The following is a 576,716-nucleotide window of genomic DNA, read 5'->3' on the forward strand; positions in this document are numbered from 1 at the left end:
CGCGTCTCCACATCCCTGCAGATACCTTCCAGAAACTCACTCTCTTCCTGGACTTCTCGCAGCGGTCCGCGCTGAGAAAGATGGTTATTGAGGCTTTTGACTGGCGGTCACATTGATGTGACTGGACAGTGTAGATACACTGTTAAGGAACCGTGGTGTGTCACAACCAAGTAACATAGCTCGATGAAACTTGGACCACAAATAGAAACAACTGCTACTGTTTAGTATAGAAGGTAGCTGAAAGAAATACGTAATGACATGATAACTACAGTGAAGTCAGCGCATTACATGATGGTCCTTTTGACATTACAAAAGGCGGGACACGGTTCTTAATACCGTGTACGATCACCGCGGATTGCAATCGATGCTCTGTAACGTGCTCCCAAGGTAGCCACAATGTTGTTAAGGAGTTCTTTGGTACTGCTTTCTATTCCTCCGACGCTACCGTTGACAACTGATGGATGGTCGATGGTGCCTGTAGAGGTGCGGCAATACGTCTACCAACGCTTCCCACATACATCCGATGGGATTTAAGTCGGGGGAACGGGAAAGCCCGTCCACTCGCCAAGTACCCACTCAATCCTACAGTTCCTCCACCTGCGCTGTTCTATTCTGTCGTGCATTGTCATCCCTAAAAATGAAATGAGGGCCGAATGCACACGGGAAAGTAGTGCAGTAATGTACATAAATGAGCGGTATCTGTCCTGTCGGGCATGTCCCACTCAGATAGGTATATTTCTGAAAAATAGGGTAACAGTTCCTTGATTTTTGTTTCAGTGCGAAAGCACAAATATCGCTCAAACTCCTACGGGAGCGGAGAGTTTCATGGATGAGGAACGCTGCATCACAGCGTACGATAAGTTGGAAATTTGAATCGGTCAGGGACCGTGCCCAGATGGCCGAAACGGTTAAGGCAATTGCTCATGAGGAGCGGTAAATCCGGGTTCGAGTCCCGGCCCACCACAAATATACAACTTTCGACATTGCATTACCACAATGCCCTGTTTGGCTAGCCGTCATGATTTCCCCACCCATACTTTCCCTTTTCTCCCATTTCCTACATTTCATGTTTGCAAGAAGTACAGTGTCACAATAATATTGGCAAGTGGGTGTATCGTGTTCAAAGATTTGGGGGTCAGTATACACATGCAAAATGATGCCTCTTTTCACCATGACACCTGGACTACCAAAATGATCATGTTCGACAATGTTTCTGAGTGCATTACGTGCTCCAACATCTCTCCATGTGCGGCTGCATCTAGTGTTGTCGAACATGGTCGTTTTAGTGGTCCAGGTCTTATGGTGTGGGATGCGTGATGATGCATGGGCGTACTGACTTCCAGATGTTTCAACAGGGTACACCCACCGATCAGGGTTTTGCGACGCTGTATTTATTCTCCATGTGCGTCTTTGTAGAGTTGCGTTTGGCCCTGGCTTCACTTTTATGGATGACGGCATGCGAACCCCTCGAACAGAGGAGGTGGAGGGGGGCTCTTGCAACGAAAACATTTTCGGCGAAAGGACTGACCTGCCCGTTCCCCTCGACTTAAATCCCGTCGAAAACGTGTGGAATGCGGTGCAGCACGTCCACATGCAACAACGACCACCCAGCAGTCCTGACAACGGCGCTGGTGGAAGAAAGAAACGACTTACCACAAGAACTCCTTAACAACCTTTTGATTAGCGATGGGCAAAGTCGTTCATCTTTGGGAACTAGCTCACTGGTGATCGCTCTTTTTTGGGAACATTCATTTTTACTCGTTCACCGTTCACTGTGCTTGGTATATGATTCTTATGAAAAATTGAAAATTAGTGGTATAGGTGACTGAAGATGGAAGGCGCGAAGAGGGGGCACTTGCTTCCCCCCCGGAGTACAGAGTTTTTATTCATAACAGAATTCTCACACACTTGTAATTTTCGTGATTCTGCATAACATCGCGTTTAGCCAACTGTAGCGTTATGTGGCTGATTGCAGTGAAATAATGTAAGGTGGCGCACGAAAAACTGGCCTCAAGTATAAAATGTTTGCCAATTACGCGCGATTCGTTGACCGCTACGAGCAGAATAGGGAAACATGTAATAATTAGGCAGTGAAGAAATAACAAAAAATATCGTTCAAATGGCTCTAAGCACTATGTGACTTAACATCTGAGGTCATCAGCCCCCTAGACTTAGAACTACTTAAAGCTAATTAACCTAAGGACATCACACACATCCATGCCCGAGGCAGGATTCGAACCTGCGACCGTAGCAACTGCGTGATTCCGGACTGAAGCGCCAAGAACCGCTCGGTCACAGCCGTCGGCGAAGAAATAACAAATAAACTAATGCAAATACCTTCGAAACCCCCCCCCCCCCCATGAACCATGGACCTTGCCGTTGGTGGGGAGGCTTGCGTACCTCAGCGATACAGATAGCCGTACCGTAGGTACAACCACAACGGAGGGGTATCTGTTGAGAGGCCAGACAAACGTGTCGTTCCTGAAGAGGGGCAGCAGCCTTTTCAGTAGTTGCAAGGGCAACAGTCTGGATGATTGACTGATCTGGCCTTGTAACAATAACCAAAACGGCCTTGCTGTGCTGGTACTGCGAACTACGGCCGTAATTTTTCCCGAGGGCATGCAGCTTTACTGTATGATTAAATGATGATGGCGTCCTCTTGGGTAAAATATTCCTGAGGTAAAATAGTCCCCCATTCGGATCTCCGGGCGGGGACTACTCAAGAGGATGTCGTTATCAGGAGAAAGTAAACTGGCTTTCTACGGATCGGAGCGTGGAATGTCAGATCCCTTAATCGGGCAGGTAGGTTAGAAAATTTAAAAAGGGAAGTGGATGGGTTAATTTTAGATATAGTGGGAATTAGTGAAGTTCGGTGGCAGGAGGAACAAGACTTCTGGTCAGGTGACTACAGGGTTATAAACACAAAGTCAAATAGGGGTACTGCAGGAGTAGGTTTAATAATGAATAGGAAAATAGGAACGCGGGTAAGCTACTACAAACAGCTTAGTGAACGCATTATTGTGGCCAAGATAGATACGAAGCCCACACCTACTACAGTAGTACAAGTTTATATGCCAACTAGTTCTGCAGATGACGAAGAAATTGAAGAAATGTATGATGAAATAAAAGAAATTATTCAGATAGTGAAGTGAGACGAAAATTTAATAGTCATGGGTGACTGGAATTCGAGTGTAGGAAAAGGGAGAGAAGGAAACGTAGTAGGTGAATATGGATTGGGGCTAAGAAATGAAAGAGGAAGCCGCCTGGTAGAATTTTGCACAGAGCACAACTTAATCATAGCTAACACTTGGTTTAAGAATCATGATAGAAGGTTGTATACATGGAAGAACCCTGCAGATACTAAAAGGTATCAGATAGATTATATAATGGTAAGACAGAGATTTAGGAACCAGGTTTTAAATTGTAAGACATTTCCAGGGGCAGATGTGGACTCTGACCACAATCTATTGGTTATGACCTGTAGATTAAAACTGAAGAAACTGCAAAAAGGTGGGAATTTAATGAGATGGGACCTGGATAAACTGAAAGAACCAGAGGTTGTACAGAGTTTCAGGGAGAGCATAAGGGAACACTTGACAGGAATGGGGGAAAGAAATACAGTAGAAGAAGAATGGGTAGCTGTGAGGGATGAAGTAGTGAAGGCAGCAGAGGATCAAGTAGGTAAAAAGACGAGGGCTAATAGAAATCCTTGGGTAACAGAAGAAATATTGAATTTAATTGATGAAAGGAGAAAATATAAAAATGCAGTAAATGAAGCAGGCAAAAAGGAATACAAACGTCTCAAAAATGAGATCGACAGGAAGTGCAAAATGGCTAAGCAGGGATGGCTAGAGGACAAATGTAAGGATGTAGAGGCTTATCTCACTAGGGGTAACATAGATACTGCCTACAGGAAAATTAAAGAGACCTTTGGAGATAAGAGAACCACTTGTATGAACATCAAGAGCTCAGATGGAAACCCAGTTCTAAGCAAAGAAGGGAAAGCAGAAAGGTGGAAGGAGTATATAGAGGGTCTATACAAGGGCGATGTACTTGAGGACAATATTATGGAAATGGAAGAGGATGTAGATGAAGATGAAATGGGAGATACGATACTGTGTGAAGAGTTTGACAGAGCACTGGAAGACCTGAGTCGAATCAAGGCCCCCGGAGTAGACAACATTCCATTGGAACTACTGACGGCCTTGGGAGATCCAGTCCTGACAAAACTCTACCATCTGGTGAGCAAGAAGTATGAAACCGGTGAAATACCCTCAGACTTCAAGAAGAATATAATAATTCCAATCCCAAAGAAAGCAGGTGTTGACAGATGTGAGAATTACCGAACAATCAGTTTAATAAGCCACAGCTGCAAAATACTAACGCGAATTCTTTACAGACGAATGGAAAAACTAGTAGAAGCCGACCTCGGGGAAGATCAGTTTGGATTCCGTAGAAATACTGGAACACGTGAGGCAATGCTGACCTTACGACTTATCTTAGAAGAAAGATTAAGGAAAGGCAAACCTACGTTTCTAGCATTTGTAGACTTAGAGAAAGCTTTTGACAATGTTGACTGGAATACTCTCTTTCAAATTCTAAAGGTGGCAGGGAGCGAAAGGCTATTTACAATTTGTACAGAAACCAGATGGCAGTTATAAGAGTCGAGGGACATGAAAGGGAAGCAGTGGTTAGGAAGGGAGTAAGACAGGGTTGTAGCCTCTCCCCGATGTTATTCAATCTGTATATTGAGCAAGCAGTAAAGGAAACAAAAGAAAAATTCGGAGTAGGTATTAAAATTCATGGAGAAGAAATAAAAACTTTGAGGTTCGCCGATGACATTGTAATTCTGTCAGAGACAGCAAAGGACTTGGAAGAGCAGTTGAACGGAATGGATGGTGTCTTGAAGGGAGGATATAAGATGAACATCAACAAAAGAAAAACGAGGATAATGGAATGTAGTCGAATAAAGTCGGGTGATGTTAAGGGTATTAGATTAGGAAATGAGACACTTAAAGTAGTAAAGGAGTTTTGCTATTTGGGGAGCAAAATAACTGATGATGGTCGAAGTAGAGAGGATATAAAATGTAGACTGGCAATGGCAAGGAAAGCGTTTCTGAAGAAGAGACATTTGCTAACATCGAGTATAGATTTAAGTGTCAGGAAGTTTTTTTCTGAAAGTATTTGTAGGGAGTGTAGCCATGTATGGAAGTGAAACATGGACGATAAATAGTTTGGACAAGAAGAGAATAGAAGCTTTCGAAATGTGGTGCTACAGAAGAATGCTGAAGATTAGATGGGTAGATCACATAACTAATGAGGAGGTACTGAATAGGATTGGGGAGAAGAGGAGTTTGTGGCACAACTTGACCAGAAGAAGGGATCGGTTGGTAGGACATGTTCTGAGGCATCAAGGGATCACCAATTTAGTATTGGAGGGCAGCGTGGAGGGTAAAAATCGTAGGGGGAGACCAAGAGATGCATACACTAAGCAGATTCAGAAGGATGTAGGTTGCAGTAAGTACTGGGAGATGAAGAAGCTTGCACAGGATAGAGTAGCATGGAGAACTGCATCAAACCAGTCTCAGGACTGAAGACTACAACAACAACAACCTTCGAAACAATAGATGACGATTGGTAAGCGACAATGAGCAGTCTAGTACTCGGGGACAATTTTTTGTGCGCCACCCTGTACCACTGAAATAATATTGTGGGAGTTATCATATTCTCTTAACAAAACGTGGCTCCATACACTCGATTACGAAGCGCGGGCTTCATTCGGTTGTAAGTCGGTCTGCCTTCCATAACAATGAACATGCTCTTTTACCTTGGATAAAAAAAAGACGGAAAATGACCACTCGTGTACGCCGTGCCAGCGTCCCTTCCATGTGTAAAATAACAACAAATCTTGCTTTTTTTACATTTCTTCTGCTGTTTATCGAAATAGTGAAGTAAACTGATACGCCGTTTTGTCACCAGAAAAGATGTATGTATTACATACCACGTAATTTGTATGTAATTTACGTAATTATAAAATACAATTTAATTACCGGTCGTGGACGTCGAATAGAATACGAAAAGAACCAGAAGTTTATAGTTCAAAAAAAGGTTTGAAACAGATCTAGAATGGACGTGCGAAGCGAACGAAACGAACAACAACTCGATACTGAACTAACTAGGAGCAGTCGACAGTGGAACTGCGACGAGTGGCCACGCGAAGAGGGACGAGGCCGGCCGAGCGAGACCGAGACAGGCTGGATCGAGACCGAGACAGGCTGGAACGAGACCGAGACAAGCTGGAACGAGACCGGCCGACGTGCCGTTGCGGGAACGAGACCAACTGTTTCCCGTTCCCGAGAACTATAGGTAGAAAGCCGCGACCGAAGTGAACTATGAAAGACCGTTCCTTAGAATTCGTTCCTCGCACGTTCCGTTCATCTTGGTGAACCGTTGCTTTGGACCAGTTAGTTCGCAAACGATCCATCTCTAGTTGTGACCTTCTTGGTAGCATGTTGCAGAGCATTCTTTTCCGTCCCTATTAAGAAACTTGTCAGTGCATTTTGTTATCATACGTCGCCGTAACTAAGACTAATTATTGTTTTTGAATAAAGTGTCATTTCTGTTTTTCTCACTGAGTATTTCTTCCAGTTACCTTCTGTACTGCACCGTAGCTGTTCTTTCTGTGTATGGTCCAGGTTTCATTCAACTATGTTAATTGGCAGTGACACATTGTGCCAAAGCTACTGTCGACCTTACGCCTAGCACACCTGTGCACAAATTACTAGAGTTCTGTGACAAGCATAATTTTTTAAGCAGATTGAAGTTTGTAACAAACTGCCTTGTTACTCTTTCTGTGAAAGTAATTACACACGTTTTTGGATACTACATGTACTTTTTTTTGGAGTGTGTGTATTAATACTGCATTTCATTGCTCTGGTATGGAGGGCACGTAATACAACTGGAAGACATTTGAGGCGTTCTGTACTCAAGGGAATTAAAGCACAAAAAAAGCTTTGAGAAAAACAGGCCTCAAGATTTTGCTGAATAACAAAGCGGAACGAAAAATTTTTGTTGAAAAACTTTTTTTACTTTGATAGCTGTTCTTTATACATTTTTATGAGGTGAATCCAAATCTAGCCTTAGTTTTTTTGTATCAGTCATAGTTTTCGGGCAATATGCTTTTTATTATATAGTATGAAAGTCCTATCCTATACGGTAAATGGGGAAATTAATGAAACGCTTTGTTACAACAGAAGCATGGTTTGTATTTACAGTAGGCCTAAGCTACTTAAAACAATGATATGTCTTAATAGAGGTTACACTTGTCAGCTGGAATTGGCTTGTATTTTGTTTCTCTTTTTTCTTTGAAGCTTATTGTGTAGCTTTTTCTACGATGAGTCGCTTGCTGAACTTCTTTGTGAAGTGACCAACAGTAGTCCCCCATCATGTTGATGTTCCAGCGGCATTGGTGGCAGTTTTCCATCACTTTAATGTGCTGGTGAAATCTCTCTCCTTGCTCCTCACTAACATGTCCCACATTGTCCAGGAAGTAATCAAGGTGACTCTTCAAAATTTGAACTTTCAGGCTCATTAAACATCCTAAAGTTTTAAACTTCTTTAATGTTGTAGCTATAATAGAAACGTATCCTGGGTCTTTTTCATGTCTTAAGAACTTTGCAGCGACTTGCTTAAACGACATTCATGCTTCTTTCTCATTTAAGGTCATTGTGGATTCAAAGTTAACATCAAATATAAATTTTCTGATGTCAGGTCCGACAAAGACGCCTTCTTTTAGTTTAGCTTCTGGAAGGTGTGGAAACTTTTGGCAGAGATACTTAAAACATGGTCCATCTTTAGGAAAAGCATTTATAAACTGTTTCATTAGGCCTAACTTTATATGTAGAGGTGGTAGGAGTACGTTTTTTGGATCTTTCTGCACCAGTGTTGATCATTAGCCCTACTTTTTCACACAATATACATGTCAATTTGGTAAAGCTACTTTGCTGACCAAGGAGCTAGCATGTTAGTGTTAGATCGCCACATATCATCCAACCATGAGCAAAATAGCCTATTTTATTTATCACTGTTTCTAGGTTTTCATAGCTTTCTTTTATATGTACAGAATGTCCAACAGGTATAGATGCATACATGTTACCATTGTGTAATAAAACAGCCTGGAAACTAGTTATGGACGAATCAATAAACAGCCTCTAGTCTTCCTTTTTGTATTCAATACCAAACTCATTCATCAGACTGGGAATGTCGGAGCACTACACTAAATCACCTTGTTGTTGAAAAAAATGGAAAATTTTGCTCTTTCTTTTTATGCATGTATATGCTGGTTCCAACTGCCTCTAAGTTCTTTTCTTTTAATGTAGAGCCAAACAATTCACCTTTTTCTTTCGTTAAGCCTCGACCCCTAGCCAAATCGTTAAGCTCGGTCTGAGTAAACAATTTGCGCTCTAGACTTTCTGTATTACAGTGGAATTCATTATCATATGCTTCATGTGAATCAGACTGTACATCAGAAAATACTCTGTTGGAACAGAATTTAAATCATCTGGTGGTTCAGGAACCGGCAAATCTACACCATGCCCTACTGGTCGGATGGCGGACGGAAAGTTAGGGTACCTTATTACCTTCTTGTTTTTCGGATTATGACCAGTAATATCGACACTGCAAAAGTAGCACTCATTGGAATGATTTCTTGGCTCCCTCCATATCATATGAAACAAAATCTAAAGGCTTTTTTTTCTTTTTGGACGTTTTTCTCAGATGTTCAAAACACACATAACATGCCTTATGCGACGCCCAAGATTTATCTTGATCACCAGGTTTAGATACAAAGTATGATAGATAAATCTTTTTCACAAAGTCTGTAATGTTTCTTTGGTGTTTTTTAATCACAAATTCACCACAAATATAACAAAAACTGTCAACAGAGTTTTTACAACCACAATTAGCCATTGTACTGAGCACATGCACAGGAAACAGGAAAGTGAGGTTAGGTAGACAGTAAACAAAACACCATCTGTTAACACAAAAATAGAATCCACCTTTTTTTGCCAGAAAATAGTTTTTCAGCAGTGCTACCAACATCATCTACATTCATGATACCTCCTTTTTAAAATTATTTTGACTATATACAAGCTGTTAAATTCTTTAAAAAATCGCTTAATTTAATAATTTTAACAGTAAAATGTGAAGAAATGGTGGGTGATACATTTTTGTAGTTCCCAACCTAAAACACATAAGAATATGTTATTTTCAGCAAAAAAGTTTTTCCACCGTTGGCGTGTGTAATTAATTGAAGGAAAAAGTTTACACCATTTTAAAATGTTTGAATGATAGAACATATTTTGCATAATGTATTCTCTTATTGAATGAGGGTAAATTTAAGTACTATACATGCTACCTTGAATAAAGAAGTGAAATTTTGGAGTTCATTCTTTGTACATTGAATGTATTGTACTTGTATCTTGTTCCTTAACCTAGTCTTCAGGCTTTAAGACAAACAGTAAATAAAATACATTTCTTCAATATTTAATTATAATTTTATTCCCTGCGTCTGCTTGTAACGAATATTTCCAGACAGGAAGTTAAGCACTTCACATAAAAAGAAAAATTTATTCACTTTCGTCTGCTTGCTCTTGAGAAGCTGAGGGGATTCTTGCGGCAGCGTTACACACTAGATTATTGATAAAATAGTGATCCACGGGTTGAAAGTACAGCAGTAAATCCTTCGTGTCCGTTAGTTGTTGGTCGACGTTTGGTATAACATGGGCACTGCTGAAGTTACAAAAGTATGCCACTGGATGACTGGAGTTCTTTCGTAAGTCTCTACATCAAAATGCACATCAGAGACTGCTTAAACACCAGGGTAAAAAGAGATTCTGTTTCTTGAAAGAATCATCTCATAGTCAACAATCTGTTTCCATAACAATCAACCTTTTTTCTGTTCATTACTGAATTCTCCAAATGTTTTTGAGAGTAATAAGTCGGAGAATTTCTTTTCAGTGACCTCAAATCTGTGGGACATTTTCTTTGCTTGTCTGATGACATCCATTCAATCATTTGGTGTGTAGCTGTGCAAAATTTTAATACTAGCATTTTACAGTAAACAAAAATTACTATCATTTGGCAAGTTGGAATGTCCTAATACTAAATATTTGTGATCAATGGTTGAGACTCCACACTCGAGTTTCGTCACATAACTTCATGAGATACCGTGACATTTCAATGTTCCAGTTTTGGCTGATAGAAGAGTCTGAATACAAGATTATTTTGTTATGTGTAGAGGCCACACACGCTTACAAATTACACTTCAGTTCTTAAGAAATATTCGGTGCTGACGTCTTTAGAATTTCATAAGCCAACTTTTTTTCCAAGACGTCATGATCGGGCCTGACGGAACGAGTTCCCACAGATACGCATTTTGTCGGCTATGATCATTTTGTTTCCAGAATGATTGAAATATGTCCTCTGCTTTCTGGCATAGCAGCAGGGGGCGTTAACTGGAAGGCTTTTAGCAGGAACTCTTACGTCTTGCCTTGTACGTATACTTCTGTCCATAGTTTCGCTTCCGTTGCCTAATACTTCCACTCCTACATTAAACGAAAAGTGAACTAATACAGCACACAAAGACTGTGTAAGTACCATAAAATGTTGTTATCATACGTTTAAGCTCAACAGCTGAGTCTGGTTACTAACTCGTCAGTTAATTCTCACTTATCTAATTTAAGAAGTAATTACTGGCTTGAATGAAAACTTCACTCTGCAGCGGAGTGGCCGCTGATATGAAACTTTCTGGCAGATTAAAGCTGTGTGCCGGATCGAGACTCGAACTCGGGTCCTTTACTTTTCGCGGGCAAGTGCTCCACCATCTGAGCTACCCAAGCACTACTCACGGTCCGTCCTCACAGCTTTAATTCCACCAGTACCTCGTCTCTTTATCTTCCAAACTTCACGGAAGCTCTCCGGCAGTCCTTTTATAATTACTGGCTTACCTGAGTTATACCACTGATATACCGATGCGTTATCTTCCATACTTTAAGAAGAATCAGTCATAATGATTAGTCCACTTTAATGAGAGCCTACATACCAACAAAACAAACTATTCAAACAGTGACAGTGGACCCGTTCCTATTGTGCTCTGAACAAAAGATTGCTTCCCTCGATGCTCAACACACGAGAGCAGTAATTTATAATATCTGCATGCTCAACACGCTAGGGCAGTTATTTATCACATCTGGACATGAATCTTTCATACTATGAAAGCAACCACTAATAGTACCTAAAAAAAAGTCCAAAATGAGGAAAAATGGACTTAATCCACTTGTGTTCTGAATGCCCCATTTACAGAATGAATTTTGTACTATGAATGAATCAGGAGACATAATTAATTCGAATATGGCAACAAAAGCTTTTATGGTTTATCCATGTTTTAACAAGTTTTTGCTTCTGGACTGATGAGAAAGTGAAACGTGTGAACTCATACAACTTCTGACGATTATCTTTCATCCCAGGATCTACTGAAGGCTTTTATCGCCAATGCGTTATTAACTGATATTTAATTGTAGGCTTCATGTGACAGTAGCTTCTCCTTCACAAAAACATCCCCTACGCGCTGGCATTGTACCGAAAGGATCACAGTGTTTCCATCATTAGAGAGGGGTCACCTCATCACAACCGAGTCAGTTACGAGTGGTAACCACTCCTCCCCCCCCCCCCCCACGCAACACACAGATCTTAACCAATCTTACTGCCAGCCCGCCCTCTCCCCCACCCCCACCTCTTTCCGCAAAAGTCCCTGTTACCACGAAAGTCTAGAGCTGTCGACATATGTGCTGGACAAGTACACGTCATTTTGACGTCACTTCCCAATAAGTTTCGAGTGAAACCAGCTTCTTCCTGCCACTGCAGAGGCCGCAGCCGAATTGCACAATTTCCCTGTCTGCCTGTAGTGGCCTGCATTGAGCAGTGGCGTGGTAGTTCGACCAGGAATTTATTTTAATATGATAAAGAGTCCAACTCTTGCAACTTCAGCTGTTACCAGTACAGCCACGGCTACTTTATTATTACCAGGGCTATTCGGAAAGTAAGATCCGATCGGGCGCGAAAAGAAAACCACTGTGAAAATAAAATGAAGCTTTGCACAGATGTGTAGGGTAGTGTCTCTCGACTGCCCGTCGATCGTGTCACGTCGCTCTTTTCAGTTCAGAGCTCACAGTGAGGTAAAGATGTCTAGACCAATAGCGTCTCCCGCCAAGTATGGGAGCAGGCCACGCGATTTCGCTTGATTTCATGCAGCCCACATTACGTAACTGTCATGCATTTCCTTCTTCATGACAATTATCGGCAGCACACTGCAGGGTCAGCGAAGATACTCCTCCAGCTTTGTCGATGGAAAGTATTTGGTCACGTACCATACAGCCCAGATGCAGCTTTCTCTGATGTTCATCTCTGCTCACATGAATCGATGGCGATGAGTACAACGTTTGGGCACAGACAACGATGTACAGACCAGCGTAGGGAATTGGCGGAAAGCCTTCAATGACGAGGGTACTGGAAAGCTGGGACAACGCTTCGGTCAGTGTCTAAATCGGAGAGTCGATTATGTAGAGAAGCTGAGTTTTGATTTTCACAGCGATTTCCATTTCGCAATCGATCGGATTGCTATTTCTGAATAGCCCTAGAATGAAGAAGGGAAGAAGCCTTTCAGGGAAGAGATCTCAGTTAGGGTGCATTCAGAAGCACTACTCGAGACGATAGCAATCGAGTAATTACGTGTAAAGGCTATATCAGCAACGAGGTTCAGTAATGAAAGTAACGAGTGACGAATTATAATTAAAGGGTATTTGTGTCGACAATACCGAAGACATGTAGTACAAAATTTCGTCATTACTTTAGCAGTCGCATATGCGTGGCTCGTGTACATGTTGGAGGGAAGAGGTAGGCTGAGCACTGCCTCCCCATGCAAGTGCTTTGCTCCCAAATCAGTGTGTGTTGCACCAAGCGACGTGGGAGCTGGTAACGTTCCGCAGAAGCATTCAAAGCTTGGCAGTAGAAGGGAGAGCACTACAGTAGCATGAGGAAAAGGGAGGTGAAGGGAAGTCACTGTGACATTTCCTGCCTTACTCCTCATAAGTCAGCGATGCACGAACACTTGTTGAATGTCAACAGCGATTGCGTAGCTGCCTGTTGAAGGCTCTCTGCTACTACCTACGAAGTTTTTTGCCATTGATCCATATATTCTTTATGTCATCGACTTACAGGTCGTCCAAATCTTCATATGTAGTGTCTCGTCAGGAGTGATAAGTTTCTTATGAGGCTAGCCGAAAGAGAAACCGTAAATCCCTTGACACACGACATGCTGACCCTCGAATCATGAGAAACGACGCAGTCATGTTTTCGATTCATGAGGGTCAGCAACTGATAAAAAAATGGGGCCCCCCGTGGTCCCATGGTCGCGATGGCGGCGTCACTGTCCCGCCGAGATAATTTGTCCTTTCAGGACAATTATCTGAGCAAGTACCCACGCCAGCAAAAGGTTGCCCGACACGTGTTGCTAACAGGATTTGTTGCTAACCGGCTGTACCCGAATTTTAGTATATAAGGTGGGTGATTTTCTGCACAGCACATCATGTCCTCTGAACCGACAACGTCGACATCTAAGAGCAGCAGCAGCAACACCACATTTGTAAGTACATTTCTGAATAATGGAGACGCTGTATAATTTGGCCAATGTAGCAGTATGTGGTCAACTGCAAAATGCATTAGATGCTTTAAAATTAGAGTTGCCATCTACTGTTGAAGATGATATACTGTTAACATATAGAGTATCAAAAATGAATTATATCCTTACCAATTATAGATTGCCAGAATGTTATATTTTTGCTAATAGTATAAATGTTCCAGTGATACCTGATATTGTAGACGACGATATTCATGCAGCTGGTAAAATTAAAAATGGTGTACCAATTCCATGGTCTACATTATGCTTAATGACACTTGCCAACTTTGGTAAATGCAATGTCTGGCAATCAAGATTTAAAATTAAAGTGTGTTTTTATGAAATAAAATACAAACACTTAATATTTCATATTTGTGAAAATTGTTTAACTTCAATGATATGTAGATGGAGAACATCAAAACTGTCTGATATTATTGCAAATATGAAAATTCATTTAGTTACTAACAGACCACATTTTGTAAATGGGGTAGTTTGCCCACCCCATATAACTATGTATGGCAATTGGTGTATGTTTTGCGTTAATACGCCATTATTCAGAAGTGTACGTTGTGGTGGAGCATTAGATGCTGTAAGTGATTCAGAGGAGGAAGATGTTGATTTGGCTGATATGTTGCTTGCAGACCTCTGATGGAGACCCTGGCCGACATCTTCCAAACGATCTTTACCCTGGTTCAAGCACACGTGACGAGTCCAACGCTGAAAATCTTCATCTGGATCACTACGAGATTACACTGCCAGTTGGGAGCCAGCGATGGACCCTTAGGGACATACATATTCACCATTTTGAATTGTTTGACGAACTTCGAAGATTCCTGTTCACAATTATCGTTTGGTTGCCAGAACTTTTGCGATTATCTGAAATCTCAGAAAGATGGTATTACACTGATGTCATTGTCATCAGAGGACCGGACGAGGTTGATGAATTTAGTAGACGAATTGCTTCTATCGCATCAGTCTACCCTGGAGAAATTATCCTCTGGAAACATGATGACGACCACATCCACCTCGTCCACGATTGCATCTATTCCTCTAGACGATGTAGATGCCGATTTAGGGTTGACCCCTTTATTGCCAGCAGAATTAAGAAATATCCCCGACGAAGGCGAGCAATCACAGCCATGTCGGACCTCGACTGGTTCAATATACTCATATATTTCTTCCTGCAAAAAAGGCCAAGTCGGGGACAAGTATGGATTAGAGGAACCCATAAGAGAGTGCCTGGTGAGTCTGAAATTGTACAATGGATCAGTTTCATCGAGGGATCCCTCTCAGTATTGGAAAGGGAAAACCCTCGAATTAATGATCAGTTGCAACAAGAACTCACCAGAGATGGCTCACGTAAATGGCCTCATACAAAGCGCAAGCCAATCTCTGACTACCAAAGGTGCAACCCTGAAACGACGGCAAAAAAGGTACTTTCCATATTAATGTCATACAATTGCATACCCCCAGAAAATATAGTCAGTGTAATACCATCTGGACACCATTATTATATTAATTTCATTGATCCTAAATTCAAGCGTTTTTTTGACATGGGCCTTGAGTTATACAAAAAAACTATAAATGAATTAGATCTCAAAGGTTTCGAGAATCTTTTATGTTCTGGCTCAGAAGACAGTATATTTTACAGCCACTCTACAAATGTTTGGGAATATTATTATACTTTAGCAGATTCTCTTGCATGGCTAAATAAACATTTGTTATTTCAATTTAATGATGACACAGATGAAGTGACTAAATTTTTGTTAAAATTGGTATCATGGTTTAATAGACAGGGCCTTTACCAATGGCAGGATAATAATTATGTACAAAATAAAAAATTTAACACTCTTTGTATTGTTGGCCCACCAAACTGAGGAAAAAATTGGTTTTTTGATTGTTTCATTTCACTTGGACTTAATGTAGGCCACATTGGCCGATGCAATAATAAGACGAATCAATTTGCTCTTCAAGACGCCGTAAATAGGCGTATAATCATTGGAAATGAAATTTCATTAGAAGGTGCTATAGAAGATTTCAAAAAAGTTTGTGAAGGAATTGCATGCAACATTCACGTAAAATATAAAGGAGACGCTATTTTAAGACGTACTCCATTACTGTTAATTTCTAATTCTCAGCCAATTGTATGTAGTCATCCAGATTTCAACAATGTCCGTGTGAGAACTATTAGGTGGAAAAAGTTTGATGAATTGAAAAATGCAATAAAAAAGCCTTATCCTTTAGCTTTCTTTTCATTATTGCAAATGTATAATATTCCTTATTAAATAAAAGACAAGAATTTGTACAATGGTACATGGTACATAACGAAGGTGCATCAATTGATTCATCTACAGTGGGTACTGGGATATGTTGCTATTAGGGACAACGAATGAGCAGTCCAACTGATAAAAAAGATATAGCATTTGCTTCCCACAGACATGCCCCTACAGTAGAGTGATTTTTATTGTACACTCGCAAACCAAGCAGAAATACAATTGTTTGAAGTTATTGCAGAAAGGCTGGAATTGGCCAATTCAGTAAATACACAGGCTCTGCTGTGCCTGGCTACCTGGGTGAATGGCCTGTGTGAGGGGACCGTACGTAGTCCCGGCGGGGTCGCCAGAAGGCGCGCCAGCTGGCCGCGGCGCCGGTAGAGCAGCAGGTAGCAGGCAACAGGCAGCAGGTGCCGAGGCAGGCGGTGGCTAGCAGCTGCCTAGCAAGGCAACCGCCACGCGACGGCCACGCGCCGCCCAGTGCCGTTGCTGGAACCCAACAAACAGCGAAGTGAGGCCAGCCGGGCTGCCGTGGCGGTGCTACTCTGGGCAAGTGCGGCGCCGGCCAGCACTGAGCCACAGCGACACGGTGCTGCAGTGGCGGGTACGTGTCCAGTGAAGGTCCCACGTTCGGCGTCGATTACGTAGCGATAGCCCCCATGTTGCAGACTAAAATAATTGATTTTAACTACATTTACTAATAATGAAATAATAGCACTTCATGACGCATTTGCCAGTGCGTATGCATTATTGATTAATAACGGGATTCATTTATTTATTTTCTTAATTTTTATTTTCTTTATTTGCCAGGTAGCCTACATTTGTATTCTTGGAAGAGAAATGGGATTTGCGATCATCTACTGAGATTAGACAGGATAAAATGGTTCAAATGGTTTTGAGCACTATGGGACTTAACTTCTGAGGTCATCAGTCCCCTAGAACTTAGAACTACTTAAACCTAACTAACCGAAGGACATCACACACATCCATGCCTGAGGCAGGATTGGAACCTGCGACCGTAGTCGTCGCGCAGTTCCAGACTGTAGCGCCTAGAACCGCTCGGCCACTCCGGCCGGCTAGAGAGGATATTATTGTAATATAAATGTGTGTAATATAATTGTATGTAAAAAAATAAAAATAATAATAATAATAAAAATAAATAAATAAACAAACACACACGCAAACACATATCAGAACTCACATCAGAACAGCTATATTCACAGATAAAATGTTGAAAGCAAAACCTCTGGAAGTTGGTAACACTTGCAGATGTTTGATTTGTGGGGGCACTCAACTATGTGGTCATCAGCGCATGTACAAAGTCCCAATTTTTACACAGTCTCATTTTTTACACAGGCCGAACTAGCCACTGTCACGAATAATGATGATGAAATGATGAGGACAACTCAAACACCCAGACCCCAGTCAAGGAAAATCGCCGACCCGGCCGGGAATCGAACCCCCTGACCCAGAGATAACACTTACAGAAACAAATGACCCTATAAATAGAAAAAATAACAGTTAAAATGCTATACGTTGAAAACAGTGACTAAAAGGAAAAGTGCAAACTTTCAACCAGTTTGCCACCTGGGGGAAAGATGTTTGGCTTAAAAATAATGGGTTGGACGCTGATCTGTAAGTACATTTCCATTTTAATATAAAAACTGCAAAGAGCTGTTTTAAATCTACACTGAAGAGCCAAAGAAACCGGTACACCCGCCTAACATCGTGTAGGTCCCCCGTGAGCACGTAGAAGTGACACAACACAACATAGCACGGAATCGACTAATGTCCCAAGTAGTACTGGAGGCAATTGATACCGTTGCTAATAAGATTACTAGGGGATGGACATCTCTTCTGAACAGCACGTGCCGGCCGGGGTGGCCGAGCGGTTCTAGGCGCTACAGTCTGGAACGGCGCTACCGCTACGGTCGCAGGTTCGAATCCTGCCTCGGGCATGGATGTGTGTGATGTCCTTAGGTTAGTTAGGTTTAAGTAGTTCTAAGTTCTAGGGGACTGATGACCTCAGAAGTTAAGTCCCATAGTGCTCAGAGCCATTTTTTGAATTTGAACAGCACGTTGCAAGGCATCCAAGATATGCTCAACAATGTTCATGTCTGGGGGGTTTGGTGACCATCGGAAGTATTTAAACTCAGAATAGCGTTGGCGGGAAGACTGTGACGTGAATGGTTGAGCGCTTTCTGTTACTAGGCAGTGGTACACGTGCGTCGGCGGCGCCGCAGTTGCCGCGCCCTGGAAGTCGGGAAGGGTGAGGGGGAGGGGGGAGGGGAACAGCTCCTGCGAGTGGTGGCGGGCGAGTGTTTCATCTCCAGCGGCAGCGGCAGTCGGTTTGCACCTGAACGGATGGATGGATGATTGCTATGGCATTCGTTGGCAGCCAACTCTTACATCTATGGGCAAGTTTTTCCACAACCTTCCAGCAAACAACCCATTCGGCCTAGCATCCAACTCTCTCACATAAAGGCTTGCTCTAAAGACCTACAATAGGAGCAACTCTTCCTTAGCGTTCAGCAAAGTCTTCTCTAAACATGTCACGCAATATGGTACGGGTGCCATCGATGTTGACGGTGCATTCTCAACACCGGCGTTTTTGAGATTCCCGATTCTCGCGCAATTTGTCTGCTACTGATGTGCGGATTAGCCGCGACAGCAGCTAAAACACCTACTTGGGTATCATCATTTGTTGCAGGTCGCGGTTGACGTTTCACATGCGGCTGAACACTTCATGTTTCCTTAAATAACGTTACTATCCGGCGAACGGTCCGGACACTTGGATGATGTCGTCCAGGATACCGAGCAGCATACATAGCACACGCCCGTTGGGCATTTTGATCACAATAGCCATATATCGACCTTTTCCGCAATTGGTAAACGGTCTATTTTAACACGGGTAATTTATCACGAAGCAAATACCGTGCGCACTGACGGAATGTTACGTGATACTACCTACTTATACGTTTGTGACTATTACAGCCCCATCTATCACAAAGCGAAAAAAGTGGTCCAACTAAAACATTCATACTTCTTTATGTACTACACGAATATGTAATAAAAATGGGAGTTCCTATTTTAAAAAAACGCAGTTGATATCCGTTTGACCTATGGCAGCGAGCCGGCCGAAGTGGCCGTGCGGTTAAAGGCGCTGCAGTCTGGAACCGCAAGACCGCTACGGTCGCAGGTTCGAATCCTGCCTCGGGCATGGATGTTTGTGATGTCCTTAGGTTAGTTAGGTTTAACTAGTTCTAAGTTCTAGGGGACTAATGATCTCAGCAGTTGAGTCCCATAGTGCTCAGAGCCATTTGAACCATTTTTGAACCTATGGCAGCGCCGTCTGGCGGGCCAACCATAGCGCCATGCGGTTTCCCCCTTCAAGCTAGACAAGTTTCGTTCTTTGTAGTTTTTTCGTTTGACGCTTATTTCGTGAGATATTTGGCCCAGACACGATCAATAGACCACCCTGTATATTTATATTGAGAGGGAAATGTCAAAATGCCGACACTAGTGAACAGTTGTGGAAAAGATTGTCGTGAACTTACATCACCTATTGCCCGAATTGCCCGTTTCTGAGCCAAAAATATCATTTTAGAATGCAGCTCTCCCAACACCTTCTCCAATCCCATCTTGACCGGTTCACCACTTGGTGCAACCAGTGGTTGCTCAAGGTCAATCCCTCCAAAACCCAGGCGATCATTGTAGGCAAAACCACCCCTTCCTTCCGCCTCCTTGATTTCTATCTCACCATCTATGGCCGTCCTATCGCCCTCATTCCCACCCTTAAGTACCTTGGCGTCACCCTCGACCATCGCCTCTCCTGGACTCCCCACCTCCGGACAATCCAAGCCAAGGCACGCTCCCGACTCAGTCTCCTCAAGCTCCTCTCCGGCCGTACGTGGGGTCTGGACCCCTCCACCATCCTCCACACCTATAAATCCCTCATCCGGCTTGGATCTCCGCCCCCCCCCCCCTACCTTTTACAAATCCCTCCAAATCCTTGAACGCCATGCTCTCCGCCTCGCCTATCGCATCTGTCTCCCCTCCCCCACGCGGATCCTGTATGATCTCATCCCCTTCCCCCACCTCCTCGTTTTCCTTGAAAGGATGCGGATCCTGTACACCTCCCGTAAACTCGATCCTCCTCACACACTAGTCTCCCCGATCCTCTCCCGCCCCTGCCCGCTGCCGCGCCTGTACTCCCACGTCCCACCCGGTCTCCACCTCTCAACCCTCCTTACCCTCTCCCATGGTGGCTTCCACCAGCTCCCCCTCCCTGATGATGTCCTCCTCCCCTCCATCTACCCCTCCTATCAACTTTGACCCTGCCCCACCCCCCACTTCCGGTGTCCTTTCCTTTAGGCACCCTCCCTCCCTTCTCTTCCCTTCCCTTCTCTTTCCTTTTCCCCCGTCCCCTCCCTCGACCCCTCTTCCCCCGGGCTTCCCCTCCCCCTTCCTCCCTCCCCCTCTCTCCCATGCCCGTGGCATCTCTGCTCTCCCGTCTCGCTCTCCCACTCTCCTTCCTCCTCCTCCTCTCTTGGCAGGTCCCCGGACTCGTACACGCTCAGTGAACATTCGCGCGCCAGAGATCATCGCCGTCAGTGTTTCGTGTGTGTGCCTTCGTTTGTGTGTAGTGTTGTTCGCCGTCACGCCACCACCGTTCACGTGCCGTCGCCATCATCCGTGTTTTGTGCACCGTGTCGCCTAGTGTTAGTGATGTTTTTCGTCCAGCGTGAACGGCTCCATGTTTTTTCGAATTTTAGTGTCTACATTTTTTGCCCGCCGTTTTTACTGTCTACTCTGTGCCACCTTTATGTACTACTTGTTGTCAACCTCAAGGCTGAAGAGCGGCGTATTGTGCTGCTGACAGCCCGCCTTTGTATAAGGTGTATAAAATCACAATAAAAAAAAAAAAACATTTTAGAATGGTAAGAGTTACCCCGAAATACGATACCATACGGCATAAGCGAATTAAAATACGAAAAGTAGAGTATTTTTCGTGTCGAACGATCACTTACTTTTGATACCGTTCGAGTAGTAAAAATGGCAGCATGAAGTCTTTTAACAAGATCCTGAACGTGGACTTTCCGCAACAGTTTATTGTTCATCTGAACACCTAGAAATTTGAACTGTTCAGTTTCACTAATCATATGCCCATTCTGTGAAATTAAAACGTCCGGTTTTAGCGTTACATAATTTTCTACAAACCGTGAACTTATGTCATGAACTGCACTATTTGAAACAGAGCTAGTGTTGCACACAACATCCTAGTGTCATCAGCAAACAGAAATATTTTAGAAGCACTTGTAATGCTAGAGTACATATGATTTATATACATAAGGAACAGGGGTAGTCCCAACACTGATCCCTGGGGCACTCATCATTTGACTGTACTCCACTCGGACCCCACATCACAGCCATTCTCAGCACTGTGAATAATGACCTTTCGCTGTCTGTTGTTAACGTAAGAGGTGAACCGACTGTAAGTTACTCCCTGTATTTCGTAGCGGTCCAAATTCTGGAGCAATATTTTGTGATCGACACAATCTAACGCCTTAGTTAAATCAAAAAATAAGCCTATCGTTCGAAACGTTTAGTTTAATCCATCCAGTACCTCACAGGAAAAGAGAATATAGCATTTTCAGTTGTTAAACAAGTTCTAGAGCCGAACTGCACATTTGATAAGACATTATGTGATATTAAATGATGAATTGTCCTTACATACACAGCCCTTTCAATAACTTTAGCAAACACTGATGGCGTAAAAATAGGTCTAAAATTGTCTACATTATCCCTTTCTCCCTTTTTATAAAGTGGCTTTCCTACTGAGCACTTTAATTGTTAAGGGAATTGACCATTCTTAAAGGAAAAATTGCAAATATGCCTAACTACAGGGCTAACATGTGCAGCACAGTACTTTTAATATTGAGAGTCCTTAGACTTTAGTGATTTAATTATTGACTCAATCTCCCCCTTGTCAATATCACAGAGAAGCATTTCAGGCGTCAGTCTCGGAAAGGTATTTTCCAAGAGAGTTATATGATTCTCTGTAGGAACTAAGTTTTTATTTAACTCACCAGTATGCTGAGAAAATTATTGTTAAATACTATACATGAATCTGACTTATCAGTAACAGAAATATTTTTACTACGAACTGACATTATATCGTCGACTCGTTCTGTTGACCAGACACTTCCTTCACAACTGACCGTAAGGTTTTAATTTTATCCTGTGAATTAGCTATTCTATTTGTGTACCACATACTCTTTGTCTTCCTAATAACATTTTAAGCACCTTACAATACTGTTTTCAGTGGTCTACTGTAGCTTGATTGTGACTACTAGTAATATTTTGATACAATTCCCGCTTTGTTCTACATGATAGTCACTAGTCAACCACCCAGGTTGCCTTTTAGTGTTAGTATTCATTTAGAACGTTCCAATGGAAAGCAACTCTCAAAGAGCATGAAAAATGTGTTAAGGAAAGTATTATATGTCTATGTTATCGGCACTATAGACATCCTGCCACTCTTGTTCCTAAACGAGGTTTAAAAAAAGTCTCTATTGCCATTGGATTAGCTTTCCTACATAGTTAGTAATTATTGCTTCACTGCTATACAATTTCTTGCTCCAAATGCACATTCTCAGAAGGGTTTTACTCAAATAAAGACCGCTGTTTGATCCTAGTAGACTTCTTCTGGCCTGGAATGCCTTCCTTTCCTGTGGCAGGGTGCTTCATCCTCCATGTGTTATTTTCCTTGCAAGGTAGCAGAATTCATTCCCTTCGTCTACTTCGTTGCCCCAGTTTTGATGTTACGTTTATCACTGATTCCATTTCTGCTACTTCTCATTAGTGTCGTCTTTCTTCAGTTTAGTCTCAATTAGCAGCGTGTGCTCATTACACTGTTCATTCCATTCTACAGGTCTGTAATTCTTCCTCACTTCGCCGAGGATAGCACTATCATAAGTGAATCTTATCATAGATGTCCTTTGAATTTTTTTCCCACTACTAAACCTTCCTTTTATCTCCGTCATTGCTTCTTCGAACCATAAATTAAATGGTAGTGCTGAAAAACATCATCCACGTCTTACATCGCTTTTAAACAGGGTGCTTCCTTTTTGGTCTTCCATTCTTGTTGTTCCCTCTAAGGTCTTGTGGAAAGTGTATCTTCCCCGTCAGTCTATATAGGTTAAATCCTATTCTGATGAGAATTTCGTGCGTTTTGCAATGTTTTACGGTGTCGGATTATTTTTAAAAATTTACAGATTCTATGATGGTATCTGGACTTTTTTCTAGTCTTGCTTCAAGTGTAATGCCAGAACTACTTGTCTACTTTCCTACAGCCAAACAGCTTAGTTCTCCCTCCTCCTACGTACTGGGGTAGGTACCTGTCCCATGCGGCTCATACGTTACAACACTCACTGATAAACAAAAAGACTAACAAACAACAACTCACAGCCAGTGGCATTCGTGTGTTATGCCAATCTAGCGCGTGGACTTTTCAGCAAATTCCCAGCGCACTGAGTTCCTTGCTGTCTCTGGGGACCGTAAACAATAAACATTTCGTCATTAAGAGACGTCATTATGAGGGCTGCGAGTGTTGATAAATAAAATGCTTTCTGTGTCAGTCTCTTCTTTATTTTGCCACTACGCTTTTCGATGGTTCACACCATCATCTTCATCTACATCTACATCTACATGACTACTCTGCAATTCACATTTAAGTGCTTGGCAGAGGGTTCATCGAACCACAATCATACTATCTCTCTACCTTTCCACTCCCGAACAGCGCGCGGGAAAAACGAACACCTAAACCTTTCTATTCGAGCTCTCATTTCTCTTATTTTATTTAGATGATCATTCCTACCTATGTAGGCTGGGCTCAACAAAATATTTTCGCATTCGGAAGAGAAAGTTGGTGACTGAAATTTCGTAAATATATCTCGCCGCGACGAAAAACGTCTTTGCTCTAATGACTTCCATCCCAATTCGCGTATCATATCTGCCACACTCTCTCCCCTACTACGTGATAATACAAAACGAGCTGCCCTTTTTTGCACCCTTTCGATGTCCTCCGTCAATCCCACCTGGTAAGGATCCCACACCGCGCAGCAATATTCTAACAGAGGACGAACGAGTGTAGTGTAAGCTGTCTCTTTAGTGGACTTGTTGCATCTTCTAAGTGTCCTGCCAATGAAACGCAACATTTGGCTCGCCTTCCCCACAATATTATCTATGTGGTCTTTCCAACTGAAGTTGTTCGTAATTTTAACACTCAGGTACTTAGTTGAATTGACAGCCTTGAGAATTGTACTATTTATCGAGTAGTCGAATTCCAACGGATTTCTTTTGGAACTCATGTGGATCACCTCACACTTTTCGTTATTTAGCGTCAACTGCCACCTGCAGGTAGAGAACTGTTTATTTACGTAGTTGGTGTTGGTGAAGAGTATAGCAGACCATGCCCATTGTAGGTTATTTTGCGGTTTTGCTAATGATAAAAATTGTTTATTTAAAAAAGGAACTTTAGAGGCTAAAAACATGAATTACTGACATTGAATTGTACTTACAGGGACGGTAGAATTGTAAAAAGTTTGCATAATGTTACCAAATATACGTCCTCTTCACTGCACATTACATTTACACTGTCTTTTCAAAAATGTTGTACATGTTACAGATATGTTGGATGCAGAGATAAAAAATTAAATGGTGTCTACATAAAAATGTTTTTCTTTTTAAAATATATGAATGGGCTGCAGCAGAATATTGATTTGTATGTAAGAAGATTGCAACAGATCATGCATATGTATTATAGGTTGAACTTATCGAGGGATGAATGGGAGTGGTTAGATTAATTGTTGTGTATTGAAACTGTAATTTATCAGAAAACTTTAAGTACTTTGTCAACGCTTTTGAAAGTGTGGGTTAAGCCTGTTTCACTATTGTCGTTGAGTGTATGTTCCCCAAGTTTCTTTCTGTATATAAAGATTTCTAGTTCACCACAGAGTGGTATTCTGTGTCCTTTGTTCAGTGTATGTAGTATATCAAGGTGGCTTTCTACATTGTCAAATTGGTGCTGTATCTTTTATATGGCAGGCTACTGCAGATTTGTGTGGTATGTTGTATCGGAAGGCATTGATGTGTTCTTTGCATTTGAGTTGGAAGCTACGGCGTGATTGGCATATGTACTGAGCCGGGTATTTACTACTTATGATTTAACATATGCCACAGCATGAAAAATTATCTTGACTGCTTTTTAATTTATGAGAAACTTTTGGTAAATTTTATTCTTTGTTTGGAATGCAGTTCTTATTTTGTGTCACTTGAAGAAATTGGCATTTTTTTGGAAGATGTTACCGAGGAAGGGGATGCATGCTGTTAGCGTATTTTCTTGGCAATAGGTAACTGGGACACTGTGGGACAACTTGACTAGAAGAAGGGATCGGTTGGTAGGACATGTTCTGAGGCATCATGGGATCACCAATTTAGTATTGGAGGGCAGCGTGGAGGGTAAAAATCGTAGAGGGAGATCTAGAGATGGCCGCCGAGTAAGTGACGCCAGAAACCATTTCCAGAAAGTTAAGTGATTTATACAGGAATATAATTTAGTTTAACGCCGACAACAAATTAAATACGTGCATTAGTGTATCGTTTAGTCTTGCCATTAAAGGTTTGACTTTTCTTTGCGTATTTTTTCAGAAAACACGAAAAGATCGTAACTTCGCGAAGTCGCGCTTAGGCTTAAATTTTGTAAACGTGTTTGTTTATTGTTTCACGGTAATTTAACTAGTTTTTCGGTAACAAATAAGTAAACTACCGTAAATAGCGTATAACTTCATTGTTTTAATACAGATTTCAGAAAAACAGCGTAACTTTATATCAAAAACTCGCCTATATACATTTGTTTATAGGCCTAATTCTCGTAACGTTTTTGGAGAATCAAAGTTAAAGCACCTCGGTTAATTGTCCTTTTTTTCATTCAATCGAGTGAAATATATAATAAATAGCGTATACCTTCATTGTTTTAATACAGATCTCAGAAAAACAGCGGAATTTTAAATCAGAAACTTGCTTATATACATTTGTGAATAGGCTTAATTCTTGTAACGTCTTTTTTGATTTTCGGTAATTTAATTGATTTATTCTAGCTAAAGTATTATTTTTGCCATGAGTGAGAAATGCCTGACTTGCCGTAGAATTGTTAGTTCCGGGGTTTGGTGTGATGGATGTAGTAGTTTTTTTCATTGGGGGGATTGCAGTGGCGTGGGTGTTGGGAAAGTGGATCAGGCTCATCAGTGGTTATGTAGGATTTGCAGCAGAGATAGGAAGATAGTGGAACAGGAGGGGAAAATTGCTGCCCTTCAGGCTGAGCTAGATCAGGCTAGGGAAGATCTGGACAGGTTAAGGAGGGAGAAGGGCAAAGAGAGGTGGGAAGTGGCAACAGGTAGCAGAAGGAACAGGCCTAGAACTAAGTCTGACAGTTTTGTGGTGAATGTCAAAAATAAGTTTGACCTGTTGCTTCAGTTAGAAACTGATGAGCCTCAAGCAGAGGTAGGTGTAGACAGGACACAACAAACTTTCAATAGGAAATTGAAAAAGAATGTAGGAAAGTCATCGAAAAGGAAGAAAGTTTTGTTGTTAGGCAGTTCTCATGCCAGAGGTGTAGGCCAACTTCTGCAGGAGGAATTAGGACCAGAATACCAGGTCACAAATTTTTTCAAACCAAGTGCTAGTCTGGATCAGGTGACAGAGGATTTAGGTTCACTCTGTAAAGGATTTACCAGGGAAGACACTGTGGTTATTGTGGGAGGGCCAGGGAACAGCATCGACAGAGATCCTGGGTACAGTATAGAGTGTGACCTGGTAAAGATTGCGTCGGCATCGAGACACACCAATGTTGAGTTCGTATCTGTCCTGAGACGCCATGACCGGCCTCATTTGAACTCTTCTGTTGGGAGAGTTAATTTGGAGTTGGAACGGCTGCTTGGGTCGGGTGCGGGGGCTCATATTGGTGTGGTTCCTGTTGATTATCTCAGTAGGTGGGACTATACCAGGCACGGCCTACATCTCAACAGGAAAGGGAAGGGGAAACTGGCTGGGGTAATAGCAGGAAATTTAAGGGGGGGAGGCACTGCCATGAATGGTAAAATACCAGTGGTTACAGGTGTTGGAGCAGCACCTTTTTTAGGATAGGTAAGACAGAAAGATGTCAAGTTCTACGAGAGGTCAGGATTGAAACAAATCTTCAGTTTAGGAAAGAAATTAAACAGCACAATTCTAGCACATTGGATCACCAATCACAGCTATCAATTATAAATTTTCACCAATCACCAGAAATTTTATCTCCACCAAGTTGTATCTCAGTCCTAGGTAATTGCATTAATGAATTAAAGTCACCCAACCCAGTTGACATAATCTGCCTCTCTGAACACCGTGTGACCACTGGTATAGGAACTAGCCCTAAGCACAATGAGAAACTCAGACAGGAGAGTACTGCAAATGTTAGAATAAGGAAAGGTTCTCATAAAAGTATAATTAAAAATAATGTAAGTATATTTCATCAAAATATTGGGAGTTTAAAGAATAAAGTAGATGAGCTTCTGGTTTGTTTAGAAGATTTAGAAGCTGAGAATGAAATAGATATACTATGCCTGTCTGAGCATCACATTGTTACTGATATGGATAAGGTAAATGTAAGTGGATATAAGCTCTCTGCACATGTAAAGAGAGAAAATATGGAGAAAGGAGGAGTTGCCATATATGTCAAAAGTTATCATTGTGCAAAAAGTATAGAAACAAAAAAGTTTTGTGTAGAGAAACATATAGAAGCATGTGCCTGTGAGCTTAAATTAAATAAAGGCACATTTATAATTGTAACTGTATATAGGTCCCCATCAGGAAATTTTCATCTATTTCTGAAAAATTTGGACTCCTTGTTGTGCTATCTGTCAGACAGGGGGAAGCAAATTATTATTTGTGGGGACTTCAATGTAGATTCTCTGAAAGAGGGTAATAGGAAAAATGACCTTGAAGTATTACTCGGTTCTTTCAATTTGACACCCGTTATTGATTTTCCTACTCGGGTGGTAAAGGATAGCAGCTCACTGATAGATAACTTCTTTATAGACCAAGATAAGTTTAACCAGATAAATGCTCAGCCTGTTGAGAATGGTCTTTCTGATCATGGTGCACAGCTAGTTACAATATGTGACATAGCTCCATTCAGCAATACTAAACAGTCCTCCAAAGTAGTACGTCCAGTCAACGATTTAACAATTGCAAATTTCAGGGAAAGCCTACAGCAGTTAGACTGGGATGAGGTGTACCGTGAACCTGATGCCAATTTAAAATATAATTTATTTCATGACATTTTTGTAAATGCATTTGAAAACTGCTTCCCCAAGAAAATAGTTAAATATACTCGTAAGAAACCTTGTAACAAACCATGGCTTACTAAGGGTATAAAAATATCTTGTAACCGGAAAAGGGAAATGTATCTGACAGCAAGAAAGAGTAGTGACCCAGAAACTATCAAAAATTATAAAAACTACTGTGTTATATTAAGAAAAGTTATTAAAAAATCCAGGAGTATGTGTATCATGTCTGAAATCAGCAACTCTGATAATAAAATTAAAGCAATTTGGAATATTATTAAAAGAGAAACAGGTCAACCAAGAGCAGAGGAAGACAGTATTACCATCAAATTGAATGAAAACTTTACGAACAAGAAGTCAGAAGTTGAAAATATTTTTAATAATCATTTTCTAAATGTTGTGGATATAGTAGGATCCAGGTGTTCATTAGAAGATGCTAGGCTGTTAACGGAAGAGGCCATACCTATGCAATTTGATACAATTGAAATCTCACCCACTTCTCCCTCTGAAATTAGGAAAATAATAAACTTGCTTAAAAGCAAAAACTCACATGGAATTGATGGCATTTCCAGCAAAATACTAAAAGCTTGTTCTCAACAGATAAGTAAGATTCTCAGCCACCTGTGTAATAGCTCTCTGGAACAGGGCATTTTCCCTGATAGACTGAAATATGCTATTGTTATACCTTTGCATAAAAAGGGGGATAGATCTGATGTCAACAATTACCGTCCAATCTCCCTTCTAACAGCTTTATCCAAAATTTTTGAGAAAGTAATGTATTCAAGAGTAGCTTCACATATCTGTAAAAATGAAGTACTAACAAAATGTCAGTTTGGTTTCCAGAAAGGTTTTTCAACAGAAAATGCCATATATGCTTTCACCAGTCAAATTTTGAATGATCTGAATAACCGAACACCACCCATTGGGATTTTTTGTGATCTCTCAAAGGCTTTTGATTGTGTAAATCATGAAATTCTGCTAGACAAGCTCAAGTATTGTGGCATGAGTGGGACAGTGCACAAATGGTTTAATTCGTACCTAACTGGAAGAGTGCAGAAAGTTGAAATAAGTAGTTCTCATAACATGCAAAGATCAGCACATTCCTCAAACTGGGGAACTATCAAGAATGGGGTTCCACAAGGGTCAGTCTTGGGTCCTTTGTTGTTCTTATTATATATTAATGACTTGCCATTCTATATTCATGAAGAGGCAAAGTTAGTTCTCTTTGCTGATGATACAAGTATAGTAATCACACCTGACAAACAAGAATTAACTGATGAAGTTGTCAATACTGTCTTTCAGAAAATTACTAAGTGGTTCCTTGTAAACGGACTCTCACTGAATTTTGATAAGACACAGTACATACAGTTCCGTACCGTGAATGGTATGACGCCATTAATAAATATAGACCTTAATCAGAAGCATATAGCTAAGGTAGAATATTGCAAATTTTTAGGTGTGTCCATTGATGAGAGATTAAATTGGAAGAAACACATTGATGATCTGCTGAAACGTTTGAGTTCAGCTACTTATGCAATAAGGGTCATTGCAAATTTTGGTGATAAACATCTTAGTAAATTAGCTTACTACGCCTATTTTCACTCATTGCTTTCATATGGCATCATATTTTGGGGTAATTCATCACTGAGGAATAAAGTATTTATTGCACAAAAGCGTGTAATCAGAATAATAGCTGGAGTCCACCCAAGATCATCCTGCAGACATTTATTTAAGGATCTAGGGATATTCACAGTAGCTTCTCAGTATATATACTCTCTTATGAAATTTGTTATTAACAACCAAACCCAATTCAAAAGTAATAGCAGTGTGCATAACTACAATACTAGGAGAAAGGATGATCTTCACTATTCAAGATTAAATCTAACTTTGGCACAGAAAGGGGTGAATTATACTGGCACTAAAGTCTTTGGTCACTTACCAAATAGTATCAAAAGTCTGACAGATAACCAACAAGTATTTAAGAAGAAATTAAAAGAATTTCTGAATGACAACTCCTTCTACTCCATAGAGGAATTTTTAGATATAAATTAAGAAAAAAAATATTAAAAAAAAAAATTTTTTTAAAAAATAAAAATAAATAAAAATAAAAAATAAAGAAAAACAAAAAAACACAATAAAATAAAGATGTTATATTAACTTAAGTATGTTGTTAAATTAACCTAATTATGTCATGTACTGGAAAATTCGACTCGTTCCACATCATTACGAAATATCGTATTCATGATCCATGGAACTAGTATTAATCTAATCTAATCTAATCTATACTAACCAGATTCAGAATGATGTAGGTTGCGTTAGGTACTGGGAGATGAAGAAGCTTGCACAGGATAGAGTAGCATGGAGAGCTGCATCAAACCAGTCTCAGGACTGAAGACCACAACAACAACAACAGGTAACTGGACCGGCCACTGTGGCCGAGCGGTTCTAGGCGCTTCAGTCTGGAACCGCGCTGCTGCTACGGTCGCAGGTTCGAATCCTGCCGCGGGCACAGATGTGTGTGATGTCCTTAGGTTAGTTAGGTTTAAGTAGTTCTGAGTCTAGGGGACTGATGACCTCCGATGTTAAGTCCCATCCATAGTGCTCAGAACCATTCGAACCAATACGGAACTGGCAGTTGTCCACACACCAGTGAGATGGATACCAGCGCTTGCTAGGCCCCATCCACCTGCCACCGCAAGCGTCGCTCTCGTCAAACATTGGGCCACAGCCCGCTCTGCCTGTACTGCGGTCTGCTGATAAACAGAGGGTGCGGCTCAGGAGCAAACAGCCAATGCTGCGTAAGTAACCGCGGCTGCCCTCTACACATTCTCGCTACGCCAGTTACCGGATTCTCGTTAGGAACTTATTTTCTCCTGGACTGCTCTTCTGCTGTCTGCTCGCGACTTCGGTATTGCATGTAATGTTTATAAACCAGTTTCTCTTTAATGCTGCTCTGGACACGTCATTGTTTGTGTCTCTGTTTGCTGTTCCACAGTTTCGACTCTGTCGTTGGCATAAACTGCTTCCGTTACAAACACAAAAGACGTGATTGGTAGGATTTACCAGCTCAGCCACTGTTGACAACCAAGTGAAGACTCCTGAATCACAGGTGGTAAGTAAGGGACTCGAATAAAAAAAAAAAAAAAATCTGTGTACAATGATGTGTCACACCAAATGCACGAAGTATTAATTTCTAATTATGTGTATCCAGACAGGCAATTCTGACATTACGTCTGATAATGGAGGCAAGACTAAAGAAAAATGAAGACACGTTCGTAGGATTTGTCGACTGGGAAAAAGCGTTCGACAACAAGTGGTGCAAGATGTTGAAATAAAGAAAAATAGGGGTAAGTTAGAGGGAAAGACGGGTTGTATCCAACATGTACAAGAAGCAAGAGGGAACAATAAGAGTGGAAGATCAAGAACGAAGTGTTCGGATTAAAAGGGGGAAAGACAAGGATGTAGTCTTCCGTCTCTACTACTCATTCTGTACATCTAAGAAGCAACGACGGAAATAAAAGAAAGGTTCAAGAACGGAATTAAAATTCAGGGTGAAAGGACAAAAATGATATATTCGCTGATGACATTGCTATCCTCAGTGTTAGTGAAGAAGAATTACACGATTTGTTGAATGGAATGAACAGTCTAAAGTGTAATGAATATGGATTGAGAGTAAATCGAGGAAAGACGAAAGTAATGAGAAGTAGCGGAAATAAGAAAAGCGAAAAATTTAACATCATGATTGGTGATCACAAAGTATATGAAGTTAAGGAAATCTGCTATCTAGGCAGCAAAACAACCCGTGATGGACGGAGCAAGCAGGACATAAAAAGCAGATAAGCACTGGCAAAAAGTGCATCCATGGCCAAGAGAAGTCTACTAGTATCAAACATAGGCCTTAATTGGAGGAAGAAATTGCTGAGACTGTGCGTATGGAGCAGAGTATTGTATAGTAGTGAAACATCGTGTGTGGGAAAACCGGAAAAGAAGAGAATCAAAGCAATTAATATGTGGTACTACAAAAGAATGTTGAAAGTAAGGTAAGGAAAGAGGAGGTTTCCTAAGAGAATCGGCGACGAAAGGAATATACTGATAAAAGAAAGAGACAGTATGATAGATCTATTAAGGGATTATGGAATAACTTCCATGGTACTAGAGAGAACCGTAGAGAGTAAAAACTGTAGAGGAAAACAGAGATTGGAATACATCGAGCAGACAATTGTGGAAGTAGTTTGCAAGTGCTACTCTGAGATAAAGAGCAGGCGAGCCGCATCATCAAACTACTCAGAAGACCGATGAAGAAAAAAAAAAAAAAAAAGGTTTACCGGATCGTAAGTAGGTTGTGTCGAATTGTTGCTCAACATATTCAGCAGCATACCTGTTTTTCTGTTATCAAAACTATTATTACCAGCCCTAGACTAAGTTTTCATTTCCTTGAACTGGGAAAGAAGCTAATCTAATATACGAGGGTTGGAACTTTAATAGTGGCAACTATTTATTTACAGATCATCACTTCTGTCTCTATGCTGTTCATTTTTGGAACACAACCTACGATCAGCTTAGAGACAGAAGTGATGACACTTTCTGCAGGACCTGATCATAATTTTACATGACAATGCTTAAGCACGTACAATGCAAGCTGTTACTGATTTGTTTGACTGATGTGGCTGCTAAGTGCTATACCACCTACTGCACTCCCCTGACTGAAGCCTTCGTGAGTTCAACTCCATTTCCAAACTGAAGGAAATCCTTCAGGGCATTCGCTTCAGAACTGCTAGAAATTCGTCGGAAATAGACCGCACCGCTCGAACTGTCAACACAACTGGCACTGCTAAGAGTATCCTACGACTTCCACATCGCTGGCAACGGGTTATACACAATGCTTGTGACTACTTTGAAGGTCAGTAAAACTTTGAAACACGTATCTATTTCGTACGAGCTGTAAATAACTAGTTGCCACTATTAAAGTTCCAACCCTCGTACCTATACCATCTTCGTTTTTGTCATGAAATTGTCTGTCGTTGTTACTTCTGTTGGGGTGTTCCATCGTAAGACTGGTTTGATGCAGCTGCCCACGCTCGTCTGACCTGTGCAAACGTGTTCACCTCTACATAAGTACTACAAACACGTCCAGTGGAGCCTGCTTGTTGCATTTAAACATTGGCCTGCCTCTACAAATTTTACTCCCCACACTTCCTTCCATAGCTAAACTGACTGTTCAGTTATGTATCAGGACTTGCCCTTACAACCGACCCCTTATTTTAGTCAAATTGTGGCATATCGCTGTTTCCTTCCTGTTTCCTTTCAGTACCACTTTATTAGATTGCAGATCATTTATTTCTTCTCCCTGAACTTCATTTCCTCCTCTTTTTTTCAGTGTACTGGATGTATAAAATATAGGGTAGACATGGTTGAAAAATACGAGACGAGTTATTTATAGAAGAACGGAGAAACAGGTAGACTCCAAGCTCGAGTATGATCATTTTGTGTACTGGAGGAATATAAGGAAATACTGGTCTTACGAATTATCTCAGAAGATTGGTTAAACATAGGAAAACCTACGTTTGTGGCATTTATAAACTTAGAGAAAGCTTTTGAAAATCTTGACTAGAACTTGGAAATTCTGAAATTAGGAAGGGTAAAAAACAGAGAGGGAAAGGCTACATACAACTTTTACACAAACCAGCCGCCAGTTTTAAAGAGAAATAATATACAAGGGAAGAAATGCAAGTGCAGAATAAACAGGTACCTTTCACGCAGATGGTGACTGTCTCCTCGTGACCGGGGTGTCAACTATTGTTGCGATATTTGGCTGTTTATAGGCTTCTGTGCCACTCCGATAAGAGTAATCCATGATACGACGTCCGCAAATTTCAGTTCCTAACTGACGTCATTGCAATCGACGTTTTAAGAAAGTAAATGCTGGATCTCATGGTTTCATCTACAAAAAAGTCTGGCCACTGGTCGACCATACAAGCAGAGCTGAAATCGGCAGGTATGCACTGTCTAGTCAAAAGTGTCCGTACATCTCTTACGGTCATTAATACACTACTAGCCATTAAAATTGCTACACCACGAAGAAGACGTGCTACAGACGCGAAATTTAACCGACAGGAAGAAGATGCTGTGATATGCAAATGATTAGCTTTTCCGAGCATTCACGCAAGGTTGGCGCCGGTGGCGACACCTACAACGTGCTCACATGAGGAAAGTTTCCAACCGATTTCCCATACACACACAACAGTTGACCAGCGTTGCCTGGGGAAACGTTGTTGTGATACCTCGTGTAAGGAGGAGAAATGCGTACCATCACGTTTCCGACTTTGATAAACGTCGGATTGTAGCGTATCGCGATTGTGGTTTTTCGAATCGCGACATTGCTGCTCGCGTTGGTCGAGATCCAATGACTGTTAGCAGAATATAGAATCGGTGGGTTCAGGAGGGTAATACGGAACGCCGTGCTGGATCCCAACGGCCTCGTATCACTAGCAGTCGAGATGACAGGCCTCTTATCCGCATGGCTGTAACGGATCGTGCAGCCACGTCTCGATCCCTGAGTCAACAGATGGAGACGTTTGCAAGACAACGACCACCTGCACGAACAATTCGACGACGTTTCCAGCAGCATGGACTATCAGCTTGGAGACCATGGCTGCGGTTACCCTTGACGCTGCATCACAGACAGGAGCGCCAGTGATGGTGTACTCAACGACGAACCTAGGTGCACGAATGGCAAAACGTCATTTTTTCGGATGAATCCAGGTTCTGCTTACAGCATCATGATTATCGCATCCGTGTTTGGCGACAACGCGGTGAACGAACATTGGAAGCGTGTATTCGTCATCGCCATACTGGCGTATCACCCGGCGTGATGGTATGGGGTGCCGTTGGTTACACGTCTCGGTCACCTCTTGTTCGCATTGACGGCACTTTGAACAGTGGACGTTACATTTCAGATGTGTTACGACCCGTGGCTTTGCCCTTCATTCGATCCCTGCGAAACCCTACATTTCAGCAGGATAATGCACGACCGCATGTTGCAGGTCCTATACGGGCCTTTCTGGATACAGAAAATGTTCGACTGCTGCCCTGGCCAGCACATTCTCCTGATCTCTCACCAATTGAAAACGTCTGGTCAATGGTGGCCAGCAACTGGCTCGTCACAATACGCCAGTCACTACTCTTGATGAACTGTGGTATCGTGTTGAAGCTGCATGGGCAGCTGTACCTGTACACGCCATCCACGCTCTGTTTGACTCAATGCCCAGGCGTATCAAGGCCGTTATTACGGCCAGATGTGGATGTTGTGGGTAATGATTTCTCAGGATCTATGCACCGAAATTGCGTGAAAATGTAATCACATGTCAGTTCTAGTATAATATATTTGTCCAATGAATACCTGTTTATCATCTGCATTTCTTCTTGGTGTAGCAATTTTAATGGCCAGTAGTGTATGTCGTGTGTCCACCCTTCGCCTTTACGACAGCTTGAACTCTGCTGGAGATACTTTCAGTGAGGCGTCTTATGTCTGTGGACGATTGGCAACACTTTCTTCCTCAAGAGAACCTGAGTAGATACTGATGTTGGACGCTAGGGTGGGAGTGACGTCCAAGTTCTAATTCATTCCAAAGGCGTACCACTGTGTTCAGATTGGGACTCTGTGCAGATCAGCCCACTTCAGGAATGTTACTGACCACAGACCTGTACGTCACAGGGGCTGCTGTTAGACAGGGTGCTTTGTCATGCTGATACAAACAATCATATTTTCCGAACTGTTCCTCTACTGTATACAGTACTCAGTGTTGTAAAATGTATTCATAGCTTTCCGCGTTTAGCGTTTTCAGTGCAGCAAGGAGGCAGAAAAACACCACCGTACAATAACACTGGCTCGTACTCACGTCACTGTTGGCACTACACATGATGGCAGATAACATTATCCAGGTATTCCCCAAATAGAAATCCTTCCATCAGACTGCGTGACTCACCACATTAATGACTCGTTTCCACTCATCCACTGTCCATTGGCGGTTAGCATTGAATACAGAAATGAGATACTTATGAGGAGTCTTCGAACAGTGAACCCCTTTCCTTTTAACTCCGTACGTACAGTCTCTGTGGTAACTGCACTGCTGGTAACATTTTCGAACTCACGAGTGATTCGTTCCTCTGATTTCGTGCAGTTTATTACAGTCACCTTCTGCAATGCTCGCAGTCCAGTGCGTGGGGCCTGCATGGTCTTTTTTTTGCAAGGGATCATCGGAGAGGGGGGGGGGGAGGCGCTTGGTGTTTACGACTGAGAATGTTCAGGGCTGACAATTTTTTAATGAAAAATTTCTTTAGTTTATTTTTATTTCTCTTCTTTCCTCTAAAAGCGCAGCAACAGTTTCCTCGATGCGGCGCCGATTCAGACACTCGATGCCCCTTCATTGACCCAGGTGCTGGAAACAATGACCCCTATTGACCCCTATCAGGCAATCGCGATGTGGTTTGGACGGCAACGATGGCATGCACCCCTTCATCAGTCGGAAGAGCAGGACACAGAGAAGGCGGAATTATCTTTCTCTGTAACAGAGAACTGAATAAGTGACTGGATCACACTGCAAGGCCCAACATCACTCTTCTGTGACATTTAATGAAAAAAAAAAAAAAGCCCAAGAGCAAAACATTACTTGAACATAGGCATAAAATTTGATAGGAAAACCTGAACAAGTTCTGACTTCGTATTTAGTATTGAGCATTGCGTTAGGCATTGGCATTAAAATAAACCGAAAATGCCTTAATGAAAATCAGGTCACCATTAATCTTAAACATTTAAAATAAAAGATATAGAATGGGCACAAAGGAGCATTCACAGCCAGTGACGACATTTCTCTACGTTTCCATCTAGGAAACCAATGTAGTACTCATAATACGCCAACAGCGGCCGCTCTAAGCCACACCGAAGCTTACTCAAACTAGTGAACGTTCGGCTGGTACTTTAATTAAATTTCAAATGGTTGAAATGGCTCTGAGCACTGTGGGACTTAACTTCTAAGGTCATCAGTACCCTAGAAGTTAGAACTATTTAAACCTAACTAACCTAAGGACATCACACACATCCATACCCGAGGCAGGATTCGAACCAGCGACCGTAGCGGTCGTGCAGCTCCAGACTGTAGCGCCTAGAACAGCTCGGCCACTACGGCCGACTAGTACCTTAATTAGCTTGGCGCCACTTACGACTGTGTCAACAGCCCCTCATAACAAACTATATCTGAATTAAAAGGAAGGTCAGCGTTGGCCGTAATATTGATAATAATGTGATAGTTTGTCAGTTTTGGTTACAGATAATAACTTGATACCAGTGCCTATGAGTTTAATTTGTACACCACAGCACTGAAGATGACCACTATGTGATTGAAAATCGATTTTGCTATCAATAAACTATCAATATTACGGCCAACGCTAATCTTCCTTTTAATTTAACATATATGGTCGTTGTGCACACAGCACTCCATGGAGTCCCCAATCAATAAAACTATATCTGCTCTTAGAGGCACTATCCGTTACTTAAAGTAGGTTTCAGTTCAAGCTGGGGACCTGCCCCCTTAAAAACTACACTGGTACTAGCCATTAATTAAAATTGGGCTTCAGTTGAAGGCGGAACCTAGCCCTTTAAAAATGGCGGAACCTAGCCCTTTACAAGTGGCTGGCACTAGCCCTAACTAAAAATCAAATGCACTGTAGTAGTGAAGTGCACCTTGGGTTACTCAAACACCACTAAGTGAGTTAATTCTTGGTGTAAGATTCCACAAAAGAGAATTAAAGGCCACCACTGAGCGACGAGAACAATGGCAACAACAAGCACACCTCCGTTGTTCCTTAGTACAACATGTCGTCAGCTAAATAACTGTAGAGGCGCCCGTAAGAAAGAACATGGACAAGCAGAAAACATGTTCAAACAACGAGTCACAAGGTTCTCCCATTTATAAAAGCAGCAAACATGTACAACAACAATTCTGAGACCACACGTCATTCAGAGACAAGTCATACCCAATTTACAACGGGAAGACAACCAATACAAGGAAAACGCGACGGCGGTATCATTAACCATGCCGACGTACTTACGTACATATGTGAACAGCAGCGAACTACAATCGAGCCAAACAAATACAGTACTGCGTCAGACAGAGTTCGCACAAACATGTCCACAGGTGTTGACAAACAGAAAACTAAGTGGACATCTAACGAACAGTGAACAGTGGTACCTCCAGTCAGAGTTTAGTGACTCGTATTGTGCTTAGCACACATATGAGATAAATGCAAATTATTTCCTCGTCGGTAAACATCACTCGTGTCCTCTCATTAAGATACAGAATCAACCAGACTTCAAACAGTAGCTACACGATCTTAACACAAACAAATACAACACAGCCTACAGCCAAATTATACGGCACTGTCTTTCATGTTGTTGAACTAGTAAATATGCATGGCACGTGTGCCTCATTACCGATCACACGTCACAGTGGAAACATTCCCACTGGAGATATAACTAATTACCGAACGTGCGATCCTAACAAACGAGAACACACAACTAATGACACTACAAACCGGTTCTGACAACAGCTTGTGGGTGCGAACCACGGGAAGAATACTAACCGCTGGACTACCAACCCACAACCGACACAGATATACTGAAACTTCTCCTTTGAATGTAAGGATTGACAGTGCTGGAAAAACTCTTACGTTATTAGATTTTCAAACAGCTGAGCAAAACTCAACGTACTCAGACATTTTTCACTTTACTTATTCTGATCATCACGAAACTGACACACAATATTTTTAGCGCAACGCTATATGACTTCCAATAATCACTACAAAAGAATGGCCCTGATTAACAATAACCTATACCTTTTATGAATCGCTTACCTCACAAGAATCTTCGTTACTCGAACTACTGCAATACAGCGAGCGCCAATACTGCCAGCTAAATAAAAGATTCTAACTACTGAAGGCACTAACTACTGATAGGCATAGTTAGGAAATGAAAGATTTTCATAGAGAATAAACAATGTATTTACCTTAATAATGTTCAAAAGTCATCATATACATATCTGTCAATTCATGACATCCATCTTTACAAATTTCCTTTTTCTGGCGGACACACGTCCAGATCGTCCGTTCTCAAAACTTTGGCATCTCTCTCTCTCCACATCCACCACTGCTGGCGGCTCACCTCCAACTGCGCAACGCTACGCGCTGTTCACATCCAACTGCCCAACACTACAATAGTGAATATTCCACCAATGCCAACTAGCCACAGATTGCACACAGCACAGTCAGTGATTTTCATACAGAGCGCTACGAGGCCTTACCAATATAAAAACCTAAACAGCCTACTTACAATACCTAATCCTCGCTCCCACGTCACAGCGGAACCAATTCCCATGGGGCTATACTCGATTCCCGAACACATGACATAATGTAGACCAGTAACACATAAGGCTTTCACTCTTCCTTGCATGTGAATTGCCACCTACCGGCAATAACTGTAGTCTGGTGCTAAAAAAGCCACCAAGGCTACACAGTACTTCCACATTTCAGAGTAAATCAACAAATAAAGTGACAGCAGACAGAACAGTTCAAAATGACCTCTACTTTCAGCAGTTTACTGTACCGCCAGAGCATAACTTTCTTGGCTAAAAATACATTTAGGACAGCAGGCATAGCCGGCCGCGGTGGCCGTGCTGTTCTGGCGCTGCAGTCCGGAACCGCGGGACTGCTACGGTCGCAGGTTCGAATCCTGCCTCGGGCATAGGTGTGTGTGATGTCCTTAGGTTAGTTAGGTTTAAGTAGTTCTAAGTTCTAGGGGCTTATGACCTAAGATGTTGAGTCCCATAGTGCTCAGAGCCATTTGAACCAGCAGGCATAAACAGACAATAAAAGTCCAACCGAATACTTCAAACACCAGAAGGTGAGAAGCGCGACTGGGGAACCGAACAAACAGTTAGCTGACCGTGACTAGGAAGAATACTAAACAGCACACAAGTCCACTACTTTGGCCGCAACGTCGCGAAGTCAGTTCTGTGACATGGGTAACTAAATACCAAACTACTGCCTCGGCGACACGACGAGGAAAACATGAGCGGAATAGCACAAGGTGGCTAAGGCTAACGACTGGTCCCGCACAAAAGAAGATCCTTCTGCCAAGGCCTCAGTACGCGTGAGGTCGCGAAAACAGGGGACAGGGAGTGTCAGACTAACAGACAACGCCCCACATGGAGGGTGCCGGGCTTTCTCAAATGGGCGCAAGGCGGGGAAGCATGGTATAGGTTCTTCGCGTTTCCGCTCCACAGTAACATCAACAACAGTCGACTTGCGTAGCTTTATAAGGGTTGAAATGTTCTTGATGGATGTGTCACTCAGGTGGCGTTGAGTGACTAGTCAACGTTCGAAGTCATTGACCTCTCTTGACCTACCCATTCTGAATCTGCTGACATAATACTCCCCGCCTCCTTTTATACTCTTATGAAGCATTTTGGTCAATTTCACATTACACAGAGTTACCGTGATACATTTTATGGCTGGTCCCGGCGGAGGTTCGAGTCCTCCCTCGGGCATGGATGTCTGTGTTTGTCCTTAGGATAAATTAGGTTAAGTAGTGTGTAAGCTTTGGGACTGATGACGTTAGCAGTTAAGTCCCATAAGATTTCACACACATTTGAACATTTTCTACATTTGATAATAGTGTGTGTGCTAGTGAGTGAGTGTGTGTGTGTGTGTGTGAGAGAGAGAGAGAGAGAGAGAGAGAGAGAGAGAGAGAAAGAGAGAGAGAGAGAGAGAAATGAACATTTATAATCAGTAAACGACGTTACAAGTAATATCACCTCTCCACTGCAATCTCTCTTAACCTCTATGCGTTTAGTCCAGTTCTTGATAAGCTTGCCGTTTTGGAACAAAACGTGGGGCATCGGCTGCATCCACTATTGCACCTACTCCTTAGCCTCATCATCTGGCGAAAACTTGTACTGACGAAGGTGCCTCTCCATGGAACCATAAACGTGGAAATCACACGAAACGAGGTGACGACATTACGGTGCTCCAGCAGCTCAAATCCCAGATTCTGATTTCACTGGACTGTTTTACCAGCAATAAGAGCGCAGGGATAATCCTGGAACAAAATGACACATTTCGAAACCTCTGCTCTTCTCGATTTTATTTTGAGTTTCACCTTCGCATTAGGTGGCAGCAACTGTCACTATTCAATGTATGACTTTTAGCAGTGTAACGAGTCAGTATTGGACCGATTATATCCCAAAAAATAGTCATAGTCAGCTTACCTGTACAAGCTTGGTTTTGGACCTTCTCTTGCCACAGGCGAAGATAGATGTTCCCACATCTTGCTCTGTCACTTACTTTGTGGAACGTAGTGGTGGAGCCACGTTCACCGGTGTTTAGTAAGAGGCTAAGAGAGCCCTCTGCTTCCCCTTTCAGAACGCCTTATACGTGATTTCGACGTTTCCAAACGTTCCTGTTTGTGGTTTTCTGTCATTTCTCCCTTGGTCCATACTGTCAATGAAGGATTCATAGTAAAATTATCTTGTATCACTACAAATTATTCACTCAACCAACAAAGCTAACGAGTAAGAAAACAATGAGCTTAAAGCACGTCATTGTAGAATCAGTGCTGTCAACGTACGGACGGAAAAAGATGTGATTTTATTTATTGACTTTCCCGCGAATTATCACCCGTCGGCATCCAGGTACCTCTGAAAGAGTGAGTTCGCGACGAATCATTGCTAGGGGAACCAGATCAGGTAGTAAATGGTGGGCAAAATAATGATATGTTCAGAACACTGACTCCATTTGTGGCTATGCTACTGGGAAGAGATGGAACTCTCGAGTCACGTGCACTATTCGTGGCATCGAACTGCATTCCTCGCAGGTCGCCGAAGCGACGAGTTGATTGCGCGGAATTCCTGTATTGTGTTACGTGACTTAGTTCAGGAGCAGTCCATTGCATCTAAAGACTTATATGACTCGGAATGCGAGAAGTAACAACAGAATAAATTAAATCACGTGTAATGTAGGAGCTGTTTATTTATCAGCAGATCGGCGGTAACAGTCGAAGACGAAAACTGCCAACCATTGGCCAACTTGGAAGCACTGTGGTTCAAAAATGGAAGAATGTGAAAGCGAGCCGAACAAATGGTGACCAAGAGACCATTATCCAGGAGCGCGGCGGAAAATGACACTGTCTGAAGGTTCACTAACCTCTACGGATTGCTTACTTACCAGTATGTTACTCGGACGTTACAATGAACCCTTAAGAACAATGATGGTTTTGACTGCATCAATTTTGAAAAATTGCATTGTAGTTGTATTTTCTTGGTGTATTCGTCTAGTGTTACTAAGATTACAAAATGTTTTTATAACCGTTCAGAATTACATAATCATCGATAACGCGTTCTGAATCATTTTCTTTTGTTTCGATATTAAGACGTGAAAAATGGGGGCTATTCTTTGTCAGAAAGGAGTGTATAAATATTAAATTTGTGCTATCACATCATGTGAATCTGAAAGATATGCGTTGAATCATTATCACTGGCACTTTTTAAGTAGCAGCAAAAGGAGGCGGCACCAGCGGAAGGCCAAATGCGGTTGTTAACGACCTTTTCCGAGCTCTGGTCTCAGCTTACGCTTGCAGAAAACTGCATCTGCCATTTATAGCTCCCTGAAACGTACGATGTGAAATATGTAGCTTTTGATTAGGACGAGCGAAATAGCCGTAGGGTAATTTGCTACTTCAGTGAAGCGTGCGAGCGGTGCATCAAGGGAAAGGGCTACTGTAGAGAAATAAGAGAAAAGATACATTACAGTTGCAAACTTACCCTCTAATTGGTCATCGTCGAATTTCTAGTTGTTCAGTAGAAATAACTTTTGTTTAAATAATTAACTTTAATTATATTCATAGGGAAAATGTAGGTTTATTGCATAGCAGTCTTAGGGTTTTTCTTCTTTCATCTTCGGCTACCTCTTGTTATTTCTGTTTTTAACGACAACAGGGTATACCTCATTATTTATGACCCAATAATGGAAGACTATAAATGACGCAGCTTTTATTATTCTAGTTAAGTTAATTATTGCACAACGGATAACGCGCCCTGATCCTGTCAACAACCAGCGCAATCAGCATAGAGGGATTTGCAATTTGCTCACTCCGTTTGCTCGTAGATTTAGATAGTATTCTAATTTGATTTTAGTTACTTTTCAATTAAATGATTTGAATGAAATAGCATCAGTTGCAAGGAATTTACCTTTATAAGAAATACGGGAACTTGATTCTGTAACAAGATCAGTGCTTGGGTAATTTAGTATATAGATCTTATCTATTTTCCAAAGACATGCCTCGCAGTCTCAGTTACTCTTATGCTCAACACACTTATAGAAATCTTAGTTACGTTTCGCTAAACGAATCTCGCAATTTCAGTTACTGTAATCAGTCCCAACTGGAATTTACTTGGTCTCCTGTAACTGAATTAAGGGCGTCACGCTATTAACTTAGTGATGGGATGTATGCAACGGAATAAACCTCAGCACGAAACACACTCCATACAATGGCATGCAAAACATTCTGCATCTAGCGATGATAAAATAAGCATCAAAACATACTGATAAGGCTTAGCAAACGTAATCAACAGAACACTTATTATGTGATGGAAAAATAACTTAGCTCATAATGTCAGAAAGGGCCACACTGGCACTTGTTAGCACAAACAAGTGAAAATTTAGCTAAGTTTCCTTGTTAAGTGGAACATGCAAATATGGCCTAGACGTTTGACCTGTGCTTCTTAATTCTGTAAACTGTAGTTAAATTGAAATTTAGAATGAACACGAGCATTCACATTCAAATACTTCAAAGGAAAAAAAAAATTACTGAACTGACACAAAATTTTATGTTAGTGTTCAGTATTAAACTATATCTTGGCTTTGCGATCTGTCACTGCGTTAATTTTAATCAGATTGAATCTACTGTGAACTATGCCTTGGTGGGCTGCTGAAGTGAACTGGTACTACTAACAGTGAAACCTAACTCACATAGAAACCAAGTTAAGAATGAACATTAGTCATTTTTAACTAATCTCAATTTAGTCACAACTCATTGTGCAATAAAGACTACAGAACCAACTCATAAATATTCACCTGTTGAATGATCTAAAACTGCACCAGGTGCCTCTGCACAGTTGACACATTTACATGGACACACTTGGCAGCCCGTATGACACTGCTGCTCATCACAGTGGAACTACAAAAATGAATCATCTTTTATGCGAATTATTACTCTCAGTGGAAAGCCACCTTCCTCAGCAATGGTCAAAACATTGAATGGGGCACTGGTACTGGCCACCTAGTTTGGCACGAAACACGTGACCATAAAACAAGTACAAAGAAAAACTTGGAAAACTATACCCGATATTTTTGTCATCTCACTGTAAATCACGAGTGGCAGTGGCAGCGGTTGATACTTTTGCACAAGTACACTGGAATCTTAGTTTTAACAGGTGTCACACACGGTGATGCGAACAGTTAATCGTTCCATAGTCACAAATAAAAGTTCTCGAAAAGGTGAAGTAAAACCGACAAAACAATTCCGACTAGCCTTCTAAACGGTTTACGAATAACTGGCGACTACTAAAGATGAGGAAAACCTTGAGATTCAACTGTTTGCGTTTCTCTATTGAGTTTTGGCTCAAAGTGCACCCAACACGAACACACCAAGAAAGCACCAGTAAAGTTTACACAAATTGATTAAACCTTACTCTGTGAAATGAACGATATTTAGTTAACGATCGACGACCAGAAAGAGCACTATGCTGATTGACAATACCACGTCAATAACTACGTCAATTCAATCATGTATTGAAATGACATTACTACAATTACCACGTCTCTCAACGTTTCCTTGTCTATACTAACTTTAAATATGACATTTAGTCCCGGATCTACAATGTTATAACACCTATCTTTACCATTTTGCCGGCCGTCGTGGCCGAGCGGTTCTAGGCGCTTCGGTTTTGCAACCACGCGACCGCTACGGTCGCGGTTTCGAATCCTGCCTCGCGCATGGCTGTGTGTGATGTCCTTAGGTTAGTTAGGTTTAAGTAGTCCTAAGTTCTAGGGGACTGATGACCCCTTGTGTTATGTCCCATAGTGCTCAGAGCCATTTGAACCATTTTACCACATTATCTCACCACCGTTCTCCCTGGTAGAACCACTGCGAGAGCGAGAGCCACGATTGGCTGAACGCCTAGGCGCCCTCTAAAGCTATTGACACGATGAGAAACCCCTGCTATGGTCTTTGCACAGCCTTATCCACTGCGTACGCTTTACAAAACTACCTCTCCCTACTCTTCCTTGGTTACTTCTACTTTTATTCATCACGTGCATGTCATTTTTGGAAACCCAGAATCTACTCTGTAGGAATCAACATGGTTTCCGAAAACAGCGATCGTGTGAGACCCAACTCGCTTTATTTGTTCATGAGACCCAGAAAATATTAGATACAGGCTCCCAGGTAGATGCTATTTTCCTTGACTTCCGGAAGGCGTTCGATACAGTTCCGCTCTATCGCCTGATAAACAAAGTAAGAGCCTACGGAATATCAGACCAGCTGTGTGGCTGGATTGAAGAGTTTTTAGCAAACAGAACACAGCATGTTGTTATCAATGGAGAGACGTCTACAGACGTTAAAGTAACCTCTGGCGTGCCACAGGGGAGTGTTATGGGACCATTCCTTTTCACAATATATATAAATGACCTATTAGATAGTGTCGGAAGTTCCATACGGCTTTTCGCGGATGATGCTGTAGTATACAGAGAAGTTGCAGCATTAGAAAATTGTAGCGAAATGCAGGAAGATCTGCAGCGGATAGGCACTTGGTGCAGGGAGTGGCAACTGACCCTTAACATAGACAAATGTAATGTATTGCGAATACATAGAAAGAAGGATCCTTTATTGTATGATTATATGATAGCGGAACAAACACTGGTAGCAGTTACTTCTGTAAAATATCTGGGAGTATCCGTGCGGAACCATTTGAAGTGGAATGATCATATAAAATTAATTGTTGGTAAGGCGGGTACCAGGTTGAGATTCATTGGGAGAGTGCTTAGAAAATGTAGTCCATCAACAAAGGAGGTGGCTTACAAAACACTCGTTCGACCTATACTTGAGTATTGCTCATCAGTGTGGGATCCGTACCAGATCGGGTTGACGGAGGAGATAGAGAAGATCCAAAGAAGAGCGGCGCGTTTCGTCACAGGGTTATTTGGTAACCGTGATAGCGTTACGGAGATGTTTAATAAACTCAAGTGGCAGACTCTGCAAGAGAGGCGCTCTGCATCGCGGTGTAGCTTGTTCGCCAGGTTTCGAGAGGGTGCGTTTCTGGATGAGGTATCGAATATATTGCTTCCCCCTACTTATACCTCCCGAGGAGATCACGAATGTAGAATTAGAGAGATTCGAGCGCGCACGGAGGCTTTCAGACAGTCGTTCTTCCCGCGAACCATACGCGACTGGAACAGAAAAGGGAGGTAATGACAGAGGCACGTAAAGTGCCCTCCGCCACACACCGTTGGGTGGCTTGCAGAGTATAAATGTAGATGTAGATGTAGTTGAAGATAGGACACTTGAAGTATGACTAGCAAAATAAATCACAGTAAATTTTAGTATCCAGATGGCCATGGCGTGATGAAATCATTACACATAGACGCACCTTGTGACATTTCAACCTGCAATTATCATTATCATTTTCATTATTCTTTATGAAATTTGCCTAAAGGGCCTAAAGGGACAGTAACTGGAGTGTTTTAAACATTATGACAAAGAAATTTCATCATAAATTATGGGTAAGAGTTTCGTTATTACTGACTGCGTTTCTAAAGTAGTGAACTTCTCTTGTGCTGAACATCGGTACAGCGTCGTGGGTGCTTGGAAACACAGCGTTTGCAGAAGGTAGTGAAGACTCGCCAGTTTGTGATGAAGAGCCGAGCGTGAGCTATTTGTGGTCATCACGGCCGGCGTAATGAACGGTTGCGGCCAACCAGAAGCAATCAGACGCAATAACGCGGGCGCCTGATGGAGGACCACACAGCGGTGGCGAGGCGTCGCTCGTAGCTCAGCAGGGAGGCACTCGCCGGTGGCGTGGGACTGGCAGCGGCCGCTGGGGCCTTACCAGGGGCTGTCTGAGGAGCGGAGCGCCTGCCCTCCGGCCGCTGGCTACTGTGCCAGGCGGGATGTTCTGCTACTACTGGCTTCTTCCTGCTGTTGTAGTCTCGTATGACGGCGATGTTCCAAACACCGGTTATGAACTGTGTGGATCGAACGGCCGATGTCAGCTTTTCACACTGAGATCGTCTGTCACAGGGACGAGTTGTGCCCTCATTTTCGAAGCTGGAAATTCCAATGTTAAAACTCCTTAAGTTTCTTCCAGTCTTAAGCGATATGCCCCTTGCCTAGGGAAAAAAGGTCAAAGACCAATGTTCCTCTTCAGGCTCCTCCTGGGTTGGTCCAAACTTAATAGCCCAACGAATCTGCTTCTCAGAGCATCCATTTTCCTTACAAACAGCCATCAAATGTGCGAGCCCTTGCATTAAACCATCCGCGTCGAAAATGACATAAGCTCTGCGTAACAGACTCCTGAGCACACCACTGCGTCAGGGTGGTGGATGAAAACTCAGATACCGGTCGGTGTGTGTGTGTGTGTGTGTCGGCTTCCGGTGAACACTATGTGCCACAGTACCATCTTGTGTTTTGTAAAACATTATGTTTAAAATTGGGAGCATCATATCATTTACAACGTCCATGGTAAATTTAATGCTGGAACGAAGACAATTGAAGTGGTCCAAAAAATCTTTTGGGAGTGTTGTGTTGGCAGATGAGTGGAGGCCGAAATGCACGTGTTTTAGCTCACGAAGGCTGGCGTGAGGAGGGAAGAACTATACTGACGTGAGGTCTGGAACATGACAAGGAATTCAGAAAGCGGACGTAAGTAGTTTGATACTTAACTTTAATCCATTAATGATGAACGTCGCTCTTGAAGGTACATGATTCACAATATCAATATCAATAGTAACTGAATATGGCGCCTTGCTAGGTCGTAGCAAATGACGTAGCTCAAGGCTATGCTAAACTGTCGTCTCGGCAAATGAGAGCGTATGTAGACAGTGAACCATTGCTAGCAAAGTCGGCTATACAACTGGGGCGAGTGCTAGGGAGTCTCTCTAGACCAGACCTACCGTGTGGCGGCGCTCGGTCTGCAATCACTGATAGTGGCGACACGCGTGTCCGACGTATACCAACAGACCGCGGCCGATTTAAAGGCTACCACCTAGCAAGTATGGTGTCTGGCGGTGAAACCACAGGGAGCATCACGTCTACGTAGGCAGACGAAAAAGTTATCATCTATTTACAGCCTTAAACTGACCGCCGGCCGGCCGCCAGACGGTAAAAGTCGGAGTAGTTCACTAAAATAAATGTCGTGTGACTAGGGCCTCCCGTCGGGTGCAAATCTTTCGATGTGACGCCACTTTGGCGACTTGCGCTTCGATGGGGATGAAATGATGATGATTAGGACAACACAACACCCAGTCCCTGAGCCGAAAAAATCTCCGACTCAGCCGGGAATCGAAACTGGCCTCTTAGGATTGACAGTCTGTCGCGCTGACCACTGAGCAACCGGGAGCGGACAGTCGTTCACTTAATGTGGCCAATAAAACCGAACTGCCCTGACGACGCGAAGTCCGGCAATCTGCACAATCTCGCAACACTGTAAGATGTGGAAGTGTCAGGGGGAAATGTTGTCTACTTCCGAGATATTGTTGTGTTGTGTGAGCCCGTGGTTTAGTGGTAATCGTTGTGCGTTCCAAACTTATAGCCACGTGTTCGCGTCCGACGTAATTTTTTTCCACATTTCGGCCCTTGTCTAAAATTATGAGTCTGATTGAACATCGAAGACAATTAGTTTCACATTCTACCCACCGGTAATAACAAATACTTCCAGAAACAATTCCGCAGAACAGCTCGTGGCGATGAGAACAGCTTACGCTTGAGCGTTTCCTCGCGCTGCAGCGGCTACCGGCCACCGACCAGACGCCTCCCGCCGCCCAAAATCGGGCGCCGCCCAGGTGAACGCGGCGCGACGCTGTCAGAGTATGTATCAACTGTCATTTTCGAATTTGAAGTTCTAGTTATCATCTTGCAGTTTAGCATTGGATTTTGCATACTTGAAAATTACGGTTCAGTGTTGCAAAACTGGGTCGCAGTGGAAAACACAATATTTACTTTGGGTATAATAGAGGAGTTAATGCAGAGGAGGCAGCTCGAAAGATTTGAACTGTCTCTAGAGCGGGTGCTTTTGGGAAAAATAGCCACAAAAAGATATTCTTGTTTCAGCAAAGATCGTTCTGGCATGAATGATTTTCCGCATTAAGGAAGTCTTGACTACATATATAAGGGATGGATTACAATTTAACCATCATGCGACATTTTCATTCAACAGAAAAGGCTCAAACATCTGGTGTAGGAGTACTGCATGCTCTAATTCGTAACAACAAAAATCAAAGGGGTGACTATTATTGCAGTTTTGCTTTACGTGATTGGGTCGCTCATTGAGCATTCCTATGCAATACTGTTACTGGTGACGTGTTATGATGCTTTTATCGTTAACTTCCTAAGAAATGAAAGGCTGAGCCCTACCAAAGACGTAAACTGGAGCAAAGAGTAGTGTGAACATAATATTTTCCATATGATAGCTCTAAAAGTGGGTTTTCTCTGCGAATTCTTCCTGAAGGGTGTGTCCATCACTGCTGGAATTTGTTGCCATCAACTGAGACACCTTTCGGACGCAGTTGGTTGGTTGGTTGGTTTGGGGAAGGAGACCAGACAGCGTGGTCATCGGTCTCAACGGATTAGGGAAGGATTGGGAAGGAAGTCGGCCGTGCCCTTTCAGAGGAACCATCCCGGCATTTGCCTGGAGTGATTTAGGGAAATCACGGAAAACCTAAATCAGGATGGCCGGACGCGGGATTGAACCGTCGTCCTCCCGAATGCGAGTCCAGTGTCTAACCACTGCGCCACCCCGCTCGGTCGGACGCAGTGTATCTGTATCTGCGTAATTGATTGGCGCATGTGTTGTTCAACAGACAGGAGTCCTCACTTTCGCTGTAATCAATGGCTGTGTGTGTGTGTATATGTGTTTTCGTGTTCATGCACAATCTGAATCAATGAAATGGAAATGAGCGTTTGGCGTCATTGGCAGGGAGACCCCTTGCGGGGCAGATCCGGCCGCCTTGGTGCAGGTGTTATTACATTGGACGCCACATTGGGCGACCTGCACGACGGATGGGCATGAAATGATGAAGACAACACAACACCCAGTCCCTGAGCGGAGAAAATCTACGACCCAGCCGGGAATCGAACCCGGACCAGTAAGACGGCAATCCGTCACGCTGACCACTCAGCTATCGGGCCGGACAATCTGAATCAATACTATTAACATTAGAGAGACAAGTAACAATAATATTGCATCAAATATAGCTGTGAAGTATTTTCACGCAATCGCTAGTTACTACAAACTGAATTTTTACCCGACTCATGTCCTGCGTCTTACGTTAAGTAAGTAAGATGTATTAACTCCATAATATCGTTAGCAGAGACAGTGCGCTCTTGTCGCAGCTCGCGACAAGTGCAGCGATTAGCAGTGCCCAAGTTGCCGCGATTTGTTTATGTTGGCTGAGCGTGGACACTGCAGCAGATGCTTCGCCATAAACAGAAAGAAATAATCTTGGCTCTGACTGCAGTGAGCGGACATCACTGCTTGCAAGTTTTTATAATAACCATCGCGAGACTCTTACACACAGGTGCCATGGAGAAATTGGAACAGGTATCATGTCATTAGTCATCAGAATATTAATCACTCTATTTGAATTCCTAGAAAATAGGAACCTTCTCACAAAGTAATGTGAGATGATATCAAAATTTATCCAACACAACAAAATTAACTGCAGAGCTTTCATGCTCACAGTAGTAGCGCACAAGGAAATATTATGTCCTGGAAGCGTATACTTCATTTCCTCCTCTCATATCAACGCCCTTGTTCTAGTATGAAGTGAGAAAATAAACACGAAAACTAAAGTTTCTGAGAAGCGTGTAAGTCATTTCCTCTTCTCATATCATAGCTTTTGTTTCAGTGAAAAATAAACAGTTTAGGGTTCTGAAGTATAATATGACACCAGATTCTGATCTTAGCCCTACCGGAAACTCATAAAGCAGGGAGCGCTTCATTCTTTTGTCCCACATTGTGTTTCCTTTCATGCATTACTACCATTCGAAGATTCTTATTTAAGGACTTGCGGGCATCAAGTTCTTCAGCGGGATGAGCCTTATGTTATTGTGGAAAAAATGCAACAAAGACAATTTCCCCTAGAGCAGTGAAGATATTTGCACACCCTGTATTCAGCAATGACTGCCAGCTGCCACAACACTTTACAGAATTCATGAGGGAGGCAACACAACCCTGGGTGCAATTCAGGCTTCATTCAGGAAGTCGTCAGGAGACGGACGGAAACGCCAAATTAACCTCGCTTTCCGAGTCATATTCAATCCAAAATAAGGTGTTATTAAGGTAGTTGCGTGTTCTAGCAATTACACTTTGATAATTCCCATATGAGTATTCCGATAGCCAAAAGAACCCGTTAGTGTGAAACCATCGGGAATTACATTAATATCAAACTCCAAGAACTAGAGACAATACGTGGACTCTTCCCTTCGCTGGGTAACCTCTTCTTGTTATTTAGAATTCTCTCTGTCCTAGGCGTAATGCAAATGGAACTTCACATTCATGAGGCGCTTTCCGCTATTCTTGACTAACATCAGCGACTTGTAATCACTGCGAGTAACAACTATGTGATGATAATGACACATGTTGTCCGTGGATGTGGTGGTGTTATATTGTCAAACTGCTTACAATAACGTTAATGGTGCGCACATAATCTAGCGCTGACTACCTAAGTAAAGATAGTGGGGTGGTGTCGTCGCTTCTCTTTATTTGGCACCAGGTTGAGTAATCTGATTTAAGAGAGCCCCATTCACGAGCTGCTAACGTCACAGTATGACTACAGAGATCATCGTGCAGGTATTACATTAATTCTACAGTGAATTGCTTGACAAATATTACCGTCAGCTATGAAGCTGAAATGACTTACTACACAGGTACTCTATGTTGGACTTGGGTTAGTGATCAGCTCGCTGCAGTCCTGCTTCTACTGTTCGTAAATGGTTCAAATGGCTCTGAGCACTATGGGACTTAACTTCTGAGGTCATCAGTCCGCTAGAACTTAGAACTGCTTAAACATAACTAACCTAAGGACATCAGACACATCCATGCCCGAGACAGGATTCGAACCTGCGACCGTAGCGGTCACGCGGTTCCAGACTGTAGCGCCTAGGACCGCTCGGCTACCCCGGCCGGCATACTTGTATACTGACCATTCGTTATTTTACTAAATAGAACTGCATTCTGATTTGCATTTATATGACATGGGTTAGCGCCATCACAAAGCAATGACTAACGAATGGATGCCGTTGAAGTCCCGTTACATTTATGGCAAGACAAAAGTTCGCAAATCACCTGTATTGTCTCTAAAAACAATTGCGTCTTAAATATCGAAGGACAGACGTCCACACTGTCACAGGGCGTTGAAATACGGCAACGGCGGCCGATGACTTGGCAGACGCGTTGACCATTCCACTATCGGGACACAACGGCCAACCTATCTGCAGGACCTATCTACACACGCTCCTTGTCAGATGCAAATTCCCATCTTTGACGCATACCACATACGCGGTACTCCCCCTCCATCCATTAGTCCACTCACTTTCAGCTACACTGTATTACCGCGAGGGTTCGGACGATGACGTGAGTCTAGCACTGAAAACTTTCGATGGCCCGTCAAGACCTCAATAATTATACAGAGTGTTTCAGGAGCAATAGCAAATATTATAGGAGATGGTAGTACAGAAAAATTGCAGAAAAAATGCCATATAACATGTGTTCAATTTTTATTAATTACATGCAGCTGGGTTCAATGGATTTTCGTTTCGTTTGTTGGTCCTTACAGGACCCCGTTGTCTACACTTCCTTGAAAATGAGGTTCCAGCATTGCTGGAAGAGGTTCGTCTGACTGCAATGCGTATGTTCCTCCAGAATGACGGGGCTCCTGCACATTCTAGTCGTCAGGTGACACATCATTCAAACCTAACATTTCCCGGAACATGGATCAGTAGATCTCGGCACTTTTCTTGGCCACCAAGGTTCCCGGACCTTATCCCTTTGGACTTTTGCCTGTGAGGATGGTTGAAAGACGACCCGATTTGATCGTTCGCATTATGAATAGTGCACCCATCATAAAAGAACGCAACGACGACCTCAGAAGAGCTGCACGTGGTGTTATCAAGGAAGTCAAAATACATGAAACTTGGTGGGGAATTTTTGAAAATCAACTTTGAAAGCCATTTGCCTTTGCTTTAAGTTTGTTAGGGTCGCGTACTAAAAGCTGTATCTATGTACTCAATAAGAAGTCGGCACATTTATATGGAATTTTTTATGCAATTCATCTATACTACCACCTGCTACTATGTCTACTATTCCTCCTGAAACACCCTGTTTTTGCATATATGTGTGGTGTTTGTTTTTTCGGACATGTCCGAAGGAAACGACATTATGAATCCGGGTTCGAAGGAGGTCAGGCACAAATTTTCATCTGTTGCTGTAGCTGTATTTTAACACCCTGGAACAGCCTGGACATCTGTCCTTCGATGTTTAATTGATTAACAAGGCTGTCTGCTTAGATTCGCACTGCTATTCGGAAAATGTTTCACAACTCAGTGATAGTGATGGACTGGAGCTGCTTTAACCTACTCATTTCACTTGATACTGTTGTAACTTTCTGAACAATTCATGTTTAATAAGTGACAGCGATTTGGAAAATTTACGTTTGCGAGATGGTTACTTTTTATACGTTAATTACAGTGTCTCTCATCGTTTACTTCGTGGAAAACCTGCTTCTTTCTACCCCAGCCAACACTACAGCATTGAGTTAATGCTCACGTTGATGATACCTCACTCGATGTGCTACTGCAACTGTAGACAAAGATTCAAATTCCGCCGGAAAATTATATTTGAAATCTGATGGTTTTGCTGCTCCTTTACTGTCACCGGAAACGATCACAACGAAATTACGTATAGGAATCCTACTAAACCCTTGAATTCATACTGCGGTGCTGCGCAGATGAAAAAAGTAGTTTTCACAATTATCAGACGACAGATGGAGTTTATCATATTCCCCTAATTATGACTGCATTACCAATTGTTGGTCCCAGGCATTTTGCTGCAGCTTATTGTAACTACACTACTGGCCATTAAAATTGCTACACCAAGAAGAAATGCAGATGATAAACGGGTATTCATTGGACAAATATATTATACTAGAAGTGACATGTTATTACATTTTCACGCAATATGGGTGCATAGATCCTGAGAAATCATTACCCACAACATCCACATCTGGCCCTAATAACGGCCTTGATACGCCTGGGCATTGAGTCAAACAAGCTTGAATGGCGTGTACAGGTACAGCTGCCCATGCAGCTTCAACACGATACCACAGTTCATCATGAGTAGTGACTGGCGTATTGTGACGAGCCAGTTGCTCGGCCACCATTGACCAGACGTTTTCAATTGGTGAGAGATCTGGAGAATGTGCTGGCCAGGGCAGCAGTCGAACATTTTCTGTATCCAGAAAGGCCAGTACAGGACCTGAAACATGCGGTCGTACATTATCCTGCTGAACTGTAGGGTTTCGCAGGGATCGAATGAAGGGCAGAGACACGGGTCGTAACACATCTGAAATGTAACGTCCACTGTTCAAAGTGCCGTCAATGCGAACAAGAGGTGACCGAGACTGCTAGTGATACAAGGCCGTTGGGATACAGCACGATGTTCCGTATTACCCTTCTGAACCCACCGATTCCATATTCTACTAACAGTCATTGGATCTCGACCAACGCGAGCAACAATGCCGCGATACGATAAACCGCAATCGCGATAGGCTACAATCCAACCTTCATCAAAGTCGGAAACGTGACGGTACGCATTTCTTCTCCTTACACGAGGCATCAAAACAACGTTTCACCAGGCAACGCCGCTGAACTGCTGTTTGTGTATGAGAAATCGGTTGGAAACTTTCCTCACGTCAGCAAGTTATAGGTGTCGCCACCGGCGCCAACCTTGTGTGAATGCTCTGAAAAGCTAATCATTTGCATATCACAGCATCTTCTTCGTGTCGGTTAAATTTCGCGTCTGTAGCACGTCATCTTCATGGTGTAGCAATTTTAATGGCCAGTAGTGTATTTTTTGAATGTTAGAGCTGGAAGAATAGAGTCATAAGATTTTCCCCATATGTAATATTCGAATTCACATTTAAGCCTTCACGTTTCGGGAAACTACAGAATATACGTCATAAAAGCTGACAACAAGAAGCCAGGTAATGCCTGTCTTCTGGCGGGTGTGCCAATGACAGTGATCTCAATAATAATGTTGTATAGCAAAGATACGTTGACAACTCAGCCACTGCAGAAACCTAAAATTGTGACTCGCGTCAGGTGAATATGCTTTAAAGGTTGCAGTCCGATTAAGACAGTAAAACACAAATAATTGTCGCAGTTATTAATTTATGACGTTTCTTTTGCACTCAGTGCATCGATGTATTACAAGTAATTACACTCTATACCCTAAACCTAATTACAGAAATGCTAATGTCGTGTGACTAGGGCCTCCCGTCGGGTAGACCGTTCGCCGGGTGCAAGTCTTTCGATTTGACGCCACTTCAGCAACTTGCGCGTCGTTGGGGATGAAATGATGAGGACATCACAACACCCAGTTCCTGAGCCCAGAAAATCTCCAACCTAGCCGGGAATCGAACACGGGCCCTTAGGATTGACATTCTGTCGCGCTGACCATTCAACTACCGGGGGCGGAGAGAAATGCTCATAAGACTCAATGACATTTACTGAAGATATTCCGGCCCTTTGAGAAGAAACTATAGTCATTTCCGAGGTTACTCACAGAACACATCAGCTGGTATCCTTCCTGGTAGTATAACTGAAACTTGGCAACAACGCAGAATATGTTTGGCAACTCTATGAGTTACTTACTTGATGGTACAGAAATATCCTTCTATATTCCCTTGAAGTTATCGTGTCATTTCAGTTGAATAATGTGAGTGATTTGCTCTTGAGATGTGATATAAGGATGTCAGTTAATACTTTTGAGTCAACGAAAATCGTTTCACATGGGAAATACAACTACTCTCGTCTCTTATGTTGCGATTTATCTGTCATAGCGGCTACTGGGCCAATAAGTAAGACACATACGTGCCGCACCTCTTCGCTAACTCCGAGCTGCCGGCACCGTAGGTCAGCGTGTTCGGTCAGAGGGATAATTGCCTTCTGTAATAATAACAAAAAAAGGCTGAGTGAATGGATCAATGATGAACTTGAGCAAGTGTCATGAAACGTCCGCCCTGAGTAAATTCGCCTTTCGAGACTAGCTCAAAGCCACATTTTTTATTCTTTTGTAGCAGAGCTACAAGAACGCAGATAGAAACTCGATAAGGGAATCGTAAGACAGCGCTCGAGGAAAATTCGTCTTGCTACTTTCAGTACGCCTTAGTGTCAGAGCGAAAACCTTATGGTACTGCAAAACAGATAATGCCACTTTTGTTTTTTGCCAACATATTTCTTGTTGTTGTGAATACATAATTTTATCTATAAAGTGTCACATTTTCATAATACTTGAGTATGATACAGGACATGAAGTAAATAAAGACCTTTTAGAAGTCGTTAATATCCTACTAATTCGTCTTAAAATAGGCACCATCATTTTACAGACACTTAATGCTTTATTAAGATAGACTGCCGTCGTGATGTTTCTGCAGTAAGTTGAATTTAATTTATATTAGTAGAGTGATTATTTTAATTGCGTTTTCCATTAGTTTATTGAATACAAGAGAAATCATCAAAGAGAAGTTAAGCAGCAACAGTATATTCTTACACAATATCTTAAACAATCTGATAATGCTAAGGTAGTTTACAAATTCTACACCTGTAGAATCCTAAAGGTTGTAACGATGTCATTAAACCAGTGAAGTTAGAAGAGCATTTTCGTCTAGAAATGAACTGTCTTGACGGTTGACCACCCAAGAGTGAGAAAGGTAAATGTTCACGAGTATACGATCAGAGGGACAAGTCCCTGAGAGATGACCTTCCTATCAATACAAGTGCCTGAGAGATGACTTCCCTATCAATCTCCTGGGTAGTTTTGTTTATCAAATAAACAGTGTGCGTTATCATGCAGTAGCACGCGTCATGCAGTTTTGTCGGTCGATTTTCTTACACTGCGATCGAAATGTTTCGCATTTGTCGGCAACAAATTCCAGCTGTGATGAACACACCCTTGGGAAAGAATTCGTAGTGCAAAACACACTCTTGGAGCTATGATATGGAAAATATTATGTTCACACTACTCTTTGCTCCAGTTGACGTCTTTGGTAGGGCTCAATCTTTCATTCCTTAGGAAGTTAACGATAAAGGCATCATAACACGTCACCAGTAACAGTATTGCATAGGAATGCTCAATGAGCGACCTGATGACGTTCAAGCAAAACTGCAATAATAGTCAATACGTTGATTTTTGTTGTTTCGAATTAGAGCATGCAGTACTCCTATACCAGATGTCTGAGTCTTTCCGGTTGAATGCAAATGTCGCTTCATGATTAAATGGTAATCCATCACTGATATCTGTAGTCAAGACTTCCTTAATGCGGAAAATCATTCATGCCAGACAGATCTTTGTTCAGACAAGAATATCTTTTTGTGGTGTATTTTTCCCAAAAGCACTCGCTCCCCACACAGTTCAAATCTTTCGCGCTGCCTCCTCTGCCTTCACCCCTCTATTATAACCAAAGTAAATATTTTGTTGCAGATGTTGCCCCTTTTTCCACCTGCGACCCAATTTTGCAACACTTACCGTAGTTCATGATTTTCAAGTACTCAAAATCCAATGATAAACTGCATTTGAAAATGACAGTTTTTACGTACTCTGACAGCGTCGCGCCGCGTTCACGTGGTTCAGGCGGCGGGTGGCGTCTGGCCCGGTGGCCGGTAGTCGCTGCAACGCGAGGAAACGCTCAAGCGTACGCTGTTCTGATCGCACGCAGCCACGGGGTGTTCTGCGGAATCGTTCCTGAAAGTATTTGTTATTAGTAGTGGGTAGAATGTGAAGCGAATTATCTTCGATGTTCAATGAGACTCGTAACTTTAGACAAGGGCCGAAATGTGGGAAAAAAGTACGGTCGGACGCGAAGACGTGAGTTTAGTTTAGCATGCACAACGATTACCACTTTATTTTCCACTAGACCACGGGCTAACACAAAGCAACAACATATTGGAAGAAGACAACACGTCCTCGGCCGGCCGGGGTGGCCGGCCGATTCTAGGCGCTACAGTCTGGAACCGCGCGATCGCTACGGTCGCAGGTTCGAATCCTGCCTCGGGCATGGATGTGTGTGATGTCCTTAGGTTTAAGTAGTTCTAAGTTCTAGGGGACTGATGACCTCAGATGTTAAGTCCCATAGTGCTCAGAGCCATTCGAACCATTTTTTTACCGTGACAATTGGTCCAGTGGATCAGAATAGCTAAATTAAATCCGAGCCTGATGTTTGTCCACGATTTTAGTGAGAAAGCTAGCATTATCTTGCAGTACGTATTTCTCGTGTAACGAAGGTGTAAAACCGTGGCCAAGCGAATGTGGAATATTTTTGAGCGATAACACACCAGACTGCTCCGCAAAGTCGACAGATTTTTACCGTACTGAAGATATTTGAGACTGCGAGGAATAAGACGCAAGTTCAATCTGGGGTCGACAGCTCTGTGGTTACCGTGTGACGGTTCAAATGGTTCAAATGGCTCTGAGCACTATGGGACTCAACTGCTGTGGTCATCAGTCCCCTAGAACTTAGAACTACTTAAACCTAACTAACCTAAGGACAGCACACAACACCCAGCCATCACGAGGCAGAGAAAATCCCTGACCCCGCCGGGAATCGAACCCGGGAACCCGGGCGTGGGAAGCGAGAACGCTACCGCACGACCACGAGATGCGGGCCGTGTGACGGTGAGGTGCGTTCACAGCTGTACGCCTTGCGTCTAGACGCCGACGGCCTGCGCGTACATCTTTATCAATGCTTGCACAACGCATGCATTTCACCTAGATAGCAACCCGTGCGCTATTACTCGCTTCAACATGTGTACTTTGCTATTAGCAGCTGCCGCAGCAGCCCACAGTGTTTCTTCATAGTTTCTTCATGTCGTTGGGACACTGACAGGGGAAGAAAATAGGAAATACAGACACATTATGTCAGTGATAACAAGGTATGAGCCCCACTACTCTCCTGTCGTTTGCCGGCTGATCTGGCCGAGCGGTTCTAGGCCCTTCAGTCTGGAACCGCGCTACCGCTACGATCGCAGGTTCGAATCCTGCCTCGGGCATGAGTGTGTGTAATGTCCTTAGGTTAGTTAGGTTTAAGTAGTTCTAAGTTCTAGGGGACTGATGACCTCAGAAGTTAAGTCCCATAGTGCTCAGAGCCATTTTTTGTTTGCCCTGTACGAAAAACTGCACCATAAATATTTAAATATATTAGCTTGCTCAATGATCTGCTAATTATGGGCTGTGCTGGTGTCCCAAAAATACCGTTGGTTTTGTCTTTGTAATAGAGATGCTCAGATTGTATTTTCTGGCTATTTTGCTTAATTTAACTAAACCTCCTAGTAATCCTTTTTCATTCTGATTAACAATTATTTGGTCGTTAGTAATATATATATATATATATATATATATATATATATATATATATATATATATATATATATATATACCTTCGTAACCTGTTAGTTCATCCCTATGAAATCCCCAAACCACCTTCCCTACCCTCTGGCTCTTATCCTTGTAACCGCCCCAGTGTAAAACCTGTCCCATGCACCCTCCCACCACCACCTACTCCAGTCCTGTAGCCCGGAAGGTGTACACGATCAAAGGCAGAGCCACATGTGAAAGCACCCACGTGATTTACCAACTTAGTAATATATATATATATATATATATATATATATATATATATATATATATATACCTTCGTAACCTGTTAGTTCATCCCTATGAAATCCCCAAACCACCTTCCCTACCCTCTGGCTCCTATCCTTGTAACCGCCCCCGGTGTAAAACCTGTCCCATGCACCCTCCCACCACCACCTACTCCAGTCCTGTAGCCCGGAAGGTGTAAACGATCAAAGGCAGAGCCACATGTGAAAGCACCCACGTGATTTACCAACTGACCTGCCTACACTGTGATGCATTCAATGTGGGAATGACCAGCAACAAACTGTCCATTCGCATGAATGGACACAGGCAGACAGTGTTTGTTGGTAATGAGGATCACCCTGTGGCTGAACATGCCTTGGTGCACGGCCAGCACATCTTGGCACAGTGTTACACCGTCCGGGTTATCTGGATACTTCCCACCAACACCAACCTATCCGAACTCCGGAGATGGGAAGTTGCTCTTCAATATATCCTCTCTTCCCGTTACCCACCAGGCCTCAATCTGCGCTAATTTCAAGTTGCCGCCACTCATACCTCACCTGTCATTCAACATCATCTTTGCCTCTTCACTTCCGCCTCGACTGACATCTCTGCCCAAACTCTTTGTCTTTAAATATGTCTGCTTGTGAGATGTCTGCTGGTGTGTGTATATGTGTGGATGGATATGTGTGTGTGTGCGAGTGTATACACGTCCTTTTTTCCCCCTAAGGTAAGTCTTTCCGCTCCCGGGATTGGAATGACTCCTTACCCTCTCCCTTAAAACCCACATCCTTTCGTCTTTCCCTCTCCTTCCCTCTTTCCTGATGAGGCAACTGTTTGTTGCGAAACCTTGAATTTTGTGTGTATGTTTGTGTGTCTATCGACGTGCCAGCGCTTTCTTTTGGTAAGTCACATCATCTTTGTGTGTGTGTATCACGAAGAGTGAGTGAAAGAGAACACCCTTGTCTAGGGAGTACATTTAAGAATCAGTATACTGCAGGTCTGAAAGGAACCTTTCCATCATCTAACTGGATGTTGCAGTCAGGTATGCCACTGGCCGCGATCACCATGCCAACTAATAAAATTCTTCTATTTCGTTTCGCATAACACCACAAACTTCACAGATATTTAAGAAAAAATCTCAACTACGTTCTTTCACCGTGATTAACGATTAATGCAGTGACCATTCCCATCTCATTTTAACATCACGGATACACTTGACGAGCGCACAGGCACGAATACGTCTTACCGACACTGTGGCGAGGTGGACAGTCAGTGTTGTCAACAGTATCTAAATTTTTGCAATCAATTGAGAGTAATAAGACCAAAAAATGCCTTAAAAAAACTGGACTTTAAATTTTTATTCAGCAGCATAAAAATAATAATGGAACGCCATTCACTCGAGGAATAGACTATACTTACCTAAAACTGAATAAGAATGTCGTCTTCATCATTATCGTCATCGTCCGAAAGAGAAGCTGCAGTAGAAGTTGATGGTCTCGATTTACATGCTTCAACTGTCCCAATTGTTTTGAGAACTGACTCAGGAAGAATGTAATTATGTAGCACCGATTCTTTCTGCGAAGACTTGCACGAATCCCTAATATGGCGTTTAGCATTTCCGTATGCTTTGATTCCATAATTCGGTTTCACGACAATCAACTGGCTGAATATTCTTTCTACCTCGCCGTTCGATCAACGAAGTACGAGCCTAGATTACGAAAATCCTGCAAATTCTTTGAAAGGATTTTCACCGCTGGCTTCATGGTAAATGCAAACCTCACACCACAAACCGACAGAAATGTTAACGTTATTCCACTGGACGATGGTCAATTTTTGCCACTGTAATACAGTTCTTGTAATTGTATCAATACCCAATTGAGAGCTTTCTAACAGGGGAATTAAGGGGGTTCTGTCACTACAAGCAACTTTGAAACTGGAAGAAGAGATAATTTCCTCAATACTTCAATAGTCTCAGGCAATCTTTGCTGTAATAGTCTGACAAATGAACAAACAAATTTCACACATATTTCTGTAATATTTTTTCCTTCTTCTTCACTTATTTTGTTTCTAATTTCTGAAATTGTTTTTCAGACAAGTATCCACTATATGAATTTGGATCTATGTGTTTTCGAAATCATTCTCACAATATTTTCTCTAAACTGAATAGGTAGAAATGACTACTTGCTTAAGAATAAATTAAATAAGAACTACCAGGTCATCTAAAAACACCATTTAACTCGAATTGCTGATTTACTCTCTGAGGACATGAAAGGATAGGCTTCAAAAATAGCAAATACATTAAATTAAGTTCGGCACTGAACATCGAATAAAGTATTTAAGCTATGTAGCATTTCTCGCTTAGCCTAACAATTTCAAAATGAGTTTTTAACTGGAGCCATTGATCAGTTATGCTACATACCGCAGGTTCAATAGGTAACCAACTCGTGTCACAAGCCTGGGGGATTCTCAATGGTTCCTCTCCATCTTTTAGGACTGCGAAAATCTGGCAGAGAGCTGTCGTGAAGAAGATCGCGAAAACCAGTAGTAAATTTTCCTAATCAAAAAGTCCAAACTTCTTGGGAGACATTCCGCAATTGCTGCAGAGCTTGCCAACTAAATGGAATAATAGGTACACCCGAAAGTATCAAATGTGGAACCTGCCTTTTAAGTATTTCATACACTCCGTTATTAATACCGACCGAAACACTAACATTATCTGTTCCTGTTCCCCACAATTTCTTTAAACCAAAATTAACTTCTTTCACCGCTTCTTTAATAGGTGATACAATAGACTGAGCACTGCATTTTTAAAATTCGACTAACGTAAGAAATCTCGACACAGTCCTGTGAGGTTGTTTTACTATGACAAATTATAGCTTTTGCTAGAAGTTTAGCGACGCTAATGTCAGTTGATTCGTCAAATAAAATACTGTACATACCATTATCAACACCAGTGCTCATATCTTTCCCGAAAAAGGTTCGAAGAACATTTTCATATTTCTCCTAAGTGATCACACGACACTATAACACAATGCACGGACACGAAATGGGCAAGTGATCCTTCAGCTTCGTTACGTATTACGGAATCCTCCACTGGCTGGAAAATAATTTTTGCATGTCTTTGGGAGGAAAACGAATAAATTGCAGATTTATGTTTCTGCGTGTATCCGCTAACCGAACTATTACACTACAGTGGCACACTTTACAGAATGCCTTTGTGTTATCTCCTACAGCTTGTGATAACCATTGCACACATTTCGGATTTTTTAACCACTCTTCCCTAAACTTTTGGGTGTACTAGGTTTTAACTTTACCCATTTCAACAGAATTGTAATAAATAAGTATGGCGATAAGCACAAGTACGGCGCTACTACCACGTGCTCAACAATAACTGAATAATATGAATAATAAAAAGCAGCATTCGCGAATTTGCGTTTGGTTCAACTGCTCGCTCCTGGAAAATGGAAATACAATAATTGGAATGGAAATATTGTGTCACGCGTTACTGAAGTTAATTAAATCACCATTTCATTGTTTCAAACAATAAAAATATTTCAACATTTTGTTCCAGAAATTTGAATAATACGCTTATACCTTTATCTATTACAGATTGAAGCATAATATTTCGGTACTTCTGTACTTCCTGCACTCGTTAGTTACATTGTTGAGAAACATTAACAATTAATATATACTTAGAAGGAGAGACAGCATTGGTCGTATTTTTTTGTTTTATTAACCGCAAAATCGATTTTCGGTCACTTAGTGACCATCCTCAGTGCTGTAATATATAACTTAAATTGGTAGGCACTGGTGTCAACAAGCTTAGAGCGATCACATAAACTCATGTGATCGCTCTAAGCTTGTTGACACCAGTGCCTACCAATTTAAGTTATATATTACAGCACTGAGGATGGTCACTAAGTGACCGAAAATCGATTTTGCGGTTAATAAAAGAAAAAAAAAATACGACCAATGCTGTCTCTCCTTCTAAGTATATCCATTATCTGGTCGTGGTGCACAGGACACTCCATGGAGTCGCCAATCAATTAACAATTAAGTTTATGTTTCTTAACAGATTTTATCGTACAAACAGACACAGGAAAATAATTTTCATTATAACCTGTTAAGAACAAGTAGAAGATACTGAAATACAAGACTAAACTTAAGGATCGGACAAACGAAATTTTTCGAAGAATATAATATTAAAAAGACTAGATTTCAACCTGATAAATTTTAAAAGGACTAAATTTCTCATTGGCAACCAGCTCTTAAATTTTCCAACCAGATAGCCTTTCTAAACAACTAGATTTAGCTGGAAAACAGTTAAATTGGCAAAGACTGTCGATAGTCTCTACTCTTTGCAGTCTAAACAATGATACTTTCAGTCACTATGGTGCTGCACATTGTTACGTAACAAATCTCACAAAGATCAACTCCGACACTTTTGATTTCTTGCTACTGGGAATAGTTACCACAGTTCCACGTTATAGTTCAAGATGTCTACTGCATCGGTATCTATCATCATCTCAGACGCTTACAAGGCTCTAACGAAACCCATGGAAAGTGATATTAATCTACGTTACTGACTATCCAGAATGAAAGAAAGTAGCTCGTGTAGGAATCAGGACTCCATCGTTACATCAGGATCGCAAAACCACTTCTTTTCCTCGACAGGTGTTCGTTGCATACCCGGTAAAAGTATGAATGAAGGCTTTTTATGTTATTCAGGGCGGCCTTTGTTGTTTCCAGGGTTTACGTATTTGTCAGAAACTACAGACAGTCGTTTCGTTTTACTCTGGTTTGCAGTACTTCGAATTAACCGATCTCGAACAGCGATACACGATAATCGTCTGCGAAGTCCACGAGTTTCTCATTACAGTGCTAAGGCACAGTGCTGTCGAAAGCAAAGTTGAATGTGTGTGAGAAACTAAATTTTTCAGTAACAGACAATAGCAGTGAGACTAAGGGCGGAATGAACAGAAGCAAGGCTTAATGAAAATGAAAGCTCCAAAGCTAGTTGGAATAAGATAATATATGTAATATTTTATACAATAGAGCTGCCTCGGCTTAATTTTCATTATAATAGGGCCTGCAAAAATAACATTCATAAGACTAGCCATACACAAATCGTGGCTATTTTATGTTTACGTTTGCATTTTTACTTACGTCTAGTTGGAAGTGATAACCATATTGCGTCTATAGTAAGTTTTTTCCAGTCAAATCGTGGTAAGTATAATATTCTTTGTAGTTACAAAATCTTGAATATACGTTTTTGACTGATATTTTGACAGTTCATTATGTTTACAAAGTACTTACAGCTCACCACAGATGTTACATTTCGTTGATTTTATTTTCCTTGAAATTTTATCTATGGTCTGTGTATGTTTTGTTTTCCATATGACTGACCCTTTTCGTAATTTGTTGTGTCAATAAAGTTTTCGGTTTAAATTTGTGTGTTCGTTTAGAATTTCGTGTGGATATTTCCTTGTATGAATATACCATATATTTATAGTTCTTCGAGAGTGTTCAGACTAAGTAGTTTTGGTATCCTGTGTAATGTTTCTAACGAAGTTTCAGTATGCTCGGCTTTGCAGTTTTGAGTTTTCTGTTGTAAACAGAAGCTTGACGGATTCCTGTCATTGTTTCTAGTGCGTTCTTTAAATCTGATATTAAAATTTCACCCGGTTTGGCCAATATAAAAGTTGTTACTATCATCGCAAGTGATTTTGTATATTCCGGTATTGGCATATCCCGAAATTTTGGTTGTGCTTGAACGTAATTTCGTTATAACATTGTTACTTGTACGGTAAGCCAGTTCTATGTGTAAGGATCTGAACAGTGCATTTACGTTATGTGATCTTCGTCCTAGCTAAATTGTAGGCGTGTATGATGTTCTATTTTATATTAAGGTTTCTCTAGTAATATGTATGCCATTGTGTATTGCGATGGGTTTCGGTTTTAGGTGTTTTTTGTATAATTTTTTTGCTATGCCTCGATCAAAGTAATTTTTGTGGGTATGTACAGAGTGTTTTCAGTTCTTTTTGTATAGCCAGTCGTTCTAGGCTTAGACCGTTTAGTCTATTAATCATTGTTTGGAAGAAGCCACGTTTTTGTTTTTTAGGATGACAAGAACTGAAATTTAGTACGTTAGCGTATCTGTGGTGGTAGGCTTTCTGTTCAGAGGACGAACGTTAATAAAAAACGACAAAGTGCAGGGACGGATCCATGATTGGAAATGGAGGTAAAAAGGTCTTATGAACATGTGTCCACGGAAGATAGCCCTAGTGACTGGAACTTCGTCTGACCACGTACCGTGTGTTTCGTAAGTGTTGCAGGCTGTGTGGTTGAAGCAGCGTACTGTAAGCAGCTGGATGGTCCTGTATTCATGTCGGGAACAAGCCGAGATGGAAATGGCCGAGGGGCAGATACCGGTCCTCCAAATCTGGTTACCCACAGTCCGCCGCCTCCCTGCGCGTTTGTCTGTCTGAAAGGACCCATGATCACACAAACGCCCAAATAGAGCTTGAAATGTTGTGTAATGTGGCTGGTATCTGTGAGGCTACTTGTTTTGGTATAGGCCTAACCTTGCTGCCTCTGGACCGTTTCTATTTGCTTGGAGGTACACAAACACCATCTCGGCTTGTTCCCGACATGAATACCGAACCATTTTGTTGCTTACAGTACGCTGCGTCAATCACACCTCACGTGGTAAGAGGAAATTTCATTCGCCAGCGCCTTGTAGCACGGTAACGATGCGTTTCCGAGCACATGTTCAAAAAAATGGTTCAAACGGCTCAGAGCACTATGGGACTTAACATCTGAGGTCGTCAGTCCCCTAGAACGTAGAACTACTTAAACCTAACTAACCTAAGGACATTACACACATCCACGCCCGAGGCAGGATTCGAACCTGCGACCGCAGCGGTCGCGCGGTTCCAGATTGTAGCGCCTAGAACCGCTCGGCCACACCGGCCGGCCCCGAGCACATGTTCATAGGACCTACTTTCCTCCATTTCTAGTCAGGAATCCGTCCATGCAGTTTGTCGATTTTGTTCATGTTCGCCCTGTATATCAAATGCGTGGTGGTTGCTGTCTTTGCTAATTTTTGGGTCAGTTATCTACCACAAGGAAAGTTGCACTGGTGTAAATGCACCTTTAGTGGCCGGTCGCTGTGGTCGACCGTTTCTAGGCGCTTGAGTCCGGAACCACGCAGCTGCTACGTTCGCAGTTTTGAATCATGCCTCGGGCATGGATGTGTGTGATGTCCTTAGGTTAGTTAGGTTTAAGTAGTTTTATTAGTTGAATACAGTCTTGGTTGCAATTTTATGTTTTTTTATTTTTTATTTTAAAAAAAGAAAATCTTTATTCAAATCATTATGATTATACAAGTTAACCTACTACCTAAGTACCTTAGTAGGACCTATTTCTAACTGTTAACAACTGACAATCTGCAGCTTTTACTTTCTAACACTACAGGTTAATACTACAATGCCTTCACCACTATGGGGACTATTCTACTGTTATTTACTATGCATGTTGTTGTGATGATTAGATTGCATTTTCTTCCACTTTTAGACTTGGATAATACTTTTAATATGTTACTATGACTACTCTACCTGCAGCGTTACAGGTGTGCCAGTAGAAACAAACCTAATTTTTCTGGCCTTTCCCACTGAGCTAATCCCAGTGGGCTGGCCGATGACTTTGTCGCTGTAAGGAGTTTTTTTATTTATCAACTTCGCGTTTCACCTTATTTAGGCATCTTCAGGCTGATCTACATAGAAAACAAAGAGCAAATACATCTATTTAACGATCGCGATCGCGTTGTGCAGACTTGGATAATCTAAAAGCCTGTATAAACAGATCAAACACTGAAAGAGCAAATACCTTAATTTGGTATTTTTAGGACGATCATTTAGACAGTTTAGCTAACGTGCATCATCGAATACATCAAGCCAACATCGCCTTCGTTAACCTCAGTAAATACTAGAAATATAAAATACTAAAAACGGATAAGAGTATTCACCAATAGTCGGACACTCGGAAATCCAATCATATTGCCTGAGCCTTATGATAAGGCCTTACATTTCTAGATGGAGGTGAGTGACTCCAAGACCTGCATAACACATTCACGTTCACAGGAGCACATAACAGAATAAGATGGGGCTTAAGTACTTGGCATACTGCACCACAACGTCGTGCGCTAGTACTGACGCCTAATACTGAATCACCTCATTAGATGGCGTTGTCTGAAGATGCCTAAATAAGGTGAAACGCGTAGTTGATAAATAAAAAAAAAACTAAAATTGCAACCGAAACTGTATCCAACTAATACTACTAAACACTGGTTTGCTGATTCATGCCGCAGATGGATTGGAAGAGTTTAAGAAGTTCTAAGTCAATGGGACTCAAATCCTGAGGTGTTAGGTCCCATAGTGCTTAGAGCCATTTCTGAACCACCTTTCGCTGCAGTCATGGATCGTGCGGCTGGTCCCGGCGGAGGTTCGAGTCCTCCCTCTGGCATGGGTGTGTGTGTGTTTCTCTTTAGGATAATTTAGGTTAAGTAGTGTGTAAGCTTAGGGACTGAGGATCTTAGCAGTTAAGTCCCATAAGATTTCACACACATTTGAACATTTGCACCACCTTTAGTGGCACGAATGTTCGGCTTTCCATGCCTTCTGCACTTCAATACTGGTTCACTTCAATCGGAAGCGACAAGCAAGTGCTGTCGCATCTTTTGAGGTGTCGGACGCTGTTGGGACGAGAGTGACTGGTAGTTTGCGGTTGAGTTCGGAGACAGCGAATGTCATAAGTCAGAATGGGGCGGAAGGAGGCCCCTCTTACAAAGCAGCCGAGCCGGGAGGGGGAGGGGGCGTGCCCGGGCGCCGTCTCGGCTGTCCAGGGCAGCGATTCCCGGTACGGGGCGGCTGAGTCACGGCGCGCCGTGATGAATGCGAGCGCGTGGGCGGCGCAGGCCCCGGCGGGGTGTGACCGGCGGCGGCGGCTGCACGCTGCGACCACCACGCATCCATATTAATGTGCGCGCCTCGGAGGGCTACCAGCGGCGGGCGAGCTGTAAGCGATCCCCCCACGTCCCGTCTCTCCACACGCACCGGCGTGTCCGCTTCCACTTTTGTTTGGGCGGATCATCTACCCCAAGTAAGCACAGCGGATTTCTCGCAGATACCGTGAAAGGAGGGCCGTACCGAGGACGTGGAGGAAAAGGCCCCCGCCGGGGGGGAGGTTAAGGGGAGGGGGGGGGAGAGAATATATAAAAAAAAAGTAAAGACAGTTTAGGAACTAACCGAGGGAGGTACGTGAATTGCCCTACTACTCGTCTTCCTATCTTCTAACTATGAAAACAAACTTGATGGACCCGCAACTGTATACGCACTCAGTTGGCAGTGTCATTTCTACTGTTGTATTCCCTCCAGTAGCAGCCTAAGGCCCAATTCCCACTGAAATGGTTTGGCTCGGACTCCTGCCGGTAGCATTTTGCGATGTGGCGCGGACGGGACTTGAACGACTCAAAATGAACTAGAGAGAAGAGGGACGGTCGTGCTGCGAACGAACTACAATATGTCGCCTTGATCTGACGAAGATCTTAATGCACTGGATCATCTGTAACTCTTAAACGTTGATCAGCGAAGAACACATTGGGTACATCCGTTATGACTGAAAAAGGCGAAGAAATATGGCACATTCGAGATTATGAAAGAAATGGACATGTATCCCGAATGTTTCCAGCATTTTTACAGAATGTCTCAAAAGCGTTTCTATATTGCGTTAGACAAAGTCAAGGATAGCATTCAGAGAAAAGTAACGACACGGGAATGCTTTGATCATACGAGGACTGTTCGGAAAGTAAGGTCCGATCGGTCGTGAAATGAGAACCACAATGAAAATAAAAAAAAATTTATTCGCAACAGTTAGCCACACCTTCCAGGTCCCTCTCTAAGTAGTCGCCGTTCCGACTTAGACATTTGCCTTGGCGTTGTAAAAACTTTCCAGTACCCTTGTCACAGAAAACAGCCTCCTGTGCTTTCCGCCAATTCTCTACGCTGGTCTGCCTTTCATTGTTTGTGCCAAAATATTGTCTTCATAGCCAGCCATTCATGTGAGCAGAGAGGAACAACGAAGTAAGCCATTTAACGGCTGTATTGTGGGTGATCAAACGCTTCCCGTCGAAAACGCTTTAGAACGCGACTGAGAACTGTCGTGAAAAGAGAAACGCATGACATTTATGTTATGTGGGCTGCGTAGCTTCAGGCGAAATTTCTCACCAGATCCACATACTTGGCGGAAGACACTGTTGTTTTAGGCATTTCATTGTGATCACTTTGCGCTATGAACTGAAAAGACACTGCCGAACACATCTGTATAAATTTTCCCAGTGGTTTCCATTTCGCACCTCATCGGACCTTACTTTACGAATACACCTCGTAATTCTTGTTTTTCATATGATTCTCACTTGAACGTAAGTCCAAATATTGCCAATTTCATGAGTGATGTTCAAAATATTACGACACTTTTCCAAAATCTGACCATTCGTAAACCCCTGCTGTAGACCGGAAACTTCTCGTTACAGTGCATAGTTTCCTACCATGTGACAGAAATTGCCCCTTATAGAGAGGAACAAAATATCCTTTCACCCAGAAAATTGTATTCCAGGCATTGTCAATGCCAAGGGCATCGGATTCCTTCTGAGCAATATGGAGCCAGAGAATCTCAGGAATCTTAGCACATTAGATACTGGTCGCACAGAGACTCATTCAAAATAACTGACAACCCAGCTACACGAAGGGGAAGGAAAAGGCGTAACATCCACCAACCGTGGGTTTGTCAAAGCATTACAAAGAAGCCGAGAGTTACTGGCCAAATAAATGTTCGCTAAATAACATTGCACTTATCGTTAATATGTGTGATATAATTTTGCTAGTAGTAAATGCCAAAAGGAAAGCCTTACTTGACATGTGACAGTACATCCAAGCCGAAAAACGGAATTTCTGTATGCAACTACCAGTAAATAGTGGATTTGCAAGTTTGTCTGCCAAAAGCCATTGACTGACGACAGAAAATGTAATGTTGACTGTACATGTTTAGTGTAATTGTGATAGGAACTGTCTTACATTTTATTGTATCTTCTGCTGCTGCTTGTGCAAACGTAAATTGATGTAAATTTACGTATTTTGACATATGGTGTATTTTCTTAAAATAAGATTCCTAGTTCTGCAATAAATAATACAGAATAACGGGAGTTTTTCATCAGCACAAGTTTGTAATTGCACAAAGTTGTTCGTAAGGGAAAATGAAACAGATAGTGCTAGTTTTTCAAATATAATATAAGTAATTATGTAATACCTATTACAGAAATATGCAATATGGTGTTTTATTTCGTATACACTGCCTGGATAGGGAAAGCGCAAATGTGTAAGCATTAAATGAGTAAGCATGAAACATGCAGAGCACAAAATGCATTAGTTATATCAATAACAGAATCCCATTCGTCATTCATTCCTCGCTGGGACTCATGTTATTTGTTCGACAATATGTGAACAAAATATGTGAAGCTCTAGTTCTGAAATGAAAATAACCAGTAACGCAATATTAAGATGTGAATGCGAATGACTTCATAAACCATATATGGAAGAGAGACACATGCCACAAATCCTCAAAGAGCGCTGCCATAACGTCACGTGGTGCACGTCGTAGCTCGTCCCGGCCAAAGGTCAAAATACGTCACTTATTTGCTTGCGACTAGAAAGAGCTATCGCTCTCCTGCCGCCGTTAAAAACAATTTCGATATGTTAGCTGTATTTCGTAAGCAGTAACCCATGTCCTAAGACACAAGCCGGCCTCTGTGGCCGAGCGGTTCTAGGCGCTTCAGTCCTTAACCGCGCTGCTGCTACGGTCGCAGGTTCGAATCATGCCGCGGGCATGGGTGTGTGTGATGTCCTTAAATTAATTAGGGTTAAGTAGTTCTAAGTCTAGGGAACTGATGACCTCAGATGTTAAGTCCCATACTGCTTAGAGCCAGTTGAACCATCTGAAGCCTAAAACCCACCAATGTGTGGCCAGCGACTACATTCTTCACTGCCAACTTTTCAAAATATGCTCGATGGTTTACTTATTTGGAAAGTTCATAGTAACTAAAGGTGGCCCGTGGTGTACGGTTAGCGTCTATGGCTGGTAATCAAAACGTCCTGGCTTCGAGTCTCGCCACCACTTCAATTTTAAATTAAAATCATCATCAATGGCGGCCGAAGACTTCCGGCATAAGAAGTCACCCGCATTACAGTATTTGTTGAATGGCATGAACAGTCAAATGAGTACAGAATGGGGATTGAGAGTAGATCGAAGAAAGGCGAAAGTAATGAGAAGTAGTCGAAATGAGAACAGCGAGAAACATAACTTCGGGATTGCTGATCACGAAGTAGATGAAGTTAGAGTATTCTGCTACCTGGGCAGCAAAACAACCAATGATGGACGGAGCAAGGAGGACATAAAAACCAGGCTAGCATTGGCAAAAAGGACATTCCTGGCGTATCAAACATAGGCCTTGATTTGAGGAAGAAATTTCTGGGAAAGTCCGTTTGGAGCACAGCATTGTATGGTATTGAAGCATGGACTGTCGGAAAACCGGATTTTATTGAAATGTTGTAACATTGGGATAACAACTGAACCCTTAATTTGATTCATGGTGGAAAATTGATACCATCCAAAAGTGACGACTCAGGGAAGTCATGAACATGTGGCATTTCACTCTCGCTGTCGCCGCGCCCGTCTCCCTCACCTTAACCATTTTCGCCAAAGACAAGAAGACCAATTTCTGTCTCACCATCACCCTCCATATCGATCTTAATCTCCTACTCCTTCACCTTCATCAGAAATTTTCAATCTTTGTTCGAACTCTACGTTTATTACTGGAAGCAACAACAATAAAAAAAACGGGTTGCTTCTTAAACCGATCATTTTGAGCAGTTTTAACCGTCAGGCTCAACTGAAAAGGAAACTAACAGGTGTAATGGAAAACGGTTCTTTAAGCGATAACCACCATCCCTACTACGCAGCTCGTTCACGTTCAAGAATGCAGATAGTTCCGCTACTTTCCTAGGGGTATAGTAGGATTTCAAAGATAAGAAAGCAGGTGCTGAAACATAAATTATTCTATTTGACCGAAGGCTTAAGAGTTTCGCCAATTTCTGCAAACTCAGAACTGAAACGAGACGCGACGACTCCAGGAGCAAGGAAAAAAAAAAAATGAGTGGATGTGTAACAGTTTACCTGTACCCCAAGTAAGTAGTTCTGCTGGGCCCAAATTTTGGTTCACACTATCTGCTACATAAATAAAGAAGAATTCACGAATAAACGAGGTGTTATTAATGATTGTGGTTCAAATGGTTCAAATGGCTCTGAGGTCATCAGTCCCATAGAACTTAGAACTACTTAAACCTAACTAACCTAAGAACATCACACACATCCATGTCCGAGGCAGGATTCGAACCTGCGACCGTAGCGGTCGCGCGGTTCCAGACTGTAGCGCCTAGAACCGCTCGGTCACCCCGGCCGGCTTAGTCATTGTGTATACAGACAGCAGCGCTCTGTTCTTCTACCTTGGATCCTCATAAAAACAAACGAATGCTCTGTCAATGATGAAGCATCTGGTGTCGTACGACCACTGAAGGTATGCGTTGGTTAAATATTAAGGGACGGACCAGGATAGAACCTTTTTTAGCCTAATTTTTGTACTGGTTTAAAATGTTTCGCATAGAGTCTATTTTTAAGATTCATTCACATAGAGTCGTGGTGATGATGATGATGAAATGATGAGGACAACTCAAACACCCAATCACCGGGCAGAGAAAATTCCCAACCCTGCCGGGAATCGAACCCGGGATGCCGTGATCCAGAGGCAGCAAAGCTAGCCACTAGAACACTAGCTGCGGACGCGGTGCCCCAAATGAGTGTGTTTGATTTTATGACATTAATCAATAAATAAAAACGTAATTTAACTGTTAAAACCCTGCATGCAGCGGTCCCCATGTACCTTTGTCTAGTTTTTGGCTGAAGCTATAGAAAAGGGATACATCGAGATTATGTCACGAAAGTTAAAAGTCTGTACATGAGATCAATGTCAGAACTTGGAAGCTAGTCACATAATTGAGTACCTTCACAAATTCCACAGAAATAGAATTTGTTGTTCAAAAGCAATAAATTAACCTCATCGTAATCAGTAACGGAAAAACAACATATTAGCGTGCGCGGGTTTCAAATTTCAGGATTTTCATCGGTAATCGTTAGAGTGGACGTGGATCAAGAAAATCTAGGGTCCACGTCTTCAGAGATCTTCCTTAATGCAGTATTTCGTAGCACTCTATGGACTCTTACAAGCCTGACAAACTACAGCCTTAAGAATCATGCATAAAAAATTTGTAAGATGCGCTACTAGACATTTTCCATGAAACTCAATATAAGCTTGCGTATGGCTACAAACACCGGTTACGCGGAAAATCTCTTACCTGCAATGTATTCTTTCACATCACAAAAAAAGTATCATTTCCAAACAATCACTCCTAATTTCATCATACATCTGTTCAACAGACGCTTTAATAAAGTACGTCATACCTGGGATCTGACGCCGAACAGTCTTCCTTCCACACTGTGAATCATCGGGGTCGGAAGCGCTACTGGACAAAGCCCACCAACGCAATAGATACGTACAGCCCACCACGCACCGGGCAAGGACACAACCAGAACCTTTCACAACAGGGGGGTAACAGTATTTTTTACGTGGGAGATGGGTTGATGAGCGCCCTAGATTTTCTCGGCACGCGTCTGCTCTAACGCAGGACGGAGATTTTGGATGATAATGTATTTTTATGGCGGATAACTTTGGTCGCTTAGTCTCATTATTACATCTCGTATGAGACATGGACACAAGATTTTCTTTGTCCACGTCCACTCTGATGACTTCGGATGGAAATCCTGAAATTTGAAAGATCGTGCAGGCCAATATGTTGTATTTTCATTGCTGATTACGATAATATTAATTTCAATGGTTTTTAACAACACTTAATGTTTTCGTGGAATTTCTGAAGGTATTCAGTTTTGCGGCTAACTTCCATTGCTCTTATGGACGGACCTAACTTTCGTGACGTAATCTGGACGTATCCCTTGTCAGCAGCGTCAGCCACAAACCGGGCAAGGGTACACCGAGAACCGCCACCTATAGTGATGTAACAATAATATTATGTTTATATTTACTGATTAATGTCATACAGTCACCGTGTGGGTGGTCTCGCTGATTTAGTGGTGGGTCGATGGGTAAAACTTCACCAGAACATCAGAGAGCCTCGTGCGTCATGAACTACTCTTTCTATGCATATACGGCAGCTTAAATGTCTCACAGATCCCTCGGTGCAGTCGACACTTCGCATTGTTTCATAAGAGGAGAAATCGCAACCCTTCGGACCAAACTACATGCCTCCGCTCACCTGCTTTTCAGTTCTTGCTTTGTTTGCCCCGCTGATGACGTGCCTGTGTGAGCAATGCTCCTCTGCGTACATGACATGAAATGTCTACTGTACACAGTTCACTTCGTATCCTTCGCTCGGAAACTGGTTCAGACTTACCTGCATTCACTGACAGCTGGAATTCGTGTCGAGTTGCAAACCGAATGTGATTGACAAGGCGCGACACACGTCTCCGACGCTGTCGTCAGGGTCTTTTACAAGCACCGTTGCTACACCGTGTTACAGGACTGCGAGTTTTCCAGTTCTCTTAAACCTGTTGGGGAGCCCACGTCGATAGACCTGTAGGAAAGGCGGCTTCAATCATTGCATTACCATGGGCACGTCCAAACACTGTACCTCCTTTCTATCATTCTGTCACGTATCCACGTCGTCCGGTATGGGCGACTGATACACACGTACACAAACACACGCGGCCACACACACCATTTCCCTGTCACGGCATACATCAGCGACAGAAGTGCGCCCGATCTCCCAATACCAGACCTGCACCACTTACAGCATTCCAAAGCGACCAGTATGCTCTTTTAAGGGGGTGACTGATGTTTTGCCCATTGAGCTTAAACAAAATTATCCACAACTTAGTTTGAATACCGTAGAGCCTTACTAACAAGGGAACCTCCCCATCGCATCCCCCTCAGATTTAGTTATAAGCTGGCACAGTGGATAGGCCTTGAAAAACTGAACACAGATCAATCAAGAAAACAGGAAGAAGTTGTGTGGAACTATGAAAAAAATTAGTAAAATATACAAACTGAGTAGTCCAAGCGAAGATAGGCAACGTCAAGGACAATGTGAGTCAAGGAGCGCCGTGGTCCCGTGGTTAGTGAGAGCAGCTACGGAACGAGAGGCCCTAGGTTCAAGTCATCCTTCGAGTGAATAGTTTAATTTTTTATTTTCAGTTTATGTGACAAACTCTTATGTTTTCATCACTTTTTTGGGAGTGATTATCACATCCACAAGAAAACCTAAATCGGGCAAGGTACACTCCTGGAAATTGAAATAAGAACACCGTGAATTCATTGTCCCAGGAAGGGGAAACTTTATTGACACATTCCTGGGGTCAGATACATCACATGATCACACTGACAGAACCACAGGCACATAGACACAGGCAACAGAGCATGCACAATGTCGGCACTAGTACAGTGTATATCCACCTTTCGCAGCAATGCAGGCTGCTATTCTCCCATGGAGACGACCGTAGAGATGCTGGATGTAGTCCTGTGGAACGGCTTGCCATGCCATTTCCACCTGGCGCCTCAGTTGGACCAGCGTTCGTGCTGGACGTGCAGACCGCGTGAGACGACGCTTCATCCAGTCCCAAACATGCTCAATGGGGGACAGATCCGGAGATCTTGCTGGCCAGGGTAGTTGACTTACACCTTCTAGAGCACGTTGGGTGGCACGGGATACATGCGGAAGTGCATTGTCCTGTTGGAACAGCAAGTTCCCTTGCCGGTCTAGGAATGGTAGAACGATGGGTCCGATGACGGTTTGGATGTACCGTGCACTATTCAGTGTCCCCTCGACGATCACCAGTGGTGTACGGCCAGTGTAGGAGATCGCTCGCCACACCATGATGCCGGGTGTTGGCCCTGTGTGCCTCGGTCGTATGCACTCCTGATTGTGGCACTCACCTGCACGGCGCCAAACACGCATACGACCATCATTGGCACCAAGGCAGAAGCGACTCTCATCGCTGAAGACGACACGTCTCCATTCGTCCCTCCATTCACGCCTGTCGCGACACCACTGGAGGCGGGCTGCACGATGTTGGGGCGTGAGCGGAAGACGGCCTAAGGGTGTGCGAGACCGTAGCCCAGCTTCATGGAGACGGTTGCGAATGGTCCTCGCCGATACCCCAGGAGCAACAGTGTCCCTAATTTGCTGGGAAGTGGCGGCGCGGTCCCCTACGGCACTGCGTAGGATCCTACGGTCTTGGCGTGCATCCGTGCGTCGCTGCGGTCCGGTCCCAGGTCGACGGGCACGTGCACCTTCCGCCGACCACTGGCGACAACATCGATGTACTGTGGAGACCTCACGCCACACGTGTTGAGCAATTCGGCGGTACGTCCACCCGGTCTCCCGCATGCCCACTATACGCCCTCGCTCAAAGTCCGTCAACTGCACATACGGTTCACGTCCACGCTGTCGCGGCATGCTACCAGTGTTAAAGACTGCGATGGAGCTCCGTATGCCACGGCAAACTGGCTGACACTGACGGCGGCGGTGCACAAATGCTGCGCAGCTAGCGCCATTCGACGGCCAACACCGCGGTTCCTGGTGTGTCCGCTGTGCCGTGCGTGTGATCATTGCTTGTACAGCCCTCTCGCAGTGTCCGGAGCAAGTATGGTGGGTCTGACACACCGGTGTCAATGTGTTCTTTTTTCCATTTCCAGGAGTGTAGAAGAATCTTTTTACCCATTCGCTACGTGTACAAGTTAGGTGGGTCGACAATATATTCCTATCATGTGACGCACATGCCGTCACCAGTGTCGTATAGAATATATCAGACGTGTTTTCCTGTGGAGGAATCGGTTGACCTATGACCTTGCGATCAAATGTTTTCCGTTCCCATTGGAGAGGCACGTCCTTTCGTCTACTAATCGCACGGTTTTGCGGTGCGGTCGCAAAACACAGACACTAAACTTATTACAGTGAACAGAGACGTCAATGAACGAAAGGACAGTTCATAACTTTGCGAAAATAAAGAAAGTAAAATTTTCAGTCGAGTGAAGATATGAACCAAGGACCTCTCGTTCGGGAGATACTCACGCTAACCACGGGACCACGGCGCTCCTGAGCTCTCATTCTTCTTGATGTTGCGTATCTTGCGCATGGACTACTCAGTTTGTATATTTTACTAATTTTTTCATAGTTCCACACAACTTGAAAGGTGGCTACACTGAGCCACAGCGACAGAGATCGCTAGAGAGCATTGTTCCGCCGCCTCCACGGGCAGTGATTATTGAGATGTCGTAGTGGGCAGTGCTTGTCGAGGACTCGTAGTAGTCAGTTCGTGTTCAGATGTGCTAGTAGGGAGTGCTTGCTGAGATGTGATACTGAAAAGTTCTTGTTGAGATGTGGTAATAGCGAGTCGGTGTGGAGATATATTGTAATGATTAGAGTGATTTTGGTCAATATATGAAGGTAACGAAACTTGATTTATTTTTCATTATTTCCATGTTTTAAATAATGCGTCATTACAGGTTCAGTCAACAAAGCATCTGGCTTGTGTTCTTGTATTAGAGTGTAATTCTGGTTTTCTTGAGTAATTATGGTATTTTTATTTTCTTTAATTAATTCAGTATAAATGATATTTAAAATTTCTTGTGTTATTGAAGAAGAACCGTGCCAGATGCGTACGTTGAGTCATACTTCCACACACAGAACAGTTACACTTGTGCTTTGGTTTCGTAGGTTTTTATAGTTGCTGGGGACTTAATTAATTAATTGTGTTAATGAAAATTTCCATTTCATTCCTTGTTATTGTTCTATGCAGTCAGATAGCGTAATAATACTAGTCAGGGCCAACCGTTTACGAGACTTCGTAATCGGACAGACAGCTACTAAACCGAAAAACTAAAATTATTTTCATTGCATTTTAATTAAGCCCCCATGCACGTGGCGACCACTGCTTCGGATCGTCCCTTGGAATCTTCTGATTGTAAAAATAGTAGACAGTAGCATTGTTGTAGCAATTTGTAGTTTAGTAATTATAGTCTGTTTTGCATGTGTAGATTTGGTAATTGTCATTCTTATAATGGTATTTTTTTTCAGAATTTAATTTTGTTGTCTTGTATACGCGTTTGACAATTTAGTGCAATTATTTCAATTGTTCGATTAATCGTGTTTGAGGGAAACATTTCGTGTGAATGGTATTGTTGGAGATAAAGTGTCATTGTGTGTAATTTTCATATAGTGACGAGTTTTGTATGTTTTGTAAATGATTACGCGATCGATGATAAAGGCAAAAATGATGGATAGTGAGAATGACGAAATTGTTAACATGGCGAACTCGCCAACAGAGGAAAACAGTATCATGAATAATGAAGTGGAAAACAATTTAATAAGTCGGGAAAATAGTCCGGAACCAATTCAAAACTTTTCACAATTAGAAAATTTTCAGAATTCGAGATTAACGACAGAAGATTCTGGAACAGTATCGAACACAGATAGCTTTACAGCGATGACGAAGGAACCTGGTTTTGCGGGAAGTGTTAGGGGCGAAAAGAATTTCGAACAAGTTAATATGGAGCAGTTGATGAGTGCAATATTAAATTTTCGATCTGAATTTAAAACAGAGATGGGAACAATTAAAACTGAGATGGGAACAATGGAAACACGGTTAGACTCACAAATAGGAACAATTAAAACTGAGATGGGAACAATGGAAACACGGTTAGACTCACGAATAGGGACATGTTTCAAAAATATGAAAGATGAGTTAAAGAAAGAAATCAGAGAAGAAGTACAACCGATTTTGAATTCTCACAATAATAGATTAATTGCAGTAGAGATTAGACAAAGGGAACAGGATAGAGAACAGGAAGGAAGAGATCGCGTGATAGTACAGAAATTTTCAGAGTTAAATTTACAACGTGCACACGATAAGAAAGAAATATTTGAGAGAATCGAGGAATCAGTACCAAATGACAGAATAAATAACCTAACACAACAATATGAACAGTTAACTACCAAATGTGTCAACACTGAAACCCGAGTCGCGACACTTACGGAAGACGTAGGTAAACAGAAAGAAAAAATAGGTGACTTATCGGAAAGAGTTGAGGAGATTTCAGATAAATTGACAACTCTTAGTTTAAATGGGGATAGAGATTCAGATGATACAGCTCCATTACCATTTGCAGAAACCGAAGAGTACCAGAACATAAGTAAGCATGTTGAAAATCAGGGAAAATTTAATGAACGTGTTAAAAGGGAAGTTGAGGCATTACGAAAGCAAGTCAAACAAATTGAAGGGGAAATTGTAGGAAAAGACAGCAAAAGAAATTTGGAATCACAGATAGCAGAGGGGTTTGAAGAAAATAATTTGTTTCATTTACGGGATGCAACAAGAGAGCGCCAGGCGCGCGAACTTGACAATAATCGACATTCAAACTGGGACAGACGCGGTAGGTCTTTGTCGCCACGAGGCGAAAACTTTGACTATAAACACTTTTTGACTGTTCGGAAATTTAAGATCTTCCGCAATTCTAAGAATGACATACATCCATGTGCATGGTTAGATCAATTTATGTATGCACTCCCACCAAATTGGCCACTAAGTCACAAACTGGAATTTATGTGTGGATATTTAGAAAACGAACCGGCGACGCGGATGCGTGCACTCATTAGAGATTGTAATAATCTGAATGATTTTTATCATGCATTTCTATCGGCATATTGGTCCGAAAACACGCAAGACAGAGTCAAACACAGTCTTATTATGCAGCGTAATTTCAAACAGTCTGAATTCCGCACGCCAGCAGAATATTTTGAAGACATGATTCGAAAGAATCAGTTCCTTTCCAACCCTTACAGCCCGACTGAATTAATTCGCATTTGTTTAACTAAGCTGCCACAATCCATAAGACAAATTGCTTTAGCCGGAAGATGTAAAGACGACATTGAGACTTTTAAGACTTTGCTACAAGAACTTGAGTATGACAACGACGACGGGACTTCTTGTAATTTTTTCAGTAGCAGTAACTACAATACATTTTCAGAGAAAAGGGATAGTGATCGGAACGGACGTTATATGGGTAACTTTGAGAATGACAGACGTAACAGACAGGACAATAGATACCAGCCTTATGACAATAACAGAAGTTCTAACAGAGATTACACAGACAATTATAATAACGGTAATTCTTACCAGAATGATCAATCATACGGAAACAGTAATCGGTATCATCAAGACAGAAATTATTCATACAATAATAGAAACTCTTACTACAGAAATAACCAGGGTAGTAGGTCTAACAATAATTTCAGAAGTGACAGTCGAAATTATACAAGAAGTAGTTATGCAGACAGACAGGAAAACAGAAATTTTAATAACAGACACAACCAAGAATTTGCATCTAACAGACAGGAAGGACCTAATTGGCATCCTCCGCGTGACAGAAATTCAGAGAGACAAGTGGAAATAGTAGAAATTGATCCGCGAAATGTCGGGAATAATCAAAGACGTGACGCAAACAATCGACAATGACTAGCAGCTTCGGCTTCTGGCAGCAATATAGACGGTTCAGAAAGTAATGACACTACGACTTTACACTACGTACGCCTGGAAGACATGAGAGACATTTTGCTAGATGAAAAGGAAAATAATGTAGACGCATTTTTACATCCCGTTATTGAAGTATGTGTGGGTAAGAATAAGTTCACTGCAGTTTTAGATTCTGGGAGCCCATTGAACGTCATTAGTGAATCAGTTTTTCGTATATGTGAAAGAACTATTGCCTGTCCTGTGTTACCTATTTCTAAAACTACAATTCGAGGAGCGATTTCTGGAAAAGGTGTGGAAGTTAAACAACAGACCAACCTAAATTTCATTTGTCAAGGATACGAATTTTCGGCTAATTTTATTATTGTTCCATTACTCAGTACACAGATTATATTAGGTATGGAGTTTCTTAACACACATAAGGCAATTTTGAACTTTAAAGAAGGAAGTGTGAATTTGACTGTTGCCGGAATGCCGAAATGTTTGAAATTTTTCGAGTGTTTAGCAAGATCTGAATCAGATACAAAATGTTTAAGGTTTCTTACTTCTAATGTTTTCGTTGAGCATTATGACGACAGTGTGTTTATTCGTGACAATGACAATAGATACAGTGACGCGATGGAGGATATAATTAGTAGCGAAGAATTAATTAATGAAAAGGTTAAAAAAGCTGAAGTGCCAGATGACGTTGCAAGAGAAGAGCTGCACCATATTTTGACTTCACATGCTACAGTGTTGAGTCATCACACAGGAACTATACAAGGCTTACAATATTTATTTAAAGTAAAAGAACACACACCATTTCGTGGGAAAACGTACGCTATTCCTTTGGCTTACAGAGACAAGGTTAAGAATGAACTTCAATACATGTTAGATCAGGGCATTATTGAGCCAGCAGTCAGCCCTTATACCAGCCCATTACACGTTGTTCTTAAAAAGGATGGGTCAATTCGTTTGGTTCTGGATTCCAGACAGATAAATAATATTATTATTCCTGAAACTGACCGTCCACAAAATTTAGATGAACTTCGTCAACATTTCCATGGAATTAAAGTTTTATCCACGATTGATATGCGCGCAAGTTTTTGGCAAATAGAACTCCACCCTGATTGTAGAAAATATACTGCCTTTTTAGCCTTTGGTAACTGTTACCAGTTTCGGAAATTACCGTTTGGACTTACTGTATCTTCTGCAGCATTCATAGCTTAAACGAAATTTTACCTGATTATCTTCGTGACAACATTACTTCATATGTTGACGATATTCTTATTGCGAAACGTTCTTGGAGTGACCACAACAAAATTTTGGATTCATTATTAAGTATTTTTGCACGAGTTGGCATTACAGTGAACTTAGAAAAATCTGAATTTGGTCGTTCTCAGGTGAAATTTCTCATTCACATTATTTCTACAGACGGTATTCTTCCTGATCCAGAGAAACTAGACGCTATTCGTAATTATGCTGTTCCTTCCACAAAACGTGATGTTCGTAGTTTCCTTGGTGTCCGTAATTTTCTTAGACGCTTTGTTAGATTGGATGATTTGGCCACACCTCGTTTACACATTTCAGTTATGCACATTTTGGTCCCAGAAAATGCTTTCATAAATTACGAGAAAATTGCTACTTAGGTAATATGGAAAAACGTATTCGATCTGTTCTTGCGCCAAATGCAAATTATGTTAATAGGCTAAGCCGCCAACGATTTCTCACAGAGCACCTTTGTTTCCTATCATTCCAGCGAAATTAAAGGACATGGCTGCAGTCGATTTGTTCGGTCCAGTGGTTCGTTCTACTAATGGTTTTGCGTACATTTTCGTAGCAATGGAATTGACATCAAAATATGTGTGTTTTACACCTTTACGCAAAGCAACAGCTCGTTCAGTATCTAATGGTTTCATCAAACATTTTCTTAAAGAAGTGGGTCATGTTGATAAGGTTATATCAGATAATGGATCACAGTTGTGCTCTAAAATTTGGCTTCGTACTCTACGGCGTCGTAAAATTAAACCAATCCACATTTCACTTTTTCACCCTCAATCTAACGCTTCAGAAAGATGGATGAAGGAAATCAATAAATTGTGTCGTCTTTATTGTCATCAGAATCACAGAACGTGGGATCAGTATCTTCATATTTTTCAAAATATTCTGAATGAACTCCCTAATGATTCAACTTCTTTACCGCCTACACTGATATTAAAAAATAAAGCACCGACAAATCGCATTTCTGAAATCGTTCCTTTTCCGCCTTCACGAAAACTGCGGCATTCTGAAGTTGTGAACCTGGCCCTACGAAATATTGCGTCTGCGGCTGCAAGAAGAGAGAAATCAGCTAAACGTCCTGGTCGTTTAAAAACTTTGTCAGTTGGTCAGAAGGTATTAGTTAAGTCTCATCGTTTGTCTCACAAAGGAAAGGGATTGTGTCGCAAATTTTTTCTGCTTTATAACGGTCCATTTAGAGTTTGCAAAATTATTCATGATAACACTGTTGAAGTAGAAACTCTTAAATCTCGGCGCTCTAAGGGAATACATCATATATCGAACGTAAAAATTTTTGTGGAATGACATACTTTTGAGAAACCAACAGCTACATGTAAACACGAAGAGAGTACAAGGATACCGCGCTGTGTTTTGGCGGCGGCACATACTCAAAGCAACAGTCAAGTCGGCGCGCCGCACAAGGCAGTCGTTGACCGCAAACAATCGCTTCCTACGTGACGCGCCTACAGCTGATCGAGCGCTCAGTGCGAATGCACTGACAGACGTAAACAAATACACAGTCTAATTTCTCCGAATAAATTCTGTATAAAGCTATGATGACTTCATAAATTATGTTATTAACGTTCAGTATTTTTCAGGATACGGTTGTGTAAAATATTTAAGACCTTCAAGTAAATTCTGTGCGTGTCCGACGTTAAGACGACTTGCTTTGGAGAAAATTTCAGGAAGAATGTAATTTCGAAAAAAAAGGGTAATAAACTAAAAAGGGTAACTATTAATTGAGTTTATTTTTCAGGTAACATAATTCCACTTAGGTACGTACTTTAGACGTAATTTGCTGCTCGCGATTACGTGATTCATACTTTGTGCTAAATTTCATGTTCTATGAATTTACTTGTGAAGCGACGTGCTTGTGTACATTTGCTGATTTTGACAATTATTGATTAATGAACAGTGTTATTACTTGTGTATATTATGCATCGCTTGGCTGCTATGCTTTTTCACTGATGTCATATTTTTTAATTATGTGCCTGCTGTGCTTATTTATTTAAATTATAATTGTCACCTGATTAATTGTGTTGATGTGGTTAGATATATAAGTTATACTTTGTGATTTATCTGCTTGCGCCTTCATGGGTACTTATTAAGATTACATATGAACATTTATTTGCTTATGTCGATGTGATGCTAATGACCTGTTTATTGTGTAAGGCATGTTTGCTGCTGTGCGTATGGATTGCATATTTACACGTTTCTGTTTTGTTGTCATAACTACTCTTCAATTTAGAATATAGAAATGCTGATATACTGTGTACGTACATAGAGTTTAGGTCACACTATGGTATTAATTGTAGATTGTTCGCTTGGCAGAGTCTCGTTGTAGGGATTGTTTTGCTTACGCTCAGTGCCTTATATTTTTAAGATAAGAAAATGAACTGCTATAATTCGACGAACGACATTAGTACAAGAAAGTCATAGAAGTCACATGAGCTGAGGTTTTATGGAAGCTGTATAAATTTATGCTAATAGGAAGGAAGCTAACGACATGACATACCAAAACTAGGTTTAGACCATTGACAGTATTACACTGCATTTTTCGTGAGCAATTGAAATAGGAAGTGACACTTGACACAAAAAATACTCCACATGTTTGCTTCTGCTTTGATTCTTGAAGTGGTGTACACACTGTGAAATATTATGATCATTCACACTCCGTAATCGTACTTAATTACTGAGAGTTATTCGAACTAAAGTCTGTTAGAGGTCATGTATGCATTTCTTTTATTTAATGATGGACAAGGAACCAAAATGTATCTTATAATTTATAATGAGTAGAAAATTTGGGTCAGATGGATTACACAGAGGTTGTGTGTGGACACTGTGTCTTCGGATTGTATGGGATGATGAATTGAAGTTGCACTAGGATTTTGTCTGTACTTGTTCGAGGAGACTGACTAGAGGAAAGAGTTGTTATGGAAGTGAAATGATATTGGTGCTGAGGTTTATATGTATCGACGTATTATTGAGGTATTGAGATTAGGTGAAGTTGATGATTATTGGAGTTTTGGTGGATAAGAGGTAAAGTAAATGAGGAGCATATTGTTTTGTTGGTTTATATGGAACAAGGAGGATGAAGATGGCAGACTAGAACACTAAAGTGGAAGGAAGATTGTCTATACACACACTTGTTAAATCACTAAGCAGTATATACTTTTTTTTGAGAGAGGAAGCATGTGCATATCTTGGCTCACTGACAGTTGTTCAGCAACCGTACATTTTGATCTGGCTTGGCAAACATTGGTCTTGACATGATGACTATGACGTTGACTTAACTATTATTGACTGTTATACATTGCTGCCACTAGTACTTGGTACACATGATGAACATCAAATCTTGGACAGAGTTACATTTACACAGTTAACACTATTCAATTACACAGTAGTACTTAATGTGGATGAAAGATGAGTGGATGTGTTTTGTGTGTTTTCCTTTCCTAATCCTACCCACCTATCTCCTAAATATTATTTTATTTGTTGGTAGTGGCTTGCACTGACACCCATAAATGTTATAGGTTTACTGGTATTTGTGTATTGTAATAGTTAATAGGACAATTATCTGATATCATTTGTGTGTTTGTTATGATTTGTATGTTTAATGTAAAAGCATTGTATGTGTATTCAAACTATTGTTCATGCCTGAACTGTGTGATTAGTGATGGTGCTGCACTTTTCAACATGATGTGTGACATTTAGTCATGTTTAATTTCTGCTGATGAACTGTGTGATCAGTGATTGTAAAAATTATGGACTGTTACTTGTACCTTTTCTACATGATTGGTGCCACTAGGACATGTTTAATTTCTGCTTATAAACTCTGATGAACAGTGTGATCAGTGATACTGAATTTTATGGAACTGCTTCTGCTGAGAAATGTGACTTGTTGCTGTGTGTACCTGCTCAACATTGCTGTGTACCACTGATGGACTGCTTCTACTGAAATGGTGTTACTTGTTGATGTCTGCACCTGTTCAACATTGCTGGTGCCACTGATGGACTGCTTCCACTGAAAAGATGTCACCTGTTGATGTCTGCACCTGCTCAACATTGCTGGTGCCACTAATGGACTGCTTCTACTGAAATGGTGTTACTTGTTGGTGTCTGCACCTACTCAACATTGCTGGGTGCCACTGATGGACTGCTTCTACTGAAAAGATGTCACCTGTTGATGTCTGCACCTGCTCAACATTGCTGGGTGCCACTGATGGATTGCTTCTACTGAAATGAAGTCACCTGTTGCTGTGTGCACCTGATCAACATTGCTGGTGCCACTAATGGACTGATTCTACTGAAATGGTGTTACTTGTTGGTGTCTGCACCTGCTCAACATTACTGGGTGCCACTGATGGACTGCTTCTACTGAGATGATGTCACTTGTTGGTGTCAGCACCTGTTGACCATTGCTGGGTGCTACTGCTGGAACTGTCAACTGCTTATTCTTGAGCTATGGAAAGCGTTTATGTGAATATTTGTATAAACTGATTTTTTGTGTATTACTGTTTGTGAAAAGCTATGAGACTCTTACCTGCACATATTCGTCATTGGTGACGCTATTGATTGAACTGTTTAACCACATAATACTTGTGTAAACTGTTATGTAAAGTCACATGTATGAAAGAATTTGTATTGCTTACTGTATTTTATAAATTAGGTATTGAAAGGTCAGTGCAAAGCCAAAATTTTAGCTAGTATATGATATTTACGTATTAATATTATCTTTTATTTTTGTCTGTATTTTTTTGACGAATTTGGTGGTATTTTCACCACCAATGCTGGCAAAAATACCATCAAATTCTAGCCGTGGAGGAAGGGCATATGAAAGGTGGCTACACTGAGCCACAGCGACAGAGATCGCTAGAGAGCATTGTTCCGCCGCCTCCACGGGCAGTGATTATTGAGATGTCGTAGTGGGCACGCTGCAACTCCGTATTTTTCGCATTAAAAAATCATTACGAGAGGCGAAGGAAGCGATAAGCGACAAAACAGCCACAGCACAGGCTGGGGATCGCACCTCAGAGCTTCGGACTTACAAACTGGCACTGCCCTATTGGCTCACCGAACTAGCAACTCACGCTAACTACAGTACACAAAATGAAAACTAGTCACAATGAAAATAATACACATTTATGTAGAGTTATAAAGTACAGGATTGTGACAGCTTTTTGCGCGATCGATACTGGATACCGATTTAAGGCCAGTTCATTTACAAATAATGTACTCAAGAGTGGTTAGCTATCTCAACAGTAACAGGATACTTAGTAAATCACAGTTTGGGTTTCAAAAATACTGTTTAACTGAGGCAGCAATACATAATTCCACTGTCCACATAATAGAATCATTAAATAGTAAAACGTCACCAATAGGAATTTTCTGTGAATTATCCAAAGCATCTGACTGTGTGAACCATGACATTATGCTACAGAAATTACAATTATGTGGTATAAATGGAATAGCATGTGGGTGGTTTAAGTCATACCTACAGAACAAGAAACAAAAAGTTTCTTTATTTGGGTCAAGTGATTTAAATAAATTTTCAACTTCATCTAACTGGGGTGAAATTACATTTGATGTTCCACAGGACTCAATCATGGGACCCTTCTTATCTGAAACAAGAAGCTGTAGCTGAACTGACACTGTTTGCTGATGATACAGGCATCATTATTAACACACTAAGAGAAACTCTAATTGAAAATGATACAAATAAGGTCTTTGCAAAAGTCATTAATTGGTTTGCTGCAAATGGGCTTGGTATAAACTTTGAAAAAACACAGTACATTCCATTTTCTGCTGCAAAACTACAGTTCCTTCAATAAGTATAACACATCAACAGAAGTCAGTAGATAGCATAGAGCTTACTAAATTTTGGGTGTACATATAGATGACAATCTTAATTGGGAAATTCATATTTTGGATCTTCTAAAGCGACTAAGTTCAGCAACTTTTGCAATCAGAATAATTGCCAATTTTGAGGATATAGAAATTATTAAGCTAACATACTTTACATACTTTCACTCTATGATGTCATACAGAATAATATTTTGGGGTAACTCAACACTTCGACAAAAAGTATTCACTGCTCAGAAGAAAGTGATTAGAATAATGTGTGGGGTTCGTAGTCGCAAATCTTGTAGGTATCTTTTTAAAAGATTAGGAATTCTTACAACAGCCTCACAGTACATTTACTCACCAACGAAATTTGTTCTCAACGACATGGACCAGTTTAAAAACAACAGTGGCATTAATAATTATAATACCAGAAAAAAAGACTTACAATATCCTTTCCTCAACCCATATTTGGCACAGAAAGGGGTAAAATTGCTGCAATAAAAATTTTTGACAAATTACCAGATGAAATAAAATGTCTGACAGACAACAGTAACAGCTTCAAAAATAAACTGAAGTCATATGACAACTCCTTCTATACCATAGATGAAGTCTTGAATAGGAATAAATAAATCTATAAATATAGTATATGCATGTCGTGGCATTTAAGGGAATGGGTAAATAATAGAAATATTAATCTTTAACACCGTACTGTAATATATATAAGAAAATCTTGTTTCATATATGCATCTCTTGTGCACTTGACACGTCCCACATAATAACGGCTACTGCACCGCGCGATTGATCAACGGAACACGCAACAAACAAACTAACTAACTAACAAGCACGGTCCAATTAAAAGAATGTACACTATCTAATCAAAATTATCTGGACATTTGTTAGCGGATGTTATTGAGGGGTATGTCCACTCTTCGCCTCTATGTCGGCTAAAACTGTGCTGGGGACACTTTCAATGATGTGTCTGAATGTCTGTGGAGGAATGGCAATCCATTCTTTCCCAGGATCCGAAACCAGGGAAAATAGTGATGTTGGACGCTGGGGTCTAGAGCGAAGCTGACGTTCTAGCTTAGACTAGAGGTCATTCGTTGGGTCCAGGTCGGAAGTCTGGACAGGCAAGTCTATTTCAGGTATGTTATTGCCCGTAAGCAATTGACTCACAAATGCTGCTTTGTGACAGGGTGCACTATCGTGTTGACACAAACATTGATTGTCTCACGACAATTATTCTGCTGTCCGCAGTACGCATGCTATAAAATGTGTTCATATCCTTCCGCATTTAACGCTTTCATATGAGGAATAAGGAGGGCACTTCCTAACAACGTAAAATACCCCATACTGTAAGACCACATGTTTCATACTCCACTGTTGACATTACACATCGTGGTAGGTAGGTAACGTTCTCCAGGCATTCACCAAACGCAAACCCTTCCATGGGATTGCCACAGGACGCAGTGCGCTTCGTCGCTCCAAATTACTCTTTCCTGTCATCCACTATCCAGTGGCGTAGATCCGTACATCGCCTCAGAACGTCGCTTGACGTTGACTATAGAAATGTGTCGCTTATGAGGAGCCACTCGACCATTGTCCCTCATTATTTTTCACTCCATATACACATTCATTGCGCTAGGAACAGTAGCACTTTGAAACTCACGAAGGGTCCGTCCGCTGATTCCATGTTATTGTTTACAGCCACCCTCTGCAACGCTCTGCCGTCTCTCTCCATCAGTACATGGCGTCTCCCTGGTCTCGGTTTAGCCACATCACCAACAGCTGACTTGGGTACATGTAACATGGTTGAAATGTCCCTGATGGATTTGTTACTCAGGTGACATTCGATGGATAGTCCACGCATGAACTCACTGAGCTCTCGTGACCGATCCACCCTCCGCAGTTACAGCTTCTCTGCTGAGAGTACAACACTCCCCGCCTCCTTTTTTACTGGCGGGTCCGCCTCTCGTGACATTTAGTTGTCTGTTTCGCTTTACGTAGGAGTGTCAGGATACTTTCGATCATGCAATGTACGTAAGACTAAAACATGGGAAGTGGAACATCGCCAAAAAAAAAAAAAAAAAAACCCTGCTCATATGTTAAGCCAGGAACGCATTATAATATGGTCCTGAATAGCAGCACCGCTGGCAGAATAAATTAGTGCAACAACATTACAGTAACTGTGACAGCCTTATTCAGAAATATGAACTCATTTTCTAACGTATGATATAAAATGTTAAGGTAATGTCTAACAAAAGTTTGTTTCATTAACTTAAGCAGTGGCTTGTCTCTTACGATTAATAAGCATCTTTAAGAAAACCAACAGTTGCCCGTAGTTTCAGGAGTCGACTTGTACAAAGCGTTTCGAAATTAACTGCAGCTCATGTTAAAAAAAGAAAGAAAATGCATCCTGTTATAAACTCTAGATAAAGTAAAGCTTCGCGATCCTGAGTCTAACACTGCAAACCACCAGATGTGAACGCGTGAAACGTCGAGGTACGCATCTAAACACTGCAGAAATGCGATGACACAAACACACAGTAAAGCCTCAATGACTCAGCTTATAGTCTTTAAAAAGAACGTAAAACAGCATAGAAAAATCAGTGCTAAGTGATGAGATGATCACTGACTTTATCTCAACCTAATTCTGATTGTCCGATATTTTGCTTAGGCATCGCCTACGTCCTTTGGTGCAAAGTATTACGAACTTCTCCTCTTTTACTAATAAAATTCATCAAATGTTCTCGTGCTCAGTTTTCGGTATATTAACCATAAGTGTGTGCAACTATTGTAAGCAAGAAGCAAGTTTGAAATAACACCTAAAAAACTAAAATAATGTATTTATCTGGTCCTCTCAGATCTTCGTCGAAATTAAGGTTCGATGCATTTATCCATGTCGTTGTCTAGTAGGTCGGTTCTTGACAAATACGGACTTTGCTGTGTGGTGATATTTTATTCTTCCTTTTTATCTTCTTCATGTCATATTTAAAATCATTTCACAATTTCATTAACATTCTTTAATATCACGGCTGTTTGATAGATAGTTCACAATATTACACGCCATAGCACACCACCTCCCCTCACACTGCTTTCATAAACCACTCATACTGATCGCCTGATACACAAAATCAGCAACGAAGATACAACAGCTCGCCGCTCAGATATTTGGAAACATCGATCTTTTACATTGAGTGTGTTTCTTTCACAATGAAATACTTCTTGTTCAATGTTTTCACTATAAATCATACAAACAGGAATACTGATAATAGTTTCAAATTATAACTATTGAGCTAGTGCATTTCTGGCGCCAGTTTCCATCGATCGTCATTTTGATCTTTGGGTCGACTTCGATGCTTATTTGTCTTGTGCTCATCTTTGGCGGCTCGGATTTAACGGCAGCGCGTGCGCTCTGCTGGGGGGATGTGACGGGATCGGCGGTGAGCGAGAGTCACGTGGGACTGTTTACGTAGGCAGGACGGCAAGAGGAGGAGTCGGACAACGAAGGAGCGGGGCCAGCGGCTACGGCGTGTTGAGTCGTGAGCGCAGATCCACCGCCCATGGTGATTTGGTTTTCCTACAGGTCGGAAGGACAAGCTCCTTTGAGTCCGTTATAAGCTACGCGGGCCGACTGAATTGGAGTTCCCGAGTTGCTTCGGTGCGTTGCGTGCGGCTTAATTGAATATGCCAGTGTACTAAAAATCCTTTGGAATCGTTTTAGCTGTTTATCGCTTATCTCTGTGTCGTGACTAACTATCTTGACGGCAGCTGAGGAAGTGTGGCTACGCCCAACCAACCGACATGAAGCGTGGTTAAAGACGTAGCTGGAAGTGCAACGAGTAATGAGTAAGTCCGGCTCTGGCGTTTCAAGACACGCCGAGATACGTTCTCTATTCTACCTTGTAGTTGATTTGGTAGTTTGACGTGTACACGTGCGCCGAGGTAATTCTTGTCATCTTAATTTTAGGGCATGATTTTTAGTGAACTTATTAATCAAAGTTTAAGGACTGGCACTCACCAAGTAACTCACGGAGGCTAATTTGTTTCTATTCAGTTGTATTGATCACCTGTTCTCTAGATAAGATTGTGTTTTTTTATGTCTCAGAGTATTGTCTGCAGTTGACGCAAGGGCAGAGAGATATTTAAGGCCCTGTCCTCTCCTTTACATCTTTGGTTATGTTGTCACTGTTGCGTGATTACATCTTTCCGGTGGCGATTTATAGCATCTGAAGTTCAATTGCAGTGCAAATTTGAGTACATTTCTATGTCTTTTCCTGTCTCGTGGATCTCTCGTATTGATTTGAATCCTTGGTCTGCTCGCATCTATTGCTAATTCATACGCAATATTGAAGCATCCTCATTTTAGGCGTATTGTCATATGGTCATGTTCTAGTTATAATCATTCTAAGAATATTGTTGATTAATCAACTGAGTAAGTAAATTTGAAGATTAGTTTGGTCAAAATCAAAGCACCTCCTTAACTGTTTTAGTCCTTTGTATATAGTTTTGTTTAGGAAAGTTGGTTAGCAAAACCATGAAAGATCTGTGTTCTTATCGTTAATCTGTTCCGCAGCTGATTGGAAGTAATGAGAGTTCTGATGGGAATTGTATGGACATTTGTACTATTTAAGTAAAGCTTTACCTGAGTATATTTACCTAGTCATATTGAAATTTCAAGTTTTATGGGTCTTGTTCGGGTAAAGAAATTTATTTGTTATTTGTCCAAGTGACCTGGCCTTGTAAGACAGTCTCCTGTATTACTGTGATTGTGATTTTATAATGCTTTTGATTGTAATAAAATATGTAGCAACTACAACGGATTACTACTGTGATTTTGGTGTGTCACTACCGTCAAACATTTCAACTATATTTCAAAATACTTTGGTAATGAACCTTGTGTTATATTATGTAGCAGTTCCACTTATGAAAAATGTCAAAATAATTTTGGTTTCTAGGTAATAAAAGTCATTTCCTTTCGATAGTGTCGATCGTGACATAAATTTGATGTCAATATGATATGCTACGATGAGAGTGAGAGAGAGAGAGAGAGAGAGAGAGAGAGAGAGAGAGAGAGAGAGGAGCACTAACTATTTCCATTACAAAAGGAATTCAGTAAATAGTTTTTAGGCGAATACTGTTACTGTAAAGTAAACAATCTCTCTCGACAATCTTGTGGTATAATTTCGGAATATGTAAACAAAAATATCGCAACCATTTATAAAAAAATAAAATGTGGTTGCATAAAGTAGAATTACGACTACCTCTGCAAACGTCCGATGGTGCACACAGCTTTATGTCAATGACCTACTGTTTCCAGTGCTTCACAGTTACGTCCACGTAACTCTACGAAGTATTAGTATTTTCATTTAGAAATTCGAAGCTGCAGGGCACTTGACAACGCGGGACGTTTGCTTGTATCATCCTTCTTCTTGAGAACTGAAGAGATTTTACTTATGCAAGGCGCTAAGGTCTGGAACCGCGCGACTGCTACGGTCGCAGGTTCGAATCCTGCCTCGGGCATGGATGTGTGTGATGTCCTTAGGTTAGTTAGGTTTAAGTAGTTCTAAGTTCTAGGGGACTGATGACCTCAGAAGTTAAGTCCCATAGTGTTCAGAGCCATTTGAACCATTTGAACGGTTCTGAAATACTGCACTATGATGAGTTCTAATGTGTAAACGAACGCCATGAAACACACATCAGAATTAAAGTTTTCAAGCGGTCTAAATACTTAACGAAAACCGATCTGTTCTTTCCAGTTCAGTCGAAGCCAAATGTTTTATCGACGGACTGTATACGATGCGCGTATATCACAAGAAAATTGTGTAAAACATCACAAATTTGGCATGAACTCCCCATGAACAAACAAGAGGAAAAGTGACGAGAGGTGGCGCAGTGGTTATCACGCTGGACACGGATTCTAGGAGGACGACGGTTGAAAACCACGTGCGATCATCCTGATTTAGGTGTTCCTTGATTTCTCTAAATCGCTCCAGGCAATTCCCGGGATGGTTCCTTTGAAACGGCATGGCCGACTTCCTTCCCCGTCCTTCCCTAATCCGATGGGACCGATGACCTCGCTATTTAGTCCCCTCCCCCAAATCAACTAACCAACCTCCAGCTTCTCTGCACTTCAGAAACATTTCTTACCACTGTAACAATATTTTAGATTTTAAATTATTTTTTAGATATTACTTTATGACAAGAATCACATTAGTACATATACATTTATAGTTAATAACACGGCTCAATATGCACTGATGAGCGAAAACATTATGGCCAGGTTAAACGTATCCTGTTGCTGTTTCAGGCAGCTGACGCAGTAAGGAAAGAATGTAAGCGGAACAGAGACGAATGGAGTCATTATAGCGAAGATAGGAACCGCAAATACGAAAATCCACTGATATAAGCTGTTTTGAAGAAGGGCACGTTGTTTTGGTGCTACGGCTGCAAACGAGAATCTCTCAAACGGCGAAGCTGGTCGCTTATTGTAATACTATTGTCGTGAGCACCTACGAGAATTGGTTGAAGGATGGTGAAATAACGAGTAGGCCGTATGACGCCGGACGACCACGTCACAAAACGTAGAGGTCGGAGGATCTCCCACTGTGTAATGAAGGATAGGCAGCGATCTGTTTCAGATCTGGCAACAGAGTACAGTGCTGGTGCAGGCACAAGTTTTTCGCATCACACCGTTCAAAGGCCGCGTGTGAACATGGAGCTCCACATCACACGAACCCTACATGTTCCTTGGATGACCCAACGACATCACCAGTCATGAGTGCAGTGGGCACAGCATCACTGAGTTTTCACAGCGGATCAATAGGAAAGTGTCGCCTGTCGAATGATTGCATTTCTTATTACACCAGGTCGATGGCTGGGTCCTTACACGCCGTCATCGAGGCGAATGGCTGCACGAAACTTGAACCGAGCCACAGACACAAGCCGGCGAAGGCAGAATTATGCTATGGGGTACACTGAGTTGGGCTTCTATGGCATCTGCGGTGGTAATCGAAGGCGTCATGACTGCAGTGAACTTCGTGAACATTATTACGGACGACTTGCATCGCTTCATGCTCTAAGTCTCCCCTCACGGCGATGATATCTTACAGCATGATAATTGTCCGTGTTGCGAGGTCAGAATCGCGCTACAGAGATTTGAGGGGCAGTATAACGAACTCAAATGATGTCTTGGCCAGCCAGTGGAATACATATCGGGCCCCAGCTGTGTGTCCGTAATTTGCGGAAATTGCTTGGCCTGTGCCTATGCATCTGATGCCATATATTTCTGGAATCCTGTCAAGGACTTGTACACTACTGGCCATTAAAACTGCTACACCAAGAAGAAATGCAGATGATAAACGGGTATTCATTGGACAAATATATTATACTAGAACTGACAAGTCATTACATTTTCACGCAATTCGGGTGCATAGATCCTGAGAAATCAGTACCCAGAACAACCACCTCTGGCCGTAATAACAGCTTTGATACGCTTGGGCATTGAGTCAAACAGAGCTTGGATGGCGTGTACAGGCACAGCTGCCCATGCAGCTTCCTCACTATACCACAGTTCATCAAGAGTAGTGACTGGCGTATTGTGACGAGCCAGTTGCTCGGCCACCATTGATCAGACATTTTCAATTGGTGAGAGATCTGGAGAATGTGTTGGACAGGGCAGCAGTCGAACATTTTGTGTATCCAGAAAAGCCCTGCGACATGAGGTCGTGCGCTATCCAGCTGAAATGTAGGGTTTCGCAGGGATCGAATGAAGGGTGGAGCCACGGGTTGTAACACATCTGAAATGTAACGTCCACTGTTCAAAGTGCCGTCAATGCGAACAAGAGGTGACCGAGACGTGTAACCAATGGCACCCCATATCATCACGCCGGGTGATACGCCAGTATGGCGATGACGAATACACGCTTCCAATGTGCGTTCACCACGATGTCGCCAAACACGGATGCGACCATCATGATGCTGTAAACAGAACCTGGCTTCATCCGAAAAAATGACGTTTTGCCATTCGTGCACCCAGGTTCGCCCTTGAGTACACCATCGCAGGCGCCCCTGTCTGTGATGCAGCGTCAAGGGTAACCGGAGCCATGGTCTCCGAGCTGATAGTCCATGCTGCTGCAAACGTCGTCGAACTGTTCGTGCAGATGGTTGTTGTCTTGCAAACGTCCCCATGTCTTGACTCAGGGATCGAGACGTGGCTGCACGATCCATTACAGCCATGCGGACCATCTCGCCTGCTAGTGATACGAGGCCGTTGGGATCCAGCACGGCGTTCCTTATTACCCTCCTGAACCCACAGATTCCGTATTCTGCTAACAGTTATTGGATCTCGACCAACGGGAGCAGCAATGTCACGATACAATAAACCGCAATCGCGATAGGTTACAATCCGACCTTTATCAAAGTCGGAAACGTGATGATACGCATTTCTCATCCTTACACGAGTCATCACAACAACGTTTCACCAGACAACGCCGGTCAACTGCTGTTTGTGTATGAGAAATCGGTTGGAAACTTTCCTCATGTCAGCACGTTGTAGGTGTCGCAACCGGCACCGACCTTGTGTGAATGCTCTGAAAAGCTAATGATTTGCATATCACAGTATCTTCTTCCTGTCGGTTAAACTTCGCGTCTGTAGCACGTCATCTTCGTGGTGTAGCAATTTTAATGGCTAGTAGTGTAGAATCCATGCCAAGCAGAATCTCTATTGTACTGTGTTTTAAAAATGGAATAACACGCTATTAAACAGGTGGCCATAATGTTTTGGCTCAGTGGTGTGTGAACATCTCTAAACATTAAACATTTCGCTCCACTTTCTGAACGTTGTAGCTTGGAAACTACGTCGTGATATAGTAATCCACTGAAGTACTGTGGGTGAGTGCTGGGGTGTTTAGATCAGATGCTCCTTGTTAGTGAGTTAGATCCTGGCAGATGTTGCTAAAAATGTGCTGGGGGACAATGTTCAGAATGCAGATGAATTATGGAAGGTGTCGATAAACATATACAAATGTATCCTCCAATATTGTGAACGGGGAAACTTGCGACTAATAAATGAAACAATAATTATAATGACTTTGATTTATTACAATATATAGAATTATTAAAGAAGTGGCAACCTGTGGCAACATTATCATTATAAAATGATAGATAAATAAATGGCAACCTGTGTCACCATTAAATCCTGGGCATATTTGTGATAGGAGGTCAGAAGGAAAGATGCTAATGATTGTGGAAGAAAATCACAATCGTGGAATGTCTAGTGATAGTCTTAAAGTGAATGGAAATAGTCAGTACAACAAGGGGGAATATGTCACACCTGGAGCGAACTTGAAAGCAGACTATTTACTGTAAAAATGCAGGTCTTCAGAGTGAAGCTTGAAGTAATCGGATCACGAAAAAGTAGCTCTAATTTTCCTACATCTCATCTTGCGGTTGTGGAACGATTTCATAATGATATTGCAGGTGACGGCTGAAATGTCTGCAGAATCGATCATATGTGGAACCAACGACATTCGCCAAATTAGCCCGAAACGCATAGGCTCAGACGGCTCTGCAACGATTCTAAGCGTCGATGTTTGCGACGGACGCTCCGGATCTTGATCTTACTTCCAGTCGAATGTCAGGTAAATGGAAATTTTGCTTTTCCGCATTTTTCGTCTCTTGCTGGATTGTGAACGGCTCGGCTCCAGATCTTCCGAGTGCCGACCGATCAAACTGCTTCTTAAAAAACACTTGTCTCCTTCCTCTGACTAAATCACTCCAGGCAAATGCCGGGATGGTTCCTCTGAAAGGGCACGGCCGAATTCCTTCCCCATCCTTCCCTAATCCGATGAGACCGATGACCTCGCTGTCTGGTCTCCTTCCCCGAACCCAACCAACCAACCAACCTTCCTCTGACTGATCAACCAGTGACTTATATCTCATAATCCTCTACCGAAAGAAGTCACGTCACTCTCTCCCTGTCTCTTCCTCCAGCCAATAAGGTTCTCGGTCTCATCACCGTCTAGTGTCTCTTCCTAACTTAGAATTTATTTACATCAGCCAACACTGGCAGGTTTTACATTGAGTAAATTTTTTTTTTTGCAAAGTCAAAGCGTTTTGAGATCTATCACATTTTCAAAGGTCAGTACAGAGCATCCCCTATCTTTTAGATGTTTACTGTTCTGTGTTTTTCTGGAGAAACAGCCAGCTTTCTACATCCCGAATACAAAATACCTGCCTGCTGAAAAGGCGAGTCTCCTCACTCCATTTATTGGTCGTAAAATGTTTTTGCCAGGTGCTTTCTCTACAGGACATGCTATCTGCGTGATAGCATACCTGATATCCTGCTGCGGTGCTGCTCAGCAAAAGTTGCTGGTCTGTGGCCAGTGACCCTCAGACCTCCACCAGTGGCCTTCTAAGAATACTGCCGTGATGGTGGCTGTTACGGCTTATAGCTGGTCCACGTCCCTTCTCATCACCCAAGGTACTTCCAATATTTTCTCACAGTGATACTGCATGCTAATGTGTATCAGGAGAAGAGAATAGCAAGGCTGCATTAGTTATTTACCGACAGTCACTAGTACTGTGGTGTTGTAAATTAAGTATTCGGATCAAATGGGAGTTTCATTACTGATTTGCATGTGTTGCAAGATGTTTTATGAAAAACTGTCACACAACGGTAAACAAATACACAGCCTGATAAAAAAAAGTGAAGCACCCGGAGTCGTTGTCAGGTGTCAATGCAATTTCCAAGGTGCATGATATTGTTGGTGTTTATTGTTGTACCAGTTCTGGTATGGCATATAAGAGGCGAGAACAGTGTTAGATGTTGAGTGAACACTACAAACGACACTGATTTGCTGCGTTCTCATGCAAGGCAGCAGTACCAACTCGTGACAAAGATTGGAGGAAGCCTCTGAGCCATGCCCGGCTCGCTGTTTCTTCTTTGCCATTTTTTTTTGCAATCGAGTGACGTCTTATTTCTCCCTGAGTTACTACCATAACAAGTTGTTGACTTGCCTCCGTCAGTGACAGCAGCAGCATTTAGTAATACTAGTACTGCTGTTCCATCCTTTGTGTGACCTATATATTTCCGTGTGGTGGTCTGTGTGTAGAGTGTGTCAGCTGGGACAGAGCAGCGAGGAAGTCTCCGTCGAGCAAGGTCAGGCCGGGACCGCTGGTGACGTGCACGTGCTGTCAGATTGTGAGGCGCTAGCTGCAAGAGCTACAAAGTTCGTTGCCCACCGAAACCGGACACTGAAGCTGAATGATCACATCTCTTCGTTCATTGCCGGTTATTGCTTCCTAGGCCGTTCCGTGTAGCAGCAACATATGGTGTGTTGGGCTCAGCGAAATTTTGCAGCCGTCTTCCTGTATGGCCTTTAACTATTAAATTGGTTGTTACTGATCAGTGAAGTGCACCAGCGGTATTTTCTGCCTTGTGGCCATTAACGCCCCAGTTACCTGCCCTGGTCGTTAGCGTAGTTTTCCGGCAGTGTGTTTTTCCTTGCTGTGTTGATGCCGTCCAGCATGGCGTGTAGTTTGACAGCCTTTTAGTTGTTCGTTCACATTTTTTTTCTTAAGAGTAGTTATTGTGCCTTGGCTGTTCTTAGACGACAATTTGGAGGACGTAGTGCTGCTGGTATCTTCGTCGTCGGCTCATACTTTCCATTGTCATAATGTTGGTCAGGCAGAAGGGAATTGATTAAATTGTTGGTCGGTCCTTCAGCCATTCCTGGGTCGGGTTGCCATCCGATTACTTAACCTTTTTCTTGGCTGCCTGTCTCACCCCACCTTACATTAGAGTTACCTCCTCAGGACGACCCTCAGAACACTTCTGAGCACAACTGTTCTGTTGATTTTAGATTGTGATTTTCATTTTAGTCTGATGTACTGTGAGAGGCCTTCAGCCGTCTATTAATTTAGTTTGTTTTAATTTTAAATAAGGCCCTCAGCCGACTTAAATTAAAAATTTGAAGATTGATTTGTTTAATAACTAAAATTTTGAAAATTTGTTCTGTTTGAAAGTCTTGTTATCCAGGTCCTAAGCCCTGAGTTGTTCAATGTCTTGTGCATGGCCTTCAGCCAAGTATTTATGTGAAACATTTTTTTTAAAATAAGGCAGCCGGCCGAAGTGGCCGCGCGGTTCTGGCGCTGCAGTCTGGAACCGCGAGACCGCTACGGTCGCAGGTTCGAATCCTGCCTCGGGCATGGATGTGTGTGATGTCCTTAGGTTAGTTAGGTTTAACTAGTTCTAAGTTCTAGGGGACTAATGACCTCAGCAGTTGAGTCCCATAGTGCTCAGAGCCATTTGAACCAAAATAAGGCCTTCAGCCACGTGTATTCTTTAAAGCAATTTTTTATAACTTGTGCTCAGGCCTTCAGCCATTCTGTTCTTTGTGTGGTTTTGGGCCTTCAGCTCAGGAGGTATCGCAAGGTTTCTTAACTAGGCCTTCAACCATATTGTTTTAATTCGATCCTTTTAAGGCAATGTGTAATTAAGTGCTTCTTATGAAAATAAAAGTTTGTGTGTTTTGTGCAACTAACAGTGACTGATTACGGCCCCATCCACAATCATAACCTGATCCGCTCTATCCTGCGAATTTCAGCCTCATTCTGGCTCTCAATTTGGTCAGCTGCTTGAATCGTACAGTATTCAGGCTTGCGGTGCATTTTTTTGTGACAGTGGCCCCATATTATATTGCAAGGGGAACGTGAGGGCATGTGTACTGATCGTCAAGGTTCCGGTTGACACATCTGACCATCACAAGGGAGGGTCGCCGTATTGAACATCGTAATTCCTTCCCATCTGTACCTACTATCCACTAACAAATAATGGGCTTCCAGCCACATTCTGTGTCATCTGCGCTATTAGCTGGAGACAAGCAGCAGCCGGGATAGGGAACTACTGCCCTATGAAAACCTAGTCGTGTCTTTGAGTGGTGCCGTAGACTGCTGATGAATCATGTCACAAAGTGTTTGGTGATGAATCGTGGTTCTGCACGGTTCCAGATGACTATCATCGGTGAATGTGGTGGAGACTTGCAGGAGGTCTCAATTCTTCCAATGTTTTCGGAGAGACAAGGCAGTATTACTCCTGGCATCACGGTGAGGGGAGCTGTCAGGACTGACGTAAAATAGAGGCTGTTATGACTGAAGGAAGGAATCCAGATTAGGGTTTAACATCCTACCGATACTGACGTCATTAGAGTCGCAGCATAAGCTCAGATTGTTTCAATGATGGGGAAGGAAATCGACCATGCTCTTACAAAGCAACTGTCAAGGCATTTGCCTTGAGCGATCTTGCTCAGTGGTACTGATTTAGGCACTTCCGATGGTACTATGGTACGTCACCCACATTCTTCATTCTCAGGTGTTAGCCCTCAAGCGAAAGTATCGTTCCACCATTTTTCAATAGGGTAATGCTCGTCCACCATGGCACTTGTCTCTATGAACAGTGTATATGACCGAGAGAGGTTGCGCAGTGGTTAGCACACTGGACTCGCATTCAGGATGACCACAGTTCAAACCCACGTCCAGCCACTCTGATTTAGGTTTTTCGTGATTTCCATAATTGTTTCAGGAAAATGCCAGGACGGCTCCTTTTTAAAGGGCACGGCCGACCTAAGCCGATGGGAAGGATAACCTCGGTATTTGGTCCCCCTCCCCAAAATCAACAACAACAGTGTACATAATGTTGCGGTATTCTCATGTCCCGACAGATGCCTAGGTCTCTCCCCAACAGATTTTGTGTGGGACCAGTTACGACATCAGCTCTGTTTCAGTTTCAGCATCCAGGCTGTCAAGGACTTGTTACAACAGTTGTGGGCCAGCATCCCTCAGGAGAGGATACACTGGCTCTTTGAAACACCTTCCAACCGAATCAATGCAGCCATTCAGGCCAGAGTGGATGCAACGCCACACTGGTGAGTGGGACAAGTTATTTGTAAATGTAATTCGATATTGCAGTTAGTGAAATAAAGCCACATACCATCTCAGTTCATGAGTTTCATCTTGTTTCCTCCTCCCCTTCTGGATGCTCCATGTTTTTTATCAGGGAGTGTACTTTATCGTTACAGTCCACGCTATGCATCGAAAACGGTCCACATGACAAACCTGTCTTTCCACTATTCCAATGTTGTAGTTTCTCACCCTGTTGTTTTCCAAGATAATAGTTTAGAGTGAGAACCACATTGATACACACGTACATTGTAACAATTAAAGCTAAACACCGTAAAAACTGCCTATAAAGGTGATGGTACAGAGATGACATTCCCTAGCTTACTGGTCAACAACAATCAGTTCTCCACTACTGTGGTCACATTGTTATAAAATCTCTGTACTACCTGTTGATACATTGTTATGATCTCTTTAGTCGAATGTTAACAAAATTAAAACCTCTAAAGCTTTTTAAAACTGGCTAAGATTTAGATATGTATAAATGTCTTGAAATAGAACAAAAAGTATGAAATTAAATCAGTAAACACAAACATCAATATAATAATTCATTATTTGTGAGTCAGAGAATATACACAAAATCATAGCCAAGTTTTACATCTTCCAACACTGATATTGTTATTATATAAATTGAAAAGTGATGCCCTCTTAACACATGCTCAGACGTCAGTGTAACTTCGTACACATATGTCAGTGGGTATGTAGAGTATTAGAGTTGAATGTGTTGTTCGTGTTTAGTGTTGTTACCATGCTTGTTACGGTATATAATATGCGTGAATAGCGTCACCTGTTAAATGACAACTAAGATAGACACGACGATGCCAGATATTATTGTAAAATAGTTCAAATGGCTCTGAGCACTATGGGTCTTAAGTTTTGAGGTCATCAGTCCACTAGAACTTAGAACTACTTAAACCTAACTAACTTAAGGACATCAAACACACCCATGCCCGAGTCACGGCCTTGCCGCAGCGGATACACCGGTTCCCGTGAAATCACCGAAGTTAAGCGCTGTCGGGCGTGGTCGGCACTTGGATGGGTGACCATCCAGGCCGCCATGCGCTGTTGCCATTTTTCGGGGTGCACTCAGCCTCGTGATGCCAATTGAGGAGCTACTCGACCGAATAGTAGCGGCTTCGGTCAAGAATACCATCATAACGACCGGGAGAGCGGTGTGCTGACCCCACGCGGTCGAATGGTCTCGATAGGCCACTCGTGGCCTGAAGACGGAGTGCATGCCCGAGGCAGGATTCGAACCAGACCAGACTGTAGCGCCTAGAACCGCTCGGCCACCCTGGCCGGCGATATTCTTGTAAGTTCTTCAGCTCTTGCCGCAGTTTGAAAGGGTCGTCATTGTGGGTCTCCATTTGGCTGGCTGGTAGAATCGTACAGTAACCAGATTTGGGGGGGGGGGGCATTCGACTGTGACAGCGACCCGATGGTGGACTGCATGGGAAAGTGAGGCCGGGCATTCTCATCGACAAGGTTCTGGTCGACCACCTCGCCCAACCACCACAGGGGAGGATCGCGATGTTGGGCAGCAAGCTCGTCGAAACCCCTTCACACTTGCACCTACAATCCGAAAACAAGTAATGGACACCCTTCAACATTCTGGGTTACCACTAGCAGCAGCGGGACTAGAGAATTACCGTCTCATAAATAGGCTTCCATTAACACCACAACACAAATATCTGCGTTTGGAGTGGAGCCTGACTGGCAAATATGGACTGCTGATGAATGGCGTCAACTGTGTTCAGATCGCGTTTTTCACTATCCCGTGTGACCGACGCCGATGAGTAGAGGCGATATAGGGAAAGGCCCCTTCCGATGCTTTGAAGAGGTTCAAAAATGGCTCTGAGCACTATGGGACTTAACATCTATGGTCATCAGTCCCCTAGAACTTAGAACTACTTAAACCTAACTAACCTAAGGACATCACACAACACACAGCCATCACAAGGCAGAGAAAATCCCTGACCCCGCCGGGAATCGAACCCGGGAACCCGGGCGTGGGAAGCGAGAACGCTACCGCATGACCACGAGATGCGGGCTTTGAAGAGGTTCAAAATGGTTCAAATGGCTCTGAGCACTATGGGACTTAACTACTGAGGTCATCAGTCCCCTAGAACTTAGAACTACTTAAACCTAACTAACCTAAGGACATCACACACATCCATGCCCGAGGCAGGATTCGAACCTGCGACCGTAGCAGTCGCACGGTTCCGGACTGCGCGCCTAGAACCGCGAGACCACCGCGGCCGGCTTTGAAGAGGTACAGTGGTGTTAATACGTTATGGTGTGGGCTCCTGTTACGAAGTATTTTATGACGTCGACTCTATTTTGTAATCAGAAATAACATCATATGTTCTCCTCCCCTTTGCGAGTTTAACTTTTTTTGGTTAGGCGGTGTATCTGAACAGCCACTGCATAGAGCAGTGCGGAGGGAATGTCCTACAAGAGAAGTCATTTTCTGTCCTCTTACAGTCGCGTATTGAGCGAGAGAGAGACGATTCTCTATTTCTTCATCTGCATCAGTACGCTGCGACTGCCTTACAGTGTGTGGTGGAGGGTACTTCTGAAGCCTCTAGATTAACACCCCCCCCCTTTCCCTTTTCCATTCGCGAATGGCGTATGGGAAGACCCACTGTTAGTAAACCTTCGTATTGGCTGTAATTTCTCTGATGTTCTAGTCGTGGTCATTTTGCAAGACGTCTGGTGTGTGGTTCCCGTTACCGATGCTTGAACCTTCCTTTCCAAGAAGTCTTCCTTTACACTTACTACCAATTTTACGCGTTCTTCGCACTGAGTACGGCTTCTAATTATAAGCCCGATATCTTCCTCTGATTCCTTTGATGTGACATGTTCCAGACGTCTTCTACCACTAATTTTGTTATGAGACATGATCAGGCTCTTTCCTTTGCTGTGGGCATTACCTCGAATTTATGCGTCGTTGAAGAGAACTGCCTTCAGATCGTTCTAAATTTCCTTACAATCGTCGACAGTTCGTTGTAACCAGCACTGTCGAGGACGACCCTGTGGCATGGCACTATTGGAAGGCATGACTCCACTAGATTTCAGTCTAATTATTTATTTATAATTTCTACTACCAGTCACTTTTTTATTTTATGTTTAATGTTACATATTACAACGCGTTTCGAATATGTTCTGTTCATCTTCAGGCGTTTATATATTCATACAGAGAAATGTTTCTTAAAAATAAACAGTCTTAAACTAGATTAAGCTAGAACTCTTTGTCCATTATTTGTTACTGTAGCGGCTGGTGTGGCATTTGCGGGGGAGGAGGGGGCAGTGGATGGCTAGAAATCGAAATCAGTGATGTCCTCTGCTGGTTTTGTTCACATATTTAGGTACTATGTTTTCATATAGACAGGTCTTGTTGCATTTGATCCCACACAGTCACGGTTCACAAACATAGCCATTATGGTCGGGAATAATTAGATTTCAGTCTGTTCGGGATGTCTAAACAATAAAGAAAGAAAGCATGTATTCCACTCTTGGGATGCTGCATATTTGCGTAGTCAGATTGGGAAATACTTGGAAAGATACCACCAGTGGTGATTCCAAATGATGGGCAGGAGATGCAGTACAGTACGTGCTTTAGAAAGGGTATACGGAAATTCTGTATGTGTGTTTCCTATTACAAGTAAGACTCGAAAGAACAAATACGGCGACTTCAGAGACACGAGCCTCTGTTGTTTACGAGTTCATCCTGCAACACCCTGGAGAGTCGGCAGCTTACTGACACACTACGCAGAAGCCAGTGCTGACGTACTAAGGAATAGACAACGTGACACAAATTCCTTTGCAGTTCAGTACTGGTTATTGTTAAATTTTGTGTAAGATTTTCGATAGCTAGGTATCAGCAGGACGTGCCACGTAACGTGACCTCTCAGCAGTCAGCGCCTGTTGGCAGTTGGTCTCTGGTCATGCTAGCGAATTCCCAGCGGCCAGGATTCATGGTGGCTCTGCCAACGACCGAGAGGTAAGCAGGACCCGACACGTAGTCCAGTGAACCACTGTTGGCTAAGCATATCGGAAATAAACACTGATGGTCGATTATGGAGAATTTAGCAGCTCTGAATGTAATCTCAGGAGAATACACAGGGACCATTTGGCTCAAGTTTTAATTCTTAATCAATAGGGATCGGCGGAATGCAATGAAATATTTCTGTTTTTTGAGGCACGTTATGTTATTAAAGGATCTCGTTACAATATTTCAGTACGATGCAGGTTCGCCGTAGACTACAACAATTAGCAGAAACTCATTCGGTTTTTACACTGGGAACAATGGGTACTGCAAATCCTTTTCAAGCAACCCAGATGGCATGAAATATAAAAACTGCATATGCATGTAACGGAAACATGGGACATAATACGATCACGTTAGATTATTCTGAGACGTATCTCTCTTCTTACAAAGAAAGAGTATCCCCTGTGTACCCGAGACAAATCAGATATCATGTGGTAATCTTAGGATGTAAGACTATGCAACATCAATATGAGAGCGTAGGACGACGAAGTAATAAAGAAACGTCACACGTAGTTTCTATTACTGTGACACTGAGTCATAAGTCTGGATAAATTTAATACCCAGGCACGGATCACACGCATCAAAGCACAACATACAGGGTGTTTCAAAAATGACCGGTATATTTGAAACGGCAATAAAAACTAAACGAGCAGCGATAGAAATACACCGTTTGTTGCAATATGCTTGGGACAACAGTACATTTTCAGGCGGACAAACTTTCGAAATTACAGTAGTTACAATTTTCAACAACAGATGGCGCTGCAAGTGATGTGAAAGATATAGAAGACAACGCAGTCTGTGGGTGCGCCATTCTGTACGTCGTCTTTCTGCTGTAAGCGTGTGCTGTTCACAACGTGCAAGTGTGCTGTAGACAACATGGTTTATTCCTTAGAACAGAGGATTTTTCTGGTGTTGGAATTCCACCGCCTAGAACACAGTGTTGTTGCAACAAGACGAAGTTTTCAACGGAGGTTTAATGTAACCAAAGGACCGAAAAGCGATACAATAAAGGATCTGTTTGAAAAATTTCAACGGACTGGGAACGTGACGGATGAACGTGCTGGAAAGGTAGGGCGACCGCGTACGGCAACCACAGAGGGCAACGCGCAGCTAGTGCAGCAGGTGATCCAACAGCGGCCTCGGGTTTCCGTTCGCCGTGTTGCAGCTGCGGTCCAAATGACGCCAACGTCCACGTATCGTCTCATGCGCCAGAGTTTACACCTCTATCCATACAAAATTCAAACGCGGCAACCCCTCAGCGCCGCTACCATTGCTGCACGAGAGACATTCGCTAACGATATAGTGCACAGGATTGATGACGGCGATATGCATGTGGGCAGCATTTGGTTTACTGACGAAGCTTATTTTTACCTGGACGGCTTCGTCAATAAACAGAACTGGCGCATATGGGGAACCGAAAAGCCCCATGTTGCAGTCCCATCGTCCCTGCATCCTCAAAAAGTACTGGTCTGGGCCGCCATTTCTTCCAAAGGAATCATTGGCCCATTTTTCAGTTCCGAAACGATTACTGTATCACGCTATGTGGACATTCTTCGTGAATTTGTGGCGGTACAAACTGCCTTAGACGACACTGCGAACACCTCGTGGTTTATGCAAGATGGTGCCCGGCCACATCGCACGGCCGACGTCTTTAATTTCCTGAATGAATATTTCGATGATCGTGTGATTGCTTTGGGCTATCCGAAACATACAGGAGGCGGCGTGGATTGGCCACCCTATTCGCCAGACATGAACCCCTGTGACTTCTTTCTGTGAGGACACTTGAAAGACCAGGTGTACCGCCAGAATCCAGAAACAATTGAACAGCTGAAGCAGTACATCTCATCTGCATGTGAAGCCATTCCGCCAGACACGTTGTCAAAGGTTTCGGGTAATTTCATTCAGAGACTACGCCATATTATTGCTACGCATGGTGGATATGTGGAAAATATCGTACTATAGAGTTTCCCAGACCGCAGCGCCATCTGTTGTTGAAAATTGTAACTACTGTAATTTCGAAAGTTTGTCTGCCTGAAAATGTACTGTTGTCCCAAGCATATTGCAACAAACGGTGTATTTCTATCGCTGCTCGTTTAGTTTGTATTGCCGTTTCAAATATACCGGTCATTTTTGAAACACCCTGTAGAAAGGCAAGGTTAAGGCAGCGGCGAATTCAAATGTTAATTTGATCACTGTGATGCAATAACAGGCAGTTCTACTGCAGACGGTAAGCCCTTGTCTTTCTTCGACTTTTGAACTGACTTATCCAACTGCTTATCAGGAGAACTGCAGTTAACGTTGAGTTTGAAACAGTGTGCAACCACATAAGTTTATTGCCAAATGTGAAAGCAGCAATAGACTATATCTGAGAGAATTCCTAGGGCTGCATGAGGACTCTGCCCGCAGCTCGTGGTCGTGCGGTAGCGTTCTCGCTTCCCGCGCCCGGGTTCCCGGGTTCGATTCCCGGCGGGGTCAGGGATTTTCTCTGCCTCGTGATGACTGGGTGTTGTGTGATGTCCTTAGGTTAGTTAGGTTTAAGTAGTTCTAAGTTCTAGGGGACTGATGACCATAGATGTTAAGTCCCATAGTGCTCAGAGCCATTTGAACCATTTGAGCCGGCCTGAGGACTGAGCAGCTGTGGAATGGAAGAGTGTTAGCGTTTAACTTCCAGTCAACGACGAAGTCATTAGAGACAGAGCACAATTTCGAGTTGGACGGAGGGTATGGGAGAAAATGGGCTTGCTATTTTCAGAGGAAACGGTCCGCATTAATACGTTTAGCGAAGTCGTGAAGAATACGGCTCTGGACGCCTATGCACGGAACCGAATCCCGATGCGAGGTCTTTTTTCCCTTGTTCAATTTTTTTACGGCTTACTTTGTTGTTGGATGAGTTTTTAGGACTCTTTTTCCTGTATGGTTGACAAAGGAATTATTTATACGTAATGTATATCGTGTACGTAAATAGTGGTATCAACGAGATATGAAAGTTTCACTGCACTGCTGAAACTATTTTTGGAGGCACTCCTATCTGCAACGAAACCATCTTTGCAGAAAGACATCATAAAGGCGCTAGGGTACTTGTGCGGACTCTGAGGCTCATTAGTTCTCAGAAACGAAAACACCATCTACCTGTTTCCGAGCTGTTTTAGCTCGACCGCTTCAAGCGGGAAATTCTAGGAAGACTGAGGGATGATATCTTAAACCCCCTTTGCCAGATGCCTTTACATCTTGTTAGGTGAAGGAACTTCGAGATGAAGCAGTAATTTAAAACGAAAAATTCACAGTGTAGTATTCCATAGCAATAGGGTCCTTCATTAATGGGTACATTTAAAGATAGAGTATCTTTACTTTCAAGTTGGTGTAAAGTAGACCAGTAATCTATGAATAATTGGAGATTTTGATATGGTTCTAAATGGTTAATGTGATGCCCGGAGTACGGAACGCTACATTCTGCGCAGCAATGAAGAACGTTAAGTTGGTATTCCTGACACACAATGGCGAACAGTATTTTTTTTATATATATAACAAAGTCAGCGACATCGTACGATCGTTGAGAAAATCGCACAGAGCCGTGTGTCGAGATTTTGTTACTCTACTGAAACGTCCACCGAATATCGTAAATGTGTAAGTCGAACATACGGCGAACGGCAAGCGGCAAATAAATACACTTTTCAATCCCGTGTGCATCTGTGGATTTATCGGTGTGTTCACTACTACGCCTAATGGAGGAAAGGTGAACTGAAGAGAGCGTCATTGTTCACAGATACGGCCCGCATCTCGTGGTCGTGCGGTAGCGTTCTCGCTTCCCACGCCCGGGTTCCCGGGTTCGATTCCCGGCGGGGTCAGGGATTTTCTCTGCCTCGTGATGGCTGGGTGTTGTGTGCTGTCCTTAGGTTAGTTAGGTTTAAGTAGTTCTAAGTTCTAGGGGACTGATGACCATAGATGTTACGTCCCATAGTGCTCAGAGCCATTTGAACCATTTTTTCACAGATACGGGATTCAAACCACAGCCAAACAAAGCAGAACAAGTATTACGTCGAAAGAATCAAACACGTTTGTCAAAATCTGTCGCAAAAGATTGAGTGGTTGGTATATTTCTCTAATTGATTGATTCCTCACCCGCAATGCTAATACACCATCACCTCGAATAAAAGAATGATATATTCCATCTAATCATCAACTTTCATCTCACAGTTTTTGTCAGCCCATGACAACTCGCTCTTCTCTTAACTCCGCACTTGAAATTTTCGTGATGAAGAAGTGACTCTTTTGAAAGGTTCACTAAACATTTTTCAGCACTGTAATTTGGATTTTCTTCGCTGCAATATCTCTCTATAGCTAGGAGTGAACTGCTGCAAGCACAATTATTCTTTATGGCTGTGCGACTATCATTTATTTTCAGAATTTTTATTGGGTTTATATAAGGGGACTGAAAATTATCTGCACGTGTACGGAAACCACATGTAAGTGAAATCAAGATGCTGAGATTAGGAAATGAAACGCTCAAAGTGGTAGATCAGTTGCGCTATTTGGTCAGAAAAGTATCTGGTTATGACTAAAGTGAAAAGGGTACAAAGTTCCTGTAAAAGAGAAATATAGCAACATCGAACACAGATTTTAATACAAAATTTTTGAGGCTTCCGTGACCACTTGGCGACGTACTGCGTATTAGCTTCTCTCTCGGTTTGTTCAACCGAGGTTTGTTTGACGATTTTCTCGACGTTCCGCGAACATGAGTGGCTGGCTTTTCAGATCTTCACTCTCCATTGCTGGTGGTGGACTGGAATGGAGCTCGAGGCAGCAGATTATATGTACCTGTCGCGCCGACGTCTGAGTACTTTTCGCTGGTAATTACAGCTATGATTCTTGTTGCTATCTCGAATGGCCGTTCGCTGCAGCAGTGGATTCCAGGATCGTCTTGCTTTGAGGTATCTTCTTTCTTCTTGAAATTGCTGTATGTCTGCGAATTTCTATGACTTCCAGGAACAAGCGGGCGTTGTAGCTCCTCTCCGGAGGAAGACCGTTCGTGTCAGCTAATTTCACTCTGTGGTCGGCCTCATAAAGCACGTGCGCAGCCACGGCCGGTTTCTCCAAGTGTCCCAGCCTGTAGTACCCTTTATGTTCGCTGATCCTGGTGGTGATAGATCGTCCAGTCTTTTCAAAATACACTTTTCCACGTGTACACAGCATACGGCATGTTCCCGACATTGCAAGTGGGCCCCTTTCATGCTCTGCCATTCTGAGACACTCTTTCATCTTATTCGTCAGTTTATAAGTAGTCTTTACGCCATGTTTGCACAATGTACAGTCTATTCTGTCTGTCCCCTTGGGAGAAAGGCTATACCCTACATTTCATCTTCTGATGAGTCACTTCACCGAGTTCCAGGTTTAATGACACTTTTTATGCAGGTGGCGGGTTACTCATTGCTCTTCAGAATACGTTCCAGGTATTACATCTCACGCCTGAGGTACTGCAGCTCACATATTCATCTTACGCACATTAAGTGCATATTGATCATTCCTCTTTTCTTCTTGGTTAATGGTTTACCAGTTTGTGCGGATATCAGTCCATGTGCATTGCTTTTCCAGACATGCAGCGTTCCAGGTCCTCATTATTCCTCGTAAGCAGCACATCTAGAAAGCCTGGCTGTTGGATCTTTTCCACCTTCATAGTAATTTTTATGTTAGCATTTGGACTGGTCTGATGTCTTACGGAGTCACTGAGCTGTTCTCACCATGGCTCCACATGAGGAAGGTGTAACAACATACTTGTACCACACCGCACTTTAGGTTAAAAATGTTTTGGTCTGGTGCTTGTCTTTCGAAATGTTCTGTGAGGAAATTGACGAACACTGGACTAACTGGGCTACGCACCTTCCAGCTGTTTACAGAAATAGCCATTTCAGATGAAGTAGCTTATGGTAAGTGATGCATAAAAGAGTTTGGTGATATAATTTGTGAAAATGGAACCAATGTCCTCCAGAGAATCACTGAATGGCACTTTACTAAACAAAGAAACAACATCAAACCTGATCAGGATGTTGTTTAGTTCAAGTTTTAGTTTCTTCAACTTCTTAGTGAAATGTCCCGAGTCCTTTGTAAACACGTGTATCTTTCTGACATGTTGCTGGAGCAGACTGGCCAAGTCCTTTGGAAGTTTAAACATTTGGAGCCAGGAGCACTTATAATTGGTCTTAGTGTCACATTCTTATTATGTTTTTTTTGGTACTCCATATAGCCCAGTTGGCAGAGCATATGTGTTGTGCTGGTTTGTGCATCTGGGAAGAGAGAAGATGCTTTGTTTATCCGGTCCATATTACGTGATGGATTTTAGTGACAGGCTTTTCTGAAATGATTTGTATGAGGTGTGGCCTTGTAGGGAAATGAAACATGGACGATATCGAAAGGTTTAAGTGGTTCTAAGCACTATGGGACTTAACATCTGAGGTCATGAGTCCCCTAGACATAGAACTACTTAGACCTAACTAACCTAAGGACATCACACACATCCATGCTCGGGGCAGGATTCGAACCTGCGACCGTAGCAGCAGCGCGATTCCGGATGAAGCGCCTAGAATCGCTCGGCCACAGCGGCCGGCGATAAGGAAAGGATAGAAGCCTTTCAAAAGTGGTATTTCAGAAGAAAGGTAAAGATTACATGGATAGATCGAGTAACTAATGAAGGGGTACTCAATCGAATTAGAGAGAAAAAATGACTAAGGTGAGCCATGAAGGAATAATTCATTTCGGAATGAAAGTAAATACCTATGTATGGAGGGGGGAAGACAGAATTATAGAGGGTGATTTTGGGTCGACTAAAGTAAGCATGGATGTAGGATGCAGCAGAAATGAAGACGCTTGCACAGGACTGACTAACATGAAGAGTTGCATCATTCTTTTATTCGGACTGAGAACAGTTCACATTGTAATGGAGCCTTTCCTGATCACGGTGGTCTGCTTTTTACAGCCGCAAGTGAGGAGCGATAAAAGAGACCTGTGCGCGCATGGGACGAGTTGATTTTCCCCGGTAGCGCAGTGCCGTGGTCTCTGGACGCCGGCCGCCCGCCTCGCCGGTAAACAAGTCGGCTGCGCCGGCTGACGCGGGGTCGACCCCTGGGGTCGCGCTTCCGCCGGCAGTGGCGCACCGTCGGAATTAATTAGCAGCGCCGAGCTCGCTACACACGCTCACCGCACACGCGCCGCGTACACTTCAGCGCCGCTCTATCACTGACACTCCGTCCCTGTAAAACAGAGGCGAGACACCACTGCAGATGGGCCAGTCCAAGCGCTGAAGGGTGCCTGAGTGTTTGGCAGACCAGGACCGTGTGCGCAGCTACTGTCGTCTTGGAAGACAGTAGCCTCCACAGCACAGTAATCACGAAGATATGGAAGGAAATATAAAATAATGGTTCAGAGAATGTTGAAACATGTGTTCTGGTTCATATTCACGGTAACTTGAAACACTGGGCCCAAGGCATGGTACGAAAAAGCAGCCAGAGACATCAGATAACCATCTCCCGACATATGTGCACCCTCCACACATGGAGAGCTAAACACGTGACTGGCCGCCAGTGTTTCTGACGCCACGCGTCATTTGAAAAGAGGCAAAATCACAACTCTTCGGACAACATTACACTCTTCTTGTCAGCTACTGTCCAGGTTCTGTCTTACGTGGCACAATACGTACACGGAACTCTATAACCCACTGTGAACAACGGTCTTTTGCGAGCGACACTGGTGTCCACTGGATGTAGTTTCCTTTCAATGTTGGCTCGGAAACTGGCAGAAATGGAGTGATAGACATGATGGAGATAATGAACCAGAGAAAATTACGATACCCACGATCCAAAAACAACGTAGCACTCGGCCACTTACATAATTCACAATCAATCAGCCGTTTTCCACGATTATTACTCTTACATACAATTAGGACATTAAGCAATAATGTTCCACAAGAACTATGCACAATTATTTGGCAATTGGCTAAAAACAATGATCACACTACCATATCTAAGAAGGAAAGGACAAAGAAGAAGAATGGAGGTTATAACAATAGTTATTTAAGACCGATACGTTCCCAAGTGCAGAGTTTTCATTCACATGATGGAAGTAATCCCAGACACATGAGAACACTAAATTTGCAATAAACTTCTAAATGTTACTTTTTTCCTATAATATGACTACGAACAATCATTATTTACAACGTTGTTAATAACTTTTGTTAAAAAGAAACAAAAACAAAGGGAAGGAAATGGATCACTGACAGCAGCACTTCCTAACGGGTTTGAAACCGATTATCACCGAGAAGGCGTGACTTTCGTCTCCGGTTCTTGTAAGTTATATCTCTTTACGGTTACTGTTCTTACGCTGTTTACATGACTGCGAGTGGCGCACCATTGCATGTAGAAACGTTAGACAGTCTGCATTGACGCATCAAGGAACAGGGCAACTTCACCCACAGTGTTGTCGTGGGCACGCTTAAACAAGGTAGCTCCTTTGTGTCATTCTGTCCCGTGTCCACTTCGACCCATCTTACTGCTACGATTGCATACAACGAACTGTCACATTCACATCACTTATTCAACGTGGATTACGTCAGCGGTGGAGGGTCGTGTGACCGCCTGGTAACGGTTAAATACTGCCTGACGATCGACTCTAACGCCTCACTACTAGAAGCTGCTGAGCCTCCGCTGTATGTTCGACATCAAATTACCCACCTCTCTACGAGTAATGAGAGATAATCTTCCGCTCATAACATTCAGGGTGGTCCATTGATCGTGACCGGGCGAAATATCTCACGAAATAAGCGTCAAACGAAAAAACTACAAAGAACGAAACTTGTCTGCCGGGCGGTGTGGCCGAGCGGTTCTAGGCGCTTCAGTTTGGAACCGCGCGACCGCCACGGTCGCAGGTTCGAATCCTGCCACGGGCATGGATGTGTGTGATGTCCTTATGTTAGTTAGGTTTAAGTAGCTCTAAGTTCTACGGGACTGATGACCTCAGATGTTAACTCCCATAGTGCTCAGAGCCATTTGAACCATTTATTTGAAACTTGTCTAGCTTGAAGGGGGAAACCAGATGGCGCAATGGCTGGCCCGTTAGATGGCGCTGCCATAGGCCAAACAGATATCAACTGCGTTTTTTTTTAAATAGGAGCCCCCATTTTTGTTACATATTCGTATACTACGTACAGAAATATGAATGTTTTAGTTGGACCACTTTTTTCGCTTTGTGATAGATGACGCTGTAATAGTCACAGACATAGGGCTCACAATTTTAGACGAACAGTTGGTAACAGATAGATTTTTTAAATTAAAATACCGAACGTAGGTACGTTTGAACATTTTATTTCGTTTGTTCCAATGTGATACATGTACCTTTGTGAACTTATCATTTCTGAGAGCGTATGCTGTTACATTGCGATTACCTGTAAATACCACATTAATGCAATAAATGCTCAAAATAATGTCCGTCAACCTCATTGCATTTGGCAATACGTGTAACGACATTCCTCTCGACAGCGAGTAATTCGCCTTCCGTAACGTTCGCACATGCATTGGCAATGCGCTGATGCATGTTGTCAGGTGTTGTCGGTGGATCACGATAGCATATACCATTCAACTTTCCCCACAGAAAGAAATCCGGGGACGTCAGATCCGGTGAACGTGCGGACCATGGTATGGTGCTTCGACGACCAATCCACCTGTCATGAAATATGCTATTCAATAGCGCTTCAACCGCACGCGAGCGATGTGCCGGACATCCATCATGTTGGAAGTACATCGCCATTCTGTCATGCAGTGAAACATCTTGTAGTAACATCGGTAGGACATTACGTAGGAATTCAGCATACATTGCACCATTTAGAGTGCCATCGATAAATTGGGGGCCAATTATCATTCCTCCCACAATGCGCCACCATAGATAAACCTGCCAAGGTCGCTGATGTTCCACTTGTCGTAGCCATCGTGGATTTTCCGTTGCCCAATAGTGCGTATTAAGCCGGTTTACGTTACCGGTGTTGGTGAATGACGCTTCGTCGCTAAATAGAACGCGTGCAAAAAATCTGTCATCGTCCCGTAATTTCTCTTGTGCCCAGTGTAAGAAATGTACACGACGTTCAAAGTCTTCGCCACGCAATTCCTGGTGCATAGAAATATAGTACGGATGCAATCGATGTTGATGTAGGAATCTCAGCACCGACGTTTTTGAGATTCCCGATTCTCGCGCAATTTGTCTGCTACTGATGTGTGGATTAGCCGCGACAGCAGCTAAAACACCTACTTGGGCATCATCATTTGGTGCAGGTCGTGGTTGACGTTTCACACGTGGGTGAACACTTCCTGTTACCTTAAATAACGTAACTATCCGGCGGTCGGTTCGGACACTTGGATGATGTCGTCCAGGATACCGAGCAGCATACGTAGCACACTCCCGTTGGGAATTTTCATCACAATAGCCATATATCAACGATATCGACCTTTTCCGCAATTGGTAATCGGTCCATTTTAACACGGGTAATGTATCATGAAGCAAATACCGTCCGCACTGGCGGAATGTTAGGTGATACCACGTTCAAAATGGCCCAAATGGCTCTGAGCACTATGGGACTTAACATCTGTGGTCATCAGTTCCCTAGAACTCAGAACTACTTAAACCTAACTAACCTAAGGACATCACACACATCCATGCCCGAGGCAGGATTCGAACCTGCGACCGTAGTGGTCACGCGGTTCCAGACGGAAGCGCCTAGAACCAGTCGGCCACATCGGCCGGCCAGATACCATGTACTTATACGTTTGCGACTATTATAGCGCCATCTATCACAAAGCGAAAAAAGTGGTCCAACTAAAACATTCATATTTCTTTACGTACTATACGAATATGTAATAAAAATGTGGATTCCTATTTTAAAAAAAAGGAGTTGATATCCGTTTGACCTATGGCAGCGCCATCTACAGGGCCAACCATAGCGTCATCTGGTTTCCCCCTTCAAGCTTGACGAGTTTCGTTCTTCGTAGTTTTTTCGTTTGATGCTTATTTCTTATTTGGCCCAGTCACTACCAATGGACCACACTGTATACATCCGCTCTCTGCTAGCGGCAGCGTCAGAGTAAGTGTGTAGCTTATTAACTATTCTGTATTAGCAATCTTGAGATCTAATATTGGTGTCCCCGTGTGTGAGGAAAGAAACTGGTAGCATTTCTAATACAGGCCCAGCCATCGAATAAGTCAGGATCTGACTGGAATATATGCAGATGGAAATCGATGGAGAAAAGGGGAATATGTGCGACTACATGGCCACAACTTCGTTCAGTTACTAAACACTGTAGTTTTAGTACCTGAATAGTGTAAATTTGCGTAGTCCTTTGTCTTCTGTTTTTGTTTTGAACGGCCAGTGTCGGTTGGTCACAGTCAGTGTGCTCCCTGCCGCCGTTGGATAAGCAGCTGCAGCAGCAAGTCGTATACTCCTAGCTCACTCATTTGTTACATAGTTTAATTCTTAATTTCTTTGCGTGTTTTTGGTACTGGCATTGTTTAATTCATAAATTTCGGGCGTATTATAGTATTTGAGAGTTGTAGCATCGCGTTTTAGTACCTGAATAGTGTAAAATCGCGTAGTCTCCTTCCGCCGCCGAGCAGTGTGTCAGCAGTGCGCAAGTAGCAGCATTACTGCATTTACTAGGCAATCTTGTATTTTAATAACCGTTTAAATTTTGTGTCGATTTGTTTGCGCTCTCTGTTGATTAGTTCAGACGTTCTTCGCACAATAGTTTTTAGCATGGATAGGGACTGCAACTGCTGTGTTCGGATGCAGGCTGAGTTGGCATCCCTTCGCTCCCAGCTTCAGGCAGTGTTGGCTTCGGTCACACAGCTTGAGGCTGTTGCCAATGGGCATCACTGTGGGGGTCCGGATGGGGGTTTGTCGGGGACGGCCAGCTCGTCCCACGCATCCCCCGATCGGACTACGACTTTGGTTGCCCGGGATACTGCCCGCATTGAGGCTGATCCCTCACCTGTGGTAGAGTGGGAGGTCGTCTCGAGGTGTGGCAGGGGGCGAAAGACATTCCGGAGGGCTGAACGGAAGGCCTCTCCAGTTTGTCTGACGAACCGGTTTCAGGCTCTGTCTCAGGCTGCTACTGATCTTCGGCCTGACATGGCTGCTTGTCCTGTTCCAGAGGTTGCCCCTCTGTCTGCAAGATCCGGGCGGTCGCAGAGGGTGGGCTTACTGGTAGTTGGGAGCTCCAACGTCAGGCGCGTAATGGGGCCCCTTAGGGAAATGGCAGCAAGAGAGGGGAAGAAAACCAATGTGCACTCCGTGTGCATACAGGGGGGAATCATTCCAGATGTGGAAAGGGTCATTCCGGATGCCGTGAAGGGTACAGGGTGCGCCCATCTGCAGGTGGTCGCTCATGTCGGCACCAATGATGTGTGTCGCTATGGATCGGAGGAAATCCTCTCTGGCTTCCGGCGGCTATCTGATTTGGTGAAGACTGCCAGTCTCGCTAGCGGGATGAAAGCAGAGCTCACCATCTGCAGCATCGTCGACAGGACTGACTGCGGACCTTTGGTACAGAGCCGAGTGGAGGGTCTGAATCAGAGGCTGAGACGGTTCTGCGACCGTGTGGGCTGCAGATTCCTCGACTTGCGCCATAGGGTGGTGGGGTTTCGGGTTCCGCTGGATAAGTCAGGAGTCCACTACACGCAACAAGCGGCTACACGGGTAACAGGGGTTGTGTGGCGTGGGCTGGGCGGTTTTTTTAGGTTAGATAGCCTTGGGCAAGTACAGAAAGGGCAACAGCCTCAACGGGTGCGGGGCAAAGTCAGGACATGCGGGGACCAAGCAGCAATCGGTATTGTAATTGTCAACTGTCGAAGCTGCGTTGGTAAAGTATCGGAACTTCAAGCGCTGATAGAAAGCACCGAACCTGAAATCGTTATAGGTACAGAAAGCTGGCTGAAGCCAGAGATAAATTCTGCCGAAATTTTTACAAAGGTACAGACGGTATTTAGAAAGGACAGATTGCATGCAACCGGTGGTGGAGTGTTCGTCGCTGTTAATAGTAGTTTATCCTGTAGTGAAGTAGAAGTGGATAGTTCCTGTGAATTATTATGGGTGGAGGTTACACTCAACAACCGAGCTAGGTTAATAATTGGCTCCTTTTACCGACCTCCCGACTCAGCAGCATTAGTGGCAGAACAACTGAGAGAAAATTTGGAATACATTTCACATAAATTTTCTCAGCATGTTATAGTCTTAAGTGGAGATTTCAATTTACCAGATATAGACTGGGACACTCAGATGTTTAGGACGGGTGGTAGGGACAGAGCATCGAGTGACATTATAGTGAGTGCACTATCCGGCCGGCCGAAGTGGCCGTGCGGTTAAAGGCGCTGCAGTCTGGAACCGCAAAACCGCTACGGTCGCAGGTTCGAATCCTGCCTCGGGCATGGATGTTTGTGATGTCCGTAGGTTAGTTAGGTTTAACTAGTTCTAAGTTCTCGGGGACTAATGACCTCAGAAGTTGAGTCCCATAGTGCTCAGAGCCATTTTGCACTATCCGAAAGTTACCTGGAGCAATTAAACAGAGAACCGACTCGTGGAGATAACATCTTGGACCTACTGATAACAAAAAGACCCGAACTTTTCGACTCTGTATGTGCAGAACAGGGAATCAGTGATCATAAGGCCGTTGCAGCATCCCTGAATATGGAAGTTAATAGGAATACAAAAAAAGGGAGGAAGGTTTATCTGTTTAGCAAGAGTAATAGAAGGCAGATTTCAGACTACCTAACAGATCAAAACGAAAATTTCTAGTCCGACACTGACAATGTTGAGTGTCTATGGAAAAAGTTCAAGGCAATCGTAAAATGCGTTTTAGACAGGTACGTGCCGAGTAAAACTGTGAGGGACGGGAAAAACCCACCGTGGTACAACAACAAAGTTAGGAAACTACTGCGAAAGCAAAGAGAGCTTCACTCCAAGTTTAAACGCAGCCAAAACCTCTCCGACAAACAGAAGCTAAACGATGTCAAAGTTAGCGTAAGGAGGGCTATGCGTGAAGCGTTCAGTGAATTCGAAAGTAAAATTCTATGTACCGACTTGACAGAAAATCCTAGGAAGTTCTGGTCTTACGTTAAATCAGTAAGTGGCTCGAAACAGCATATCCAGACACTCCGGGATGATGATGGCATTGAAACAGAGGATGACACGCGTAAAGCTGAAATACTAAACACCTTTTTCCAAAGCTGTTTCACAGAGGAAGACCGTACTGCAGTTCCTTCTCTAAATCCTCGCACAAACGAAAAAATGGCTGACATCGAAATAAGTGTCCAAGGAATAGAAAAGCAACTGGAATCACTCAACAGAGGAAAGTCCACTGGACCTGACGGGATACCAATTCGATTCTACACAGAGTACGCGAAAGAACTTGCCCCCTTCTAACAGCCGAGTACCGCAAGTCTCTAGAGGAACGGAAGGTTCCAAATGATTGGAGAAGAGCACAGGTAGTCCCAGTCTTCAAGAAGGGTCGTCCAGCAGATGCGCAAAACTATAGACCTATATCTCTGACGTCGATCTGCTGTAGAATTTTAGAAAATGTTTTTTGCTCGAGTATCATGTCGTTTTTGGAAACCCAGAATCTACTATGTAGGAATCAACATGGATTCCGGAAACAGCGATCGTGTGAGACCCAACTCGCTTTATTTGTTCATGAGACCCAGAAAATATTAGATACAGACTCCCAGGTAGATGCTATTTGTCTTGACTTCCGGAAGGCGTTCGATAGAGTAAGAGCCTACGGAATATCAGACCAGCTGTGTGGCTGGATTGAAGAGTTTTTAGCAAACAGAACACAGAATGTCGTTATCAATGGAGAGACGTCTACAGACGTTAACCTCTGGCGTGCCACAGGGGAGTGTTATGGGACCATTGCTTTTCACAATATACGGGGCTATTACAAATGATTGAAGCGATTTCATAAATTCACTGTAGCTCCATTCATTCATTGATATATGGTCACGACACACTACAGTTACGTAGAAAAACTCATAAAGTTTTGTTCGGCTGAAGCCGCACTTCAGGTTTCTGCCGCCAGAGTTCTCGAGAGCGCAGTGAGACAAAATGGCGATAGGAGCCGAGAAAGCGTATGTCGTGCTTGAAATGCACTCACATCAGTCAGTCATAACAGTGCAACGACTCTTCAGGACGAAGTTCAACAAAGATCCACCAACTGCTAACTCCATTCGGCGATGGTATGCGCAGTTTAAAGCTTCTGGATGACTCTGTAAGGGGAAATCAATGGGTCGGCCTGCAGTGAGCGAAGAAATGGTTGAACGCGTGCGGGCAAGTTTCACCCGTAGCCCGCGGAAGTCGACGAATAAAGCAAGCAGGGAGCTAAACGTACCACAGTCGACGGTTTGGAAAATCTTACGGAAAAGGCTAAAGCAGAAGCCTTACCGTTTACAATTGCTACAAGCCCTGACACCCGATGACAAAGTCAAACGCTTTGAATTTTCGGCGCGGTTGCAACAGCTCATGGAAGAGGATGCGTTCAGTGCGAAACTTGTTTTCAGTGATGAAGCAACATTTTTTCTTAATGGTGAAGTGAACAGACACAATGTGCGAATCTGGGCGGTAGAGAATCCTCACGCATTCGTGCAGCAAATTCGCAATTCACCAAAAGTTAACGTGTTTTGTGCAATCTCACGGTTTAAAGTTTACGGCCCCTTTTTCTTCTGCGAAAAAACGTTACAGGACACGTGTATCTGGACACGCTGGAAAATTGGCTCATGCCACAACTGGACCGACAGCGCCGACTTCATCTTTCAACAGGACAACCGCACTTCCATCATGATGTTCGGCATTTCTTAAACAGGAGATTGGAAAACCGATGGATCGGTCGTGGTGGAGATCATGATCAGCAATTCATGTCATGGCCTCCACGCTCTCCCGACTTAACCCCATGCGATTTCTTTCTGTGGGGTTATGTGAAAGATTCAGTGTTTAAACCTCCTCTACCAAGAAACGTGCCAGAACTGCGAGCTCGCATCAACGATGCTTTCGAACTCATTGATGGGGACATGCTGCGCTGAGTGTGGGAGGAACTTGATTATCGTCTTGATGTCTGCCGAATCACTAAAGGGGCACATATAGAACATTTGTGAATGCCTAGAAAAACTTTTTGAGTTTTTGTATGTGTGTGCAAAGCATTGTGAAAATATCTCAAATAATAAAGTTATTGTAGAGCTGTGAAATCGCTTCAATCATTTGTAATAACCCTGTATATAAATGACCTAGTAGATAGTGTCGGAAGTTGCATGCGGCTTTTCGCGGATGATGCTGTAGTATACAGAGAAGTTGCAGCATTTGAAAATTGTAGCGAAATGCAGGAAGATCTGCAGCGGATAGGCACTTGGTGCACGGAGTGGCAACTGTCCCTTAACATAGACAAATGTAATGTATTGCGAATACATAGAAAGAAGGATCCTTTACTGTATGATTATATGATAGCGGAACAAAAACTGGTAGCAGTTACTTCTGTAAAATATCTGGGAGTATGCGTGCGGAACGATTTGAAGTGGAATGATCATATAAAATTAATTGTTGGTAAGGCGGGTACCAGGTTGAGATTCATTGGGAGAGTGCTTAGAAAATGTAGTCCATCAACAAAGGAGGTGGCTTACAAAACACTCGTTCGACCTATACTTGAGTATTGCTCATCAGTGTGGGATCCGTACCAGATCGGGTTGACGGAGGAGATAGAGAAGATCCAAAGAAGAGCGGCGCGTTTCGTCACAGGGTTATTTGGTAACCGTGATAGCGTTACGGAGATGTTTAATAAACTCAAGTGGCAGACTCTGCAAGAGAGGCGCTCTGCATCGCGGTGTAGCTTGCCCGCCAGGATTCGAGAGGGTGCGTTTCTGGATGAGGTATCGAATATATTGCTTCCCCCTACTTATACCTCCCGAGGAGATCACGAATGTAAAATTAGAGAGATTCGAGCGCGCACGGAGGGTTTCAGACAGTCGTTCTTCCCGCGAACCATACGCGACTGGAACAGGAAAGGGAGGTAATGACAGTGGCACGTAAAGTGCCCTCCGCCAAACACCGTTGGGTGGCTTGCGGAGTATAAATGTAGATGTAGATGTAGATGTAGTTTAGAAATAGATTTTCTTCATTAGCTCCTCCTTCTTAAACAACACCGCGGATTTAGTCACCATCAGAATAATAAAAGCAACGGTTCGCGAGGCTCCCTCCGTTGGAGGTTCGAGTCCTCCCTCAGACATGGGGGTGTGTCGTCCTTAGCTATTAGATTAAGTAGTGTGTAAGCCTAGAGACTGATGACCTCAGCAGATTGGTTCCATAGGATCTTTCCACAAATTTAAAAAGTTTAAAAAATAATAAAGCTGACCTGTGCCATTCTTAGCTGTTTTAGGAAAGCGTACTTCCCAGTACCAGCAACCGGCACCCACTGTATCTGTGTCCAGCCTGTAGCTGATGGGTCTATTCCTCTTACAGTGGTCTACTGTGGGAGCCCACTAAGCTGCCTTAAGAGCCAATCACTACCACCACTGCAAGTAATTTTCAGTATTTGTGGGAAATAAATTCGAAATATCCAGGAAGAGAGCAGAAATTTCCAGATGAGAGATACTGGCTACATGACGGAGACGGAAATACTCCTAAGTGCTGTGGGACAGGAAATAAACTGAAATCTCTCAACAGAGGAAAGATGACGGGACTTGACGGGGTACCAAGAGACTCCTACATATGTAAGCTTTCTACAAAAAATGTCTGTATGTGAGCAAACTAAATGTATTAATTTCACAAAACTTTCTCCTCATGTAACAAACACTTTAGGTATCGCATTCAATTTCTGAATAAAATTATAGTCAGTTCTACAAGAAAGGGCACGCCATAATTTTAAGTGTTGTAACGTTTTTTAGCTTTAATTTGGTATGGTGTCGGTGCTAATAGCCAATGAAAGGGGGTTGCAAAGCTGTGAGCTGTCTGGGGAAGTTAACCGTGGATTACTGGGCATCTGTGTCATCAGGTATCTACTCTAGGTTTACTAAATTCCCAAACAGGCTAACATTAATGATAATCTTTTAATAGTCATACAACAGCCGGTAATATATATATATATATATATATATATATATATATATATATATATATATATATATATATATATATATAAAGGAGAATTTGAATAAAAAGAAAGAAATCAGTTTATATTTGGAAATTTATTTTTAAGATTGGTCATTGAAATTTCACCATATTAAATTCTATTCGTAACAAGCTGGTGCCTTATTTAGGATGGTGAAAATCTTACGGAACACATCAAATATGGAGCCAAGATTGGGAGACTGCATACAACACTGCATTCATAAAACAACACACAAAGAACGTTGAAACGCATGCAAGAGAAAGTTAACCACTACAAACAGATTCAAATTTTTACCCAAAGAAATTACGTTCGAAGCACAATCCTGTCCGTCCTGTAATTACCACACACTGGTATACTAAATTCATATTAACTCTTTGTGAAATCTTCGCGAAAAGAATAGCTGAGGGCTACTTTGATGATTACACCACATGCTTCACGTGGTCAACTTGGTTTACACAAAGCGTATAACTCCACAATAATTTCGATAATTAAAATAAATTAGATCAAAAAGCAATTTACAAAAGGAAAACCTCGAACTGGTTGTTAACGTCTTACTGTTAACCTGACTGGTCAAACAGTTATATAAGCACGTGGTTCTGGTCTCGCAAAGTACACCCCACGTGTGTTGAACATAAAGAAAAGTTGGTATATTGCAAAATATTGTCAAGACGAGACGTTATAATCACACAAGCATTTGCATTTAAGATTGATCTTAGTTAGAGTTACTGATCAACACGTGGTTCCACTTTACTCACAAAGTAGTAACAAAGCAACTCCCGGAAAATAATATGAACTTCACACGAGAATTACACTACGCTGCAATTTAAGATAACCTTAGATATCTTAGAGCTAACCCGAAATAAAGGTGATTAAATTCTCAGTTAGGCTGAACTTAACAAATCCATTGTCCTACGGACTTAGCAGACACGCGCTTAGCCGGAGATCTTACCATTTCAGACGCTCGCCACCGCCAGACTGCCACTGCTTACTACCGAGCGTGCTTCCTGAGGGTGGCTCACAAAGACAAACGGAAGGGGCCAGAGGGGCAGCTTCCTATACCAACATGACAACGGACGGACCGGACCATACAAGGATAGAAACCTCTTTGCTTTAAGAAAGCGTAGCTACCTGTTCCGACGTTGGTCCTACTGTTCTCTAGCAGACAGCCTTGTCTGCTACCCTCAAGCATGCAACTACAAACACATTTGATCATTCATCCTCTCACACAGAAGGGAAGGGGGATGACAGTATCTTATCATATACAGTATATAACAGAAAGCGGATGTAGGTTCCGTATGAGACTGTGTGACATGAATTACATATAAACTGTGTTTTAAAGTGTAGTAGTGTGATAGATCGTTCTTGTTTACGTGTAAAAGTAACACGTTCCACTACTCAGTCTCCTCCCAGATAGTCAGAAACGCCACAGTAAATTTAGAAGTGGAATTTATTCCATAAATGACAACAGATTTAAGAAATCAAACATGAAAGGAATCCAACAGAGACCTTTCAGTGTAACATCCGCAGCGACATCCCTGATTTTGGTCTCGAATCTGTAAATAATTCGCATTTGCACGGTATGTGAGAGTTGAATGTTTTGTTTTGCCCTCTATAGTTTAAAATGAGTGCATAATGTATGAAGTTTCACGACGCAGTGTTCCTTGTAAATCATCCGAAGAGACCAAAGCTTTCAGATGGAGCTGCTGCTAAAATTATTATAAAGTCAAAGACATTCATTTAGAAGTGGATCAAACGATATCTAGAGATTGGAAACGTGGATGCTTTACCGGAGAGAGGGTTGACGTGCCAGGCTACACTGAAGCGTCAAAGAAACTGGTACACCTGCCTAATATCGTGTAGGGCCCCCGCAAGAGCGCACAAGTGCCGCAACAACACGTGGCATGGACTCGACTAATGTCTGAGGTAGTGCTGGAGAAAACTGATAACGTAAATCCTGCAGGGCTGTACATAACTCCGTAAGAGTACGACGGGGTGGAGATCTATTCTGAACAGCACGTTGCAAAGCTTTCCAGATATTCTCAATAATGTTCATGTCTGGGGAATTTGGTGGCCAGCGGAAGTGTTTACTCTCAGAAGATTGTTCCTGGAGCCACTTTGCAGCATTTCTGGACGTGTAAGGTGTCGCATAGTCCTGCTGGAATTGCCCAAATCCATCGGATTGCAGAATGTACATGAATGGATGCAAGTCATCAGACAGGATGCCTACGTACGTGTCTAGAAGTAGCAGGGGTACCATATCACTCCAACCGCACACGCCTCACACCATTACAGAGCTTCCACCAGATTGAAGTACTCTCCTGACATGCAGGGTCTATGGATTCATGAGGTTGTCTCCATACCCGTACACGTCCATCCGCTCGATATAATTTGAAACGAGACTAGTCCGACCACGCAACAGGTTTCCAGTTATCGACAGTCCATTGTCAGTGTTGACGGGCCCAAGCAAGGCATAAAGCTTTGTGTCGTGCAGTTATCAAGAGTACACGAGTGGGCCTTCGGCTCCGAAAGCCCATATCGATGATGTTTCGTTGAATGGTCCGGGGGCTGACACATGTTGATGGCCAGGCATTGAAATCTGCAGCAATTTGCGGAAGGATTGCACTTCTGTCATGTTGATCGATTCTCTTCAGTTATCGTTGGTCCCGTTCTTGCAATATCTTTTTCCTGCCGTAACAGTGTCGGAGATTTGATGTTTTACCGGATTCCTGATGTTCATGGTACGTTCGTGAAATGGTCGTACGGGGAAATCCCCAATTCATCGCTACCTCGGAGATGCTGTGTCCCATCGCTCGTGTGCTGACTATAATACCACTTAAATCTTGATAAACTACCGTTGTAGCAGCGGTAACCGATCTAACAACTGCGCCAGACACTTGTCTTATGAAGGCGTTGCCGTCTGCGGCGCCGTATTCTTTCTGTTTAGATATCTCTGTATTTGAGTACACATGCCTATATCAGCTTCTTTGGCGCCTCAATGTATAATCGATAATGGCGGCGATTGGATTAACTACTAGGTAATTGTGCAATTGGTAATAATAAGTATTTTCATGTAAACATATATCTATAAATAAATGTCGTGTGACGAGGGCCTCCAGTCGGGTAGGCCGCTCGCCTGGTTGCAAGTCTTTCGATTTGACGCCACTTGGGCGACTTGCGGTTCGATGGGGATGAAATGATGATGATTAGGACAACACAATACCCAGTCCCTGAGTGGAGAAAATCTCCGATCCAACCGGAAATCGAACCCGGGCCCTTAGGATTGACAGTCTGTCGCGCTGACCACTCAGCTACCGGGGGCGGACACATGTACCTATGATAGTGTCTTTCATTTCATACAGATAACGGCTTTAACTTTCTTGTGGAATTGACTGTAACTGTTGCTTGGGCCTGTGCTACGCATGCGAACAGTGCCATGAAATAAAACTGTAGCATTCATGAAATGCAAAATTTGAAATAAGGAAAATGAATGTAATTAAATTCCAAAAGGAACTAACTGTTTACTCACTGAAAATTACATAACCAACTGTCAGGACCGCAGTATAGTATGAACGTTGCGTGATATGAAGTGCAGTGTTTGAAGTGGAATATCCACAACAATAAATTACTCCTCTATTAGGAAGAAAATAACTGGTTGAAACTACCAGTACTGTTCACAGAATATTAATATTCTTGCTAGCATGACATCTGACAATCCCGATTACAAACTGTTTACTCAAGAATGCAAGGTGAGATATGCCCCGAAATGAAAGTGACTTGCCCCTTGCTCACCGTGCTGGTTTTGCGTCTGGTGTACTGACGTTCTCTAAAGGAAATACAAATCAGCAGATGCTGCAGCTAAAGGAAAATAAACTACTCACTTACAATTTGTTTCTTTTTCTTGTCAGAAGCAATCTGTAACTTCATGTGGTGGAAGGTGCAATGCAAACACGACAAAATATTCTAAACTTTACCATAAAACTTGAAAATTAAATCTGATTTCTGACGAAAAGGTCTGTACGTCTTAAACAGACTAATAATTGCGAAGTTCTCTCATTACAAAAATTACAGATATGTGAACCAACGCGGTAGCGTTCTCGCTTCCCACGCCCGGGTTCCCGGGTTCGATTCCCGGCGGGGTCACGGATTTTCTCTGCCTCGTGATGGCTGGGTGTTGTGTGCTGTCCTTAGGTTAGTTAGGTTTAAGTAGTTCTAAGTTCTAGGAGACTGATGACCATAGATGTTAAGTCCCATAGTGCTCAGAGCCATTTTTTGTGAACCAAATGCATAATTAATGACAATGAAAACAGAGAGACCAATTTAACGCTAATCAGAACAGTTATTAGTTGTCTGAGGGACAAAGACCCCCTTCAGAAAGTAGTTCTGATAAACAGACATTTTATTCTTGCGCACTGCAAGTTTTCATCTCCAGATTTACAAATAAGACATCTCATTCTCCGAAAATCTCCACTGCACGATACTAAGCCTCAAATACGAATGCTCCAGCGCTGCACAACTGACTGACTAGCAAGTAAACGACAGATAGAACTGAACAGAAGATTTTATTCACTACTCACGCCTTCCACTCATCCATCTATGTCTCACCCCAGTACAGTAAAGGTGAATTATTTACAATAGCGGAAAGCATGTGAGAACCTTACACATAGACTATACGAAAGAATTTACTCCTCTTCTCCATCAATGTACTGCAGGCCGTTGTAGGAGCGAAGAGTTCGTAATGAATAAAAAAAAAAAGCAGGTCATTCCCGTTTTCAGGAAGTGTAATTGAGCAGACGCACAAAATATAGGCCTATATCGCTGAAGTCAGTACTTACTGAACCACTACTTTCACAACATACGAGTATACGAAATGACTTAGGCTAACACCCCAAGTTCCATTAGATTTTTCTCGGAAGATGCTGTTGTAGGGGGCATATATAGAGATGTTGCAACGCTAGAAGATTGTAGGGGAATGTAGGAAGACCCGCAGAGCATCGATACTTTGTACGGGGATTAGCAGTTGATCCTCAACATAAACAAATGAAACGAACTGCACATAAGTAGAGAGAAAGATGTACTTCTGTATGACTACAAGACCGCAGAACGATCACTGGAAGCTGTCACATCCATTAAATATCTAGCAGTATGGGTACGGAGCTATTTAAATTAGAACGACATTATAATCACAGGTAAGGCAGACACCAAACTGAGATTCGTTGCAAGAACCCTCATGTCGGAGGCAGCTTATAAAACCTTTGTTCGAGCAGTACTGTAAAGTCTCATAAATTGTACCACCTTCAGCACTTTTCTAATTTCACTGAAATCTAACATATATTAACTAACTGTAAAACTATTGATGTATATCCTATTCTGTGAGACACAGACACCGAAAGTTTCGAAATAAATGTTATACAATTTAAAAGATGTAGCACAACAGGTGGAGAGGCACAGAATGGTACAGTTTGTAAGTAGGTGAAAGAGGACAAGCTAGTACAGTTGTCCATAAAGTAATGGATGGAAAATTTGGGGTAGGGAATTCATTATTTATCGATAATTTCTATAATAGTGTCAACCCGTCCAAGAACTTCTTCAGAAGAACACGTATTTTACAGGAACTCTCAGGAAAAACTGTAGAGATTACCTATTAGAAGTGGTTATTCAAAACCAAAAAACGGGGAAGCAGTGGATGTTTGTAATGAAGAGGGAATTTGTGTACTCAAATGGAAAGACAAAGGAGATGTGCTGATGTTCAGCTAAGAGTTTCCTGGGAAAATGGTTGATACAATGACTCATCGAGGCGTTGTAATTGAGAAGCACAAATGATGGCGTATTACCTAATTCAAAGAAAGAGTCTTAAAAGGACAAAAAACTCGGAATACATTGTTTCCATTAATGCCTATATAATGCGCATACAGTATACAACAAATAATGCATGTACAATATACGTATACAAATATACGCAAAAAGTACCTTTATGACTTTCGCAGTTCAGAAATAAAATCCGTATTTCCCCCTTTCACACATACATCAACAATGAGTCTACCTTTAAAAAGAAGTGGGACTAAAAGCCAGAGTTCAGTAAGGCTGAAGGGGCAAATAGAAAAACTAAAAAGAGATGCCGAGCTTGTCTAGACAATAAGAAAACCCAGGAAACTTCCTATTATTGCCCTTTCTACACAGATATGCCAGCGTTATGCATAACAACCTGTTTTCAGAATTATCATAACTATGTGACACTTTAATATTATATGTGTTTTCAAAAGGTAAGATGTATATTTATTTAGATCTGATTATGACTGTTTTTTTGCCAATCAAAATACAAATTTCAACTTTTAAAAAACATATACTGGTACGTAAAAACTGCTTCAACGGTAATTTTTAATTCAGAAATTTGTACATTTCAACTGGACTACGTAATTTCGATGAAGAGTCAAAAACAAAGTCCTACTAACAAGGGAACCTCCCCATCGCACCCCCCCCCCCCCTCAGATTTAGTTATAAGTTGGCACAGTGGATAGGCCTTGAAAAACTGAACACAGATCAATCGAGAAAACAGGAAGAAGTTGTGTGGAACTATGAAAAAGAAAAGGAAAATATACAAACTGAGTAGTCCATGTGCAACATAGGCAACATCAAGGTAAGTGTGAGCTCAGGAGCGCTGTGGTCCCGTGGTTAGCGTGAGCAGCTGCGGAACGAGAGGTCCTTGGTCAAGTCTTCCCTCGAGTGAAAAGTTTATTTTTTTATTTTCAGACAATTATTATCTGTCCGTCCGATGCGAGGTAACTGCGACGTAGTATGGGGACGCTACACCTAAACAAACAGCGAAACACACCTCAGTCGACTACAGCGCACGGAAGAGAGAGTATTCCTGCTAACGAGGCTCCCTGGCTGGCAGTTGACTGTTCGCTACTTTGGACGAGAGTGCATTAAATACGTGAGATGTATTCCGTGGGCAATATGAATCCAGAAAATATAGCTCGCGACTTCAATAACAAGGTGAATGAACGAACGGACAGATCATAACTCTGCGAAAATAAGGAAAGTAAACTTTTCACTCGAGGGAAGACTTGAACCAAGGACCTCTCATGCCGCAGCTGCTCACGCTAACCACGGGACCACAGCGCTCCTGAGCGCAAACTCTCCATGATGTTGCCTATCTTGCGCATGGACTACTCAGTTTGTATATTTTCCTTATTTTTTTTCATAGTGCCACACAACTTCTTCCTGTTTTGTCAATTAATCTGTGTTTAATTTTTCAAGGCCTATCCACTGTGCCAACTTATAACTAAATCTGACCCACGCCCGGGTTCCCGGGTTCGATTCCCGGCGGGGTCAGGGATTTTCTCTGCCTCGTGATGGCTGGGTGTTGTGTGCTGTCCTTAGGTTAGTTGGGTTTAAGTAGTTCTAAGTTCTAGGGGACTTATGACCACAGCAGTTGAGTCCCATAGTGCTCAGAGCCATTTGAACCATTTGAACTAAATCTGAGGGGGGTGCGATGGGGAGGTTCCCTTGTAAGCAAGCCCCCAACGCAGGTCGAAACCCCCTCAGTGACTGGTGGAGCGGGGGGGGGGGGGGGGGGGGGTGCGCTCCGGTACCACAAAGCATAGGAGATACTAGAGCGGCCTTTCCCGTGGCTGCTTTTTTCTGCATGTCTGCTCTTTACTCACTGCCTCATCTCGCCTAACGGCGTACTTTAGGTTTGTTGGTTTTGAAGTTACTGCCGACGGCAGAATGTGGAACTAAACTTTGTATACGTAAAGACGGAACCAAAGACGTCGGACAACACTCGACAGTTCACGACTGACAGACGTACCTCCGCATTGTACAGTCACGCTATACTCATAGGACGTTACTTCTACGTGTTCATGGCACCTACTCAAGTGCATAGTCATCGTGTAAATACCATTACCGTAAAGTATGCTCATAAGGAAAAGCGACGAAAGTAGTGTAATTCAGTTCTGTCCAGAAGTAAAAAAAAAAAAGAAAAAAAAAAGTACAAATGTGTGTGAAATCTTATGGGAATTAACTGCTAAGGTCATCTGTCCCTAAGCTTAAACACCGCTTAACCTAAATCATCCTAAGGACAAACACACACACCCATGCCCGAGGGAGGACTCGAACCTCCGCCGGGATCAGCCGCACAGTCCATGTCCAGAAGTAAAACGGAAGGTTCGCTTCGTTTAGAAAAAAAAAAAAAAAATGTAAAGCTAGGACATCTCTGGTTAAGAGGGATGATACTGTAGCATGGCGTACACACTTTCTTAGAACAATGAGAGAAAACGAGAAACATGTGAAGAAACCTACAACTTTGATCTGAACTCTAACGCCAGTTATTAGATCGTAAAACAACAACTTCATTTTAATTTCGTACACTTCTCTCAAATATAATGTATTAATATTATATTACATAGTCTACTAAATTTCTGGCATGCAGCTGTGCAAATAAAATTTCTTTCACTGATAAGTGTGTAAGCGTATCTCTTCGTTGCCGACCACCGTCTGTGACTCGCAGACGCATACCGCCGTGACGAAGCATACAAGGCCGCGCTTCTTATACAAAGTACAGTTCAGGAACTGTGTTAACGTTTTGATTGAGCGCAGTTTTATCGCTAATCCGTCATTCGAAACAACCAACAGCAAAACATGTCAACACATCACAGCGTGCTCAGCTAAAATGGCAGTTGTAAAGTGAACAGGTTAAAATAAATGAGCCAATAAATTCAATAATAAGGTAACATTGTTTCCTGAAACCAGGCAGCCTACACTTAAGAAACATACAGTCAGCGTCATGAACTGATGACGTTAACTTTTTCTTTCACTTCCATCTTGGTTCGTATCGGTAGCATATTGTAAGAAGAAGAGAAACACGAGACAGCTCCGCATTCCACTTAATAGGCGGCAGTAGCCTCGCATGTGGCGTGCAGCTTACAAACCTCGTCATGCAGAATCTTCAGTATAGCTCACGTATTTTCTCGAGAATGGAAACAGACATCACAATTTTCCACCGTTAAAAACAATTTCGATATGCTAGTTACATTAGTATGCAGCAACTTTATGTCCTAAAGCCCACCAAATGTAAACTGGCCAGCGGCTACATCGGGAAATTTGGGTAAGATCTTATCGGATCAAATTGCTGAGGTCATCGATCCCTAACCTTACATACTACTTAATCTAACTTAAACTAGTTTACGCTAAGGATAACACACCCAGGCCAGAGGGAGGGCTCGAACCTCCGACGGGAGGGTGGGGGGGGGGGGGGGAGGAAGCCGCGCAAACCGTGAGAAGACGCCCAAGACCGCGCGGCTACCCAGCGCCGCGACTACATTTTTCACTGCGAACTTGTGTTGTACTTTACTTCGAAGTATTACAATAACTATGAGCCATAACGAAAAGAAAACAAGTTCATTATCAAGCAGCAATGTGTGGGTATAAGGTGCGGAAAACAATACTTTTTTACTGAATATTTTCCTCGAAATCGAATGCGAAGATCGCATTGCGGACAACACGCGCGAACCCTAACACAGTGATTTCTATTTTCTTACGCGAAAACTAAAAAGTTTACTGGCAGACTAAGCACAGAAACGGATGTAACTTTGCTTCATCTACCTAAAATAATCTATAAGCAAATCGGATGACATGAAATGTAACTCCCCGTGTATCATGCGATACGTTTTGCGTGGAGCGTCGAGTACCTCAGTGGTTGTGGGTATCCCCATGGAGGCAAAATCGACACACCTCGCGCGGCCCAAAGTCCACTCGCCCTAGTTACGGTACCTTGGCGGCGCACACCTCATATTGAATAGGTTAAAACTGTGTGGCCGACGGGGAATCGAAGCTGACACCTTTGTCTTCCGTAGGCGAGTGCTGGTGGAGCACTTTTCCAGGAAAGAAACAGTGTCAGATTCGAGTTCCAGTCCGGTAGGGAGTTTTAATCTGCCAGGAAGTTTCAATCAGAGCACACTCCGCTGCAGGTGAAAATTAACTCTAGATGTTCTTTTTGCGAGTAATTTAACAGGCAATCAATATTCATTCCTAAAAACTTTGTAATTCTTAAACATTCTATAGGTTTAGTTATTTATTTGTATTTTCTCCTACCAGACACTTTTATTTGTTTTATGTTTAATTTAACGTAATGCAATGCGTTTCGAGCGTAACCAGACAGTTTTTCATCAGTTATCATGTTGCGAAAATGATGCGATACACTTTTCTGTATGACAGTTCTTCACTTACGATTTGAGCATCCTAAAGCTGCGTTTTCCATCCTTGGTACACTGGCAGACTGTTATGTAACATGACACTTTGATACTGTTTTTGACGTATTTCACTGTACAATTTTTTTTTCCGCGTACATGTAAACACTATACACTTAATGCAATATGGCGGCCTTACAGCGTGGTTGAGTATCGATTAACGCATTCAACAGCGATATTCACGGCATTCACTATCTACTAGTCGTTTGTTTTACATTGGCAAAGTTAAATCTATTGCACTAGAACTGGCTGGAGACTATTGAAGAAGTTTGAGGGTTTGAATTTGCTCATCTCATTAAGAAAGTTCTCCATTTTTTTTATCATGAATGAAAATTTACATTTCTTACGCGATATCCATTATCTTATGTTTTCCGATTTAGTGCAAATTGTGAAGGTTGTCTTCCATTTTCAAAACTTGGTCTCTATCTTTAACTTGCGTTGTTGCTGCTGATTTGTTTTTGTTATCCACCCTGCAGTTCGCCGGCCGATGTGGCCGAGCGGTTCTAGGCGCTACAGTCTGGAACCGCGCCACCGCTACATTTGCAGGTTCGAATCCTGCCTCGGGCATGGATGTGTGTGATGTCCTTAGGTTAGTTAGGTTTAAGTAGTTCTAGGTTCTAGGGGACGTATGACCTCAGCAGTTGAGTCCCGTAGTGCTCAGAGCCATTTGAACCATTTGAACCTTAGGTTAGTTAGGTTTAAGTAGTTCTAAGTTCTAGGGGACTGATGACCTCAGATGTTAAGTCACATAGTGCTCAGTTCTGCAGTTCTTTACGAGTTCTGAAATTTCTGCCTGTTTGACCTATATGATATTTGTTGCACGTAATTTCGTAAATGTTAGATGCTTCAGAATCTGTATCTGGCGGTCTTATGTTGCCAGTAGGCTCCTTACATAGGTTGTTGTCAGTGCTGAAGACGATTTTTACGTCTGTGGTTTTGAATAGCCTTGTTAATTTGTCAGATATTATACCGAGATACGGCATTTTTACATAATTAACTACTGGGATGCTGTCAGTTGTGAGTTTAATTTGATGTTGTTTGTTCAGATTATTTTTTAGCTGTTTTGACGTTGTATTAATGAGTGAAAGATCATGTCCATTGTTTGATGCGGTATATTTTATGGTTTCTATTTCTGTTTTGAGTTTTGTATGTTGAAGTGGAAATGGGTAAGCTCTGTATAGGACTGATCCATTTGCCGGTCTCTTGGGGGAGGCAGGATGTGTAGCTGATTTTCCAAATAACCCAACAGCCCCTCCAGCAGCGAACAATAAACAAAAAGTTTTAGGTTAATGTAGTTCAAGATAATTTATTTTCAATTAACAGTTTTCTGTATGCATAAACGTCTGCGGATGGACAGAACGTGCTGGAAACGCACTGCGTTTTGGTAAATTAAACACAACACTAATAAGAGTGACTGGTAGCAGAAAATACAAATAAGTAATTACCGCTCACAGCTACGGTTCCCAAACGTAGCCTGTGTGGCCACAATTAATTCCATTGGTGCCGGCCGGAGTGGCCGAGCGGTTCTAGGCGCTTCAGTCTGGAACCGCGCGACCGCTACGGTCGCAGGTTCGAATCCTGCCTCGGGCATGGATGTGTGTGATGTCCTTAGGTTAGTTAGGTTTGAGTAGTTCTAAGTCTAGGGGACTGATGACCTTCGATGTCAAGTCCCATAGTGCTCAGAGCCATTTGAACCATTTTTTAATTCCATAGGTCTATCATTAGTGCTTAATGTGATAGGGTTGTTTTCCCTCCTAATGCTGAAGTGCGTGCAGTTTGTTTTCTGTACGTTCAACGTTAATTTATTACGTACTGCTAAATGTAAACGTTCTTGGCGGTTTCAATTGCCTTCTGCACTGGGAATTCTGATCTTTTGCAGTGACTATGATGTTGCCGTTTTCAGCATAGAGAACTAATACTAACAGGAAGCCCTAAGAGATGTCTCATGTCGCAGAAAAAATAAACACGCAGTGTGAAACAATGTGCAGCGCTCTCGATGTACACTCGGTACTGCAGCCTCAGTTCTACGTCGAAAGATGTGCGCGAGCGCTGTGGTGGTCATTCTGAGCCACGGCAGTAAACGTGGCAGTCTTGCGGTGGCTATAGTGGCCACCTGTTGACGCCCGTGTAAAGTGCTGTGTTTTGTGTTCCACGCGGCAGACGGCGGCCCCCAGCTAGTTAGCTGTCTAGGCTCCGCCTTAGCTACCCACGCCGGCACAACCGCAGCTCCCCCTGCGGGTCGCGTGTGAACCCGGCTCGACCCCGTCTCGCTCCATTTGGCCCGCACGGCTGGCTGCTTCCTGCGCGCTCCCAAACGACTTCGTTAACACGCCGGTGGAGCGCGTCCAAGTCACTCACGCGAGCGACCTCGCGCGTGCGCTCTAACGCAGCGTCGTGTGTTAAACAGCAGAATACTAGAACACAGGAGGAAGGTTTCTTGTGGCAGACTGGTTTGGGTCGGCTTTCTGGTCTATGCACGCTTGTGGTGAGTACACCACCAGACTTGCGATGAACGACCGCTATAACGTACTAATGAATAGCACGTTGTTATGAAAATCCTGCGATGGGAATAAGGCACAGGCGCAGTCAGTATGGCCGCGCGGAGTGGCTGCGCGGTTTGAGGCGCAATGAAACGGATTGCGTGGTCCCTCCTGCCGGAGGTTCGAGTCCTCCCTCGGGCGTGGGTGTGTGTGTTGTTCTTAGTATCAGTTATTTTAAGTTAGTTTGAGTAGTGTGTAAGTCTAGGGACCGATGACCTCAGCAGTTTGGTCCCTTAGGAATTTACACGCTATTGGTGTAAATGGTTCAAATGGCTCTGAGCACTATGGGACTCAACTGCTGTGGTCATAAGTCCCCTAGAACTTAGAACTACTTAAACCTAACTAACCTAAGGACGTCACACACATCCATGCCCGAGGCAGGATTCGAACCTGCGACCGTAGCGGTCGTGCGGTGCCAGACTGTAGCGCCTTTAACCGCTCGGCCACTTTGGCCGGCTTACACGCATTTAAACCAGTCAGTATGATCGAGCGAGGTATGTGACTTGCACGAGCCAAATGAAAGTCCAAAGAGAGTCAGGTGCACTGTCTCCAAACTGCCCAGAGATTTGCTGCTTAATGGGATCCTAAAATCATTTCCAAACTTCCAGTTTTGCTTTGCTCCATTTGACTACAAGTATACTAAAAAAGTAAAGCAGAAGTAAAGCTGTGAGTACCGGGCGTCAGTCGTGCTTCGGTAGCTCAGATGGTAGAGCACTTGCCCGCGAAAGGCAAAGGTCCCGAGTTCGAGTCTCGGTCGGGCACACAGTTTTAATCTGCCAGGAAGTTTCATATCAGCACACACTCCGCTGCAGAGTGAAAATCTCATTCCACAAGTATACTGTAGGCAGTCACAATTTATTTCATTTCTACTACGCTCCTCAGATTTTAAACATTCATCGGCAGGTAGATTCGTGTGAATTAATCCTGCTGTTATACTCAATATGACGTCAATATGACGCAAAGAAGAATTTATTCTTCCATAGTTTTTTATATTTAAATGACATTGCTCCAAACTTGATGACTGTTCCTCTAAACATACTATATACCTTACAGCTCAAATAAAAAAAAAAAAAACTTTTCTCCCCTTTGCTATCACTCAATTTGTTACACTTGTGTGCTACCGAGCGAGGTGGCGCAGTGGTTAGCACACTGGACTCGCATTCGGGAAGACGACGGTTCAGAACCTCGTCCGGCCTTTCTGATTTAGTTTTTTCATGATTTCCCTAAATCGCATCAGGCAAATGTTGGGATGGTTCCTTTGACGGGGCACAGCCCGAGGGAGGACTGGAACCTCCGCCGGGACAAGCCGCACAGTCCGTCACTGCAGCGCCTTGACCGTTCGGCTAATCCCGCACGGCGAAGCGTTACCAGATGCATCTGGCAGGTGGCAGAATATTTCTGGAAAAGAAGATCACACAATTGATGACAACATTCACCCTTCATCTTATACAGACATTTCAGATATTGTTACCTCAAATGACAACTCCCAAGCTGTTCAGCTGATCCATCAACATCACCATGATTACTCTGTTATTCACAATAAAGTGCTTGGCAGAGGGTTCAATGAACCACCTTCATGCTGTCTCTCTACCGTTCCAGTCTCTAACGGCGCGCGGGAGAAGCGAGCCCTGATTTCTCTTATTTTATCGCGATAATCATTTCTCCCCATGTAGGTGGGTGCCAACAGAAAGTTGAAATTTCATGAGAAGACCCCGTCGTAACTTTTAGCGCCTTTGTCTTAATGATTGCCACTCCAGTTCACGTATCATGTCTGTGGCACTATCTCGTCTATTTTGCGATAATACAAAACGAGTTTTCCTTCTTTGAACTTTTCCGATGTCATCCGTCAGTCCCACCTGACCAGGATCCGATACCGCACAGCAATACTCCAGAACAGGGTGGACAAGCTTGGTGTACGCAGTTTCTTTAGTAGACCTGTTGCACCTTCTAAGTGTTCTGCCAATGAATCGCAGTCTTTAGTTTGCTCTGCCCACAACATTATCTATGTGATCGTTCCCATTTAGGCTATTTGTAATTGTAATTCCTAAGTACTGAGTTAAATTTAAAGCCTTAATATGTGTGTGACTTATCGCATAATCGATATTTAGCTGATTCCTTTTAATTCACATCTGGATACTTTCACATTTTTCCTTATTCAGAGTCAATTACCACTTTTCGCACCATACAGATATCTTATCTAAACCATTTTGCAACTCGTTTCGGCCATCTGATGACTTTACAAGACGCTAAATGACAGCATGATCTGCAAACAATGTAATAGGGCTACTCAGATTATCTCCTATGTCGTCTCCTAAGGGGGAAAAAAAAAAAAAACCGTTGCTCAGAACATTTCCCGAAAACTGGAAGAACAGCTACTGAAAACAGTATAAGCTGACTGCTGGTCAGAGTAAGTGATATAAGATCATCTTTCAGAGTTATTATTAACGATAACATTCAGAGTACTGCGGTGGAAATGACGAATGTTGTGCCTCGAAGAGTTTATGCAGGTACATCGGAAGCATTAGATAAAATTGAAACCTACATTGGTCTGTTATTACGGGCTGGTGTGTATAAATTATCTGGTGAATTTCCAAAGAGTCCGTGGGATCCAAAACAGGTAGAGCCATCGTTTTGCGCCAATGTCGCTGACACTGTTGTGTTGCATCTCACGTGTGTTAGGTTTCGATGATAAGTCTGATCGAAGAGCACGACGAGAAAATGACAAATGGCTCAAATGGCGCTAAGCACTATGGGACTTAACGTCTGCGGTCATCAGTCCCCTAGACTTAGAAACTACTTACACCCAACTAACCTAAGGACATCACAAACATCCAAGCCCGAGGCAGTATTCGAACCTGCGACCGTAGCAAGCGCGCGGTTCCGGCCTGAAGCACCTAGAACCGCTCGGCCACGGCGGCCGGCTGTAAATGACAATATGCACCTATAAGAATTCTATGGGATAAGTGGATGTAAATACTTTCAACACTATATATTCCTGGCACAAATGTTGTTGTTGTTGTGGTCTTCAGTCCTGAGACTGGTCTGATGCAGCTCTCCATGCTACTCTATCCCGTGCAAGCTTCTTCATCTCCCAGTACCTACTGCAACCTACATCCTTTTGAATCTGCTTAGTGTATTCATCTCTTGGTCTCCCCCTACGACTTTTACCCTCCACGATGCCCTCCAATACTAAATTGGTGATCCCTTGATGCCTCAGAACATGTCCTACCAACCGATCCCTTCTTCTGGTCAAGTTGTGCCACAAACTTCTCTTCTCCCCAATCCTATTCAATACTTCCTCATTAGTTATGTGATCTACCCATCTAATCTTCAGCATTCTTCTGTAGCACCACATTTCGAAAGCTTCTATTCTCTTCTTGTACAAACTATTTATCGTCCATGTTTCACTTCCATACATGACTACACTCCATACAAATACTTTCAGAAATGACTTCCTGACACTTAAATCTATACTCGATGTTAACAAATTTCTCTTCTTCAGAAACGCTTTCCTTGCCATTGCCAGTCTACATTTTATATCCTCTCTACTTCGACCATCATCAGTTATTTTGCTCCCCAAATAGCAAAACTCCTTTACTACTTTAAGTGTCTCATTTCCTAATCTAATATCCTCAACATCACCCGACTTAATTCGACTACATTCCATTATCCTCGTTTTGCTTTTGTTGATGTTCATCTTATATCCTCCCTTCAAGACACCATCTATTCCGTTCAACTGCTCTTCCAAGTCCTTTGCTGTCTCTGACAGAATTACAATGTCGTCGGCGAAACTCAAAGTTTTTATTTCTTCTCCATGAATTTTAATACCTACTCCGAATTTTTCTTTTGTTTCCTTTACTGCTTGCTCAATATACAGATTGAATAACATCGGGGAGAGGCTACAACCCTGTCTTACTCCCTTCCCAACCACTGCTTCCCCTTCATGTCCCTCGACTCTTATAACTGCAATCTGATTTCTGTACAAATTGTAAATAGCCTTTCGCTCCCTGTATTTTACCCCTGCCACCTTTAGAATTTGAAAGAGAGTATTCCAGTCAACATTGTCAAAAGCTTTCTCTAAGTCTACAAATGCTAGAAACGTAGGTTTGCCTTTCCTTAATCTTTCTTCTAAGATAAGTCGTAAGGTCAGTATTGCCTCACGTGTTCCAGTATTTCTACGGAATCCAAACGGATCTTCCCCGAGGCCGGCTTCTACTAGTTTTTCCATTCGTCTGTAAAGAATTCGTGTTAGTATTTTGCAGCTGTGGCTTATTAAACTGATTGTCCCGTAATTTTCACATCTGTCAACACCTGCTTTCTTTGGGATTGGAATTATTATATTCTTCTTGAAGTCTGAGGGTATTTCACCTGTTTCATACATCTTGCTCACCAGATGGTAGAGTTTTGTCAGGACTGGCTCTCCCAAGGCCGTCAGTAGTTCCAATGGAATGTTGTCTACTCCGGGGGCCTTGTTTCGACTCAGGTCTTTCACTGCCTTGTCAAACTCTTCACGCAGTATTGTATCCCCCATTTCATCTTCATCTACATCCTCTTCCATTTCCATAATATTGTTCTCAAGTACATCGCCCTTGTATAGACCCTCTATATACTCCTTCCACCTTTCTGCTTTCCCTTCTTTGCTTAGAACTGGGTTTCCATCTGAGCTCTTGATGTTCATACAAGTGGTTCTCTTATCTCCAAAGGTCTCTTTAATTTTCCTGTAGGCAGTATCTATCTTACCCCTAGTGAGATAAGCCTCTACATCCTTACATTTGTCCTCTAGCCATCCCTCCTTAGCCATTTTGCACTTCCTGTCGATCTCATTTTTGAGACGTTTGTATTCCTTTTTGCCTGCTTCATTTACTGCATTTTTATATTTTCTCCTTTCATCAATTAAATTCAATATTTCTTCTGTTACCCAAGGATTTCTACTAGCCCTCGTCTTTTTACCTATTTGATCCTCTGCTGCCTTCACTACTTCATCCCTCAAAGCTACCCATTCTTCTTCTACTGTATTTCTTTCCCCCATTCCTGTCAATTGTTCCCTTATGCTCTCCCTGAAACTCTGTACAACTTCTGGTTCTTTCAGTTTCTCCAGGTCCCATCTCCTTAAATTCCCACCTTTTTGCAGTTTCTTCAGTTTCAACCTACAGGTCATAACCAATAGATTGTGGTCAGAGTCCACATCTGCCCCTGGAAATGTCTTACAATTTAAAACCTGGTTCCTAAATCTCTGTCTTACCATTATATAATCTATCTGATACCTTTTAGTATCTCCAGGGTTCTTCCATGTATACAACCTTCTTTCATGATTCTTAAACCAAGTGTTAGCTATGATTAAGTTATGCTCTGCGCAAAATTCTACCAGGCGGCTTCCTCTTTCATTTCTTAGCCCCAATCCATATTCACCTACTACGTTTCCTTCTCTCCCTTTTCCTACACTCGAATTCCAGTCACCCATGACTATTAAATTTTCGTCTCCCTTCACTATCTGAATAATTTCTTTTATTTCATCATACATTTCTTCAATTTCTTCGTCATCTGCAGAGCTAGTTGGCATATAAACTTGTACTACTGTAGTAGGTGTGGGCTTCGTATCTATCTTGGCCACAATAATGCGTTCACTATGCTGTTTGTAGTAGCTTACTCGCATTCCTATTTTCCTATTCATTATTAAACCTTCTCCTGCATTACCCCTATTTGGCTTTGTGTTGATAACCCTGTAGTCACCTGACCAGAAGTCTTGTTCCTCCTGCCACCGAACTTCACTAATTCCCACTATATCTAACTTTAACCTATGCATTTCCCTTTTTAAATTTTCTAACCTACCTGCCCGATTAAGGGATCTGACATTCCACGCTCCGATCCGTAGAACGCCAGTTTTCTTTCTCCTGATAACGACATCCTCTTGAGTAGTCCCCGCCCGGAGATCCGAATGGGGGACTATTTTACCTCCGGAATATTTTACCCAAGAGGACGCCATCATCATTTAATCATACAGTAAAGCTGCATGCCCTCGGGAAAAATTACGGCCGTAGTTTCCTCTTGCTTTCAGCCGTTCGCAGTACCTTGCTGTGCCAGATCAGTCAATCATCCAGACTGTTGCCCTTGCAACTACTGAAAAGGCTGCTGCCCCTCTTCAGGAACCACACGTTTGTCTGGCCTCTCAACAGATACCCCTCCGTTGTGGTTGTACCTACGGTACGGCTATCTGTATCGCTGAGGCACGCAAGCCTCCCCACCAACGGCAAGGTCCATGGTTCATGATGTTGGACTACAAGGCAAGTAAGAAAACACTTGACCACATTGGATCAGCTTATTGGCACCTACACATGCAAGAGAAAAACACTTCAGGCCAATGATCATCTTCTACAAAGTTATTGATACTTTTGCCTACAATGTTTTGCGTTGTGGAGAGAAATAAGTCCAGAGTGGGTAAAAAGTTCTTTACAAAAGAATATTTCTCTATGAAATGGAAAGACTCCTAATTACTCCTTATATTGAAACTAGAAAAATACTGCCACGAAATGAACAGTCAGAGGCCATTGTTAGGAGAGTAGAAACGGGAAGTCCATCGACATCTAGCTCCAGCGGTGGCAACTAGAACTGCAAACGTGTCAGATCCAAATCCTGTCCATCAAATAGTGACAATTAGACACAAATAAAGTGTTCTAATTGTAACGGACATGTATGAAATCTCACTGTAGATACCACCGACCAAATTGTGGAATTCTAAATAGAATTTTTCCCGTAATTGACAGTTCATACGCTAAGTAAAACTCATGTGCGCAACTGCTTATTGAGGACCAGATCTTACATCATTATTGAGATTGTTGGCATGTAATACTGCAAAATTTGTTTATATTGTAATAAATAAACCTACATTTAAAATTATAATAATTTTTAAGAATTTATAATCATCATGCCCTTTAAATGCCATATCGGATCACTATGTCCCAAAGGTGCGTTTGTGTATAACAGAGTTAATACGACAAGCATGTGTTTTATGTACGACTTTTGGCTTAACCCACCGCAATGTCTGCTAGTAAAAGACAAAAACAAACACTATTTTAGCACATGGCTCATAGTTACGAGGAGTCTTTGACTACCTTAGCGCCAGAGATGATAGTGGCTATATGAATGTGCGAATGTGTGTGTGTGTTTTGTCTACACCTGAATGAAGGTCTTAGCCCTGTAGTTAACATGTAGCAGGCTTTCTTGAAGATGCCTGTTTGCCGTTGAAAGGGTATTCTCTCTGGTGAGCAGGAATCTATCATTTTCGTATTGTTGTTAAACAATACCTTGAATCTGTCAGATAAAGATGAATATCCTTTAAAATGAAGTTGCTTTTCAGTTTATTTCAAGTCACAGTAGAAACATTTTCAGAAGAACTAACTTTTCATCATTTTTACTTACAGACAGAGGGTAATAGAAAAGATCGTTTAATCAAACACCTTTGTCAATAGTTTTGACATTTACTATTTTCCACAATATATGTGTAGATTCAGTAAATCTGCGGTTGGCTGAGAAAGTAATATGTTTTCTTGTCTCCGTATAGTAGATATAATTGAAAGGGCTTCAACTATATAGTCACTGAATACTTGCAAAACAAGGCTCACGCTCTGTCTCTCAAGAGAAAATGAGTACAGAGAAGCTGTCACTGTTCTTCAAAAGACGCTAGTAATATCGAAGAGTCATCGTTTCTTACGGATATTTAAGCAAAACTTGAGATTCTTTTTGACTAATCCTATTACTACGTACACAATAAGAAGACAGAATGAGTTATAAATCGAAAGTACAATAGCCACACTATTCTCAGAGAATGCTCCTTCTCAAAAATCGGATATATAAAACATTAGTATTATATCAGTAAACTGCAGGAGCAACCATGCTAGTCGCAGAATTAGTATCACTTACTGAAGGTTGTAATGCCCAGATAGTAATAGAACACAAAGTCGTTTGAAACCGGAAGTGAATAACAAGTCTAAATTGAGGTAGGAATATTTATCATAAGGATAACTTACTCGCCAATAGTGGCGGGATATTTATTGCAGTAAAGAATTCGATAATATGTACTGAGGTTATCACAGATTCCGAATGTGGATTAATCTGGATCAAATTAAGCACCAGACCTGATAGGTCCAAATGAGGATCTTGATCTAGCTACGTTTGATAGAAGAACAACTATGAAAAAAAAAATGTAAGCGAAAAACAAAATAAAGTACGGATTGTAGACTTGAACGCCCAGCTGGAAGTACGTTAAGACGATGATGATGATGACGATGATGTGATATGGTCTCGTGGGCGCATGACAGCAATGACTTCAGCATCCATTCTAAAATTTTGGGGGACTATTATATATAAATAGCGCTAAATTTTTAAAACATGGAGTGCAAAGGAAAACATAAATATCGCTCTAAAACATGCACGCACACACACACACACACACACACACACACACACACGCGCGCGCAAACAACAAAAGTTACGATGTCAGATCTAAAACTTTCAGTAAAAAGGGAAAAAGCGGTAGAAATAGTTAAAATAATACAGCGAATCGCGGTGGCTCGCTCTTCGCTGGAATAAAAGGGATGAGCCAGCCACTCTGCAACACCAAGTGATCAAAATTTTGTGTCAAGCTATGCAATATGCTTTAAATGGCATGTGACACGTAAATTACTCTATATGAACGTTTAAAATAAGAATTAAATTTCTGGAAAACTTGGGTTGAAGAAAAAATTGCATTATCAAAGTGAAATGAAGTTTTATGAAGCAAAACCAACACATAAACAACAATCACATCAAAATGTTTCATGCAGAGGGGTCGCTTATCAAACATGAAAACAACAGTTTCAGTACTGGCCAGCACTCGTGTTGCCTAAAGCGAGAGAGAAACGTAACAACATCTGGTCACGAATAGAGAGTAAAACGTAACATGTAGTTCCCATGGATAAGAAAACGTAATTGCAGGAAGGGTTAAAAACAAAGAAAAAATTACATAAATACAAATTTATATTTAGTTTCCAAAGTAAAGGAACCAAAATGCAACCAAAAAGTAAGACATAGTATCTGGTAAAAATAAATGTACAAAGTAGGTCGTTTTTGCATACCGTTCCGTGATTTGTGGGTTGGAAATTGTCCCAATGAATCGCTGAAAGCTATTTCCGATGCAGATTCGTGTCTTTCGGAAAGAAAACGTCATTTTTTGTCCGGTTCCGTAATTCCCACGACACATTAGTACAAAAAAACTTTGAAAACCATGTTCATAGTAGATTCGCGAAGAGTAAAAGATTGTACTTGCTAGTTTTAATGACGAATACAGCATAGGAACCAACACAAGACCAGGTATACCGTTGTAAACTGCATTACGGTGTTCGACTATGTGTGACGTCACGGACTGCTACATATTTCACTCCGTCTTCTGTAGATACGGTAAGTCTCTAATGACGTCGCTGTAGACTGGACGTTAAACCCTACTGTTTCTTATTCCTTTAGGTCACGGGTCTCCAAACTACGGCCCGCGGATCGGATCCGGCGCGCAATGTCAGTTCACCTGGCCCGCCGACGGTTCTTATTTGCTTGATAAGACGTGTGGAACACCGGACGTTACGATACAACTTAAATTTAACTATTATGAAAGTACTAGGAGATCGTCACACGTGCGGTGACGTCCTGACTGCTGTGTGCCTTAAATTTTCTATACTCAATGATCAGGACTCATTTGGTATATTTACCAGTTTCGGGCGACCTGTTAATACACTGCATCATATATCAGCTAGCACTCTATGGGAAAGACTTAGATATTTCTTGTGTAGTTAAACCAGTCTTTTTCTGCTGCGAACTTCGTTCGGGGACATGCAATCAGTCACTGTCTGTTCCACGCTTTTGTTGAGGAATTGATTCTAAATTCTATGACTTTCCTTATCACACAGCAGTGAGGTGGCTCACTTGCAGTAAGGCCCTGTTCTTTTTTACGAGCAGCAAAACGACGAAGTTGATATTTTTCTCACTGAAGAAGATAGAACTGATCCATAGCTGTCAGACTCTATCCAGCTGTCAAAGTTATCATTTCTAGTCAGCATCACTACCCAGACGAATGAACTGAACTTGAAACTTCAGGATCTATGGGCTGTACAAAGTCATCAACGGATTTCCGAGAAAGCTGTCATTGTTTGTAGCATAACTGGGAGGATAAAACTTTTTTCATTTTCACAGTTTCAGACAGTCTTTTTACTGGAACATTTATACATGACGGATCACTTTTTTGAGAGATTTCAGATGTTGACAGAAATGAGAGTGACATTCTTCTTTTCCAGAATCTTGATGATGTGTCAGTTGAAGTACAGTTGCAGCTAAGAGATTTGCAAGTAAATGATTTGTTGAAAGAAACGCACAGAGAAGGAAAACTTGTATTTTGCTGCAGCTTAGCCGATGTCGAGTTTCCGAAACTGAAGAAATTTGCTACTGATATGGCATCAGTGCTTATAACAACTTGTGCCTATGAGAAAACATTTTCACAAATGTACTGTGTTAAGTCAGCACATCGAACGAGACTGACTGATGAACATTTGAAAGCAATTCTCGTGATCGGATGCAGCAATACCAAACCATACACTGATGATGATGATATCTTGAAATCCAAATGTCAATTTCACAAATATTCGGATATGTGCACACAACGTGTGTCGGATGTAACTTTTTCTTTTCTAAAGTCGCCTGACAACTTAATTAGTAAACAAATATGTTGCTCGGCCTTGTATTTTGTACACTGAATCCCACTCAAACAGGGTTAACAAGGAGCGCTGAAGTAAGTTTTTCGTTGACTGTTGTCGTTTTTCGTCTTTTTACCCACAGCTTTCGTTCTGACTAGCAATTGTAGCGCAGAATGATGATGTGGCCCGCGTTCATCATTTTGTCAATCATCCGACTCGCTGTGAAAAAAAGTTTGGAGATCTCTGCTTTAGATGGTTGCGGGTAACTCCGTCCCTGACATGTCCCTTCTCGTGCTTACAAAACACACCCTGCGACAGTTCGGCATGGTGGGTCTGGGGGGTTTGTTGGAATAGCCACAGGAGTTAAGATGAGTGTCTGCAACAAGCAGGACACCCAGGTTCGAATTCCGATGAGGCACGAATTTTAAAGTGTTACAACATATTCACTTGACAGCATGTTCAGTACCTCTGAACGATATTCGCTGGTAGAATACCTTGTGGTATTTCATAGATTTCGTCCCATTTGAGATCATTTATTTCATTTCACTGAAATATTATTAAGTTCCTGCTGTGGGCTAGCCACTGTCCTTCGTCAGTTTTCTCCTCTTGTTATTCTGGTCCTGAGAGGAGATCTGTTTATTTGCTCTGGAAAGTAGGAGGAAAACTTACGTGGCGCTGAATATTTGGACCGTTCCTGAACTTGTGCTAGCATGATCTCACTGGTTAAGGTAACTGCTCGCTATGAACAAATGCGACACGGCCGCCGCGGTAGCTGTGCGGCCAGCGCGGCGGATTGCCAAGCGAAAGGGCAGGGTTCAGTTCCACCCAGAGTCTGAACTTTTCTCTGCTCGATGACTAGGTTTTGTGTCATCCTTAGATTCGTACTGCTAAATCTCACATTCTAGTGTAACGTTGGTTGAATGGCCACTTCCCGAAAGCCAATAAATTAAAAAAAAAAAAAAAATAAAGACAAGAGAGGCATGTATGAATCTGGTCTGACAGAAATTTCCATTCATCACTACATGCACATAGCATACGGTCGTGGTTGTTTGAGCAAATTATTGTATTTGTACACTAGCTGCACTACCGGTACGAAAAGATGTTCTGTGGCCTACCTTTTTTCAAGGAGAAGTCATTAAACACACATTGAGTAAATGCTAATGTACAGCGTTATTCATAAACACCAACAAACACCCACAAAACATACGATAAGCTACGGCCTCGGTATATTCAGCAATCATCAAACTGCGGGGCGCTGTACGGTAGAACTGTATTGCGCTAGCTGGAGTATCATCTGATTTTAACATCGGAATCGTCGGTACCAGTCGTCTGCTCCAGATTTATGCTTGCACGTAAGCGTTAATTTCGCTCTATCTATACACCTAGTGGTTATTGACGTTTATACATGTATGTAGAGGGATGAGCCAAAACAGAGTGACCGTCTGCTTTGTAGCGTGTTGCTCCACCTTTGGAAGGCAGTACAGTAGCGATTTTCCATGGCAAGGATTCAACGAACTCTTGGTGCGTTTTCAGAGGCATGTGTCACTAGATGCCTATGCACAGAACACGTTATTCCAGTAAATTATGTGCTGCTGGTTTGTGGGCACGGAAATGGTGGCCGTTATCGTTCTATACGTGTCGTATCGGGTCTGATCAGGCCTATTTTGTGGCATATTTGTCATCGAGATTACACTTTTATGCTCCTCAGGCCAATGTAGAATGATTCTCGCCTTGTGACTCTGACACTTGTCCTTCAGTAAGTTGCCGTCCCCGCCGGCAAAGACATCAAGCATGACGGGATGCAGATGATTCGAAATAATGTTTACATAGTTGACAGGTGCATGATGCCTTTGATTACTATCGCAAATGTCCTCCACGGCATATTAGTTCGCACACCAGACTGTATCCATGATACGGTGCTCGTCTTGAGCACCCGTTCGCCTAGATTATGGCGTCAATCGGCATGGTGTAACAGACAACATGATTCACCCGACCGGGGGACACGTTTTGATTGATGCATAGTCGAATCTTGAGGATTCCGTGTCCACTGCAGTCGCTCTTGCCGATATCGTTGGGTCAACGTGGGAACGTGTAGGAATCATTTGCGGAACACTCCCTTGTCCACGATGTGTTCTGACCAGCGTGCTCCGAAACATTTGTGCCAGTACTAACACTTTACTCTGTTAGATCTGCCTCGGATCGCCTAGTATCCCACTATGCAAAATGGACAAGCTTCCGATGTCCACGTTCTGTCACGAGATGTGGACGTCCAACACCTGGTCTTCTATCTGGTTTCACCGTCCTACAACAACTTTTTATAGCTGCTGACGACAGTAGCAAGCAGACAAGCGACCAGATATGCCGTTTCGGAGACGCTCGCTCCAAAGGGCCGGGCTATAACAACCGGTTATTTGCCAAAATCTTGATTACGTCAACACTTCAGTGGATTCCCCATTCTTCACTGTACTGCTTACACTTTTTCCTTACCGTGTCTCTTCCCTGCCACACCACTGGAGTAGGGAGGAGTGGTCATAATGCTTGGCAATGCAGTGTTTATTTAGCGCAAAATTTTCTATTCAAGTGAGGACAGTTTCTGTGGTATCAACGTTCAATACCACACTTGTTAGGGGTTGCAGTTATCGATCACGGTCCCTATTAGTATCGTCGGACCCGCGAGTTGCGACCAGCGCCGCTAGCGCCGCTCCGCGGATTGTATCAAGCTTTTAGCGAGCTCTCGGCCACTCTTGCTCGGGACTTCAAGTAGTAAAGTAGCATAGCCTTCAGCTAATGGGAAGCAACCTCTAACAAGGCGCTTAGTAACTTATGGCCTAAGTGAGGCCTCAATAGCTATCTGTTTATAATTATGTGTACGCAGCCAAGAAGAATCCTGTACAAGCAGTTAATTACAATAGATGTTATTTTTACCAACGACTTCTAATTATTTTAGTCGTCGCAGATCCAGACCATGCAGCCAGCACCTTACCGACGTTACTCACAAACATGCTACGATTTATATGTTTATATTTAGCATTGGCCTCCAGTCTACATTGGCGACAACTCGTTCGTCGTCATCATAACAGTTTCCCCCGTGACAGTCAGCCTGTTTTATTTACCGCTGTATGTCTACACGTCAGTGCCCACATGGATCGCTGTCGTAGCCGGCACCTGAGGGGGCAGCAACGCACGGCGGTGCCTGGTAGGTGAGTGACGTCACATTTGGAGGTGCGTGGGATGCGGAGCATTGTTCGGCCACCGCCGATATTAAGGGGAAGGAGGGGAGGGGCTGTTAGAGGTCTGGCCACACCATTGTCCGTCACGGACAAAACATCACCAGCTTGGCGCAGGGGACCTCCCGCACGAGGGTAGACGTTACGGTGTAGGCAGTAGGGTGCTACGCCGAAGTACCATGTGCCTTTCCTGATACCGGATCCCGGCGTCCACCGGGCACGACGGTCCGACAAAAATGGCCACGTTGCCATTGGAAGGCGCGCTGATGAAGTGATCGCCTCCGCCCAGTTCGTAAAGAGAACTCCATCTGCCGATCTTTTGTGGACTTTGCGGCCAGTTGCTTCAATCCCTCGACGTGCGTTTCTATTTTATTTTCTTCTTCTTCTTTCCTTCCTCGTTTCGATCTGAAACACACAAAAAGTTACGTTAGTAAGTTATTTGACCAGTAGATGTGGCCACTTGGCAGCGTTGTGCCGCTGCACACTGCGCACAGTTTGTTGAGGTGTCGGCTCTGTGATGTTCTTCGTTTTTGGTACAAGTCATCGCCCGATCGGCTAAACCTCTCCTACAGGTAAGGTCAGGGGCGGTTTCTGCATAGGTTTACAGGTTTTCGCTATCCCCAGAAATAATTTGTTCAACTGTGTTTGCTTGCTTTTTGAGATTTCTATAAGAGTGCGATGGTTTAGTGTGAACTTTATTTCTTTTGAATTGCCCGTGCTCTGGCTGTATGCGGCGAACGCAGCCGAATTGGACGGAAATGTGCCGACGCTGTCTGGAGGTTGCAGTGCGCCTGCGAACGCAGACAATGGTATCTCAAGGGCGCGGGGGGTGGGGAGGGGAGTGGAGGGGGTGCGGCTTATCAACACTGTTCTCGTATACGGGCCACTGTGTGTAAACACCTCACCCGAGCCACCCTGCCAGCCGCAGAAACAGGATCGAACCCTTTCGAAGAGAACCGGAGCTTTCAGATCTTCGAACAAAGCGAGATGCTCGCACTTCCTTATCAGTTCACCAGTAGATACGAACGAAGTCACTATTTACTGTGCGTTGTGTTCGTTATTTGAGTGTGTGATGCAGTGAATCTTGAGGCCCAAGTAACAATTGAATACTTGAAATAATACATCAGGTAATTTTCTTGCTCTCTGAACTGTTCAATTAACGCAGGTTTTAAAAAAAATTAGAAATCAAGAGTCTAAGTAGGCCGACTCCTGCTTTGACAATTTCCGCAAATGGTTAAAATGGAAAGTCCTCAATTCAACAGAAAATTTAATTGCGAACTGTACAACAAGCATAAATGGCTGTGTGGTTGTGATTTGAAAATCGCCTTTTTTTCCCTTCCTTATCATTTGGAGGAGACCTTTTGAGAACTAGCACGGATTTGGTGCCATTGAAAACCTCCATGAAAAAATTAGGAAACACGAACTTTCTTCAGTCTATGCGAACAACGTTTTGAAGCTGGCAAGTCTAAGCAATGTAAATATAGCTACCCAGTCAGACAGTGGGCGGAAAAGACCTGTTGCATTACAAAACCAAAAAGTTAACGATAATAGGTACTTAGTAGAACTGTATATTAATTATGTACATTTCTGTGGTGCGTTAGACCTTGCCCTCAGAGAACGTGATGAGACTATTGAGTCTTGAGTCTTGACTCTCGACTCTTCAGATGCTGGCGGTTTCATGCCCTGATTAATTTTAGTGGAGAATTAGACTCTGTATTAAAATAGCATTTAGAAAAAGCAAAAGTTTTCGAAGGCACCTCTAAAACTATCCAAAATGGACTCCTCCAATGTATGCTTCAAGTTGTGATGTGGTCATGTCATTTTGGTTTTTGTATATTATCGATATGCACGACACAGAGAGAGAGCAAGTTACGTTACTGTTCAACAATCTTTGGTCTTGTCGTGGCACAGTCTTTGCCTCTACGCAGTCTGATGCAATCTTAGTTGAAGTGTGGTAGGTAATGGACGTATCCAGTAGTTTTGTGTTGACTTGTGATTGTATCTGTTAGATGAAGAAAGATGTATTGTGAACGGCAGCAAGGATGAATATGATGTATGTAAAGGATATAAATTTTGAATAATGTTATTATTTTTGAAGAAAAGAAATTTTTTAAATCATTGGTCGCTTTGTTAAGCAGAGATTGTTCAGACCAATGCTGTGCGTGAAGATCACACGAAGTTCTGCTCTGTCTTTTTTGAGTACATACTTCATTCTAAAGTCGTTGTCTTGGAATATCATTTCATATTAATACTTACTCTCCCCACCCCCCTCTTTATCATTACCCCTACCACATGCAACAGTTTGAGTATGTATTTAGAAACAGAAATCTAGCTTAGCCGCTGTCAGCTTGCTGTTTGCTGTTTTGCATACGAGAAATTTTCAACAATGTTGTCAAGACGCGAGGTAAGTGGAAATTTTTATTAGGGCCACATAATTGTTTCACTTTAGTTGCATTTAATATGAAGACAAGTTGCCTTCAGATCAATTACAGTTCGGTTCATATTAGGTGCTGTTTAGTCGAAGTTTAGCATATGAGTTTAAGCTGGATAACAGTTAGTTAACATAGTTTTTTGTCATATGGAGATTTATAGAGTGTGAGGAAAAGTTGGGCTGAATTTCATAAGGAAACAAATATAGTGGAGAAGTTACATTCGTCGACCTGTCAGCCAGGATAGTTCGTTGGTTCTTTTGGTAACACATAGTCAGATAGTGTTGATTTCTCGATAGCAAATTTTACTGATGTTGTACTACTTTTCAGGCAATTCATTTAAAATTCTGTCTTCAGTTTGTGAAATTTTGAGTCCAGTGACGATTATTCATTACTTTATTACGTAAACTGTTGGCATAATAATACAGGTTCTGTGTGGATTTATTTCATTGTTGAGTATTTGCGTGCACAATAGTTTGTTTTTGTTGGTTTTGTCATTCCGGGAATTTTTTTCTCCAAGAAATAGTGTTTCATCACGTTTGGTACAACAGAAAACAATATGAAAGTTGATCGTAGCTCAAGACAACAGAGGTTATTGCAAAATAACAAGTCGATACAGGATGAGATAAACCACGTTGAGCGATTAGAAACTACCAATAGCTTACATGAGACGGCAGAAAATTGCGCTGATCCACGATTATTAATCAGTTTAGTGAAAAATAATGAAACACAATAAACGATGGATAATGAGCACATGAATTATGAAGCTGAGTCGGTCGGCGATAAGTCGCCACAATCTAGCGAAAGCTTACAAAAGTCACCACAGTCGTGCGAAATCTTACAACTGATTACAGACACATCAAAAATCAGGTCCTGCGTCAGTGTTTATTGAACGAACACATCACCTTCAATGAACACTTATATGGAACCGAACTGCGCGAATCCGACAAATTTTCTAGACTCAATTCGTCAGGTGCGTAAAGAAACACAAGATGAAATTAGTAAGAAAATCGACAAGTGGCAGGAAGAAATTAGTAACTTACGGAAGAAATTAAAAACTATCTTCAACCAACAATTAACGGTTTTGTAACTAGATTAAGTGACTTTGAAACAGAACACGAAAACTTGAAAACAAGTGATCGTAATGACAAGGACGAATTATTATTTAAAATCGATACTGTAGTTCCGAGTTTGATAGTTACACTGATAAAAGAACAGAACGAACTTTTTAACGCAACGGTAAAAGGAATTAGCGCACAAGTAGAAACTTTGACTTTAATTCTGAAAAACAAGAACAACAACTTTGTACGTGAACAAACAATACAAAATTAGCCGACACCAGCTTAAAACAGTGAAACAAATATGCGCAATGACAAGGTAGAAAAATTATCCAAAGAAAACAATGTAATACCCTATATCTTTGCAACTCATGGAGAATAATAAATCGAATATCTGGCTATCCCAACTTATCATTTCGAGTAACATATGCCGAAACTCAGATAACATTTTACTAGTTTGCTATTCACGTATAAAGAAACGTGAAGCTTTGAAATAGCATACAGACGCTTAAGTAAGACTTCGGAACAATAGCTTACTCATGGTGACAGAAAATGCAAGTGCGATGATCTGGGTCTTTCTTATTCATATTTTGGCATTTTCGGTATCTCTATGTATTCATGACTTTTCGCGAGAACATAGTTTCTCTCACTGTCGAAACAGTGAACAGCCTTGGCGGCGTAACAGCGAAGTTTTTTGGATACAGAAAGCTTACAGTTACGTTTACAAAAATTTTCATACAGAAAACTTAGGCGATTATTTTCTTATACAAAAATGCACTTATACCCAAGACAGCGAATAGTCCGCGCGCAATTATACTGAGCATTGGCGGAAAATAACTACGAAAAGAAGTGGCGCTCTGAATTCCATGTATTTCATTATGTTTAGATGTAGGTAGGGGATTCATATAATTTTTTGGATACGTCAGTTGGCGTACAATGCCTCCCCTCGCAGGATTTTTCAGTTTCTTGGTACACTCGTCTTTTCTTGCTGTCCTTTCAGTCGACAACTACAAGGAACTTTCTGCTACTATCCTAATTTAAATATGTTGAAAGTAATTTCTGGGACTTGAGCGCTATGATTAAGATTGTATCATATTGGCAACAAAATACATTACGAAACTGGCTAACTGAGAACTTTGATTACAAGCAGTACAAGACAGTACAAAATTTCATCCCGTTAAACAAAATGTTAAAATGAAAAATCACTCGTATTTAACAAATATTTGATCCCGTTAGCAAAAGATGTAGAGAAAAACAAGCGGCAAGTTTGACTGTGGCACATACGTTAACAATACGCGAAAGGAATGTACCACAAGTTCTAGGGGACTTACGACCTCAGCAGTTGAGTCCCATAGTGCTCAGAGCCATTTGAACCATTTTTTGGAATGTACCACAGAACAGCGACTTGCAATTCCGGCAGTAAATAACGAGTCACATCATACAAAATATACCACTGGTACAGAACTAAACTTTGATCTCTTATAGAAATATCTGGGACATCTTACTGATTGTCTCAGGAATTGTGGTCTCCGTAAACATTTTCTAACACGAAATTTTTGAAAGTGAGACACGGATTGGAGGGACAAGTACAAAGCTTTTAACACTATCACTTTTACAGACAGCAGTAGTAGTAATGACTTATAAAATGAAAGATATAGTACCAGTTATGATGAGGTATACAGATTAATGAGATTGTAGTTGTGTTCTCCAAATGAAAAGTGTGTTTTGCAAATAACTGTGCTACTGATGAATTGCAAGTATATGAAGGATTTTCTACCAGTTCAAGGAATAATTACAGTTTGTTAAAGGTAAGTCTGTGTTGTCTGAAGGAAACAAGTATTTTTGTGGAGATTTTCTTTTCATGATCAGTTGTGCAGTAATGAGGGCTTGTTTGCTTAGTAGTGTTACTTATGAAATGTGACTGTGGACTGTTTCACGTGTAAGATCTTAGTGATTATTGATGATGATGATTATGAGGATAATGATGATAATACAGTAGAAAGATGCTATGGTTAGGAATTATGATTTATTATGAGGAATGAGTATGTAATGGTTGGGGCATATGTTACAGACCCTATTTTTCTTTAAGCTGATTTTTCTTTGCATGCATATATTTCATTAGCTTGCATGTAGTAAAGGGAAGAGGAAGAACAGCACTATGGCTAAGTAGCACAATAGAGATCTGAAACAGTAAGTATCACCAATGTGGTAAAAGTCAACAAATTATTTTTTCTTGTGAATTTTTGTTGGGTTGTCGGAGTTAACACTACTTCCAGCTTCAACAAAATTAAGACGTAAAAGAAGTAGTAGGTATAGCATTAAGCAACATCAGAAAAGCTGCAGAAAGAGGAGAGAAATCTCAGCAGGGACAAGCAGACACCAAAAAGCTGCAGGTTGAACAAAAAATTCTGGTTAAATCTCATCGTCTATCTTGTACAAGCAAGCATCTTACTCACAAATTATTTCTTGTATATAAAGGACCTTATCGAGCTCATAGAATTGTACACGACCATGTTGTGGAAATCGAAACGATTTGGACACACAGGAACAAGCGACTTCATCATATCTGGCATATCAAACCACATATAAAATAATTATTTTTACTAAAGTGGTAGCCAGATGATAGAACTACATTTCACCTGTTTCTAAGACATTTCTTGCGTGACAGCACACAGCAACAGTTGGCGATAAACAAAGCTATTGTAACGCATGCCAGAGCGACTCCCGTAACGCGGTAGGCAACTTTTGATAAGAATCGGGCAACTACCGTCGAGCAACAAACTTCATTTATTGCGCAACAACTCGAACCATTTGTTGCAACGACGCGTGTGCTAAACAAACTGCTACGAACTTCGACATTTCATCTAGAACCAGAATAAGAACATATAACTTCTAATAAAATGAACATTGACAGTATTTTTTAAAACCAGTTCTGAGAGGATACACGGTTTACCAGCAATGTGTTGTTCACTTGAGAAATATTTTTCGTTATACACAGTGACGATAAGACAGAGACATATAACATTTTCTACCACTTTTGATGCGAGGTACAGCCTGTTAGGATGGTAATTGTGTTGTCTGGAAAGAAGAGTGACAGGTATTTTGATGCAAGAAGTTTTTCAGAATGTGTAAGTCGCCTGTTTGTATGTTGGCAGCTCTATAGACTGTGTTAATATCGCCGACAGCGCTCTGCGCACTCGGCAAGAGATTCTGCGGGTGGACGGACTAGCAGTTAGCGAGTGGACAGGGAAGTGTATGGACATGTTTTTTTCTTAGTGGGGAGTCTGTGCTGATAGGACATGCATTGTAGAGTGTGACGCTAGGAAATGTATGATGCCATATGTTTGATTGGTAATGTTTGGACTGTGGAATTATTGACAACTATATAATTTTTAGAACTAGATGTCACATGAAGAAGGTAAAATGTTCTGAATACATTGTTCTCTCTTCAACAAAATCTTTTTTTTTTTTGCGAACCATATACCTCCTAGTAGTTAGTCTATAGTAGTTAGAATCTTTTTATTTAGCTAGATGTAGTTGCTGCTTGCTGTAATTGCTGTAGTTCGTGTTATGAAGATTTTCTGAGGTAAGTGACTTATAAAACAAAAAAATGGGGTTTCCACTATCGGGATTCGGAGTTTAGGCAATTAACAGAGTTGGAGGTAGTTTCATATTTTTTTAATTACATATTTTTTGGATTTTTATTATTGTCAGGATTTCTTGGAATTCAGGGCCATTCTTTTGTGGTAATTATTGGAAGTCGTGTTGTCACTGTATAGTGGTCAGATTGCGTTGGGCTTGTATATTGTGGGTAATAAATGAATAGGATAAGTTTGAGTTGTCTTTGTCAGGGAAAATTCTGTAGGTCAGTGTTTAAATAATGAAAATAATTAAAGCCCTGGTTTCAGATGTTGTGTGATAGTGAAGTTGTGTTTACTGAACTGTAATATTTACGAGTATAGCTATTAGGTGTTGTTTACGTGGAAATAAGTGGAGGAAAACACAGCAGGAAATTGTTATGTGAAGTGTATATTGAGATGAAATTAGCAAATATGATTACTGTTATAGCAGAATAATGATATGTATGTTGGTGAGGTACATGAGATGACATTTATAAGATTTAGGATGCACAAAGACAAGTTGCATTCACATCAGTTACAGTTCAGTTCATATTAGGTTCCGTTTAATCAAAGTTTAGCATACGGGTTTAAGTTGGCTAACAGTTTGTGGGGGCATGGTTTTTGGTAATATGTAGATTTTATAGAGTGGAAGATAAAGTCAGACTAACTTTTATAAAGAAACAAATATAGTGGGGAGATTACAAAGTCTGCCAAGAGAAAATGAGAAAGGAAATTAAAGATGCGGAGTTTTTGACTGTGATAATTGACGAAACCAGTGATGTGGCATGCGTTTCCAGATGGTTACAGTATATAGGTACATCATACCATCAGATAAGCATGATTCCCAGTCTTGGAGAACTGTCCACACGAACTAATAGCACCAACATATGATGGTGCAGAAGCCATAAGTGGCTCATCACGTGAGTTGCAAATTCTCGTTAAGGAAAAATTTTCCAGTGTTTCATACGTTCGTCACTATTCCCATCAGTCCGATCTCATTATGCTTAAGGCCGCATCAATTAATAAAAATGTGCGAATATTTTTCACTAAACTTGAGGGACTTTGCAACTTCTTTTTAGCATCTCCACAGAGAACTTCAATTCTCGACGAAACAGTACGAAAACTACTGCCACGTTCAGTCCAGTCAAGGAGTGTCAATACTGTTTTCAAATATCGGGAAGATATTTTAAAGTGAATGAGTAATATTACCAACGGGGAAAACCTGTGTAATGAAAACACCATCCTGCAAGTCTGTCAGTAAGTAACGCTTTTAAAGGACGAAAGGCTCATTTTATGGCTCTCCTTTTTTTCATAAAATTATGCTCCATGTGGATATTTTGTTTAACCAGCTACAGAAAAGGGACATTGACCCAACTTGTGAACAAAATCAGTTGACAGCTTTTTGCGCGTGAAATTACAAAAATTAGAGAAGGAGTGAATGAAAATTCAACAGATTTTCACTGCTATCACAAAAGAGGGAGAAATGGTGATGGAGGAGTGATGTGTTATCTACTGTAAAAGGCAAAAGAAGTATGTGACATCATAAGTTACGAGGCATTAACTTGCTCACAGACTATATGAAAGCCACCGGCATCAAATTTGATTTATGAGTTGCTAATGTCTTCATTTTCAAATGGCAAAAGCTCAGCTCGTAGTCGGGTGCCTAATTCTGTGTTTTAATTTTCGTACGGACCTCTCTTTGTAAATTACTTTTTCATTATTGCTCTCGTGTGCATTTTTTGTCACTGTTCTACTGGCACTATTGTACATACCGTTGATAATATTGAGTTTGTCATTTTGGATTTTTTAAATTTATGTACGTCTGTCTGTATGCTACAATTCTCACATTGTTATATGATGTTATTTGCAATTCTGTTCTACAGCTATTGTTGTACTTATTGTATGATGTACGGTGTCTGCTCTGTAATGTTTGCTTTTCTGTAAGAGCATATGTATGTTTGTCATAATGCTGCTTATAGTGCTGTTTGTAATTCTGCTCCAATGTAATTGTCATTACTGCCGTCAGCTGTCTGATGTTTGCATAGTTGCACTTTTATTTTACTTTAAGAGTAATTGTGCTATTCCGCTTTTTTGGGATTGTTTCTTTGCCGCTTTTGTTGGGTGTATGGTCTTTGTAAACCAAATCCAAAACAAACAAATAAAAAAGGTTATGAGGTGAAGAAAGGTTTACGTTCACTGGGCACCTGTTGCACCTCTCTTTTTCTACCAGAGAAATTCACTTCTTACTCTTTCAGTTTTCCAAAAACTTCTTTCAGATTTGCAATTGAATGCCATTCTTATCTGAAACTGCGAAAGGAACTCAGTGTTATTTATGGGCGAGAGGAGTTCAGAATTATGTGTAGCGCTTTGAGCTTGCTCGATTACGTAATAGATTATAATCTTTGTGATAAATTAAGCGAAACAGTGAAACTCTTGAAAGCCATAGTTAAAATCCAAATGACCACTTCAGAAGCAGAACGTTGTTTTTAAACCCTGAAACACATCAAAATCTTCTTGAGGAATGCTATAGACCAAGAAAGGCTATATGCACTCCAATGCTCACGCGTCCTCGTTTTAGGAATTCCTAACTGTAATCAAAGAACGATAGGAAAATTTGCAGACATGAAGGAAAGAGGGCTGAAGTTCCTATACAAGTGATCACCACTACATCAAAATGCAGAGATAAATGATAATAGCGTTAAAATCGGTACAGTTGAAAAAGATTAGTAAGCAGGCCTACTACTTTTTCTGTACATAGAGTTTCAGTTTGTTTTAATTTCTTTTTTTCTGCAAAATAATACTTTATTCTGCATGGGCGTTTTGGTGTTATTGGTTGTAGATGTTGCAGTGACATGAGTGCATTGCAGAAACACGAGCACTGAGCTAGTTCTCTCTCCTTTGCCAACGTATTTCTTGGTGTGCAAAGTGGACCACCGTCTTTTTTTATCACGAGCCGCCACTGGGTGAGATATTACGGCAACATGATAGAGTTCCGCCGTCGGGAAACGCTGAGCTAGGAAGCGAGTTTCAGAGTCGGTCGACATGGGTATCAACAGCGTTTCGCCATACGACAGCTTTGCACTCCAAAACTAGGCGGAGTAGCGTCTTCTACAGAACAGTTCCTAAGTCCTGTGGCGGTGTGGCCGCCGGCTTTAGCAGCGGAGAAACCTGGCGCCGCCACCCAACTGTATTTCCCCTCAGTTGTTCGAGGAATTGGCTCCATGTGAGGCACCTGTTGAGAATATCACACATTTGCTTGGCCGTGCTTACCCTTTGCTCAGTTCTGCCCTGCACCTAACTACAATGACGGCCTGATTCTTCGGGGCACTGAACGCCAACACCCATTTCGCCGCCGATGACAGCCCTGTATAAGTTAGAAGCTAATGCTGCGCGTGTATAGCCCCATGTCGTCAGTGCAAAGAGCGAGCTGCACGCGTGGACCTGACGGCACATCCACTGCGTACAGTGCGCACAGTAGGAGAGCGATCAGTGATTTTTGCGGGACTCCCATTGGCTCTGCCTCGGGTGGGCTCGTGGTATTTCGCCTCTCGACCCTCCTTCCTTTCTTCCCTCTCCCTAACAAGTCGCTGTCTGTCTTGGATTCACATCCAGGGAATGGAAGAACGTCCGCTGCGTACTCTCCCAGCCCGTGGCGTCAGTTAGCTGTGACTGCAGCCTGTACGATGAAGTATTTCGCAGTGGTCCAGTCTCAGTATTGTGGCGTCTGGGCCAGTGCCTTAGTGCCGACCTAATCCATCCTGTGTAATTCTAACAAGCAGTGCTCTGAAATCGTCGACCCTCGGCTGCAGTACACTTCCGCCAATGTCTGCCCATCCTCTCCAGTGCCGTGCTTCAATTATTGTCACCACTGGAACTCTCTCTCTCTCTCTCTCTCTCTTTCTCTTTCTCTCTCTCTCTCTTTCTCTCTCTCTCTCTCGCTGTGGCGAGTGACTCCATCCATTTCTGGTGGTCCTCCATCACACGCTAAAAGCTTTTTTTTTTTTTTTTTTGAGTCATCAGTCTCCTGACTGGTTTGATGCGGCCCGCCACGAATTCCTCTCCTGTGCCAATCTCATCATCTCAGAGTAAGCACTTGTAGCCTACGTCCTCAATTATTTGCTGGATATACTCCAATCTCTGTCTTCGTTTACTGTTTTTATCCTCTACAGATCCCTCTAGCACCATGGGAGTCATTCCCTGATGTCTTAACAGATGTCCTATCATACTGTCCCTTCTTCTTGTCAATGTTTCCCATATATTCCTTTCCTCGCCCATTCTCCACATAAACTCCTCATTCCTTATCAGTTCACCTAATTTTCAATATTCTTCTGTAGTACCACCTCTCAAATGGTTCGATTCTTTCCTTTTCGGGTTTTCCCACAGTCCATGTTTCGCTACCACACAATGCTGTGCTCCAAACGTACATTCTCAGAAATTTCTTCCTCACACCCTCTAGAATTTATCATCTCCAGAATTGCAGGAGATCTTAACTTTACATATGAGAACATTTAATTTTATTTTGTATTAAAAGAACGTGTAGTTCTATGTCAACAAAAATATAATACTAAATGCAACGAGAAAGAGGCAAATAAAAATAATCTGCGTTTCAATGAGTTTTGTGTCCTAGGCATACATAGGTTCGTCTTGAAACGGTCACTCTAAGCAAATGGCATAAGCGGTACCATGCAGAACCAACAAAGCAGAGGCCGTTATGATGTAATAATAATTTATGGAATATCCCATGTGAGTCTTATAGGGCCATTAATGTTTGAAATTTCTATTACAGATCTAATGGATAGCGCTGGAGGCTCCGTGACGCTATCTGCGTATTCTGTTGTTGTCTGTAGAAGGGTTGAAACGCCAGGAGACTGTGGCGTACTGAAACACGTCAGCAGAGGCTCGACGATTGTCGCGGGGACTGGCGGTTGACTCCGAATACGAACATACTGCGCAAAATTAGGCGAAGTGGTAGACTGCTGTTCAGTTATGCTATTGGCGACAAATCACTGGAAGCCGTAACTGCCGAAAAGTACCTGCGAGTAAAAGTCCGGACCGACCTAAAGTGAACTGATCACTTAAAAGTAGAGATTTATTGCGAGAATGTTCAGAAAATCCACGAAGGAAGTGGCTTATAAAACACTCGTTCGACTGATTCTTGAGTGTTGTTCACCCTCTGGGAGGCTTAACCAGTACGTTTAATAGAAAACATAGAGTAGATCCTGCCCGCTGCTGTGGTTGAGCGGTTCTAGGCCCTTCAGTCCGGAACCCATCTGCTGCTACGGTCGCAGGTTCGAATCCTACCTCGGGCATGGATGTATGTGATGTCCTTAGGTTAGTTAGGTTTAAGTAGTTCTATGTCTAGGGGACTGATGATCTCAGATGTTAAGTCGCATAGTGCTCAGAGCCATTTGAACCATTTGAGAGCCGGCCGGAGTGGCCGAGCGGTTAAAGGCGCTACAGTCTGGAACCGCACGACCGCTACGGTCGCAGGTTCGAATCCTGCCTCGGGCATGGATGTGTGTGATGTCCTTAGGTTAGTTAGGTTTAGGTAGTTCTAAGTTCTAGGGGACTTATGACCGCAGCAGTTGAGTCCCATAGTGCTCAGAGCCATTTGAACCATTTGAACCATTTGAGTAGATTCTAAGAAGAGCGTTTCATCACGGGAATGTTTACTCGGCGAGAGAAAGCTGCGGAGATGCTCAACAAACACCAGTCGCCGATGCTACAAAACAGTTGTTGTGCATTATTATTGAAATCCCAAGAGAGCACGTTGCAGTAAAAGTCGGGTAACGTGTTACTTCCTCCCACTTAAGTAAAAATTAAAGCAGTCATCAATGAGAAGACTGATTTGAACACGACGGTGCTTTTTTAGAGATGCCGTTGCCTTCTTTCAATCTTCAACTGACTCACCCAGACACTCAATTGGGGGAGGGCACTTAAACACGGATTCCTAACCACAGGGCAACAACAAATCATTTTTCACATCAGCAAACATTTCCAGAGATGAAAGAAGCCATACATGATAGATAACTTGTTAGGAGTGAGCGAGAATCGGGCCCGAGGATTTTGGATTATTAACACTAGCCAAAAAATTTTACACTTCTCTGTACTCTCATGAAGACAGCTAATCTTGACATTTTGGGTTGTGCTGATTACGAAAATGTTATTGAAAATGCAAGGTTAGCTCTGGTTTTGAAGTTGTACTCGTTATTACACTACTGGCCATTAAAATTGCTACACCAGAAGGAATGCAGATGATAAACGGGTATTCATTGGACAAATTTATTATACTACAACTGACATGTGATTACATTTTCACGAAGTTTGGGTGCATAGATCCTGAGAAATCAGTACCCAGAACAACCACCTCTGGCCGTAATAACGGCCTTGATACGCCTGGGCATTGAGTCAAACAGAGCTTGGATGGTGTGTACAGGTACAGCTGCCCATTCAGCTTCAACACGATACCACAGTTCATCAAGAGTAGTGACTGGCGTCTTGTGACGAGCCAGTTGCTGGGCCACCATTGACCAGACGTTTTCAATTGGTGAGAGATCTGGAGAATGTGCTGGTCAGGGCAGCACTCGAACATTTTCTGTATCCAGAAAGGCCCGCACAGGACCTGCTACATGCATTCGTGCATTATCCTGCTGAAATGTAGGGTTTCGCAGGGATCGAATGAAGGGTAGAGCCACGAGTCGTAACACGTCTGAAATGTAACGTCCAGTGTTCAAAGTGCCGTCAATGCGAACAAGAGGTGTGTAACCAATGGCACCCCATACCATCACGCCGAGTGATACGCCAGTATGGCGATGATGAATACACGCTTCCAATGTGCGTTCACCGCGATGTCGCCAAACACGGATGCGACCAACATGATGCTCTAAACAGAACCTGGATTCATCCGGAAAGATGACGTTTTGCCACTCGTGCACCCAGGTTCGTCGTTGAGTAAACCATCGCAGGCGCTCCTGTCTGTGATGCAGCGCCAAGGATAACCGCAGCCATGGTCTCCGAGCTGATAGTCCATGCTGCTGCATACGTCGTCGAACTGTTTGTGCAGATGGTTGTTGTCTTGCAAACGTCCCCATCTGTTGACTCAGGGATCGAGACGTGTCTGCACATCCGTTACAGCTATGTGGATAAGATGCCTGTCATCTCGACTGCTAGTGACATGTGGCCGTTGGGATCCAGCACGGCATTCCGTATTACCCTCCTGAACCCACCGATTCCATTATTCTGCTAACAGTCATTGGCTCTCGATCAACGCGAGCAGGAATGTCGCTATACGATAAACCGCAATCGCGATAGGCTACAATCCCATCTTTATCAAAGTCGGAAACGTGATGGTACGCATTTCTCCTCCTTACACGAGGCATCACAATAACGTTTCACCAGGCAACGCCGGTTAACTACTGTTTGTGGATGAGAAATCGGTTGCCAACTTTCCTCATGTCAGCACGTTGTAGGTGTCTCCACCGGCGCCAACCTTGCGTGAATGCTCTGAAAAGCTAATGATTTGCGTATCACAGCATCTTCTTCGTGTCGGTTAAATTTCGCGTCTGTAGTACGTCATCTTCGTGGTGTAGCCATTTTAATGGCCAGTAGTGTACCTACATGACCTTATTCCTTTATTTACCTTGGTGTTATCCCTCAGAGGAAGGTCACTGAAGGCTTAACCGTTCTGCCTGGAGTTTGCATTTTTCTGCTGGTGATTCTCTGATTAGTGCCCAGCAGTAATCGGCTAACACTGATCTACTCCGCTTTTCCCTGGCATCTCATTTCCATATCAGAGCTTTGCTTGTGGAAGCGTTCTCCATGTTAGTCGGTTACAGTACCTCCATTGCCATGAAAGAAATCCAATAGGGAACCTAGGAAACGTAGCTTTAAAGACATCCCATGTTTGGTCTATGGCCTTAACGAAGGTTTTCATTAGGCCGAATTGTATATGAAGTGCTGGGAGATTTATGTTCTTGGATTCGACAAGTTCTTTGTGGATAACATTGTGAGATTCTGGCTCAAGTGATTGACGCTTAGGCCAATCTTTCTTTTTATAATGGGGTGCTTTGGCGCGGTTACCATGGAGGCACAGGAAGCAACAGAATTTGGTGTAACTGTGTTGCAGCTCAAGTAACATGTCTATGATTCTCAGATGCCCGGAACCTGCTATTTAAATTTGTCATAATTCATTCGCAATAAGAATTGTTTCATATATATGTTTCGTTCATATAACTTGCATATTTAATCAGAATCGATGGAACACGTTGTCATTATACAGTAGCAAACAATTTACACTTACCTTAAAGAAGTCGATGAACAGCCTCCACTGATCACCTTCGTAATCAATGCCCAAAGCTGCCGTTAGTACCTGCGCAGCACAGCAAAATACCATGTTCCTTTCACTTTCGAAAAATGAAAGGAATGGCGTATGACTGTTATGGAACACAGTCACATTTATCGTATTTACTCTTGTAGTCTTGACGCCAGGAGTTCAGCTTTACCTCTCGGCAATCGCAGATCTCTATGTCTACCATCAGCGGAATTTCGAAGCCTGGGAAGGGACTGACGCTAAATGGTAATAAAATATTAGTATCATTAAATGAACCCCCCCCCCCCCCCCCTTAATTTGGAAACGAGAACTGATTCGAGTTTTTCACTGACGTTCTCTTATCATTGTGGTCAATATAGTTAACAAACATTTATTTCATCCCAGTTACATTTTCACTGTTGGCTAATGTAATCTACCACTTTGACATTGAGCCACCGAGCCTACTTGTAGCTCACGAAATGTCCACTACTAGTAAACTTGAGGAATTAAAGCTCGTTTACCGACAATCAGTCTTCCCACAAGCCATTCGTGAACGGAACAGGGAACGTCGGTTTACATAATGATATCAGACGGGCCCTTCACCACACACTGTAAGACGGCTAGCAGAGTATAGACGTCGCCTGGTCCATGTACTTCCTGCCACGCTGGCAGAGGATTTGAAGGAAAAAGCAGTTCCATTGGCAGAGGTCGTCCTTAATGCTACGAAATAGGTCGGTATTATAGCTAATGGCCACAAAATGGTCTTTGCATGGTGTTAGCTTAGGATATCTCCTGTTTTCCCAGAAAATGCGTCACTGTATGGAATAAGCGAAGCAGCTACATCCTGTGTAATCAGACTCCTCCGATTCCGATGGTTGCATAGTCGGTGTAGAGCGAAGGGCTTGCGAATCTGACATTCTGTGTAGCTGTTTCTCGGATAATTCTTGGTTTCTGCATCTCATCTCCAGCAACGAGCGGTCGCAGCTATCTGCCTGCAAGCTCTTGAACATCTTCCTGTGGTGTTCGCAATGCGCTGTCTGCTACCCCCTCACCCCCACCTCCCCCCTATCAGAGCGCACAGAATGAGGAGCACTTCACCCACTTCGACTTCCACGGTAAACTTGATGTTCAGGTGTGTAAAGATGAGGAGCTTAAGAGATTCATTCTGCCTGCGTCTTCGAAGTGGCTATTTTACGGAAGTGTCGCTAACATAAGAAAAGAAGCAAATCTTGTCTACATCGAACTAATTTCGTGGGCTTCCTAGCCACCCACTTCCCCCAACAAGCAGAGATCGTGAATCAATGGGACGAGTTCACACTGCTAGGGGCGGATAAGCAGTGGGACCGCATTTTTAGCGTTTCGCGGTTACAGTAGCTGCTTTCTGACCTTGTTAGAGTTCGCTGTGCCTTCATTACAGTAAAGGTTCTCGTCAGTTTGATATACTGGCAGACTACAGCTACTTACGGTCGGCAAAGTACATCAATAAAGTGAGTATTTACTGTCTTTTACCAAAAGTTGTGAACCGGTGCACAGGCGCGAGCTCCACTGTCGCCACAAATCCGTTCCATACTTCGTATATCTGCAATGCATCTGCAAAATCTCAGATTAAGTCCAGCGACTGACCTATGCCCACCAGTAGTCTACAGGTCACTACAAAATTTAATACAAACAGCGCAACTACTCGCTCCAAACTCAGTGTATTAATCATCTCAGCTTCGGCTGTATGTGCGAGCTGCGGGCATATTATACGGAAAGTACCAAGTCCACGAAAGAGTTCGTAAGCTGCGAGTGCCAGTGAAATTGAACAAATGCTGGACGCTCTAAAATGAAAAGAAATCACAAATTCACGGTACAAAGACCGGCCGAATCGCCTCTAAAACTGACAAATACCCTAGCTTGAGTAGCGCAAAAACTTAACTGCTTGTGGCGATGTTCTCATCTCTCTATTCGACCCGGTGATCGGTTTTACCGCAATTACCGGTCTAGGATCCTTACGTTCGACACCAGTCTGTACATTAAAATTGTCCAATTTTTGATGTGACATGAAATTTCGTAACAGATCGCTGGTGCACTGACTAAGATGACGTTTAGCACAAATTTCTACGCCTGTTTATTTGGCCATAATTAAGTAGAAACTAATAAGCTGAATCGCAGGTTTTTTTGTTATCAAGCGGACTGCGCCTCCAATATGCTATTGACAATACTAGTCGTACACCATTATTAAGGGAAAGGGTCATCCTTTCCCTTCCACTATTATTTTGTGTATAAATGTAATCAAATTCAAATGATAGTTGATTAATTACTATATGAATTAACGATTACTAAAGTTTACATAAATAAACTGAATCCGTTTAATCAGAGTATGTCGTAGTGAGTGACGTATCTTTTAAAAATGGTTCAAATGGCTCTGAGCACTATGGGACTCAACATCTTAGGTCATAAGTCCCCTAGAACTTAGAACTACTTAAACCTATCTAACCTAAGGACATCATACACACCCATGCCCGAGGCAGGATTCGAACCTGCGACCGTAGCAGTCCCGCGGTTCCGGACTGCAGCGCCACAACCGCACGGCCACCGCGGCCGGCCGTATCTTTTAAAAAGCAGTTATTTGCTTACGTGTTAAGTGTCTTTCTCGCTTTCATCATTATTAAATTTGCATTTAAATTTATATAAAAATGCGTCCCAATGGCGAAGTGCTGACCAATATACATATGTGGCTAAATACCCTTCCCGAGCTCTTTAATTTGGCGTGTCGATCATTTCTGCAGGTTAAACGTAGGAGCTGTAATTAATTTTATTCTAAATTACTATTACATTATTCCTGAATAATGTTAATTTTTGACGTACATATTTGTTCTGAGTTTCATTACGTGCAACTAGTTGTGCTCTTACCGAGAGTATATCTTGCTTGTCTGTACAAGTCTGGTGTATCTGGTTTGTCTGTGGTACAAAACAAATGTCGACAGACGTGCGACGTGTTGTGTGCCGCTTGTTCAAATCGCAGCACAGAAGACTTCCGGTACCGGCTACTTTTTCTCTGAAATATTCATTTACTTGTGTACTGAAGTGCTCTCGCGGCATCACTTAGTTTATGATCTAACACGTGGATAAAACAGAAGTCGTTTAAATTATATCACATATTGCCGATGATCTGCTCTGAACGCGAACTGGTGTTCCGAAGCACAGTCTTCAACGGACAGCGGTGAATGCGTAATAACCGTGATGTTTTTTCCCTGCCTGCAACTTCAGTTTTTGCTTCATTGACGCCTTTACGTCCGTTAATTATGCCACCCGCACAACTACTCATCCGATAACACAGTTTCTCTCTCTCTCTCTCTCTCTCTGCCTCTGTAGCGTACGACAGAGGATACCTCCATTCACCTTCGGGGCGAAGGTAGAATGACTGTTTAAATGCTTCTGTGCGCACTGCAGTTAGTCTGTTTTCGGAGTCCTTACTGGGATGATGCGCTGGAGATTTTGTTACATTAATCACTAAATATTGGTTCTTGACGTTTTTTAAGCTGCTGGCATTGTTGACATCTCCCTTGAATTGCCATCCAGATCAGATTTTTCAGCATTTCAGCGGCGCACTACCATTGGTCAACCACATATGTGACCATTCGTGCTGCCCTTCTTTATCTACGTGATTACTTTGTTATTTACTAAAGTGCCTGGCAGAGGGTTCAATGAACCACCTTCAAGCTGACTCTCTACCATCTCTTTATAGACCTTTATAGACAGGATTTCGTATGTCCGACACACTTGAGCAATGTTCTAGGACGGACGGCACGAATGTCGTGTAAGGAATCTTACTTGTAGGCTATTTGCGTATTATTAGTGTCCTACCAACGAAACGAAATCTGCCAACCGTTGTACCTTCAGTTGTTCCTAGGTGATAAGTTTATTTCACATACCACAAGTTGTTACACCAACGTAAATTATACGTTCTGGCTGGTTCCAGCTGTGACTCATTGATACTGTTGCCATTGGAGGCTACTGGGTGTCCAACATAGGAGGTCCTGATTTCAAAATTGAATAAGACGAAAGCAAGTTTCGAAATACTAGTTCTAAAAGCTGCTAACATATGAAACTGTATTCTAGACAGATCGAATCGGAATGCATAAGTAAAATTACAAATCAAAATGGTTCAAATGGCTCTGAGCACTATGGGACTTAACATCTGAGGTCATCAGTCCCCTAGAACTTAGAACTACTTATACCTAACTAACCTAAGGACATCACACACATCCATGCCCGAGGCAGGATTCGAACCTGCGGCCGTAGCGGTCGCGCGGTTCCAGACTGAAGCGCCTAGAACCGCTCAGTCACAATGGCCGGCGTATAATTACAAAATGTCTACAGTTCGCAAGAAGAAGGACGATGCAAACAAACATAAATATCTGGTTTCACATCTCGTAGTGTCTCAACGAAAACACATTCAGTTGCGACAAAGGTAAATGACTGATGCTCGTCCAGCGTGGCGATATGATTCAAGAAGTCAGTGTCTTTCAATTCGGCCAACAAAAAGGAGCCACAAGGAGTCATAATGGGTGAATATGGAGGACAGTCATTGCCTGTGTCAGTAAATGAGAATAATGGCTCCAATGCATAGCTCAGCCCAAACAGTAACTTTGGGAGAATGCAGTGGTTTCGCTTCACACAAATGGGGATTTTCAGAACGTTAAAATCACCAATTTTGGTTACTCACGGATTCATTCAGCTGTTTCAACTGCGGAACATGTGCAACGAACATCAGATCTTTCATTGTCAATCATCGTGGAAATCTGGTTAGCAAAGTCAGCTATTAGTTGCTCGGTGTATACTGGTGTGACTGTGAGACTTTGGATTTTGAATGGAAACGTTTGTAAACTGTTTTCCAGTATTGTCTGCTGAAATTCTTTGGCCAGTTAGCATCGGATGTTACAGAATAAGTCGAGAAACTGTGGCGACATTTCCAGAAGTAATTACCGTTGGCCTGGGCTCAGTATTCTCCACTAGATGATCAGCCACACTGTCTCTCCGTTCGAATTTTCCGAAGAGATTGTGAATGGCTTTCGCAACGTGTCCTTTTGGAACATTGTGTTTGAAAGCTGTGCCTTGTTGTTATAATACTATTTTTTAACGTGTGATATTGCAACACCTTCGGTACGCTAAACTCTGTTAACGTTTCATCGACTAGTACGGCAAAGTTTGTACCATTCCACATTGCATTGTTGCCACATTTATTCAAGATGGCGGATCCAATATGGCGGTGACAGATGTAGCGATGTCGCAATGACATAATGGCGGGAAGTTCAAATTCTGTCGGGGAAATAGGTGAATTGGGCTACCTCCACTAACGTAACCCCCTCCCTCCCCCCTCCCCCCTCCCTCCCTCTCCCCACGTCCACCCTCCACAACAAAATGTCAGGATGTTCAAATTTTGGCGGAAAATAGGTCACCTGGGCTACCTCCACTAAGTCATTCGACCACCACCTCTTCCTTGGAATTGGTGGGAAAAGGACTCTGCCTGTACCGGGCTGCTGTATAGGATGGACATAATTTTTTTTGCACACATAGTTTATTCAATCAATTTGAGTTGTCAGAGGCAGTAGTGCCATCCATTGTGTTCACCATGAGGTCCGGAGTCCAACTGACCTAGTACACAGTACCGCCACCAGAGCGTGTTGTCATCCTATGGAGGTGTGGGGGAAAATGTCAGGAAAAGGACTGTCTGTGTCCAGTTGCTGGAGAGAGGAAAGAGTGTCCTTTTTTATTTTCAGTGCGGAGTTGGAACAGTTTATTTATGTCGGCCGTGGCAGAACACGCACTGAATGAGACCGACCACGTAATAAAATTCGCCGACACGGAAGTTCTGGCTGTAGAGAACCACTATCACACGCGCTTGTTCAGAGAAGCTGTAGAAATACAAAAACACGCGAACAGTTTGAACAAGAAAGAGGAAAGCCTTAAGGTCAACGGATCCTGGCTTCCCGTACTGCAGCGAACGACCGTCGCAGGTAGCAAGAGGAGAACCGCACCGGAAATGACCGCGGAGAAGCCCTCGGACGTTGGCGCGCCAGGTACATATAGTCTGCGGCCGCGAGCTCGGCTCCAGTTCACCACCGGCAATGGAGGGTGAAGCTTTGACAATGCCAGCCACTCGTGCTGGCGAAACGTCAGAAAAATCATTAGATGAACGTCGGCCGAAGAACCCGAGACAGAAGCCAATAGGCAGTTTGTCAGTTTATTTATGGATCGATTTCACGTAATTTATCACGCTGATACAAAACACTCGCCCTGATATGCTTGGGGTCACAATAAATAGCCTACAGACTTGCGAACTACTTGTCAGTTATCGAAATCATACAGTACACGGATATACAGATATGCAACAATTTGTAAATTGTCAAAATAATGCATGTGTAATGCTCTGCAAACACGCTTGCTAATTGTAAACTGTCGAAATAGTGCATTGCACAGCCTGCAGACCTACAAACTACTTGTAAAGTACCGAAATAACACAGCACACCGAAGTAGAGACACGCAACTCGTAAACTGTCAAAAAAATGCATGTAAACTATCGAAATAATGCATTTCACAGCCTACAGACCTGTTCAAAAAATAACGCAATAGACACATTCTCTAAACATAAAATTGTCAAAATAATGCATTGATAACACTCTTCAAACACGCTCACAGCGCTTAAACAGCCGAAAATAATGCACTGCACAAACATTCATTGCATATAAAAACACTTTCGAAATATCGTTAAGAAATTCGATTGCAACATATCAGTGACTGCACTCTACAGAGGTCCAATGAGCACATACACCGCTGCGGGCTGCCATGCAAAGCGAGAAGGAGGCTGTCAGCTGGCGTCCTATGTGTAGGTGTCTGTTCAGGTCCAGCAAGCATAAGGTGCCAACATCCCTTTTATACCTGACACCTGAGAAATTCTGATTGAAACTCGTGTTAACTGGCCACTGTGGCTGATGCATAGCTGAATGTCCAGTGCTGAGGGAGAGATGTTTGTCTAGCACCTCACCATCGCAAGTGCAGCTAAAAGATTATCAGTGGTATACTGACATCAAGTGTCTACATAAATAACAGTCCACTCTCCCTCTGGACATGCTATAGAAATCTGTAGCAATGCTTCCCAGAATAACACAGGATGCAATCTTCTTAGCAATCCTAACAGGACAGCCTGTCCCACATGCGAGATGCGTTGGGCCATGCACATGTGTTTACCTGCCCAGAGTGGCAGACACATAGATATGAGATGTTTGTGTAGCGTGGCTGGAAGTTTTGGTGTCCTACAGCTAGGCGCTACAGTCTGGAGCCGAGCGACCGCTACGGTCGCAGGTTCGAATCCTGCCACAGGCATGGATGTGTGTGATGTCCTTAGGCTAGTTAGGTTTAATTAGTTCTAAGTTCCAGGCGACTGATGACCTCAGAAGTTAAGTTGCATAGTGCTCAGAGCCATTTGAACAATTTTCCTACAGCTAATGACCTGGAGATGCTCTAATGTCACAATGGCGGATGAGGGACAGCATTCTACCAGAGGTGGATGGCCTGCTTCAACTTATATTTGTACACTTGAACAAAGAATACACCACTTTACCCTCAGAATTTTCTGTAGATACTTTGCCCCATCTTGTTCGAACCAGTCTGTAGAGGCTCCTATGCCCTAGCACAAAGGATGTCTTGTGAATGAGTGGAGCATTCTAATTGGCTCTTACTGAATTTACCCACCAAACTGCTGCTACTGCTGGTGTGGAAGCACTGTTTACTATTTTTTACTGCAGACGAGACTTTCAGCAGCAAAACTATTTTGTACAGGCCGCCACATTGCACTGACTGTTAAACCCTGCAAAAGTGGTCTAGAGATCGTCAAATATGGGAAGACACTTCCTCAATTACACTGGTCTGCCACTGACGATGGAGGCTCGAATATTTCAGTGTGAAACCGATCTCTATGTACCATGTCGATGTAGTAAGCACCTAATTCGTATCCTGTGCCATACAAAGTAGCCACTCTTACATCCTGCATATAGCTATTGACCACGAGACATATACTGCGAAGACAGACACCATAAGAACCTGCACCGTATATACTCCTTGCAGCACTAGGTATTTCCCATGAGGTTGGGCAGTCATCCACCCCAGCCTATGGTTACAAGTCATCCGCCCCCACACGCACACACTGGTGCAACGCCTGACCAGAGTGCCCTAAGTGGACTGAGGTCACTCTCGAAATTGTTGTTCAAAGGCTGGATCGGTTCCCCTTGGCACAAAGGCATTACTGTTCCTGGCCCCTACCTTCTTGCTTGCTTGCTTACTACACCCAAGCCAGACTCTGGGATTACAAGAACACATGTATTTTCACATGGTTTACCAGAATATCACACTATTTTCGCGATACTTCTCAATGTCAAGTACTTAGGAGAATGCTATTGATCGCTTGCACACTGTGATTCCGAAGATATAGACTGGAAATTATTTTTCTAGAAACCCAAAACTTTATCGAGGTGGAGTGTGCTGTAAACCAGTGAGTAACTAGAAACTTATCTCGTCTTTGAAGACCTTTATGTGAAAACTGACTATTAGTTCGCTATTCAGCTGTCTAGAGGACGACACTGTTAGTTCAGGTACATTTCCATACCCCAACAGGTCTTTCCATTCGGACAGTTCCCAACGTTAGCTGGAAACGTGAATCATTCCCGCCACAGGTTGGATCAAATGGCTCTGAGCACTATGCGACTTAACTTCTGAGGTCATCAGTCGCCTAGAACTTAGAACTAATTAAACCTAACTAACCCAAGGACATCACACACATCCATGCCCGAGGCAGGGTTCAAACCTGCGACCGTAGCCCCGCCACAAGCCACCGCCGCTGTGCGCCACATATGCCCAGACAGAATCGTCCTAGGAAACCGGCCGCATACATATTTGGTCGCTATACTCGTATTTACAATTAAATATTACGATTGCGGTCTCAATTGGACGACATTGGACAACGAGCGAAGTGTGGAAAATACCGGCTGCTGACGGTTCTGGCTCTGGAAATAGAAATATCTGTAGCATTCTTATCACTTGAAACACTTTTCCAAGTAAAAAAAAAAGTCTTATATTCTCTTTGCGGATATCGCAGTATTCCAAGTCAATTCCACACCTTCCCTTACGACAGGACATAATCATTTTCTTTGCACATGTCGGAACACACACACACACACACACACACACACACACACACACATACACACACACACACACACACACACACACACACACACACACTTTATAAGCCTCATGCTCATGGCGAACCCATCATGCATCCCCTACCACTAAGTATAATATTTCGCCAATAACTGATTGCTGGCGATACGAAAAAATGCTTAGCGAAAATCAGCGATGGGTGGACATGTAAGTTTTTCTTGCGAGTGGTATCACAGTGTCTTAGAAAGAGAGACGAAATCGTCGTAAAGACGCCAGATGTTAAAAACACGAACGCAACGACTATGTTACTGTGACAAGCGGTCTTCGTTCTACAGGCGCTCACAAGTATCGCTAACGACATCCATGTTAAAAACCATACAAGCCTTATAAATCGTGGTATGGCATTACCACCGAATGAAGTAGTTTTTCTACACAGATACTGTGACATTGAATATAGACGGTGATCGCTGGAGTGTTATTAACAGAGCGAAAGTGCGATTACACGTAGCCGACGGTATAAGCTCGTAATACGCATAAAATCACCATATTTAAAAAGTGATTCGGCTTAGAACGCGGTATGAAGTCGGTATTTGCATGCAGCTCCATCATGCCGCCGCTAGATGTCCCTTCAGTATTTTTAATGCATTCTGTCTCAATGCCACTTCAGAGTTTATGCGCTGTATCTACTAGGCTACAGGCGGTGGTTGATCACAAATAGCAGATTGTGTGCTTAAAACAGAGCAAACCCACTGCAAATGTAGAGTATGTGGGTGGAGGGGACTGGATGCAATCGATACAGTTATATACTATTCCACCTGACCAGAAAAAATTGTGCATGTGCGCTAGGTGTTGGCAGCTGTATTACATGTACAAGCAACCTTAGAACACGGAACGAGAAGTGATGTCATTACTGCATATGTAGAAGTGACATAAAATCGATAGAATTACGAAAAATGCCGGAAAATACGTAAAAATTGAGGAAAAATACACTGAAATGCGGGGAAACTGAGGGAGTACTTGCGTGTCGTCTGGCTAGCGCAGAGAAATTCTTATACATGGGAACGAGTGTGCGATAACAAGAGGAATCAAAGAAAACTTTAACATGAGAGAGCCGGGAACCAGGGAAACAGCCACCATTTTCTCCGTCGGGGCATTCTACTGGATGTCTATTGAGGTAACTGTGATAGACGCAGGTTGACTACAGTATTTGACGCTTTGTAGGAAAAAGGAGAACCATCTGGCTCTAAACTTGCATGCATCTGCGTTAAAGGATGACAGAGAGTGGATGGAGTAATCGGTTAAGATGAAGCTGTAGCGAGGTACGATTTAATAGCAGACTGATGATGCATTCTAGAGAGGAAGGGAGATGTTGATGCAGATCATTTGACCATTATTTTCCGTTGTTCTGTCAGGATGCATCAGTTGTGTGAAATGGCCTGCGTTTAACTCGTATACAACGACGTGTTCTGTGTTTGGCTTAGAGCACTGTCTACTTGGGATCGTTAACAGCAAACCTCTCGGTCATCAGAGGACTTCCATTTCATGTGTGATGAAAAGTGACGATCCTGTTTCGACACATTCCTCTACACGAACAAAGATTTATGTGACGTACTCCATTCACCTGTCGCATCTTGGGTATGAAATCGAGACCTCAGTTTCATAATGAAGGTGATTCTAAGTTAGCGACAGATGTTTGTAAGGTACTGCAATCCCCGTGTGTACATCTGCTTGACAGATGTCCTGTTTGCAGAGTTAGTGGCGGCATTATGTGTAATTTCACATGTCAAACGCCGCTGCTATGTGTTTATATATTTCCTTGTAAGAAGCATCCTCCGTTACTAACGCTCACTTTATAAAGGACTGATGCGGACATAGTATAATTTCAGAACCGTGACTGGATGTGAGGAATGGACACTATACATCTCTGGAAAGCTGTACTGTGCATGTATCACACAGAATCGATGTTTCGAGGAAGTATTTTTTTCATTTTACAGTTTGTTACCATAGTTTATCGTAGAAAACCTGCTAGAAGGATGTATGTCCTCCGCTGGAAATATATTTCTTAAATTTGGATATTAACAGCGTTCCATTCCACACTATTAATAAGTCGGAAACTGCAGATATCTAATATTATAGCCTCTTTTAAGTGCAGAACCGTGTATCCTTAGGAGTGCAAGTGTTTATGTTCTCTCTTACCAGTACCCACCTGGTACTGATCCTAGGCACTAGAACAATAGAATTGATAGCGTTGTTGATTTACGTAAAATGCTTCGAACTACATCCGTCTGAAGCTCCACCATGCATAAAAACTACCCGTTTCTTTTTATTCTTAACCGTCTGCTATTACATCACAACACTTTCAAATCTACTACTCTATAACGATAAGGGGTGCTAACCTCCTCCACTTGCGTGCGTCTGGAGAAATCTTGTGCACTTGGATGCGTGCGTCAAGCTCCATTCATTCACGACACGTGGAATGTAGCAGTCTGTGTCTGGTCAGTTGCAGATTAAATCGGTAACGGCGCTACAGCACGGATTGGTCAAAGACAGTGCAAAGGGATCTTTCAGTCTCTAACTTTATCCTAAGCACGTGAGAATCCCTGTGACCCCCATTCGCGTAGAGAAAGATCGTAAATTACGCACAGTGTTCTAGGTGCTATAAATATGTAGATCGCTGTCTGGTATACTTTGATAATTAACAATGAATGGATGTACTGCACAGTCATCTAACTACACTCGCGACGGTGCTCGAAAAGTAGAGGAGGGGCCGTGTAGCGATGGTACTGAAATTGGGAAGCATACTGTCGCATCATTGGTCGGTATTGTAATTACTGTAAAATTGCTAACATTTTTCTCACTATCAACTATGATGCTTATTATTACAGTGCATCGACGGTGTCTTTTCCATCCCATCGATCCACTGGTACGCTGTTGATTACCTCATAGCGATTGACTGACACCGCCTGTTGGAGAAAGATTTTTGGTGGAGGGGTAAACCCTCTGGGGATGGCTAGCACCGAAATGTGATCGCGTACATGACTGAAATATGAGGAATCAGTCGAAACAGAACCCTGATACATCAGCTATTCCGTCACTGTGATAGAAGAGTTTAAGTGTAGAGGCCATGAAGCACCTTCGGACAGCAGTTTGGTAACGATTCACAACGCTGCAAAACTCCTTGTGTTGTTATTGACTTTTATTCGAAATCATCCACTTCGTGTGTGTGTGTGTGTGTTACAGTTGCATGGCCAACATATTTCCAATCATCAACAGTCGAATGTCCGTGTTGACGGGCTCAGGCGGGTCGTAAGGCTTTGTGTCGTGCAGTAATCAAGGTACACCAGTGGGCCTTCGGCTCCGAAAGTCCATATCGATGGTGTTTCGGTGAATGGTTCGCACGCTGACACTTGTTGATGACCCAGCATTGAAATCTGCAGCAATTTGCGGAAGGGTTACACTTCTGTCACGAAGAACGATTCTCTTCAGTTGTCGTTGGTCCCGTTCTTGCAGGATCTTTTTCCGGCCGCAGCGATGTCGGAGATTTGATGTTTTACCGGATGTCTGGTATCCACGGTACACTTGTGAAATGGTCGTACTGGAAATACCCCACTTCATCACTACCGCTGAGATGCTGTGTCCCATCACTCGTGCGCCGACTAGAATACCACGTTTAAACTCATTTCAATCTTGATAACCTACCATTGTAGCAGCATTAACCGATCTTACAAGTGCGCCAGACACTTGTTGTGTTATACAGGCGTTGCCGACTGCAGCCCCGTATTCTGCCTGTTGACATATCTCTGTATTTGTGTACGGATTCCTATATCAATTACTTTGGGGCTTCAGTATATATTAGTGCCAAAGTTCACTCTTCACCTGTTTAGGTTTAGGCTAGCAGACTGGATGCAGCACATAACGGCACCGATCGCCCACCGTCGGTTGCGCTCGTGAACAAAGGTTTCACAGCATGGTTCCAGTAGAAGCTGGAGAGATTCCAGTAGGGGTGTGTGTGTGGTAGGCTTAGTCTCCTGCGGAAGGCTGGCACTCTGCTAAACTCACCGATGACTGGCCTTAATTTTTGTTGATCTACTCTTAAGGAATGAAGGAAGGCTCAAATGGTTCAAGTGGCTCTGAGCACTATGGGACTTAACTACTGTGGTCATTAGTCCCCTAGAACTTAGAACTACTGAAACCTAACTAACCTAAGGACATCACACACATCCATGCCCGAGGCAGGATTCGAACCTGCGACCGTAGCAGTCGCGCGGTTCCGGACTGCGCGCCTAGAACCGCTAGACCACCGCGGCCGGCTGAAGGAAGGAATATTACGATTTAGCACCAGATCGACGTCAATGTCGTTAGACATGGACCACAAATTCGGATTTAATCAGGTCAGGGTGGGAAATCGCCCGTGACCTTCTCCAAGGAACCATCTCGTCATTTGTGTTAAGGGACTTAGTTAATCCATAAAAGGATTAAATCTGGGTGACCAGAGTGGGATCTGAACTGCTGTCGTCTGGAGTCCAGTGTGCTGACCAGTGGGCCAAGTACTGTGGACCTCTGTAGTTTACGAGGCAAGCCCACAACATTATTCAGTGGCTACTTTGATGCTCTTGAGTAGCGCCCTTCCTCTCCCAACGCTATATAGTTGCCAATTATCATTCCCTGTAAAACCATTGTTGGTTAGTTTCCGGTTGGTACGAAAAAACCCAAATTTCTTTTCCTGTGATGAAGTTGTGTACCAGTTTTGCGTACTCTCATGTCAATTTTTTGTGCATTTCCTTATACTAGCTGACATGAGCTTTCGTCTGATCTTCGGTCAAACTGCTTGGAATTGAGCAAGAAACAGATCTTTCTCACAGCTAAATGTTGGTGCAAAGTCGAATGTACTTCAGTCTCTGATATGCTTAAGGACGCCTCTGTCTCGCGGTATTACATGCACAGCTTCCCCAAAGTTGTTTGACACAGAATAGATGTTTTTCGGAACAAAAACGTATTTTTATAAGCCTTCACTAATTTTGTAGCTGGCGGGAGCACGATTTCGTAAACATTGTTTCCTGAATGTTGACTGATCGCCAAAAGTTGAGCGAGTCGGTTCGAGACGTTGTTGTTTATTTCGGTCTTTGCGTAATCGTTAAAGAATCATCCAACTAAAACCTCCACCCGAAATTTCTGTTTCTTTCCCAACGCTTGCTTCTTTAAACGCTCACTGTAGACAAAGTACTCGGCTATTGTTTTAACGACAACAAATTATACATTTGATAACAATAATAATGTCACTTAGCAATTTTTAGTTCTCGTTTGTATAAACTTGAAACTGTTAATCGTGTAATGTAAATAAAATTTTAGGATTCTAGGGTGGGTAATAGCACGAGATGATACTAACACCTGTCACTAGCTACCTTCACTGTCAGTGCTTTGATAGTGCTTTTCGAGAAATGTGACTTTACTTCTGAGGTCTCTCAGTCATTTGATACTATTTATTTCAGATATTTAAAACTCGTTTTTGTAACGACTAAAAAGTACATATTTGTTTTACCACATGCGTTTCGCGCAAGTCAAGGGCATCAGAGGTCTGTTATCAAACATACGATTTCGGTCTACTTCTAGATAAATGAAAAAAAACTCAGCTTGTTTCAAAAGATATTGAAATATGATTTTCAGTTGCCAGCCCTACACGTTTGTCTGATTGCCTCTTACATCTGGAAGCGTAATTTTTATGAACATTTTGTCACGTACTCTTGCGTTTGGTGATACAACTTCGGTTTGCTTCTAGATAAAAAAAGCTTGTTTCAAAAGATACTGAATTGTGCTTTTCACTTACGAGTCCTGCATATTTGGCTGGTTGCCTTTTACATCTGGAAGCGTCACCAGTATGAACTTTTGCCAGGTACTCCTGCGTTTAACAGTGATAAGTCACATTAGTAACGATTAACTTCACTTTGGATTGCTGCGCTACACGTTTCCTTACAAGAAATATGACGAAATATTGCACCACTAATGTTTAGTTATTTTCTCCAGGGTAAAAGTATGTCTGTGCGCTTTGTATGTGTTAGATTTTCATTTTACTAAAAAAAAAAAAAAAAACCTTAGATCTGTAGTCTGCCATACATGTTCATGTGCTTTAATTTATGTTTACGTGTATTTGAAATGTGAGAGCTGGATGAAGCAGCAGTGTGGGTTTTAATAATCTACAAAAAATGGTTCAAATGGCTCTGAGCACTATGGGACTCAACTGCTGAGGTCATTAGTCCCCTAGAACGCTAGAACTAGTTAAACCTAACTAACCTAAGGACATCACAAACATCCATGCCCGAGGCAGGATTCGAACCTGCGACCGTAACGGTCTTGCGGTTCCAGACTGCAGCGCCTTTAACCGCACGGCCATTTCGGCCGGCAATAATCTACAATAAGTGGAGAATATGGCTGAGGCAAGGTCGAGTACAACGTACTCAAAAGTGAGTGCAACGCAGGGGCATGCCCCTTCTTCATCTACACATGAAGAAACGTGTAGTGTGGCTAGCCGTGATGAAGTTTAGCCAGCAAATTAGTGATAAATGCAGGAACACCTGGAAAATGTGGACTCAGACTAAACTTCAAGGTGTGAGAGCAAATCAGACAAAACTGCTGTCATAACTCACAATATTTCCTAATATGAGGTATCTTTAGCCACAGAAGCAAACCAAAACTGTTTCTTTGATCCCAGAACCATAAGGATCTCTTAAATTGAAACCGAAACGCCTGTGGTAGAATAAATATGCATTTTTAGTGGTTGCAAAGAGATATTTGAAATTCCTTAAATGTTGTATAACAGGTGACACTATGAAGATTTTGGTATCTCATAAAAAGCTCTCGTAGCCCTTGAAGCCAACACTGATTTTGGTAATTACGGAGGATAAACAGGCTTACCTACCAGGTACACGTGAGGGATCAGTGTTCTGCTATAACGGGGAGCCGGCGAGGCGCGGCGTGAAGCCATAGGAATGGAAAGGAAGGCGAAGGAGTGGAGAGGCGAGGTGAGGTGAGGTGAGGTGAGGTGAGCAGGAGGCCGCCGGAAGTAGTTAGGCTGGCAGCCAGGGCGGCAGGGCGGATCCTTCCGGCAGCACAGGGCGCTCCACAAGTCGCCTACGACAAGAACAAGTGCTGTGTCATAACTGTTTCAAATCTCTCATAAATCTTATTTGTCCTCTTTGAGACGGTCTACAACTCGGTCAGTCGGTACTAATCGTAACTTTTCAGTCACATAGGAAGTGCAAAATGGCTAAGCAGGGATGGCTAGAGGATAAATGTAAGGATTTAGAGGCTTATCTCACTAGGGGCAAGATATATACTGACTACAGGAAAATTAATAAGACGTTGGGAGAAAAGAGAACCATTTGTATGAATATCAAGAGCTCAGATGGAAACCTAGTTCTAAGCCAAGAAGGGAAAGCAGAAAGGTGGAAGGAGTATATAGAGGGTCTATACAAGGGCGATGTACTTGAGGACAATATTATGGAAATGGAAGAGGATGTAGATGAAGATGAAATGGGAGATAAGATACTGCGTGAAGAGTTTGACAGAGCACTGAAAAACCTGAGTCGAAAGAAGGTCCCGGGAGTAGACAACATTCCATTAGAACTACTGATGGCCTTGGGAGAGCCAGTCATGACAAAACTCTACCATCTGGTGAGCAAGATGTATGAGACAGGCGAAATACCCACAGACTTCAAGAAGAATATAATAATTCCAATCCCAAAGAAAGCAGGTGTTGACAGATGTGAAAATTACCGAACTATCAGTTTAATAAGTCACAGCTGCAAAATACTAACGCGAATTCTCTACAGACGAATGGAAAAACTGGTAGAAGCCGACCTCAGGGAAGATCAGTTTGGATTCCGTAGAAATGTTGGAACACGTGAGGCAATACCGACCCTACGACTTATCTTAGAAGAAAGATTAAGGAAAGGCAAACCTACGTTTCTAGCATTTGTAGACTTAGAGAAAGCTTTTGACAATGTTGACTGGAATACTCTCTTTCAAATTCTGAAGGTGGCAGGGGTAAAAAACAAAGAGCGAAAGGCTATTTACAATTTGTACAGAAACCAGATGGCAGTTATAAGAGTCGAGGGACATGAAAGGGAAGCAGTGGTTGGGAAGGGAGTGAGACAGGGTTGTAGCCTCTCCCCGATGCTATTCAATCTGTATATTGAGCAAGCAGTAAAGGAAACAAAAGAAAAGTTCGGAGTAGGTATTAAAATCCATGGAGAAGAAATAAAAACTTTGAGGTTCGCCGATGACATTGTAATTCTGTCATAAACAGCAAAGGACTTGGAGGAGCAGTTGAACGGAATGGACAGTGTCTTGAAAGGAGGTTATAAGACGAACATCAACAAAAGAAAAACAAGGATAATGGAATGTAGTCGAATTAAGTCGGGTGATGCTGAGGGAATTAGATTAGGAAATGAGACATTTAAAGTAGTAAAGGAGTAGCGTTCTCGCTTCCCACGCCAGGGATCCCGGGTTCGATTCCCGGCGGGGTCAGGGATTTTCTCTGCCTCGTGATGACTGGGTGTTGTGTGATGTCCTTAGGTTAGTTAGGTTTAAGTAGTTCAAAGTTCTAGGGGACTGATGACCATAGCTGTTAAGTCCCATAGTGCTCAGAGCCATTTTAGTAAAGGAGTTTTGCTATATGGGGACTGATGATGGTCGAAGTAGAGAAGATATAAAATGTAGACTGGCAATGGCAAGGAAAGCGTTTCTGAAGAAGAGAATTTTTTTTAACCTCGAGTATAGATTTAAGTGTAAAGAAGTCTTTTCTGAAAGTATTTGTATTGAGTGTAGCTATGTATGGAAGTGAAACGTGGACAATAAAGAGTTTAGACAAGAAGAGAATAGAAGCTTTCGAAATGTGGTGCTACAGAAGAATACTGAAGCTTAGATGGGTAGATCACATAACTAATGAGGAGGTATTGAATAGAATTGGGGAGAAGAGGAGCTTGTGGCACAACTTGACTAGAAGAAGGGATCGGTTGGGAGGACATGTCCTGAGGCATCAAGGGATCACCTATTTAGTACTGGAGGGCAGTGTGGAGAGTAAAAATCGTAGAGGGAGACCAAGAGATGAGTACACTAAGCAGATTCAGAAGGATGTAGGCTGCAGTAGGTACTGGGTGATGAAGCAGCTTGCACAGGATAGAGTAGCATGGAGAGCTGCATCAAACCAGTCTCAGGACTGACGTTCACAACAACAACAACAACAGGTGAAAAACCAAGCTGAGATTCTGAAGGTAGCAGCGATAAAATACAGACAACAAGAGGTGATCTACAACTTGTGAATAAGCCAAATTGTTGTAAGATTCAAAGTACACAGAGAGGCAGTGGTTGAGAACAGAATGAGACAGTTGTGAACAGAAACAGAATTTTGAAATGGAATCAAAGTACAAGGAGAAGAAATTAAAACGTCCTGATTTGCCCCTGACTCAGTAATTCTGTCACAACAGCAAAGGATTTGGAAAATCAAGTAAATGCAATACGCTACATGAAGAGTATCAAAAAAAGGAAAACAAGGCTAATGGAATGAACTCGAATTAAGGAAGACAGGCGATGCTGAGGCAAGCAGATTAGGAAATGGAACGCTGAAAGTAAAAAAATAACTGATGATGAGGGCGAGAACATGGGGACCAGAAGTGAGGATTTAAATCGCAGACTCACGGACGCAATGAAAGCTTTGCTGAAACAGAGGAAGATGTTAACATCTTCTTTTTCTATCTTCTGGCTTCATTTATAAATTTAAGTCCTCCACGATGGCTTCAGGCCGTACGTTGGGCATAATATGAGGAATTATTGTAGGGATTCTGATAAAATTTCAGCAATAGACAGACTGATTCATAGGGAAGGTTTGTGTGTATAATTTCAAAACTGGCTGCAATATGATGAATTAAAGTCCCCGCCGCTGTGAAGACTAAGAAATCGCCCTCTAGTGGTCGTTGGCAGAACTCCTTGGAACCAGGCCGTTATAATTAAAGTGCAACTAATCACAGAGGTCCAGCGTGGGCTATAATTTTCCGTGTGCTAGCGGAAGTTGGTAGATATTCTGTTAAGTTAAAGCGGAACTGATATGTGCTGAAAAAAAAAAAGCTAGTTATGGGCACAGGTACAAATCTGGCGCTGTGGATGCAAGAGAGACATATAACTGTTTCCATAATATATAATGGAAGTGAGAAAGGCATAACATCCATTTTATTATTAACGACCAATTTTACAATTTCTTCAATATAAGCAACGGGGACGTCGATGATATGATGTACAGCGCCAGATCTACACCTGGTGGCCAAAACTGGAACTAATTTTTTCCCATATGAATCGGTTCTGCATTAATGTATTAGCATATATACCAAGTTTCGTTGCCATACGATAGCTACAGCGCACACTGAATCTCTGTGAGAAGCTGAGCTTTAATTATAACCACCAGATACTTAAAATTTCTTTTCTACAAAGGACTCTTTAATTTCCTGTAGGCCGTATCTATCTTTCCCCTAGTGAAATGCCGGCCGCGGTGGTCTAGCGGTTCTGGCGCTGCAGTCCGGAACCGCGGGACTGCTACGGTCGCAGGTTCGAATCCTGCCTCGGGCATGGGTGTGTGTGATGTCCTTAGGTTAGTTAGGTTTAAGTAGTTCTAAGTTCTAGGGGACTTATGACCTAAGATGTTGAGTCCCATAGTGCTCAGAGCCATTTGAACCATTTGAACCTAGTGAAATATGCTTCTAAAACCTTACATTTGTCATCTAGCCATTCCTGTTTAGCCATTTTACACTTCCCGTCAACCTCATTTTGTAGTAGGCACTTGTGTTCTCTTTAGTCTGTTTCATTTGATGTTTTTTATATATATATATTTTTTTCATCCGTTAAGTTCAATACCTCCCCTGTCATCCAAAGATTTCTATTAGGCATTGCCATTTTATCTATTTGATCCTCTGCTGCCTTCATTATTTCGACTCTCAACGCTACCCATTCGTCTTCTACTGTATTCCTTTCCATTGTTCTAGTCAATCTTTTCCTAATGCTCCCTCTGAAATTCTCAACAACCTCTTGTTATTTTGAACTATCCAGCTCCCATCTCGCTAATATCCTACCTTTTCCCAATTTCTTTAATTTTAATCTACAGTTCATAACCAATAAATTGTGGTCAGAGTCCATATATGCCCTTGGAGATATCTACTGAATTAAATCTGGTTCTAAAATCTCTGTCTTACCATTATATACTCAAATTTAAAACTTGCTGTATCGTCAGGCCTCTTCCACGTATACACTTTTCTTTCATATTTGTTAAACCAAGTGTAAGCCTGATTACATATGCTCTATGGAAAATTCTACCAGGTGGTTTCCCCTTTCATTCCTTTTCCCGGGGAAGAACTGAAATGTAGATTAAAACTATAGAAAGTGAAAAAGGTAGGATATTAAGAAGAAGGGGCCTGGATAGGTTGAAAGAATCAGAGGTTGTTGAGAGTTTCAGAGGGAGCACTAGGCAACGATCGACTAGCTTCTTACAATCACTTGTTCTGTTTCAGAGTAATCCTCTCAGGCAGCAAGAGCCGGCCATTCACAAAAGGGTGGGATTACAGGTAGTTGCGTAATGAGGCCCCTTAGCGAGGTGGCTGCCAAGGAGAGGAAGAATTCCAGTGGGCATAACAAGGGAGTCATCCCAGATGTGAAGCAGGTGCTTCCAGATGTCATGAAGAGCACAGAGGACAGCCAACTGCTACGTGTCTATTTGGATCGAAAGAGGTTTTCTCTGGCTATCTGCAGTGGTCACGTCTGCTATTCTTGAAACAAGATCAAGGCAAAACTCACCATCTGTAGCATCGTCTATAGGACAGATTGAGGATCTTTGGTACAGAACTGAGTGGAGGACTCGAATCAGAGGCTCACATTAGAGGCGGAGACGTTCTGTGACCGTGTAGGCTACAGATAGCTCCACTTGTGCCATAGAGTGGTTGGGTTTCCGGTTCCACTTAATAGCTTAGTGGTCCATTATGTACACCCAAGACGACTACAGGAAGCACAGGCTGTGTGGACTCAGTGGTTCTTTTAATTTAGAGGTTGTCAGGGAAGTACAGAAAGTTATTCAGTCTTAAATGGTGTAGGAAAAACACATGACGAGAGTAGACTCAGCGACAGTCGGTACTGGTGTTGTTAATTGACGTAGGTGACTTGGGAAAGGAACATAATCCCAACTGCTAGTAGAAAGCATTGAAGCCAAAATCGTTATAGCTACCAAAAGCTGAGTAGGGTTAGAGATAAGTTCTACTGACATTTTTACAAAGGATCTAAAGGTGTTCAGAAAAGGCGAATTACATACAGTTGCCACTACCAACTTTGTTGTTGTTAGTAGTGCTTTATCTTGTGGCGAAAATGAAGTACATAGTTCCTGAATGTTAATTTGGGTAGAGGTTATACTCGAAATTGGGAATAAATTAACTATTGGTTCCTCTTATTGACCCCCCCCCCCTCTCCGACCGACATGGTACACAGAGTCGCTGAACAGTTCAAGGAACCTACGTCTCATTTCAAATGAAAATTGGTACCCCACAGTTACACTTGGTGGTGACGTCAATCTATCCTCGATATGTTGGAGAAATATACCAGGTGTAGAAGTATGAAACGAGAATTTCCCTATAGATGGTGCTAGCCATTAGTGTAGGGCCCGTGACACCGCGCCCGCAGAGCCACCTGCTCACTGTAACGGCTGACGACGAATGTCAACACACAGTCCCTCAAGTTCCATACATCTGTATCTGTTTCAAACCCGTAAACATATCGAGTTTTGTGTCTACGAACAACGATTTGCGGGCAACATTAGTTTTCTGTTGTCATTTGAAGAAAACTGTTGCAGAATAGCAACGAATGCTTGTCGAAGCTTTCGGCGAACATGCTTTTGGGAAAACACAGTGTTTCGAGTGGTTCAAAGAATTGAAAAGTAGTGATTTTGACGCTAGAAAGGACGAGCGCGTGGAACCGCCGAAAAAGTTCGAAGACAACGAATTGCAGGCCTCATTGGATGAGGATGATATTCAGACTCAACAGAAATTCACGGAGCAACTGAACGTGACGCAGAACGCCGTTTTCCTTCACTTGCAAGCTATGGAAAAAGGTACAGACAGCGGGAAAATGGGTTCCGCAAGAACTGAACGAAAGACAGCAAGCAAATAGAAAGACCAATTGTGAAATGTTGCTCGCCAGATACAAAAGAAAGTCGTTTCTCCACCGAATAGTGACAGCTGATAAAAAATGAATATATTGGAAGAATTCTAAGCGCCAAAAATCATGCATGAATCCAGCAAACCATCGACATCCACTGCAAGACCAAATCGCTTTGGAAAGAACACAATGCACTGTGTCTGGTGGGATCAGAAGGGTGTCATCTATTATGAGCTGCTAAATCTGGTGAAACCGTTAACATTCATCGATACCAACAACAAATGATCTATTTAAATCGAGTGTTGCGTGAAAAACGACTGGAATATGGAAAAAAGCAATACAGAGTCATATTGTTCCACAATAACGCCCTATCACATACAAGAAAACGTTCAGGGAAACGATTGAGGGGTTCAGTTGGGAAATACTAGGGCATGTCGCTAGTATTGGGGCAAGGGGGATTCTACGCCAAAGTACCGTTATCCAAGATGGTGGCGATGACGTCACCCAACCCCAAGGCGGTTTCTACCCAAGAGTGTGCCCCAAACGTTCCGTCACAATGACCTCAAACCCACCCCAGGCCGGTTCTGCCCCATAGGGTGCCGCAAAAGATCCATCAAGATGATGTCACCCACCCCAGGCTGGTTCTGCCCCACAGGGTATCCCAAAAGTTCTGTGACGATGAAGTCAACCCCACCCCAGGCTGATTCTGCCACAGAGGGTGCCCCGAAAGCTCTGTCATGATGAAGTAATCCAAGATGGCGGCTATGACGTCATTCAAGAAGGCGGATTTTGGTGGGAAGTTTGAATTTTGGTGGGAAGATAGGTCAATTGGGCTACTTCCGCTAACCTAACCCCCTCCCCCAGAAAATGGCGCGAAGTTCAAATTCCGTGAGGATAATGCATCATACCATGGTTAGCTCTACTAACCTAAGAAAATGGCTGGAAGATAGGTCAATTGGGCTTCCTCCACTAACCTAAGTCACCCAACTGCCACCTCTTCATAGGGAATGGCGGGAAAAGGACTCAACCTGTGCTGGAATAAGTATTTTACATGAACCAGTCTCAAATCAGACAATTTGATGCAGTACAGCCATCCAGTGTAGTCGCCATGTGGTCCGGAGTCCAATTGACCTAGTAGAGAGTACTGCCACCAGAGGGCACAGCTGTCCATTCCATGATGTAATCCAAGATGGTGGTCTGGGGTGTGGGGGAAAAATGGCGGGAAACAATGTGGTCACCATGGGATCCAGAGTCCAACTGACCTAGTACACAGTACCACCACCAGAGGGTGCTGTCGTCTATTCCATGACATAATCCAAGATGGTGGGGGGAAATGGCGGGAAACAGTGTGGTTGCCACAAGGTCTGGACCTAGTACACAGTAATGTCACCAGATGCTGCTGTCATCTGTTCAGTGACATAATCCAAGATGGCTGTCTGGAGGGGAAAATGACTTAGCCTGCCCTGGGTTGCTGGGGAGAGGAACTTTCACCCAGTCGCTGTAGGTAGCAGCACCATGAGAGAGATGGCTCATGCTGGCTTGCATCCAGTGGTGGCTTGCAGTAGCAGCAGCGCGCTCTCCAAATAGGTCTTCATTCCCATTTGGTCGCATCAGCAACGGTGCCTAGGTAAACACATATTTCGAGAGGACTTTCTCAGGAACGAAGTATGAAAGGGATTTTGCCGCCTCATGCCTGCGTGCACCTGTGCGTGGTTTGACCGCTGACAGCAGTGTCACTTTGCAGGGCTGCCGGTAGCCTCCTGTGCGATCTATTGGACAGGGGGTGGCGGGCGGTGCTTGCGCATGTTGATTGCATGACTGTAGCGTTAATTTGTTAGCAGGTCTGTAGGCTGTGCTAAGCGGTATTTGGACAGTTTACGAGTTGATTTCATGTCTGCACATCAGTGTATTGCATTGTTTAGGAGAAGTTTGCATGTCTGTATTGAAATTATTTCGGTAATTTACGAGTTGTTTGTGTGTGTGCAGAGCGTTAGTTAGGAGTAGTTTATAGGTCTGTGGGCTGTGTGGCATTGCCCGAAGCATGTAAGAGCGTTTTTTTAGTATCAGTGTGATAAATATACTATCTCAAATCCATCCCTAATTAAATTGTTCCAAAATAAATAAAGTACTTCAAATGGTTCAAATGGCTCTCAGTCCCCTAGAACTTAGAACTACTTAAAACTAACTAACTTAAGGACATCAAACTCATCCATGCCCAAGGCAGGATTCGAACCTGCGACCATAGCGGTCACGCTGCTCCAGACTGTAGCGCCTAGAACCGCACGGCCACTCTGGCCGGCAAATAAAGTACTTCCTCACTCCAGCAGTCCAGCGCAGGCTGAGTCATTATCCACTCCAGACAGCCATCTTGGGTTATGTCACTGAACGTTTGACAGCAGCCTCTGGTAAAATTACTGTGTACTAGGTCCCGACCTCATGGCGAGCACAATATTTCCTGCCATTTCCCACCACCATCTTAGATTACATCACAGAACCGACGACAGCGCTGTCTGGTGGTGGTACTGTGTACTAGGCCCAGACCTCTTGGTAAATACACTGTTTCCCGCCATCTTGGATAACGGTATTTGCGTCATCAGCTGACGTCATGGCGGCCGTCTTGGATTACGTGACGGAACGCATGACAGCGCCTTCTGGTGACAGTACTGTCTACTAGGTCAGTTGGACTCCGGACCCCATGGCAGCTACACTGGATGACTATACTGCATCAAATTGCATGCATGCAAAATAAAGACTTATGTCCAGCACAGGTCGAGTCCTTTTCCCACCAATTCCTAGGAAGGGGTGGCAGTCGGGTGTCTTAGGTCAGTGGAGGAAGCCCAAGTGACCTACTTTACTGCCTCAAATTGTTTAAATAAAGACTGAATATACTTCTGTCCAGCACAGGTCTGGTACTTTTCCCACCAATCCCTGAGAAGAGGTAGTGGTCGGATCACTTAGGTTAGTTGAGGTAGCCCAGTTGACCTATCTTCCCACCATTTTCTTAGATTAGTAGAGGTAACCATAGCGTGATGCATTATCCTGATGGAATTTTAGCTTCGTGCCATTTTCTTGGGGAGGGGAGGGTTTTAGGTTAGTGGAGGTAGCTCAGTTGACATATCTTCCCGCCAAAATTCAAACAACCTGCCAAAATCCACCACCTTGAATTATGCGATGGCCGCCATCTTGGATTACGTCATTGTGACCGAACTTATGGGGCAGCCTATAGGGTAGAACTGCCCTGGGGTGGGGTTCACTTCATCGTGACAGGACTTTTGGGGCACCCTGTGGGGCAGTTCCGGCCTGGATCTGAGGTGACACCATCGTGACAGAACTTTTGGGGCACCCCGTAGTGTAGTAACCACCTTGGGATTGGGTGACGTCATCCCCGCCAACTTGGATAATGGTACTTTGGCTTAGAAACCCCCTTGCCAAATCCTGCGGCTTATTCTCCAGACTTGACTCTGTCCGATTACCATCTATTTGCTGAACAACGCTTCAGTTCGTATGAAAATGTACGAAAATGGCTCACTGACTGGTTCGCTTCAAAAGAACTACTTTCTTGGCCTGGCATTCATAACCTGCTAGAGAGGTGGGAGAAATGTATAAATCGCAATGTAGGTTATTTTGAATAAATTATTGTTTGTCAGTTTCAAACGACAGACGTGTAATTATTGCAACCAAATTTCGGTTTCATACTTCTACACCTGGAACATTTAAAGTCGGTAGTAGGCATTAAAAATCATCCAAAATTTTGTACAATTATTTCAGGAGCCCACTCGAAGTGTAAATAGTTGCGAAAAAATTCTTGACCTCTTAGCAACAAATAATCCTAAGTAAGTAGGGAACTTCACGATATACACAGGAGTTAGGGTCCACAAGGTCGTTGTAGCAGGACTCTGTATCGAAATCTGGCAGAAAATCCGAAGAAATTCTGGGCGTACGTAAAGTACACCAACGGCAAGACGCAGTGAATAGAAAACTGCGCAGTAGGGATGTTAATGTTACCGATGACAGTGCCACTAAAGCGGAGTTACTAAATACGGGTTTGCGAAAATCGTTCATCATAGAAGACGAATTCCATTCGAATCGAGGACTGCTGCCAACATGAGTAACTAAGAAGTAGATATCTTTGTCGAAGCGAAACAATTTAAATCACTTAATAAAGGCAAGTGTTACAGTCCAGATTGTATACCAATTAGGTTTCTTTCACAATATGCTGATGTAATAGCCCATACTTAGCAGTCATATTATACAACCGCTCGCTCGACTGGAAAATTGCACAGCTCGCACAATACTTAAGGAAGGAAATAGGAGTAATCAGCTGAATTAAAGACCCAAAGTACTGATCCCTATTTGCAGCAGGAGTTTGGGAACGTATGCTATGTTCGAGCATTATGAAATTTTCTGGAAGAAACAATTTATTGACACACAGTTAACACGGATTCAGGAAATATCGTTTCTGTGAAACACAACTACCTCTTTATCCACCCTAAGTAATGAGTGCTATCGGCAGGAGATCTCGTTGCATATTTGTAGACTTCCAGACGGTTTTGCATGCCTGTGTAGGACCTTCTTAATTCTGGAACTGGATTCGTCATTTCCTTACAGAACGGTCACATTTCGTAGCAGTCGATGGAAAAACGAGTGAAACAGATGTGGTGTCTGGCGTTCCCCAACGAAGTGTTATAGATCCTCTTCTGTTCATAATCTATCTAAACGATTTAATAGACAATCTGAGCAGCCTTCTTAGATTGTTTGCAGATGATGCTGTCATTTACCATCTAGTAAAGTCATTAGAAGATCAAAAACAATTGCTAAACATTTAGATAAGGTTTCTGAATGGTGGGAAAAGTGGCAACAGACTAAGTGATGAAAAGCGTGAACTCATACCCATGAGTATTAAATCTAAAGTCTGTCAGTTCAACTAAATACCTAGTTATTACAATTACGAGCAACTTAAATTGGAACGTTCACGTACAAGTTTTGTGAAAAGCGAACCAAAGATAGCGTTTCATTGTTAGAACATTTAGAAGATGCAACAGGTCTACTGTGGAAACTGCTGGCACTACGCTTGTCCTTCCGCTTCTGGAGTACTGCTGCGCGGTATGGTATCCATACTGGATAGAATTGACAGAGATCATCAGAAAGTTCAAAGAAGGGCATCTCGTTATGTATTATCGTGATATAAGAGTGAGAATGTCATAGACTTGATACGCGAGTTGGAGTAGTAATCATTAAAGACAAAGGCGTTCTTTGTTGCTGCGAGATCTTATCACGAAATCTCAGTCACCAACGTTTCCCTCTGAAAGCGAAAATATTTTGTTGGCGGTAACCTACATAACGGGCAGAAATGAACAAAGGGTAAATTTTAGTTGTATAAGAAGCAAGAAAAATGAGAATCCCAGTGTGTGAGAAACAAGCCAATCATTCTGCAGCCATAGCTCTGATTAATCAAAAGGCCTTAGGTACTTAAATTTTTCCGCCCGAGCCCTGATTTCCCTTACTTTATCGTGATGATCGTTTCTCCCTATGTAGGCGGGTGCCAACAGAATGTTTTCGCAATCGTAGGAGAAAACTGGTGATTGAAATTTCATGAGAAGATCCCGTCGCAACGAAAAATGGCTTTGGTTTAATGATTGAAACTCCAATTCACGTGTCATGTCTGTGACATTATCTCCCCTATTTCGCGATAATACAAAACGAGCTGCCCTTCTTTGTACTTTTTCGATGTCATCCGTCAGCCCCACCTGATGTGGCTCCCACACTGCACAGCAATCAGAATAGGGGCGATTAGCCTAGTGTAAGCAGTCTCTTTGGTAGACCTGTTGCACCTTCTAAGTGTTCTGCCAATGAATCGCAGTCTTTGGTTTGCTCTACCCACAATATTATCTATGTGATCGTTTCAATTTAGGTAATTTGTAATTGTAATCCCTAAGTATTTAGTTGAATTTACAGCCCTCAGGTTTGTGTGACGTATCGCGTAATCGAAATTTAGCTGATTTCTTTTAGTACTCATGTGAATAACTTCGCACTTTTCTTTATTCAGGGTCAATTGCCACTTTTCGCACCATACAGATATTTTATCTAAGTCATTTTGCAAGTCGTTTTGATCATCTGATGACTTTACAAGACGGTAAATGACAGCATCATCTGCAAACAATCTAAGAAGGCTACTGAGATTGTCTCCTATGTCATGAATATAGATCAGGAACAATAGAGGGCCTATAACACGTCCTTGGGGAACGCCGGATATTACTTCTGTTTTACTCGATGACTTTCCGTCTATTACTACGAACTGTGACTTTTCTGACAGGAAACCACGAATCCAGTCGCACAACTGAGGCGATACTCCGGAGGCACGCAGTTTGATTAGAAGACGCTTGTGAGGAACGGTGTCGAAAGCCTTTTGGAAATCTAAAAATAAGGAATCAATTTGACATCCCCTGTCGATAGCACTTATTACTTCATGAGTATAAAGAGCTAGTTGTGTTTCATAGGAACGATATTTTCTGAAACCATGCTGACTATATGTCAATAAATCGTTTTCTTCGAGGTACTTCATAATGTTCGAATACAGTATATGTTCTGACACCCTACTGCAAATCGACGTTAGTGATATAGGCCTGTAATTCAGCGGATTACGCCTACTTCCCTTTTTGGGTATTGGTGTGACTTGAGCAATTTTCCAGTCTTTAGGTATGTATCTTTCTGTGAGCGAGTGGTTGTATATAATTGCTAAATATGGAGCTATTTTATCAGCATAATCTGAGAGGAACCTAACTGGTATACAATCTGGACCGAAGGCCTTGCCTTTATTAAGTGATTTAAGCTGCTTTGTTACACCGAGGATATCTAGTTCTACGTTTCTCATTTTGGCAGTTGTTCTTGATTGGAATTCAAGAATATTTACTTCGTATTCTTTGTTGAAGGAGTTTCGGAAAACCGTATTTAATAACTCTGCTTTAGTAGCACTGTCATCAGTGACTTCACCGTTGTTATCGTGCAGTGAAGGTATTGATTATGTCTTGCCACTGGTGTGCTTTATGTATGACCAGAATCTCTTTGGGTTTTCTGCCAGAGTTCGCGACAGAATTTCGTCGTGGAAATTATTAAAGGCATCTCGCATTGAAGTACGCACCAAATTTCGAACTTCTGCAAAACTTCGCCAACCTTGGGGATTTTGCGTTCATTTAAATTTGGCATGCTTTTTTCGTTGCTTCTGCAACAACGATCTGACCCGTTTTGTGTACCATGGGGGATCAGTACCATCACTTATTAATTTATGTGGTATACATTTCTCTCAATCGCTGTTGATACTATCTGTTTGAAAACATACCACAACTTTTCTACACTTGCATGATCAGATCGGAAGGAGTGAAGACTGTCTCTTAAAAAGGCGTTAAGAGCATTTTTATCAGCTTTCTTAAATTGATATACTTTGCGTTTCTTTTTGATGGTTGTAGGTGTTACGGTATTCAGCCTAGCAGCAACTGCCTTGTGGTCGCTAATTCGCTGATCCCTGTATTCGTCACAACATTCACTCTTTGTCCAGGATTATTTGTTGCTAAAAGGTCAAGTATGCTTTCGCAATCATTTACGCTTCGAGTGGGCTTATGAACTAATTGTTCAAAATAATTTTCTGAGAAAGCGTTCAGTACAATTTCGGATTATGTTTTATGCTTGCCGCCGGCTTTATACGTATAATTTTTCCAGCATATCGAGGGTAGATTGAAGTCACCACCGACTATAATTGTATGAGCGGGCTACTTATTTGAAATGAGACTCAAGTTTTCTTTGAACTCTTCCGCAACTATGTCTTCTGAGTCGGGGGGTCGGTAAAACGATCCAATTAATAGTTTAATTCGATTGTTAGGTATAACATCTACCCATATTATTTCACATGAACTATCTACTTCAATTTCGCTACAAGACAAACTACCTCTGACAGCAATAAATACTCCACCACCAACTGTATTTAATCTATCCTTTCGGAACACTGTTAGATCGTTTGAAAAAATTTCGGCTGAACTTATTTCCGGCTTTAGCCAGCTCTCTGTACCTACAACTATTTCAGCTTCAGTGCTTTCTATTAGGGCTTGGAGCTCTGTTTCTTTCCCAACACAGCTACGACCATTTACAACTACAATACCAATCGTTTCTACAACTACTTTACTGTGTTTTACCTGCCCACTTTCTGACGGACGCCCCTTCTGTGGTTCCCTGAGACCCTCTAGCCTAAAAAACCGCCCAGTCCTTTCCACGCAGCCCCCGCTACCCGTGTAGCTGCCACCTTTGTGTAGTGGATTCCTGGCCTATTAAGCGGAACCCGGAAACCCACCACCCGATGGCGCAAGTCAAGGAATCTGCAGCCTACACGGTCACAGAACCGCCTGAGCCTCTGATTCAGACCCTCCACTCGGCTCTGCACCAAAGGACCACAGTCGGTTCTATCGACGATGCTGCAGATGGTTAGCTCCGCCTTAATCTCAGAAGCAAGACTGGCAGTCTTTACCATTTCCGCTAGCCGCCCGAAACCAGACAGAATCTGCTCCGATCCAAAGCGACACACGTCATTGGTACAGACATGAGCCACCACCTGCAGTTGGCTGCACCCTGTACTCTTCATGGCATCCGGAAGCACCCTTTCCACATCCGGAATGACTACCCCCCGGAATGGACACAGAGTGCACACTGGCTTCCTTCCCCTCCTTGGCAGCCATGTTGCTAAGGGACCCCATTACGCACGTAACGTTGGAGCTCCCAACTACTAGCAAACCCACCGTCTGTGAATGCCCAGACCTTGCGGGCCGAGAAACTTCCTCTAAAACGGGGTGGACGACTGCATCCGGCTCAGAGACATCGTCAACCACAGATAACGCCCGAAACCTGTTCGTCAAACGAACCGGGGAGGCCCTACGATCAGACCCACGGAAAGTTTTTCGCTGCCTGCCAGACCTTGGAATGATCTCCCACTCGAGCACGGCTGAGGGGTCAACCTCAGTGCAATAATGAACACTGTACAAGGGAAGAAGGCTAATGGGAATAGAGTTTCGTGGAGAGAGGAAAGAGGTCCTTTGCGATCATGTGGCGGAAGATTTAAGACTGGACTTCGTGAGCTTTCTTGCGCTCGGAATAAGCTTTACGGCTTTTGTGGAAAATTTAAGTTTTTATTTTTTATGTAACTTTTACGCCTTCATATCTTAGAATCATGCCGAGACTTTCATTTGATTGGAACAGTTACAAGGAGGCAGCTAGACATTAAATGAAGACTTGACAGTGTTATAGTAATTTATATATCTTTCCCAGTTAGAAATATTAATCGAAACTAAACGGACACTCAGCGTCGTGTTACAGGTAACATAATGCCGATATATGTTGTACGACTACTCTACTTTTATGTGTGTTGTTTTGGAAAAAAATATCTTGTGAAGTGGAAAATATAATTTAGTCTGGGTTGTCAGAGCGTATCAACATCGGAGCGTATCAACATCGGAGCGTATCAACATTGGAGCATATCAACATCGTTGATTTGGACAATACGTTGCCAAACAAATAACCTGCAGTATTGTGAAACCGCATTCACGGATATGCATACTACAAAATTATTGAGCATGCACAAAAAACTGCAAAATGTAAATTTATAAACAAAATAATAAAAACATTGCGGCTGGAAAAAGCTCTTGCAAGAACTGGACCGACAACGACTGAAGAGAATCGTTCAATGTGACAGACGTGCAATCCTTCCGCAAATTGCTGCAGATTTCAATGCTGGGCCATCAACAAGTGTCAGATTGCGAACCATTCAACGAAATGTCGTCGATATGGACTTTGGGAGCCGAAGGCCCATTCATGTACGCTTGATGACTGCACGACACAAAGCTTTCGGCCTCGCATGGGCCAATCAACACCGACATTGGACTGGAAACATGTTGCCTGGTCGGACAGGTCTCGTTTCAAATTGTATAGAGCAGATGGATGTATACGGGTATGGAGACAACCTCATGAATCGATGGAGCCTGTATCTGAGCAGGGGACTGTTCAAGCTGATGGAGGCTCTGTAACGGTGTGGGGCGTTGCCGTTGGTGTGATATGGGACCCCTGATACATCTAGATAAGACTTTGACAGGTGACACGTTCGTAAGCATCCTGTCTGATCACCTGCATCCATTTATGTTCATTTTGCATTCCGACAAACTTGGGAAATTCCAGCAGGACAATGCGACACCCCACACGTCCAGAATTGCTACCGATTGTCTACAGGAACACTCTTCTGAGTTTAAAAACTTACGCTGGCCCCCAAACTCACCAGACATGAACATCATTGAGCAAATCACGGAATGCCTTGCAACGTGCTGTTCAGAAGAGATCTCCACCCCTCGCACTCTTGCCGCGTTCTGGACAGCCCTACAGGGTTCATGGTGTCAGTTCCCTCCAGCACATTTCAGTGTTGCGGCACTTCTGCGTGCTCGCGGGTGCCCTACACGTTATTATGGGTCAGATGGCTCTTAGCACTATGGGACTCAACAGCTGAGGTCATCAGTCCCCTAGACTTAGAACTACTTAAACCTAACTAACCTAAGGACATCATACACATCTATGCCGGAGGCAGGATTCGAACCTGCGGCCGTAGCAGCAGCACGGTTCCGGACTGTAGCGCCTAGAACAGCTCGGAGCGGCCGGCTACACGTTATTAGGCAGGTGTACCATTTCGTTTGGCTCTTCAGTGCATATGAGACAAACAATATTAAAACAGAGTAAACAAATTACATTAGACATATCGATGAGCAGCAGCAATCAAGAAGGTTTAAGAATCGCCCCTGATCAATCAATGAGTCGTCATAACCAATGACAATAAGAACAAGAAAGCTCCACACAACTTGTAAGTACGATTAAGAAAATGGGGCCCCACCTATTGCACTAAGTTTGCCCAAAATACTGAATTTCAAACGAAGCCCAAACTACACATTCCTGAATATAGTTTTAATAACCGTAAACTTCAATCAGATCCCCACATTACACAAAATAAATAAATGGCAGTTATTGGGCGAATAAAATTTACAATAAAAAGATTTTTAAATTTAAACAATACTAAAACAATAAACAATAGGTTTAAGAAAGGTACCATTGGCTTAAGAGCCCGAAAGACTCAAGTGACACATGCTCAACAAAACCACTTCAACTCGTGCAGCTCACGTAAATATGCCCGACACAGACTGAAGAAAAGAGCACGCTAGGAAACTTGAGCTAGCTCGTGCACTATACACATACGGCAGACACTTGTTAAACATGTACACGCCAAAAGGAAAAAGTTTCTGTTCTGACGTTGGCAAAAGAACCCAAAACGCCGTAACCGGTAAATCTCCTTTGGAAATGGTTTCGCTTAACCACTAAGCACAAGAACGCCAAGCAAGACGCCCAACAAACAAATCGATAAGCATCCGCTGCTCACCTCTGTCTGCATGCCCACGGACTACGCAACAGAGGCAAACCAAGACAGTGTTGGAACCCGAGCAAGTGAGCTTAGCAATTCACGACCCGCTCACAAGACAGCGTAATGCTGTAAAATGCTCGTTGGTTTACATTCCCCCATGGAACGAACACTTGTGCCTGCTCATGAACTTCCTTCTCCAGCTAGTGGCAAGACGGAACTGACCAAGAGCCAAAGCATCTCGGCGACAAGATACCGTGGACGGTCACGAGAGTGCCTTCTCATGCGACGCCGGGAAGGAGGTTGCTTAGTGTCCGCCAAAGATGTAGCCTCGCGCTGTCAATGGGGAATCGATAACGGGCATGGTTCAAAGATACCTTTATAGTGATACCAGTACTTTGGAACGACTGTGGCGACGTCGAGATTTAAGTTGATATGATATCTATTACGTGGAATTAAAACGAATTTCAGTGCCCGTAGTTGTATTTGGAAAATACCACAAGAGCCTGTTGTACATGAAATTATTATTATATCCTCTTATGAAATCTATTGAGAATTTCCCTGGTGAATGTTCGTAACGAGGTCTATTGGGTGGCCCTAGACATGCTTGTCTTGTGGATGTCCAGAATGAAGCTGTATGGTCCAAGGGGGGCATCTAGTTCGTGTTCAGGTGTCTGTCAATTTTGGAGAGGGGGGGGGGCGGCTGAAGCTCATGCTGTCAGGTAAGTCACGGATATCGGATTGTGGGCGCACTTTGCGTGCTCGTACATTGATGGGTAACCATGAATGAGGATGTATCTTAAAGCCTGAGTAAACTTCAGACTATTACGCCCTGTGGACCCTCATGTAGACTTAGCACTCACTTACTTTGCTGGTTCTGCTTGATCCAAACCTTTCTGATGCACGCGACTGAGTCCCATTCTCTTCGGGAGAAGTGAATGGCGAACACGCCCATCCAGTGATGGTTTGGTAAGCCTACTGTGCATACATAATTCCAGCTGCTGGGACTTTCTCTCCCCTTCTGGACCCTGGGAGAAATCAGGGGCTGGGCTTTTATACCTCCGTCAGTCCAGAAACATCTTCCCCTCGGCCCAGTAGGCTATAGTGTTATCGGTCCTTTACTTATCTGCTTCGCTAATGAATATCAAATGATATACAGGGGTTGGGGAAAAAACATATAAACATCGCGATAAATACATGCTTGAGCGTACACGCAGATGCTAGGTAAGCCTGCAAGTTGCGCTGTTGTATTTGACCGCGAACGGCACCTGTGGAACGTCCTTAATACATTGCAATTATCAGTCGTGGTCAGAAAAGAGTTCCGTATAGTTGTGAGTGCATTATGTCAGAACTAAGTGAACTCGAACATCGGCAGATTGTTGATGCTCGTATGGTGGGTGGGTCCATAGCCAAGGCAGCCGAAGAGTTTGGTGTTTCAAGAGGCACCGTATCGAAGACTTATACGTTATACAGGGAAAGCGGAAAACCGTCATCCGCTAAGTCACAACGCGGCCGAAGCTGTGTGTAGAGTGCTCGTGACGGATGATCATTGAAGAGTCTTGTGACGAAAAATAAAAGGACGACGATCACAAAAGTCACTGTAGAACGAATGTCAGCACCAAAACAAACCGCATAGAGCTCCGTATGCATGGAATTGCAAGGCGAGCTGGAATACCATGAGTGATGATGATGACGATGTTTGGTTTGTGGGGCGCTCAACTGCGCCCATACAAATTTCCAACCTTTGCTCAGTCCAGACTCGCCACTTTCATGAATGATGGTGAGATGATGAGTACAATACAAACACTCAATCATCTCGAGGCAGGTGAAAATCCCTGACACCAATTCCATTAGGGGTGGAAATGCCCGTAACACGAAAATTTGGTGCCAGTGCCTTAAGACCGGGCTATGGAGCAATGGAAGAAAGTCGTTTCATCGGACGAGTCTTGTTTCCAACGTTTCTAATTTCTGGTCGAGTTAATGTCGCAAGAATGAAACATGGCGAGGGTTCGATGATGATTTGGTCAGCCATATCGTGTTATTCTATGGCCCCAGCAATACTCTGCAAGACTGCATTACTGCCGAAGATCCTGTGACCATTTTAGCTGATCAGGTCCATGCCAATGGTGATCCTATTTTCCAAGACGACAGGCTCCAGTTCACACAACTTGCATCGTCCGAGAGATGATTTGTGAGCACGGGGAGAATTGCCGCATCTTCCCTAAACACCAGCGTCACCAGATCTCAATATTATTGAGCCTTTGTGGTTTACTTTGGAGAGGTGTGTGTGGCTATCCACCTTCATCATTGTTACCTGAATTTGTCACTATTTTGCAGAGAGAATGAAATAAAATTCCTTAGAAAATCATACAGGACTTCTGTTTATACATTTAGAGATGACTGGAAGCTGTTTTTAATGCCAATGGTTCACCTGCACCGTATTAAGAATGGTAATGTTTTGTGTTATTGGTGTTTGATATTTCTGTCCCTGAACGTCATTAATTACTCGAATCAAACGTCACTTATAGGAGATGAGAATATAAGAAGCATCGGAAAAAAATTCTTGGGATGGGTGGATATTAATTTAATGACCACGAACAAAAATAGCCGTATGAAGTCTGGGTTTATGTGAATGAGCACACTGCCCGGTGGCTTTGCCCCCTGGAGGGGCCGTTGTGGTGGGTGGGGGGTGGGGAGGGAGAAGGGGAGGAAAGAGAGGGCGTGCCGGCTGTTGACCCGCCGAGTGGAGCCCCGTAGGTAGGACGCAGGGCGATGCAACGTAACGTAATTAAGCTGTCCGCCAAAGCGGCCCCACGCCCGCACTGTCCCGTCGTGTCTCACGGGTATCGCCTGCCTCTAGCTCCCCCCCCCCCCCCCCCCAATTGTCTGTCAGCGCGGGGTGTTTGCCGAGCCACCTCCAGCTCTGTCAGTGCCTGCCGTACGCTTTGCTGGCTACTGCCGATAAGCTACATCAGCGAAAAATTCAAAATCAGCACCTCCAGAAAATAATACGTTCAATCACCGTAGTTGCAAGGGGTACTGGCAGAGGAAACGACTCCAAGTTTTGTGCGGTGGATGCAGTAGCGACCACGACGCCGCAACAACTGTATTTCACTTGATGGACAATCAGTCTGTTTCTAGGAACTTTGCACTCAGTTAACGGACGCTGTCCCCGTGACAGTACAGCTTCATTTCAATACATGAAGCTTACTGAATTTCAACAAATTCTTTTACGAGGCGTCTTTATTAAGTAAGTACCGTTTTGAAATTAAAAAAAGACGTGCTAAGACATCTCAATAATTTTATTTCCTGCACTTGAAGAAACACCTGGGCGGTCAGCGTCTTCAAGACGATGACGAAGTCAAAACAGTGGTGATGCAGTGGTTAGCAAGTCAGGCGGCAGACTTCTATGAGAAGGACATACAAAAACTGGTACAACGTTATGACAAGTGCCTCAATATTAACGGAAATTATGTAGAAAAGTAGATTAAGGTACAGGCTTTCATGTAAAAATAAAATTATTGAGATATCTTAGCACGTCTTTTTTAATTTCAAAACGGTACTTACTTAAAAAACACGCCTCGTAATTAGCCTCCTTGAGGCTGGATCATTCTTCTGAAGAACCGGAGAAAAAATTAGGAAATTACCATTCGTATATCTGTAAAAGAATGGAGGTCCTCCCATTAAAAAAGGCCGTGAGGGAGAGACGCAGTCTTTAGCAGTCAAAGAAAACAAAAGACAGGTCGTACGCTGTTAGGTTTCTAAAGTGCACTGAGATGACAAAACTCATGGGACAGCGATATGCACATATTCAGGTGGCGGTAGTATCGCGTACACAGGTTATAAAATGGCAGTGCCTCGACGGAGGCGTCATTCATACTCATGTGATTCATATGAAAAGGTTTACATCGTGATTATGGCCGCATGACGAGTTTGAACGTGGAATGGTAGTTGCAGGTAGACGCATAGGACATTCCATTCTGGAAATCGTTAGGGAATTAAATATCCGGAGATCTGCAGTGTCAAGAGTGTGCGGAGAACATCAAATTACAGGCGTTACCTCTCACCAAGGACAACGCAGTGGCGAACGGCCTCCGCTTAACGGGCAGCGGCGTTCGCGTGGAGTTGTCACCGCTAACAGACAAGCGACACTGCGTGAAATAACCGCAGAAATCAATGTGGGATGTATGACAAATGCATCCGATAGCACAGTGCGGCGAAATTTTGCGTTAACGGGCTATAGCAGCAGACGACCGACGCGAGTGCCTTTACTAACAGCACGTCATTGCCTGCAGCTCGCCTGTGCTCGCGACCATATCGGTTAGACTGTAGACGACAGTTAAGCTGTGATCTGGTCAGATGTGTCTCGATTTCAGTTGGTAGCGTTCGAGTCTGGCGCAGATCCCCACGAAGCTGTGGACACAAGTTGTCAACAAGGCATTGTGGAAGCTGCTTGTGGCTCCATAATGGTGTGGACTGCGTTTACATGGAATGGGCTAGGTCATGTTCCAACTGAACCAATATTTGCCGGAAATAGGTATGTTCAGCTACTTGTAGACCATTTTCAGCCATTCATGTAGCCTACTTCATGTTCCCAAACAACGACGTCGTTTCACCGAGCCACAAGTGTTTGCAGTTGGTTTGAAGAACATTTTGGACAATTCGAGCGAGTGTTCGGCCACCTAGATCTCCCGAAATGAATCCTATCGAACACTGATGGGTCACAATCGAGTGGTCAGTTCGAGAACAAAAACCTGCATCGGCAACACTTTCGCAGTTAAGGGCAGCTGTAGAGTCAGCATGGTTCAATATTTCTGCAGGGGACCTCCCCAGACTTGTTCAGTCCATGCCACGTCAGCTTGCTGCACTTTGCCCGGCAAATGGAGATGCGACACGATACTGGGAGGTATCCCATGTCACATCAGTGTATACTTTCCTTGCTAACGGGTGTTAACAGAATACATTGCGAAGTGCTTCCTCGGTTGACGGGAGCATTTGGTACTGTATCAGGTGAGGTGCTGAAGTAATATTTGGAATATGCCCACTCGATCTCCAGACACGAAAAAAGGCGGCGGTATGATGGCTGAAGGACAACGTTGTGAAGTGCTGATTTTAATAGCAGTACGGGCCACATGCAAGCAGTAAATTCGCAGTCAGATCCTATACCTTTGACAGAAACGAAGGGATGATGCCCAAAAACGATGAGACGACGCCCAGAATGAGAGGCTCACCTATGGTTTTCTCTCTAATACAATCTACCATACCATACCTGCATCCCTCAACAGGCCTGAGCACTTCGTTGCTGGATATGGGCGCTGCGGCGCTTACTGCCATCGACTTCATAGAAAACAGACCTCCGACTCTGCCTGTGGTGAAGAAGGCACGCCAGAACTTCGCTATCTAGTGCTGTTCGCTTTGCGCCGATGTTGCTGATGCTGATCGGCAGCAACTGAATCGGCAGTGAAGAGTTGATGTCAAGGAGGTACTGCGTGGCGAGACAATGTCAGACCCTCGACAACACTGCCGACGCTATTCCAAGAAAGTGCTTGGGTAGCTCGTTACCTTATCAACCTGCTCCCTTCTACTGCGCAGCAGGAGGTTCGACAGAAGGTCGAGAGGCAAAGCAGCCGAGACCAACTGCTGCCGCAGACGAATAGAGAGCAACGCATGAACGATGATCGTAGCTTCACCACCAGAGTGGAAACACAGCCGTGGGTCGCGTATTGGCATCCAAGGAAATAGAACTGGGGAGACGTGAGTCGGCGTGAGGCTAATCGGACTTCTGTGCATCGTGAGGTTTTATATATCCGCACTTCTTCTTCTTATGCTGCTCCCCCTTCTCGGTAACAGCTATTTTCCCTTCAGTTGTTGCCTATTTTCTTTTCAATTGCGTTAACCCGTTCGTACAATGTTCCGTTTCCAGTGACAGCTATCCCTCCTTTAGTTAAACCGTTTACTTTATTCTCGATAGCATTAGCCCGATCATTCAGTGTATTGTTCAGTCTCAGAAGGGTTTGACAGTACGTCTCTAGTTCCTTGCGTACACCCCCAACTTTATGTTCGATAGTTTGAATTTTCGCGTCCACGCACAAGCGAATGTTTTCTCTATGTACACCCAACCTATGAAAGTGAGCTCCCGGCGTGTGTGCGAATTTATCCATGGTGATGAGTATACTGATGTGCTCACTTCTTTTCTTGGCTATATATATATATATATATATATATGTCGGGTGGTACTGTACCCTTTCAATATATATATATATATATATATATATATATATATATATATATATATATATATATATATATTGAAAGGGTACAGTACCACCCGACATTGAAAATAGGTACAACACACTTCATTATTTTTGCCAGAACAACACATTTTTTCTTGTAAAATAACTCAATTTCAATTAATACAGCGAAGCCAGATACCAGTGTGGAGAAGAATGACAATTTATTTATTTAATTGATCACATGTGCACTCCCACAAAATAAATCTCTACATCCAGTTTGGTGAGATCTGTGAAATGAATGAATGTATGGTCGTCTGCTAACCGCAGATAGTGAATGTGAATATATGATCATCTTTGAGACGACCCTTTGGCCACCTTTGGTGGGACCAAAGAGATGAAATTTACCTGAGCTTTGAGCGCCTGAAATGTGGCTGACCAATACGGTAGCATGGTCTTCCCCCACCTCGACAGAGGTGCGAGATGACCTGAAGAACGGCCATGTTTCAGCACTCTGCCGCTGGATCTTGTGCTGTTAAGACCTGTCTTAGGTGTGTACCATAATTACAAAAGAGTGGAGACATGGTATGCATGTGGAATATTTAAGAGTAGTTTGAAATAATAATTTCTCTATTTCAGGAACTTTTGTGGGGAGAATTAAATGTCAGGCAGGTAATATTAATGGGGTTGTAGTAATCTTCAGAAGTGACCAACGGTCACAATGAAACCACGTGTAGCAATAAGTTGAAATACTTCCGTGTGCTTAAGTTAAGCTGAATTACTAGCGTGTGTACAATAAGTTGAAATATTTAAGAAATAGCGTGTGTACCATAAGTTGAAATATTTAAGAAATGGCGTGTGCAGGACTTGAAATTAGAGACGAGTACTTTCACGTGGTGAGTACTGTGTGAGTCTCAATCTGTGTATGAGACAAAGGATAAAGAGAAGTACTCGTCCATGGTATCAGTTGAGGACTCGCGTGTGTGATGAATATGTTCTTAATATTACTTTGCGTGATATGATTCCGTGTGACGCTAGATTCAAACTCTGAGAGAGAAGCAAGGTGAGTCGGCCGTCTACCCAGCAACGCCGCTTGGCTTGCATTGCACAGGAAGACGTGCAAATATCTCCAGAGTTCATAGTAGGAAAGTAGAATTACAAAGTGGGGCAGTGTCGTGTGAAACTGGGATAAATACTAATTGAAGTGGGAAAGCTGAAAGTGATAGTGTTGTGACTATTTAGTGCTTTGTATTCCATGTCGTAGTGTGGTGTATGTCATGTAATTTGGGTATGTGTGGTTTGCATGGGAGAGTAGCAAGGTAGTTTCAAAAGATTAGTGGATTATGCCTGTTCCTTCGGTACCGCTCGGTCTGGGGGAAAGTTTCGTGATGATGATTGTGAGAGTCGAAGTGTGAGGTATAATAAGAGATCCACCATCCTATCCAGAAAGTGCACTGTAGCGTTAAATAATTACGAGACCATAATATAGAGATTCACCAATGTAAAGCCATGCCCACTGGGCGGAATTTCTCATGTGTTATTGTTGTAGGTTATAGAATTTGTGTGTTTAGGTTAGAGAATTTATCGGGATAAATAAGATAGTGAAAAGAAAAAGATTGGTGGACTTTTCCTTCGAATTGTATGTTGTCATAATGTCCCGAATTTATAATGTGTGCGCCATTCATATTCAGTGCGGTGGCCACGTGTTGACAAAAGCCGTTAAATAAAAAAGAAAGAAAATGTGGTATTGCCTGTGCGTAGTGTACAGTCAGAGTTCTGTAAATTACTGATAGTCAGATGCGTGTTTCCGTTGCGTATTAATCAAATAGGAGGATAACTTGTAACTTAAGTGTGAGAACTAGAGTTCATGTTACTCGATGATTGATTCCAGCAATCTGCATATATCTTTACAAAATCATTGAACGACATGTCGGTTCCTAAGTGAGCCTGGTAAATGTGTTTTAAATTCAGATTGAATCCCATAATTTGGTTTTGCATTATCCCTCACCAACTGTTTTGGGATTCTATAATATGTCTGACTCCGATAAAATATATCAACAGCCACATGGCTACCGAAACAGAAATATCGCCTAATTTGATCTTGGTTTTCCACAGCAACATCGTCAAATATGAAGACTGTGTTTGGCTTTAATTTTTCCGATGGAGGAATATCGCTGCTCTCTCTGAATGTCGTGTATGTCACACTATCTACACCCTGCAGAATCTCCTGTAATAGTTGGTATTTGGGCTGAAACAGTGTTTTTGAAAATACACACACGTGCTCAAAGCGGACTCTATCCGGATGTGTTGGCAGCGACATGAGAACATTTGTCTTGCCGCAGTTGGATGGACCTACAATTATTTCACGTATGTTGTCGGGAAAGAGTGCGCCATTCTTCAAGACCATTCCGGTCTTCTTGCGCATCGTCAGAGCTCCAGTCGCTTACAACAAAGTCTGGGTGCTTCACCCGCCTTGCCATGATAACTACTACGACAGGTACTGGCGTGCAATGGGTTTTTATAGAAAATAATGAATACTATGCCCCTTTCCATGATACCGACCACTTCAGGTATTGACGTGCAATGGGCTTTTACGAAGAGTTTAGTTAAATGACATAATTTCTGCTGTTGGATGTTTCCAGTGAAAATACTGAGGCAATAGCTTTAGTACTTGCAATATAATAAGAGATAGGAAATAAAAAACACATGCCTGGTTACGTACTTTTTTTTATTCAGTAATCATACACAGGATGCACTAGAACAATTGGTTTTTCTTTATCTTAAAGCCAGTACAGATATAGAAAATATAGCCTTCTTGTAAGCACAGAATTCAGCACGTATTTCTCTCAAACTTATTGGTAGTACATTAGTTTTCACCGGCATGGTACTGACCTATTGTTCGAAGTCGTCTACATGCACACTGTTCATACTTAGATAGTCTACAGTGTCTCTATACACAGCTTTAACACAAGCAGCCATCTGTTCAGTCTTTACAACACCATCTGTAGATCGAAAAAGTTCTGAACGGTGGAGTGCTGTAGATAAATGGATGTGTTACTTGATTTCACACGGAGTGCAGAGTCATTGTATACTATTGTAATGGATAGAGTTAAAGCAACACATTAAATATCCGGAGGAGAACGGCTCGGGTGATACTCGGCGGTCAACTGCTGTATGATATACACTTTTGCGCCACAGAGTTCTTCCCATTCCACCTCCTTAAACCGCGATTTAATACTTTTAGCTGCATTCCCGATCTCTATCACAATACGCCACTATCTGTCTCGGTTGCTTCTATACCAATACGTAAACGTTTCGAACCACTAGCAGTTAAATTATACACTGAAGAAAAATTGTTCACAGGGCTTAATAGGTATCTTCTCATCCACTACATCCTCACTCTGTCCATGCAGTATCACTGGAATATTCTGCGATGGCGCGTGTGATGGAGGCCAGTACCGACCAGCGTCATGGTGATTAGGACCCCCGGTGCACTTCAGCGAATCAGGGGCTGGATGGATGTCTTCAACCGACAGTAACAGCTGATTGTCCTGCTCCATCAAGATAGCCAGGTGCGCGACAGGATAGCAGGATGCTGCCGCTGCTGCGGGTCCCAACGGGCTGGGACACGTCGCTGTTGCAGACCCCGACAGGCTGGAGGACGTCGCATCCGCCGATGAGCAAAGAAGAAAAACCGTTACAAACGATGATAGAAGCACAAAGACCCTCACACTGCAGTAAACACAGACATTAAGCAGGGATTACTTACTCTTCCGCGGCTTCTTCGTATTCCGTTGCTGCTGCGACTGGACGGCGCTGGACGATATCGACTGGCGCTTCATTCAGGTTGACTGACCGCAACTGAGGCTGCAGAGCTTTTGGGCCTGCCTTATATCCCCGATGTGATCGGATGTTGCGTTCCTATTGGCTACTGGCGGTTTAATTGTGTTAGGGGGCACACTTGGGTTTCCATCCAGTAGAATTAGTGTTCGAACCGCGGAAAGGGCACCGCCATTTTTAATTTCCCGTCAGTTCCAAGCGACTCTGGTGGTTTAATTGTGTTAACGGGGTGTACTTGGGCTTTCCGCCCTGAAGGATGAGGGTTTGAGTCCCGGAAAGGGTACTGCCAATTTTAATTTTCCGCCAGTTCCCGGGTGGAGGATGGGGTGGGCACATCAGCACAGCCCTGGGACAAAGAAATTCCCGCCAAAATCCGAAAGTCCCACGAAAATTTGAAATTCCCGCCCAAAATTCGAAATTCCCACCAATAGGGTAGGTTGTGGGGACGGGGGAGGAGAGAGCTGGGGCACATATGCAGCTGAGAAAACATGTGACGTCATGGGGGCGGGGGTGGGCGTGGTCGCGTGCGAGGGTGGTTGGCGGCGGGGGTGATTAATTTGCATATCAGTTTGATATCAAAAGTGTGCTCACACCCCCAATTCCCTGCTACTCACGCACACAAGGCTCAAAAGTGTAAAATAATTTCTCGTAGGCTCATACAGATTCCTAACGCCATGTGGATAGTCCTGAAAGTTTGTGATTTTGAATTTTTAACAGCTAGGAAAATACTTACAAGATTTAAGCGCAAGAAACGAGCAGTAGCCTGAGGGAAATTTATAATCTCGTCGATTTGTGAATTGCTGGATGCTTGTAGGCTTCAAATTGAATAACAGCAGCCATTGTCGGTTGCAGTGTGTCTTGATTTCCAATCCTGACAGAGTGCATACGCCCAATACACAGTTGACGTCTGAACAATTCATCTCGTTATTATTACACTACTTACTAATTGAGGCATGAATAGTTCACCTGCTTACTATTATGTATTGCAAGTGACTCATGTGTCTCGTTTTAAATCCTACAAGTATTTTCATGGCTATCAAAAATTCACAATCATAAAATTTCAGGGATCCCTCTACGGGGTCAGAAACCTGTATGAGGCTAGGAGAAATTATTTTGTAAACTGTAGTCCGATTTAAAAAGTGGTGTATTAAAAATTGTTTTTATGTAAATAATTATCAGAAATCAGCATTTCGGCATACCAAGCAAGAAGAATCGGGTTCGAGTCCTCGCCGCAGCACAAATTTTAATTAGGTTCTTCTGCTTCGATCATTATCGTAGATAGATTATCAGTACACCATGAAACTTCTTAATAAAATATTTGCTTAAATTGCTGAGTTAAATTGAATGCAAGTGTCACTTTGCTAGTCTTTATTCTTACAACACTGATCTACTGAATTTGCCCTGGCAAAAAGAACTCAAACTTCGTATTCATTAATTACTATCAATATACAACGGCAACGCGATCTGACTGCTACCAAATTAACTCAAAAGAAGGGCCCCGACTAAAAAGAAATCCTAACAATAACCTATACATTTCATTAACCACTTACCTCACAAATATCTTCATTACGCGAACTACTGCAACACAGAGAGCGTCAATACTGCCAGCTAAATAAAAGATTCTAACTACTAATGCCACTTACTACTAATAGGCGTGTGGTTACCAAAGGAAAGATTTTGTTGCAAACCAAAATTTTTTTTTTTTTTTTTTTTTTTTACTTTTATAATGTGACATCAGGTTCAGACACGAATATAAATCGTCATTGACATCTACTACAAAGATATATAATCATGAACAACATTCAATTTCCAAGCCGAGCATGTATAGATCGTTATCCTACGCTAACACTTCAGACCTCTACACTCCATCAGCGCTAACCTCTCACATTTAACATCCATCACCGCTGGCTGTTCACCTCCAACTGCCCAACAGTATTTGGCTCACTGCTGGCGACTAACTTCCAACTGGGCAACACTACTGGTGATTAACTTCCAAGAACGAGTCCAACCACCCACAGAGCCTCCTACAAAGAAAGCACAGTCAGAGATCCTATGCAAACTGCTACACAGCGCTGCCAACACAGAAGCAGCCCACTTACAACCACTCACAGGGTAGGTCTTAGATGTGTTACGACTGGCCGACTGCAGCCTACGAGGCAGTGCGAGGAGCAATCTATGATCATAGCAAACGTGAGCGGCATGCCGCCAATCCCTCCAGCCGTTACTGCCAGTAGGTGAATCCTGATGATGCCGTTGGTTCTTTATTCACACAGCTCTTCATTTTCCCACACGAGGCTGAATCGACCGTCGTACCCCAGAAAAATCTAATGAACAATCTGGATTATTTCGCAAAGAAGGCAGCGACGCAGAACATTTGTCCACCCAGGGGTCTGTTTATTGCAGTATTTTCATTTTTTTATTTTGGTATTGTAAATATTTTATAACCACACTCCGAAGGATATTAATGAGGTTGACACCGGCCGCGGAACGCTACGTATTGTGAATCGATAAAGCGATGCACTGCCGTTACTTTGTAAGGTTTCAGGTTGGAGTGGTCTGCACCTGTTTGATCAAATGCTATTGGCACACGTGCCTGAAATGCTAAATGACACAATGACGTTCTCAGACTTCTTTCCAAGGCCGCCCGTAGCTCTTCTAACTTAACCCCGGCCGCAACGGTATGCCACTTGGCGCAGGGTCCGAGCACCACCACCTAAAGCTGGTCCGAGCAACGAGCCGGAGCTTCGTCCGGTGACCGGAATTTGCTTCCTTGTATGGTACCCAGTGCCAACGAGGTATACACAGGCAACGAACTTGTGACGGCACACTACTCGGCTTCTCCGCCACACTCCACGAATGCTCGGCTGCGGGCAGGGTCCACGAAAAATCAATTTGTAGTTGAAAAGGTACGCACTAGAGGTCTTCATTTTGTCGTGAGTTGTCGAGAGCATCCATGCATTAAACACGCAGTCAAAAATTATCAATCTCATCCGAAATAGTTACTCGCTTCCTGCCGGAGACTGCTGTTGGCATTCGTAAAACAGTAGTGTACTGTTACGTATGTGGCATGGCCTGTACGGTACGCACCCAACGTCGCACACTGCGCTTGCGTCGCACGTGAAGCAGCCTGTATAACTGTGGACGTCATGCTGCAGTAAACACAGAAGCTGAGACCGCATTGGTGCACACTGGTACTCAGGTACGCGATGCAGCTGCTGCCCGTGTGGTAGATGACTGTGGAAACCGCGGCGCCCAGTAATAAACAGAACAACCTTGATACCCGGGGCCGCCGCCCGCGTCACGTGAACGCCGGGAATCCCCGGCGAGACGAGCGCGCCGCAGTGACACAAGACGAATACCCGCCCTCGCGCCCGATACATCTCTCTCAGAGGAACAGCGCGCCGGAATCGGCTGCGGCGATAGAGATATAATCAGCAGGCCGCTAATGACAGCTCGCCGCCGCGATGAGAAATGGCCGCCGCCCCCAGCGGGCTGGGCCGAGGTAGAGCCGTCACCGCCGTCCGCTCTGTGTCCGGGGGCGGCGCCGCACACCGGCAAGCGCAGCGCCTCAGCCGGACGTCCGCCCACACTACACTGCGGGATCGTGTTATCAGCAGGAGTGTTGTAAAACTTCGCTGAACACTATCGAAAGCCACAGAAAATACATGCGTACAGCAAATGATCAGAACTTTCCGGACACCACCATATAATGCGGAACTGACTACCACAGTGTTTAACAAAGAGATATGACCACACTTTCAGCAATAATTCAACACGCGTAAAGAAAGAACAATTGTTACATGAATTTGGTTGTAGAGGCGCTTTATTTCCCTGTTGGAGCTTAGCCTTTTCCAGAAGGCTTTCGACACTGTTCCTCACAAGCTTCTTCTAATCAAACTGCGTGCCTACGGAGTATCGCCTCAGTTGTGCGACAGTTCGTAGTAACAGACGAAAAGTCATCGCGTAAAACAGAAGTAATATCCGGCGTTCCCCAAGGAAGTGTTATAGGCCCTCTATTGTTCCTGATCTTTATTAACGACATAGGAGACAATCTAAGTAGCCGTCTTAGATTGTTTGCAGATGATGCTGTCATTTACCGTCTTGTAAAGTCATCAGATGATCAAAACGACTTGCAAAATGATTTAGATAAGATATCTGTATGGTACCAAAAGTGGCAATTGACCCTGAATAAAGTGCGAAGTCATTCACATGAGTAATAAAAGAAATCAGCTAAACTTCGATTACGCGAAAAGTTACACAAATCTGAGGGCTGTAAATTCAACTGAATACTTAGGGTTTACAATTACAAATAACCTAAATTGGAACGATCACATAGATAATATTGTGGATAGAGCAAACCAAAGACTGCGATTCATTGGCAGAACATTTAGAAGGTCCAAAGAGACTGCTTACACTACGCTTGTCCGCCCTATTCTCGAGTTCTGCTGTGCGGTGTGGGATCCGCATCAGGTGGGACTGACGGATAACATCGAAAAAGTACAAAGAAGGGCAGCTCGTTTTGTATTATCACGGTGTAAGTAGGCTGTTTAGGTTTTTTTATTGGTAACGCCATGTAGCGCTCTATATGAAAATCACTGGCTGTGCTGTGTGCAGTCTGTGGCTGGGTGGCATTGTTGTAATATTCGCCATTGTAGTGTTGGGCTGTTGGCTGTTAACAGCGCATAGCGTTGCGCAGTTGGAGGTGAGCCGCCAGCAGTGGTGGATGTGGGGAGAGAAATGGCGGAGTTTTGAAATTTGTAAGACTGGATGTCATGAACTGCTATATATATTATGACTTTTGATGAGTATTAAGGTAAATACATTGTTTGTTCTGTATTAAAATCTTTCATTTGCTAACTATGCCTATCAGTAGTTAGTGCCTTCCGTAGTTTGAATCTTTTATTTAGCTGGCAGTAATGGCGCTCGCTGTATTGCAGTAGTTCGAGTAATCAAGATTTTTGTGAGGTAAGTGATTTGTGAAACGTATAGGTTTATGTTAGTCAGGGCCATTCTTTTGTAGGGATTTTTGAAAGTCAGATTGCGTTGCGCTGAAAATATTGTGTGTCAGTTTAAGCACAGTCATGTATAATTGTTCAAAGGGGACGTTTCAACGGAATAGGGGAGATAGTGTCACAGACATGATACGTGAATTCGAGTGGCAATCATTAAAACAAAGGCATTTTTCGTTGCGAAGGGATCTTCTCGGGGAATTTCAATCACCAGTTTTCTCCTCCGATTGCGAAAACATTCTGTTAGCACCCACATACCATACGGAGAAATGATCATCACGATAAAATGAGAGGAATCAGGACGCGAACGGAAAAATGTAAGTGCTCGTTTTTCCCGCGTGTCGTTCGAGAGTGGAACGGTAGAGAGACAGCATGAAGGTGGTTCATTGGACCCCCTGCCAGGCACTTTATTGTGAATAGCAGAGTGATTACGTAGATGTAGATGGATACGGATATGATAGCTTTTCAAGAGTTCTTTTCAGACAATCATGTCGTCGACATCACTTGTTGTAGCTGTCTTTCGCTGATACCAAAGTTGTCGTCAACTCTACGAAGAAGTTCTTTCTGCAGCTCAGGTGTCCTCATCCTTCTAGACCCCCCCTCGTCCCAGGTTCCCTAAGATGACGACCAGTTGTTTTGGACGTCCTCCTGTCAAGGTACAATTGTTTAGCGAAGCTCTCCAGATACAAATGTTGAGCGCCACGGCCAATACCAACATCTAATCCGTACAGCAAAAGAGCATGTGCCAGCTCCGGATCTGGGTACATTTCCTTTGCACTGTACCGGAAACCAAGGCCGTGACGAACACAGTACAAATGTTGCTACGTGCTTCATGCTAGTAGAGCAATGAAGTTAGTCCCACTCAACACAAGTGATAAAGTAAGTAACCTATCAACCTCGCTTCAATTGGAACAACGGCCGAGAACCTGAGAATTACAGTTCACTGTGCATTCTGTAACAAATCATTTCATTTTAACCAGCTACCCTGACTGAGTCTGATTGTCTTAGTTTCATTGTCGTCTGTGAAAGTTATTCTGATCTTTTTTGTAAATAGAGTAGAATACTTTGGCAACGGCCTTGCCGCCGTGGATATACCGTTTCCCGTGAGATCACCGAAGTTAGGCGCTGTCGGGCGTGGTAGGCACTTGGATGGGTGACCATTCAGGCCGCCATGCGCTGTTGCCGTTTCTGGGGTGCACTCAGCCTCGTGATGCCAATTGAGGAGCTACTCGACCGAATAGTAGCGGCTCCGGTCAAAGAAAACCATCGTAACGACCGGGAGAGCGGTGTGTTGACCACATGCCCCTCCTATCTACATCCTTATCTGAGGATGACACGGCGGTCAGATGGTCCCGATGGGTCACTTTTGGCCTGAAGACGGAGTGCTATTACTTACGTGTTGGGGTAAACCTTTTTTATTTGTCGACATAGTCTCCTTTTAGACTTACACGCTTCGTCCAACGCTGTTCTAATTTGTTGATCCCTTCCGAATAATAGGAATTGTCCAAGTCTGCAAGATGGCTATGAGTTGCTGCAATCACCTCCTCGTTTGATAAAATCGTTGTCCCATCAGACATTTCTTCGAATTGAAGAACAAATAGTAGTCCTAGGGAGCCAAGTGTGAAGAATAGTGGGGATGTGAAATGAGTTGGAATCCTATTTCCATTAATCTTGCGATCGCAACTGCTGAGGTGTGTGCTGGTGCATTGTCGTGATGGAAAAGGACTCTTTTGCGGCCCTATCGCTGGCGTTTTTCTTGCAACTCGGTTTTCAAACGGTCCAACAACGATGAATAATATCCACCTGTAACAGTCGCCATAACCTTTCCGGCCGAAGGACTAGTCTTCGCCTTTTTTGTGCAGATTCTCCCTTGGTTTAGATTGTTGTTTGGTCTCAGGAGTATAGTAATGTATCCATGTTTCATCCACAGTGACGAAACGACGCTTAAAGTCCTGCGGATTTTTCCAGAACAGCTACATACCGTCCTTGCGAAACTTCACACGTTTCCGTTTTTGGTCAAGCGTGAGCAATCGCGGAACCCATCTTGCGGATAGCTTTCTCATGTCCAAATGTTTATGCAAAATATTATGTACCTGTTCATTCGAGATGCCCACTGCACTAACAATCTCACGCACCTTGACTCTTCTGTAATCCATCATCACATCATGGATTTCATCAATCAATTCTGGAGTCTTAACCTCCACAGGGCGTCCAGAACGTTCAGCATCACTTGTAACCATTTGGCCATTCCGAAAATTTTGAATCCACTTATAAACTGTTCTAATCGAAGGTGCAGTGTCACCGTAATGTTTATCAAGATGCTCTTTAGTCTCCTGAGGCGTTTTGCCTTTCATAAAGTAATGTTTAATCACCACCCGAAATTCTTATTCGTCCATTTTCTGACAATCACTCGACTTCCTTGATTCACACGAATGCCAAAGAAATAGACCAATATGGCTGAAACTTGATGTGCGTTCTTTCCAAAAATGCTACTAACTAAACATGACCTCTATACGCACCAATGGTGCCATCTCTCGGACTTCGCACGGACTTTTCAAGCACCCCTTGTAATGCAATTTGAATTATTTCAGCCTTAATTAGTAGTATCGGGCATAACCATGCGTTCCCGTGATATTGTTTTTCTATATTTTTTGCCCTTTAACTTAGCTGGAAGCAGCCAGTTTGGTGTCGCAATGATCGCACCCCATAATCCCCCAATCGTCTTCTCATTTCAATCTTTGTAAGACGAACCTGCAACCTATGTTTTTAAATGAAGGCCGATTTCTATTGTACAGACTATTTCTTTTTGCATTGACAATTAACAACAGCAGGGTTTCTAGTCATCAAGGTCACTACATTCCAACGAGGACTTCTTGGCCTGGAGCTAACTGTTTCATGAGAATAAAATGAAACTCACATGAGTAAAAATATTAAAAAATCTTACAGAATCTCTTAGGAAATAACAACAGTAAAAGGAACAATATCTTCCATCTAATTTTATGATTAAATGTTTTGTTTTCTTGCTCGCAACCGCGCGACCGCTACGGTCGCAGGTTCGAATCCTGCCTCGGGCATGGATGTGTGTGATGTCCTTTGGTTAGTTAGGTTTAAGTAATTCTAAGTTCTAGGGGACTGATGACCTCAGATGTTAAGTCCTATAGTGCTCAGAGCCATTTTCTTGCTCACAGTGTAGTGGATCCCTTCTTTCGATGAACGTTTATCATCATGAACTAATTTAAAATAACTACGCGTACTTGGGAAAGAAATGGTACATTACAATTCTAAACAAACGTAACCAAGTCGACATTTTAAACATAACATGTAAGGAAACGTTTCATGTAACGCTGGTACGTTCTGTTTTGTGCGTTTTCTACGATTATTGTGATTATGAGGAGAAGTAGAAAATCAGCTCCAACATGGAAATAAAGCGTTTCTGTATCCATGTCCCTACAAAACATTTTATCCCCCTATGCCTAAGAAATATCACCTCAAAGTTCGTGTATACCTTGTTGTTCCAACCCGTATGTCATGTGAGAGGCACAAGCTAGTATAAAAGCAGGTGGGTAATATTGTGTTGTCGGTAGAGAAGCAGTAACAGCATAGTGGATCGGTCAGGAACGCTCACTGACTTCAAACTTGGACTATTCATAGGATGCCACCTGAGAAGCAAATCCATCAAAGGAGGGAAGATTGTAAAAAATCACATGAAATCAGTGGAAGGACTCACTGGTGAGTTCCTTAGCGCTACCAGCAGTCGACATATCATACTGACTGTGTCTAGGGAGTTAATAAGAATGGGACACAATGGTCGAGTAGTTCCTCATAAGCCACACATTTTTGTAGTCAATTATAAGCTACTCCTGAGGAGATGTAATGGGCGAACCCCCGGATGACTGGCAACGAGTGATTCGGACTGATGAATTACTCCATGTCCTGTGACAACCTGATGGAAGGGTTTGGGCTTGGCGAATACCTGGAGAACATTTCCTGCCATCATGTGTAATGCCGATAGTGAAGTATGGAGGATGCGGTGTGGTCCCCTTATTGCGATTAAGCAGACGCTAAATGCGAAAGGATATGAAGACATTTTACAGCATTGTGTAATGCGTACAGTAGTAGACTAGTTCAGAGATGATTGTTTGTATCAGCATGACAATGCACCCTGGCACAAAAGCAGGATTAGTGGGGCAATGGTTTATGGATCACATTTCTGTAATGAACTGGCCTACCCAAAGTCCCTACTTAAACCCAACGGAAGACCTTTGCGATGAATTACAATATCGACTTCGCTGCAGACCCCAGCTTCCGGCATCGTTACCGTATCTGGTTTCGACTGTTGAGGAAGAACGGGCCCCCCTTCCTCAACGGACATTCAGCCATGTCACTAGAAGTGTCCGCAACAGACCTCAGGCCGTCCACCGGCAAAACATCCTGGACTACTGGCCAATTCCGATCTCCGGGAGGGGATTGGGGTGGTGACCATGAGAAAAAAGATTGTCCCCAACAGACTTCAGGCCGTCCTCCGGCAAAAGATTCTGGATAAGTAGCCAATTCCGATCTCCGGGAGGGAATTGCCAAGGAGGTGGTGACCATGAGAGAAATATTGTCCCCAACAGACTTCAGGCCATCCACCGGCGACAGATTCTGGACTAGTATCTAATACAGATCTCCGTGAGGGTACTACCAAGGAGGTGGTGACCATGAGAAAAAGATTGAATAACCAACGAAAGAATAACTTTCTACAAGTCGAAGCATGAAATGTGAGGAGTTGGAACGTTGTAGAGAAGACAGAAAATCTGAAAAGGGAAATTCTAAGGCTCAATCTAGATATAGTGGGCCTCAGTGAAGTCAAATGGAAAGCAGACAAGGATTTCTGGTCAGGTAAGTATGGGATAGTATCAACAGCAGGAGAAAATAGGAAAATAGGGCAGACAGTGAGTTTCTCAGAGTAGTAAAGTGAAAGGGTTGTTATCAGAATCGACAGCAAACCAACAACGACAACAATAGTTCAGGTAGACGTGCCGAAGTCGAAAGCAGAGAATGAAGAGATAAGTACATGAGGATATTGAAGGGGTAGTCCAGCACCTAAATGGAAACGAAAATATGGTAGTCATAAGGGACTGGAGTGCTCTCGTAGGGGAAGGAACTGGAGAAAAGGTTACGGGAGACTTTGGGCTTCGGAGTAGGAATGAGAGAGGAGAAAGAATAATTGAGCTCTGTAATAATTTTAAGCTAATAAAAATGAATATTATGTTCAAGAGCTCAGGCAGAGATTCCGATATCAGATATTGGATTGGAAGGCGTACATCGGAGCACATATAATCTCGGAACATAATTTTGTAATGATTAAAAGTAACTGAAGTTTCAGAGACTAGTCGGGGAGAATTAATGCACAAATAAGTGAGATAAGGAAATACTAAGGGTTGAAGGTAGAAGCTTGAAGTTCTCTTAAGCTATAAATTCTGCGATAGTGAATAGCCCAGTAGGCAGTTGATTTTAAGAAGAATCGACATCTCTAAAGAGAGCAACCACAGAAGCTTGGAATAAAAACATAGGTACAAGGATGGTAACTGCGAAGAAACTGTAACAGAAGAAATACTTAAAATTTCCTTTACTTCGCGTTTACAGAACAAAGATGCAAAAATATAAACACGATAATGCACCAAAAGGGATCAAAGAAGAATGGACTAGGACATGGCTCAAATCCTGATCCGAATATCCTATATACATTTGATTTTTTTTCTTAAATCACATTGGCGAATGTTGAGAAGCTGCCTGCAGCACTCCACATTTCTGCCCCTGTGCTTCATAATAATACAACGTGGTGGTCTAACTACATTTAAGTAAGGTAAATGACCGTGTAATCAAATTATCAGCTAATCCAGTTATTTTACAACGAGCAAATTAAAGTGTGAGAATGTGATGTGAAAAGACTGAAATTTAATTTACTGTGCAACTCATTAGCAAGAAAGCTGTACTCATTTACTCGCCCTGTACGTTTACTCAATCATACGAAATAGAATGAACATCATTGTCTCGCATTAAACACAGTTTGGAATGCACCCAGTCACTCTGAATAAATTGACTGCCCAACCCATGCAGTTCGCGTAATACTGTTAACAGACCATTCCGAAACACATGCACATCAGCTGTCAAACACAAATATAGCGCGGGCTCCGGTTCTCAACCAATCTGGACAGAGCAAATTTATTACAGGTTCAAGTGGACGCCGCGTATTGGCGGTTTGCAAATTTTCTTACTTTATAAAGTTATTATATATTACGGAAGAAATCAGAATCTATGAAACATGATAGTTTTAGTGAAAACTATTACTGTTGTATGGGGGAGATGCTGACCAAACACTACATTTATACGTTGGTACTGTCGCAATGAGAAGTTTGTGGCGGATCGATAAATAATTGTATTACGCATGGAACAATATTTGATTTTATTGAGTAAACTGTTACTACAATACTTTTGCAACGTAGCACTTGAAGTGTATTTCAAAAACCTCTGCATTGACTGCACCTCACCACTTTGCAGGGTTGCGAGACAGTTATGGAAGATCTAGAGACATTATTTTCAACGGAGAATCTCCAGACTGAAGCAACATGCATCATCATCGCCACAATATCTCATCAAAAGTATCCGGTCACTTGGTGGTGTCTCTAACGGTCTCCTGAGTAGCTTTTTGTGGGTTGCCACGAATTCGTCTCCTGTGCCAACATTTTCATCTCGGAGTAGCAGTTGCAACCTACGTCCTCATTTTGCTGGTTGTATTCCAATCTCTGTCTTCTCCTACAATTTTCACCCTCTAAAGTTCCGTCTAGTACAAAGGAAGTTATTCCCCGAAGTCTTAGCAGATGATCTATGATCCCGCCTCTTCTTCTTGCAGTTGTTTCCACATATTCACTTCCTTACCGAGAGAGCCTGCTCATTCCTTACGTTATCAGTCCACCCACTTTTCAACATTCTTCTGTAACACCACATCTCAAATGCTTCAATTCTCTTCTTTTCTGGTTTTTCAACAGTCGATATTTCACTGCAACACAATGCTGTGCTTCAGACGTACATTCTCAGAAATTTATTCCTCAAATTAATAACCGATGCCTCCAATTCTCTTCAGATATGTAGTAATTTCAGGTTATGGTACTGTCATTCAAGCGTGAAGCCATACTAAATTCCTAGATTTGGCAACATCAGACTACTGCAAACCTTTTGGGTCAAAACAACGAGAAAGTTGGAGGAATATAAACTGTCTACTTTTGCATAAGGCTCCAGTTTTCGGAAATGAATATTTAATTTTTTTATTGATAGCAACTATTTACCCATTATAGCAACACTTTCGGCTCGGTGTAACTGTAGAAAGCATCGAGAGACAGTTGCAATGGATGGGAGCCTCGTCGTGTTTACTACCGGATCCTAAAAAGATTAAGACCTATTAAAATTAAGGCCTATGTTTGATACTAGTAGACTTCTCTAGCCTAGGAATGCCCTTTTCCAGTGCCAGTCTGCGTTTTATGTCCTCCATCTTCCGGCAGTCATGGGTTATTTTGCTGCCTAGGTAGCAGAATCCCTTAACTTCATGTACCTCGTGATCACTATTTCTGTTGTTAAAGTTCCTCGCTGTTCACGTTTCTGCTACTTCTCATTACTTTCGTCTTTCTTCGATTTATTCTCAGTCCACATTCCGTACTCATTAGGATGTTTATCCCATTCAACAGGTCCTATAATTCTTCTTCACTTCACTGAGGATAGCAATGGCATCAGCGAATCTTCTCATTGATATCCTTCCACCGTGAATTTCAAAACCTTTATTTCCGCTATTGCTTCTTCAGTGTACAGACTGAACAGTAGGGGGAAAAACTACATCTGTGTCTTACACCCGTTTTCATGCCAGCACTTCGCACTTGGTCGTCCATTCTTATTATTCCCTCTAGATTCTTGTATATATTGTATTTTACCCGTCTTTCCCAATAGCTTATCCCTATTTTTCTCATAATTTCGATCGTTGCTCTATTTTACATTACCGAACGCTTTTTCCAAATCGACAAATCCTATGAACGTGTCTTGATTGCTCTTCAATGTGGCTTCCATTAACAGTCGCAATGTCATAACCACCTCTCTGGGGCCTTTATCTTCCCTAAAGCCAAAATGATCGTCATCTAACAGTTCCTCAACTTTATTTTCCATTCTTTTGTATATTATTCCTATTGGCAACTTAGATGCATGAGCTGTTAAGCTGATTTTGCGCTAATTCTCGCACTTGTCGGCTCTTGCAATCTTCGGAATTGTGTGGATCATGTTTTCCCGAAAGTCTGATGGTATACCGTCAGTTTCACACATTCTACACAACGTGAATAGTCGTTTTGCTGCCAATTCTCCCAGTGATTTTAGAAATTCTGATGGAATTTTATCTATCCCGTCTGCCATATTTGATCTTAAGTCTTCCAAACCTCTTTTAAATTCTGCTTTAATACTTGATCTCCTATCTCTTCCCTGTTGATTCCTGTTTCTTCTTCTGTTACATCATCAGACAAGTCTTCCCCCTCACAGAGGACTTCCATGTACTCTTTCTACCTATCTGCTCTCTCCCCTGCATTTATAGTAGAGTTACCATTGCACTCTTAATGTTACCGCCGTTGCTTTTAATTCCACTGAAGGTCATTTTGACTTTTCTGTATGCTGAGGCAGTCCTTCCAACAATCATTTCACTTTCTATTACAACACATTTTTCATGCAGTCATTCCGCCTTAGATTCCCTGTAGGTCGTGGATTTTTCATTCCTAAGTGATATGTATTTCTGTATTACTGAACTGACCTGAACATTGGCACTGATGACCACAGATGTTAAGTACCATAGTGCTCAGAGCCATTTGAACCTGAACATTTTTGTACTTTCTTTTTTTGTGGATCAGCTGAAGTATTTTTCAAGCTGCGACAAGGTCGCGAATTGAACAGAGATCCGAAAATGGAATAAATTTCTTTTGCTTCACATCTGTGGTAACAAATTTTTATGTTATCAGACTATCGGTTTCGGTCCATAATGACTTTCTTCAGATCTGCAGCAAAATGTGGGAAAAACACTAATACTACTAGCAGATTGTCTACAGCTTAAAACAGTACAATAGACTATGATGAAAAGTATTGCTGACATTATATGCTTTGTGCGCTTGAAATATGGCGAGGCATACCTGTTTCATAAAAAATGTCCTAATATAGTGGAGCCGTAGTGGCATTGTCAAATGCTAAACACAAAATCAGCCCCAGCATCGTCAAATGTATATAAATAATGCTATTTGCAAGAGTCATCTTGTCAGCAACTCTACTGTTCACAACAAACTACCGTACAGCAGTCACAAAATGTTTGTATTGCAAGCTCGATAAATGTCGCTATTGTAGGCATACACATATTTCTCAATGATAATTGTACTATGAAAATGTGTGGAAGGGAAATATTGGAAAGCAATTGGAACCTAAAACCATGTGCTACAGTATCGCCGTATCAGAATTTCAGACAAAAATGCATTAGTGACAAAATCTAACTATCTTAAAGGACGCTATCTCTCTTTAATTTCAATAAACCTATTAACAGACATCTAATTCTCTGTAGATACCATAAAATACCAAGGCTACAGTTGAGCAAGCGAAGGAATGGTAAAACATTGGTGGACATGTCAGGTTTGTTAAATTTCATCTACATGCAGTATTATGCAGAAAAGTGTTGTGTACGTACAAAATAGTTTCCTGAACTAGTATACTTGTTTGCCAGTGTGCTGAATGAATTGTTATTCTATACTGCCCTGTTGTTCTCTGTAATGTGAAGCCCGTAAATAAAAAGACGTGACGCGAATGGGCAAGGAAACTTGGTAAGTGGACACGTACAGAGTGGAATGAAGTGTTATTCACCGATGAACGGAAATTCGACATTTTTGATAACAGGAGGATGGCGTTTGTTCGTAGACCTGAAGGAGAAATGGTGCATTCTACTTACATTTAAACGCGGTGGAGGTTCTATTACGGTTTGGGATGTTTTGGAGGAGCCAGAATTAGCGAAATTGTGAAAATAGAAGTGAGTATGGGCCAGAAGCAGTACCATCGCATACTTCAATATCGAACGATACCATGTGAATTGTGATTAATAGAGCAAGGTTTCAAATTACAAAAGTATAATGACCCAAAACATCAGTCGGCGTCCCGTAATAAGCACATTGGATCAAAAGAAAAACAGAAGGTACTGAAATAGTGTAGTCCTCCCCAAAGCCCCGATTGTAATGCTATTGAAATAGTATGGGATGAAGTGGATAGTCGTATCCGGAAAGTTGTCATAACAAGCAAAAAACATCTCTGGAACGCCGTTAAGGTTATATGGAACCATATAGACTCGCAATACGTACAGAAAAGATACTGACTGCGTGCCTAGAGTTTGCGAGGTATTCGTTAAATCGAAAAGAGGATACTTAGATTAAAGTAAAATATAATTTTTATATTTGCATTATATATGTTTAAGTGCACATAGTTATATTTTTGGAGAAATAAGGATTTGCTTGCGTTCATATTTGATATATGAGATAACAGTCTCGATTTATTGAAATTGATGAGCGGTACTGTATGACCTTAAATTATGTTCAAAAAATCAAAGAGAAACAGTTACGGAAATAAATCATAGAGAATGACAATCAGATTTGATCTAAGAATTTTCCGTATAAAGAAATCATATCAAACATAAAATGTGCAGAAAAATATGACAATAGAAACAAAATAAAGAAGGAAGTTTAAATATTTTGGAGACGTAATTCAAGGTACAGAATATAAAAATCGAAAATAGAAGGAAAAATGAGTATAATAAAAGGAGATTGCAATTTAGCTAAGAATGAATGGGAAAAGACATTTATCTGAAGAAATTAAAAACTTCAGTGGGTAAACAATAATTTTTAAATGCGTGTCATGTTTCCCAGTAAAGTTTCACAAGGGATAGACTTGGCTAGAATGAACAATTACAAGACAAAAAATTAGTTGGAAGCAGATAGAACATGAGTTTAAAATGAAGTAGTGAAAAAAATCGATCAAAGTATTCAAAAATACCATAGGTAACGTCAAGAGTGAGGTTTGTCTTTCTTGTGAACCCACACAAAAATTGTGAAGGCAGAAAATTTTCTCTTATTTATGAACAATTAATCTACAGTGACATGGACCGCAAAAATTTAAAAAAAAGTTTCGAAAGAAAACAGAATACTCAGAAAACTCAGTTAATAGATATAGTTTTTTTTTAAAGTAGAATTTAGACTTAATGGAGGTATATTCCATCTTTGCAACTAAATGAAAAACAGTTTGTGTTTTGCCGTATGCATTTCGTTTCTTTTATTTGTGAGACATTTTCAGTAGCCTGTACTACATGTTTATATTATGTGTATAATAAATGCGTTATGTAGTAGTAACAGGTATCTAGCTATATTATGTTTTCTCTTGTTGTTTAACATAACATGGAATTACGTTATTTATTTTGTAAGTCTGACCGAATCTGATGTGTTGGATGATTCTGAGGAGTGTAAGATGGATATTCTTCAAATAGTTGTGTAACATGACGGTAAGTGGGTGGCATGGCTGTAGTATTGTCACCGTGTTCCGTCGATCCATTTAGTTGCAAAGACGGAACATGCTTTCATGAATTTTGAAGCAAGTAAGGATCGACGCAAAACGGAAAAAATGAGGAGAATTTACAAGGGTACAGATGAAGTACATATAAGAAATCAGTTTCCACAAGAAAAATAAAACGCAGTTGTGATGAAGAAGATGAAATGGTAGCGGCCATACCGGAAACAACACGTAAAAAAAGGGCATTGAAGTTAGAGCATGCTTCTCGATGATCAGTTATATATTAAAGCGCAGTCAGTGTCGACATCCGTGAACGGTTGTACCAAATCTGAATTTCTGAGTACGTGGTGTATGGTTCTGCGGTGTTGCTTTCCAATGGCGTCTCGGACAACCGGATGAAAATTCGAGTATCCACATGTGGCTCAGTTGTTCCAACACACGAGTCGCAACAGCGGGGAACTTAGGGGGAGCCACAGAGCGATCGAGGGCCTGCGGCACTCCACGCACTTCCCCACCGCTGCTTGTGGACTGGAGTGGAGCAGAGTGCTCCAGCGGATTACGCCGGAGGGAACGGCACCGGGGAGCGGTCTCTCCGCGGAGACTCGAGGGTACAGCTGGAGCTGGAGGCGAAGTCGCTGGAAGTGGAGAGCGGAGAGCGCCGCGTGTTCTCACGGGGTCCGTCGGCTGGATGGAGTCTGGAGGGTGCGGCGGCGGCGACGGCGTGCTCGAGGGCTGCGGCGGGGCCTCTCCAACTCTGCTCGCCGATCGCTGGGGGGCGGCGTTGGGACCGAGGAACGGATAGGATCTCACCACTTCTCAGGGGGCGGCGACCGCGTCTCACTGCCCCTTCTCACTGGCTTCATATGCCGGCTGCCGGTCTCGCCGTCAGACGCTCTTACGTCTCTGCTGACACAAGCTTAAACGTCTTCTTTTCCTTCCACTATGGTGTACAGAAGTCATGGGATACCTCCTAATATCGTGTCGGACCACCTTTATCCCCGTGTAGTGCAGAACCTCGACGTGGCATGGACTCAACAACTCGTTGGATGCCCCCTGCAGAAATACTGAGTCATGCTGCCTCCGTAGCCATCCATAATTCCGAAAGTGTTGCCGGAGCAGGATTTAGTGCACGAACTGACCTCTCAATTATGTTCAAATGGCTCTGAGCACTATGGGACTCAACTGCTGAGGTCATTCCGCAAGACCGCAACGGTCGCAGGTTCGAATCCTGCCTCGGGCATGGATGTTTGTGATGTCCTTAGGTTAGTTAGGTTTAACTAGTTCTAAGTTCTAGGGGACTAATGACCTCAGCAGTTGAGTCCCATAGTGCTCAGAGCCATTTGAACCATTTTGCTGAGGTCATTAGACCCCTAGAACTTAGAACTAGTTAAACCTAACTAACCTAAGGACATCACACACATCCATGCCCGAGGCAGGATTCGAACCTGCGACCGTAGCGGTCTCGCGGTTCCAGACTGCAGCGCCAGAACCGCGCGGCCACTTCGGCCGGCTCTCAATTATGTCCCCTAAATGTTCGACGAGGTTCACATCGGGCGATCTGAGTTGCGAAACCATTCGCTCGAACTGTCCAGAATGCTCTTCAAACCAATCGCGAACAGTTTTGGCCCAGTGACATGGTGCAATGCCATCCGTAAAAATTTCACCATTGTTATGGAACATGAAATCCACGAATGGTTGCAATTGGTCTCCAAAGCTTTCTCCAGCTTTGGAAAAGGCTTTACCAAAAGTTTTATTAGGCCCAAAATAAAGTGTACAGTTGGTAACAGGTATTTTTCTGATCCAGAAAGTCTAAGAGCTTTTCATAGCAGTCAACAGGGCAAAGCAACTAATTCATACTATCCAAAATATATCTGAAACGAATAAAAAATCAGAGGTGGAATTTTCGCTAAGTTAATAACGTGGGAATCTTCTGATGTATGCAAGCAGTTTTTCACGTTTATAGTTGCAGAATTATGACACCACCTCCTGTATTTTTAATGCGATTATGTATTTTTTCTGTGTCATTGGAAGGAGCCTACAAAGAGGATTTTTAAGCTATAAAATATGCAGAACTTGGTCAAACAGTAACGAGGTAACTGCGGTGAAAACGACTGTCCATCGATCAGGACAGGTCCGGCAAACTTGTGCCTCCATGGACCAAATGTAAACCAACGGTCAGCGTATTCATTATTGTGGTTGTCATACAGTGTGCTCAAACTGTTCATCTTGAGCTCTGATACGTGTTATAAACGCATTCTTGGCACACAGTAGTGCCCGCCGAGTTTCGTCTAAACTTATCGAAGCACAAGTCGTGTAATAACGCATTTCATGTCCTTGGGAATCTACGGTGCTATTTTCTAAGACACCTTATTTTAATTTTCTCCAAGTGAAAGTTCAGAGATTTTCGGTATGGTGGGTATTCTGACCACTTTGCGTTTCCTGAACGACCGATCCAGTGCCTTACATATGTTATGGTAAGAAAGTCTCAATTATCTATGCAGAGGCTCAAAAAATGGTTCAAATGGCTCTGATCGGTTCAGCTGGAACAGAGGACCCACTCCCTTCCATGTACGCACTGCCTGCACTGTCATGGAGCCACCACCAGCTTGCACATTGCCTTGAGTCATGGCTTCTTGGAGTCTGCGCCACACTCGAATCCTACCGTCAGTTCTTACCAACTGAAATAGGGACAGATATGACCGGGCCACGGTTCTTCGGTCGTATAGGGTCCCACCGGTATTGTCACGAGCTACGGAGCCTCTCCCTAGCTCGTGCTGTTAGTAAAGGTAGACGCGTCGGCCATCTGCTGCCATAGCCCATAAAAAGCCAGATTTCGCCGTATTGTCCTAACGGCTGTATTCGTCATTTCTGCGGTTATTTTAGGCAGTGTTGCTCGCTTGTCAGCACTGACAACTCTGCGCAAACGCCGCTGTCTTGGTCGGTAGGTGTAGGTCGTCGGTCACTGCGTTGTCCGTGGTGAGAGGTAATGCCTAAAAGTTGGTACTCTTGGCACGCTCTTGACACTGTGGATCTCGGAATACTGAATTCGCTAACGATGGCCGAAATGGAGAGTCCCAGGTGTCCACCAACTACCCTTCCGCGTTCAGAGTCGTGCGGCGATAATGACGTCAGAAACTTTTTCACATGAATCACCTGAGTACAACTGACAGATCCGCCTTTGCACTTCCCTTCTTTACCTTGTGTATGCGGTGTTACCGTCATAAGTATATATCCTAATCGCTATCTCATGACTTGTGTCATCTCAGTGTGTTGCTTATGGTCTATTACTTACTTCTTCTATTATTCGTGTGTGCGACGTCTGATCTGTTACTTTTTTCCTCACAGATGACTGGAAATGAACCAGTTTTTAAAAAAGAGAGGAGAAATGCTCCTATCGCAGCACAAAAAATACGAATATGTTCCCGTTTCTTTAAAAGACTGATTGAAATGTGGGGTGCCTGCTTGCTCAGCACCTTTAAAAATTTTCCGAACAATTTTGTCATGCGAACATTTTCACGCCCCAGCTGTAACTCACTCACTCCCACTAGTTCATCGCTGTAAGACGCTCATACCCACTTGCCCATTCTTACTCACTCATTCAGCCCAAATCATTGTCATTATCTCTTTGTGTCCCTCTGTCACTGGCTTCTGTACGACAGTCACAGACTCCTTCGTTCTGTCACACTAATACTGTCTCCTCTCACTGTCACTGTCTCTGTCTTGCTCTCTCTTACTGCTACAGTCTCATTCCTTCCTTGCCACTGCTGCTGTCTCTTCCCACTGTCATTATCACTCTCTTCCTTGTTGTCATTTGACAACTCTGTCTCTCACTACCACGGGCTCTTACCCACTTCCATTTCCTCCTTCTCTTTATTCCTCTCTCCCACTGGCACTATTTCCTTCACTGTTTTCCTACCACTGTTCTATCACTGTCAGCTATATTCCACTGTCACTGCGTCCGTCTCTTTCTCTCACACTGCCGTTGTCTCCGTCGCTCTTTCTATACCACAACCACTGTCTTCTAACTTACAGTACTTACTACTTTCTCGTTCAAATGGTTCAGATGGCCCTGAGCACTATGGGACTTAACTTCTGAGGTCATCAGTCCCCTAGAACTTAGAACTAGTTAAACCTAACCTAAGGACATCACACACATCCATGCCCGAGGCAGGAGTCACACCTGCGACCGAAGCAGTCGCGCGGTTCCAGACTGTAGCGCCTAGAATTGCTCGGCCACCACGGCCGGCTTACTTTCCCGTCTCTTTCCCACTGCCTCAGTGTCCTCCTTTCTCAGGAAAAAAAAGCGCGAATACATTCGTATGACAAAATTTTTGGGAAATTTTTAAAGCTGCTGGAGATGGTAACAAACTTTTCAGTGACTGTGTCTCATATAAACAGGAACATAATCGCATTACTTGCGCTCCGATAGGAGCATCTTTCCGATACAGCTGGGCATGTTGCTGATGTGAAAAGAAATGTATTGGTCAGTAAAATTTTGATAGTTTACGTATGTGAAACTGAAATAACGCAAATCTAATTTTACACCTCATACCGGATTTTACGTGTAAAAATGTTTTGCATGTACTTCAGGACTATAACGTAGGGCTCCCAGAACCCTTACAGTAATCGGAGACACTTCACACCAATTTATCCGTGCTGCCTGACTATAATTAACAACACTTTTGCCTCGCACCAAATTTCAGATACATATTTTACGTACACAAATCGGGTAACTTTGAAGCACTGTATCTCGGATGCGGATACAGATATCGAGGAAATTTCCAAGGTTTATCGAGTTCTGGGTCTCAGGAACATGTTGTATGAATTTCATGTGCTGTGCACAGCCATCTTGGAATCTGGGACTCGGTTTTGCTACGCAAAAGTTGATAAAAGCGCGCTTTTATCAGGTTTTCTAAGGAACGGCAATGAACTAATGGTGACTCCATAAGCCCCTTAAGGCCCACCGTACATCACGCCAAATGCAAAAAGAACCAAGCGATTTTCTCCATTTTAATAAGCTGGAGGAAGTGTGTAATATTCATACTTTGTACTGTAGGACAGTGCTACAAAGGCGATCCTTATGTTGAATATAAAAGTGGTCCCTAGCGCAAGAGCTATCGAAAATACGTGGACGGCCGGAGTGGTCGAGCGGCTCTAGGTGCTTCAGTCTGGAACTACGCGACCGCTACGGTCGCAGGTTCGAATCCTGCCTGCGGCATGGACGTGTGAGATGTACTTAGGTTAGTTAGGCTTAAGTAGTACTGAGTTCTAGGGGACTGATGAACTCAGATCTTAAGTCCCATAGTGGTCAGAGCCATTTGAAAATACGCGAACCTACATTTCTGTCACCATAGAACCCGAGTTATGAGCGCGGAAAAATACCGTTTTTATGCGTGGCAGCCGGCCGGTGTGGCCGAGAGGTTCTAGGCGCGTCAGTCTGGAACCGCGCGACCGCTACGGTCGCAGGTTCGAATCCTGCCTCGGGCATGGATGTGTGTGATGTCCTTAGGTTAGTCAGGTTTAAGTAGTTCTAAGTTCTAGGGGACTGATGACCTCAGAAGTTCAGTCACATAGTGCTCAGAGCCATTTGAACCATTTTATGCGCGGCATTTCGGAACATACTGGCAATCATGCTGTTGCATGCGTACCGATAAACTTTAACTGCACGCATTCTGTAAGCAGTTTCACCATTAATTTGTGTAATCAACCTTTTCTTTTACTTACTAACAGATCAATATTTCGTAACATATGTACTGCGCAGCAACTGGGAATCGTAAGGCAGTCCATGTACCACCAACATGACGGATGCCTCTGCATAGATGATTGGAAACTTTCTCATCAGAACATTTGAAGGGGATTGGATCGGTCCTTCAGGAAACGCAAAGTGGTGTGCACACCCACCATATCGAAAATCTCTGAAATTTCACTTGGAGTTGTATGACAATCACAATAGTGAATACGCTGACCGTTGGTTTACATTTGGTCCATGGATGCACAAGTTTGAGGGACCTGCCCTGATGGATGAACAGTCATTTTCGCCACAGTTATCTCGTTACTGTTTGACCAAATTCTGCATATTTTATAGCTTAAAAATCCTCTTTCTAGATTCTTTTCAATGACACTGGAAAAATACCTAATCGCATTAAAAATACAGGAAGTGGTGTCATAATTCTGCAACTATAACCGTCAAAATCTGCCTGCATATATCAGAAGATTCACCACGTTATTAACTTAATGAAAAGTTAATTTTGTATTCGCTTCAGATATATTTGGGATGTTATGTATTAGCTGCCTTACCCTGCTGATAGCTATGACAAGCTCTTAGGCTTCCTGGATCAGAAAAATATCTGTTACCAACTATAAACTTTACTTCGGGCCTAATAAAACATTTTGGTAAAGCCTTTTCAAAAGCTGGAGAAAGCTTCACGTATCTCCGCGACATGTTTCTTCGTCCATCACAGACGAAAGTGAAAGAAGACGAGTTTTTTTGGATCTGACGTTCCAAAATTTAGACTCTCTAATTTAGCATTAATCGCTGAACAAGTTTCCTCGACCGATAAATACGTCCTTAACGTTCCGAAATAATGGGATAAACCTGTACTAGTACTGCAATGCCATTCTATGCATTGTTATGGCATTTTATGCGAGAGGATAAATAATAAGTAGGTAACGTGTTGTAACAATAAGATGGAATTTGGTATCAAAAGGAGCACACATTTAAATCAGTGAATATGAAGTAGTGAAAAATAGATCGTGTCGTTACTATCAGTTTACTACTCCATTATCGGTTCAGAAAAGCGTCTACATCCACATGACTCGTCTGTAAACAATGGAACGTCTAGCTTGGAACACAAACAACATTATGAAAAGGATAGATTGCTGCTCACTGTAAAGATGACACACTGAGTTGCAGGCAGGCACACTCTGCCTGTCTGCAACTCAACGTATCTGTTGTATGGTGAGCAGCAATCTATCCTTTTCATAACATTGTTGACTGTTCACAGTTTGCAGTTACTGTAAACGCTTGGTAGGGAGTTCATCGAATCACTTTGAGGTCGTACCACCAACTTTCGACTCTGCAATGGGAAATTGGAAATTTGTGGTAAGGTCTTATGGAACCAAACTGCTGAGGTCGTAGGTGTCCTAAGCCTACACACTACTTAATCTTACTTAAACTAACTTACGCTATGGACAACAGACACACCCATGCTCCGACGGGGGGAGCCGCACGGAGCGTGACAAGGTGCCTTAGATCGAGCTGCACTCTGCAATAGCACGTGCGAAAAACAAACACTTAAAGCTTTCCGTTCGAGCTCCTATTACACTTATTTCACACTGAGATGATAAATGTCATCTGATAGCGATGTGCACATATGCAGATGGTAGTAGTACAGCGTGCACATGGTACAAAAGGGCATTGGATTGACGGAGCTGTTATTTAGACTCCGGTGATTTATGTGTAAAGGTTTCCGATGTGACTATGGCCGCACGACGAGAATTAACAGACTCTGAATCCGGACTGGTAGTTGGAGCTAGGCGCGTGAGAGTTTCCAGTTCACAGATTATTAGGGAATTCAATATTCGAAGATCCGCAGCGTCAAGAGTGTGCCGAAAATACCAGGCATTACCTTTCACTGCGGAGAACACTGTGGCCGACGGTCTTCTCTTAACAACCGAGAACGGCGGGATTTGCGTAGAGTTTTCAGTGCTAACAGACAAAGAAAACTGCTTGAAATAAGAGCAGAAATCAGTGTGGGACGTACGGCAGACGTAAACGTTAGGAAAATATGGCGAAATTAGCATTTAGTAAAACACAAGGTGCCTGAGACCGCGCTGCACTCTGCAATAGCACGTGCGAAAAACAAACACTTAAAGCTTTCCGTTCGAGCTCCTATTACTCTTATTTCACACTGAGAACGGCAGACGTATACGTTAGGACAATATGGCGAAATTAACATTTTGTAAAACACTTATCAGAACCAAAATACATTAATATAGGGGTTCCATAAGGTAGCATGTTAGGACCAATACTATTTCTCATATACATCAATGACTTTCCTAGTAGTGTTACTCATGGTGAAAAAATTCTCTTCGCTGATGAAAACAATATCATAGCCACTGAGAAAACAAGAGGCGTCCTTGCAGAGAAAGCAAATGAATCTCTCAAGTAAGTTTACGATTGGTCAATAAGCAATGAAGTGATGTAGAACATAAAGAAAACTAATGCCATGAATTTCAGTTTGAAGAGGGAAAATGACAATGTTAAATTAAATGTAGATGGCATCTGTTTTGACTGTGTAACAAATGCAAAATTTCTCGGAATGAATATTGATTCTTAGCTGAAGTGGTGTGAGTGTACAAAGGTACTTGAAAACAGAATGTCATCAGCATGTTATGCCCTTAGAATCCTATCATCAGTGTGTAATATGCAGTGTCTTTTAGTTACATACTATTCATATGTACATTCAATTCTTATCTATGGCATTCTTTTTTGGAGAACAAATGCTCAAAATATGAACACAGTTTTAAAACTCCAGAAAAGACCCATAAGAATCATAACCAAAATTGGTAGGCGAGCTCATTGTATAGATCTGTTAAAACACTGGGGACTTAACTGCTCCGTGTGAATACATTTATCAGTCAGTTGTACACATCAAAAATAACATTGGTAATTACTGCACAACCAGTTCTGTCCATGACCATGGAACAAGAGCTGGACTCAAATTACATTTGCCAAGAAAAAAAAACATAAAACTGAAAACAGCGTTTTCTATCAAGGAATAAAACTGTACAATAATTACCAAAAGAGATTAAAAAATTGCAAAAATTCACTTATTTAAAAAGGCAGCTAAAAAGTACCTGTTATGCAATACATTTTATACATTGCAGAATTACTTAGATGTAATAGAGTAGGGGTTTCGTAAATAAAGTTATACAAAATAAATAATAATAATGATTATAAAACATCCAACATTCCACATAACACCTTCAAACTACGTTTTTTTTCCTTTTTTTTTTCCTTTTCTAGAAAACCTTACCCCAAGATACGCATTGCGCTATACTAACACCTCTCCTCCTTTCTGAGCTCAACATATCACTCATTATAGAGCGATAATGACTCAGTTTTTCAGGATAGCAAATGGGAAATTGTGGTACAGAAAATGGCCCAGAGATCAACAGGCTGTGTGTGTTTGTGTGTGTTGTGAGCGAATTGTCATGAAACAATGTGTGTATAGTGTGTGTAGCGGCTGATAGTGAGATATGAGTGAACAGTGTGGCATGACATTATTTAATAAGTTATTTATAAAAAGGTATTGTATACCAGGACTAAATCTTATGATTGTCTCTAACTAGAAGTTTGTAAACGTATGTGTATACAAATTAGCTAATTTAAAATTGGTCTACAGATGAATAAAGCTACTACTACTACTGCTACTACTACTACTACTACGAGACAATTCAGTGAGCAAATATTGCTCATCCATTCTTAAGTAATTTACGTACGACTTGACGTCCTCCACTATAAGCTCAGGTAACAAGTTTTGTTGAATGCTTTTATCGTTTCGCCGTAAAACCCACGGCTTCGTCCAGGTACGTTTCTTTTTCTTTCTCCTCGCTTCTCTTAGAAATGCACACACAGTGCAATTGTGGTACATGCAACTGCTGCGCATAGTAAGCCATCTTGAACTTTGACGAAAAACATGATGACAGTGTAATACTCCTTTATAGCGCCACATCAAATATCTTTGTCAAACAAATTTGACGAATATTTGGTCATACCTTCAATCAAATCTTTGTCAAAGAAATATGGTAGTGTAATACCGGCCTAAAATTAAGGTTTTCCGAAATAAAAAAGAATGCTTCAAGGTACATCACGGTCACATACCTAGGACTAAATGTTCTGTTACAAATAAAAAGTGAACAGAGAAAATATTTTCAATACTATACTTAAAAGGCTTTCTGCTACACTACTAATACATTGCAGAAACTCAGTTCATTTCGAAATATCACGTGCTTCGTGGCAGAAGACGTTCCATTTCAAGGTACAAGATGGCGCACTACCATTGAAAAATGGGTTAACCGTCCACATTTTATATAAGTAATTTTAAAAATATATAGAATTCTGTAACGAAAGAAAGAACGGTATCTTCGAGATAGCGTAATTATAAAGCTCCAAAACTTATAAATTCTGTACAAAAGACAAATGCATGTCCCACAACGACAAAAGCAGTAGAAAATGGCGGAGAGTAATAACGATGGTCGCTAGTGCGCATACCAAACTACAAAATCGGTAACTAGATTTAAACACCATGAACCATCATCTACTCCTGCGTATACTATCCCCAACGTAGAGCACTTGTCTCTACTTGGGGGATCCGCAGACAAGGAATGTAATGGAACACAAATATTGAAATATTTCCAAGGAACAATCGAGGCCGTTGGGCGCAAGTGCTACGCCTCAGACCTCACTACTCATTTCGCCACGGGTTCGTTGACGTCACAGAGATACTCATTGTTGTTGTTGTTGTTGTGGTCTTCAGTCCAGAGACTGGTTTGATGCAGCTCTCCATGCTACTATATCCTGTCCAAGCTTCTTCATCTCCCAGTATCTACTGCAACCTACATCCTCCTGAATCTGCTTAGTTCATCTCTTGCTTTCCCTCTACGATTTTTACCCTCCAAGCTGCCCTCCAATACTAAATTGGTGATCCCTTGATGCCTCAGAAGATGTCCTACCAACCGATCCCTTCTTACAGTCAAGGTGTGCCACAAATATCTCTTCTCCCCAATTCTATTCAATATCTCCTCATTAGTTATGTGATCTACCCATCTAATCTTCAGCATTCTTCTGTAGCACCACATTTCGAAAGCTTCTATTCTCTTCTTGTCCAAACTATTTATCGTCCGTGTTTGACTTCCACACATGGCTACACTCCATACAAACACTTTCAAAACAGATTTCCTAACATTTAAATCTATACTTGATGTTAACAAATTTCTCTTCTTCAGAAACGCTTTCCTAGCCATTGCCAGTCCATATTTTATATTCTCTCTACTTCGACCATCATCAGTTATTTTGCTCCCCAAATAGCAAAACTCATTTATTACTTTAAGCGTCTCATTTCCTAATCTAATACCGTCAGCATCACCCGATTTAATTCAACTACATCCCATTATCCTCGTTTTGCTTTTGTTGATGTTCATCTTATATCTTCCTTTCAAGACACTGTCCATTCCATTCAGCTGCTCTTCCAGGACCTTTGCTTTCTCTGACGGAATTACAATGTCATCGGCAAACCTCAAAGTTTTTATTTCTTCTCCATGGATTTTAATTCCTACTCCGAAGTTTTCTTTTGTTTCCTCTACTGATTGCCCATAAAACTCCACTATTAGCTGTTACAGGAGCGGCTTTGTGCATGTCGGAGAGGGTCCGGTAGAAATTCCAAAAGTCTATGTTCCAAGAACAGATAAGCAACACACAAGTCGCGAAATGACTGCGACGGAAAAACTGGGGAAATTGTTGGTCACATTGAGCTCACCTGAAACTCTTGTCCTGCGAAAAACCACTCGTGAACGGAACAAGAGGGGGATGAAAAAGTCCCTAGTGCTCCTCCAAGTATTCTCCACCACGTACCACAAAACAGGTTTTGTGGGAATTTAGAAGTAGATACAAAGCATAAGAAGTGGCTTACCTTACAAAAGTGATGGTTGTACTGTTAACCTGACGCAGATAACAATTTGTAGGACGATTGATATATAAACTCCGAGTTATTTTCAACTATTTATGCATGAGTTTTTTAGTTAGCCTGAAGTCTGCCGGTAGCATTAATTATATTCCAAATTCACTACGTTTTCCAAGGTACATATCTAACATTCAGTCAACATATGATAGGTGATGTATAAATATACATAAAAAAAGAAAAAGTGGGAAAGCACTAAGCAGTTATGCAAATTTTTCACACATTGATACTCGTACAGGTATCGACGGAAAACGCGAAACAGTAAACTTTGGCGACCGATGGAGGAATGTGTGTCACTGCAGCGCAATTTCACCACACAGCTGGCCGGCCGCTGTGGCCGAGCGGTTCTGGGCGCTTCAGTCCGGAACCCCGCGACTGCTACGGTCGCAGGTTCGAATCCTGCCTCGGGCATGGATGTGTGTGATGCCCTTAGGTTAGTTAGGTTTAAGTAGTTCTAAGTTCTAGGGGACTGATGACCTCAGATGTTAAGTGCCATAGTGCTCAGAGCCATTTGAACCATTTCGTCGCGCAGCTGCCAATGATAGTGAACAGGAGACATGTCGATTACAGGACGGAAAGTCTTTGGCAATCATTCCGTGCATTCAGGTTGGACAGTAACTATGCCTCTCATATTGGTGCTTAAACAATATACGCAAATGTGCACATTTGAGAGAGGATTATAGTTGGGCTCAAAGAAACTAGTTGCAGTAATCGGCGAATCGCTCGACATCTGAATAGGAGCGATGGCACTATTTGACGATGTTGGCAGGAATGGGTGAACCATGGGCGAACACAGTGTCAAGAAGGAAGCGGCCGACCTGGAGAGACGACAGAACATGAGGACCGAGCAATAGTCGTTACCATCAATCCAACGTGCAACTGGTGCTTCAGTGACCACAGGGACCATTAACAGGCGGCTCACAGAATTGGGTCTGGGTTGACTACCATCGATCTCTATATTTCAACGAGCCCGTTTGCTGTGGTGCCGGGCACATTGGGGCTGGAATCTCATCGCCTGGAGTAGAATTGTCGTCAGTGATGACCAGTGAAGTATCTAGAGACACCCCGGACAGCGATGGAATACCAACCTGACTGTCACCCGCCATAAATCCCGACAACCAGGAATGATGATATGGGTTACCATTTCACTTCATAGCAGGACCCTTTGGTAGCCATTCGCGACACTCTTACAGCACACTGGTACGTCGGCGATGTTCTACCCCCTGGTTTGTTGCCCTTCATAGCAAGCCATCCCGGGCTTACGTTTCAGCAGGATATTGCCTGCCCGCACACTGCGAGAGTTTCTGCTGCTTCTCTTCGTGCTTTCCAGATAGTATGTTGGCCAGCAAGGTAGTCAGATCTCTCCCCAAATGAAACTGTTGGAGCGCTATGGGCTGGAACCTCCAACCACCTCGTGTTTTTGACGATCTAACGCGCTATTTGGGCATAATTTGGCAAGATATCACCCAGAAGAACATCCAACAACTCTATCAGTCAATATCAAGCCGAGTAAGGGCTGCATAAGGGCTAGAGGTGGATGAACGTATGATTGACTTGCACAGTTTGTGAAGGTCTTTCTCTTGAGTAAATCATCCAACATTTCTGAAATTGTATTCATTTCTATATCTGTACATGTACGACACAAGTACCGATTTCCGTCTCATTCTGATAATCCCTTAATGCTACGTATTTTTTGTCTTAGAGTGTACATACATCCATTTTTTTCTATATTTGCATGTCATTTCGGTTACTGTTATTAGCTCGAAACTTAGAAATGTAAGAATCGATAAAACATATGCCTGATCGGCGCTGCATTCGTTGAACACCAACGCGGAGGCGTGGCAGAGAGAGCGCGTGACTTCCTCCAGCGTCTAGCTGCAGTGGAGCGCTCGTGAGTCTTCCACTCTCTCTTCTACTTAACGTCTCCTACAGGGCGGACGGCTTTAGGCTGTCTGCCTCCGTCTCACTCTTGTAAACAGCGTCTGCTTCTGTCTTTCTCTTGTAAACTGCGCCTACCTCTGTCTCTTTTACAGCTTACGTCTGCCTCTGGCTTCCGCTATTAATTCGCCCTCAAACATCGTTTCCCATTTCCGGCATGTTTTAACTTTTGCCACCCATCCCCGCCACTGAAGCGAGTGGCATCGGTATACCTACATGTCTTCTGAAACGCCCCTTGTAAACAGAATCATTCAAAAAAAAAAAAAAAAAAAGAAAAAAAAAAGGGGGTGGCAGATATTTTCAGTGTGTTTGTGATTGTTAGTATCGCCCCTAAGACAACACCTTCTTCCGTTCCGGCCACATCCCAGTAGGCGTCCAGTACAGAACCAACCGCTGGCCCTATATAAAGCGCAGCGACAGCGGCCGGTGCTGGAAGACGGAGATAGCGCCCAGGTCCCCGCTGCCCCCGGTGACTGCCGCGGCTCTGCAGGCAGCGCGCGTCCCGCAGCCCCCCTGCCCCCTCTGTGCCCCCCTCCCCACTTTGCCTTGGACGCGCCCACGCCGCTTCCGATGCGGGCCGCGCGGCGCGTGGCTGCCGACGGCAGCCGGCGTTCTGATGACACACATGGGGCCTGCAGGCGGAGACACTACTGACACTATATTCGTAGCACTGGCAGGCGGGATTAAGAGGCGCGGCGACGCGGAACGATTCCTCACTGGCAGACCGGCCAAGACTATGTCAGCCTGTCCGTACACACTGAGCGGAACGTAGCACGAGTCGCTGAACGTACCAATGAGCAACGCCATGCAGCACAAGTAACGTAGAAGATTCATACGCCAAATGAACATGGACAGAGAAGAGATGCAATGGAAAGCTGTGGAATCCTCAAATCAGAACAAAAACAAAAAAACAGAAATAAGGGTAAAGCAGAAGTTCCTTGTAACAGTACTCATACAAATTGAAAAAATTAGAGAAAATGACTGTAGAGACAAATAACGGAATTTAGATGTTATACTTGGCAGCATTGCGTTTCGTATGACACCAATATATCAGTCTTCATTATATTCTAATTGTGCTGGTTGATACATAGTTCAACAGCACTATCCCTGTAGAACAGTGTGATTTCCTGTGATCGCCACGAGTGCCTCCATATACTCCTATAAGTAGCCTATTCGAAGGAGAAGTGCTAAACGTCAGTTTATCTAGGAATAGTGTCATCACGTTATCTTTTCTGTTTCCGAATGCACGACGGGTTGGTATCAAGTAGTTCGGTATCAAGTAGTTCGTCATGTATCGCCAGGATATATATATATAGGCTGTTTCACAATTCCTTTTACAGGCTCATAGGAGTTGTAGACCTATAGTCCGATCCATGAACGACGGCTGTTCGCGCAGTTCGAGACATGCATTGTTGCCGATTCGAAGCGACGGTTGCGGCAAGCGCATACACGTGCTATGTACTTGAAGATATACAGAAAATTATGTCTCTTGCTTGCTTGTGGAGAATGTGTCACTTACCAACACCATCAGTCGCGGCAAAACGTAACAAATGAAATAGAAATTCAGTAAATAACTCGCTATGATCACGTTTAATGCTCGCATTGGCTATGACATTCAGAGCAGAATGCTGAGAACACTACTGAACGGTCATTGGCTGTCGGAGAATGCGTGACATAGATGCGGAGAACAAGTCTTAACTCGACCGCCATTTTTCGTGGCTCCAGCTATTGTAGACATGCACGTAACTGAACACGCTAGTGTCCTTTCGAAAGATGCAGCCCGTCGTCTCAGCGACATTCTCGTACACTGTATCATCTATGAAGGATCCAAGGCTGGGCCAGTCGAGTAGTGACGTTTCGACCACACCGTAGACAGCAAAACAAGTGGTGCGATAGCTTGTTACAGTGTGCGGGATGGGGTAACTGGTTGCTCAGTATTATCCAGCAGCGTACTTTGGTTTCGCAGCTGTGTAAGGGTTTACACTTCCCAACACATTGCCTTTATTTCGGATGTTTAGTTTTTATTTCAGAAAACTTTATTGGAGGGATCTCAACGCCTGTTAGCGCCCACAGACGGAAATTGGAATCATCAATTTTTCCGGAGGACCAGAAATTTAAACGGCTGTATAATGATTCCGATCTGTTTGGATTGCAATGAATGACAACGTATGTAGAGAAGCACACACAAAACAAAATATACATATTCGCCCTCTAGTGTAGAAAGTGCACAGATCCTGGCCTATGACAGCCGCCCGCTCTTTCACAACTATTGTCCCTCTCGCCATGGCGAGTGTCCGGTTAGCCGGCCTTCGAGGGTTGGTGTCTTGCCCTTTGGCCCTCAGCTACAAATAACTCGAAAGAGTGAAAAAAGTGGTCCAACTAAAACATTCATATTTCTTTGCGTACTACACGAATATGTAATTAAAAATGGGGGTTCCTACTTAAAAAAACGCAGTTGATATCCGTTTGACCTGTGGCAGCGCCATCTAGCGGGCCAACCATAAAGCCATCTGGTTTCCCCCTTCAATCTAGACGAGTTTCGTCCTTTGCAGTTTTTTCCTTTGATGCTTATTTCGTGAGATATTTGGCCCGATCACTATCGATGGACCACCCTGTACACGAGATCTGTGAGATAAGTGATGAAGCTAACAATATTGCGAGCGATCTGGCAACGCTGTGTTGTTCTGCTTGTTTAGAGCGGTATCTTCACTCCTTCCAGATGCTCAGTGCGTTTCTTGGAGGCACCATGTGACTTCTGAGAGCCCCATCAGGGAAGTTGTGTTACGAAAGTGGAACAACTGGATTTAGACCAAGGTTATGCCGTCACGTTTTGTTTTAAACTTTGGGAATCCGTGAGTGTGACGTTTGAAAAGTTGAAACAGGGTTGTGGGGAACATTACTTATCAAGAGGAGAAGTTTTCCGCTGCCGCAAACCATTTGCATTACGTTGAAGATGAACCTCGACCAGGGAGACCTTCAACTTCAAAAATTGACGAAAACGTCGAAATTGTGGGATCAGACCGACGTTTAATAATAAGGATGATGGATGACCTGTTAAACTTAAACACTTCTACATCTACATCTACATTTACATCTACATCTACATCTACATACATACTCCGCAATCCACCATACGGTGCGTGGAGGAGGGTACCTCGTACCACAACTAGCATCTTCTCTCCCTGTTCCACTCCCAAACAGAACGAGGGAAAAATGGCTGCCTATATGCCCATGTACGAGCCCTAATCTCTCTTATCTTATCTTTGTGGTCTTTCCGCGAAATATAAGTTGGCGGCAGTAAAATTGTACTGCAGTCGGTCTCAAATGCTGGTTCTCTAAATTTCCTCAGTAGCGATTCACGAAAAGAACGCCTCCTTTCCTCCAGAGACTCCTACCCGAGTTCCTGAAGCATTTCCGTAACACTCGCGTGATGATCAAACCTACCAGTAACAAATCTAGCAGCCCGCCTATGAATTGCTTCTAAGTCTTCCCTCAATCTGACCTGATAGGGATCCCACATGCTCGAGCAGTACTCAAGAATAGGTCGTATTATTGTTTTATAAGCGGTCTCCTTTACAGATGAACCACATCTTCCCAAAATTCTACCAATGAAACGAAGACGACAATCCGCCTTCCCCACAACTGTCATTACATGCTTGTCCCACTTCATATCGCTCTGCAATGTTACGCCCAAATATTTAATCGACGTGACTGTGTCAAGGGCTACACTACTAATCGAGTATTCAAGCATTACGGGATTCTTTTACCTATTCATCTGCATTAATTTACATTTATCTATATTTAGAGTTAGCTGCCATTCTTTACACCAATCACAAATCCTGTCCAAGTCATCTTGTATCCTCCTACAGTCACTCAACGACGACACCTTCCCGTACACCACAGCATCATCAGCAAACAGCCGCACATTGCTATCCACCCTATCCAAAACATCATTTATGTAGATAGAAAACAACAGTGGACTTACCACACTTCACTGGGGCACTCCAGATGATACCCTCACCTCCGATGAACACTCACCATCGAGGACAACGTACTGGGTTCTATTACTTAAGAAGTCTTTGAGCCACTCACATATTTGGGAACCAATCCCATATGCTCGTGCCTTAGTTAGGAGTCTGCAGTGGGGCACCGAGTCAAACGCTTTCGGAAGTCAAGGAATATGGCATCCATCTGATACCTTTCATCCATGGTTCGCAAGATATCATGTGAAAAAAGGGCGAATTGCGTTTCGCAGGAGCGATGCTTTCTAAAGCCGTGCTGATGCATGGACAGCAACTTCTCTGTCTCAAGGAAATTCATTATATTCGAACTGAGAATATGTTCGAGAATCCTGCAACAAACAGATGTTAAGGACATTGGTCTGCAATTTTGAGGATTCGTCCTTCTACTCTTCTTATATACAGGCGTCACCTGCGCTTTTTTCCAGTCGCTCGGGACTTTACGTTGGGCAAGAGATTCGTGATAAATGCAAGCTAAGTAAGGAGCCAATGCAGTAGAGTACTCTCTGTAAAACCGAAGTGGAGTGCCATCAGGACCTGGCGATTTATTTATTTTCAACCCATTCAGCTGCTTCACAACCCCAGGGATGTCTACCACTATGTTCTCCATACGAGAATCTGTGCGAGACTTAAACGGCGGTATGATTGTACAATCCTCCTACGTCAAAGATTTTTCAAATGCTAAATTTAAAGTTTCAGCTTTTGTTTTGCTGTCTTCCGTTGCCAGACCAGACTGATCAGTGAGTGGCTGGATGGAAGCCTTCGACCCGCTTACCGATTTTACGTAAGACAAGAATTTCCTTGAATTTTCAGCAAGATCTTTTGCTAAGGTATGACGGTGGTAGTGGTTGTATGCTTCGCGCATCGCGCTTTTTACAGCAGCACGAATCTCTACTAACTTTTGCCTGTCCTCATTCTCCCGATCTGTCTTGTACCGCGAGTGCAACTGTCTTTGCTTCCTGAGCATTCACTGAATTGCGCTCTTAAACACATTCTTTTTCTGGAAGCACTTGGTTTTATCCAGGATTCCAATGCACTGTATTATTCTCCACTTTCCTGGCTACAAAACCCTATTTCTTTACATATTCTGCGTTAAATGCCACGGCCTTACACCACATTACTGTGAGGGCCTGCATGCCCAAATGTGTCACTCTACTGGTCGACGTTGCAGCCAACCATGGGAGAGGACATCAAACAGAATAACCCCTTCAGTGTCCAGACCCGGTCACCATGACTTTACTGTTTGAAGGTGAGGCTTTGAACTTTTTATTTGCAAGAGAGCGGCATGGTGCCACTCCACTGATTGCCGTTTTGTTTCCGGTTCGAAGTGAAGAACTCATGTTTCATCGCCTGTGACGATGTTCGACAAAAAATTGTCGCGATCAGCTTTGTCACACGCGATCAACGATCAGTCGCACATAGATGGTCGTTCGTTGGTTTATGGAAATTTGGAAATTTGTCTTAAGGTCTTATGCGATCAAACAGCTGAGGTCATCGGTCCCTAAGCTTACGCCCTACTTCATCTAACTTAAACTAACACTAAGGACAACACACACACCCATGCCCGAGGGAGGACTTGCACCATACATCAAATTTTGACGTTGCAGACAAGTGGATGCTGCATTGTATCAACGCCACAAGTCTTACAGCCACTTCCATTAGGGAATTTTTGACCTCAAAAGGTATTCATATTATTCCACAGCTTCCTATTCACCTGACGTGAGTCGTTGTAACTTTTTTCTTTTGCTGAAAGTGAAAAATGTCTTAAAAGGGCGCCATCTTTGGGCTCTGGAGAAAATTCAGAAGAATGTGACTAGAATATTAGAGGCCTTACATGCTGAAGCGTTTCAGCGCTGCTACCAAGACTTGGAACAACGACTTCCGCAGCTGCCGAAGGGAACTAATTTGAAGGGAAAAATACAGTTGTATGAAGAAGAAAGATGTATTAACAATATAATTACTTTTCTCAAACACCTCGTAAATGTACTCCAGTGGACAGGAGGGATCATGTTACTTATTTACCAATGATGTTACTTAGTTACCAGTAGTCAGCGGATTGGACATGACTGTTGAAGCCGTGTGTGCTCACCTATGTTAGTCCGGTAGTACCTACAGAGAGACTGTTTTGACATAACACTTCGATAATGTATTAGACATTTTTGACCGTCCTTTCTAAGCGACTAACCACGGACCATTTCCGTCTTAATAGACACATTTAGTGTGTGTTACCTGCAGCTAGCAGATCATCAGACATCGTGCAGGGCTGGTGCCGTGTCTGAGGTACATTCAAGGTTAACCAACTGACTGACCCATATAGAGACCGTTTCCTCAATCTGAGAACCGAGTACAGCACAAGACTTGTCTCCTGTGCTTTTATGTCGACAGAAACTAAAAAAAAGGTGAGAAAAAAACGGGAACTTGTGGGGCCTTGACAACGAATTTTAGTGGTCACCGAGGAAAAGCCCTCAACCGCCGGTTGTCACCCGAGGAAGTTTTGCTAGGCGACTAGTGTAGCTCCCTTGAAGTTGACTGTTTCAGCTCACAACCAACAATTTCTGCCTAAGAGTGGAAAAATTCATATATTGTCGTTAACTGTTCCCAACTAGCCTCAGATGTACACTCGTTTCCAACGGAGATAACTAACGTGAGACAGAGCTAATTTTACATGAAACAAGTGCCACCTCACGCATTATATGGATAAATAGACTACAACTATTTACAGAGAGTAGCAACGATAGACGAATGAGATCCACAGGGTGTGTTAAGTTGAAATTCTTACATAGAAGAGGGTAGACTTGATGAGAAATGCTGGGCTAGCGAGTGTTCTGGAAATGTCAGGGGAAGTCGAAGTTTAATCGGTACTAACACAAAACTTAGTCCGAGGCTCGAACTAGAAATCAGCAAGGCCATGCAAGTGAAAGTTAGTGAGTTATAACTCCGACAGTACATTCATTCGATCGAGAATTATCGCGCCAGGAATGGGCTTGGATGTCCATTCGAGCATTGATGCTGTTTGCTGCCAATGAATCCGACTGTCAGCTACTCGGGGAAAAATTTGGGGCTGTTCTGCGCTCTACGCACACTCTGCTTACATGATGGGTCACGACCTCGTCGGCAATTAGGAAAAACCACACGTCCTGTCAACAAGATCATGTATTGTTATCACCTTAAGCCAACATTTACGAGCTATTATATGTTGATTGAACTTACCGGTAACAAATATGGCAGTCCTTCAATCCGACTTGGTGGGGATGCCAAACATTCGAGCATTTCTCAACAATGGGTCACACAAATGTTCTGTACACTGCCTCCTTGATAGATGACTTACACTTTCCTAAGAAAGTAAATAGAAGTCCACCATTCACCTTCCCTACAAGAGATCTTATGCGTTCGTTCCATTTCGTATTGCATTGCAACGTTATGTCTAGATATTTAATCGGCGCAACTGACAACCAGCATACCTCTAATACTGTATTCGGGCATAGAGGATTATTTTTCCTCCTCAGCATTAATTTACTGTTTTCCACATTTAGAGAAAACTACCATTCATCACACCAAACAAAACTTGTATGCATCTCATCTTGTATACCCCTGCAGTCACTCAACGACGACACCTGCCCGTGTAACACAGTATCATCAGTGAACAGCCGCAAATTGCTATCCACCCTGTCCTCAGATTAAGCTTCACTGGTGAATTCCTGACGATACCCTAGTCTATCAAGAATGCTCGCCGTTCAGGACAACAAACTGGGTTCTGTTACTTAAGAAGTCTGCGATACACTCATACGAGGTGTGGCTAGAAAAAAACCGGACTAGTTCTGGTGAAACAATAAAACGAATGCAATAAGGCTGAAAGTCGCGTGGCCTGTCACGTGACTCTCGCTCCGCCTACTGCTCGAGTTTCATCTGCCTCCTGCACTCAGCCTGCCCGTGGCGTCTGTTTTAAGTAGTTGACGTTTTGTCTGTGCGTCGGAAAATGTTGAGTGTACAGAAAGAACAGCGTGTTAACATCAAATTTTGTTTCAAACTAGGAAAATCTGCAAGTGAAACGTTTGTAATGTTACAACAAGTGTACGGCGATGATTGTTTATCGCGAACACAAGTGTTTGAGTGGTTTAAACGATTTAAAGATGGCCACGAAGACACCAGTGATGACACTCGCACTGGCAGACCATTGTCAGCAAAAACTGATGCAAACATTGAAAAAATCGGTAAACTTGTTCGACAAGATCGCCGTTTAACAATCAGAGCAGTGTCTGAGTTAACAGGAGTTGACAAGGAAAGTGTCGAACAAGTTTACCGATTTTTTCAATGTTTGCATCAGTTTTTGCTGACAATGGTCTGCCAGTGCGAGTGTCATCACTGGTGTCTTCGCGGCCATCTTTAAATCGTTTAAACCACTCAAACACTTGTGTTCGCGATAAACAATCATCGCCGTACACTTGTTGTAACATTACAAACGTTTCACTTGCAGATTTTCCTAGTTTGAAACAAAATTTGATGTTAACACGCTGTTCTTTCTGTACACTCAACATTTTCCGACGCACAGACAAAACGTCAACTACTTAAAACAGACGCCACGGGCAGACTGAGTGCAGGAGGCAGATGAAACTCGAGCAGTAGGCGGAGCGAGAGTCACGTGACAGGCCACGCGACTTTCAGCCACCAGAACTAGTCCGGTTTTTTTCTAGCCACACCTCGTATATCAGGGAACCTTCTCAGCGTGCTCGTACCTTCGTTAACAGGCAGCAGCGAGGCATTAAGGCAAATGGTTGCTGGAAATCTAGGAATATGGAGTGTGCCTATTGCCCTTGAATTCACTATTCGCAGGATACCTTGAGAGGAAACGGCACGCTGATTACTGCCCGAGGGACGCTTTGAGGATAGAAGACTTTCTCTCTAGACTAATAAGCACAGCTAGAGTGTGGAACCGAGTTGCACTTATGGTATGCGATGCTGATTCACTTTGTTCGTACCTGTTGTTCACGTACTCAAACGCATTTTCTTTTAACGTATTGAATCGAACAGTACGACCCTCCGTAAATACTAAATTCGCAATGATCACTACCATGTAGTGCAAGAGAGGCAGAATTCCACCTGCATCGACGCTCTTTCCTTAGGCTAAATGAGTCATGTCGAAGGAACATAGGCGCTTCCAGCCACTTTTATATCGTTGTTTCCGTTGGCACTTATTCTCAAGGCAGAGATATTGCAAGTAGGCTGTTTAGGTTTTTATATCGGTAACGCCACGTAGCGCTCTATATGAAAATCACTGACTGTGCTGTGTGAAGGCTGTGGTTGGTTTGCATTATTGGAGTATATGCTATTGTAGTGTTGGGCAGTTGGCTGTTAACAGCGCATAGCGTTGCGCAGTTGGAGGTGAGCCGCCAGCAGTGGTGGATGTGGGGAGAGAAATGGCGGAGTTTTGAGAGCGGATGATCTGGACGTGTGTCCATCAGAGACAGTAAATTTGTAAGATTGGATGCCATGAACTGCTATATATATTATGACTTTTGAACACTATTAAGGTAAATACATTGTTTGTTCTCTATCAAAATCTTTCATTTGCTAACTATGCCTATCAGTAGTTAGTGCCTTCAGTAGTCTGAATCTTTTATTTAGCTGGCAGTATTGGCGCTCGCTGTATTGCAGTAGTTCGAGCAACGAAGATTTTTGTGAGGTAAGTGATTGATGAAAGGTATAGATTATTGTTAGTCAGGGTCATTGTAGGGATTTTTGAAAGTCAGACTGCGTTGCGCTAAAAATATTGGGTATCAGTTTAGTGTTGATCAGAAAAGGCAAAGAGCGAAATGTCTGAGTACGTTCAGTTCTGCTCAACTGTTTGAAAAGCAAATGATGTAAGAGGTTTATCAGCACAGTCATTCATAAATTTTTCGAAGGGGACGTTTCAATATTATGTGGCCTGCCTCTAGATTTGTGCTTAGCTTAGACCGTAGTTTGCATAATTTCCAGTTATAATATGGGTACTTCTCTAACACTCTATTGTAGATCTATGTTACATGCGGTACCCATGATTTTTCTCATTCTTTTCGTGTGTTGCGACCACGTGTATTAAATTACAGACAGAAAGTATGATTCTACGACAGTGAGTAATAAGAGTTCATCATTTAGCACGGCACGCGTAGTCTCTGGCTACCCATTGTTTACATACTTATACCTTCATTCATAGTTCGCCAAAGAGATTAAAAACTGGAACTATACCGGCAAGTACACATTATAGCTTGCGACATCAAGTCATGCAGTAGACATGTAATATTTATATGAATACCAAGCACATTCTTATCAGCACTTTTTGGTCGCTAATAACAGGATCCACTTATTGTTAAAGCCTTTTCATGAAAGTGTTTCGAGCATGGCCCATCAGTAGAGAGCACCAATGTTACGATACATGCCACTTGACACAATATTCCATGTTTAGTTTTTCTTAGATATTCTGATGATGAGCCATTACTGAAAACCACCAATAAAAAAGTATTAATAACTTATGGACGGTTGTTACTAGCGGCCAAAATGTGGCGAAAAGGCTGAGTTAAATACCTGGAAAGGTCATTAAATCGGACTACACAGTAAAACATGCATGTTTAAAATACATGGAGAAACATCCACATGGTTTACTTTGAACGTCCTGAAGAAAGTTTGTTACAGAGCTATCAGCCGGCATGCTGAACGCTACATCGGGACCGAGGAAATCTCTTCTTTGTACGGTGATGTGGCCCCATCCATAACATTTGTGAGTCTCTGGCATTAGGATCTTGTTATTGGGATGCACACCCTGATGGTAATTTAAGTATTACACCATGAAACACCAGTCCGATATGTAGCAAACTTTGTGGAGACGTTTGTCACATAACAGATACTGAATTATGAAACTCTGATTTCATCATCAGTATCAGTGCGATGTGTGACAACCAGACATGCACTGTGGGTGACGAATCAGGCGGCTGGTCAGGACAGTCAAGAATTCGTATCTTCCTCGAGGCGATTGTGGGGTGAAATGCAGTGTGGGGTCTTGAACTATTCAGCTGGAATTTGACATTCCATACGCTAGTCTTGAAGAGAATAACAACTGTAGAGTATTCAACCTCACTTCAACAATTGAGAAACCATTTCTAGGTTCGAGAAACGCTGCTTCCTATGATATTTCATCAGTTGACGTAGCCATCGCAAATAGTAGCGAGACTCATCGCTAAACCCCACAAAATGCCACTCATTGTTCCAGTTGACTATGTCTCTGCACCATGCTGGACTCTGTTGGATATACTGTGGCGTCAAAGGTAAACGACGCATAACAACTCGAGATTCAACCCAGTTTCCAATAATCTGCTGCAGGCGGTTCGTGGTGACACTCTTCCTGTAACTTCCGGGTATCAGCTTTTGTCATCAGTGCATTGGTTAGAACCGACGTACGGTCTTCTCGTCGTGTAGTCCTGCTGGAAAGACCTGTGTCTACCCTTCTAGTTCACCCCGTCTCCATTCGCTCTTCAGTCATTCCTCAACACATCATTATTCATCTGTAGGACTAGCTTTTTTTCCGTACTAAAAATCAGAATAACGTGAAATTTTAATCAACATATTCAACAGCCATGGAAATACCTGAGTATCAATTTGGTAGTGTTCGCCCAAGGTGTTCATGGTGTAACATTTTCTATATCCATCGGCCTGCCCGCCTAGACTGTACAGCATGCCAGTCTTATCAGGTGACATTCTTTGAAATCTAACAGCAGACAAGCGCTGACGGGCTGCAGATAAGAGGAAACAATTGTTCCGGATGTACTGATCGTGCGCTAACATTGTTTCTTCTTCATCGAATAGCTTCCTTTAACGAAAGCGCTCTAGAATCCCCTGGACTCGAACACTTTACAGTGCCACAAACGCTACAGGAGCACTGTCCCCAGACACTGTGTACTGTAGAACGGCACTTACTCAAGATGGCAGCACATAGCAGTGCATATTGACGACGACTCGTCTCGACGATGTATATAGACAGCCCGTCTATTCAGACAATATTGTACTGTACGTCTCAGATACACTGATGAGCCGAAACATTGTGACTACCTGCTTCATAGCTTGTTTTAACGAAATACACCTTCAGGGATCCGACAGTTTGTTAGTAGGTTTGTGGACGTATGCGGCATCAGATCTTTAAGCACATATCATGTAATTCGCGTAAATAACGGGCCACTGATTTGAGTACGTGATGATGGCGCCCGATGCCGACTCAGATAGCTTCCACAGGATTTACATCAGGCGAATTTGGTCACCGAAAAATCAACGTGAGCGCACTATAATTCTCCTGAAACCCTATAGTACTGTTCTGGTTCCGAGACACAGACATCGAGCATGAAGCAATGCAGGTGGTTTGCAGCTGTCAGCGTGTCTTCAGTTACTACCACAGGTCCCATGCAAGCGCAGGAGAATGTATCCCATAGCAGATAGCAGAAGACTGCTTCCACCAGCCTGCGTCCGTGGCGCACTCCGTGTTTCGAGCCGCCGTTCACCTCGATGACGGCGTTGTGGAGACGACCATCGACTCGTGTTTTAGAAATGTGATTCACCGGAAGACGTAACATGTTTCCATTGATCGACGGTCGAATCAGGATTGTGCTGAACCCAGTGCAATCGTAATTGATGATGTCGATGGTTCCCCATGTGAACACGAAGGGTGATCTGCTGCGGCGCTTCATGTTCAATAGCGTACGATCAATGGTGTGCTCCGGAACACTTGGGCGTGCACCAGCATTGTCCTCTTTCACCAGAGATGCCACAGATTATCGTCTATCCTACTTTGCAGGACAGAAAACCCTCCGAACACCACGTTCTGTGAAGAGTCCAACCATTTAGCGTCTAGTGGTACTTTCACTGTTATCCAACCTCTTTCCGTAGATACTCAGACAACAGCACGTGAACATTCGACCAGTTTCACCGTTTTTGAGGTACTCGTTCACAGGCTCTGCATAATAATGATCTGCCTTTTGTCAGAGTCGCTTACATCAATTGATTTCCCCATAAGCAACCCATATCTTCGCTGGAGTGACTCCCCGTCAGTGTCTGCTTCGCTTACATACTTCCGTTTCCGCGTCATGTGCCGACAACTCCAGCAGGCGGCATGCAACGTCGCGGTGGGTAGTAGTCATTATGTTTTGTCTGATCATTGTACACTCCTGGAAATGGAAAAAAGAACACATTGACACCGGTGTGTCAGACCCACCATACTTGCTCCGGACACTGCGAGAGGGCTGTACAAGCAATGATCACACGCACGGCACAGTGGACACACCAGGAACCGCGGTGTTGGCCGTCGAATGGCGCTAGCTGCGCAGCATTTGTGCACCGCCGCCGTCAGTGTCAGCCAGTTTGCCGTGGCATACGGAGCTCCATCGCAGTCTTTAACACTGGTAGCATGCCGCGACAGCGTGGACGTGAACCGTATGTGCAGTTGACGGACTTTGAGCGAGGGCGTATAGTGGGCATGCGGGAGGCCGGGTGGACGTACCGCCGAATTGCTCAACACGTGGGGCGTGAGGTCTCCACAGTACATCGATGTTGTCGCCAGTGGTCGGCGGAAGGTGCACGTGCCCGTCGACCTGGGACCGGACCGCAGCGACGCATGGATGCACGCCAAGACCGTAGGATCCTACGCAGTGCCGTAGGGGACCGCACCGCCACTTCCCAGCAAATTAGGGACACTGTTGCTCCTGGGGTATCGGCGAGGACCATTCGCAACCGTCTCCATGAAGCTGGGCTACGGTCCCGCACACCGTTAGGCCGTCTTCCGCTCACGCCCCAACATCGTGCAGCCCGCCTCCAGTGGTGTCGCGACAGGCGTGAATGGAGGGACGAATGGAGACGTGTCGTCTTCAGCGATGAGAGTCGCTTCTGCCTTGGTGCCAATGATGGTCGTATGCGTGTTTGGCACCGTGCAGGTGAGCGCCACAATCAGGACTGCATACGACCGAGGCACACAGGGCCAACACCCGGCATCATGGTGTGGGGAGCGATCTCCTACACTGGCCGTACACCACTGGTGATCGTCGAGGGGACACTGAATAGTGCACGGCACATCCAAACCGTCATCGAACCCATCGTTCTACCATTCCTAGACCGGCAAGGGAACTTGCTGTTCCAACAGGACAATGCACGTCCGCATGTATCCCGTGCCACCCAACGTGCTCTAGAAGGTGTAAGTCAACTACCCTGGCCAGCAAGATCTCCGGATCTGTCCCCCATTGAGCATGTTTGGGACTGGATGAAGCGTCGTCTCACGCGGTCTGCACGTCCAGCACGAACGCTGGTCCAACTGAGGCGCCAGGTGGAAATGGCATGGCAAGCCGTTCCACAGGACTACATGCAGCATCTCTACGATCGTCTCCATGGGAGAATAGCAGCCTGCATTGCTGCGAAAGGTGGATATACACTGTACTAGTGCCGACATTGTGCATGCTCTGTTGCCTGTGTCTATGTGCCTGTGGTTCTGTCAGTGTGATCATGTGATGTATCTGACCCCAGGAATGTGTCAATAAAGTTTCCTCTTCCTGGGACAATGAATTCACGGTGTTCTTATTTCAATTTCCAGGAGTGTATTTACTCTACTTTATAAAGATTAAATACGAAGTCTTGTCCACATAAACGTCATTTGTGATAGGAGTATATCTACTTTACTAGGATGAGCTTCTGACAGATGAAGGTATCATAGAAGCAGTTCTGTTGCTGCCCTTGGTACTGAAGGCGAATTTCAAGATAGTTCAAGACACATTCATGGTATTTTTTGACCCACAAAAAGCACTCGGCACAGAAAAACCCGTTTGAAATTCTCAGTAAAATAGGTGTGAGCTTTAGGAAAAGTTGTGTAATATACATTATTACAGAACCTGTTAGTTGGGATGAACAGTTTAACGAGCACAGAAGATGGACTGAGACTAAACCAAAGAAAGACTAATGTAACTGGGAGAAACAGAAGAAAGAGATTAGCGATAAATTTAACTTCAGAATTGTAGTAGGACTTGAGGAATTCTGCTACCCTGGAAGCATTAAAGCGCATGACGGGCAAAGCAAGAAGGGAATAAGAAACACACTAGCAAAGCCAAAGGGGACACTTCTCGACGAAGTAGACAACCGGTATCAAACATAGCCTTTAATTTGAGGAAGATATTTCTGAGAATGTGCGTCAGCAGCCTATCGTTCAATGAAGCTGAATGTTGGACTGTGGGAAAATCAGAAAATAAGGGAACTGAAGCATTTAAAATATGGATACTGGAGATTAAGTTAACTAATAAGAGAAGAAGTGAGGAAGTTGTGCACAGAGTTTGAGGAATATATTTCTGAGAATGTACGTCAGCAGCCTATCGTTCAGTGAAACTGAATGCTGGAATGTAAAAAAATCGGAAAATAAGGGAACTGAAGCATTTAAAATATGGATACCGGAAATTAAGTTGACTAATAAGAGAGAAGTGAGGATGTCGTGCACAGAAATAAATATTTTAATGAGCAGTCTTATTAACATGTTGGTCCACATCTGGAACGCAATTCACCGGCGATTCTACGTCCCATGGATTCGACAAGTCCTTTGTAGGTTTCCGAAGGACGTGGCAACACATGAATACTCACTGGTGACGCAGTTCCCGTAAATTACAGGCCGGTGGTTTGTGGTCTTGGAGCTGGCGTTCGATAGCGTCCCAGATGTGATCCTACGTGTTCAGATCAGACGAATTTGGTGGCCAACACATCAAAATAAGTTCACTATCATGTTCCCCAAACCACTGAAGCACGATTCAGGGCTCGTGGCACAGACAGTTACCCTGTTGAAAAATCGGGGAACACGTCGAGCATGCAGGGAGGCACGCCAGCCGTAATAATGTTCACGTAGTCCACAGGTTTCATGGTGCCTTCGATCACTAACACAGTTCCGTGGAAGTCCATGAACATAATACTGCCTCCACCCATCTACTTCAATAGTGCATGTTTCGATCAGCTAGTCATATGGATGATTTCGTATCCGTATACAACCATTTATCTGGTGTAAAAAGAAATGTGTGTCAGCCGACCAGGTTACAGATTTCCGTTGCTACCTGGCCCGGTGTCGAGAATGTCTCAGCTTGGGAAGACGTTGGAGAACGTGCTGCGGAGCCCCATGTTCAACAATATGCGCTGAACGGTATGTCAAGAAACATTTGTGCCTACACTAGCATTGTACCATGTCGCCAAATGCGTCACAGATTACCGCCTGTTCTGCTTCACCGCACAAGCCTTAGACCTCCACGTTCGGTGAAGAGTCGTGGACGTCCAACACTTTGTTGCCTACTCATGGTCTAACCGTCCTTTAATGACTTTCCGTAGAAGCCCACGATAGTGGCATGCAAATAGCCGACCAGCTTCGCTGTTTCTGAGGTACTCGATATCAGGCGTGGGGCCATACCTGTCTGCCCTTTGTCAACGTCACTTTTATTTATTTTTTTTCATTTATTTATCTGTTCTTTTTTTAGTTACACGAGATTAGGAGGGCCTTAATGCCCTCTCTTACAAATGACCTGGAACAACGCATACAAAAACACTACACAACAATCAAAATAATAATAATTTGCATTATTAATAAAAATATTAATAAATAGTAAAAGTAAAATAATAAATAAAAGGAAAATAGATAAATAATTTATAAATATTGAGATTGGAATATACGACAAGAAATAATCGACGATTTTGGGTGTAGGTTCTGCTATAATTTAATAAATAAAAATAAATAACTAAATTAATAATAAATTAATAACCAAATAAATAATAAATAAATAATATGAATAAAAATAATATTAATTGATAATAATAATGGTAATAGTAATGAAAATAACAATAATAACAGCAACATTAATAATGAAGATTACATAATGGACGATTTAATCAGTTATCCCATAAAAAGACAATAATTAGCATTATTAATAAAAAGTAAAAATTTTCAATAACAATAATAATAGTTACACTAACAATAAGAGTAAAATAATAGATGCATTAAGAATGATATTGATTGGCTCAGCACTTTAGATGCATAGTTTGGTATTAGAAGAAAGAGGAGAGGATTGACATTAAACTGATTATGTCTGCTAGGAAAGAAGAGAATTTTAATGGAAACGCTGTAGACAAGGGGAGGGAAAAGTAGAGGTGGAGAGTGGGCTTACGAAAGTGAGCTCCAAGAAGAGATGGGTTTTGTAATAGAACGTGGGCCATTAGGTGTCTTTTGAAGTTTGAACTAGTTCAATCTCTCTAAACTTTTGAGGAAGATTATTCCAAAGTCGGGTTCCCGATACAGAATATGATTTAGAGAACGTCGCAGTGTTGTGAGTGGTACTGAGAGAATTTGGCTTTGTTGAGAAAGCAGGTGTACCGTATGGCGAGGTCAATACCTCGTATCCGGCGAACTTGAGCACGCACGACAAACCGACTAAGTGTGGCGCAGAGTATTTATACTGTGTTGTTCAGATAGTAGAATAAGGGTTGAAGAATAATGAGAAGGAGTGCAATGATTGGGAAGACGATACAGCAAACACATGGTTGATAATATCTTCGCTTATTGCATGTAGTCATGATAACTAAACATACACAGGAGAGATATTGTCAAAATATCTTACATCACAAATGTGATTGCACGTAAGCATTCATCGCCAGTTCCTGGCGACGTGAGCTGTCATACGAAAGTCCTTGGAGAATAGGATCACCGTAATCAACATTGAGAGTATTAGTGATTATTTTTCTGTAGTGAAGTGATGCTGACACCTTCTTGGAGACTGCAGTTGTGTTTTCAGTCCACTCTAGGTGACAGTGCAGAACAATGGCTCTGAGCACTATGGGACTCAACTGCTGTGGTCATCAGTCCCCTAGAACTTAGAACTACCTAAACCTAACTAACCTAAGGACATCACATACACCCATGCCCGAGGCAGGATTCGAACCTGCGACCGTAGCAGCAGCGCGGCTCCGGACTGGAGCGCCTAGAACCGCACGGCCACCGCGGCCGGCTGCAGAACAATCCCCAAATTCTTTGCCGAAGAATAAAAGGTGATATCTGTGCTGTTTGAGATTAAGGGTCGATGAAATTCTCTAAACTGAGAAGTAATAAGTCATTTGTGAGCGACTAGTTGTGTTTTAAACTGATTAAGTTCCAAGCTTATGTTCTGCGCTCATTATGAGAAAACATGTAAGTCAGCATTTACATTACGGATGGATACTTGTAGAGTTGTTGGGCTTGGACTTAGGTATAACTAAAGGTCGTCAGCGTATAAATGATTTATGCAATTGGAGCTAACAGTCGACACATCCTTAACATACAGTGGGAAAAATAATGGGCCCAATACTGATCCATCTGGAACTGCTGATACGTCATTCTTCCACTCGTCTTTGTTTCAGTCATTACCTATTGCCAGTAGATTACGGAGATTATGGCCCCTAACGCCGCTGGAATAAATCCACCAGTGCCTCGTCTCCTACCTTCCAAAGTTCACAGAAGCTCTCGTTCAGAGCTAGCAGAAGTGGCGCTCCTGTAAGAAAGGATACTGCGGACACGTGGCTTAATCACAGCCTGGGGATGTTTCCAGAACGAAATTTTCACTCTGCAGCTGAGTTTGAACTGATACGAAACTTCCTGACAGATTAAAACTGTATGCCGTGGTAGAGCACTTGCCCGCGAAAGGCAAAGGTCCCGAGTTCGAGTCTCGGTCCGGCACACAGTTTTAATCTACCTGGAAGTTTCATATCAGCGTACACTTCACTGCTGAGTGAAAATTACATTCTGGCCGCTAGAAAAATTGCCCCTTCGTCTCGGCTCCATTTTCATATTTTCCTTGCTGTGTTACGTGTACGTAACACCACCAGCGGCATTCAGTCTTGCAGTTGGCATTAATCAAGATGTTTCGGCTAATGATTGTACGTGGGAGACGCTATTTAAGGAACAGGATGATAGAATGTGAGTTAATACGTCAGGGAATATTGTCTGTGGTACCAGAGAGAGCTGCAGGAGAAGATAGAGACTGCAATATACAACAAGAAATAATCGAGGAGTGTAAGTGCTGCTATTCAGAGGCAAAGAGATTGGTTGGTAATGGAGGGAAAGTCGTGGCGTGTCATACCAGACCACTAAGGGCAACATTTAAGAAGTCCGCCATGGTTAGTGTATCTTTGCATTTACCTACAGTGACCAAGGTTCTGCTGAAATCGAGGCGGCTGGACGTCCTGCCACCCAATAGAGACCAGTGCTGAGGCAGCCGCGCCTTCACCTGCCGCTGCGGCCGTTACGGCAGCCCGCAGCAGGCAAGCAGGCAGCCACCTGGAGGGACAGTGCGTCGCCGGTGGGCGCGACAGCGGACGCCAGCCAGCCGCCGTGATGGTGATGCTGGTGACGGCGCTGGCGCGCTGGCGGGACGCAGCCGCCGCCTCTTGGCGCTCGCGTCACGCGCGCACGCGAGCCGCATCCAGCATTCTCCCCCCTGGGCCGGCCGGCTGGCGATGCGAGGCTAACGGTCCTCCGGGTTCACGGCCTGTCACCAGCGGCTCGCAGCCTTTGTCAGCCGCCTATGACCAGCCGATACCTCACCTCACTCTCGGCCGGCTCCTCACCCACTCTCCCTCGCTGGCGTCTCAATGTCAGCAGCGGCGGCAGCTTGACCGCCCACGAGCGTGACGCCTAGAGCCTTGAGCGTTGATCCTAAACCACCAAAGCACTCGTTGTCAGCACCACGAAGGAATGAGGCGGAAATCGGTAGACTTACATGTACGGGCAAAGAAATGATTACAATTTTACGAAAATTGGATGATTTATTCAAGAGAAAGAGCTTCACAATTTGGGCAAGTCAGTAATGCGCTGGTCCAGCTCTGGCCCATATGCAAGAAGTTATCCGGCTCGGCATTGATTGATAGAGTTGTTAGATGTTCGCCTGACGGATATCGTGCCAGATTCTGTCCAATTGGCGCGTTATATCCTCACCATCCAGAGCTGCCCATAATGCTCCAAACGTTTCAGTTGGGGAGAGACCAGCGATGGTGATGGCCAAGGTAGGGTTTCGCAAGGACCAAGACAAACGGTAGAAACTCTTGCCGTGTGCTGGCGTACATTATCTAGCTGAAATGTAAGCCCAAATGGCTTGCCTCGAAGGGCATCAAAACGGGGCATAGACATCGTGGCGTACCGCTGCGCTGTAAGAATGTCGCGAATGACAACCAAACGCGTCTTGCTATGAAAAGAAATGGCAACCCAGGCAATCACTCCTGGTTGTCCCTGTGTATGTCGGGCGACAGTCAGTTTGGTATTCCACCAGTATCTGGGGCTTCTCCAGACGTATCTTCTCTGATCATCAGCGCTCAGTTTGAAACGGGAAGTTTCATTGAAGACATTTCTACTCCAGTCAACGAGATTCCAGGCCGAACACCTGTCAGCAGTAGTGCCGGACAGCAGTGGGACACCAACCTGTCGCCCGCCGTACGGCCCGGCCACCAAGAGCCTGGTGTGGGTTGCCAATAGAACATCGCTATGTCGTCGGTATTCTAAGCCATGTTTTGTTGCTCTTCGTCGCAAGGGATCCTGGACTTACATTTGAGCAAGGTAATGCTTACCGACACATGGTGAGATTTTCTACTGCTTGTCTTCGCTCTCGCCAAAAATACTTTGGTCAGCAAGGTCGGCGGATCCCTTCCTCTTATGGGCAGGGCGCTCCAACGTGCTCGGGATTTTGACGCACCTATTGGACAGAATTTGGCACGTTATCCCTCAAGAGGGCATCCAATGACTCTACCAATCAATGCCAAGCCGAATAACTGGCTGCATAAGGCGAGAGGTGGACCAACACGTTATTGACTTGCTAAATTTCTGAAGCTCTTTCTCTTGACTAAATCATCAAATTTTTCTGAAATTATTATTATTTGTTTGTATTTGCAAGTACATCAGATCTACAGATTTCAATCCCATTCGGATGATTCCTTCGTGGTTCGTATTGTTTTTGTTGTCTGAGACTGTATTTAAGGAACTGAATGCAGAATGTTAGCTTAGGCTGTTCGAGTAATACCAAGAAATTCACTGCATCATTTTCATGGGGAGAAATTACAATAGCATTCCTAAAGGGTTCGATCTTTGGCCCACTACTTTTATTACTTTATCTTAATGATCTGCCATTTTACAAGGAGGGATCAAAAAGTTTCTATTTCCAGGTGTTGCTGCAGTATATATGCAACCCAGTGCGACTCCAATGAAGGTATCTAAGATATGTAAGCACCTTCACCTTCGAACGGAAACTTTTTCTCGCCCCTTGTCGGAAGGCAGAATCAGTCCTCTTTGCTGACGGTGCAAGCATTTCGTGAGCCAGGCAAACACGAATCACCAGAAAAATAATACATCATATCTTTTAAAAGTTCCTGATTTTGTACAAATCAGTTAGCTTGAAATTTTGCAAAAAAAGTAGGTCATCTAGTTTTGTGCTGTCTAAAATATCCCACCCCCTATTAATCCAGTATACCGACAAGAAATAATTCTTAGTTCTTTGGTGTGGAAATTAACGAAAACTTAAACTGGAAAAGAATGTATTGTAGACCTGCTAAAATATTTAGGTACTTTTGCCGTAAGAATAATTGCCAATTTAGGAGATATGGAAGTCAGTAAGTTAACATATCTAGAATATTTTCATTGACTGGTGTCTTACGAGATACTATTCTGGAGTAACTCCGCACTTTATGCAAAAAGTATTCATTGCATAAAAGCTAGTAATCAGAAATGTTTGTAATCCACATATATACGTCATGCAGGTATCTATCTCAGTAAGTGGTAGTACTAGCCACAGTATCACAGAATATTTATTCACGTCCGGAATTTGTTATCCATCTTGGTTCGAGAACAACAGAGATATCCACAAGCACAACATTAGAAGGAAAAGTGATCTGCATTACTCTTTCATGAATATAGCTCTGGTACAGAATGCGGTGAAATATGCAGCTATAAAGCTCTTTGGTAATCTGCCCATTAAAATAACTCATTTTATGCCATAGAGGGAATCTTGAACAGAAATAATACGTTATTTATACAAGAGAAACCCGGATCGAATCCGCCCAATGAATCTACGACGAGGGCCGGTGTGAGGATGAACCTGGATGTGGCTTTTAGGTTGTTTCACACATCCGACCGCGCGAATATCTGACTGTAACGCACGTCCCGCCTCCTGAACATGATTCGTAAACATTTCGAAAACAGTCTCACATTTTCACCTGAATAACATTAGAGGCAAACAGATGGGTACGCGAATTCCGTGCACATCATAACATTCATCGTGAATGTGATCAGTAGAACACGGAACTAACTAACAAACCTGACTGTGATGGCACGCGACTCAGGTGCAGCTGTTCTGGATGTAGAAGGAAGCTTTTTCGGAAGTACTTTACCAGAAGAAGGGAGATACAAAAAGGAAACACATGATCATGGAGAACTTCGTCCATATCATCAACCAATTCGTTACTCCGAAAGCACAAATTCGGTTGCGACGGAACATCGACGGTGGCCTTTTTGAAGGAAGCACTCTACCATTTCCGTCAAGTGGTTTAGGGAGACCCAATTCTTGAAATCGTTTCAGGATTCTAACCCCTCTGCTCCCGAACAGGATTCCACTATTTCGGTAGGCTGGGAGGCAGGTGGAGGTTGCGAAACGAAGCGACGTCACACAGCTGCAAATCCGTATACTGTGCGTGAGTTTTATTTTTGGTCATCAGTCTACTGACTGGTTTGATGCGGCCCGCAACGAATTCCTTTCCTGTGCTAACCTCTTCATCTCAGAGTAGCACTTGCAACCTACGTCCTCAATTATTTGCTTCACGTATTCCAATCTCTGTCTTCCTCTAGTTTTTGCCCTCTACAGCTCCCTCTAGTACCATGGAAGTCATTCCCTCATGTCTTAGCAGATGTCCTATCATCCTGTCCCTTCTCCTTATCAGTGTTTTCCACATATTCCTTTCCTCCCCGATTCTGCGTAGGACCTCCTCATTCCTTACATTATCAGTCCACCTAATTTTCAACATTCGTCTATAGCACCACATCTCAAATGCTTCGATTCTCTTCTGTTCCGGTTTTCCCACAGTCCATGTTTCACTACCATACAATGCTGTACTCCAAACGTACATCCTCAGAAATTTCTTCCTCAAATTAAGGCCGGTATTTGATATTAGTAGACTTCTCTTGGGCAGAAATGCCTTTTTTGCCATAGCGAGTCTGGTTTTGATGTCCTCCTTGCTCCGTCCGTCATTGGTTATTTTACTGCCTAGGTAGTGTGGTCCGCTGCAACACTTTCAGCACCTCATCTTCAAAATTGAGTGGGAGAGTGGTCCTCATGTTGCCAGTTCCCTCGTTTCTTCTTTCCAGTGAATCAGTCTCCCACATTCATCGATCGAGAGGAACATACATTCGTCGTGACGGATGATGCCTGTTAGAAAGTCGTTCCCTGTACAGCCTTTCAGCAGCGAGAGCACTGAAACGTACTTCCCCATACACAAGGTGCATGTCAGTGAGCTCTGAGAAACTGTACCGGTACTTCTCCATCGTATTGTACTGTACGTCTCTGAATAGCACTGAGTAATGAATGGGTCTGTCGTTGATTCCTGCACGTTCTGTCATGGGACAATGTAAATACGATACAACATAGCCATCTTATGGACAAGTAAAGTAGACAAAACCAGCATCATGACTTCCGAGTATCAGGTTCGTCGCTCTTGTTTTCTTGCAGGAAACGCAGAATGGTCATGTAAATAAACAGCACAGTAATTGTAAACTTCTACGCTTGTGAGTTGTAAATAAACTGAAAAACAATAATGGTAGACAAAACGGTAGACAAGATTCATTCCATATCTTCTTAAACTGGCTTTTCCGACCCCAGTTACCCTACCTCTGATTGTTCAGTAGAGCATTCGCTTTGTCCTATTACATTTTTGCAAGCTTTTATTGAAAAGCCCTGTATACTGAAGCAAACTTCTCTGACTAGGCCAGCGTTTTTGTTACATAACAATTACAATGTTCCTATGTAAGTAAGTATTGTCCGCCATGATAGCTAAGTGGTCAGCGCGGCGGTCAGTCACGCCAAGTGGCCCGAGTTCGACTACCGGCTGGGTCGGAGATTTTCTCCTCTCAGGGACTGGGTGTTGCGTTGTCCTCATTATCATTTCATCATAATCAGTGGAAGGCAACTGGAAAACACTACTGGAATCACTTCCTTAGACGGTCATGCAGTGGACCTCTCTGACGAGGCTTCCCCCATGACAAGACCTGCCGTACGGCAGAACACAAAGTCAGTTGTATGTAATTAGTTGGTTTGAATTAATTCTTTTACATTTAATTATACACTGAAGAGCCAAAGAAACTGGTACACCTGCCTAATAATGCACTCGTGAGCAAGCAGAAGTGCCGCAACACGACATGGCATGAACTGGACTGTCTGAAGTAGTGCTGGAGGGAGTTAACACCATGAATCCTGCAGGGCTATCCATAAATCTGCAAGAGTACGAGGGGGTGGAGATCTCTTCTGAACAAACAGCATGCCAGATATGCTCAGTAATCTTCATGTGTGGGGAGTTTGGTTGTCAGTGTAAATGTTCAAACTCAGAAGAGTGTTCCTGGAGCCACTCTGAAGCAATTCGGGAAGTGTGGCGTGTCACATTATCTTGTTGGAGTTGTCGAACTCCGCCGGAATGCACATGGACATGAATGGATGCAGCAGGCAGGATGCTTACGCACGTATCATCTGCCAGAGTCGTATTTAGATGTATGAGGGGTCCCATATCACTCAAACTGCACACACACCACACCATTACAGAGTCTTCACCAACTTGAACAGTGCCCTGCTGAAATGCAGGGTCCATAGATTCTTTAGGTTGTCTCCATAGCCGTATACGTCCATCCGAAATGTGTGTGAAATCTTATGGGACTTAACTGCTAAGGTCATCAGTCCCTAATCTTACACACTACTTAACTTAAATTATCCTAAGGACAAACACATACACCCATGCCCGAGGGAGGTCTCGAACCTCCGCCGGGACGAGCCGCACAGTCCATGACTGCAGCTCCTTAGACCGCTCGGCTAATCCCGCGCGGCTCGTCCATCCGCTCGATAGAATATGAAACGAGACTCGTCCGACCAGACAAAATGTTGCCAGTCATCAACAGTCCAATGTCGGTGTTGACAGGCCCAGGCGAGGCGTAAAACTTTGTGTCGTGCGCTATTCAACGGCACACGAGAGAGCCTTCGGCTCCGAAAGCCCATATCGATCATGTTTCGTTGAATGGTTCGCACGCTGACACTTGTTGAAGGCCCAGCATTCAAATCTGCAGCAGTTTGCGGAAGGGTTGCACTTCTGTCACCTTGAAAGATTCTCTTCAGTCGTCGTTGGTCCGGTTCTTGCAGGATCTTTTTCCGGCTGCAGCGATGTCGGAGATTTGATGTGTTACCGGATACCTGATATTCACGGTACACTCTTGGAATGGTCGTATGGAAAAATCCCCACTTCATTGCTACCTTGGAGATGTCGTGTCCCATCGCTCGTGTGCCGACTATAACACCGCGTTCAAACTCACTTAAATCTTAAAAACCTACCATTGTAGCAGCAGTAACTGATCTAAAAACTGCGTCAGACACTTGTTGCCTTCCCGCGACCGGCCATCCTGATTTAGGTTTTCCGTGATTTCCCTAAATCGCTCCAGGCAAATGCCGCGATGGTTCCTTTGAAAGGGCACGGCCGACTTTCTTCCCTGCCCTTCTCTAATCCGATGAGACCGATGACCTCGCAGTCTTGTCTCGTCCCCCAAACAACCCAGCCCAGCTCGTTGCCTTATGTAGGCGTTGCCGACCGCAGCGCTATATTCTGCCTATTTCCATATCTCTGTATTTGAATACTCATGAACTTCCACTTTCTTTGGCGCTTCAGTGTGTGACAACGTTAATGTACTTATGACAGAAATTATATCACATTTACATTACGGTTACGGAATTACATTTGTGAAAGATGTATTTGGCACTGTGTTGTTGTGTTTCAGTGTACGAAGTGTCAGGTGCCGTTGCGTGGATTCGCCTCAGAGTGGGGCTAAGTCGACCGCCGGAGGCTCGCGTGTCTTCGCGTACCGGCGGTCCCGCAAGCTTAGCGCCCAGGAGACGGCCGAGAGCAGATGCAGGCAGGATATCTCGATTAGTAAATCAAGAGACGCGCCCAGAGGATGGTACGTGGCGGAAGCGACGCGTGCCAGCCCCGGCGCAGCGCCGCGTAGCGTGGCGTTCGCCTTACGGGAAAAGCTAATTACCATCCCGTGCCCGCTGCATCTCAATACGAGCGTCCAGTCGCTAGCACAGTTTCCCTGCTCCCAGTAACCGCTTCACCTACATCTCTTTCCACTCCCTGCTGCCAGTCATCATCGTCAGTACAACACTTAGAGCGGAGCTGGTGAAATTCGTAATTCTCTTACTGGTGACCAGAAACAGCCAAAAGCCGGTTACAAATATTACCTGAAAATATGCTAGCGTATTCCTTTATAGATGTTTAGATATTCTTTTTGTTACCTGGATCTAGCTGAGGACATCCTCAGCGATCTAAAAATAGTCACAAAGCTAGGTTACTCCATTTTCATTGGCGATAACGAATGATATTCATCACTACATCTGATAAAGTGAAGCCCATGACATACGTAATTCTCTTGTTCGGGACCACAACCACTGGCTACAAAACTGGTTTCAGATGCCATTGAAAGGGTACAGTACCGCCCGACATTGAACATAGGTACAACATACTTCATTATTTTTGTTAGAACAACACATTTTTTTGTAAAATAACTCAATTTCAATTAATACAGTGAAGCTGGATACCAGTGTGGGAAAGAATGACAATTTATTTATTTTATTGATCACATGTGCACTCCCTCAAAACAAATCCCTACATTCAGTTTGGTGAGATCTGTGAAATGAATGAATGTATGGTCGTCTGCTAACCGCAGATAGTGAATATGAATATATGATCATCTTTGAGACGATCCTTTGGCTACTTTTGGTGGGACCAAAGAGATGAAATTTACCTGAGCTTTGAGCGCCTGAAATGTGGCTGACCAATACGGTAGCAAGGTGCTCCCCCACTTCGGGAGAGGTGCGAGAGAACCTGAAGAACGGCCATGTTTCAGCACTCTGCCGCTGGATCTTGTGCTGTTAAGACCTGTCTTAGGTGTGCTCCGTAAAGACAAAAGAGTGGAGACATTGTATGAATGTGGAATATTTAAGAGTCGTTTGAAATAATAATTTCTCTATTTCAGGAACTTTTGTGGGGAGAATTAAATGTCAGGCAGGTAATATTAATGGGATCGTAGTATTCTACGGAAGTGACCAACGGTCACAATGAAACCACGTGTAGCAATAAGTTGAAATACTTCCGTGTGCTTAAGTTAAGCTGAATTACTAGCGTGTGTACTGTAAGTTGAAATATTTAAGAAATAGCGTGTGCAGGACTTGAAATTAGAGGCGAGTACTTCCACGTGGTGAGTGCTGTGTGAGTCTCAATCTGTGTATGAGACAAAGGATAAAGAGAAGTACTCGTCCATGGTATCAGTTGAGGACTCGTGTGTGTGATGCATATGTTCTTAATATTACTTTGCGAGATATGTTTCTGTGTGACGCTTGATTCAAACTTCTTCCATGTGACGCTTGATTCAACTTCTCTGAGAGAGAAACAAGGTGAGTCAGCCGTTTATCCAGCAATGCCACTTGGCTTGCATTGCACAGGAAGACATGCAAATATCTCCAGAGTTCATAGTAGGAAAGTAGAAATACGAAGTGGGGCATTGTCGTGGGAAACTGGGATAAATATTAATTGAAGTGGGAAAGCTGAAAGTGATAATGTTGTGACTATTCCCTGTGTTGTATTTCATGTTGTAGTGTGGTGTATGTCATGTAATTTAAGTGTGTGTGGTTTGCTTGGGAGAGTAGCAAGGTAATTTCAGAGGTAGTGGGTTATGCGTGTTCCTTTTGTACTGCTCGGTCTGGAGGAAAGTTTCGTGATGATGATTGTGAGAGTCGAAGTGTGAGAAATAATAAAATATCCACCATCCTATCCAGAAAGTGCACTGTAGCGTTAAATAACTAAGAGACCATAAGATAGATATTCACCAATGTAAAGCCATGCCCACTGGACGGAATTTCTCATGTGTTATTGTTGTAGGTTATAGAATTTGTGTGTTTAGGTTATAGAATTTATCGGAATAAATAAGATAGTGAAAAGAAAAAGATTGGTGGGCTTTTCCTTCGAATTGTATGTTGTCATGATATCCAGAATTTATAATGTGTGCGCCACTCATATTCAGTGCGATGGCCACGTGTTGATAAAAGCCGTTAAATAAAAAAGAAAGAAAATGTGGTATTGCCAGTGCATAGTGAACAGTCAGAGTTCTGTAAATTACTGATAGTCAGATGTGCGTTCCGTTGCATATTATTCATACAGGAGGGTAATTTGTAACTTAATTGTGAGTACGAGAGTTCATGTTACTCGATAAATAAGAATGAATCCACTCGCTTGGCAGACCACTCATCTTGCAGGCCTGACTGCTTGATGCCACAGTATGAGCAAGGCATGTGGGTGCCTCTCATAATTTCGACCCTGCCAGGATATTTTGCCAGGATTTTGCTGTTAGGGTTTGCTGTTAAGATTTTTTAATGGAATATATGGTGATAGCGCTAAGAAGTAAAATTTTTTTTTTTGTTTGCAATTTCTTTCTGGATAGGTGAGGATCTTATATTCCTTTTGTATGTAATTAATTGCTATATCGTCCAAGGCTGGAAGATCGTTGCCTAATTTTTTTTTTGCGTAATGTCCGTAGTAACTAGGTCGCAGTTGAAAAGTGTAGTCACCATGGAGAATAGTGATTCTGGCGTGAATGTAGCAGTGCAGCAGGAAGTAGGTGTCGATCTTGGGTTAATGAGCGAGAACGGAAAACACTCAGAAGGGGCTGAATTGGTCAGCGGACCGCGGCGAGGTGATCCTTTAAGCGGCGGTCTTTGTCCGCAACCGGGAGCTTTTCCCGACGACGCGGGCGAGCCAGGACTAGGTCAGGTATGCAGTGAAAGTGAAGCTACCCTTAGCGAAGCTACCGTTTCTCAGGCGAACAAGGTGAGCGCACCGAAAGTAGCAAATGACAATGTGCTACTGCAGTTTTTACAGAGGATGGATAGAGATAATAAGGATAGAGATAGGGAGAATAAGGAAAGATTGGAAGCGATGGATAGGGATAATAAGGAAAGATTGGAAGCGATGGATAAATATAATAAGGAAAGATGGGAAGCGTATGAGGAAAGATTGGAAGCGATGGATAAAGATAATAGGGAAAGATTGGAAGCGATGCATAAAGATAAGAAGGAAAGATTGGCAGCGATGGATAAAGATAGTAAGGAAAGATTGGAGGCAATGGATAAGGGAAATAAAGAGGAATGAGGAAGCTACACTCAGTTATCGATGAGCGTCTGCCCGCAGTTAATAATCGGTTAGATGAGGGGGAGGAGAATCTGGGTGCGTTGAAGCAAGTATGTGACGCCGTGAAAGAAAAAGCCAATAATTTGGAGGTACGAATAATTGCAATAGAGAGTGATATTACAGAATGTAGGGACGTGTTGCCAGATGAGCGAATCAAAGAGGTAGTGGTCAGAATGAATACGATTAGTGCAGATGTAGAAAAGATCGGTATAAGAGGCGAGACAGGCTCTGACAGTACGCAGCGAGAGGCTTATGCCAACCAGGGGAAGATACGATCACTGTTACAACTTAATGAGGCGCAATTAGAAATAAGTAGGAAACATAGGGAAGAACTAGCACAGTTGCAATTAGCGTGCAGTAGCGAAGGTGACACACCACCAGGTAGATTGCAGAGGGAGAGTGAGATAAATTCAAAAAACGAAAATAGGCAGAAAGAGGAAGACGAACTCAGAGAGTTAGAAGAACGGTTGTGTCGGATAAAACAGGTGGCAAACCCAACTGGGTATAGTCCAAGGCTGTCTCAATTTCAAGATTCATTACCTTCATCGTGGGGACTGCTCCTCAAAATGAAGTATGTGTGTAACCATTTGAGGGACGAGGCTAGAGCGAAAATGCAGGAAGTTATTAAAGACTGTAGTAGCTATTTAAATGAATTCTGGTCGAAAAGTAAGCAGGACCAGGTTAAGCAAAGCATATTGATGATGCCAAATTGTAACGAAGGTGGTATAAGAGATCCAGTGTCGTGCTATCAGGAAATGCTGAGACGAAATAGGTATTTGGATGTGCCATACGAAACTGGGGAGCTCATTAGGATCTGTATAACGAAGTTGCCAGTGAGATTGCGCAGAGATATAGTGATAGCAGGCAGAGGCTTAGACGATTCCGCGTCATTTCAGCACTTGTTACGGGAACTGGGTAATGAGAGCAACATTGTGAACGGCGACACGACTCATAGGTCAGACAGAGTCGAGGATAGGAACGGCAGAAACTATCAGAATGACAGGAGAGCATGGAATCAGAGGAATGACGGAAATGGAAGATGGCGAGGAAATAGGGGGCAGAATTCATGGGGATATCGACCGGCAAACCGGGAAAATAGAAGATGGGACAGAGATGGAAGAAGAAGGGAAAATGAAAATGATGGGCGAAGAGAGGATAGGCAGTCATTGGGTTCACGACAGGACAATCACTGTCACAATGACGGAGGGACAAGAAGGTGACTGCATGATAGACGGGTACAAACCAGGACTATTAATGATGTAAATATTAGGTATATCGATTACGGAAAACTAAGGGAGAATCTGTTAGAGGAAGTAGGAGATTTGGGGAGTGAAGTCCACCCAATAATTAGCGTAGAAATAAATAACATAATCGCACCTTGTGTCATCGACACAGGCAGTGTAATGAGTGTTTTGAGGGAAGATGTGTTTAAGTGTTGTAGTCTTACAAAACCATGGCCAACGGTGCCATTGCAAAGGACAACAGTGAGAGGGGCAGTTACAGGAAAGGGAATTGAGGTGAAGTTACAAGCGCAGGTAGACTTCGTGTGCCAGGCGAAGAGGTTTAGTACAGTGTTCATGATTGTGTCATCTCTAACTGTTGAAGGGATATTAGGCGTTAATTTTTTGAACCAATATAAAGCAGTCGTTAACATGAGAAATGGTTCGATGTAGTTGAAACGAGATTCGGAGGAAATTACATTAAGATTCGACGATTGCTTATATGCTAAAGATAACGCACACTTAGCATTATGTCTGGCGGTAAAGTCCGGTAGACAGGCACAGAATACGGGGTTCGAACAAGAGAAGAAGGAGATTCATAAATGTTTGGAGGAGGAGATCAGGGAGAAAATCTGGCATTTACGAGGGACCACGGTCTATGGGGAATTGCAGAAAATTTTATACGAGAATAGAAAGGTATTTAAACATGCTGCGGGTACAATAAGAAATTTTGTGTATAGATTCAAGGTCAAGCCTCATAAACAGTTTAGGGCCCAAGTGTACCCGATACCTGTTGTGTACAAAGAAAGAGTGGAAGCTGAGATCGAAAGCATGCTACAACAAGGGATTATCGAACCAGCATCCAGTCCGTACAACAGCCCTTTAGTTTGTGTTGAGAAAAAGGATGGGTCAATTAGATTAGTTTTGGACGCAAGAAGGATTAATAAGATAATAGAGCAAGAGACAGATCGGCCGCTGACACTTGACGAATTGCTACAAAAGTTCCACGGGATCAGAGTTCTCAGCTCAGTTGATTTGAGAATGAGTTTCTGGCAGGTGGAGGTAGATAGGGGGTGTAGAAAATACACTGCTTTCTTGTGCTACGGGAAATCGTATCAATTCCGGAAACTACCATTTGGGTTAAATGTATCATACGCGGCATTTATCAGAGCGCTAAATACTGTCATTCCTAATGAAATAAAAGATAAGGTAACACAGTACGTGGATGATGTCCTGATAGCCGAAAGAAACTGGGAAGAACACAATAGAACGTTAAGCATATTGCTCGGTGCATTGGAGAGACATGGGGTAACCGTGAATTTGGGAAAGTCAGAATTTGGACGAAAAGAAATCGAGTTTCTAGGTCACATTGTGACACCAGAGGGAATAAGACCAAATCCAGACAAACTCGAAGCAATCAGAGATTTTCCGGTGCGAAGAACAAAACGTCAGCTACGGGATTATTTAGGATTAATCAATTTTTACAGGAGGTTCATTAAGATTGGGGGTGCAGCGACACCCAGACTATGTCAGCTGCCTGGAAAGAAAACGGTATGGAATTGGGACCCTGTCGCGCAGGAAGAGTATGAGGCGTTAAAGAAGGCACTGCTATCGGCACCTCTTCTCGGGCATCCAGACCTAGGGAAAAAGTTTGGTATGGCCACGGACAGTTCCCGTAGTGGACTTGGGGTAACATTGTTCCAAGAGCAAGAGCAAGGAGGAGAAGTAATACAACAACCTATTGCATTTGCGAGCCGAGTGCTTAGCAAAGCTGAGAGAAATTACACGGTAACTGAGCTTGAAGCTTTGGCAATAGTATGGGGTTTTAGTAAGTTTAGATACTATTTGTATGGGAGGCATACTAAAATCTATACTGACCACAAGTCACTACAGTTTCTGATGTCGGCCAAACTTAACCATAGACGACTCGCTAGGTGGGCACTCTATTTACAGGAGTTTCAGTTTTCGGTCATGTATATTCCTGGGCCACAGAATATAGTGGCAGATGCGTTGTCAAGGAACCCAGCAGGTCATGGTCAATGCGTTGATGAGGAGGTAAACGAGAACAGATATGATACATTGTATATGCAGGGCGTGCCGTTCGAGAAATACATAGGGGCGGTACTCACAAATATCGCGAAAGAGCAGGATAAAGACGCGTCATGGAGAATGGTGAAGGACAGAGTTAGAGCGAACTTAGATGCCAATATAGCGCGCTTTTATACAATTCAGAAAGGGGTCCTTTTCTACCGTAGAAATCCGAACACACAGGACTGGGTGTTGTGTATACCAAATGAAATAGTCAACAAGTTGATCTGGTACACGCACCTAAGTTACGGGCATTACGGGGCAAGGAAATGCTGTAAGAAGTTAAGGGAATCAGTTTATTTCATTAGTATGGAGAGGAGGATCAAGAACGCGCTGGGTAGTTGCAAATTGTGCCAGAAGGCAAAATCGTTAACTATCTCATGCAAAGCACTGCTTTTTCCGATAGTGTCAGGTAGATTGAGGGAATTCGGAGCAACAGATTTGTTTGGCCCGCTACCTATGTCAGTGCAAGGATATGGATATGTTTTAGTAGCAGTGGAATTGGTGTCAAAGTATGTGACTTTTACCGCATTGAAACGTGCGACGGGAAGGACAGTAGCAGCAGCAATCGTTAAAAATTTTTGCGAGAAGTAGGAACTGTAGAAAAGTTCATAGCTGACAATGGACCACAATATAGATCCAGACAATGGCTAACCACACTGAAGAGAAGAAGGATAAAACCGGTGTTCATATCCCGATACCATGCTGCAAGTAACACCAGTGAAAGAGTGGTAAAAGAACTGGGAAAGTTGTGTAAGATCTATTGCCATAGGCAACATAGAAGTTGGAGAATTTTCTCAAAGATTTTCAGGACATCCTCAATGAGCTACCACATGGAGCAACTGGTTTATCACCAATTACGGTACTAAAGAATGAACTACCACCAGATCGAGTCAGGGAGCTGGTAGATTTTCCGCGATCAGGAAAGCAGAGGCACACAGAAATTGTCAAGGTTGCGATAGAGCGTATTAAGAAAGCAGCTAAGGATAGGCAGGAGAAGCAGAAAGGAAAGATCCGTAAGATCGAATTGGCAGTAGGAGACAAGGTTCTAATTAAAACTCATCGATTATCAAAGAAGCACAGATTCCTAACTAGCAAATTCCTTACGGTGTATAGTGGACCATTCACAGTGAGGCGGATTGTCCATGAAAATGCTGTACTGATTGAGACGATCAAGGGAAAACAATCTCGTGGGCTTCATCACATTTCTAACATCAAATTATGGAAAAGTTAAGGATAGATCGAAAGTAGGCAATTTATGGTAGATAGTCAGTGTATTTATTTGTGGTGTGTAACGTTGTGCAGGGTCAAATCGAACATAAGAATTTTCAGGCGGGATGTCAGGAAGTATGACGGAATAGACTGGTCGAATGAGTCATGAACAGGAGTCGACAGAGTGGTGTATGTACGTATTTTTTGTCATATAAATAAGGATCAAGCAGAAACGACGTGATGATTAATGAGTGGATAAAGATGGTAGATAATGAGAGAAGCGACATAATAAATAGTAGTTGATAAAGGTGATATTTAAGGAGAGAAGCGACGTGACGCAGTGTGATTAATAAAGAGAGATTCGACGTGATGAAACAGTTGTAAATAAAGGTGAGTAGAATTATTAATGTGGAGATGTCTTAGATGTATGTTACAGAGAGGCCTGTGTATGCTGCAATCGAGACTGATGCGAGTGGCGAAGGAAGACCAGGAAATGATGGAGTAATGGACGGACGGAGACCCAAAATACGAATGAAGAGATGAGGACAACTGCACTACGTGGAGGGACATAAAGGGAGTATGAGATACAGGTGGTGAACGTTGTGGAATACTGACGTAAGATGTAATATAAGTGTAAATCTAATTCTTACCATAACATTTGCAACATGAAAAAAAGTAATTTTTGTTGTTGTTGTTGAAGCCTGGTGCTAGTATAACTATTCAAAACGCCATCAAGAATGTGTACAGTTATTTTGCAGGATGAATAATTTGTGTATTTTTTGTTCTTAGATGAAATGTCGCAATTCTAAGTTGATATTTAGCAGGATGAATAATCGGTACAGTGAATGCAGAGGTAAGCCGATGGAGAACGTTGTGGAGTGAAAGGACGAATTCGGAAACTGGAATGCTATCTCCGAAACAGCTTCATGTGTTATGTGGTTGAGTATAAGGGAGCAAAGGTATGGTATGTTGTCGTGAGTGTGGTGGTGTTAAGGTTAGCTGACTTCTAGATCTATTCTGTTAGTGTATTAATGGATTGAATGAGAAGGAAAATGTGATGTCTGGTGAGTGAGAGTCGTAGAGTAGTGTGATCAATGCGCACACTCCTGTAAAGGGGATGCTACTGATCCATAACTAAAACATTATTGGGCTTTATTGTTTGATTTGGATGAACCTCGATGGCAGGTCAGGATCTGACATCATGTGGATGGTTCATACATGGCCTAGAAATGTTGTTATATATAATAAAAAGGTAAAATATATAAAGAGATACTAATTTCAGTCTGTCACAAGCACAAAGGTGCATTGTATGTTGTAGATTTAGAGTCATCAGTTTCAAAAATGTTTATTGTGTTAGGATGTTAAAGTAGTTTACTATTTAATAACATGTGGTAGATAATTGTGAGCTGTGTAGATTATTTCTTATTTTTTTGTTAGAACACTTTCAAGGGGTATTAATTTCAGTCTGTCACAAGCACAAAGGTTCACTGTATATTGTAGTTTTAGAATCAACTGTTTCTAATATTTTATTGTGTTAGGATGTTAAAGTAGTCTACTATTTGATGTTGTAATTATGAGCTGTATAGATTGTTTCTTATTCCTTTTTTTTAACACTTTCATGTTTTTTATGAGGTACGACAGGTACAATCAGTAGCATAAGTGTGGGCTGATTATAGAAAAGGGATAAATGTTGATGTTGTATGTGTAGAAAACTAGGGTGTATAATCTTATGTTTTTTAGAACAAAGATTCTTTTATTACCAATGTATCTAATAGATCATACAGGTAATCAATGAGTATTTAAATAATGTAAGAACATCCTTTTGTCTGTAATGTTGCGAGATGCACGGAAGGGTCTGACTGATTGGTTGTCGTAGCGCTGAGGTGCTACGCAGAACGCGCCCATACCGCTAGTGGGGCCAAGCAGACGTCGCCATGGGAGAGGCGACAGAGCCGTGGCACTCCCCACTCCACTGCCGGATGAGGTACACTCCACGCGCCCACTACAGCAGGTCAACAGCCTGGGGCGACACGCACGTACCACTGGCCATTCATAAGTTCCGCCACCCTTACGACTGGGGAAAGTATCCTGCGGATGCAACAGCGGGTGGTTTCTTCTGCTCAACGGCTCACGCGGTGGCGCGACGGCAGAATGAACGACGCGCGGCAGAGTCCGGCGGACATTTTTTACCATCAACTATTAACTAGTACTGGACTGTGGAACCGTGAAACAAGATGACTGCTCGTATGTCTCCGTAAGGTGGAAAGTGAAGGACTGGTGTTTCCATGTTGTGAGTGGTGGAAAAGATTCTGTCTTTAGCAGACAGGACGATTGTTTTGTTTTGTCTTGACCACTGAACCGTGGGATCCATAAACTTTTGGCAGTGACTTGTTAAGTGTGCATTGTGAATTGCATGTGGGACGCTTGGTATACTTAAAGAGAACAATTGTCGTTTGGTGACTAATTATTGTATGAATGCAAGAAACTAAAGTGGGAAATTGACATTTGCATTTGTAGTAGGAGAGATTGCTTTAATTGGTGTGGGAATAAGTGCTGTTTGTTGGAACTTACGACTTTTAATTACACCATGAACTGAAAAGACATAACCGTGGGTAATAGTAGTTGTAGGGCCATTTCTGGACGACCATATTCGTGTGGATGGTACTCTGAGAGTGACTATGACATTTGTGTTTAATGTGTTCCAAATGCCGATTTGAGTGACCTAAAGACTTTCGTCCGGGTAACCATGGGAGAGCTTTGACACCGAGACAGTGTTTCTAGGGAACCTGTCAGCAACTTTTTTGACCCCAAGAAAATCACAGAATGAAATGATTCCGTGTGACTCGCAAGATAGGGAATAGTGTATTTGTACTTGTATTTGTGTAAATTAATTTATATGTTTCATTCCTGAAGGGACAGCAAGTGTAATAGTATTTCAGTAACATTTGTGTTTATAATAGTTAGTGTTTTTTTTGTTTGTTCTGGGTTATCAAATTCATGTAGCATGTTTATTAGAATATTTGGTACAATGATGCTTTAATTATTAGCCAGTGGCATAATACTAATGTAGCGGTTCATGGTGCATTGGTCAATAAGGTTGTCACAGGGGACAAAAGTTTGCATTGCACAACAAATGTCGGAATTAACTGATGCATTTTGATGTCGTGGACAGTAATGATCTTGTTGGTGTGTTGACTGAAGCCACTTATTTGCATTATCGCAGTGGCGATATTTCACATTAAAGTGTAATGAAGGCTAGTCGAAATGCAAGTTCTTGTCGTCTGAGATGTGTAACAACAGAGAAATGAGCAGTAGAGTAAGATATGAGAGCTACTGGTGGATTCAAGCACTTATTGCTAACTATTTACTGCATGTATTGATCAAAGTTGATGGACTGCCTAGCTCAGCAGCAGGTATTTGTACTGGTGGACAAGGATAAGGTTACACTCACAGTCGAGTAGTGGTGGCAATTGATTAAGTGATGATAGTTACTGAGGTGTGACATGATGTCTTAGATTGACTATATTACGTAACCAGTATGTAACTTGTGGTATATTTCATGGTTTTTCTTTTCTCAGTTTAATTTCTCTGTAGGTTTGATGTACATTTTAGAGTAATTGTATGGAGCCTGATATTCTACATGTAACTAGTGTACGCAATTTTTTTCTTTTGTTGATGTTGTTTTGTATTTAGGATTGCCGTGTAAAGATTATTACAGCGCAATTTATGAATGTCAGATTACTTGTTCTGTGTTTGGACAGTGACCTATTTAAAATTTTATGAGTACAATTAGTATTTTTTTATTTGTCATAGAATTAGTGAAGTTTGGATTACTCATAAAAATAACGAAGATCCCAGTAACCAAGCAAATTTTAATCTCAACATTATTTTTATTTGTATGATGTAATGTTTTATTTGTCATGTGGATTGTTGTAAATTTGTATGTGTATGTTACTCCGGATTGTGGAAAGTACAATAATGCAACAACTGTGTCAATAATTTTGGTAAAGTAACAGCAATTTGTCGTCTATTTGAGGTCACCAGGGGCTAAGGTCTCCTCCTGGTTATTTTGATGACTTGCTACATTTGTTTCTAATACAGCTTTCTTAAAAAAAAAATTCGGAACTACCCTCGCATTGCAAGGATAGTACCGTGCCATTTTCTTCTGCACAGGTAGCCGGTGGTGAAAGGGTACAGTAACGCCCGACATTGAACATAGGTACAACATACTTCATTATTTTTGTCAGAACAACACATTTTTTTTGTAAAATAACTCAATTTCAATTAATACAGCGTAGCCAGATACCAGTGTGGGAAAGAATGACAATTTATTTATTTTATTGATCACATGTGCACTCCCTCAAAATAAATCCCTTCATCCAGTTTGGTGAGATCTGTGAAATGAATGAATGTATGGTCGTCTGCTAACTGCAGATAGTGAATGTGAATATATGATCATCTTTGAGACGATCCTTTGGCCACCTTTGGTGGGACCAAAGAGATGAAATTTACCTGAGCTTTGAGCACCTGAAATGTGGCTGACCAATACGGTAGCAAGGTGCTCCCCCACATCGGGAGAGGTGCGAGAGGACCTGAAGAACGGCCATGTTTCAGCACTCTGCCGCTGGATCTTGTGCTGTTAAGACCTGTCTTAGGTGTGCTCCGTATAGACAAAAGAGTGGAGACATTGTATGAATGTGGAATATTTAAGAGTAGTTTGAAATAATAATTTCTCTATTTCAGGAACTTTTGTGGGGAGAATTAAATGTCAGGCAGGTAATATTAATGGGATCGTAGTAATCTTCGGAAGTGACCAACGGTCACAATGAAACCACGTGGCCGGCCGCGGTGGTCTCGCGGTTCTAGGCGCTCAGTCCGGAACCGCGCGACAGCTACGGTCGCAGGTCCGAATCCTGCCTCGGGCATGGATGTGTGTGATGTCCTTAGGTTGTTAGGTTTAAGTAGTTCTAAGTTCTAGGGGACTGATGACCACAGATGTTAAGTCCCATAGTGCTCAGAGCCATTTGAACCATTTTTTTGAAACCACGTGTAGCAATAAGTTGAAATACTTCCATGTGCTTAAGTTAAGCTGAATTACTAGCGTGTGTACTATAAGTTGAAATATTTAAGAAATAGCGTGTGCAGGACTTGAAATTAGAGGCGAGTAATTCCACGTGGTGAGTACTGTGTGAGTCTCAATCTGTGTATGAGACAAAGGATAAAGAGAAGTACTCGTCCATGGTATCAGTTGAGGACTCGTGTGTGTGATGAATATGTTCTTAATATTACTTTGCGAGATATGTTTCCGTGTGACGCTTGATTCAAACTATAATACTCTGAGAGAGAAACAAGGTGAGTCAGCCGTCTATCCAGCAACGCCGCTTGGCTTGCATTGCACAGGAAGACGTGCATATATCTCCAGAGTTCATAGTAGGAAAGTAGAATTACGAAGTGGGGCAGTGTCTTGTGAAACTGGGATAAATATTAATTGAAGTGGGAAAGCTGAAAGTGATAATGTTGTGACTATTCCCTGTGTTGTATTTCATGTTGTAGTGTGGTGTATGTCATGTAATTTAAGTGTGTGTGGTTTGCATGGGAGCCGGCCGAAGTGGCCGTGCGGTTAAAGGCGCTGCAGTCTGGAACCGCAAGACCGCTACGGTCGCAGGTTCGAATCCTGCCTCGGGCATGGATGTTTGTGATGTCCTTAGGTTAGTTAGGTTTAACTAGTTCTAAGTTCTAGGGGACTAATGACCTCAGCAGTTGAGTCCCATAGTGCTCAGAGCCATTTGAACCATTTTTTTGTTTGCATGGAAGAGTAGCAAGGTAGTTTCATAGGTAGTGGGTTATGCGTGTTCCTTTTGTACTGCTCGGTCTGGAGGAAAGTTTCGTGATGATGATTGTGAGAGTCGAAGTGTGAGATATAATAAAAGATCCACCATCCTATCCAGAAAGTGCACTGTAGCGTTAAATAATTACGAGACCATAAGATAGATATTCACCAATGTAAAGCCATGCCCACTGGGCGGAATTTCTCATGTGTTATTGTTGTAGGTTATAGAATTTGTGTGTTTAGGTTATAGAATTTATCGGAATAAATAAGATAGTGAAAAGAAAAAGATTGGTGGGCTATTCCTTCGAATTGTATGTTGTCATGATATCCAGAATTTATAATGTGTGCGCCATTCATATTCAGTGCGATGGCCACGTGTTGATAAAAGCCGTTAAATAAAAAAAGGAAAGAAAATGTGGTATTGCCAGTGCATAGTGAACAGTCAGAGTTCTGTAAATTACTGATAGTCAGATGTGCGTTTCCGGTGCATATTATTCATACAGGAGGATAAATTGTAACTTAATTGTGAGTACGAGAGTTCATGTTACTCGATAAATAAGAATGAATCCACTCGCTTGGCAGACCACTCATCTTGCAGGCCTGACTGCTTGATGCCACAGTATGAGCAAGGCATGTGGGTGCCTCTCACCATTATTTGAAAATATGCGTTTACCTTTGACGATACAAAAGAGCACACTTTCAAATTGGTTCAAATGGCTCTGAGCACTATGGGGCTTAACAGCTGAGGTATCAGTGCCCTAGAACTTAGAACTACTTAAACCGAACTAACCTAAGGACATCACACACATCCATTCTCGAGGCAGGATTTGAACTTGGAACCGTAGCGGTCGCGCGGTTCCAGACTGAATCGCCTAGAACCGCTCGGCCACACCGCCGGCAGCACACTTTCATTGTTTATGTTTAAAGTGATCTCATTCCTCGTGAATGCATTGTCGAGTATGTTTTTCCAGATTAAGGAATTTTGACTTCGACATATCAGAAAGAATGATCTTAACTTTCAGAATTATGTCGTGAATATTTAAATTTAACGCATTTTGAAACTTCCTGGTAGATTAAAACTGAGCGCCGGAACGAGGCTCGAGCTCGGAACCTTTGCGTTTCGCTGACAAGTTCTCTACCAACTGAGCGACCCAAGCACAACGCAAGACTCACCCCACACCTTTATTTCCGCCAGTATCTCGTCTCCTGTCTTCCAAACGTCACAAAAATTCTCCCGCGAAACTTGCGGGAGTACTACTTCTCGAGGAAAGGATAGTTCGGAGACATGGCTTAGCCAGAGCCTAGGGAATGTTTCCAGAATGGAATATTGACTCTGCAGCAGACTGTGAAACTTCCTGACACATTAAAACTCGAGTAGCTCGGCTGGCAGAGCACTTTTTCGCGAAAAACAAAGGTCCCGATTTCGAGTTTCGGTCCGGTACATAGTTTTAATCTGCCAGGAATCTTCGTATCTGCGCTTCATATCAGCACATACTGCACTGCAGAGTGAAATTTTCTTTCTGTTCACGCGATTTATCTTTCTACACACCATCTATCCACACGAGTAAAAAAAACCAATTCTAAATATTTGCAAGTTGACATCTCCACTCACAGAAAGCAGCTTTTATCCGTAAAACACGTGACGTTTGAAATACTTCGCGCTTTTCATAGCTGCGTCACAGATTTTACGCCTACGAAACCTTTTAAGGTGCAAATGTTTTTTCTTGTTCAAGGAATATCATTTGTAACTCATGATAAGGTTTTAACAACCGTTTATTTGCTGCCCGTCGATACAGGGAACATGTACCGTTTGCCTTGCATAGTGTGTTGTTCGTCCATGCACTAATTTTCATTTGTCCCATAACTTACTGGACCGCTTCATTTTGAAGTGGGGGCAAGAGTAGTTATGGTTCATCGTTGATTCATGTATGCCAATTCCCAGATCAATATCACCTAAACACAAGTTTTTTTTTGTAATAATTTTCGGCTTACAGTGTCAGAAATTATTAAGGGTAAGCAAAGATAAGGTTCTGTAATAGCGATTAAGAAGGCTCCGAAATGTTCGTTGTATGAACGAAAAGACATGGAAGATCCGTTTTGTCGGTATATGATGACACTGTCTTCTGTGAAGCATATTTTATCACTGAGAACATGTTGAAACTACGAAAATTCTGGATCAGCGGGTTTTCGTTAGTGTCAAATGTCAAACGAAAAAAAAAATCAGTGCTGTTTGTTCCACAGCCATATAGTAAGTAACTCTAAGACAATGGCTTTTACTACTGTTCATCTAAAAGCAAACGGAACATCAAAATACGCCATTCGTCTCAGATAAACTGACCTATTCCTTACATTTGATGTAGATATAAGTATAATCCACCGTAAAGGTCATATGACCCGTTGGTGACAAGATCATTACAAAGAACAAAATCGGATTCTACAGGGAAGGGAACTCAAACTGACCACGCTCCAGCTATTGTCCTCTTGGTTTTATAATATTCTGGTACCAAAATATGTACAACGTGAACACTCATCACAACGTTAATTACGGAGCATAACTGAGTGGAGTCTGCCCCACTCCATAGTAATAACGAAACCATGAATGTCTGTCTGGTTGTACATCGAAGTTCACAGTTGACGCACAGATAATCACACTCCTCGCGTTGTTCACATTAGTGCAGTTCACAAATTGTTTCAAAAACATGATTCCACTGCTATCTTTAAAATTCAGGCAATCATATTTACCTGTTCGCGTAAAATTCACAATTTTCAGTTTATACACAGTCACAACTTTCGTGCTGTTCGTAATAATTCCGCTCAAATATTGTTTCAACTGCACGTATACAGTTACTCTTCTTTGTTTTCGCAAAACCGTCTTTGGGCATTCCGTCACCGATTAAATATTTATCGTTGGTCACTGATTGTGTACGGTCTTTGCTAGCACGGCATTTTCGACATTTTAACAGCGTCGTGACTCAAGGAAAACGCAGTAACAGTCAAAAGGTAAAGTCATGAACTCGCCCCAAACTGTTCACTATCCATAGTTCTTTCTCGGCGCATGCATAAGCTCTTACAACACAGACTAGCTGCCCAATTGCTAAACTCCATGGTTTAACACATACATTTATAATGCATAGGAATAGTAAAATGAAACAAGAAAAAAATACATATATTTCCGACAGCTGTATTTTTACAAGCAAGGCGCCCATTGTAGGATGGGGGGGGGGGGGGGCTAGATTGGAGGTACGGAGTATTTTTCATACACTGAAGCGCTAAAGAAACTGGTATAGGCATGCACATTCTAATACAGAGATATATAAACAGGCAGAATACGGCGCTGCGGTCGGCAACGTCTATTTAAGGCAACAAGTGTCTGGTGCAGTTGTTAGATCGATTACTGCTGCTAGAATGGCAGGTTACCAAGATTTATTGAGACTGAATGTGGTGTTCTAGTCGGCGCGCACGAGCGATGGGACACATCATCTCCGAGCTAGCGATGAAGTGGGGATTTTCCGATAAGAGTATTTCACGAGTGCACCGTGAATATCAGGAATCGGGGAAAACATAAAATCTCCGACATCGCTGCGGCCGGAGAAAGATTCTGCAAGAACGGGACCAACGACGACTGAGGAGAATCGTTCAACGTGACAGAAATGTAACCCGTCCACAAATCGCTGCAGATTTCAGTGCTGGCCTACAAAGAAGTATCAGCGTGCGAACCATTCGAGGAAACATTAACGATATGGGCTTTCGGAGCCGAAGGCCCACTCGTGTACCCTTTATGACTACACGACACAAAGCTTTACCCGTCGCCTGGGCCCGTCAACACCAACCTGACTGTTAACGAGTGAAAACATGGTGCCTGATCGAACGAGTCTACTTTCAAATTGTATCGAGCGGATAGACGTGTACAGGTATGGAGACAACCTCATGAATCCAAAGACCCTGCATGTCGGCAGGAGACTATTGGAGCTGGTGAGGCTCTGTAATGGTGTGGGGCGTGTGCCGTTGGAGTGATAAGGGACCCCTGATACGTCAAGATACAACTCTGACAGGTGACACGTACTGTAAGCATCCATTCATGTCCATTGTACATCCCGATGGACTTGTTCAATTCCAGTAGTACAATACGACACCCCACCAGTCCAGAATTGCTACAAGAGTGGCTTCAGTAACACTCTTCTGAGTTTAAACACTTCAGCTGGCGTCCAAACACCCCAGATATGAACATTATTGAGCAAATCTGGGATGCCTTGCAACTTGCTTTTCAGAAGAGATCTCCACCCCCTCGTACTCTAACGGATTTATTGACAGCTCTGACGGATTCATGGTGTCAGTTCGCTCCAGTACTACTGCAGATATGAGTCGAGTCCATGCCACGTCGTACTGCGGCACTTCTGCTCTAGAGGGACCTACAAGATATTAGACAGGTGAAGCAGTTTCTTCAGGGTGTTTTGGAAAACATATTACGACTTGCAAGTAGCCAAAAATGTTCAGGTTCCAACCCTGTTAAAAACCTGCTTAGTACAGTAATTTTCCTGAAAGAAAAACTCCTGACTATAATATATTTTTTCCTTTCCCTGAGAGCTAGCAGCGGGAGGGCGAGGGAGCCCCGTGTCTCCAGTTACCACCTGGTTCAAAATGGTTCAAATGGCTCTAAGCACTGTGGGACTTAAACATCTGAGGTCATCAGTCCCCTAGACTTAGTACTACTTAAACCTACCTAACCTAAGAACATCACACACATCCATGCCCGAGGCAGGATTCGAACCTGCGACCGTAGTAGCAGCGCGGTTGCGGACTGAAGCGCCTAGAACCGCTCGGCCACAGACGCCGCTTGCCACCTGGAATAGGCGCCCTTGGTTACATGTGATGCATGAAGTATACTTCGCCAAAACCGATAGGTGGCTTGCAGAATATGGTTGCAGATGTGCATATGCCCAGTGAGAAGTTTCCGCATGTTATCCAGAACGGTGAGGCGCGGTCTCAAAGTACGGAGTTGTGCGCCATCACGGCTGTTGCCTTTGTTTTCACCCAAACTGGTGATGAAAGTTCACTTCGTCACAACAACACGGTAGGACTGCATCAGCAGAAAGCACTACATGCCATGAGGTTCGACTAGCTTACAGAGGCGCGTCGTCTGAACATTCTGGTGCCTGACTAGATTATGGCCTTCAGCCCCACTCTCAGTTTGGAGCCGGAACAACACATACCACCACATAAACATACACTTACAATTTTACACATATACGCAACAATAACTTACATTAATCATTATTACCATAAAAACCTCACGCTGTGTCGACATAAAGATACCATTTCTTGTCACCATTAACGATGAAGGATAGGAAAGGTCGGTGCTGGCCACGAGCCAACATTTAACGAGGAAGCAGAGACGAACACATGGCTGCCAACTGATTTTTGCCGTTTTGGTTTAGAGCATGCGGTGCCTATACACCCGATTTTTGAATCTTCCACATTACATTGGCATACATAAATCAATGATGACGCAAAACTGCTTTTAGCCACACTAATATTAACTAGTGCAGCAAGTTATTGGGAGAATGCAAATCAGATCATAGACGAACAGCACCCACAATGCAAGGCAACGATACATGTTCCACGTATCGACGAGCAATAAGTAACTGACATTAATAGTATTATGGGTTGGTGCATAAGTTTCTTAGCGTTTCTCCATAAGTTTAATAAACACAACAGATACACATAACAGAGACTTTAGTCATCAATAACATATTCTCCTCCATTATTTACAACAATCTACAAACGCTGGGGAACTTTTTGATTCCACGACTGTAGAAATCACGTGGTTTTGAGGAGAGAATCTCGTCTATCCATGCTCGGAGGGCATTTTCATCCGGAAAGGAAGTTCCTTCAAGGGTGTTCCATAGAGTGCGGCAAAGGTCAAATACGGAAGGTGCAAGATCAGGTGAATAGGGTGGGTACAGAATGATCTGCCAACCCAACTCCTGTATAGTGTTTCTCGTCAGTCTAGCAGTCTGCGGGCGGCCGTTGTCGTGAAGCAGCATCACTTCACGCAGTCTTCCTCGTCGTTGTTCATGGACTGCGTGTGCAAGAAGTCTCAGTTGTTCACAACAGATTCAGCAGCAAAGGTAATATGTCGGAGAAGCACTCGTAGTACACCGCAGCGTCGCTGTACCACCACATGTGCCGGCCGCGGTGGTCTAGCGGTTCTGGCGCTGCAGTCCGGAACCGCGGGACTGCTACGGTCGCAGGTTCGAATCCTGCCTCGGGCATGGGTGTGTGTGATGTCCTTAGGTTAGTTAGGTTTAAGTAGTTCTAAGTTCTAGGGGACTTATGACCTAAGATGTTGAGTCCCATAGTGCTCAGAGCCACCACATGCATAACATTATCTTTTGTGGATGGGCTCAGGTCTTTGTACGGGAAGTTGCTTCTTTGTTTGGGCTCAATCATTTCTTTTTTTACTTGTGTTAACATAAAGATACCATTTCTTGTCACCAGTAACGATACAGGAGAGGAAAGGTCGGTGCTGGTCACGAGCCAACATATGACGAGGAAGCAGAGACAAACATATGGCCACCCGCTGATTTTTGCCGTTTTGGTTTAGAGCACGCGGTACCTATACACCAGATTTTTTAACCTTCCTCATTGCATGCAAATGTCGCACGATAGTGGGATGATCACAGTTCATCACATTTACCAGTTCGAGTACACCGACGTGGATCTCCATCAAACCCTGAAGGTCTTCCTGACCGTGGAGAGTCACTAATATCAAAATGGTTCTCATTAAGACGAAAAAACCATTTTCCTGTTGTACTCTGTCCAATGGAATTGTCCCCAAACACGGCGCAAATGTTTCTGCTGTCATCTCCACTCACTATCTCCAGATGATAAAAACGCTGCTAACTTACGCACTATCCTAATAGTTTAACACATTTGGAGGTACATCTAGTATCATCAGAACAGAAAGGATAATGAAAGAGAAGATTGAAAAAAGACAATGACAACCGCTGGTAATAAAGGACAGAATTCCAATTCAGGACTGTGTGACAATTAGGGTGGAAACGCGGAGGCGGTGTTGAAGGTAATGCGGGAGTTGCTACTATATTGAAGACAGAATTATCGTGATAGCATGTGGCCCATTGATTGCCTTTTGAAGTTTGAAAGGAATTTAATTTCCTGATATTTTGAGGATTTTCAGAAATTATCTGTGTTATACAGTGGTACAGAGAGGACCGTACCTTGTTGAGAACGAATTTTTCTGCTGCCCCGTTCTTCATAATTATTACTTTGCGACCATCTAATAACAGCTAAATAAAAGAATTTTAGTGCAGCATGCATTTCGCCTTTATTCTTTGCATGCATCTAAAATGGCTGATTTCGTGGTTGTTAATCTGCATATTATGCTTTAGTTCCTTTTGTTATAGCTGGTCTTCTTCTGGTAACTGCCATTTCAAATTTTGTTTTCACAATGTGTATTAATTTCCTAGTGCTGTGAAATGTGAAAATGAAATTTCAAATGACAATTATCAGAAGAAGAACAGCTTAACGAAAGTACTAGAACCAAGATGTAGATTAACATCCACGAAATCAACTGAGGAAGCCTTGCAAAGAATAAAAGTGAAATACGAATGGCATAAAAACTGCGTTTTATTCATTTGCGTTTAGACGCTGCCAAAGTAATAACTGTCAACATATCGTAACAGGATATGATAGTCTCTAAGCGTACCAGCACATAGCCATGATAAACGTCTGTAAAGAAGAGTGAAACAACGAACGTCACAGATGTATCACACACAAGTATTCAACAACAATTCCAGTTGGCGTGAGTTCTCATACGAAAGTTCTTGAAAAATGGGGTAACCATAATAAACTATGGGTGTATTAGTGATTCTACAAGTTTCTTTTTACGCTAGCCTAAAGAATGGAGTGATAATGATACCTTCTTACACATTGCAGTTGTGTGTTCATTACGGTCTAAGTGATGGTCCAGAATTACCTTCAAGCACTTTCAGAAGATGAGAACCCTATTTCTAATACGTGAACGGTTTTTACTTATCATTGCGAGGTATGACGGTCACTAATCGTTTAGGAGGACTTCAAAGTGCTTGCTTGGATATCCGAACTACGCGAGCAATGATATCTCAACTGGGGCACCTCAACGGACGTCACGGAACGTCTCAAAAGTCGTAGCTTAGCACTGGCTAGCACTGAGGCCAGACGCAACAAATTTCATTCATGTACAGCACATCTATACACCGCAAGCCACTTTATGGTGTATGACGAATGGTACTTTGCATACTACAGTCACTTCCCCCCTTTCCTCTCCCACATACTAATGGTACGCGGAAGAAAGCTTACTGTAAGCCTCCGTATGAGCTCAAATCTCTCTAAGTGTACCTTCACGGTCTTTCCGCGAGATGTACGTAAGGGGAATCAAAATATCAGGCGAATATAAATTTTTGTGTGTGGGACATCCACAACTATTGTGCAACATGTTCCTGATAAACAAATCCACTGCAGTTGTAAATTTTTTTTATTGACCAAAGTCTCACACGACAGAACTCGCTGGCTCTTAGCCCCCTCATCAGATCTACCAGAAATCTAGCAGTAGTAGAAGGTCATGTCGATGCCCAAATCTAGGCAAACATCTACCGTAGGTAGACCGTCAAATAACATCTAGGAACACACGCTCATGAAGTGAAAGAATCTTCTTGACGCTTCCGCGCTTACTAATTACTTTGTAGCGAAATGTGCAGCTCTTCTTTGGATCTTATTTATATTATCTGGAACGTATCCCAGACTTTTGAGCAATAATCAAGTATTGGCCGAACGAGGGTTTCTAAGCTACCTCCTTCATGGATGGACTAAACTTCCTGAAGATTACCCCGATGAACAGACTTGCATCTGCCGTACCAGCGATTAGTTTTATGTTGCCGTTACACTTTAAATCGCTCCGTATACAGTCTCACAGATATTTAATGGTCTTCAGGCCTGCGAGGATGGTCTTTAGTCAATCTCAGTTCTAAAGCTTTTTACTGGTGAACTAGTCACGCAACATCACGTTAAGTCTGTGTTCAGTTTGGAAGAAACAGGGACAATGTCAGGTCGATGCTTTGGTCTTATCCATGAGGTATTCAAGAAAATCACACTTAGGACACCATCAGTGAAAGCTAGTACAAGCCCCAGTCCACCATTCATTTCTATCCTGTCTCAAATTTATAGACTGAGAAGTCTCCTCAGGTCGGTGCCATGCTCGCTACACGATTCGAGCAAGCGGCGCACTACGCGGAACCTTCCACAGTCTGCCAGGTGCTGATGACTCGAGTATGTGGCGTCTCCGTGTCCTTGCGGGCTTTCAATTAATACATTCCTGGAAATGGAAAAAAGAACACATTGACACCGGTGTGTCAGACCCACCATACTTGCTCCGGACACTGCGAGAGGGCTGTACAAGCAATGATCACACGCACGGCACAGCGGACACACCAGGAACCGCGGTGTTGGCCGTCGAATGGCGCTAGCTGCGCAGCATTTGTACACCGCCGCCGTCAGTGTCAGCCAGTTTTCCGTGGCATACGGAGCTCCATCGCAGTCTTTAACACTGGTAGCATGCCGCGACAGCGTGGACGTGAACCGTATGTGCAGTTGACGGACTTTGAGCGAGGGCGTATAGTGTGCATGCGGGAGGCCGGGTGGACGTACCGCCGAATTGCTCAACACGTGGGGCGTGAGGTCTCCACAGTACATCGATGTTGTCGCCAGTGGTCGGCGGAAGGTGCACGTGCCCGTCGACCTGGGACCGGACCGCAGCGACGCATGGATGCACGCCAAGACCGTAGGATCCTACGCAGTGCCGTAGGGGACCGCACCGCCACTTCCCAGCAAATTAGGGACACCGTTGCTCCTGGGGTATCGGCGAGGACCATTCGCAACCGTCTCCATGAAGCTGGGCTACGGTCCCGCACACCGTTAGGCCGTCTTCCGCTCACGCCCCAACATCGTGCAGCCCGCCTCCAGTGGTGTCGCGACAGGCGTGAATGGAGGGACGAATGGAGACGTGTCGTCTTCAGCGATGAGAGTCGCTTCTGCCTTGGTGCCAATGATGGTCTTATGCGTGTTTGGCGCCGTGCAGGTGAGCGCCACAATCAGGACTGCATACGACCGAGGCACACAGGGCCAACACCCGGCATCATGGTATGGGGAGCGATCTCCTACACTGGCCGTACACCACTGGTGATCGTCGAGGGGACACTGAATAGTGCACGGTACATCCAAACCGTCATCGAACCCATCGTTCTACCATTCCTAGACTGGCAAGGGAACTTGCTGTTCCAACAGGACAATGCACGTCCGCATGTATCCCGTGCCACCCAACGTGCTCTAGAAGGTGTAAGTCAACTACCCTGGCCAGCAAGATCTCCGGATCTGTCCCCCATTGAGCATGTTTGGGACTGGATGAAGCGTCGTCTCACGCGGTCTGCACGTCCAGCACGAACGCTGGTCCAACTGAGGCGCCAGGTGGAAATGGCATGGCAAGCCGTTCCACAGGACTACATCCAGCATCTCTACGATCGTCTCCATGGGAGAATAGCAGCCTGCATTGCTGCGAAAGGTGTATATACACTGTACTAGTGCCGACATTGTGCATGCTCTGTTGCCTGTGTCTATGTGCCTGTGGTTCTGTCAGTGTGATCATGTGATGTATCTGACCCCAGGAATGTGTCAATAAAGTTTCCCCTTCCTGGGACAATGAATTCACGGTGTTCTTATTTCAATTTCCAGGAGTGTAGATAAACAAATTAAATAAACATATGTCAAAGGAATAGAACAGAAGTAAGGCAGTAGCCTAATCTCTCTGTGCTTTCTAAAACACAGTGAATGACTAAACAATTTCTTCATGAATAGTACATATCGGGTGTAAACAAAGACATAGACGAATAAATATACTTATTAGCATGCTGCTACCGTTTTTTCATGTAACTGTGGCGTACTTATGGCCTCACGAGATTAATAGTAATCGGCCAGTTTGACCTCAAATAACTCATGTATTATTACATGCCTGTAATTCATACCAATTTAGGTTTACACTAATAGCTTTCTAAATACATGTCGATCGACGAAATCGGATGAACCGTTTAGAGTTTGGAAATTCGTTGCTGGGTGTTACTTGTATAATTTACAGTCAGATACTAAACTTGAAACTAATAAAGATATTGAAAATCTGATTACACCATCAGGATCGTCGTGAATGTACATGTTTCTTTATAAGGTATCATGTTTCATCTGGCTACTGTTAATTTCTATACGAACTGTGAAATGTCTGCAATTAATGTTTCACAAATTCCGCCATCTTTGGCACTCGCTGCATGTCTCCTTCATCGACACTGCGTCGCCATGGAATTCCCAGCCACGCGGTCCCTGGACCCCGGCTAATGTTCGGCGCCACGCGGCCGCCGACGAGCCGCGGCCCACCCAGAGGCCCCAGTGCAGCAACGCCAACCCAAAATTTAGAATATTTTCAGGGCGGCACAACTCGCCCGTTACCTCACATCCTTCACAGTAATCGCTCAACATCTGACGCTATTCATAGCTGATCTACAGGATGTCACTCCTATGGGTCATCGCTCACATTTTCTCCAGTGTTTCGGCGGGTATTTGGTTTCTGTTTTGTTATGTGTAACAGGAGTCAGCCCACAGAAATTCTGCTCATTATGTCTTTCATACGGAGCCTAGCGCCGGCGGATAACGTCGGTTTGTTTCACGTAACAAACAAAATTATTTTTAAACTGGAATTTTACCTGTCCATTCGACAGAGCGATCCCACATTAGTCTACTGCGTTATTAGTTTTATCGATAGGTATCAACAGAAGCAGTAAAACACGACTGAGCAGCGCTTCTGCATGGCGGCAGCAGTCAGTGTTCTAGCTGCTAGAGTACTGGTTATTTACCGTGTTTTACTGTCCTTGTTAATCCACATAGATAAAAGTAATATCGCACTAGATTAATTTAGGGCCACTCTATCGAATGGGTACACAAAATTCCACATTGAAAATCGTTTTGTTTGTGAAGGGAAACAAATCGACACTGTCCGTCAACACCGGGCGTCGTATGGAAGACGTGATGAGCAGAATTTGTTTGGTCTGACTCGAGTTAAGTGTTGAAAAACCGAAACTTCAAATATTTGCCGGAACACCAAAGATACTGCGTCTGACGACGATTAGGCGGCGCACACTGTATATCGTGTTAGAACTCGTAGCAACACTAAAAACGAACAACACTAATTCACTTTGGTAACGTCCTACTTGTCAGAGATAATTATGGCTCTGATCATTGACATACCCGCCGGTGGTGTGCACGTGTATGAAGTTACACTGAAACCCGACCATGTCCGGCATGCTTCTACTGCAGAATAAAAATGTCAGAGAAGATGATGGTTTTATATAATTCTGCAATCTTTCGTGGGTGTTGTCTTTAGGTTGTTAGTCCGTGTAGAGTTAATCTTAAGTATCTTGTTATACAGTTGACGTTTTGTCGCTGCTGTGGGGGATCTTCTTCCCAGCAAGCTGAAACCGTTCATCCAGTACAAAGTCTCAGCAGAGGGGTCGAAACGTCGATTGTATAAGAACAAACTTAAGGGGAATATGACGTCGCCGAGCAACCTAAAGGATTTACCTTCAGTTACTGTCTGTGTGCAATTTTTCAAGCGCCACATCATCCTATTTTCTACACTACTGGCCATTAAAATTGCTACACGACGAAGATGACGTGCTACAGACACGAAATTTAACCGACAGGAAGAAGATGCTGTGATATGCAAATGATTAGCTTTTCAGAGCATTCACACAAGGTTGGTGCCGGTGGCGACACCTACAACGTGCTGACATGAGGAGAGTTTCCAACCGATTTCTCATACACAAACAGCAGTTGACTGGTGTTGCCTGGTGAAACGTTGTTGTGATGCCTCGTGTAAGAAGGAGAAATGCGTGCCATCACGTTTCCGACATTGATAAAGGTCCGATTGTAGCCTATAGCGATTGCGGTTTATCGTATCGCGACATTGCTGCCCACGTTGGTCGAGATCCAATGACTGTTAGCAGAATATGGAATCGGTGGGTTCAGGAGGGTAATACGGAACGCCGTGCTGGATCCCAACGGCCTCGTATCACTAGCAGTCGAGATGACAGGCATCTTATCCGCATGGCTGTAACGGATCGTGCAGCCACGTCTCGATCCCTGAGTCAACAGATGGGGACGTTTGCAAGACAATAGCTATCTGCACGAACAGTTCGACGACGTTTGCAGCAGCATGGGCTATCAGCTCGGAGACCATGGCTGCGGTTACCCTTGACGCTGCATCCCAACAGGAGCGCCTGCAACCTGGGTCCTGCAACCTGGGTGCACAAATGGCAAAACGTTATTTTTTCGGATGAATCCAGGTTCTGTTTACAGCATCATGATGGTCGCATCCGTGTTTGGCCACATCGCGGTGAACGCACATTGGAAGGGTGTATTCATCGTCGCCATACTGGCATATCACCCAGCGTGATGGTATGGGGTGCCATTGGTTAGACGTCTCGGTCACCTCTCGTTCGCATTGACGGAATTTTGAACAGTGGACGTTACATTTCAAATGTGTTACGACCAGTGGCTCTACCCTACATTCGATCCCTGAGAAACCCTACATTTTAGCAGGGTAATGCACGACCGCTTGTTGCAGGTCCTGTACGGGCGTTTCTGGATACAGAAAATGTTCGACTGCCGCCCTGGCCGGCACATTCTGCAGATCTCTCACCAATTGAAAACGTCTGGTCAATGGTGGCCGAGCAACTGGCTCGTCACAATACGCCAGTCACTACTCTTGATTAACTGTGGCATCGCGTTGAAGTTGCATGGGCAGCTGTACCTGTACGCGCCATCCAAGCTCTGTTGACTCAATGCCGAGAGGTAGTTATTCTGGATACTGATTTCTCAGGATCTATGCACCGAAATTGCGTGAAAATGTAATCACATGTCAGTTCTAGTATAATATATTTGTCCAATGAATACCCGTTTATCATCTGCATTTCTTCTTGGTGTAGCAATTTTAATGGCCAGTAGTGTATAAATGAACCTTTGCACTACAGTTTTAGGTTAGGAGAGAATGCGACGTCGCTGTTTACTGAATTTTTTGTCAGCGCCCACCACTGCCACTGTGAGCCTGTTACGGTGAGACACTTGCTGAAAATATTGATTGTTTCGTTTGACTAACTCGTCTGCCGTCCATCTCACGGTGTCGATTTTGATGCAGGGTGTAGAGGAGAGCCGTTAGACGCAACGCCATAAAGCTGGGGCTGACCGCAGTGAAACCGACCCCTTAATGACTGCGTTTGGCTTTCCGGCTGGGTCAGATAGCATCGCTGAGCAAACAGGGCGGCGTGCGTGAGAAAACCAGCCCCGGCTTGCGCCGGGCTCCGCTAGTAGAGGCGGGCGGCCGGCAGGTGGACGAGGTCAGACGGAGCGAATCGAGCAGCGCACGGCTCGGCTCAGAGCGTCGCTGCGCCAGGCATCGTCACCGCAGTCTGGAGTCCAGGCCAGCCCGGAGCCTGCCCAGCCGGCACCAGGGCGGGGCGCCGGCGGTCGTTTTCAATTTTTGAGTCCAATTTTCCCGCCGCGGGTCCCGCCCTCCGCCCTCCTCACAATCCGGGACCCTCCCGCGTCCCTCCGCTCGGGCCCGGGCCGGGCGAGCGATTATCTGGTAATATCAATAACGCTCCAAACGAGGCGAATTTGGGGCCGCGTGATTTATTGCTCGAGCCGTCCCCGAACCCTAATAACGACCGACCTGATGGGAGATACCGAGTAATGAAAAGGGAACGACCGAACTCCGGGGCGGCCGGCTCTGTGGTAGGGGTGGTGGGGGGTGAATGCTAGCGGGAGTGGGGGTGGAAGCAAGACGGCGCCCACCGGTGGCAGGCGGGAAATTGAGCGTCAATTTGAGCGGCGCGGCCGCTTGTTTGCTTAAGGTGAGGCCGACCGGCGCTTATAGAGCTATCAGCGCTAATGGCGCCAAATTAGAGCAGTTTACCGCCCCTGCGGTAAGCCCGCGGCCGTAACCCGGTTGCGTCTGCCGCGATTGGGCGCTGTCTCTCAGTCCTTCACCTGGCATCAGCGCAGGGTCATTCACCAAGCCTGATGGCCGGAGTACTAGTAAAGAGATTACAACACACACAGCCTCTGAAGCGTTACGAGTTAGAAAAGGAAATACTCTAAAAGGCGATTAACGATTTGGAATGGTCACATCAGCAAGTTAATAAAAGACAAAAAAAGAGGCGTTTCTAAAAACCTTGTTATTTCCTACTAAGATAAGTTACAGAGAGGATTATGAAAGTAAGTCTGCTTTAGTAAAGAAAGAAAAACTAAAAATTACACGTGAAACATGGGAAAGATACCTGAGTGAAATAGAACATTATATTCATGGAAGAAAGATCATACCATACAAAATCATGAAGCGCTTGAATAAACAGAAACGAGAAGATAGGAGACGAGGTACTGGCAGAAGTAAAGCTGTGAGGACGGAGCGTGAGTCGTGCTTGGGTAGCTCAGTTGGTAGGGCACTTGCCCGCGAAAGGCAAAGGTCCCGAGTTCGAGTCTCGGCCTGGCACACACTTTTAATTTGCCAGGAAGTTTCATATCAGCGCACACTCCGCTGCAGAGTGAAAATATCATTCTGGAGAAACGAGATAGTTTACAATTAAATGTAATACCCGGAAAGGCATGGCTAAAATAATTCAAATGTCTGTGGACTCATAATGAAGAGGAATCAGAAATAAATACAAATACCAGCAGCTCTATAGATCCGATAACAATCGAAGAGCTACAAAATGTAATCAAAGAGACAAAAAACAGAAGAATCGCATTGCACTGATAATATAAAAAAATTTATGAATGTTTGCTCACGATTGGACTCAAGCTTTGATACGACCTATTTACAAGGAGGCGATAAATCTCAAGGCGCAAATTACAGGGGAATAAATCTACTAAATCCCTCCTACAAACTCGCAGTGGTTAGCACACTTGACTCACATTCGGGAGGACGACGGTTCAATCCCGCGTCCGGCCATCCTGATTTAGGTTTTCCGTGATTTCCCTAAATCGCTCCAGGCAAATGCCGGGATGGTTCCTTTGAAAGGGCACGGTCGATGCCCTTCCCCGTCCTTCCCTAATACGACGAGACCGATGACTTCGCTGTTTGGTCTCTCCCCCAAACAATCCAATCCAGTCCTACAAACTGTATGCTAAAATTGTAAACGAGCTATTAGTACTAGTAGTGGAAACACGCATGTTTAGAGGTACAATATAGCTTTAGAAAAGATAGATCATGTTCTGATTGTCTTTTTGACTTTCGCACAAGTTTTCGAGAAAATAAGATAATTTACATAGACAACATACTATGCTTTTATCAGCTATGAAAACGCATTTAAGAAGGTGAGGCCGAAAATGCTATGAGTATCACTTAAGGAATTGGAAGTTGCAGCACATCTGATTACGGCTATTGAGTCATTATACAAAAATAATAAAGTGAGAATCCTTACTGCGAGGACTGGGACAGAATCTACCGATACCAATCTAAAAGTCAGACAAGGCTGCACACTGATCCCCACCCTTTTTAACGTTTACATCACGACATCGTTCGTAAATGGTTGATTTTATTAAATAACACATTAAGAATTGATAAATTTAATTTTGTGACGATGTTGTTTGCGAATGATCAGATTATAATAGGACAATCTGAACAAAAGTTTCAAATTTCAGATCAGAACAAGAAAAACGACAAATGAAACAAAAGTGATGGCGTTTCAATGATTGGAATCCATGAGAGGGAAAGTTGCTGTAGATAGACAAATAACTGAACAAGTAAGAGAGTTTAAATATTTTAGGCGCAATTTTGAATTCCTGATGATGACAGCTAAAATTGGCCATACTCACACATTTCCTTGGAACTATACAACATACATCAAAACGTAACCTACAGGAAGAAATATTAATTAAATTCTAGAAAGTAATAACTTTACCTTTGGTGCTCTGCGGTAGCGAATGTTTGAACTTAAAATCTGATCAATAACGACGAATCGGATCAGCTGAGATGAAGTTCCTCCGCTTTGCAGTGGGAAAATTCATTGTTGGACCATAAGAGAAAGACCAATATTAGAAAAAAAAGAAATGTTGAACCTATTACAAATACAAATGAAAATTACCGACTCAACTGTAAAGACCAGGTCCAACGTATGTCTAATGATAGAGTAACTAAAGCGGCTTTGCAATATAACGCAACTGGCAAGAGGAACGTTGAACGCCCCTTAAAGAGATGGCGTGAACAATTCTGAGGTGGAAAAGGCCAAAAGGCCTAATCCTTGATGACGGTGATGATGATGATGATGATGATGATAATGATGATATCAGATTATTTGTTGATGCAATACTATCGGTGAGTGTCTCAACTAATCTGTGCAGAACGTACGCAGCAAATCAGTCTGATGAAACGGTCAAGGTGCCGGCATCATACTGTTTGTGCCCCAGAAACAAATAGGTGGCAAAATAAATAAATGTCGTGTGACTAGGGCCTCCCGCCGGGTAGACCGTTCGCCGGGTGCAAGTTTTTCGATTTCACACCACGTCGGCGACTTCGCGTCGATGGGAATGAAATGATGATCATTAGGACAACGCAACACCCAGTCCCTGAGCAGAGAAAATCTTCGACCCAGCCGGGAATCGAACCCGGGCCCGAAGGAGTGACCTTCTATCGCGCTGACCACTCAGCTACCGGAGGCGGAGAAGTAGGTGGTGACAAAACTGAAATGATCGTATGGTATTGATAGCCGTGAGTCCCCACTTGTCGAAGTTCGGCTGTCAAGGTGTAAATCTTTTCCGTTGACTTCACACTAGGTGACTTACGTGTCTACGATGACGAAATGAAGATGAGGACAACACAACTCACAATCCCCGAAGGGCCCGCATCTCGTGGTCGTGCGGTAGCGTTCTTGCTTCCCACGCCCGGGTTCCCGGGTTCGATTCCCGGCGGGGTCAGGGATTTTCTCTGCCCCGTGATGGCTGGGTGTTGTGTGATGTCCTTAGGTTAGTTAGGTTTAAGTAGTTCTAAGTTCTAGGGGACTGATGACCATAGATGTTAAGTCCATAGTGCTCAGAGCCATTTGAACCATTTTGGATCCGCGAAGGGAGAAAATCTCCGACCCCGCCGGGAATCGAGCCCAGTCTCGCAGCATGGCAGTCAGACGCGCCGACCATTCAGCTAGGCAGGCGGACAGATGGTTGGTAATAATAGCAGACGAGGTGTGGCTATAAAATAATAGGGCTGATGCCGTTACGAAGTAAGTACGCATCCTCCAAAGATGAACGACCAATATCTGTGAACTGTGAAGCCTTCTCAGTCGCATGTAGCATATCTGAGCTCTTATTTTGCTTTTCTGGAAAAGTGATAAGTGTAATAATAGAGTAACAAATCGAATTTTCGTGAAGTTTCACATGAAACTTGAAAAAAACTGCTACTGAATCCTATCGTTTACTAAAAGAACTGTATCGGGAGGAATGTTTGTTGCGTACGCGAGTTTTTGAATGGTTCAAGAGTTTACAAGATGCCCCAGAAGACGTTGAAGATGACTCACGGCCGGCATGCCTTTCAGAATCATAACCAAATAAAAATACTGGAAAAGTAAGTAATCTGATTCCAGTGTTAGATCACGTAACTTATTCGCCTGACATAGCACCTTCTGAATCTTATCTAATCGCCAAGGACAAATCAACATTAAAAGAAAAAAAATTCCAGCCCGTCTAAGTAGTGAATGAAAAAGCGTCATGCGTCATCAAGGAGCTCACAGAGGAAGACTTCCAGCACTGTTTTCATCAATGAAAATTTCGCTTGGAGTGTTGTAGGGATAGAGGGGGGGACTATACTCAGGGTGATAATAAATAAATATGTACATTTCTGAAATAAAATGTTTTACGGCAATAGTTCCGTTATTTTATAGCCACAGCTCGTATTTCACAAGCCGAGCGTTGTCACGCACTGAACGTCTAGCAAGCCAATGCTCCGTACAATACAACAATTAAACAATGACCACTTTTATTTGACAACACTCTTACTCAGCTAACACTTCGACAGCATTTATTCACGATACAAAGTTTATTAATCCACGTTTCGCTTGGATAAGCTACAGTCGCTTTAATTCTAGTGTTTCATTTCTTCGTAAAACTTAGTATAGTATTCCCTTTTTGAAATTATGTCGCCTCGTTCGCACAGCAACGGCAGATTTTGGAAGCAACTCCCTTAGACAGAACAACTTTTGTCAACGTTTCCTTCGTAGCCGTGAAGTTTTCACGGAGTTCGTATATCTTTGTATTGTTCATAATATCGCAGAAATTTCTGTCTGATAATATCTGCATCCATATCGGCAGTAGAATGTGTATTGCGTGCGCTTCGCACATTCTTGGTTGGAACTCATACCCGAATGTCACTCCGCTCAGTATCGTGTTTACCCTTCCGTACGGAGCATTTTAAACTGGAACGATGACATAAAACTGATCGCAGGTAACACAGACGCCATACTGAGATTCATTGGAAGAATCCTCAGGAAATGTAGTCCACCCACAGAGGAGACAGCTTACAGATATTTGGTTCAACCAAGAGGGGAACGTCGCTATAGATGTGCCGGCTCCTTCGATGTGCCGGCTCGATCTCTCTCTGTATATTGACAATATGCGCATACTACCATTAATTATACCTCCTGTTGCCAAAGCATCATCTTAGTCGTGAGGTTTTCGATAGACACAGAACGCAACAGCGAGAAAAGGTGGGATTTGCATTATGTTCTTGTAACTGACTAGTATTAATGATTAAAAAGTCGTACTGATTTGTTAATAGCGACTAATTTCTATAGCTCTCATTGGAAAGTACGGGCAGTTCACACCATTTGGTCACATGCATAATATGAAGTTACGTGCCGCGAACGGAGACTAAAAATTGTTAAGCAATTCAGTGCGGGCTTCTTCGAATGAGCAACTTCCAATTTTGTCTAAACTTAGGCATAAATAGGCCACTATGAATAAAATTTAAATAATGGTTTTCATGATGCGTTTTATAACATTTTTTAAGTGTTTTGATAATCAGGCTTTTTATTTTTTTATTTTTTTTACCTTTGAAGGCAACATTTCTACTTCTAGCCAAGTTGGTTTCTAATATATGTTATTCGGTTTCAGATGCCAAAAACACCTCCTAAAATAAAAAAATTGACAATTATTTGGACATGTGTAGTATTTAACGGCAGCTACACTACAGCCCATTCACAAAAACTGAATGGATCAATCAAGGAAAGCAATCGCTGTGATTGGAACGATTACACATGTTTTTATCTTTCAAATATTTCATAAACCACGAATGTTTGCGTCTGCTGTGTCTACTGTACTGAAATGAAGAAGTTGAGGCTCAAGCTACATTGAAAATAAAGTATTTCTTACCGTATGTTAGGATTTTATTACACATTTTCTTTAGGTGGTCCCTTGCTAACTATCTTCTCCTACTTGAACAGTGCTCAGTGCTCGCCAGGGTGGGATCCGAACCACATAGGGCTAATAGACGAAACAGAGAAGATCCAACGAAAAGCAGCATGACTCTTTTTTTTTATGAGTCATCAGTCTGCTGACTGGTTTGATGCGGCCCCCCTCGAATTCCTCTCCTGTGGCAGCCTCTTCATCTCAGAGCGGCACTGTCAACCTACGTCCTCAATTACTTGCTGGATGTATTCCAATCTCTGTCTTCCTCTACAGTTGTTGCCCTCTACAATTCCCACTAGAACCATGGAAGTCATCCCCTCATGTCTTAACTGATGTCCTATCAACCTGTCCATTATTCTTGTCAGTTTTTCCCATCATACAAAAGTACTAAGGGATGGTGAGGTACGCTTGCAGGTATCTAAGTCTATGGACACAACAATAAGCAATAGCTCAGTAGGCAGTACACTTAAAGAGAAATGGGCATCTCTAAAAAAGACTATCACAGAAGTGGGAAGGAAAAACATAGGTACAAAGAAGATAACTGAGAAGAAACCATGGGTAACAGAAGAAACATTTCAGTTGACATATGAGAGAAGGAAGTACAAAAATGTTCAGAGAAATTCAGGAATACAGAAATACATGTCACTGAGGAAATCGGAAAAGAAATGATTGTCCGAAGGACTCAGCATATAGGAATGTCAAAACAACATTCGGAGAAATTAAAATCAAGGGTGGTAACATTAAGAATGCGATGGGAATTCCACTGTTAAACGCAGAGGAGAGAACGGATAGATAGAAAGGATAAATTGAAAGTCTCTATGAGGGGCGGGAAGATTTTTCTGACGTGATAGAAGAAGGAATAGAAGTTGATTTAGAAGAGACAGGGTATTCGATATTAAAATCAGAATTTAAAAGAGCTTTGGAGGGCTTAACATCAAATAAGCCAGAAGGGATAGACAACTTTCCATCACAGTTTCTAAAATCGTTGGGGGAACTGGCAACGAACCGACTATTCACGCTGGTTTCTAGAATGTATGAGTCTGGCGATATATCATCTGACTTTCGGAAAAAATATCGTTTCGTTGCAGGTTCATACAGATAGCGCGAGAGCGTCTCAGGGATGCTGAGCCATCTCCGGCGGCATAAGCTACAAAGAGTGTATCAAGGTGTGGTTTACCGTTAAAATTCCAAGAGCGTATATACCTAGGGCGGGGGGTCAACCGACATAGTGCTTTAGTGCTTCCTGCTACGTCTATCTCGCGAAAAGATAAAAAAAGTAAAATCAGAGAAATTCGATATCACAGAGAGGGTTATCAGCAGTCGTTCTTTCGGTGAGCAAGTTGTGACTGAAACAGGAAAGGGAAGAAGCGACAGACGTACGCAAAGTTCCTTCCGCCACACACCGCAAGTCGACTTGCGGAGTATAGATGTAGACGTAGTTGTAATTTGTGCACCATCGACTTGCTCATGTTTTAAAATTTTTCTCGCACGTTCCGTCACATTTTCAGTGATTAGTGTTACTCCTTTCACTTCCTCACCTGTCGTAAACTTAATGACCTTAAACCCGTCGGCACACGGGAGGAGTTTGCTAACGCTGACTTGCCGTCATTCCCTGCTATTTTTCGTTGAGAAGCCATTTCGTCAAGTGAAACACAAAATAATTTCTGTGATATTTCGGCAACTTACCACGAAAAGTAGAACCAATAGGAAGCGAGAACGGTCTCTACGTCACAAGAAGAAAGGACGTGGATTCCGGAAACAGCGATCGTGTGAGACCCAACTCGCTTTATTTGTTCATGAGACCCAGAAAATATTAGATACAGGCTCCCAGGTAGATGCTATTTTTCTTGACTTCCGGAAGGCGTTCGATACAGTTCCGCACTGTCGCCTGATAAACAAAGTAAGAGCCTACGGAATATCAGACCAGCAGTGTGGCTGGATTGAACAGTTTTTAGCAAACAGAACACAGCATGTTGTTATCAATGGAGAGACGTCTACAGACGTTAAAGTAACCTCTGGCGTGCCACAGGGGAGTGTTATGGGACCATTGCTTTTCACAATATATATAAATGACCTAGTAAATAGTGTCGGAAGTTCCATGCGGCTTTTCGCGGATGATGCTGTAGTATACAGAGAAGTTGCAGCATTAGAAAATTGTAGCGAAATGCAGGAAGATCTGCAGCGGATAGGCATTTGGTGCAGGGAGTGGCAACTGTCCCTTAACATAGACAAATGTAATGTATTGCGAATACATAGAAAGAAGGATCCTTTATTGTATGATTATATGATAGCGGAACAAACACTGGTACCAGTTACTTATGTAAAATATCTGGGAGTATGCGTGCGGAACGATTTGAAGTGGAATGATCATATAAAATTAATTGTTGGTAAGGCGGGTACCAGGTTGAGATTCATTGGGAGAGTGCTTAGAAAATGTAGTCCATCAACAAAGGAGGTGGCTTACAAAACACTCGTTCGACCTATACTTGAGTATTGCTCATCAGCGTGGGATCCGTACCAGATCGGGTTGACGGAGGAGATAGAGAAGATCCAAAGAAGAGCGGCGCGTTTCGTCACAGGGTTATTTGGTAACCGTGATAGCGTTACGGAGATGTTTAATAAACTCAAGTGGCAGACTCTGCAAGAGAGGCGCTCTGCATCGCGGTGTAGCTTGCTCGCCAGGTTTCGAGACGGTGCGTTTCTGGATGAGGTATCGAATATATTGCTTCCCCCTACTTATACCTCCCGAGGAGATCACTAATGTAAAATTAGAGAGATTAGAGCGCGCACGGAGGTTTTCAGACAGTCGTTCTTCCCGCGAACCATACGCGACTGGAACAGGAAAGGGAGGTAATGACAGTGGCACGTAAAGTGCCCTCCGCCACACACCGTTGGGTGGCTTGCGGAGTATAAATGTAGATGTAGATGTAGATGAAGACGCTGTACTGTATTTGTCGTGTTCAGCAGAAGCCCATATCCAAGGGGTTTTGTGTTATATGTTACGTCCCATGAGTATATGCTGTTTCTGAGCACCAGCACGTTTAATGTCTCGAGAACGAATCATTAATGGTACGATTTTTTGTAATAAAATGATGGGAAAGTCATATTGGTGGTTAAAAAAACAACAGATTTATGAAAACGTGTCGCTCTTATTACGATTTGTTATATAATTAAATGTCAATAACATTTTGGTGATTAAAGGACAGAAAATGAGGACTATAAAAGTTGAGTTTCAGCATAATGTCGGTGTATGAGACACAGCGATACGGCACCAGGAATAATAAAAATAAAATAAATTAAATATTTAAAAAATGTAAAAACGCTATTTCATCCCTTGGATCATATTCCCAGGACCGGGAGGGAAAAGACATTGCAGCCGGCCTCGGGTTGCGGCTCCTGCCCAGCTGACTTGGCCAACTCACAACCTGATCCCTTAAAGCGTTCCGAAAAAAAAAGTATAGATCGGTTGATGGTTCGGATCCCACGTATCTGTGCCGTGCGCCCGCGTTTAATTCCGCGTATATCCCGCGGATTTGGAATCCCTCTGGCCGTAAGAGTGTATGGAGTGTTACTGTCGACGGTAGAGGGCAGGTCGGAGGGGAAGGTACACTATGTGATCAAAAGTATCCGGACACCTGGCTGAAAATGAGTTACAAGTTCGTGGCGCCCTCCATCGATAATGCTGAAATTCAATATGGTGTTGGGCCACCCTTAGCCTTGATGACAGCTTCCACTCTTGCAGGCATACGTTCAATCATCTGCTGGAAGGTTTCTTGGGGAATGGCAGCCCATTCTTCACGGAGTGCTGCACTGAGGAGAGGTATCGGTGTCGGTCGGTGAGGCCTGGCACGAAGTCGGCGTTCCAAAACATGCCAGTGGTGTTCTACAGGATTCAGGTCAGGACTCTGTGCAGACCAGTCCATTACAGTGACGTTATTGTCGTGTAACCGTTCCGCAACAGGCGGTGCATTATGAAGAGGTTCTCGATCCTGTTGAAAGATGCAATCGCCATCCCCGATAGCTTTTCAACAGTGGGAAGCAAGAAGGTGCTTAAAACATCAATGTAGGCCTGTACTGTGATAGTTGCACGCAAAACAAGGAGGGTTGCAAACCCCCTCCATGAAAAACACGACGACACCATAACACCACTGCCTTCGAATTTTACTGTTGTCACTACACACGCTGGCAGATGACGTTCACCGGGCATTCGCCATACCCACACCCTGCCATCGGATCGCCACATTGTGCACCGTGATTCTTCACTCTACACAACATTTTTACACTGTTCAATCGTCCAATGTTTACGCTCCTTTCACCAAGCGAAGCGTCTTTTGGCGTTTACCGGCGTGATGTGTGGTTTATGAGCAGCCGCTCGACCATGAAATCCACGTTTTCTTACCTCCCGCCTAGCTTTCATAGTATTTATAGTGGATCCTTATGCAGTTTGGAATTTATGTATGATGGTCTGGATAGATGTCTGCCTATTCCACATTACGATCCTCTTCAACTGTCGGCGCTGTCGGTCAGTCAACAGGCGAGGTCGGTCTGTACGCTTTTGGGCTGTACGTGTCCCTAGACGTTTCGACTTCACCATCACATCGGAAACATCGACGTAGGGATGTTTAGGAGTGTGGAAATCTCGCATACACACGTATGACACAAGTGACCCCCAATCACCTTGAAACGTCCCCTTAGAAATATTATACATGACTGTGTTTAAACTGACACACAATATTTTTAGCGCAACGCAATCTGACTTTCAAAAATCCCTACAAAAGAATGGCCTGACTAACATTAGCCTATACCTTTCACAATTCACTTACCTCACCAAAAATCTTCGTTACACGAACTACTGCAATACAGCGAGCGCCACTACTGCCAGCTAAATAAAAGATTCAAACTACTGAAGGCACTAACTACTGATAGGCATAGTTAGCAAATGAAAGATTTTGATAGAGAACAAGCAATGTATTTACCTTAATAGTGTTCAAAAGTCATTATATATATAGCAGTTCATGACATCCAGTCTTACAAATTTCAAAACTCCGCCATTTCTCTCGCCACATCCACCACTGCTGGCGGCTCACCTCCAACTGCGCAACGCTACGCGCTGTTAACAGCCAACTGCCCAACACTACAATGACGAGTATTACAACAATGCCAACCAACCACAGACTGCACACAGCACAGCCAGTGATTTTCATACAGAGCGCTACGTGGCGGCGGCGTTACCAATATAAGAACATAAATAGCCTACTTACATAGCCCCCATGCTCCCCACAAAAAATTTTACAAATTGTTTTGGGCAGTGGCCAATAATGATTTGATAAAATTTTTCATAATTACAATAACAAAGATATCAAATGCACACACTTATTGATACAATGTTGGTCAAAAGCTAAAATTTTCTCACAGTCCATAAAGACAATCCTGATAATTCATCACAGTAAAATTGCAGTGTTTTTTTTCCTCAAAGTCTGAGCAGTAAAAGAAAATGCACACGGAAGTAGTGAATTTCCATGCAGTCTTGAAGAAGTAGTGTTGTCCTTCCAACGGAAAGACAGTGCTGACTCCTGACATGCAGACAGGTAATTGGCCACAACAGAGCAAACCCACAGCAGAGTCAGTCGAAGTTTTGAAGAATATTGGTAGGTAGGTCATCACAGAGCAGACCCACTGTAGTCCTGGTAGAGATATGTTATTGGTTTGCCACCAGAGGTGCAGAACCACTGGAGTCCTTGTAGAAATAATGGTATTGGTGAGTCATCAAAGGTGTAGACCCACTGTAGTCCTTGTAGAAATAATGGTATTGGTGGGTCATCGAAGGTGTAGACCCACTGTAGTCCTTGTAGAAATAATGGTATTTTGTGGGTCATCAAAGATGCAGACCCACTGTAGTCCTTGTAGAGATGGCCAGCAGCCATCTGTTTGACTGTGCAGGTGCACAATCACCATTGAAAAGTCTTGCAGATAATATAGCAAGTCCATAACCACCACTTGTGCACTCACAAAGTTTTTGGAATTGTCCTTAGAACCAGCAATGCTGTTAATCAGTCCCTTGCTGACTTATTTACTCACGTCCAAACACTGACAGTTCCTACTTCTCACATATTGTCCATATACTATGGCCAACAGACACATGTGCAGTGAAATGTAACTTACAAGTTACTTAATTTGATGAACTGGTGTCAATTACAATTTTATAACATGAGAATACAATAACAAAGGTACAAAATACATCATTAAAGAACATAACAATACAGATAACATTTGTAGTAAAACAGGCTTTACAAAAGAATAGAAATAAACATGTACATCAGTGTTACAGGAATTATGACATAAGTAAATATATAAAATAATGAGAATAGTTTACGAAACATTAATTTCACATATGAGCATTGAAACAGAACAGAACAAATACTGTCTAAACATCTCTACAAAGTAAATAACATATTATCAGTAAAATTCTACAACGTAAATCTTATTAGCTAAACACATAAAGATAGGAAGAACACAAATATACAAGAGTACACAAACACATAGCGGAATAACAGAAAGGGAAAGGACAGGGTTTGTTTTACTGCAGTATCTTGCAAACAAAACTTTCTTTACTTCTTGGAGATCTCCCTTTGTTCTTCATTATTTCAAAAAGTGCTATCTATACCTGCTTTCTGTACTTTTTTCGTAAAACATCTCAATGCATTTCTTCCAATTCATCGCAACTCATTCTCTTATATAGTCTACCCCTCTTAAGCTAAACTAAGGAACGAGGCAATGCAGCAGCACAAAACAATTAATACAAACAGCAATGACAAAAAAATGCAAATTGGCAAAGCAAGCAGCAGTAAATGTAATAACTTATATCTAAACATGACAAACCCACAAGCAGAAAAAATAGTACACTAAAGACAACAATGCAGATAAGGGAAATGTATATTCACATCTTAATGTCTATGTAATTAAAGTGGTGCACCACAATTTATTCTACAAAAGATTACCAAGTACTTGAAAAGAAATTTATATATGCAGTTACTGTTATTAGTCCCTTCTTGTTGTTCTTTCCTTTCCAAGTGCTCCTTTTTCGAAGAATGTGGATCATAAAATTATTATTTAATAGATCTGTTGACAGAAAGTGTTCACATTAGCAAATGCATTTAATTTTATTTTATACAACCAATGCTGCAACACAGCTGGAAAACAGATATCAAATGAAATAAGCAATTACGCAAAGCAAAGCATAAAAACATCATTCAATAGCTATGTGGCATTTCATAAGTCAGTAGCTCTCAACTCTCGTAGAAAGACACTTGTCATAATCAGGTTTGCAGTAGTAAGAATATTTCCCATCAATTCATAAGCATTTCAGTAAGTAGCACAAAGTACGATATGTGTCCAAGTAATGAGCGTGTCGTATTTGCGATGCTTTCTACAAAGATATGGTAATAGCGAGGATAATGGCCCTTTTTTTTCTCCACCTAATGGCTTTCTTTTGTCAGACGACTATCTCTCAGCTGGGCGCCTAAAACGCATTACGTCAAGGTGACTTACCTTTATTACCGAAATATTTACAACATTAGTTTCCGCTACAGTGGCAGTCTCATATAAAAAAATTTCACAGGTTGAGAATTTGCATTACAAATGTGTAGAAACAAAATCCTATAAATATAACATTGTCCAAAAAATTTTCGACAGCATTGTAATACATTCACGCATGTAGACACATTTCATAATTCTTGAAGTACGATTCTTGGTTTCCAACATCCTTTTCCACAAATCAGAGTCCCTAACCACTACTCATTATTCCTTGCTTTATTACACATATACATATTCGTCGACACTTCTTCAATATTTCATCATAAGAAATACGTAGCATAATCAAATTCCTCATATACGGCAGCATCATCTTATTGATCATAAACATATCTCAACAGCATAATACACATCGTCGTCGTAATAATATCATAACATCTCAGTCAATTCTCAAAATTGACGTAGCTTCCTCCAATAATTTCAAAACCTAAAAAAAATTCTCTGCTCATTTCAATAGTGTCATCTACCTCAAACGTACTTTAAAAATTATGATCCCATACTAAATGAATCATTCGAAGCTCTCATAGTATCACAATGGTTCCGAAAAAATATGAAGAGTTCACAAAGTACAGACAAAATACAATTTCATAAGTATGAAGTTATCCAACTGTGTAATTGCGTAAACATTTGTCACTGACGTAGTAAAAAAAAATGTTTATCTCTCAGTTAAATGATCAGATAGCTGTGTAATTTATGTGTTAGAGAAATATGGTACCGATGTGTAAAGTTGTATAAGCAAATACCATATTAGCTAGGGCTCCTTGTGCTTGCCAGTTACATGGTACACAAAGTAGGCGTGTACCTCCTGAGGATTAATGTAATTATACCCACAGGTATTACAGATTACAGCAATGGAATGAAATGTATCACGGAAAACCTTTGTATCATTGTACTTCAAATATCTTTAAAAATAAATGTTTTAAGTACTAAATTAATCACTCAAATACGTGTACTGTAGCGCTAAACTGTGCGTCTTGTAAGATAATCTCTGTGGAAGTGTCGTAGTTATCGTCCTCCAAAAGCTAAGTTCTGCAGAAGTCAATGTATTTACCTCATGATAAACAAAAGTGAAATGCTTTGCGTACAGATATCTTAGTTATTACGCTTATTGCCATGATGAAGAAAGTACTGTGCTGTAACGTATTGTTATGCTACAGAAAAGGCTGTCTCATTGTAGCTATACCACAAAAGTTACTACTAAAACATGTTTTACTTTCCAGAATAATTCAGAAAAACTATGCAGACATAAAACAGAAACACCGCAAAAGCTACATTGTAAATTGTCACTCATTAGTAGCGTTGTGATAAAATCGGGTAGCTGTCACATAAACTAACCACTGTGTCATCTGGTATCTCACAGAAAGTACCTTAAATCCCAAATGTATTTTCAAGTAAACCAAAATGTTGCATTAAAATCTCATTAGCAGTTCTGGTAAATGTTCTAAGTATGTGAGCCTTATAGTCGTTACGTAATCATGCAACTAACAAGCAAGAATGTGCAAATAACAACACTGTGTCATCTGTTCACTACAACAATGCATTCGTAATTACTGTCTAAAATGTTCCCTAGGTTTTAGACTGGATAGTTAACTTCAAAACATTGTTACATGTTAACAGTTTCTCAGTGTGATAAATTGTACTAGTAGTATGAAGTGAAAATTTTTATGGCAAAGACTAAGTTAAAAAGCAGATTATCTCTCAATAAACGGTTTTACATGTGAAATTTGGTGCAAGCCTTTACTCTTCCTATATGCAGAGCTCCAGCTTCAACGGAATTATCATGTGGTATATGGTACGTCGGTAAAGAATGCTCAAATTTTTCTGAAGGTTAGCGTCTATGTTATTTTTCTCTGAGCCAGTCGTCGCACGTGGCTGCCTGCGGTGCGAGTCATTGTCTCCTATCCCTTTGTTGGCGTGCATCGTTATTGGGATTAAGAGACCTAACTTCTACAAATTCACCTTGCCGAGAGGTGCCAGCCCTGTTTGAATCCCGCCAGTTCTGATGAAATTCAAGTCTTTCGTTATGATTATATCGTCTGTCGTCATGTCGGTAGCTCCTGTAGTTTCTTTCTTGTCGGTTAAGTGGTGGAGAATTTCTCCCTGAATTATCACTTCATGGTGGTCTGTTGCGTCTGAAGTTATTCTGTCTCACATGATAATAATTGTTTTGGTTCCCATATTGTCTGTTTCTCTGATTATCTCTGTGATAGTCACTACTGCGGAGAGTTGATCTTTCCCTGTAATTATTACTACTCTGCCAACGGTTGTCATACGGGTGGTGTCTGTTTTGGTCACGATTTATGTTGTGGGAATAGCCTTGTCGTGTCCAGTTATTATTTCTTTCATCGCGGAATTGTGACGGATGTGACCTGTAATTGTTGTGTTCCTGTTTTCGCGTTCCGCGACTGTCAGTGTCAATTTCCAGTTCTTGTAACAGTCCCTGAAAAGCTTCAATGTCGTCTTTGCAACGTCCTGCCAAAATGATATGTCGTAAATGTTCAGGCAATTTGATTAAGCAAATGCGGATGAGTTCTGAGGGGCTGTATGGGATTGACAGGTACTGATTCTTGTGCAACATGTCTTCAAAATATTTCACAAGACTGGAAAATTCAGATTGTTCGGAATGTTTCATCATTTTGATGCTATGTTTTACTCGGTCTTGTGTAGCTTGAGACCAATATGCTGAGAGGAAGGCATGATAAAATTCTCTTTCACTGTGACAATCGTGAATGACCGATCGCATTCTTTTAGCTGGTACATTCTCTAAGTAGCCACACATAAATTCTAATCTGTGCTCCAATGGCCAGTTGGGAGGAAAACAATGAGAGAATTGATGGAGCCATGCTTGTGGATGAATGTCGTTGCCAGAATTCTTAAATGTTTTGAATTTACGTGTAGTAATGAACAGCTTATAGTCAAAATCATCGTGTCGGCGAGTAGCATATCGGTCAGTGTTACGTCGTGTCGGCGGTTCCATCTCAAAATTCGGTGCACCTTGCCAATTTCTTTCATAATTTCCGAAATGCTCTGTGTTATTATTTTGTGGCTTTTCCGTATTTCTAAGTCCCTCATCCCGTGTTGGAGCGCGAGTGTCCTCTGAAATATGTAATTTTTGTATTACCTGCGTCAACTGATCTTGTACTTCCCGGATTTCTCTTTTGTACTGTGTATTGATTTGATTTTGATTTTGTTCGAATTTTCTAATTTGTTCATACTCTTCTGTGTCAGTGAAGGCTACGGATCTTGTGTCATTCAGATCATCATCTACCTTTGTAGATAAGTTAGTGAACTGATCCGAAAGTTCGGCTACTTTCTCCGATAGTGAAGACATTTCCTCAGTGTGTTTTTCTGAACCAAGTTTCAGAGTGTCCATTTGTGTTGAAATCGAATCTACTGTTTAAGTTTTCCTGAGCTTTTACAAGTTGCGTAACCGAATCGGTAGATGCAACAGAGTCAGTTTTACCTTGCAAGGTGTCGTGATTTTCATGAACAATAGTTTGCAGCTCTTTTATGGCTGCTTCGTGATTCTGTAATGCATTTTCATGCCACAAAAAAATAGGTTGAAAATGCTCACAAATTTGTATTTTTACGTCATTATAGACTTTTTGTCATTTCGATTCAATGTTATGTAACTCAGTAGTTAAAACTTCACGTGTTTGTTCAAGTGTGGTGTCTAACTTCCGAAGATTTTGTTCCATTGTGTCTAACTTTTGAAGCTTTTGCTGTGTTTGTCTGTGGTTTTGTTCCATTGTGTCTAACTTTTGAAGCTTTTGTCCCATTTGTTGCATTAATTGTAATAACAATGCACTGGCGTCTGAAACATGTTCCTCAGTGCTATTCGGCAATGCATTTGAACCGGCAATATTCGCATTTTGAAAAGCAGAAAATGTGTCTTGACTTATTTGAGAAAACGGCGAGGACGCAAAACTTGAATCTACAATATTTGCAAGATTGTGTCCTGTCATTTCGGATTCCTGAGGCAAGCTGTTGCCGACCGATCGATCAATAATGCTTCCCTGTTCACTAATTGTTTCACTGCCTACACCATTATTTGCAGCCCGCTCCATTTCCCTATGCACAATTACCAAATTACTACTTTGAACATTAGTTAATTCATTACTCGGCGGCGCTAACACACTGCTTTCGTCTTCACTGTCATTTCTCAGTTTACTTTGGAGCCTAGTATTAAGTTTCTCACACGCCATTATTGTCACAATATTTCACACGACAACACAGAAAACCACAATTTGAAGAGCAAAATAAGAAAACACATTAACATAGCATTGAAAATAATATCTCGTTAATTGCAAGCGCTGCTGCGAAATACTTGGTGCAAATGTACATGCATGCCACAACTGTTTTACTGTACAAGAATGAAAAACTACAACTACAAAGGAAATTCTCTCTACAATTACGCGCTAGCAATAAACAAAGGCTTCCCTAATTGCACAAACTACAAGAAAAAATCAGAAGATTCCAGTGAGGTATCCTCGGCTAAGGGTCGACATATGAAATGTCCCCTTAGAAATATCATGCATGACTGTGTTTAAACTGACACACAATATTTTTAGCGCAACGCAATCTGACTTTCAAAAATCCCTACAAAAGAGTGGCCCTGACTAACATTAACCTATACCTTTCACAAATCACTTACCTCACCAAAAATCTTCGTTACTCGAACTACTGCAATACAGCGAGCGCCACTACTGCCAGCTAAATAAAAGATTCAAACTACTGAAGGCACGAACTATTGATAGGCATAGTTAGCAAATGAAAGATTTTGATAGAGAACAAGCAATGTATTTACCTTAATAGTGTTCAAAAGTCATTATATATATAGCAGTTCATGACATCCAGTCTTACAATTAAAAACTCCGCCATTTCTCTCGCCACATCCACCACCGCTGGCGGCTCACCTCCAACTGCGCAACGCTACGCGCTGTTAACAGCCAACTGCCCAACACTACAATGGCAAGTATTACAACAATGCCAACCAGCCACAGACTGCACACAGCACAGCCAGTGATTTTCATACAGAGCGCTACGTGGCGGCGGCGTTACCAATATGAGAACCTAAACAGCCTACTTACAACCTGACCACTTTAGAAGTCAGCGAGTTCCCCATTCTGCTTCTTCACGATGTCTAATGAATACTGATATGGCGTACCTGGCAGTAGGTGGCAGCACAACGCACCTAACATGAAAAACGTATGTTTTTGGGGGTGTCCGGGCACTTTTGATCACATAGTGTAGTTAAGTGCTGCAGCGACCTGGAGGAGAGGAGTGTGTGATACGGGCGACGAGGAGCACGGGTGGGGCAGCGTGTTGGTGTGGCCAGGCGTTTGCGGTGGTCCATTGGCAAGAGTGGTGCCTTTTCTGACTGCGGGTTTGGCGGGGCCGAACGTTGGTCGCGGACGTGAGCATTGTTCGTTGAGTGCTACTTCAGCGGGACGCGCAATGTTTAGCGTGTTCTCTGCTATTGGGGTTGTAAGCGGCTTGTGTCCGGTGGCGTCTGCTGGATGATACCCATTGGTTTCCGACTACTATTAATCTTCGTTACGTCTTTCTCTCAGGGCTCAGTAAGCAAGCGTTTGTCAATTGTCGTTGGATTTGACGAGATATCACAGTGAGCATTCGATTAATTTACACGTCACTTGGCGTCGTGTGGCGGCTATTTTGACTCCGTATCCCGGTTGCTCGTTGTTATGTATATAAATGTGTTATTTATGATGGTTTTGCCTGGTACTGCTTGAGTCTAGTTCTGTCTGTGTGTGTGGACTTGTGGCTGTCACTATTCCAAACTGATTTTAGAATCTAAGGGTACAGAACGGAGATGTAATTCTTCTGATTTACGAACTGTACTTTATATCCAGTGAAGATTGTTGAATCTAGCTACCTTATTTCTGAGGCATGTCTATAGTACCTGCTGGCTACTATCATGAGCTCGAGCTGTTTACTAAATTGTTTGCACCTCCAAAAGACCAAAGAAGAATTTCTGCTTTTGTAGTATGCTAATTTTTACTAAATAATTAACGAGTTGTCTCTGTGTTACAGGATAAGTGATTGTATATCTTGTTAAATGTGATCATTTTAAGGATGCCTGACTACCGTGACTGAAATTTTTAATGAAGGTTTCGAGTACTGTCGTAGCGGCAACCGCCGTCCTACGTGAATAGAGAAGGAGGAATTATTGCTACTGGCAATAGCCGATGGTTCATATTTGTGACATATTTGATCATATGTTTTACTCCGTGTGATGTAAATATACCCTTTTTACTTCATTTCATATTCTAAAATTTAGTCTTTTCAGTTAACGTTAACCTTGGATGTTTGCTTTTAAAAATAAGTTCATTAGTGTTTTTAGAAACGTTAATAAGTTTATTACGGCTCAGTACCCTTCCACTCAACACCAATTCCCTACCGCTTTTCAGTATCCAATTATTTTTTGCACCTTCATGTTTTCTAAAAGTTTATGGGAGTTTCGTAGGAAACTAATAGAAATAATATTTGATGTTACTTAAATATAAATACGCCTTCTGTCGTGAGTATGTTTGATTTAGGGAACTTTTATATGTAGATAACTTTCCTGAGTGGACATGTATCTTTAATTTTTGTCTTAGTACACTTCGCGGATATCAGAGTTTTTATTTATGGGGACAAAAGAGAAGCCGGCCGATGTGGCCGAGCGGTTCTGGGTGCTTCAGTCCGGAACCGCGCTGCTGCTACGGTCGCAGGTTCGAATTCTGCCTCGGGCATGGATTGTATGATGTCCTTAGGTTAGTTAGGTATAAGTAGTTCTAAGTTCTGGGTACTGATTACCCCAGATGTTTTGTCCCATAGTGCGCAGAGCCAGCTGTACCGTGAGATATGCACTTTGTCAAGACCTCCTTGTACTGCAAGTGATTCGTGTTTTGGAAGAGCTCAGCTGTTTGAAAACAACTGTTTTCATGCGACATTGTTAATAATAAAATCAACATCACGCCAGCCTTACTTGTTTGACCGTTTTCCCCCCGTCCCGTTCCTAACCCACTGTATATAGACACATTTCTACACCTCTATCCTGCATTCACAACGCCAGATTTGCACCTGGTGCCCAGAATTGGAACTATTTTTTTTGCAGAGGAAATCGATTACGCATCAACGCATTAGCATATCTACTAAGTTTCGCTGCCATGCTCTGTGAGTAGTTGCACTTTAACTATAATCACCCGGTAATGTTCCACTGATGCTGGAAACGTTTATTAAAATACATTGTTTAACACTCTACACAAATACGTTGCCCTCATGGCCACTGAAAACCAGAATGATACTGTTCCTTGCTTTAAAAAAATGTTCAAATGTGTGTGAATTCCCAAGGAACCAAACTGCTTAGGTCATCGGTCCCTAGATTTACACACTACTCAAACTAACTTATGCTAAGAACAAAACACACACCCATGCCCGAGGGAGGACTCGAAACTCCGGCGGGAGGAACCGCGCAGCACATTACATGACGCCTCAAACCACGCTGCCAAACCGGGCAGCTTTTTGTTGCTTTCGCCGGCCGCTGTGACAAAGCGGTTCTGGGCGCTTCAGTCCGGAACCGCGCTGCTCCTACGATCGCAGGTTCGAATCTTGCCTCGCGCATGGATGTGTGTGACGTCTTTAGGTTAGTTAGGTGTAAGTAGTTCTAAGTCTAGGGGACTGATGACCTGTGATGTTAAGTCCCATAGAGCTTAGAGCCATCTGAACCATTTTTGAACCACAGACGAAACAATGTGACTGGCATATAGTCAGAAAAGGAAATGTTCCTTTTAATAGAGCTAGTTCAGGTATTCTACGAGCGTCCATTTTAGTGAACAAACTGTATCGTATAGTTTGGGAGCTAAATAAATTCGATAGCCGCCATTTGAAAGTGCAGAAACGCGTCAACTAGCTCGTGTTCCGTGCCGACGGCGTCGTGACGTGTTATATCCTATCTCTGCTCACGTCAACATTAGCTGCCTCGTGCCGCGTGTCGACGGCTTTAAGGACGAGCTGACGCGACTTCCGGCGAAGACGTTTTCCCCGATCGCTTCGCGCGTATGCTCTGCGAAGTAACGAGGCGCAGTAGTCTGGTATAGGACGCGGCGGCACCTGTACTCACACGATCGTGTCAGTTTCCCATACGGCCAGGCCTGCCATTAGATTAGTCGAGTAGAAACTGGTAAAAACTGTTACATTGTTTAGGTGACAGCTTAACGTGGTAGCTTGCCGAGTGACAATACGACTCACAATCGACATTTAAATATGCTCATTAGTTTACTGTGTTGTCATAGACATAATTTACCCTCTGTGTAAGTTGAATGTCATGTCTTGCAGTGACTGCAAGATTAGCTCAGGAAAGCATGGTTCAAATGGCTCTAAGCACCATGGGACTTAACATCTGAGGTCATCAGTCCCCTAGACCTAGAACTACTTAAACCTAACTAACCTAAGGACATCACACACATCCACTACCGAGGCGAGATTCGAACCTGCGACCGTAGCAGCAGCGCGGTTCCGGGCTGAAGCGCCTAGAACCGCTCGATCACAGCGCTTGGCGAAAGCAACGAACAGCCCTACCGTTTGGCCGCGTAGTTTGAGGCATCATGTCATGGACTGCTCGGCCCCTCCCGTCGGAGGTTCGAGTCCTCCCTCGGGCATGGGTGTGTGTGTTGTTCTTAGCATAAGGTAGTTTAAGTAGTGTGTAAGTCTAGGGACCGACGACCTAAGCGGTTTGGTTCGTTAGGAACTCCGACACATTTGAACATTTTTTACGTTGGCCGAGCGGTTATAGGCACTACAGCCTGGAACCGCGCGACCGCTACGGCGCAGGTTCGAATCCTGCCTCGGGCATGGCTTTGTGTGATGTCCTTAGGTTAGTTAGCTTTAAGTAGTTCTAAGTTCTAGGGGACTGATGACCTCAGTTGTTGAGTCCCATAGTGCTGAGAGCCATTTGCACCATTTTTGAACATTTTTTGAAAGCAAGGAACAGTACCATTCTGGTTGTGAGTGGCCATGAGAACAACGTATTTGTGTAGAGTGTTAAACAATGTATTTTAATAAACGTTTCCATCGTCAGTGAAACATTACCGGGTGATTAAAGTTAAAGTGCAACTACTCACAGAGATCCAGTGTGGCTGTAATTATCGCATGGCCGTCAAACTTAGTAGATATGCTAACGCGTTATTGCGGAACCCATTTACTCTGAAAAAAAAAAGTTCCAATTCTGGTCACCAGGTGCAAATATGGCGCTGTGAATGCAAGAAAGAGGTGTAGAAATGTGTCCATATACAATGGATTAGGAACGGAACGGGGCAAAAAAGGTCAAGCAAGTGAGAAAGGCGTGATATTGATTTTATTATTAACCATGTCGCATGAAAACAGTGGTTTTCACACAGCTGAGCTCTTCCAAGACACGAATCACTTGCAGTATAAAGAACTCTTAACAACGTGCATATGTCACGGTACAGCTGGCTCTGAGCACTATGGAATTAAACATCTGAGGTCATCAGTCCCCTAGAACTTAGAACTACTTAAACCTAACTAACCTAAGGACATCACACACATTCACACCGCAGGCAGGATTCGAACCTGCGACCGTTGCGGTCGCGCGGTTCCTGACTAAAGTGCCTAGAACCGGTCTTCCACACCGGCCGGCTCACGGTACAGCTGACAGGCCCTCTGGGTGTATTCCCTTCAAAGAAAAACGGACCGAGAATGAAGTTGCTTGTAAATCTACATCATTCACCGTAGCGAGTGCAGTGGCTCTCCGTACACAACACACAGTTTAACAGTACCCAAAATCCGGCAGTTCTGTGTAATCATTGCGCCCTGTTGTTAAAATGTTCGTCGTCACACCATAAAATATTGCTCTGCCACATCCCATCAACTTCGATCCATGCCAGAAACCGAAGGGCAAATTCAGAGTATTGCTTTGGATCATGAGGGTTCAGATGCTGCACCGTGCGAGTACCAGTGTAAAATAGACGGCAGAACTTTCCGTACTGCTGACCACGGGGTTGACAATTCTCGTGACACTGCACGAGCACTGGGGCACGTGCTGCATGGTCAGTTACAGCGACAGCAACATCGTCGATAACTTCCTCCGGTATAGGTCCCCTTCCTCTTCCAGATAACACACCAAGCTCATCCGTGTTTTCGAATTTCGGTATCATCTTCTTTAAAGCATTTAATGACGTCGGGTCTCTACTCAGATCTTTAGCCGGCGATATTCTCTCAATACCGCACTGCAACTGCCGCCACGTAAGTCTCACAACAGCGCACGGTCTCTCTTCTCGATATACTGTTCACTCACGTTATGGCTTGTCAGATGACAGCATGAACGACGTACCATCAAACAAACAGTGTGCAACGTCAAATTTGTACGTGCTGTCCAAAATTATAACTGTTTTTATTCCACCGTAAATTAGCCCCACATTAACGCATTAGCGTATCTACCAAATTTCACTGTAATCGATAGTTACAACCCACACTGGATCTCCGTGAGTAGCTGCACTTTAATTACACTGAAGTGAGAAAAGGCAGTGCCTTACCTCCCAACATCGTATCGGACTTCCTTTTGACTGGCGTAGTGCTGCAGCTCGACGTGGCATGGGCTCAACAAATCGTCAGAAATCCCCTGCATAAATACTAAGCCACGTAGCCTCTTTAGCCATCTGTAACTGCGAAAGTATTGCCGGTGCAGGATTTTGTGCACGAACTGACTTCTTGATTATGTTCTAGCGTTAAAAGGTTTTCTTGCTTTTCACATTTAACCAAATATAACATTGATGATGATAATTTATGGCAATGTTTGCCGACAAGATAAAGAATGCAACCTTTAACACTAGATTGCGTACTCACGGCAGTTCTCCTTGACCGTTTTTTGGTACGACTTGGAAAAAGAGAAAAATTAATGAATGATCACCGATGCGTCGGTTCTCGACTGTGTTCAGGAGACGTACAGATTGACTGCGCGAAAATAGTTTCTCAAATGACCTCTTAACCCGGATTGCTTTCACGCAATCAGACTCTTCAATGAAATTACCTAAGGGACCTATTTGAATAATTAAAAAAAATTGGAAATGAATGCAAAACAGTGAAATTAAGTAAAAAGAAATTGTCAGATCGGAAATTGAACACATTAATGGTCTCCCAAATACAATCGAGACATCGCGATAAAGAGCGAACCTGTAACAAAGTTCATTTAAACATAAGCATTATTTGTGGTTAATTTAAAGAAAAGAATAAGCACAGATTTTCTGTACAGTGAAGCATCAATATATTCTCAAAGAAATAAACATTAACAAATTTACAATGAATACAAAACTTACATTTTTATGTTTTTCTCATACATGGAGCAGTCCAACAATCGCTGCATTTGTATGTGTGATATTTTGTAAAAATTAAATGTCCTGGCGTGCGCGTAAGTATTTTTTATCGTCACAAAGTTTACAAAAGCGTTTTTTTTCTTGGTGATAACGTGGTTTTTCACACTAAATGAAATATAACTTGTACCGGTGCTACACAACACGTCTTAACAAGTCGGCAACCAAACATCAAAGGTAATGAAGTACATGTTAACATATGTACAGACTTGACAGAAAATCCTAGGAAGTTCTGGTCTTACGTTAAATCAGTAAGTGGCTCGAAACAGCATATCCAGACACTCCGGGATGATGATGGCATTGAAACAGAGGACGACACGCGTAAAGCTGAAATACTAAACACCTTTTTCCAAAGCTGTTTCACAGAGGAAGACCGCACTGCAGTTCCTTCTCTAAATCCTCGCACAAACGAAAAAATGGCTGACATCGAAATAAGTGTCCAAGGAATAGAAAAGCAACTGGAATCACTCAACAGAGGGAAGTCCACTGGACCTGACGGGATACCAATTCGATTCTACACAGAGTACGCGAAAGAACTTGCCCCCCTTCTAACAGCCGTGTACCGCAAGTCTCTAGAGGAACGGAGGGTTCCAAATGATTGGAAAAGAGCACAGGTAGTCCCAGTCTTCAAGAATGGTCGTCGAGCAGATGCGCAAAACTATAGACCTATATCTCTGACGTCGATCTGTTGTAGAATTTTAGAACATGTTTTTTGCTCGAGTATCATGTCGTTTTTGGAAACCCAGAATCTACTATGTAGGAATCAACATGGATTCCGGAAACAGCGATCGTGTGAGACCCAACTCGCGTTATTTGTTCATGAGACCCAGAAAATATTAGATACAGGCTCCCAGGTAGATGCTATTTTTCTTGACTTCCGGAAGGCGTTCGATACAGTTCCGCACTGTCACCTGATAAACAAAGTAAGAGCCTACGGAATATCAGACCAGCTGTGTGGCTGGATTGAAGAGTTTTTAGCAAACAGAACACAGCATGTTGTTATCAATGGAGAGACATCTACAGACGTTAAAGTAACCTCTGGCGTGCCACAGGGGAGTGTTATGGGACCATTGCTTTTCAAAATATATATAAATGACCTAGTAGATAGTGTCGGAAGTTCCATGCGGCTTTTCGCGGATGATGCTGTAGTATACAGAGAAGTTGCAGCATTAGAAAATTGTAGTGAAATGCAGGAAGATCTGCAGCGGATAGGCAGTTGGTGCAGGGAGTGGCAACTGTCCCTTAACGTAGACAAATGTAATGTATTGCGAATACATAGAAAGAAGGATCCTTTATTGTATGATTATATGATAGCGGAACAAACACTGGTAGCAGTTACTTATGTAAAATATCTGGGAGTATGCGTGCGGAACGATTTGAAGTGGAATGATCATATAAAATTAATTGTTGGTAAGGCGGGTGCCAGGTTGAGATTCATTGGGAGAGTGCTTAGAAAATGTAGTCCACCAACAAAGGAGGTGGCTTACAAAACACTCGTTCGACCTATACTTGAGTATTGCTCATCAGTGTGGGATCCGTACCAGATCGACCAGATCGAGTTGACGGAGGAGATAGAGAAGATCCAAAGAAGAGTGGCGCGTTTCGTCACAGGGTTATTTGGTAACCGTGATAGAGTTACGGAGATGTTTAGCAAACTCAAGTGGCAGACTCTGGAAGAGAGGCGCTCTGCATCGCGGTGTAGCTTGCTCGCCAGGTTTCGAGAGGGTGCGTTTCTGGATGAGGTATCGAGTATATTGCTTCCCCCTACTTATACCTCCCGAGGAGATCACGAATGTAAAATTAGAGAGATTAGAGCGCGCACGGAGGCTTTCAGACAGTCGTTCTTCCCGCGAACCATACGCGACTGGAACAGGAAAGGGAGGTAATGACAGTGGCACGTAAAGTGCCCTCCGCCACACACCGTTGGGTGGCTTGCGGAGTATGAATGTAGATGTAGATGTAGACCAGAAGTACAATTAATTATAAAGACTCTAGAATTTTCCTAACAAATGATAAATTGTTCTTTCTTCTGTTTCGCAGCTTCTTGCTATCAAGCGCTGCGGCAATGATTTTAAATATCTGCTCCCAGCGAGTCATAGTGTACCTTTTAAACGCTGGCCGCGCGTCTTGGTATAGGCGTACGTTATAAACAGATTTCATTTCTTTACTTTCGCGTTGTCATGCTTAGTATCATTACAAACTACAGCTCGGTGGCTATCCTTTTCTCATATGCAAAATGTCTGAAATCCAATAATATCACAATGTCCCACGAATGTTCGATGACATACATGTTGGGCGACCTGGATGGCTAAATAGTTCGCTCGTATTGCCCAGAATGTTCTTCAGACCAGTCGCTAGCAACTGTGGCCCGATGCATTCTCATCCACAGCAATTCCATCCTTGTTTGGTAACAGGAAGTCCATGAACGGCTGCAAATGGTCTCCAAGTAGCCGAAAACAAAAATTTCCAGACAACGATCGGTTCAGTTGGACCAGAGGACCCCGTCTATTCCATGCAAAGTCAGCCCGCACAATTATGGAGCTACTTGCACAGTGCGCTGTTGACAACTTGAGTCCGTCGCTTCGTGGAGCCTGGGCCACACTCGGACCCTCGCATCGTCTCTTACCAACTGAAACCGGGACTCGTCTGGCCAGGTCACCGTCTTCCATCCGTATAGGAGAGACACCTCAGGCAGTGGCGTGCTCTTAGCAAAAACATTCACGTCCGCCGTCTGCTGCCGTAGTCCATTAACGCCAAATGTCTCCCCACTGACCTAACGGATACATTCGACGTACGTCCCACATTGTTTTCTGCGATTATTTCACGCAGTGTCAGTTGTCCGTTAGCACTGACAGCTCTACTCAAGCTCCACTGCTCTCGGTCGTTAAGTGAAGGCCGTCGGCCAATGCGTTGTCCGTGGTGAGAGATAGTGCCTGAAATTTGGTATTCTCTGCACACTCCTGACACCGTGGATCTCAGAATAGTGAATTCGCTAACGATTTCCGAAATGGACTGTCCCATGCGTCCAGCTCCAATTAACATTCCGTGTTCAAAGTCTGTTAATTACCATCTTGCGGCCAAAATCACGTAGGAAATCGTTTGACACAAATATCTTGAGTACAAACGACAACTCTGACAGTGCACTGCCCTTTTATACGTTGTGTTTGCGATGTTACCGCCATATCTGTAGGTGTTTATCGCTATTCCATGACTGTGCCACCTCGGTGTATAAACACCCAGTATTTCATGTACCGCGACTGATATTCGTTAATTTGAAGTATTAGCCATTTGTTACTTTTAAGTTTGTCCGATTGTCCTAACCACAATTAGGCACACTCACAGAATTTTAAAATCCTCTCGAAAAGTCACACAGCTGAATAACGGAAAACCTTTTAACAAAAGTGGCTCATTCTTGTGGTTTTTAGCGTGCTGAATGATAATATGGTAGAAAAACGGAATCATGTACCAGTTTGTACAGTTAACGCTTAATATTTAAAAAATACAATTTCACAGTTGCAATAAAATGTATGTTTCAGTTTATAATAATGTACAGTTGAAATGTCGGTTCCAGTTGCTTCATCGACGGTATGAACCCGAAATCAATCGACGAAATTTCCGATGTTGTTCACTGATATTTTCTGAATATTTTGGTATAAGCGAAGCGTGGTCTTCGACGGTTCATTGCAGGATAATTGAATTTCAATTATCTTTGTATCTGCACTGTATTTCTGCATTATATGTGTGATGTGCTCTTTGTCTTATTCGGAAACATACTTGTTCCATTCACTCACAACATTTTCCAGTGAGAACAGTAATTCTCTCCCTAGTAGTAGTAGTAGTAGTAGTAGTAGTAGCCGGCCGGTGTGGCCGAGCGGTTCTAGGCGCTTCAGTCTGGAACCGCGTGACCGCTACGGTCGCAGGTTCGAATCCTGCCTCGTGTATGGATGTGTGTGATGTCCTTAGGTTAGTTAGGTTTAAGTAGTTCTAAGTTCTAGGGGACTGATGACCACAGATGTTAGGTCCCATAGTGCTCAGAGCCATTTTTGAGTAGTAGTAGTAGTAGTTTTATTAATTCATGTATTGCTTTTAGAAGGGTATTGGGGGCGTCATAATAAGCCTTTATGTGGCCTTCCCAAGACTTATTTGATACGGTTCTTCACACTGCTCTCCTCTGTGCAAGGATCTTGATCTGCGAATAGCTACTACAGCCTACATCCATTTGAACTTGGTTACGGTACTAATGTCTTGGTCTCCCTCTACAACTTTCCTCTTCCCCAACTACACACCCACACCTACCTACCCACCCACTCTCTCCCTTTGTCTCTCTGTCTCTCTGTCTCTCCATCTAGCTATCTCTGTCTATCTCTCCCTCTATCTCTCTCCCCCTCTTACCTCCACTACCAAACTAACGAGCCCTTCATACCACCGATCCCTTCTTTTAGCAAGGTTGACTGTGCCATTCGGCTCCTGGCATTGTGTACTATTTCGTAAACAGTAGTAAGGAGAGGTAGGCTACAGAGTAGTGCAGCAGTTGGACAGGAGCAGAAACAAATAGCGAACATGTGAATACAGTTAACAGAAGTTTTGAAGTTTTACTTAGCTTAAAGCTTTCGCCAAGCATTGTGAAGAATGTTAACTAAAGTCCACGATCCACGACGCCTGCTCCATGGAAGTCCACCTGCCGTTCTGGAGTCTGAAGATGATCCTTAAGGATTTTAACCGGTCACTCCGATTAAAGGAAATTTGCGATCAAAACTGTTTTTTAATTATCCTATTAATATACGATCGCTGATAATATTTTCAAAAATTGTATATTTCAGTGTGAAGAAACTTTATTAAAAAACAATCAGTAATAAAGTCTAGCTATTACAAGAAGCAAATTGTAGAGCATCGTGGATTGTGAGGCTCCCATTCGCAATGCGCAGTTGAACTGTCGAAGGCTGATGAAGAGTGAAGACTCTCGAGGATTGCAATTGAGACTGGGCCGTGTAGTTATGGCCGGCCATCCTATATCGTGGCGGCAGAGGAAGCTCGTGGTCGGAGCCGCTGATGGCGTGGCTGAGTGGGCGCGCGTCATTGGATCCGCCGGGTCCTCGCGCTACCGCTATTGGCGACTGTCAGAAAAGTCTGTTCCCATTGCCAACTATGAAACACCGGCATTCTCTATGCTTTATCAGTCGTTCATTTATTGTTTGTCAGGCAGCAGAAGTTCTTCAACTCGTCTACTAGTTAGTCCCGAATTTTGAAGTTTCGCCTATCGCTCACCTCATTTTTCACTCATCATTGCTTTCTATTTCTTTGGATTACTCTGAGTCCATATTCAGCAGTTACTTTGCTGTTCATTTCACACAACAGGTCCTGTAATTCTTCCTCACTTTCACCGAGGATAACAGTGTCATCAGCAAATCTGATCGTTGAAGTACTTTCATTGTGTCTTTCAACCCCGCTCCCTAGCTTTTTTTCTTATTTCCGTCATTTCTTCTTTGATGTGCACATTGAACAGTAGGGCAGAAAGACTACATTCCTTCCTTTTTTTAAAAATCTGAACACTACTCTCTTGGTCTGCAATTCTTATCGTATCACCTTGTTTCTTGTACAGATTGTGTGTCACGCCAGTTTCTTCACAGCTTATTTTCTGTGAATTTCAAAAGTCTTGCACAGTTTTATGTTGTCAAAAGTGTTTTCTAGGCGTATTGTTTTTTCTCAAGTCTTTTTTCCATTATGAAGTGCAACATCTGAAAACCTCTGTGGTGACTTACGTCCCCTAAAGAGAAACTGATCTTCACTTAAAATGGCCTTAGTTTATCAATGTGTGTATTATTAATGTCGGAATGTTGGATAGCTGACTTAAATGATTTTTTATATTCTAATGTGTGAGAATAACAAGGTACTTTGAATGACAGAACGTCAGTGCCAGCTGTTGGAGGTATCCACATTAATATAAATAGTTGTTACTCGTGGCTGCGCTCACATATTAGCAGTTTTATTATGACGAGTGATGGTGAGTAAGTAAGCTTTTGCATATCTAATGACGTCAGCTGTCCTCAAGTGTCCACCTTTCGGGTAAACGTAGTAGCTCTGATGTACGTTCCATTCCCCCCCCCCCCCCCCCCCAGAAGCCATCCATCGCACAGTGTGGTAGCATGCACAGCGCCGCTGCCGAGCGGTGTCTGCAGAGTTGATGGACAGGAGAGCGCATCTATACACCGTGCTACTGAAGTAGCTGCACGTTATAAAACGTGTACATTACGCAACAAATTAAAGAAAATTAACAAGGTTTAAGTTCACTGGTTTCCCTCACTTCTCCTTGTTGCCAATAGATTTTTTTGTTTTTCTATTTCACTCTCTAAAGTAGCCTATGTTCTTTCTCAGATTTCAAGCTGTCTCCGTACCAGATTTAATCGAAATGGGTTCAACGGGTTATTTGTAAAAACATAGTTACTTTCGCATTTGATAAAATAAACAAAATTTTGAACATACCTGCTGTTCAGTAACGGTGAATGTAAATGAATAATTTGAGAAAATCAGCCAACAAGTTGCAAGTGTAAAGGTCTGTTTACAATGCTTCTATGCTCTTAAATTTGTCGTCGCCGGTATGTGATTATATGTGTAAGTATTTTTTGTTTATCATTCTTTTCATGCATTTCTTTTGTAATTCATTTACTCCTTGAAAATTCTTTTTAACTATGATGTAAAAAATTTTACAGTTGTTGAAACCGTGATAAACTATTGTTGACAAAATCTTTATGCTAGCAACTGGTTGGATAATTTTCTTCAATTAATATGGGTATGGATTAAAGACATCGAAGGTGGTATAAACATTGTATTTATTGCATTGAATCGTATCGCGTACCACATATCAACCAATTTAAGTATCTTCACAAGTGTGATAATGTTCAGAAATCAAAGAGTAAATAGCTTTTTTCCCTAATTAGTGTAATATTTTTCAACACAATAAATATCTTATACTACACATTTTCTAAAACAGTTTGTGTTCTTCCTCTGGGTTTAGGCTATTTCCATACCAAATTTCATCGAAATCAGGCCAACGATTTAGTCGACAAAATGTAGTAGAGTCACTTTTACATTTATAGTGTTAGTACAGATAAATCTGAATTACAGTATCTTTCTCTTCGTGATCCGATTTTGATGAAATAAAGCCTGAATGTCGCCCCAAGATACGCTCAAGTAACCAATGAATTTCCATGAAAACTCATGTAGTAGTTTAGGAGATTAGCGAGTTCAAATAGACAAACAGACAGACCCGGCAGTTTGTAGTTTTATTGTTAGTATAGATGTTGAAAAATCACACTGGCATACGTACTCCTATCCTTAGAAAATCACCGAGGAAAGATGTGTCACAAGTGACGATGAAAACTACTCACGAGAACGCGTCAAGTGCCATCACACGATTTTCCAGAAACTTTGTTGAATGGAAAAAGGGATCAAAATAAGCCAACACGTTCTCGGGTTATCCGTAGATATTCGACTGTTTCTTAGAAAATGACAGTTAAAATTTCCTCCGTTATTTGTACGCCTTTTAGCACCCGATATAAGTTCCACAGAAGTGGCGACACCGTGGCCAGAGGGCCGCGCCTCCACACTTAATCTACCTGTGTTCGAAACCCGATTACTGTTCTTATTTTATTTTTCATTTGTATACACATGCCCATTGAAGATAACTAGATGAACGTTCTTTATTAAATTATGAGATGCACAGGCGTAATATGAGCAGTAAAATTACAACTGGTTTTCGCAATAGTTGTCATACATTTATTGTATAACGTATATATATGTGGTATTTTCAGAGGTTACTACCTTTTTCAGTTCTCACATTCTTATATGAATTCTTATTTTCATTTTATTCTTCAGAACATTTGCTGCATTCTCTTGGATGATACCGGTCGTTGAAACATTCGAAACATAAAAATTCCGGAAGCCATGAGCATCACGTGAAGGTAAGTTTGCAACAGTGACATTTCTTCATACGAATTTCACTCGTTAACACTGTTCAATATTTCACGCGTTGGCAATATTTTCTCTGCAAACGACGTGTAAGAAATATTTTTTTCCGAAAACAATGTCTTGCAGCTGATTATGAATGAAGATACGCTAGGAATTTCACCGAAAACAATTTCAAATAATTTTCTTACTATTTTTTAAAATTCATTCACCAGACAGACAATTAATAGACGGATGTGGACAAAGTTGTTTCAACAGAAATTGGAAAAAAAATCGTGTAGCAGTCTTCTACAGACGTGGATAGATAAATGAAAAACAAAAGTAAAGGCAATAACCGGGTTTCGAATGCGGGCCGCAAAAGTGTGAAGCCGCGACGCACAGCCCTGTCTTGCGCTCTCCAGAAATGCCTTCATCGGCGAGCTTCACTGATATGTTAAACTAAAATGGAGATTTCACGTTCCGACAAGGGTGATGCACAATCCTCTCACCTTTACAGCAATATAAACGAAACCTGGAAATAAATGTTATGAAATGAAGTTGTAAATGTTCCTCTTAGCCCATGTGCCGTGACGAAAGGTACTTGTGGTGAACTAAAGCTTCTTGATGTATAGTAAAACAGAATTTTTATTTCTTCATGAGTCAAGTTTGAGAAGCGAATACCTTGACGTACTGTTCCTCTTCTCAAAACTAACTAAAGTAGGAAGGTCAAAACCACAATGAGCAGCAAATGGACGTATTGACAGTCCGGCAGTAGAGTTTAAACCCTGCAGCTTTACTTGGTTGGCAGACAAACACTGTGCCACCGCTTCAATTGCACTTATTACGCGCTAAAAGGCGCAGAAAGAACCCGAAAATTTTGACCATTGTTTTCCCAGAAACAGTCGATTATCTATGGATAAATCAAGACCCGCGTTCGGTTATTTTGATCCTTCTTTTACCGAGCAAAGTCTCCGGCAAATCGGGTGATTTATTTTTATTTATTTAATTTATTTATTCATTTCATTAACAGTACAGAGTAACCCATCGCGTTGAAATGTAAGGTGGGTCGGATGCTTCTGAATCTAATAGCAAAGACTTCTCATTGTTACAATCTTATTGGTATACAGTTGTGAATGCTTTTTTTAATAATATAAAGAACATATTATATAAAGATTTCTCTGAGGTTACAGCGAATTGAATGCTTAACAATTGTTAAAATGGTTACATATAATTTGTTATTACCTAGTAGATGAGAATATAATTTATATAATGCAAATGTCAAAGAAAATAAAAAAAATGTAACACAATGAGCGTGGTGAAAATAATTTGTAGTATGTAGAGGGAAGTGGTATGCTGTATTTTGATGTGTAATACAGTCTAAGTAGCATGTTGGTTAATAATGGCCTATTTCTACTTATTTCAGATGAGGTCTCGGTACACCCTCGACGTATTCTCATCTGAAATGATTTGTGCTAATGTATATTTACATACATTATACAGATTAAATGCTGGTTGAGCGCTTCATACAAGGAATACAAGATTTTTAGCTTTACATGAGGAATAAACTTATGTTTGTAACTTGTTAGTAGAAATAAAATGTAGTTCATTGCTACTTGAATGCATTATTCCTTAAATAATTTCATACATTTCTGATATATAAAATTCATTGATTGTTAGCTTTGAATAGAGAAGAGAATAAACTTCTGTCTGCACACAATAAGATGAGCAATACACTACTACTTGTGTGCAGCATACTTTAAACACTATGCAGGACGTCCCTGGGGAGGAGGAGCCTCGGAATAAAAGTTCTTCGAGCCTTCTCCTCCCAAGCGACATTACCTTATTACTACAGTCTTAATATGTGATTGTTGTGTTGTTTGTGACTGTGCAGTGTCATGAATTGTAGATTTTGGTCCCTTACTTGTTGATCCCTTCTGAGTCATGTTCACTTAGTGTTCCTTTCTCTGTTTCGGAATCTGTGGTCGTGTTTGTGTCCTCCAATGTGGTTTGTTGTGTTGTTTGTGCTTATCTATGCCTCCTCCCATATGGATTTTGGAGCTTGTATTCTTCGTGCAGAGTGTTCGATACACTATCGGCTACGCTTTTCATTGTGTTCCAGTCATCGGGATTACGTATTATTCTGGCGATGTCATTGTCGTTCTGTATAGGTCTCACATGTGCTGGAGTGTTGCAGAATAGTGTGACATGTTCTGGTGTCCCAGTTTCTCCTCATACTTATACTTCATCGTTAGTTAGTCCATAAGGTTTAAATTACCGGATGTGGCCCGTGGCCTGTCAGGAAATGGACCATCCCCCGGCTTGGGTCGACATGTTTCAGTTGTAGTCTTTCCTGTATATCAGGAAAGAAAGAGTGTACTCGGCGACCCTTGTCGGATGCATCCCTTGCTCTCTTCCATGTTTGAATACACCATTGTTTTATCTGTATTTTGTTCTTACTGTTGGTTCCCGCAATTTTGGTGACTTTATCGAGCCTGTCCCTTTTAAGCCAGTAAAGTGCAGCTCTAAAAGCGCAAAGTGCCTCTAGTGACGTGGTGTTGAAGGCTGCGCTCATTCTTAGGAGTACACTACGTTGACCTCGTCTTGCAGTTGTCTGGTTGGTCTGTATGTTCAGTCTGTGAGCCCAAGCACTTGCGGCGAAGCGTGCGATAGATTCAGATACGGCAGTGTGGTAGGTCCTTACAATCTTAATAGGTAATTTGTACTGAGTTGTGTTTAGTATTGCTAGTTTGTGCGTAATTTTGTACGCTTTGTCAATTGTTCATTTTATATGATGGTTGAAAGTCTGTTTTCCGTCTAGATGCAGTCCGAGATAACGTGTGGCTTGCTTCCTCTGTATGCTCGTATTGTCTAATTTTAGAATTGGATTCCTCTGTAGTGTCCCTCTGAGAAGTAAATATGCAATTTTGTTTTTTTCTTTGATGACACTTTCCGTGTTCTCCTCGTCAGCAGGAAGAAGTGGAGGAACAAGGGAGCGTGGCGGTCTGCTGACAGCCAGGCCGCTGCCGCCGTGTTTCCAGCGCTGCCTCGGTCGCGCCCTTCTTGCAGAGCCGCTGTCTCGCTCCGCGAAGCCTCCAGCTTTCGCTGTCGGCCACGGCGCCTGGAGCAAGTCGGCCGCCTCCCGCCTCCCGTCCCATGTCGCAGCCTCTCAGCGACGGCCCAGCTGGCTGCAGACGCCGCCGACCAAGCAGCCCGCCCTCCACAGCTCCAGAGCTCCAGAACGAGGCTTTTCTCCCTCCCGCATGATGCAGGCAGCGCTGCGCGACGCTTTCTCGGCGTTCACCGTCGTTAACCCCAACCAGCCGCGCTTTTGTTGCCAAATTTCTCCCATTCTCCGCATGAATCTCACATTAATATAACTAAAAAGCAAACCCTAATTTCATGCAAAAAATGGTTCAAATGGCTCTAAGCACTATGGGTCTTAACATCCTGAGGTCATCAGTCCCCTAGACATAGAACTACTTAAACCTGACTAACCGAAGGACATCACACACATCCACGCCCGAGACAGGATTCGAACCTGCGACCGTAGCAGCAGCGCGATCCCAGTCTGAAGCACCTAGAACCGCTCGGCCACAGTGGCCGGCAATTTCTACATCTACATCTACATACATACTCCGCAATCCACCATACGGTGCGTGGGGGAGGGTACCTCGTACCACAACCAGCATCTTCTCTCCCTGTTCCACTCCCAAACAGAACGAGGAAAAAATGACTGCCTATATGCCTCTGTACGAGCCCTAATCTCTCTTATCTTATCTTTGGGGTCTTTCCGGGAAATACAAGTTGGCGGCAGTAAAATTGTACTGCAGTCAGCTTCAAATGCTGGTTCTCTAAATTTCCTCAGTAGTGATTCACGAGAAGAACGCCTCCTTTCCTCCGAAGACTCCCACCCGGGTTCCTGAAGCATTTCCGTAACACTCGCGTGATGATCAAACCTACCAGTAACAAATCTAGCAGCCCGGCTCTGAATTGCTTCTATGTCCTCCCTCAATCCGACCTGATAGGGATCCCAAACGCTCGAGCAGTACTCAAGAATAGGTCGTATTAGTGTTTTATAAGCGGTCTCCTTTACAGATGAACCACATCTTCCCAAAATTCTACCAATGAACCGAAGACGACTATCCGCCTTCCCCACAACTGCCATTACATGCTTGTCCCACTTCATATCGCTCTGCAATGTTACGCCCAAATATTTAATCGACGTGACTGTGTCAAGCGCTACACTACTAATGGAGTATTCAAACATTACGGGATTCTTTTTCCTATTCATCTGCATTAACTTACATTTATCTATATTTAGAGTTAGCTGCCATTCTTTACACCAATCACAAATCCTGTCCAAGTCATCTTATATTCTCCTATAGTCACTCAACGACGACACCTTCCCGTACACCACAGCATCATCAGCAAACAGCCGCACATTGCTATCCACCTTATCCAAGACATCATTTATGTAGATAGAAAACAACAGCTGACCTACCATACTTCACTGGGGCACTCCAGATGATACCCTCACCTCCGATGAACACTCACCATCGAAGACAACGTACTGGGTTTCATGCACCCTACACTTTTTTTTTCCAAATTCTACAACTGCGTCAGTAATGATTTTGATAATAAAACGCTGCATCAGCTCCATTTTTTTCCATGCACTGCACAACTTTCAGCAATGCATTCCCATTTTAAAGTTCTGTGGAAATTTACACAAGTACTGTATGCGACGTGACGTCCGCGTGTGCGTTGTTCCACTTTGCTTGCCCTGAAGTTGAGCCACCTGCTACTGTCAACACTGTCTGCTGTTTGCAACTGTGTAATTACCAACACAAGTGGAGGCATTCGAAAACCATCATTTATGATCCATTATTACGAATATCGTCCTCCCCGATAGCTGAGTAGTCACCGTGACGGATTGCCGTCCTACGGGCCCTTGTTCGATTTCAGGCTGGGTCGGAGATTTTCACCGCTCAGGGACTGGAATTTGTGTTGTCTTCATCATCATTTCATCCCCATCCGGCGCGCAGGTCGTCCAATGTGGCGTCGAATGTAATAAGACCTGCACCAAGGCGGCCGGACCTGCCCCGACAGGGGCCTCCCGGCCAATGATGCCAAACGCTCATTTCCATTATGATTATTATTATTATTATTTTTACTTCTTTTCCATCTATTATACCTTTGGGCCTACTTAGGCCCACGGGTCTTATTTCCACGCTTTAGACTGGTCTTCTGTTTTTTCTTAACTGAGAAAGCTTTCATTTTCTGGCTGTGAGCAACCTTCCTCTCCTCTGTCCACTTCGTTCTGCTGGTTCCCGTACTCTTCTTGCTGGTAAAGGACAGTAAGAAAACCCTTGAAGAGCGATCTGCCGGAATTTGGACAGGTCCTGTAGGGTTTATAGTGCAACTTCAAGTAGCACCAGGTCTGATATCATGGTTCTGATCCATTTATTCTTGCAGGCTTTCACTCTATTTGTCATGGTGAAGAACCTATTCATGTGTCAGCAGAGATCCACGCAGCTCCAGTGTCCATAGAAGGCCAGTCGTCTTTTCCTCAACGATGTTACTATGTGTTCTTGAAGGCAGTACAGCTCAATGTTGTGTTTTGATCCTGTAGGTGCCATCCTCTTCTCTTATTAGCTGTAGTACTCTTCTTAGGATTTTCCGCTCCTTGAGCTCTGATTTCCTGAGTGGATCCTTGCTGTTCGTCAATATACATTGCGAATCGTTCAGTACGGAGGGCCTTACTACTCAGTTGTAATGTTTCAGTTTAAGGTTCTTGGAAAGGTGCTCGAAGATGTAAATGTTCTTCTACTGTACAGAGTAAACCTATACACGAGGCGCATGTTGGGCAACTCTTCACCGCCAAACCTATCCCTACTGCTGTGTGTGACTGTTAACGTACAACTAACACTGTCGGAAAAACAAACCTGGGAAAGAACAGAGAATTACTGAATGCAAAATTAAGAGTAAAAAAATACTGGTATTCAGAAACGAATTGATTGCGAAATATCATTTTTGTAGAACAGTATTGAAGAATAGACGTGAACAGAGTGAGGTTGGGTAGTTTTAAGCAGATCGACCATGTGTTCCAGACATTGGAAGCTGAGATCTCCACCCTTGTGTTCTGAGTTACATTTCCCGTGGTTTCCTCGTCTCTACTACGCGCCACTTCCATACATGGAGTTCTGTCATAGCCACGATACGGTACACTCATTTCCCCGTCAGGCCACACAGAGTTAGGTTTCAGGCGATTACTGTAAAGCGCTCAAGGGTCCATGACGAAGCTGTCCCTATGAAAATGAAACGGCTGGTTCTTTTCTCTTCGTTTTCTAAACCGAGGTCAAGTGCTGTCGCCACTGACGTTACTATGGACGCGACGTTAAACCCTAGTCTTCATTCATTATCCATTATTATTCCTTTTAAAGACGTAAGTCACTTACTTAATGGAATGCTGGACTTCATTTGCCATTATAACTGGTTTTAATCTTCAGAAAACACTCTTTTCTAATCCTGGTACAATGAGGCTGGTAATTGCTTCCAACAGCTGGGAAGCATACCGAGAAGTTTCTGCCACGTTTCTGGACAGGTGGGTGTGTCGCAAAACTAACAAACTAGTGCGTCCCGAAGATGTTCGATGAGGTGAAGGTGAAGGGGGAGGGGGGGAGTTGAAACTTCGGGAGTGCCACCCTAGCAAATATACCTCAGTGGGTCGCCATGCAATGATCATAGTTTTCTTAACAGGTGCGTAAAAAGAAAATTTCACAGCAGTTAATACATTAAGAGAATATTCTGATGATTGAATTGCATAAGCACACACATGCTCGGGCGTGAACTCACACGCACACACACACTCACACACACACACACACACACACACACACACACACACACACACACACACACACGTCACACACAAACATACACGCAGGTCAATTACCCTCCGGAGAACAGCAGCGGCCGAGAGGTTCTAAGCGCTTCAGTTTGGAACCGCGCGACCGCTACCGTCGCAGGTTCGAATCCTGCCTCCGGCATGGATGTGTGTGATCTCCTTAGGTTAGTTAGGTTTAAGTAGTTCTAAGTTCTAGGGGCTGATGACCTCAGATGTTAAGACCCATAGTCCTCAGAGCAATTTGAGCCATTTTGAGAGCAGCACGTACGTCTGACAGGTATGTCGTGCCCAGTCATTCTTACCTCCACTAAACCTCCTTCCACTTTTTAATAATTACCGTGAACTAGATCTGCAACCTGTACAAAATTATTAGGTGCTTACAAACTGTACAGATTATTTAAGTTACTTCATATTTGCCTGTAATCATCAGGCAATAGGCAGAGTACCTCCTGCAGTCAGCTGATTTTGGTCTTCCTGCCCACTTTCAAGTGATCCTACAGACGGACAAAACGCAAAGAAAATAAAATTGACAGTGGTGTGTGTTTTCATTACAATGTCATGGATGACATTATCAATGTTTGCCGATATGCTGAAAGCAGACATACACTACTGCCCATTAAAATTGCTACACCACGAAGATGACGTGCTACAGAGGCGAAATATAACCGACAGGAAGAAGATGCTGTGATATGCAAATGATTAGCTTTTCAGAGCATTCACACAAGGTTGGCGCCGGTGGCGACACCTACAACGTGCTGAAATGAGGAACGTTTCCAACCGTTTTCTCATACACAAACAGCAGTTGACAGGCGTTGCCTGGTGAAACGTTGTTGTGATGCCTCGTGTAAGGAGGAGAAATGCGTACCATCACGTTTCCGACTTTGATAAAGGTCGGATTGTAGCCTACCGCGATTGCGGTTTATCGTATCGCGACATCGCTGCTCGTGTTGGTCGAGACCCAATGACTGTTAGCAGAATATGGAATCGGTGGGTTCAGGAGGGTAATACGGAGCGCCGTGCTGGATCCTAACGGCCTCGTATCACTAGTAGTCGAGATGACAGGCATCTTATCCGCATGGATATACGGATCGTGCAGCCACGTCTTGATCCCTGAGTCAACAGATGGGGATGTTTGCAAGACAACAAACATCTGTACGAAGAGTTCGACGACGTTGGCAGGAGCATGGACTATCAGCTCGGAGACCATGGCTGCGGTTACGCTTGACGCTGTATCAGAGACAGGAGCGCCTGCGATGGTGTACTCAACGACGAACCTGGGTGCACGAAGGGCAAAACTTCATTTTTTCGGGTGAATCCAGGTTCTGTTTACAGCATCATGATGGTCGTATCCCTGTTTGGCGACATCGCGGTGAACTCACATTGGAAGCGTGTATTCGTCATCGCCATACTGGCGTATCACCCTGCGTGATGGTATGGGGTGCCATTGGTTACACGTCTCGGTCACCTGTCGTTCGCATTGACGGCACTTTGAACAGTGGACGGTACATTTCAGATGTGTTACGATCCGTGGCTCTACCATTCATTCGATCCCTGCGAAACCCTACATTTCAGCAGGATAATGCACGAATGCATGTTGCAGGTCCTGTGCGGGCCTTTCTGGATACAGATAATGTTCGACTGCTGCCCTGGCCACCACATTCTCCAGATCTCTCACCAATTGAAAACGTCTGGTCAATGGTGACAGAGCAACTGGCTCGTCACAATACGCCAGTCACTACTCTTGATGAACTGTGGTATCGCGTTGAAGTTGCATGGGCAGCTGTACATGTACACGCCATCCAAGCTCTGTTTGACTCAATGCAGAGGCGTATCAAGGCCGTTATTACGGCCAGAGGTGATTGTTCTGGGTACTGATTTCTCAGGATGTATGCACCCAAATTGCGTGAAAATGTAATCAAATGTCAGTCCTAGTATAATATGTTTGTCCAACGAATACCCGTTTATCATCTGCATTTCTTCTTGGTATGGCAATTTTAATGGCCAGTAGTGTACATTCGTTGTAATTTGATGCTTGCAACATTCAACGAATTTCACCAGAAAATTAAAGGTAATGAAAATTCGTATAAAGCTGTAACTAGCAATAATAAGTATAGTTTCATTATGTTTATCAAATGTTTTATTGAGTTCACACTTATCCCTCAGTTCAGCAAATCCTTTCGCCATTCAATGTTCGGTAATTCTGTCATTTTAATCTGGCAACACGAGTGACAATACATACAGAAAATTCAATAAATTGCTTGTGAAACCCAAATTGTACTTTCATTTCCACAAATGCACACTGTGGCGTCACCGTTGCTGTATCTCGATCGATACGAGAACGAATGCAACTTCTGTGAGATGCGACAGCTCACGGTTGAGCTGCTGCGGGCTCGAGGTGGGTTTCGTGGTTGCTTGTTTCGAGCGCGCGCCACCTCGGGAGTTGTTAAAGAGGAGTCCACAGATGTGAAGTGTCTCGAACAGTCGCTCGAAGGAAGCAGGCGAACGGCAGTCGACTAGTGTATTGAATTTTACCGTCGCGCTTCGGACGAAGTGCAATAATAATGGTACGTCGTCCAAGATTGAAGCGTTCAGGAAATTTCTGCTCTGTTTAAATCTCGTAGCATATTTTTACTATAATTCAATAACCGCTTCGAAAAAAAAAGGTTACAATAAAGTGGACTAATAGTATACGCGAATTTATAATTTCTCGGCGAATCTTAATGATGAAGTATTCTCGGGTTATTATCCTAGTCAAGGCGTCGTTCTGCAGCATCGTTTCAACAAGTTTCTGGGCCTGGTAGTGGTCGGTTGGCGTCGAATAGCGAGGAAATCTCCGGAGCGCGTGGTTTGGCCGGGCCCACTGGCGGCGTCTATGCGGTGTCGGAGAGTGTGGTGCTGTTCCCATTGCTACGAGGTTCGTGGTTCACCGATCCTGGACATGAAAGTTGAGTTTGACTTTATCTACCAGCAAGTCACGACTGTTCTCATTGTGTCATTTGGAGTTTGTTGTCGGCTGTTGGGATATTCCCGCGAGAAACAACATGTGTTTTCAAGTTGGCGAATTTTAGCCACCTTCCGGTGGAGTTTGACTGTACTTGGTTATTTGAACTGAAGTGCACCAACAGAATCTTCTGCCTTGTGGCCGTTAACGTTCCGGTTACCTGCCCTGGCCGTTGACATAAGTCCAGGCAGTGTATTTTCCTCATCGTGTTGTCGCTGTCCAGCATGGTGTGTAGTTTGACAGCTCAATGTATAATTGGTTGTGGGCGCCAATACCTTCTACACTGTTCCATTGAACTCCCTGTTGTATGCTGGTCAGGTGAAGCGGAGGTTATCTTGTCGGTGGGTCCAATGACTGTCTGTCGGTTGGGTTGTCGTCGGATTGACAATGGTTGGGCCGACTGCCGGTCTCATCTAAGCGAGCGTTAGTGTTTGAATTCCAAGCCGACCCTCGAAACTTCTGAGCGCCCTTGGGTGTACTGCCTTGTTGATTGTACTTGTATGGCTTCTAGCCGATTTTTAGATTAAGTTTGTTTTGCCCTTAAGGCGTCAGATGGTTTGGGCCTTCAACCTAATTTAAGAACTGTTTTACATAAAGCCTTTGGCATTTTTAAAATTAGTGTTATTGAGTTTTAAGTGTTGGGCCTTCAGCCAATTTTAATTTTAAGTTGTTTTGCTGTTGAAGTGCCAGATTCTTTGGGCCTTCAGCCGATTTTGAATTAAAATTGTTCTGCTCTTAAGCTGTCGATGGGATTAGTTTCTTTGTGTGTCTTGGAGAACATTTTGTTATTAATTGTCAGCATGTCCTAAACAATCCTGGAGTTGTGTGAAGAGCATAAATAATATGCCGTACAGCACAGCAGAGCTGTGGCAGCTTAGAATTTTAACTTCAAGTGCGACTAACGTTTTCGTTCGTATCGGTGGTCTCGTGTCGGGAGAACGGAGTTATGGTCGCGTGAGCTCTTTGAATTCTGATAAAAGAACTGGTAACTTGGCACAACTGGTTAAAATACAAAAGTGTTCATTCATTATCAGAGCCAAGGTGTGGGAGTGCAACACACTGGCAGCTGCACTGAAGGTAGGCTCAGGTAAGGTTAACAAGTGCAGGATGTGCGGCTGGACTTTGAAGACGGAGAGCAATCAAGTGGGTCTGCTATTCATTGGGACCATGGACTTCTGTTAGACTTCTGCTTCCCGATACAGCGAGTTTGTTTATGGCACGTCATAAGTTAGGGCTTAGACACAATTATTTTCTCTCTCTGTGAGTTTTCTTTCGACTGGCACTAAAACATCCCAAAGGAAATTAACGAAACACACGAGAGAAATTAGCAGAGAATATTTCAAGCTTAGAAGAAGTTGCTGCGATCACTGGTAGGAGCCTTACGTCTGTGTGGTGACAGTACATAAACACACGTTAGATCCGTACCGTCTATTGCTGACACGGAAGCTGCGTGGGACAGATTTCAATCGGAGAGTTACTTTCTGAGTATGGATCGTGAATAATTTCACTCTGTGGGTCTTTGAAGGTGTTATGTTCTCTGCTGAATCCATGTTCACAGATTAAGGTGCAGTGAACCTTCGTAACATGCATTACTGGGCCACAGATGGATACGCCATATGGATCGTGAAAGGAGGTGGTCGATTATGTGGGGTGTGATATCTTGGACATGAAATTATCGGTCGACACAACTTCAGAGTTACTCTAACAAGAGAGGTGTACTGACAGTTTAGGGGCTAGTCCTGAAAATATGACTCTAGACATTAGAGGCAGCATGTGGATGCAGTACGGTGGTCATTCAGGCTATTCTGTGCTTGATGTTGTGCAATAACTGAGTAATGGATACGCTGGAAGACGGCACACCCTAGCCTCAGGAATGGCCCGCACGGTCGCCCCATGGGTTTCTTGAAGGTAGGTAAAGAATCGAGTTTAAGTCATTGAACTCACAAGTACAGACGATTTCAAGCAGTGCTTCGAGGAAACTTGTCGCTTCATCCCACTGGCAAGTTTACACACCGCCCGCAGGTCATGTAGACGGTGCATTGAGTTGGGTATTGATAAAAATGGGCGCTGGCCTGTACACCTCACTCCACTGACCTTAACATTTATATGAACATAGCCAGTTATGTGCAACATGTTGCAACCATTTCTGAACTTTTGAACGTTTCTAGCTTCCGAATTGCAATTTGCTGATAAAATGAAAGTATGGTATGTTTAAAACATTATAACTCTTTGCAGAAACTATCTTATCTCAAAACACAATCTATATGTCATGATTAGATCCATATGCTGGGTACTGAAATGAAAGACTGCGACTCCATTAACGAAAAACAAGACTATGAATTAAATGGCATCAATTATATATACTAGTTATCGTCGTTGTCATCTTTTATATGAATCATATTTCTCGTTGTTAACTCATTGATGGAAGGCACTTTATGATATTGATGCACTTGTATATATTGTTCCAAATCTCTCAACTCGAAATTAAGTACACTGAGGTAACAAACTAAATGTCTGAAACAAATAATTAATAGGTTTATTCAAGTAAACAACTCACACCTTACAGCAGTAGATTATGTTTCTGTTAGGTGATCTTGTAAGATTCCAGGTCTCAAGTTGGAGCAGAATATTTGCTGATGAGCTAAGACGCGCCTAATGTACGTATTTCCATCACATCAAACTTAGCTGTCGCAGCGCCCGTAGAAAGCTGCCCCACCCGTGAACAATACCAACTGTGCGACGTTCGACAGAGACGTACTGCTGTGGACGGTACATTGACAGATGTGACTTTGGGATCGAAACTATATGTCACCACGGTTTCCATACGTTGTTTATGTCAGGAATGTGGTTCCTGCACCCAACATCGTTTGTTTGGAAATGTGCATTCCAGAGACAAGTTGACGGGTGCTTCTTGACGTATCGTGTCCCATAATATCTCACAGTATCTTTCCAAATTCTACATCTACATCTACATTCTACATCTACATCTACATTTATACTCCGCAAGCCACCCAACGGTGTGTGGCGGAGGGCACTTTACGTGCCACTGTCATTACCTCCCTTTCCTGTTCCAGTCGCCTATGGTTCGCGGGAAGAAAGACTGCCGGAAAGCCTTCGTGCGCGCTCGAATCTCTCTAATTTTACATTCGTGATCTCCTCGGGAGGTATAAGTAGGGGGAAGCAATATACAGGGCGTTACAAAAAGGTACGGCCAAACTTTCAGGAAACATTCCTCACACACAAATAAAGAAAAGATGTTATGTGGACATGTGTCCGGAAAGGCTTAATTTCCATGTTAGAGCTCATTTTAGTTTCGTCAGTATGTACTGTACTTCCTCGATTCACCGCCAGTTGGCCCAATTGAAGGAAGGTAATGTTGAGTTCGGTGCTTGTGTTGACAAGCGATTCATTGCACCACAGTACTAGCATCAACAGGTTAGTGTTCATCACGAACGTGGTTTTGTAGTCAGTGCAATGTTTACAAATGCGGAGTTGGCAGATGCCCATTTGATGTATGGATTAGCACGGGGCAATAGCCGTGGCGCGGTACGTTTGTATCGAGACAGATTTCCAGAACGAAGGTGTCCCGACAGGAAGACGTTCGAAGCAATTGATCGGCGTCTTAGGGAGCACGGAACATTCCAGCCTATGACTCGCGACTGGGGAAGACCTAGAACGACGAGGACACCTTCAATGGACGAGGCAATTCTTCGAGCAATTGACGATAACCCTAATGTCAGCGTCAGAGACGTTGCTGCTGTACAAGGTAACGTTGACCACGTCACTGTATGGAGAGTGCTACGGGAGAACCAGTTGTTTCCGTACCATGTACAGCGTGTGCAGGCACTATCAGCAGCTGATTGGCCTCCACGGGTACACTTCTGCGAATGGTTCATCCAACAATGTGTCAATCCTCATTTCAGCGCAAATGTTCTCTTTACGGATGATGCTTCATTCCAACGTGATCAAATTGTAAATTTTCACACTCAACATGTGTGGGCTGACGAGAATCCGCACCCAATTGCGCAATCACGTCATCAACACAGATTTTCTGTGAATGTTTGGGCAGGCATTGTTGGTGATGTCTTGATTGGGCCATATGTTCTTCCACCTACGCTCAATGGAGCACGTTATCATGATTTCATACGGGATACTCTACCTGTGATGCTAGAACATGTGCCTTTACAAGTACAACATAACATGTGGTTCATGCACGATGGAGCTCCTGCACATTTCAGTTGAAGTGTTCGTACGCTACTCAACAACAGATTCGGTGACCGATGGATTGGCAGAGGTGGACCAATTCCATGGCCTCCACGCTCTCCTGACCTCAACCCTCTTGATTTTCATTTATGGGGGCATTTGAAAGCTCTTGTCTACGCAACCCCGGTACCAAATGTAGAGACTCTTTGTGCTCGTATTGTGGACGGCTGTGATACAATACGCCATTCTCCAGGGCTGCATCAGCGCATCAGGGATTCCATGCGACGGAGGGTGGATGCATGTATCCTCGCTAACGGGGGACATTTTGAACATTTCCTGTAACAAAGTGTTTGAAGTCACGCTGGTACGTTCTGTTGCTGAGTGTTTCCATTCCATGATTAATGTGATTTGAAGAGAAGTAATAAAATGAGTTCTAACATGGAAAGTGAGCGTTTCCGGACACATGTCCACATAACATATTTTCTTTCTTTGTGTGTGAGGAATGTTTCCTGAAAGTTTGGCGGTACGTTTTTGTAACACCCTGTATTCGACACCTCAGCCAGAAACGCACCCTCTCGAAACCTGGACAGCAAGCTACACCGCGATGCAGAGCGACTTTCTTGCAGAGTCTGCCACTTGAGTTTGCTTATCATCTCCGTAACGCTATCACGCTTACCAAATAACCCTGTGACGAAACACGCCGCTCTGCTTTGGATCTTCTCTATCTCCCCCGTCAACCCGACCTGGTACGGATCCCACACTGATGAGCAATACTCAAGTATAGGTTTTGTATGCCACCTCCTTTGTTGATGGACTACATTTTCTAAGGACTCTCCCAATGAATCTCAACCTGGTACCCGCCTTAGCAACAATTAATTTTATATGACTATTCCACTTCAAATCGTTCCGCACGCATGCTCCCAGATATTTTACAGAAGTAACTGCTACCAGTGTTTGTTCCGCTATCATATAATCATACAATAAAGGATCCTTCTTTCTATGTATTCGCAATACTACTGCACGAACGTAAAATTGGCCAGCTTTCAGTGACTTGATCGGCTCGATTACTACGGTTGGTGATAGCACTCAGGAGGACGCCGGCTGTGAAACACTCGTCCCGCTTTCCGCACGTACCGTGCAGCTCCGCATGTGAAAGGCTTCGTGTCGCAGCAACACCAGCCAGACAGGCGACCGTCGAGAAGTACGTGGCGCCTGGGGACCATGAAAGGCGCTAAGATGATGGCTGAAAGTATATGAGACAGCTAGTGTCACGTCTGTAAGTAACGCGAATTCATATCAGTACACAAGAACAAAGACTGAATTTTCTTATACAACAACATGCACAATGAGAATACCAACATCAGAATTCAGGCGAGTTAACTACCCATCGTCCCTTCGGACAACGTATTTATTTCCTGTAGAGGAGCAGCGACTATTTTCATGTGATCTTTTTACTGTGACCCCTAGAATCGCGTCTGCAGGCCAAAAAATACGTTGCACAGGAACTGTCGCTTCCACTCTACGAGTCGCGTTCGACGTCGCTGGAGTAGCGTGGTATTACAAAATGCGCAACTGAAATTTCCTGAAATGGGTAACGCTCTTGCCTTGATACCAGTTGTGTACTGAAGATGGTACTAAATTTCACAGAGTGCACGCCACAAACTATTTTGCATCGCTTTCCAGGTTAACACCTCCCAAATCGATGGCGAAGCCACTTGTTCGTAATGAAACAAGCAGTTGACAACTAAGACGAGCCTCACACACACTTGAAACTTCCTGGCAGATTAAAACTGTGTGCCGGACCGAGACTCAAACTCGGGACCTTTCCCTTTCGCGGGCAAGTGCTCTACCAACTGAGCTACCCAAGTACGACTCACGCCCCGTCCTCACCGCTTTATTTCTGCCAGTACCTCGCCTCCTACCTTCACACACACTTCTCTCTCGACACCTCGCAGCACTTGAAATATTCACTTCCGAGTACTGAATCTTCATATCAAAGTACTCTACCTGTGCAATTTTTACCCCAAAATTTCGAGACGCACTGTACGTTTTCGTACCCATAGACTGTCACCGCATTCCGAGCGAGGTGGATAAAGCAGTGACCACGAAACTGAACTCGCACGCGAGAGGATGACGGTTAAAATACCCATGAGGACATCCAGATTCTGCTTCATATGTGTGTGAAATCTTATGGGACTTAACTGCTGAGGTCATCAGTCCCTAAGCTGACACACTACTTAACCTAAATTATCCTAAGGACAAACACACACACCCACGCCCGAGGGAGGACTCGAACTTCCGCCGGAACCAGCCGCACAGTCCATGACTGCAGCGCCCTAGACCGCTCAGCTAATCCCGCGGGGCCACTACACCCACTATACACACATTGTTTCATAACAATTCACTCACTACACACACAAACACACACAGCCTGGTGAACTCTGGGCTATTTTCTGTACCACAACTTCCCATTTGCTATCCTGAAAAACTGAGTTAGCATTCCACTATAATGAGTGAGATGTTGAGCTCAGAAAGAGGAAAAGGTGTTAGTGTTGTGCAATGCATAGCTTGGGGGTAATTATTTGTAGAAAAGGAAAAAATAAGGAAAAAAACATAGTGTGTAGGTGTTATGTGGAATGTTGAGTATTTTATAATCATTATTATTATTTATTTGTATAATTTTTTTTTACCAAACCCCTTCTCTGTTTTATCTAAGTACTCCTTCAAAGTATAAAATGTATTGCATAACAGGTACTTTTTAGCTGCCTTTTTAAATAAGTGTATTTTTTCAATTTCTTAAATCTCTATTGGTAATTTGTTGTACAGTTTTATTCCTTGGTAGAAAATGCTGTTTTGCGTTTTATGTCTGTTTTTTCTTGGTAAATGTAAGTTGAGTCCATGGTCATGGACAGAGCTGTTTGTGCAGTAACTACCGATGTTATTTTTGATTTGTACAACTGACTGGTAAATGTATTCACATGGTGCAGTTAAAATCCCCAGTGTTTTGAACAGATCTTTACAATGAGCTCGACTGCTATTTTTGGTTATTATTCTTATGGTTCTTTTCTGAAGTTTGAAAACTGTGTTCATATTTTGTGCATTTGTCCCCCGAAAGAGAATGCCATAGCTAAGAATTGAGTGTACATACTTGAATAGTATGTAACTAAAAGACATGTTACACACTGATGATAGAATCAATATTCATTCCTAGAAATTTTGCATTTGTTACACAGTCTATAGAGGTGCCATCTATATTTAATTTAACATTGTCATTTCCCTCTTCAAACTGAAATTCATGCCATTAGTTTTCTTTATGTTCAATGTCGCTTTATTGCTTATTGACGAGCGCAACTTTTATGTTTCGGACAACGTTCTTCCCCTGTGCGTGCTTTTTGTCCTACATAGGCGACACCACACTGGCAAGGTATTCTGTAAAGTTCCGCCTTTTGCAATAACAGGTTATGTTTCACTGATGCCAGCAGCTCCGAAATCTTAGATAGTGGGCGGAAAATTACTTTCACCTGAAAATTGCTAAGGAGTCTTGCTACTTTGAAGGAAAGATTTGTAACGAAGGGAAGAAAAGCTAGGGACTTTATTTCCACGTTCTCCACTTTATCCACTTTCCGGTCCTGATTTTAGATGAGAATGCCCTGTTAATTTTCCAGGTACGGTATCCGTAGTCTCTGAACACTGTCCTTACATGTGCAAGCTCTTTAGGTACTACGAGCGCTTACTATGAAGGTTGGAACTTAAATAGTGGCAATTATTTATTCACAAACGATACAAAAGAGTTACATGTTTGCACCTGTTACTGTCCTTCAAAGTAGTCACCAGCGTTGTGTAGAACCCGTTGTCAGCGATGTGGAAGGCGTAGTGTACCGTTAGCAGAGCCTGTTCTGTTGATGGTGCGAATGGAGCGGTCTACTGCTGTCGAATCCCTGGAACAGTTCTGAAGCGAATGCCACGAAGTGGGTCCTTCATCTTCGGAATCAAATCAAGTATCACGATGGGTTCCGCATGACTTGACGGAAATGCAGAAATGGATGCGTTACGACGCTGCTCAGACGCACTTGGGGCGCTATGAGCGTGAAGCAGAGGCTTTCTCATGCCATATCGCAACACTGGATGAGACACGGGCCACCTCGTACGAGCCAAAACTGAAACGCCAACCCAACGAATGGCATCGTTATGGGTCGCCGCGAAAGTCTAAAGTACGTCACAGCCCCAGTATGGTGAAAGTTATGGTGATTCTCGTGTACGACGGTGATGGTGTTGTCCTAACGCAATACGTTCCTCCACGGCAGACCGTCAGTGCACAGTATTACTCTTCGTTTTTGGAGCATCACCTGGGACCAGCTTTGCGAAAGAAGCGGCGACACTTTCTGCGCAACCCACCCGTCACTTTGCACGACATTGCGCGGCCGCATACAGCGCAAGCTGTGGCTGCTCTGTTCGGTCGATGAGACTGGGAAGTACTGTGCCATCCACCATACTCCCCGGACTTAAGTCGTTGTGACTTTGATTCGATTCCGAAGATGGAGGAACCACTTCGTTTCATTCGCAGCCAGTAGACCACTCCATTCGCACCATCAACAGAACAGGCTTGCTAACGGTATACTTCACGTTCCACGTCGCTGGCAACGGGCTCTACACAACGCTGGTGACTACTTTGAAGGACAGTGTGAATAAATAGTTGCCACTATTTAAGTTCCAACCCTGTATAAACAGAATGTCCCAGAGAGCCGTCACTGTTTCTTCTAACCAAAGCACCCAGGAACAGGAGGAAACCGTCTTTCTCTAATTTCATAGTAAATCGAATGTTCTCACAAATGGAGTTAAGATGATGTAAAAACTCCAGTAAGTTATCTTCTCCGTGAGGCCAAACTGCGGAAGTATCATCCACATACCTCCAAAAAAACAGATGGTTTAAGATCCGCTGACTGAAGTGCTCTTTCCTCAAAATCCACTTGAAAAAGTTGGCCACCAGTGGAGACAAGGGGCCGCCTTTTGCGACGCCGTCAGTCTATTTAGAACACTCGTTCGACGAATACGTGAATATCGCTCGTCACGATTGATAGAGAGACCATAGAAGATCCAAAGAAGAGCCTCGCGTTTCATAACAGGTTCATTCAGTAAGCGTGAAAGCTGCTCGGAAATGCTCAGCCACCCCTGGTGGAAGACGCTAGAAGAGAGGCGCTGTGCACCACGAAGTGATCTACAATTCCGAGAGCGTACATTGCTAGAAGAGACATTGCTTCCTCCCATGCATGTATCATGAAAAAAATACGAAGGTAAAATTAGTAGTATTCGAGCTCATAAGGAGGCTTGGCAACCAATATTCTTTCCGCGAAATAGTCGCGAGTGCAAAGGAAAGTGGAAGGGATGGCAATAGTTTACATAGAACTCTCAGCCACACACGATAAGGTGGCTTGCGGAGTATAGATTTAGATGGAATGTTAGACCATAATCTATCTTTTATTTTTTTCATGTTCTCGCACAGAGCACATCCTCTGGGTTATAGGTGCAGCAGCACAGTGAATGATAGCGTACGTGGTACAGGGCCTGCGGAAAGCATTCCTGTGTCACGGGTGGCAGGTGGTTCCTCTGCAGCTGGAGGATAGTGAGTATGGCTGCGCCCCCACTCCCACCCTACGGCTATGACCACCCCTCTACACGGCGGCGCTCACCTCCTTCCTCCAGGCTCCATAGGAGAGGTCGTGGCCACTTCCTGTTCTTTTAACCGCGTACAAATCAAAAGCCGCCGGCCGCACAATGGCCGAGATCGGCTCCTGCCCTTCAGTGGCTGCTGTGGCAGCAATACGGAGAGAGGCGGTTAAGGGCCTTCCCAGGCGGCGAGGAGCTCACGACAGCTGCGCCCTCCAACTGGATACGTTCCACAGTATAGATGTATCGTCGACTTCGTTTTGCTAGGACAACTCACGGGAAGTGTAGCTCGTGTGAGGTTGAATCTCACTCCTTGTTTCTTTCCATACACAATGATTTCTTCTTCGCTTATGGCATAATGGGGGAAAACCTGAAACAACACACTGAGAAAGGGAACGAGGTATAACGCCAAACGTAGAAATCCACAAAACTCGCAGCATGTGATAAGAAGAAAGAAAATAAAAACCTGCTGATGATGCTGTAACTTGAGCGGAACGTGTCTGGGCGGCGAAGATTCTTGAAGTACTGTTCGAGTATTCAGTATCGCCAGCAGGACAGATTAAGGGAAGACTCCGAAGGAACTCAGAGACGTGCTGCCAGAGTTGTTACCGCTATGTTAGATTAACAGGCGAGTATTACGGAAGTAGTTGGTGAATAAAAGTGGAATCCCTGGAAGGAAGACGACGTTCTTATCGCGAAAAACAACTGACACGGTTTACGGTAGCGTCATTTCCGACAGATTGCAGAACGTTTGTACTGCCACCAACGTACTCCACGAGTATTGACTGCAAAGCGAATATAAGAGAAATCAGGACTAATATGAAAGCATATAGACAATCCTGGCTCCAGTATCGAGTGAAACAGGAAAGAGAGCGACTAGTAGTACCTTACGCTACGTACCATATGGTGGGTTGCAGTGTACATAGACGTAGGTGTCGATGAGACAGGATTTGGAGTCCTGTCGTCGAACACGCGTAGAGAAGTAAGAAATACGAGTCAAGAGCGGCATACAGCGTTTCGCTGGAACTAGTCCCAGCGAGGCAGGCCGCTATCGCTGTACGAGATTCGGCTAGAAAAAAACCGGACTGATGCTGGAAAAAACATTTATTTACAATTATTTACAATTTCATGTTATCTCCTTCAATGTACTCTCCTCCTCGGTCTCTACACCGCTCCATACGAATTTTCCACTGTTCATAGCAATGCTGCAGATCATTTTCGGTAAGTCCATACATTACTTCCGTCGCTTTTTCTTTTACTGCTTCAACAGTCTCAAATCTAGTTCCTTTCAAAGCTGACTTGACTTTAGGGAAAAGAAAAAAGTCACAGGGGGCCAAATCAGGTGAGTAGGGTGGATGATCTAAGATGGGAATGTTGTGTTTTGCCAAAAACGTCTTCACTGACAACGCACTGTGAGCTGGGGCATTGTCTTGGTGAAGGATCCATGACTTTTTTCTCCACAAATCGTTCCGTTTTCTCCGTACTCGCTCACGTTGGGTAGCCAGGACGCTAATGTAGTAATGCTGATTCACTGTTTGTCCCTCTGGTACCCAATCAATGTGCACAATCCCTTTGATGTCAAAAAAAAAAAAAAAAAAAAAAAAACAATCATCATTGCCTTGAATTTCGATTTTGACATTCGTGCTTTTTTTTGTCGTGGAGAACCAGGAGTTTTCCAATGCATCGATTGGCGTTTAGTTTCGGGATCGTAAGTAAAAAACCACAATTCATCGCAAGTAATAACATTTTGTAAGAAGGTGGGATCACTTTCAATGTTTTCCAGGATGTCAGAACAAATCATTCTTCGGCGTTCCTTCTGTTCAATTGTGAGACACTTTGGAACCATTTTTGAACACACTTTGTTCATGTTGAAACTTTCATGAAGAATCTGCCTAACACTTTCCTTGTCAACTCCTGTTAACTCAGACACTGCTCTGATTGTTAAACGGCGATCTTGTCGAACAAGTTTACCGATTTTTTCAATGTTTGCATCAGTTTTTGCTGACAATGGTCTGCCAGTGCGAGTGTCATCACTGGTGTCTTCGCGGCCATCTTTAAATCGTTTAAACCACTCAAACACTTGTGTTCGCGATAAACAATCATCGCCGTACACTTGTTGTAACATTACAAACGTTTCACTTGCAGATTTTCCTAGTTTGAAACAAAATTTGATGTTAACACGCTGTTCTTTCTGTACACTCAACATTTTCCGACGCACAGACAAAACGTCAACTACTTAAAACGGATGCCACGGGCAGACTGAGTGCAGGAGGCAGATGAAACTCGAGCAGTAGGCGGAGCGAGAGTCACGTGACAGGCCACGCGACTTTCAGCCTTATTGCATTCGTTTTATTGTTTCACCAGTACTAGTCCGGTTTTTTTCTAGCCACACCTCGTATAAAGCCGGTAGCTCAAACTCTGCCAAGTGGCGTATCGGTTCGAGCTAAATTAGCTTGCAAAGAAATCAGAGAAAGCTATTGCGTTATTTGTTACTTCAGACTGCTCTGTCAGCAGTAACTGCTGCTAGCGTTAAGCTCAATATCAACTTGAAACTTTACTGAGTAACGCCACTCCGTTGACTGACCATTTAAGGTGTACTGTTTTTCGACTTCAGTGCATCTATATCTACATCTACATGGATACTCTGCAAATCACATTTAAGTGCCTGGCAGAGGGTTCATCGGACCACCTTCGCAATTCTCTATTATTCCAATCTCGTATAGCGCGCGGGAAGAGTGAACGCCTATATCTTTCCGTTCGAGCTCTGTTATCTAGTACTGCAACTAGGTAACACAGTCTGCACATAATGGTGAGGTTGTTGTTGCAATAATTTCCTGTTAAAGCGTGACAACATCAGTCAGAGCGTATGAGCTCAGCACTCAATTTCCGTTGAATTTCCGAAAATCCTCACCATCTTCATCTAGAGATTCCGCATGATGTGAAAAAAGTAGCTTTGTGCACTATTATTGCAATATGATTGTTGGACAAATATTTTCCACCAGTCCGTAACTTCTGATAGGTACATGAACAATATGCTGAACTGTAAAATGTAATCTTTAACGGCCAGAAAAGTAATACATTACAATATTCCAGGTTATTATGTCTTCCAATATGAAGTGATAGCAATGGTGGGGATAGTAACCGAAACGGCCAACTGCGCTCGAGTTTCATAACAGGTGACGTCACACCTCTGTGCCGGACCAAGGGGAAACGGGATTATACTTAAGTTAGTAGCGAACCAGGGTGTGTATGCATCGGACCTTCGAAAAACCTTCAACTCTCCTTGAAGACGTCCTTCGCAGTCGAGGACGAAACATTCGGTTTCAGCAAGAAGCTGATACAACCCGGCCATAAGAGCCCAGATTGCTTTAACAAGTGTGACAATATGTCGCAACCTTTTTACAGACGTTTAACAACTAACGAAAAGAGCTGCGGTTATTTGATTTACGACACTAAAACAGCACATACGCCAGTGATCCTCTGACAGGATAAAAAAGCTTTTCTGATAACAAAAAATTTCAACAGGCAGTTGCGTTGCTGACGTTGAGTGGCAGTAACTGAAATGATCAGTCGGTGCCCTACCATTACTTTGTAAGGTTTCAGTTTGAGTGTGTGCGCAATTCTGCGGGCTTATGGTATCGACACATCAGTTTTAAGTGCTAAATGGCGAGACTACTTTTCGGATTTCTTTCATAAGTACAATCCTAGCTCGCACGCAGCACTGTCTTACATTGGTCGCTTCAATGAACCATCAGACGACATTACATTAGATTCGAAAATAACGGGTGCCCCGTATAATGACAATTACAAGATCCGATTTTGGAACAGATCTGTATTAAATTTTGTTTATTTACAAATCAACGAGCAACATAAAATTGTTTGACATTAATTTAAGAGTTTCGATAAAAAATTACGTAGAACTGAATTTCGCGGTGGTAAAGTTTCGGGTTGGAGTACTGCTCCGGCATGCAGTTTCATTCTGCCAGGAAGTCTCAAAATTAGACATCCTATGATTTGTATCAGTTCTGAAAAAGCGATGTCTCATCGTCTACTGTAGCTTAATAAAATATTTACGAATTTCGAGTGAGGCTTGTTGAAACAGGCTGGTAAAGAATGGCGATCTATAAATGCTTCTTCCCCTTACATAACGTATCTTTTACTACGTTTCATGTAGGTATGCAGAACACATGAAAGAAGGTTGTATACATGGAAGAACCGTGGAGATACTAGTAGGTATCAGATAGATTATATAATGGCAAGACAGAGATTTAGGAACCAGGGGCAGATGTGGACTCTGACCACAATCTATTGGTTATGAACTGTAGATTAAAATTGAAGAAACTGCAAAAAAAGTGGGAATTTAAGGAGGTGGGACCTGGGTAAACTGAATAAACCAGAGGTTGTACAGAGTTTCAGGGAGAGCATAAGGGAACAATTGACAGGAATGGGGGACACAAATACAATAGAAGAAGAATGGGTAGCTCTGAGGGATGAAGTAGTGAAGACAGCAGAGGATCAAGTAGGTAAAAAGACGAGGGCTAGTAGAAACCCTTGGGTAACAGAAGAAATATTGAATTTAATTGATGAAAGGAGAAAATATAAAAATGCAGTAAATGAAGCAGGCAGAAAGGAATACAAATGTCTGAAAAATGAGATCGACAGGAAGTGCAAAATGGCTAAGCAGAGATGGCTAGAGGACAAATGTAAGGATGTAGAGGCTTATCTCACTAGGGGTAAGATAGATAATGCCTACAGGAAAATTAAAGAGACCTTTGGAGAAAAGAGAACCACTTGTATGAATATCAAGAGCTCAGATGGCAACCCAGTTCTAAGCAAAGAAGGGAAGGCAGAAAGGTGGAAGGAGTATATAGAGGGTTTATACGAGGGCGATGTACTTGAGGACAATATTATGGAAATGGAAGAGGATGTAGATGAAAATGAAATGGGAGATAAGATACTGTGTGAAGAGTTTGACAGAGCACTGAAAGACCTGAGTCGAAACAAGGCCCCGGGAGTAGACAACATTCCATTAGAACTACTGACAGCATTGGGAGAGCCAGGGCAAACAAAACTCTACCATCTGGCGAGCAAGATGTATGAGACAGGCAAAATACCCTCAGACTTCAAGAAGAATATAATAATTCCAATCCCAAAGAAAGCAGGTGTTGACCGATGTGAAAATTACCAAACTATCAGTTTAATAAGTCACAGCTGCAAAATACTAACGTGAATTATTTGCAGACGAATGGAAGAACTGGTCGAAGATCAGTTTGGATTCCGTAGAAATGTTGGAACACGTGAGGCAATACTGACCTTACGACTTACCTTAGAAGAAAGATTAAGGAATGGCAAACCTAAGTTTCTAGCATTTGTAGACTTAGAGAAAGCTTTTGACAGTGTTGACTGGAATATTCTCTGTCAAATTCTGAAGATGGCATGGGTAAAATACAGGGAGTGAAAGGCTATTTACAATTTGTACAGAAACCAGATGGCAGTTATAAGAGTCGAGGGGCATGAAAGGGAAGCAGTGGTTGGGAAAGGAAAGAGACAGGGTTGTAGCCTCTCCCCGATGTTATTCAATCTGTATATTGAGCAAGCAGTAAAGGAAACAAAAGAAAAATTCGGAGTAGGTATTAAAATTCATGGAGAAGAAGTAAAAACTTTGAGGTTCGCCGATGACACTGTAATTCTGTCAGAGACAGCAAAGGACCTGGAAGAGCAGCTGAACGGAATGGACAGTGTCTTGAAAGGAGGATATAAGATGAACATCAACAAAAGCAAAACGAGGATAATGGAATGTAGTCGAATTAAATCGGGTGATGCTGAGGGAATTAGATTAGGAAATGAGACACATAAAGTAGTAAAGGAGTTTTGCTATTTGGGGAGCAAAATAAGTGATGATGGTAGAAGTAGAGAGGATATAAAACGTAGACTGTCAATGGCAAGGAAAGCGTTTCTGAAGAGGAGAAATTTGTTAACATCGAGTATAGATTTAAGTGTCAGGAAGTCGTTTCTGAAAGTATTTGTACGGAGTGTAGCCATGTATGGAAGTGAAACATGAACGATAAATAGCTTAGACAAGAAGAGAATAGAAGCTGCCAAAATGTGGTGCTACAGAAGAATGCTGGAGATTAGATGGGTAGATCACATAACTAACGAGGAGGTATTGAATAGAATTGGGGAGGAGAGGAGTTTGTGGCACAACTTGACAAGAAGAAGGGACCGGTTGGTAGGACATGTTCTGAGGCATCAAGGGGTCACCAATTTAGTATTGGAGGGCAGCGTGGAGGGCAAAAATCGTAGAGGGAGACCAAGAGATGAATACACTAAGCAGATTCAGAAGGATGTAGGTTGCAGTAAGTACTGGGAGATGAAGAAGCTTGCACAGAATAGAGTAGCATGGAGAGCTGCATCAAACCAGTCTCAGAACTGAAGACCACAACAACAACAACAACATGCAGAACACATATGTATTTTGGTAGTATGCCAGTTAATTGATCGGAGTAACGTTATTTGGACAGTAGCGGCCTGATGCACTCCATAAGTTTGATCACCATGGTACGTTCTCTTGTCACTATTCTTTATACACAAGTACGTAATTACCTTTTGTTCTGGACCTGTACTGGAGACGGAAGTGTAATTGGACTTAGCGTTATCGATGCCATAGTTCTCTATACAAATTACTGAATTTCATAACGGAAAATTGATTAATAACCGTCTCTCCGAACACATGGTGAGGATAACGAGATTCTTTATGCCTTGTTATTATTTCTAATTACATCGTTTAAGGTTACAACAAATTATTCTGGGATGAAGAAATTGAGACTTTCATAAAACTGCGAGTGAGCCTGCAGACAGCCATTAATCAATTTCACTTACCTCGCATGAAAGGCGGCGAGCTCTAAAATCCAGCGCGCACTGCACTGAGCGCAGCCATATTCAAGACACTACTTACTATGTAGGAATCAGAATTTTCACTACTTATGTTATAGTCGATGTTGAGAATGGTCCCAGGACTAATCTGATTTTTAAAGTCCAAAGATAATTAACAACTTAGTAAAATATTTTATTGCAAATTAATCAGCCTTCAAGATAGGTGATAATTGAAGCACTTATTTCAATAGTGGTACAAGTCCATTTTTGTTCATCTTGAGATACAGAGCCCTGAAGTTAAATGAGCGCTGAAAAATCTGCAGTTGAGATACCAGAAATATTGAAGCATTTGGCTTCTTGCTAGAAATGAACCTTTCTTTCTGTTTGTTTGGATCATTAATTTCAGAAGCATTATAGGCAGAAAAGTGGAGGTAATGTACTTGTACCACTATTGAACTAAGCCCTTCAATTCACTGTGGCAACCGTAAAAAATTGCGTGTGAAATAAGTGATTTTACAGTAGTTTAATACACTTAAGCGACAAGAAAAGTGTGGTATATGCGTGCGTATTCAAACACAGAGATATGTAAACAGGCAAATATGGCACTGTGGTCGGCAACGCCTATATAAGACAAGTGTCTGGCGCAGTTGTTAGATCGGTTACTGCTGCTACAATGGCAAGTTATCATGATTTAAGTGAGTTTATGCATAGTGTTTAGTCGGCGTACGAGCGTCGGGACACAGCATCTCCGAGGTAGCGATGAAGTGGGATTTTCCCGTACGACCATTTCAGGAATGTACCGTGAATATCAGGAATCCGGCAAAACATCAAATCTCCGACATCGCTGCGGCCAGGAAAAAAACGTGCAAGAACAGGACCAACGACATCTGAAGAGAACCGTTCAACATGACAGAAGTGGAACACTTCTGAAAATTGCTGAAGATTTCAGTCCTGGGCCATCAACAAGTGTCAGCGTGCGAACCATTTAACGAAATATTATCGACATTGGCTTTCGGAACCGAAGATCCACTCGTGTATCCTTTATGACTGCACAACACAAAGCTTTACGCTACGCCTCACCTGGGCCCGTGAACACCGATATTGGACTGTTGATGACTGGAAACATGTTGACTGGTCGGAGGAGTCTCCTTTCAATTTTTATCGACCGGATGGACTCGTGCGGGTATGGAGACAACCTCATGAATCCATGAACCCTGCATGTCAGCAGCGGGCTGTTCAAGCTGGTGGAAGCTCTAATGGTGGTGGGGTGTGTGCAGTTGGAATGATATGTCTAGACCACTGACATGTCTAGGTGCGACTCTGATGGTTGATAACTACGTAAACATCCTGTGTGATCACCTGCATCCATTTATGTCCATTGTGCATTCCGACGGACTTGGGCAGTTCCAGCAGGACAATGCGACACCCCACGCGTCCAGAATTGCTACAGAGTGGCTCCAGGAACACTCTACTGAGTTTAAACACTTCCGCTGGCCACCAAGCTCCTCAGATATGAACATTATTGAGCTTATTGGATATAGCTTGCAATGAGCTTTTCAGAAGAGATCTCCACCCCTCGTACTCTTACAGATTTATGGACAGCACTGTAGGATTCGTGGTGTAAATTCCTTCCTGCACTACTTCAGACATTATTTGAGTCTATGCCATGTCGTGTCGCGGAACTTCTGCGTTCTCGGGGGGGCCCTACACGATATTGGGCAGGTGTTCCAGTTTCTTTGTCTCTTCAGTGTATATTTCTTGTATTTAATGTGTTTGTAACAGTGTGTTAATGCTTTGTGTGTTTTATTGTTGTACAACCTGTACGTGGGTGGCGGAACTGGAACGCGGAATTGAACCGGGTATTGGACTGATAAACTCGAGGGCTACGCTGCAGTGTATGTGCAAGTAAGTGTAAGGTCATATCAATCAGAGTAGATTGGCACTTTCATTTTTTTAGACTAGTTGTAGTTAGAACTAATTTCTGTCCATTTCAGTTGTGAGTGTCATGTGTAATGAGATGCACTCCGAGATGTTTTCTTTTTCCTCGATTCCAGTTCAGGGCTATAATAGTGTAATATTGTCACCTAAGGGACATTACTTATTATTAGGTGAGAGGGAATTTTCAATTTTCGTTCCGTGATTTAACCGGTTATGGTATAAACTAGAAATCAGTATGAAGTGGCACAAAAGGAAGGAGCATCCGAAGCAAGATCTATTCAAGGAGATTAATGAATCACGTTCTGTGTTAAGTACTAAGATTAAAGAAATTTCATAGTCTCATACCACCTTTGTCAACGAGACTGCTGAGTTTAAAGAGACCTACCAGTACTTACCTGAGGCAATTACCAGACTTAATAACGAAGTTACTGGAATTCGGCGAGGCAAGAGACTTTGATGGAGACATTGGAGCGTATGTCTAAGCAAGTGACAAGTTTACCTATTGAACACGTGGAGTTACTAAGTGGGAAAGTTTCAATTCAGCAAACTCAGTTTGTAAACGAATTTCAGAACTGGACTAAAGCGAAGGATTCCCAAATAATGAATAAAGTACAGGAGGAAGTCAAGCTGTTGTAGAGGAAATTACCTCTCGTGAAGAGAATTTCACTATGAGCCCCCTCTCATATTTCTATCTTACGATATTCGTCTCTAATTGTATGCGGTGAAAAGTTGCTATTCCTTCACACGCGGACTTCCCACGCAGCGTCTCTCGTCACCTGGGTGATCCGGTGACAGGCGTGCTCTGCTGATCTGGAAAGGGTTAAGCCGACGGGTGTGAGGAAGTCGAGTGAATGCTTTGCAGACGCCGACATTGTCAAAAGACACGCCCGGGGGGGTCTGAAGTAGCGGCTGGGCTAGAGGTTCCGTTACTTCGCAGAATATTAGCGAAAACACTTTCTGGCGGGCTACCAGCGAGGCGTGGGAATGACTTGTGTACCCAGGCAGTTGTGGCGGAAAAATTCCCGCGCTTTCTGCAAAATAGTAACTGTGATTGGCTTGCTCAGGGCATAGCTCCGTGACGTAGCAAAATCAGCGCAGAAATTGGCGCCAAGAATCTCCATTGATGGAATGGTAGTGCTCCAGCAATGGAGTGGAATTTTCCGCCGGTTTTCGAGTTGCTGATTGGAACGTTTAACCACGGCCATTGTCGTGGGGGCGGGAATGTTGTGTGTTCGGCCTGTACGGGTGCTCTAGGTAGTCGGCTCTCGCCTTTCGGTCGAGGACGTCGAAGCAACCAGCCATCGCCTCCGGTACGCCAGATCGTGTTCTGACAGTTAAGAAGACAGTTTGGTAATGTATGTCCGCAGCACCGGCAGATAGGGATTTTCCTAGGTGATAATCAGAGCTCAGCAGAGCGTGCCTGTTCGTCTTTTTCTAACTTTGTTCTGTCTTGAGTAGCAGCAATTAATGTTGGGTTAGCTGTGTGTCTCTCTTAAGATTTGAGTGGGAAGGAATTGGCTCCGCATACCACTTCGTCATAAACCTCACAATCTAGTTTAGGGACAACGTCACCTTCACAGCGTTTGTTTGAGTATCCAATTTGAGCCAGTTTGATGTATTATAAATGTTTCATGTGTTTCTGTTTATTATTTTGTGTTTAGTCTTAATAAATCATATTGTTATTCTGGACAGAACTTTCATTCTGTTAATCGGTAGAGCAACCCTATCATTCCTCACTATGTTAATGAAACCTTCGTTTGTTTAACTTATTTATCAAGTTAAATTATTGCAGGTGCCAAACTCTCTTCTACTGCACTGGCAGGGTTGATTAGAGTCAGTTCGCGTATTTTTTTTAATCCTTGTGCAACAGCAAAAGTCGGAGTTAGAATAGGGGGGGGCTTAGAGCATCATTTACATATGTAGATTCTAGAAGAATTTAGTGTTAAATACACTGCTAGCCCCGGCACCTCGCATAAAATGGCGACCCTTAGCCTCGGATCTTTCCTGTGAATCGTTGATAAGCAAGTATTATTAGTAGTAGGGACACTCAGAATTTTTTTTGCTTAATTTTTTTTATTGATTAATACCCAAGTTTCTTTTCTGGTAGTTCCGCGTTTAGTTTTAAGTAGCGGCGCATGATTACAGTTTTTGTTTTCAGTGTATATATTCTTTTGTTCATTGTTTTTGTGTTCGTTTGATGGTGTGTCCGTATCACACCACACTTTATCGGGTTTGTGTGCGGTTTCTGTACCACAACAAATCGTGCGTATAATTACAGCGTTGGAGAGGCGTTGTTGAAATTTTATGTCTATGTGTAAAAATATATGGAGTAGATTAATTTTATTGTGCATTTTAGATAAATTTGTTTTTCATGAATGATAACGAGAAGTAAGGCACGACTATTATCGAGCGAAGCTAAAACAGAAGAGGATAGCATAATGGATAAGGGGCAGTTTACTGACGGGAATAGGTTCGAAGATGTGATGGGCACATTTTTAGCAGGACAGGACGCCAGGGTCATTGATGAGGAAGGTGATTTGGACGCGATCTCAGAGCGGCGTTGCGGCCGTGATTATGATAGTGAAGTAGGGGATGAAACAGAGACAGGCACACAGGTCGAGACGGTAGCAGAAGTTTATAATCATACGAACGAGAGCAGACAGGGGCTAGCTCGGCCACGTCAGAGCTCTAGCACCCAGGTGTCCAGAGTTACATCTCCCACGTTTGAAGAGGATCAAAAATATGACGTAAACCCAATAGTGAGCTTCCTACGATCAATGAAAGAAGAAGCTGACGAACAACGTAAGCAGGGGAAGGAAGAAGCTGACGAACAGCGTAAGAGGGAGAAGGAAGAAGAGGAGAAACAACGTAAGAAGGAGAAGGAAGAAGCGGACGAACAGCGTAAGAAGGACACTGAGGCAATAATTTCGCATATAGGGGAAATTCGTGGGGAATTACTAACAATAAAGAAAGAATGTGGAGAAGTAAAACAAATGTCAATGGCTGCACAAAAAGTAGCAGACCTTGCCAAAACGGCAGCAATAGGGGCAATGAAAGTCGCGGAAGCAACTTCTAAACTCGCAGGGCGCTTGCGACGTACAACATAATCCCACTCAAAATCCCTATCATTCTTAAAAACTCAAGGTAATATCGCGGTTGCGAACACCACGAAACGAATGGAAAAAATAGAGAGTCGGATAGCAAAACTAGAGCAAAACGGGCACACGAGCACTGCGCGTTCGGATACCAATGATGGAATACACAAAATTGTGTCTCCGAGGAAAAGCCCGCCGTGCTCTAGCCCAATGACCGAGTGCGGAACTAACAATGCACACGCAGAAACAGCCAGTAATAGCTCCAATAATTATAGCCCACTTAGGAGAGTGAATTCTGAGTGCCACTTCCACTATGATACAGAGGTAGCACATCACAGTTATCAGCAAGATAGAACAGGACACTCAGCAGACGTGCAAATATCGGAAACGAGTGACCACACCAGTGCGAGGATCAGACAGGATTTTGATCACAATCACTTCCTGTCGATACTAAAATTTCAGAAGTTCAAAGAAAATGGAGGGTCGATGCATCCGAACAGCTGGGTGATGCAGTTTACAAATTCATTACCGGCACCATGGCCAACCCAGGCAAAATTAAAATTCATGTGTGGACACATCGAAGGCCAAGCCGCGGAAAAGATGCGGGGTGTGGCAGTGACGTGTCGGACTTATCAGGAATTTGTTGGTGCATTCCTGCGGACCTACTGGTCAAAGGAAACGCAAGACAGGATTAAAGAGGAAATAATATTTTGTCCTGAACTGGAAGTGTCCGGGCATAGAAGCGCAACCAAATTTCTTGATGATTTACTCAAGAAGAATCAATTTTTAGGTAGTCCATATAGCATCGGAGAAATCATTAAATTTTGCTTTTCCAAATTGCCAGTTAGATATCAACAGACACTTGTCGGGAAGTGTGAATCTGACATAGATGCATTCAAGAGTCTACTGCGCGATCTCGAAGTAGTCTTCGATAAACAAGAGGCAAAGGACAGGAAGAAGGCGCAAAATAACAAATACCACGGGCCAGCAAGGGAAGACGACAACAGATCGCATAATCGTACTGGTCAGTTAGGAAACCAGGGTTACGGAAGTCAAGGTTACGCTATTCAAGGTTATGGAAACCAAAGACACGAAACCAGAACGTCAGGGAGCAGGGTCAATCTAGACAAGGAATCTGGGATAGGAGGAATAACGAACGGCAAAGCGACCGTAATTGGAGAGAGCGAAACCAAGGACAACAGTGGAACCAGGAGATTGAAACTAGAGTCGCAAATCCTAATGCACGTCAGAGGAGGGGGACCTTAACAAGGGATTGACGCCAGACCAGTGCGAACACAGGCCGCCGGAATTTCGCACGTAATCTCAGACCTGGCCAACTACGGATGATACATTACGAAGATTTATCAGAAATCCTGCTCGAGGAACATAAAGCAACTCCTCGACAAGATCGGCAGCCTCTTATCACAGTAGCAATAGCTGAAAAGGGTATGAATGCGATAATAGATAGTGGAAGCTACATAACAGCAATATCTGAGGCAGCATACAGGAGGTGCTCTCAGGAGATGGACTGGCTTGTCCTATCGGTTAAGAAAACCAAAATAAAAGGGGCATTAGCGGGTAAATGTACGGAGGTCACCCAACAAACAAGACTGGAATTCTACTGCCAAGGACACAAAATAGAGTCTAACTTCTGGATCGTGCCAAATCTGGCGATCGACATGATAATAGGAACGGACTTCCTAAATGAACATGAAGCGATAGTTGATCTAGGACGAGGTGAAGTGGTTTTGAGGAAAGGGAATCCCGTCCACATTAAGTTCGACGACCAGCTGATCCCAGCTCAACTACCGTCTAACTGTGTACGGATAAACTATGCGTGTCTGAAAGACAGAAAGGAAGAACAGGTCGACGATGCGGGTAGGGGAGAGGACACGGATGAGAATGAAGTCGGAATAATGGGAGAAATAAAAGAGAAAATAGGAGAAAAAGTGGAAGCAATAAAGAATATAAGGTGCGACCACCGCAAAGAATTTCATAAATTACTATTAGAACATGCGGAGGTCTTCCTTCCCAAGACAGGATCAATAAAGAACTTCCAATATGAATTTCGTGTACGTCCGCACAACCAGTTTCGTGTGCCACCCTATCCAATCCCCTTGGCATATCGACAGAAAGTAGCAGCTGAAATTACGCGAATGCTGAGTGAAGGAATAATAGAACCTACGGCTTCAGCCTATAATAACCCGTTAAGAGTAGTCGAGAAGGCAGATGGTAGTATTCGTTTAGTCTTGGACTCGCGACAGATTAATACCATAATAGAACCCGAAACAGACAGACCGGAACGATTAGAGGAACTCTTACAAAACTTCCATGGAATATCAATCTTCTCATCCGTTGATCTAAAATCGAGTTTCTGGCAGATCGAGCTCCATCCAAATTGCAGACAGTACACAGCCTTTTCAGCATTTGGAAGATGTTACCGGTTTCGTAGTCTACCATTTGGTTTGAACGTTTCATCTGCCGCATTCATTCGGGGGCTGGACGGCATACTAAGCGATAATTTGAAACGTCATGTCACCAGCTATGTGGACGATTTGCTGATCGCGGAGAAATCTTGGGGAGAGCACAATGCGGTCCTCGGTGAACTCCTTGCGACATTCGAGGAATACGGAGTGACTATCAATATCGAAAAATCGAATTTTGGGACGTCCTCTGTCAAATTTCTAGGACATATCATCACGGGTGAGGGCATTGCGCCAAATCCCGAAAAGATCGAAGCGATTGAAAAGTTTCCCATTCCTACGACAAAGAAGCAGTTAAGGGGGTTCTTGGGGATCATAAATTTTTACAACCGCTTTATACATGTCAAAACTCAGAGCAGTCCTAGGTTGCATCATCTTACAGGAAAGAAGAATCCTTGGGAATGGGATGAGGCGGCCGAATCCGAATGGAAAGCATTAAAATTCGCATTATTACAAGCACCCATCCTATCACACCCTAATTTAGCAGAAGGGCTTTGCATAGTAACGGACAGTTCATACACAGGTCTGGGTGTCATGGTGTTCCAAGACTATGTACATGAAGGAAACAGGGTGTGGAAGACAATTGCGTTTGCTAGCAGAGTACTAGCCAAGAGTGAGAGGAATTACTCAGTAACCGAGTTAGAGGCGCTGGCTATTGTATGGGCGTTTGAAAAATTCAGATACCTTCTGTTTGGTCGCAAGACGAGGGTCTACACAGACCACAAGGCACTCGAGTTCTTGATGACTGCAAAGCTTAACCACAGGCGGCTCATTAGGTGGGCATCATATCTGCAGCAGTACAACTTTTCGATAGAATATATCCCCGGCAGTCAGAAAATTATTGCAGACGCCTTATCACGGTCACAACATGGAAGAAGATCTGGAGGAAAATCACTACTGCCTTTTCTATATGCAGAAAGTGGCCTTCGAAAATTTTATTACCTGTAGTATGCCGGACATCAAGAAGGAACAAGACAAGGACCCTGCCCTAGTGTTATTGAAACAGAAATGGATAGACAGAAGACACGCCACCATCAGGCAGTTCTACCTCTTGCGGAAAGGCATAATTTTCTACCGAAATTATGCAAATGACACTGAATGGGGGGTATGCATCCCTGAACACCTAATAAACAATGTTATATGGCATACTCACCTCAGCTATGGACACTTCGGACCACGCAAGTGCAATCTCAAGCTAAGGACCATGTGTTACTTTCGAAACATGGAGCGTCGAATTCGGAGGGTACTGTCGGTGTGTAAAGACTGCCAAAAGGCTAAGCACACCACTGTGAGCATGCAGGCACCATTATACCCAATCGTACCGACCAAATTAAGACAATTAGCAGCAACAGATCTGATGGGACCTTTGCCAAGAAGAGGATATACTTACGTATTAGTGTTTGTTGAACTAACGTCCAAATACGTTACCTTTACGCCACTGAAGAGGGCGACAGGACGAACTGTATCACGAGCCCTAATCCGGGATTTCCTACCACAGGTTGGTCATGTGAGTAGAATTATTTCTGATAACGGGCCACAGTTTAAGTCAAAAACATGAAAGGAGACGTTGCGTCGATGTAAAATTGATCCCATTTTTATATCTTCACACCATCCGAGCTCGAATGCTGCAGAACGGGTTATTAAAGAACTCGGAAACTTGTGCCGCTTGTACTGTAACAAACAGCACACGACATGGGACGTTTTCCTTAAAGACTTCCAGGAGGTGATCAATGAGGCACCCCATGGGATAACAAAATTGGCACCCATTACAGTACTGAAAAACCGGATTCCTAAGGACTTGATAACCGAGGTCATAAACTTCCCACCAAGGGCGCGAACGCAGCACCAAGCCATAGTGGATTGGGCTCTCAAGAGGATACGGGCTGCAGCAGAGGTCAGGAAGAGACGTGCCGACAGGGGAGCTCGTCTACGACACTTCCAAATTGGACAAAAGGTGCTCGTTAAGTCTTTCCGACTTTCGAACAAACAAAAAATGAAATGCCAAAAATTCTATTCTGTTTACAACGGCCCGTACCGTATAAGGAGAGCAGCTCACCACAATGCTTATGAATTGGAGACGCTGAAAGGAAAGAAGTCCATAGGACACCACCACATCTCTCAAATAAAGGAGTTCGTGGAATAGTGGTATTGTAAGTGGTGTACATAGTAGAATGGGCAAATACAGTACATGAACCTTGCTATAGTAGTAGTGTAAGTGGTGTACATAGTAGAATAGGCAAATATATGAACTTTTCTTCGGGGAACAATAATCGTTGCATTAATAGATTAAGATTGTTAAAGTATTAACACGCTGCGTTTTCTCGCATAAGAATTTACTGCTGTTAACTTTTTTTGTCTATGTTCGGGATCTCCTCTGTCGTTGCGATAAGAGGCACTACCTTTACATGAGCAATGTTTTTGTCCTTTCCTATCTGGTGTCCATGTTAAGGGATAAAGATGAGTGACGAGATGTCGCACAAACGGGTGCATACAAGAACGTGCTCTTAGAAGCGTTCTGAGAAGTCGTGACACGCTCCATAGCGGCCACAACCAGTTCGTGAGACGTTCATACCAATGCTTGCAGGCACGCGTCAGTGCACTGCAAGATTGTGGTATATTGCGTGATTTCGAGGATGAATATGGGCAGTATAGTTTTTTTGCAGAGCTGCGCCAGCATCGTTGTCTTGCAAGTCGGGGTGAACCTGTGAGCGTTTGACTCCAATGGTGCCCTAGACGAGAGAAATGCGGGCATAAAGCCTACCATGCCAATGTGCTGGTTGGGGATTTAGCGTGCTGCTCATGACTGTCACAGATGAATAACCAGGGACTTATACTTGGATATTCGTGACATACTGTGTAGCTGGCGTGTGTTGGGCGACTGAATCCTCAACAGGAACCAGTCCTGGCTTGGTCATATTACATTGCCTCTGGAAAGGTGTACTTTGATCGCGAAAACCGCATCACATAGAGAAGGAAGTTGCAACTATAAATTTATTGTCGTGTATAGCCATGGCTAACCCAGTCTCTGGAGTTTCAGTGAGGCGTAATGAAAACTCGGAGGTCATGTCGTACGGCGCGCACATCACTGTCGTCAATAGTGGCGAGCAGCGAGACATCTCAACGTAACAGGAATTATGTAAGAGTATTGTATAAGGTAAACAAACAAAAAAAAAAAGGTACGATATACTAGGATAAGTTAAACTGTAGGATTTAACAATAACTAGATTAATATTGTGGGGGTTTCCTACCACAAGTGGCACGCGCCTGTTGGGATGTTATTTTTCAGGTCATCAAATCACAGACCCAAGATGGAGGGACGACCGGCGAGCGAATGTAGAATAGTTGCTTGTTCTTTATAAGCTCAGTAAAACTTCGACCTGCATAATAACATAATTTATTCAAAAGACATAGAATGTAGATCGTTGGCAAATGGTAGTTAATTCTTGAGCATGTCTACTGTCGATCTATATAATTAATAGTAATATTAGTGCGGGCCCACACATTTAGCTGTTCATCCAGTGTAGCGTCACACACCATGTACAGTAGTGAGACCGGTCTCTACACAAATATGAAGATAAATTATTTCCATGTCGAAATTTGATACACCAAGACAGCCATAGATTAATAACTATAAAAGTAAAATAAGAGTGTCTGAAATGACAGACCATCAATGTGTCATTATGTAAATTTATTATAACATAGAAGGTCATGGGAAAAAGTTAGGCATAAGATTTTTGTCAGAACTGTGCAGATGACCGGTATCGTGGCAATGCAGAGGCCAGCCAGCGCAAAAACAAGAGGTCTTCGACTACCTGCAAGAAGGCGAGCGTCCGGTCCTGCAAGCTGACAGTCACCGGGCCGTATACCTGTGGGATTAGGCGGGATCATCGCCGGGCCACAAGCGAAAGTGAGGCTGGCCGTTGACACTGACACGCGACCCACACGCGACAGCCTGCTAGCTCTCCGGACGTGGCAGCCGTTTGGAGGGATTTCCTGCGGCAGACCACGTTGTCGTGAGTACACGAAGAAGATCACATATCATGTCAGAACCTGCGCCTCATGTGCCTCAGGACAGAAAGGGACGCTATATACTCACCTGTTTGGGTTTTTACAACTCACTAGCATTGGCCGATCTGCATACACAAAGCAGTATCGTGCCACACTAACAAATGAATGGTCTCATTTCTAACTTCTCCTCTCTATTAGAGGGCAGTTTTAGCAATCGTCGCTCCTAGTTCGATCCTGTATGGATGACCTCATACACTTGTGGAGTCACTCCACGTGCCATCATCCCTCGTCGAACTGCAATATTGGGAAACGTAAAGTACTGTCCAGCGAGAGGAGAGACCTAGACTAGTGATGTATCCCAACAAGTAGACCTCAGAGACAATTAATCGATGTGAGGAGAGCCTATCACTGTGTCTTCCTACCGTACTGCCGTGATCATATGCGTGGGTCTTGGTGCAATCTCAACAGAGTACTGCAGATGCTCCAGCACACCCTATTGCCGTTGCAACAACGTAGCAACAACACCCAACATTTAGCCCTATGTGATGTCAGTACTGTGGAATTTGTGAAGTGCTTCGAATATTTCTAACAATGTGATTTAGTGCCTCATTCTCAGCACAGTCGTGAACTTTGTGCAATGTGCACGCACAACTTGATGCCCCATGAACTTTGTTTTTTTTCTTAAATTTCTTTCTCTTATGTTGTTTTTGTAATGTATGTTATACCTTGTATGTGTTTGTGTTTTACACTGCAATTCTTATTACAAATTACTGTATTGTTCTCCACACCAGGTTTTTTTTGTATTTTGTATTTATTGTTGTGTGTATGCAAACAGTGTGCCTGAAGTACACATAAACTGAAGCAGATACCACCACTGTCATTGTGAATGGACCATCAGCTCAGGGAACATTTTGTAAAGGCAACTTGATGCCACATGAACCTTGTTTTTTTTCTTAAATTTCTTTCTCTTATGTTGTTTTTGCAATGTATGTTATACCTTGTATGTGTTTGTGTTTTACACTGCAATTCTTATTACAAATTACTGTATTGTTCTCCACACCATGTTTTTTTTGTATTTTGTATTTATTGTTGTGTGTATGCAAACAGTGTGCCTGAAGTCCACATAAACTGAAACAGATACCACCACTGTCATTTTGAATGGACCATCAGTTCAGGGAACATTTTGTAAAGGTTATTCTTGCTGCAGGGAGACAGAATGAATCGGAGGTTGTAATTCGATTCTGAAAGCTCACAAAGAGATTGTTAACTTAAATAGTATCATGTGTGTGTGAGTTCAGGTTAGTTTAATGATACAGATTGTTGTAACATCTTGGGCATTTAATTGCGGAGCACCCCAACTCTGATTGTAAAGAATAAACTGCTCCATATTTGGCTCAGATGCCCGGGCCATATTTAGAGCGTGAATGTCTGTGTGAATCGGTGTCTGGAAGGGGCTCCCTGGGTATGGATGTGTGATGTGAGTGTTAGTGTTCCATATTAAGAAGGTGAAGTTGGCTACATCATAAATAATCCTCCCTCTATGAGCTGCATTTTTCAGTTGCAGTGATTTTCTTTATAGAGTGCGGCATGTGGAGTCAGTTTGCGAGATTGTTCTTGGGCGATTGACTCACTACCTTGCTCCTAAGTGAGCCAACCGCTCACCAATTACAATCTAAAATGGCGTAGGGGCTATGAGAGGTGGCATGAGCCCCCTCTCATATTTCTATCTTACGATATTCGTCTCTAATTGTATACAGTGAAAAGTTGCTATTCCTTCACACGCGGACTTCCCATGCAGCGTCTCTCGTCACCTGGGTGGTCCGGTGACAGGCGTGCTCTGCTGATCTGGAAAGGGTTAAGCCGACGGGTGTGAGGAAGTCGAGTGAATGCTTTGCAGACGCCGACATTGTCAAAAGACACGCCCGGAGGGGTCTGAAGTATCGGCTGGGCTAGAGGTTCCGTTACTTCGCAGAATATTAGCGAAAACACTTTCTGGCGGGCTACCAGCGAGGCGTGGGAATGACTTGTGTACCCAGGCAGTTGTGGCGGGAAAATTCCCGCGCTTTCTGCAAAACAGTAACTGTGATTGGCTTGCTCAGGGCATAGCTCCGTGACGTAGCAAAATCAGCGCAGAAATTGGCGCCAAGAATCTCCATTGGTGGAATGGTAGTGCTCCGGCAATGGAGTGGAATTTTCCGCCGGTTTTCGAGTTGCTGATTGGAACGTTTAACCACGGCCATTGTCGTGGGGGCGGGAATGTTGTGTGTTCGGCCTGTACGGGTGCTCTAGGTAGTCGGCTCTCGCCTTTCGGTCGAGGACGTCGAAGCAACCAGCCATCGCCTCCGGTACGCCAGATCGTGTTCTGACAGTTAAGAAGACAGTTTGGTAAGGTATGTCCGCAGCACCGGCAGATAGGAATTTTCCTAGGTGATAATCAGAGCTCAGCAGAGCGTGCCTGTTCGTCTTTTTCTAACTTTGTTCTGTCTTGAGTAGCAGCAATTAATGTTGGGTTAGCTGTGTGTCTCTCTTAAGATTTGAGTGGGAAGGAATTGGCTCCACATACCACTTCGTCATAAACCTCACAATCTAGTTTAGGGACAACGTCACCTTCACAGCGTTTGTTTGAGTATCCAATTTGAGCCAGTTTGATGTATTATAAATGTTTCATGTGTTTCTGTTTATTATTTTGTGTTTAGTCTTAATAAATCATATTGTTATTTTGGACAGAACTTTCATTCTGTTAATCGGTAGAGCAACCCTATCATTCCTCACTATGTTAATGAAACCTTCGTTTGTTTAACTTATTTATCAAGTTAAATTATTGCAGGTGCCAAACTCTCTTCTACTGCACTGGCAGGGTTGATTAGAGTCAGTTCGCGTATTTTTTTTAATCCTTGTGCAACAGCAAAAGTCGGAGTTAGAATAGGGGGGGCTTAGAGCATCATTTACATATGTAGATTCTAGAAGAATTTAGTGTTAAATACACTGCTAGCCCCGGCACGTCGCAGGGGATGATTTCGTGCAGTGGCGTGCTACTGTAAACAGTGTGGGTTCTGCAGAGTCGATGTTCCCTCACTCACTGCACCTTAAAATAACATATTTACGAATTTCACATATGGTCTGTTAAAACCTGCTGGTAAAGAATGGTGATCTATAAATGCTTCCTCCCCTTCGGGCTCAATGCGAGGATTGGCTGGCAGCAGTCTGGTTGGTAGCAGATCTGCCAGCCATTTGCACTGATACTTCGATTACATAATCGGGTGTTTAATGGTGTTTTTGTTGCGTACTCTACCTGCTTTTGGAAGCAGTTTGCCGCCCAGAGATCAGAAATGCCCTACCCTCTACATGCCTAAGAGATCGTTGGCATTTAGCAGAAGGTTAATGGTTAGACACTTGTTGAGCAAGTGTTGCCCCTCTATACGCAAAGGAGATGGACGTCAGGGAACCAAGTAGTTCTTGATCAGCTCTTCCCGGAACGTACGCTCTCGGAATTTCAATGGCAAATCTCTCCGTGATGGACAACCCCTTTCTTGTAGAGTCTGCCGCTGGAGTTCGCCGAGCATTTCAGTAATGCCCACGAACCGAGTATACGATCCCGTAACAGAAAGCACCGCTCTCCGTTGAATGATTTCCGCCTCTTCTATTAATTCAACCTCATAAGGCTTCTAGACTGATGAGAAATACTCAACAAACGTTCAGGCAACTGTTTGGTGAACAACTTATTTCGTGAATGAACTACATTTCCTTAAGAGTCTTCCAATGAATCAACCGGGCATCTGCCTTTCATACATCTTGTTTTACATAGTCATTCCACTTTAGACAGTTCCAAACAGATACTCCTACATATTTTACGGTAGTTATTATTTCTTCTTATCTTTCAAAAATAGTTTAATCGAACTGCACAAACAGCAAGGAACACTATAAGACAAAAAAAGTCACACCACGAAGGAGTTATCAGAATGGGACGGAAATCGGTAGATGTGATGTAGATTAACGTAAAAGCAAATGATTATAATTTCATAAAAATTGGATGATTTATTCAACAGAAAGAGTTTCACAAATTGAGACAGTCAGTAACGCGTTGATCCACATCTGGCTCTCATTCAAGCAGTTATTCTGCTTGGCGTTAATTGATAGACTCGTCGGATGTCCTCCTGAGGGATCCGTGGCAAGTTCTGTCCATCGTCAAAATCCCGAGCTGGTTGGAGAGCCCCGCCCATAATGCCCCAAACTTTGTCTGTTGGGAAGAGTTCCGGCGACGTTGGTGGCCAAGGCAGGGTTTGGCGAACACAAATACAAGCAGTAGAAAATCTCCACCTGTGCACGCGGGCATTAATTTGCTGAAATGTAAGCACAGAACGGCTTCCCATGGACAACAAAATCGGGCTTAGCACATCGTCGTGCTATAATGGTACTGCGGATGACAACCAAAGGGGTCCTACTCGTACTACAAGAGGAATGGTGGCGCAGACCATCACTCCAGGTCGTATGGCGGGCGACATTCAATTTCGTATTCTACCAGTGTCCGTGGCGTCTCCAAATACGATTCGCTGGTCGTCGGGGCTCAGTTCGAAGCGGGACTCTTCTTCAGTTAATGAGATTCCAGACCGAAAAAATGTCTGGAGACGCCCTGAAAGCAGTGGGATACCAACCTCTCTGACGCCCACCATATGGTCCGACAACTAGGAGTGACTCTTTGGGGCATCATACCACTTCGTAGTAGAACCCATCTGATTTTTATCGGCGGCACCGTTATGTCATAGCGGTACGTCGACGATATTCTACACCTCTCTTTTTTTTTGTCCTTGATGGCAAGTCATCCTGGGCTTATATTTTAGAAAGTTGATGCCCGTCTGCAGACGCCGAAATATTCTGCTGCTTGTCTTCATGCTTGCCAAACCCTACCGTGGCCAGCAATGTCGCCGGATCTCTCGCAGACTGAGAAGGTTGTAGAATTATGGGCAGGACTGTCCAACCAGTTTCGGATTTTGACGATCTAATGCGCAAATTAGACATAATTTGGCACAATATCGCTTAGGAGGACATCTAACAATTCTGTCAATCATTGCGGAGCCGAATAACTGCTTGCACGGCCAGGGGTGGACCAACGCGTTACTAAATAAATGTCGTGTGACTAGGACCTCCCGTCGGGTAGACCGTTCGCAGGGTGCAAGTCTTTGAATTTGACGCCGCTTAGGCGACCTGCGCGTCGATGGGGATGAAATGATGATGATTAGGACAACACAACTCCCAGTCCGTGAGCGGAGAAAATCTCCGACCCAGCCAGGAATCTAACCCGGACCCTTAGGATTGACATTCTGTCGCACTGCCCACTCAGCTACCGGGGGCGGACAACGCGTTACTGACTTGCGCAATTTGTGAAGCTCTTTGTCTTGAATAAATCATCAATTTTTTCTGACACTGCAATCATTTATGTGTCTGTACGTGTACATCACATCTACCGATTTCAATTCCTTTCGGGTAATTCTTTCATGGTGCATGGTTTTTATTGTCTTATAGGTCATTTACTCGTAGTTTCACAAACAGAGTCAGCTGCTACTCTGCTATTCTCTGTAGCATCCTTGCCATTCGCCGCAGTCTTCTCGCGTTGCTACCTTCCAGTAGATGACTGAATCGTCCGAAACAGTCTTGTTCAAGTTCCACGCAAATATAATGTAAACGGTTACGATCCTACCACACTTTTCTGGGACACTCCTGAAATTAGTGCCTTTACAATTGTCGATTTCCTTCCGTTGACAGCGACGTGTAGAGTTACATTATCAGGGAAGCATCGGGAAAAGGGGTTAGAAGTATCTTACTTGGTATAAACAGTAACTGTTACTGCAAGCAAAGTAGTTTGCATCAACCACAAGTTACTCTGTGATTACGTGCGCCCTAGTTACCTACGAGTACTGGTGATTAGCGCGTTGCATGGAGCGTTGCACGGAGAACGAGTTCCCGTGTCGACGCAGACGTGTTGCTGTCGCTATGGCTGCTGGAGGGAGCTACGGACGTCTTATTCGCTGCGGTACGGTAGAGACAGAGCGAGAGGAGGAGAGCCTCCCCCTCCCCCACGCCCCCTCCCCTCCCAACCCCTTGTGATTTACGGCTGGGAGGCTGGGTAATGGTAATGTATGCGGCCGGCGTCGCTCGGCGGCCGGGCGCAGTTTCCGGTAAGCTCCGGTGGGGGCGCTAGGGCTCAACGCCGAGCCGTGACTCCCTGCCCGCGCGCCTGGGAAGGGAAGGCGAGGCGAGCCCAGGGAAACAAACAGCCCACGGCGGCCGGCGGGCCTAATTGCCGCCTCGCCGCAGGAGATAGCATCTGCTCCGCTCTGCCGCGATGCGATACTCGCTCCAGGGACGGCAGAGAGCGCTGGAGGATACGGGGCACCTGTGCTCACCCGTGTCAAAGTCTGTACGTACTAGGCTTTCCCTTCATCGTGTCACAACTTAAGTCAGCGCGTAGGTGCTCTTCTAAGATCGAAGAAAGTATAAACTGAATGAACGAAAGCAAAACGCCTCTGGTATTAGCTTCTCAATAGCTGTCAGGCACTCTCCTGCATTATCCAGTGGGAGGATCCCTGGGACAGTAGCACCCCATCTGTCCCATAATTTCATATTGCGCCTAAGAGGTAGTATTGCCTTCGTTTGATGTTCTCCAGAATAATGCCCAAATTAATCTAGAGGTTCCTTGTTCCCCCTCTTATTCAACTGATCTGTCCCAACTTCTCTCAAACAGATTACGCCATACTGGAAAACTTATCACACTGAAGATGCCTCAACAGAAACCAGCACTCATTTCAGAAATCAGGCAATGTCTATGGTGTGTAACCTTTGGCTGCCATTAAGCAGTTCATCAATAGAACAAGCATTTTGGGTTTTTTGTTGCTATGGGAAACATGTGGCCCGGAATTCAGGGATGGGATGATATTATTTAATTTATTTGATCAGATTACTTGCTTATCGGTATGATTACACAGCTTCCTTCATATCTTAAGCTTTTTTTCCTTTCCGTTACTCCTTCAATCTCTTACTCATTCTTGCTTGCTCCCCTCTCTGTCTGCCCACCTCATTCTCCACACTCTCTTTGCGTCTTCGCCTATTATGCCATCTTCTCTTTGTCCATTTCCTCTAATTCCTCTCTCTGACTAACATTCCTCTCTCTCCCTGTACCCATGTGTTCCTCCCCATCTCTCTTTCCATCTCCACCCGCTCTGTCTTCCTTTTCCACCTGTCCACTACCCCTCTACGCCTCCCACCTGCCTCATGGATCTCCCCATCCTCCCCTCTCACTGTCCATTTCCTCCTCTCTCTCACTCTATCCATCCCCTCCTCTAACCATCTCAACCTGTCCCCAGCCATGCTCATGGGCATGTGTAGCCTCTGCAATACAGTTCAATAAATTAGGCTAATACTACACAAACAACATGTCCATCATACATGGAAGGCTATACATCAAAGGGCTGAAAAACCATTTATTTCCCCTGATGTACAGACTGCAATGCAAAACAGGTAAACAGGTCGATTAAGCAGTCTGAGATTACTCCAGCACAACATGCATGTCATGCAGGGAAGCCTACATATTGGGTCCCAGAAAACTATTTCTTGTCTGTGACATATAAGCAGGCCGATACCAGTCCTAAACAAAAGGGACATTGTGCAGGGCAGATAAACACATGTACTCTGCTATATATATATATATATATATATATATATATATATATATATATATATATATATATATATATAAAGTGGTTTAATGCTGTTACCAAAAATCTCGAAAAGTTACTTCAAAGTTTTATATAATAATTCTCTATAAACTCAGGTGTGTGTGTGTGTGTGTGTGCATGTGTGTGTGTGTGTGTGTATGTGTGTGTGTGTGTATTTATGTATGTATATAAAAACACCATTAGTAAAAATCTCAAGACATCCTTGACTAATATACATCAAATTTTTACATCGTACTCTAATAAACATTCGCAGAGACATGGGCTATATATTTTGTTAAACAACAATTTACAGATCAAAATCGACTCTGAAAAAGAAAACTTTGCTATCCAGCGCTGTGAGGATGTGTGGTTTAGTTATCTTTCTTTCAAGTCACATTTAACTATGAAAGCAGGCATTTAAAACATTAGACAAACTGTTGTCCCCATATATATTCTTTCTCATTACACATAATGTTTAAAAACCGATTACAGAAGATGGTGCTGTTTGATTTCTTTCTTACAGTCAGTTATAACAGAAAATGGGAAAATTCTATTTAAGGCTTATCAGCTTATGATCAAAATAAAACTGTGGTATCTGAATCGTCTGAAAGTTTGAGATCCCACCCACTCATGGAGTAAAATCGTGCAGAGTACTGTCACTGGAACTACACTCCTGGAAATTGAAATAAGAACACCGTGAATTCATTGTCCCAGGAAGGGGAAACTTTATTGACACATTCCTGGGGTCAGATACATCACATGATCACACTGACAGAACCACAGGCACATAGACACAGGCAACAGAGCATGCACAATGTCGGCACTAGTACAGTGTATATCCACCTTTCGCAGCAATGCAGGCTGCTGTTGTCCCATGGAGACGATCGTAGAGATGCTGGATGTAGTCCTGTGGAACGGCTTGCATACCATTTCCACCTGGCGCCTCAGTTGGACCAGCGTGCTGGACGTGCAGACCGCGTGAGACGACGCTTCATCCAGTCCCAAACATGCTCAATGGGGGACAGATCCGGAGATCTTGCTGGCCAGGGAAGTTGACTTACACCTTCTAGAGCACGTTGGGTGGCCCGGGATACATGCGGACGTGCATTGTCCTGTTGGAACAGCAAGTTCCCTTGCCGGTCTAGGAATGGTAGAACGATGGGTTCGATGACGGTTTGGATGTACCGTGCACTATTCAGTGTCCCCTCGACGATCACCAGTGGTGTACGGCCAGTGTAGGAGATCGCTCCCCACACCATGATGCCGGGTGTTGGCCCTGTGTGCCTCGGTCGTATGCAGTCCTGATTGTGGCGCTCACCTGCACGGCGCCAAACACGCATACGACCATCATTGGCACCAAGGCAGAAGCGACTCTCATCGCTGAAGACGACACGTCTCCATTCGTCCCTCCATTCACGCCTGTCGCGACACCACTGGAGGCGGGCTGCACGATGTTGGGGCGTGAGCGGAAGACGGCCTAACGGTGTGCGGGACCGTAGCCCAGCTTCATGGAGACGGTTGCGAATGGTCCTCGCCGATACCCCAGGAGCAACAGTGTCCCTAATTTGCTGGGAAGTGGCGGTGCGGTCCCCTACGGCACTGCGTAGGATCCTACGGTCTTGGCGTGCATCCGTGCGTCGCTGCGGTCCGGTCCCAGGTCGACGGGCACGTGCACCTTCCGCCGACCACTGGCGACAACATCGATGTACTGTGGAGACCTCACGCCCCACGTGTTGAGCAATTCGGCGGTACGTCCACCCGGCCTCCCGCATGCCCACTATACGCCCTCGCTCAAAGTCCGTCAACTGCACATACGGTTCACGTCCACGCTGTCGCGGCATGCTGCCAGTGTTAAAGACTGCGATGGAGCTCCGTATGCCACGGCAAACTGGCTGACACTGACGGCGGCGGTGCACAAATGCTGCGCAGCTAGCGCCATTCGACGGCCAACACCGCGGTTCCTGGTGTGTCCGCTGTGCCGTGCGTGTGATCATTGCTTGTACAGCCCTCTCGCAGTGTCCGGAGCAAGTATGGTGGGTCTGACACACCGGTGTCAATGTGTTCTTTTTTCCATTTCCAGGAGTGTATTATCCTAATAGATCCAGTAACAGGAGAGCTCTCTTTCATACCTCATATACCAATGATCCCAACTGATTTATCCATTCAGTTTAAACAACTTCAGTTCCTGATCAACATTTTATTTGCAAGAGCAGTAAACAAGGCTCATGATCAGTGACAGGGGGAAGAGAAGACGGATGGAGGGAGAAGAGGATATGCACATTGAGAGGGGGTAGAGGATAAGCTTGTAGAGAGAAGAGATGGGCCGAAAGAGGAGAGGAAAAGCTAGAGAGGGTGGAGGAGGAGATGGTCAGAGAGATGGGAGGGAGAAGAAGGGGATGGGCCAAAAGAAGACATAAACAGAGAAAGGGGTAGGAGATTAGGAGATGTATCAAATTCCAATGAAAACTTGTAAATCTGCTAATGCATTGATATCGAACTGTTTGAGACTGGAAAATATTGGTTCCAAATTTGAGCAGCACGTGCAAATCTGACGCTGCACAGCATCTCATCGATATGTCAGCCGCTATTATATAAGCAGTGGTTCATAATAAACACAGGATCATATCTTTCTCACTTGTTTGATATTTTCTTGCAGTGTCAAGTTCCTAAACCATTACATATGGAAACATTTATATACGTTTCTCTTGCATTCATGGTGCCAGATTGGTACCTAGTGGCCAAAACTGGAACTAATTTTTCCCAGTGTAGATCGGTTCTGCATCAAGTTATTAGAATAACCATCTTGCTGCCATATGACAATTACAATTTATATTGGACCTCTGTAAGTAGCTGCACTTTAATTGTATCCACATGGTATGTTGTACACATTTCCTTCTCACCTCCTCTCTGTATCCACCTTTCTATCACCCTGTCTCTCTGGCCACCTCATCCTCCCACCTCTAGTGTGCATCTCATTTCCTTTAATCTTGCTCTGTCTCTTCATCTCCTCTTGCTCCCTCGTTTTGTCCATTTCCTCCATGCCCTCTCTTTGACCACATCTTCATCCCTCCCTCTGTCGGTGCCTCCCTTAACCTCTGTCTATCTCTTCTTCTTTTATCACCTGCCCACTACCCCTCTGCACCTTCCACCTGACTCCTGCATCTCCCTGTCCTACATCTCTCTGTCCATTTCCTTCTCCCATCCTCATCCCATTTTTGAGTCCTCCTCTCTTTGAACTTCTCCTCCTCCACCTCTCTCTGCATATCTTCTCCTCCCCATCTCTTTGTCCATCTCCACCTTTCACATCTTTCCCTGTGTGTCTCCTTCCTCAAAATGCAAAAACTTTTATTGCCTCAGGTGTGTAGACTGCTCTGCAAATAAGGTAGATAAGGGAGGCCTATACAATTCCCCCTTTTACCGGCCTCCCGACTCAGCAGCATTAGTTGCAGAACAACTGAGAGAAAATTTGGAATAGATTTCACATAAATTTTCTCAGCATGTTATGGTCTTAAGTGGAGATTTCAATTTACCAGATATAGACTGGGACACTCAGATGTTTAGGACGGGTGGTAGGGACAGAGCATCAAGTGACATTATACTGAGTGCACTATCCGAAAATTACCTCAAGCAGTTAAACAGAGAATCGACTCGTGGAGATAACATCTTGGACCTACTGATAAAAAACAGACCCGAACTTTTCGACTCTGTAAGTGCAGAACAGGGAATCAGTGATCATAAGGCCGTTGCAGCATCCCTGAATATGGAAGTTAATAGGAATACAAAAAAAAGGGAGGAAGGTGTATCTGTTTAGCAAGAGTAATAGAAGGCAGATTTCAGACTACCTAACAGATCAAAACGATAATTTCTGTTCCGACACTGACAATGTTGAGTGTTTATGGAAAAAGTTCAAGGCAATCGTAAAATGCGTTTTAGACAGGTACGTTCCAAGTAAAACTGTGAGGGACATGGTTCAACAACAAAGTTAGGAAACTACTGCGAAAGCAAAGAGAGCTTCACTCCAAGTTTAAACGCAGCCAAAACCTCTCAGATAAACAGAAGCTAAACAATGTCAAAGTTAGCGTAAGGAGGGCTATGCGTGAAGCGTTCAGTGAATACGAAAGTAAAATTCTATGTACCGACTTGACAGAAAATCCTAGGAAGTTCTGGTCTTACGTTAAATCAGTAAGTGGCTCGAAACAGCATATCCAGACACTCCGGGATGATGATGGCATTGAAACAGAGGATGACACGCGTAAAGCTGAAATACTAAAAACCTTTTTCCAAAGCTGTTTCACAGAGGAAGACCGCACTGCAGTTCCCTCTCTAAATCCTCGCACAAACGAAAAAATGGCTGACATCGAAATAAGTGTCCGAGGAATAGAAAAGCAACTGAAATCACTTAACAGAGGAAAGTCCACTGGACTTGACGGGATACCAATTCGATTCTACACAGAGTAGGCGAAAGAACTTGCCCCCCTTCTAACAGCCGTGTACCGCAAGTCTCTAGAGGAACGGAAGGTTCCAAATGATTGGAAAAGAGCACAGGTAGTCCCAGTCTTCACGAAGGGTCGTCGAGCAGATGCGCAATACTATAGACCTATATCTCTGACGTCGAGACCCAACTCGCTTTATTCGTTCATGCGACCCAGAAAATATTAGATACCGGCTCCCAGGTAGATGCTATTTTCCTTGACTTCCGGAGGGCGTTCGATACAGTTCCGCACTGTCGCCTGATAAACAAAGTAAGAGCCTACGGAATATCAGACCAGCTGTGTGGCTGGATTGAAGAGTTTTTAGCAAACAGAACACAGCATGTTGTTATCAATGGAGATACGTCTACAGACGTTAAAGTAACCTCTGACGTGCCACAGGGGAGTGTTATCGGACCATTGCTTTTCACAATATACAGGGTGTTACAAAAGGTACGGCCAAACTTTCAGGAAACATTCCTCACACACAAAGAAAGAAAATATGTTATGTGGACATGTGTCCGGAAACGCCCACTTTCCATGTTAGAGCTCATTTTATTACTTCTCTTCAAATCACATTAATCATGGAATGGAAACACACAGCAACAGAACGTACCAGCGTGACTTCAAACACTTTGTTACAGGAAATGTTCAAAATGTCCTCCGTTAGCGAGGATACATGCATCCACCCTCTGTCGCATGGAATCTCTGATGCGCTGATGCAGCCCTGGAGAACGGCGTATTGTATCACAGCCGTCCACAATACGAGCACGAAGAGTCTCTACATTTGATACCGGGGTTGCGTAGACAAGAGCTTTCAAATGCCCCCATAAATGAAAGTCAAGAGGGTTGAGGTCAGGAGAGCGTGGAGGCCATGGAATTGGTCCGTCTCTACCAATCCCTCGGTCACCGAATCTGTTGTTGAGATGCGTAGGAAAACTTCGACTGAAATGTGCAGGAGCTCCATCGTGCATGAACCACATGTTGTGTCGTACTTGTAAAGGCACATGTTCTAGCAGCACAGGTAGAGTATCCCATATGAAATCATGATAACGTGCTCCATTGAGCGTAGGTGGAAGAACGAAACTAAAATGAGCTCTAACATGGAAATTAAGCATTTCCGGACACATGTCCACATAATATCTTTTATTTATTTGTGTGTGAGGAATGTTTCCTGAAAGTTTGGCCGTACCTTTTTGTATCACCCTGTATATAAATGACCTTGTAGATAGTGTCGGAAGTTCCATGCGGCTTTTCGCGGATGATGCTGTAGTATACAGAGAAGTTGCAGCATTAGAAAATTGTAGCGAAATGCAGGAAGATCTGCAGCAGATAGGCACTTGGTGCAGGACGTGGCAACTGATCCTTAACATAGACAAATGTAATGTATTGCGAATACATAGAAAGAAGGATCCTTTATTGTATGATTATGTTGTCGTTGCCAGGAGAGCCAACACCGTGTTACTAGAGGAGGCCGAAATGCACGCGTTTTAGCTCACGCAGGCTGGCGTGAGGTCTGGAACAGGACAAGGAAATAAGAATTTAGAAAAACGGACGCAGCTGGTGGAATACTTAACTTTAATCCATTAATGATGAACGTCGGTTTTGACGGCACATGATTCACAATATCAATAGTAACTGAAAATGGCGCCTTGCTAGGTCGTAGCAAATGACGTAGCTGAAGGCTATGCTAAACTATCGTCTCGGCAAATGAGAGCGTATTTTGTCAGTGAACCATCGCTAGCAAAGTCGGTTGTACAACTGGGGCGAGTGCTAGGAAGTCTCTCTAGACCTGCCGTGTGGCGGCGCTCCGTCTGCAATCAGTTATAGTGGCGACACGCGGTTCCGACGTATACTACCGGACCGCGGCCGATTTAAAGGCTACGACCTAGCAAGTGTGGTGTCTGGCGGTGACACCACAGATTATATGATAGCGGAACAAACACTGGCAGCAGTTACTTCTGTAAAATATCTGGGAGTATGCGTACGGAACGATTTGAAGTGGAATGATCATATAAAATTAATTGTTGGTAAGGCGTGTACCAGGTTGAGATTCATTGGGAGAGTCCTTAGAAAATGTAGTCCATGAACAAAGGAGGTGGCTTACAAAACACTCGTTCGACCTATACTTGAGTATTGCTCATCAGTGTGGGATCCGTACCAGATCGGGTTGACGGAGGAGATAGAGAAGATCCAAAGAAGAGCGGCGCGTCTCGTCACAGGGTTATTTGGTAATCGTGATAGCGTGACGGGGATGTTTAGCAAACTCAAGTGGCAGACTCTGCAAAAGAGGCGCTCTGCATCATGGTGTAGCTTGCTGTCCAGGTTTCGAGAGGGTGCGTTTCTGGATGAGGTATCGAATATATTGCTTCCCCCTACTTTTACCTCCCGAGGAGGTCACGAATGTAAAATTAGAGAGATTCGAGCGCACGGAGGCTTTCCGACAGTCGTTCTTCCCGCGAACCATACGCGACTGGAACAGAAAAGGGAGGTAATGACAGTGACACGTAAAGTGCCCTCCGCCACACACCGTTGGGTGGCTTGCGGAATATAAATGTAGATGTAGATGAACGTGCCTATTTTTAAGGTCAGCCTGTACCATAGGTGCTGAGAATAAGGGTTTTGGCCATGTCTCCTCCCCTACTGTAGATAGATACCCATAAACCCTGCAGTGCTGATATTCATAAACGGCACAAAAGGACTACAACCCCATACTAAATTTCATGTAATCTGATTTGATTCTATACCCACTGAATAATCGAATGTTTGTCTTATCACTTTGTATGCCTCCACTGTTCTTACCTATTAACACATCTACATCACAGGCTCTCTGATTTTAGAGCAATAATTATAAATACGATGTATTTCAGACACTATCCACAGGTTGTGCCTTTGAATAAGGTACTGACACTCTGCTGGTCACAAGCAGTATGAAAGCTGGAATTGCTTTAGTTCAATGGAATTAATGTATACTCAGATTGAGAGTATTGACAGATGGTTTGATATTGCGTTTCGTACATTTATGATAATAGATAATTTTACAGTAGAGAGGGGCCTGAAGGTAGCTTAATTCAAAACTACCATGCATTACAAATAAAATATAACCTATAAATACAACTGAAGGTTCGTCTCTACTACAAGTACATAAAGACACGGGATTTGTGTCTTTGTGGTCGCTTGGTAATTCAATATCTCATTCAATAGACACAATGTCTGCGGAATTCCATGGGTTGCTGTAAGTTAATTTAAACAAGAGTATCAATTGTGTTTATTTACTTTTGTGAGCGCTGTTGTTCACTAGACCTTATCAGACAAATCTGAGGCAGCAATGATGTGGGTTTCAAGGTAATACGGAATGGTATCTGTCAGGTGCTGAGTAGTGGTCTGCTCAGGCAGGTTTCCAGCCAATATCTCATTTTCCACCTTTTCTGTTTTCGTTTTTTTTTTAATTTTATTCATAGAAAGGCACACCTCTTTTCCTTATTATGGTTGATAGCTTTGCAGAATTTTGATGTAAGACTTTGTTTGAACTCGAGTGAAATGTCAACTCCATTACTGTTCCGTTTTTCGGTCCCAAAATCTGCTTTGGAAGTTGTTTCTATTTGTCTGTCAATAGTATCTGCTGTATATAAAACTTCAGGTTTGATTACAGTATTGTAGTGCCTGAATTTGGCGTAAAATAATGGGAATTTGTATTTGTGTTTTGGCACACCATTCAGAATGCTCTCTCTAACCTTTGTTCTCCTTTTTTCGAATTCTATGTTGTCGGTGATTTTCGTGCCGATTGTCTTACTACTTTCCCCTGCATATGGCCAAAAGCAATGATCCAACGCTAAAGAGATCCTATACTCGAACAGTGCAATGGGGAAATTTGCGAGACAAGCTGTTGCCGACGCAGTCCAGTACAGTTGAAGGCTTTCGGAGGTAGTATAAAAATCGTCCACTAATAATAGGGCGTAGTTATTTCCCTGAATAATATATGGACAAATAGATTTTTACTATTCTTTATATTTTATATGGGGAAAGACAGGAACACTGAACCTAACAGCATCCTACACTCAGGCATCTATTTGTTTCATATTTATTATCTATATTTTTGAGTAATTATTAATGTACAATTATAACCCTACTAATATAGAACAGACACTGATCCAAAATAGGATAAAAGATTAGAGTTGGAAAAATATGTCAATTCGTATCTACGACTGATAGACCAGAGTGATTGCTCGATCTTTCGAATCAGGAAATGTAAATTCTAATTATAATGGCGCGGCAGGAAAATTCTCTACGATTAGGGAAAAAAATAACTCAGTTATGGTATACAGAATTATAGTTTTCAATGGTAATTAAGCTTGAGTTTTAAAATGTCACTGAAAAAACTTGTCATGTGACGTTGAACCCTTGCCAACCATTCGAAAAAAAAAGGTTAAAAATGGTTAAAATGGCTCTGAGCACTATGGGATATAGCTTCTGAGGTCATCAGTCCCCTAGAACTTAGAACTAATTAAACCTAACTAACCTAAGGACATCACACACATCCATGTCCGAGGCAGGATTCCAACCTGCGACCGTAGCGGTCGCGCGGTTCCAGACTGTAGCGCCTAGAACCGATCGGCCACTCTGGCCGGCTCAATCATTTGAATAAACCAATATAATTTCTAATCTGCTTTCGCTTCTTAGGGTGACAGGCAGGAAAATTAATGAAATATGTCTTTTTGTGATTGATATTAACTGTGGTGTAAAATGCAAGAAAAGAAACCAAATTAAGCAAAATCGGCCTTCGCACTGCTATACGTGTTAATGAGAAATATTCATAAGTGCATGCATCTATGAAAGGTAGTACTGTTACTTTACGTGGGTGGTGTGCAATGTATCTAAGTTCATTGTAGCTGCTGATATGGAAGTTTAATTTTTTATCGTTTGGTACCACTGTCCCATAACATTTCTCTGACAAGACGCTTCTTGTGGCGCAGTGGCCACCATTTTTTCAGGTCGATGACACCTCGCTTTCGTTTTGTGAACTGTGAAATTCGCAGTTTTGAAAGAACCCTTTATTAGGTACACACACTAACCATGAGTATAAGGTATTCTATATTCTATGCGTAACTTCGCAACACTATACCACAGTCTGTGTCACAGTCCTTAAAGAGTCATCACATAGAAGAAAGTAGTGAACGACGTTTTGGAAATCTCCACTGGTCACCAGTGACAACAAAAAAGTAACAAGTGTGTGATTCCTATTCTGGCCAGGACAGCCATCCTAGAAAATAGAGAATTCTTGTGTTGTTAACGGTACATTGGTATCAGTGAAGTGTAATACAAAGGCACAAACTTCATTCAGTCCCTTCAAGGCTTCTCCCTCTTGATATGAATAGAAGAATGCAATGTTATTTTTCATGTCTTGGACACAAAGTTCATCAATCCTGAGTATCCTGTATTAGAACAATTCTTGTACAGGATTATGCGGCAAAGGTAGGTTTCGCATGTAGTCGAATGTTGGCCCAATAATATTATTTTTCTCTTTCAAATGGTTCAAATGGCTCTGAGCACTATGGGACTCAACTGCTGTGGTCATAAGTCCCCGAGAACTTAGAACTACTTAAACCTAACTAACCTAAGGACAGCACACAACACCCAGCCATCACGAGGCAGAGAAAATCCCTGACCCCGCCGGGAATCGAACCCGGGAACCCGGGCGTGGGAAGCGAGAACGCTACCGCACGACCACGAGATGCGGGCTATTTTTCTCTTTACAGATTTTTAATTCCTCAGTTTTGACCAAATATTTCTTTGCTCTTTTTTATGCAGCGCAAGTTCGGCTGCCGCAGCACGTTTTGAATTTTCATTCAAATGTGGATCACAAATTCTTATTTTCAGTCGTTCACATTCAGAACCAACCTCAACCCGTGGCCCTGCAAATAAGATACTGAAATTCTCCTTGAATGAACTGTAGAAAACGTTATAGCTTATTATTTCACCCCTGATATCAGGGTTCTCCTGTAGAAACATATTACGTAACATTTTAATGTTAGAGAAGCAGAAATATTGTTTGAGTTACGCATTTCATGAAATGTCAGTGATTCAATAATGTATGCATTCGTTGCAGGTATTCTCCACTAATAACATTATGCCATTTTCTGATTTATGTATCATAAACGATAGATTCTTCTTGGTATTAAACCATGTACGCTTATGTAAGCTTTCTCTCAGATTCAATATTTACGTAATAAGTGTAAGAATGGGTTTTGTGCTTGCTGGAATCTTTAGGTGCTTTTAGGTTTCAATTATTTTACTCAGGTTCTGATTCAATAAGCTCTTGAAGATCTTGTCCATCTTTGTTCGTGAATTGGTTAACAGAAGTAATGATTATAGCTTTTGCTTTGGTTGTAACTCCTTTTTAAGAATTCCGTTTGCATTTGAAATGTGAGGGCTGCATCGTAATCAGTACCGAAGCCAATTATAATATTAGTACTAATAATAACAATAATAATAATAATAATAATTATTATTATTATTATTAAAACACGGATAGTTGTGCGTCTATATGTTAGATTGCAACATCCTGATAGTAAAGCACCTCTTTCTTGGTAAAATTACGACCCGTCACTTCTCCGTAATAGATAAATTTAGAAATGAAAGCTTAAATTTATTGCAGTCTAATCTATAAGCACATAATTGTCCGTGCTCTGTGTATTGTTATTATTATTGTTAAAATTAATATTAATATTACAAACTCACCGCAATCTTATCTAATTTTCCTTGCAGAGATATCCCTGACTGCTTGGTTTTTGTTGGCCAATTCTTTTACTTCAGTTTACCGTAAACTATTATTTTTATACTTCTCTCGATTCACAACTCCTCTTTTTCCTTTTCGACACAGTTTCAAATTCCTCTCCACTAGGATATACTATGGTAATCTCCTAAATAGAGGCATTTGATACCGCCAGCTGTTTGGCGGGAGCAACATTAATTTGTTCGCTTCTGCACGTTGAATGTAATGCATCTCCGCATGCAGACCGAGGCTGAGTGTAGTTCGAAAAGGTAATATATGACGCACTTGTGATGTTTTCAAGCCCTAAATCCTGAGCTGCTGTTGTAGATGAAGGAGACAACACATGGTATGTTTTCCAACGAAATGAGATGTAGGAACGGAAAAAAGATGTTTGGCTAAATAAATGCAAAATCAGAAAAACTGTCACATATTACCTTTTCGAAATAACCAATTCCAGTTTCATTTTGGATCTGCAAATGGTCCTAGGGCCAAGAAGGCTGTTCTTGTGCGATACTAATATTCAAAATTGTTTTCACCGTGTGCTGTTGGTGACACTTTTTGTGAGCACTTTACGGCCGGAAAATTGTTGGTTCGTAGGTTTTTGGTCTTGACAGTCTCTTTTCTTGCAGAACAAAATAATTACAGCGTTGTCATTATAATACCCGTTGAAAAATATTAGTACTACGAGTATTACACTGAAGAGCCAAAGACACTGGGGGCTGGAGATCTCTGAACAGCACGTTTCAAGGCATTCCAGATATGCCCAATAATGTTCACGTCTGGCTAGTTTGGTGGCCAGCGGAAGTGTTTACGCGACTGCTACGGTCGCAGGTTCGAATCCTGTCTAGGACATGGATGTGTGTGATGTCCTTAGGTTAGTTAGGTTTAAGTAGTTCTAAGTTATAGGGGACTGATGACCTCAGATGTTAAGTCCCATAGTGCTCAGAGCCATTTTTGTGGAAGTGTTTAAACTCAGAAGGGTGTTCCTGGACCCACTCAGTAACAATACTGGACGTTTGGGGTGTCACATTGTCCTGCTGGAATTGCCCAAGTCCGTAGGAATGCACAATGGACACGAATGGATGCAGGTGATCAGACCACCCGCTCGATACAATTTGAAACGAGACTCGTCCGACCAGGCAACTTGTTTTCTGCCATCAGCAGTCCAATGTGGGTGTTGACGGCAAGGCGCTGTGCAGTCATCAAAGGTACACGAATGGGCCTTCGGCTCCGAAAGCCCATATCGATGAAGTTTCGTTGAATGGTTCGCACACTGACACTTATTTGTGGTCCAGCACTGAAATTTTCAGCAGTTTGCGGAAGTGTTGTACTTCTGTCGCGTTGTCGCGTTCTTGCAGGATCTTTCCCAAGCCGCAGATATGGCGGAAATTTGACGTTTTACCGGATTCCTGATATTGACGGTGCTCTCGTGAAATGGCCCTACGGGAAAATCCCCATTTCATCGCTATCTTGCAGATCTGCATCCCATCGCTCGTGGGCCTATTGTATCACTCACTTAAATGTTAGTAACCTGCCAATGTATCAGCAGTAACCGATCTAACAATTGCGCCAGACACTTGTCTTGTATGGGCGTTGCCGACCGCAGCACCGTATTCTGCGTGTTTACGTATCTATTTGAATGCGTATGACTATACCAGTTTCTTTTGGCGCTTCAGTGTAGTATCAAGAATATCATTTAAAAAGATTATGGTCAAAGAAAGATATCTATTTCATGTAATAGGAGATACCGTCGTACGGAAAACGTCGAATGAAATTAGTTAACGGACACTGAGTTGGTTCCAAGAGCATCAGCTGTGCCATACAGTAAGTATATTAGCATTGTTGTTAATACTCACTTAGCGTTGTGGGATTTGAGTTGGATTAAATAGTTTACAGACGGCGTTGCGGAATGGAAATAAACAGCCACTATTCAGATTATTTTGCCTATGCGTTATCTACTGTAGGAATTTTTGGAGGAGCAGTGCGGGAGACAAAAAAACGTCGAACAACACTCGATGAAAGAGTGCCTCGCATTCCACAACGTATTCCACTCGGCAGCAACCAACTCACGCCAACCGTCAACTGAACGTCACGTCACGTCAAGGATTCCTTGGATTGAAGTCTTGACGTTTGACGGGACGTTGATGTCACGTGGCTAGCTGACCTCAAGCAGAACGGTCGTGTACTAAAATCTGAGGTTAACCTGTGCTCGTTGTGCTAACGTCTGTTTTGTGCTTTTGCTGATTATTAATCTTTATGTAACGCCTTTAATTGTATTGTATTGTATGTTAACCGGGGGCCTAGAAACAACGGAGAGGCTCCGTCCCCGCTTCAGCCGCAGTGGTCCGCAACCCCACGACAACTACCGCAGTCCACTTAACCCCTCCGCCGCCCCACACCGAACCACTCTTTCAGGTATTTAACGCCTTTCCTGACACACTGTGAATGTTCTAGTAGAACTTTGTTTTCGCTACGATTATCTGAAAGCAAAAAAAGTTACTTTTTATGGTACGAGGACAAAGAAAAAACCTACTTACCTAACTGGGAATATTAAGCAGACTTCTTGAAAAACGTTTTTTTAACAATTGCCTGAGCAGTTAACCAGCCACACTGCGGGAATAAAATAACAGTTTTTAATGATATCTACCAAGCAGAAAATGAGATGAAAAGGATAGAACAAAAGTGTGATGTGAACTGCTCTCTAAGGAGGTTCTTCTCGTGGTTTGCTGTATTAAGGTATGTCTATGGCATTTTCCATTTAGTTTCATGCAATGTGGCGTTCCCATCGTTTGAGTGGACATTTCGTCCTTGTCGTGATGATGTTAACGCCAAGTGTGAATCGACCGTAGCTGACTAATTTGGCACCAGGAACGCTCTGCCGGAGAACAGAATGAAGAGGGCATCCCCTGGCGCAACATTAGGCGTATTGATTAAGAATGCAGACGCCGCTAGCCGATCTTCCCTTGTAAGTAATAAACTTTTACCAGGGTAACTGACAGGTTTCGGTATCTAGTGGAAGGTGACGAAACCCTCTACCATGCGTGTGTGGAAGTGCCTCAACTAATAAACAGCGGCAGCTCGTCCATTACGTTCAGAGGTTCTTACAAGAAGATATCATTCGCAGGAATCATCGGACCGGGGAACACCAATGCTCCATAGACGAATGTTATCATTCGTAGTATCCTCAGTGCCCTCGAAGATGAAAAGTATTTATTAGGCTCTGTTGATCAATCATTGAAGAGTGTCTTTCCCCATCCATCTTGCTGGTAAGGTTTTACAAGACATATGAGGTATGCATTATCCTTCAAGGAAAACTGTGGACCAAGTTTGCACTGTTTAATGTTGACCGAAGAGACTGCAAGCTCCTCCATGACGGCCGACTACTGCCCAACGTGATACACTGACAGCATCCAAGAAATCATTTCCTGTGGAGGTGTCACGATCTACGTCATGTGCTACCCTCGAATAATTATTTTCTTCTGCCAGTTCCATGGTGGATGGTAACAATCACTCTTCTTTGCATATGTGGCATTTAATATTACAGTACTACACTTTCGTCATCAGTCAAAACGTATGTCGTGCAGATATTATAATAGTCTTCGACAACGTAATCACTTTGCTCCAAATGCCAAGGCAGCGAAAGCATGAGCTGCTTTCTCGTTTTAAGATGACTGTTAGAGAATTTGAATCATCTATTTATTAATTTAAAAGATTCGAAGCCAGGCTATTAAATCACCAGAATACGTAATACTTACTGACTGCCGGCCGCTGTGGCCAAACGTTTCTAGTTGCTTCAATCTGGAAGCGCGCGACTGCTACGGTCGCAGGTTCGAATCCTGCCTCGGGCATGGATGTGTGTGATATCCTTAGGTTAGTCAGGTTTGAGTAGTTCTAAGTTTTTGGGGACTGATGGCCTCAGATGTTAAGTCCCATAGTGCTCAGAGACATATTTGGACTTACTTACTGACATGTTTGTTAATCAGTAGTATCTTCGTTATATACTGTATGTACACACTTCAAAAAAAGTATTGCATCACACCGGTCCCCAGAACTCCTGAAGATAGACGTTGATTGTGTATACTGTATCACAGACACAGTCCCTTGCCGGCCATAGAGGCCTAGCGGTTCTAGGCGCTACAGTCTGGAACCGCGCGACTCCTACGGTCGCAGGTGCGAATCCTGCCTCGGGCATGGCTGTGTGTGATGTCCTTAGGTTAGTTAGGTTTAATTAGTTCTAAGTTCTAGGGGACTGATGACCTCAGAAGTTAAGTCCCATAGTGCTCAGAGCCATCTGAACCATCAGTCAACACAGTCCCTTTGACTGTTCAGAGATGTCACTAAAACCACCCAAAAATGTAAACAACCATGCATGAGCAGCGTCTATTAGACGGAGAGGGTCCGACGGCCGATCAGTTCCAGTCATTCCAGCAGGAAGGAGGCGCACAGCTCGTGTTGTCTGTAGTTCAACCATGCCTAGACGATCAATACCGCAGTCCGATCGCGCCCGCATTGTTACTTTGTACCAGGAAGGGCTCTCTAGAAGGCAAGTGTTCAGGCGTGTCAGATTGAACCAAAGAGATGTTGTTCGAACATGGAAGAACTGCCGATTACATGCCGAAGGGCTACTACTGCATTGTATGACCGCTACCTACGGATTATGGCTCTGAGGAACTCTGACAGCAACGCCACCATATTGAATAATGGTTTTCGTGCAGGCATAGAACGTCGTGTTACGACTCAAGCTGTGCGCAATAGGTTGCATAATGCGCAACTTCACTCCCGACGTCCATGGCGAGGTCAATCTTTGCAACCACGACACCAAAGCAGCGCGGTACAGATGGGCCCAACCACATGCCGAATGAACCGCTCAGGATTGGCGTCACGTTCTCTTCACCGATGAGTGCCTTCAACCAGACATTCATTGGAGATGTGTTTGGAGACGACCAGGTTATGCTGAACGCTTTAGATACTCTGTCCAGCGAGTACAGCAACGTGGAGGTTCCCTGAGGTGGCATTACGTTGGCCCGTCGTACGCCGCTGGTGGGCTTGAAAGGCGCCGCAACGGCTGTACTTGACGTTAATACCATTCTCCGACCGATGGTGCAACCATATCGGCAGCATATTGGAGAGGCATTCTTCTTCATGGACGACAATTGGCGCCCCTGTCGTGCATATCTTGTGAATGACTTCCTTCAGGATTGAAAAAGGCTGTTTATGGACGACGTGACCCACCAACCACGATGTAAGCCGAATCGCCGTTGAGGAGTGGGACAATCTGAACTAACAGTGTCTTGATGAACTTGTGGATAGTATGCCACGACGAATACAGGCACGCATCAGTGCAAGAGGACGTGCTACTGGGTATTAGAGGTACCAGTGTGTATAGCAATTTGACCACCACCTCTGAAGGTCTCGCTGTATGGTGGTATAACATACAACGTGTGGGGATTTCATGAGGAAGAATTAGGCGGAAATGTGGTTTATGTTGATCTCTATTCCAATTTTCTGTATAGGTTGCGGAACTCTCGGAACCGAGGTGATGCAAAACTTTTTTGATGTGTGTATATGCATATCATTCAGACTATGGCGGTGATTTGTTATAATCAAGTTTTGCAACACTATTCTCCCATTTCAGCTAATCACCTTTTAAAATAACGCTTCATGCGTCTGAATGTATCGTTCTTGTGAAAACATCACCGACAGCAGTGCAACACTTACGTTAAAAGTGGTAGCGAATATTAGTAATATTTACAATCTGGGCAGAAGGACGTATGGCAGTACCAGCGCGGTGTTTTGCTGATGTGTCACCTAGCAACAACATCCCCACTTGCTATTGGCTAAGCAAGACTCCAATATATATATACGGGATGTTACGGGAGTAAGTACAGATATTTTTATACGTGGTATCGTAATAAGCACACACTTCCATGTCGCTGTTGTTTTTGCTCCGCGTGTAACAATTTTCTTGCAATCGCGCCACACAATCTACTGTATGATGCTTTCTGCAACGTCGTGCTGCATCATTAAGTGGACTACAATTGTCAGTGTAGACTAACCGTTTGGCATCCATGCATCACACTACAACCTCTCCTGAAGCGCTGGGGAAAATAAGCATTAATAACTTGTTCTTGTCACGTGTACTTGGAGGCACTGACCAACCTAAAAACATACTACTCCTAACAGATATAATTATTAGTCTGCAAGTGATGTAGATACCGACATAATGTTGTTCTGTACACCGTCCCGTCACCAACAGAAATATCTGTCTTTAAACCCGTTACATGCTGCATATATAGCGGGAAATTTGCTATGATTGGTGGAAACGCTCGAGCCAGACGCTCCCTTGTGTCGTCAGGAACTCCGATTTCTTGACCCACAGCGTCAGTCTAGTAGCGGGCGCCATGGTGGGCAGTCGTATCAATGGCGGCTGCCACCTGCTGTGTTAGTTATCACGGGAAATATTGTTAACTGGGAGTCTAGTGGAGGCAGCCACAGTGGTCGGTCGTGTGTGGCTAGCAACGGTGTGAAAACTGGCAACAGTGCTAAAATACTGTTAATTCTTCATTAATGAGAAAGTTGAGGCGACGGACAAAGTATAAGGTCGCGATTGTGATGGTAATAGGCAACTGTTATGGAAAAACAGATTATTAAACGTTTTGCGATCGGAAGCGAACGATAGGCACTACTATAGATTGATTTAGCAGCAGGTTATATGACTGACTAATCAGAAGTACAGAAATAATTTTGTTAGAACACAGTGCTGTGGCAAAACTTAAGGACCGTAGCAAAACATTGTATCCATTAAAATATACATGATGTGCTTGTTACTGCAGATTAGCTCCTCATTTTCTTACAATTTTAATTTATCAGCTCTGCAACACCTCAACGAGGCCGTAACCCAGAGCTGTCATCTGCTGCAAAAGAGTCACCTTTAGGATATACCAGGTAGATGCTCAGCAGAGAAACTTCGCGACGTGTGACACGTTTCCAAGCACAACCCTTGCGTGTACGTATCTTTTCTGTTGCAGCTTGAGTCTGGGGCACGTAATTTGTTACACAAGGAGAGTGTTGTAGCAGTAAAACATACCGTCCCACCATGAGCCTCTGCGTAGATGTGTAGGATTTAAACCAGGACATTGCTCCTAGTCGGGTATTGAGGAACTTTTCGCTACCACCTTTCCTCTCCTTTCCTGGGAAATGCTGGCGGTCAGTATCTCTTCAATATCAACTTTCAGACCGGCTATCTTAGAGTCTATTAATTATGGTTTTTTAATGTGGTCTTTGGAGGCAGGTTTTCTTGAGGATACTCTCCTTTGCGTGTATTGCTGTGTACTCGCTCTTCAATAAACGTTTCTCCTGACAAAATTAAACCGACTACGAGCAGCTTAGTCGAGTAATAACTGTGGGCTCGACAATGACTGGCACATAACTCTCACTTCCATCGTTTCAGTTCTTTCTTTGCGCATTTAATGACAGAGGAAACGTTACAGTGTGGCAGAAGGTACAGACCACACCTACACTGACAAGGGAACCTCCCCATCGCACCCCCCTCAGATTTAGTTATAAGTTGGCACAGTGGATATGCCTTGAGAAACTGAACACACATTAATAGAGAAAACAGGAAGAAGTTGTGTGGAACTATGAAAAAATGAGCAAAATATATAAACTGAGTAGTCCATGCGGAAGATATGCAACATCAAGGATAATACCCGCACCGCAGCGTCGTGGTCCCCTGGTTAGCGTGAGCAGCTGCGAAACGAGAGGTCCTTCGTTCAAGTCTTCCCTTGAGTGAAAACTTTAATTTTTTATTTTCAGTTTATGTGACAAACTATTATGTTTTCATCAGTTTTTTGGGAGTCATTATCACATCCACAAGAAAACCTAAATCGGGCAAGGTAGAAGAATCTTTTTACCCATGCGCCAAGTGTACAAGTTAGGTGGGTCGACAACAAATTCCTGTCATGTGACGCACATGCCGTCACCAGTGTCGTATAGAATATATCAGACATGTTTTTCTGTGGAGGAATCGGTTGATCTATGACCTTGCGATCAAATGTTTTCGGTTCCCATTGGAGAGGCACGTCCTTTCGTCTACTAATCGCACGGTTTTGCGGTGCGGTCGCAAAACACAGACACTAAACTTATTACAGTAAACAGTGACGTCAATGAACGAACGGACAGATCATAAATTCGCGAAAATAAAGTTTTCAATTGAGGGAAGACTTGAACCAAAGACCTCTCGCTCCGTAGCTGCTCACGCTAACTTCGGACCACGGCGATACTCGACTAACGCTCTCCTTCATGTTGTATATGTTGCGCATGGACTACTCAGTTTCTATATTTTACTTATTTTTTCGTAGTTCCACATAACTTCTTCCTGTTTTCTCGATTGATCTTTGTTCAGTTTTTCAAGGCCTATCCACTGTGACAACTTATAACTAAATCTGAGTGGGGTGCGATGGGGAGGTTCCCTTGTGAGATGACAAATATCATGGGATAGCGATGTGCACGTATACAGATGGCGGTGGTATCGCGTACACAAGTTAAGAAAGGGCTATGCGTTGCCGGAGCTGTTATTTGTTCTCGGGTGATTCCTGTGAAAAGATTCCCAACGTGATTAAGGCCGTGATTACGACGGGAATTAACAGGCTTTGAATACGGAATGGTAGTTACAGCTAGACACATAGAACATTCCATTGGGAAATAGTTAGAGAATTCAATATTCCGTTATACACAATGATAAGAGTGTGACGAGAATACTAAATTTGAGGCATTACCTGTCATCACGGACAACGCAGTGGCCGAAGGCATCACTTAGTGACCGACAGCATCGGCTTTTGCGTAGAGTTATCAATGCTAACAGACAAGCACCACTGCGTGAAACAACCGTAGAAATGGGGGAGGTACGATAAACGTATCCGTTAGGACAGTGCGGCAAAATTTGGCGTTAATGGGCTATGGCAGCAGACGACCGACGTGAGTGCCTTTGCTAACAGCAGCACGACATCGCCTGCAGCACCTCTCCTGGGCTCGTGTCCATGTCGGTTCGACCTTAGACGACTGGAAAACCGTGCCTGATCAGGTGAGTACCCATTTCAGTTGATAAGAGATGATGGTAGGGTTAGAGTGTGGCGTAGACCCCACGAAGCCATAGAGCGCAAATGTCAACAAGGCAATGTCAAACTGGTGGTGGCTCCATAATGGTGTTCATGTGAAGTGAATTGGGTCCTCTAGTCACCTTAATCGATCATTGACCGTAAAATGTTATGTCAGGCTACTTGGAGAACATTTGCAACAAACAACGACGGAATTTTTATGGATGAAAATTTGCCATGTCATCTGGCTACAACTGTTCGCGATCGGTTTGAAGGACATACTGAACAGTTCGTGAGAATGATTTTGCCCCCATGTCGCTAGACGTGAATCCCGTCGAACATTTATGGAACATAATCGTGAGGTTAGGCCGTGCACAAAATCGTGCACCGGCAATACTTCCGCTGTTATGGACTGCTATAGATGCAGCGTGGTTCAATATTTCTGCAGGGGACTTCCAACGACTTGTTCAGTCCATGCCACGTCGAGTTGCTGCACTATGCAGCGATAAAGGAGGTCGGACACAACATTAATATGTATCGCATGACTTGTCACCCCAGTATGATACCAAGGACATAAAAGTTTAGGCGATCGAGACAATGCCACAACGACGAGGTAACCGTAGAAAGAAAAAAATCGGAAAAAATAGGAAAAATTAAAATGGTAAAGAAAAGTTAAAAAAAGACTGAAAACGATCAGTGAGGCGCACATTTAGCTATTTTAAAATAATGAATATGAGTTTTGGAAATAAGTCTGCTGTAAACGCATTTATCTCCTTTAACACGCCAAAATTCAATCTGCATTAGGAGATGAATGTGGCCCAGTATATGGTGCGACAGTGGCTAGATGTGAGAAAGTGTTTCGCTGAAACCAATGACGGAGAATCCGCCATGAGTGACATATTTAACAGTGTGCAAAAAAGAATCTAGTCTCAATTTAAATATACTCCTTGAACACAGTGCAGGGGCTCAGAGGCTAACTGAGAAACAGTTACGTGTTTCGAAATAGTTGAGAACACGTACAAAGTTTTTGGTTATAGTATGCTGCGATGGTAGGACTTTAAAACTTGTTCTGTGAGAACTTCCAGGGTAACACTAAAGTCATCAAATCCAACACTATCGCATTCCAGGTAGAAAGATCAGATCAGATTTAGAAAAGACCCAAGCCAATCGGCATCCGAAATTTTCTTTTCTTTACTTGATTGGTGAAAGATATAACAGCTTTCAGTGGAATTTTAGCAAGCTTCCGAACACGTGGTAACGTTATAGGGAATCCGAATTTCTCAGCTTATTTAACGTAGAGCTTTCCGTCTTTACCCTCCGTCGACATGCATCCAAGTACACTCTACCTAATGTGGAAATGTTATCTTACTTTCAGGTATCATCCTAGCAATACCTTAATTTTGAGAGGCACCGTTTACAAATGAAGTGTTTCTGATAGCTTCTACTACGCGTCTCAAAATTCCTTTGCTATAATATCCACGATTTGCGTTTCTCCGCTTATATTCTGTTGGCATTTCCTTGTAAATTTTGATGCACACTCATTCGGTCAGTCACGCAGTAGAACAATACGCGTAAAAGATGATTGACAGCATATCCAAGAGATATAGTGTCCATATCTGCCTAATGCATGGAAATTGCCAACTTGTGGAAAAGTGTCTGCCGGCCGGTGTGGCCGAGCGGTTCTAGGCGCTTCAGTCTGCAACTGCGCGACCGCTACGGTCGCGGACTCGAAGCGTGCCTCGGTCATGGGTGTGTGTGATGCCCTTAGGTTAGTTACCTTTAAGTAGTTCTAAGTTCTAGGGGACTGATGCCCTCAGATGTTAAGTCCCATACGAGTAGTGCTCAGAGCCATTTGAACCATTTTTGAAAAGTATCTCGTTAAAATTTTGATACATATTAGCGGTATACACTGATAGTGTGAACAATACTTTCAGCCCTCATGTTCATGAAAATAGATGCTATGTGCTGAGCATAAACTTTCTTAATGCATGATAAAACTTCACTTGTCTCGGTGCATAAACATAACTTTGCCGTAGTACGAAAGAACGATTGTGACCTGAGTGTAGAGGTAGCGCCATCTGGCCATGTCTTCGTGTGAACGTGGCGGTTGTCCGTCTCTCCCACGTGGCCATTTTAGCCACGTTTATGCCTTATACACATCTGCAGTTTCACGTTATTCTTTGATTCAATGCCTCTTCACGTGTTTCACCTGTCTGCACGATGGTAGGTTCGTAAGTTCATACGTTATTTATGTAACCTTCTTAACATGTGGACGAATAGTTATGCAACATTATTTATTTTAAATTAGGAAATTCATATAGAATTCTTGTCTTAATGCTATTTGTTGCTAATTTTTCTTTATGTATAACTTATTCAATTTCTACCTGTCTTTAACGTAATTAGCCATCTGTATTCAGATAACCGCTTGAAAATTGCCTGTTGGCTGAAACCAGTCGCAGCGTTTAAAAAATACAATAATAACTGGTGCTGTAATTCGTTGCCAATAGCTATAAACGTCGTCTGACGGTAACTGAGGCAACTTCAAGAGTTATTTGTATCCAGCGCTACAACGATGGTGGTCATATGTTTTCTCATCATTTAGGGCAGGACTTAACTTCTTGATTATCAGCGTGAGCATTCCCTCCTACTCACGCGCTTGCTCGCGAGCATAGCAGTCGCGGCGTAGTGGGGTGAGAGGAAAATGCGAGCCGACGTGTGGTCGCGACAGCAAGGGACCAGCGCCACCTGTGAAATAGGGGAGGGCCAATTTTGACAGAGGTGCCATCTGATAGAAGCAATGGCGGGTCAACATCATGAACCACCAGCAATGTCTTTGTACTCCAATCTGCAGTACGAGCAGTCATCATTTTACACAAAAAATGACTTTTCAAAATGTTTAGTTGGTCGTAAACTCCGTATACTATCAGGAAGTTGAGTTACCACCTTAACGGATCCGAGAGAGTACAAGAAATTTTAAAACTTAAAAGGAAGCTTTCTGAACAGGAAGAAAAAAATGGTTCAAATGGCTCTGAGCACTATGGGACTCCCCTAGAACTTAGAACTACTTAAATCTAACTAACCTAAGGACATCACACACAGCCATGCCCGAGGCAGGATTCCAACCTGCGACCGTAGCAGTCGCACGGTTCCGGACTGCGCGCCTAGAACCGCGAGACCACCGCGGCCGGCCAACAGGAAGAAAAATCAAGTGAGTGTGCCGTTCAGATGAGCCATAAAGCTCACGTGCCTATCACGCCCTTTCACGGGTGGTGGCCTAATAAAACTAAACGCACTTGGTAGCTGCAGCTGAATACTCATGTTCACTACGGATGGAACAATTTCGCGTGGTGCCATTATCAAACATTACAATTATGCGTCCTGTTACGGCAGACGACGTTCAAGGCTACCTTGCAAAGTCTCTGTAAAGCATGTGTTGCTCATTTCTTAGTGCTTCGTGAATATGTAAATCTTGCGGGAGTACAGCTGGGTGTGGTATTCTAAGCAGCGTTGAAGAAACTGTAGAAATATATATTTGCTGTGATATTCATTAGTTTGTGTGTATGCACATGGAGCTCAAGTCATGTTGAGGAAAAAATATAAGGAATTGGAAAACATAATGAATTAGTAGTACCCAATTTGAGCTGATCTGCAGCCTGAAGCAGACGATCTGTAAATCGACAAGGAATATAAAGATAGCCTACCTCTCCCTCAGGACATATTTCCTCGTTTACGGCTTCCTATCCTATACTCCGTGACGACGGAGAGGGTACAGTATAGTGATGGGAAAAACCGACCAGTTGAAACCGATACCGGTGTTTTAGTTCTGAATAATCAGTATTTTTTGATATGTTTTTTCTTGGTTATGACAGGTTTTTCATTTTTCATAACTGGGTAAAATCCGACATATCCATTCACCATGGCAGCAGTGTTAAATTTTTGGTTTTTAAATAATACTTAAAAAAAACGAATGATGTTTACTTGTAAAATTCCCATTGTTTTGATGTATTATTGGAAATGGATTATTATAAAAACTGGGAAAACCAATCAGCACTACTTTAATAACAACGCCTACAGTTAGAAACTAGCCACAAAGACATGATATAAGAGTCGGTCAGTATTGCAGAACCCAGCGAGGTGGCGCATTGATTAGCACACTGGGCTCGCATGCGGGAGGACGACGGTTCAAACCCGAGAACGACCATCCCGATTTAGGTTTCCCACGATTTCCTAAATCGCTTCAGGCAAATCCCGGGATGGTTCCTTTGAAAGGGCACGGCCGATTTCCTTCCCCATCCTTGATACAATCCGAGCTTTTGCGTCGTCTCTAAATGATCTCGATGTCGGTGCGACGCTAAACCCAATATTACTTCCTTTTTTTTACATTGCGGAGTCAATAATGTACCTATTGCCCTGTGGGTGGCTTATTACATGGTAGGGGTGTACGTGCAGTGTGCACGACTAGCCCCCACCTGGTGTATACAGCATTTTCTCGATGTCACCCTTGAACATCAGTTGTATTGCAGGATGGTACCACCCCTAGTTTGGAAGTGTTTTACGAAGAATGGTGCCGGCCGGTGTGGCCGAGCGGTTCTAGGCGCTTCAGTCCAGAACAGCGCTGCTGCTACGGTCGCAGGTTCGAAACCTGCCTCGGGCATGGATTTGTGTAACGTCCTTGGATTAGTTAGGCTTAAGTAGTTCTAGGTTTAGGGGACCGATGACCTCAGATATTGTCATAGTGCTTAGAGCCATTTGAACGAAGAATGGTAGCAATGAAGTACAATGCTCCATTTTCTTTGGAAGAGTAAAAATGGGAAGAGGTTCAACAGAGTTACGGCATGATATAAAGCGAAAACAACCACAGTGTGCCTTGATAGGGAATATATAATTTTATTGACGTGTTATATCCTGGGATAATAATAGAACCTTTAATTTTGTGTTTTCTCCAGAGTGAAAAACGAATGCAGGAAAGTCATCAACTCGTGACCTTTCACCATCGCTGTCATCGTGCCTGTCTCCTTCACCTTCGCAATCTTTGACGAAGACTTTGAGGCAGATTTCTACCACAGCCTCAACCCCATATCGACCCTGATCTCCAACTCCCTCACCTTTATTCAAAGTTTATGTTCGATACTGGACGTAAGAGCAAGAAAGAAACCGAAATGAAATTATTTCTGAAACCGGCTATTTTGAGCGGTTTTCAGAAAAAGTTTAAACTGGAGACGAGAAGAACCGATGGAACCGAAAACCGGTTTTGTCAGCGACAGCCTTCATCCGTAGTGCAGTACTCGCTGTTCGCAGACATCGGCTCACCGTTTGTTCTCTTAGCACGTTTGCTGTGAAGCTGTTGTTGGTGGTGCGTATGACACGTTCACACATTATCGACCAGCCTACTGTGCAACCTGGCGTAAGATGTAGGGTCAGATGGTGATAATCAAAACTATGTGGCAGATGTGGTGGCAAAACGCGGTGTACTGACGACGTTCGCCAGGTCGGCCGCCGACCGCCACTCTTTCGCAGCTTCCCTTGCCGGGTCGCGCCCGGAGCTGTGGGAAGAGAAGAGGCCGCCCCGCAACGCGAGATGCCGAAACTTCTTTGTCTGTCCGAGTCGGCGGCCGTATCTGCCTCAGCATCTGGCTCGCGAGAAAAGAATCCGCGCTGTCTCTGCGAGTGTCCAGGAAGCAACTCGTTTGTTCTCGTTAATTCACCAAACAGCGAGCCGGGCGTAATGAGAGGCGGTCGCTCTTTTGTAAAACCCGCGCGGAAACTCGCAACAGGAAGGCCGCTTTTTGAGAGAGTTACCGCAAGTGTGGAAGAAATACGGCTCTCCGCTCTTCCAGCAGCGCGAAGCCGAAGCTGAGTGCCAGCCGCTTTTAATTGTAGGTCACGAAATAGAGCGACTCACAAAATTTCAGCCGGCCGCGGTGGTCTAGCGGTTCTAGGCGCTCAGTCAGGAACCGCGCGACTGCTACGGTCGCAGTTTCGAATCCTGCCTCGGGCATGGATGTGAGTGAGGTCCTTAGGTTAGTTAGGTTTAAGTAGTTCTAAGTTCTAGGGGACTTATGACCACAGATGTTGAGTCCCATAGTGCTCAGAGCCATTTGAACCACAAGATTTCAAGAGATTGCACTCTCAGCTCAAAAGGTGGCGAGCAAAAATGTAAGTAAAAATTTGTGCGATTTGCAAAAAGCTTCATGGACGAAGCTTGCTAGAATTCCATCGTCATACCGTAGAAAAGTCTGTCTCCGGTAGCTGAGTGGTCACCGCGACAGAATGTCAAACCTAAGGGTCCGGGTTCAATTTCCGGCTCAGTCGGAGATTTTCTCCGCTCAGGGACTGGGTGTTGTGTTGTCCTAATCATCATCATTTCATCCCCATCGACGCGCAAGTCGCCGAAGTGGCGTCAAATCGAAAGACTTGCACCTGGTGAACGGTATACCCGACGGGAGGCCCTACTCACACGGCATTTATTTCTTTACAGTAGAAAAGAATCTAAAATTCTGGCCCTACGCAAAATCGCTAAGCGAATCGAATGCTTCTATGAAGTCAGTCGTTGACCAGTCCTGTGTGGCAATAGAAGATAGCAAAATAAAGGGTGTAGTTTTAAATTTTTAAATTTCTGGTTTAAGAAATAGTTCACACAGGAGGAGCTTACAGACATAGCGTCGTTTGACCATCGCAGGGACTCCCGTATGGAGAACATAGTAATAGGCGCCGCTGGTGAAGAGAAGCAGTTGAAACAGTTGAAAACAAACAAGCCACCAGGCTCGTTACTTAGCTTGCATGAATCGCGAATTTGTTGCCCAACGACAAGTCACAGGATGAAGGGCAACAGACATTCTATATTTCTAGATTTCCGAACAGCATTTAACACGGTGCCCCACTGCAGACTGTTAACAAAGCTACGAGCATACGGAATATGTACCCAGATATGTGTTGGCTTGAAGACTTCTTAAGTAACAAAACCATGTACGTTGTCCTCGAAGACGAGCGTTCATCAGAGACATGGGATTCGTCAGGAGTGCCCCAGGGAAGTGTGACAGCACCACTGTCATTTTCCATACGCATAAATGATCTGGTGGACAGGATGAGAAGCAGTCTGCTCCTGTTTGCTAATGATACACTGGTGTGCGGTAGAAAAATGGTTCAAATGGCTCTGAGCACTATGGGACTCAACTTCCTTGGTCATCAGTTCTCTAGAACTTAGAACTACTTAAACCTAACTAACCTAAGGACATCACACACATCCTTGCCGGAGGCATGATTCGAACCTGCGACCGTTGCGGTCACGCGGTTCCAGACTGTAGCGCCTAGAACCGCTCGGCTACTCTGGCCGGCTGGTAGAAAAATGTGCGTTAATGGAGATGAGTAGAAAAAACAGTCCCTTAATGTTCCAATGCGGCATTACTAGTGTGCTACTTGACACATTAACTACGAGGGCGGTTCAGAAAGTAACCTCCGATTGGTCACAGTGCGGGTTGTGGGGGGAGTAGCGACGCCATCTGTGCGTTCACGCACTCAACAGGTCAGTCGGCATCAAGCCGTGGTCGAGTGAACGTCGTACCTGCGCTAGTTTAGTTTTTGTGGCAGTTTGAAATGTGTGCTGCAATAGAAAACCCCGCCAAATGTGAAGTGCGTGCTGTCATAAGGTTTTTTACAGCCAAAGGATATTCTGCAGCAGCTATTCATCGTGAGCTTTGTGCCGTGTACGGACCAAGAGTTATGAGTGAAGGAGTTGTCCGTGAATGGGTACGTTTATTTAAAAGTGGACGAGAAAACGTTCATGATGAAGAGAGGAGTGGTAGACCATCATTGGTGACTGACGAACTCGTTCAGACAGTTGATGCAAAAGTTCGTGAAAATCGACGTTTCTCAATGTCGGAGTTGTCTATTGGTTTTCCACAGATTTCTAAGACTCTCTTGTACGAGATAGTGACAGCAAGATTGGGTTACCGTAAGTTCTGTGCACGATGGGTGCCCAAAATTCTTACCGACCACCACAAAACTCATAGAATGGCCTCTGCATTAGACTTTCTGTCACGTTATGAGGACGAAGGAGAACCATTGTTAAACAGAATCGTGACCGGTGACGAAACCTGGATTAAGTACGTGAACCCTGAGACAAAAGAACAATCAAAGATGTGGGCACATTCAAATTCGCCTACCAAACCAAGAAAAGCCTCGCAAGATTTTTCTGCCAGAAAACTGATGGCAACGGTGTTTTGGGATGCCAAAGGGGTGTTGTTGGTTGAATTCATGGAACGTGGTACGACCATTAATCAAGACGTGTACTGTGAAACAATAAAAAAGTTACGGCGGGCTATACAGAACAAACGCCGTGGTATGCTGACTTCCGGTATCGTTTTTTTGCACGATAACGCCCGTCCTCACTCTGCTCGCAGAACAACGGCCCTTCTTGAGTCGTTCAAGTGGGACGTTATCAACCATCCACCTTACAGCCCAGACCTGGCGCCAAGTGATTATTACCTCTTCATGCATTTGAAGAAACGGCTCGGGTCACAGCGGTTTGATGACGACGAAGAGCTCAAAGATGCGGTCACAGGCTGGCTCCAGGCACAAGCGGGTGATTTTTATGCAGAAGGAATTTCAAAGCTTGTGAAGAGATACGATAAGTGCCTCAATCGCTATGGAGACTATGTAGAAAAATAGTGCAAAGATGTAGTTGTAAGATGTATATATTAAAATATTTTTATTTAACTTGGTGTATTTTTTTTAAATCAACCGGAGGTTACTTTCTGAACGGCCCTCGTATCTAGGAGTAACATTGCAAAGCTGTTTGAAATGGAACGAGAATGTATTGACTGCTGTGGGGAAGCCAAGTGGTCGAGTTCGGTTTATTAGGAGAATTTTGGGAAAGTGCGGTTGATCTGCAAAGGAGACCGCATATAGGACACTAGTGCGACCGATTACTGTGCAATGCTCGAGTGTTTGGGATCCCAACCAGGTCGGATTAAACGAAGACATCGAGGCAGTTCAGAGGCGAGCTACTAGGTCTGTTACCGATAGGTTCGAACACATCGAAGTATTACGGAGATGCTTCGGGAAGTAAAATGGGAATCGCTGGAGGCAAGCCGACGTTCTTTTCGTGGAAGGCCATCCAGAAAATTTAGAGAAGCTGCCATTTGAAGCTGCTGCAGAAGAATCGCACTGTTGTCGACGTATATTTCGCGATAGGACCATCCAAATAAGATGAGAGAATTACAGATGCATCTAGATAGTCATTTTTCCCTTGCTCTGTTTGCGAGTGGAACGGGAAGGGAAATGAGTAATGGTGGTATAACGTGTCCGCCGCTACGCTCCGTACTGTGGCTTGTGGAATGTGTATGTAGATGTTAATGCAAATGTTTTGGCCTAGTATTCTAGAAGTATTTTTTACAACCAGCTGAGCCGTTTGTTTGAAGACTACTACTTTCAAATATAAGGCCAACCGTTAATATGTACGTTATCTCTCCTTTCACGCTTACTCAGTTTATATGCCAGACAATTCACATTCATTGATTGGAACTACCTGTAGACGTAAGCGTCCTCCACATTTCTCTATACATTACGTGCCTAAATCGTAAGAAACTAATTACATGTCTTCTAACGTAATCTGCCTAAACCGTACGAAACCAACTACATGTCTTCTAAAGTAATCTGCCACCCCGTATTATATAGCGTCTCTGTCATCTCTTAACTTTCAAGCTCAGAAAAAAACTTCTGCTGCCATTCTGCTAAGTAATCACCAGGAAAAGAACTGCAGAAATATTAAGTCAGATCTTGATAAGATTTCAAACTGGTACAGAAATTGCAACGTGCTTTTAATATCATAAATGTAATATTGCGCTCTTCATGAAACGTACCTTTCTATCCTTACAATATTAATGAACCGCATTTACCAAATAGGGCTAACGAGGTATATTGATTGTATACAGGTCAAAGATTTGTTCGACCTACGGGAAATGGTGAAAAACCTGAACGAGCATGCGAACGGAGATAGATACCAACTACACGGCGAATACTTACTAAAAAATCTTCAAGAAACACCTCTGAGTTAAGAATAAGGGAATACGGCTCCCTACTTATCGTTCCCATAGAAACCACGAAGGGGAGGCTAGGCTAAACACAAAGTATGCAAACAGTCATTCTTCCCATGCTCCATACGCGAATGGAGCGGAAAAACCAAAACAAATGGTATAATGGCAAGGAAAAACCAAAACAAATGGTATAATGGGAAGGATTTCTCAGTGATTTGAATAATACAGATGTAGATTTATATGTAGATACGATTCGCCTACGTCCAATTCATTTTCTGTACCGTTATAATTACGTCTTCCAGCCCAGCCCAGTATTTTTTTTCTATTCCTCGCTGAGAAATCTGCTGTCGAATGGTTTCCTTATTGACTATCCATGTCCTACTGCCGAACGTCAAAACTGGTAATAGACACTGATTGTAGATTTTCGATACTAAAGGAACTGAAAGCTTACTCTTGAAAACGGTACTCAGTTTACTGAAAGCATTGCATGCAATTTTTATTTTGTTTATGTCTTATCGTATCCATCCTTCGTGGTCATTGACATGACAACGACTGCAGCAACAGGCGTTGACAAGATGGTGGGATACTAGCATGCAATTGTTTCATGTAATAAAAGAATGACTTAGACCGACTACAAAAATCAACAGAAATACATTTGATTAAAAAAAATATATGAAACAGTTGACTATTTTTCTTAAAACTGTGTTGACAGGTCAGAAAGCGCATATAGGTTTTCAGCATACGCAACAAGAACTGAAATTCTGGGAAAATCCACGAAATCAGATACTTTCGAGATACGTCTGACAGAGAGACAGTAAACAATGTATAATGCAGAACAGGGCGATTCGACTGAATATTTAATATAATCGATTGAATACATATTACTCGACACTATAAATCAGCTTCCAGTTTAGAAAAGATGAGCTATCTGTAGGCGTTTTCTGTCACGAAATGGAAGGATACTACTTCAATTAATAATGCACTGCAAGTTCTGTAAGCAGAGTGATTGCAAAATAACTGCGCAAATTTTTTGATAACCCGACTGAAATGTCCTTAACGTCACCTATTAACCACCACAACAAGTGATTGTAAAGATCTCACTAAAAATCTCGAACACTGCAGACTATGCCGAAATAATTACGCGATTTTACAAAGCACAAACATTGTGCACAGAAACGAAAATGCAACTGAACTGGCACTTTTCCAGACAAGCTAATCGTGACACGCAAGTATCTACATTTATTAGCAAGCTGCTTGTCACGTACATCCTATAATAAAATAGTATCGTTTAAAAAAATATCAAGAACAAAATCAGCTTTTCTACAACAGACGAAAATATTCAGTACGAAACGATAAGGTACAAAGTCAGAAAATGAGTTATTTACTGATGCCAATTTTCATTAGGAACTTAATGTGCTGGAAAACACTAATTAATTTATACAATTCTTTAAAAGTGCTGCCTGAAGACATTCTACAATTGACACCAAATAATTCGTATTACAGCTTTTTCAACATGGAAAATTGAGGTTGGCTTCATGAGTGCGCCACAAACACGACCCTGCATGGCATTATGGAATGAAAGTACACTACGATGCGAATTTTTTTTTATAATTTTTCCTCATCTGCTCCTGAAATGTGTTCTTATTAGAAAAAGAGATCTGTTTAGTCATTTCAGCAGTTCTGCTTTGTTTAAGGGCGCCCATATTATAGTTTGTAAGGGAGGAGTAGACCTGGGGGTGTTGCGTATTTTTAATATTTTGGAAGACAAATCGCGCCTTGTCAGCAGCCATAAAAAAATTTCAGTTCCGACCCTTTTAAAAACCTGCGTAATATCGATTTTTAAATATGTTTTTTATATATATTATTTCCTTTCCGTGAGAGCTGAGCGGAAGGGGTAGGGGGAGGGGAGGGGGGAAGGGGAGGCGGCCCCAACTGGAGATTCGCGCGAAGATCGTCAGTATTGGCAAAATATCAGTGCTGGAAGTTTAAACAGCGATGTTTAAATATAGATACTGAAGACTTTGTAAAATCATTAACATGTATGTTAGAGGCAAGAAGTCGACCTTTGATACAGGCAAAAGAAAAAGGATACTTGTCACCATTTTTTGTAATTTTTAAGTCATTTAAACGAGTCCTTCTCTGAACGTATCTCGAAACATTCATTACCACTGCAGTGGCTAAATGGATAGAAATAATATCTGGAATATAAAGTCGAAAATTGTATTTAGCCCACATGCTCGCTTAGGTAGTAAAAAATTATATTGAAAAGAATGAGAAATTGCATCAAAAAATTGTTCAAATGGAGCACTATGGTACTTAATATCTGAGATCATCAGTCCCCTAGGCTTAGAACTACTTAAACCTAACTAACTTAAGGACATCACACACATCCATGCCCGAGGCATGATTCGAACCTGCAACCGTAGCAGCTGCGCGGTTCTGGACTGAACTGTCTAGAACTGCTTGACCACAGCGGCCGGCAGAAATTGCATGGGTTCATTACTGCTGTGAAAAGGTCTGTAATGTAGTTTGAAGCATTACATGGACAAATCCACTTAATTTCACGTAAACTTTACGTCGTAAAAACGACAGAAAGCACAAATATGTACACTTATCTATTTATTTACTGTAAATAACTTAAAATCTAAATTACTTACGTAAATTAATTTTGTAAAACGTAACTATTATTTCATAAATAATATTCCAAAGAGATAGCGGCAGTCAAGCTGTGCGTGATTGTGATTGATTGCAATAGGTTTTTTTTTTTGTTTTAGAAAGTAAGTGGACAACGTTCCTGCTCGATCTGTCTCTTGTCTGATAGCCTTTATACTAAAAGATTGCACTATAGCTGCGTTCCTTGGGTATCAATAATTAATATTTCTTTTGTGTCGACAAATGCGATGTTAGTGTCATGTATTTGCTTTAGAACCATTTGTAATTAAATTAAAGTAATTTAGTTAACTCTCCTGATTTCTCATTTTAACAGTTCTCGTAATAGATATTTAATACATGAAATGTTTTAATGCTTCATTGTTACAGCCGACGACCAATACGAGCTTAACATATCGTGGTGTGGAGATCCAATGACCGAATACATTCAGTATTCTGCCACTTATTCATTTGAAACTTGCTACAGTGTCCCTGAGATTAATTGCCGATCATCACGAAGCGTTTTGCAAACTTGAATGTAAGCGCGGAACCTTAAATGATCTGGCCACGCTCTCCGTCCTATGATTCGGTTTCGCCCGTAAGTAACAGTTACCGGCCCCGCAGAACGGATGGTGCTATTTCTAAATTTTGTAGCATTCTTCTAGTAGTCAATTTGGATACTAACGAAGATGCATCCACCATCAGCAATAATTGTCAATATCAATTAAGTTCATCAACAGTCGTCGTATTTTACATGCCGATCATCTCAGTCGAAGCGTTGGCACAGTTGGTAGCGTCCTGGCTCTACACTTTCGTGCCCCGATTATTCCTTTCAGTTTATTTTTTTTCTTTCCTCATTTAGCTACCTACTCCCGTATAATGTTACTACACGAATGTTTCCTGTCAAATTAGGGGATACAAGAACGTTGTATTAACAGCAAAATTACGACTGGGTTTCATAGTAAGTGTCATACATTTATTACATAATATCTGTGTGTATAGTCCATTGCTGTCTGTTCGCTTTGAGAACTATTTCGGGCTTGATGTGATTCCCTTACCGATTCCGTCAAGAGGACAGAACCAGGCAGGCAGGTCAGAATCGATTGAATACAAGACCCTACTTGCAGGCTGCAGGAATAAACGGGTATACTTTCTGACTGACGGAAATCCACTTCTGGAGAACAAATACGCAACACCACCAATATTACTGACAAGTCGCAGGACAGGAATTTCAGTAAAACCATTTTCAAATTTTTCTCATTCAGTTATTGTTTTACACGTTCGTGTAGTAATCTTCTACAGACGCGAGCACAAAAATGCAAAGCCACGACATTAGCCACTGTGTCAACGCGGAGGCTGAAGTATTTACGTGCTGAACGGCATAAAAGTACCTCAAAAGCTTTGAGTATCATTTTCCCAGATACAGTCAAATATCTACGGATAAGCCGAGACTAGTGTTCGCTTATTTGGATCCCTCTTCCACTGGGCGAAGTTTCGGGGAAATCGGGTTATGATACTTGCCTTGTTCTCCTCGTGAGAACATGTGATCATTCCATTTTATATCCTTACAAATTGTCACTATCAGGCATTTGTATCGGTTGTCCGATACGTAATATGACTCAGTAATATTACAGTCATAAGATACTACGCTTTTCCGCTTTGTAGAACGCGCTATTTTAGACGTCTGTACATTTAAAGTAAGTTGCCTGGGTTTTACACCACTTAGCTTATCAAGATCTGACTGACTATCTGCGCAGGTTCTTTCAGACACTAGTTAATTGAGGTAACTGCATTGACTGCGAAAAGTCTGAAGTTACTGCAAATGGTTCGCGCCAGGTCACTAATATACGGTGCAATTATGAACAGCAAGGGCCCCAGTACAAGTCCGTGGGGTACACCTGCAGTTACTTCTACATCTGTTGATAAGTCTCCATCCAAAATATTCTGCTGCACCCTCCCTTCCAAACCAATCCTCAGTACAGTTACAAATTTCGCTTGACATATAAGATGGTTTTGGTAATAAGCGTAAGAACTGAGTCGAACGCTTTTCGGGAATCGAAACATACTGCATGTACTTGACTGGCTTGATCCATGACCTTCAGTACGTCATGTGAGAAAAATGTGGGTTTGGTTTCACATGATCGACATTTTCTGTTAAAGATACGTCATTACATTTGAGCTCACGAAATGGCCTAAGATTATACAATAAATGGATGTCAAGGATAGATTTGTGCCTCACTGTTGTTCACTCAGTGGGGTGTGAACTGTTTTTTTTTTCCAACTACTGGGCACGTTTTTTGTTCCAGGGATGTAAGATATAGTTAAGAGAAGAGCTAATTCTGGCGCAAATTCGGTATAGAATCTGATACTGATTCCATCGAGCACTGCAGCTTTCTTCAATTTTACAAATTTCAGCTATTTTTCAACGCCATTGAAACTAATATCTGTATCACTCATGTTTTTAGTGGTACGAGAATTAAATGGGGTCAATACTCCTGACTTTACCTCTGCAAAGGAGCGTTTTGAAACGGAATTAAGCACTTCAGCTTTTTCTTTGCAGTCCTCAGTTTCACTTCCTGTCTCACTGGCGAGTGACTGGACACTAATTTTGGTGCCACAAACAGCACTCACATACGAACAGAATTTCTTTGCATTTGTGAACCACCTTTGTAGACAGAGAAACGGTAGTCACTGAAAGCTTCACGCATTGCTCTGTTGACAGCCAATCACGTTTCATTCCTCATCTCTCTCCATATAGCCCTCTGCTTCGTTTTACATGTATCACTCAGCATCACCGGCTGCGACGTAGTCACGTATACGAGCAGTGATCCAATAGTGTCAAATGTTTTTTATTCCAGTCTTTGATCACAATATCAATTCTTTTGACGATGACCAGTTTCAGTCAGTGATTGCCATCCTCAGATCTACAATGTACAAATATATACACCTAGTGAGCAGTGTGTCTTTCAACACAATACAGCAACACGTATCACATATACTATCATACAAACAAGGAAATGTACGGATATATGGGTAACTGTATTCGTCTTTTACTGTACCTCAATTGGTTTCTATGATAGTTATCAATATTTAAAAGTGTGCTACATGTATTTTACCTAATATCAGATTATGTTTTTGCGTAAATGATGACTACATCGAAGCCCAAAGTAGCTCCATCTAGGTAAGGTGTAGGCAAACAGATTTCTGGTAGCTACTGTACTTCAGTAGCCGTAGCAATAATGACTGTGCGGACGATGTGGCCTATTTTACACCTTATTATAGATCCATGAGACGATGATGTGCTGACTATATGTCTTTTGACGATGCAATTATGGCTCAAATGGCTCTGAGCACTATGGGACTTAACATCTATGGTCATCAGTCCCCTAGAACTTAGAACTACTTAAACCTAACCAACCTAAGGACATCACACACAACACCCAGCCATCACGAGGCAGAGAAAATCCCTGACCCCGCCGGGAATCGAACCCGGGAACCCGGGCGTGGGAAGCGAGAACGCTACCGCACGACCACGAGATGCGGGCATGCAATTATGGCCTTATCACTTTAGGACATGGTGTAGAAAAGGTACGTTTTTACCGTATTTTATCTGTACATTTCCATGGTTGTATGATAGTATATTGTGATACGTGTTGCTGTATTGTGTTGAAAGACATACTGCTCGCTTGGTGAATATATTTGTATATTGTAGATCTGAGAATGGTCATCACGGACTGAAGCCGTTCATCGTCAAAACTACTGATATTGTGATCAAAGATGTGAATAAAAAACATATTACGCTGTACTTTATGTTTGTGCAACCATTTCTCTAGAATGACTATATACGACGGAGGGTCCCTTCCGTCACAAACTGTTGTACTGGGCACATAACTATCCAGTGAATGATCAACTATTCTTTTGAACATGAGCCATAGTGCCTCTACATGAACCTGTCTTGTGCTACACAGTGAGATGACAAATGACATGGGATAGCGGTATGCACACGTACAGCTGGCGGTAGTGTGACGTACGCAAGGTATAAAAGGGCAGTGCATTGGCGGAGATGTCGTATGTACTCAGATGATTCATGCGACAGGGTTTTCGATGTGATTGTCGCCGAGCGACGGAAATTAGCAGGCTTTGAACGCGGAATGGTAGTTTCAGCTAGGTGCATGGGACATTCCATTTAGGAAATCGATAGGTATTTCAATATTCCAACACGCACAGTGTCAAGAGTGTGCCGAGAATACAAAATTTCAGGCATTACCTCTCACAACGGACGACGCAGAGACCGACGACCTTCACTTAAGGACCGAGAGCAGTAGTGTTTGCGCAGATTTGTCAGTGCTAACAGACAAGCAAAACTGCGTTAAATAACCACAGAAATCAATGTGGGGTCTACGACACGTGGCCGTTAGGGCAGTGCGGCGATGTTAGGCGTTATTGGACAGACGATCAACGCTAGTGTCTTTGTTAACACCACGATATGACCCACAGCTCCCGTCCCGGGCTAGTGAACATATCGGTTGGTCCTAGACAACTAGAAAACCGTGGTCAGATGAGTACCGAATCAGTTGGTAAGAGGTGACGTAGGGTTTGACTGTGGTATAGACCCCACCAAGCCATAGACTCAAGTTGTCAACAAGACGCTAAGCAAGCTGGTGGTGACACCGTAATGGTGTGGCCTGTGTTTATAGGGATGGAATGGATCCTGTGGTCCAATTGAACCGATAATTGACTGGAAATGATTTTGTTTGGCTACTTGACGTCCATTTTCACCCATTCATAGACTTCATTTTTATGGATGACAATGTGCCATGTCACCGTGTAACCTCCCTCGAGGAAAAATAATTATAATATTCACATCTAGTGTAACTTCCGAACAGAAAAAATCTCTAAGTTCCCAAAAGAAAAATTTCTTTCCAATAATAAAATTTCATGTTCTAATGTGAGCTTCCATTAAAGAATCACTGCATATCGAGATTAATAAGTTTTGACGTCAGCACCACTGCGTCATGGTCCTGTGGAATCATCCTGAATAAACTGATGAATTCTTGCTTCACAATGATGTCGCCGGATAACGCTATCTGCTCCTATAAGAAATTTTTGGCACAGCCCAGTGCAATGCTGGCCACTAGATTTTCATTTGTGGGGAAACAACTGATTTTCTTTTGCTTAATCAACATGAGTATGCAGAGGAAAAATTCGTAAAAACTTTAAACTCAGATAAATGACTGGCAAAAGTTTTCTTCAGAACAAAAGTTATTATTGAAACATGTCTGCAAGGAATTACATGGGACTTTAACATTACAAATGCGGTTAAATCAGTTGTCGCATAGGCGCGCGGCAACAGAGAACAATAATATATATATATATATATATATATATATATATATATATATATATATATATATATATACACTCCTGGAAATGGAAAAAAGAACACATTGACACCGGTGTGTCAGACCCACCATACTTGCTCCGGACACTGCGAGAGGGCTGTACAAGCAATGATCACACGCACGGCACAGCGGACACACCAGGAACCGCGGTGTTGGCCGTCGAATGGCGCTAGCTGCGCAGCATTTGTGCACCGCCGCCGTCAGTGTCAGCCAGTTTGCCGTGGCATACGGAGCTCCATCGCAGTCTTTAACACTGGTAGCATGCCGCGACAGCGTGGACGTGAACCGTATGTGCAGTTGACGGACTTTGAGCGAGGGCGTATAGTGGGCATGCGGGAGGCCGGGTGGACGTACCGCCGAATTGCTCAACACGTGGGGCGTGAGGTCTCCACAGTACATCGATGTTGTCGCCAGTGGTCGGCGGAAGGTGCACGTGCCCGTCGACCTGGGACCGGACCGCAGCGACGCACGGATGCACGCCAAGACCGTAGGATCCTACGCAGTGCCGTAGGGGACCGCACCGCCACTTCCCAGCAAATTAGGGACACTGTTGCTCCTGGGGTATCGGCGAGGACCATTCGCAACCGTCTCCATGAAGCTGGGCTACGGTCCCGCACACCGTTAGGCCGTCTTCCGCTCACGCCCCAACATCGTGCAGCCCGCCTCCAGTGGTGTCGCGACAGGCGTGAATGGAGGGACGAATGGAGACGTGTCGTCTTCAGCGATGAGAGTCGCTTCTGCCTTGGTGCCAATGATGGTCGTATGCGTGTTTGGCGCCGTGCAGGTGAGCGCCACAATCAGGACTGCATACGACCGAGGCACACAGGGCCAACACCCGGCATCATGGTGTGGGGAGCGATCTCCTACACTGGCCGTACACCACTGGTGATCGTCGAGGGGACACTGAATAGTGCACGGTACATCCAAACCGTCATCGAACCCATCGTTCTACCATTCCTAGACCGGCAAGGGAACTTGCTGTCCCAACAGGACAATGCACGTCCGCATGTATCCCGTGCCACCCAACGTGCTCTAGAAGGTGTAAGTCAATTACCCTGGCCAGCAAGATCTCCGGATCTGTCCCCCATTGAGCATGTTTGGGACTGGATGAAGCGTCGTCTCACGCGGTCTGCACGTCCATCACGAACGCTGGTCCAACTGAGGCGCCTGCTGGAAATGGCATGGCAAGCCGTTCCACAGGACTACATCCAGCATCTCTACGATCGTCTCCATGGGAGAATAGCAGCCGGCATTGCTGCGAAAGGTGGATATACACTGTACTAGTGCCGACATTGTGCATGCTCTGTTGCCTGTGTCTATGTGCCTGTGGTTCTGTCAGTGTGATGATGTGATGTATCTGACCCCAGGAATGTGTCAATAAAGTTTCCCCTTCCTGGGACAATGAATTCACGGTGTTCTTATTTCAATTTCCAGGAGTATATATATATATACTTTCTCAATTGTGGACAACTACAGATGCAATATGGCTCAGTATTCTGCAGGGAACTTCCAACTACATGTTAAGTACATACTGTGGCGAGCTGCTGCACGGTGCCGGGCAAAAGACGGTCCGACACGATATATATATATATATATATATATATATATATATATATATATATATATATATATATAAACCTTATACTACATCGCTCAGGTACTGTCATCGTTCTGCACGACCGGCCCAACACAAGCAACCGTTGGACTGCTCTGTCCGAACCCCATAATTCCAAGTGCTCTATGCGAGTTACAAAACACGAGTGCCCTCTGCGAGCTACTAAACTCCAAACTCCCTTACTGCTAACACTGCTCTGACCTGCGATTGTGCTGTAGGATAGATATTCCATATCGCAGGCAGCTCAATTGCGCTAGCGAATAGTAATAAAACCCTAATGACCCTCTTACAACCCGACTACAATTGTTCGTAATTTGTTGGAAGAACGTTCTGAACAATTCGAGCGAATGGTTTGGCCACCCAGATGAATCCCATCGAACATTTATAGGACATAAACGAGAAGCCAGTTCGTTCACAAAATCCTGCAGTGGCTATACTTTCTCAATTGTGGACAACTACAGATGCAATATGGCTCAGTATTTCTGCAGGGAACTTCCAACTATATGTTAAGTACATACTGTGGCGAGCTGCTGCACGGTGCCGGGAAAAAGACGGTCCGACACGATATAAAGAAGTATCCCACGACTTTTATCACGTCAGTGTAGTTCCACTTTCCTGACTGAGATGCTACACTGCTGCTTCTTTGTCTAGTTTACTGAACGCATGGATCTTCCTACTTGCTTTAGTTCTTCTTTGTTTTCTCGTAATATCTGTTGATGAAGGTAGCAGATATTGCAGATATGGTGGATGACTGTGACATTTTGCGACCTATAGGAGTGACTACTCGTGAAATTTGAGTAGAATAGTACGTTGCAAGAGGTGAACCCGCAGAACCGCATGGTTGGAACATATAGGGTGGTTGACGATTGTGCAGCTACACTTACAAAGCAATAAGAGGAGGGTGAACAGAAATTTAATGTCAAGCAGTATGAGGTGGGAGAGGGGAAAACCTGTGAGACCATCTTATTAAGCTCAATACTATTTTGAAAGTCCCATCTTGGATGCAATTGGTAATTTCCAAATGTAAAGGGGGAGGGGGGGAGGGGGGAGGGGGGAAAGCCTTGTGATATATCAGACGACTAGAGAATTAGACGAGAAAAACAATGTTATCACATCTGAATATTTCGAAATCTATTCCTGTGTTTATGTGATTAAACATGAAGTGTCCAGGACGTGCTCAAAGTGTTGTCCAGCACGTTGTAACGTTGTCGGTATCAGCTGCACGCGTTGTTCATAAACTTTAACCAACACATGTTCCGGAATACGAGCACAAACATTACAATCAGCTGCCTTTGGTTTGCCAGGTTTCTGATCTTCACCGCACACAAAATTGCCTCCATACGTCCCGACCGATATAAATCTAATAGACTCATATTCGGAGAACGTGGCGGTCACTCTGATAGGTCTAGTGGTAAGCTGCATATTCAGGTCCGCCCGGACAGCTGGCCTCCGATGAGGTGCAGCGCCACAGTGGTGCAAATTTGTTGGAGATATCCCGGCTTAACACAGCAGCGACGGTGGTATATCTTCGTCTGACAGCTGGAGATAACGGTTTGCTGTTAGTGTACACTGAGTGATGAAACGTCCAACATATTCCGCACCAAACCAAAATCCCCGCTGCTGATGCATGCTGACCCCGCTGTCTTGCAAGAAGCGGGCAGTAGCGCGCTCTGTACACTTACTGAACGAATACAAAACATCGTTTAATGTTGCTTCGTCAGCAGCCCTGCGACTGATGATGCTGCGGCCGTTTCCGATCGTCCAGCTTTCGGTTTGTCTACTTCAAACACAGCAGCGTAATTCACAGCGCGCCAATTACCTCGTCTGTATTCACTCATTGTTTGATAATGACAGCACTTAGCTTCTTCCAACAAACTTTAAACATAATTTCAAACCTTTACGAAACTTTTCCACGCTGACGTTCCCACAAAATAATGAAAGGAAAAAAGTTTATCGGTTACTATATTTTCGCCATTCATGCACTAAAACTGTAGCATCAGGCAGCACGTTTCTATTTGTTGCATCTTTTCTACTGACTCCGTTCGCGACACACTGCTTTTCATAGCAGAACTCCGTTTGTTGCCATCTGCGGCACTCTTACAGCATAGCGGTACGTCGACGATACTCTACGCCCCGTATTGTTGCCTTTCATAGCAATACATCCTGGCGTTACATTTCAGCGAGATAATGCGCACCCGCACACGGTGAGAGTTCCTGCTGCCTCTCTTCGTGCTTGCCAAAGGTCGCCGGAAATCTCCCCAACTGAGAACGTTTGGAGTACGATGGACAGGCTCCAGCGACCAGCTCGGGATTTTTACGATCTAACACGCCAATTGCACAGAACGTGACACTAAATTTCTCAGGTCGACATCGAACAACTCTATCAATCAATGCCAAGCCGAATAACTGCTTGCATATGGACCAGAGATGGACCATCGGGTCATTGACTTTCTCAGTTTGTGAAGCTCTTTCTCTTGGATAAATCGTCCAACCATTTGTTGATCATCACATCTACCGATTTCCATCCCGTCCGGGTAATTCCTTCGTGATACTTCTCTCCAGGAGGGGCTTGCCCGTAACTGAGATCATTACTTTTGAAATTCGAGGAGCGCAGGTTCCAATAGGAGTCGAGCAGGTATATTGCTGCCCCATCCTCACGTCGCGAGAAATGACCACGACGAGATAACTGGATTAATTAGAGCTGATGGGGAAGTTCATCGACAGCCCTTTTTCCCACACACTATAGGTGGCAGAAGGTGGGGGGGGGGGGATCAGAGGGATTATTTTGGTACCAGAAGTACGCTCGGTCACACACATTAAGGCGCCTTGTGTGGTGTACATGAAGGTACATTAGTTTGTAGTTTTTGTACTGTGAGTCACACGAGCGTTCAAGAGTGTGTTTTGTGAGCCTCGCTTTACGCCGCTGTAGTCAGGTTATGAGGGAGAGTCTGCTACTGAACTGTACGCTAGTACGTGAAACTAATATTTCGAAAGGAAAAATGGTATAGGGGACAGCCGCAATGCAAGAGGCGAGCAGCAGGTGCGCCTGTCGGTAGGCCACGCAGACAGGAAGGCCGGGTCAGAAGCGCTTCCGGTTTCACACGCGATTGCATCGCCGGCCGGCGACTTTATTTATACCGACTGGACTGGGCTACGCTGGCGCCCGTGACCACCCAGCGCGTGTCGCGTCCTCACAGTAGGCAGATGCAGCGAGCCAGCACCTACTCACTCCTCGCGCTACCCCTTTAGTACATCGAGACATGGAAACGTAACGGAGATTACTGGCCAGAACATGACCGAGAAGCAGCAGCTCATGACACGGTGGATTGGACAAAGGGAGCGGCCAGAATATGACCGAGAAGCCGCATGAAAGGGTGGATAGGGCAAAGGGAGTGGCCAGAACATGACCGAGAAGCAGCAGCTCATGAAACGGTGGATTGGGCAAAGGGAGTGGGAAACAGTGGATATTTCTATTCTTCCGGGATATCAGGGAACGTCTGACGATTAGCCAAATCAATCCCAGTCGGTCTATGCTTCACTTTCTAACAGATCAGGACCCTTATCCCACACATGTACACCACATGAATCTGATCCAAAGTGGCAGCCGTGCATGTGAGGAACATGGCTCCCCAGAACACACACTTTTTGTCACCCATACGATGTATGTAGACTAACAGTACTGCGGACAGACGAGCACGTGACACTGATAATCGAGGCCAACACAAGTAGGAGGAGATAAACTACGTGCTGATGAGGTCTCAGAGACATTATGCAAAATATGCAAACAAAGACGATCACACCAACCAGTTCAGGTACAGCCATGTGACAAACAAGAAGAAGAACCATGAAAAGACACAAACACACAAGCACTAACATAGACGTAACACTACCGGGCAAGCAGACACTAACCGGAATGCAAATATTAGACCATGGAAACGCTAAAGGTAATGTGGTTCCTGATTCAGGTCACTACATGAAGCAAAGTACCGTAGTTATTGTCATCTCGTAGTCACTATTCTGAAAGGGACACAAAACCTGTAACAGATGATACTTGACATTTATACGTAGTTAGCCATTCGCAGTCTCCATACTACAAAGGGATGTAAAACCAGTAATAGATGAAAATTTATAATATAAAAAAAAGAAACTGCATATTCGCTTTTCAGAATGTAGTAGTATTTAAGTTTGGAAGTATTAAGAACTCGTAGCATCACACGTTATTTTTAAAACTGTAGGTAACCAGGACAGCAAGGTTCGAAGTATTTCCGAGGCTTTCAGGTCTGGCTGGCTCGGTGTGGGAAACCATTTGTCTCTCTCTTTTTCCTTCTCGTTGCTGTCATCTAGTTTTACGTCTTCTTGCCTTCAGAATTATACTTTTACTTTTCCTACCCGATTACTTTATAGTACTTCTGGCTGTTACTTGCTGCTTCGCTCGCTTATCAGGAGTTTTGTTATGATGACTGAAGGTGAGTAGGTACGCTATCAATTTTACGACATGTCTGTGTGTCGCTGGTGTAGAGACGTATCTATAAAAAATGTATGCAGTGACTGTATATAGGCATATAATGAATCTGTTTCTATTACTTCGCTATATGTCGAATCTGAAAGCACGTATTACATTTCAAAAGTATATTTAAAAAATGACTCAGTCATTACTTCACGGCGAAGCAGAGTTTCTAGATGTTTCTCTGGCTTACCCAGGACTGGATGTGAAATCAAGCAACCAGAGCAGCACACACCAACCGTTTCTTTCTTCCATTTTAATACGTTATGGTGCCTACATTTTTGATCCATGCCCCTATGATGGGAAGTTTATGATTAACATAGTCAGCTAATAGATCATAATCAATTGCACCCTTACCAAAAGCTCCTCCACTAGAGGTACGACTCCCTTTGCAGTCCAACATTTAAATGACGCCGTCGTTGTGTCTTCAAGCGTCTTGAAAGCTGTAAGACATGCGTGACGTGCTTGTGGATGTTCTAATGTCTCTGTAGCATTAAGACCGGCTGACGTACAGCATCCAAGTTCAGGCGGACATGGGATTGCTCTGAGGTTTGTTGGATTTGAGGTAACTTCTGCAGCTTGAGCTCTCTTAGAACTATGCGCTAAATCAAAACTTACGTTTGCGAGGCTTATAGTAATAGCTTTAAATATGTTTCTCCGGCTTACCGTCCGATTGTATTGTTCTGTCCCTACCAAAACTCTCCAGCTATGCCAGGTGGTGCAGCAACACAATACTATAAACGATGGACACAATTACGTTTTGTATTGTCACAAAATAATTTATGTAGGCTAAAAGTCGCCGAATATCGGACCAGAGTAGTTTGCATGCCATTCACGTATACCGTATTTAAAAACGGCAATAATATTCAAAAAGATAGAACATTTTAAATTAGCCTTTGGCCTTCCTCAGGGTTCAAGTTATCTCCATACTAAACATCATCGAAACCGGTTCAGCGGTAGAGTGGTGAGAACGTAAGAGAGTAGTAATAATACTGGTATTAGTATGGAAGTATGGATTAAACACGTTGGGGACTGAATATGCATTGTATTGATTAATTTGAATCCTATTACTTGGAACATATCAACCATTAAAGCATTTTCACAAACATGATAAAGTTCAAAAGTGAAAGAGTGAATACCTATTTCAAAGAGAAAATATTTTCGTTAATTTGCTTAATATTCTTCAAATCGATAAATATCTTGTATTACATACCTTGTACAATAGCTTATCTTTAATATGGAAGAATAGATTGTCATGGATTAAACGCGTTGAGCACTGTATAAGCATTGTATTCTAGTTGTTACCCATGGCTGCACTCGAGTATCAATAAAATGAAATGAAACGTGCATATTACTTTATTGACCGGGAGACTCTGGTTGGAGCTTGGTGTACGTCGTTCTACTTGACACCACTTCGGTGACCTGTGCGTCGGCGATGATGAAATGATGAGTAGGACAACGCACACATCCAGACACTAGCAGAAAGAAAACCGACGCAGGCGCATATTGAACCCATTATCAGATTATGAAACAGCAACGGTAACCTCATGACCAAGAGCTGTTTGAAAGAAACAAAGAAGTAATAAGACACGCATGACGGTCAGCGATTAAAACCTGACTGGTTGTGACTGATATTAGTACGGAAGTATGGATTAAACACATATTCATTACACTGAAACGAATTATGTAGAACATATCAAACAATAAAAGCATTGTGATAAAGTTCAAAAGTCAAAGAGTAAACAGCTTTTGCAAAAAGTAATTATTGTTCCATATTTCGCGTTATATTCTTAAAATCAATAAATATATTACACTAACGCGTTCTAAAGTAGCTCATGTTCTTCCTCATCGTTCACGTTATCCCTATACCAAATTTTATCAAAATCATTTAAGCGGTTTAGTCGTGAAAGCCTAACAGACAGAGTTGCTTTCCCATTTATAATATTAGTATGGATTTTATTCGGAATCAAAATGTCAAGCTGCAGATTGAAACGAAACACATTCTTGTACTAAAAGACATAAAATATCCAACGTAATAGCAAGAAGAACAACAACAACCAAACCGGTCCACCTTCACGGGCAACGCCGAGGACAGCCGGAAGCTTCTTAACTTGCTATTTTCCACAAAGGCCAAGAGACCAATAAATCTAGGTTGGCTGTAACACAACGAAAGGAGTTGTGGGTAAGAAACAAAGACCTGCCATATCACCAAAGGCGGCAGGCCACCCACCTGGGTTATTGCAATGAAAATAAAGTCCCTTTTATGAAAAACATCCTTCTACATCAACTGGTCTACTGGTCAGCCTCGGAAAGCTTCCGCGCTCGATTCCTGTCCACAGCTTTAGAGTTTTCTGTTTTAGGGGATGTCTGACCCAGGGTCCACTCAGCCTCATTATGGTAAATGAAAAGCTGCTTTAAAAAAATTGATCAATAATATTCTTAAGTAAAGTTACACAGAAAGGTTTGCACGAGGTTGGGAGTCGCACATTTCTCTTTTACTTTCAAACAGGAAGGAAGTCAGCAATCAGTCGAGATTCGCTCTGCACGTTATTCCAGATCTAGATTTCAGCTACAGTATAGCTATCATAAGTACTAGACAATATAAGAAATACAAAGGAATTGGACACTGAATGGCATAAAACAACACTTATATCACAGCTAAATAGAACTGTAGACTCCATAGTAAGTAGCACCACGTATGAAGTTAGTCAAGTAGAACCAACACCCTTGTTAAGTGAGCATGCTATTACACTCCCTTAGAGCGCACATAGTTCAATTCAATCTGGGGCAGCTATTTACAGAACTACACAACCAACAACAGCATATGTCACAGAGGTTGAATGACACCCTTTATACCAATGGCGTCTGTGCACAGCTAACAGTTAAAGCCAATTTTGTATTAAAATAAAAGTAAACAAATAACGGTGGTAATAAAATAACTGTTTACACTAGACAGGTGACAAAATAAAATAAGACAGATGTAACGTCTTAATGTAACAACCCACTGATCCTGATGTGAAACTTATGACACAAAACTAATGTTAAAATCACAAAAAAACTCATGACTGTGACTAAAAGCAAATCAGAAGTATTATTATTTCTTTAACTTTTAAATTTTAATTTATTATACAATGTATTGTATAAAGAACCAAGAACTATATCCTAACATCTTACATAATACACTAATATTAACTACAGTGTAAAGGCTGTTGAGAGAAAGTGACTTACAATAAAGTTCCCTATAAAAGTTTTATTGACAATTCAGCTAAATATGTATTATGATCTTAACTGTTGTTAACGACATTATTATCGAAAATAATTCCAATTGTTACAGGCAAAACAACGTATTTTTGCAACCATTAATTTTGTTCTCATTTGATGGGCTACCAAGCATCGCCACAAGGAGAAGAATATGCTAGGCAGAAGAGTGAGATCTAGGTGCTATGAAACAATCATGGTGCTATCATACATTGGACTTCATAACGCACTCACTTCGTGATTACATTATACATAGTGAATCAAAGTTTTGCTTTGTGTTTGCATTTTATTTTTGATTGCAAACAAAGATATTGCACTGTAGCTCAGTCATAATTATGTGTGATACTGTTCCTGTTAAATAATTAGCACCTAGACCTTGATCTACATTTTTATTTGACATGAATAACACGTTATATGTGATCGATGGACGTCTGTTACTTAATGTTTGTATCAAATTTCTTATGTATATTTTATCTATAATCAATACACTGTAATGAAAATTGTGTGTGTCATCCTTTTAGTGAACAATGTAAAATATTCTTTATATATGTGTGTACTAAAATAAGTTGTGCATTTTTGCTTTGGTGTACATTTTCATAATTGAGTTGTGTTCCGTGTTCCGTCTTTTCGCATACAGCACATAGTATTTCATCTATGCAGACCTCAAGGGACGAAGTGTGGGTCAGTATCAATGTACTGGATTTGTGTCTCACATGTTCACATGTTCGCGTATGGGAGATACATAAAACCGGTTTCTAATGTGGAATTGGCATGTCATTCTACAGAGTCCGTACCTGTCGCTGCTTCAGACACTACTTTAGAGCAACTTAATGTGGCAAGCAAGATGCCAGTATCCATATAATGTAAACTGTCTGGTTCTGTCACAGCGCATTACATATGACGACCTTTCGTTCTGGGTAAAATTTGTAGTATTAACTTATATTTCCTTATTATTCTCACAATTTAAATATTTTTTAGGATAATTTACATTATTGTTGCACTAGGTTGTATAACAAACTTCCCTGATCACACATTTAATGTTCATTTGTCCCACCGCGGCCGCTTGACAACTGTACAGTAATATTATTTATTATGATATGTATCATGTGAAGGAACTTTTATATCAACAATTTACATTTCTGTACTTCTAATATGCAATTTTCTGTGTTACATATCTTAAGATAGCTTATAGATAAACGGAAACTAGTGATCAATCAAATTATATTCGCGATCTTGGTTATTAAGTGTTTTTATGAATCCACAACTTAAACACAACAGATCGTTTACCTGCAAATTTGACTTTGTCCAATAATAAGATTTTTCCGAATAATTTCAATAGTGCTGTCAACTAGGATGTTGGTATATAACTTTACTAAGTCTACTGAAACAAACTGGATGTCTGTGGTTACTGGTCAATTTCGGAAAGTATCGGCTGACTCTTAACTGTTCATGATTGAAAAGTGGTGATCATACTGGGAGTGTTCCTTAAAAAAAAATAAGGCACTTTCTAGCAACTTTGCTGAAACAACCGTCTCTAGCATTAATAATTGGCCCGACCATCATTTATTTTTAATGAACCTTAAGCCGTGCCCTGGCTATAAGTGGACATGGATTCATAACTTTAAACTGTTGCATTTCCCTTGGTGAAAGTATTTTGCTAGATAGTTTTATCTTATAATTCCACTGTCTCTGTGTTTCGGAAGTTAGATCCTTATTAATTCATTTAATGTTATTTTCCTCAAAAACCTTTTTAATTGTATTTGCGTATTTAGCTTTCCTTTGTAAAAAAAAAAAAAAATGGTTCAAATGGCTCTGAGCACTATGGGACTCAACTGCTGAGGTCATTAGTCCCCTAGAACTTAGAACTAGTTAAACCTAACTAACCTAAGGACATCACACACATCCATGCCCGAGGCAGGATTCGAACCTGCGACCGTAGCGGTCTCGCGGTTCCAGACTGCAGCGCCAGAACCGCGCGGCCACTTCGGCCGGCTTTCCTTTGTCCTCTTCAGTGACAATGGCGTCCTCATTAGTAAGCGTGATATTAATACTACTCACAATCATTTTTTTCACTTTTGTTAACATTGAAATATCTACTGGCTTCACTCTTAACGATTTTATTTACTGCTACAGTAACTGTACATTTTTCAAATTTTGACGATTATTAAAGAATGAATTGAATATTTCACATGCACGATAGTATTTTTGACAACCCTGTCATCAATCCTACTATAATTAATGTTTACACCTTTCTTTAACAATAATTTTTACTTTCTTTACTACCTGCTGTGACTCCGTTAACTGATTAATGTGTGGATGCCTAGTACTACGTCAATGTACTGTTATGTCTCACTTCGATACGAAAACGTTTTGTTGCTCTGTAACCTGCTTACATTTCTGCTGTCAATAACGTAACTGGACATTCCCGCAACCAATTGGTCTTTATTTTGACAAAGTATACGGAAATATCTTTTCAAATGTGCAGATGTGTTCACAACAATAATCGTGAATTTTTTGTAATTTCGTTACAATTAACGAACGGTCTTCCAATACATCCGGTTTTGCAGTACTCACGTTATCTACATACGCTGACAAAAGCCATGAGATACCTCATAATATCGTGTCGGACATACTTTTTCTCCATGTAGTGCAGCATCTCGACTTGGCGTGGACTCAACAAATCGTTGGAAGTTCCCTGCAGAAATATCGAGCCATGCTGCCTCTAAAGCCGTCCATAATTGCGGAAGTGTAGCCGGTGCGGTACTTCGTGCACGAACTGACCTCTTGATTACGTCACATAAATATTCCATGGGATTCTAGGCAGACCATTGGGTGTCAAAATCATTTGCTCCAATAGTCCAGAATGTCCCTTAAACCAGTGGCGAACAATTGTGGACTGGTGACAAGGGGCACTGTCACCGACAAAAATTCCATCACTGTTTGTGAACATGAAGTCCACGAATGGCTGAAAACGATCTCTACGTAGCCGAAAACAACCATTTCGAGTCAGTGACCGGTTCATTCCGTGTAAACACAGCCTACACCACTATGGAGCGTCCACCAGCTTGCACAGTGTCTTGTTGAAAACTTGGGTTCACGGCTTCGTGGGGTCTGCGCCACACTCGATTCCTACCATCAGCTCTTACCAACTGAAATCGGGACTGATCTGACCAGGCCTCAGTTTTCAAGTCATCTAGGGTCCAACCGATACGGTCACTAGCCCAGCAGATACGCTGCAGGCGATGTCTAGCTGTTAGCAAAGCCAGTCTTGGCGGTCGTCTGCTTCCATAGTCCATCAACACCTAATTTCACCATATTCTCCTAGCTGAGAGGTTCGTCCTACGTCCCACATTGATTTCTGTGCTTATTTCGCGCATTGTTACTTGTCTGTTAACTCTAACAACTCTAAGCAAACGCTACTGCTCTCGGTCGTTAAGTGAAGGCCGTCGGCCACTTCGTTGTCCGTGGTGAGAAGTATTGCCTGAAATGTGGTATTCTCGGCATGCTCTTGACACTGTGTATTTTGGAATACTGAATTCCCTAACGATTTCCTTTCCGAAATGGAATGTCGCATGCGTCTAGCTGCAACTACCATTCCGCGTTCAGAGCCTGTTAATTCCCGTGGTGCGTCCACAATCATGTAGGAAACCTATTCACGTGACTCACCTGAAGTACAGATGACGGATGCGGCCCCGAACTCTCCCGTGGTCAGAAAAATGGTACCGAATGCTCTCAAGCCCGCAAGGATCTGAAAATCGATGGGACCGAATCCTCCCTTTTGAAGCAGGTAGCAGCTCTAAACGTTATGAATACTCCAAGCAGGCAAAGTAGAAGATGTAAAAACTTTTCGTGTGTATTTTCAGAATGTTTAAAAGTTTTATCTTTTATCTTACTGAGATGAAGTCCAGCCGGCATAGCGCCAGCGACAAAGTCCCGCTCAAGGTCACGAACAAAGCGTGCATAAGTGAATCAATATTTTTTGTTTAAAACATGGTTGGGGGATAGGGAAAGGAGATACGGAACATGGCAGAGATAATTATCTTATTGTCTATAGAATGTGTCAGTTTTTGAGTATTCGGTCCTGTTATCTGCTTACCTACCTGGTTTCGGGAGGATTTGGGGCTGCGCCCCAGATGACAGCTGCGCCAATGCACTGCCCTTTTATACCTTGTGTATGCGATACTATCGCCGTCTGCTTATGTACGTATCGCTGTCCCATGACTTTTGTCACCTCATTCTTCATCAGCCGATTGTATTCTTGCAAACTATGGCATCAATTTATTGTGTCAACACTGTATGATACTGTTGTGCTGTTCCTAACTATTGTGAGAAGCACCGGCAAAATCGCTGCCTATGTGCTTACGTATGGAGATCTACTGTCATGTTCTTGTTCTTTCCCACCTCGGATTCTTTCCAAACAATACTACGTTTCCTTGAGACTTCATTCACGAGAAAACTATGGTACGTATGTTTTAATCATGAACAGAGATAAAAATACAAAACAATCATTGTCTATTGTAACCCTATTCAGTTCTGAGTGCACTTCGCAAAATTCAGCCAAGTTAAAGCCACGCTTGTGAAAGCCATTTCCAACGTTTTGGAAACTTTGGAAGATTCGCTGTACCATGAAGACTTCAGCTGATTGGCAGGACAAGTGGCCCACACACTGCAACATTTAAGGGAAATCCCTGACTGAGGGACCAGATTCGGTCTGAGCGCAGTCTAAGTATGTATGACTCATGACACTAGAAAACATCACGCGCATATCATCATACATTAAATGGTTTTTCAGAAAAAAAACACGTTTCCTGTAAACTAAAACTCTTCCAAAGTTTGATTATCAGCTTATGTAAACATTGCACAACGTTTCTGTTGAGCAATTAAATTTGAGTTAGGCACTGCATTGAATTTACTTTATGTACGATTTCTGTTATGTACAGATTTATAGTTTTCAATAGTTGAAGATCACAGAACTTCTAATTGATATTTTCCCAAAGTTGGCGATGTGATAGTTAAAGAGCAAGGCAAAATTTCAAGTGAAATTGTTATTCAGTCGTCATATTATGAAATTTATGGAGAGCTTTCTACTACAGCATTGTGTTATTAGTAAATAAATATGAAGTAGAATTTATTTTTTATTTTTTAAGAAATATGGCCAACTCTTCAACAGAAAATAGAACGGTAATTTGGTATCTCAGCTTGTTTTAGCTTTAGAAGCGTGGTTCCACTGCTATGGAGCACCCTGTTTGTTGGTACATGCTGGCCGAGCGGTTCTAGGCGCTACAGTCTGGAACCGCGCGACCGCTACGGTCGCAGGCTCGAATTCTGCCTCGGGCATGGATGTGTGTGATGTCCTTAGGTTAGTTACGTTTAAGTAGTTCTAAGTTCTATGGGACTGATGACCTCAGAAGTTAAGTCCCATAGTGCTCAGAGCCATTTGAACCATTTGTTGGTACATGACCGCCTCCACACTCTTCTAGGACGATCATCAGGCATCAGACATGTGGTGTCCAAAGATTGCGTTGCCACACTAGTAGGCAACGCTCATCCATATCACAGACATTAGCGATGTCTCGCTGCAGTCTGCAACGACGAATGGGAGGCCGTCCTGAAGACATACCATTTCAGTTGAAATAGAAGGCGATATAAAGCCAAGCATGGACTAGGTATGCCCGCAGTTCGTGACCTCCGATGAAGCGGTTAAGATCATCAGTTTAGGGCTCCAGTGCTATTCAGATAGAAGTGTTCTATTGTAAATGTTGAACTTCTACAGCAGGAGAAGGGTTCTTAATTGTGTGTATGAAAATATGTTTTGATGTTCAAAGGCAGTTGTAATTATTTGACATAGCCCTGTGGCAGTGGATTGTATAACGTTAACTAAATCTTTTTACCAATCTTGTAATAAAGTGAACTAATGTTTTAGATGTTGTTGTTTGGATCATCCATTTCCCAGAGCAATCAAACAACCTATATTTATGAGCGTACGACTGTAGTTTCCTTAGGTCATATCAAGATAAATCCTGTACCATCGACCAGGGTTCTGTTCCAGGGGCTTGCCTTTCCCATCTCCTTCGTACACAAAGCGGACGTCCGACCTTCACGATGCCTTCTGATCACAGAAATCGGAATGCCTATTTCAATGCGAAAGCTGTATTTGGCATTTTGTCGTGGTCTGTTCCTCTGGAGAACATGACAGCAAATATTTTCATAGTTGAGTCTTCATTTGCTGTACTTGTAGTTAGAAATATTTGCAACTGTCTATGAACAACAAAGCGACAAGTATTTGACAAGCCATTCACACGTCCAGCCAGTTGCACTCCGTCGCAGTAAACGGTGCCTCTTGGCCTACGAGTCTGGTTTGATTATGACAGCTGTCGTATCTCAGACTTGCAGTATAAACTGTCCTCTTGCTTATAACCACGAAGATGCCTTCTATACACAGATAAAACGAGAGGGTTTGAGTGCAATTGATACACGCACAGCTCTTTTGTGCAGCACTATGAAACTCGGTCAACTCAGCCTGACAAAATATGTGGCCATGTGATGTTGATTTCAGTCTTTCTGATGACGGCCAACGATGGTCGATATCGATTAACAATGCAAAAAGTTCTCTGTGACTGTACCAAGCAAAATATTAAGCGTAAAATACTTTACGATTACCTTACTTTACGCGATGAAACCTAGACGACCGCTCGATATCACAGTTAAGACTCGTCACCTCATACTGCCTTCTGCTGTCTCTGTCCAGTCTCCAACACTCCCAGCTGCAGTAAGTCTTGTCTTACCTCATCCATCCATCTCTTTTTAGGACTGGTCGGCTGGTTGGTGGTATCAAATCCACTACTATTTTGGATCGTCTCGTTTCTCCCATTCTCACTACGTGTCCAGCGCATTGGAGACTTTTGCTTTTCATCACTCCGCCGACGTTGGGCTTCTAGTAGTGCTTCTAGTTCTGTATTATGACGCGCCCTCCATTATCCAGCAGTTGGGTCCCAGACTGGTCCATATATTTTCCTGAGGATCTTTCTCTCAAATGCAAGCAGTCGGTAAAGGTCTTGTATCTGTGTGCTCCAGGTCTGACAATCATATTGTACTGCTGGCGATATTAATGTTTTCTAAAGTCTTAGTTTTAGTTATTGCGATGTTTCTACATTTTAATATCGGCTTTAGCGAATAATAGTATCTGTTTTCCGCTTGCAGTTTCGTCTTAATCTCTGCTTCAGTTTACTTTGCTTCAGTAAAAATCGATCCAAGGTTGTTTTGAATTCTTTCATGCGTTTATACATGGTAATCTTGGGAGTTGTTTAGCTCTCTTACTACGGTAACGTAAAGTCTTTTCGGTACTAATTTGTAGCCCGAACTTCGATACCAGTGACGCTAGAGTCTGAATACTTTTTTTCTGTTATTATGGCAATATCATATGCACAGACCAGATTGATAATATTTTCATGGTTGATTTGAATAGCCTGCGAGTTCTCTTTTTTAAACACCTACATTACCTTTTCGAGCCCCAAACTGAAAAGGAGAGATCGTAATACACTACCTTTTCTTTATCTATTTGGAAACAGTCCATCATTTTATTGCCTATCTGAACCTTAGCTGTTTGTCATTTAAGCATTTCTTTACAAGTCTCTCAAGTTTCTAGGGTATTACAGCTTCTTTTATGGTTTTAATTAGTTTTAGTCTATAGTTACTATCATAAGCCTTCTTGAAGTCTACGACATATTCGTACATTTTCTCACACATCTCTTTTAAGACAAAACTCTGGTCATTTGTTGATCGTTATGTTTGGAAACCTCCTTGGTACTCTCCAATCATTTCTCTTGGCAGATGTTTGATTCGTTCTAATAGATAGTTGAGGAAAATCTTGTAGAAGACGTTCAGTACCGCTATGTCCCTATAGCTGCCATAAAGTAATTTATCTTTTTGTGTATGGGACATATCACACCCACCCACCCTTACTTCGTATTGCTGATTTTGGCCAGATTAACTCACTTATATTGTGGGTTTTGAATCAGAGGGTTTCGTCTCCAGTTATGAGAAGATCAGCGGGAATTCTATCCTCTCCTAGATTGTTGCCATTCTTTAATCCATTTTCTTATCTCCTCTCTGGTGGGCGGATGATTTTTGTGGATCCACTGTTACTGGTTAAGCTCGAGTAACTCACTTGGTTCTTCACAATTTAGTAGAACCCTGAAGTATTCCATCTATCTTCTCCCTATCCATTGATCTTCCAATAGCATCCTTCCATTGGCACCTATTATGAATTTGTGTCGGTGATCTGACCTTTCTTTATACTTCTTTACTTTCCTATTTTGTTCTTTACAACCATTTCCATGAAAGTCTTGGTCAGCTTCCTACATGATGTTTCTTAAGCATGTGAAACTTTCCTGAAAATGACCACCGCAGACATTCGAATAGCTTGCATTTTTAGACAAATTATTAACGTTTCTGCATTGTCTGGCGTTGCTTTCGTGTATATATTATAGCCAGGGCCTAAAAGTCATTGTTTTATGAGGATATCTGGGAATTACTGAGTGAAGGAGTGTTTTTGGGTTTCCACAGAGCTGGTGACTCCATTCTTGTACACATTATTTGCGCGAATGAGCTCATCGTAATCTCCTCGTGAGTCGGCTGCAACTAGTTGGTATCAGAAGCGGAAAACACTGAGGGAATACGCATATCAAAGAATAACATAAACGCAAAGAAGAGACAAATTCGCATCAAAGGGGGCAGCAGAGGGTGGAATTCGAACTCCGCTATAAACATAAACATGACAACAACACTGAACAGGTCCAGCCTGCATAGTGAGCGCACTCAAGCCCACAATTAGTAGCACCTGATGAGGACGAAATGTTGTGTGAAAGAACTGATTCGTCAGCTCGCATCGAAACCAAGAACTGTATCGTCACAGTAAAGCTAGAGGATGCAAAACGGGAGATGAAAAGGAACAGATTAGATACCCTCAGTTTGTGTGAAATGAGATGGGGAGAGAATGGGGAGATAGAAAGTGGAGATTATAAACTCTTTTACTCAGGGGAAATAAAGAGTGGTAAAAACGGAGTAGGAATATTGATAGGGCAAAAGTAGAAAAATAAGGTAATGAAGGTACAATATATTGGTGGAAGACTGATGATGATACGACTGAAGAGTAGTGCAAAGGATCTGGTATTAATACAGGTATATATGCCAACCAGCCAGCACAGAGATGAGGAAGTGGAAGAATATTATGAGAAAATACAAGAACTCATCGAGAAAGAAAATAAAAATGCCTGGATTATCATCATGGGGGACTAGAATGCAGTGGTGGGTGAAGGAAGAGATCAAGATACAGTAGGAAAATTTGGATTAGGAATAAGAAATGAGAAAGGTGAACGACTAATTAGTTTCTGTAAAGAAAATTCATTAGCAGTGGGTAACACATTATTTGAACACCACCAAAGGAGACGTTACACATGGATATCAAATTTGAATAGGGAAAGATATCAGCTGGACAACATCCTGATACAAAAAAGGTTTAGGAACTGTTTGAAGAGTGCTAAAGCTTATCCAGGAGCGGATATAAATTCGGACCACAACCTAGTGATGGGAGAAATACAAGTGAAATTGAAAAAAGTCTGGAGAGGTAAAGCAAATGAAAGACTAAACATAGAAAGACTCAAAGAGGTAGGAAAGGCATCAGATTTGGAGAACAGATTTATGGAAAAATGGCAAAGAGGTAGTATTGATGAAAGTGTTAATGACAAGTGGATAAAAACGAGGGAAGGACTCATGGACTCTGCCAAAGAGGGACTAGGAATTAGAATATCCCAAAGCACCAGGAAAGAATGGATAACAGAAAACATGTTGAAAAAGACGGAAGAGCGCAAAAAGTGGAAAAGTGTAGAAACTGAAGAAGGTAAAAAGAGGTACAGGAAACTAAATAATGAATTAAGAAGAGAAACTGAAGAAGCAAGACAAAAATGGAAGACACAGAAATGCGACGAAATAGAGAAAATGGAGAGAGAGGGAAAATATGAAATGATGTATAGACTGGCTAGTGAGTTTTTGAACGTAAAAGAAAGAGGAATAACATGGAAATAGAAAGAGCGTGTAACGCCGGAAATGCATATCCTCCTATTTCCATCTATTGTACTGTAAGTTTTTTCCTTAATTTGTTACCTGAATATATGACATTTCTGTGCCTTTATATATTGTAATTGGTTTACTATTTGTATATATATATATATATATATATATATATATATATATATATATATATGCATTTATGTCGATGTATAATTGGTTTGTTTCGTAAATATTATTTGTATTTTTACGCTGGGTCTTGCCTAGGGAAAACTGCTATCGAACGATTACATCGATAGGTCGTGTGAAGAATCAAAGTGTGTAGGATCTTTGGTAGGGTTAACTCTGCCGCGTGGAGCGCGGGAAGAGCAGTTGGGGTCTGGCTGGAGTAGCGAGTGGAGCAGGTGTTGTGTGACGCTCCCGCGAGTTGCCGCGCTTTCGGGGTTTGGCAGCATGTAATTGCGCTCGACTCGCGATGATAGTTTCTGACATGGTGTCGCGGACGGGAAGCATTAGCTGGCGCACATCAAGAGCCCGTTTTCGTCTGGTGACCGTGTTGAGAAGAACGCGCGCCAACATCCAGCTTCTGCAACAGCGACGGCCGACAATGAGTGACTGTCGCCACCTCCTCGATCGACGGCTTCAAACCTTCAATCAACTAACAAGGAAGACCAAAAGCACGGAAAGTTTCAGAACTGTATGGCAGACCTCAGCTTTTCAAATTGTTCCATTTGCCTCGCAAAATTACAGCAACTCAGCATGAACCTTTGTTGCTCATTGTCCCAATTGCATTACCAAGCAGGGTCCCTTCCTTTTCCGAAATGAAACCGAGTGTCGTTGAAATTCAGACGCCAGCATTAAAGTACTATCATTGCATTTCATTACTTTAGTTTCCAAGTGCAGTTAAAGCATAGCTGGCTACAACAGTTAGATTACACAAGCACAAATTAAGAGTGCGAGTTTTGTTAGCATATTTTAGCTTACCTGTGACTGCAGCTCAGCTTGGTACGTACTAAATTTTATTATTGTTAATTATTCAGAATCATTTAATTCAAGTTCAAAGTTAAATCTCTTGTTTCTAAATTGCGTAGAGTGAAGTTGCTTTTGAAATGATTGTTGAGGTAGTCCAAGACTAACCGTATTCTGCTGGATTTCGATGTGCTTCAGAAAGAAAGCTCACTATTAACTTCAGTCACTAAATTAACTTTCGATTTTCCGGTTTTATTAATTCTTTTGCTAAATTAAGTCAGAGTGTAGCGAAATTTATTACTTCTGACAAACTTTCAGTTTTCACACTACACGTGTCAACCTTCAGTTGCCACGCTTCTAGTGCTAATTATATGTGTAATAACCTTTCTTTTTCAGTTACTATAGTAATTGTCCTTAGGACTGGCGACCGTGATTTCCCCCAAATCTCAAATATCTAATTACCGCTAGTTAATTGTTGACGTAACGGCCGCACATTTACTTTCTTTATTAACTTTACCCCTTTTCAAAATTAATTTCCACCAGTTTCATTTGCATTTTTCCTTTCATTTAGATGTAACCCTTTCCTCCCTCTTTACCGACAGATTAACTTCGGTGACGATTGCTTTCCCAAATTTCCCATTAGGTACACGCGGTTTAATTTTTCACTGTCATTAAGGTCGATAAGTGAGGGGGAGGTTACACGTGGCGACCTGGTGACAGGACAATCTTCGGATTTGAGGCTGTTCTGGACACGAATTTTGCATTGTGCAAATCTCGTAACAAAGTACTGGTTACGAAATGGTCGATACGTCAGCGAGAATATTAGTCTGAGGAATCCTAGTTAGATTTGAGATTTGTTATTTATATTGAAAATTATTAAAATGAGTGAAGGCAACAATTACCAAAATTTGGTAGACTTGGGTACGGAACAATCGGTCGAACAGTGGGAAACACGCACCGCGGTACCCATTGTTCAGGGGCAGGCGGCTAGCATGAAAGACGCGACCGCCGAGACGCAACAAAGAGCAGAAATGGAATTCCAAACATTAGAAAATGTTTCGGAATCGGAAGTTAAAATCAAATCGGAATCCCTGGATGATGAATACGGGGGGACAATTAAAGAGGAAGCCGCTACGGAAGTAAAACCGGTAGTTTCCGGGAATTTAACTGATTTATTGAATGTTTTGATTAACGAAATCAAGGCTCAGTCTAGCAAGATAGAAACTAAATCGGCAGAAATTAAAGCTCAGTCTGGAAAAATTGACAGGAAGCTAGGCAATCAGAAAAAAGCTATTAATGTTGTTAACAACAATGTTGGAGTTGTTAACACAAAAGTTGATAAAATCAAAGAAGATATTGTTGTGATTAATACCGAAATCGGTAATCTTAAACAGGAAATGATAGGCGTTCAGGCGGAAATTGCGAGCATAAATACGCGTTTTAATTCCGAAATTAGCAGAATCGAGAAAAGTGTAGGAGACGCAGTTGCTCCGATCATCGAGAATAAGGTGACGGAACAAGTTCAATTAGTGAGAAAAGACGATCAACAGAAGGTGGAAACTTTAAAGGTTTTAGTATCCGAAGTAGATACCAAAGTGAGGAAGCAGGCTAATACCTGCGAAGAGAAAAAGAGGGAAGTGGAAACGCTTGCGACAACCACTTGCCAAGTGATTACGAGAGTGTCGGAATTAGAAAAGAAACTTGAAGAAAAACAGAGCTATGTGCCAATCTGTGCACATAGTTCGGAATTGTTGACGAAAGAGGAGCGGTTCGACCCCTTGAAAAAAGGCGGTATACACGCGACGGATTTCATTAAAAATTGTGAAAGAGTTTTACCCAGATCATGGACTAATGAGAGAAAAATTAATGCGGTTATTGATGTGTTGGCTGGTGATGCCAAGCGTTGGGGCTTAAACCTCAACATTACGAACCTGACTTTTGACGAGTTCAAAAATTTGTTTCTGGCTGAATACTGGTCAGAGCAAAAACAGCAAAGTGTCTGGCGTGAATTTGTCGTATCGAGGCCTTTCGATGCGAATTCGCGCGGCTCGATGAAGGAGTTTTGTGAGGGCTGGATCCGCAAGTTGGAATATTTGCGTGATCGCCGCACGGAAACCGAAATAGTTTGGGAACTCTACAAGAAGCTTCCAGATGATACAAAACGCTATGTAGGAAGCAATTACAGGATAATCAATGATTTCCTGGAAAGAGTTGGAGACGAGGACAATTGGCGCAATAATCGCGACAGTGGTAGAGGCCGTGGTAACAACAACGGGTACCACAGCAACCGCAACAACGACAACTATGGGAATAATGCATACCGCGATCTTGGCAGCAATAACAATAGTGGTTCGGGCCGTAATGACAATCGGTACAATGCAAATAATGACAGGAATGACGGAAACCAGTATCATACTAGCGTGATACGGGCTTCGCAGAATAGTAATAACGCCAGAGGGTGTGATCAGCCGCCTCAGCAACATCCGGGGAGCGTATCTGCTGGGACGAGACAGGGAAACCATTAGCCGCGCCGGTGAGGGGCCGACCGGGCGTGGAGAAATTTTGGCGGCCCAATAACAGTAGAAAACCCAGGTGTCGTCGTTATGAAAATTCCGTGTGGAATAATCAACGGCGGGAGAGTGTGCCAGTGTTAGGAGAAAGGAGTGCGCCCACAGGTAGTAAATCAGCTGTATACACAGCAGTAGGAAGTACATTCACTGTCAGTGAGAACAATTTAAGTAGTGTTCCGGAAATCGATTATAAAGTGGTAGCTGTAATACCCACAGCGGAACTGGAGATTGAGTTTAAGAATGATTCGCAAGTGTTGAGAGAAGATCAGATGTCGGATAAAACGTCCGTCATCGAGCGAGGGGATGCAGAGAGGGATGAGGTCTGGTTAAGGCAGTTCGGTCGCTTATACGACGAACTAAGAGATTATAGGGGTCTGTATGGGAGAAGCGTTTATGGGGAGCGCGGGCAGGATTTGCCGCGTTTCGTCCCACAGGAAGATAGTATTTGTGAAGTGATAGGAAGTTCTGGCCCTAACCGGCAGACTTTACTAGAAATAGTTGATGTTAATGGGGAGCACGAGCAAGATTCGTCGTGTTTCGTCCCGCAGGAGTTGGCTGTTGAAGTAGTAACGGAAAGTTCTGGCCCTAACCGGCAGACTTTACCGAAAGTTACAGTGGTAGAAGTAGCCGACCCATCCGACGCAAAACTCCAGTTTAAACATTGCGAAAGTATTGAGGAGAAAGATTACGAAAATTTTAGTGATAGCCGGACACGATTGGTAGAAAAGCATGTGGATTACAGCGTGTATGAGGTTAGAGCTGACATTATACGGTCAGACGATAGCAGTGTGGGTTGCGCAGATCTAGCGCAAGTAATTGCAGAGACTACTGGGCACATTCCTCCAGGTAGATTGGCGGATGATATCAATCTGGCCAAAGTGGAATCAACGAAGGTGACAATTAGTGAAATGATAGCAGGGCAACACTCACTAGTTGACGAGTTAGAGGAAAAGGTTTCGGTATTGGAGGCGAAGCTACAGACTAAGCCTCAGGACAAACGTGTTGAAATTAAGACTGTATGTGAACAGAGGCTGAAAAAGCCGCCAGATAAACCGGATTTAGGATCAAAGCCGGATGGTTTTTTCTGGAATGACCTGGATATAGACGAGGATTTACTGTGGGAAAATAAAGAAACAGTCGAGGACAAGTGTAGACAGATAGTAGTGTCTGCTAATAAGCGCGACCTACAACTAAACGTGTTGATTGACACCGGTGCAGAATTGAGTGCTGTATCTGGGAAAATATTTGGGTTACTGAAAGACAGACCTGGTATCGTAGTTATGCCAGTAACAGGAGTGAAAATTATCGGTGCTACTGGGAAGGCCAGTAAACCGGTCACAAAACAGATTTTTGTCAACTTCGAGATATGTGGGGCACGATTTGAGCAAGAGTTTGTCGTCGTGCCAGACTTAACTACGGAAGTAATTATCGGGTTAGATTGGCTATTAAGGTACCGTGCAGTGATTAATTGCGAAAGCAAAACTTTGACATGTACGTCACAAGATAAAACAATAGTAGTTAGCTTTGACGAGGCAGGAGACGGTGTGCATAGGCAATACCAGCCTATACACATTGTTAACTGGCCGGATGACATTGACGTAGGAATGAGTTTGAACTGCCGTAACGTGAGGAATCTCGGCATTGACAAAAGTGTAGAAAGTTTAGTGGAAGAGATAATCAAATTCCCTCCACGCATTGGCATTAGTATTGGTGTGAAAAAGGATCGTTTGCGAGAAGTAATGAAGCTAAAGCTGATGCTCGCATACGTCGTCATGACGCTAAAGCGCGTTTTGCTAAGTTTGCAATCGGAGACTTAGTACTTGTAAAAGCTCATGAGAAATCGAGCGAGATAGACAATGAAATCTCTAAATTTAAGTTTGTTTATAATGGACCATATAAAGTCATTGGTATACCTCACACAAATGCTTATTGCTTAGAGTATCCAAGCTCTGGAAAACGATTAGGTATACGGGATATTGTAGACTTGAAATTGTACCAACCTAGGATTGATTAATACCACAGAATGGGTAATTTGTACAGTATGTAATATAGAGTGTAAGTTTTAAGGATGTGCCATGTTGCGATGCTTTTGCCTGACCTAGAGGTCATTAAAGAACTTGTAACTAACAAGTAATTAATTTCTGATTAGACGTTTTAACCAATTGAAAAATCCAAGCTGCTAGTTTAAGTTTTCAGCTGAGTCACAGTAGATTAAGGAATGTAAATATGCTTTTGTGACTAGCTGACAGATTTCATGAATGTGTGTTTTACTAGTCATTTCCGATGTACTTAGACGCTGTTTTAAGTTTCAGGCTAGTACATGCGTGTGATGATGGACAGTGTTGAGTTATCCACTGTGATAGTATTAAGGGACTCCTTGAGATTACTCGGGAGTGAGTTTTCCTAAAGAATTCAGTGAAACGGACGTTCTGGAAATGCCGCTACACAGGCGAGTGAGATCAAGCGTGCCGCACAGGCGGGCGCAACAATACTGGCAAGGTGGAGCCGCTGTCGGCTCTTGGGTCGCTGTCGGCTCTTGTGCCGCTGTCGGCATTCTTTGTACTTGCGAGTACGGAAGGCGGAGTTGTTTTTCTTCCCGGACAGCTGATGTGAAAGAATTCTGCTGTCAATATTTATGTTTTTGTCGATCTACTGTATATTATTTTCTTGTTTAGCGTTAAGTGGACTCTCATGAAGAGTTAATAATTATGAAAAGGTTATATAAAATGTGTATTCTATGTAATTAATAATTAATTTGCGTATTTTGATCTACCTGTTTTTATGACCATGTACTCTAATTAATTTTGCAAATAGTATTCCATTTCTTATAGTGTTACGAATTTTAATGGTTTTGGAATAGCTAAACCATTTTCTATTTTTTCTATGAATTTTAATATGTCGTCAACCTGTTTTATTTTGTGCAAGATGACAGAGTGGAATAAGATTAGGACTGTCTCCACTCAATTTTTATGGTCTAAAAAATTGACTTATGCTTAATTAGACGAATGCTAAATTTTGATGATGTTTTGAGCATATGCATTTCCGCTGTTTATTTTTTGGGACATTTTCTGAGTCTGTTTAGGTTACACGAACATCCTCAGACAATGTGGGGCACGTGTAACGCCGGAAATGCATATCCTCCTATTTCCATCTATTGTACTGTAAGTTTTTTCCTTAATTTGTTACCTGAATATATGACATTTCTGTGCCTTTATATATTGTAATTGGTTTACTATTTGTATATATATATATATATATATATATATATATATATATATATATATATATATATATGCATTTATGTCGATGTATAATTGGTTTGTTTCGTAAATATTATTTGTATTTTTACGCTGGGTCTTGCCTAGGGAAAACTGCTATCGAACGATTACATCGATAGGTCGTGTGAAGAATCAAAGTGTGTAGGATCTTTGGTAGGGTTAACTCTGCCGCGTGGAGCGCGGGCAGAGCAGTTGGGGTCTGGCTGGAGTAGCGAGTGGAGCAGGTGTTGTGTGACGCTCCCGCGAGTTGCCGCGCTTTCGGGGTTTGGCAGCATGTAATTGCGTTCGACTCGCGATGATAGTTTCTGACATGGTGTCGCGGACGGGAAGCATTAGCTGGCGCACATCAAGAGCCCGTTTTCGTCTGGTGACCGTGTTGAGAAGAACGCGCGCCAACATCCAGCTTCTGCAACAGCGACGGCCGACAATGAGTGACTGTCGCCACCTCCTCGATCGACGGCTTCAAACCTTCAATCAACTAACAAGGAAGACCAAAAGCACGGAAAGTTTCAGAACTGTATGGCAGACCTCAGCTTTTCAAATTGTTCCATTTGCCTTGCAAAATTACAGCAACTCAGCATGAACCTTTGTTGCTCATTGTCCCAATTGCATTACCAAGCAGGGTCCCTTCCTTTTCCGAAATGAAACCGAGTGTCGTTGAAATTCAGACGCCAGCATTAAAGTACTATCATTGCATTTCATTACTTTAGTTTCCAAGTGCAGTTAAAGCATAGCTGGCTACAATAGTTAGATTACACAAGCACAAATTAAGAGTGCGAGTTTTGTTAGCATTTTTTAGCTTACCTGTGACTGCAGCTCAGCTTGGCACGTACTAAATTTTATTATTGTTAATTATTCAGAATCATTTAAGTTCAAAGTTAAATCTCTTGTTTCTAAATTGCGTAGAGTGAAGTTGCTTTTGAAATGATTGTTGAGGTAGTCCAAGACTAACCGTATTCTGCTGGATTTCGATGTGCTTCAGAAAGAAAGCTCACTATTAACTTCAGTCACTAAATTAACTTTCGATTTTCCGGTTTTATTAATTCTTTTGCTAAATTAAGTCAGAGTGTAGCGAAATTTATTACTTCTGACAAACTTTCAGTTTTCACACTACACGTGTCAACCTTCAGTTGCCACGCTTCTAGTGCTAATTATATGTGTAATAACCTTTCTTTTTCAGTTACTATAGTAATTGTCCTTAGGACTGGCGACCGTGATTTCCCCCAAATCTCAAATATCTAATTACCGCTAGTTAATTGTTGACGTAACGGCCGCACATTTACTTTCTTTATTAACTTTACCCCTTTTCAAAATTAATTTCCACCAGTTTCATTTGCATTTTTCCTTTCATTTAGATGTAACCCTTTCCTCCCTCTTTACCGACAGATTAACTTCGGTGACGATTGCTTTCCCAAATTTCCCATTAGGTACACGCGGTTTAATTTTTCACTGTCATTAAGGTCGATAAGTGAGGGGGAGGTTACAAGCGGATGGTACTCTAGCAAAAGAACCACAGGAGGTTTTGAACAGATGGCAAGAATATATTGAATGTCTGTATAAGGAGGATGAAATGCAAAGCGAAATTAAGGTGGAGGAGAGCAACGTGAGCCGGAAGATGGAAAGGGATTTACCATCTTGGAAGCAGAAGTAGAAAAGGCACTGAAGGAGATGAAGAATAGGAAGGCATGTGGAATAGATGATTTGCCAGCAGAACTGTTGAAGAGTCTGGGAAACACGGCAATAAAAGAAATAGTCTACCTCTGTAACGAGATATACACTCCTGGAAATTGAAATAAGAACACCGTGAATTCATTGTCCCAGGAAGGGGAAACTTTATTCACACATTCCTGGGGTCAGATACATCACATGATCACACTGACAGAACCACAGGCACATAGACACAGGCAACAGAGCATGCACAATGTCGGCACTAGTACAGTGTATATCCATCTTTCGCAGCAATGCAGGCTGCTATTCTCCCATGGAGACGATCGTAGAGATGCTGGATGTAGTCCTGTGGAACGGCTTGCCATGCCATTTCCACCTGGCGCCTCAGTTGGACCAGCGTTCGTGCTGGACGTGCAGACCGCGTGAGACGACGCTTCATCCAGTCCCAAACATGCTCAATGGGGGACCGATCCGGAGATCTTGCTGGCCAGGGTAGTTGACTTACACCTTCTGGAGCACGTTGGGTGGCACGGGATACATGCGGACGTGCATTGTCCTGTTGGAACAGCAAGTTCCCTTGCCGGTCTAGGAATGGTAGAACGATGGGTTCGATGACGTTTTGGATGTACCGTGCACTATTCAGTGTCCCCTCGACGATCACCAGTGGTGTACGGCCAGTGTAGGAGATCGCTCCCCACACCATGATGCCGGGTGTTGGCTCTGTGTGCCTCGGTCGTATGCAGTCCTGATTGTGGCGCTCACCTGCACGGCGCCAAACACGCATACGACCATCATTGGCACCAAGGCAGAAGCGACTCTCATCGCTGAAGACGACACGTCTCCATTCGTCCCTCCATTCACGCCTGTCGCGACACCACTGGAGGCGGGCTACACGATGTTGGGGCGTGAGCGGCAGACGGCCTAACGGTGTGCGGGACCGTAGCCCAGCTTCATGGAGACGGTTGCGAATGGTCCTCGCCGATACCCCAGGAGCAACAGTGTCCCTAATTTGCTGGGAAGTGGCGGTGCGGTCCCCTACGGCACTGCGTAGGATCCTGCGGTCTTGGCGTGCATCCGTGCGTCGCTGCGGTCCGGTCCCAGGTCGACGGGCACGTGCACCTTCCGCCGACCACTGGCGACAACATCGATGTACTGTGGAGACCTCACGCCCCACGTGTTGAGCAATTGGGCGGTGCGTCCACCCGGCCTCCCGCATGCCCACTATACGCCCTCGCTCAAAGTCCGTCAACTGCATATACGGTTCACGTCCACGCTGTCGCGGCATGCTACCAGTGTTAAAGACTGCGATGGAGCTCCGTATGCCACGGCAAACTGGCTGACACTGACGGCGGCGGTGCACAAATGCTGCGCAGCTAGCGCCATTCGACGGCCAACACCGCGGTTCCTGGTGTGTCCGCTGTGCCGTGCGTGTGATCATTGCTTGTACAGCCCTCTCGCAGTGTCCGGAGCAAGTATGGTGGGTCTGACACACCGGTGTCAATGTGTTCTTTTTTCCATTTCCAGGAGTGTATGACAAAGGGGAATGGCCTGAGGACTTCGCTGCAACAGTTATGATACCAATAGAGAAAAAGAGAAACACTAAAAAATGTGAAGAGCATCGTACCATCAGTCGAATTTCTCATGCAGCTAAAGTCTTGCTGAGAGTGTTGAATAGAAGCTTATATGGCAAGCTTGAAAGAGGGATTGCAGAGGAGCAGTTGGGATTTAGAAGAGGAAAAGGAACAAGAGATGCTATTGGCCTGCTACGAACTATAGGGGTAAAATATATGGGAAAGGGTAGAGAAACATTTGTTGTTTTTATAGATTTAGAAAAGGCTTTTGACAGAGTTCAGTGGAACAAGCTGATGGATATGTTGAAGAGGAAAGGAGTAGATTGGAAAGAGAGACGACTGATACAGAATCTATATTTACACCAGAAAGTAAGGGTAAGGATTGGAAATGAAACGTCAGAAGGAAGCAGCACTGGCCGAGGTGCTAGACAAGGTTGTTGCCTTTCCCACCTTTTGTTTAACGCATACCTTGAAGAGATTATTGCGAAAAGCTTAGATGGGAAAAGAGGAATATCTATTGGTGGAAAGAGAATAGAATGTTTAAGATTTGCTGATGACATGGTATTAGTGGCAGAAAGCGAGCGGACAGTGAATAACATGCTCAAAGATCTGAATGAAGCTGGTGTGGAATATGGGATGCAAATAAACATAGAAAAAACAAAGAGTATGATCATCAGTACAAGACGCAGACTGCCCAATATTAAAATAGGACAATCTACCATTAGCCAAGTAAGTGAATTTAAATATCTCGGAAGCACAATAACTGAAGACTTGAGATGTCACCAGGAGGTGAAAACTCGAATTGCCATAGCGAAGGAGGCATTCAACAGAAAGAGGAGACTCTTATGTGCCAAATTAGATAAAGGACTAAGGAAAAGGCTTGGCAAATATTTTGTCTGGAGTGTGGCACTATATGGGGCAGAAACGTCGACACTGAGACGAGAGGATGAAAAAAGGTTAGAAGCATTTGAGATGTGGATGTGGAGGAGAATGGAGAGAATAAGCTGGATGGAAAGAGTGAGTAATGAAAGAGTATTGGAAAGGGTTGGTGAGAGAAGACGTCTGCTGAAGGTTGTAAGAGAAAGGAAAAAGAACTGGTTGGGACATTCATTGAGAAGGGAGTGCTTGCTAGTAGATGCTTTGGAAGGATTGGTTTGTGGGAGAAGACTGAGAGGAAGAAGGAGACACAACAAGATGATAGATGACATAAAGGGAAGAGGAAATTCTGCAGACCTGAAGAGGATGGCAGAAGACCGGACAGCCTGGAGAACTACCATGTGAAAACCTGCCTTTAGGCAGAACACTGATGACGATTACAGTAAAGATATTTGAGCAAGCACATTGACATCTCAGATACTGTGTGTGGTAAAACAGAAAGTAAGAATTTAATACCTGTTCCCAGTAATCTACGCTACCCACAAACACCCTCTGACAACACTGCTGCTCGGTATTCTAGCAAAGTACAGAAAGCGGCTGGAATGAGAGCATGCGGCCACCTTCCAGGAAGAGGTGACGTTCAGAAGACATTCTCCTGATTGACGTTGCAGGACGGCGATCTGCCGTCAGAATCGCAGCGCATCACGAGTTTAGAGGGGCAGGGGGGCAGGAGTTCCCGCCGTGCGCTCGCTTTATATGCAGGCGGGCGGCACCGTCCGTATAATGAATATTTAATGAATTATTAGGCAGAGCTCTCCGGTGAATGGCTATACGATATTTTGAATGAATTAGGAGGCCCTGGCCGGCCGGCACGTGGTGCAGCCGTCCCGCACCAGGAAGGGATCCATCATCACCAACAGCACCGTCACCGCCCCACTGATCGCGGATGATCTCAGCCTCCCAGTACACGTGAAAAATTTCCGAACTGTTGCATACACTACACAGCTGTTCATCTTGTTCAACGTCCCCTTACCACGATACAGACGAAGAGAGTATCGCAGTTGCGAAGAGTCTTCGTATGAACTCGGAGTGTACAGACTTCACTTCGCGTATTTACAGGGTGTTTCAAAAATGACCGGTATATTTGAAACGGCAATAAAAACTAAACGAGCCGCGATAGAAATACACCGTTTGTTGCAATATGCTTGGGACAATAGCACATTTTCAGGCGGACAAACTTTCGAAATTACAGTAGTTAAATTTTCAACAACAGATGGCGCTGCAAGTGATGTGAAAGATATAGAAGACAACGCAGTCTGTGGGTGCGCCATTCCGTACGTCGTCTTTCTGCTGTAAGCGTGTGCTGTTCACAACGTGCAAGTGTGCTGTAGACAACATGGTTTATTCCTTAGAACAGAGGATTTTTCTGGTGTTGGAATTCCACCGCCTAGAACACAGTGTTGTTGCAACAAGACGAAGTTTTCAACGGAGGTTTAATGTAACCAAAGGACCGAAAAGCGATACAATAAAGGATCTGTTTGAAAAATTTCGCCCGCATCTCGTGGTCGTGCGGTAGCGTTCTCGCTTCCCACGCCAGGGTTCCCGGGTTCGATTCCCGGCGGGGTCAGCCGGCCGAAGTGGCCGTGCGGTTAAAGGCGCTGCAGTCTGGAACCGCAAGACCGCTACGGTCGCAGGTTCGAATCCTGCCTCGGGCATGGATGTTTGTGATGTCCTTAGGTTAGTTAGGTTTAACTAGTTCTAAGTTCTAGGGGACTAATGACCTCAGCAGTTGAGTCCCATAGTGCTCAGAGCCATTTGAACCGGCGGGGTCAGGGATTTTCTCTGCCTCGTGATGGCTGGGTGTTGTGTGCTGTCCTTAGGTTAGTTAGGTTTAAGTAGTTCTAAGTTCTAGGGGACTTATGACCACAGCAGTTGAGTCCCATAGTGCTCAGAGCCATTTGAACCATTTTTTGAAAAATTTCAACGGACTGGGAACGTGACGGATGAACGTGCTGGAAAGGTAGGGCGACCGCGTACGGCAACCACAGAGGGCAACGCGCAGCTAGTGCAGCAGGTGATCCAACAGCGGCCTCGGGTTTCCGTTCGCCGTGTTGCAGCTGCGGTCCAAATGACGCCAACGTCCACGTATCGTCTCATGCGCCAGAGTTTACACCTCTATCCATACAAAATTCAAACGCGGCAACCCCTCAGCGCCGCTACCGTTGCTGCACGAGAGACATTCGCTAACGATATAGTGCACAGGATTGATGACGGCGATATGCATGTGGGCAGCATTTGGTTTACTGACGAAGCTTATTTTTACCTGGACGGCTTCGTCAATAAACAGAACTGGCGCATATGGGGAACCGAAAAGCCTCATGTTGCAGTCCCATCGTCCCTGCATCCTCAAAAAGTACTGGTCTGGGCCGCCATTTCTTCCAAAGGAATCATTGGCCCATTTTTCAGATCCGAAACGATTACTGCATCACGCTATCTGGACATTCTTCGTGAATTTGTGGCGGTACAAACTGCCTTAGACGACACTGCGAACACCTCGTGGTTTATGCAAGATGGTGCCCGGCCACATCGCACGGCCGACGTCTTTAATTTCCTGAATCAATATTTCGATGATCGTGTGATTGCTTTGGGCTATCCGAAACATACAGGAGGCGGCGTGGATTGGCCTCCCTATTCGCCAGACATGAACCCCTGTGACTTCTTTCTGTGGGGACACTTGAAAGACCAGGTGTACCGCCAGAATCCAGAAACAATTGAACAGCTGAAGCAGTACATCTCATCTGCATGTAAAGCCATTCCGCCAGACACGTTGTCAAAGGTTTCGGGTAATTTCATTCAGAGACTACGCCATATTATTGCTACGCATGGTGGATATGTGGAAAATATCGTACTATAGAGTTTCCCAGACCGCAGCGCCATCTGTTGTTGAAAATCGTAACTACTGTAATTTCGAAAGTTTGTCTGCCTGAAAATGTCCTGTTGTCCCAAGCATATTGCAACGAACGGTGTATTTCTATCGCTGCTCGTTTAGTTTTTATTGCCGTTTCAAATATACCGGTCATTTTTGAAGCACCCTGTAACAGCAACCCAAAAACAGCTTGACAACAGACCAGCACCGACGCAAAGGAAATGTTGAGTCCTGCTGCTGGGAGACGGCTCGAGTATGGCGCCATCTACTGGAACGTGCCATGACTTCGAGCGAATGCATTTTGGATTAGGATGCATATGCACGTAGTACATACTTACAACCTGTACGTATGAATGCTGCGTTACAGAGACGCTCTGTATTGCATTACCGGAATGACGGAATCGTTAAGCTATGACTAAGCGGAAGTACTAGCGAGCTTTACGATAAGTAAAATCTGGCACAACCTGTCGTTAAGTGCAAAAGGTTAGCTGTTGAGCAAGCTCACAGATTTAATGCGTTGATGCTGGTATGTACAGTTGGTTCTTCGTATATCCATAATTGAAACGGACGACTTGGGACGTCAGCTAGTATAATACACGTCAAAAAAAGACGAAATTACTCCAGCTGTATTAAGGTGTTGGTTTTATTGGCAATTAGTTTCGATGTTGTTAAATTATATTCAGGCCCTAAATACAACATACCATACATAAACAAACAATGCAACAACAGTAATTTATGAGTTATTATGCAAAACAATTCTATTATAACCATATTACATAATGGATAATTTTAATGACACTAATTATATTTTTGGTCATTTCCGTTAAAATGCTATCACTCTGGATATTAGCCATTTACGTGGTATCATTAAATACAAATGAAGCTGTATATGCACAATCGTTTTATTATAGGTTAATATCAGGTATTAAAAATGGGAGTATATAAAAGCTTAAGCGACAAGCCGTTGTTCTAATGGATAATAATATAGGCGTGGAACATTCTGATTTTTTTATAGGCTAATATCACGTATTGAAAAATGGGAGTATATAAAAGCTTAAGCGAGAAGCCGTTATTCTAACGGATAATAATATAGGCGTGGAACATTGTAATTTTTTTAAATTGATTAGCATGTATTTTACACTATTGACTACCTTGTATCAACTGGGTTTCACACCATTTTTTCGGTCCCTTACCATTTCTTTCGTGGTATTAGGAACGAAGTTGTCTACGTAAATTACGCCACTGTTACTTTAGTATGACAACAGTACAGAATTTTGCAAACGTAACTCTAGTCTACCTTGCCCACCTTTCACTACTAGTACACAAAATAAGTTTACCTAACATATGTCTGATTGGAAATGCGTATGTTCTCCTTGTTATAGTTCATTATTAAGAAATTCATATATTATTATCCATTAGAATAACGGCTTGTCGCTTAAGCTTTTATATACTCCCATTTTTTAATACCTGATATTAACCTATAATAAAACGATTGTGCATATACAGCTTCATTTGTATTTAATGATACCACGTAAATGGCTAATATCCAGAGTGATGGCATTTTAACGGAAATGACCAAAAATATAATTAGTTTCATTAAAATTATCCATTATGTAATATGGTTATAATAGAATTGTTTTGCATAATAACTCATAAATTACTGTTGTTGCATTGTTTGTTTATGTATGGTATGTTGTATTTAGGGCCTGAATATCATTTAACAACATCGAAACTAGTTGCCAATAAAACCCACACCTTAATACAGCTGGAGTAATTTCGTCATTCTTTAACGTGTACAGTTGGTTAGTTGGTAGATTCGGGGGAAGAAACCAAACAGTGAGGTCATCAATCCCATCGGAATAGGGAAGGTTGGGAAAAGAAGTAGGCCGTACCCTTTTAAAGGAACCATCCTGGCATTTCCCTGAAGCGATTTCGGGAAAACATGAAAACCTAAATCAGGATAGCCTGACGCGGGTTTAAACCGTCGTCCTTCCCGAATGCCAGTCCACTGTGCTAATCATTGCGCCACCTCGGGTACGTGCAGTGATCCAGTTGGAGGATCGCGCCGATGTGTAATCCGCGGGATTATGTAACACAGTAGTGACAGCAGACATTTGGTAATGACCGGTGAATCCATGTTAGTAAACTGTGAAATAAAATCAGCGGTAATGTGACATCACTACTGCATCACACGTTGCAGAAGCACTCACAGAAATTTACGTTTCAGCTATGATCGTCTGTCAACAGATTACTTCTTCTGCTAATACCGTTGCAGGCCTTCTTACCGCACAGTTTCGATTTTCAATGTTTTTCTACATTGTCTCTCGTTGTATTGCTTGTATGTCTCATGAGTTACCCTTTACTTGATTACATAATTGCAAGAATGATTTATTTAAGAACACATACGAATTTTGTATTGTAGAATGTGCTCTCGTACATGAGTGTCATGTCTGATAACGATTAGTGGAAGCAGTTGTTAGGGTAAGGGAGTACATGTTAACTGATTGTTCTGTCACTGCCTGGTAGACCAGACTTCATATTCATAAAAGAAAAGCGCAAATATTTGCAGTTTTGCTACAAACGCGTTGTCGAAGACGACACATACAAATTGTTTCATCTCACTCTCCACATGTAATAATTTTTTTTTCAAGCCGCTCAGCACTTAGGTTACATATTTGGTGATGGTTCCGTTACTGTCTGATGGTGACCTAGCAAGCAAAACCGATTAACTAAAAAATACTATGCGACATCCATACATTTTGCTCTTTATTTCTGGAGTACATTTACAGAAAGAAGAACAATCATATTTAGCTTTAATGACCCACACAAATAACTAGAACAACCTTTCGCACTCTCAGCCCATATACCATTGTTTGCCAAAACAGTGATGCCTCGGCACAGCTCATCGTCCCACTTTGGAGGAGAAAACAGAGCCCGTGTGTGGCCGTGCTTATTTCAGATGGCAGACGGAAGAGTGGTCAGCCCTTTGCCAGTAGCGGTTGGTCGGTGTCGCCTGCCTCTTCTATCACAGGTTTGGGCTTTTGAAGGTCAGGTGCTACCAGGCAACCGGTAGGAGGTTGTCTCGCAGTGTGAGGCCGGCTCTCCATAGGATGTATCGTTAACAGTGTTGTCGGATAGTCTGGTACAATGGGTGACAAGTCATGGAGGAACAACCCTGTTTCAGTTGCATTCGGTTTCTCACGAGGACACAGGACTCGTATGTGATCGCCACTGCCTTTTACTATTGTAACTGTATCAGCCGGGAAGTCGATTCTGCTACCGCCTCTAGCTGCGAAGACATATAGTTTGAAAGTAAATTAGAAAATTTTAGTGCTAAGAACCTGGAAGTTTCTTTCGACCTCATGTGATTATTTATTCACACTCGAAGATTCCTCATATATTCACCACTTGCCTACCAAAAGAGCCATAAACTTGTTCTGCTTTCAAAATCTCTATAAGAATGCTGCTCCAATAGAGAACTCAAGATCTTTGCAAGTAAAAATATTTGGGTTCCATGACGGTATCCGCCTAAAAAAGGAGTACCGTATGTGCCAGTTGTGACAGGACATCCTCCCAACAAAAACACTGTAAATATAAAGCTGATTGACGTTAAGTTCAAGTGATTTTTCACGAGAGGAAAAAGCATGTCTTCTTTTCAATTAGTATGGTTTTTTAGTCTTAGGCTTACCGGAATTTAAGAGTTTTTCGCCAGGCGCGTTTCCCTTTTATTTACTGAACATCTGCAGCAATCATTCTGGAAATATGGGATACGTCATATGTTACTGATTAAAAACAGTTTTTCTTTATAAATTCGTCGTACGGTTTGCTTACGGTGCTTTTGCCTCTTGTTTACACATTCTGAAATCCACTGCCTTTTTCTTCGTTGTTGGCGGAGGTTGAAATTGAAAAGAAAAGTGATTGCCCATTCACCTATCGTAGTTTCTCGGCTCTTCTGAACCTTCTTTTTCTTACGCTACACTTTTTGCGTTTTTTCATACTAGCAAACACTATTTTTTTCTTCTGTTTCCACAACATCCTTGGCGCAACAAGATATCATGGGACAGCATTAGCTCGTCTTTGACGTTTACGGATCAATGGTTCAAATGGCTGTGAGCACTGTGGGACTTAACTTCTGAGGTCATCAGTCCCCTAGAACTTAGAACTACTTAAACGTAACTAACCTAAGGACATCACACACATCCATGCCCGAGGCAGGATTCGAACCTGTGACCGTAGCGGTCGCGCGATTCCAGACTGAAGCGGCTAGAGCCGCTCGGCCACAGCGGCCGGCATTGTCGCTTATATTTGCGTCAGAACGACAAAGAGAGTTACAGGCAGTTCCTTATAGAAAAACTAAGTTAGGAAGAATCAGTCAGGGCACTCGCTTGGTTACCATTGTGAGCTGTGATCAGACATGTGAATATTGTGGATTCTTTGGTTTGCTCCGAAAGGAGACTAAATGGATCTGGAGAATAAAAAAACATACACTATATGTATGAATATCTAGTTAACTTTGTATAATCCATTCCCACAGGAGTGTTCTGAATATTTACCACTGTCTTGAATATTAAAGTATTACTTGATACAGGCAAATTTACAAGATTCTTCACTTGAAGAATAAAGGCTATAATACACTCCTGGAAATGGAAAAAAGAACACATTGACACCGGTGTGTCAGACCCACCATACTTGCTCCGGACACTGCGAGAGGGCTGTACAAGCAATGATCACACGCACGGCACAGCGGACACACCAGGAACCGCGGTGTTGGCCGTCGAATGGCGCTAGCTGCGCAGCATTTGTGCACCGCCGCCGTCAGTGTCAGCCAGTTTGCCGTGGCATACGGAGCTCCATCGCAGTCTTTAACACTGGCAGCATGCCGCGACAGCGTGGACGTGAACCGTATGTGCAGTTGACGGACTTTGAGCGAGGGCGTATAGTGGGCATGCGGGAGGCCGGGTGGACGTACCGCCGAATTGCTCAACACGTGGGGCGTGAGGTCTCCACAGTACATCGATGTTGTCGCCAGTGGTCGGCGAAAGGTGCACGTGCCCGTCGACCTGGGACCGGACCGCAGCGACGCACGGATGCACGCCAAGACCGTAGGATCCTACGCAGTGCCGTAGGGGACCGCACCGCCATTTCCCAGCAAATTAGGGACACTGTTGCTCCTGGGGTATCGGCGAGGACCATTCGCAACCGTCTCCATGAAGCTGGGCTACGGTCCCGCACACCGTTAGGCCGTCTTCCGCTCACGCCCCAACATCGTGCAGCCCGCCTCCAGTGGTGTCGCGACAGGCGTGAATGGAGGGACGAATGGAGACGTGTCGTCTTCAGCGATGAGAGTCGCTTCTGCCTTGGTGCCAATGATGGTCGTATGCGTGTTTGGCGCCGTGCAGGTGAGCGCCACAATCAGGACTGCATACGACCGAGGCACACAGGGCCAACACCCGGCATCATGGTGTGGGGAGCGATCTCCTACACTGGCCGTACACCACTGGTGATCGTCGAGGGGACACTGAATAGTGCACGGTACATCCAAAACGTCATCGAACCCATCGTTCTACCATTCCTAGACCGGCAAGGGAACTTGCTGTTCCAACAGGACAATGCACGTCCGCATGTATCCCGTGCCACCCAACGTGCTCTAGAAGGTGTAAGTCAACTACCCTGGCCAGCAAGATCTCCGGATCGGTCCCCCATTGAGCATGTTTGGGACTGGATGAAGCGTCGTCTCACGCGGTCTGCACGTCCAGCACGAACGCTGGTCCAACTGAGGCGCCAGGTGGAAATGGCATGGCAAGCCGTTCCACAGGACTACATCCAGCATCTCTACGATCGTCTCCATGGGAGAATAGCAGCCTGCATTGCTGCGAAAGGTAGATATACACTGTACTAGTGCCGACATTGTGCATGCTCTGTTGCCTGTGTCTATGTGCCTGTGGTTCTGTCAGTGTGATCATGTGATGTATCTGACCCCAGGAATGTGTCAATAAAATTTCCCCTTCCTGGGACAATGAATTCACGGTGTTCTTATTTCAATTTCCAGGAGTGTATCATAAATCAAGTACCTGACATATTCAGCTGGAGAGCGATCATGGATTCAATGAAAAGAAAGCTTCAGATATGAAGTTTTTGTTGCCTTGATCGCATGTGGTTACACTGAATTCCTAGCTTCGACAGGACTAAGCTCCCATCATCTGGTCCTCGGTGTACAGGCTATGAAATCATTCTGTCCGATAAACCACAGGTTTGATTTTGCACTATCGAAACGGACTCATAATGAAAAGAGAATACACATTAGAAGATATAATTGCGTTCTCATTGCAACGTATTCTCACAGATGCGGCACATCAAGGAGAGCTGCATGGGTCTGAGTTCTTTGATGTGCCGCGCCTGTATGAGTGTGATGCCAAGAGGAAACAGTTGTATGTTTTAATGTTTCACTCTCTTTTCATCATGAGCCCGTTACTATGGTACAAAAACAAATGTATGGTTTATCGGACAGCATGCTTTCATGAGCTGTACACCGACGATCTGAAAATTGCAGCTTAGCCCTGCTGAAACTAGTAATCCAGTGTACCTATATGCGACTAAGACAATAAAAATATCATACACGAAGCTTTATTTACACTGAATGACACAATGTTCATATGAGTGCTGCCTGAGGCATTTAATGCACTGGTGGACTGTCTAAGACGATGCTGTCTTCTTGATCGTTGACTGAGAACTAGGTCGAGCGTTCCTTTGCTCAACCAGCCATAAGCAGACCATCCACTGTAGCGACGTAGCAAAGCTGTAGAAGGTGTGGCTACGCCGGCCTTGCTCATTCGTCGATGCGGCATGCAGCGACCATAGTTTCCTGTCGTCTCATTGTAAGGTACCATCCATGATCTGGCTTCCCGGTCTTCGGACGGCACAACTATCTGCGTCACAGAACACACATTGACGACCCAAAACATTAGGACCGCTTATTCAATAGTGTATTGGCCCATCTTTGCAACGCAGTACAACAGTGATTATGCGTCGTATGGTTTCGACAAGTCCTTGAAAGGAATATGGGAGTAAGTGATGGCAGACGTCTACAGACAGGTCATAAAATTCCAGTTGATAATTTGGAAGCACGTAGCTGGCGCCCACTAGCGTCCCAGATGTAGCCATGAAAGGCGTAATATGTCAACTGCTCCTCAACCGTTCCCTCTCGAAGTCTTTGTGGTAAGCCTCCTCGTAGTGACTCCAACGAAGATTTCTGCGATGCTCTCGCTACGAGTAAGCAAATGTCTTGACCACATGACATATGAAGTTTGAATATTTTCTGCTTCCCCTGTTGATCCATTTTGGCAAAGGAACTCAGACCTGCTGGACCACGTCACTGCTCGTCGTTGTGGACACCAGAGCCTGCTTCCAGTATGCAGGGGATGTGGTCCTTCGTCCAACCTCAGTGGAAGGGGAAGGAAAATCAGAAACATCTAGTGGGTATGATGAAATATCAACAAAGTTAATTAAAGAATGTGATTCTCAGTTAAGTAACATATTAAGCTATCTGTGTAACCACTCGTTTATCAGTGGAATATTTCCTGAATGGTTGAAATATGCTGAAGTTAAGCCACTGTTTAAGAAGGGAGATAAAGAAATAGCATCAAATTTCCGTCCAATTTCACTTTTGCCAGCATTCTCAAAAATTTTAGAAAAGTACTGTACAATCGGCTTTATAACCATCGTATCTCAAATAAAATACTGTCAAAGTCGCAGTTCGGATTTCTAAACCGTTCTGATATTGAGGAGGCTATCTACACTTATAGTGAAACTGTGCGTAATTCATTGGACAAAAAATTGCAGGCAACTGGTATATTTTGTGATCTGTCAAAGGCATTTGACTGTGTAAATCATAACATACTTTTAAGTAAATTAGAATACTATGGTGTAACAGGAAATGCTGCAAAATGGTTCAAATCTTATATCTCTGGCAGGAAACAAAGGGTGTTACTAGGAAAGAGAAATGTATTAAGCTATCAGGCATCATCCACCTGGGAACTAATTACATGTGGGGTCCCACAAGGTTTCGTTTTAGGGCCCTTACTTTTTCTTGTGTATATCAATGACCTTTCATCAGTAGCATTACCAGATGCCAAGTTCGTTCTGTTTGCCGATGATACAAACATTGCAATAAATAGCAAATCAAGTGTAGTCTTAGAAAGATCGGCTAATAAAATATTTATGGACATTAATCACTGGTTCCTAGCCAATTCTTTGTCACTAAACTTTGAAAAAAAACACGCTACATGGAGTTCAGAACTTGTAAGGGGTGTCCCACGAGTATATGTCTACCACACGATGACAAGCAGATAGAAGAAGTGGACAGTGTTAAATTCTTGGAGTTACAGTTTGATAATAAATTCAACTGGGAGGAGCACACCACAGAACTGCTGAAGCGTCTTAACAAATATCTATTTGCAATGCAAATTGTGTCAGACGTAGGGGATATAAAATAAAAAAGCTGGCATACTGTACTTACTTTCATTCCATAATGTAATATGGGATCTTTTTTTTTTTTTTTTGAGGTAATTCATCAAGCCAAGCTAAAGTTTTCTGGGCACAAAAACGTGCAGTAAGAGTTGTATGTGGTGTGAACTCAAGAACATCCTGCAGAAGCCTGTTTAGGGATACTAGCTACTACTTCCCAATATATTTAATACTTAATGAAATTTGTCATTAAAATATATCACTTTTTCAAACCAACACCTCAATTTATGGAATCAATACTAGACATAAGAATAATCTGCACAAGGATTTAAAGTCACTTACTCTTGTACAAAAAGGTGTGAATTATTCAGGAACACATATTTTCAATAACTTGCCAGCAGCCATAAAAAGCTTAACAACCAATGAAATTCAGTTTAAGAGAAGCCTAAAGGATTTATTGGTGGCCAACCCCTTCTACTCCATTGATGAATTTCTCAGTAGAACCAACTGATATATATATATATATATATATATATATATATATATATATATATATATATATATATATATATAAGTACAATATAACTTCTGTACAATTTCAGTGCAGTAATGTGTTCATTGTAAATAAGTGTGTGTGTGTTTGTGTAAGTACAATCTAACTTCTGCACCATTTCAGTTCAGTAACGTGTTCGTTGTAAATAAGTATTATAGTAGTTCTATTACATGTTTATTACCTTATAAATAAATTAAAACTTTTTTTATTTTAAATTCAGTGCATTAGTGTTTGTAAAATGATTCTTTTGTACAGTGTTCATTAAAAAAAATGACGATCACTCCACTTGGGACCTGTGGAAATTTGTCATGTATTATTGTTTTTCTGACATGTTATACATCCTGGAGGACCTCCTCACTAGGATAATTTGGAATGAAAGTAAATCTAATCTAATCTAATCTAATCTTCTGTAACCCTGCAAAATGGGTTGTGGTCAAGATCTAGTAGGTTGGGTTAAGGACACGGTTCAAGCACACAGTTTTAAGCTGTCAGGAAGTGTCAGTGGTCGATCTTTCCATTTACTCTCTTGTTGGGCAAGTCTGTATTCCAAATGCAGATCATCTGTAGGCCCTGGGTTCCTGCTACATATTCTAATGATGTGGCCTCATCTGCCCCAGTGTCATGCTCGAACAGTTCCAGGGAGCTCTCGGAGTGAAGACACTGTCACAGAGTATGATACGAGGCGTTTGCTCCAGTACGCAGTTTCAGCAGGGGAACGTCAGTGGGCGACAGAATTGGAGTGGAAATTGCGTGACCCGTTTCTGCAGCACGGCGCACTTCGCAGGAATGACAGCGACAGCAACAACAACAGAGTGGGGGTGGGTGACCGGAGAACGGTGTCAGCAGTGACGTGAGGGCCCACGGCAGGAGGAAGCCAGGAAAGCGACAGAGGAGGAGGTCGGGGAGGGAGGCGGGGGGGGGGGGGCGGTTGAGCCCCGTGGCCTGGAAATCTCGTCGCCGTGGCTGCTAATTGCCGGCAGATAAGCGCACGCGCACTCGCACTCCCGCACTTTCTGTGCTCCACACTGACTGCTTTTCCGTCTTGTGGCAGGTCTCTCTTTACTTTCTGTGACATTTCTCGCTCCCGTGCGCAAGTGAATGTTAACCGCAGAAACGAGGTTACAAAAATCTAGCCGTAAACGTGAGGCCGAGACTAAGTGCTTCCTCAGACATTCGGTCGTATTCCGGCTATTGTCGCCGTGTGGTTATTCCATAAAGTTCTACATCTTTCTTTCGCAGGGGACCACAGCCATACAGAATTTCTTGACAGAAATTTATACAGTTTGGCTGTTAATTGTTCGCTTAATGTATACAATCATGATTTCGGTTGTGTAGTCTTTCTCACCTGCATGATGAAATGTTAAAATATGTCTGACTTATCTGTGACATGTCATCGTCGGAAACACTTATTTCTGGTCTTAAAGACCGGTTGTCGTATTACAGGATACGAGTACATGCCCAATATATAAAATCTAGCTGACATTGTACATAATGGGAAACCACAACATTCAGTGTGGCGTATTTAGCAGCGAATATATTCCTGTGACTTGCAGTCATCACTTCTGTTCATCAACTGACAACGGATAAGCAGCTCACCAGGGGCGAATACACTGACAAATTACCGCTCTCTATGGTAACACTCGCGTGATGTACGGTTTACTCCAGGTGACGCCGTGGGATGCTTATTCACTTACTGTACACTGGTAAAGGAAAGAAGATTATTAAACTTAGGTGAATGGCCATGGTTGACCAACACAGTTTTTCAAAGAACAAGCAAAAATGGAGAAGTTGCGGAGCGCCACGAATTCCTCTCCCGTGGCAAACTTTTCATCTCACTGTACACTTGCAACCTACATTCCTAGTTATTTGCTGGATGTGTTGGAGCTTCTGTCTTTCTCTACAGTTTTTACCATCTACAGAACTCTCCACTACCACGGAAGCTATTCCCCGATGCCTTAACAGGTGTTCTATTAACAAGTCCCTAAACCTTGCCACTGTTTTCCACACATTCCCTTCTTCGTCGATTCCGCGGAGAACCTCCACATTCCTTACCTTATCAGTTCACCTAGTTTTCAGCATTCTTATGTAGCACCACACCTCAAATGCTTCGATTCTCTTCTGTTACTGGTTAATAGACAAGAACTCTGTGCACAGACAAGCATTCTGAAACTTCAGGGAAGCCAACAGCTTCTTTCGCTCCGAGGAACCACAACGGAAGCGTCCGACGTACGCATTGTTCACACATTTTGTCCTTCTCGGTCATATATTAGAACACGACGACCGAGAAGGACAAAAGACTGTACCGGATCTAGTCTTGAAAGATGCAATACCTGGGTGAGCAACCTTCAACGTGCAGTAGTAGAGCTGCATCTGAAAAAGGCTTCACGCACGCAGCCTAGACCAAATAAGATCTTTTCGCAAGAATTCTCTCTGCCAGAGACATTGTTAAAAGCCGGCAGCGGTGGTCTCGCGGTTCTAGGCGCGCAGTCCGGAACCGTGCGACTGCTACGGTCGCAGGTTCGAATCGTGCCTCGGGCATGGATTGTGTGATGTCCTTAGGTTAGTTAGGTTTAAGTAGTTCTACGTTCTAGGGGACTGATGACCACAGCAGTTGAGTCCCATAGTGCTCAGAGCCATTTGAACCATTTTGAACCATTGTTAAAAAAAACGCATGTTACTGGACTGGGGCTTCACTGACAATGTGCACAGCAGCTTGCGGCCTCCACCATAAACAGCTGTTCAGGGTGTAGCGACCTGTGTACGTTGCGCAGATAAATAATACTTTTACAAATTGTGTCTAATTGCATTTCTATGAAAGCAAATTTTCGGTGAATTAAGTTTCTCTTTTTCGCTAATAACTTTCGACGCAATCGCTTGTGAGCAAGTTTCCCCTATTTAAAATTGGAACACTGATCTTTCCTATCGTTTCTTAATGTTCATTTATTATGAATACACACATTACTGAAACAGAAATTCCTTCTGGGTGCTTCACAGCTGTGTTTGTAGAGTATTAAAATTTTAATACTGTTTTTCTCATCCTGTGAGTCATCTTTATAGTTTCAAAGGTCTGCTTCAAGGATGGGTACATTATTTCAAATTTCTAGTTTGCCTAATTGTGCAAAGTAGTGAGATAATAATTTCTTGTCTTTGCATTACAGCTATGTGTGCATATTTGTAAAGTTTTTTTATAATTATTGCTGTTACTCTGTATCCTGTTTGCTTTACAGATGTGTATCTATCATTTGCTGTGTCAGCCTTTTACCACTAAGTATTACGAAATCTGTTTGGGTCAATTTTAATAAATTTTTGGGTATTTCTCAGAACCCAACGATTTATTTTGAAAGTTGGTCCCCGTGGCGAACAAATATCTCTTGCTTGTAATCTTAAAAAATTGCCCTCTGCGTTAAATAAATATTTAGTTCATACATGCATACATTAATACTTGATACATAGATCACGAATACGACATTTCGTAATGATTTAGAACGTGTCACTTTAACATAAGTTTTCTTTAAACAAAATAGTTTTTTTACAGTTACTACTTCATATTTAGAAATTCATCTATCGAGCAGGAGTTGTCATTCAGAAATTATTTTAATATTTTCCTAAATGATGGCTGGCTATCTGTCAGACTTTTAATGATGTATGGCAAATGGCCAAAGATTTTCGTGGCAGCATAATTCATCCCTTTCTCTGCCAAAGTCAAATTTAACCCAAAATAGTGAAGATCATCCTTTCTTCTAGTGTTGAGGCTATGCACCTCGCTGTTATTTTTGCATTGGGATAGGTTATTAATAACAAATTTCGTAAGTGAATATATGTATTGCGAAGATACTGCGAGTATCCAGAGTTCCTTAAATAAATATCTGCAAGGTGGTCTTTGGTGGGCTCCAGCTATTATTCTGATTACATGCTTTTGTGCAGTGAATACTTTTTACCTTAATTATGAATTACCACAAAATATGATGACATATGAAAGCAGTGAATGAAAATAGACATAGCAGTCTAATTTACTGATATGTTTATCACCAAAATCTGCAATAACACTAATAGCATAAGTAGCGGAATCTAACCGTTTCAGCAGGTCATTGATGTGTTTCTTCTAATCCAGTTTCCTATTAATGCACACACCCAGAATTTTTGAATATCCTGCCTTAGCCACAGACTTCCGTTCATAGTATATATTTGTCAATGGTGTTATGCCATTTACTGCACAGAATTGTATATACTGTGTTTTCTCAAAATTAAGTGAGAGCCCATATGCAGAGAACCACTTAATTATTTTCTGAAAGACCTTATTTACAATTTCCTCAGCTGATTCTTGTTTGTTGGGTGTGATTACTATACTTCTATCATCAGTAAAAAGAACTAGCTTTGCATCTTCATGAATATAGAGTGGCAAGTCTCTAATATACAGGGTGTCCCAGCTATCTTGTCCACCCAAAATATCTCTGGAACAATAACAGCTATTGGAAAACGACTTTCACCGGTATCAATGTAGGGCTGGGGCCAATGAATGTACATATTTGGAAACATTCTAAAACGAAAGCATATGTGTTTTTTAACACAAACTTATGTTTTTTTAAATAGACCTCCTATATTTTTTCTTCAGCAATCCATAGCATGACAAAGCACATACACAATGGCGTTGATTGTATCGCAATATTTCCATTACATCTCGAGATATTGAGACATGAAGTTGACGCTTGAAACACCCGACATGCGCTGCTAGCGCACATCCTGAGGCTCAGGCGTGAACCCCATGCTGCCCGTAATCGCGATGTGATTGACATGTGTAATCACACCTCCATACTTATCAAGAGGGACACTTACATGTCAATCACATCGCGATTACGGGCAGCATGGGGTTCACGCCTGAGTCTCAGGACGTGCGCTAGCAGCGCATGTCGGGTGTTTCAAGCGTCAACTTCGCGTCTCAATATCTCGGGATGTAATGGGAATATTGCGATGCAATCAACGCCATTGTGTATGTGCTTTGTCATGCTATGGATTGCTGAAGAAAAAATATAGGAGGTCCATTTAAAAAAACATAAGTTTGTGTTAAAAAACAAATATGCTTTCGTTTTAGAATATTTCCCAATATGTACATTCATGGGTCCCAGTCCTACATTCATACCGGTGAAAGTCGTTTTCCAATAGCTGTTATTGTTCCAGAGATATTTTGGGTGGACAAGATAGCTGGGACACCCTGTATATTGAGAACAATAAGAGACCCAAGACTCAATCCTGTAGGTCATCATTCTTGATACTTCTCCAGTTAGAGGACTCTTCTGATTTTTCAGACTATCTGTACTGTTAATTTCAACATTCTGCATTCTTCCAATTAAATATGAATTAAACTATTTGTGCACAGTCCCACTCATACCACAATACTTAAGCTTATCTAGAAGAATTTTTTGGTTCACACAATCAAAAGCCTTTGAGAGATCACAAAATATCCCAATGGGTGATGTTCAGTTATTCAATACCTTTAATATTTGATAAGTGAAAGCATATATAGCATTTCCTGTTGAAAAGCCTTTCTGTACACCAAACTGACATTTTGTTAATACTTAATTTTTACAAATATATTATGCTACTTTTGAATACATAGCTTTTTTCAGAATTTTGGATAAAGCTATCAGAAGGGACATTGGATGGTAGTTGTCAGCGTCAGACCTATCAAAGTTTTATGCAATGATTTAACAACAGCGTATTTCAGTCTATCTGGAAAAATGCCCTTTTTCAGTGAGCTACTACGTATGTGGCTGAGAATCCTACTTATCTGTTGGAAACAAGCCACTGGTACTCTGTTATAAATGCCATCAATTCCATGTGAGCTTTTACTTTTGAGTGAGTTTATTAATTTCCTAATTACAGCAGGAGAGGTGAGCTGAATTAGTTTTATCAAACTACTTAAGTATTGCCTCTTCCATATACTGCCATGGATTTTCTAATGAATAGCTGGATCCTATTTTCTCTACAACACTTAAAAATGATTATTAAAATGTTTTCTCCTTCTGACTGATTGCTAACAAACTTTTCATTGAGTTTGATGGAAATAAAGTCTTCCTGGGCTCTCGGTTGCTCTGTTTCTCTTTTAACAATATTCCAAATTGTTTTAATTTTATTTTTAGATGTGCTGATCTCAGAAATAATGCACATACTTCTGGACTTTTAATAACTTTTCTTAATATAGTGCAGTAGTTTTTATAATGTTTTACTGTTACTAGATCATTACTCATCCTAGCTATAAGATACATTTCCCTTTTCCAACATTATTTCATTCTTGTTCAGCGTCTTACTACTACCAGCTCCTAGCTCCCTACAACTTCATATTCACGGATTCATTTAGATGTGTAATGGAGATTTGCTTTCTTTCTTTGTGCTTCGCTTATTTGTAAAGGACACTGTTATTTGTCATGAACTTCGTTAAGTAAGTGTCCTTGTAATGCCGAGCAGTATGCCATGCTCGTTGCGATCACAAAATGAAATAATCAGTAACCTGTTGTCTAATGTGGCCACTGTACGCAAAGGACAATGCCGATACAGCAAAGCTCAACTTGGTAGAATGCCAGGTTATATTTATTTTTTAGTGGGTTGTCAAACTAGAAAGTTGAGGGACAAGTTAAGTATCTCGAAATAGAGGCCAAGTCTACCCTTAAAGGGATTCCTACGTGAATAAGTGTGAAAATAATTGATTTTTGATTTTTTTCTCAAAAATTTCTCTGTATTTTTCTGAACAAGAAAACTTTTATTTCGAGGAAATTGTACCGAAGGAGGACCTAAATTTAGAGGAATTTAAAAGTTTCTGCACACATGTCTTGCAAACACCTTTGTTAACAACAGAATTTTGTTCTCACCTTTTTTTGTTTTTTATGACGTTTTATCTAAGGTTTAGTGACACAGGGTTATTGGAGAAGTAATCACATGGTTGGACCCAAAGCAAAATGAAGTAGGGCGTCTATGGTTTGAAAATAGGTGTCCTGCTAGGTTTCAGTGTTGTGAGTTAGGGTTATGGAATTGATGGTAGAGCCTGGTGATTAAATATGCTTAGAACTGTAATTGCCATTAACTGCAGGCCACTTTTAGAAGCAGAGGAATCGGTGCTGAAAGCCACTAAAGAAGCAAGAAGAAAAAGAAGACGTCTAGAAAGGAAAAAGGAGGGAGAACAACATGGTCAACAAGATGAACATGCGCCTGGGTTGCATTAGTGTTGTGCAGGATAGGTAGAGAAACAAGTTATGACTTTAATTTTAATTTCCTGGAGGTTGACTTTTTTGATGTTCTGGTAAATACTGGTTATAAACTAGTAAAGAGAGAGAGCTGAAATTTTCTATACTATCTTAAAACATACTTAACGAAAAAGTAGGCTATCCTTACTACTTAAAATTGAAAATAAAGGATTTTTAAAGAAAAACTCTGAGTTAATTACTGAAATTTTTGGTAATTATTATTTTAAAAAATTTGAACCATAATTTATGACGGTAACATATTTTCCAAAGTTTAATTTAAAGATAATGGTGTAAAGACCTTCCAGAAAAGATCAAACTTCTACTTTGTTTTTATTTCTAATTATGTGTACTTATGCTGTAAATAAATAACAAACATGCTATTGTATCACTTGCAACACAAAATAAAATTCCGAAAAATGTGTGAGACCAAAAGCTGTGGTTCATACATCAAAATATTCCCAAAAGATCTGTTAAAAGGTAATAAGTATTACATTGCCAAACAACTCTTACTGTTTGAGCTACACTATTTGGAAAAGTGACATCTTTTTTACAATTTTCTCTTGTGTTCACGAACCAGTTCCCTTAAAAGAATTTTATTTTTGTCTTAAGTTTCAAACAGGTTAATAAAAAGTTATCAGATAGCAAGAATAACTGGGTTACGAAATTACGTTAACAAAAGGGTTGCTATCACTGTGGGAGGTAACAAACGAAACATCCATGGAGATCAGTGCACCAAGATATCTTCATCTGTGCAGCTCACGGGTATAAGATTGAAAACTGAAGAAACAAAATTTAAATTGGAATTAAATCAGCAACTCAGGTTTGTATCTGACACGTATGAGAAGTGAGCTGCTCGGATTATAGACTGTGTTACTGCGGATTCCAAAACTTATAAAGTTCCTCAAGTTCAGCAAAATGTGCCGAACAGCCCCAAATGGCAGTCAGCACTGAACTCCTTGGATGGTCCACTCCTGAATGCATAAAAAATTACTTAATCGTGTCGAAGTGCCACCTTTAAAAAACTGAAGTGGAGTGGAGAAGCTGTCGCCGATATGAGGGATTGGGAATGTGACAAAATTAACAAAAATTTACGAAAAGGGCAAAAAACTTCCCTATTTTTGCGTGCAAAATTCACATTTTACTGTCACAAGGTTGTCAATGGGCTGAAGCAGTGTTACGTTGATTGGTCGGTCCGTGGACACCATGTGCTAGGTGTCATGATGCAATGTCGTTGGATAAACCGAATTTTCGGAGGAAAACGGAACCGCGGCTCTCACACCAGCTGAGCATCGCTGATTTGTGGATCTTTGAAGCTAGCACAGGAAGGCAAAAATGTCATGCTCAAATTATCCCAAAAGAATGGCAAGGCGGGCACATCGTTTTATGTCCAGCACATGGGCTGGAGTCATCTATGTTCACCAAAAGCCACACCATTTGGTTTGCCCTTATCTGGGCTATCGACTACAGTTGGGACGAGATTGTTCAGGATCTTCTGATACTTGGCACTCAAGCCATCGGGTTCATCCATGTACATTGCTGATCGCCATCCCACCGGCAGAGCAAGCTCAGTAATTGAAGTTTTGTGTTATTCTGTTTTTCTGTCATCACATGCAGAGGAATAAACCTCGTTGATTTCTCACGCCTTCTGTTCTTCATCGTTCCACTATTCATTGATGCAACACGGGCCACAGTCTAGCTTTGACTAAGGTTGCTCAACATTTCGAGGAGGCGTGTTTGACCAACTGAGATGCGCAGACTGCCCTCTGCCCACAAAGGCGACCCAAAACAGTGCCGGCCCCCCCTGAACAGCTAGGTAGGCCTACAGCTTCCTCTCAAAGTACACATTTCCAGTGCCCTCAAATGTAACCACAAAATAGTGGCCGAAAAATGAACAGATGTCGCCTATTGATATATGAGAAATATGCCACAACTCACCAGTGTACATGTAGCTGCTGACGTCTGTATTTATCATACAATCCTTTAGTTATCTCATGATGTTTAACACAAACTTTAGTTGTGAAATAAAATTACAGTATCTTGTTTTGTACGCTCCTGGGACAGAAATGGTTTAACTTTTGAAATTTAAATACAGCAGTTATGTCATTCTTAGTTTGTATATAGCAGAAATTAAATTACGAGAGCCACAAATTTCGGTACGTTTTCTTGAATGCTTTATTCAAGGGAATTTTCATTTTGTTACTACTTCATCGAGGACTTGTGTAGAAATGTGGAAGTGTTTCAGTCAGTTTAGCAGTACATAACAGTTTAACAAAGTTTTGTAGTGACTAAAGATCTGTTATATTGATACAAAGATATGAAGTCACTACCAGTTTCCCTTTCTTCATGTTTACTAAAACAGAAAAGTTACACGGCAGAGAAAGCCGACAGTTAATAGGTTAAAGCAAAAAGTGGTTAACTGTGCTACTGAGACGGGCAACCCGTTGTAAATATTACAGTTACGCTGCTGCAATTTGTGAACTGAGTTGTGCTAGTCGCTTCCTCATTTTTGTATTTAGAGAAGAACGTGTACGGTTGAAGCACCACAGATGTAAGCAGTGAAAATAATTGTTTTAGAACGCTTGAAAAATGGCAACATAATTATGTATAAGGTACTACGGAACTAAGAGAGCGTAGAATGTGACTGATATAGTTTTTTCAGGTCACAGATGATTAATTGAAACTTACTACTTAAAAATAAATTACATTTTGAATTTGTAATTGGGAATTTACGGCACTGAACTTTTAGTGTGTCATGCTAGATGAATAAGTGTTTATATGACGATGCTGTTCGTTGTTACTTTACAGTGAACTCTATATTATAAGAGCGTGTTATGTTGAACCGAATAGAAGTTTTAACTATATAATTAACTTCAGGCAACAGATATTTTATAACTGTTCTGATTGCATTAGATAATGTTAGAAATACAGACGTAAGCTAAAACCACAGCCGTTAAAGGTGTTCTGATGACAAACCTTGTCTGGAGACCAGTTGTTGCCGTGGTCGCAGAGAATTTGGTAATACAATTTATTCACTGTCTCATCTTTGATGCCGTGGTCGCAGAGAATTTGGTAATACAATTTATTCACTGTCTCATCTTTGATGAGTGAATAGTTGATAGTATGTTTGTGATGATTATTACATCTGTAACCACGTAACTGATGTAACAGTCCTAGGGTGGTGAAGTGAACATGAAAGGAACAGTACTTGCTACTCACACTGTATACTTGGTGTTTCTACTTCCACGTTTGGTCCACATTCTGCAGCGTTGTTTGGTATCGGACATAGTTGCCAACTAGTTCATCTGATACAAGTGTGCTGATTAATGACATAACAGCAAACTATAAATGTTCTTTGAAGTACCATACGCATACATTGTCTTCCACTTTTTTTTTTTTTTTTTGCCTTATAGCTCAGAAACTGTGGTCTCTAGAACTTACACGTACAAACGAGTTCACTTGTAAAGATCGATACTTGGTGCTGTTTGTCATTTTAAAACCGTCACTGTGTTGGATGAACAAACGAGTCCTAAAAAGTGAGAATTGTTTGTACACATCAAAACGGCCAGGGAAATTCTCAATAATTCCCAATGGGATGTGCCTCCTGGAAGAAGTTCAGTGAGAAAGAGAGAGGGCCCCTCCCGCCAGAGGTTCGAGTCCTCCCTTGGGCATGGGTGTGAGTGTTGTCCTTAACGTTTAGTTAGTTTAAGTAGTGTGTAAGTCTAGGGACCGACGACCTCAGCAGTTTGGTACTTTAGGAATTCACACACACATTTGAAAGAAAGAGGTTCACAGTTATTGCGATTTGCAGCATAGTTGTCATTGTTTCTTCCCACGATACTTCAACAGCTACCATCCTTGCCTTCCTGAGATGATGTATGAATTAAGTTTTTGTAAAGAAATCCAGAAAAAATATTACGTTGTGACACATAAATTTTTCCAAAAAGCGTCGGTAGCAAAGTTCGAGAGTTTTGACCTATACGGATGAGTATCGACAGCTGTCTGGCCGACCCACTGTCTGCGAATGGAAGGAAATGGGAAAAGGAAGGAAAATGAGGATTTAACATCCAGTCTATGTGTGGGTCACTACAGTCGCACCGAAAACTCCGCTCCCGATCCATTATAAAATCGATCTCCCATGAATAAAACAGCTTCATATGTCTGATTACGTGTCATGTGAGATAATGTGTTAAACATTTCACTTTAAGCACGTAAATCCTTTACGGTTGAAGACGCCACACACTAATGTACTCCGTTTTATGAAAAGCTAGTTTTTCACGCATCTCAGTGTTCACGATCAAGAGGTCCTATATCTTGAGTTGTGCGTCTTACAACGACATTATTTTGCACCGACATTTAGTGATATACATGGTGGAAAAATTTGTCGCGAATAGAGTTAGTAGTATGCACGTAATATATTAAAACGTCACCCCTAATGCTGAAATTTTACTGACTGAATGTGAGGGAATCGGCCTTTTGAAAGGAACCAACTGAAAAGCTGTAGCATTAACAGATTTGGCGAAGCTATTGTCACCCGGGAACTTCAAACTCACACATCCCAAACATGAATCCAGTGGCGTAAACTTACTGCGACACTTCGCTCCGGCTAATAGATATACAATCTAAAAAGGACAAGACAACTCACCACGAGGGAATTTTCCGGATGCGACATAAATCCTTAAATTTGATCTACATATATACACAAACAAATGATTACAAGTTCAGAAAAAATGGATGATTTATTAAAGAGAAAAAGCTACGCAGACGGTAAGTTAATAACGCGTTGGTCCACCTCTGACATTTATGCAAACTGTTATTCGGCTTGGCATTGGTTGAAAGAGTTGCTGTAAGTGCTCCCGAAGGACACCGTGCCGAATTCTTTCTAATTGGCGAGTTAGATCGTCAAAATACCGAGCTGGTTGGAGGGCGTTGTCCAAAATGTTCCAAACATTCTCAATTGGGGAGAGATCCGGTGACCTTGCTTGGCCAAGCTAGGGTTTGTTAAGCACGAAGACAAGCAGTAGAAACTGTCGCCGTGCTCGAACGGACATTGCCTTGCTTAAATGTAAAACGGGTATGGCTTGCCATGAAGGGCAACTGGCGTAGAACATCGTCGACATAGCGATGTGCTATAACGCTGCCGCAGATAACAAACTGGTATGAAAAGGAATGGGATCTCCTACCATCATTCCTGGTTGTCGGGCCTTATGGCGGGCGACAGTCAGGCTGGTATCATATCGCTGTCTGGGGCGTCTCCACACCCGTCTCAGGTGACCAACTGGGATCAGATCGAAGTTGGACTCACCACTGAAGACAATTCTGCTTCAGTCAATGAGATTTCAGGAAGAAGGCGTATTTGGAGAGGCTCCAGACGATGGCGGTATACAAACCTGACTATAGAATGAAGGCTTTCACCACCGGATGACATAGCTGCTGGTAAACCTTTTGGGATGTGAAGGATGTGAGGTCATGGTCCAAGAAACTCTTCCGTTCCTGACGTTTCGTCAACGACTGCGCTGGACATCTTCAGAGGTGTTCTTCCGCTGTCTTGCCGACTCTTGTTGACAAGACTCAGCGGAACAGCGCCTCTGAAGATGTCCAGTGAATTCGTGGACGAAACATCAGGAACGGAAGAGTTTCTTGGACCATTATCTCACATCCAAAAAGTTTTACCAGCAGCTACAAACCTGACTGCCACCCACAATACGACCCGACAACAAGGAGTGATGGTCTGGTGTGCCATTTGTTTTCACTGCAGGGTCGATTGTCATCCACGGCATCCTTACAGCACAGCGGCACGGCAAAAACATTCTACGTCCAGTTTTATGGTCCTGCATGGTAAACCATCCTGGGCTTTCATTTCAGCAAGATAATGTCCGCCCGCAGAAGACGTGAGTTTTTTTTGCTTGCTTAACCCTAGCTATGCCAGCGAGTTCGCCAGATCTCTCCCTGACTGCGAATGTTTGGGGCATTCTGGGCAAAGCGCTCCAACCACTTTCGGATTCTGACTATCTAACGCGCCAATGGGACAGAATTTGGTACGACATTCAACAACTCTATCAATCAGTACCAAGACGAATAACTGCTTGAATAAGGACCGGAGGTGGACAAACAATTTATTCTCTTGCTCACTTTGTGAAGTTCTTTCTCTTGAATAAATCATCCATATTTTTCTGATATTGTAATCATTGGGTTGCCTGCACGTGTGCAACACATCTACCGATTTCTGTTCCATTTGGATAATTCCGTCGTGGTGCGTCATTTCTTGTCTTACAGTGTATGTACAGCATGGCCCTTCGCTAAGCACTGTGCGATATTTTACGAAATACTGGAGTAGGAATTCAGAACTAATAATGGAGTAAGAAACATTCTGTGCGCAACTACGTAAGAAACTGTGCTTGGTAAGAATGACAGCCGTTATTAACAAGCTATTAACGAGTCCTGTTAGAGGGTACCACCTGCTGATCTGAAATCTCAGGCAAGGCAGCGGCAGTAAATAAATGTCATTGTGTCGGCGCGACGCCACGCCGCGTCCAGTCGTGTAGCTGGGGGCCTCCCTGTTGGTGCGAACAGGCGGGACATGTCGGCCGACGGCGCGTGGGAGACGGCCGGTTAATCTGCGGGCCGTGCCGTGTTCTCACCGCCACGCACCGCTGCGACACCGCCCTGTGTCCGCCCTGCAGAGGGCCTGCCCTGCCGCCGCGGAGCTCCGGACGCGTGCACCGCCGTATTTCCATTTAGATTACCTCCGTCCGGAACCCGCGTACGATATGGGGGCGAGCGACCCGCCTACACTTACGGGGTAAGACGCCTTCTGCCCGACTCATACGAGTCGGACAGCCGTAGCGGAGTCCCTCTAGCGGCTCCAGTCTCTTAACCTGTAACTTTGTTTCCTTGTTACTCGTGTCCACAGCCTTGCAGTATTTTATAACTGAAAATATGACACGTATGGACTGTGCACCATTATGCAGGTTCGCATGTTTGTTGTGGTTCCAGGTGGACCATCTCAACGTACTTGTTCGAAGATCCTGTGAAAACCCTAATTTGATACGATGCAAGCTTGTTTCGTTTTCTTTTATTTGTCTTTTTTTGTACTTAGGAGATAGTTGCAACAGTAAACGTTTTGTAATTTTGTTCCTCTGTAGGATAGGTGTGGATAAAGCCCCGCAATTTTCAGTATTTCTAATCGAAATTTATAACTAAAGAAACACTGCCCGAACAGGCCTTGAAGGCCCACCGGTACAGACCGGCCGCCGTGTCATCATAAGATGAAAAAAATTGCGGGGTTATACCACACAGAATTGAGTGAAGCTTCGCAGGACTGGTCTTTGCCTCATTTCAGAGAAACGTGGATAAAAATGGGTGACGGAATTATAAAAACACTTGTGATAATCCTCTGAACCAGTGTTGTGTTGTAGTCATGTTACCTGAAACAGTATTTAACTGCAACGTTGCATAAATTTGAACATAATGCTTAAAATACGTCTACAAACAAAATACTGTGTTCTCCGCAAAGGAGGGTTACTAGGGTCATCTGAATCTAAGCTATCGAGGTACCTTAACAAATAGTGTATTTTGTTAGGTCCTCTGATTCTTCCCTGAAGTCCCAGGCTCTTATTCTACTTCTTCTTCTTCGCATACTTCTTCGCCAAACGTTAAGTCCATATCTGTATCTGAGCTATTGTCAAGATGTAAGATGTCTTAATCTGACTCTGAAGAATTATCAGCTGGCTGTTTGATCTGTTTTCTTGCATTTTTAGCTGTGGTGTAATGAAATCTAGCTTACGTCGTTCAGTTTCTGTAGCACGCTTTTTTCTTTCTTTGGCACTTCTTTCATAGCAAGGTCTCCCTTTCGTGTGCATCCTCTTCCATTCAGTCCTTAATGGGTGTCGACGGCCCAAGCACAGATTTCAATGCTTTGCTAGAAAGTTTCCCTTAATTCTTTATTTAGTCTAATTCTTTATTATATCTTCAGGCGACAATGTGTGTCTAATGTCATCTTTTGCGAGGTCTATCATTGTCGTAGCATTGCCGGGTCTCAGGGGATTTACCCCCAAACGCGCCTGCCCCATTTCGCCATTTCCTGGCAAGTACGCCGTTGTTTACTGTGGGGACCAACTAGAACAATTATTTTCACGCGAATTTGAAGCTTAAATGCAGTAGTGTCAACGAGTAATTCGATGATACTTCTTTTCAAACCCCACATTATACGGTGTACAAGTAAAACATGAGAAAACTTATGTCTAAGTAGTATGAAACAGACTTACCTCATTTTCTCACGCATTTTGAGCGACCTGCCGGGACGAACTTTCTTGGAACAGTGAGTTACAATAAGATAAACCTGCCATCTCGTGGTCTACTCGTGAGTCGATCGCAATCAATTCAAAAATTTGGTGCAGGTGTTTAACCCATGCAGGGCTTTACCCCAACATACTCACGGCCACGGAGTTGCAATTTATGGACTTGTTATTTTCCATTTTTTGATACTTTGTACTAACACACTTTTTAACATGTGGTATAAAACTTTTGTACAAATACAAGGTGATTCCGTGATGATGATACAAACATTCAGGAATGTTGAAAAGGGTAAACGTATCAATTCGAAGTAAGGGACCCTGATCACGAAACGACCGAATCGAAAATTATAATCGAAAATCGTTTTGGTACCTCTGACAGCGGAATACATGTACCGATATTGTTGTTGTTAAAATTGTAAGACAGGAAACTTTCAGGGTTGGTAGTAAGGATCAAAAAAATATTCAAGTAGACATGCGCTGCAAAATGCACACCCTAAAAGCTATGAGCACTTGTTCAATAGAGAAGGTGTCTCTAACAATATCGACGATGAACGGGTGCTCATGGGTCTTACGGTATGCTTCTTAGAGCCCACGTTTACTGTTTTTTTTTTCAAATTTTGGTCCATTCCACGACCTCTGAAAGGCGTCTACGCTGCAGTCTTAGTAACAACAGTATCGGTACATGTGTTCCACTGTCGAGGTATCAGAACGATTTTCGCTTATAATTTTTGACTCGGTCGTTTTGTGATCAGGGTCCCTTGCTTTGAATTGATATACCTTGTATTTACCCTTCTCCATCATTCATGAAAGTTCGCAACTATAGTGCCGTCCGAAGAGCGAGGTGACAAGGCGATGGAACCGCAAGTAAACATTGTGACTGCCAGAAATAACGACGAAACAGAGGGGTTGGTGTAGACACGCCCCCGCGTCAGCTCGCTTACTTACGTCTGAGAGCAGTGCCACTCGACCCACTCAACAATCGCCGCCGGAAACAATAGCACTCTCTCTACCGAGCCAGCAGAACGAAAGTTGTGTTAGACACGACTCTGCATACATGTTTATCGTCATTTGTGCTTGCGAGAAGAGACTAATGTCTAGTTCTGCATCAAGTGATGGATTAATGTTGACTGACAGTAATAAATATTCATTACATGGTTTGTAACAAAGTTAAGTGTTCCGTATTACTCATGTTATAATTAAGTGATCTAATATTTTATGTTTTGTAGTATCACACCGGGCTCCTCTCTTTGTTGATTTCAAAGAAAGGAATACCACTGTGAACGTACAATATTATGTTCCAATTCTGCACAAAATACACTACTCCATCAAACTAAAGAGGCGAGGAAGTTTGTCACACGGTGTTGTGTACATAGTTCCGCGTAGTCAGCGCGTACACAACTTTCCCACTAGAGCGCGCCCAGCTAAGCACAACAGCGCAGGCGCAGCGCTCGTCCGTCTCCGCACTGCGAGATGGCGCCGTCATAGAGACGGACCAAATTCTGCTTCCGCCGATCCGCGTATTAATATGTAACGCAGCCAATGAGATTGCTGCTAACGTAGAACCTTTTCTCCTCGCGGATCACACTCGCCCAGTGATACCTGAACGCGCGAGCTATTATAATGAGTGTACAGAACTCCGATTAGTCAGTCTGCATTTGTCTGCACCAGTCTGCATCAGTCTGCATAAGTCTGCATTAGTCCCTAGTCAAGTTTCAGTCTGCGCCTAATAAGATTACCATATTCCTGTACATAGCCATGAGGATAATTGTATAGACACTTTGTCAAGTATCAGAGATATGTGAGACTAAGATTAACGTACCAAGACCAAAGGAACTTCAGATTCTCAATTGTAAATAGCATCCAGAACCAAGTGCAACCTCCCCACACACAAATATATATATATATATATATATATATATTTGTATGAATGTGAATGGACCATTAACCAAGCGTAAACTCCGCACAAAAATAATAATTAAATGAATTTTTTTAATATTGTGACCTCTGAACAAAATTGGCTCCCATTTTATAATCTGTGTGCAGAAATGCATTCACATTTAATGTTCCCACAAAATTCTTTTCTCATTTAATGTTAAGTTCGAAACAGAAAAATTCCTAAACACCAAAAATAATAAAAAAAATTGTAACCTGATAAATTTTATGAGGACAGCAGCGCTGCCCTTCGGCCCTGTATTCTGAATAAAAAAACGAAAATTCTTACCTCAATAAAAACTGCAAATATATCTGCTCTTCAGTAGAAATTTTTCGACACAGCTTCGTGCAATGCTGGCATATATATTTTTTTGATTCTTGGAAGGAATGATCATGCATTGGAAATATTCTTTAAATTGAAATGAATGCTTTTCTTTAAAAAAAGTTACTTTATATTATAAAAATTATTATTGGGGCATTTTTTGGAACAAATTAAATGACAATTAACATACATTATTAGATATGCGCAAGGTTGCTTCTTTACCTTCTACAACAATACTCATCCTCCAGAGTCCTGACCAGAGTCCCGAGCAGAGCACACTGCCGACACATGCCGACTCCCGCCGACTCAGGCAGACTACTCCAGACTACTCAAGACTACTGTCGACACGCGCAGACAAGCGCAGACTAGCGACAAGCAACAACTAACGACAAACTACTCTCTGGTCAGAGACTCTGTCATGCCTCGCCCATCGCCGGCAAAGCATACGTCTTACATAGCCCTCCACTGGGGGGGGGGGGGGGGGGGGCAAAATTTGGCAGCGATGGTGAGTCAATTGGACTTGCCGTGTGCAACAAATTTTTCCTAATGAACTAAGTTTACAATCACAGAATATATACATATATATAAGTGCACATGCACTGAGTACAGAACATATCAGGCAATGACAAAATGTATACACAATGAGTACAAAACATATTAACAACTGGCAAAAGTGCACACGCACTGTAAAACTCTTTAGCATTTTTACAACAAATAAACATATCAAGGAGTGAAATAAAGTGCACACGCACTGTAGAAGTCTTTAGCATTTTTACATAACATATCATGGAGTGAAATAAAGTGCACACGCACTGTAGAAGTCTTTAGCATTTTTACATAACATATCATGGAGTGAAATAAAGTGCACACGCACTGTAGAAGTCTTTAGCATTTTTACATAACATAGCATTTTTACATAACATATCATCGAGTGAAATAAAGTGCACACGCACTGTATAAGCATTTTTAGGACAACTGATCTTGTTAACAAATGAAATGAAGTGCACACGCACTGTATATGTCTTTATCATTTTACAAGAATTTAAACGCATTGTATAAGTGTTTACCATTTTACAAGAACTAGGAAAGGAATGGGAAGGATTGCGTCATGGTTGTAGCACTTTAGGTTGCACGCAGCTGCACTGAAAGTCCATATCTTTCTACAGAAGCACAACACCAAGTGAGACAATCTGAAGTTCTTTTCCTTGACGTATTAATCAGTGTAGCCAAGACATTGAAATGTCGTAATAATATTCCATGCTATCATTTTGGTAGTACACTAGGTACACCAAACAGTGGGGCCATAATAACATCTCCATCGCTCAAGGTGGTGGACAGCATGTCGTGTCAACACCACGTTCTTATAAAGTACACCAACGTAGAATTAGTGCAAAAACCAAATATAGTGCTCCATGATCATGAGGATAGACAGGACAAACGGATATTACAGTAATTTCTGGTAATTAGGTCAGAAGGTGAAGGACATTAAGTCACATACTAGACTTCATTGAGAATTACACTAGTCTAAAAACTGATTTGAGTAATTGGTGGCACTCATCGCCCAGTTACTGAACATTTCTGTACCATGTATGAAGTATTACAGAATAATATTCAGAAATTATCTGTTTAGAGAGAACATTGGCACTCATTGGCCAGTTACAAACCATCAGAGGTCATCATTCAAAACAGGAGCTAATAAATGGCATAGTATTAACATAATTCACTTAGTTATAGTAATCATTGGCACTCATTGTCCACTTACAAAACATGTAGCAAGTATTGAATAGTACAAAATATTTTTCATCATTCAAGTGACATACGACATATTTAAAGTAATTATTGGCACTCATTGGCCAGTTACAAATCATCAGAAGTCATCATTCAAAACAGGAGCTAATGAATGGCATAGTATTAACTTAATTCACTTAGTTATAGTAATCATTGGCACTCATTGTCCACTTACAAAACATATAGCAAGTATTGATTAGTACAACACATTTTTCATCATTCAAGTGACATACGACATATTTAAAATAATTATTGGCACTCATTGACCAGTTACAAACCATCAGAGGTCATCATTCAAAACAGGAGCTAATGAATGACATAGTATTAACATAATTCACTTAGTTATAGTAATCATTGGCACTCATTGTCCAGTTACAAAACATGTAGCAAGTATTGAATAGTACAAAACATTTTTCATCATTCAAGTGACATACGACATATTTAAAGTAATTATTGGCACTCATTGGCCAGTTACAAATCATCAGAAGTCATCATTCAAAACAGGAGCTAATGAATGGCATAGTATTAACTTAATTCACTTAGTTATAGTAATCATTGGCACTCATTGTCCACTTACAAAACATATAGCAAGTATTGAATAGTACAAAACATTTTTCATCATTCAAGTGACTTACGACATATTATTGGCACTCATTGGCCAGTTACCAAGTATTCTTATATTTTTATAAAACCTTATTCAGTATTATTCAGAAGTTATCATTCAAAATGAGAGTCAATTATTCAGAACTGATCATTCCAGTGACATAGGACATATTGAAAATGTAACATACTGTAACTATTATTCAAGGTCTGTGACTAGAAACATTACTCAGAATTACTCAGAACTCCCCTTTTTTTGTGCTAGCAATGCATTGCGTTGAGATCGATAATTAATTACTGGGGCATAACAATATTTGCTTTTGAGTTATTGCTGCAAATGAAGATGTGTAACATCATTCGTCATGAGTCAGCTGTAGCAAGGTTATGAAACAAGTAGAGTATATGTGATCACATTCAGAAGTGACATAGGTTTAATGAACAACTGCTTATAGCACATTAATTTCATGAATAATTTCTCCTGCAAAATATACAAAAATGGATTATTAAACTGAAAGAAGAAACGCATATTATGCTGAAAAGTAGTGAACTTCGAATTAACAGGTAAAGAAATGTGTATAAAATTTATGTTCTCTAGTTGTCCTTTCCAAAACCTTCAGTCATCATACCATGCGACATAAGACATACTGTCAAAACGAACTGCAACAAATACTTAAATAACTACATAGCATAAATACATAAACTTCAACATTATCCTCACCTGCAAAGAAAAAACTTCATTATCCATATTATCATAACTCCATTATTATCATCACCTGTAAAGAAAAACTTCATTATCCATAGTAGCATATTCTTCATCATTATTCATCACCATTCATAATCATCTGCAAAAAATTCACTTCATTATTCATTATACAACTATTCCTTATTTCTAGCATATTTCATCACTAAAACTAAGATGTGTAGTTCTGTCTGCCAGCCTGCATCAATCGCCTCGTATTCTGAAAGAAAAAAATTAGTTAAGACTGCTATTCTACGATGTGTATAGTATATTCTTGTTAATTCTTGTTAATTCTGATCCATTTACTCTTCGTCACGAGGTATTGCATCTTCTTTCGTTCATTCCGAAGGTGAAATTCCCATTTCTGTTTAATTTATTTCTTTTACACGTTATTGCTTTCTGAAAATGATGAACAAAGATTAATGTCTTGCATTTAAATCATATATCCACTAAATAAAAACTGGTTTATAGTAACATAATTGAGCATACAGCATAGCATGACAGAAAACGTAATATGTCAAAAAACAGACAGTGTGCAGGTGCAAAAAATGTACACAAAGTATCACAATGTAGCAGCAAAAAAAAAAAAAAAAAGTAAAATAGTCACGATGTTGAGATATCATAAGGCAAAATGTTAAAGTCAACTGGTGTTTGTTATATCTTAAATATTTGATAGAGCATACAAACAAAACAGGAAAACAATCATACATTCATGAAAAATGGAAAATATGCACGGTCTGATATATGATGACAAGAAATGTGACCTTCTTTGTGTTCAGCTTGTATGTTGTGTAGTTAATAGAGGCGAGAATTGAAGACTTTAATGAAGAGAGAATTTAATAAAATTAATATGTCACTAAATAGAATTGCATAATTATTCATAAAATACGTAAGTTTATCTGGAAAAATGTGCACGGTCTGATGTGTAACGACAAGAAAAGCGACCTGCTAACCTTATCTTGCCGGGCACTTGCCAAGAAAAAATACGACAATCATCAGTAAGTAGTCACATAAATATAATTGCATAAATGGTCATAAAATGTGTAAGTTCATCTGGAAAAATAGGCACGGTCTGATGTGTAACGACAAGAAGAGCGACCTGCTAACCTTACCTTGCCGGGCACCTGCCAAGAAAAAATACGATAATCATCAGTAAGTAGTCACATAAATATAATTTCATAAGTGGTCAAAAAATGTGTAAGTTCATCTGGAAAAATATGCACGGTCTGATGTGTAACGACAAGAAGAGCGACCTGCTAACCTTACCTTGCCGGGCACTTGCCAAGAAAAAATACGATAATCATCAGTAAGTGTTCATGTGAATATAATTGCATAAGTGGTCAAAAAAAATTAGGTTCAAAAAATGGCTCTGAGCACTATGGGACTTAACATCTACGGTCATCAGTCCCCTAGAACTTAGAACTACTTAAACCTAACCAACCTAAGGACATCACACACATCCATGCCCGAGGCGGGATTCGAACCTGCGACCGTAGCAGTCGCGAAAAAATTAGGAAATGGCATTACAGTGTGATAAATCATAAAGTATGTTCATTCAATAAAAGGTTTGATGTTGGAGACGTGGTGGTTCCCTTTGGTTTTTCTGGTTCTCAAAGTTTCGACGTGTACTACATTGGGGTGACGAATGCTGCGAATTCGATATGGACCTGCGTATAGAAGCTCAAATTTACTGCATCTACTCTTTCCTCTGTTCGATAAATAGTGTGTACGTACTAATATCTTCTGTCCAATGTGAAAGTCACGGCGTGTACATACCTGTTTTTGCTGTCTTCTCCGACGCCCTGCGGCACGTTTGATGTTGTTCAGCGCAATGTCAATTATTTCATGGTGTCGTAGTCGACGAGATGTAGGAAAGATTACTAATTCTTTAATTTTGTTAGGTGGTTCAACATTTTTCAGTATAACAGACGGAGATAGCATAGTAGATTCATTTGGTATGGAATTAATTACATCCTGGAATGAGAGTATGTATGTGTCCCAATCAATATGTTTTTTATGGCAGTATATTCTACACAGTTTACCAATTTCTTTCATTAATCATTCACAAGGGTTCGAAGATGCATGGTACCTGGATATATAGATCGGATAAATGTTTCTAGCTCGTAACATACGTGTCCATATAGCAGATCGAAACTGTGATCCATTGTCGGAAATTACTTTCAACACATACCCTACATGAAATAGAAAATGTTTTACAAATGCTTTCGAAACAGTTTTAGCAGTAGCTTTGCGTAACGGAGTGAAGGTAACAAATTTTGAAGTGAGTTCAACAGTGACAAAGATGTAACAAAAACCTCTATTAGATCTCGGAATCCGACAAAAAATGTCTACAGCGGCCATGTGTCTCAATTTAACAGGTACAATGGGATGTAATGGAGGAACATGTGAAGTCGTATCTGATTTAGCTTTCTGGCAGATTTTACATGACGCTAAAACTCGTCGAATACGTTTCTCCATGTTGGCAAAATAACAGTTCTGTCTCAGTATAAGAAAACATATTCTGGCTCCGTAATGTGCGTGACTTAAATGAATATACCAGATTAATATGTTAACAAGCTCGTCAGGAATGCATAATAACCAATTGTTGCTGTCAGGATGAGAGCGGCGAAACAGAATGTCATTGCGTATAGTGTAATGGTTTCTAATGGTAACATTATTCCTATCTTGCCAAAGGTGTTTAATTTCTTTCCACACGTTGTCTTTACTCTGCTCTTGTGCTATGTCTTGTAATGGCGACGAAATGAAATTTTCAAGTGCAACTTGTTGAATGTACATGACGCTGAAATTTGCTTTGCAGAAGTTGGTTGCGATGTCTTGCTGATTGTTGTTAAGAGAACGGGATAGTGCGTCTGCTACAATATTTTGTGTGCCGGGAATGTGAACAATTGTAAAATTAAATTCCTGCAAATAAAGTTTCCATCTACGTAATCTGTCGTGTCTAAATTTAGCCGAAAGTAAAAACTGTATCGCTCTATGATCTGTGTAAACGGTAGTGTGTCTTCCATAAAGAAAATGCCTAAATCTGGTAAAAGCCCATAAACACATAATGTTTCAAGTTCTGTAACAGAATAATTACGTTCAGCAGGTGACAGAATGCGACTTGCAAAAGCTATGTTTTTAATTACTGTAGAACCATCTTCTTCAATTTCCTGAAAAATATGTACGCCTAAAGCGGTGTTAGAACTGTCGGTCGCAATGGAAAAATTTCTAGTAAGATTTGGGTGTGATAAAAATGGTGCATTCAACAAAGCATGTTTCAAATAACATTTTCTTAAACAAGATTGTGTGTATCTGAAGTATTGCTTGCGTTGCTGGAAGATGCAACCTGTACTGTATCTAGTCAAATTCTATCTGACGTGCTATTATTTTCGGGAAGATGCTGTGGCATTTCCACTATTTGTACTGTTCTGTTATTTCTTCCTGACGTATTACGTTCGGGATGATACCTACTGTCTGGTTCATTCATGATAATATGTTGTTGCAGATGATTCTGCTGTTGGTAAGACCGACTGTTATTAAACGTACGCTGAAAATTGTGCTCATTACTTTTACGTCTCTCATGATAGTCATTTCTATACGGCGCATTGCGATAGGAATTGAAATGGTGTGTTTTCTGTACGTACTGATTTCCTTGTTGCTGTGCGTTACTATTTGTTGGAGCTGATGCTATACGTGCACGCGGCGAAACATTAAAGCCTGGTTGACCTTGTACATTACATTGTTGGTTAGGTATGCTAACTGGTTGGTTTTGTTGCTATTGCGGTGAAATAAAGCTCTATTGTTACCAAAATGCGTTCGCTGTTGCTGATAATTTTACACATACTGATGATTAAATTTTTTGTCTGTTATTAAAGTTCACGTGGTTGTCATTTCTGGAGCGTCTAATGATAAATGTCACTTTCGGTAAAACTTGTCACATCGGGTTTTCTTTACTCACTCTTAATTCTAGATAGATCGATAGTTGAAGAGCTGTTTTGATAGATATAAAGGATAGTAGAAGAGAAGGCAGCAGTGCAGGAAACTAAAGATGAAATAGCACTACTACGGCTCGGGGCCCTGTGCACGCTACGGCACGTATTCATTAAAGCGTAATGAATCCCCTGAGGTCATTACGCGCTACAAATAAACTTTAGCTTTGCGTTACAGGCAATGGCGGTGAAAATTCAAAAGCAAATTGCTGTATCCATGCTAATTCTAGTTTCTGCATTACAGGCAATGCTGTTGAAAATACAAAGGCAAATTGTCGTATCCAGTCCAAAGCGTGTACCTGTGCTCTGTAATTTTCAAATACCTTAGATTTTCTTACGGATAAAAATTGCTTATAATCAACGTTATCGTCTCTGAATGTGTGAACAGGTTCAGGGTTGCATAAGAATCTGTTTGTCTGTGTCACTTCGTATTCTAAGTCACGTGGTCTCTGTAAATTACCTAAGTTACACTGGCTGTGTGAGTGTGACAAATGTTCGGAATGTGGTGTATGCTGTGACGTGTTAGTGACTGAAACATTTTTCATTTCTGTCACTTTAATATGTTCGTCAATTTGGCTGATCTGTTGTTCAAATTTCTTATCGACTTCCGTATTCAGAGTACGTGAAAGTTCTGGTGACTTTAAATTAAACTCGTCGCGTAACTGTGTCGCATTTTCAGAACATTGTTCAGTGACTGCACTAATTTCATTTCTAAGTGATTCTGTTGTGGCTACATGTGTATTATTTAATTCTTGTGCAAGAGATCTAATTTCTTCACTACTGTTCTTAACACAAGCCTCAATTTCGTCACGTAATTGTTCTTTAGTATCATGACATTGCGCGGTAACGGCTGTAATCTGTTCACTAAGTTGTTCGTTCTGTTCATTAAGGTTGTCGTGTTTTTCATTCGACTGTTTGAAATGGTTATCTAGTATTTCATTCCGCTGTTTGAAACTTTCATTTAATGTTTGCACGATTCATTAAGTTTGTCGTATTTTTCATTCAACTGTAGCAATAATGCTACAACTTGATCCAAGTCAAAATTAGCAACTCTTTTCTCTGACCTGTGTGGTGGTGTGTCTGCATTTGTCACGTTTTGTGTAACCATTTGGTTATTCTGTAATTCTTGAAAAGGTTTGCTAATCGGATGTGCACTGTCGGTCACTACACCGGAATTAAATAAATCTGTCGTACTCTGATTACACTGTTCATTTTCGTTAGAAAAATTTGTCTGTTCATTACGTAAATTTTGCAAACCGGGTGTGTCAAGCTGGGCAGCGTTCATTGTAACAAAACGTGCCGCGTCATCAATTGTCGTTAAATTAGCAGAGGACACAATTGAATTTATTTGTTCATCATTAGGATCAAAATCATTACTAGAGGTCAGTACGCACTGATTGTCTACAAATGGAGGATTGTCATCATTACACTGAGTGTCGCAAGTACTATCGGTCATATTATTTGAGTCGGCTATTTCACTCATTACACATCGCGATATACTGTTAACAGTTTTTCGCGGCATTTTTCACAAATCAAAATTATTCACAAATGAAACAAAGACAATGCAAAATGCAACAAACACAAATACAACAAAGAGCAACAAATTGCCGATGATCTGTGAAAGAAAGAGTGACAAATTAGTAAACGCGTTGCGCCAGATGCAAACTACATTTAAGTAATTAAGAGCAGATATATGACAATTTATCAGAAGATTCACAAAGAAATACGATCCTGACCGGATGTTGCCAAGTGTAAGCTCCCCACACACAAATATATATATATATATATATATATATATATATATATATATATATATATATATATATATATATATATATATATATATATATGAATGTGAATGGACCATGAACCAAGCGTAAACTCCGCACAAAAATAATAATTAAATGAATTTTTTTAATATTGTGACCTCTGAACAAAATTGGCTCCCATTTTATAATTTGTGTGCAGAAATGCATTCACATTTAATGTTCCCACAAAATTCTTTTCTCATTTAATGTTAAGTTCGAAACAGAAAAATTCCTAAACACCAAAAATAATAAAAAAAATTTGTAACCTGATAAATTTTATGAGGACAGCAGCGCTGCCCTTCGGCCCTGTATTCTGAATAAAAACACGAAAATTCTTACCTCAATAAAAACTGCAAATATATCTGCTCTTCAGCAGAAATTTTTCGACACAGCTTTGTGCAATGCTGGCATATATATTTTTTTGATTCTTGGAAGGAATGATCATGCATTGGAAATATTCTTTAAATTGAAATGAATGCTTTTCTTTAAAAAAAGTTACTTTATATTATAAAAATTATTATTGGGGCATTTTTTTGGAACAAATTAAATGACAATTAACATACATTATTAGATATGCGCAAGGCTGCTTCTTTACCTTCTACAACAATACTCATCCTCCAGAGTCCTGACCAGAGTCGCGAGCTGAGCACACAGCCGACGCATGCCGACTCCCGCCGACTCACGCAGACTACTCTACTCAAGACTACTGTCGACTCGCGCAGACTAGCGACAAGCAACAACTAACGACAAACTACTCTCTGGTCAGAGACTCTGTCATGCCTCGCCCATCGCCGGCAAAGCATACGTCTTACACAAGTTAAGTTACTTTTATGCTTGTTATTATTTTAATAAATGTGTGTGAAAATTAATCAAGTTCTGTTTAAAGTTGATCACCGTCAATCTGCTACTCTAAGCGTGCAAGTGGCATTTCTATCGTCTGACCTAACGACAGAAGATAAACACTCCACGATAAGACCACGAGAGATATTGCTGACACTCGCCTACTTCGCTAGAGCGACAAGTCAAATAATCTGATGGTGTGTGTACCGAAGGTCTTACAGTACGCACACCACACACGGTGTTCGTCTTCTCCACGACAATGTGCCAGTGCACATGGCGGCAATTGTGAAGGCTGCAGTAAAGGAATGAGCGTCCAGGAAGTTGACTACCCTCCCTATAGTCCATATCTAGGCCCAAGTGACTACCAAACTGAAGAAAGATCTTCTAAGAAGGGAGTTTGATGATGACGAGTATGATGACGAAGTGAAAGCTGCTGTAATGAGACATTTTGCTGATAAAGAATCAGATTCCTTATGAAAGACACAGAATTCTTAATTCACAGATGTGAAAAGTGTACTGAAATGGAGGGTGATTACATTGAAAAATAGCATCAATATTTTATTTTTACAACTTTAAAAGTGTAGTGAGGCCGGAAATGTTTGGAACCTACATCATTCTATGTCTAATGCTATTCGAGAGAAGTCGAGCTTTAAAAATGTATCAAAAGGTGAAACGAGAAGAATTTGACAGAGCTCTGGAAAATCTAAGTCGAAACCAAGCCCCGGCAGTCGACGATATTCGGACAGAACTACTGGTAACCTTAGGAGAGCCAGCCATGAAAAAACTCTTCCATCTCCTGTGCAAGATGCATGTGACAGGCGCAATGCCCTCAGACTTCAAGAGGAATGCAGTAATTCCAATCCTAAAGAACGAAGTTCGTGATAGGTGTGAAAATTACCGAACTATCAGTTTAGTAGCTCATGGCTGCAGAATACTAACATGACTTCTTTGCAGAAGAATGATAAAACAGGTAGAAGCCGACCTCGGGGAAGCACGCGAGCCAATAGTGACCCTACGACTTGTTTTAGAAGACAGGTCAAGGAAAGGCAAACCTACATTTACAGCATTTGTGGACTTAGAGAAAGATTTTGGCAGTGGGAAACCACTCTTTGAAATTCTGAAGGTATCGGGAGTAAAATATATGGAGTGAAAGGCTATTTATAACGTTACAGAAACCAAACGGCAGTCGTAGGAGTCGAGGGATATGAAAGGAAGACAGTGGTTGAGAAGGGAGTGAGACAGGATTGTAGCCTATCCCCAGTGTTGTTCAGTCTGTACGTTAAACAAGCAGTAAGAAAAATTTTGAATAGGAATTAAAGTTCAGGGAGAATAAATAAAAAATTTTGTATTTGCCGACGACATTGTAATTCTGTCATAGACAGCAAAGGACTAGGAAGAGCAGTTGAACGGAATGGACAGTCTTGAAAGAAGGGTATAAGAGAACATCAACAAAAGCAAAGAAAGAATAATGGAATGAAGTCGTATGAAATCATGTGATGCTAAGGGAATTAGATTAATAAACGAGACACTTAGAGTACTAGAAGAGTTGTGCTATTTGGGAAGCAAAATAACTGACGATGTAGAAAGGTTATAAAGTGTAGACTGGCAAAAGCAAGAAAAGCATTTCTGAAGAAGAGAAATTTGTTAAGAAGGAATATATATTTAAGTATTAGGAAGTCTATTCTGGAGGTATCTGTCTGGAGAGTAGCCATATAAGGAAGTGAAACATGGACGACAAACAGTTTTGACAGAAACGGTATAGAAGCTTTCGAAATGTGATGCCACAGAACAATATTGAAGATCAAATGGTAGATCACACAATTAAAGAGTAGGTAGTGAACAGAATTCGGGAGAAAATAATTTTGAGTCACAGCGTGACTAGAAGAAGGCATCGATTGATAGGACACATTCTGAGACAAGGGGTCACCAGTTTAGTATTGGAGGGAAGTGTGAGAGATAACAATCGTAGAGGGATACCAAGAGATGAATACAGTAAGCAGATTCAGAAGGATGTAGGTTGCAGTAGTTATTCGGAGATGAAGAAGCTCGCACGGGATAGAGTATCATGGAGAGCTGCATCAAACCAGTCTCCGTGCTGAAACCACGACAACAGGTGAAACGTCAACAAGGGTGACTGGAGGTGAGTAACGGATTGATTGCCGTGTTACGCGCGATCGCGGAAGTGTGTGCTCGTAGCCACTGTTTGGGAGTTTGTCTCGGTATAACCCACACGGTTTCGATATTTGTCGCCGACCATCGAGCTAAAAACAAAACAGAATATAGTATTTCATATCTTGGACTAACCCCTCGAAAAATGAAGTTCGCCGCGCGGTGTGGCCGCGCGGTTTTAGGCGTCATGTCACGGACTGCGCGGCCACTCCCGCCGGAGGTTCGAGTTCTCCCTCGGGCATGAGTGTGGGTATGGGTGTTGTTCTTAGCATAAGTTAGTTTCGGTAGTGTGCAGGTCTAGGGACCGATGACCTTAGCAGTTTGGTCCCTTAGGAATTCACGCACATTTGAACAAAAATGAAGTTCAACATGCGATACGTAATCAGCGGTGGGAAGTGGTCGCGGAGAGGATGGGTTTTCGTGTGCACAACACGAACTGTTTCGATGTGTTTCATGGACTGCTAATTTAAAATATTGACTTATTATAGTAGTCTCACATCTTAGACTGTCACCTGGCGAAGTGAAGTTGAAAAGCACAATGTGTGGACATTGCAGAAGACTGTTTCCGAGTAGACTGTTTCCGTTGAACTGTGCACTTAATGAACATACAGATTAAATTGGTTGCATTCTTGTGTCGTAACCTAATAAGGTGAAAGACGATAGTAGGAACAGTGAACACAAACTTATACCGAGGTAAATACTTTCTATGTACAGTACCTGCTGTCACGATGTACTAAATAATTATCTTCTTACCACGAACTAAATATTTCGTGAAATAATATTCGGAACACTGTAATGATGAGACTGTAAAGTTACGTCTTTGCCGAGCGAACAGTTTCTGGGGTATATCGCGGACTGTGATATATAAAGTGCTTGTTGTCATAAAGTAATGTGAAAAATACAACGATTGAAGCATGGAGAGAAATGATTGACAAGCGCTGTGACGTCGGTCGCTGCCAACGAGATGTAGAGGCCCTGCAACGAGCTTGTGACGTCACACTAGTCAGCTTTCCCTCTACACTTCGCGAACTCTCGGCTCTGTGCAGGGCCCATTGAAAATCATTACTTAAATGAAAAGATACCAGCTAAATGTCTTAATTTTGTCGTGTGCTATCGAGAACTTGCATGAATTTAAACACGCAGTCAAGGATCATTAAACTCGTCTGAAGTAGTTACTGCCCCCCATCCCCGCCGGAGATGGCTGCTGGGACTCGTAAGACCTGTAGTGTCACGTGCTGTGACGTATACACCACGACCTGTCTTTCTCTTGTACCTCGCGCCGGCAAACACGACGTGTATGTTGGGTGAAACACATCTGATTTACATCACCAACTGCAAGCAGAGACTTTAAATATTGTACTTCCTGCTGCATCTACAGACGAGCAATCATTTTCAAGGTGACAGTACTGCAGCAGCAATTGTTACTTGTATTACACTTACGGTGGAAGGACAGGCAGCACGGGGCGACGCCACGCCTATGACTCCGGCTACGCGATTATTCACTGGAATTTATAAGTGTTAGGAATCTCCTCTCTGGTTGATTAACGTTAAAGCTTTTTATCATAGAATTATCATTTGTGCTGAAGTTACTTTTACTACTCCTAATTGTTACTACCTTTCGACGTAATTTAATTCCCAAGCATTTTAAACTACGCTTTCCGCTTTTTCAAAGATCAGGCTAAAATTCATGTCTTTTATGAAATGACTCTTCATACCAGATACTATGTCTTCGAGAATTCTTTATCTTTTGATGCTTCTATCATTCTTGTAGCATTACGTTTACTACGCATTTATGTGCAGTGGTACAAATTATTCAGTTTTCGTTTCCTTCCTTTGTTTGATACATACAGGATTTCAGGACTTGTAGAGGAAAGTGAGTAGATAATATTTCGAACGGGAACCCATGTCCGTAAACGTACCGCCGGCCGAAGTGGCCGTGCGGTTAAAGGCGCTGCAGTCTGGAACCGCAAGACCGCTACGGTCGCAGGTTCGAATCCTGCCTCGGGCATGGATGTTTGTGATGTCCTTAGGTTAGTTAGGTTGAACTAGTTCTAAGTTCTAGGGGACTAATGACCTCAGCATTTGAGTCCCATAGTGCTCAGAGCCATTTGAACCATTCGTAAACGTACCGTTTCTACGCTACAACCATTTGAAAACATGTTGGTAATGCGACCGCTTTTAGGCGAGACCCATACATCACTAGTGTGAAATTGCACTCATTAACAGCCAAAGAAGTTGCTTGCGTACTCGTTGACAAGTTCGCAACAAGGTGATGCAATACGGCCTCTTCTTCGGGAGTGCGGTGTCTTCTTGGAGCACCACAGTCACGCCTGCTGACAGTGAAATAATCTTTTTCGAATCCGTTGCATAATTCTTTGGAGTCGGGCGTTGTGTAGGAAGATCTTGATTGAGGCTACGAACAGTTGTTCCTTTACACTGAGCTTCGCCATTCACAAGGATAATCTCGGTGTATTCTGCAAATGTGTACTCAACCATGTTGCTCTAAGACAGACACATGAATGAGGCTCGAATGACATCAGCAGATCCGAAATAACCAGTCCCCACCCACCACCTGCCGAATACCTATCTGGCAAACATGTTTACAAACGGCTGTAGCACAGAAACGGTACGTTTCCGGACACGGATTCCAAATCAAAATCTTACGTACTCACTCCACTCTACAAGGGCTAGAAGTTTGTAACTGGAATTTACGACCACCCTGTACAGATGAGTAATTGCAGTGTTCGCCAGTGTTACTCCTTTCTTTTGCATATTTCTCCAAATTAAATGTCAAAATTTGTATAGTTTATTTCAATTAAACTGAGAAATACTATGTTGTGTACGCCAGTAAGCTAGCTGGCTACTGCCAATAAGAAGAGTGTAGATATGATTTCATTGTTGAAGACGCGTAAAACATTTTCATTCTGATAGATGCGCTTTATTGCGTCCCGAGAGGGAGTAAGAAGGACACGTTTAGATTGACTAGGGCTTACCTCGATCAATGTTATCGAAGAGATGCTTCCGCATGAGCAAATTGCAGGACTGCGCCCTGTAAAGGACCTAAAAACTAACGGGGGTTTCAAGGAGACAGACATCGACGTAACTGATCAAGGAAACTCGCAACTAAGTGAAACTCCGAATAACCAGAAATCAATGCAAGTTTTCTCCTGGCACTGCTTGCTATTACCGTAAGCGGCGTACGCAGCTGTACTAATCAGCTGCCTACGATCTCAGTATCCCGGGTCATCTTCTCGATTCTGTTATTCTTCGGAGAGACCCTCAAATATTCTAAGGATGCATCCCGGCGACAACCGACACAGAGGTAGCACCACAGACGACTACCACACAGTGCGTGTCTCCCCCCCCCCCCCCCACCCCCCCTCTCTCTCTTCATAGCGTTTCTCAAGTTTCTGGAAGATTCTCTCTGACGGTGTCTGAACCTTGCCATAATAGGTCAGATCTCGAGGTGCTTACACTGCAGTCACGTGCTCGGTGCCAGACCCGAGTCACGCGCACACAGTCCACGGTCCGCTCTTGTGTGTAGGGTATAGCTGGCGCAAGCGGACATGGGTGCAAACGAACACAACATGAGAAACTGTGTGGTATCATCTCGCGGGAGTCTGACGTATACGAGTGACTTTGGAAAGTGTCGCTTGAAATATCCTACACTGAATTTCCTTCTAGCTTGCAAACTTGCAAAGGTGAGAAATATATGCTGCGCAGGCAATGAATTGTTCAGCATATCTTTGTTGGTCCATCACGGCCAGGGGACATCGGCTCATAAGTACTTTTCAGTTGTAATAAAACTCAGCAACCGTATATTTTAAGATATTTTATTTTATTCTGAAAGCAACCAGTTTTGCCAATTCATTTTGCCATCTTCAGGCCCCTGCATAATCAGAGTACACATGTGGTATATAAGGGTGTAAAAAGCAAGCTTAGAGAAAGTGACGGGTAATCATACTGCCGCTTACGGTTGAAAATGAAAGTAATGGCGTTAAAACAGATCTTTGTGCACCTCCAGCACAATAGACTAATACATGTCCACATATTAGTTAGTAGCGTTAACCCAAATCTGTTTACATCCAGCACAATAGGCTAAAACATGTATACATACTCGTAATTGTTAGTCATAAAGCTATTTAACACCACAGATTTGTAAGGGAACATGTAAATATATTAAAAAGACAGTGTACAATCAAGAGCTCCGCTGAAGCAAAGCTCATCATTTATTTTTAAAAATTTTTAGTTTTCTTTGAAATTTTATTATTATTTTTTTGTATTTATAAAATCCTATGAAATTCTTTTAGATGAGGAAGCGCCTAGTATACATAAGAACCAATCTTCGTTTAAGGTAAAATGTCACACAGTAAGCTATGAAAAACAATAGTACGCAGATTTACAGCCTAGGCAATATCACAGGCGGTAAGACAAGTAGTTGTCACAGCGTCAGAAATAACTTGGCGCAAAACCAAACAGCAGTTGATATATTAAGAGAAAATAACACGCATAGTGAAGGCTGAGAATATTCACAACTATCCCGTGGCCTAGGTTATACAGCAGATCGGAATAAAAAGATATGATTTGGTTTCCTTTATATCAGTTAACAGGTCGGCATTGCCTAAGTGAAACAAACCAACAAGAATGTCAAATCCTACTTAAGCAAGGCGAGTCCTCTAAGTTCACAACCGATAACATCATAGAATTTCACTGAGAGTATAAGGCACTACCTAAAACGACCTATCTGTAGATGACACGCCATCTAAGTAATACGACATAACAAGTTATGTTGCGATAGGGAACGTGGGTACGGAAACAATAAAAGGTAAATGAGTGTTTGAAGACCATAAAGCGAGTAACGTAATCTATCTCCATGAACACCAAAACTCGTCTCTAGTAAGATCATCATAACATTCTTCCTTAGCTGTATGCGAAAGTAAGGGCAACACTGACACAAAATGGTTCAAATGGCTCTGAGCTATTCCTAAGCAGGTTCCAATCCTGCTTCGGGCATGGATGTATGTGATGACCTTAGGTTAGTTAGGTTTAATTAGTTCTAAGTTCTAGGCGACTGATGACCTCAGATGTTAAGTCCCATAGTGCTCAGAGCCATTTGAACCAATTATTTACCTTTTATTGTTTCCGTACCCATGTTCCCCATCGCAACACAACTTGCTATGTCTTATTATTTAGATGGTGTGTCATCTGTAGATAGGTCGTTTTAGATAGTGCCTTATACGCCCAGTGAAACTGTATGACGTTGTCGGTTGTGAACTTAGAAGACTCGCCTTGATTAAGTAGGATTTGACATTCTCGTTGGTTTGTTTCACTTAGGTAATGTCGACCTGTTAACGGATATAAAGGGAACCAAATCATATCTTTTTATTCTTATAGCCTAGGCCACAGGATAGTTGTGAATATTCGTTCGCTATGCATGGTATTTTCTCTTAATATGTCGAGTGCAGTTGGGTTTTGCGCTAAGTTATTTTTGACTCTGTGACAACCACTTTTCTTACCCCCCTTCATATTGCCTAGGCTGTAAATCTGCATACTATTGTATTTCATAGCTTGGTGTGTGACGTTTCACTTTAAACGAAGATTAGTTCTCATGTATACTATGCGGTTCCTCATATAAAAGAATTTTATAGGATATTATACATATAAAAGATAATAAAATTTAAAAGAAAATTAAAAATTAAGAAATTTGAAAAATTTAAAAAGATTAATGAGGAGCTTTGTTTCAACGGAGCTCTTGTTTGTACACTGTCTTTTTAATATATTTACATGTTCCCTTATAAATCTGTGGTGTTAAATAGCTTTATGACTAACAAATACGAGTATGTATACGTGTTTTAGCCTATTGTGCTGGATGTACACAGATTTGGATTAACGCTACTAACAAATATGTGGACATGTTTTAGTCTATTGTGCTGGAGGTACACACAGATCTGATTTAACACCATTCCTTTCATTTTCAACCGTAAGCGGCAGCATGATTACCCGTCACTTTCTCTAAGCTTGCTTTTTACACCCTTATATACCACATGTATACTCTGATTATGCAGGGGCCTGAAGATGGCAAAATGAATTGCCAAAACTGGTTGCTTTCAGAATAAAATAAAATATCTCAAAACATACGTCTGTTGGTAAAGTTTATTGAAATTGATAAAATGTTCATGATATTGTTTGGAAGGTAAGGATTGTTTGTATTTCATTGATTTCATGCAGGTTATACCTTCATGTGGTGGCGCACTCGCGCTTTCTTCCATGTGGCAGTATGACGAAATGCTTTGGTGGTGTCATCTATCGGATTTTTACGAACACGAAATCAAATACTGCTTTGGAGGGGTAGATGTAAACTTGTTCGGGGGGCAAACGTACACATTACATTTTTCTTAATAAAACAGTTATGAAGATCTTGCAAATATCTTTCACTGACTGCTAATTTTAATAAATATCAGTAGTTGTGATTGAACACTTTATATAAATGCAGAATGGTCCGTAATCGTAAAAGGTTCATTCCTCCTTTCGTTGTTATGAAACATACCACAACAGTTATAGGGTGACAATTATTGAACTATAAGAAAAAATACGTAAATTAGTTACAAACTACGGCGCGCACGCACTTTATTCAACATGTAAACGCCACTACAGATATTCGGGTTTAGGTTATGACATGTTCGATATGCCTGCCATTATTGGCGATGATGCGGCGCAAACGAGTAGCGAAATTCTGCATGGCCCGCTGAAGTGTCGGAACATTGATACTGTCGATGATCTCCTGAATGGCTGTTTTCAGCTTAGGAATGATTTTGGAGGTTATTGCTGTGCATCTTGTCTTTAATGTAGCCCAACAAAAAGGAGACCCATGTGTTCAGAACCGGAGAATACGGCGGCCAGTCGAGGCCCATGTCAGTGGTCTCTGGGTACCCCAGAACCAGAATGCGGGTTTCCAAATTGCTTCTCCAGTACATCAAACACGCTGCTGGTTCGATGGAGTCGAACTCCGTCTTGCATGAACCACACCTTGTTGAAAAATCAGGGCCCTTTCGATAGTGGGGATGAAGTCATATCCCAAAACCTTCACGTACCGTTCGGTAATCACTGTGCCATCGAGGAATATCGCAACGATGATTCCGTGACTGGACACTGCGCACCATACAGTCAACCGATGAGGGTAGAGACACTTCTCGATCGCGAAATGCGAATTCTCAGCCCCCCAACTGTGCCAGTTTTGCTTATTGACGAATCCATCAAAATAAAAGTGGGCTTCAACAACAAGGCACGAGCGCATGAGTATTTTGATTCCCGCCCTGCCCCGCGGCCAACTGAAGTTCAGACGCTTTTATTTCATTTAGTTCAATAACTGTCACCCTATATGAAATAGATATGTCTCCTGGTACAAAAGTAATCCTATCACGGAGTGGGAACATGAAATGGGAAGAGTTCTCTCATTTTTCAGACCATTTCATTAACGTGAACCCGCCTGGACCTCTCGTTCTCATGTTGGATGGGCCGACCGTTGTGGCCGAGCGCTTCTAGGCGCTTCAGTCCGGAACCGCTTGACTGCTACGGTCACAGGTTCGAATCCTGCCTCGGGCATGGATATGTGTGATGTCCTTAGGTTAGTTAGGTTTAAGTAGTTCTAAGTTCTAGGGGACTGATGACCTCAGATGTTAAGTCCTATAGTCCTCAGAGCCATTTGAACTTTTTTTTGGATGGCCATGATTCACATTGTTCAGATCCTCCAACTGTGGAGAAGACTGTAGCCAGCAGTGAGCATTTGCTGTGTTTACCCTACACAGTATTCACAGACTGCAGCCCCTTGATGTCTCTTTCTTCGTTCCGCTAAAGACATTTTACAATGATGCCTGCAGGGCGTACGTCAGAAGAGATCCAGGGAAAGGAATTAACAAAGTGACATTTGGAGGTATTTTTGCTGAGCATGGAACCGTGAAGTAATAGTCGGAAACGCTGTGAATGGCTTCAGTGCTTGTGTAGTTCATCTCTTCAACCCGAATAGCTTGCCTGAGCAAGCGTTTGCACCCGCAACTGTGCGTGAAGACCCCACTGATACCACAGGATGAAATCCTAACAATCAAACAGCAGGCCTACAAGTGACAAATATACCAAGAAATAATGGAGTGGAGAAACTGCGGGCACTGCCGACAACAGAGGTCACCAAAACATTTCTAAAATAACAAGAAGTGTCAATGAACTCACTCTTGTGCTACCAGCTTCAGGATCCGTCAAAAACAAACAGAATATGAGAACATCATTCATCTCGATAAATCCTACTTTTAATACTGATCTAATAGAGAAATGGGCAGGGCGGAAAACAGGAAGCTAGCGAAAAATACATATTGTACCCATAATAATGGTGTGTGCAACGTGTCTAAAAAAAGGTACACAACACTGTGAAAAATTTTATTCAGTGTGTACTTTGTTCTTTTTGGTTTCGTATTCTGTGTGTTTCAAATGGAAACGATCCCCAGTTTGTCTGCTGGAATTGCTCCAGTGATGAGAGTGACTATGAAGTGAGGTGTCCGTGTGCCCCTATAGGTGGGAGTAAACGGATATTAGTTTACCATCCATTTATTTCAGTATTTCTGGGCTGAAAATAAAATTTAAGACACAGTTAAACTTGTATCGTTTCGACCTAAGATATAAGCTTGTTAGTGATACAAAATAAAAATTTGAATTTGATTTTTGTGATAATAATTTAAAAAAATTTCTTTAGGGTGTCCGTTTGCCCGAGCTTTAGCCTACATCGCCAGTGCGCAGTACAGCACCAGGCTGAGGCTGTGTGAGCAGACGATTGCGCCAACACTTCCTCTGCCTTCCCACTACAGAACTTAGCTACAACGTTAATTTAATGCAGTCTTCCGTCTCTAAAATCGGATTATACGACTACGTTGCATGGAATTAATTTATGTGTAACTATTCGTCATAGTATATTATTGCAAAGCCATTCTTATGCCTTGCTTACTTGTTTGGTGCATATTAGTAATTGCTTCATTTTGAGTGGTGTAATTCAAGGAGATGGGACCTGGATAAACTCAAAGACCCAGAGGTTGTAGAGAGTTTCAGGGAGAGCATAAGGGAACAATTGATAGGAATGGGGGAAAGAAATACAGTAGAAGAAGAATGGGTAGCTCTGAGGGATGAAATAGTGAAGGCAGCAGAGGATCAAGTAGGTAAAAAGACGAGGGCTAATAGAAATCCTTGGGTAACAGAAGAAATATTGAATTTAATTGATGAAAGGAGAAAATATAAAAATGCAGTAAATGAAGCAGGCAGAAAGGAATACAAACGTCTCAAAAATGAGATCGACAGGAAGTGCAAAATGGCTAAGCAGGGATGGCTAGAGGACAAATGTAAGGATGTAGAGGCTTGTCTCACTAGGGGTAAGATAGATACTGCCTACAGGAAAATTAAAGAGAACTTTGGAGAGAAGAGAACCACTTGTATGAATATCAAGAGCTCAGATGGCAACCCAGTTCTAAGCAAAGAAGGGAAGGCAGAAAGGTGGAAGGAGTATATAGAGGGTTTATACAAGGGCGATGTACTTGCGGACAATATTATGGAAATAGAAGAGGATGTAGATGAAGATGAAATGGGAGATAAGATACTGCGTGAAGAGTTTGACAGAGCACTGAAAGACCTGAGTCGAAACAAGGCCCCGGGAGTAGACAACATTCCATTAGAACTACTGATGGCCTTGGGAGAGCCAGTCATGACAAAACACTACCATCTGGTGAGCAAGATGTATGAGACAGGCGAAATACCCACAGACTTCAAGAAGAATATAATAATTCCAATACCAAAGAAAGCAGGTGTTGACAGATGTGAAAATTACCGAACTATCAGTTTAATAAGTCATGGCTGCAAAATACTAACGCGAATTCTTTACAGACGATTGGAAAAACTGGTAGAAGCGGACCTCGGGGAAGATCAGTTTGGATTCCGTAGAAATGTTGGAACACGTGAGGCAATACTAACCTTACGACTTATCTTAGAAGAAAGATTAAGAAAAGACAAACCTACGTTTCTAGCATTTGTAGACTTAGAGAAAGCTTTTGACAACGTTAACTGGAATACTCTCTTTCAAGTTCTGAAGGTGGCAGGGGTAAAATACAGGGAGCGAAAGGCTATTTACAATTTGTACAGAAACCAGATGGCAGTTATAAGAGTCGAGGGGCATGAAAGGGAAGCAGTGGTTGGGAAAGGAGTGAGACAGGGTTGTAGCCTCTCCCCGATGTTATTCAATCTGTATATTGAGCAAGCAGTAAAGGAAACAAAAGAAAAATTCGGAGTAGGTATTAAAATTCATGGAGAAGAAGTAAAAACTTTGAGGTTCGCCGATGACATTGTAATTCTGTCAGAGACAGCAAAGGACTTGGAAGAGCAGTTGAACGGAATGGACAGTGTCTTGAAAGGAAGATATAAGATGAACATCAACAAAAGCAAAACGAGGATAATGGAATGTAGTCAAATTAAATCGGGTGATGCTGAGGGGATTAGATTAGGAAATGAGACACTTAAAGTAGTAAAGGAGGTTTGCTATTTAGGGAGCAAAATAACTGATGATGGTCGAAGTAGAGAGGATATAAAATGTAGACTGGCAATGGCAAGGAAATCGTTTCTGAAGAAGAGAAATTTGTTAACATCGAGTATAGATTTAAGTGTCAGGAAGTCGTTTCTGAAAGTATTTGTATGGAGTGTAGCCATGTATGGAAGTGAAACATGGACAATAACCAGTTAGGACAAGAAGAGAATAGAAGCTTTTGAAATGTGGTGCTACAGAAGAATGCTGAAGATAAGGTGGGTAGATCACGTAACTAATGAGGAGGTATTGAATAGGATTGAGGAGAAGAGAAGTTTGTGGCACAACTTGACTAGAAGAAGGGATCGGTTGGTTGGACATATTTTGAGGCATCAAGGGATCACAAATTTAGCATTGGAGGGCAGCGTGGAGGGTAAAAATCGTAGAGGGAGACCAAGAGATCAATACACTAAGCAGATTCAGAAGGATGTAGGTTGCAGTAGGTACTGGGAGATGAAGAAGCTTGCACAGGATAGAATAGCATGGAGAGCTGCATCAAACCAGTCTCAGGACTGAAGACCACAACAACAACAATATTTAGTTAACTCAAAGAAGAGGTAAAATGTTATATATTATTACAAAATTTACGTACTCGACGTTTTGGGTACATTTTATTCGAAAAGTATCAGGTTTTCTTCTCTTTTATGTAATGAGCACCTCATTCTGGGTAAATGTAAAATCCGGGTGTTTTACGTTCCATTACAACTCAACTCTTTGTTTTGACCTGTGCGATGCAACAGACAGAACTGAACTAGCCACAAGTTATATTGTGCAACTACACTGCCTCGTATCCTACCATCCGCATAGTATACCATAGCTACCAGCAGTCTGTTTCCTTCGCCTGTTGTTAATGAAATGAATGAGATTGGGACATTGATCATCTTCTAGTTCTTGTAGAAGTTAATGTGGGCCAGGCCAGTGTGTAGCCTACTTCCGTGGCGGTTATTCACACTTTGATAATAACGGACACTCAGTAGTACGGAACAGACGCACTTGGATCATTCGAGCGCAGAGCATGTTTGAAGTCCCGTTAAGTCCCTATATGTGCCTTGTCTTTGCGGTGTATGGAAGTGGCTGCTTTGTTCTCCAAACACGCCATGGCCTTATAGGGCCAGTCTATGCACCTTTTCATACAGCAGTGCAGAGTCTTACTCCTATAGCGCAACAACTAATAATTGCCTCTAATAGACCGCTGGCGCGCTTCGACTTTCCTCGTCATCTGGTCAGTGCACTCTTTAATTGTGCCAGTTAATTGATATAACAAGCGCTATTTACCGTATTCTGACTGTTTTGCTGTTCTTATGTAATAGTTTACTGTAAGGTGCCACTCATGTACACACCCTAGCGCACCTGATGTACGCACAGTGATAAGATTGGCATGAATTAGATAGCATTTGTGTTATGAAGTTCATCTTTGTATCATGCAGTCCAAGACAAAAGAGAATGACGCTCCACGAAGGCATTATTTGAATGGGAAGGAAATCAATAAATATGATTTACATGTTCAAGTGAACGAATGATTACAATCTCAGAAAAACTGGCTGATTTATTCAAGAGAAAGAGCCTCACAAATTGAGCAAGTCAATAACGTTTGGTCCACCTCTGACTCTTACGGAAGCAGTTATTCAGATCTGCGGTGATTAACGGAGTTGCTGGATATCCACCAGTGGGATATCGTGCCAAATTCTGTCCAATAGGCTCATCAGATCCTCAAAATATCGGTTTCGAGAGAGCTGCCCATAATGCTTCAAACGTTCTCAATTGGAAAGAGATCCAGCGATCTTCCTGGCCAATTCAGAGTATAGCTAGCATTAAGACAAGCAGGAGAAACTCTCGGCGTGTGTGGGTGGGCATTGTTTTGGTGAAATGCAAGTCCAGGATGGCTTTCCACGAAGGGCAACAAAACTGGGGTTAGAATATCGTCGACGCACCGTTGTGCTGTAAGAGTAACGTGAATGATAATCAAAGAGGTCCTGCTATGAAAAGAGATGGCAATCCAGGCCATAACTCCGGGGTGTCGAGTTTCATTGCTATCCGGGACGCCTCCAGACACGTCTTTGGCCTGGAATCTCATTTATTGGGTTAAAAGAGTCTTCAGTGATGAGTCCTGCTTCGAACTGAGCCCTGACGACCAACGAAGACATGTCTGGAGAGGCCTCAGATAGTGCTGGTGTACCAGGAGTGATGGTCTGAGGTCCCATTTAATTTCATAGCAGAACACCTTTGGTTGACATCCACGGCACCTTTACAGCACAGCGTAGAGTCGACGATGCTCTACGTCCCGTTTTGTTGACCTTCATGGCAAAGTATCCTGGGAATCGAGCGATGTGGCGCAGTGGGTAGCACACTGGACTCGCACTCGGGAGGACGACGGTTCGATCCCGCGTCCTGATTTAGGTTTTCCGTGAATCCCTAAATCGCTCCAGGAAAATGCCGGGAGTGTTCCTTTGAAAGGCCATTGCTGACTTACCTTCCTAATCCGATGAGACCCATGACCTCGCTGTTCGGTCTCTTCCCCCAAAACGACCCAACCCCCAAAGTATCCTGGGCTTACATTTCAGTAAGATAATGCTCGCTCGCACACGGCGAGAGTTTACATTGCTTGTTTCCGTGCTTGCCAAACCGTACCTTGGCCCAGCGACGTCGCCGGGTCTGTGTACCATTGAGAAAGTTTGGAGCATTATGGGCTGTGGCCTCCAACCCACTCTGGATGTTGACAACCTAAGGTGCCAATTGGACAGAATGTGACACAATTTCTCTCTGGACGATATCCAACAAGTCCCTAAATCAATATAAAGCCGAAGAACCGATTGCGTAAGGTACCAACGCATTATTGACTTGCTCAATTTCTGAAGCTCTTGCTCCTGAATAAGTCATCCAGTTTTTCTGAAATTGTAATCGTTTGTTTGTCTGTAAATGTAGATTATAACTACCGATTTCCGTCAAATTCGGATGCATCGCATTTTTTGTATTAGAGGGTATATTAAGAATATGTCGTCGGGGAGGGGGGGGGGCTCTGAATGGCTGGAAGATTTACAATAGGCCAGGAAATACAACGATCTACACTTAACCGGCGACACAAAGCTCATTTCAGGAAGTGAGGAGGAGCTTAGTCATCTGTTCTTCAGAGTAACAACTGTCAGCTTAGCTGTTGGTCCAGCACGCAGACAGGTGGGTTGCTTGCCCTCAACTGGCCTGTTTCTAACACACACACACACACACATACACACACACGCACAAAATGTAAGATAACTTCAAAAAGTGAGTTACACTTTATTGCGGCAGACCAAGTAATTTCTATTGAATGGTTCTAAACTTGAAAGTGTCATAGGCATACGACACTACATTACAAGTTGGTCATCAAATGGTTCAAAAGGCGCTGAGCACTATGGGACTTAACTTCTGAGGTCATCAGTCCCCTAGAACTTAGAACTACTTAAACTAACCTAAGGACATCACACACATCCATGCCCGAGGCAGGATTCGAACCTGCGACCGTAGCGGTCGCGCGGTTGCAGACTGTAGCGCCTAGAATCGCTCGGCCACTCCGGCCGGCTAGTTAGTCATCAGGTCTTTGTAGACAACGGTCCGATCGGTTAGAAGTCGTTCAGTTCCTCGACGAAAGAAATCTACTCCTTGATCACAGAGGCGTTCGAGAGCCGCTGGGTGAACATCACCGTTGGAAAATCACCAGCGGTGGCAGCAACCCCACTCCGTGACCTCCATCTCCCCCGGTTTCCCCTACGTCGCTGGCAAGAAGCTCGAAATACTGAGTATACCGGCCGAGCCAGTTAGTATGAGAATGGGTCCTAGAGTGCTTGAGCTCTTGCCTCCAGAGGGTAAGTCAGTACTGGTACGAGGTGAGGTGGATTTGTTGTACGGCTGATCGCTGGCGGGCAGCCCCAGGGCCGCCAAACCACGGCGGCCGGTCCAGTAGCAGCGACCGGTACAGGCCAGCCAGGTACAAAGACGAGAAGCGTCACAGGAAATGGTCAGCTCCCAAAGCTGGGAATTTGGACAGCTGTTGTTTGACCTTTGTGCAGGAGACAATGCTCCAAAACTGGCAAGTGTCAAATAAGCTGAATGATGCCTTCTTACAGATCTTTTATTTAAAGTAAAATATTAATGCATCGACGATCCCATAAAAAATGAGGCGCTTCCAATGACACAAGAACATTTCAATATCTGTTAAAATACAGAAATTCGTATTTCGCAGTGAATAAAAGTGTATGTAATAAACCTCTGAATTAACAGCTTTAATCGCTTCATGAAATTTCGACAGTCGATATCTCAGATGGTAGCATTCAACTATAGCTGTCATCCCTGAAGGCTTCGCATCTGTATCTACATTTTTTGTTGATTTTCGACGTCTTTCCTATCATTTTCATTATACAAATGTTTGTCACAACATCATATACTCGACAATAGCACAATGCCTTGAATACCTCACAGTTTGTCATACGTGTGTATTTATTTAATAACAGTTCGCTGTTTAGCCAGTAATTTTATTTAAATGTTGACTGCAAGAGCTATTAAAATACTCCACTAACTTAAAAGTGGTCAGTTGAGTGTGTTAGCAGGCATCACAACTGAAAAGAGAATCCAAAGACGCTTCTGTCAAGAATACATACACAGTTGTTTAAACAAAAATGATCAAATGTGCGTGAAATCTTATGGGACTTAACTACTAAGGTCATCAGTCCCTAAGCTTACACACTACTTAACCTAAATTATCTTAAGGACAAACACGCACACCCATGCCCGTGGGAGGACTCTAACCTCCGCCGGGATCAGCCGCACAGTCCATGACTGCAGCACCTAAGACCGCTCGGCTAATCCCGCGCGGCAATTGTTTAAACAGAATTTAATAACAGTTCATTGTCATTTAATTTGAGCACACTAGTGCAAGAATGCTGGCTTATTCATTTACAAACCAACTAATGATCTGAGTGAAACCTAATGTTTATGACATTTCTGTATTTATATATTGTTATTACATGTTATTTTGGTACAGGAAGTGATAAAGATGAGTCAAATGATGTCCGTGGAACATAACAACGATTTATTTTTCGTGGAGACGGCCTTCAGCCAATGGAAAATCAGATAGTATAGGAACACTATGGAGTCGAGTGGACACTGGGACTTTTCGAGCGAAGAGCTCAAGATTGTGATTCTGGACACTTCCTGTCGAGTGCTGGAAGAAGGCAGACCTGCCTGTGATAACGTTCCTGATTCAGTCATATAGGTGATTGATTCTGGGTGGAGAATAGCCCTACGTTACTCTAACTTTTGAAGAAACCCCAACTCACAAGAGATCTAAATGTGCACCAGAGTAGGAATCCAGATTTTTCCGCTTGTATTACGGAACTGAGGGTAGAATATTACTTACTATTCTTAGTATCGTCTGTATTAGTTAGTAAATCACCAGGTTAAACACTGAACTGTGTTTAGCAGTGAATATTTTGTGTATTTTGATGACTATTTAGTTTGGAGATCTTGCTGCCTTTCTAGAAATGCTCTCAACGAAACTTTGTTGCCTTTGATAAGGATATGTTCTGTTTGTGTTTTAACTAGAATCTTAAGAGCACTTCCTGTTTATTTGAGATTGCCTTTCTTGAATAAACATTATTCAACATAATTCTTTGTCCTCTACATCAGTTACAGACATTAGAGTAGGACCTTTGTTATTAACTTTTATGTTGCATCTCTGTGCATTTTATTAACTCGTAATTCTAGCCACTGCAAGACTATTTGATTGCAGGATAACCACTACCGGGTATTATCAGCAGCGAAGTAGCTGCGGGGCATGAAAGCAAAAAAATGGCTCTGAGCGCTATGGGACCTTAATTAGGACAATGCACTGTTAAGCAAATCTTGGTTGATGCCTTGGATAGAATGCATTTCCTTTCAACGAAGAAAGAATACAGTTCGCTTCGAGCAACCTGAGCACTAACAAACATAGCGAATGCTTGCTGGAAAATGGCGAGCGATAGACGATAGGTCGAGCCTTCTCCGTAGGTCGATTTCGTAGAACACTTGGACTGAATATTATCGATTTCTGTGTGTAGGGTAACCTTAAAGCATCGTGTATTGCGGTCCTTTTATGTTTCTTTCAGAACCATATTCTGTTATTTCAGTTCTTTGACTGAGACGTACCTGGAGGAAGAATTCCAATATAAAGAAATCCAGCACGGGTCCACGAGGTATCAAACATGTGAAAAGCAGCTTGTTTTATTCATGGGTATTAGACTGCGGGTAAACTAGTGCATTCCCTCCCTAGATTTCCGTAGGGCGCTACTCACTGCAACGTAAGGCTCACGTGTATCAGAGATGTGATCATATAGTGAACACCGTATTCACAAATATGCAGTTACCTCGATGAGGTTTTGAGTGATAATTCTCCCTTCTTACACTGGATGGTGAATGCTTAGCAATAACATAAGGTGTGGATGGTAGCGAAGCAGGAGTGTTACTGTTCTTACTGTAGTTAATTAATTTATCAGCTGAAACTACCAGCACTTCATATTATTTGCTGACAATCTTGTTGTCTAAGGGAATGTATAATCGAAAGTGGCTGTAAGGAATTGTAGACTTAGACAGTGTCTGCAACTGATGTACTGAACGACAGCTCTGCTTGAATATGGGTAAATGAAAAATAAGGCATGCAAACAAGAAAAAGAACTAATAGTTTCTAATTGCATTGTTAGCGGTAAATATCTGGAGCCTTTCAGACCTCTGAAATGTCAGGATGGTGGCAGTATGAAACGATATGAAGAGAAATGCACACGTAAAATTATCTGCAGAGAAAACGAATGACAAACTCAAATTTACTAGAAGGATGCTAGGAAAGCACACCACAATTGCAAGCAAAACCTACATAGGTGTCTACTACGACGTAATTTACAGTACTACTGCTCCATTGTTTGATGCCTTTACCACAGCCGGCCGTGGTGGCCGAGAGGTTCTAGGCGCTTCAGTCCGGAATCGTGCGACTGCTACGGTCGCAGGTTCGAATCCTGCCTCTGGCATGGATGCGTGTGATGTCTTTAGGTTAGTTAGGTTTAAGTAGTTCTAAGATCTAGGGGACTGATGACCTCAGATGTTAAGTCCCATAGTGCTCAGAGCCATTTGAACCTTTACCACACCTGGTTCCGCGTATAAAGTCGAATGACTTGAGAAGCGCGTTGTTAAGATCGTAACAAGTAAGTACACCTTTTACGAAAGTGTATCTCAAATGCTCAGGCAAATTAAAAGGGAATCGTTGGACGAAGAGCAACCTCTTTCTCACGAAAGCCTGTTTGGTAAATAAAGACGAACGTGTTTGGAGTACACTAAACGACATTAATACTGTGTCCATTGATTATTTCGCGTAGGGGTTGTGAGATTAAAATGAGTTAGACCAGGTGGCGTAAGGGAAATTGTACCCATTTCTCTTCGTAGTATGCGCGAATAGGGCAAAAGGAACTGGGGTTGACGCTGGTAGGAACTACACTGGTGTCCAAAATTAAAGCAACAAACCGCTGTTTCCCCGTCCTATGTCTAATTCACGATATAATTGTACAGACTGTCAACAGATGGCATTTCGATCGACGGAAAACCACGCCAGCGATGACGTCAGGGCACCTATCAAACGGAGCAGTGTTTACCGGGTAGTCCCACAATCACAATTGCTGTGTACACAGTCACAGACGGTGCAGTATAGCGCAGAAGAGACGCCCACCAGACTCTCTATGCTGGAGGATCATAAGAAGAATGGAAGGAGAGCCGCAAACTCATGTGGCCCGTTGGATTAACGTCAATCGTTCTGTTGTTTTTCGGATGTGGCGACAGTTTACAGAGACCGAAACAGTATCATGAAGACCAGGGTATGGCCGACCACATGTGACATCCGAAAGAGAGGACAGTTATTGGCTCTAAGGGTACAACGGTGAGAGTTGGCAATACTCTCTTAGGATTTAAAGGTTGGCTACAGCGCGCATACACAAGCTCTGGAATCCAAGATATTGTTGTCGCGCTTCGCAGCGCACGGTTTAACTAGTGGCAGTTTTGAAGCCAGTGTAGGAGCCCGCCTGCTGTGGTGCGCACGTGTGTTGGGCGAGGGGTCGTCGGCGAGCTGCCGTACTGCTGTGTCCGCCAGCAGCGACGCAAGATTTGGTATTGAGTTGATATTTTTTATAATTTGCAGCGCGCTTATTAATTTTAAAAAAATGGCTCTGAGCACTATGGGACTCAACTGCTGTGGTCATAAGTGGCCTAGAAGTTAGAACTACTTAAACCTAACTAACCTAAGGACATCACACACATCCATGCCCGAGGCAGGATTCGAACCTGCAAACGTAGCGGTCGCGCGGTTCCAGACTGAAGTGCCTAGAACCACTAGGCCACTCCGGCCGGTAGCAGTTAAGTCCTACAAGATTTCACACACATTTGAACTTTACAGAGTAGGCAAGAATCGACGCCCACATTCGTTGATGAAACATGAACGTCCCACACTGTGTCGCCCACTCGTAGTGCCACAGCCCTTCAACCACTTTCTACAGATGTTCTTGACACTAGCACTCGAACAGCCAACCATCTCTGCTGTTTCCGAGACGTTGTAATGTTGATACATTACGTTGTTCTGATAGCAGTGCTGATATTCAAGATAATAAAAGCGGGTTAAAAGCTGTGAGCTATCTGGGGAAGTTAACCTTGCCTTACTGAGCAACTGTTTCACCAGGTATCCAGTCCAGCTTACCAAATTCCCAACCATACTGACATTAATTATAATCTTTTAATAGTCATCTTACGACAACCGGTGATATATCTATATATATATTATATAGGGTGTTTCAAAAGTGACCGGTATATTTGAAACGGCAATAAAAACTAAACGAGCAGCGATAGAAATACACCGTTTGTTGCAATATGCTTGAGACAACAGTACATTTTCAGGCGGACAAACTTTCGAAATTACAGTAGTTACAATTTTCAACAACAGATGGCGCTGCAAGTGATGTGAAAGATATGGAAGACAACGCAGTCTGTGGGTGAGCCATTCTGTACGTCGTCTTTCTGCTGTAAGCGTGTGCTGTTCACAACGTGCAAGTGTGCTGTAGACAACATGGTTTCTTCCTTAGAACAGAGGATTTTTCTGCTGTTGGAATTCCACCGCCTACAACACAGTGTTGTTGCAACAAGACGAAGTTTTCAACGGAGCTCTTGTCCACGCAACCCCGGTACCAAATGTAGAGACTCTTCGTGCTCGTTTTGTGGACGGCTGTGATACAGTACGCCATTCTCCAGGGCTGCATCAGCGCATCAGGGATTCCATGCGACGGAGGGTGGATGCCTGTATCCTCGCTAACGGAGGACATTTTGAACATTTCCTGTAACAAAGTGTTTGAAGTCAAGCTGTACGTTCTGTTGCTGTGTGTTTCCATTCCATGATTAATGTGATTTGAAGAGAAGTAATAAAATGAGGTCTAACATGGAAAGTAAGCGTTCCAGACACATGTCCACATTACATATTTTCTTTCTTTGTGTGTGAGGAATGTTACCTGAAAGTCTGGGCGTACTGTTTGGTAACACCATATATATATATATATATATATATATATATATATATATATATATATATATATATATAAAGAGAATTTAAATAAAAGAAATAAATCAGTTTATATTTGGACATTTATTTTAACTTTGATCATTGTTCCGTTAAAATTTCAGCATATTAAACTTGATTCATAACTAAACTGGTGCCTTATTTAGGATTGTGAAAATGTGAGTTTGTAATCTTACGGAACACATCAAATATGGAGCCAAGATTGGGAGACTGCATACAACACTGCGTTCATAAAATAACACACGAAAAACGTAGAAACAAATGCAACAGGAAATTATCCACAACCAACCGATTCAATTTTCACCCAAAGAAGTTACGTTCGTAGCGCAATCCTGTCCGTCATGAAATTATCACAGACTGGTATACTAAATTCATACTAATTGTCTGTGAAATCTTCTCGAAAAGAATAGCTGAGGGCTACTTTGATGATTACATCACATGCTTCACGTGGTCAACTTGGTTTACACAAAGAGTGTAACTCCAGAATACTTTTGGTAGTTAAAATAAATAACATCGAAACGCAATTTACAAAAGAAAAACCTCGAACTGGTTACTATCGTCATACTATTAACCTGATGGGTCAAACAGTTGTATAAGCACATGGTACTGGTCTCACAAAGTACACCCCACGTGGGTTGAACATAAAGAAAAGTTGCTATACTGAAAAATATTGTCAAGACGAGACGTTATACTCTCACGCACATTCGCATTTCAGATTAAGTTAGTTAGAGTTAAGGATCATCAACTCGTGGTTCCACTTTACTCACAAGGTAGTGACAAAGCAACTACTGGAAGATATTCTGAACTTCACACTCGAATTACACTGCGTTGCAATTTAAGATAACATAAGATATTTTAGATCTAAACCTGAAATAAAGGTGATTAAATTTTCAGGTAGCCTGAACTTAAGAAATCCATTGTCCTACGGACTTAGCAGAGACGCACTTAGCCGGAGATCTTACCACTTCAGGCGCTCACCGCAGACCGACTGCCGTGGGCCCGTACCGAGGGTGCTTCACAGATACAAACGGAAGTGACCAGAGAGGCAGCTTCCTATACCAAGATGACAAGGGACGGACAGGACCATACTAAGAATAGAAACTTCTTTGCTTTTAGAAAGCGTAGCTACCTGTTCCGACGTTGGTCCTACTGTTCTCTAGCAGACAGGCTTGTCTGCTACCATCAAGCACGCAACTAGAAATACATTTGCTCATTCATCCTTTCACACATAAGGGAAGGGGGATGACAGTATCTTATCATTTACAGTATATAAAAGAAAGCGGATGTAGGTTCCGTATGAGACTGTGTGACACGAATGACATATAAACTGTGTTTTAAAGTGTAGTACTGTGACAGATCGTTCTTGATTATGTGTAAAAGTAACACGTTCCACTGCTCAGTCTCCTCCCAGATAGAGTCAGAAACACCACAGTAAATTTAGAAGTGGAATGTATGCCGTAAATGACAACAGATATAAGAAATTATCATGAAAGGAATCCAACAGAGGCCTTTCAACGTTTGTTCTTAGGCGGCGAGCCATAGAAATCTACCCTTCATCAGACTCGCTTACGTCATTGGATTTCCCCATTTGCTGCTCTTATCGCCACTCCTATCTGTTCCACTACATAGGTACTTTTATTGCAGCGTCACGCGTCAGCAACTGTACCAGCTGGCATTCAATAGCGCGGTGGGTAGAGGTCATCATGTTTTGTGTCATCAGCGTGTTTGTAATGTGAAATGGCATCGGATACTTATGTCTGACACTGGCGTAATGCCGTAGCCGCCATAGCAGAGTGAAAAATTTGTGAGGAGGACATCGGAAAAAGGCAGCTAGGAACTGCGCTAGCTTGTGAATTTTGGAGTATACGAGCGGATGCAAAATTCGCTTTTTTTACGCTTATGAGAAGCAGCAGCCAGTGATAGGCAGTCAACAGGTAGGTAGCTGGCCGGTGTGTTGTCAGCCGTGGCGCCGTGGGAGGATATGAGAGCGGTGGCCAGGAAGCGGCTCGTTACATATTCAAATATCTGCCAACAGGTGGCGCGGAGAGGGGAGCCACATAGCGGCCCTTGACCCCCTTGGACTGCCCTGGCGGGCTCCCGGAAGGAAGCGCAGCCCCGGGCCACCGGAGGGGAGACAGAGGGGCAGACGGGGGCGGGCACAAGTCTCCCCACAGCTCGCTTCAGAGGTCGTCTCAAATCGACCCGGCCAACGGCCGACTCTCACTTTCTTACCATTCGGTCGTTTTAACGACGTGTTACGAAACTGTCGTAGCTTGCACATCCACGGCCGCGAATCGAAGTCCGAAGGTGAATGAAGTGCCATAAACACCAATCGAAGAACACCTCCCCAAAAGACAAATGGGATTCAGGAAAGGAATATCAGCTCTGACCGCAAAAGAAGTCCTGTTAAAGACGAAGCCCTCGAAGACAGGAGAGAAGTTTTATGTAGAATTTAAAGACTTCACAAAAGCCTTTGACTTTATAAACAGAAAGCTAGTGACAAAAGAATTAGAGAAAATATCAAGTGAAAGCAATATATGGACACTAATCATGTGCGCAATACTGCGATGGAATGAAATAAGGATCCTAGACAAATTCTCCCAATCAGAGCCGATACTCCAAACAACCAAAACCAACGGAGTCCTCTGTTATTTATCCTTGCAGTGGAAGAAATTGTAAGAATACCCCAAAAGGAGGGTGTAATATCATACACATATGGAGACAATACTGAAATTGACTCAAAAGGCATTACAAAAATGGAAACTGGCGCGCTGAACACGGCTTCTAAATAAATATGGCAAAAACAAAAATGATGGTACTTAGAAATGGAGGCAGGGCACATTCTTCGGGTGCGATCTTCTTACGGGAGAGAAACTGAAAATCGTACCAGATTTCAAATATATCGATACAAACAAGTTCAAAATGTTTCACAAAACTTGTAACATAGAAAGAAATGAAAGCAATAATGGATGTCCTAGAGCCAGAAATGGTTCTATTCACAGCCAAAATCTGTCCAATACTGACATACGGCATAGAAATCATCGGACCACATCTCACAGTGAAAAACCTAACAACACTTAAGAGTAAAGGCGACCTATATAAGGAAAGCATTTGAAGTGTCCAAAACAACGCGATCCATACTTGTATACCAGCTTAGTCATTGAAGACCTACGAACAAACCCGATGCTACACAACAGTAGCGCTTCGGAAAGTCTATTAAGAGCATTGAAGGGAAAATGGAAGGCGTAACTCAAGAACTTTACAGCACAGGTGCCATGATTGACCGAACATGGAGAGAGAAAAAAATTCAAGCTGAGACACACGATAACGAGAATGGTAGTCCACGGTTCCACCACTTTATTTGCAACAAAACGTCATATCATGAACCAAACTGTGTCATCGAATATGCAAACGTTACCATATAGACCTCTGTACCAAAAGCACAAGGTCAATAAGTGAATGCAAACCACAATATGTAAAATTTCTAATTTCATGTATTACTATAATCGTACTTTGAACTTGTATGGCTATTTGGCTGCAATAAACTTATTATAAACAAGTCTCCGTACTGAACAGACTCCCCTTACATGCTTCCTCCTCTAGTGTGGATTGATTTTGTGTGTGTGTGTGTGTGTGTGTGTGTGTGTGTGTGTGTGTGTGTGTGTGTCCTACGCTTGCGTTGCTTTTTGTCAAGGACTACACTGTACTTGCGCTTCCTAATAGAACTTCTGGTTTTGTAAAAGATTCTCAGCAAACCAGTGAAATTGGCGCCGACGCCATTTCTTCAAAATTTCCTGCGGCTGAGACAATATGGCTGCGAACACAGAGTTTCCCGAACATAAAAAAATGGCTCTGAGCACTATGGGACTTAACTTCTTTGGTCATCAGTCTCCTAGAACTTCGAACTACTTAAACGTACCTAACCTAAGGACATCACACACATCCATGCCCGAGGCAGGATTCAAACCTGCGACTGTAGCGTTGCGCGGTTCCAGACTCTAGCGCCTAGACTCGGCCACCAGGCCAGCTTCCCGAACATACTATATGTTCATAGGTTATTACATAGTGTAGACAACAGATGACGAAAACATCTGACCTTGCACAAATCGGACTTATCAGGCACGATTTAAAACACTTTGGGGTAGTGTATGTAGTTATTAGTTCATGAACGTGTTCAATATTCAACTGCGTTAACTGGAAATCGCTTTGTGTCCTATTCCGTTGCGCTCTGCTTGAGTTTGCCAGCTCCTGTTACTAACACTGTTTACTATGTGCCATTTGCTATACGAAACATTTTAGGGCAATGTAATTTATTTATTCACTGACAGGTGAGCAATTACCTATGGACTTGCCCTCTACTTTAAGCGATGAGTAAGTGAGTGCGTCAAAGATTTCAGAATTTTGTGAGGCAACAGAACTGTGCTTTAAATTATTAGGGCATACGTAGAGATTAAATGCATAGGAGTGCTCTGCTGTTTCTCACTATTTACATCCCTGGTCAAACGACCACAAATTTTGCGAAAAAGTTCAAACTAGTTTCATTGCTCTATTAGGTTTTTCATATACTACCGGGAAAAATATTACTGCACCTCGAAAGACGACGTCGATTTCGATCCGATGAGGCGTATGCTACCTTGGTTATACTAGATGTACTGATGATGATTTCAACGTCGTCCGCCAATAGATAGCGTAGTGGCATAGCTATCAGAGCGCCATCTGTGTCTACCGCTTAATACAGAATACTCACAGCCAGAAGCCTCAGTGTGGTGCAGACCTGTGAAGCAATCAGGCAACCATGTCACAGAGACGCACTTTTGCTTCGTACAGCCAAGTGAGCAAGTTTGGCCTTCCGAGTAGCGGGATGGTCCTTTCGGAGAATTGTTATACAAGTTGGACGTGCTGCGTCAGCTTTGTAACGATGCTGCTACGAGTAGTCACGTGAACATTCTCACAACCTTAGACGAGGTTCTGGATGTTCACGCAGCGCAGACGCCCACCAGGATCGTCATACTGTGAGGGAAGCAGTGGCAGATCGCACAGCTACCACAGAACAGATAAGAGGGCTCGTGAGCGCAGACGTGTCAACAAGATCTGTTGCGAAACGGGTATTAGCAATGGGACTACGGGCACGCACACCTCCAGCCCGTCTTCCACTCAAGCCACAGCATCAGCGTGCACGGCTCGACTTGTGTCCTCAGAGGATGACTTGGAACATGGAATAATGAGCCTTGGTCTTCAGTGGTGAAAACAGATTCTGCCGGCACGCAAGTGATGGTCGTTTGCACGTACGACGAAGACCTCGTGAGCGCTGTCTAACAGAGTGCATTCGTATAAGATATGCTGGCCCCAACACAGGTCTTACGTCTGGAGTGCAATAAGCTACAGCTCTCCTTCACCTTTGCTGTTGCTGGAGAAGACGTTAGCCAGCGCTCGGTATGTGCAGAGTGTTGTTAGACCGGTTCTTTTGCTGTTCTTGTAATAGGAAGGTATTGTGCTGTTCCAGTAGAGCAATGCTCGCACACACTGTGCTCTACAAGACGTGCAGCAACTTCCCTGGCCAGCACTATCTCCGGAATTGTCTCCAATCCATAAGTGAATCGTGCGACTCGTCAGCGAACAACTCTTACAGAACTAAGTGATCAGGTCGAGCAGGAGTGGCATAACGTATCCCAGGACAGTATTCGCCAACTGCACGTTCGACTGGATACCACCAGTGGGGGCTACACCAAGTACTAACTTGCGTGTTTCAGCATGGGTCGATACCTGCTACTTCAGAACCACCTGTGCTACTGATCGGTAAATGTAATCATTTCACGCACTCCATATGCACTGTTGCAACAAAAAATCTTGAGTGAATCTGAAATGTCTTAAATGGTGTACTAACTCTGTTTCTGCTAGAATATTTTATCTTTTGACAAATACAGAATTTTGAAACGATGTGGATGTGTACATATCTGAATGAGTGTGTGTGTGTGGGGGGGGGGGGTGTATGGGGGGGTATGTATGGGTGTGTGTGTGTGTGTGAGTGTGTGTGTGTGTGTGTGTGTGTGTGTGTGTGTGTGTGCGCGTGTGTGTGTGTGTGTGTGTATGGGTATGTGTGTGTGTGTGGGTGGGTGGGTTTGTGTGGGTGGGGGTGAGGGTGTGTGTAGGGGTGTGTGTGGGGGTGTGTGTGGGGGTGGTGTGGGTGTGGGTGTGTGTGGATGTGTGTGTGTGTGTGTGTGTGTGTGTGTGAGAGAGAGAGAGAGAGAGAGAGAGAGAGAGAGCGTTACTGTACACACATCTACAGATTAAAATACTTGGGGACTGATGACCTTCGCTGTTTAGCCCGCATCTCGTGGTCGTGCGGTAGCGTTCTTGCTTCCCACGCCCGGGTTCCCGGGTTCGATTCCCGGCGGGGTCAGGGATTTTCTCTGCCTCGTGATGGCTGGGTGTTGTGTGCTGTCCTTAGGTTAGTTAGGTTTAAGTAGTTCTAAGTTCTAGGGGACTTATGACCAGAGCAGTTGAGTCCCATAGTGCTCAGAGCCATTTGAACCATTTTTGAACCTTCGCTGTTTAGTCCTCCTTAAACATCCCCCCCCCCCCCCCCAACAACTAAAATACTTGTCACAGTGACTGGTTCTGTTCCTTTTTTATTCTGTGTAAAGGCCTTGTCTTATTATTCGGTCTTTTCTTCAAAATTATTTTGTTTTAACGGCACTAAAAGGGTAGGTTTTGCTAATTTTTTAACTTACTCGTCCATAAAAAATGTTTACCCGCGATAATAACCTAAATATGAGAAACCGAAGCCCCAACAGCACAAATAGGTGTCTAACGGTGGTATGCGTTGCACAATCTGTAAGTAGACGACTGTAGCACGCTGTAAACATCTGCTGGGGGATGTGTTAAACATAGCCTAACGATTCAGCACACACACATACACACACACACACACACACACACACTCTTCATGAATGAGTAGCTGTTTGACGTGTGCTCAGGCATATACTCAACATCACTTTCTACAACACGCTTCTTTGTTACTATTGGACTTTGGCTGTTCTCTATCTTCGACGAGGTTATGTCTTGATATTTGCACTTTGCTATCGAGTGATGTGGTATATTGGTTAAGACTCTGAGGATCAGATATGAAGGAAGCGGAATTCAAGTACCAAACGTCTGTCCTTACTGTCTTTCTCTTTTTTCGTTGAACGCAAAATGACACGATGCAAGTTCCTTACACAGGACCGCAGCTGGTTTCTTGCCTGTTTCAAATCCGATGCATAGCCCCGTTTCTTATCATACAATGTCTACGGCCCATTAAGCTCTGAACTGATTACTAGACTCCCACAATAAATGCTGGTGCAGTTGGGAGGCACATTGTTCATCTGGACATCAGACGAGGATACTTTTGCCACCACTAGAAAGCTATACTCTGCCCTGTCGGCGATTATATCTGTTTACAAATAAGCTTCAGACGCCGCCTTTACAAAAAGCTGTACTTCCATTATTCACCACGTGACGAGACATACTTCCAGTACATATGAGCAGGGAGCACTTATAAATGATTGCTTCAGAAGACACATTGTTGTCCAAATGCTGTAGTAGCTCCTGTTACGCGGCCATTTTAAGCAAACTGTCCTGTAGGAGAAATTGAGATTAAATTGGAGTAAATTAATCCCCACTGGCTAATGACATATATATTAGCAGTGTAGTCCGATTAAAATTACTTGACAGTTATGTCTGTCACTTGCTGCTACAGTGTTGTCACATCGGCTACCGGCTACTGCTCAGTTACAGGTGACACACAAAAACAGTGGGTCGTTTGATAAATGCTGTTAATGTATAACCCGGAACAGTGCTCGAAATGGCAGCCCTGAAGTATGTCGGAAATGCGAGATGCTCCGTCGACTACTGATTTTAAGTGACCAATGACGTAACTGCGGAAAAAGACTCGTTTTGTAAACTTGAATTTAAACTGATGTCTTAAGCTAACCACAACATCGTGGGTGTGCAATATGTCCGAGAAACCGACGGTCAAAAATCAGCGACAGAGTTAAAATCACTGTCGCTTTGTTCACAGCGATTGTAGGTAACCTTTACGAGCATATTCAAGACAGAAAGAATTCAGTTTCAGCGCTAAAAGCAAACTGTAATTTCTCGCTATAATTGGAAACTATCCTCACATAGGCTACATGAGATGCCACGTCGCTAACCGATGAGCGGTCCTTCGTGGTACTTGGAAGAAAAATGAGAACAAATACAAAAGTGAATACAATGATGAAAAATGACGCGGGAGAAGTAGAATAAAAAAAATTCATTTTAACCAAGTAATTGAATAAAAATAATAATCAAACTCTTGGTTGGACCGAGACGGGCAGCAAATCCCCAGGGAGCCCGCCCACAGCGCTATTCGCAAAATAGCCGTTCATCTCCCTGCTTGAAGGGATACGCTACGCAGAAATCCGCCAGAGCTGTCGTTTGTTGAGAGGGAGAAAGAAAAGAGCCGCACTTCCCCAGTTGGCGCTGTGCGTTTGGAATCACACAGGGCAGCGTAAATCACACGTATGTGCAGGACAGCGGAGTTGGTTTTTAACAAGCCGCGTCCATGGGGTGTCTGCCGTCTAACAGCCAGTGTTCCGGAAGAACTGCACTTTTGTAGAAGGAAACAGTGGGAATTTGCCGAAAAATGCGGTCTGTGACAGATAACATCTTAGAGAGTGCAGTGGGAACTAGAAGCTGGGACTTCTTTGAAATGCGTGAGAGGCCGACACCCGACCGCTTGATGAAAATTTGAACGAATGTTTAAAGAAACGTAAAGACAGTTTCTATTACTTTCCCTAAATAATCTAGGAATGGGAGTAGAGAAAAAAATGGTTCAAATGGCTCTGAGCACTATGGGACTTAACTGCTGTGGTCATTAGTCCCCTAGAACTTAGAACTACTTAAACCTAACTAACCTGAGGACATCACCCACATCCATGCCCGAGGCAGGATTCGAACCTGCAACCGTAGCGGTCGCGCAGGTCCAAACTGTAGCGCCTAGAACCGCACGGCCACTCCGGCCGACGCTCGTGCGCTGTCTAAAACACGATGTTCAGACTCACTTAAATCTTGATAACCTGACATTGTAGCAGCAGTAACCGACCTAACAACTGCGCCAGACACTTGTTGGCTTATATAGACGTTGCTGACCGCAGGCCGTCTTCTGCCTGTTTACAAATTTCTGTATTTGGCAATTCCAGTTTCTTTTTCGCTTCAGTTTAATTCGATGGCTCAGTACCGACAACTTGTCTCTGCCTGCATCTAAGTTCAGCCTCAATGAAATGAGATCCTTTCGTCCCGGATGAACAGAAGTTTAGGTGCAGACTCAAACTGAAGAACTGGAAGTGAAGTCTGCAAGTTAACTGTCAATCTGCAGAGTGCTTTCGATAAGGAAACCTTTGAGATCTGTGATTGTCGGCATTGCGTAGTTATGAGTGGAAGAATAATTCATATGAGTGTTGACCGTAAGATGGTGACTTACAAAATGCTGGCACCCTGCCTTTCTCGAATTTGAGATGGATACCCATTAAAACAGTTGTTAGCTTGGGGTTCCTATTCGTGCACTGGTGAGTGCGGTTGGATCTCTGTAATCACAGTCGCACTCTCTACTCCCAGGTTCGAATCCTGCGACTGTGATTACAGAGGTCCAACCGCACTCACCAGTGCACGAATAGGAACCCCAAGCTAACAACTGTTTTAATGGGTATCCATCTCAAATTCGAGAAAGGCAGGGTGCCAGCATTTTGTAAGTCACCATCTTACGGTCAACACTCATATGAATTATTCTTCCACTCATAACTACGCAATGCCGACAATCACAGATCTCAAAGGTTTCCTTATCGAAAGCACTCTGCAGATTGACAGTTAACTTGCAGACTTCACTTCCAGTCCTTCAGTTTGAGTCTGCACCTAAACTTCTGTTTATCCGGGACGAAAGGATCTCATTTCATTGAGGCTGAACTTAGATGCAGGCAGAGACAAGTTGTCGGTACTGAGCCATCGAATTAAACTGAAGCGAAAAAGAAACTGGAATTGCCAAATACAGAAATACGTAAACAGGCAGAAGACGGCCTGCGGTCAGCAACGTCTATATAAGCCAACAAGTGTCTGGCGCAGTTGTTAGGTCGGTTACTGCTGCTACAATGTCAGGTTATCAAGATTTAAGTGAGTCTGAACATCGTGTTTTAGAGAGCGCACGAGCGTCGGCCGGAGTGGCCGTGCGGTTCTAGGCGCTACAGTTTGGACCTGCGCGACCGCTACGGTTGCAGGTTCGAAGCCTGTCTCGGGCATGGACGTGTGTGATGTCCTTAGGTTAGTTAGGTTTAAGTAGTTCTAAGTTCTAGGGGACTGATGACCTCAGAAGTTAAGTCCCATAGTGCTCAGAGCTATTTGAACCATTTGAACAGCGCACGAGCGACGGGACACAGCATCTCCGAAGTACCGATCATGTGCGGATTTTCCTTAGGACCATTTCACGAGTGTACCGTGAATATCAGGAATCCAATAAAACATCAAATGTTCGACATCGCTGCGGCTGGAAAAAAGATCCTGCAAGAACAGAACCAACGACGACTGAAGGGAATCTTTCAACGTTATAGGAGTGCAATCCTTCCGCAGATTGCTGCAGATTTCAGTGTTGGGTCATGAACAAGTGTCAGCGTGCGAACCATTCAACGAAACAGCATCGATATGGACTTTCGGAGCCGAAGGCCTTCCCGTGTACCCTTGATGACTGCACGACACAAAGATTTACGCCTCTCCTGGACCCGTCAACGCCGACATTGGACTGTTGATGACAGGAAACATGTTGCTTGGTCGGACGAGTCTCGTTTCAAATCGTATCTAGCGAATGGACGTGTGTGGGTAAGAAGACAACCTCATGAACCCATGGACCCAGCATGTCAGCAGGGGACTGTTCAAGCTGGTGGAGGCTCTGTAATGGTGTGGGGCGTGTGCAGTTGGAGTGATATGGCACTCCTGATACGTCTAGATACGACTCTGACAGGTGATACGTACTTAAGCATCTTGTCTGATCACCTGCATTCATTCCTGTCCATTGTGCATTCCGAAAGTGTTGGGCAATTCCAGCAGGACAATGCGAAAACCCACACGTTTAAAATTTCTACAGAGTGGCTCCAGGGGCACGCTTCTGAATTTAAACACTTCCGCTGGCCACCAAAAACCCCAGAGAACATTATTGAACACACATGTGATGCCTTGCAACGTGTTGTTCAGAAGATATCTCCACCCCCTCGTACTGTTACGGATTTATGGACAGCTGTGCAGGATTCATGATGTCAGTTCCATCACTACTTCAGAAATCAGTCGAGTCCATGCCACGTCCTGTTGCGGTACTTCTGCGGATTCGCGGGGGCGCAACACGATGTTAAGCACGTTTACCAATCACTTTGGCTCTTCAGTGTACTTTGCAGTCACTTCAGGGGCCACTTCATTTCGAAGACATAATCGTAGTTAGAAGATCAGCGTACTTGAGACGCCGGCAATAGGTGCACACGCATATCCTTCTGTAGTGTTTCTATCCCTACGTGCTAACCTACGGCAATTATGACACGACATCCGCAACCGAAAATCTTTTGTCCAGGTACGCGTTAACTTTGAATTATCATTCCAAATCCTTTATACATATTTGCTAAAGCATCAGCCTATCGACTTCAATTATATAGGATTTAACATCTGTGGTCATCAGTCCCCTATAACTTAGAAGTATTGAAACCTAACTAACCTAAGGACATCACACACATCCATGCCCGAGGCAGGATTCGAACCTGCGACCGTAGTGGTCACGCGGTTCCAGACTGAAGAGCCTAGATCCGCACGGCCACACCGGCCAGCCTGTGTAACTGTATTCTGCTTGTTTTGGGCCGCCACTGACAAACATCGAGGGCCGATGTGCCAAACACAGAGCATGACCATCCCCTTCTAAGCAAAATGTATGCTTTTCAGTGTGTCGTTTGCGTGCTACATGCACATGTGTTACTCATTAGTTATGGCATGCAGCGCATCAAAGGATATTCTAACTTTAGTTGTTCTTTAGGCGTCTTAAAATATGATTGCGGTGAACAGGCGAATTTCTGGGTCCACCATGAATCACTAGTAGTTTGAACTCTTTAATGTGCCTCAGTGTTATGATTAAGCAGGGGCAGTGGAGGAGACGGAATCTTGTGTGTGGATGCTGGCAGCCTAGTTGAGAACATCTGCATCGCGATATCTTCCCTGCCCTTTATCGATTTCCCAGTTAAAAACACAGTCTTTCCTGGGTGAAAGTAAATTTTTTCCGTATTAAGTGAGAGTATACTTTCCATTCGAGATGTAAAATATATCAATATTTTGAATGGTTGAAGATTTCATACAACCACATAGAACTTCCGGCGCTTTAGTGAACTAAGCCCTGCAAAAGAACAACGTGGTTTGGAAAGATCTTTGATGCGCAGCAACATCTGCACTGCATGTTTTCACATTACGAAAGTATAAGAAGAAATTCTACCAAACATAGCAACAGGGATTCCACTACACACATCACAGTAGCTTCCGAGGCACTGAAATCGAGATTGCCCTGCGCTTTTGTCAGCCAATCACAGCTTATGTCACATGATCTCGCCAGCCAATAAAGCAGATATTCAGGACGTAGGACACGTGAAGTAGTTAGCCAATAGCAACGTTATTGGTAAGTAGCGCGAACACACACGTAGGAAAAGTTAATGGTTGAAATTAACATGCATACTACATAGCTACATGAAAAGCTAATCTTTCGCATATAACATCGGCCGTGAAAATGTTTTGCTGCTTTTTTCAATAGGTGTGATTGATTATACAGGGTCCTAAGAACACAACTTAAACTGCAGCAGCGGAATATTTCCCACATACAGGATTATACCTGTAAATGTCACTGCAGTGCACCGTACATTTCGTGGGTTACCTGGCTGAATACATGTCCCGTCGAGCACTTCGACTTCTCCAGAGAAAAGCCAATCAGTATGCAACTGCTCAAGAAGTCGCTTCGCACTTTGTTTTAGAAGGTTGTTTATACTTCTGTCATCATTACTGCATCATTTGTAATCCATGAAGGAACTAAAATAAATATGAAACACTAACATTGAAGCTTGGTCTTTCCAGCGTCTGTTACCCTTTAAGTTACAACACAAAAGTGCCAGTAAAATATTACATAACGGCACAAACGGCTGGCCTTCTGAGCCCGAAATTTTACAAAGAGGTTTGTCCTCAGTGTTAAGTTTGTTTAAATTTATTGAAACTGCTTTATTTCTTCAGAAAGTGTTTCAATTACCTAGTGCTAATGAAAGGATATTATTGAAGTAACATATCTATGTTCGAACACCTCCACTTAACGATAGATTAATCTTTGTCCAGAAGTGTTCTAAGAGTGGAAGACTGAAGTGACCTACTTTGTATAAGGGAGCGTTCAACAAAGAAAATATTGTATTAATATCAAACATCCACCGTGGTTCCGAAATAAGCACGTTTCCTGTTGTTCCTGTAGCATCAGAATAATGTAACTCCGACGGGCATGAAAATGCTAACATTTGATCCGAACTAGAACACGCAAAGAGCGACAAATTATTAAATAATAGAACGATTGTCTTCTACCAGGTGACAGAGAGTACATTACACAATTTTTAAAAAGTACGAATTGAGTCTGTAAAGTACTTACAAGGACAGGTCCGCCGTGATGGGATCGAATTTTTGAAACAATTTACATTGTGATGTAGGTTAAGGTCCCAGGTAGCACACCTTGGAACGTTTCATCCTAGTAAGCCCACGTCATTTCGAACCCTGAGAGTTTGTCAGCTGAGTTAGCCCATTCCGAAGTCGCCTTTCGTCAGAATGGTTACAGTGAAAGTCAGATCAAAAGTGCTGTTGCGCTATCGACCAGCTTGGACGGGCTGAGCGATGATAATACCGTAGTGTTTTTTCCTTACGTAGGAAGCTTTACGAACAGGATTGATCGTATTTTGATGAAACGTGAAATGCTTTCTTCGATCGCCATCTAAGACCAGGATCCTTTTAGATTCCGTAACCAATTATACTGATTTGCGTAAGGCGAGTGTCTACCATATTCCTTGCAGATGTGACATGTCATATATTGATCAGGCTATCAGGGCTGTGGAGGACCACTGTACTGAGCATAAGCGGCACACCCGCTTACGACAGCTGAGTAAGTTAGCTACTGCAGTGGTCCCATTATAGAACATAACAACATGGAGATTTTGGCACGCACTTCCAGCTACTGCGACAGTGTAATTAGGCAAGCTGTTGGAAATTAAATTAGCAAGTAACCTTACAAATACAGATGGTGGATTTTTTTAAAAAATTCTGCACGGAATCCCGCTCTCTACCTTGCGAAAGGCAAAGGGAATGAGTTATTTCTGCCTGATTCTTTGTTTATTTATTTCACTATCTATAACTTCTGACGTCGCTCACCTACGTACTATGATGGCGCTAGTGTTTATAGTGCAAAATTGAGGTTTTAAATTAATTTGAATTATTTGCGCAGCGTTTACTTGCTGCAGTTTTGCCTTAAAAATGTGATGGTGTGCTCCTGTCGAAATATCGGCGGATGTCGACGACGTTACACGGCAGCATTTCAGTAAGTTATTTGAACAAAAAAATTCTTAACTTCCCATTGATATTATTACACAGTGAGAGGTTGTGGTGGATTGGTTATGGTACGTTCCTGATGTATAGAAGGTTATAGGTTCATCTCTTGTCAGGTGCTCTAACTTTTTTGTTTACAAATCGTTATCAAAATGACTTTATTATTCAATTAAATAGTTTTAATGTATTTTTTAAAAAAAATTATAATCCTCTGTCAGATCGTTTTAATCACCTTATTAACTATTTCATTTTCTCTTATTTTGACTTGAAAAAGAGATCAGAATGTTTGTACATGTCATTTTAATTATCTTTATTTATCTTTCAAAAAATGTAAACGTTTAAAAATGCTGGTCTACGGGTTACAAAATAAAAGAGGACTTAATCTATCTACACTGGCTGTGCAATGGTGTCAAAAATGTATTTTTCGTTACAAGACATACACTTTCTCATGGTAACCATCATACAAACATTTACTGTCATACAAGCATTTAAAGCACAAATTATGGTTGCAGTATGGACAAAATAATGCAGATGAAGATTTAAGCATAAGAAGTAATTGTAAAAAAACGAAATGCAAGCAACCTGAGGAACAAAAATAATGAATGCAATAATATGGATGAAAATATAAAATAATGAAATGAAAGAACTTTAATCAACTTTAATCCTTAAAAATAAATAAAATAACATGCATAAAGATTACAAGTGAAAAAAAAATTATTGGGAGACAAAATAAGACCAAATGAAATGGTCGATATTATGATTGAAATGGACAGGTTTATAAATTTAAAAAATTACATTTAAATCAATCAACTGGCTAAAATAATGATAAAACTGACTTCTATAAAGGTTGAGAATAAAAAGTCGTAATACATGGGACTAGATTCGAACCAACAACCTATCGCACGTCAGGAACGTACCTCAATTACACTGGCCAACAAAAAAATAATTTTTGATTGTTTCGAGCACTTCATGAGGCAATTCATACTAATTTTGGGTTGAGAAAAACAAATATGACAATGAAAAATTTTTATTAGCTCTAGTTTCTATGATATATACAAGGTGGAAGTATTACATATTAATGGATTGAGAGAAAAGGATACATTTTAATTACATACATGCTAACAATAATGAAAGTGCATTTAATTTTTGTAACTGGTAATTACATGCTAAGAGTTCTAAATTGCTGGAAAAATACTTCGCAGATGGTCGTGTCTGAAGAGAATCATGTGGTGGCCTATTGACTTCGTCTTTTAGCTTGCCTCTTGTAATGGAGTTCCGCAGAATCCCTACACAAAGACCAGCAGTAATCCGCAAGCATTAGTTCATTCAACGGCCCTGATATCTTTCTTCCATAACAGAAATGTCCTGATGGAGTCTCTCACCATGTTCATCACTAACAGCTCCACAACTAGGAGGGAAAAAGTCAAGGTGGGAGTGGAGAAGATGGACCTTAAGGGACATGTTGCATCCAAAGTTACAGTATTTTTGCAGGAGCACTGTCACCAAATGCTTGTAGTTGTCATCTCTTTTGTTGCCTAAAAATTCATGAACAACACCCTTGAAGGCTTCCCAAGTTTCCTTTTCTTTCCCCTCCAAAACTTGTTCAAATGCAGGATCCTTTACAAGTTATCTTATTTGTGGTCCGACAAAAATGCCTTCCTTAACTTTTGCATCACTTAATTTCGAAAATTTCTCTCTTATGTTCTCAAAGGCCCGTCCTTCTCGGTTCGTAGCTTTGACAAAGTTTTTCATCAAACCAGGTTTGATATGCAGTGGTGGAAGAAAAACGTCTTTTGGGTCCACAAGAGGCTTGGCAACGACATTTTTCTCGCTAGGGTGAAGATTTCTTGCACGCCAGTCTTCTTTAATATAATGTAATTTCCTATCTCTACTGTCCCAAATACATAAGAAGCAGCAATACTTTGTGTAACCCAGTTGTATTCCTAAGAGTATGGCTATGACTTTTAGATCACCACAGATTTTCCATTTGTGTTCATGATATTTAATTGAGTCCAAGAGAGCTGTCATATTTGCATATGTCTCCTTCACGTGAACAGCATGACCAACAGGAATAGATGAAAGAAGGTTCCCGTTGTGAAGTAACACAGCTTTCAAACTAAGCTTGGAGGAGTCTATGAATACCCTCCATTCAGTTGTATCATGGTTCAAATTCAAAGATTTCATCAAGCTATTAATGTCGCAGCGAACAACAAGATTATTTTTCTTCTGAAACAAGGGAAGCAGTTCCATGTGACGTTTTCTGTACTGTGAGATTCTAACATCACTTTGGAGAAGTTTCCATTGCTGTAGTCGAGACCCAAGAATTTCTGCATTCTCCTTTGACAGGCCAAGGTCTCTAATGAGTTCACAAATTCCGCTTGACGCAGTGTGTGCGGTTTATCATCTTTTCCCTCAAAATCAGAGTCATGGGATGTGGAAGGCTTGTTTGGTTCTTCTTGTTCCACACTGTCTTCATTTTCTACTTCAAACACACAATTTTCGGGTGGAGTAGGAACTGGTAAAGTATCCGAATGTGGAATGGATCGAATAGCAGATGGAAGATTCGGGTACTGAACCGTTCTTCTTTTCTTCATAGACAATCCTGCCTTTATAGGTGGAGCCAGGCAGGAATATCAGTCATCTGTATGGTTTGTAGGCTCCCGCCAAATCATAGGCACAGCGAAAGCCATTGATCGTTTCTTCTTTTTCAGCCATTCGCACAGTTTACTGAACATGCGTTGCAACATATATGTTGGGCCCAAGACATAAGCTGGTCTTCTACTTTCATACCGAAATAATAATGATAGGCAGTCTTTACAAGAGCCGTCAGATTGCGATTCTGTGAGGAAAATGTTATTTCGCCACAAATATAACAAAAGTTATTCACCATATTTACACATTGTCGTGGCATTTTTAGAAATTTTACACTAAAAAAGCACTCGCGAACCAGAATTTTTGCATTAATTTGAGTAGAAACTACATGTAATTCACTTTCACAACAACAGTATCTTTGTTTATGACTTACAAACAGCTGAAGAGCATTTGTGTTTTGTTATTTGACAGGTGTGCCAACTCCCCCCCCCCCCCCAAAAAAAATGCCCAAATTCAAAATCTTCACTCTAAAAAATGAAATGTCACTATCTTCAAAACAAGAGCTAATCTGTCACTTTTATGGTGATTTTTGAATACAGCAGATGGAAATACATGTAAATTTACTATTTTTAAGCACGAAACATTTTCATTGTTGCCCAGTGTTATTACATCGCAAACAGCTCTGCTTACTGTTATTAGTTTTTAAGGCTCTGACGCTCTTCGTCCATTACCCGGAGTAGCTGCTAGGCTTCATACCTAGGACCCAAACTTTCATCACTGTGTAGATGGTTTCAATAAGCCGATCCCACTCTTATCAACATCTACTTGTAAGACGTGTATCATAAAAAGAAATGGAATACGGGATACATATACCAAAAGTCTTTTATTTGCAATTAAATTATTTTCCGTTGGCCACAACATGCTTTTGGCAAAGTTTAGAAAACTGTTGGAAGCTGTAAACAAAGTATTGTTTGGACAACATCGAAGTATTTGAAGTTAAAAAATGGTTCAAATGGCTCTGAGCACTATGAGACTTAACTGCTGTGGTCACCAGTCCCCTAGATCTTAGAACTACTTAAACCTAACTAACCTAAGGACATCACACACATCCATGCCCGAGGCAGGATTCGAACCTGCGACCGTAGCGGTCACGCGGCTCCAGAGTGTAGCGCCTAGAACCGCACGGCCACTCCGGCCGGCCGAAGTATTTGAAGTCTCGTTTTTTGATGTTTGTCTTTAGGTGATACATTGGACACAGCAGTGCAACTGTAATTGTTGCGTAGCCTTATCGGGATCTAACTTGTAACAGCAATCCTATTGTCTGTGAAAGTCAGAACGAAATCTCCAGCACCGCCTTCACGCAGGCTGAGGTCCACAGACTTCGGGCCGCTGCTGGGACAGTGTGGCTGGCGCCATATCTTCAAAAGCAAGGCATGTGTACAGGCGTACCGCAACTGTCGCCTGGAACCGGCAATGCTACAGTCCCCACCAATGGTTAGACGTGTGCGGATTGCCATCGTTCATGAATTGCAAAGGTAAACTATAGCAGACTGCACTCGTCTCTTCCCTAGATGAGCAAGAGAAGGCTTGCTTACCGCATATCTATTAAACCTGTCCCGATGTCCCCGCTAAATTGATTCTCCGTAGGCTGTGGTACCTAATGTACGCCACTGCTGCCTTTTATCCACGAGTACGAGGTGCATTCAAGTTCTAAGGCCTCCGATTTTTTTTCTAATTAACTACTCCCCCGAAACCGATGAAACTGGCGTTACTTCTCGACGTAATCGCCCTGCAGACGTACACATTTTTCACAACGCTGACGCCATGATTCCATGGCAGCGGCGAAGGCTACTTTAGGAGTCTGTTTTGACCACAGGAAAATCACTGAGGCAATAGCAGCACGGCTGGTGAATGTGCGGCCGCGGAGAGCGTCTTTCATTGTTGGAAAAAGCCAAAAGTCACTAGGAGCCAGGTCAGGTGAGTAGGGAGCATGAGGAATCACTTCAAAGTTGTTATCACAAAGAAACTGTTGCGTAACGTTAGCTCGATGTGTGGGTGCGTTGTCTTGGTGAAACAGCACACGTGAAGCCCTTCCCAGACGTTTTTGTTGCAGTGCAGGCAGGAATTTGTTCTTCAAAACATTTTCGTAGGATGCACCTGTTACCGTAGTGCCCTTTGGAACGCAATGGGTAAACATTACGCCCTCGCTGTCCCAGAACATGGACACCATCATTTTCTCAGCACTGGCGGTTACCCGATATTTTTTTGGTGGCGGTGAATCTGTGTGCTTCCATTGAGCTGACTGGCGCTTTGTTTCTGGATTCAAAAATGGCATCCACGTCTCATCCATTGTCACAACCGACGAAAAGAAATCCCATTCATGCTGTCGTTGCACGTCAACATACCTTGGCAACATGCACATGGGCAGCCATGTGGTCGTCCGTCAGCGTTCGTGGCACCCACCTGGATGACACTTTTCGCATTTTCAGGTCGTCATGCAGGATTGTGTGCACAGAACCCACAGAAATGCTAACTCTGGAGGCGGTCTGTTCAACAGTCATTCGGCGATCCCACAAAACAATTCTCTCCACTTTCTCGTTCATGTCGTCAGAACGGCTTGTGCGAGCCCAAGGTTGTTTCGGTTTGTTGTCACACGATGTTCTGCCTTCATTAAACTGTCGCACCCACGAACGCACTTTCGACACATCCATAACTCCATCACCACATGTCTCCTTCAACTGTCGATGAATTTCAATTGGTTTCACACCACGCAAATTCAGAAAACGAATGATTGCACGCTGTTCAAGTAAAGAAAACGTCGCCACTTTAAGTATTTAAAACAGTTCTCATTCTCGCCGCTGGCGGTAAAATTCCATCTGCCATACGGTGTTGCCATCTCTGGGACATATTGACAATGAATGCAGCCTCATTTTAAAACAATGCGATGGTTTCTATCTCTTTCCAGTCCGGAGAAAAAAATCGGAGGCCTTAGAACTTGAATGCACCTCGTAAAATCCCTGGTCCTCATTTGATAGCCGGTTGTGTTGACATAGGGCCATACTAGAGATAATAGAACGAGGTGGGGTCCACATCCCTATCCGAGATTGAAGCCATGGGCTCCAGAGCTAGAGATTGATGCCCAACAGACTGAACCACTAGGCCGGCCGGAGTGGCCGAGCGGTTCTAGGCGCTACAGTATGGAACTGCGCGACCGCTACGGTCGCAGGTTCGAATCCTGCCTCGGGCATGGATGTGTGTGATGTCCTTAGGTTAGTCAGGTTTAAGTAGTTCTAAGTTCTAGGGGACTGATAACCACAGCAGTTAAGTCCCATAGTGCTCGAGCCATTTTTTTGAACCACAAGGCCCAGTTTTGACAATGACGAATGACCAAAAAAAAAAAAAAAAAAAAAATTACGCGTCTCTGTCTGCTGCGTTTCAGGAGTACCGGAACAATATCACTGAGAGTCTTCAGCGCGTTAATATTCCACGCACTAATTCCCTCCCACCCGCAGCGGCCACCGACACTAATAAATAATCAGAAGTCACTGGACGGAAGCAGAACGCCATATCGCGTGCTGTTTGCCGGGGCCGCATTATGCAGACTACCTGTATATGATTAGAGAGAGGAGTTGGACGGACTGCACGCTCCGGTGCCCCAGATGGCTCGCTTCCGCGGGGGGCTTTATGACCCAGACTCGCGGGACGCGGAGCGACGGGTGCTGGCTGGCGAGCCACGCGAGACGGGGTGTAAAACGCCGTGTTGCGTGAAAAGCGCCGGCCGCCAGACAAAAGCCGGACAGGCGTTCCGTCATCAGAGCGGCGTTTATCGGCGGTCATCTCACTCACTCGCACTTCTGACTGGCCGGGGAGTCGACGGTGTTCTGCCCCCGCATCATCGCCTGCCCACAGCTGCCGTGGCGAGCCCGGCCGCTAACTCAATCGTCAGCTCCGCTCATGGCCGGCGACGTGCTTTATGGTGCACGGCAAAATGGCCTGTAGCGGGCGCGATACTTTATTCCCAGGCGTTACACTTCGGTTATTTAATAGTTCGTTATGAAAGCTTCATTACTAAACTAGGAGCTTTTAAACACCAGCAAGCATGCGTACGCATATGAGAGTACAATGGCGCCCCGACTAATGTCTAAGATAATGGAGATGGACAAAAATATAGAAACACCGCAAGAAGCGCATGCTTGAACATAACTGCAAATTCTGTAAGTTGGGCGGGGGAGAAAGAAAATGGAAAAGGTAGGAACTCATGATATCAACTGCATCAAAACTTAAAGCGAAATCTGCAGTGACAAGTGAATATGTTTGCCGGACCGGGTCTCAAACCCAGGACCTCCTGCTTACTAGGCAGTTGCGTTAACCACTGCACCATCCGGATACAGAGTTTATTGCAACTACGCAGACTGTCTCGGGACTGTCCACAGTGGACCCACACTCCCACCTGGCGCCTCTGCAGTCCACGTCCATCTCCTCCATGCTTGATAATTTTAGATTCCCGCTGGAGGTCGAACATAAATGTGCATTCGCACTGAAGGTTGTGAATTCATTGCCCGTCGAGGCGAATCAATTACTAGCGTCACTCCAAGAGAAAGACACACTATTTTTGTAAAAATACAGTTTTCATTCTGCATATGTGAAAGTTTCACAGTGTGTTGATAATCCTTCCCGCTTGTTTTCAAACTTAGTTCAACCAGTCCCCGTGAGTGGCGTCATCACATGTTTTCAAGATGGGTGCGACACTTGACGTTCGTCAGATGGAACGTGCTGTCATAGAATTCTTGTGCTGTGAAAACGAGACGGTGGGAAACATCCACAGGAGGTTGAAAAAGGTGTATGGACATGCTGCCGTCGATCGAAGTACAGTTAGTCGGCGGGCAAGCAGGTTACGAGATGAGAGCGGGCTCAGCAATATTGAGGATTGTCCTCACAGCGGCAGGCCTCGTACTGCACACACTCCAGACAATGTGCAGAGAGTTAACGAATTGGTGACTACTGACAGACGCATTACAGTGAACGAATTGTCACGCTACGTTGGGATAGGGGAAGGAAGTGTTTGCAGAATACTGAAAGCGTTGGCGTTAAAAAAGGTTTGTGTCAGGTAGGTTCCCGGGATGTTGACAGTGTCTCACAAAGAAACAAGAAAAATGGTGTGCAGCGAACTTTCGGAACAGTACGAGAATGGTGGAGATGAATTTCTTGGAAGAATTGTGACAGGTGATGAAACATGGCTGCATCATTTTTCATCAGAGACGAAGAGGCAATCAATGGCGTGGCATCATGCAAATTCGCCCAAGAAAAAACTTCAAAACCACACCTTCTGCTGGAAAAGTTATGGCTACGGTGTTTTTCGATTCCGAAGGACTCCTGCTTGTGGACATCATGCCAAGTGGAACGACCATAAATACTGATGCATATGTGACGACGTTGAAGAAACTTCAAGCTCGACTGAGTCTTGTTCGACGACATCGGCAAAAGCAGGATGTTTTGCTGTTGCATGGCAATGCACGGCAACATGTCAGTCAAAAAACCATGGAAGTGATCAGAAAACTTGGATGGGCAACATTGAAACACCCGCCTTACAGTCCTGACCTGGCTCCATGTGACTATCATCTCTTTGGGAAACTGAAAGACTCTCTTCATGGAACAAGGTTTGAAGATGATGACTCCCTTGTGCACGCTGCCAAACAGTGGCTCCAACAGGTTGGTCCAGAATTTTACCGTGCTGGTATACAGGCGCTGGTTCCAAGACGGCGTAAGGCAGTTGAGAGGGATGGAAATTATGTGGAGAACTGAAAATATTGTTCCTAAAGGATGTATCTACACACTGTAAAACTTTCAAACATGTATAATAAAAGATGGATTTAAAAAAAAGTGTGCATTTCTTTTGGAGTGACCCTCGTACATGAATAATGGTGTCTGCCCTTTTGTAGATACAATTGTTTTGGTTATGTCCAGAAAAACAGACAGCACACATTCATATAACTGATGAACAATGAACTCAAACTTTTCAGTGTCGATGCACGTTGGCGTTGGACGTCCAGTGGGAATCTAAAAATTAGCGAGCATGGAGGACATGGACGGAGGCTGCGGATAGGTGGCGCTAGGAGAGAGTGTGGGTCAGCCGGAGTCCGCACCGAGATATCCTCGCGTTTACAATAAATACTTCGTCTGGGTGGCACTGTGGTTAACGCAATTGCCTAATAAGCGGTAGATCCTAGGTTCGAGTCCCTGTCTGGCACACATTTTCACTCATCGCCGCTGATACCGCATAAAATCCCGATGCAGCTGATATTATTTCCTTCCCTTTCATTTCCTTTCTCCCGCCTCCACCTTTAATTTACACGATATGTATCACAGATCCAGGTCCCGCTTGGTGGCAGTTCTTCCGTAGGCTCTAAGACAACGAAGAAATACTAAAATGTGCTATATGTGAGAGTATAGCAAATGTAAAACGACAGAGGAGTTAAAAGAAAAGCACAGGCAAATGTGGCTGGCTGACCACTTACAAAAAAACGTGGATGAGCCAGTCACCCTGTGAACACATTAAAACCATTCCCCTAAGATATTAGGAAAAATATTGGACAACTCACAACACTTTAACACTCGAACCACGTTCGTTTGAACGTTATTTAAAATAGAGGGCAGATCCGCCGGTGAATCCGCCGCGGCCCGCTGGTTGGAAACTAACAGTCCAACAGAAAGGGGCCTACAGTAACCTGCACGCCATAAGAGCTGCACATTGGAGGGTCCTCTCACCGGAGCAGGAAGCCATGCACCATAGGGTTATGGCCTGTGTGGAGACGAGCAAGGAAGATCTCGTCCGGTCGACGCAACTGGAAGGACGTACGCCTAAGCCGCGTCGTGGGCTTTACTAGACGGAGCTAATAATCGGTCACTTCCAGCCACTGAACCTCTTACCGACGCAAGACTTTGGATCGTAACAGCGAGGCTATAATACGCAGGGGGATAGCACATTGAAATAAATCAGGATCACGATACGCCTCCTTGGCTGCTAGATTCGCCCTTTCGGCCCCGCAATACCCATGTGCTCTGGTACCCAGTGGAAGCCCCCTTTCCCCCCTTCCCCAGTCGTTGTTGGTGGAGAAGAGCATCCTGGATATTCTGGACTACTTTATCTCCTAGGTACAAATATCGTAGAGAGTGAAGGGCACAGAGAATCTGGACAGACAAGAAACTTAAAACTGGAAGAACGTCTCATATGCTCCAGTGCCCGCAAGATCGCGTATAATTCTGCATCTAAGACAGTATAGTCTAGAGGTAGTCGGACCTCCAGGACACAATCCAAGAAAGCAAACGAGCAACCAATGAGTCCCCCTGTTTGGTACCGTCCGTAAACACAGCTACACAATTGTATTACTCATATAAAACGTAGAAAACATCGCATTAAAAATGGAAGCAGGAATGTAATCTCTCCTGTAGTACACTAAATCTAAAATAACTCTGGGCCTCCGCAGTAATCATGGTGGAAGACGGTTAACGCCCTGGATTTGAGGTTGTACTTCATCTACACCAAGTGCCTCCAGCATATGCCGAATGTGGATCCCAAATGGGCTAATTGCTCGTGGACAGAGGGAGAAAAGGCGTTCCAGAGGGTGACGAGCAGTAGTATAGTATGCGGGTGAATTCTGAGCTGCGAGGAACTTACACGCCTGACGCACCGTGAGGAATTTAAGTGGCGGTTCACCAGCCTCAAGACAGACACTGAGTGTAGGGCTTGTGCTATAAACACCCGTGGCCAGCCTAATTCCTTCATGGTGAACAGCTTCAATGATCTTCACATTAGAAGGTCTCGCCGATCCATACACCGTGCACCTATAGTCCATCCGCGAAGGCACAAAAGCCATATAAAACTGGAGAAGGCGCTTCCTGACCACTATCAGAATAATTCTGGACGATAAAACGTGCACCTATAGTCCATCCGCGAAGGCACAAAAGCCGTATAAAACTGGAGAAGGCGCTTCCTGACCACTATCAGAATAATTCTGGACGATGAAACGTGGAAAGGCCCATCTTAGTAACAGCTAACGCACAATGTTCAGTGTCTAGGAAAACATGAAGGAGATGGAGAATGAATGTCCGGCAGGCCACACTGCCCAACCGAACTCTAACCTCAGCACCGAGAAGTGTGGCTGGCAGCCTAGACTCCACTCAGAGTACTCTTAAAGACATGTTTTTCACTATTCGACCAAAGATAAGGCTATTCTAGCTGACCAAAATCTAAACTAAAGGGTCTTTGTCACACGAATGCTTTGCAACTTGCATATTGATACGCAACGTGAAAGTCGCATATAACAGATAGTTTCAGTCATAATAGTAACAGCGGTTCGGGTAGCAGTACAAGTGTTACTACTATTCCCATTAATTCTGACAGTGTCCTGTCATTGCAAATGGCCTTAGATATAACGTACCTCTTGTTTCACATCATCCTTTCTTTTCTAGCACTACTGGTGTCAGAATATTATTTGGTACAACCATAACAGTACACTCTTATGGATAAAGACTTATAACTACTTGTAACTCCGGAAATGTATATCCTCCTATTTCCACCTATTGTACTATAAATTTTTTCCTTATTTGTATAATTGGTTTGTTTTGTAAATATTATTTGTATTTTTACGCTGGGTCTTGCCTAAGGAAAACTATGCTATCGAACGATTACATCGATAGGCCGTGTGGAGAGTCAAAGTGTGTAGGATCTTTGGTAGCGTTAACTCTGCGGCGTGGAGCGCGGGCTGAGCAGGGTTTGGCTGGAGTAGGGCGGTGGAGCAGGTGTGTTGTGTGACGCTCCCGTGAGTTGTCGCGCTTTCGGGGTTTGGCAGCATGTGATTCCGCTCGGCTTGCTATGATAGTTTCTGGCACGGTGTCGCGGATGGGAATCATTAGCTGGCGCACATCAAGAGCCCGTTTCGCCTGGTGACCGTGTCGAGAAGAAGGCGCGCCAACATCCAGCTTCTGCAACAGCGACGGCCGACAACAAGTGATTGTCGCCACCTCCTCGATCGACGACTTCAAACCATCAGTCAACAAACAAGGAAGACTGAAAGCACGTAAAGTTTTAGAACTGTTTGGCAGACCTCAGCATTTCAAACTGTTCCATTTGCATCACAAAAATACAGCAACTCAGCATGAACCTTTGTTGCTCATTGTCCCAATAGCATTACCAAGCTTTTACGAAATAAACCCATGTGTCGTTGATATTCAAACGCCAGCATTAAATTAATATCATTCCATATCACTTGTTTAATTTCAAAGTTCAGTTAAAGTATTCATAGCTGGCTTCAATATTTTCATTACACAAGCACAAATTAAGTGTGCGAGTTTTGTTACCATATTTTAGCTTACCTGTGACGGCAGCTCAGCTTGGTACATACTAAATTTTACTGTTGTTAATTGTTCAAAATCATTTAATTCAAGTTCAAAGTTAAATCTATTTCTAAACTGCGTAGATTCAAGTTGCTTTTGAGATGATTGTTGAGGTAGCCCAAGACTAACCTTATTTTATGTAATTTCGTAATGCTTCAGAAACAAAGTTCACTATTAATTTCAGTCACTAAATTGACTTCCAATTTTCCAGTTTTATTAATTCTTTTGCTAAATTAAGTCAGATTGTAGCGAAATTTATTACTTCTGACAAACATTCAGATTTCACACAACACGTGTCAACCTTCAGTTGCCACACATTTAGTGCTAATTATATGTGCATTAACCGTTCTTTTTCAGTTATTATGGTAGTTGTTCATAGGACTGGCGACCGTAATTTCCCCAAATCTCAAATATCTAATTAACGCCAGTTAATTGTTAACGTAACGACCGCACATTTACTTTCTTTATTAACTTTACCCTTTTCAAAATTCATTTCCTCCAATTTCATTCGCATTTTTCCTTTCATTTAGATGTAACCCTTCCTCCCTCTTTACTGACAGATTAACTTCGGAGACGATTGCTTTTCCCAAATTTCCATTAGGTACACGCGGTTTAAATTTTTCACTGTCATTAAGGCCGATAAGTGAGAGGGAGGTTACATACTTCAAGCGGTAATAGAAAACACTGAATCTCAAACTGTTACAGATACGGAAAGCTGGGTGAATACGGAACTAATTTCAGCCGAAATTTTTACAAAAGAACCTTACCGTGTACAGAATGGGTAGATTAAATGTAGTTGGTGGTGGTGTGTTTATTGTTGCCATAAGTGGTTTAGCTTGTAGTGAAACCGAAGTAGATAGTTCACAGGATTAGTGTGGGTAGAGGTTATACTTGACAACCGGAATAAATTAATAATTGGTTCCTTTTACCGATCCCCGACTCAGATGATAGAGTTGCTGAACCGTTCGAAGAAAACTTGAGTGTCATTTCAAACAGGTAACCCACTCACAGAATTACACTCCATGGTGATTTCAGTTTACCCTCGATATATTGGCGTAAATGCGTGCTCAAAGTCGGTGTTAGGTAAAATCGTCTTTCGGAATCGTATTCAATGCCTTCTCGGTAAATTATTTTGAGCATCTTGTTCAGGAGCCCACAGGAAGTGTAAATGGTTCCGAAAACATACTTGATCTTTTAGAAAAAAATAATCCTGACCAAATGAGAAACATCATGACAGATACAGGGATTAGTGACCACAAGATTGTTGTATCTAGATTGAATATGGTAACATCTGAACCCATTAAAATAAACAAAAATTACTTCAATTAGAAAAGCAGGTAAAAACTCGCTTCACACCTTCCTAACAGACAGTCTCCACTTTTTCCACTCTAACTATGGAGGCGTAGACCAGATGTGGTTTGAACTCAAAGAAATAGTATCTGCGGCAATTGAGGGATACATTCCAAATAAATTAATAAGAGATGGTACTAATCACCCAGGGTACACAAAACAGGCCAGAATACTATTGCAGAAGCAACGAACAAATCATGTCAAATTTAAAAGAACGCAAAAGGCCCGAGTTGATGAAATGGTACAGGAGCTCGTATTTTAGCACGAGATGCTTTTAATAGTTTCCACAACGAAACTCTGTCTCTAAAGCTGACAGAAAATTCGAAGAAACTCTAGCTGTATGTGAAGCACACCATAGCAATAAGCAGCCAATACCTTTACTGCGCGATAACAATTATGATGATATTGACGACAGCGCCAGTAAAGCAGAGTTACTAAACACGGTTTTTCCGAGATCAACTCACAAAATAATACGAAATAATTATTCCATAATTCGAATCAAGAACGACTAGCAGGAGTGTACGATCTGCGCCCTTGAGGTGCAGTTACAACAGGCAAAGGAGGAACTGCATAGGTTGATGCTAGTGCAGGGTTGGCTCAAGTGACTGACAGAGGAGTTATATAGGAATTTTAAGAAGGAGGATCTGTTGGTGATAGTGGGTGGAGCAGGGAAGGGGAATATGAATTAGGTGGTGGCCTGGTAAAGATAGCTACTCGAAATGGTGGCACTAATGTGCATTTCGTGCAAGTGTTTCAGCGTCACGATCGGCATCATCTTCATGCGGGTGTTAGGCGTGTTAACATGGGGCTGGAGAAGGCTCTGATGGCAGAGGGCATGGGCCACATTTCAGTGGTGCCAGTTGAGTCTATCAGTAGATAGGGTTTCACTAGGCATGGTCTGCACCTCAATGGGTATGAGAAGAGGAGGGCTGGCAAAGTTTATAGGTGACAGTGTAGTGAGTGGTGGTGGGATCACCCATGGAAAAATTCCTGTAGTACTTGGTGTTAGACTGCACCTTTTTAGGTTAAAGTCAGCTGATAGGTATACCTGCTTAAAGGAAGTCCCTCTAACTAAGGGCTGATCTTCAGTGGACGTCATGTTTCTAAGTAGAGAAAGAATTAGCATATTTCATCAAAATATAAGAGGTATTAGAGATTAAGTTAGTGAACTGTTTCTAGATGTTGACTCTGAAATTATTGATATATCGGAGCATCACTTAAATAATTTGACAGCTCATAGTCTTCATTTACCAGGATACAAATTAGCTGGCTGTTTTTCAAGGAATTCCTTGTCGGGTGAGAGAGTGGCTATGTACGCAAAAAAACAGTATTCCATTTCAGTCCATAGACTATCGCGGCACTGCACTGAAGAGATATTTGAATTTTGTGAAGGGGCAGTTGAATTTGATGAAACTAAACTTCTAATTTTTGCTGTTTATAACTCTGACTTCAGAGCATTTCTGCTCAAGCTAGAGAGGTTTCTTGATTCACTTTATAGGAAGTACCAGAAATTAGTTACATATGATGGCTTCAATATAAATTTTGTGTATGATGGTGCAAGAAAAAGGATGTTGATAGATCTCCTAAATTCATATCATCTGATGCGGACTGCTTTTTTCCTGCTAGGGTGCAGGGGAACTGAAGCACAGCCATAGACAACATTTCTATTCATTCCTCATTACTAGATGGGCATTCTGCTAGTAAGAGGGTGAATGGCCTTTCAGACCATGATACACAAATTTTTAGAAGTCCTTTAACACCTGAAAACCGTACTGGATTGTGATTCTTGAGTTTCTCCCGGCGTATTTGATAATGAAAATATCCACGGGTGTACGGCCGGTCTACAGTGTCCAACGGCCACAATATTTCGGCGATCATACATGTCGCCATCATCAGGTGAACTGACGGACTGAGCTCCTGTGAACGTGCCGGCATGGAGATCCGTACACTATGGCTGCCCAGGGGGAACTGTTCCCCCTGAGCAGCCATAGTGTACAGATCTCCGTGCCGGCACGTTCACACGTACTGGGTTGGTTAAACAAAAGGTTTCGAAGCTAGGCATATTTTTTTGATTTAACTAAGGCTTTTGATTGTGTTGAGCACAAAATATTGCTCCAGAAGGTGGACTATTGCGGAATATAGGGAGTAGCTCACAATTGGTTTAGCTCTTACTTTAGCAACAGACAGCAAAAGGTCATTATTCAATGTTGACAATGGATGTGATATGGGGTCTGAGTTGTGTACAGCCACGTGGGGGGTGCCCCAGGGATCAGTGTTGGGGCCACTGCTGTTCCTTAGTTATATAAATAATATGCCCTCTAGTATTACGGGTGACTCCAAAATACACTCCTGGAAATGGAAAAAAGAACACATTGACACCGGTGTGTCAGACCCACCATACTTGCTCCGGACACTGCGAGAGGGCTGTACAAGCAATTATCACACGCACGGCACAGCGGACACACCAGGAACCGCGGTGTTGGCCGTCGAATGGCGCTAGCTGCGCAGCATTTGTGCACCGCCGCCGTCAGTGTCAGCCAGTTTGCCGTGGCATACGGAGCTCCATCGCAGTCTTTAACACTGGTAGCATGCCGCGACAGTGTGGACGTGAACCGTATGTGCAGTTGACGGACTTTGAGCGAGGGCGTATAATGGGCATGCGGGAGGCCGGGTGGACGTACCGCCGAATTGCTCAACACGTGGGGCGTGAGGTCTCCACAGTACATCGATGTTGTCGCCAGTGGTCGGCGGAAGGTGCACGTGCCCGTCGACCTGGGACCGGACCGCAGCGACGCACGGATGCACGCCAAGACCGTAGGATCCTACGCAGTGCCGTAGGGGACCGCAGCGCCACTTCCCAGCAAATTAGGGACACTGTTGCTCCTGGGGTATCGGCGAGGACCATTCGCAACCGTCTCCATGAAGCTGGGCTACGGTCCCGCACACCGTTAGGCCGTCTTCCGCTCACGCCCCAACATCGTGCAGCCCGCCTCCAGTGGTGTCGCGACAGGCGTGAATGGAGGGACGAATGGAGACGTGTCGTCTTCAGCGATGAGAGTCGCTTCTGCCTTGGTGCCAATGATGGTCGTATGAGTGTTTGGCGCCGTGCAGGTGAGCGCCACAATCAGGACTGCATACGACCGAGGCACACAGGGCCAACACCCGGCATCATGGTGTGGGGAGCGATCTCCTACACTGGCCGTACACCACTGGTGATCGTCGAGGGGACACTGAATAGTGCACGGTACATCCAAACCGTCATCGAACCCATCGTTCTACCATTCCTAGACCGGCAGGGGAACTTGCTGTTCCAACAGGACAATGCACGTCCGCATGTATCCCGTGCCACCCAACGTGCTCTAGAAGGTGTAAGTCAACTACCCTGGCCAGCAAGATCTCCGGATCTGTCCCCCATTGAGCATGTTTGGGACTGGATGAAGCGTCGTCTCACGCGGTCTGCACGTTCAGCACGAACGCTGGTCCAACTGAGGCGCCAGGTGGAAATGGCATGGCAAGCCGTTCCACAGGACTACATCCAGCATCTCTACGATCGTCTCCATGGGAGAATAGCAGCCTGCATTGCTGCGAAAGGTGGATATACACTGTACTAGTGCCGACATTGTGCATGCTCTGTTGCCTATGTCTATGTGTCTGTGGTTCTGTCAGTGTGATCATGTGATGTATCTGACCCCAGGAATGTGTCAATAAAGTTTCCCCTTCCTGGGACAATGAATTCACGGTGTTCTTATTTCAATTTCCAGGAGTGTATTTCTGTTTGCTGATGACACTAGCTTGGTAACAAAGGATGTTGGGTGCAACATTGGCTCAGTTTCAGATAGTGCAGTTTATGACCTAAGTTCATGGCTTGTAGAAAATAAACTAATGCTAAATCGTAGTAAGACTCAGTTTTTTACAGTTTCTAACGCACACTTCAACAAAACCTGACGTTTTAATTTCACAGAATGGACATATGATTAGAGAAACAGAAAAGTTCAAAATTCTAGGTGTACATATAGTAAACTGTCGTGGAAAGCCCACAGTCAGGATCTTGATCAAAGACTTAATGCTGCCATTTTTGCTATTCGAACGTTAACCGAAGTGAGGGATCGTTCGACACGAAAACTAGTGTACTTTGCCTATTTTCATTCGCTTATGTCGTATCGTATTATATTTTGGGGTAACTCTTTCCATTCTAAAAGGATATTTTGGGCTCAGAAACGGGCAGTTCGGGCAGCAAGTGGTGTAAGTTTATGAACCTCTTATCGACCCGTGTTCACGAGTCTGGGTATTTTGACATTCTCCCCTCAATATATATATTCTTTACTGTCATTTCTTGCTAACAATATTAGCTTATTTCCAAGAATAAGCAGCTTTCACTCAGTTAATACTCGGCAGAAATCAAACCTGCATTTGAATCGGACTTCCTTAACTCTTGTGTAGAAAGATGAGTAGTATACTGCTGCATCCATTTTCAATAAGCTACCACGAGAGTTCAAAAATCTTAGCAGTAATCCACGCGCTTTCAAATCGAAACTGAAGTGTTTCCTCATGGGTCACTCCAATTCTGTCGAGCAGTTCCTTGAAAAATTAAGCTGATTCTTGTTGTATTGTTGACTGCGTTTACTTAAACTTATGGCTTGACTTTTTTCGGTTTCATAAACATTTTATTTTTATCTGTTATTACTTTTATGTTGTAATTTCAAGTACTGACACGTTCCATGACCTTGGAGATTTGCTCCTCAATTTCGCACTAAGGAATTTGACGTGTAAATAAGTAGAAACTGCCAACATGAGTAACGTAGAAGTCGATATCCTGGGTGTAGCGAAGCTGCTTGAAACACTTGACGGGCAAGGCTTTCGGTCTACATTCCATACCACTCAGGTTCCTACCAGAGTACAGTTCCATACTATTGGGCAATCATATACAAACGCTCGTTCGTAGAAATATCTGCACACAATGACTGGAAAATTGCACAAGTCATACCAATACCCACGAAAGGAATTAGGAGTAATCCGCTGAATTATAGACACATATCATTAACACAGATCTACTGTAGAATTTTGGAACGTAATGCTGTGCTTAAACATTGTGAATGACATCAAAGAAAAGCTTTTTGTTGACAAATAGCCAACACTGACTTAGGAAGTATTGTTCTTGTGAAACACAACCAACTTTTGACACCGTTCCTCCCAAGCAACTTCTAATTAAATTGGGTGTCTATGGAGTAGCTTTTCAGTTGTGTGACTGAATTCTTGATTTCCTGTCAGATGGTTCAAATGGCTTTAAGCACTATGGGACTTAAAATCGGAGGTCATCAGTCCCCCAGAATTAGAACTGCTTAAACGTAACTAACTTAAGGACATCACACTCATCCATGCCCGAGGCAGGATTCGAACTTGCGACCGTAGACGCAGCGTGGTTCCGGACTGAAGCACACAGAAACGCTCGGCCACAGAGGCCGGCTTTCCTGTCAGAAAGGTCACAGTTCATAATAACTGACGGAAAGTCATTGAGTAAAACGTAAGTAATATCTGGCGTTCCCCAAAGAAGTGTTATAGACCAAAGGTATTATTGATCTATATAAATGGTTTAGGATACAATATGAACAGTCATAGATGCTCTCATTTACCGTCATGTAATGTCATCAGATGATAAAAACAAATTGAAAAATTATTTGGATAAGATATCTATACAGGGAAAAAGTGGCAAGTGACTCTAAATCATGAAAACTGTGAAGTCATCCACACAAGTACTAAAAAGAATCCTCTAAATTTCAGTTACACAGTAAATCACATAAACCTAAAGGCCGTAAGTTGAACTAAATTTTGAGGGATTACAATTACGAATATCTTAAATTGTAACAATCACATAGATAATGTTGTGGGAAATATAAACGAAGACTGCGATTTATTCGTAGAACATTTAGAAAATGTAAGAGGTATACTAAAGAGACAGCTTACGCTACCCTTGTCCGCCCCGTTCTGGAGTGTTGCTGTGGAGCGTGGGTTCCGCATCAGATGGGATTGACGGAAGACATAGAAAAAGTTCAAAGAAGGGCAGTTCGTTTTGTACTATTGCGAAATAGAGGAGAGAGAACCACGGATATGATACACGAACTAGGGTGGCACCCACAAAGGCGTTTTTCGCTGCGGAAGGACCTTCTCACGAAATTTCTCCTCCGAATGCTAAAATGTTTTGTTTCCGCCCTCCTACATAGGGAATGATCATCATGATAAAATAAGAGAAATCAGAGCTCGCACGGAAAGATTTATGTGTTCGTTTTTCCGTTTCGCTCTTCGAGAGTGCAAGGGTAGGGAAGTAGCTTAAACGTGGTTCGATTAACCCTCTATCAGGCACTTAATTACGAATTGCAGAGTAATTACGAGGGTAATCCCAAAAGTAAGGTCTCCTATTTTTTTATAAGTACATAGACCAGTTTATTTCTGCAATGGTTTACACCAGTTTAAAGCTCGAATATTTGGCTATTTTTCGGCATAATTACCGTTTCTGTCGATGCATTTTTGTAGACGCTGTGGCTGTTTTTGTATGCCCATGTCATCCCAGCTAGCCACCATGCTATTTAGAAAGTTATGAACCTCTTCTTTCACCTCGTCGTTGGAGCAGAATCGCTGGGACCACAATTAACGCTGACAGGTGCTGAGAGACTGAAAAAACTCAAACGGGCAATTCAGAACCGGAGCAGAGGAATGTTGAGCTAGGACGCACACATTCTCCATGACAACGCTCGCCCACTCATCGCTCGGCAAGCCGTTGCTCTCCTGCAACAGTTTCAGTGGAACATAATCACCCACCAACCCTATAGTCCTGACTTGGCGCCCAGTGACTGTCACCTGTTCCCAAGGTTAAAAGAACATTTGACTAGAAAGCGACTCAGCTCCGACGACGAGGTGAAAGAAGAGGTTCATAACTTTCTGAACAGCATGGCGGCGAGCTGGTATGACATGGGCATACAAAAACTGCCACAGTCTCTACAAAAATGCATCGACAGAAATGGTGATTATGTCGAAAAATAGCTAAATGTTCAAGCTATAAACTGATGTAAACCATTGTAGAAATAAACGGGTCTATGTACTTATAACAAAACATAGGAGACCTTACTTTTGGGACTACCCTCGTACATAGATGTAGATGTAAATGTATGTACACAATTCTAGTCATGTGTAAGTGTGGGGCGTGATGGCTCTAAACTAAATGTGTCAAATACATGAAATGAAATACGCAAGACGCACAATCTGTGTCCTTAAAATCACTGAACGGAAAGAAAATTTTTGTTATAACTGTGCAAAATAAATGACAAGTGTACTCTATTAGTACATTTGTCCAACAAGAACGCACAGAATACTGCCAAATTTCACCAGAATCACCTAGTAGTACTACAGAGTAGCTGTTAGTTATTTATAAGTGCAGAATGTGCGAAACACACGTGAGGGGCAGTTGCAGAGAGTAATATTTCAACTGGGTGAGGAAACAGCGTTCATGAATACAAGCGGAACAACATAGAGAACACTTGACATTAAAAGGAAAAGACAAAAAAAAAATTTCATTTCACTTGCGCTAAAGAAGCATCCTCATGATTCATTATTTTGCTTTCTCACTGTGAATGTGCAATCCAAGTAAATTGACTTAACAAAAGCCCGTTTGTTCATAAGCATCTTCATGATTCATTATTGTGCTTTCTCGCTGTGGATGTGCAATCCAAGTAAATGGACTTAACAAAAGCCCGTTTGTTCATTATTCAACTCCACATGAAATATCTTCCGATGTTTGCTAACATATATTCTAAGAAATTCAGTTTACTGACAATCTTGTTGCCGACATTTGTTTTAAGGGCATAAGGCTGTGATCCATGGCATAAATCCCTGCCTAATATATTGTCTTCCAGTGCTGACGACATCAACATCGACTTCAACGACTCAGAAAGTGGTTACACTCTCAAACGAAGCTCGGCCATGCACTGCCTAAGATCGCAGAGTCCCATCGACGTCTGTTGTACAGCTTGAAAAAGAGAAGAGCTGGCACTGTTTGTTTTATTTAGCACTAAGACCCCCAACTTGTTTAACTTCATTCCTTCTTTTCTGTTAAGATTCGTTTTTGCGTTTTTCAATTTCTATGCCCTTTGTACATCCGAGCGTAATAATGATTATATCTTGCTGAAACTGCAGTGTAAGAAAAACGAGTTTGGTGGTTCCTGGTCCCTATGCACAAAGTCTTGGATCGTCTTTTGTATGTGCATGTTCGAAGTGTTTGTGACATGTATCTCACATATCGTTCTACGATTTTGCTTCAGCGGTGTCACGATTAAGCGAGAATTAATTATGTGAACTTGGTACAATTTGCTGTGAGTGACAACTATTCGATTTCTGACCAGAGAGGGGTCAGGAGGACTCCCGTAACGCCGGCAGAGGGCTTTTCGTGGTATCTCAATAGCAGAAGTATCTGTTGCTTTCCCTGGTTAGTTCATGAGATTGGCATCAGTACCCCCTCCATGTGGAGCTTGGGAATCGTGACGGTTGTGGAGAGATATTGGATTTAATAAATATCTTCGCTTCCCAGCTCTTGTCTGGTCATGACTGGAGCCCTTTCGCTGTTCATGAAGGATATATTTCACTCAGGTAGTAGTGCAATCCATCTTCTTAGTAGCTCGCATTTGACTCATTTAGTTTTTCTTACAGTATTCTCAATTACCTATGTTAAATATTTGTCTCGTTTATCTTGATTTTTCGAGTTGCCGAAATGTGAAAATCTTCATTTTGCTTCCTGCTGTCTTTCATTTAAGTGCGACTTCAGAACATTGCTCTGTATTATTCACTGTAAATGGTTCAATAGTTTTGTTTTCTTAATCTGACTTACATTTGAGATCCCCTGTGTCCTACAACTACTATAAGGTGAGATGACCCTCGAATGGTAAATATAACCAGCTGCATTTCTAGGATGTTTGCTTCGTTTTGAGGAGTTTCTATCTTGTACAGCGGCCAAGCACTATTTTCAAAGATATAAAAGGCAGAAATGGTAACGAGTCTCAAACACTCAGAGGTTTTTATAATAGGAGTAGCTGGTGCACGAGCTATTGAGCCTCATTTCGATCTCTTCATGGCCTGTTAAATGCTTCGCTATTCATGTTAATTCTGTCTTACGTCGCGTGCAGGAAGATTTTGCATACCGGTACTTTGCATCTAATTTCCGCAGGCACTAAACTAAATCAGCTGCTTACATGCTTCTTTTATTACAAGGGCACACAATTTTCATATTTTTAAGGCATGTTTCCCGTAACGTAGTTCATTTTTTCCATAATTTTAATGATTATTTATGGCAGTTTCAGTGCATAAATGAATAAATATTTAGTCATTTTTCGCGCATACTAGTTCGCCCTTTAGACATAACTAACAACAAAATAGAAGTTTATCGTTTGCCACCTGCGTCTTTTGATATAATTTCGCTATCTACAGTTCCTGTAACTGCTGTCATCTCAAATAGTGTAGTCAACGATTAAGAGCTAAGAAGAAAAGAACTAAATGTTGAACAGTAGTCAATTCCTATGAATTTCCTCCTACGGAATGACATGAACACCGTAAGGTCTTGTTCCAGATCATACTGTACAAGTAATGACGGTGCCAGTGATTGCATTATGTAAATGTGGGAACCAACGCCGACACAAAGGTTTTCCTGTATGCCAACGAGGTTGCCGTCATTGCACAACACTGCAGTGCGAACAACTGACGTGTGTACGTATTAAGAATGGTGCCTGTAATGTAGACTAAGACGTTCTTCAAAACGGCATGATATTTACATCACTGACTGCAGCTTCCGTCTAACTGTGAAACTGAGTTTCATGTGAGCTCTACTTGCGTGAGAGTGCTGTTGTTCATACAAACATCGAATATTCCAGAATATTCAAACATAAGAAATTTCGAGAACCTATAAATGATAAAACTAAGTAACAAATGTTTGTTGGTGATCGGAGTTGAACTGGTGACCTGCAGCAAACCAACCAGCGCCGCCCACCGCTAACCAGTACTTCACACTGCGGACAGCACAGCTCGAGGCAGTATTCACGCTATGCGTCATTCCAACGTCTGATAGAGAATTTGGAAGAGCACATTTTAAAGTGCACCACCAAAGAAGATTAACCTAGTTGATCTTGCGCAATTACAGCTCGAAAATTGGTCGAGAACTGTTTGTTGGTGATCTGAGACGAGCATAGCTCACAGACTATCTTCACTCCTTACTGGCCTGCTGCGGCGGTACAGATCATTATCACGACTGAAAGGGTGAACAACACACACTGTTAACAACTTCCGCACTGCAGTGCCGCGCTGGATAATCCACTGACGGAAGTGAAATCTGGGTTCTAAATCATTTGCCCCCATAGCTTGCTCAGATTGTTTGACACAATATGTAACTGCTGCTCAACCAGTACCGAGCGAGGTGGCACAGTGGTTAGACACTGGACTTGCATTCGGGAGGACGACGGTTCAATCCCGCGTCCGGCCATCCTGATTTAGGTTTTCCGTGATTTCCCTAAATCGCTCCAGGCAAATGCCGGGATGGTTCCTTTCAAAGGGCACGGCCGACTTCCTTCCCCGTCCTTCCCTAATCCGATGAGACCGATGACCTCGCTGTCTGGTCTCCTTCCCCAAACCAACCAACCAACCAACTCAACCAGTACTCTCCACATTAACTGCGCATTTCACTTACAACTATTCCTCAAATTGTACTAGGCAAATGATTAAGTTTTGGAATATTGCCCAACCACCTATGTCTTGAACGACAAGTTTATCACAAGTTTATATCAACGACGACCAGTTTCTTCAAGTCAAGGTGATGATACATTCTCTGTACATTCATTTGGTTGTCCGAGTATTATGTCTCGCTCCACCGTACATTAAATGAATCTTTGTAGTCCTCGAAACGAGGAACGCACCATGTTCGATGGCCAGTCTTGAACTTCAAGGAGAACATATCACTGACGATAGCGTATTGTTTTAAAACATAGCGCCACAGACGTCATTGCGGCAGACATTTGTTTGTTACGAAACGTAACCCGTTTGCAAATACCTGTCTGATACGGACCGCTCATTCACAACTCCGTAACATCTGATTTATTTATTTCTCGCCATTGGCCATAAACTTCTCAGTTTGGGATCCTATAGCGCCTGTGAACTTTGGCCCTAAATGTCTGAAACATCCTTCATCCCACTGAGACTAAAACCTTCTCCGTCAACAAGCGGCGCCATTCTTAATCCTGGAGCTTTCGGCAAATCTCACTGCCATCGTCAGGAGTAAAACTACTGATCGCCATGGCTGTTTTATTTTAATTGTTACTTCAGTTCCCAACGATGGGGGCATGTCGACCGCGGATGAAACCATTCTTCAGCCAAAGGCTGTACATATTTAAAAGAAGCTTTAAAACACCGGGCGCTGAAAAGAAAACTCGCATAGAAAATATTTCATCCACCTTAAGACAGTCCACGTGTGGACAATGTATAACCTATCTTAATGTGTATGAAATCCTTTCCGAGACTTTTTTTTTTGCCCATTGTGTATACTAAAACAAGTGAAAACAAATTATGTTTAAAATAAATTGGATGAGAGTTTTTATAATTTTTAAAACAATTCAGACAATTTCATACTACATTAAAAATTTAATCACTCCTGACAATGTTAACCCTGTTATGATACAATGGTGATGTAAAACGTGTATGAAAACGATCGTGTTGGTGGTGGAAATGGAATGATGGGTATGACTATGGGGCTCTAAGAAACTGTAGACAACGACTAAGAGGAAGAGAGGAAAATGGAAGCACAGTGTGAGGTGGAGCATAGTAATGAGGGCTGGATAGAAAGGTACATCTCGGGACACATTTCAGCATCGGATAATGAGACTTGGTTGAAGTTATAGCATGACACGATGGATAAGGCGTGAAGGTGCATGGAAAGTGTGATATGTATGTAGTCGTACAGTAGGATACCTGGACTGGTGACTAGTTGATAGAATCCTGAGTGCCAGGACTGAATTTTGTGATTAATGTTGAGAGACTGCAGGGCACTCTCTCTTCTGATTCGGCGTTAGGCCACTACATGTTCTTAGGGACAATGATCTTTATTACGATTTGACTTCATACATCATGATGAAATGGTGGGCTTTAGTTAATGCTCTTGCTTGCGTGCTCTAGGGAAGGAATAACGGTAAGCTTTACCTGCGTTCAAAGCAATATAGCGCCAATTTAAACGACTGCAGTAAAAGCACATGGCGACTGTGGGTCGAGGGTAGCACGTTTTTTCTGCGGAACCTGGGTAGAAACATTTCCGGATGGCCAAGCTCCGCGGTCTCATTGTGCAGACACGTTACTTGGCGCCGGTTGGTAGGCAGCCGCGTCCAGGTAGATAGACTAGCGCCGAGAAGTCGCCCCTGCAATAGGCAGCGCATTGTAGACCGGCAATAAAGCAGAGGATGGACCCTTGTTAGTTAGGAAACCGACGAGACAACTGTGAGCATTCTGCGAGTTTCCATGGGACAAGTCACTGGCGCCCAGACGTCCAGACTCTGTTACAAAACATATTTGTGAAAACATAAGGCTTTTAGCGAGTTTATGGCCGTTCTTTGGAAACTTCGAAATGGACTCAGCGGGGGAGATAACAAGTTTTTTTATGGAGGGGTGTGGTTCCATCCTGGTCAAGTTGTTAGCAAAAGACATGGCGTAAACGCGTGGGAAAGAGGCCGTGAAGCTGAATCTTTTTCTTTTTCTCCCAATTAACTTTAAAGTCTCTGATTGGTCAAATTGGTATATATGCAGAAGAGGGGCGGTCTCTGAGCTGCGAATGCTGCGCTCCAGCTCATAATTGGCTTCTGCTAAAGTGGGGGAAGTCTAAGATGTAAATGGACTTTTGCTAACGAGCTGAGGTAGAAAGCGGACAGAAAGAGAGGATCTCTCTTGTAGTGGCGCTTCACTAGTAAAGAACTGCAGGTCTCTGCCTAAACAGTGAGACTTGCGTCCTTTGCTAATGTGCCACTTAGAGCCTGTGACAGTCTCCTTCTGAACTGTCAGAGGTACTGCTTCTAGCACCATTCGCCGGCCGGGGTGGCCGAGCGGTTCTAGGCGCTACAGTCTGGAACCGCGTGACCGCTACGGTCGCAGGTTCGAATCCTGCCTCGGGCATGGATGTGTGTGATGTCCTTAGGTTAGTTAGGTTTAAGTAGTTCTAAGTTCTAGGGGACTTATGACCACAGCAGTTGAGTCCCATAGTGCTCAGAGCCATTTGAACCATTTGAACCATTTTTGAACTTCAAATACTTCGATGGTGTCCAAACAATACTTTGTTTACAGCTTCCAACAGCTTTATAAACTTTGCCAAAAGCGTGTTGTGGCCAACGGAAAATAATTTAATTGCAAATAAAAGACTTTGGTATATGTATCCTGTATTCCATTTCTTTTTATGATACACGTCCTACAAGTAGATGTTGATAAGAGTGGGATCGGCTTATTGAAACCATCTACACAGTGATGAAAGTTAAGGTCCTAGGTATGAAGCCTAGCAGCTACTCTGGGTAATGGACGAAGAGCGTCAGAGCCTTAAAAACTAATAACAGTAAGCAGAGCTGTTTGCGATGTAATAACACTGGGCAACAATGAAAATTTTTCGTGGTTAAAAATAGTAAATTTACATGTATTTCCATCTGCTGAATTAATAAGTCCCATAGTGCTCAGAACCAACCTTCTAGCACCACCCACACAACAAGTGATGCATGGATGTACTTATTTGTCTTGAGTCGGCCATCTAAACATTTGACATGTTCCATCATTCATAGTTATGGCACGGAGTCAAATTGGTTTGGCAGACCAGAAAACTGGTCCACCTGCACACTGGAATCCACCGGGGTTTCAGAGGCTCATAGGGAAGTACCTGCGTTCGCGTACGGCTCCAATATATGTTTCTCAGCACCCTGTTCTTTCGAACATTTTTTTTCTTTTTTTGGATTGGTATAGATGCTTGATGCTGGCACAGTTTTTGTGCCATAACCTGGATTCACGTGTATGAAGTCAGATAAATCGATTAGTCCGATTAGTGTTGTGTATCGATCCCAACTGATCACTTTCTCCAACATAGAGCCCATGTTAGTGAAAGCGTTTGTCAAATAAAGATGTTTGTGTGACGTTTCTTTAGTCACTTTTGTTGTATTGTGATGTTAAGGATGAATAAATCTATTGTCATTTATATCACAACTTCTTACTGTGTTCTGAATATCAGTAACCTTGCCGTTTTTATTTAAGCCCTGATTTCAAAAGAAAGTAGTTGGCTTGCAATGTATTGGATCCGAAGACGCTCACAGAAGAGAAGTGGATGAGTTGGTGCAGGTTGCGAGTTGAGGAAGGTAGGGGATGTGAAGGGCGAAACTAAGGGGATGTCTTTACAGGACTTCAAGGGATTTGTATGGTTTAGTGGAGGTGAAGATCTAGGAATTGTTAGCGAAAATTAGGGTGGAATAGATGAGGGATAATGGCAAAGGGTGCAGACCCCAAGTGTAACTATTGTTAGTTTTACTCAGTTTCAGGCGCAGCGTTGAATAGTAAGCAGGTGTGCATTCCACGTTGGATTTCTTTTAAGGGTTAGGCCTTTTCTATGTTAGACAGTGGGATGGTTTGAGAAAGTGGAAATTTGTACGATGGAAATGCCGAGTGATTTGACCAAAGATACTGGTATGGGTTATCTGTGGATTGCACCACTCGACCAGGAGATTCAAGTGGTGTTGGTGGGAGGCATGGGATGGATTGGAGAGTGTGTTAGGTAGCTAGGTAGGCCGTGTCGTCAGCACTTAGCAGAAAGTAAGTGGTGGTGGTGGCGAGCTGTCACAGTCCGCTGTGTGTAAAGGAGGGTAGGACGATTGTGAGGGCGGGATGCTATATAAGGACAAAGTTAACTCGCAGTGCTTATGTTTGTAGCCTGAAGAGCACTCAAGTATGGGTTACTCGGTCAAATGCTTTCTACACGTAAATGGAGCCTAATATGGTGGCGTGCGGAAGGTTGTAGAAAAGGGGCAGAAGTGATGCATTTATGGAAAGGTGAATTGGGCAGCTGCTGGCACCTCCTGTCTGCTGCCCGAACAAGTGACGTTACGTAACTCAAGGGGCCGACATGGCGCCACATCTGAAACTGCTTCTGGTTGTAGTCTGAAGCCCGCTCCCAAGTAGACCTGGCCTCAGCTCAAAGTCTTGTGATTTATTTCAATCTCGCTCATCTCCCTTATAACGGAGTGCCAATATGAAGACGCATGTACCAAAATCCTCGACTTTTCAAATCCTGGCTGGCTCTGAGCACTATGGGACTCAACTGCTGAGGTCATTAGTCCCCTAGAACTTAGAACTAGTTAAACCTAACTAACCTAAGGACATCACAAATATCCATGCCCTAGGCAGGATTCGAACCTGCGACCGTAGCGGTCTTGCGGTTCCAGACTGCAGCGCCTTTAACCGCACGGCCACTTCGGCCGGCTTTCAAATCCTGTTTTGTGTCCTTTCTGTAGGCAATGTTCCGCCGTGGTCGGCTTCCCAAGGTGTCTTCTGTTAATGTGTCGCGTGTGCTCAACATCACGCTCGGTTACAGAGCGACTCGTTTGGCCTACGTAGATGCTGTCGCTTTCTTAGGTGACATCATAAACACTGGCCACAGTCCATCTCTCTCTAGCACTCATCCTGTCTTGCTGATCGTCGCGCCACAGTTCATTTCCTACGATGTTGCCGCCGACCTCTATAGGGAGAAACGATCATCATAATAAAATGAGGGAAATCGGAGCTCACACGGAAAGATATGGGTGTTCGTTTTGGACGCGTGCTCTTAGAGATTGGAATAATAGAGAATTATTGTGAAAGTGATTCGATATACCCTCCGCCAAGTGTTCAAGAAATCGTAAGGGTTTAACCGACGTCAGGGGAACGTCGGGGCCGGCTGTGGACACAGTGTGTAAGCAGAGGCTGACGCCCGACGCCTCCAAGGAGAGTGGAAGCGCCAGCTGCAAATCTGGAGCCACGCCGAACCCTCGCAGCACGTGACGTCACTCGGTCCCGCGGTGGGCCGGGATTGTCGGGAGCTGCTTCATACGTCTTCACACGCAAGCATCACTTTGCCTCTCCTCTGGAAGCATCAAGATGCTGCTGGCTCACGTATATAAGCGGAACACCGTGCGTGCCGTGGCAGCCAGTAATTTTACTTTCGTTTACGGTGGAGGAGACAATTGTCGAGAGCTCGAGAATTTTATTTTATTCCATTTTATTATTATTTTATTTATTTATTTTTTTTATTGCGGCAGCAAAACTGAGAAGATTTTGTTTAGGTACATCGCCAGGGAAGTTCCCGAGTACATATCACAAAAACTGCTGGTGCCAATCAGAGCGGAGGTTACCGATTTCATAACCTAGAAAAATAAGAAAGAATACATGTTAATGGAAGCTGAGCTATCACCAAGTTTGAAAGAAAGCCTTAAAATCAAATAATATAGCTAAAATAGTGTAGAATCAAATATCCGAACGAATTTATTGCTTAAAGGCGAATTCTTGAAATATGTTTTTATCTTGCCTATCATATTGCCAGGTGGTATACGTGTAATGTAGAGCATGTTGTACATTTTATATAAGTCTGCATTTTATGGGTTTTATTTAAATAGTCATTTTAGGTTATAAGGTTGCAACCCTTCCACCGTAAGAGTCCTTTAAAAGAAGGAAAAAAAAATTGCACTTTCGGTGGCAAATAATTTGAGTGTTGTACCATTTCCATCCCTCTTACGGGGTGCATAGTTTACGTGTTTGTGTGAGTTGTTAAAATTTTTTAGTTTAAAGTAATCTGGCGTGTTGCAGATTTGCACCATGGTACTCTTTCAGAGGTTGTTGTGAGCGGTCATGACGACGGTCGTGTTGAAAGGGAGCAGGCAAGCTTCTCAGCCCGAAGGCTCCTACTGTTAATATTGTTCTTTCTGCCTCTAAATTAAATTGTAACTTGATATTTCGAGGGTGCTTTTCTGCATATAATATTAAATCTGTTTTTGAAAAAGCTTTTAGGAATAAAATTCACATTTGTTAAAAGTAATTTCATTTTCCATCAGTTACTTCCTGGCAACTACTTCCACGCTCCCCTAGTGTGATTAAATGTCTTAAGGTTCTTGATGAATCACTAGTAAACAAAGTAAATTCTTTAAGAAACAAAATTGAAAGTAAATTCACGGTTCAGTAGAGTTTTGTCAGGGCTGGCTCTCCCAAGGCTATCAGTAGTTGTAATGGAATGTTGTCTAATCCCGGGGCCTTTTTTCGACTAAGGTCTATCAGTGCTCTGTAAATTCTCCACGCAGTATGAAATTTTCCATTTCATCTTCACTTACGTCCTCTTCCATTTCCATAATATTGTTCTCAACTACATCGCCGTTGTACATACTCCCTATATACTCCTTCCATTTTTCTGCTTTCCCTTCTTTTCTCAGAACTCGTTTTCCATCTGAGCACTTGATATTCATATAAGTGGTTCTCTTTTCTCATGAGGTCTCCTTAATTTTCCTGTAGGCGGTATCCATCTTCATCAACTGCGACATGGTCGCGTATACAAACAGTGATCCAATACCGTCAAATGTTCTTTATCCCAGTCTTTGATCACAATAGGCCTACTCTACAACTTATTTTAGATCTATGTGACGATGCTGTGCTGATTATATTTATATATTTTGACGATGACGTTATGGCCGTATACTTTCGCCATTTTGCACTTCCTGTCGATCTTAATTTTGGGACATTTGTGTTCCTTCTTATCTGCTTCATTTACTGCATTTTCATATTTTCTCCTTTCATCAATTAAATTCAATATCTCTTCTTTTACCCAAAGATTTCTACTAGCCTTCATCTTTTTACCTACTAGATCCTCTGTTGTCTTCACTGTTTCATCTCTCAAAGCTACCCGTTATTCTTCTACTGTATTTCTTTCCCCCGTTCTTGTCAGTCGTTCCCTGATGTTCTCTCTGAAACTCTCTACAACCTCTGTTTCTTTCAGTTTATCCAGGTCCCATCTCCTTAAATTCCCAACTTTTTGCTGTTTCTTCAGTTTTCATCTACAGTACATAACCAATAAATTGTGGTCAGAGTCCACATCTGCCCATGGAAATTTCTTACAAATTTAAATCAGGTTCTTAAATCTCTGTCTTCCCATTATATAATTTATCTGAAACCTTACAGTGTCTCCGGGTCTCTTCCCCGTATACAGCCTTCTTTCATGATTCTTAAACCAAGTGATAGTTGTGATTAAGTTATGTTAGTACACGCATACAAAAAAGTTTTGCATCACCTCGGTTCCGAGAGTTACGGAACTTGTACAGACAGCTGGAATAGAGATCAACATTGACAACACCTCCGCCCTTTTGTTTTGCTCAAGAAAACCACACATTGCATGTTGTACCACCGTACAGCGAGACCTTCAGAGGTGGTGGTCCAGATTGCTGTACACACCGGTACCTCTAACAGCAGTAGCACGTCCTCTTGCATTGATGCATTCCTGCATTCGTCATGGCGTACTATCCACAAGTTAGTAAGAACTGATGGTATGGTTCTAGGGTAGCGCAGGGCCCAAAAAGCCATGAACCCAGGTTGTCAACAAGGCAGTGTGCAACCCAGTGGTGGATCCATAATGGTGTGGGCTGCGTTTAAATGGAATGGACGTGGTGTGGTCCAACTGAACCGACCATTGACTGAAAATTGTTATCTTTGACTACTTGCTGCCATTCATGTACTTAGGTTCCCAAACGACGATGGAATTATTATGGATGACAAAGCGCCATGTCACCTCGACCACAATTATTAATGACTGGTTTGAAGAACGTTCTGGACCATTCGAGCGAATGATTCGATCTCCAGGTCGCCGATATGAATCTCTTCGAACATTGATGGAACATAATCGAGAGGTCAGTTAGTGCACAAAATGCTGCACTGGCAACCCTTCCGCAATCATGGACGTCTATAGAGGCAACATGGTTCAATATTTCTGCAGGGAACTTCCAACTACTTGTTGAGTCCATGCCACGACGAGTCGTTGCACTACGCAGTCGAAAAGGAGGTCCGACACATCACTAGGAGGTACCCCATGCCTTTGTCACCTCAGTATATATGGTTTATGAATCTGCATCATCCGGAAGTATTTCAATCCACACTATATCATTGACTTCTACTGATGAATATTACAGGGTGCCCCAGGAGGAATGGCCATTATATAGGGATATGGCAGGAACTGTCATTCGAAGAAAGGTGTCTAGTAAGCGTGGGCTCTAAAGTATATACCTTGAGAGCTGTGAGCACTTGTTTTGTAGAGGAGATCTGTTTCATAGTAGGAAAGATGAATGAGTGTTAGTCTAAAGCTACGCATTTTAGATCCCCTGTTTACTGGAGGTTTTTTCTTGATTTTTTTTTTTCTGGCAACCTCTCAGATTATGGAAAACTACGAGCTTCTTTCATGCTATATAAGATGAAGAAGTGCTCAGAGGTAAAAAAACTCCGCTGGCAGACGTTACAAGAGAGGCGTTGTGCATCACGGAGAGAGTTACTGTTGAAATTTTGGGACAGCAGTTTTCTGGAGGAGTCGGACAAAAAAATGGTTCAAATGGCTCTGAGCACTATGGGACTCAACTGCTGTGGTCATCAGTCCCCTAGAACTTAGAACTACTTAAACCTAACTAACCTAAGGACATCACACACATCCATGCCAGAGGCAGGATTCGAACCTGCGACCGTAGCGGTCGCTCGGTTCCTGGAGTCGGACAACATATTACTTTCCCAACATACATCTCGCGTACTGACCATGAGGAGAAAATTCGAGAAATTAGAGCCAATACAGAGGCTTACCGGAATCATCCTTCCAACGCACTATTCGCGACTCGAACAGGGTTGGAGGGATCAGATAGTGGTACCGAAAGTACCCTCTGCCACTCACCATTAGGTGGCTTGCGGAGTATGATTTAGATGTAAATGTAAAATATGGATTTAAATGCTAATGTTTGCGAGACATTTTTGCTTCAAATTATCTTTTCAATCGTATCCTTGAATACTGGCAATTTCTCCTGGGACACCCTGTATAGTGAATCGTTGCATAGGCGCCATCATGTTGCACATCGTGGGATCGTCTCGCAGTCCATTAGTATTCTGGCATATCGGGAACCACATTATGAGTTGCAGTCGCACAACATCAGTAATAAGAAATTTAAGTTTGAATGCCGTCAGGTTCCCGGTGCAGACAATGTAGGTCGACGTGTGTTGTTTCGACGCTAGCTGCTTGCTAGACATTGTGCAGATTCATATTGCACATCACTGTGCTGTTACATGAAAAAGATATTCGCAAGTTATGTATTGGTGTTGATAGTGTAACTATTCTTTCTGTATACACTGAAGCGCCAAAAAATTAGAGTGGGGATGCATATTCAAATACAGAGATATGTAAACAGGCAGAATACGGCGCTGCTGTCGGCAACGCCTATATAAGACAACAAGTGTCTGGTGCAGTTGTCAGATCAGTTACCGCTGCTGCAGTGGCAGGTTATCAACATTTAAGAGAGTTATAGTCGGTGCACGAGCGGTGGGACACAGCACCTCCGATGTAGCGACGAAGTGGGGATTTTTCCATACGACAATGTCACGAATGTACCGTGAATATCAGGAATCCAGTATGACATCAAATGACATCGCTGCGACCGGGAAAAGATCCTGCAAGAACGAGACCAACGACGACTGAAGAGACTCGTTCAACGTGACAGAAGTGCAACCCGTCCACAAATCGCTGCATATTTCAGTGCTGGCATACAAAGAACGTGCGAACCATTCGAGGAAACATTACCGATATGGGCTTTCGGAGCCGAAGGCCCACTCGTGTATCCTTGATGACTGCACGACACAAAGCTATACGCCTCGCATGGGCCCGTCAATACTGACATACTGACATTGGACTGTTGATGACTGGAAACATGTTCTTGGTCGGACGAGTCTCGTTCAAATTGTATCGAGCGGGTGGACATGTACGGGTATGGAGACAACCTCATGGGATCACTGATACTTCTAGATACGACTCTGACAGGTGACATGCACGTAAGCATCCTGTCTGATCACCTGCATCCATTCATGTCCATTGTGCATTCCGACGGACTTGGGCAATTCCAGCAGGCCAATGCGACAAACTACACTCCAGAATTGCTACAGAGTAGCTCCAGGAACACTCTTCTGAGTTTAAACACTTCCCCTGGCCGCCGAACTCCCCCAACATGAACATCATTGAGCATATCTGGGATGCCTTGCAACGTGCTGTTCAGAAGAGATCTCCAACCCCTCGTACTCTTACGGATTTATGAACAGCCCTGCAGGATTCAAGGTGTCAATTCCCTCCAGCACTACTTCAGACATTAGTCGAGTCCATGTCAGGTCGTGTTGCGGCACTTCTGGGTGCTCGCTGGGGCACTACACGATATCAGGCAGGTGTACCAGTTTCTTTGGCTCTTCAGTGTATGTGTTGGTGTTGATAGTTTAACTATTCTTTGTATCTAAATTTGGTGATGGCAAAACTGGGGAGACATCCTCAATTGCACAGCTTGACGCTATGAGCAAAAACGTAGCTGTTGTTTAGCTTTGGATCAGTCTCGATGAATCATTACTCATTCTGAAGTATTCAAGTAATAGCTTTGGAAGCCCATTTTTCGATTGCATTGGATTATAGACGTGTGTGAGTGTGTGTGGTTGGCCGGCCGCTGTGACCGAGAGGTTCTGGGTGCGTCAGTCCGGAACCGCGCTGCTGCTACGGTCGCAGGTTCGAATCCTGCCTCGGGCATGGATGTGTGTGATGGAAATGCCGTGTGCCTGGGGCCTCCCGTCGGGTAGACCGTTCACCTGGTGCAAGTCTTTTGAGCTGACGCCACTTCGGCGACTTGCGTGTCGATGGGGATGAAATGATGATGATAACGACAACATAACACCCAGTCCCTGAGCGGAGAAAAACTCCGACCCAGCCGGGAATCGAACCCGGGGCCCGTAGAACTGACAAAATGGTTCAAAAGGCTCTGAGCACTATGGGACGCAACTGCTAAGGTCATTAGTCCCCTAGAACTTAGAACTAGTTAAACCTAGCTAACCTAAGGACGTCACACACATCCATGCCCGAGGCAGGATTCGAACCTGCGACCGTAGCGGTGTCGCGGTTCCAGACTGCAGCGCCAGAACCGCGCAGCCACTTCGGCCGGCCGTAGAACTGACATTCTGTCGCACTGATCACTCAGCTACCAGGGGCGGACGATGTGTGTGATGTCCTTGGGTTAGTTAGGTTTTGGCGCTGCAGTCCGGAACCGCGGGACTGCTACGGTCGCAGGTTCGAATCCTGCCTCGGGCATGGGTATGTGTGATGTCCTTAGGTTAGTTTGGTTTAAGTAGTTCTAAGTTCTAGGGGGCTTATGACCTAAGATGTTGAGTCCCATAGTGCTCAGAGCCATTTGAACCATGGGCCCGTAGAACTGACATTCTGTCGCAGTGATCACTCAGCTACCAGGGGCGGACGATGTGTGTGATGTCCTTGGGTTAGTTAGGTTTTGGCGCTGCAGTCCGGAACCGCGGGACTGCTACGGTCGCAGGTTCGAATCCTGCCTCGGGCATTGGTATGTGTGATGTCCTTAGGTTACTTAGGTTTAAGTAGTTCTAAGTTATAGGGGACTTATGACCTAAGATGTTGAGTCCCATAGTGCTCAGAGCCATTTGAACCATTTAGTTAGTTTTAAGCAGTTCTGAGTCCAGGGTACTGATGACCTCAGATGTTAAGTCCCATAGTGCTTAGAGCCATTTGAGTGTGTGTGGTTGTGTTTGACTCTTCCTGTTAATTTCCAAATTGTTTTCTGGGGCACAAGAATTATTATTTTGGCCAGCTTGAAGGTTTCAGGGAGTAACTACAAACACTTTTCAACTTATACTCTTTATCAGAAAATTCCAGTGCGGTGCTCTACTCGGAGTGAGAGCGTTGCACCGGCCGCTGCTCCTGGAGTGGAGGTCCCTCGAGATAAGCCCACGGGCGGGCCGGCAGTGGCGCCGCAATTACTGTGCGTGGTGCCCGCGCCTTGCCTTCGCCCGCGGGACTGGGAAGTCTTTAGGGCTGGCTGGCCGGCCAGAGCAGCACGGCAGGAACGCCGAGTCGTGAACCGAGGCCGGGCTGAGCCGCGCCGAGCTGCCGATGGCGACGGCGCGATATCCGTCCGCCCGCTCTCCAGGAATCCGGCAAGTGCTGGCCGGCCGACCCGCCTCGCCTTACGTAACACCGGGCAGTCACAGCCGGCCGGACAAGCGCGCCCCACCGTTCGACAGGTCTCACTGCAGGACGCCGTAATGGAACCGCCCCTTATCGCGGCCGTCACTTGGAAACTCGGTCACCGATTACCTCCTGTGGGACTGCTGTGACATTTCCCACGTCAGCCGCGAACACTTCCTCACCTCGGCCAGCCTACAGTTTCAGTTCACCACTTGTCGTAAGAGGATTTCAAAAGTTTCTGCCGAGTTACTCAGACCATAGATCGATGGTATGTGAGAAATCCCTGCTGCCTCTTCAACAGATTTACGCTACGATGTTATAAGACGCTGCTGTAGTTGGCCACTGCTCATAAATCGAATTTTTGGAATCTGAGTAAATAAAGCATCCCGTTGTCATATACTTAAATGGTCATGGTCTCATGATTATATAGCACAATTACGCAGAACGTATTAAGAAACGTCACTGGGGCAATCATTTAATGAAAACGCTTTATTAATTAATGGTTGCGAAAATATAATTATTAATTGTACATGTGTTTCTAAAGCGACTGAGAGATAATGATAACAAAATGATGTGTCACAAATACTTTTCCTGATTTAGTGACTCTAAAATAGGGTGTTCCGAAACTATTCGTGCAAATCAATATAGGAGGTAGAGAACAATAACAAATATACACTACTGGCCATTAAAATTGCTACACCAAGAAGAAATGCAGATGATAAACGGGTATTCATTGGACAAATATATAATACTAGAACTGACATGAGATAACATTTTCACGCAGTTTGGGTGCATAGATCCTTAGAAATCAGTACCCAGAACAACCACCTCTGGCCGTAATAACGGCCTTGGTACGCCTCGGCATTGACTCAAACAGAGCTTGGATGGCGTGTACAGGTACAGCTACCCATACAGCTTCAACACGATACCACAGTTTATCAACAGTAGTGACTGGCGTATTGTGATGAGCCAGTTGCTCGGCCACCATTGACCAGACGTTTTCAATTGGTGAGAGATGTGGAGAATGTGCTGGCCAGGGCAGCGGTCGAACATTTTCTGTATCCAGAAAGGCCCGTACAGGACCTGAAACATGCGGTCTGCATTATCCTGCTGAAATGTAGGGTTTCGCAGGGATCGAAGGGAGGGTAGAGCCACTGGTCGTAACACATCTGAAATGTAACGTCCACTGTTCAAAATTCCGTCAATGCAAAAAAGAGACGTTTAACCAATGGCACCCCGTACCATCACACCGCGTGATACGCCAGTACGGCGATGACGAATACACGCTTCCAATGTACGTTCACCACGATGTCACCAAACCCGGACGCGACCATCATGATGCTGTAAACAGAACCTGGATTCATCCGAAAAAATGACGTTTTGCCATTCGTGCACCCAGGTTCGTCGTTGAGTAAACCATCGCAGGCGCTCCTGTCTGTGATGCAGCGTCAAGGGTAACCGCAGCCATGGTCTCCGAGCTGATAGTCCATGCCGCTGCAAACGTCATCGAACTGTGATTCTTGAGTTTCTCCCGGCGTATTTGATAATCAACATATCCACGGGTGTACAGTGTCCAACGGGCACAATATTTCGACGATCATGATCGTTGGACACTGTAGACGGGCAGTACACCCGTGGATATTTTGATTGTCGTCGAACTGTTCGTGCAGATGGTTGTTGTCTTGCAAACGTCCCCATCTGTTGGCTCACGGATCGAGACGTGGCTGCACGATCCGTTACAGCCATGCGGATAAGATGCTTGTCATCTCGACTGCTAGTGATACGAGGCCGTTGGGATCCAGCATGGCGTTCCGTATTACCCTCCTGAGCCCACTGATTCCATATGGTGCTAACAGTCATTGGATCTCGACCAACGCGAGCAGCAATGTCGCGATACTATAAACCGCAATCGCGATAGGCTACAATCCGACCTTTATGAAAGTCGGAAACGTGATGGTACGCATTTCTCCTCCTTACACGAGGCATCACAACAACGTTTCACCAGGCAACTCCGGTCAACTGCTGTTTGTGTATTAGAAACCGGTTGGAAACTTTCCTCATGTGAGCACGTTGTAGGTGTCGCCACTGGCGCCAACATTGTGTGAATGCTCTGAAAAGCTAATCATTTGCATATCACAGCATCTTCTTCCTGTCGGTTAAATTTCGCGTCTGTAGCGCGTCATTTACGTGGTGTAGCAATTTTAATGGCCAGTAGTGTATTTTCTTTCATTTATTTCAGTACGTTACTTAGGTAATATATCATATAGGATTCGGCGTCTGTCAGTTAAAAAATATTGCTGCAAGGTTGTTTTCTCCACTAAAAACAGTTTAGAAAAAAAATTTAAGCTATAACTTAAGCATTGTTAATCTTCTACTCGTGTATGTGTCTGGCTTGCTTCTGAATAATGTGTAAAACTTATTCTCATACTGAAATACGTAAATTTAAGTACAGAGCAACAGAACAGTTTTAAAACTAAATTTTGAACGGAAGTATGTGAATAAACTAAGTACATCGCCAGACAGTGTAACACACACTAACCGCTACTGTGACAAAGTAAAACTAACCTCTCTGACCAAGGTCTGTGGTCTCAGGAACAGACTTACGAGGAATATGATAATGTCAGCCTTACAGATTTTGACTACATTTATCAGACTCGCAACTTCACTCACATTTATTGCCAAAATTTCTTGAAAATCGACTTGGAAAGTGGGACGGCGCTTTCACTTTTAACATAAAGTACAACGATGTTCATAATTCTACATTCACAGGGCATTTATTAATATCGGACCCCAATCCTAAAAGAGCAGCTTAAATGACGATTCTACATAGAGAGGGGATGTTTTAGAAGAGCTTGCGATCTTTAGACATATGATCATTAACGATGGCCTCACTTTAAATAAACAACTATAGTTACGAATCGAAAGCTTCTTTAGCGGCTTTATACCATTGCTCTCAATTTTATGATCCTTTGATTCTTGTTTCCATTAATTTCCATTTCGGAACCGTTGTTTCTCCCTTTGCCTCGCGGGGTGGTCGCGTGGTTTGAGGCGTCATGTAACGGACTGAGCGAGCTCTCCCACCGGAGGTTCGAGTCCTCCCTCTGGCATGGATGTTTGTGTTGTTCTTAGCATAAGATAGATTTAGCAGTGTGTAAGTCTAGGGACCGATGACCTAAGGAGTTTGGTCCCTTAGTAATTCACACACAATTGAAAATTTTGTTTCTTCCTTTCCTTGGTGGACTCTGGACTCGCTTACTATTTTGTACGCCAGAAGGCATTGCATGCCACATTCTAGTTTGTAAAGTTTGTGTAAAGCATATTTCCCCCTTTGTGCTTATTGTAGCATCTTGATAAAAAATCCTGCTACAGTGCGTTCTTTATTCTCAGCATTTAACTCATGTTGCTACTTTTTGTGGTAGTCATTTTTATAAAATTGCTTTATTTCTTTTGTATGTTTTATAAATTATGAACCATGAACCATGGACCTTGCCGCTGGTGAGGAGGCTTGCGTGCCTCAGCGATACAGATGGCCGTACCGTAGGTGCAACCACAACGGAGGGGTACCTGTTGAGAGGCCAGACAAACGTGTGGTTCCTGAAGAGGGCAGCAGCCTTTTCAGTAGTTGCAGGTGCAACAGTCTGGATGATTGACTGATCTGGCCTTGTAACAATAACCAAAACGGCCTTGCTGTGCTGGTACTGCGAACGGCTGAAAGCAAGGGGAAACTACAGCCGTAATTTTTCCCGACGGCATGCAGCTTTACCGTATGGTTACATGATGATGGCGTCCTCTTGGGTAAAATATTTCGGAGGTAAAAAGTCCCTCATTCGGATCTCCGGGCGGGGACTACTCAAGAGAACGTTGTTATCAGGACAAAGAAAAGTGGCGTTCTACGCATCGGAGCGTGGAATGTCAGATCCCTTAATCGGGCAGGTAGGTTAGAAAATTTAGAAAGGGAAATGGATAGGTTAAAGTTAGATATAGTGGGAATTAGTGAAGTACGGTGGCAGGAGGTACAAGACTTTTGGTCAGGTGAATACAGGGTTACAAATCTAAAATCAAATAGGGGTAATGCAGGAGTAGGTTTAATAATGACAAACAAACAGGAGTGCGGGTAAGCTACAACAAACAGCATAGTGAACGCATTATTGCCCGCATCTCGTGGTCGTGCGGTAGCGTTCTCGCTTCCCACGCCCGGGTTCCCGGGTTCGATTCCCGGCGGGGTCAGGGATTTTCTCTGCCTCGTGATGGCTGGGTGTTGTGTGCTGTCCAGAGGTTAGTTAGGTTTAAGTAGTTCTAAGTTCTAGGGGACTGATGACCATACATGTTAAGTGCCATAGTGCTCAGAGCCATTTGAACCATTTTTGAACGCATTATTGAGGCCAAGATAGACACGAAGCCCACGCCTGCTACAGTAGTACAAGTTTATATGCCAACTAGCTCTGCAGATGATGAAGAAATTGATGAAATGTATGGTGAGATAAAAGAAATTATTCAGATAGTGAAGGGAGACGAAAATTTAATAGTCATGGGTGACTGGAATTCGAGTGTAGGAAAAGGGAGAGAAGGAAACATAGTAGGTCAATATGGATTGGGGGTAAGAAATGAAAGAGGAAGCCGTCTGTTAGAATTTTGCACAGAGCATAACTTAATCATAGCTAACACTTGGTTCAAGAATCGTAAAAGAAGGTCGTATACATGGAAGAATCCCGGAGATACTAAAAGGTATCAGATAGATTATATAATGGTAAGACAGAGCTTTAGGAACCAGGTTTTAAATTGTAAGACATTTCCAGGGGCAGATGTGGACTCTGACCACAATCTATTGGTTATGAACTGCAGATTAAAATTGATGAAACTGCAAAAAGGTGGGAATTTAGGGAGATGGGACCTGGATAAACTGAAAGAACCAGAGGTTGTGCAGAGTTTCAGGGAGAGCATAAGGGAACAATTGACAGCAGTGGGGGAAAGAAGTACAGTAGAAGAAGAATGGGTAGCTCTGAGGGATGAAGCAGTGAAGGCAGCAGAGGATCAAGTAGGTAAAAAGACGACGGCTAGTAGAAATCCATGGGTAACAGAAGAAATATTGAATTTAATTGATGAAAGGAGGAAACATAAAAATGCAGTAAATGAATAGGCCAAAAGGAATACAAACGTCTCAAAAATGAGATCGACAGGAAGTGCAAAATGGCTAAGCAGGGATGGATAGAGGACGAATGTAAGGATGTAGAGACTTATCTCACTAGGGGTAAGATAGATACTGCCTACAGGAAAATTAAAGAGACCTTTGGAGAAAAGAGAACCACTTGTATGAATATCAAGAGCTCAGATGGAAACCCAGTCCTAACCAAAGAAGGGAAAGCAGAAAGGTGGAAGGAGTATACAGAGGGTCTATACAAGGGCAATGTCCTTGAGGACAATATTATAGAAATGGATGAGAATGTAGATGAAGATGAAATGGGAGATACGATACTGCGTGAAGAGTTTGACAGAGCACTGAAAGACCTGAGCCAAAATAAGGCCCCGGGAGTAGACAACATTCCATTAGAACTACTGACGGCCTTGGGAGAGCCAGTCCTGGCAAAACTCCATCTGGTGAGCAAGATGTATGAGACAGGCGAAGTACCCTCAGACTTCAAGAAGAATATAATAATTCCAATCCCAAAGAAATCAGGTGTTGACAGATGTGAAAATTACCGAACTATCAGTTTAATAAGTCACAGCTGCAAAATACTAACGCGAATTCTTTACAGACGAATGGAAAAACTGGTAGAAGCCGACCTCGGGGAAGATCAGTTTGGATTCCGTAGAAATATTGGAACACGTGAGACAATACGGACCTTACGACTTATCTTAGAAGAAAGATTAAGGAAAGGCAGACCTACGTTTCTAGCGTTTGTAGACTTAGAGAAAGCTTTTGACAATGTTGACTGGAATATTTTCTTTCAAATTCTGAAGGTGGCAGGGGTAAAATATAGGGAGCGAAAGGCTATTTCCAATTTGTACAGAAACCAGATGGCAATTATAAGAGTCGAGGGGCATGAAAGGGAAGCAGTGGTTGGGAAGGGGGTGAGACAGGGTTGTAGCCTCTCCCCAATGTTATTCAATCTGTATATTGAGCAAGCCATAACTAATGAGGAGGTATTGAATAGAATTGGGGAGAAGAGGAGTTTGTGGCACAAATTGACGAGAGGAAGGGACCGGTTGGTAGGACATGTTTTGAGGCATCGAGGGATCACAAATTTAGCATTGGAGGGCAGCGTGGAGGATAAAAATCGTAGAGGGAGACCAAGAGATGAATACACTAAGCAGATTCAGAAGGATGTAGGTTGCAGTAGGTACTGGGAGATGAAGAAGCTTGCACAGGATAGGGTAGCATGGTGAGCTGCATCAAACCAGTCTCAGGACTGAAGACCACAACAACAACAACATAAATTATGCTTTTACATCGAATACAATTATTTTTGTTTAAAACATCTACTACATATCAGACTGATTTATTACTGTAACAGGTGTTTCATACAGTTGAGCCCAGTAAGTGGTGCGTTTGTTTCTGGTGGATTTGGAAGAAACGGTATTGAGCCTAGCTACAACGACCTTGTGATCACTAATCCCTGTATCAGTCATGATGCTCTCTATCAGCTCTGGATTGTTTATGGCTAAGAGGTCAAGTGTGTTTTCGCAACCATTTACAATTCGCGTGGGTTCGTGGACTAACTGCTCGAAATAATTTTCGGAGAACGCATTTAGGACAATCTCGGAAGATGTTTTCTGCCTACCACCGGTTTTGAACAAGTAATTTTGCCAACATATCGAGGGAAGGTTGAAGTCCCCACCAACTATAACCTTAGGAGTGGGGTATTTATTTGTTACGAGACTCAAATTTTCTCTGAACTGTTCCGCAACTATATCATCGGAGTCTGGGGGTCGGTGGAAGGAGCCAATTATTAACTTAGTTCGGTCCTTGACGGCGGTTGATGATGCTTGGAATGATTTATATAGAAAGCAGTTTAGCATGCTAATTACACGAACGGTATTCATATGAACTGGTGTTCAAATTCAAATGACTCTGAGCACTATGGGACTCAACATCTGTGGTCATCAGTCCCCTAGAACTTAGAACTACTTAAACCTAACTAACCTAAGGACATCACACACATTCATGCCCGAGGCAGGATTCGAACCTGCGACCGTAGCAGTCGCGCGGTTCCTGACTGAGCGCATAGAACCGCTAGACCACCGCGGCCGGCTGAACTGGTGTAATGAACGATCATTGGCCTATACTCTCGCAGTATATCGTCGGACCATTGACTGTCGTGGCTACACGAAGATTCCTGGCATTTCCACAATGGCAACAGCAGAGACGTCAGTTCTAGCGACGAGGTCTTCTTATGTTTCTACAATGGTTTCATACACCAGCTGCTTTACATGCACCAAGAGAAAGAAATCCAGACACGTGAGGACAGATGATCTGGGTGGCCAGGCTAAAGAGCCACCTCGACCGATGATATTCCCGAAGGTGGCCCTCAGATGATTTCTCAGAGCAATACTAAAATGGACTGGCGCTCCATCGTGCTGGAAGTAGATCCTTTGACTAAAATTCAGAGGTACACCCTCCAGTAGTTCTAGCTACATATGTACACAGAGCAGTTTTGAATGTCACTACACATTCCCAGTCAGTGACACCGACACAGCAGCTTACGCCAACACCAGTAACAAAATTTCTCTAATGTTACACGATGACTTCAGAAAACATATTTTCCTGATATAGTCTCTGAGTCATAAAAGCCTCCCTGCATATCCAGGTATGCACTTGCAACGTGAAGTTTGCCAAAAGAAGTTTCCACAACTTAGCAACCAAACATCCCGGAATGGTCCTCTCAAAACTCGCTACAAACATCCAGTTAGGACGATCATAAAAAGTACTGAAACTGTGGACAGTCGACAATTTCTAACGGGCTCAGAGACTTTAAACCGGTCCTGAGATAAGCGGTGTTTCATACTGTATAGTAGTTTCTGGAACGGTATATTCAACCTCTGGACCTCATAAACCAGCAATTTAGCCGCCATGTCTGCAGTAGCTTAACTAAGCTCCGAAACCTCTGGAGCTTGATGATTTTGACAACCACATTGCTTGCTAGTCGTGATAGCTGCGTTAGCCAAGACCACAGTGACAGTCCGAAAGTAAGCTCTATTACCATCGAGAAATGGTGTCATACATGCCACTATTCAGATAATACTAAACGTTCTACTACCGTTACACCATTAAGTGTCGCTATCTATATCTACATCTACATGATTACTCTGAAATTCACATTTAAGTGCTTGGCAGAGGGTTCGTCGAACCACAATCATACTATCTTTCTACCATTCCACTCCCGAACAGCGCGCGGGAAAAACGAACACCTAAACCTTTCTGTTCGAGCTCTGATTTCTCTTATTTTATTTTGATGATCATTCCTACCTATGTAGGTTGGGCTCAACAAAATATTTTCGCATTCGGAAGAGAAAGTTGGTGACTGAAATTTCGTAAATAGATCTCGCCGCGACGAAAAACGTCTTTGTTGTAATGACTTCCATCTAAATTCGCGTATCATATCTGCCACACTCTCTCCCCTACTACGTGATAATACAAAACGAGCTGCCTTTTTTGCACCCTTTCGATGTCCTCCGTCAATCCCACCTGGTAAGGATCCCACACCGCGCAGCAATATTCTAACAGAGGACGAACGAGTGTAGTGTAAGCTGTCTCTTTAGTGGACTTGTTGCATCTTCTAAGTGTCATGCCAATGAAACGCAACCTTTGGCTCGCCTTCCCCACAATATTATCTATGTGATCTTTCCAACTGAAGTTGTTCGTAATTTTAACACCCAGGTACTTAGTTGAATTTTGAGTATTGTACTATTTATCGAGTAATCGAATTCCAACGGATTTCTTTTGGAACTCATGTGGATCACCTCACACTTTTCGTTATTTAGCGTCAACTGCCACCTGCCACACCATACAGCAATCATTTCTAAATCGCTTTGCAACTGATACTGGTCTTCGGATTACCTTACTAGACGGTAAAAAATTACACCATCATCTGCGAACAACCTAAGAGAACGGCTCAGATTGTCACCCAGGTCATATATATAGATCAGGAACAGCAGAGGTCCCAGGTCGCTTCCATGGGGAACACCTGATATGACTTCAGTTTTACTCGATGATTTGCCGTCTATTACTACGAACTGCGACCTTTCTGACAGGAAATCACGAATCCAGTCGCACATCTGACACGATACCCCATAGGCCCGCAGCTTGGTTAGAAGTCGCTTGTGAGGAACTGTGTCAAAAGCTTTCCGGAAATCTAGAAATACGGAATCAACTTGAGATCCCCTGTCGATAGCTAGCTGCGTTGCACAACAACGATGTTTTCGGATCCATGCTGATTACGTATCAATAGCTCGTACCCATCGATGTGATTCATAATGTTTGAATACAGTATATGCTCCAAAACCCTACTGCAAACCGACGTCAATGATATAGGTCTGTAGTTCGATGGATTAGTCCTACTACCCTTCTTAAACACTGGTGCGACCTGCACGATTTTCCAATCTGTAGGTAAAGATCTATCGGTTAGCGAGCGGTTGTATATGAGTGCTAAGTAGGGAGCTATTGTATCAGCGTAATCTGAAAGGAACCTAATCGGTATACAATCTGGACCTGAAGACTTGCCCGTATCAAGTGATTTGAGTTGCTTCGCAACCCCTAAGGTATCTACTTCTAAGAAACTCATGCTAGCAGCTGTTCGTGTTTCAAATTCTGGAATATTCCATTCGGCTTCCCTGGTGAATGAATTTGGGAAAACTACGATCAATAACTCCGCTTAAGCGGCACAGTCATCGGTACCAGTACCATCGGCACTGCGCAGCGAAGGTATTGACTGCGTCTTGCCGCTTGTGTACTTTACATACGACCAGAATTTCTTCGGATTTTCTAGCAAATTTCGAGACAATGTTTCGTTGTGGAACCTATTAAAGGAATCTCGCATTGAAGTCCGTGCCAAATTTCGCGCGTCTGTAAATTTTAGCCAATCTTCGGGATTTCGCGTTCTTCTGAACTTCGCATGCTTTTTCCGTTGCCTCTGCAACAGCGTTCGGACCTGTTTTGTGTACCATAGGGGATCAGTTCCATCTCTTACCCGTTTATGAGGTATGAATGTCCCAATTGCTGTTGCTACTATATCTTTGAATTTGAGCCACATCTCGTCTACATTTGCATAATCAGTTCGGAAGGAATGGAGATTGTCTCTTAGGAAGGCTTCTAGTGACACTTTATCCGCTTTTTTAAATAAAATTACTTTGCGTTTATTTCTGGTGGATTTGGAAGAAACGGTATTGAGCCTAGCTACAACGACCTTGTGATCACTAATCCCTGTATCAGTCATGATGCTCTCCATGAGCTCTGGATTGTTTGTGGCTAAGAGGTCAAGTGTGTTTTCGCAACCACTTTATTGCCTCGTTTCGTTCCTGATTTCTTGTGATTAGTATCATCCAGCTATTGAGTACTAGCTGGCTTTGTCCGGTTGCGTATTTATTCTAACTGCTTCCTCCCCCCCTCGATCTCTGTTCCTCCCCTCCTATCCTTCTCCCTCCTCTTTGTGTCCATCTGCTCCTCTCCCTCTCTCCTTTAGTCACCAGCTTCTACCATTTGAGTCCATCCCCTGTTCCCCCTCTAAGTTCATCTCCCTCACCCTCTCTGTCCATCACTTCCATCCCTTCTCTCTGTCAATCTCTTCATCTCCACTATCTGTCCATTTCTTCCTTCCCCCTCTCTGTCCATCTCCTCTCCACCCCGCCTCCTCTCTCCAGCACCAAATCACCAGCCCAATCTCAATAGCAGGCTGATGATCCTTACCAGCACAGTATTCCTTTCCAGACAGTGTTTAATATGGTTGAAATCAATCCAAGGCACATGCCAATATATTTAACAAATTTCACATACATACGTACAACACATACGAGGGTTGGAACTTAAATAGTGTCAACTAGTTATTCACAACCCATACGGAAGAGTTACATGTTTGCACCTGTTACTGTCCTTGAAAGTAGTCACCAGCGTTGTGTACAACCCGTTGCCATCGATGTGGAAGGCACAGTATAACGTTAGCGGAGCCTGTCTGTTGATGGTACGAACGGAGCGGTCTACTGCCTGCCGAATCTCTGCAACAGTTCTGAAGCGAATGCCACGAAGTGGTTCCTTCATCATCGGAATCAAATCAAAATCACAAGGATTTAAGTCCGGGGAGTGTGTTGGGTGGTACAGTACGTCCCAGTCCCATCGACCGAACAGAGAAGCCACAGCTTGCGCTGTATGCGCCCGCGCATTGTCGTGGAAGTGATGGGTGAATTGGGCAGAAAGTGTTGCCACTTCTTTCGCAAAGCTGGTCGCAGGTGATGCTCCAAAAACGAACAGTAATACTGTGCATTGACGGTCTGCAGTGGAGGAACTAATGCGTTAGGATAACACCATCAAGGTCATACACGAGAATCACCATAGCTTTAGATTGCTCCATTCTCACCATCAACAGAACAGGTTCTGCTAACAGTATACTACGCCTTCCACATCGCTGGCCACGGGTTCTATACAACGCTGGTGACTACTTTGAAGGACAGTAGCAGGTGCAAACATGTAACTCTTTTCTATCGGTTGCGAATAAATATTTGCCAACCATCGTATCTGATCTTCATCTGTATCGATTTTCGCCCTGCAGCTTCATTTTCAAGCATTTCAATTTTTATGGTGTCATATCTCCTGAACTGTGCGTCGTATAACGGCGTAATTTTGTAGGTACATTAAGTGGCGTATGTGGGTAATGTCTGTAAATTTTTGCGAGTAGGGTTGGTATCAAAGAAGGAATAGATTTAAGCGCCATGCATAAAGCGGCAGTTTTTCACACACATATTAGTATTTATCACATCAAATCTCTTGAACTATGTGTCGTTAAGTGATATAATTTCGATGCTGTCTAGAGCAGTATTCGAAAACAGCTCCTAACGAGGACTGTTCTTCCTAACTGGTTATATGGTGTGCGTTGCAAAGTTTACTTAGTAGTTACATACTCGCTAACCAAACATCGGCAGAGACGGTGTGATATTTACAAGGGCTCTTCAACTGTAGGGCACCGCAACTGCCACCAACACCGCGGCAGTGGCTAACTGCAGAGGTAGTGTAATAGCACACACGGCGCTTGTGGTGAATTTGTAATGAGGCAGGACATTCAACACTCTCCCTCCACTGTCCCCACCCAAACTCACCTCTCTCCGAGGAGTGGGTCAGGACTTTACGAAGCCAGCCAACCACACTGCCTCAGCGAGTCAGATCTTGTGATTGGAAAACTCAGTAATAACATACTTCTGTTACCTTTTCAATAACGCTTTTAATTTGGCAGTTCACCTCTCAAAGGACAGCTTTTTAAAAATTTTTCGCTTTACCGTACAGGGTTGGTTCAAATGGCTCTGAGCACTATGGGACTCAACTGCTGTGGTCATAAGTTCCCTAGAACTTAGAACTACTTAAACCTAACTAACCTAAGGACATCACAAACATCCATGCCCGAGGCAGGATTCGAACCTGCGACCGTAGCAGTCGCACGGTTCCGAACTGCGCGCCTAGAACCGCGACACCACCGCGGCCGGCACCGTACAAGGAAACGTCAACAAACAGTAAAACGTGTGTGTATTAAATTATCACGAACTCTGTCAAGTTCGTACGGAAAAAAAACGGAGACTGACTGAACTTGTCTAAGAACTGCTGGTAAATGGCTGTTCTATTCTGAATGTAAACAGTAACACCACTCAGCTAGCCAACAGATTCCTCACATACGATCGCGTATGCAGGCAGACATGTTCCAGATTAAGTGTCGTTCTGATTTTTTAATTCTAAAATATCCTGTAGGGACATCTTCAAAAAGCTAATTATATTTTATAATTTATAATATTAAACGCCAAGGTCGCTTGAAGTGAAGTAGTTTATTTTACGATTAGCTTCGACAGTAACTAGCTGTCATTCTCATATTCTCATGTCTACAATGGATGGATAGAATAACGTTAATCTAGTAATCTGCATGATCATACAACAATCATCTTCAAGGTACCACATTATCTTTACAATGAAACTTAATTTTTTCTTTATTATTCTTTCATCCCCCTCCCACCCCATATGGGCAGGAGGTGGGCTGTCAGTAGATACAGTTTGCCGCTCTTCAGCCGCATAACAGTAAAATTTTAAAAACATAATATAAAAGCTGAGCATGATAAAAATAAACGTTTTGTACAATAAAAAGACAGAACGTCAGTTGCATAAGTTAAATATAAAAGGTTGATTTGGTGATTCATTAAAATATAGACACAGATGAATGGAAAATTAGTGTTGCACACCAATATATATAAAAGATAAAAAGTTGTACGATGTAAAATGGAAAGGCCGATGTGTTGATTGAGTAAAATAGATACATAAATGAGTGACGAAATGAGTGGAAGTAGACTGCCAGGGATAAGGGTATCATGGGAATACAGCATTTAAAGATAGTACATAAGAACGGCTCATGAGGGTTGATGGTTGGAGGAGGGGAGAGGAGTGCGGCTCTGAACCAAGACTTACAAAGTGGGTGGAGAAGGTTGGAGGGGAAGGGAGATACGACACATGGAGGGTGGTAGGGATCTCCTAGATCTGGTAGGATCGGTGTATATCAGGGCAGATTTCATGCTCAGGTATCGGAAGGCGATTAAAAATTTATTGGAGAGGATGTGTACAGTGTGTAGGTGTGGTGTGTGTTTGGGGAATGTGGTGGTGGAGCTATGGCGGAGTATCAGGATCAGTAAGCAGGGAGAAAGTTGGTGGTGGGTGGTGTTGAGTTTATGGGTGATGGAGGATATTTGGAGGTGTTCAAAAAGGAGGAAGGAGAATTTTATAAGTTGGTAGAGGATGCGGATGAGGGAGGGTAAGCGGAATTGAAACGCTAGTCAGAGTGCATCGCATTCGAGAATCTGTAGGGTGTGATAAAAGGAGGGGGGAGTAGAAGTCCATGCCACATTGGCATAGCAGAGAACGGGGCAGATCAGGGCTTTATAGGTGAGGAGGACTGTGGAATGGTGCACTGCCCACATTTGTCTGGTTAGTAGTTTTAGTAATCTTAGTCTACTGTGGACTTTCTGTTTAATGCTTAGCAGACAGGGCTCCCATGTAGTCAGAATCACGTGTTAAAAAAGATTGGAAATTTATGGTAAGGTCTTATGGGACCAAACTGCTGAGGTCATCGGTCCCTAAGCTTACTCACTACTCAATGTAACTTAAACTAATTTACGCTAAGGACAACACACACACCCATGCCCGAGGGAGGACTCGAACCTCTGATGGGGGGAATCATGTGTTAGTCTGAGGACATACAAGAGAGACAAGGGGCCAGAAAAACTTGAATGAAAACAACTTTGATGGACAGGAATGGGTAGGTGTTGTAGTGTTGTAGGTGTTTATGGATACACCAGGATAGGAAGGATTCAAAAATCTTGCTAAATATGTAAGTGAGGCTGATAGGATGGTAGGAGGAGGCGACAGTGGCAGGTTCATTAGGTTTGAAGAAGAGAAGGATTCGAGCGGCTTCCACAGTTCAGGATAGAAACCCATGTGTAGGATTATATTGTGTGGGATGGCTACAGGAAGCAGAGGAGGCGCCATTTCAGATTTCTGTAGGCTATGCAATCATGTCTGGGAAATGTGTTGTGTTTGTGATGGAGTATCTGTTAAATGTATTGTGTAGTTAGTGGAGTATTGAGTCATGTATGTGGAATGTTGTCAAGGTACTGGAAGCTTGGAGTGAGGGGTGGGAGTGAGTTATTGGTATGCTCATGGACTTTTTGGAATAAGAAGTAATAAATGTGTGGATCGTTTAGGATGGTCAATGTGTCAGAGAGGTAGGATGCAAAATGATTAGCTTTGCTTAGGTTGTTGGGGGGGGGGGGGGGGGAGAGGCGTTATTATCAAACAGGAGGGCGTAGGAGCGAGAGGGAATATAACTTAATTTTTCTTTAGTGTTATTTCATCGCCCTTGTGTAGCGAATCTGTTGCTGATGGGGAAAAGGTTGGCCAGTAAGGAAGATAGGAATGTGATGATGCAAGGATGGAGGACTGGTGTATAGCAGGGATGCGGTAAGAGTGGCTGTTGGGACAGAAAAAGGGGAGGAGTAGAGGAAGGAACTGGTGACACTAATAGTTGTTGTGAAAAGATGATGAGGAGAGAAGCCAGAAGGAAAAAAGGCAGGGTAAGGAAATGTGAGGAGAGGAACAAGAGGAAGCACTGATGTGGTGAAATGAGTGGGGTGACTTATATATGATAGGATGTGTAGGTGTTGGGGTGACGTTCATGATCTGGGAGGGGAAGTTCGTTGACATTTTTTGAGAAAGTGTGTAGAGTGTGTGTAGTTATAAGATTGGTTGAATGTGATGGTGCAGGTGCAGCAGCTTATGATTTTAGGAAAGTAGAGGCGAAACGCTACAATTATTGGAGTCGAATTTGAGGGCAGTGTACATTTTCTGGAAGTGTTCAATGTGAGTGAGGATTGGCAGGAATTTGATGAGTTGGTAAAGGATCCAGAGTGTATGGCATACAGGATCAAGGTGTGGACTACAGTGGAAGGGTGCAATCCTTGAGTCCAGTTAGTGAGTTGGTTGGTGCAGTTTTTAGCACACTGGACTCACATTCAGGAGAATGACAGTTAAAACCCACATCTAGCCATCCTGATTTAGGTTTTCCTTGATTTCCCTAAATTGCTTCAGGTAAATGCCAGAATGGTTCCTTTGAAAGGACACAGCCAATTTCGTTCCTCATTCTACCCTAATTCGAGCTTTTGCTCCATCTCTAATGACCTCATAGTCGACAGGACGTTAAACACTAATCTCTTCACCTCTATTAGTAGTTTTGGTGCGCTTTCTACTGGATGTTTAAAATGCGAGGTTTCCATTGTAGTTGCCAGACAATTGTTAGTCCAACATATCTCAGAGTATTAGTTAGCTGGATAGGATGGTCATAAATGGTAATATAGAAGTCGTGGAGACAGAAAGTGTGGGTGGTGTTTTCTATAATTATTATCTGGGTTTTGGAGGGGATAATATTAAGGAGTCATTGTTTACACTAGGAGGTAAACCGATTGATGTGGTTCAGTAGGGATCGTTGGGATTTTTCGAGCGTAGAATAAAGGGAGAGGAAAGCAATGTCATTAATTTATTGAAGGAGGTGGACAGGAGGAGGTGGTTTAGGAGTATCAGCAGTGTGTAAGAGGTAAAAGAACCGAACCATGGGGCACTCCTGCAGAGGGGCGGAAGGTACAGGAATTGATGTTGTTAGCGATGATATAGGATGGGTGACTGGAGAAAAACGGTGCAATCAGGCCACATTGCTGACTGGAAGTGCACAAGTCTAGAGGTTAAAAAGGAGACTTAAATGCCATATGTGGTCATATGCTTTCTCTGGAGACAAATATGAAGGATTTAAGGTTGCTGATCTGTTGGGATAGGAAATGGGTGTAGTTCAGGAGCTGATAATCAGCAAAGAAGAGGGGACAGAAGCCATACTGGGTGATAGGAAGCAGACAGTGATGGTGCAGATGTTGGTGAATGCATCAGGAGAGCATAGATTACAAGGTAACTGAAATGGGGCAATGTGAGGGGGTATCAGTGAGGGGTATTTCTGGTTTGAGTGAAAGTAGGATTCTGAATGTTTTTCACTGTCAGGATAGTAGCTTGTGGACAGGATAGCGATAAACAAGGTTGCAAGGATGATGATAAAGTATAGAGGGCATCATATCAGGAGTTGATATGGATTATGGTCATGACCAGGGGATGTGTTCATTAACAGGGAAGTACTTGTTTTATGTTCTTTGCTGTAATTGGGGCATTCAGTGCTATTTTTGGTATGTTGTTCAAGTACTGGAAGCTGGGAGCCAGGGTTGGGACTGAGCAGTCAGTGTGTTTGTGGACAGTAGGGAATTGAGAGTAGTCAAAATAAGGACCATCAGACATGGAGAAGATGTTGGAGGGATAGGATACAAAGTGATTGGCTTTGCTCAGGAAGTCAGGTAATGGAGGATTAACTGCCTATTGGCTTCTGTCTCGGGTTCTTCGGCCGACGTTCATCTAATGAGAACGTCGGCCGAAGAACCCGAGACAGAAGCCAATAGGCAGTTTGTCAACAAGTGGCCACGAAAGCCTCAACAATTTTGTAATGGAGGATTGTTGTGAAGGACTGGTTAGTGAGGGATGGGATCGGTGCCAGTGAGTTGGTGGAATGCTTTCCAGTACTTTGAGGAGACAACTGGGACTGTAGCATGTCTAGTGCAAATTCTGGCACTTTTTGGCGATAAGTAAATTTCTAATGTGTCACTGTATTTGCTGATGGTGTGTGAGTGTATCCTAGTCTCAAGTTCATAGAAAAGAGCCGTATAAACGGTAGGATTCGTGCAGAAGGGGTACAGCTTGTGGTGGACAGGTGGGGAGATGAGGATATATGGCTTCAGTAAGAGTATGGACATACCATCTGACAAGGTCTGCTGTTGGAAGGTTTTGGCCTGGAGGACACCACTGGGTTGCTGGAGGTTGGGAGGTTGTGTCCTTTCTGGGTTAAGAATATGGATATACCATCTGACAAGGTCTGCTGTTGGAAGGGTTTGGCCTGGAGGACACCACTGGGTTGCTGGAGGTTGGGAGGTTGTGTCCTTTCTGGGTATCTATGGATTCCCAGTAGACATTCCAGTTGGCATGGAAATAGTCATCAACAACTTTCATTCAAAGATTGGGAGGAGGCCCATGAGGACAGGCTAGTGTGTAGGATCTGTGGGTAGTCACTTTCAGTTATGTTGAGGACTCCTGCACTGAGGTGTCCAGGAGGTTGAGAGATGATAGGATGACATCTGATGTGCTGTTGTTTTCATGACCAGTCTGTTGTGGAATGAGAACAACGTCAACTTCATGAGAGTCTGTAAACTGATGCCACTGATGGAGTTATGTAAAGGATCTACTGTGAGGTCAGCTGCAATAATAAAGGTGAAAAAGGTGTGGTTGATGTGGATAATGAAATCATATGGGGTGGGATTATTAAGTCAGTTATAGATAGTAGTACAGGTAATGGTTAGGGTTTTGAAGAAGAGGCTAAGGATAAGGTTTTTGGTGTTCATTAAGGATGGCGGTATCGACATTCTGTTAAGACAGGGAATGTATGCTAAGGGGCTTGTTCATGGATAGGGAGCGGATGATGTGGTATGGGCTGCTATATTGCTGTCACACCATAATGGGAATGTAGGGAGCGGGTTGTGTGGGTGTGGCGTTGACGCCGGCCGGAGTGGCCGAGCCGTTCTAGGCGCTACAGTCTGGAACCGAGCGACCGCTACGGTCGCAGGTTCGAATCCTGCCTCGGGCATGGATGTGTGTGATGTCCTTAGGTTAGTTAGGTTTAAGTAGTTCTAAGTTCTAGGGGACTGATGACCTCAGAAGTTAAGTCCTATAGTGCTCAGAGCCATTAGAACCATTTGTTGCGCTGACAGGTTTAAACAAGAATGTTGAGGTGGGTAAAAACGAAGTGGTCTTGGTTGCAGAAGTAGGAACCCGGGTATTGAGGTAGAAAAAAGAGCAAAGGGAATGCTTTCGTTGGAAGGGGTGGATATTTTGGAGGACAATGATGAATGTAATGATGTCTTCCCTGTTGGGAATTGGCCAGAGCGAGTTATTGGAATTGACAGGATGACAGGATGGGCAGGTGCTTTGTTAGGTGGGGGCTTAGCCTGGCACTTGGCAGTGCAGGTAGTGTGAGAATCAAGCAGGTCTTACAGGTGGGAGGGGAAGTGAGGCTGGGGCATTGTTTGAGGAAGTGGGATTCTTTACATTGAGGACAGGTGGGGAGGGGGAATTTTTACAGTTGAGAGAAAGGTGGTCATTGTAAACAAAGCATTTTCAGCAATGCTAGGACTTGGGGGGGGGGGGGGAGGATTTGGATGATTCGAATTTATGACAGTGGTTATGAATCAGGGTGTCCTTTGTGAAGAGGTAATCAATAGAGGGGCAGACTATGAATACTGGCATGAGGTAGGTTGCACCTGAGTCACCATATATATACGATGGGCTGTACAGATTTCTAACACAGGATTGGACTTGATATCAGAAAACACTTGTTTTGCCATGATCTCTGGAGCAATCTTCGTTATCAAGGCAATGGAGGTAGGGTGAGGGGGGGGGGGGATGATGAGTAGGCTCTGTGGTAGTTCGGATATGGAAGTGATGCTGGAGTGAGTGAGGGAAACTTGAGAACCAAAGGTAATGTAAGGGATTTGGGGGAGGAAGTCGGAGAAAAAGCTGAGATTCGAATATTTGATGAGGACAGAATTTCTGTGGGGGACCATTTAGAGCAATGGGAATGTGAGAGATGTATTTTCTTATTTCTAGAGTGAGAGATTTGGCATTTAGGAATTTAGGGTCAGGGTGGGAGAGAAAGAAAATGTGGGGGGGGGAGGTGAGGTTTTCTGGTGA

Source organism: Schistocerca nitens, chromosome 7, assembly GCF_023898315.1.
Source record: "Schistocerca nitens isolate TAMUIC-IGC-003100 chromosome 7, iqSchNite1.1, whole genome shotgun sequence".
NCBI lineage: Eukaryota > Metazoa > Arthropoda > Insecta > Orthoptera > Acrididae > Schistocerca > Schistocerca nitens.